We start from the raw sequence: 527964 nt of genomic DNA on the forward strand, positions 1-527964 counted from the left end.
CACTGCCACATGTAATACTATTAGTGGTTGTGCTACACTCATAGGTCTCAACTCTAACTGGATTCAGGTGATCCGATATCATTAGCAGTACGCCTCCTCCTCTTGTATCCTCTCTATCCTTTCTTAAAATAGTGTACCGTTTACACTTGGTACTAGTGTATGTCTCATTTTGATAGCCAGGTCTCACTAATGCCTACAACGGAGGTCCCAACATATTGGTTAACGCAACAAAGTCTACCTCTTTGTTTCTTATACTTTTAGCATTCGTGTAAAGATATAATAATCTACCTGTTTGTTCTTTTGTATACTCTTGTCTGCACTCTGCTTGTCACAGTTGGACAACTTCCAGGTCTCTCTTCTTTTCTAATACATCTTTGTACATGTTTAATGGGTCCGAATTCCACAAAAATAAAATCGAAATGGTTCTCTCCTCGTCAATATTTCCATTTATTTATTATTTTACCATTTTTGTGAAAGCCTGTATGTATTTATTCATTTATCATTTTTAAAACAGCTTATTTATTAATTTGGTATGATTACTGTTAACAGTAATAATACAAAACAGATGACGGACATTTGATTTTTCTGTGTTATGTGACATCACACCAGGAGGCGTTACTTTATATGACCTCATCAGGTTTGGAATCTTTTAAGAAACCCATATTTTAGTTGAACACATTAGGAATGATAAATAAAGAAGTGAATAACTAAAACATTATCCCATATATTATCCCAACTCAAACAAGAACTTCTACAGAGTAGAAGTTCTTGTTTGAGTTGGGATAATATATTCATCACAATGGCTTGGAAGAATAGATGTTCTTTTTTTTAATAAAAATATTTGAATCTTAGAAAATGATTTTATTAACCCTATAGAGCTCGCACTGATCTGACAGATACATGCAAAATGTTTAATATAAATAAATACAAAAAAAAACAAACAAACAGTGATATTCCGCACTTTGCTATCAGTTTGGTTTTAACATGTTATGTAATGGTTTATGATATTTGACGGTAAATTGTATCTGAGAGATCCCGCAACCACCGATGTCAGTATAGTATGGTTTAGTTTTTTTTTTTTTTTTTTTTATTCTTTGTTCAATAATTTCTAGATTGTAAATTAAAAATAAATGAACCATCACGTATTACTAAATTAGAGAGCCAAAGGCTTTTTTATCATACATGTCCTCTAGGAGATGTGCTTTACATTTCTGGAAAATACTAAGGAAAGTGATTTGGAGCTTACTCCACCTTTACTACGAGTTGCCCATAAGGTAGCTTATGCTTGTATCCGTCGAAACTTTTAGTTTCTATATATTCGGCACGAAACTCTTGTAGTTTCTATATTGGGCTACGAAATAATGTTGGATTCAATATTCACTTAATTTTTACCATCATGTATTATATTTGCAGTGTTTTTTCTTTATGTTTTATTGCATTTTAGCACATAGTAATGAATGTATCTCTCAGATATACCGCGATCTACGCTGCAATGTTGACCACTGCGAGCTCCGCAGCGTTTTAACATAGTTTTTTCTGCTTTTTAGTGGAGACAAAAGACAATTGAATTTAATTATTACTAGAAATCCATAACGGAATAGTAATATTAGTATTAGCTGTGTCATATTACTGTAACTTTTGGATGGGGAGAAAGAATCTAATTTTATCTTAAAATCTACTATCAACCTCCATTATTTTATAACATGTTAACACATTAAAGCAAAGACAACAACAACAAAAGTTAGAAAAACATGCACTTAGTGTGAGTCACCCCATTCATAAGTCCTTAAAAGGACTGGCTTGAAGGGACGAAGCAAATGCTTTAGCCGAGTCTCAGTTAGAACTTCATTGGCTACAGCATTACCATCCATTACCCTCCAAGGGTATTAATCACCTTATATCCTTATAAGGACTGGCTTGAAGGGGCATTTTCATCTTCCCCGTTATCTGTAGAGGATAGTGTAGGGATAAGGTGTTATTGAGCTATTAAAGCTCTGATCATGGCAGGAGGGTACCAGCAATAGCCGAGCCTTAGTTAGAACTTCATTGGCTACAGCATTGCCATCCATTACCCTCCAAGGGTATTAATCACCTTATATCCTTATAAGGACTGGCTTAAAGGGGACTTTTCATCTTCCCCGTTATCTATAGAGGATATAGAGGATAGAGGACAGTGTAGGGATAAGGTGTTATTGAGCTATTAAAGCTCTGATCATGGCAGGAGGGTAACAGCAATAGCCGAGCCTCAGTCACATCCATTACCCTCCAAGGGTATTAATATTAATCACCGATTGTGCCAATATTTATTATACACATTATACATAGAAACAGAGAAGGTGCAAGAGATTGTTTCAAAAATTAATAGCACTGTTTAAAGGAAATGCAAAAATAATAAACAGTTTAGAAAGAGTTTCTTAATTAAGCATTTATTGTTTAGTAGCATATGAAAATTTTTATAAGTACGTTTTAATTAGATAGTAATCAGTCGCTACAGTTAGTCGTCAATGGCAGCTTTAGTCCTGGACTAGAACAATCTGGTTAGTGAATCCATAAAACATCTTCAATGCTACACTAATGTGGAAAAAATATTCTCTTTTCCAATGTTATTATACGCTTTCCATTATAGATTTTCAAAGGAATAAAAATTATCATTACGCAAATATTATAAATTCGTCTAGTTCAAAATACATTTTGTTATCGGAATTCAACTGCGTAAAAAGAAATTATTAAGGAGAATAATAATAATAATAAATGAATTGCTGATTAATGATTATCTTTAATGCCACAATTATATTTTAAACGCCTTCTTTTTATTATTAAATGTCCCAAAACTTCAGACATTCCACCTCCATATTATAAGAGAAATTTAAAAATTAGTACGTGCGCGCACACACGCAGGCTATAAATAATATGTGGGGAGCAGAGGACCATTGTACTGTATACTTCGATTTTAAGTTTTGTTATATTTATTTATGTTTAATAGTTTCTTTATAATTTCGTTCAATGTGCCTAAGTAATTGTAATTGCATTTTTAAACCTGTTCGTTTTATATTTTTTTCATTTCTAAGTTAAATACGTGTTTTTCATATTGGCATTGTTTTTGTCTTACTGAAATGTATCTGTGTAGCATAGCCATCGTTATTTTTATGTAGGTTTTCACCCATACATTTTAAGCTTTCCTTATTATCTGTAAATACTGCTATACATCTGGCTATTTTATATGATGTCAATTTTGTCCTTCACACAATTAGTTTCATGTTTTTTTTTGAGGGGGGGGTATACTCTTTTGCCATTTCCTCCAGCAGTAGATTAAACAAATATGATGAGACCGAATGCAAGGTATCTCCCTGGACTAGTATTTCAGAATTTTCAGCTGCTAATAAACTTTATTGTTGCAGTGGATATAGAGAGATCGCAGCATCTAGTTCAATCTTTAATATTTTTGAGTTTCTCCTAATTTGTACTAAAGTTTTTCTTTTGATAATTTTCAGCGTTATCTTTTTCAAAAAAAAAAAAAGATTTAGATGTTCTTTCCAAACTTCAGAATAATTTTTAAAATTCACCAGTCAGATTTCCCATTTTATCTTTCATTATTTCATTCACAAAATGTTTTTGAAAGTCTTTTTATTGTATTATAAACCATTTTGTATTGTGATGGACAGCTGTTTGTAACTCGTACATCTGCTTTTTGCTTATTTTGTAGTTTTTTGTAGTTTTTCTAGTAATTCAGATTTCCATGGAAACTGCTCAGGTGTTCAGCAGAGCAGTTTCCATGGAAATATTTACAGTAAAGTCATCATGCAGAAACAAAGCGTCTATGGGAAAGCAGTCGGGTGATGCAGTGTGTGTGTGTGTGTGTGTGTGAGAGAGAGAGAGAGAGAGAGATGATTAGGTATAACCATGGATATACACAGTCCTACATGTTGGAGAAGGAGAGAAATGAACATCTTCAGGGGGCTCGAAGAGGGAGAGAACTATACTCCTCTACACACATCTCACCCTCTTCCCTATTGCTTAATTCTCCACCCACCCACCCACCAACACACAACACTACTACCATCAACGCCATCTACTGCCCGTCATCAAGAGTATTTTTGTTTGTCTGTAAATTGAGTACGTTCACATGACTTCTACGCCAGATGAAAAACCCGAAGGAGAAAACCCTACTACTACCGTAAAAATTATATTTCCCTTTTTTTTTTGTTTATTGCGTTTAGCCAAACGTTTGGATTTGACTGAAAATAAATGTAAACTATCGCGGGAAGGATATTAATATTGCCACAAAATTTGGATTAAAAAAAACATTAATATAATTGAGAATGGCAATTTCTTGCTGGATTCAAATTAAGAATAAAATATCATGCACAGTATTAGAATGAATATACTATAGTATTATCAGTATTATATAGTGTCCTACCTCGGACGCTATAGTATCATCGTTATCCAGCAAACTCCTGTTGTGTATGTAACCGTGTTGGCACTCAGATGCAGGAAAGGAAAGTTAGCCTGACACAAAACGCCAAGTTCTTTAATCAGCACCTGACTATGAATGGTCTTCTTAACACCGCACTGGCTATGCAACAAATTCCAATCTTTCTTTTCTCTTGAAATGAAATCAGCAGCTGACTGTAACCATGGCAACCACAAGTAACTGAACCGGAAGGAACTCCATTCATAATAGAAGTTTCTAGTATTTTTCGTGTTTTTTGACATACTCTAGTACTTCGTCAAAGTTCATCCTTGACCTTCCGCTCTTGCCTACTACAATAATAATAAATCTAACCTTTTGAAGCAGAAGTGATCTTCAGGAACAATCTGTTACTCATTTTCTGTCTTTGGTAATAAACTATACACGCCAATGACTCTCATTGGTGTGTATGGTTTTCAGCAAACAAGATGTGCACGAATATTATCCTTGTTACGTTGCATTCACTTTCAAAGTTAGTTTAATGGTTACCAATGGTATTCTTATCCTAATCCACCATACACGCCAATGAGAGCCATAGCAGACAATGTCGACAGGATTGTTATCGCCCTATGTTTGAGCTATTAGTCATATTTTTCTGATTTGAGGATTCTCTTTAATTCTCACCAGTTTGTTTGTCACTTTTTTTTCCCAGTTACGTTTTTTGAACACATGTTAAAGTTGTAAATACTTTAGGGCTATTGGGTCATTTTGTTTAGCATCTTTGTTGATTGGGAAGTACTGTCCCTTTCTTTTGTGCAAACAGCTACTTGTATTTTGACGTAATAGCTTTATTTAGTTTGATATACTTAGCAGGAATTCATATCTTGTTCCACCACAACATCTTCGGCTATAAAATGATATTTTAATATAGCCAATTAAATCGATGTACAAAGGTTTGTTATGTTTGTTATATTTTTTGATAATTTGATTTATTGTAAGTGATCCTTTGTTTCCTAATCTGTTTGATAATATGATTGATTTGCTTCTAGTTCACAAACACTGTTTTGAATAAATTTCGTGAACAAGGGAGTTGCCTGTGACTCTTGTCACCGATTCGAGACGAACAAACTATAATTGCTCTATCTGATGAATAATGCACTTTGTCGTAAATCGGCCTAATCACGTATTTCGTGAAAACACTGTGAAATGTTCTTATATTCCTTATAAGGACTGGCTTAAAGGGGCGAAGCAAGAATGCTTTTCATCTTCCCCGTTATCTGTAGAGGACAGTGTAGGGATAAGGTGTTATTGAGCTATTAAAGCTCTGATCATGGCAAGAGGGTAACAGCAATAGCCGAGCCTCAGTTAGAACTTCATTGGCTACAGCATTGCCATCCATTACCCTCCAAGGGTATTAATCACCACCTCTCACGGTCGATTCTCAATTTCATGTTGATACCTGTGAAATTTTTAGTCCTTATAGTCCTTATAAGGAATGGCTTAAAGGGGCGAAGCAAGAATGCTTTTCATCTTCCCCGTTATCTGTAGAGGACAGTGTAGCGATAAGATGTTATTTTGAGCAATTAAAGCTCTGATCATGGCAGGAGGGTAACAGCAATGACCGAGCCTCGGTTAGAACTTCATTGGCTGTGAAATTTTACCTTTAAAGGGAAATAATTATATATTTTATATTTCAAATATATTTAGCTGTATAAAGTTTATAGCAGATATATAATAATATTTCAGGTTTTAATTATTAAATTAATTTAATATCTTTTACGCAATAGAAATGCTAATTTTTTATATCAAATATTCTAATTTTTAGGCTTTTATACATAATTGATCAAAAAATCAGTCGTCCTCACAATTTCCCTTATATAATTCGTCTACGTGGAAAACATTTTCGACAAGGAGTGTTTCTATTTTTCATATTATTTTTAATGATGAATGCTTATTTTTATCAAAATAAACTGATAGAACATTTATTATTAAAATAAACTTTTTATTATATAAAAGAGACTATAGTGCGTTATAACAACAGTATTATATTTAGCTGAATAACTACATGAAATAAAATAAAACTGTTTTAGTATAAGAAAAATAAAGAAAGTGAATGCTATGTGCATTACTGATTTATTCAGCTACTATTTATAACAGAATCTATCAATGCATTTATTGTCTATTAGTGATAAATATTCAAAAGGACATTACTACGTTAGTATTGTTACAATTTTAGTATTATAAACAACGCAATCTTACAAAATTTAGTATTTTTACAATGTAGTATTACAACTTCAGTATTATTAAAAGTATTATTATTCAGTGTTGTTACACTCAATTAGCTTTGCATTAGGAACACCCACTCTCATATTAACATATTCTGCGTGATAACGAAGTACCACGTGATATCAACGTCACGTGCGGCTGCTATAGGGCACACCCTATGTACGTAATCCCAGTAAACGTGGCGTTGCCATGCTTACTGGGGTGTACCAGGACTGGATTAACCATGAAGACATCCAGCAGAAGGGCTTACATTGGTCAGCCACGTGGTTGACCCTAGAGGTGTTAGGATTAGTATCTCAGCAATAACATGCAACACTCACACAACTCACCACCAGTAGAACAGCAAGGCGTTCGACCCAATTCCACATGCAACGTGCGGTGTTCCTTGCTTCGCCTGGAGTTCCACACTGAAGACCAACAAGGGCATCCAGACGGCAATGCATCGGAAACAACGCCTCGCACTGACCAAGGAACATCGCCAATGGATCCTCGACAGATGGAAGAAGGTCGTCTGGAGTGATGAGTTCCGTTTCCTGCTGCATTATGCTGATGGCCGGGTTTGCATTTGGAGCAAATAGCATGAAGCCCTATCCTGATGGTTGCACAGTTGGGGTTCAACAGGCTGGTGAAGGTGGTGTTTTATGGTCTGTGGAGCTTTTTCCTGGCATGCTGTAGGTCCGTTGGTTGTAATCCCTCAAACACTGAATGGTGAACGCTATGGACACCTGTTAGCCGATCATCTCCATCCATATTTGCAGGAGATTTACCCAACAACAATGCTACTTTGAACAGGACAATGCACTTTGTCATCGGGTTCGTACAACTACTGAGTGGTTGGAGCAACGACAACGAATTCACCACATTATCTTGGCCCCCAAATTCCCCTGACTCTAATCCAACTGAACCTGTGTGGGGTATGCTAGAACGGGATGTGAGAACTGCTGATCTTCTTCCACGGAATGAGCGTGAACGGATGGAGTTGCTACAGTGGACATGGGCCGAGTTACGCATGGATGATGTTGAACACCTTGTAGAATCTGTTCCTAGGCGTCTGCTAGCCGTGATTGCGCAGAGAGGTGGACCAATGCGTTATTAGGTGGGTGTTCCTGATGCAAAGCTACCTCAGTGTATATATTCCACACAAACACGTAAGCATTCAAGATGAAGTTTTTGTGACATCATTTATGCTCAGTTCTGCAATCAACTTGAGCTAAAGTTTATTATGTGTTCTTTTATCCCTTAAAAGTCTAGGTATCTTATTATTACTCCCATTAGCCTTTATCCTTTATTTTTAAGGTTCCAAGTACTTTTCTTTCATTTAGAAATCCCACCAACAAAAGGCTATTAACCAATGGTACGTTGATACACTTCCTCAGCTCACGTGAGTTGGGCTGAGGGTTAGATAATCCTGTACTAGAACTCTGCTGCTATGGATATCCCACATGGAACTTGTTTAAGGCTCGAGTAGCAAGGAGAGTCTCGCACATGATGATGAAGTTAATCGCTGCACAAATTTGAGCCCTGCCTAATGGAGAAATCGAAAACGTTAACTACTCTGCCAACAAGGCCGTTTGCATTTGCTTTACTCGATGAAGAGTCCATTCTTACTTATTTTCTTCGTTTTTTAAAGCGTTTTCTTCTTTTTTTGCGCTTAGATTCGGATATTATTATTTTTTGTATATATACGAAATGCATATATAGTCTTACTGTACAAACCGTGGCATGCACGCACGCACGCACGCACGCGCGCGCACACACACACACACACACACACACACACACACACACACACACACACACACACACACACACACACACACACACACACACACACACACACACACACACACACACACACACACACACACAATGTACATATATTAATTCATTAATAATTAATCAATAATATATATATATTATTGATTAATTATTCATTCTACTTATTGAATCAAAGAATCAAATGCTTGTTTGCCTGAAGTCTATAAAGCCGTAATGAATACTTCTGCTGTTTGTTTTTTTTTCCCACACACGTATTCAGATTATTATAAAAAAATATAGATTGTAGCTATTGTGGATCTCCCTATATATCCTAAATTCCATGACTCTTTTTCTAAATGGTGTTCACAAGTTTATAAATAATAAACATCGTCCGACGAGCTCATCGCGCAAAACGGAAGCGCATTAATCGAATATAACAACCAACAGAAAAAAAAATAATTGATCTGTTCATAAAGAATTTTAAAAATATCTTTTAATATCTTGTTTCTTTTGGCTTAGTCATCCTCCATCCTGATTTACGCTCACGCGTAGACCCACACTTTACCGTGTCGGCATTCGAAACCGAAATCCTTACGGAGTAGGTTGGTTACTCTTTATTCCAGGAGCGTCTTATGTCTGTAGAAGTGTGTTCACGGAGCCGGTTTGTCTGTTCTGAGAAGCGAAAAACCCGAGTTTCCAGATGGAAAAACCCCTCTATCTCCGTACGAGACTCACTAACTCACCTTTAGTCGAAAGAGACTAGATAAAGATTCCTCACACATCATGGACGAGAATCGAACCCAGGTCTTTCCGACCAAAGGTCTTCGTCTGTATCGACTGAGCTACGAAGGCTTTTTGGCTTAGTAAAAATGTAAATAACTTTGCTCTGAATATCGTCTTTAGATAATGGGAGTTTTTTATTGCAATTTTCTGTCTAAATTGATAAAAGACATTCCATTTCAATCATTATACCAATACCGATCCTCTTCTGCTTGTCCTTATGGTTCATGACAGTTCATACAGTCGACTCGCTGTTTCTTATCTTTTACTATTTTCGTATGACTTGCACCACTTTTATGTTTTTTTAATAACTACAATTTTTTTTCAGTTCTTTCTTTTATCCATTAACCGGATACAAAATTAGAATTTTTAAATGCACGTTTGCATGACTTTATTAGCGAGAGGCAAACAACACCTCTGGGGGTGATGAAACACAGCTGAGCCGGACAAACGCTTGATCCTTGCATATCCGATGCGTGGTAAGCTCAGTGCCTAAGATCCAAATCGTTTTCAATTATCACATAAAAAAAATCACATTAACTGAAAATTTGTATCGTATCAAATAAATGGTATAACTTTTAAAATCGCGGTAACTGAAAAATGCTTTAATCGAACTCGCGTTATGCGAGGCCTGGTTGTATTTCAGAAACTTTTTACCTTCATTTATTCAGATTGATTCTTTTATCTTTCATTTTTAGTGCTAATGGTTTTTGAAAGTTATTTTAGTATGCTGTACACTAAATTTGGTTTATAACAGATAGCTGTATTGTAACGTACTTATTTTTTTATTTATCCAATTTGATTTTGCTTTTCTACATTTAGATGTAATTTTGTAGATTTTTAGCAATTGAGGTCTTTTCTGAGTATTAAGTTTTATTTATCTTTTTCTTTTGATGTCATAGATTTATTATTTCAGTAGTAAGCTTGTAATCTTTGTTTTACTGCATTTAATATCGAATTTTCCCCAAAATTATTAATTATATATATATATATATATATATATATATATATATATATATATATATATATATATATATATATATATATATATATATATATATATATATATATATATATATATATATATATATATTTTGTGTAATTATAGTCTTTTAATTTTCAGGTGTTCAAGTCTTAGAGGCCTTTTTGGTGATTGTTTTGAATTTAAGCTTCACTGATAGAATTTCCAGATTGGAAAGTGTGTCTATTTTCTCTTTAAACTTTTTACATTTTGGAACGAGTTTTTCTATTATTTGTATTAGTTATATTTTGTTAATTTTTTCCGCTCTAAAAGTATAATTAAATTGAGACAATTTTTATGGGATCATTTAATGACTTCAAATGTCCACTAAGTGGTAATAGACGAAAAAAGAACAGCTATTTTCTGAATTACATACTTTTAAAATACGCTTAAAGAGCTCAGATTATGTAAAACATGCTTCGAAGTCTTTTTGTACTACACTGTAGAATTGGAAAAATTTTTTGACCATGAATCATAAAATGGACGGGTGTTTTAAGTCCTGAGATAGTTACTAAACTGATGAATATTTTTTTTTTGAATGAAAACAGAATTCACTGACGTTCCCTTACCCAGTGGAAGACTCATTAGTTGTGTGTGTATTTTAGGCATAGATTTTTTTTTTTTTTACAACAGATTGCTTTCATAAGTTTGTATTGGACTATCAGGGAGACTTTCACCACACGAAGAGGATGCATTTTCAGATAACTTATCGATTTCTGTCATTTCACTTTCCACAGTAACAATTCTAAATGCTTCGAGGAATTCATTCAAATCAATCTGTCCATCTTTGTTGATATCAATACTACGAGCGATGTCCCTAATAGTTTCGGAGGAAAGATCTCTGCCGGTATTTTTGCCAAGAGATGAACAAGCTTCTGCAAACTCCTCCATGGAGATGGAACCTAAAAAAAGAATAAATAAAAATTAGAAAATGCAGAATCGCTCTTACTGTTACATGGCATACAATTTGTATAATAAAACTGCATAAAATCGTTAGGCAGTTGACAAAAATTAGTTTACTTTTAACATACATATGGTAGTATTAAGTGAACTACGCAAGCTGACTGCATCTATTTTAATATCGCTATAGAATGAGTACTTAATTCCACAATGGATCAGCGGATGATAATGATGATGATGATGATGATGTGTGGATCAGAAGGAATTTAAATGCTATTTGAATTCAACTAGTTCAAAATATTATATGAAATATTTTAAAATTATGCACTGTTTCCAAATACATTTGTCGCCATAGGCGAAAACTCAACCATCACTATAACTGTTCGCTAACAATATATAAATGCATTTTTAAAAATTAAAATAAGATAAAGTTTAGTAAATGATTTCAAATGTTATTAGTAACGTACAACTGCTACCTACCAGAACTATCTTTGTCGATGAGTCTGAAAATGGTCTCTAATGTATCCTTATTATGATACAGGGTTTCAAGTACGGATGGTCCTTCCTATGGAGATGATGAACAATATGGAAAAATAATTTGAACTATATTTCTTTTAAAAAACAAAGAAAGAATGAATTAATTATTTCATTACATTAGGTAGTAACAATAATAGCATGTCAAGAAGGACCTCTACCTATAGAAAAATGATATATTTCAGAATGGGCTAACAAAATATTTGGACGGTATTTTTAATATTTTATAATACATCTCATATTAAGAAATCGCAAGCAATGACTGTTTGTTGCTCACTATTCCTTCTCCTGATGGCATGTAAACTGTTATATTATTATTATTATTTAACACCTCCAGGGAGTCCAAAGACTCATCGAGGGAGGGCATCCACTCTAAAACTCTCCACTAACCGCAATTACCTTCATCATCTCCACCAACGCCATCTACCGCCGACTACCACCACTAATATTTTCACGGATGATCACATACATCCATGCCCACTGCGGGATTCGAACCCACAGCCTTTTGGCTGGAGAGCGAATACGCTAACCACTCGGCCAACCACCGGCATATACTTCAGCAAGACAAAAAATAGATGACGCGTCTATTTATCTATCTATCTACACGTATATATCGATATCCCAATGATCTGTGATGCTATATGATGAATAACACGAACATCCTATCCAGGCAGAAGTTAAGACCTGTGTTGCTGGATTCCTAAAGCTTGGAATTCATTTTGTGTAGAGGTACCAATGAATTCCATAAGCTCCGATCTGCAGTTTTGGTATTCAACTAGATCTACATCTATTTTCTTTATTACGTTTTTTTTTTGGTCTTTCTCAACACACAGAAACAGTTTCTAACAAACGTTTATGCAAAACCACCGTGTTATGATTCTCAGATTTTGTTGGCATTCCTCCTTATTATTTTTTTCTTGCAGAGTAATACAAAATTTGAATTCAGCGAGTCAAAAGCAACAAGCTGCGCACTGTAGATGGCGACATTATGAACAGTAAACGGCATCACACACACACATTGAAATAAGAGGGACTACTTTCTTTGTAAATCACTAAAATTTGGTAAGTTTCTTGCATCCCTGTGGAAAAATCCTGTGATTCCACGACTGCTAAACTAAAATATATCATTTTGCTACTGGTAATAATTCAGCGGATGCGAATTCATTACACATTTGAAAGAATATCGTCAATTCATACATTAGCACACATTAGTAATATGAAATTTATGCAAATTATGTAAAAGAGAACAATTACGAAATACGATTCAAAGCAACAGGCATTTATTACCATACAATTTGAGAAGGGATCTTCAAAAGTCGTCTTATAATGCACCAATCCATCTTCCTCTTCACATTTGGCAAGCTTAGTACATAGAAGTCTCCAAGGTAAACGGAAGCCAATAATTTGTTCCATCACTTCGCACCAGTCAACGAGGGTAATCCTCCCTTAATATAAAGAAAAAACACTTGGTGAGAACGGATGATTTGTTTTAAATATTTCAGTTATTATTTTGTCTGTAAAATCGCAGTAACTGAAAGCTATTGTTATCGAGTGAACATCAATTCAGATGATATTATTATCATCGGGCACACGATGATATCGCTACCACCGTTTTTTATTGTTTTAAAGTGGTTCCAATTACTGTTTTTAATTTGAAAGTGTTTCCAAGTGACTCTACTAGTCACGTCGAAGACTATGATGTAAAATTCACCGAAATCGGCTAAGAAGAAACCAAATTTTGAAGTGTTGAAAAGTGACCAGACAGGTCACTTTTTCAGACCCGTGATCAACAACGGCAGAACAGACAGAATCGTGGTCAACAACGAGCGCAGAACAAAGGACGTCTCCATCTTTATAATCAAGCCACAATTGCTCAAGGGAAGAAAGGTGAGTAATGAAATGTATTAAATGCCTGGAGGGTTTATCGTCCGATGGAAATATGTGCCTGCTTTTCAGAAACAACCTAGCAACGTAAATCTAATGCAAAACGCTAGGAATTGAAGTGCCTACTCTGCAGGAAGAACAAAGAAATGTACCTAGGGCAGCCATCTACGGAGTAGCCGAGTATACCAGAGGCAAAATCAGATGACGAACTGAACAGAGAAAAAAATATGCAGGTGAGTCCCATAATTTCAACTCTTTAAATATACTAATATAAAACGGTCTAGAGACTATAAAAGGCAGCTTGTGCAAAAATTTTTCGACAAACTGAACGAACAAATAACAAAAAAATCTAGCGAATATGAAGATTTGGTCAAATATAATAATTTAGCAGTGATAGCGGTGTTATAAAAGACATGAAAATCAGCATTAACGCACTAAAAGACAGGCAACACAATTTGATGAAAGAGACATCCGAACTCCGTCAAGAACTTCGTTCTCTAAAACTACAATACGAACGTTTAAATCAGCAACAACATAAAGAAGATCTTGTCATAAACGGTCTTCCCGAAACTTCACCTACAGAAAACCTGAGAGACGTAGTTTTAAAATTAGGCCATGGAATTGACATCCCCCGACATTCAGACTATAAATCGGATTCCTAGGAAGAACAAAAAACAAGGCTTGCCACGGCCTGCACCAGTCATAGTTCATCTTACCAGAAAGTCCCCAAGAGACAATCTCATAAAAGCCAGCAGACAGAAAAAACCAGTTGCCAAGGACTTGAACGCATTGCAAGACAACACACCAATCTTCCAATCCGAACATTTAACACCATTCAACCAGGATCTGTTGTACCAAGCAAAAAAAGCAAAAACAGAAAACAATTACCATTTTTTTTTTGTAGATCAGAGATGCCAAGATATTCTTGAGGAAGTCACAAACTTTAAAGTCAATACAAATTAAAAGCTCAGAAGACATAGACAGGCTGCCACAGTGAAAAAAAAGTCTCCTAATTAGTTCAAAAAGAAGATCACAATAAAAATTAATGTGAACCACCAAGACAGATGCAATAACACCAGAACATACCAGCAATTTCATTTTGATCAGACCTTTAAGATCATTCAATTGACCTCCCAAACATCAGTCTACTTCCAAAACAACAATCAAATAGATAAAAAAAATACATATATCTAACCGGTGTCATCCTCAGATAAGCTCATTAACAAGCTTCGAGGATGCAAGCAGAGACAATACATCTCAACCGAGATCAACAACAACAACAAAAAGAATTATTTATTACATTGAAGTGGTGTAGTTACAGCGGTTAAAAACATTAAAAAGCAAAAATTGTAAAATATATAGAACTTACTGTTATACTATACATACATACATCTTCAAGGCCCACCATTCCTAATTGGGTTGTGGGGGGAACAGCTGCAAGAGGAACTTCCAGTGGTCATGATCCTCTGCCACCAAGCTCAGGTGTTCGGGTGGGATTCCCAAACGTGTCCACCCAAGGTTTTGGATATAATCTATCCAGCGAGTCCTTGGCCTTTAACATGGCCTCCCACCCTCTGGCTTGGCAAAGAGGACCTGCTGAGGGAGCTCTCTTGTGGCATTCTGACCACATGCCCGTACCAACGTAACTGTGATCTCTCAACACGGAGAAGCAATGGTTAAGTATTGAGGGTTTCCCAAATTGCAGAGCTTCTGACTCTTTCGAGTCTTGTCAGCCTCGCAACCCCTCAAAGGAATCTCATTTCAGCCGCTTGGATTCGTGTCCGCATTCTTTCGGTCATTACCCAACTCTCATGACCATAGGTGAGGATGGGGACATAGACTGTATTGAAGACAGCCAGCTTTGCCTTCTGGCTTAACTCTCACTTCAGTACTACCGAACGGCCAAGCTCCCGCAATATTGAGCTTGCTAAGCCAATTCGAGTATCTAGCTCTACGTCCCATTTTCCATCATCGTGAATATGGACCCAAGGTATTTAAACTTCTCCACCTGCCTCATTGAGACTCCATTTACATGTAGAGTGCACTGCGATGGTTGTCTTGAGACCACAAATGTTTCAGTTTTGGCCACACTGATGTTCATTCCGGCGTCTGCACAAACAGCTACAGACCTATCCAGGGTCCGCTGGAGGTTATCTGTGGAAGAGCTAAGTAGAACTAGGTCATCTGCAAAAATCAGATGTACAATGCTACATCTTCCAATTCTGACACACTCACTGCCTCGGCTGTGCCTATCAATCCAGTCCATAAATATTATGAAAAGGGGGGGGGTAACAGAACACACCCTTGGCGGAGGCCAACGGAGAGTGTGAAAGGTTCAGACTTTGTGCTGTTTACCCTGACACAAAACTCTGGGCATTCATACAGGGACTTGATGGCAGCTAATAGTTGGCTATCCACTCCATACTCCTGTACTACTTGCCAAAGCTTATCCCGAGGAACCCGGTCATATGCCTTCTTTAAGTCCACAATGTAGACATTCTTGGCATATTCCCAAGATTTCTCAAAGACTTGCCTTAAAGTGAAGATTTGGTCAGTTGTGTTTCTACCAGGACGAAAGCCACACTATTCTTCCTGGAACTTTGACTCAACTATGCTCCTGCACCGTCTTTCCAACCACCTCGGATACACTTTAGCAGGCAGGCTGAGCAGAAAGATGCCACACAATAATTACTGCAATCCTTCTGGTCTCCCTTCTTGAAGACTGGTATTATTATGCCTGTCTGCCATGGCTTTGGTGCTCGCCCAGATATCTAAGCAGCCTGACACACTCTAGTCAGCCAGAGAACACCATCTCGATTTAAGCATTTCGGGCCGAATTTCATCATCGCCAGCAGCCTTGCCCGATTTTAGCGATTTTATTGCTAAATGGATCTCTTCTGCTGTGAGACTAGTCATTGCCTCTAATCTGCACCTCTTGGATGTCCACAATTGCTGGGCCACCCGGGTTAAGATGGCTCTCAAAGTATTCCCTCCTTCTGTGGAAGATATCCTTCTCGGTTGTTAAAAGTGCACCATCCTTAATTGCTCTTGCTGTGCACGATTTCCTCCCTCGAAGGCGGCGGATGGTCTGCCAGAATACTTTGTTTGCATTTGCATACGATGAGTCTAATCTTTCTCCAAAGGAATCCCAAGCCTTGCTTTGCTTTGCTGTCTTTACTGCCTCAGCAGCAGCTTTTCTTGCCTCAAAATACTGCAAACGCATCTCAGGTGACCTGACCCTAAGCCATGTTAAGTAAGACTCCTTTTTTGCCCAGACAGTTTTTTGGACTTCTTGGTTCCACCAAGGTGTCCTTTTCTCACTGCCCGTTGCCATGCCGAGCCACTCTCTGCCAGAGCATGAGAGTGCAGAGGCAGTGACAGCTGTTCTGAACAGCTTCCACTCCTCCTCAACATCTGTAATATGCTTGGGAATCTCTTTGAACCTGGAGGAAATGTCATCTGCAAAATTCTTGCTCACAGCCTCATTTTCCAATGCCTCCCATTTCACGCGGGTTAGCTGCTTAGGCCTACCAGCGTTGATGGTAGCATCTGGTTTCTGAAGCCGTAGAGTGCACATACACAACAAGGTGGTGGTCAGTTGACAGTTCTGCTCCTCTTCTCACACGAACGTCCAACACTGAGGAAAATTGGTCTGCTGAGACTATAAAGAAGTCAATCAGAGACTTTTGTTCTAGTGTATCCCTGTACCAGGTATACTTATGGACTTCTCGGTGTTGGAAGAAGGTATTCATTATGGACAAGCTATTAGTACAGAAGAAGTCCAATAATTTCAACCCATTCGCGTTAAGGTCAGGGGCGCCTTTCCTCCCAACCACACCCATCCATGTCTGGTCATCTGTTCCAACACGTGCTTTGAAGTCACCAATTAGCAGGACTGATTCCATGTCTGCCACCCTGCAAAAGTAGTATCCACTTCCTCTAGGAAGGCAGAGTATTCTGACTCCAGATTAGGTGCATAGGCTTGTACCACAGCCAAATCATGGTTTTTCATCTGAAGCCTTAACACACATACCCATCCCCCCAATGGGATCCACTCAGCAACACAGTCTGATAGCTGGGGGCTTGTGAGAATCCCCACACCCGCCTGAACAGACATTGTCGGGCTCACACCAGAGTAGTAGAGCTTCCACCCCTTATCCAGGTCGACAGTTCCAGAGCCTCTCCTCTTGGTCGAAGAAAGCCCGACTAGCCGGTAGCGCTTGGCTTCCTCAACTAGTTCCAACTCCTTCCCTGTCAGAGAGAAGATGTTCCAGTTGCCTAAAGCCATAGTCTGGTACCGTTGTCGTTGCCATTTCCGTCCTTTTGCAGAACCATTTCTTTGCGCTGCCCCTAAACACCTCCCCAAACGAGTAGCGGGCCTATTGATGGAGTTTCCTCTAGCAGAGTGCTGAGGAGTGGTGTCTAAGGGAGACTGTAACATATTTTTCGAACGGGTCCCTCTGCCTAAAACCCGAACGCATCCCTTGGTAACCCACGCGACGGACGATGCGGCATGAACATATTTTGATGGCCCGTTATACTAAAAATGCTGTTAAAAAATGTGCCTTATCCAATTGCAAACTATAAACTAGTTGCAAACTATTACCATCCATAGTAACTATTATTAACGTATTTTAGAATACAAAAAACGGAAAATTTTGTATGAAATTCACTGTAAAAAAATATATATGTAATATGTAAATATATGTATATATGTAAATGCTCTGTAAGATGATAAATAAAATGTTATTACATAATAAAACAAATTATTATTATTATTATTATTATTATTATTATTATTATTATTATTATTATTATTATTATTATTATTATTATTATTTGCCAGTTGTAATGGGCAAATAGCCAGCAAAGGTTGGTCGATTGGTAGTGTCTCCGCTACTAAAAAGTTAAGCAGGTCTGAGCACGGTTAGTAGTTGGAAGGGGTTTAGTTCAATGCTGCTGACACTGCTGAGGACTGGTCATTCTCACAAGGTTAATTTCGGTGTGTAAACTGACGTATGTCAGACCTCTGTGCCCTCGAGGGCACGTGGGGATGTGACAAAACTAATGGGCAAATATTTATGATGAAAGAAAAACCATCTTTCTCCTAACAACCACTATTCTCTTTATTTCGGCATCAAATCTTAATCTCTTTCCACTTACCCGTGTCTTCTGGATCCTTCTTCATAAATTCCGCCAGTAATTTTTCCTTGTGGTCCAGGATGTGATGCGTAAGTTCCCTCAGAGCTGACTGTTCTATGTAGCCTTGTCTAAATAGGAAGAACGTGCATTAGGAATTATCCTTTCTATAATTTAGTTCAATATTGTAATAACAACACAACACTGCTTCTTACCTTTGTCGTATTGTAATGTATCGCGCGCTCGGGTTACTAATGTACATGACAGCGTGTGGTAATAAAGTTGGTCCCACAAGCTTGACGTAGGCACCTCGATTGCTTCCAATTTCGTAGTAATTAGAAGCCGAAAATACTGTTAACACCTGCGTAATGGAAAATAAAAAAAAAATCAGCACATATAATTAGAGAATTGAATTTTTACTCTAAAAAATAAATGGGCGCTTTCTCTTAAGTTGCTATGGTAACCAATGAAGTGTGAATGAGTTATACCTTGTCGTCATGGGTAAACTCGTAGCCATCTACTTTGCATTGGTGGGATCGAATGATAAAATCGAGATGGTGTCGTTGTAGGAAAGCTTCGGTAACATCGGGTCCAAAAAAGGAACCACCGCCTCTGAATACGTTTGCGCTGCAACCTGTTTGGTGTCTTGGGTCACTCCAAAGTAGGTCTACAATCTGTTAAACACACCAATGAAGAATCGTAAAAATAAGAGCAATAATAGTTATGTTAATAAAATGCTAACTTCTTTTGAATTATTTAGTATTAATAAATAATCCTTCAGTATTTTAAAATTAATTTCATTTTTTTTTCTTTAGAGATGCATTTTCATGGTGGTTACCGATCAGATTGTGCTTCCATTTTTTTATAATGCGTTCAATAAAATGGCTTGAAATTATCTATTTATACAAAACCATATGGGATATTCACCTCTTTCCATTCGTCCAGGTCATGGTCTAGTTGACGGTGGCTTGTAGGTGGGCGAAGCACTGTTGTAAACTGCAGAAAGAAACATATATGTTTCCATAAACATTGCTGTAAACTTTCTGGTTCATAAATATAATTTAAAAAACTTTATTTCGATTTTTTTTACATGTGAATCCCACCTACGAAAGGCTGGAAACGTGTAGTATATTTTCATTAGTTGTGTCGAGGCATTGAACGTTAGATAAACGAAACCCTGCTCTAGAGATCAAACGAGTAACTCCAGCCTCCAATAAGCAATTTTGTGAGGTGATCTAGGCAAGGGGCAGATATTTGTAATCCTTTAACTTTTAGCCAACTAACTTTTTTGGGGAAATATCCGTTGTAGTTTAGGAGCATGGTTTTCATTGTATGAAGAGATATCGCCTAGTGTTAAAAATATCTAGAACTTTGAGCAAAACAATATCAATTTAAGTTTTTAAGTTGCTTTCATACTTCGTAAAATGCGACTACTGCAAAGAGTAAAAAAAAATGATTTCTGCAAAGAGTACAAAACCCAGCTTTACCTTATAGTCCTTAAAAGGACTGGCTTAAAGGGGCGAAGCAAGAATGCTTTTCATATTCCCCGTTATCTGTAGAGGACAGTGTAGGGATAAGGTCTTATTGAGCATTTAAATAAAACTCTGATCATGGCAGGAGGGTAACAGCAAAAGCCGAGCCTCAGTTAGAACTTCATTGGCTACAGCATCGCAATCCGTTACACTCCAAGGGTATTGGATTGAATGAATCCCTGCCGGTCTACCCAGCTTTACCCTAACAGCTTGATAAATATATAGAGACAAACTAGTATAAACAAAAAGGTGTATAGATGATATGCAATTTATTTCATTTAATTTTAAAAATTTCACTATAAAAATGTTTACATTTTATGAATAATTATATTTTAACTTTAAATGCATATACATACCTTATATTTATTCTTAATAACATCTTTTTGAACAATATTTATGTGAACTACGATCAGTATTATTTTACACAAAAACAACAACTACTACAGTAAAAATTTGAAAGATAACTTAATTTTTTTATAGGATAATTTCATTTGAGAAAATATTATACAAAAATTTAATATACATTCAATATTTATGGGGTGGAAATGGCTATCATAAAAACATGTTCTCCAACAGAGGATGCTGAAATATGAATATTTCGAGCAATTGAGTGAATTGATGGAGACATACAGAGATAACCAAGAGCATTTTTCCCCTTGAGGACCTCAACTGTAGAAGGCGTCGAAAGATTGGGGATTGAACAGTTACACCTTTTGGTGAAGATGTAGAAAATGATAATGGTAAAACTTAGTTTATCTCTCAGCATGGGAGATCTAAAAGTAAATTTTACCAAGACAAAATATTTGGTAGAGAAGGCAGAAATTTAGATCTTCCAGTCGGTAAAGTCAAGGCAGTAAATCATTCAGATACTGAGGATCTATTATTCATAAGTCAAGAATGTGTGAGAAAGAGGTAGATGATGGTGTCAACCAAGCTCGTAATGCCATTATACAACTGAATACTGTGTAATGGAGTACAAGCAAGAAACCAAGAAGATGACACTCCAAATGATAGTACAGGGTTCTGGTATATGGGGGGATGGACATTCAATACAAAACAGAAGAGTCGTATAAGAGATGTAGAGATGGATGGCTTACGAGTGGCTTAAGTAGGCGAAATAAGTGTACATCTTGCCTTCAAAGAGTTCGCAATGAGATCGTCATGGAGACATTTAATTTGCAAAGAAATGTGATGGATTGCTTGGAACACCGATCTTTACAGTGGTACGGACATGTTCCACTGTTTCAGTTTGAGGTAATTAATGCAGCCGTCTTTACACTCCTCTGTTGCATCCCTTCAAGACTTGGTTTTTATTTTTATTTTGTTTGTTTTATGCTTATATTTTTAATATGCAATATTTTCTGTTTTTACTGTATTTTTTATTCAACTTCAACATTTCGACACTATATCAAAATGTCAACAATAGATGGCGCTCCATCAATTACTATGCGACTAAAAAGGCAAAAACAGATCTTAAATTATTCTGACCTATGACAAACCCTAATTATTGTGTATTAAAATAATCTGCCCATTCGGTTTAAACACTGAAAAGGTGAAAGCAGTGCTTGGAGAAAGGTTTGAGCTCTCGAATAACAGTTATAAAAAAAGCAATGAATGAAAACGAGCTCACGAGTAGGAACATTGTTTGCACAATGAAGAAAGGCTAATTGCACATGTGCACTACGCCTTTGGTTTGCGTTTTTTTTTTTTTTATCATAAGTGACATCTAGTTTCGTTACCATACTTCGTTATTTATTTATTATTATTTTTCTTAGCTTAAAACAAAATTATATCTGGTTGGTTTTTGTATTTCTTTTAAAATATTTTAAAAAAATGCTCGATGTCATTATTCGAAACTAGCGCCATCTACCGGAATTTCTGGTAGATATAATTTCATTAAATTAATTTGATAGAAAAAGAGTGGAAGCTATAATTAAAAATTATCACACCACTTAACAACAACGTAGTTTTCTTAGTTAAAAAAAAAATAAATATGCGATTCAAATCGACAGAATTCTTGATATGTGGATTGCTATCTTTTGACCGAATATAGATTATATATCTGCTTTCTTACACATGAATACAAAAATAAATGAATATGAATGAATATTTGTACACCCTCTGTCCAAAAAGAAACCGAACTTTTTGAAAATAGTAGAAATTAGTGGCACCATCTGTTGTATCTTTTTGTTGTCGAAAGTGGCAACTTTCATTAGTGTTGTGTCAACTGTTTATGACATTTGTTTCATTAGAAGCCGAGTTATAGTGTCAAGAGTGACAATGTGTTTTCACGAACGGTCGGAAAATGAGTTTCAAACAGAGAGCTTCGATTGACTTTTGTGTTAAACTTGGTAAACGTTTCACTGAAGCGCAAAAACTGAACTGAGCGAAGTTAACATCCAAAAAGTGCGTGATTTCATCAAAGAAAACTTGAAATCGTCCGTGAGATTGATTGAAGATGAATTGGGGATTCCAAAATCAACTGTGCACAAATTTTGACCGAGAGTTTCGGCCTTCGTAAATTGAATTCGCGATTTGTTCCCCCACAAGTTGACCGACGACCAAAAAATGTATCGAATTGAACACTGCAAGGACCTCATGAAAACCGTTCGTAAGAACTCAAACTTCCTTGAAACGATCGTTACTGGTGACGAAACGTGTGTTTTGAGTATGAGCCCGAACCAAAGTGCTAGAGTGCTGAGTGGAGACCACCAGAAGAGGGGCATCCAAAAAAATGTTGCAAGAAAAGTCAAAAGTAAAGACAATGCCGATTTGTTTCTACGAATCCAAGGGCATTATCCACAAAAAAATTCATTCCGCTTGACCAAACGGTCAATGGTGAGTTTTTATCTCGAAGTTTTGAAGCGATTGATGGCGAGAATTCGTCGCGTACGGGATGAATATCGTGATGCAGGCAGCTGGTCACTTTTGCACGATAATGCACCATCTAATCGTTCGAACATTGTGAGACAGTTTTTGAGCAAAAATCAAGTTTGTTTGTTGGATCACTCACCACGTTCACCTGATTAAGCACCCTATGACTCCTTTCTCTTCCCCAGACTTGATTTGCCGATGAAAGAAAAGCGATACGACACTATTGAAAACGTTCAAGCGGCAATAACCACAACCCTGAACAGTATCCCAAAAATCGATATAAAAAACTCATTTAACGATTTAATTGATCGTGCCAAACGGTGTATCGAAGCTCAGTGAGAGTATATTGATTGAAATAAATGATTTGAATAATTCTAATTGGCTTGCGTTTTATTTTCTATCAAAAGTTCGGTTTCTTTTGATAGACAGAGGATGTACAATGATTAGGGGCTAATGCAGGATTCTGTAGGAACCTCACTTAATCTATTTAATAAGAATAAATCATAAAATACAATAAATAAATAAAAATAAATGAATCAAAAATAAATTATTAAATAAAAATAGATAATTAATTAAATAAAAATAGATAATTAATTAAAAAACTAATTGATTAAAATAAATTAATTAAAAATAAATTATTAAATAAAAATAGATAATTAATTAAAAAAACTAATTGATTAAAATAAATTAATTAAAATGAATTATTAAATAAAAATTATTAAAGTTATTAAACGAAAAAACTTCCTCGCTATTCCGTGGACTTCCTTTCAAAATAACCTCAATCAACCAAGCGGGAAAAAAAAATCAATACAATTATAGTGGTTGTTTTCGGAAGCTAATGTCACATTCACACGTAACTGGAGTGGCACTGCAATCTTTAGTTGAGAAAGCGTAACGTGATATAGATACGAGTTCCAACACGCACGGTTGGCTATTGTTGACATACTATCTTATAAAAGAGTTTGTCCTAATGCTAACGAAGTCATGTAATTGCTTTGAAACAATGTATTGTTTTAAAGCAAACTTTCTGGTTGCTACAAGCGTGCCACGTTGTATGGCGAATACCCTAAATTCCAATTTTATTTCAAAAATTTATTTCTAGGCATTTACCTTGTGTCTGTCCATCTTAGCAACATCTTTCAGATTAGTGTTATCCGAAATACCTCCATGTACTACAAATACTTTGTTATCTATAATTGTCGCTAGAGGGAGCCAGCTGTAAAGATCTTCAACTGCTTGAAGTATTTTGGCTGCGTGTTTCTGTAAATTATAAACTTCATTTAAATAAGAGGCGAATGTTTTTATTCAAAACATTAATTTCTGTATAAAAATTTAGTTTTTAGCATTGTGTAAGCAAGTAAATAGTTGAGAAAAATTACTTACTGGATATTTGATCATGACTTCCTTGAAGAATCCATATCTTAAAGTAAATAAAATCCTTTATTGCTAAACATCTACAATTCGAAGCACTACAGCATAAAATATTTAATATTTTGCTTTCATTTATCTTACTGTCAAGTAAAAAAAAAACTACTGATATTCAAAGCAAAACATACAGATACTTGCAAGCAACTAAATGCGACATATAAAACAACCTGTACTTAAATTATTCAATATAAAATTCTGAAAAAAAAATTCAACTTTATAACGGGAGTTGTTCTTGTAACGGATTTTCTCATTAATACTTGAACTCTCTCAAAGTTTTTCGCCCGTCATAATTCAGATGTGAAGTATAAGAGGAACACACCCACCTACTAATCTTTCTTTGGCATTATGCCATGTCATGACCTTGGTTCGTCGACACAGAAGAATCTTTTCGATTTTTATTATTTATTCTCAGTTCTTTTAGCCATTATTCTAAGATTTTTTTCTGTTTCGTGAATAGGAGATATGTCGGTCTCTCTCTCTCTCTCTCTCTCTCTCATCTCTCTCTCTCTCTATCTTCAAAATTCATCATTCCATCTTCGTTTCAATCTTCCATGCTTTGTTTTCCAATAATACAATAGTTTGCAACTTCTTTTGGTAATATTCTTTCAACATTATCATTTCGTTTTTCTCTGGTTTATAAAATATAATTTAGGCTATAAGCATTTAATTATTTTCTAACATCGTCATTTCTTATATACATTTTGGGATTTTATTTGTATTTTTATGATTTTAATCTTTTCTTAGTATTCCACATATATTCGGAAATCTATTCAGTTTTATCTGTTATACGTAATGTCTCATCCAGGGCATCTGTCGATCATTTCGTAACGGCTCGCCGAGATTTTTTTCCAAAAATGGGGTATCGCTCCTTTGTTGAGAAAAATCTTCGTTCGAATTCTTTCTAGGACATGAAAAATTAATTCAATTAATTTTGACGGCTAACTCACATTCGATTGAATGTGAGTAGTTATATGGTCCTCATACAGAAGTGGTAGGGTTTATTCTCCAGAAAACTTGGATTTTTCCTCTCTCAAAACAGGTAGAGAGAATATAGAACATATGCATATAGAACATATTGACCATGAGTTAAAAGTCAAAACAGATTTACTAGGTAGACTGGGGTGGTCTGGCGTGGCCACACACGATGGATTAATGTACTGATATGGTGTGAAATAGCTTCCAGCACTTGCACAGGTAAAACAATACTCATAACAATTATTATTCTTTCCCTTAATGTTACACGGTGATCAGCATTCTTCTTCTTCTTCTGCAGCTTTTCCCACTTAAGTAGGGTCGCTCTTTGTGGTGAGTCTCCTCCACGACCTCCTGTCTTGGGCTGTAGCCACATACAAGATCTTCATCCTCAAGTCCTCCTCCACCATCTCCCTCCATCTCTTCTTTGGCAGCCCGCGCGTCCTTCTCTCCTGCTCATCCATCTGCATGACCTTTCTTCCCACATACTCTTCCTCCCTCCTCATCACATGAACAAACCATCTCAACTTTGTCTCCTGTATCTTTGATCCTAAGTTCGTAACTTTCACCGTTCCCCTTACATAATCATTTCTCAGATGATCCTTTCTGGTCACACCGCACATACACCTAAGCATTCTCATCTTCGCTACCTCCATCCTCCTGATGTTATTTTTCCTCAGGGATACAGTTTTTATAGCATACGTCACAGCTGGTCTCACTACTGTCCTGTAGATTTTGCCTTTTAGATTGATCGGCACCCTCTTATCGCACAGCACTCCAGCCATCTCTCTCTCTCTCTCTCTCTCTCTCCCCAGTTCCTCCAACCAGCTTGTATCCTGCATCCCACTTCCTTCTCAGTCTCCTCCATCTTCTTCCACTGTTGAACCTAAGTATCTAAAGTCCCTCACCTTCCTGATGACATCTCCTTCCAGCTCCAGATCTGTCTCCTGGCCGCCGTCCACTTTGCAATACACATACTCTGTCTTACTTCTGTTCAGTCTCATACCTCTCTCTTCCAGTACTTTCCTCCAACTTTCCAGTTTAGTTGCCACTTCTTCTCTTGAATCTGCACACAGCACGATGTCATCTTCATACAACATAGTCCAAGACGCTTCTTCTCTCACCTCCTCCGTCACCACTTCCATCACAATATTAAACAGGAACGGACTTAATGCTGACCCTTGATGCAAGCCAACTGCCACTGGAAAACTTTCTATCTCTCCCAGGCAGGTCCGCACTCTTGTCTTCACATTTCTGTACATCTCCTGCACCAGCCTGACATATTTCTCCGGTACCTTCTTCTCCCTCAGACATATCCAGACTTCTTGTCTTGGCACTCTATCATACGCTTTCTCTAGATCAATAAATACCAGCTGTAGCTGCCGTTGTTTCTCTCGAAACTTTTCCATCACGGTGAACAGAATTCATTTCTATAAAATTATGGAGACTACAACCGTGTAAAGAATATTTAGTTCAATATGAATATGAAGAATGTGAATGTCATCTAGAGTATACAGATATACAGAACAAGATTATATTTCAAACTACATCGAAGCTATATGCTATTTATAACATCGTCAGAGACCAAATTCATATGGATACTTTTAATACAGCAATAGTCGTGGCCTAATCAATAATTTATCGTTAGTGTTAAGGCTAAAATCCTGGATTAATAGTTAAAATGAACTCTTAAAGCAAAAGGTTATGGGTAGAATACGGGCCATGCATTTTCTTGGGATTTTTAAACTCTTATTATCGTTCAGATTAGGGTGGCTGATAAGAATTTCATCGGCCTGTTTATACCACGTTTTGGTGTGATGTAATGAAGAGGTGCCTTTCCAGTCAATTCTGTGTAGGGTATTCAGGGTATGATCAGAAAGACCAGATTTATCATAGCTATTAAATTTAATGTGTCGTTTATGTCTTTTTTTCTGTCGTTTATGTTCCACTTTTTTGTGGCAAATACTTTTACCTGCAAACAGAAGGCGCAGCTATGGTCTTGCGTTACCATCCCTCTCCCCAGTTGCTAACTATTAGATGAAACTTTTGAGCAAGTGTTCTAGATTCCTTTGCTTTAAAACCCGTAGTGTGGCTATGATACTTTGACGAGGTTTTGTGGCGTTATGGTCACCAGACAAACAACTCAAGCGCATACAATTCACAATTGAAATTGAAAGTCAAAACACACTTCAATTTCTTGATACACTCTCACACGTCTTTCCAACGACAGTCTTTCGTTCAATGCTTACTCTAAGCCTACATATTCTGGCCAACTCTGGCCCAAAAAAATGAAAAAAAAATTACCAATAAACTCTTACCACCATCCAATACAAAAACTAGGTGTCATTAAAACACTAAACCAGGGTTATAAAAATTTGCCCAGATGATCAAATTAAACACGAATTAAAAATTTAAAAAAAAAAAAAATCAGCTAACGCCTTTTTTTATACAAATTTTATCCCCGTATACAGGAATAAAAAAAAATCAGCTAACGCCTTTTTTTTTTTTTTATTCCTGTATACGGGGAGTAGGCGAGGCCATTTAGCCCTATCTAACTTTTGGAGACTGAGTGGGCAGTTCAATCTCCACTGGTACCAATCAGAGATAGATGGCCCAAGGCTATCACTAATTAAGCGGTACACAGTGAAGAGAGACGGCTCAAATGTGCCGCCATCTCGTGGTCCCTAACACGAGATGGCGGCACATTTTTCCCTCACAATATATTTAATGTCTGAAATAATGTGGGTTCTAATGTCGATTTTCTTGAGTTTACAGGACGAAAAACCCGAGTTTCCGGGAGGAAAAACCCGCTTGCCCGTGCCAGAGATCGACTAACTCGGGAACCGGTCGAAAAAAGGCTAAAAAAATTTCCTCTAGTCGCCGATTAGACTCGAACCCAAGTCTTCCTTCGTGCCGCTAAACACCGTGGTATGCAAACGGCACGTCCACTGAGTATATTTTATTAACCATAAAGCATCTACGTACAATCCAAATAAATATATATACATTTGTACATAGAATGCTTATTCTAATTGGCATTTTGATTTACATTTCTTGATCTTAATAATATATATTATGTACAATTTATTTTTCCTTATTTTTAACATCAATAATCTGCTCAGTGTCTGCTTCTTCCTAAAGTCCTTTTTACATGAGTTGAGCAGTTTTTTTCTTTTAATGGAACATAACTTTACTATCCATGGAATTCTGTATTATGAATTTAAGTTACCAGTCATCACATTTCTGTTTCCATAATTCATATTTCCTTTTTATAATGAAATTCCTATAAGAGACACATTTCCTTAAACCTATGTAAGGTTTGTTTTAAAATATACAACAATGGATTTTATATTGTTAACTAATCTGACAATATTCATATATAAATGTACGTATTTATACATGTATGTACATATACACACACATATACATATATACCTATTACTATTTTACATATAATACGTCTTCTATGAATATGACTATTTTATTTATAATACATATAATTATTCTTTCGGAGACACTTCTTTATAGCCGTTTGTTATGTTTGACTTGACACTTTTACATTTGGACTGTAAACATTTTGGGTTGTACATTATACATTTACAGTTTGGATACTTATCATGAAGTGTTAAGCGCTATTTACATATACCATATTTATACATACACATGCAGTTATTTTACATATCATAAATATTCTTAACATATAATTACTAAAACTTGTTTTTGCATATCATTACATGATTTATTTCCTCATTATTATCATTTTCAGATTGCAAATGTCTATATACATATGTAGTGTTTGTTTTAACATAGAAGGAGAGAGTTACATTTTGGCAGAGATTTGAGTTACCCACCGGATCAGTAAAATGTCATCAAGTTCTTCCACTATATAGACTGTCATTGACATTTTTGATACATAAAACTAAACTACAACCTCTATAGTTGACAAATATTATGCACGGAACTACAACTAATCATAGCATAAAGCAATTAATGTACAAATGGTTATACAGCTTAATGAAAAAGTTTACAATACGCTTTTCTTTCGCTTATGTATATTTATTTTATCGTGTATATGTGTGTGTTTATGTTTGTTTGTTTTTTATTTATGGTGGGTCTTTTATTTCTATGATTTGCAGTTGTTCTTCGAATTCTGAGATGAGACCTACTTGCTGCCATTGGTGTTTTGTTATTTTGTTTCTGTTTATGGTATCTGTGATTGTTTCTTTTAATATGTTGTTTATTTTCCTGAGTATGGCTGGTCCTGTTTCCCTTCCGTAAATTTTGTCGCATCTGTATGTCCAAATCGAGTACATGGTATATAATAATCGAGTATATAATAATGATTGCTTTAGTTGTGTTAATGTTTCCTTCGTTTAACCAGTATAATGTGTGTTCTGTAAGGGGCTGTTTGTGTTTTATAAATGTTTGAACCGTGTTCCATATTCGGGAGGTGTGAGGACAGTACATCATTAAGTGGTAAAGTGTTTCTGGTTGGGAGCAAAAATGACATCTGGCGGGGCCTTGAAGAGGGATCCCTTTCGCTGTGCACCATACGTCCACTGAGCTACACAGGTTCTTTTATGTTTATATATATATATATATATATATATATATTAAATGGTCCTGTATCTAAACTTAATTTTAAAATAACATATATGTAAAATTCACATTATAAATCTTGTTAAATTAAAGGACATTTTCTAAATTTTATAAAAGTAATGTGCATAACGGCCATTACGTAACAAATAAAGTCTTATTTTATTATTATTATATTATTATTATTTTTTTTTTTGGCCATTACCAATCAAACAGCTTGTTATTATCTTTGTCATATCTGTTTATCTGTCTGTTCGTCGTTCCACATAAAACAACTCTATGACGGATGAATCGATTTCAAAAATTTTATTTAATCCTGGCGAAAAGTCAATTATTGAATCGCTCTGTCAGGATATTAAACGCACCTTTTGAATGTAGTCTCTCGATTATCTTCTTGCGCTAATCTTCGCTGGACGAGAGGTTAGCGTACTCACTCTCTAACCAACACTCTGCAGGTTGAAATCCTACTACGGGAATGGATGTTTATGACTGTTTTAGCTGGGAGATGAATTTCATCCCCTGGTGCGAAACCACCAACCATCTTTTAAAAATAATAATACAAATTTTATTTTTTATCTTTTATATAAATTAATCTTAAATAAAATGAATTATTTTTCTAAAATTCTAATAGAGTATAATACACCTTTAAATATTTCATATATATTTGCATATAATTTTGCAAATCTATACTACTTTTATATTATATATTATATATTATATAAGCAGTCCTTATAATTACTTTTAATTATAAGGACTAATTATAATTATAATTAGAATTACTTATGTAATTCCAGGTATCTGTGATTCTCTCCGTTGGTGGGAACAACATACACTAGACAGAAATCTTGCATTTTTTTTTATTAATGAGCGCTTATTAAGTAACATAATATATATCGAGAACACTATTTCAATGTTCTTTCTTTTTTTATTTTGCAATTTTCTAATAATTTGTTTGTGTATACAGAAAGATCGATATACACTAAAAAGTAAACTGTTAAAGAGTTATGGTATGAGATGAATAGTTAAAAAGATATCTACCTAATATTCATGCTGAAATCTTCATGGTTTCCTCTGTTGAGAAATACTGCATCAGGCCATACCACAAGACAAGCCAACAATAACAGTAACACTTCCACTGACTGGATTCCACGATCGACGAAATCGCCATTAAAAATATAAGGATTTTCTCTAGAGGGCAAACCATTCTAAAAAAAAAAAAAGAAATTATTATAGAGAAATATTAAATGTTATAGTGGTGGTAGTAGATGAATTAGGGGCTTGGGTCAAAATGATACTTTTGTTATTCACTGCTCTTGTTGTTCTGGTAGATGGAGACAAGACTCGCACAGACTTACCTTGTACAGAATAGTAAGCAAGTCTTCTAACTTCCCATGGAGATCCCCACAGATGGTGATTTGTTGAGAAAGAGCACTAGAGGCAAAATTTATATTTGGTTTATATCGAAGGATTTTTCGGGCTCCGTGGATAAGGCTAAGAGCATATTTGGCATGCAGTCTCTGTAGAAAAAAAAAAAGAAATCAATCATATTTATTGTTATTATCGAATTCCGTCATATACACTGCTTGAAATAGATGCATTTTAATGTACACTAACCTTTCTTGTTCTAAACATGTCGATTAGAATCGAAACATCTTTCGCTTTGAGAGGAGGATTCAAATGAGGACCACGATAGTTATCTTCCAACAGTATGTGCTCGGGATTTGTTTTTTTCCATAATTCCATATCTTCCTTTTCTGTCTTTTTCCACATAGGTGATGCGGAACCTTTAAAAACAAGTAAGATTTCTACTTTAGTTTCATCTTTTAGCTTTTATCAAAGGTTGACATTTTAAATCACTCTGGAGAAAGACCCAATAATCAATTCGGGTTCAGAATAGGGAAAAAATGGAGCAGACACCTCGACCTTTATTCTTACTTTTTTTTATCGTCATAAAAGAAGACACTGACTTGCCATTTTGTCATCATTACTGGCGCACAAGATACTCAACGGCTAATACTTTCTTTCTAAGAATCTATTCACTGGCACAAGGCTAGAACTCCTGTTTCCCCCCCCCCCCAGAGATGTGTCGTTCTCCGAATATATTGGCATCTAGCAATAATGAATCGCGTGCAGCCACCGTTAAAGCTTGTGTTGCCAATGTGTCGTCTCTTTCACATCGAAGAAAAAGATAAAATAAACTAAAAAAAAAAATACTGTCGAGAATGAAAAGAAAGTTTTGTTATCAAGAACGACAAAAAAAAGTGACAGGTAGAGGGCACCACTGTCGACAACAGCGAAATAGGACGAAGATCGTAACATGGTTGCTGATTTTTTTTTTTTTTTTGAATTATTATTATTTTAAGAAGTTTCCGAGTTTGGTACCATACCAGTTAGAATTTAAAATAAATGTTGTCTTTTGTATGTATACCGACGCTTTAATAATGTAAAGATTAAAAAAAAAAAAGCTTAAAATGTGAATCATCAATTAGTCCATGTTTGAAATTAGCACTACTTTAAGAAGCAAGGAAAATAAATCACTAAAACTAAGTAAAAATTAAAATAAATACAATAAAAAAAACTCGATCAAAGCAGGTAAAAAAAATGCAATCTTCGATAGGCAATAAATCATAACAGGTGTTTATATTCCCTCATGTGCCATCCTTCATAAACGCACGTTAATGTTTTTTTTTTCATTACTAGGTTTCCAAAGGAGTATCGATCATCGACTCATATTTCATTTCGCAGAATCCCTTCTCTCTCTTCGCGACAGCTGCGCATTAGTAGATTATCTCATTATATGTAATATTGACAGCTATGTGATATTGATAACCATCATGACATTGTCCGAAACGACCATACACCTACAGTTGGAGGATGAATAATAAATGATGTGTGGCATTTATCAAGAAAATGTCAAAACAACACGTTAACATGCTGTTTAATATCTTTTATTACTCGCTTGGGATAGTCTTTCTAAATATGGGTAGAAAAAAAAAGCAAGCTGATCAAATTAGAGTATCCTTCAATCAATTTGAGTTTTACTTTTAAGCAACAAATCTCAACATCCATGGACTTACCTTCAGGGGTCGTCTGGTAAGGACCATAGGTTAGAGAGGGTCCAATGAAAGGATTCGCAGAATTTACGTGACAAATGAAGTCTTTGAAAAAGTTGTATAACTGCAAGAAAATATCAGTCAATAATATAAATTTAAACCTCTGTTTTTTACAATACACTGAAGTTAATTAACGGGAGTTTAAAATACACTACTGAATGATTTAATGTGTGCAAAACTAACCTTGGTTTGATCTTGTTCTCCAACATACTCTAAGGATTGAAATATGGTCCAGGAACACCTTCGCTTTATTTCTTGTCGGGCCAAGAATTTTCTATACCATTGCTGGATCAAAATGGCAGCATTGAATGCTGAAAAAAAAAGATGTTGAAAATTGTACAACTGCGCACATTATTATTCAATAAGTATGCTTAATAAATCCGCTTTTAGATATTCACCACCTTCCAAAAGTTAATCTTTTCAATCGATACTTCTATCAATAAATTCAATTCTCTCTCCATGAACTTTTTTGTGCGTAATTCCAAATCACTTAATAAATTATTAGCCAGATGTCTAAAAGTGATTATAAAAAAACTAACGGGCTCTTCCTCGATATTTTTTTTTTATTTCTGCAGCCATTAAGTCTATTTCTGGCAACACATTCTCACGTAATTGCTTGTCTACCTATGGCAGTAAAAATAACGATTTTTTACACACTTCGCCTTTCTCCCTTTACTATAGTATTGGCATGGCTAATTATATCACTATCCATTCTTCGTTTATCTATGTGCTATTATTTCAGTCCTCTTCCTTGTTTTCTTTTTTTTTTCCTAATTGCTGCAGATGATGCAAAATAGGAGCGAACAATAGTTGGTAAAGGTGATGTTGATATTCTGTAGGGAAATTTAGCACAGAAGATAACTCCGAGGACTTACTGGAAAAACTAGCTCAAAGATCCTTTGGATGTTGAAAAACACATGAATACTACATTATTATTATTCCTCTTTATAAGACATTGATACTCCATATTTGGACTATTTGTACACAGATCTTATAGCATAGGTTTCTTAGGGATGTAAGTGTTGTAAATATTATTATTATTATATCATATCAGTCATAGACATTTTAAAAATTTTATATCTGTGATTATCCATATTTATTATTTATACAACGATACTAATAATAATGATTTATTATTTATATAAAATCTTATAATTATAGTCTTATCCTTATAAGGACTAGCTTAAAGGGGCGAAGCAAGAATGGTTTTCATCTTCCCCGTTATCTCTGTAGAGGACAGTATATAGGTAGGGATAAGGTTATTGAGCTATCAAAGCTCTGATCATGGCAGGAGGGTAACAGCAATAGCCGAGCCTCAGTTAGAACTTCATTGGCTACAGCATTGCCATCCATTACCCTCCAAGGGTATTAATCACCGCATCTCCATGATTCCTACTTATCCTTATCCTTATAATAAGGACTGGCTTAAAGGGGCGAAGCAAGAATGCTTTTCATCTTCCCTGTTATCTGTAGATCTGCAGAGGACAGTGTAGGGATAAAGTGTTATTGAGCTATTAAAGCTCTGATCATGGCAAGAGGGTAGCAGCAATAGCCCAGCCTCAGTTAGAACTTCATTGGCTACAGCATTGCCATCTATTACTCTCCAAGGGTCATAACCTCCGAAACCATGATTCCTACTAATTGGTAGTGAGTAATTTAATTTAAGCTATATAAAAAGTTAATTGGTGTATAATGTAAAGACTAATTTATTATTAATTCATTTAAGTATTTCAAGTAATGTTTCTAATTTAAGGATATATCATATTATTTTTATTTTTTTATATTAAATGAATCCATATTTTTTTGTTATTTAAGGAAAGGGTGTTCTGTTTAACATATACAACATTACTATACGGATACGACAAAGGCAACAAGCCCATGAATAAATAATAGGAGGTGGAGAAAACGACCAACACCACCCTTTCCTTTGGGACATCTGTCATCCTTTTGTACTATTAACTATGATCAGGATATGGAGGAGTTTTGTTTTGCTTGCATTATTTGCAACGGAGTCAAGTTTCAGTAAGACTGGGGTACAGTAACCATGACAACGCCGAGTGACACTATTAAGAAACGCCTACTAAACCACACCCCGTATACAGACTAGTTATATTAATAGATGGATGACTGTCACAAGGCGGAAGTGGGACATTGCCATGAGTTTGTCTCACCGGAAGTGGACTCACTTCCTGTTATTCTATTACTGGCACATTTGGATCGTATATATGAGGAACACGAACAGAAAAACAAGCAGAGGGAGAGAAAAACATTTAAAAATTAAAAAAAAAAAGAGGAAAAATGTAATCAAGTAACCAGTTTCCTGACGGATGACTGGTGAAAGGTAAAATACCTATTGAATATATTACATGGAACGAAATGGCGACCATATGCTCGGTACGATACATATTTTTAGGAATGGATCAGACTTCTAACTACTTTTGAATAATGATGATTCCTGAGTTTGCAATGAACTCTTTGTAACATCCAACACCTCTTTGCAACTTTATGCTATCGAGATAGCCAATGCGGATCTGGTACTGGAAATCTTCACTTTTAGTATGTTGTATGCTTAGAAGCACACAACCACGATGTATGTGTATTTGTTTGTGTGTGTGTGTGAGTGTGTGGGAAAGACATGGGTTCGAACCCCGTCTAGACGCAAAGAACCTTTATCAGTAGGAATTATCTAGTCTCGTAAGACAATTCATGTCTTTATTGTTTGATTATTATTTTTTTTAAAATAAAGTGTTAAACAGAGTACATCGTGAAGTAAATATAGTTTCTCAATACCGTATGGCCCATGGTAGATTTTCCTTTGCAAATTAACCTGTTGTTTTTGCTTGTTGTGGAATCAAACGTTTACCAAAATTACTGTCAATATCGGAAAGTACTTTGCGGTGTCGAGGGTTAGTTAATCATCGGACCTCAAACCGTTTACAGGATAAGGTGGTCAGCCCTACGCCCCGGTATATCTTATGTTCTGTAGTGTTGAGTTCTCGAGGCCAGTTTGCCTGCTTTGCGGGATGAAAAACCCCAGGATAAACGGGAGAAAAACCTTACTGTCCAAGATCGGCTAACTTGGCTGTGGCTGAGGAAGATGCTTAAGCTCCTCGCGTCTCCGAAAGGAATCGAACCTAGGACACTCCTTCATCAAGCATATGGTTGCGAAGCGCACAGCCACTAAGCTCACCGCGCAGACGATTCGAATAATGTGGGCCCTATTTGCAACTGTTTTATTGTGCGCATATTTTAGAACCTCTGTTCTTCTAAAGTGCTTCGAAATGCATAGGTGCGCACGTTATTTTAAAGAAGGTTGGTAAAGATATACGATGAGCCCTGATTTTTAAAAGACAGGATCAGAGGCAGCCTCTTACACAATGGTAAACGATTAATAATTTGATTTGGGCCATTCTAGTGCAGAGATCTTGAGCCTAATTTTATTACTGATCTCCGTAAATATATACTAAGTATACATTATAAGTTCTTCAAAAAGAAGTTGATGCAAAAACGTTTCTCTTCTATTTTTTTATTTAATTTTTTCGTTTTTTTTTCCATTGTGCTCTTTGAGAGGCGGATGGTAAGTTTTCGATATTTTTTGGGAAAATTTTTGTTACCAAACCGGTCCTACTAAAATGTCTTCGCAATACAAAGAAATATTCAACAGTGGATACCTCGTCCCTAGTCGAGATGTCTGTTATTGAATGGTATGGCAATAAATTATATTCCACAAAAAATGTGTTATAAATTTCGTACAAAATTAAATTTCAGTACGTGTTTGGCAAAAATTACAAATTTCTTAAGGAAGTAATTAAGGAATTAATGTACAGTGCTTACAGAAAACTACGCTTAAAGAAAGCTGTTCCAGGCGAATTGTGTTTGAAGAAAGCTCTCTTCGTGGAGTCAAGTTGCAAACTTCGATGTCTTCTATTGTCTTTAAGATATCATCTAGATGATTTCATGCAAGGAACACTTATTAGAAAGCTTGAAGAAAGCCTCAAGATGACTGATATTGTCAGAGGGTTTGGAATCTCACACAGTGTTGTATCCAGGCTCCAGGAAGCGTGTCAAACCAATGGAGTGTGTTCAAGATGTTTGCTAAGAGGTCGCCCTCGCTCTACCACAGAGTACGAAGACAGATTTTTGGTTATAACAGCAAAACGTAATTGACGCACCACTGCAGGTCAGCTTGCAAGTCGGTTCCATTCAAGCACAGGTACGCGGATATCTCGACGAACTGTGACAAGACGTCTGCGACAAGTAGGCCTATTATGCCCGAAGGCTGGTAGTCAACGTCTCTTTATCCACAGCTCATCTCAGAGTACGTTTTCAATGGTGTTGTATCCATAAAAATTGGACAAGGCACCAATGGGCTAATGTACTCTTTACAGATGAGAGTCGTTTTAGTCTATCTGCCGATTCTAGACGACACCTGATCTGGCGTGAAAGTGGTACTGCTTTCTGTCCCGAGAATGTCCTCGAAAGGGATAGATACGGCGGTGCTGGGGTCATCAAGTTGGGAGGCATTATGCTTAATGGACGCACCGAGCTACAAAAGATGGAAAAAGGACTCTGACTGGTGAACGATGTTGTAACAAAGTTCTTCAACGTCATGTTTGATTGTTCCGTGTTGCTGTAGACGAAGGATTTATTTTTATGGGCGACAATGACACACCACATCGTACAAAAGAGCAGTGAAGCCACTTCTGGAGACCGAATTGACCCGAGAGGCCAGCACGTTACCCAGATCTCAACTCCACAGAACATGTTTGGAAAGCTTTTTTTTGCCTTTTATCCTGTCGAGTGCTACCAGGTGACCCCTTTGTGAGCGATTCAAAAATTTGAATGAGTACCCGCTTTCCATTCGAATCGGTTATACAAATTGTCCCAAGCTGATTCGTCTGAATTTGCGGTTGTGATCTTCAAAAACATTGTTCTTTCTTATGTTTTGGACACCAGTGTATTTCCATTACATGGTGATGTTTAATTATCGGATCATTCCCCCCCTAAGATTTTAAAATGCTTGATTAAAATTCTAATCAAAACAATATATGTAAATAAACAGTCCCGTTTTCTAGAAATTAGTGATTTTATTAATAAATTTGCTAGCTATTGCAAGATAGCATTGTGTTTATGCTCGTATATGTTCAGAACTATGGTGCAGCATATTAGTTTTTATTTGTCAATATCGTTTATCTCTCATCCAGTGTATGACGAAAACTTATTTTGTGTGTGTGTGTGTGTGTGTGCCTACGTGCGTGGTGCGCGCACATCAACGAATTATTAATTTTAGGACCCTTCTGAAATATCGCATTACTGGATGATTGTCTGTTAGGGTATCAATAAGATTAAATAGAACGAACAAATGCTACCCTTTTATTAAAACAAAGGATAATTTATAATAAATCGATTTATAAACCACTAGTCAAGTAATGTTTCCGTTTTGAAATTTAATAAGTTTTGAAAGTGAATGAAAGAATTTTCACACTGTTTTAGTATCTCTAAGCTTGGTATTTCTTTCACTACTTCCCATGTTCATTCTTTATTATTATTATTATTATTATTATTATTATTATTATTATTATTATTATTACGGACAACTCCAGCGAGTCCTTAGACTCATCGAGGGAGGCCCCAAATCATGTTCTTCACAACTATACGACATTCTCACAGTATCTATCATACCTTGCCTAAAACTCATTCACTGTCATAACACCCACAACAGACTTTGGCAGCTTATTCCACTCATTTACTACTCTAAAAGTAAAGAACCCAGCTCTAACACCCTTACTAACCACACTTTTGCCCAGCTTCCATTGATGTTCCCTAGTCCTCCCAAAACCAGCCCTGTTCTCAAAAATATCTTCTGAATTAATGTTACAGAAACTCTTCAGTAATTTGAATGTCTCAACCATACTCCCCTCCTCCGCCTATCAACTAATTTTTGCAACCCACAAATCTTCAACCTGTTCTCATAAGGTTCATTCCATAGGCCTGCTATCATCTTGGTCACTCGCCTCTGGATCCTCTCCACCTCCTCCCCATCAAGAAGAAACCTAGGTGACCAAATCTGGGCACAGTAGTCGAGATGGAGTCTTATCAAGGCTCGATACAGAGGAACAATAACAAGCTTGTCTCTGCTTATCAACGTATTCTTCAGCAACCAAGTGACTTGATGACCTGATTTGGCCACTTTTGCAATGTGCCCCCTAAACTTCAACTGCTTATCCAACAACACTCCTAAATCTCGTGCCTCATCAATTTCCTGGAGTACAGTTCCACCACTGTAGTAAACTGCTGCTAATCTTTTCACCCCAAAATGTATAACCTTACATTTTGTCACATTAAATTGACATCCATTCTCCTTAGCCCAGACCTCCAATCTATCCAAATCATCCTGCAAAATTTTGACATCACCTGCATTCACTATTTCCCTACCCAACTTTGCATCATCCGCAAACAAATGAACTGTTCCTCTCAGATCATTTCCTATATCGTTAATGAACAAATTAAACAGTAGTGGTCAAAGAATAGAACTCTGCAGCACACCACTAGTCACAGGCCTTCTTTTAGACTCCACTCCTGAATAAACCACTCTCTGATATCTCTCCATCAACCACCCTCCTATCCATCTCACCAACCCTATATCCATCCCCATATGTTGCAGTTTACTGATTAGAGTTCCATGTGGTATCCTGTAATTTTCAACAGCAGCCTTGGAACCACCTTTATGCAGAGGAACTATTTTCCCCTCTTTCCACCCCCTTGGTACTGACCCAGACCCGAGGCTCAAATTAAAGAAAATGGTCAAGGGCACTGACAATTCTTTAGCCGCTTCACGTACGATACGAGCTGATATATCATCCCATCCCACAGATGTATTGACATTGAGGTTCTGTAATAGACTATTTACCTCTACTTCATTCATCACAAATTCCAGTATAAGTTGTTGGTTCTTCCATTCCTGCAATGTCACCACCTGGATGATATACTCTTGCAAAGTGCTCGTTCAGTAATTCCACTATATCGACTGATTCGGATACCTCCCTACCCTCAGCATTTTTTAAAATCATTCTGCCATGAACATTTTTCCTTTTACTTGCAACATATTGAAAAAACTGTTTGGGATTCTCTTTAGCCTGCATGGCCAATTTTCTTTCATAATCCTCTTTTGTTTTTCTTACCACCCTTGTTACCTTCCTGGCCTGAGCTTTATACTGTTCCTACACCTGCAGGTCACCTTTCTCCTTAAATTCCCTCCACAATTGTTTCTTTTTTTGCAACCCAAGCTTAATAGTGTTATTCATCCATTTAACCCCTACTTGATTTATTATTCGGACTCTTGGTATACAGTCAACCATTTCCTCCTGCAAACACTTCTTAACCACCTCCCATGCACTATCAACATCCAGCCCTTGCAGTTTTACATGCCATGGCACTGAGCCAAGCACACACCTAAGCTTGTCATACTTACCAGCCCGGTAATTCCACATGTACCCTGTCTTAATTGTAAATTCCACTCCTTTAGCCACCTCCCAAGTCATGACCTTATGATCACTCTCACCAATTGGTGGCAACATGGTCATGTTCGTTACAGCCACATTCTCAGATGCAATTACAAGGTCCAGCACTCTCTGCTCCCTAGTATTTTACACTACATGCTGTCGCAAATAGTTGTCCCTTAATAACCGCATAAAATCCAGTTCCTTCCTCCGATGTGCCCTCTCCTCCTTCCAGTCAATGTTACCATAATGAAATCACCCATAATTATTATGAAATCATCATAATAATTACCCTACTTCACTCATTTCTTCTATTTGCCTATGCATACTGTTCCCACAATCTATTCTATCACCTGGTCTATAGCAGCACCCAATTATATATTTTGTTCTGCTAGACTCTATCTCACACCAAATAGCCTCAAATGTGCTCTTTTCTCTATCCTGCAATTCAACTTCTATACTCCTTGGCTGCAACTCATCAGCTATCATCAATAACACTCCTCCCCCTTTTTATTCTCCCTATCACCCCTGAACACGGTAGACCAGTCGCATTCAATCCCACTAGCTTTATCATCTTCTGTCAGCCATGTTTCACTAATACCAACAACCTGTGGCCTGGAAGTGCCAACCAAGGCCAAAAGCTCTTCCTTCTTGTTCCTAATACTCCTGGCATTAGTGTATATGAATTGCAGAAGCCCGTTACTCCCATCCCTACTTTGATGCCTTATATTAACTCCCATTCTGATTTGTTGTCCTTCGTACTCGCTCGGGCATATTATACTCATTCATACACTCAACTGCCTCCCTAAAGTCTGCATATCTACTCCCCTCCCCTCAGAGAAACTAATAAATCTAGTTTCTCTGAGTCTGTACATCCACTTCCACTTCATTCTTCAACACTTTTTCAAGCCTTCGTACACCAAATCCATTCAAATGTAACCCACCCATCTTATATAAATCCTTTGGCCCATCGAACTCACTCCACACATCCACAAATTCCACACCACTCTCCATGCATAACCCACGCATAAAGTCATTGGCAATTATGGCCCTCCTTCTAAACACTTCGCTGTCATACTGCGGCAAAATACTCGCCATCCTAACTCTCTCTCACTCTTCTCTTTTGCTACCTCAAGTAATTCCCCTCACATCCTCTATCATTTCCATTTTGTCTTCTTTCAAATCATTTGTTCCTGCCACGACTATCATCTCTTTCACCCTCTGTTTTTGCACTCGAATAGATTCGCTGACGTCCTTTATGTTCGCACCCGGTTGGTACGATTTCGTCAAACTCTCAACTATCACACCTCTTAATAACGAATCTCCGTAGAGCAGTACGGTTCACTTTATGAATGATTTGATTACAGAGTTTCCTAAACTGATAGCTATTTCGAAAAATATTTATTCATTCTCTCTTTTAATAACGTTTAGAGACACGTTACAGCCTTTTAGCCCTTCGTTTCTTTATCACTCTCTTAATGAATAAAGCGGTATGATTTTTACTATGTGCTTGTGTAACTACAGTGAGAAGATTTTTAACGTATTTTAACGTTAAACGTGTAGCTCCGTTTGTACCTCTGGAGATTTTCCTAACAGCCAGAGGTTTGAGGAGTGCTAGAACAGTATACGATGCATATTTATGAAAATATATTAAACATATCTTCCCATTTGTCGGTGCTCATCTGGTCTCTTTAGGTCAAGGGTTAAACGTGTAGCTCCGTTTGTACCTCTGGAGATTTTCCTAACAGCCAGAGGTTTGAGGAGTGCTAGAACAGTATACGATGCATATTTATGAAAGGATGGAAGGGTTTAGATGAGCAACTAAAAACTACAGTTCGCAGCTTTTAGGTGACAGATGATTTTCATCATCCGATGTGAGACCACCGCTCTGCTTATTGAAAGCGGGAAGTGCTTTGAAAAAATTTCACGTTCGGTCTCTAAGAGAGGATCGCAATCGCGTAATAAAAAATATAAAGAACAAAATACATTTGCCAACCCATAGCACGATATCGCGATACTGCTTTTCTTCATTCAGACAATGTAACATTGGGGAAAAAATCATTTTTTAATGGTTAATGGCTGTGGGACTGCCTGAAAACGATCTTAGTCAGTACAAGAAATTTGTGGATCCTTTTAACAAGTGTTTGAGAAGACAAAAATGAAAGTAAGTCGAAAAATAACAGCACTGTTTCCATATTTCAATGTATTTATTCTCTGTATTGCGGGATTAAAATGCGAAATTCCGGAGGGAAAAAAAATTAAATTACTTGCTTATGAGACCGGTTAATTTACCTCTATTTGAAACGACCTTATAACGATTTTACGTGTCCTAGACGGGGTTCAACAGTCGTGCCTATGGTTTTTCCAATCAATTAGAGTGTAATCAACTCAGTTTCTAAGGATCTTGTGAAGGAACTTACTAAGACAAGCGAACAAAATCTGGAATTCCTGGAAATATTGCTTGAAATATTTGGGAGTTTCCTGTAAACTCTGGACATCTACAGTAAATACTTATTGTTATACGAGACTGAAATGTTTTGAAACTTAATTACTAATAAAGCGTCTAGTCTGTCTTTATAATTTAATCCCTGTCTAAAATACCACGAATCGTATTTTTTTCTGTGAACAATTTGAGTTAGATCTTTCTCATCAAAAAATAGGTGTTGGTACTCAATATGAGTATAGTCAGAAAAACGTAAAGTAAATGATAAAAAAAAAATAATGGAAAAGGAAACTCAATAGTTTGGAGACAAAATAAAATTTACTCTCTCGAAATAGCAATTAATCTATATTTCTTGTGTTTCGGCCACCCTGCAAATGTATATGAATAATTGGTCACTCTACTAGTACTCCATATGATAAGAGGCTATTAACTATCATAAAAAATATGCTTTAATAAGGAAATACCGAGCAGACATATGAATTCAAAATTATAATAAGAAAAACACCCGTAAAATATTATTTAATAGTAAACTTTTTGCCTGTGTATCGCAGGCATCTTCAGTACATTTCTAAAGCTAATAGAAAAATAACTGACAATTCCAAAGGGCGCCACCTAAGTAGCTAATGTAAGATAACTAAAAAGGTCAATACATTTCCTAACTAAAAAAAAAAAAAAATATATATATATATATATATATATATATATATATTAGTTATTGTATATATATACAATCAAAAGTTAGGAAAGATTAGCTGATTTATAAAGTACTATCTCCCATAAAGGGGATAGAAGTAAACTATCGGATCTGTTTAAGTTAGGAGAGTAAAGTTTCGCATGTTTCTTTATAAAGCCGTTCCATGAGGAACAAGTTTTAAATCCACTGAATATTTTTGTTGCCTTTCGACCTTTCAGAAAAATATCCACCTTTCTCACTTCTCCAAAAGACAAGCTTCCACATCTTAGTTATCCAGGTGTCTACCATATTCCTTATTCTTGTGGATTATCTTATTTCGGACAGACAGGAAGATCTGCCTCTATTAGGCTAGAAGAACACCAGTCTTACATTCAATACCTTGAACCTGAACAGTCTGGACTTGCAGAACATGCCAACATCATTAATAGAGTTCATTGGAAAAAGACAAGAGTCCTTCACAAAAGTCAGTTCCTCATGGAACGGCTTTATAAAGAAACATGGGAAATTTGACTTCATTCTCCTAACTTAAACAGATCCGATGGTTTACGTCAATCCCCTTTATGGGAGATAGTACTTTATAAATCATGTAATCTTTCCTAACTTTTTATTGTTTATATATATACTTTTATTGTTATTTTATTTTATTTTATTTTATTTATTTATTTATTTTTTAGATAGGAAATTCATTGACCTTTTTAGTTATCTTACATTAGCTATTTAGATGGCGCCCTTTGGAATTGTCAGTTATTGTTCAATTAGCTTTAGAAATGTACCGAAGATGCCTACGATACACAGGCGAAAATGTTACTATTAAATATATTTTACGTGAGTTTTTCCGTTATTATACTTTTGAATTCAACTATCATAAAAATGCGATTTGTGAACAATTCGAAGGCATTTGTCTTCGGTGGATGTTTTTCTAAACGATTTGAATTTACCAAGTACTTGAGATCCTTATTAGCAAGACAATATTTTTTGTAATTTATCCTAACAGAACAGGTGAAAAAGTAAACATTTTAAAATTATTATTTTGCGTACAATACCTGAAGCAGTTTCAAAGCAATACATCGTTGTAGGTTGGCATCCTAGAAGAAAAATAGGATGCCAACCTACAAGAGTTTTTATCTACTTCATTTATGGAAGCAGGGACGAAAAAGAACAGCTACTGCTTTTATTCATCCCTGCTTCATGGAAGCTTAACTTACATTTAAATGCGATGCAATTTTCTGCTTTCGGGTATGTCTAAATCTTTTCTAGATGTGTGGATAATTTGGTTTGACTATTCTCAGATATAGTAGAAGCAGATCAGGAAGATGGAGATTAGGATGAAAGCCAGTTGCAGTATATTTCACTTGAACACTCTTGGTGAACTATTTGTGAAGCGAAGATGGACGAAATTTTAAAATGGAGCAGAGGATGAATGCCTCAATCTCATCTTTTCCCATGTAATCTAATTAATGCTCCAAAGGACGTTAAACCCTATCTACATGGTATATTATGGCTGTCAACTGTGTGTGTGTGTGTGTGTTCTTGTAGGATGACGACCTCGACTTTCAGGTGAATAAACCCTCCGCGCCCATATGTCACCGGCTAACCTTGTGATATTTCTTCCATTTCTTTCTCCTTGTACTGCTTTTTTGAATCTACTCCATTCACTGTTTTTTCTTTGTAAGCTCCAATTAGCTTCCTTCTTTGTGCTTTCCCTGATGCAATCATTCAACGCTCACTTTTCATCTTCTGCTGTTTGCTTCACTTGCAAAAGACCATGTCCTCCACTTTTCCTGGCAATGTATAATCGATCCCCATCACTGCGTGGGTCTCATCATTCGCCGTCATTAATTTTCGATCAGGAGTATCCAAATCGGCTTGTATCTATCCAATTATCCATGCTGCGTAATCTGATCACGATTTATACGAATAAATAAATTCTCTGACAAGATTTTAATTTTCTTTTCATCTGTATATTTGATTCCTTTGTTGCCTGTTATTTTCCTTCGAAATGTTGAGAGTATTACGCATTTCTCAAATTCAAATTCCATACTTCGAATAGTAAAATCATCGAGAAAATTAAGAAGTGCTTTGAGCAGTGAATCAATTTCTTTGGATGATTTTCCGTATATGAATACGTACGTTTCTGTCGTTTAGCAGCTCTGGACAGCTTCCTGTATTTTGTCCACATGTTTTAGATAACGAGTTTAATAAAAGTAAACAAATATAAATATATCATATTTATTAGTAAATTAATGGGTAAAATATATTAGTAACTTAATGGGTGCACCTTTTGGACAACTCGTATAGCAGAGTATATAAGTTCTTTTCGCTATACCCTTTGGTATTAATTTGGTCTAGCTACTCACTGATGAGTAGGTCTAGGAAATGTGTTTTTACGTTATGGAAAAATACCAAGAATAGCGATCAGAACTTTACCCACCTTTGCAACGAGTTGCCCGTGTTCGTACTACGTTCTAGGACTACTGGCATTTAGCTCACGCTAGTATTCGCCGATACTTTTATAGTTTTTTATACTATATTCGGCATGAAACTCTCTGATTCCAATCTTTGTGTCTCTTATTCGGTTTTAAAACAATGTGGGATCTAATATCCCCTTAATTTAATTAATGTAAACAAATATAACCTTACAAGTTTCGTAAATGGTCAGACTTACATCGTTATAAGGGATATTGGCGAACGTTGTACAGAAAAGAGACTAGAAAGAATTAATCACACATATTACATGATATTAGACCTTCACAATTGGTACACACAAATAAGTAACCAGAATAAATTAGATTTTTAATAATGGCAGACCGAACTCGGTGTTGGTTTCATTTTTGTTACAGTGTGTGTGTGAGGATACTTAGCGTTTCAGAGAAATACTTGAACTTTCTTGTAAAACAATTATGACCAATAAAGGCATTTTTGTTTATTGCCAAACTTCTTGATGGCCTGTTGTAGTTGCATGAAATAACCATCCAGATCCCATCCTATGGGATCTGGATAGCTATTTCATGCTATCTTCATTTTTCGATGTCTCTTACGTGTTCAGACATATGGATCTTCACACAACCTTCATGTCTGGGCTACATAACAAATGCCACAAGAGCAATGAATCTCATTAATACCTGTTTTTTTTTTATTATTATTCATGGGATGAAGGTGTATATATATATATATATATATATATATATATATATGGCAAGAGGGTAACAGCAATAGCCGAGTCTCAGTTAGAACTTCATTGGCTACAGCATTGCCCTCCCTAGGTACCCATTTTAGTCGCCTCGTACGACATGCATGAGCTACATTGGGGCGATGTGTAAGTAAAGCCAACTCTAAAAATTCGGACGATCCCTAGGCCACTCAATCGTGGGCGAAAGACCGTCCATCTCAGCGGTGGCTCCACTCAGTGATTGCCTTCCACCCACACACCACCACCGAGCAGAACCGCTCATATTCCGAAGGAAATCATTCACCGACAAAGCCCCTCAGCGGGCCGTGCCGGAGAACACTTTGAGTATCCGGAGAATCTCCGGATACTCAAATTGCTCCCTTAAGGCAAAAACCTTAAGAGAGCGAACTCAAAACTCTCGAATCTCTGCGCCTCAGGGAGGTAACAGCAACAGCCGAGCCTCAGTTTAACTTCATTGGTTCAGCATTGCCATCCATTATCCTCCCTAGGTACCCATTTTAGTCGCCTCGTACGACATGCATGAGCTACATTGGGGCTATTCTTATCTCGGGCACCACACGGGGGGAGGGGATGAGACGATGCCTTTCAGCTAAACAAGTACAAGTGTAATATAAGTAGACAAAAGGTGCTTGAACTTATTAATAAAATTCTCTGGATAAGAGAAAGATGTAGAAACTTTTTTAACTTGAATGTATTATTTTTAAAGATACCAAGAAACTTTATACTTGGTTTTAATCTTTTTGTCAAGTAAGCAAAACAAAGTTTTGCGCATGAAATATATTCATTTCTATTACTTGTATATAGAGCCTAATGGCATTTAACGACTTAACACCTTTTGGCTATATGTATATGACTTCTGCATTACTTCAAATTGGTATCTCTCCCAGGTCTGGCTCCCACTGAGGAGACCTCAATAAAGGTCGAAACCAGTTTGAATAGTGACCCTTCCCATCATGCATTACATTATATACGCTTGAAAGGGGGGGGCTTTACATTATGGGGTACATGCTAAGGCAAGTGATGGGAAGTCATCAGCCTCTACATACAAGTAGCTCAGACGTGAATATATTTCACGCGCAAAAATTTGTTTTGTCAACAACACTGAGACCAACTGAAAAAGCTCTAAATAATTATAAATAATTATACAGAACGAATGTATTTAATTTATCATATTATGAGGAGATAAGTGCAGAAATAAGTTTGCATTTATCAATACGGAAAGGGATGGTGATGCTTCAGATGATATCAAACAAAATCCAAAGCCCTTCAGGTGGTTTTAGAAAAGTTATTGTATTGTGTAGTAGATAAATTTTGATATGTATTACGAAATAGCGAGTTTTATTTATATATTTTGAGACTGTTCAAATATAGCGTATCCAGAACTGCTTAATTTTTTAACGCGAGCCTTTCTCATTCAGAAGGATTTTAGATCTCTCAACGTATCGTGTGCATTCGTCTCCTACAGTACTAAACATTAACTTTTTTCAAGCTATCCTCTAATAAGCAAGGTGGTCTCACACTAGGCAACTTCTTCTGCCACCTGAAGATCCTGTATGCTCGCAGTGGGATTCGATCCCCATGATCTATTGCTTGGAGAGCAGAAGCGATATCCTTTCGGCTTTCCAAGCCGTCATTGTGATTAAGAGAGAGTTAGGATAGATTATGTCAATTTTTTTTACTTTTCTATGAGAAAGTAATGAAAGGAATAGACTAGGTAACGAATAATGCAATTATTTGGATTTCGGCAAAATTCGGCAAATTTCAGCAAAATTAACTTTACGCATAACAAACGTGCTGACAAATCACCAGATACGTATTGTTGATTATCTTACAAGACAAGCAGGATATTGGTGAGAAATTATACGACTGGCAGCAGTGTATAGAGGGGACTATTCTAAGTCCTAGGTACCCAGGATTCCTTGTTACAGTTTTTGTGGTTTAGTATATTCCTAAATGGTTAAGGATAAATATTTATTTCTTTGTTGATGACGGTTGCTGAGTAGAATAATCAACTGTTAAAATGACCTCGGTTATTTTACAGGAGAATCTTAAAATGATAAAAACAGATCTGAAAGAAGGGGTTTTAAATGTAATGTAAGTAATTATAAAAGTTAATGAACTGTTGATAATTCAAGTTCGAGAATCATATTGAAAAAAAAATACGACTAAAGTATAGAAGATTGTAGGGGTTATTAAAAGAAGCTATAGCTGTTACAGAAAGAAAGAAAGAAAGAAAGAAAGAAAGAAAATGATAATGGACACAGAGTCCTCTGTCCAGCTAATATTGGATTATGAATCACAAGACTGGTCGTCTGATGGATGAAAAACTCGAGGGCATTCAGGAAAGATTCGCTAAGTGCATGGCGACATTGTATCCTTATGGTTACGTGAATCGATTGGTCTGCTGTAATTTGTGGATCTATTTGACAGAAGATGGACAAGATACGTAACTGAAGTTTCTCAGTTGGTTCTTGTTGCACTGGAATGAGCCACTAATTGAGAAACTAATAAAAAGTTAGTTGAAGAAAAGAGAACCAATACGGAGTTCAATTATTTATCTTTTAATTTTTATTGTTAGACTCCTATAAAATTGGTTATAGAAGGAGTGAATTTATGTCGCTTTCCGAACGAATTAGTTATCTGTAATTAATGAATAACGTTACCCAGTGTGAACTGAATTGAGGTACATCATCATAATCAAATTCCTGATATATATACCCTCAAGGGGTGTACAGGATATGATAGTACTACATGAAAAATTTACATCATTACTAACTTCCTATCTACAATTTTCCTCCAAATCAGTCTGTTACTTGTCAAGACTCCAACATTATCAGTTCTTATATTTCTGTCTTTTAAGGCATTTTTTACTGTATCAATCCACCTATATCTTGGTCTTCCTCTGGGTCTTTTTCCTGCCAACCTGGCAGAGAACACTTGTTTTGCTAATCTTTCCTAGCCCATTCTGTTTAAGTGACCACACCACCTGAGATTAGCTCTGCTAACGCATTCCTGGATGTTGACAATGTCAAGTTCTTTCCTAATATCCTCGTTTTTAATATGATATTGCCATTGATGCCATCTGTTAACGCCTCTAATCTTTCTCAGGACTCTCATATCTGCGGTCTCTAGTCTTTGGTCAAGTGTTTTATTTCTAACCCAGCTCTCAGATCCATAAGTTAAAATTGTTTTAAACACTGTCTTCTATACAGCTAATTTAGTGTTTTGGCTAATTTCTCTCTTATTCCATATCAATTTATTCTGTTGTCTATTTCCATATTTAATTTACCGTCTTCACTAAAAATCGTGCCAAGTAGCTGAAATGTTTTACTTGTTCTATAAGTTCTCCATTCACAATGCAGTTGATATTTTCAATGTTTCTGTCTATTTTCATTGTGTTTGTATTTTCAAAATTTCAAATTTCAAATGTTCAAATGTTTCAATTTCAAATTTCATTCCAAAATTTCAAGTGACGTTTTACCATCAGAAAAATTGAGGTATACGATTATACGTAATTAGCACTATTTGGCATATTGGTATTACTTGCGTATATAAATATTATGTAAAAATCGAAAATAAAATATATCCTAACTCCTTGTATTGCGAATGAGGGGTCTAGAGCTCTTTTAGTCTTAATTTTTTGGAAGATTGTTGGGCAGCCGGTTTGAACCCTTAATCGTCACCGATAGCTGAGTCCAAGGCTATCAGTGATTCTCATAAGCATAATGGAAGGCAGAATAAAGTAGACAACCTCCGCCATCACGTGGTTCTAAACCTTATACGATTATTATTTAAAACAGCGTGAGTTCTAAGGTCGATGTTTTAGTTGTGAGTGTTACAAATCCTTCCTACCTGTGCCAAAACTCAAATAAACTTGATAACCAATGAAGAAAAAGGAGTTCAGCTGAGAATATGATTACAAGTTAGCCTCTTACGTGGAATAGAGGATTCCTGCTTTATTCATATCGGTTTAACAAAAATGTTGATTACTTATTATGCTTGCTTATTACTCACATAAGCTTTTATTAAACTTATCTGAGGGTGAATTGGATAGCTACTGTTCTGTGCCTATAATTCTGACATTTGTTGCAATGATCGGTTCTTCTACAGGGTGATGGTAAAGTTGCAAAAACCGAAAGTTTTGATTTGTACCAATTGTTTCCAAATCGTTAAAATCATTCCTTACGCCACCAGATGGCACCATTATATTATTACAAACTATCGGAGACCCCGAGTTCACTGTGATGTATACATTACAGTGAACTCGATGTACTCAGTTTCTCAGTGTAGCGTGGTTCATTGTGGAAGTGTGCTGACAATGTCTTTTTCCCAGCCGCAATGAGTTTTTATTTTGGAAAGTTATTTCGCTAATCGTTCTTATGCACGTGTGGCCGAGGAATTTCGCGAGAAATATCAGGTGCAGCATTCCCTCAGAAGTCGACGATAACGAGATTATTCTAGCATTTTCGGCAAACTGGATCTATTGCAGATAGGAATCGCTCCAGAAGACCCTCCATTTGGACTGACGATAAAATGGTTGAGGTAAAGAGAACACCGCAGCGGTCTCCAACAAAAAACCTCAAGAAATTTGCGATGCAATCATCAGTGTCATACGGTATGCTCAGAAAGCTGCGAGATGGTTACACCTTCATCCGTATTGCATGTCCATGAACTGAAGGATCCCAGATGAAGGCAAACGAACAATCTCCTGTGGATGGTTACGCTCATTCGTTGAAGAACGGTGTATAGAGATGCTTGATACAGTTTTCTTCAGCAACGAGGTCTAGTTTCACCTCAGTGGGTATGTGAATAGCCAAAACAATAGGATTTTGGTCATGTAAAAACCCACATGTTTTTCGTGAAAAATACCCATTTTCTTTGAAACAGCGGTGAATAGTTCCGTCTATCAACACATCATTACACTCGTGGTTCGTGGCACTCCTTGATGTCAGCAAACGCCATTGTTGGTGCCACGTGCCACACGTCGAATAGTACTGTATATTTTTTTCAAGAATTTTGTGGTGACCGTCTCATCTCAAAAGAACATAAACATCAATATGCGTGTGTTTCACAAGGTGGTATCAAATCTGGTAAAGAGAGCGCGAATTTGCATTCACAAAGGAGATGACCGCTTTCAGCATATGTTATAATCATATAACATATGTTGAAAACCCTATTCCCCAGTTTTGCTCCCTCTGACTTCTATCTCTTCCCAAAACTAAAACTCTTCATCGCTGGTCAGCGTTTTTGTTCGAATCAAGAGGTGTTTGCAGCTGTAGAGGGGTATTTTGCAGATCTTATTGAGGACTACTACAGGAACGTGATAATGGTGTTGGAGCATCGCTGGAATAAATGTATTAGTCTTAAGGAAGATTATGTTGAAAAATAAAAATAATTTTGAAATTATAAATTCGTTTTTTTCATTGTTAGGCCGAGAACTTTTAAATAATGCTGAATAAATATATTAACCATAGAACTGTCAAAGTTGAAAACCATGAAATAGAACAAGTTACTTCATATGTATATTTGGGCCAATTGTTATCCTTTGAGGAGTGCCAAAGAAAAGAGATTGAACGAATAATTCACCTTGGAAGGATGGTTTATTGGAAAATGAGAGACATATTCAGAAGAGACATCCCTATGAGTCTAAAAAGGAAAGTTTTCGGACAGTGCATACTTACTGTCCGAACATATGGAGGAGAAACATGGACTTTAACAGAAGCCCTAAACGAAAAGCTGAGAACAACAACACAACATCGCATGGAGAGAAGTAAGCTAAAAATAACGTTAAGAGATGGGAAGACAAATACCTGGATAAGATCTCAAACAGCTGTCATGGATATTGTAAAATACATTAAAGGCTAAGTGGAGATGGGTGGCCAGATGCAGTGACGGGAGATGGACTAGAAAAACAACAGAGTGGATACCAGTGGATGGAGCAAGACAAAGAGGAAGACCGAGAAGAAGGTGGAGGGATGAACTGGAACAAATTGCAGGAGTGAGATGGATGAGAGAGGCAGAAAACCGAGTGGTCTGGAAAATCATGGGAGAGACCTTCGTCCAGCAGTGGATAGACCCAAAGGTTGAAGAAGAAGAAGACATTTGCGACCAGTGTACTTTACGAAGATAAAATAGACCGCTAAATAAATGAATTCTGAATTTTTAAAATTATATACCTTACAGCAACAAAAACGCTATCGTATTTTGATGCCAATCAATATAATTAAAACAAATGATTATATAAGCATAAGCTATTATTTTTAATAAATTAAGAATTTTAAGATTATCTGTAAAAATTAGGCCTATCTTAGTAGTATGTCATGCATAGCAAAAAACTTCATAGCAGAATAATGGGAATATGAGAAAAAAAAAACAATCACAGACTACCAGAATAATTAAGCCTGAAATGAATCCATTTAGATCTTCATCAAGGCTTTGCTTATCAGAAGGTTTGTCTTGTCATTCTGGTAGGATGGAAGCCTCATTTTGTTAGACTTAGAAAACCAACCTGAGTATCTTGATGGAAAACACCTTATCACAGATTGGAAAGTTCTCATCCGTGATTTTTCTGTCATACGAACTACTGACCCCCCCCTCTTTTTGTTGTTTTTTCTTTCTTGAAGGATATATCCTGTCAGAGGAGTATTGAAGCTTTGGTATTTAAGCTATTTCATAAAATAAAACACTCAAATAGAACCATCCAATTTTATAATTATAACATTGCTGAAATCGAGCTGTTCAGTGTGGAAATTCATATCTCAGTTATTTACACTACTGAAAATTGGGTTTAATAAATAATGAAAGAAGAAAATATGCAGATTATTAAGACCTTCAATTTATGTCTTATGAAGCATAATTTAATTTAAAAAAAATACAAAAGCAGTGAACTTATTCTTACCTTGCTTTCTCTTTAGGAATATTTTGTAAACAAACACCACATATATTAAAAAGCACAACATTGAATAATGTAAATAATAACAAAAAAATACTTTTTAAGCACTCAAAACTCCGCTTGGATCGAAGGTAGATTGGCTTACTTGGATCCTCAACAACATTCACACACTCGATAGGGAAAAAAAAGCGACGGATCAGGCGACTTTTCTCCGCCTCTCATTACGGTCCGCAGTCCAACGTGAAACACTCACCGAACGTTAATTTGCATACAGAAATAACAACTGCAAATCACCTAAACTTAATCGATCACATACGTAATAGAATCAGCATTTAATAAATCCTTAATAGAGCTCAGGAGGGGGGGTTCGTTAGTGCCAGAAACCCCCGACAAGAACTTACCTCTTTCGGCAGTACTCATGGCTCGACAGCGGCCGCCAATCTTATCGTTCGCATGTACACACACAGAGCCTGCGCAACCCATTAAGCGTCGACGTTCATCACCACCGTTCGGTAAGAACAATCCTCACACCTGCGGTTAAACTGCAAAAAAAAAAAAAAAAAAACCGAGCTCCAAACACTTTACACGTGCACTCCACACATTCTGTCTTTACTACGAAATACTCTTGCGTTTGCTGAACCTTGTAGTGATGACGTATTTATTTTAACTTTTTTTTCTTCTTCTTTTCTTCTTCTTCTCCTCCTCTTCTTTCATTCCCCTTTTTTCGTTGGCCGATTCAACAGTATCTTATATCTCTCGAAACACGCGAATCAGTCGTCAGGAAGTCTTCTGCAGCATCTGACATCGCGTGTTGGAACATCGCTTTACTAATCCATTATTTCGTTAGTTTCCACATGACGAGTGATGAGTTTGCGCCTGCGTGTCTGGAACATCTTCCTTTTTTTTTTTTTTTTTTGTGGCGCTTTTCAAAAATACCACTTCGATTCTATTGATATAAATTTTTAAACTCTTCTTCCGAGAAGAAAAGTAGGAAAACTTGCACTTTAAGTTACGCAAATGCTTTTTTTTGCAATTTGAATCCATTTCTCGTAAATATGCAGGAGTAGGAAGAGTTTATTGTTTTTCAAGAAGTTTAATAATGAATGATTTTCTTTCTTTCTATTTTTAATCATGAAATACTATTCAGCACACGCAATCTACATGACGCGCGAGCTCATGATTTGCAGTATACATATGTATATTTCATTGCAATCGACAATGAGTCGCGTATATTCCATTGCAATCAACATGACGCGCGAGCTCATGATTTGCAATATACATATGTATATTCCATTGCAATCGACAATGAGTCGCGTATCTACAATACACTGCAATCTACAATGGTGCGCGTGTACACGAGATGTAATCAACATTTTTATTGCATATTATTTATTAGTAGTAGGAGTCTCAATAATATATATTTTTTAAAACCATGAACTTCTATTCAGGGCACGTAATGGACATGACGCGAGAGCTCATGAAATGCAATACATACGTGTATAATTCGATTGCAATTAACAATGATGTGCGTGCTTATGATATGTAACCTGCATGTACGAAGAATAATAAAATGTAATGTTTATGATCACACCATGTCGTATAATTTTTTACAATTAAAACGTGCCAATGTTTTCTGTTCAAGAATTTTTTTTTTAATCCTGCGGTATAATTTAGCTAATCTTTAGCCCCACTGTGATAAAATTACTATGGATTTCTGACATTTCGTGTAGGGGATACATATTAAAAATTCAAGTAAATGCATAAATATTTTCATTCATAGCTCTTTTTAATTGGATTTTATTCTTTTCTTTTAATTTTAAGACCGTAAATAGGTTTTGTTTTCTTGGAGAGTAAATAAATATTAAATATAACACAGGAATTTTCATCGGAGTTATGTTTTTACATCTACAAATATCATCCATACATAAGAAATAAACCGAAACATTTATGTTTGAATTAGATATGATTTCTCGGTTGAATTCTATTTCGAAACCTTTATGTTTGTGTGCCGTATAAAAATCAATACTTAAACAGATGTGTTTTTTGCGTGAGTTTAGTTATTAGGTAGATAAACGTGATGATGACGTCACAATGGTTTTAGGTCCGGCTTATCTTTTGTGTGAGCATCATATCCCAGTCGGTAGCATGTTAAGGCGATGTGCAAGGTATAATTACACAAGGACATGCATATAATCGCTGAAAGCATGGAATTGCGAAGTTATTATTTATAATGTTGAGAGACGGAAGAGGTGAAGGCCACTCATTCTAGATTCTAGATAAACGAAAAATCTTAAAAGTTTCTTCAATGCTTGAAACATTTTTTTAAATCAATTTTTAGCGTTGTCAAAAAAAAGTGAAAAATTCTGTGAAACTAAAGGTTTGTTCGATGTCAATAAAATCGATCAGTCACGCTAGGTAAAGGAACCCTATTCTAAAAATAACTTCTCTTTCACGAAAGAAGGTCTTTATGGACTGATCATTCAAAACTGTAGCGATTTGTTTGCAGTAACAAGTCATATTTCTGCACGTGACTCGATATGTAATTGTTAGAAATGGACAAGTTTATCAGCGACCTCTGTCTGTTGGCACTGAATATAGCGCAACAGAACTGAAAATTTTATTTCATGTGAGTGTTTCGGAGCAACCAATAATTTTCTAAAAATGTTTTAGAAAAACATTTTTAGAAAATTTTGATGAATTTCTTTATATTGAAAAGCGAATATAAAGGCTAATTTCATGTTTAGTTTCTTGTCTGCTAGACGAAGGAAATAATTTGAATGTTTGAATATTTCAAGAAAAGAAAAAAAAAAAGGCTTTTTATATAAACTTGCAATAAAACAAGCTCTAAATTGAGAAATTCTCAAATAAATCTGGATGATGCAAATTTATGCATATATTATTAATCCCCAGATTGCAATATCTTGACTATAAATCCATCAGTTAGAGCAATTCAAAATTCGAAAATTATTATTACGTAATTCATGGACAAACTTTTCTATAATAACGTTTATTTATTTATTTTTTATTTATTCATTTATTTTTTCATGTTTTAGAAGTAACAATATTCCGGCAGTTTTTAATTTTTGATAAGAAATGAAGAAAAGCCTCATCTTATGCAGTATTATTTCTACATAATCTTTTTTTTTTTTTTTATTAGAGAAAGATGACAGCAAACATTGAACTTTTTTTTTTTAAAGTAATTTCCTGTTTATCACGACTTTCATTGAGAACTTCAACTAGTACTCGATCATGACCGGAGACATTTATGTCATTAAATCGATCACTCGCAGCAAGTAAAAGAACCCATTTCTAAAAATATCCGTCCCAGTAATCAGTGCAGAAAAGATTTCGTATAATTTCAGAGATATTTATCATGTGTAGATCGTCCAAACAAAACATTAGACGTGACTGAAATATTGCTTGCAATTCATAGAAAGGCGAAGCGGAAGACCTTAGATTATTTATTTTATTTTATTTATTTTATTTTTTTGAATTAGCAGATCACTTATTTGGCTGTAGGGTTAATGGCTTCAATTATAATGTATAGCATTTATTCCTCCCATGTTTACATGTAATTCATATCACATTCTTAGGGGGCGCTCTAAGTATTCAAAAGAAAGGAAAACGTTAATATTGCGTGCATTTTTTGTGTGTGTGTGTGTGTGTGTGTTGATGTTTTCATTTCAGAACCATGTACCGCATACTAAATAGTAACTAATTTATATATTAAATATTTTATCTTTAAAAGACTCTGCAAAAATAACGGTTATAAATTATTTAAAAATATTTTAATTATATACATATTATACTTTTTATAAAAACGCATTAGACAAGAATAAAAGTTTTGAAATTTTTTCTAAGTTTCAGAAATACACCTTTTTATTTTATTAATATTACTTATATATAAAGCTCGGATAGTTTTATCGAGCATTTCTAAAACACATCCCGAGATGAGATGTTTTTCACTCAATGTTAAAATGTTAATTTCGATGTATCTTTTTAGGTGTGGATCCTACGAGCACATGGGAGCAGAATGTCGCAAAGCAAAATAGTAATTGCGGTGATTCTGGGCATTCCCCACAACACTGCAATAACCCTGGCAAAAAATGCCACCAGGCAGACCACAGGTTCAACACCTGTACACACAGATCATCTGCAGAACGTGCGCGGAGTGCGATACAACCGCTCCTCACTCTCCCCCCCCCCCATCCCAGACAATACGGAAACACCCAAAGAATGCACCTCCGCTTTTCCTCCTCTACCCATAACAGGGTCCAAATCTAAAGGGGGGGGGGGGGGAAACAGGAGAATTTCAAACAGACCATACTGGTGTCAACAAACAAGCCCAAAAGCCAAAGAAAAGCAGAAAACAAGACCCCCCCCCCCCACAAACAGAGACACAGCCGAAGACACGCAGATAGAGGAAATGGAAACCTCTACTCTCAAACGCCAGAGGGAGCATGCAGAAGAAGAAGAGCAGGCTACATGCAAAAGACTGCCCAATGGGGGAAACCAAATCACCCCCCCCCCCCAACTGACACAGGAATAAACCCCGTTTATTCCTGTGTCAGACATGTCAGAAGGTCATGAAAGATTTGTCACCGCTATAGAAAGGGGCGGCGAGCCACGTTTCTTTACCCACTACCAGGAGGGTGCATCCAAACTCTGTGTTAATCTGGAATGGGGAAACTTCGCGTGCCTGACATTCTTAGCGAACAACAGGACTCCTTCAGGAACACCATCGTAGCCAGTAATCTGGGCTTACACGAAAGTGACATAACATCATTACACCAAGCAGTAATTGAAATAGCTAACGGGGAGGTACTAAACCTCAACCGTACCTTCTAAAACTCAACTATTAACATGAACAACAAATTTTGCGTCGCCACTCTCAACATTAACGGTCTGCGCTCCGTCTGCGTAAAACGCGCTGCTTGGAGCCTACTCTTACTGCATGAGGTTCATGTACTCTCTCTTCAGGAGACGCATTTTTAGCAGTACTGGGACATAGAAAACTTCTCCAGAAGCTTCTCCGTACAGAGCTTCTGGTGTTTCGGAGAGCGCTGTGCGAGGGGGGGGGGAATCTTTGTTTGTCAGCCTATTCTAGGCGAGTTTTTCAATGCACGAAAGATGCTGCAGGACGTCTAGTCTCCATAGACTGGAAATTTGGAGGTAGCGTCATCCGCTTCCTTAATGTATATGCCCCTAACAACGTCCACCAGCGAAGCTGGTTCTTCACGTCCCTAGAACCCTATTTACACGGGGCTCAGTATATCATCGCGGGGGGGGGGGACTGGAACTGCATCGCTGACGCAAGATTTGACAAAGTTGGTGGCAACAACAACTCCGGTACCGGTGGCTCTAGGGAACTGCAACTGTGCTGTGATAATCTCGACCTCATCGACATCTGGAGGGAACATAATCCAGACACAGTGGGTACCACATGGGCGAGAGGAGGAGTCGCAACGCGACTAGACCGCCTTTATATCTCCAGGAACCTAGTGCCACGAGTTATTTCGGGCAGGCATATAGCGGTTGGTAGTTCGATAGCAGACCATAAAATGGTTCTGATGAACATCGAACTACCCGAGGTCGTAGAAACATCGAGAGGAACTTGAAAAATGCCTCCAAGCTTCCCCAAAATTTATAACAAGGATTTGCAGCTGTTTGCGAAAAAAGGAAGAAGACCAACTGGGACTGGGACGCGTGGGCCCAGTTCAAAATCGAGGCAAAAGAGCTCTTCCAAAACATCTCCAGAGAAAGAGCTCACGCGCAAAGGAAAAAAATGAGAGAGCTGTACCGAGAGCTAGGGTGGTACCGGGAAAATCAGAGAAACGGTATTCCCAGCGATTCGCTTATTAAAGCCGTGGAAATCGAACTCGAGGCACTTCGACGGAAAAAAGTCGCCGAGTTCGATTTTTGCACCAGACTGTTTCTCCGGCAGGCGGAAACACCGTCGGCAGCCTTTTACAACCGGCAGCGCATAACAGCACAAGACGAGAAAACGGTTCGGCAAATTCACGCTAACGGGCAAACACTCACGACCACGGGAGACATCCTGCAGCAATTTTCCCAGCATTACACGAGAACTTATTCCGACGAAACTGAGGAGACAGGCAACCTCGGAGTGTGGAACATTGACAACATGCCTGAACACCTCAGAACTCTTCAAAAGAGACCGGTCACGTCGGAAGAGGTTACTCGAGCCTACAAACAGCTTAAGCTCCGGAAAACCCCTGGCCTGGACGGGCTAGGCGTTGAGCTCTATCGCTCAGCCTGGAACTTCATCTTGCCTATCCTGGTCTCACTATTCAACGGATTCCTTTTCACTGGTGACGTGCCTGCTGACTTTGTCAACGGGTACATGATTTTCATCCCCAAAAAAGGGAGAGACCTGAATAGCATGGGTAGCTGGAGGCCCATTTCCTTGACCAACACAGACTACAAATTATTCGCAAGAGTGATTTGTAACCGTCTGAAGTTGGGCATTGGGAGTGTGCTAACTAACACCCAAGTATACGGAATTCCGGGTAGGTCGATGGAGCTCAACCTCTTCTTGATAAGGGACCTTATTCGCCTTGTGATGAACAAGGAACTCCCACTCGCACTCGTGTCAGTAGACCTAGAAAAAGCGTTCGATAGTGTAAAGCACAACTTCCTGCACCATATCCTAGAGCAAGTCGGAGTGGCGGCCTGCGTAAGGGAAGCAATCAAAAGCATGTACGGGAAAACAACAACACACATTGCGATTAATGGGTTTCTTTCCAAACCCATTCCCATACCAGAGGGGTTCGGCAAGGCTGCCCCTGAGCCCCCTTTTTTTCTCTCTAGTACTTGAACCCCTCCTAAAAAAATCGAGGAGACGCGTGCAGTAAGAGGAATAGCCCTGCCAGTAGGCTCCAAACAGAGCAGGACTGTCGTATATGCTGATGATATTGTCGGAACCCTTCGGCATTCCGATTCCATTCATGTCTTCTTCGGCATACTGCGACAGTTTAGCGTGCTCGGTGGTCTTCACACCAACCCAGAAAAAAAAAAAGAATCGAAATTTATGGAAATTTTGACCTTGCCAGTCTACCGTATGGTTTGAAACCCACACCCGGCCCCTTAACAATTCTAGGTATTCCCTTCCTCGCAACACCGGTGCTACAAACACCAAAGTTAATTGAATCTTGTCGCGAAAAACTCACCCCTTTCAACCCCAACTACCTTTCATTCGAAGGTAGAGCGAGCGACTGTCATTAAGACAATCCTGCAACCAATGCTGCTACACACTATCAACCTAACATCACAAACACACAAGACAACGCCATCTACAGACACATCACAAACTTCTTCTGGAACAACAGAAAACACGAGGTACGCAGGGCCTTTCTCCATCTTCCCCCACACAAGGGGGGGGGTCGCCTTGCCAATCCTCAAATACTGCTACTCAATCAACACAGCTCAAACCATACGGAAAGCACTCGCATCGAATCACCCTTCTGGCAACCTCATTAGATACTTTTTAGGATATTTCCTACCGTACTTTGGGACCACTGGCCACGCCGGACCATATGCGGAGACGGTGCCGGAGTGGTATTATACAATCAGCAAGCTGTTTAAAAAACTGGCAACGGATGGAGTCCGAGTACTTCAGCATAGCCCAAGCAATCTGTACTGGAAAATATTCGATGCATTTGGCTGGGAAAAGCCAGATCTGGGCACGAACGAAGAGGTGCTCTTTACGAACATAAAAAACAGCTGGGGACAACCCTTTCACCGGGACTTAGCTTAGAGAATTGCCTACGGCAGACTCCCGGTGAAACTTGTCAAATCCACCTACAGCTCGTGACCGTGTACTCCCTCCTGCGACGTCTGTGGCGCGGTAGAAACTGTGGGGCACCTCTTCTATCACTGCCCGCCAGTTCAGCGTGTTTGGCGTAGGCTGGCCGAGATGCTTGAGATCCCAGTGCTCACACACGCTGAAGTAGTCCTGCTACAGTTTCCGCCCCCGATAACTAAAAAAAAAGGAAACACCTGATTTTCCTACTAAACGTGATCAAGCATCACATCTGGAAAATCAGGAAAAAGCACCTTCTCACTGAGTAGGACCGCATTTATCTCCGTATTAGGAACTGTCTCTCTGCCTATCTCTGCCGTTTCCTGGAGCAAGAAAAGTACCGGCTGGGCGAAGATAGTTTCCTCAGGAGATGGTGCGGCCCTCCAACCATCTGCAAGATCATACAGGGGGGAGGATACAGGTATGTGTGCATTTATAATCGCTTCGTGTTATAGGTGTGGGAGCGCTTTTCATACCCTCCCCCAAACCAACATCCATGTTATAGATCTCTATCCAGTTCTCTGTTCCCAGTTTCAGGCTTCTGTCCCTAGGTCGGGGTTGACCTGAACAAACCCGGACTGCGAAGGCCAACACTGAGGTGGTTCCAAGTCCTTTTCAGGGCGGGGTCTTCCGGGCCAGGTCATCTCCCTTCTTTTCCTGGTTATACTGTTCTGGGTTTGCTCGTCAAACTCATTCCTCTATAGAATTGTCTTCCACATAGTCTTTAGATTTATTTACACTTGTTAAATTTGCTTAGTCTCTCCTTTTTTTTTTCCTTTTCAGGATTTTTCCTTTTTAAAAGTGAAAAATCAACGACCGTTTTAGAAGCACCCCTGGGGGGTCAACAACTAAAACAGGTCAGCTGAGGCCTGTTTCATCTACTCTACTACTATGCACTCTATCTTTATTTCCTCTCCTCCTATCTGCTGACTCTCAGCCTATCTTACTCCACAGGGCAATGATGAGATACGTTGAACTCAAATTATTTATGTTTATGTTTTCATGTAGCCTTGAATTGGAAACACTATTACATCTATTTGGTTTGGTTTATCTATGTAATAACTTTTAATTCAAGAGATGTAATTGTAGTGTTATAGACAAATCACACAACAATATATTTTTGTTGTCCTTATTCTCTCTCTCTCTCTCTCTCTCTCTCACACACACACACACACACACACACACACACACACACACACACACACACACACACACACACACACACACACACACACACACACACACACACACACACACACACACACACACACACACACACATTCGGCCTGATTCTCAATCCGCGTTCCAGTTCCTCCTGCAAGTATTCAGTGAGTTGAGATGAGGACTCTGTTACAGGCTCGTCAACATCTCCAACAAACACCTCATCAACCCATTCCTGCACAGACTTCACTTTGTGGACGGAGGCATTGTTGTGCTGATACAGAAAAGGGCATTCACAGAATTGTTGCTATAAAGTTGGAAGCAGAAATATCGAGGATGTCATTGTGCTGGTCTTGCTCCTAAAGCATTTCCACTTGGCAATACCTTCACTTACAGTTGACTCGAGTAGCTGCAGCAGGGCAGAAATCCTGAAATAACTTGTCAAGGTGGTATCCTATGTTAGTTGCTACGTTAAAAGTCACTGAGCTCTCCACTATGACTCATTTTGCTGTTTAATATTTGTGAATGAGGATTGCAAGACCGTGTGCTTCCAGCTATACTTGGTGTACCTTGAATATCAAATATTAGAAACCATTGTGTCTGTCGCACGGTACGAAGTGAAAACTTTATAAATATAATGTTGATGGTATTGTTTTGTTAAACTGTTTTTTTTTTTTAATTTTTATCTGGTTTCCTCAAATAAATGACGAAAAAAAAAAAAAAACGAGTCCTAAGATAATACTAGGTGTTCTGTGTTAATTAATGTGATACGAATTTCTTTTTAACAAGATGATTGCTATAGGAATATTAACCAAGAAAGTTCCTATAGAGTTTTACTTTGTCCTATCGTTATTTATCTTAAATATTATTATTATTTTTTTTTTTGAAGATATTATTTCTCGGATATTTTGACCAAACATGGCATATAAAATTACAGTAGTTTGTGCTACCATCTGGTGGCAAAGGTTGAAACTACAAAAAATTCAATGACATCATCAATAGTAGATTTCCTAAAATTTTTATTTTCACAAATAAATTTCTTTAAGTAGAAGTTAAAATATTCCCTTCTAAAATATTTTTTAGAATAATTTTTATTTTATTTTATAAAATTTACTTTAATATATGGTAAGGTAAGACGATGGTAAGGAGGTCATTGAATCAGTCGATATAGTGAAATTACTGATCGAGCACTTTGCAAGAGTATATCATCCAGGTGGTGACATTGAACAAATGAAGGAACCATTAGTTTATACGGGAATTGTAACGAATGAAGTGGAGGTGAATAGTCTATTACAGAACTTTAATGTGAATACATCTGTGGGATTGGATGGTATACTGGCACGGGTCTTACGTGAAGTGGCTAAAGAATTATCAGTGCCCTAAAAATAGTTTTAATTGCTATTTTAATTGCCATTGAAATATAGCATTTTAGATGATATTAAAAATAGCATCTAAAATGCTATTTTTAGTAAAAAATACTGAAAATAGCATTCGCCAACTCAGCGCCATCTGGTGTTAAGTGTTAATCGACCAAATGCAATTTGTTATTCAGAAGGAAGTAAATATTAATGTATGTTTATATTTAAAGTGATGCTTCCAGAAGATGTATTGCTGTTCTTAGTGATTTGTTGCAGTCAATATTTGTTCGATACGATGAAGTAACTACCGCGCAACAGTTATAGCGGAATAAGATAGTTCTTATTTCTACAAAATACGCCAATTTCATAAATAATTTACATTTCCTTTATTTACATTGACGCTTTTTGATTAGTTCGAATGCAACAACATATTTTTATTTTATTTCACAGTTCATCATATCACGTGGCCATTTCCTATATTATCAGTTAACGCAGAACACGTCCTTGTGCAAATTAGTGTGAACATGATAGCAACTTTTTTTTTTTATAACTTTCATTGCAGATATTGCAAAAGGGCCACTACCCAGACTAGTCTGGGTGGTGGCCCTTCCCTTAATGTGTTTTAATGCAAGGAGATGTGTTTTGCATTATGGAAGATACTGAGATAGGGTGATGTTATCTTGCTCCACCTTTGCAACGAGTTGCCCAGTGTTGTACCACCTTACCCCAGTCCTGAAGATATTTTCAGGCGCAAGCTTTGTTTTCTCACACTTATATAAAGGATTAAACTAAATTTATTATAGTCTAACCAAGTGAAAAAATAAACTTTCATGTACTTTAAAGTATTTCTTAGAATATTTTTTAAAATTAAAATACATTTTATGTCATCCAACTAATAGAAAATAAAACACTTTTTTTCTTTTTTCAGGGTATACGCTTTCTGACATCCAACTTGTGATGGCCTTCTACATTCAAGTAAAACATCAGCCACCTCAAGGCCATCACTTTTTAAAAGAAAGAACCACACGCGTTCTTGACATAATCTTCAAATTTTTGGCACGAGTTTCTGATAGATGGTTACAAGATAAAAAAAACATTGAAGAAAAAAGTGTTCCTTTAATTAGAAGTAGATGTTTAAATTATGCACTTCTGGGTCTAGATCAATGTTTTGATATTAAAGGTTAACATAAGAAAAGAAGGATTTTTCTATTTTATTATTCTGTAGCGACGGCTGTCTCCATGTCTAGTAACGTGCCAATGGTGGTTTCCTCAAGACCACTTCAGATTAGAGAGATTCTAAGTGAGATTCAAGGAATTGCATCTCAATTGCTTTGTATTCAAGGTGTCTATCCAGAAAACCCATTAAAACAGACTTTAGAAATGTCCCGAGCGTAATTTGAATTCTAAATTACAGAGCTGCAGCCTTTTTTGAATTCTACTGTCACTTTATCAACACAAGTCGTTTCAGTAGCTCACAGCGACCAAAACTTTTCAATCAAGTGACGTATCGCCAAGTGCTCTACTGAAGAGCGTGGACTCATCCAAGTGACTCGAACGTTGTCTAGGAAGCTAAGGACATTTATAAGAACTTCCCAACTGATGATCAGTTATCAGTCTCATAAGAGATTCTATCTCGGGTACTTGAGATTTCTCTCAAAAGAGCCGCCGATACAAAAACACCAAAGTAGAATTTTCTACAGTAATTTCACGTGTGGGTTAAATTAAGCTTTTTTTTTTATTAAATAAAAATGATTGAAAATTATGAATTATAGTAAGTTTCTTTCTGGCTGTATAACGTTTAATGTGAAATTTAGAATACACTAAAATTAATTTCGTCATTTAAATTTTGGTTGCAAAATTTGGTAGAACGATTAAAAATTCATCGGCTTGTACAACTGATTAAAATCATTTAAAATCATTGCTCATACAAAGAGTACAAAATCATCGGCTTATGGAAACGATACCACATTAAATGATACAAATTAAAATAAATAAATTTTTTATAGATTCCTAAACGAAAAATGATCCTCGATTCAATTGCTGCGATGCTCTTTAACATCACAGCTGCTACCCAACTTTTAGTCATATCATTAAAAAAATGTTATCCATTTATTTATTATAATTGAAAAGGTAATACACCTCCAAAAATATTACTTGGCGTATTTTTAATGCTAACTGAAGGTGAGTTAGCTGGTCTTATATGGTGGTGGTATAGTTTTCCTTTTAGCGTGCTGTCATAGAGCACGCTAAAATAGTTTTTCATTTCATCATCAATACTTCGAAGCTTCAAAAACGAATTTTGAATGCACCGAAAGGAAGCGTTTATCACATTTCCGTGCGAGCGTAAGAAAGACAGTTAGCCATCATCCTTCTCAAAAGCTACAGGGTTTTGCTTGGCGTTATCTGTCTACCCAAGAAGGGGGAAGGTCGTATTAAGTGATGTATTTGTCCTGTCGATTGTGCGGCTGTCTCCTGTAATTACAAACCTCCGGCTACCCGCGATTCACAGTGACAGCGGACTTAGGTTCATGCGCACTAAAACATTGCTTCACTTCTCTGCGCTTTGTAGTTGAAATGTGAGATCTACAGAAGGAGGAAATAGCCATTGCTGTGTGGCCGATGAGGATAACAGAGAGATGGATGCTGTATTTGTACTGCATTGTTAGGTGACTGTTTCCTTGCCAGACTTTATAGTGATAAAAAAAAAAGAGTCACAAGGAGTCACTTCAAGGTATTTTTATGGCGTTTTCACTGATCATGTGTCTAGAGCGTTGCCAAAGAAATAGCGAAGTCAGACCACTAACGTCTGTATATATATTGACCATCTAACGAGAGAAAAAAATTCTAAGAGTCAGCTGAAGAAAAATGATATTTCTGCTTCCAACATCAATAAAATTTTCTAAAAAATGTTGACACTTTTTATTTTTTTCCTGTTTTTTTCGTATAAAAAATAAAATATGTTTTTTAATTAAAATATGATCAGTAAATACTGTGTATATCTATAAACAGTATTTATCAGTTCCTGGATATATTAGTCTCGTTCTCAGAAAGCATGCTCGTACATTATACGGTATTCTAATAGAAACTCAGCTAGAAATAGTTACAACTGTCTGAATTATACATTTATTCAAATATTTAGAATTTGTATGTTAATTAAGTTCTCAAAATTATCGCCTTCGGGATCGTTGTGCTTTTCATTGAGTAGCTGGAGTTTGTTAAGAATGTTGTTCTATACAGACTGCAGCATCCAAAATACGAAAGTATTTCCACCTTCTCTCCGCTTTTTTCAATAATCCGAAAGATAAAATTCAAATGATCCAGGTCAGTAGACCAAACCAAGAGCGTTCCACCCTTCAGAGAAACAGTCGTCGAGATGACAATCAGTCTGAGGAAATGATGTGGAGAACCAATGTGTATGTGCGTGTGTGGTTTAGTGGTTTGAATTTGTTAAGTTGTTACGCTGATAATTCAGGATTCTTGGAAGAAAAATTCGCTACAAATGTAAGGCAAGAACTGACGAAGCCCTGAATATCTTGAAAAAATTATTTTGATCTATTGTGCAGTTTTCAAATTATCTAACAATTATCCAGGCTACCGTCGTTAATACTGTAGAATTAAACCTTGCAGTTGGATCATATACGAGATATACACTGATGAGCCAAAATATCATGACCATCTACCTATTAGCATGCTGGGCCTCGTTTGACAGAGAGAGAGCTGCTTGCTCCCGTCTTGGCATTGACGCCAGTAGACCACGGATGGTGTACTGAGGTTTTCTGGATCAACTAAACAGAATAACTTTCGGGAGGTCAATGACTGAGGTACTGGCATTGACAGGCGAATGATGCACATAATGCTCTTTAAATCATAGTTGCACACAATGTGAGCCTTGTGAAACGAAGGGTTCCCTTGTTGGAAGAAACCAGATCCATTTGGCCATATTTTCACTAAGTAGGGCAACACCGATCCGCAAGCTAGGTTCTCATGGTATTTTAGATCATTAGTGTATATTGTATGTAATGGCAGTAGCGAAAGGCTTTAAACCACTAAAACAGGAGCAAAGAATGAATTATGTTCAACTCTTCCTTGCAATGGTCTTCATGCTTTCTCCAGTCTTAGTACAAACATCTTCTCTAAACGAATTCCTGAAATAATTTTTTCTGGAATAAAGAATTTCAACCCCTCCCTCCCCCCTCATTCCACTTATAATCCCAGTTTAAACCCTGGTTGTTTAGAGATTGTATGAATCATTATCATCGCATAGTTCACAAAGGACCGTCAGATAGATATTAGAAGATGTTTCTTACAGAAATCTTCCACTCGGTCCTTGATTGAGACTTTGTTTTCATCTCTGTAAGCGAAACACCAGTCCAAATTTTTATATTGTCTATCTAATTTATTCTAGGTCTGTCTCTTTTAAGAATTCCTTGGAACAGATCCTTCAAATTGATCATTTTTTTAATAGATCAAGACACCTATCTGATTCCATGGATGTTAGAACCTACATAATAGCAAATATTGATGCTGATCATTATTTGATTATATCAAAAATGATTAGAAACAGAAATTCTAATGCACACAAGAATACGGGTCCCATGTTAGAAAGTTTAATAAGGATAGATTGAAAGAATTAGGAGTTAAAGCTAAATATGGTGAAAGAATCAGTGAAGACCTATCTGGTCTAAACCATTCGGTGACAATGTTAATGAAGCTTGGGATGTTCTTAGGGATATTATGAGGATGAACTTAAGGAATTGGAACATCTCAGAAGTATGAATGAAAGATCTTTCAAAAGTTAAATAGTAATCGTAAAGATTTCCAGCCTAAAAGAACAACGTTATGTAGGGATAAGAAGGGTATAATTTTGACTGTGAATAAAATGATACTAGGAAGATGAGCAGAGCAGCATTTCGATGAACAATCCGCCATTTTTATTAAATGATGTTGCCTAGGTATTTAAACTGATCAACTTCTTCTATGGGTGTTTCCGCAAGTAATTTTTTTTTCAGTTTCTGCTAGAGCATTTCTTTCTTGGTCAGAAGCACAGATATTTGTCATTACTTTTGATTTTCGGATACTTATGGTTAAGCCATATTTTTTAAGAGTATAAGCTAATTATCTTTTCATTAGAAGATCAATATCATCAACAAACTTTAGATGCTTTATTCATCTTCCTCCTACCGTCACTCCAATATCACAGTTCTCTAGGACTTCATTTACAACAGAAAAAAAAAAAAAAAAAAAAACAGGAAAAAAACAAACTTATGGTAATGAATATTTTGACTTTCGCAAAGTAGCGATTGCTGCCATCTCGTGGCCAACAACCATAATTCTATATATTAGAATTCCGACTGAAATAGTTCGAGTTATATGACCATTTTTTTTTTTTTTAATTTAAGTTGTGAGGTTCAAATCGGAGTTCTCAGGAGTGTAGAAAGCTTCATTGTCTGTGCCATTGATTACAAATCATTAAACAATAATTGAACGACTAAAGATTTCTGAACACAAAGATCATGTAGCTCCTTTCGATACGATTAATATTTAGTGAACAAAGCTCAATCAAACATGAAGATTTGAAATAATCATAAACGGGAACCTTAACCAAATATAGGGTACTATAATTCTGTGTACTCCAGTACTACAATTCTGTGAATTGTAGCACCGGAGGAACAAAAAATCAAAAACAAAAAATCGATTTAATAAATCGATTTAAACAAAAAAAAATCAAAAACAAAAAATCGATTTAATAAATCGATTTAAACAAAAAAAAATCAAAAACAAAAAATCGATTTATTAAATCGATTTAATTTTGTTTCTTCTCAGAAACAAAAAATCGATTTAATAAACATTTCCAAAATAAGACCGATATAATCGAATAAATATACAAGAATAAGAAAAAGTTAACAACATAATAAGACAAAGCAAAAATATAAGGAAGCCGCTCTAACAACTGGAATGTAAATGTTTATAATGGAGCATAGAACCTGTTATAGGAAAGATTTAAAATCACAGAAAAAAAAATACAGGATATAAAAGAACAGTGGGAATATTAGTTATTGTTCGTTCTGTTTATCAAAGAGTTCTTGGACAAGATCTATTAAGCTCGCTTTTATAATTTTGCAACCGTTTTCTACTAGTATATTTAAAGAGTTCACATTATACGATTCACCTGCATTTTTTTGCTTGTTCGGCTCGTCATCTGATTCTGCCTCCGGGTATAATCGGCTGCGTTGTTACTTTATATCCAGCCAAGGGTGGCAGAGTTTCTTTGTTCTTCCTGGGAGCACTACCATTCCTCGCGTTTTGCATTCGATTTACGTTGCCAAATTGTTTCCGAAAGGCTGGCACGTGTAAAGAAGATTCCTAAAGCATTTTCTATAGATTATATGATTTTCGTCGGACGATAGATTCTTCATTTGTTACTCTTCATAACTCACCTTTCTTCCGTTGAGCAATTGCAGCGTGACTGTAAAAAATGGCGACGTCCTTTGTTCTTCGATCGTTGATGACCACAGTCCACTCCGTCTTTAATTTTCAGTACTCCAAATTTGGATTCTACTTAAGCGATTTTGATGAATTGTATATCACTGTCTTCAGCGTGACAAATATAATTACTTGTCAGTAGTTAGAACCACTTTAATAATAATAATGATAATAATAATAATGATAATGATAATAATAATAATAATAATACACCATGCTGAATCATGTCCTAACTTACAATGCTGGAATTTTTAACATAATGCATCCTAAGATTTGGTATTTGGTGAGAAGAGCATGAAACAAAAGATACAAGTGGATGGAACTGATATAGAAAATGTAGAACAATTCACATATTTGGGAAGTAAACTGACATATGACTTGGACTGTAAAAAAGAAATAAAGATCAGGATTGCAAAGGGAAGAACAAATCTGAAGGCCGATGGATAACATCTGGAAAAGTAAAGTGATCAGTCTGCAAACAAAACTAAAAGTACTGGAAACATGCATCTTTAGAGGTGTACTGTACGGATCTGAAACGTGGGTAATAAATAAGGAATCAAGAAAAAGAATTTTGGCATTTGAAAGAACTTGTTACAAGAAAATTCCAAGATGTACCCATTGGGATTTTCTGTACCCATCCCATGATGAGGTACAGAAAATCAAAAATGAAGAGCTCTATAGGAAGATGCAATCAAAGGAGAATCTAATGCAGAAGATTATAAAACGGAAGCTGCAATGGACACATCTGCAGAATGAGTGAGGACCGGAAGATAAAGACATTTATGTTTGGTATTATGGATGGTGTGAACAGAAGAGGGAGACCATACAGAGAATGGATAGACGACATAAAGGACTGGTGGAGAATGGGTGTACAGAAACTGCGACACTGTGCACTGGACAAAGAAAGGTGGAAAAAGATAGTGAAGGAGGCACGGACATCAACAGGCTGTGAGCCCATGATTCGTGATGATGATGATGATGATGATGTATCCCAAGAACAGTAAAATTGAAGGCATGCAGGCTCAGAACAGAAGGTTTATGAAAATTTGTGCTATTAGAAAATGGATATCATTAAATATATTTTTAAATCTAAATAAACATAAATTTTGGAAGGCTACACACACACACACACACACACACACAAAGTTTAAAACTTGCCCTTGTGTGTAACAATTGTCTAAAACCGTTAACAACAGAATGTTACGTCAGCAAACAATAGTAAATGGAACCTTCCTGGTACAGTCGGTATGCATCGCGATGCTTTTGGGGTTGGAAAACTCTCATTTAAATTTGGTCTACGATATGAAGAACATTTAAAATAGGTTTATAACTAAAAGTGAAATAGCCGGTACGGATAATGCAAGGTTTTAATTGCTTTCTGTAATTAACAGCCGTAATAATTAACGTCGTTGCCTGTAACACCAGTCGCCTTCATTTACAAGGCATCGTCCATCCTTTCTCTGAGAAATTGAGGTGATTAACGAAGAAAAACTACATTTGATTAACAGTAAGGGATAACAGAAGTCTGAAAACGTTAACAAACTTCTCATAAAGTTCGAAGACGGAACTATCTACGAATTACACATATTCAGCATTTCGCATCTAAAACGTAATTAACTCAATTTAACGTAATTAACTCAATGTACAGGTTATAATAAGCATTGTTATTCATTAAAATATCTTGACTTTCTGCACATTACTATGTGCAGGTTAGCACATTTACTATAAACTAGGCTTGATTTATACTTATTTATTTATTTATGATATTATTTATTTACATTTATACAACATATACTAAACTCTTATCGTTTACAAAGTACATGTGAATTTTTAACCATTAACGAGCAGTTAAGCGCGCCCTCTGAGGGCAGTTGTGTTAGCTATGATCAGTTGGGAGTAGAACAGCCTTCGGTCTTTTATATTTGTAGAAGTCTGTTTCATTGTAATTGGCAGCTTGTACGATCAGCGGGTTTGAACGTGAACTTGACTTCACGAAGAATTTTTCTGTGAGATCACGAAGATGGGAGGGGATGTACGGAATGCCAGTTTCTCAATGAATCTGTGAATTTCTGATAAACCATGGGGCGTCTAAGATCATCCTCAGGCACTTATTTTGGATTCTTTGTAGTTTTGAAATGGTTGATCGTGAAGTGTGACTCCATGCTGGTGAGGCGTAGGTAATAACTGGACGTATGACCATCCGGTAAAGTAGTCATTTATTTTGTAAGTTCAATTTACTCTTGCAGTTGATCATTGGGTACAGCTGCGCTATCAGTTTAGAAGATTTGGAGCCAATGAGATTGATGTGCTTCTTAAAAAGGAGTTTCTTATTCAGTAATACTCCAAGATATTTGGTCTCTGATTGTCATGGGATCTTATGACCAGAGAGCAGGATGTCTTCTTTAATGCAGACCTTTTTTCTAGAGAAAAAAAGGAGGTTTACTTGAATCCTCCAGTTGGTGAACCAGTTTTCCAGCGCGTTGATAATTCCTTGGAGTCTAGTGATTGCCAGGCGAGGACTGGATGTCCTTGCTAGAATAACGTCGGCATAAAGGGTCGTAATGGTTGTTCTTGAATTAAGAGGGATGTCTGATACGTAAGTTGCGAACAGTATTGGGGCCAGAAGAAAACCTTGAGGTACTCCAGCTAGAATTTTGCGCCTTGATGAAACAATTCCGTTAAGCTTTACTTGCATGTATCTTTCTTTAAGGTATGAGTAAATAAGTTTCACTAGTTTAATTGGGATGTTTTTTTCGATAAGTTTGAAGATAAGGCCTTGATGCCAGACCTTATCAAAGGCCTTGGCTACATCCAAGAACACGGCAGCAGTGTAAAGGTGCCAGTTAAAACCATGGGTGATGTGTTCAGTTAATCAGTGAATTTCTTGCACTGTGTTGTGAGCTTTACGAAAACCAAATTGCTCATTTCGAATTATTTTATGTTTGTCCACTGCTAATTGTAGCCTTGTTAGGATGCCTTTTTCTGTTACTTTACCGAGGCTGGAAAGAAGACTGATGGGCCTGTAGCTCTGGGGGAGTTGTGGGTTATTACCAGGCTTTTACAGAGGGTTAATGTCAGCAGTTTTACAAGCTGTGGGAAAGTACTGGAATCTTAATATGAAATTGGTTATATTAACTCGATGAATTATGGCCTTCCTTGGGAGTAATTTTATTATGCTATTAGTAATGCCGTCGGGACCAGGAGCCTTTTTTTTCTTCAATTGGGATATAATATTGATTATTTATGTTGGAGTAGTGGGGATGATGATTTCTGAATCATCCCGAGGCTGTCGTAAGGCTTTTCTGACTTGACGATGAACTTTATAAATGATTATTAATATTCAAGTTTTCGTAAGGTAGGTTGCATTGATTTTCCTGGTTGTCAATTAGGGCTTCTACTTTTCCTTCATCTGAGTGTGCAATTCCAAGATTGATCTTCAAAGGGGGAAGTGGTTGTCTTTTGGTACGAAGAGATTTTAGAAATTTCCACATGGAGTTGTCTTCTGGGTTGATTTCCGTAAGTTTAGATTCCCATTCGAAATTCCTGTGTTTCTGGAGAGCTTCTCGAACCTGTAGGTTCAAGTTACTTAAGGTTGTTTTGTCCTGCGGGATTCTAGTGTTGTGATATCGCTTTCTGGCTTTGTTTTTAGTCCTAATCAGGTCCATTATCCCTTCCGGAATCTGACTGGACGCGTAGACGACAGTGGTTTGTGTGATTGAAGTTATTGCTGTGCTGATTTGTCTAGTTAGGTTGCTTACAGCTAAGCCTATGTCTTCTTCTTTTTTGCGTATGACAGGAGGTGGGCCGATGTAGTCTGGGAAAATCTTAGAGAGCTTGTTCCATGTTAAGAAAGGATGTTGAGGAGAGAGCTGATCCTCGATACCTAGCTTGAGCTGGATGGGATTATGATCTGAATTAAGCTCTTCTAATGTATCCATCTGATATTGATATCTGATGTTCCTGAGGATAACTATGTCTAGTACATCAGAACTTCCTGATGGGCTATAGTGGGTGGGCTCAGTAGGTCCAGCTACTATTGAAGAGTTGAGTAACGCGTAGTTAAATAAAGTACAGCCTTTGGAGTTGATTGACGAACTAAACCAAGCTGTATGTTTGGAGTCGAGGTCTCCTGACATAATTATGGAATCAGTGGAGCGGAGGATGGAGTCTAAATCTGATATCAATAGTGGAATGCTGGGAGGATTGTACGCTGCATAGATTTTAAGTTTACCTGGTGTTTGTGTGCTCCTCCACACCTGTCACTTCAAGGTTTAAAGTTTGAGGGTTGGTTAATACATTATGGATTAATTAATTTTTAATAAAAATGACTGTGCCGCCACCACTAGAGTTAAGTCTGTCTGTCCTATATAGAATATAAGCTCTTAGTCTTAGGTTGTTTGATGGTCTGAGGTGGGATTCGCTGATCAAGATTATGTCCGGATTGTATCTGTTTGCGAATTCTTACAGCCCAAGAATTTTATTTGTCAAACCAATAGCATTTCATGCAATAATCATCAGGGAGTTTTCGGTTTGAATTTTTTAAACATTATAAAGAGCTGTCAATATGGATTGGGTTTCTAGATAAAATCTCTTTCTGGAAGATGATGAGGTGCTGGCTTTGCTAAATTCACGGGGCATTGTGGCAAATGAAGCCGTTAGAACTGATGTTAGTTTGGAGATAGTTTGCTCTTGAGATGAAGGAGTCTGACTTCGTGCCACCTCTGCATATGATTTGGACCTGGATTAAGGTCGAGTGCCTTCCTGTGCTGCTGAATGTGAGGTATTTCGATCAGGAGGGCGACCTGTTTGGTTGCTGATGGTGTCATTGCATGGAGGAAGCATGATTCATTCTTGCTGACCCACGATTTTTTGGGTGGAAAAGGCACCCCTTGTAATTAGCGGGATGTGGTCCTCTACACTTAGCACAACAGGCAGGTGTGGATCTTGGCTTGGTGCAGGTGTTGGTCTGGTGTCCCTCTCCGCATTTCAGACATCTGCAGGCAGCTCTGCACAGCTTTTGAGCGTGCCCGAATTTTTGGCATCTGTGACATTGCCCTGCCGATGCCTTTTTCCTTAAAGGCTTGGTTTTAATTTTGAATCTGCAAATATCTGTCACTTGATATATCCTTTTCTTTGATTTCGACCAACACCAGCGGCATTGGCCTTTATCAGATCTCAGCATCCTGCTGACTTTGATTGGGGTCAGCCCTTGACTGATGAGGTCAGCAGTGATCTCATCAGTTGCGATGCCCTCAGCAACCCCCCCCCCTCTAAGCACCACTTTAAGATTTTTCTCGCTTGCTAGTGCGAAGGTATGGAAGGGCAATTTGAAATTATCCAGCATTTTCGTCATCTTACGATAATTTGAAACAGTAGTAGGATGAATATTTACACCATCATCAGTATTTTGTGCCCTGGAGAAATTGATGTTTTGTTCTCCTACGGACCTTGAGACTAGACTGAGGTCCACTTCTCTTCATCTCGGAGGATAACTGGAGGGAACCCTTTTCTTTTCTATCTTAGGTAACTTGGGTATCATGTGTTGCTACATCCTCTTCCATATCATCTTCTTTCGTGTCATTAACCTGAATGAAGAGATTCAGACAGCCAGGATATTCTGTCTCGAATTTCTTTAAGGTGAATTTAAGAACGTCAAGTGTCAGATCTTTGTTTAAATTTTGAATGGGGTCTATAATGTCATTTACGTTCTCCATCATTGCATACCGTATACTGTTAAAGAATATTCCGGTGACTTTAGATAATCCTGTAGACTTTGGAGGATCCACTGACAAATCTCGTAGACACACACGTGTGTCTACCAGCAAAACAATATATGTTAGAGTTTATGATGCCCTAATAACAGGGAAAAGGAGTGTCGAGAACCCACTTGGCCACAGAGCGAAAACATACCTCCCTAAAGTATCATTCATCCACCACTGGCCTCTTTGCGGATGGGGCCTACACGGCCATCAGACTTCGTGCATATTTCATGCAGAGGGGGAGACAGTAGGTTTCAAACTGTGTTAGCACCAGTGCAATGTGAGATTCCCGAAAAACCTTATATATATAAAATTCTATAAGGTACAGTTTAATAATACGTCCGATCAAGTCAAAAGTCAGGAAAACTATCTCATTCCATTCGGTCCTTAATCTGTGAATTTTTAAATAATTTATTTATTATTTTAAATATCTCTATATATTTATATATTGTAGTGGTGTCCACTAATTTATACATACGATTTACTTCTCCTTAAATATTCACCCATAATCGACTCTTTCTGGAAAATATTTATTAGTTGATTTATTTTTGTTTAAAACTGTGATTGCTTACAATTACTAATTTCTCACAATGTTCGGACGTCTAGAGTAGATCAGACGTCTTTAATAATATTGTCAACAACAAAGCTTCTGTGATAATATTGTTAATAATAAAAAGAAACACATAAGTTGCATTATTTTGAACTTCCTGGAGTCTCGAAATTTGCACTGCAAATATCGAGACTCCAGGAATTACTTTGAATTCCACCATACAAATGTTTAAGAAAGTGAGTTCTTGATAATTGCTTTCTTAAGAGGAATATAAGAATATATTCCTCTAAAAATTTCCTCTAAATTTTACCGAAAACTTTTCTCGGTCACCTGGTCGATCTCTATCGACATTATGGACATCACTGATATATATATATATATATATATAGTAAAAGATTTTTATTTTTCTCACACCAGAATATTTCCTTATATTCTTCATTTAACTGAAGTCGGTGAATTCATCTCATGAACCGGGAGAGTAAGGGAGAGATGGTTGGATATATATATATACAGGGTGTTCGGGATAAATTTGACAGTTTCGTAAGGAAAAAGAAAATCTTCTTTGTATCTATTAAATTTATATAGTAAAAGATTTTTATTTTTCTCACACCAGAATATTTCCTTATATTCTTCATTTAACTGAAGTCGGTGAATTCATCTCATGAACCGGGAGAGTAAGGGAGAGATGGTTGGATATATATATATACAGGGTGTTCGGGATAAATTTGACAGTTTCGTAAGGAAAAAGAAAATCTTCTTTGTATCTATTAAATTTAATGAATTGACAAAAAAACATTACAGGCAGAGTTAATTACAATACTATCAACAAGATTTACTCAAAATAACCACCATTAGCATCGATCACAGCTTCAATTCTGCTTCGGAACCTCGAACAAGCTGATGCTACAGTCTCCCTGGGAAGGGCCGCAAAAACTGTTTTAATTTTATCCATTAACTGGGCTTTTGTATTACTGGAAGTGCGATTGGTGTCTTTTTCAACTGCGCCCCATACAAAATAATCCATGGGGTTAAGGTCTGGGGAGTTTGGAGGCCAAACATTTGGACTGGTGAAGTCGTAGAAATTTTCAGACAACCATTTTTGACTTTTCCCAGAGGTGTGGCAAGGGGCCGAATCCTGCTGCCATACATACGGCCTACCATTGGCTACCCTTGTTATCCAGGGCTTGACTACAGTTAGCAACTCCACGAACAAAGCCCGAATTCCAATGCCAGGGTTCTTCAACACCTGTTCCTGCAGATTTGCGAGGAATTCTGCTGTACGAACGCAATCAGATCGTCTGCTAGGGATCTTTCTTCTTGCTACATCCTCGTAGTCACCATTGCAAGTCTCTAGTTCATGCCTGATTGTTTTTACTGTATTCAGTAAAAACAATCTTTGAGTTTTGATTTCGTTCCGTACAGACGTGTTTCTCAGCGCTCTTCATAGTCTGGCCCAGCAGCGATAAGAGATAAAAGATCTGAGTTCAAGTATCATGCTTGTTCGATGTTTTTCCTGTAGCGTCAGCAACGTGCTCGTTCGGCAGAACAGGTAAGACTTGTTTTCGTTAACGCAATTTTTTTCTCGCCCTTTCCTGTTCCTCGACCTGCGACCGGTAGCGATCAGTAAGGACAAGGCAGGTCTTGCCCCCACATTAAAGCTTACGTCTTGACATGGATTTGCCTTTTGACGATCTAAGTTTTGAATAACTTTCGGCACTTTTCAGGCATTTAGGCAATATACTAAACACAAAATGGCTCGATAAAATCGGAAAACACCAGGTCATTGAAGTGAAGACAGAGGATCCCCAGCCCTCTGAACTTCCTCCCTCTTCACCTGACAACGCCAGCGAGACAGCAACAACAACTGAAGACATCTCTAATTCAAATTCCAGTGGCTTTCAGGAGGCCAGAAGGAAGAAGAGAAAGAAAAAGGTCTCCCGCAGCAGATCCTGAAATAGTACCTCAGACCTTGGAAACTACAGTTCAAATGGACACCTCAGCAATATCTGGTGAAAGAACGGAGACAGATACATTGACACAGCCCAAAGAGAGGATTCCACCAGTAATCTTGAGATCTAAAGTAAAATGGTCGTCACTTGCGGAGATGATGAAGAACACTAACATCAAGTTCTCATCAGCTAAAAACACCGACAATGGAGTCCGCATACTGCCCGAAGGAGCAACGGACTACTGCCAGCTTATCAGACTTATGGATGAACAGAAAGTCCCATATCACACTTACCAACTTAAAAGTGAAGAAAAACTAAAGGTAGTCATCAGAGATCTGGCAGAAACCATAACAGCTGATGAAATAGCTACTGACCTCAGATCACAAGGCCTTGAACCAATTAAGATCTCGCGCATGTACCGCGCAGACAAGCGCCCCATGCCTCTGGTCTTAGTGGAGATCAGTAAAGAGCACAGAGAAATTTACGACCTTAAGATAGTCTGCAACTTAGTCATCAAGACTGAACCACTCAGAAGAAAGGCATCCGCTGGTCAATGACATCGCTGCCAAAAATTTGGGCATGCACAAAAGTTATGTAAAGCAGATTACAAGTGCGTAAAATGAGGTGACAGCCATCCTTCGCACACTTGCACAAAACCACGGTCTACACCTGTTTAATGCGCGAATTGTGGCGGCCCACATCCAGCCAATTATAAGGGCTGCTCAATTCACCGATCTAACCTACAGAAGTCAAGAACGGCGTTATCCCCGCCCACTCAGATTCAAGCTATGCAACCTACGCCGGAAATCACAGCCGATAAAACATAGGCTTATACGGTCTCTCCGCGAATTTTACCCGGAGCCTCGACAGCTTACAGCCAAAACTCTGCACTGATGCTTGCTGCCTCACTAGGGGATATGCTAACGGCCTTTAGCAAAATGAATCCCAGCCAAGCCGACACTAAGAAATTCCTCAAGAATACCCAAGTTATCTTCTCCATGCTCTCCTGCATCTCGATGCTGATATCCCTGATATTTCCACGTTGCTCCGTAATACTACCACTACTTACTCACCTAAGCAGCTATTCATCCCAAGCAACTCATTCAGGAGTTTTCTAAGCGCCCGAAAGCTGCTCTGCCTTTCGGCTTAGGCGCTTCCGCACTGCCCTAAATAGGGTGAGCCAAGTGCTCGTTAATTTTTAATACAGATCTATTTCCTAGCGATGAAGGGATCAGAATCCATGGGATTGATGTCCATCAAGTCACAGAAGTTATCAGTTAGCATTTTATGAACCTATTTTTCCAAATATTTTATACAATAATTATAAAAATAAATGATAAAATTTAAAGTTTTTTTATATTTTAAATAATGTTATTATTCATTTTCAAGAAAATACAAAACAAAAGAAGACATATGAATACACGTTTTTATTATATGTATACGTGAAATATGACTTTTCAACGACATTCTTGTGGTTAAAAATAGGTCCATCAAAATGTGACCTATTATAATAGATTTTTTCTTTTCTTTGAATTCATGATCTTTGTCAGAACAGCTGAATACATTCTAGTAGCTTCCTTGCAGTTGTTAAGTTCATTTAGATTAAAGTCAATAATTGTCTTTTAAAATAATCTACATACTGAAAGCAATTAGGAAAAATAGATTGAATTCTTCTTTTGATTCACATGCTGTCGAAAATCCTTTTCGTTTGGACATTTCCGCATGAAACAGCGACGATTAATATTCCGATTCTATTTCTTCGCATAATTCTTAAAACAGAGAACTGTGGCAGTTTAGATTTAATTAAAATCGAACTCTTGAAAGCAAAATCTTTAACCCCTTCATTATTTACAGTCTTTTTGTTGCAATTTTATTATTTATTTATTTTTTACTTCGTATGTTTTCCTTTGTTATGATCTCAAGTATGGTATTAGCTGTCCAAAAGAAGCGAATTTTTGACACTATATGAATTAAAAGAAGGTTTTTTTTTTGCTGACACAAGGAACCGGTCTGTAATTGTTTGAAGATATTCTGTCCATTAATTGCACGCTGTTATGATTTACTTCTTGTGCTCGATTTGAAATTATCACCACTGATCTCATCAAAGAGCTTTGTTCCTTATTTTATGTTTGCAGACACGTTAAACAAGTTCAAAGCATTTTCGGTTACAGGAAAATTCATCGAAAAACAGTTAATCGAAAGATATTTCATCGAATGCAATTCATCGAAAAAGCAATTCGCCGAATAAACAATTCATCGAACGACAATTTAACGAATGACAATTCGTCGAAAATACAATTCATCGAAAAAACAATTCACGGAAAATTACAATATACAGACGATGAATTCTTTCATAATTCATCGAAAAGTCATTTTTCTTGCAAAGTATTGTTTAAAAATGTTCAGTAGCAATACGGAACGTTACTCATGATACAGACAACATATGGAAGTGGTCATTGAAACGTAATAATTATTTTATTGCATTTTAGAACATTTAATGTAAGTGTACATATCCTGCTTCATTGTGCAGATAGCGATTTATCTGTAGAGATGACATTTTGTTTTATCAAATTTTGCCACAATAACTCTAGTCCGACTGAAAATAAAGATTTCATTAAATTTCATCCAGCCAGAGCGAAATTGCTAAGATCATTTCGGAACTTCTTTACGGAAATGTTATGATACAAGTGATCCATTTGGAACTAAAACTAAACTCTGCAGACAGCTTCTTGTACTGAAAACTTCTGCGAATTCTGCTAAGTCAGCGAGTTATTGTAATACATAATTTCGACACTTTTCTTGGTGGCCCCAAATATAGCTCAATTTAAAACTGGAACGGTTCGACAATTTTTTGTAAAAGTTTCAAATATGGAACCGAGTAAAATTTGTCCATTAATAAATCTACGAGGCGCATAATTTTTATCAGTCCTCTTCAACTGAAGGTAAGTTAGTAGGCCTAATACGGAGATGACTAGGCTTTTCCTCCTGGAAATAGGCAAATCAGTCCCATGAAGTGCCAAAAGGGTTAACTTTCTCTCTTTCTCTCTCAATCTCTTTCTGTAAATATATAGTTTATGATCATTTTTCATTAACTTATGAATTTTATTGTCCGCGCGGTTAGCCTAGTGGCTTTGCGCTTCGCAACCATATGCCTGGGGAAGGAGTGTCCTAGGTTCGATTCCCGTCCACGACGTGAGGAGCTTAAGGATCTTTCTCAGCCATAGCCAAGTTAGCCTGTCTTGGGCGTGGGCAGCAGGTTTTTTCCGCCAGTTTATCTGGGGTTTTTCATCCCGCAAGCAGGCAAACCGGCCCCGTGAACACACAGGTTACAGTCATAAATACTTACGGCAAGGAAGACAACGGGAAACCACCTTGCTCATAATCATCTCTCCCTAGAATGGTAGCATTTAGCTACCCTCCCGCGGCCGTATGGCAGATGGGAACCAGAAATGAATTTTATTAGCTAATGCTGCTATTTAGAATTTATGATCAGAGATGTTGAAGCCTAGCTTAACAGCATGGCTTTTTAGACGTCATTAAAAGATGCTTTTTAAAGAGGAAAAGGTGGCAAAATATTCTACTGCACGGGGAGACAAAATTCCTACGGCCGGCCCTGGGGACAGGTCTGGTGAATATGGTGTTTGAGGTAGGCATTGAAATCCCAAGTTGTATATTGTCTGTTGGATTTCATAAACAGGTGCATTGTCCTACGAAAACAACACGCCTCTGCCTTGGTTTCTCGCAAACGTTTTCTTTCAGTACTTCCTTCAATTCCTTCAGAGCTGCTGTAACTGTTTCACCTTTTTTGAGGTACTTAGTAAAATTACACCATCCATATCCTAAAAGATAATGGTAAGAGCCCTCCCTGCTGACTTTTTTGGTTCGAAACTTCTTTGGCCATGGAGAACTTTTGTGACTCCACTCCATTGACCGTTGTATGTTCTCTGGGTCATAGTGACGAAGCCATGTTTCATCAACGGTCAGAATACGAGCTACAAAATTTGCACCTGATTTCTCAAAATGAACACAAATCCCTTGAGATGGTAGCACAATTTTCTCTTTTGGTCGGCATTCAAACCTTTGGGGACACTTTGCTGAGAGTATCTGCATGTCTCCAGAGTTTTTGCGATGTTTATGGCTGGCATTTGTTCATCAAGGATCATGGCATGCACTGCATGGAAGTTTTCAGGTGTGATCGCTGTAAAAGGTCTCCCTGACCTGGGAGCATCTGGGTCTCAGGATGCCCAGCTATCAAGTGTTGTTTATACTGGAAGGCACATTCCCCTAAATTCTCAAACAATGTTTGGTGAATCTCAGTTGCAGACTTTTCTTGCAGTACGAAAAACCTAATCGCCCACATCTCTGTGTCTTCGAATTTCTTCTAAACCACTAACATGTTTTCTTACATATCCTAAATGAAAAACAATAATTATTACGATTTCAGGAAACGTAGGTGTTAAATGGTTTAAGATATGGTCTTCCTTGTGGTTTATATCAGATGCTTTAACATCATTTTTGTTCTAGGTGTTTATCAGAACTTTTCAGTCCTCCCCCCTCCTCGTACAGCTTGTGACTTTCAACTGGTCCTTTCACCACACCACTAGTGACTTCCTCTTCTGAGATATCGCAAAGATACATGTTGATATATGAACAAGTCCTACATGCTGACTGATATTGAGTTTACTGAATTCCTCATGAATGCCTCCAACTCACTTACCATCAGTGTTCCTCCTCCCTCCCCCACTGACCTCAAGTTCTGTAGGATGTTATTTTCACGAGGATGGAATACCTTTATGAAATGTTCATTTAACATCTTAACTACATCCGTCTCGGTGGATATCATTCACTGCAACCAGTATGCCCAGCAAAAAAAAAAAAATCGCTTTCCGAACGAAGTCGGATAAATAGTAGTTTACCGTATATAAGTGACCTGAAAGATATATCCCTCTCAAAACAATTCAAAACACAAAAAAAAAAAAAAAATTGCCCACGCATCTTTCACCCTACATGCCTTATAATTCATTTTTCGTTGAATTGTTTTTCGATCAGATTCAGAATTCTATTTTAATGAGACTTTATTCTTCTTTAATTTGATGTCTACCCTCCTTAAACTTAGGTTCTGGAAATATCACAGTGATGCATCGAATGCAGGTCGATTTTTGTTCATTTATTTAGTAAATTTCGTGCGAAAATTGCTGCCTCAAGTTTGAGTAACATAAGGATGGAAGCAAGAATATAGGAGTATTTCTTGTCTTAAATACATTCCTAGCATATCGCGGATATCATATCTGTGTTTCCACAAAGAGGACAAGAATTTGAATCTTCCCGCGAGGATGGATTTTTGGTGTTGGATGACGGAATAAGAGTTGGAAAATCTAAAGTGTAACGAAATGATCTTATGGAAGATTTTAAGTTAAAGTAGATCATGTCTCCTTTTCCTGGAAAATTGAGATCTATTAGTTAAACAAAAATAACGGTATGTTTATGATCTTTTGTTTCTCGCCAAATCATGTTGTTGTGTGGTTATAGCCTTTCGGCTGTTTAGGGGAAGCTATATATACGCCACGATCTAGGGAAATGAGTATGAGGAAGGTGGTTTCTCGTTGCCTTCCTTCCGTATTATATCCTATGACTGTAGCCTGTGTGTGTTCACTGGACCGGTTTGCCTGCTTGCGGGATGAAAAACCCCAGCTAAACTGGAAAAACTCTGCTGTCCACACCCAAGACCGGCTAACTTGGCTATGGCTGAGAAAGATCCTTAAACTCCTCACGTCGTCGACGGGAATCGAACCTAGGACACTCCTTCCCCAACGAAGGAAGTTTTGGTTACGAAGCGCATAGCCACTAAGTTGACTGCGCGGACAATAATGACATTTGTATATAAAACGTGATCGTGATCAGTCCTCGCATGATCATAACACAAATAGGAATATAGAGAAAACGCTCCATCTTTATTCCATTTTTTTTTTTTAAATACGAGACGTATATTTCTACATACAAGCAGGAAAGGTGTTTCGCGTATTGCCTTAATTAGATAACTGTTATGCTATTGTTGTGGTCACCACTCTATGGTTTATTTTGGTTTATTTTTTTATTTTATACTTGTCTTTTCTTACTTAGATCTAAATTTTCTTTTATCTTAATTACTCTCAAGATCTAAACCTAAATTTTGCCTTTAGTACACGATATAGAAAGACTTTTAATATCTGGCCGATTTCTAGATTAATCACGTGTATCAATTATACGGACAAAGGGTTGACCTCTTGTTAGGGATAAAATCCTTTGTGATTACTGTGTGAGATTGTCTCCTCATCAGATATTGGCAAATTTATTTGTTACTCTGCGCCAGCGAATATCTTAGGATAGAAGGAATTCTTAACCAGGGAAACTCTCTCTGATAACATACAGAGGTGAATAATCTAACACTCACTCTTGGTATCAAAATTCTCAATATCAACTATGTTTAATACCATTTACAATCGTGGCTTTTAAAACATCTATTCTACCCCGCTTAGGTTCCGATTTTATGAATGGTAATTTGAATTCATTCTCAGGTCAATATCAGGTATAAAACACAAAGCACATTTATTGAGATCTTAAATTATACCTTTTACAATTTATACACTCAGTCAATTCTTTGTCATTCTATAGAAAAAAAAAAAACTCATTGGATACAATCATTAGCTCCTTCTATAAGAATAAGCATTAAATTACACAATATACAGTACAAGTCTTAAATATCAGCTATTCAATTCTCTTCTAAATTACGTTAGTCATTCACAGAAAATGTTTGTCACAATTCACCTATAAGCTTTCTCTAACAAAATGCTCAGTGGAGTTAAGCCACTGCTAATTGCCTAAAAGTTCTATACTCTATTTTCCTTGCTCACTAACTACATAACACTTCACTCTAAATGGGGATGGAATAACAAAATTCTGTACGTTACCAGCTCTCAGGAGGATTAACAGATCCTTCATTTAATTCGCATTTTCGTCTTACACACCTCGATTCTCCTTCTATGAATTGGGGTCAGAGCATCTCCGCTTGGCCCTTGTCCACGTGGTCACTCATGGAGGTCATCCTGTTAAGCTTTATCGTACGTCTGGCGATGCCGCTTATCCTCGTCAGTGCTACTGGTTCGAAAATTGCGATCAGCTATTCGATTCCAAGGAGATATCTAGGAATGGCGATGGAACTACGGGTGCCGACATCTAACATCTCAGTGCGATCCAGAATCCATCAGGAGGCGAGAGAAAGGCCCAACGTCCAACAACGTAAAAACACCCGGAAGAGGTCGGAAGCAAAAAGGTGAGAAAAAGCCCTAAGAAGGGGGGAGGGGGGAACAAACCCCTTTTATTCTGCACCCTTGAAACCCTCTTCACTGTTACGTTTTTCCGCACGGCACTCGCCCTTCTTGCCCGCGAGATGATCCGGTATACCGCGTTTCCTTGTGTAGCGTCTTCCGGGAAAACGAACGCGAAAGTGCTTATGCCTTAAGCCAAACGTTTACCCGAACTGTCTGCTCGCGAACTTTGGACTTTTGTTTACATCTTGATAAACATTTCATTTTACATGGAATACCCTGTTTTAGTTGCATTTTACAAACTGGAAATCTTTACTTAGATTTGAATAAACAAGAATCATTTATAATTCTACATTAAAGGAATTTATAGCCCTATTTACAATCTTTTTCTTTGCTCAAGTACAAGTTTCTCCTTGTTGACATGTTAGACTTGTTAAATCTTGAATGAATTATTTTTTTTAATAAATTCTCCCATTCAAGATCTAACACTATAACGAACCATAACAGCTTCGCATTCAACTTGGATAAGTTGATCTACTATATATGGACTCTACACTTAGTAGCCACATATTGTGAAATTTGCGTTTTAAGAAAAGTTTGCAATGTTTAGTTAATTTTTCAAATTTTATTTATAAAAAAGTGACGCAAATTATAATTTATAAAAATTTAAATGAAAATAACTTTTTTTAAAGAAAATTCAGCTAATATTTACAGTTTAGTTAATAAACCTTTTATAAATTAAAATATGGCACAGTGACATAAAAGTGGAGATAGGATACTTTTGACATGGCTGTTGCGGCATATTAGCTGCCAAAAAGAAAGTTCTTTTTTGGACTTCCAGGGTAACAAATGCAATTCTGTAGCCAATGAAGTTTTAACTGAGGCCCGGCTATTGCCGTTACTCAGCCATGACTAGAGCTTTTTAGCTCAATAACACTCCATCCACACAGACAGATTTACTTCATTCAGATGACGGGATAAAGAGTCAAGGACTCAGTCCACCGCCCAGTTCTTTTAAGAACTAAAAATACTTTTGATATGATATGATATATGCTAAAGGTCAGGGATGCCTCTCCAAATGAATAATCTTTGAGTACGCTAAATTTCACCGAGCGATCCTAAAGGATCACTACAAAACTCATTAATCTTGGTCTGAATCACTCCTGGACAGTAAGCTCAGCAATAGCTCCACTTAGTGACAGACAGAAATCCACTACCAAGCAGAGCTTCTCTTCTCCCCAGAAATCGAGTAATCCCAAAGATGAACATTAAATGCTATCAGTGGGAGCCAGACCCCAGAAACTAAGGTTGAAGTAATGTAGAAGTCATATGTCCCATATATATATATATATATATACACACACAAGTAGTGAAAAGGTTTTTCACCCTATTAAAATACTCTGGATCAGAGATATATCTTGGTTACACTATAAATTAAAGATGCCTTGAAATTATATTATTGGTTTAATTCTTTGTCCAAAATCCACCGTGAGATGCGGTGATTAATACCTTTGGAGGGTAATGGATGGCAATGCTGTAGCCAATGAAGTTCTCACTGAGGCTCGGCTATTGCTGTTACCCTCCTGCCATGATCAGAGCTTTAATAGCTCAATAACCTTATCCCTACACTGTCCTCTACAGATAACGGGGAAGATGAAAAGCACTCTTGCTTCGCCCTTTTAAGCCAGTCCTTATAAGGACATTAAGTTTTTTTTAATTGGACTACCAAGTTAATGATCTGGAAGCGCTTCCATAAGTGGAAGCGCAACCACTGATAGCATTTAATACGAAGTTGGACATTTCTGAATCCTGTATTGCACTTCCTTGAAGTGTTCAGATCGGAATCGGTCTTCACAGCTCTTGGAATATGATTTTTTGCATTATCAGATTGTTCAACACATGTTTGTTCAAAATGTCGGAATATAGATAGATTTCTTTCTTCTTGGTACCAATAGGTTCTGTTATACAGTTTATCTGTGGGAGAAATATATATTCCTGATCAGTGGAAAGGTTGACAAAGGTGACATAGATATACTACCAGAAATAAGTGGTAGTATTTATATCAAGCTTGTGTGTGATATATTCTAAATATGAATCTAGCAGGTGTTCGCAGACACAATGAAAGATGAGTACCAAATGATAAAAATACATTCTCTAAACGTTCCTTGTATAGTCAGGTGAGTATGCATATGAAAAACCAAAAAGCAACACCCCCATTTCTCTCTGAGCATGACATCCATGTAGGAATTGGATTCAAAGTCAGGGTCTATTGCTATCAATGAAGATGGAGTCAGTTGTTCATCGATTACCTCCAAATAAATAATTCACTCACATAAATGCTTTTCCTGGTAAACAATAAACTTTCCGGGGGAAAAAATGAATCAACATATACATCAATTATATATTTTAATTATAATCAATCTTCTGATTTTTATTATAAGACATGTCTTGTAATTCATTAAATTCGCATTAAGATTGACAATACAATATAGTTGGTTGAAGCTGTTGCGGATTCTACAATTTGACTGAATTTGTCAAGTTAGATACGTATCCTGAGTATCCTCTAAAAGTTGTACAGCTATTCATCTTAATACAACGCATGTGGTGGATTCCAGTCTTATTTATCCAAACTCTGCTTAAGTTGATCATTGTGAATGAGTAGGAATTTTGAAACTATAAAATCTTCCCGTGGACAAGAACAAGATACCAAACACTATTTATATTTATATGAAAACTACTACTCGGTATTGAGTTATTATTAAGTATTAAGTTAAAAGGTGTATTTCTATTCTTGCATTTATTTAAAAATTAATTGCATAAATACAGTTTTTCAATTAGATCAATGTTAGTCTTTTCAAATAATATTGTTTTATAAAACAGAACAGTTTATCTCAATTCATATATAAACAGCGCATCTTCTTGTTAGTTGTAACTGCAATACATTGATTGGTTTCACTCAAGTAACCTACCGCGTATAAAGTCCGAAAGCAACTTGAACTACACAGTTATCCATTACAGAAGTTACGATATGCATGAGTGAATAAATTTCATCTTTATGCTTAACATTTATTCTATCCATACCATTATTTAGGCTTTCAATTTAGTATAAACATTCAACCAAAATTATATCAAAAATCGCATTTACTTAATTTTTCATATGGGCTCGCGTCAATTTTTCTGAATTCATTTTTGTTGCTTTTACATGCCATTCCAGATTCATTCATTTTCACATAATATCCACAATTAACACAAAACATACCTGAGAGAATGCTGGAAGTATCTTCCTAGTTTGCATGGTTTGCATCTCTGACTTTTGCTTCGTTTTGTGTTGGTTGATTATTGAACTCGCTTTGCTAATAACCTATGTGCATGTTTCAATACGTTCAACAATAGCACATCAGAGGTCACTTTTTATATATTCCCCAAGTCGGTTAAAATCCAACAGATCTATTTCCTCTTAGACAGCCTTCCATATTTTGAAGTATTGTAGCATTTGTTCGAATGAGTTAGCATGTTTCTTTTGAAAAAAAAGCTACAGCAGCATTCCAGAAAATAGTCTTTTGGGTAAAACATTTCCCCATGAAGTAGTCTTCGAGCAAAAACGAACTATAAACCACCATTTCGTCATTTCAAAGCCAATTGGACGGTTCTATGGGAGAAAGAAATCTGAACCATCCTTCGTACTGTGGCTTCCACCTTGCTGCCAAATGCAACAACCTGCAACAACTGCGACTGTCGCATTTTGCATTGCTTGTATATGGAAATATGACTTCTGCATTACTTCAACCTTGGTATCACCTTTGGATCTAGCTCCCAGTGATGAGACCACAATAAAGGTCGAAACCGGTGTAGGTAGTGGTCCTTCCCATAATGCACAGTATTATAGATATCTGCAAAGAGATGTGCTTTGCATTATGGGATACTAAGGCAAGTAATGTGAAATCAATAGCTTCTTTGTACAAGTTGCCCAGTCCAGGAAATACTTCAGGCGCAAACTTTCTTCGCTTGAATAAAGGATTTTAAAAAAACAAGTATATAATTTCTTGGCATCTTTAATTTATAGTACAACCAAGTGAAAAATCTTTCAACATATATTTTTATTTTTATTTTATTTTATTTTTTTACATAATTCTGAAATGCTGCTGTAGAGAAAAAAATGAATGTTTGTTAAGCCCTTTCGGACCTCCGATGACCGGCGAGGTGATATCATGTCGGACGATGAAAGTCATCTATTTCGCACGCATATTATGAATACATTTCTTGTTTGATTTAGAAGTTCACATCATCATTCAGAATAAGAACTCACTTTTTCATTTTCATTTATTACTAAAAGCGGGTCATTTCCCAAGACTTTACGACCTATATGAGCAAAATTGGGGGAAAAACATTAATTTGGCTTTAATAGAAAGTTGAACTAGAGGATAGAGAAAAGAGTACATTTGAGGACATTTGGTGTGAGATTGAAATTAACAGAACTAAGTATACAGTTGGGTGCTGCTATAGACCAGGTGATGGAATAGATGGTGGAGATAGTATGCATAAGCAAATAGAAGAAATGAGTGGAAGAAGGGTAATTATTATGGGAGATTTCAACTACGGTAACATTGATTGGAAGGAGGAGAGGACACATGGGAGGAAGGAATTGGATTTTATGCAGTTATTAAGGAATAACTATCTGCGACAGCATGTAGTGGAAAATACTAGGGGTCAGAGAGTGCTGGACCTAGTAATTACATCTGAGAATTTGGCTGTAACAAATATGACCACGTTGCCACCAATTGGTGAGAGTGATCATAGGGTCTTGACTTGGGAGGTGGCTAAAGGAGTGGAATTTACAATTAAGACAAGGTACATGTGGAATTATCGGGCTGGTAAGTATGACAAGCTTAGGAGTTTGATTGGTTCAGTACTATGGCATGTAAAACTGCAAGGGCTGGAAGTTGGTGGTGCATGGAAAGTGATAAACAAGTGTTTGAAGGAGATAATCGCTGACTTTATACCTAGAGTCCGGATAGTAAAGCAAGTAGGGGTTAAATGGATGAATGGATGTGAGCTGCAAAAAAAGAAATAATTCTTTTATTTTTTGCAGAAAAAACAACTCTGGAGGGAATTTAAGGAGAAAAGTGACCAGCAGGCACATGAACGGTATAAAGCACAGGCCAGAAAGGTAAGGAGTGTGGTAAGGAAAGCAAAAGATGACTATGAAAGGAAATTAGCCAAGCAAGCTAAAGAGAATCCCAAACACTTTTTTCGATATGTTGCAAGTAAAAGAAAAAATATATACGGCAGGATGATGTTAAGGAATGCCAATGGTAGGGAGGTAGCTGAATTAGTTGATATAGTGGAATTACGGAGCGAGTACTTTGCAAGAGTATATCATCCAGGTGATGATATTGCAGGAATGAAGGAACCAACAGCTTATACGGGAATGGTGGTGAATGAAGTGGAGGTGAATAGTCTATTACAAAACCTCAATGTCAATACATCTGTGGGATTGGATGGTATACCAGCTCGTGTCGTACGTGAATCGGCAAAAGAATTGTCAGTGTCCTTGACAATTTTGTTTAATTTCAGTCTCGGGTCTGGGTTAGTACCGAGAGGGAGGAAAGAGGGGAAAATAGTTCGACTGCATAATGGAGGTTCCAAGACTGCTGTTGTAAATTACCGACCGATCAGCATATCAGGAGTCGTTGTCAAGATTTTGGGGAAAATAGTCAAAAAGAGAATTACAGGAACGGATAGATGAAAATGGGATACTGTATGGGGGACAGCATGGTTTTGTGAAGGGTAGGTCATGCCTCAGTAACTTGATCACGTTTTATAACACATTGACGGCTGAACTGGATAAGGGTAATGGGTTTACAGTTATCCTACTGGGCCTTTCTAAGGCCTTTGACAGGATACTACATGGAATTCTAATCGGTAAACTGCAGTATATGGGGATGGATATAGGGTTGGTGCGATTTCACGAGGGGTGGTTGATGGAGAGATATCAGAAAGTGGTTTATTCAGGAGTAGAGCCCAAAAGACGGCCTGTGACTAGTGGTGTGCCGCAGGGTTCTGTTCTTGGACCACTGCTGTTTAATTTGTTCATTAATGATATAGGAAAGGATCTGAGAGGAACAGTTCATTTGTTTGCGGATGATGCGAAGTTGGGTAGGGCAATAGTAAATGCAGATGATGTCAAAATTTTGCAAGATGATTTGGATAGATTGGAGGTCTGGACTAAGGAGAATGGATGTCAATTTAATGTGGCAAAATGTAAGGTTATACATTTTGGGGTGAAAAGATTAGCAGCAGTTTACTACATTGGTGGAACTGAACTCCAGGAAATTGATGAGGCACGAGATTTAGGAGTGTTGGTGGATAGGGAGTTGCAGTTTAGGGGAGCACATCGCAAAAGTGGATAAATCAGCTCATCAAATCACTTGGTTGATGAAAAACACTTTGACGAGCAGAGACAAACAAGTTATTGTTCCGCTATATCTAGCCTTGATAAGACCTCACCTAGACTACTGTCCCCAGATATGGGCCCCAGGGTTTCTTTGTGATGGGGAGGAGGTGGAGAGGATCCAGAGACGAGTGATCAAGATAATAGCAGATGTATGGAAGGCACCTTATGAGAACAGGTTGAAGATTTGTGGGTTGCAGAAATTGGTTGATAATCGGAAAAGGGGTGATATGATTGAGACATTCAAATTATCGAAGGGTTTCTATAAGATTAATTCAGTAGATATTTTTGAGAATAGGACTGGTGGTGGGAGGACTAGAGGCCATACATGGAAGCTGGGAAAGAGTGTTAGAGCTGGGTTTTTTTACTTGGAGAGTGGTGAATGAGTGGAATTAGCTGCCAGAGTCTGTTGTGGGTGCTGTGACAGTGAATGAGTTCGAGGCGAAGTATGATAGATACTGTGTGAATGTTGAATAGTTGTTCTTGACATGATGCTAGGGCCTCCCTCGGTGAGTCTAAGGACTTTTTTGAGTTTCGCGTACTACTACTACTACTACTACTACTAATAATAATAATAATATTTTTTTTTGTTCTTTCAAATATTTACATATGTACAATGATCATCTATCCAGTATATTATTTTACAAGGTTCAGCAATTTGTGCTACATATAATGAGATTTAAATAGTAATGATGATAACAGTTTTATATATATATATATATATATATATATATATATATGACAGAATGATCATTGACTCGGTTAACATACATAGTTTTATGAAAAAATTGAATGACTAGAACCGAGATTTAATTAAAAAGGTTTTAATATAAACACACTACTAGTTTCGGCCTGTAACAGACTTCTTCAGGTGACATTATAAAAGAAAAAACACTAAACATTGAGGGTTAAAAGACTATGAACAACATAGACAGTCTTTATACATAATTAGCATGAAAACGTTGTAGTTGTAGTTGGTCTTCTTAACGTTTTAAGAAGACCAACCTGTTAATGTTTAATGAAATACAACTACAACGTTTTCATGCTAATTATGTATAAAGACTGTCTATGTTGTTCATAGTCTTTTAACCCTCAATGTTTAGTGTTTTTCTTTTATAATGTCACCTGAAGAAGGCTGTTACAGGCCGAAACTAGTAGTGTGTTTATATTAAAACCTTTTTAATTAAATCTCGGTTCTAGTCATTCAATTTTTTCATAAAAAAAAAAAAATATATATATATATATATATATATAACAATCATAATAATAATTTACAATTATATTGTTCAGAGTTACATAAGTTGTATAATATTACATGTTGTAGTTTACTATTTTTTTTCAAGTTTGAAAAGGTGTGATTATACAACAGTATTTACACATATGCAATCTAAATATTATGTTTCTTTATTCTCACAAACATACGATGTAAACTCATGATTTACTTTTAAAAGAATTTTTTTTTACATTGCATACATTTGTTACAGTTATTATATACATTACACACATTTGTTAGAATTATTATATACATTACATACATTTGTTTACATATGATACATTACTTACATTTGTTTACATGTGATATTTACATTACGTACATTGGTTTACATATAATACATACATTACATACATTGGTTTTCATGTGATACGTACATTACATGCATTTGGTTACATATGATACATCTCGGATGAGAACTAATTTTTTTGCTTTCATCCTCGAAGCTTATATGTAAGCTTATCTGAGGATGACACCAGTTGGTTATTATGTATTGTTTTTTTTTTTTTTTTTTGCTGTGTTGGGAAGCTACGAAATCTATGATTGAGAAATTGAGAAACTCCACTCCAAACACATCTAGGCCTCATCCACACTAATGCAGATAAAGCCGAAGCAATAGCAGAAAACTTACACAAGCAACGTCTATGAACATCTAGACTTCAATCACATCTAAAAGATCCATCGACATGTCAGATGTTCACTGAAATCTTCTGTCACATGCTCCAATCAAATTGCACCCACATCACCACCAGAAATATATGATATAATCAAGAAGTTAAAGAATAAAAAGGTTCCTGGACCTGATGGCATCACCAACAAGGTGATAAAGCTACTGCCTCGCACAGCTATCGTACATCTGTACATCCTCCATTACAAACATTTCCCTTCCTGCTGGAAGCTGGCGGATATAATACCAATCCATAAGACTGGAAAATATCGATTGCCTCAAAGTTACAGACGAATCAGCCTCATCTCAAATCTGGGTAAAATTCCTGAGAAAGTTATTCTTATCAGACTCCAAGACTCTGTACACAAGCTAAACATTCTTCCTGAAGAGCAGTTTGGGTTCCGTCAATTCCATTGTACCACACTACAGATATATAGACTAGTGGAATACATTTCCACGGGGTTCAATTGTCATCAGTCCACTGGGGCTGTTTACCTTGACAGTTTGGCATTATGGATTGCTATATAAACTGATATCAACTGGAATATTAATCGGAATGATTCACCTAATCAAATCATACCTTCATGATAAGCGCATGCAAATCAAGATCAACGGTGCGGTATCAGCACAGAAACGCATCTTGGCTGGGGTCCCACAGGGATCCTTACTGACACCGATTCTATTTTCCATATACATGTGTGGCATTCCGCTCAACCCATTGTCATCTATTAAAGCCCCTTGTTGCGAATGATACAGTGATATTAGCCAGATCCTTGAAGCCGCATCTAGCCATCAAGAAACTGCAAGAAAATCTACTACTAAACGAACAATATTTCGCCAAATGGCGACTGCAAGTGAATCCACAGAAGAGCATAGCCATGCTATTCTCCAGAAGGGGACATCTTCCTATTTAACTTTAGCTTCCTAAGGACGGTGTCCCCTTTAGCTTCCTAAAGGGGACATCTTCCTATTTAACCCAAAAATCCTGTGGCAAACTAAGATCAAACCTTGATGTATTGCTGGACATTAGACTGACTTTCAGCTGCCATATCAAGACTCTGTGTAAAGACATCAAAAGCCATAGCCCAGCTCTATCCCTTAATTAAACGAACAGTAAGCTGAACACCGGAATCAAATTACTTATATATAAATTGATGGTTCGTCCTATTCTTACCTACGCTTCTCCGGCTTGGAGCCATACCGCTGATACTAATATTCTCAGGTTACAACATGTGCAAAATAAATGTCTACGAATGATTCTAAACGCACCATGGTTCGTACGAAATGTGCAACTCCATCGGTACACAGATGTCCCCTATATCTACACTTCCATGCAGACTATAGCACCAAAGGTCTTCTCAAAAGCATCTGTGTACCCTAACAAAATTTGCAGTTCAACTAACTGCAAATTACGAAGCCACAAATTACTTCAAACATAAAGACCAAACGCCGTCTTAAACTCCAATTCTGATGTCTAATCTTCAAGCCTGCTCAGGGCGAGTAATAGGCTCATAACTTTTTCCACCCACAGTTTCCTTACCAGACAGCGGGGAGTATGAAAAGCATTCACTTCACCCTTTATGTCAGTAGTGTTGATCGTTGTATTGAAACACATTGATACTGACCAGATATCTTCGCCCACACCTAGTCACCACAAAATCCCAAAAAAACTTACAAATATTAGAAAAATGGTTCTCCAGTTGGAGATTACCAATAAACCATTTGAAGAGCATAGCAGTATTCTTCTCCAGCAGAACAGTATCTCCTACAGACGACATCTTCCTGTTCAACACCAAAATTCCTTGGAAAACAGAAGTCAGATACTTTGGTGTACTGCTGGACAAAAGACTAACCTTCAACCATCACATCAAGGATTCGTGTGCAAAGGCATCAAAATCCATCGCTCAGTTCTATCTCCTAATTAACAGAAACAGTAAATTATACACCAGAATCAAACTGCTCCTTTACAAAGTGATGATTCGTCCTATAATTCCATATGCTTCGCCATCATGGAACCACACCGCTGATACTAATATCCCCAAGCTGCAGTGAGTGCAAAACAAGTACCTACGTATGATTCTGAACGCCTCATGGTTTGTCAGAGTTGTTCGACTTCATCAGGACACAGACATCCCCTATATATATATATACTCTTTCCTCCAGTCTCTTGCAGCAAAGTATTTCCTAAAAACGTCGACACATCCCGATCCACTGGTGCAACAAACTGCTGACTATGATGAAACGGATCTGTATAAATACAAAAGACCTAAAGCTATCTTGATTTCAAGAAAGATCTATAATCCCCTTGCCCTCTCAGGGCGAGCATATTGCTCATAAACGTTTTCCTTCACTGAATCCATTTCAGACAATGGGGAATATGAAAAGCATCTTGCTTCACTCTTGGAATCAGTAAAGTTGAAATTGTTTTGAAACTGCGGTCTTAGAAATTCATCTTTATGGTATTGTAATGTACTGAAATATTGACGACTCACCGAATAGAACTTGATAGCTGCTTTTCAATAAGCGCTTTGGTCATAAAATTTAAAAATGTTTGAATAACTTTTAAATGCTATATTAAAATTTATAAAACCTTCTTGAAACGTTACAAAAATAATTTTTATAGTTGAAATGTATTCAAATATTTATCACAAACGCCGTAGTCACTGATGCCATATACTCCTGCAGCCTTACTTGCTACGACGACCTCCAAATTCATCTAAACAGTATCTGACTAATAATCCTCCATCAGAATCACCAGCCAAGTCATTTCCGCAGCAAGCTGCGAAGGTATGATTAGACAAAAACGAATTACTGCAGTGTTCTTTGGAATGTCGTGATATTATCATCCTGCGTGTGTAAGTATTACAGAGTCTAAAGACAAAAAATGAAAATGGAATTTCCCTAGTTGTTGGTAAATCTATTTGATCACCAATAGGGAAGACATCGTGCGCGTCCATAGAACACCCACCAGCAGAAAAACACACCTCAAGCCAGTTGTTATCCAATTAGTGAGCGAGAATATTAAAAGTAAATGGATGACGGAGGCAAGAAAAATCAACAAGATTACAGCTCATCCCTATTTGATGAACAGTTAAAACCGGTGTCCGTCTATATAAACAACCACTTGACCAAACTCACTAAGCAACTCCTTTATGAAGCAAAACAAAAGAGAGCAAGAGGTCAGTTTAAGTATGTACGATTAAGAGACGGTAAACTGTTCATGAGGAAGGACGACAACGCAAAAGTGATCCGGATAAAAACCTCAACAAACGCGGTCAAAGAAAGCAGTAAAATCGAAATGACACCTAAGAATGAAGACCTAAATGGACTTAAGAGAGCACATGAATAACTTAGATCTTGGTGCAACTGTCAACTGTAAAAAAAACTATATTATAATCTATATAATAATCTAACCTCTGTGAAAAAAGTTTTTTTTGGTACTACTTTAAATTCATCCAAAAAAAACGCCAGCTTATATCATGTAAATATTAGGTCGTTAAGGTCCAATTTTGATAATTTAATATTACTTTTCACAGAAATCGAACCATATATAGATGTACTAGTCTTAAGTGAAATATGGATCAAACAACGCGAAATCGATCGTTATTCTCTAGTTAATTACGACACATGTTATGACTGTCGTGATTATAATCGTTCAGGCGGATTAATTCTGTAAGCTAGGAAATATACTTTTAAATTTCATAAACTGGAATCAAATATGCATAGTGCTGAAATTGTAATGATTTAGGACGGTAATGAATATACTTATATTTGCTAAATACCAGTGGCGGCTTGTGGCTTGAAATCGTGGGGGGGGGGTGCTGCAACTTTCGAAATATACAGGGTGTTTCAAAGAGAATGTCCCGATTTGAAAATTGTATTACTCTGCAATCACGAACCACAAGTGAATGCGACTGTACCATTTGAACGGCATTGGCCCAGAATTTGATATGACGACCGCTAGATGCCACTAGTAGTGTCCAAAATAGCCGCTATGCTTAGTTAATGAGAAGATGGCGTTTAGTCAACAGAAGGTGTTTTGTAACTGTACCACATTTCCATTTATTAAATATAATTATTTGAAATCGGGTCATTCTTTTTGAAACATCCTGTACATACACACTGTAAGTACAGTGTATACGTGTTTGGATAAAATATCAAAACTGTGGTAAAAATAAAAAATAAACATGAAAAAATATTGTTTATTATCGACAAAATTATAGAGTTTAGTATAATACAAAATTACTTAAAAATTACTATAACAAATGTTATGTCTTTAATTGTAATGTCCAAATATTTAAAGAGACGGAGTAAACACGATACGAACTCTACGAACACTCTACCACTGGTGCAAACTGCATATGAACAACAGTGGAACTGCGCAACGGACAGCGTCGCATTATGTTAATAATGCATTATTAACGGTGGCGGCCGGTGAAAATTTTAAGTGGGGGGTGCTGCATATAAAAATAATAATAATAATAATAATAAATTCTAATCAGTAACGAATTTATTAATAAATAAATTTACATATTACAAATTGATTTATTAAAAATATTTCATCCTCACCACGAACAAACACCAATAATAAAAGTTTCGTATCAATAGCAATGACAAGCGCGAACGAATATCGGCGTTAGATCGCAGTGCATTTGTTTCGTGTAACGATAATTGAAAAAAAAAAATTCTTTTCATATTTTCAACAGTGACAGTCGTCATAATTCAGCCTTGTATATATTATAAATAAATAATTATATGTTATTTTAACAAAATAAAATAAGATTTACAAAAATAGTTCACCACGCACACGCACCAATAATAAACGTTTCATATTTCTCAGAAATAACGTGCGTAAGGATACTAAATATACACTGCCGTTTGGCCAGTGTCTTGATGACATTACGTGCAATGACAAGCGCAAACGAATATCGGCGTTAGATCGCAGTTGCATTTGCTTCGTAATCTAAAGCGTTAATCGAACAATTCCAATTATTAACTATTCAATCAATGTCGAAACAGAAGCTGTAACCTTTAACATGTTGTAATGCATTTATATAATGTTGTAAGCATTGTTATTATTTATAAACACAAACAAAATTTAAATTTTTCATATTTTCCTTGGGGGTGCTGCAGTGTCGCAGTGCTTATGTACGGGCCGCCACTGCTAAATACCGTGTACACGATGGCCCAGTTGATATTTTACTATCAGAGCTAAATAATGTCCTAAAGTCGGAGATTTAATTTGGATTTATATTAGAATAATAGCAAACTCGAAGAATATAAAAATATATGGTCTACACATGGGTTTGTTTCATTGACAGCAATGGGAGAAAAGCGAACGACTCAGTAAGTTGCATTGATCTTATATTCATGAGAATTAAAATTGCTTACGAGGTAACCTCTGCAAATTGTTTTAGCAAAATAACACATCCTCATTGTATACTGTTGAATCTATCATTGACTATTAGTGCTGACATGAGCTGTGCAAGTAGCCATGAAAATTTCGAAATTGGCACCAATTATAATAAATTTGAGAATTACATAAAAATTCTCAACTATTTCAAATGATTTATTAGATTCAAATCAGTTATACGATGAATTTTTCGAAATGATTATATATGCAGACAGCAAATCGCAATACCACAAAAGAGTTTCTGTGAAAAAGGATGTTTACACACTCCGGATAACAGATGAACTTAAAAATATGATAAGGACCAAAGAAAAGTTCTACTGTAAGCATAAGAAGAATCCCTATGATCTAATGTTTGAACATGACTATAAAAATTTCGCTAAACATCTAAAGGAAAAAATAAAGCAGGTAAAAGAACATTATCTCTCAACGAAATTTATTTCTTGTATGAATGATAAAAGCAAAGAATGCGGGTTGGTTAACATGATAATTGGTAATACAAAGCAGAAAACAGGTGAATTCCCAGGGAACAATGACGACACTGATACACTTAACGAAATGAATAACATACGCAGTAAATGAAGATGGGATAAAGAATGTAGTAACCAGATCCTCAGCTTCTGGACACCTTATATCTAGCTATTGGCAGTATATTTGATGGTGTATTTTATGTAAACTACACGCAGTAATCTACTAAAATGAATAAATAATTTCACATATTTTTTAAAAATATATTTTAGAAGTAAAGCTTCCAATTCGATGGACGGATCAAGCTTCTGACCACGTTACATATAGGCGGAATGGCAACAAGGGAGATTTTTTAATAGATTTCTAGTTTTATGACAACAGCACTACTAAACAGTACGTTGCAGCTTTGCAGTGCAGTGGATCTACTTTTACATTAAAACGAAATGCAACTTAGTTTTGTGCGAAATTGGAAGAGAAGATGTCGCTGTATTAAAGTGGTGTGCGTTGTATTAACGTAGACTGGAACCAATCAATGGTTCCAGCCTACGTAGCAAACGTCTGTAACAACGAACCACCTTTGATGGGTAAAACGTTGACTCAAGCTTGGGATGTTATGTGCAAGTTATTTTCTAAAGTGATTTAAGGGGCTTCATAGGTGGCAGAGTTTTACTTCGGAGGAACTCGAATGTTTCCTATTGCGAAACACCAAAAGAAACAAAAACAATACAAAGATTGATTGGTGTTGTGTGGTTCTGTTTTAATTTTCGTTAAAATACTTTTTTTCCTAAAATTTCTGAATGCTCCTCGAAAATCCTCTTACCTTTTAAGTTTTTCTTTCTTTCTTTTTTTCTTTCTTTTCTTTCAGTTTTCCTACGGCTGCATTTAACCATTACGAACAAGGTTCGTGAAGAGGGATGGTAATTGTGCCAGTAATATTCAAAGGCGAAAGCATTCAGGATTAATAATAATGATATAATTACTAATTGATACAAACTCCAGTCCAATTTGACGACATAATTTATTTTCACGTTTGTAAGAACAGGACTATAATGAGCGCATACATAGACGAAGCGCATACATATATATGGACGAAGATAGTTTAAAATGGCAAATTGTTATGCAAAATTACAATTACAGAAAAATCGTAACTTTATCCATCCCTAATAAATAGATAAAAATTAGAGATTCAGCGTTCATTAAATTTATATTTTCATGTATTTAATAACAAATATACAGAAAGCGAAACTGTGTTCAGTATATTCGTTTCTTTTACACAAAGGAAATTATTTTTTTTTAATATTATTAATTCATTAAGAATTGAGAATGCAGTGATTTTAGTGACTTGTTTAAAATAGGAATTGATATCTGCCTTCCGATAAATGTTTTATAATAAATTTTTTAAAAATTAATAAATTTTAAGTATTATATATAATTATTAGTCTTTCTTAAAATTATACGAATAAAATATTAACAATTACATTTACTAAAATATTTCATTAAATGTCGGTAAAATAACACGAAACACCATTATTTTATTTGAATAATTCTTTTATAAATTACATTTCTATATTATCTTCGTATAGACTGTATGCGCTGATTATAGTCCTGTTCTTAAAAATGCGAAAATACGGAATTATGTCGTCAAATTGGACTGGAGTTTGTATCAATATCAATTAGTAATTATATCATTATTATTAATCCTGAATGCTTTCGCCTTTGAATATTACTGGCACAATTACCATCCCTCTTCACGAACCTTCTTCGTAATGGTTAAATGCAGCCGTAGGAAAACTGAAAGAAAAGAAAGAGAGAGGAATCAAATCTACCGTGAGATGCGGTGATTGATTCATTCAATCTAATACCCTTGGAGGGTAATGGATGGCAATGCTGTAGCCAATGAAGTTCTAACTGAGGCTGGGCAATTGCTGTTACCCTCTTGCCATGATCAGAGCTTTAATAGCTCAATAACACCTTATCCCTACACTGTCCTCTATAGATAACGGGGAATATGAAAAGCATTCTTGCTTCTCCCCTTTAAGCCAGTCCTTATATGGACTATGTGCTGAGGAATCCAATCCAATACTCTTGGAGGGTAATGAATGGCAATGCTGTAGCTAATGAAGTTCTAACTGAGGCTCGGCTATTACTGTTACTCTCCTGTCATGATCAGAGCTTTAATTTAATAAGGACTATGTGCTGACTGCATTTAGAGCTAAAAAAAGTCCTCTTTAGGACTTCGAGGGTAACAAATGGCAATGCTGTAGCCAATGAAGTTTTAACTGAGGCTCGGCTATTGCCATTACCCAGTCATGACTAGAGCTTTTTAGCTCAGTAACACTCCATCCACACAGATTTTCTTCATTCAGATGACGGGATAAAGAGTCAAGGACTCAGTCCATCGCCCAGTTCTTATAAGAACTATGTGCTATGGAGAGAAAGGTTGGATTCATTCAATTCAATATTCTTGGAGGGTAATGGATGGCAATGCTGTAGCCCGTGAAGTTCTAACTGAGGCTCGGCTATTGCTGTTACCCTCCTGCCATGATCAGAGCTTTAATAACACCTTATCCTACACTGTCCTCTACAGATAACTGGGAAAATGAAAAGCATTCTTGCTTTGCCCCTTTAAGCCAGTCCTTATAAGGACTATGTGCTATGATATACCCTCCATTATACCCTCCATTAAAAATATGATATACCCTCCATTAAAGACATTATTGACCTCAGATCTGGATGCCATCGTTGGAGTAAAAGGACCGGTCATCATTGCTGGAGACCTCAATGCAAAGCATCCTGCTTGGAACAGTAAATCTACCAACAAAAATGGTCGCATCCTTTCTAGCTACACAGGATCAAACTATGCTGTTGTCGCTGGAATTACCGAACCAACTCATCTCAGTACGTCTGGCACTGCTGACATCCTGGATATAGCTATCCTGCAAGACATTTAACTACAGTACAGCCTTATATCACTAAAGGAGCTGTCGTCGGATCACAACCCAATTCTACTGCAATTGGGAGAACAAGAATGCCTGTCTCCTTCCTCTCATTCAGGCATATCATAGGAGACAGAGAGATTGTCTAAAGCACTTAGGGATCAAAGTGGACCTGTCCCTCAGATATGCACACCAGAAGATGTGGAATCTGCAGTGACTAGCCTCACCCAACAGATTAAGTCCGCTATAATGGTTGCAACCTTCCAGAAACCTGTTCCCAAGCCTGATCGTTTGCCTGAGGACATTATGGACCTAATCAGAGAGAAGAGCAGAGCTAGGAAGAGATTTCATAACACTCGCGCGCCTTAGGACAAGGCAGTGCTTAACAGATTGAATGGAGCACTAAGAGATGCACTTAAAACACACAGAAACGAAGTTTGGAATAAAAAGTTAGCCTCTATCTCACTTATTGATCACTCTATCTGGGGACGACTGAGAAACATCAAAAATAAAAACAGATCCCTCCCTCCATAATCTCAAACCAGGGCCCAGTCCACACAGATGCAGATAAGGCAGAAGCCATACTAAAAATCTTCAGGATCAGTGCAAACCTTCTTATAACAACTTAGATTTCAATCACTTGTACAAAATCCACAGACAGGTTAGGCATGCACTAAACCTTCCAGATACCAGTGCTGACCATATTGCACCCAAATCACCTGTTGAATTATATGATATTATTAAAAAACTTAAGAACAATAAAGCTCCTGGGCCAGACAGCATCTCAAACAGGGTGATCAAGCTGCTGCCTCGAAAAGCTATAGTGCACCTGACCAGTATAATAAATGCAATCTTAACATTTCACTATTTTCCTTCCACCTGGAAACTGGCTGATGTGATTCCTATACATAAGCCAAGCAAAGACCCACACTTACCGCAGAATTATCGTCCAATCAGTCTCATCTCCAATCTGGGTAAGGTTGCAGAGAAGATCATCCTCTCACGACTCCAAACCTCAGTAAACGACCTAAACATCCTCCCTAAAGAACAGTTTAGTTTTCGGCAACACCATAGTACTACCCAGCAAATCCACAGAATTGTTCGAATACGTCACCACCAGCTACAACAACTGGCGCCAGTGCACAGGAGCTGTTTTCCTAGACCTATCTAAAGCATTTGACAAAATCTGGCATTTTGGACTCCTGCACAAACTTATCACAGCCGGTACCTCACCAAAAATGGTTCATCCAATCCATTCATATCTTCAGAATAGATCAATGCAAGTTACAATCAAGGGTTCTACATCGTCGCAGGGATCTCTACTGGCTCCATTGTCGTTTTCTGTATACATGTCAGACATCCCACACAATCCGATGACTTCCATTTTGGCCCTGTATGCGGACGATACGGCAATACTAACCAGATCTCTCAGATCCCACTTCGTTACCAGAAAGCTTCAAGAAAAACCTTCTAAAGATGGAGGGTTGGTTCTCCAAGTGAAGATTGGAAGTCAACCCCCTGAAAAGCTCAGCCGTTCTTTTCTCAAAAAAGGCCAATGTCTCCTGCTGGAGATGTGTTACTATTCAATACTAAAATTCCCTGGCAGAAAGAAACAAATTACCTGGGTGTGATTCTCGACAGAAAGTTATCTTTCAGCCAACACATCAAGTCTGCGTGCGCAAAAGCATCTAAAGCCATAGCTCAGATCAATCCGCTAATTAATAGAAATAGCAAGCTCAGCAACAGAATCAAATTGCAACCATACCAGATGACGATTCGTCCTATAATCACCTATGCCTCTCCGGCCTGGAGCCACACCTCTAATGCTAACATTATCAAAATACAGCGAGTGCAGAACAAGTGCTTGAGAATGATTCTGAACGCTCCCTTGGTATGTTAGAACCAATCAAATTCATAGAGACACAGATATTCCCTATATTCTCTCTTTTCTACAATCCTTAGCATCCAAGTTTTTCCTAAAGAGGTCCACACATCCCAACGATTTCGTTCAACAAGCTGCAGCATAAGAGCCAACGGACATATTCAAATATAGAAGACCAAAAGTTTTATTAGCCTCCTATAACGATGTATAATCTCCAATGCCCATTCAGGGCGAGCAAACTGCTCGTAAATTTTACCCTCACTGTAACCACAACAGATAGCGGGGAATATGAAAAGCATCTTGCTTCACCCTTAAAGACATTGTCAATTGTCAATGCTATGATATGATATTGATAATTCATTGGATCGACCGTGAGATGCTTTGATTAATACCCTTGGAGGGTAATGGATGGCAATGCTGTAGCCAATGAAGTTCTAACTGAGGCTCGGCTATTGCTGTTACCCTCCTGCCATGATTAGAGCTTTATATAGCTCAATAACACCCTATCGTTACACTGTCCTCTACAGATAACGGGGAAGATGAAAAGCATTCTTGCTTCGCCCCTTTAAGCCAGTCCTTATAAGGAACCTTGTATAGTTTCAGACTATAAGTCTTCGATTTGATTTTTTTCTCTCAAAACAGAGATATAAATGTTACTTTGGCATAAACCGTGGGAGACCAATCCTTGGCAAGCCCGATTCCATCCTGAGTTGCTGTGATATCTCACAGTTTGCTTTTGGTTCCGTTTACCGGAATTTTGGTCCGCAGGCAAGCAGACAATTTGACACTACGTTTTGTATGTATGTATGCTAATTTAAAACTCTGCTTATATCTGGGAACAAAAGAAACCCAAATATTTAAACGATCCGTAGTACTAAATGGGTTGCACAGTTTCCCATTTATATCTTAAATGTACCTCCATGTATAGTTTCAATAAAAAAAATAGGAAATTAAAATTTTTCATATAAATTGTGGATATTAAATCCAACATCATTTCAAAGCCGAATACAGAAACTATAAAAGATTCTTGCGAAAATTGACCAGAGAGCTTGGGGGAATACATTCGCCGCCATACTACGAGTTGCCCTAGCCGAACCTAATAGGAAGCACACGCACGCTCAAAGCGCCCGTATATTGGCCTCCTATTGGTCCATTTTGATAAGGTTTCACTGATCTGACAGCTGTTTCAAATTCATTGGTTTTCATCAGGTATCACTGCTTAAGTAAAGAATCCCCCTAAAAATTAGGCGATCCGTGGGATCGCCGAAACCCCCTACGAGTGACCGAAAGATCGTCCAACTCGGTGTTGGTTGGACGATCTTTCAAGGCAAACCCCCTGAAATCTGATCCCCCCTTTCACTGTCAGAAACCTAAGAGAGCAAAAACTCTCAGTAATAAAGAAATCGAAGCGTCGGAGAGGTGTAAAAATTTTCATTTTCAATCTTTTTTTATTTCCAATGTAACCCTTCAGAATATTTGATTTTTTACCTCCTCATTTTTATATAGTAATATTCTGAATTCTTAGAAACAATCTTGAAGAATCATAAATGACCGTAGTATTCATATGAACAATATACAAACTCTAACAGATTTCAATCAATATTCATTGCAGAACTTGGACAACATTCGTTGCAGAATCCTTCGTGAATTCTTTGCGTGCGTGCACCTGCAAAGTCTACTCCAACCTCAGGCAGGTTTGCCATACAGATAAGCAACATATCTTCTGCCTATAGCCTGAAATCTAGCAATGGGGAGGTAAAAATCACTTTACACACATGTAATGCACTTACGACAAGATAATTTCAGTTGTAATTCTATTCCATGGAAAAATGAAAGAAAGAGTTTTATGGTAGAGCGAAAGCAAATTTGCTCTCAAGAAAACTATGTGCCAACCTGAACTGAATTATACGCTCCCTGAACTGGATAAGCAATGATTGATTAGAATCACTGCTTCCTCTTTGTTGGTGAAACGTCCATAGCAATGTGCACAAACAATATTTCCCTCTTAAATCTCTGTTATGCAATTTAAAATATGAAGTTTTTGGAACAGTGTACAATACAATACAATATCAAATTAAAATTAACATAACAGAATAAATTTCCTCTGGGTTGATTATATTTCACAATATTAGTCGCATCATAAATGATGTCTTACAAATCGAAAAGCAAATTCGCTTGTCTGAATAGCTCTCCAAATGAAAAAAAAAACATCTGATTTAACACTTTAATAAAAATGGAATTATTTTAATTGCTGTTGACAAGATAATAATTTACAAAGAAAATAAACATATTAATCACTATAATACGTCAAGCACAAAGTGTAAAAATGCACTCAACTGCATAAAGAAAAAGAAGCCTAAATAATGGTGGACCACTAAAGTAAAGAAAAATGATGAGGAATAATGGAATTAATATTCGCTTTTATTACATTCTTCCTGTATTAAGAAATACGTTTCTTTTTATGTTCGATTTGGCGACTTTTATTGTATTGTAAATATACACCCTGAATGCATTGTAAATGCGAACAATTTTAATTGATAAAATAATTATAAAATTCTTTTCAGATTTTATTCTTGGAATTAGCGAATTTTATATACTAGATTTAAATTATACGTTAAATTTGCATAAGGGCATTAATGTTTTATAGCTTCACAATTATTTAAATTTTATGTAAAGTTCAGTTTGTTAAATTATTTTAATCGGCAATAAAAATTTATATATTCATATTATCAGGGAAGTTTTCTTGTTATATCGCGTAATTAAGATCCTGTCAGAATGTTATCTAAATTTAAGCGTAAATGATAACTTTTTAACATTATCTTATTATGGTTGTTAAACTGTTGAATACCAATTGACAAGTACAAGTCAATGTTGATTTCAGCTTGTCAAGACGCTTATTTTTCCAGTTTATATATGAATATTAAACTTAAATTTCATGTGCGATGTAAGCGCCCTCATTCATCATACCATGGAACGAAAGATAGTATTCTACTGAGCTGGTCATAACTTCCAGCTTTGTAGTTCAGCATGTAACCTGCCCTAATTCGAACATCAATATAATTAGCTACTTCCTAGGAAAGCATGGTTGATCACTGTCACCAACTGGTGGAAAATAAATAGTCATATTGTTAACAGAGACCCATTCTGACGCTATGGCCAAATCTAACACACTTGGATCTCTATTTGAGAGGGCTGTCTCGCAACAACTCATTAAACTGTTAAAAATAATAATTATTATTACTAACTCTACAAAAAACAACTTTAGACATAGAACATTAAAATGCGTATTAAAATTCTGCAGAGTTTAACACCGGTAGAAGTGTTAAGTTTATTTTATGTTATTTTTAAATTTAATTTATTATTAATATAGCAAATTAACTTCTAATTTATTCTCTTACAAAAGTATTATTGTGTTTTAAAATTTTTAAGCATATTTCAAATGTTTGAAGAACACCGTTTTGAAATATATGTAAAAATTTCATTTTTCGGACTTGAATTTAGTTTGTAACAAAATCAGGTTGCAATTCTTTTTAGAATATTTATTCTTTATAGGACATCTTATAATAAACTGGAAGTGAGTTAACTAACAATATATATGCTGAGCCATAATCCAACATTATTTGTTGTATTTATTTTGAGTTCATTAGTTGTATGTTATATTATATAGAAAATTTTAAATAAAATAAGGATTAGATTGCGTAAAAGAAGGCAAACTGCTTCTTGCAGTGCCGCTAATTGGAAGCGTCTTAAACGTTTGCTAGCTACTCCCCCCTACTTTTGAGAATAGACTAGGAGAAAGCGCCAAATATACCCACGCCTCTATCCTTGCAGATAGAGGCAATTTTGACTGCAGCTCCACTGTGCGGCGATGGCAGCAGGAGCAGGCGAGAAAGTGTGTACTAAGCGAGACACTAACTGGACAGATCAGCCTGCCTAAAGCGATCAATGTTCAGGCGTGTCTTGAGACACACGCTTCCATCGTAACACCCTCAGCGAACGTTATATATAGCTAAGCAAGATGTTCTCCGCTAGTAAATGGTGTATATTGAGATTTGTTTTGTTTTTTTTTTCAATATAGCTTTAACAAAATAGAGATATTAAAATATATTACAGATAAATAAAGGAAGTTTCAATATCTTTAACATTTTTGATTATTTTGGGGAAACTATATGGAAATGAGAGATTTATAACAATTCAATGCTATATTTAGAAAGAAAAGTGGGGGAAAATGTTATTAAATTTTTTTTGAAAAAATAAATTGCTGTTTCAGTATTTCAATGTTCAAGCGTGTCTTCAGACACACGCTTCCATCGTAACACGCTCAGCGAACGTTATATATAGCTAGGCAAGATGTTCTCCGCTAGTAAATGGTGTATATTGAGATTTGTTTTGTTTTTTTTTCAATATAGCTTTAACAAAATAGAGATATTAAAATATATTACAGATAAATAAAGGAAGTTTCAATATCTTTAACATTTTTGATTATTTTGGGGAAACTATATGGAAATGAGAGATTTATAACAATTCAATGCTATATTTAGAAAGAAAAGTGGGGGAAAATGTTATTAAATTTTTTTTGAAAAAATAAATTGCTGTTTCAGTATTCACAGAATTGTGTTAATGTGAGGTAGCCATGACCATTCGCTCACGAGTATATTTTCTACGATCGCTTTTGCATCATATGAATAGTTGCGATAGCGATCATAGTTTGCACTCTCAATGCTATTTGACAGTACTTTGAGTGTCACGATTAGTGGCACGGTGGCACGAGTTTACGTCGGCAAATATTGGTACATATTCGTTTATAACCAAATTGGGTAACTCGGAAAAGACAATTCCAACGATGTCAAAGGACATTTTCTAAAATTAAATACATCTCGTTATCATCTTGTAAAATCTCGTTCCACATCAGCTTCATCTGATGAGGATTTGCAGTCGATTTTGATGACTGGGAATACTAACTTTGAACCTCAGTTACGCATAATTATATTTTTCATGAAAAATAATCCCATACTTTCTCACTAATTTGCTAAAAATCTGTTCGCAACTATATTCTTTATGTTGTTAACAAGAAATGCGTACATTTTGTATCCTATGTTATAAGTACTCTGATATCCTCCGATTTTACCTCTTGACCTGCGAAGCATACATTTACTATCCGGCCCTTCTCAGAAAAGTTTGTCAATCCCTGATTTAGAGTATAGAAGTCAAAAATTGAGGTTGAAAGTTTTATAAATGCGTTCAACTTTTCATGCCCTCGTCAAATATTTAAGGAAGTACCACCACACGACAGAGTCAATCAGATAATGTTAATTTGTAATTAATCCTTGCAAAAACAACAGAAAAATCGAAAACCTGACTGAACAATTTCAGGCTGACTTTGTATGCAGAAAAAGAGCTTTCAAATATGGAAGTCAGGTTCGAATCAGGTGCAGTGCTCAGATCGCTGCACCCCCCCCCCCCCTCACGAACTCTGCGACCAAATAAATCGCGTCAATGGTACATGACTCGATCCAGGCGCACCCAGGGGGATCATGGGGGCCATACTCCCCCCCCCCCCCCCAAAGGAAAAAACACTCTAGAAAAATTTCCAAAAATCTTTTTCTAATTAAAATTATTATTTTTTTTTTATGTATGTTGTGTCGTGTCTTCTATTTCTATACTACTTATGAATTAGCTGTCACATAAGGTGGGAATACCCTATAGCTCTCGGGAATCACGGCAGCTGTGAACGCAAGGAGAACAAAGTAGTGCTCGTGCGCTACTTCGTTTACCCGAGCTGGGCCAGAGGAGATTAGGAGGTATCAAGTATTGGCGATCATTCAGATGCTTAGTCGTAGGTCGTATGCAATGCGTGGTGTGTATTCTCAAATCGTCTACTCAATACTCCCCCAAAGATTAAATCTCGAGTTCTCCCCTCCCCCCAAGATTAAATCCTGAGTGCGTCACTTACTCCATAGAGGCCGAAAATAAGAAATTCAACTTCTTTATTCTGAATTTTCCAATGGAAATCGGCTAATCGCTAAAAGATGACATCTGCAAGTTGGCATGAGAATGCAGCTTTGATCCCAGAAATATCGTTAGGTGCGATCGTTTACAGATCCACGAATAAAAAATAAAATAAAAAGAACAGAACGAACGTCCCAGGCCTCGTGAAAGTGACTCGCGACATAACGACAAGCACATCTAAATTAATAACAGTGTTTAATAACATATTCAAAGGTACTCCCCCCCCCCCCCCAATTCCGCATGCGTGCTCGGGCTAGAGAACGACGACGTCAACTTCGAAAATAATTTGAAAAAAAAAAAAACGCCAAAATGGAGACCGCAAGACCCTTGCGGCCTTGCACGTTTAACTGGGAAAAGTTGACAACATTTCTCTTTCAGCTCGGTATACTGGTGTCAGCGTTGAATTTGTCTTTATCTTCTTTTAAAAGTAGTAGAAATTATTCAATTCATCATCAAAATGAGTAAAGTGTATATCGTTGTGATAGATCTCTTTAATTTTTCCATATAGCTCGGGGCCCCTGGTAGCCGCGAGTTCCGATACTCGCTTGATCCGCCTATGAAGTCACCAACATCCGTGGCCTCAACTCCATCTTAATAGTGTCCACCTACAATCTCGAGTCTACCAAACTCCACCTACTTTTTCTAGCAGAAACCGAAATCTTACCCCTCCCCCAAGCACTATTCATCTCAACTTTCCCAACTTTGGACCCAATGGTGGAGTTTGCACATATATCTGCTCGGACATACTATGCCAGAGAGTACCCAAGGTAGAATCGTCCGACTTTGATCTTCTTGGGTTGAAAATCTCCCTGCCCCCGACTCAGTCAATTTCATTTGCCGTCTCTATCGCTCCCTAATGCCACCAACTGCTCTGAGCTCCTTAACTTCTTTCGCTTAAACATTGATCTTCTCCATTCCCACTTTCTCAACAGCAAAATCACCCTCCTAGGAGATTTTAATGTTCACAATATCAACTGGTTTTCCTCCTCCAGTTGTACAGCTCAAGAAGGCTGAAATGCTGCATAACTAACGACCTTACACAAATTTTTTCGCATGCCAAAGAGATTAACAGATAACCCTAACCATTTCCCATACACCCTATATCTCTTCCTCACCAGTGACCTTTCCAAATATACAGATGTACTCCCCCCCCCCCCACAAATAACTCCTACCCCAATCAAGTACTTGTCTCCTTCCCCTGAAACAACGCTTATACAGCAGCTCCGGTACAGGAGTAGTTTGACATTATAGCAGTGCCAAGTGGAACACCCTCCATGATTTCTATGTCTCATTCCCATGGTTACACTATTGTTTCCAGACTTCGAACCCAAACATATGCACCGAACATATCACCAAAGTAATCCTCACTGGCATGGAAACATACATTCCCCATCAGATTGGCTTAAGGAAACAACACATCAACCAGTTTATTGTACAATGAAACTTGTGGAGAATTCATGACTAAACAAACACACGTAATAACCACAGTAATAAGTTTTAATAAGTAAATATTTCATCCTAAGTATTATAGGACATCGTCAGAACCAGGGGCGAATTCTCCTTGCTTGCTATGCTTACTGCGCAAGCTCATTACTTGAGAAAGAAGTAATATGTATTTGTTAATAAATGCATGCATTTATAAGCATTCCATTTAGGCTTTTATATTTTTGTAGACAGAAGATGTCTTAAGCTTGCGCGGCAATAATTGAGCTTTGCATTGTATATCGAAGGCCGATGCTTGCTCGTTTAGTCAAAGCTACCTTGACTTGCTCGGTTGTAGGAGCTTCCATGTCCTCGCAGCACTGTGATTTCATGCGCGCGCATAGCCATTTCAGCTTCCTTCACGTCGTCTTAAACACAAGGCCATACGCAGTCAAAGTAGCTCTAACCAGTGAGCTTCAGCGAGCCTTTACAAGTGTGCGTGTTGCTTTGGAAAATTAAGTTACAACCAACTTTTTATGACGATGTTATTGACCAGTTCATAAAGAAGAACCGTAGGGTAGAATTTGTATTCAAGTAGCTAAATTGAAAAAGATAGAATATCATTTGTAAAATAAATGTTGTATTTGCATGATTAAATTTACATAAATTTCTAAATACACATAGTATTAAATGGTTAGTAATTCATTATTCCGCTAATCAGACTTCAATCACACCTCTCACTCCCTGAATGATAACAAGAGCAAGCGTGAATTTCAAGACCAGCATTCGCCCTTAGGTCAGTACAATTATTATTATTATTATTATTATTATTATTATTATTATTATTATTATTATTGTTCCGGGTAACTCCAAGGAGTCGACAGACTCATCGAGGTAGGCCCTAACATCATGTTAAGAACAACTATTCGACATTCACACAGTATCTATCATACCTCGTCTTGAACTCATTCACGGTCGTAGCACCCACAACAGACTCTGGCAGCTTATTCGACTCATTCACCACTCTCCAAGTAAAAAACCTAGCTCTAACACCCCTGCTAATAACATTCTTGCCCAGCTTCCATGTATGGCCCCTAGTCCTCCCACCACCAGTCCTATTCTCAAAAATATCTTCTGGATTAATCCTATAGAAACCCTTCAATAATTTGAATGTCTCAAACATATCACCGATATATTTTCCCCTTTTCCGCCTATCAACCAATTTTTGCAACCCAGAAACCTTCAACCTGTTCTCATAAGGTTCGTTCCACAGACCTGCTCATGAAAGCAACCAAGTGATTTGATGAGCTGATTTAGCCACTTTTGCAATGTGCCCCCTAAACTTCAACTCCCTATCCACCAACACTCCCAAATCCCTGGCCTCATCAATCTTCTGGAGTGCGGTTCCGCCAATGTGATACACTGCTGCTAATCTTTTCACTCCAAAATGCACAACCTTACACTTTGCCACATTAAATTGACATCCATTTTCCCTAGCCCAGTCCTCCAAACTATCCAAATCATCCTGCAAAATTTTGACATCCTGTGCACTCACAATTGCTCTACCCAACTTTGCATCATCAGCAAACAAGTGAACACTTCTTATCAGATCCTTTCCTATATCGTTAATGAACAAATTGAAAAGTAGTGGTCCAAGAACAGAACCCGGCGGCACACGACTAGTCACAAGCCGTCGTTTGGACTCCACTCCTGAATAAACCACTCTCTGGTATCTCTTGGGAGAATCAAGGGTATTAGAGGATTTCTTTTATATTTTTGTATTAATGCTGTTTATTAATGTTTATGAATATTATTACAAATAAGATTCATAGAAGTCATACTTTTTTTTATTATGCAGAACCCATCCGAAAGAGGTTGATCAACCTATGGTACACTAGTACTGTGGATATGCAAAAAGTAACTCGTTTACATTTATCTTGAAGAGCTGTGGTTTTAGGGAAACACATAAGATGGCAAACTGTTTTAGAGGGCAGCAGTGGAAGGGATGAACGAAGAGGAGGGGAAACTTATTCTGTAAGTGTGGAGATATACTGTGAGAGAGTGTTGAGGGGTTGCTGCATGCGTTCGAAGAGATTTGACAGAATGGGGTATTATCGATGCTAATTCTGATAAACAGTGAGTTAGAAGGTCATTAACCAGTCGGACTGCCTTTTTCTGTACAAAGTCCAGTATCTTTAGGGCGCTCTAGAAAAACCATCCAGGATGTGAAAGAAAAATATTCAGCGGTCGGACCGATTTGTGATTTGTATAAAGCAAGAAGTTGTTTGGAGTTAATGCCTCGAGCGAAAAAGAAATTAATTTTTTGGAGACAGAGAAGCCAAGGTTTGTAATATTTTTATGCAAAGAGAGATTTTGAGGTTAGAATAGGCTGACCATATTTCCTTCAGACAAAAACGGGACATTGGGATGGCAAAAACTGGACTAGGATTATGTAATAATATTCTGTATTCATGAAAAAGTAAGACGATAAAAAAAGTTTTATTACATAAACATATTGAGCTTACCATTATTCTTAAGTGACAGAACCCATGCAAAAATTTAGGTAGACGTAGAGTGAGGGGGGGGGGGACTGTATTTCACCATGATCGTACCATGAATATTTCTCCGATAAGTGATCTTACGCAGCAAATTTTGTTCTTTCAACAGCTTATCATAAAACTTCTCACACTCCATCACACAATTTTGTCTTACAACTAACATAGCCCTCATTGTCTCAACACTTAATCTAGATTTCTCCTTTGACCACATACTGTTCATAACAGAAAATATTCTCTCAATAGGTGCTGTACTTCATGGAAGAATAAACTCTACAATATTACAAAAGTCTTGAAAGTCTAGGCGTTTTTCGCTCATTTCAGAAAAAATCTGTACCCGTCTATCAGATACAGGAATGTTTTCTTTATTCCATGTATCCAACTGTCTCACAATTATAGATTTTATGAGGGTCCACTGGTCCACAAACGATTATAGGTTATGAATAATAATTTATGATTGACCAATATTAAAGTATATTTATAGTTTTTATTAAAAACGGGATAAAATTTACATTTTTATTAAACCACGGGATGGCCGGAAAAAAAAAAAAAAAACGGTACTGTCATCCGTTAGGTAGGAAATGAACTTTTTTTTTTTTTTTCCTGTGGGAAATAAGACACATTTATGTTTTGCTAGCAGTGAAATCATTCGAATCTTTCTGATGAATATTTTGGAGATCTGTATTTGAGTGGCAGTGGTTAAGGTTCTGGAGATTCTGGTGATTTGTGCATTGTCAGGTTTGTCGAATGAAAAGGTGGGAATGTAATGCACTCTCGTCAGAACTATGTATTCGATTGGTAGTCTGTTCGAATAGATCATTTAAATAGAGAAGGAATAGGGTGGGTGAGGGACAGAGCCTTGTAAGACCACTGCTGGTTGTATACAGAAGAAGATAAGGAACCATCCTCCTTCTCCCGAACGAACGTCCAGTCAGAAAGCAAACAGTCCAATGGTAGAAGTCAGGGGAAGACTAGATGGGAGCTTACTTAAATCCCTTTGTGCCAGACCCAGCAAAAAGCCTCGGATATATCAAGGGCAACCACTTAGGTCTAGACAAACTCTTCCATTGTATTTTTCAGGATATGGGTGAGAAAAGTGATTAAATCACTTCAATTAAGTTTTGAAATAAAATAAGTATACTCGATTGTACCTAAAAGTTTTGAAATTTTCAAACAGACAGACCCTAATGTACAACGTGCGAGGTGGAACTTAGCTTTCTTTCTTGGAAATGCGATGATGTGAAATATATACAAATACGAGAGTTGTTTGAAAAGTTTGGTGAATTTCCAATAGACGGCGACACATTTCGTTCATCCATACCGCTGTCGGCACGTATCATCTTTTTTCATGACCCCTTGCAAAATTTTAGCCATGTACGACACGTAGTTCTCGTTTGACAAACATTTGAAATGACCGTATTCGCATTTTTGATAAAAATGGAGAAAAACGAATTTCGTCCAGTGATAAAACACTTTTATTTGAAGAAGTAAACGGCCGCGCAGATCAAAGCTGAGTTAGATGCAGTTCATGGGAACTCTGCACCAGCATTAAAGACTATATGAAGCGAGCTCCGGACGCTCGACTAAGGTCACTACGAAGGAAAGGATTGACAAAATCCATGGTATCGTTATGGAAGACCGCCAAGTGAAAGTACGTTGGATTGCTGAGATTATAGGCATCTCAACTGAACGGGTGTATATTATCCTGCACGAAAAATTGCACATAAAAAGCTATGTGAGCGATGGGTGTCGCGATTGTTGACTGGCGATCAAAAACGCACGCGAAAAGATTGAAATGAAAAAAAAAAAAAAAAAAAAGACATTTCGACGCAGAGTTTGGCGATGTTTAATCGCAATCACAGGATTTTGTGCTTCGATTTGTGACTGTAGACGAAACTTGGATCCACCACTACACATCTGAGTCCACGCAGTAGTCAAAACAGTGAACATTGCCCGGTGAAAACAGCACCGAAAAAATCGAAGACCGTTTTGTCAGCTGGGAAGGAGATGGCCACTGTTTTTTTTTGGGATTCCCAAGGAATTGTCATTATAGATTATTTGGAAAAGGGTAAGACAATAACAGGAGTCTATTATGCGTCGTTGTTGGACAGTTTAAAAGAAGAACTGAAGAAAAAACGGCCACGATTGGAGCACAGAAAAGTGCTCTTTCATCATGACAGTGCACCATCCCACACATCGGCCCTCGCAATGGCAAAATTGAGGTTCGAATTGGTTCCACATTCTCCGGACTTGGCTTTTTCTCCGGAGTTTTCCTACCAAGGCATCCTCGGTGGGAAAAGAGTTTCTTCGAACGAGGATGCCATCAAAACTGTCAATGCACAATTGACAGCCTTGATGACAACTATTTTGCACAATTTGACAAATCCTAATTTTTAAATGGGATGAAGAAATTGGAAACTCGCTGGACCAAATGTGTAGACCTCGATGCAGACTATGTTGAGAAATAAAAATGATTTTTTCCCCAAAAAATGTGTTTAACTTTTTTTTCCAAACTTTTCAAGCATTCGTGTGATACATTTTTTTGCCGAAATGCTTTTCAAATTTTACAGACTCCTCTTTCTCTCAAGGCGTTTGCATTGCAATTTCCATCGAATATGCCACAGTTTAATATTAAATTCTATTATTATTATTATTATTATGCGATACTTCCAAGAAGTGTACAATGGGACATGAAAGCATGGAAAACTGTGTTATGGAGCGACTAATCACTCTGCACCCTCTACCGAGCAGATGAACGGGTGTAGGTGTGGCAGATGCCCTTTGAATGTCTCTTACCAGAATGCATAACCACAACTATGAAATTCGGAGATGGCAGTGTGATGGTTTGCCTTTGTTTGTGGTGTGACGAACGTTGAACTACTAGAGGTATCTGTGGCATTTCTACAGAACTGTGGAGGCCAGTCAAGTGTGGTTGGTGGACATGAAAGCCACCACACTTGACTGGCCTCTAGAGTCCTGATCTCAACCCTATTGAACATATGTGGGATGGACTGGAGCGTTGGACGAAGGGACATCAAGTCCACAAAAGTCCAGGACCTCATTACATACCTATAGGAATAGTGGTTTAGAATTCCATTTGATTGCTATCGTACGGTTGTGGGGAGTATGCCATGTAATATTGCTGCAGTCATCGCAGCAAAAGAATGTCCTACATTTTATTAACTTCGAAATGGCCGAGGTGGAAGAATAGTGAGACAACTTTAGCATTTTTAATGGATAAAAACATTATCGGCATGCTACCTTTTATCATGTAATCACCCTCGTCGGCCGTGAATCCCTTAACAGCAATTGTCGGCCTATTAGCGGATTAACTGTAACAGGGCGAGCTTTGAATCACTTGACTAAAGACTACTGTGTTAGCTGGAAAAAGAACAAGACAATTTGTCTTGTTCCAGTTCACTGTTCTTCTATATCTGAACTCTTTATTGTACAATTTATTGCTTCTCTTACCAAAAAAAAAAATAAAAAATTCCCATGTGCTATAATAAATAATGAATCCTGAAATGACCACAGATTAGCCTTTGCAATGAATTTATTTAGTAGATTTGCTGTCTTTTGTTCTTCAAATCAGCGCAATGGAACAAGACATAAATTGTGTTGTTCTATATTTATTGAAAACCATTATGTTAAATATTTATATTTTTTTTTCAAAAACATTTATTGAAATAAATATGAACCTTTGTTATCTTTCCTTGAAAAAAATACCATTATGAATCGTCAGCACTTCAATTTTAGAAACGAATTTTTGTGTCTATTAACAAAGAATGTTAAATTGCAATTACTCGCTTTCCGATTGCGAGACTTTTTTTTTTAATACCAAAAATTTATATCCAATGATATTTCAGCAGGAACTGTTTGCTTAAAATTGCAACAGATGATTTTTTTTTTGAGGGGGGGGGGGGGGCTGATTCAACATTTATAGTCATTTTAAAGATTTCCAATTGCATCCTCATACTCCGCTCTTAGAATCGAATTATACTCCATCTAATTTTCTACTGGTTTGAAAGTTTTCACAGACAGTATTTAAAATCTATTACTCATTTTACCGTTCTGACAAAAGAAATAAGGAAAGAATATTGTTGTATCTGTTGAAGCAGGTACAGTACTTATAATTCCTGACTATTTCTTTGCAATTTACAATCATTTGTTTAGCTCTCAGCTGGAGGAAAAGGTTAAAAGATTAGATTACTCTCACTACTATTGAGAAAGACAAGAGAAAACGCTACACCCCTAGAAGTCACACTGGAGACCCTCAAGCAGTAGTGCAAAATGTATCAGGAATGTCTTGTTTCGTTTTCCGTTGTTGATTAGTAGACATCCTAAACAGAAATACTGGTATCTTTTACAGGCTGATTGCAGTATTTATGTCAAAATAAGTTTTTAATTCATAATAAATCACAGTTTCAGTTTTATTATCGAAAAATTCTGAATTATTTAATACAATTATCTTAGGTAAAAAAAAAAAAGGATTTGAATTTTTTTTAAAAAAAAGTGCATATGTGTTACATAATTGTTCAATTTTTTTGAGGGGGGGGTTATCCACCTATTTAACCTGCAGATATTTCGGATAATTTATTTTTAAAACCGTTCAGAAGGCACTTGTTAGAAACGTCAATCACTTAGGGAACATGCTCATACATTTTAGCGTAAAATAGTAGTAAAAATACTACTATTTTCGTGCTAATAAAAGCTTGTGTTAAACAATTATTTCAAAATATTCTTAAAAAAAAAGATGCTATCAAGCAACATTTATTGAAATAAATATGGTTTGAACATTTTTTTTTCTCTTGCACTATTCCGATTTATGGAAATACCATATCGTTATGCCCACAGATTTAGATACACTGTTATTTGTGAACAATGCGTTTTGCTTTTATGAACAATAAATTATGTTAAATTGCATTCACATTTGAGTATCTGAAATCTATCGAGAAATGAAATAATTATTCTCTTATCTATATCCATACTATTTCTTTTATCATTACAATCCTACCTTGCTTGCTTTCTGGGTTACAGTTTTCAGTTCTTCTTTATGAAATAGCGATCACCTAAATTTCTACAAATATATCACCAGTTATTGTCCGTATTTAAAGTGTCATCTTTATGTCATGTAATCAGTGGTGTAGCTAGAGCTTTGCCCCCCCCCCCCAGGGGGTTTCTGAGTTTGTCGCCCCTCTCAATACACACCAAAAATACTACAAAAAGTCAAAACGGCGTATAGGGAAATGAATTACAATACTATGTTTATTTTTGAAGTAAAACTTTAATTTCGATATTCTAAAATATTATTTTTCTTGCTTTTCTGTTAGCAAAATCGTCGATGAAATTGGCGAAGTCTATTTCATAATAATGTAGGTAAAAAAATAGCCTTTTGGCTTTTCATCTTAGTTATACAATGTAGGTAATCCTTAATCAATTTTATTTAGAAAAACTCTCACAACTACCACCACTTACAGCAATTGTGAGGAAAATTCGCAGTAGTATTACAATCTTTGGAAATGAGTTCTCGAGACTGTCTTTTAGAATTAACTGCAAAAGCTCAAAAAAAAAGTTCAAAGTGTCGCCAGGGGAGGAACGTCCCCTCCTATCCTCCCTAACTACGCCTCTGCATGGAAGTTAGACATGTGGGAATTACTAAAATAAAGACCTAAAAGACTTCAGTTCAGCGAAGCAAAATTATATAAGCAAAGTGGATATTAGATCCAGTATCATTTGAAAGCCGAATGTAGAAACTATGAAAGTTTCGTAAGGTAAATTGACCAGAGCTTACGGGAATACACTCCCCGGCATTCACGAATTGACTTAGTGCGGACTACTTAAAAGACATAAACATTGCCCAAGCGTCTATATCAGTGGCGGCAGGTGAAATTTTAAGTGGGGGTGCTGCCTATACAAATAAAAATTTTTTTTTTCCTAATTAGTAACCAATTTATTAATAACTAAACCTGTAGATTTATTTATTAATAAATTGGTTACTGATTAGGGAAAAAAATTTTTTTTTATTTATTTTATTTTGTATAGGCAGCACCCCCACTTAAAATTTCACCGGCCGCCACTGGTCTATATATTCGTCTTATATTAGGTCCATTTTGATAAGGTTTCATGAAAGTTAATGTCATTTTCTGCCATTAAAAAAAAAAAAAAAAGGAAGAAAGGTGAATAGCATGAAAAAATTTTTCTGCGTTTCTTTTTTATAGAGAATCTAATTATTATTATTATTTTTTTTAATATGCCAATAACGACATTATTTACTTTGCTATTTAGTAGTAAAAAAAAAACTATTAGTGCCACTTTGAAATTTCCTCATCTGTGGCACATATGCACACACTGCTATGAAAGTTTGAGAGATAAAGTTTCACTATTTGCAGAGTGCATTCTTATTTAGTATAGAAATGGTCTTATCAATGGTGCACCCAGAGGTGGGAGGGACCAGGGGGCCCTGGCACCCCCAAAGAAAAAGAAACAAAAACACTAGAAAATTTTCCAAAAAATCTTTTCTTAATTAATAAAATTCATTCTTTTTATTTATGTTGTGTCGTGTCTTCTATTTCTGTACTACTTATGAATGAGCGATCAGTGCAGATGCTCAGTCATTGGTCATATGCGATGAGTAGTGTGTATTCTCAAATGGTCTACTCAACGCGAGCACCCACCAAGATTAAATCCTGAGTGCACTTATACAGGTAATCCAGTGCACTATTGGATCTTGGTCGATTGGTAGAGCCTCTGCTACTAACGGCTCACAAAATGTTAAGCAAGTTTGAGCACGGTTAGTAGTTGGAAGGGGTTCAATCGTTCGATGCTGTTGCCACACTCTCCTTGGATGAGTCTTTGGACTCCCTGGAGGTGTCACATAATAATAATATATAATAGGCACATTTCAAAAAATTGTGTGTAATAGTGTTGCAGGGAAGTTTAGCCATCAAGGGCGAAATACAATTTTAATTCTATTGCAAAAATGTGGAAATGAAATTTCACTTTGACATATGCACCTGTATATATTTTGAATGATAAACTATATCGAATTTGTTTTCTTATTACACATTTATTTTGTGTGTATATATCTTTGATCATTTCAATGATTTGCAGTGGTATCTTTCTTGATGCTAGTACTTTCAGGAATCCATTTATTTCTGTAATTACCTTTGTTTGTAAGCTGAAAGTTTTTTCACTTGGTTATACTAAAAATTAAACCAAGAATATAATTTTTTGCATCCTTGACCTAAGTGTAAGCAAACAAAAGTTTGCACGTGAAGTAACTTCATGATTAGGCTACTTGTATATATAGAGGCTAATGGCCTCACATCAATTATATATGACTTCTACAATACTTTAACCTTGGTATCACTTCTGGATCTGGCTCCCACTGATGAGACCTTAATAAAAGGTCAAAACTGGTCTCGGTAGTGGTCCTTCCCATAATGCATAGCATCATATATGTCCATAAGGATATGTGCTCTACATTATGGGATACTAAGGTGAGTGATGTGAAGTTATTAGCCTCTATATACAAGTAGCCCAATCATGAAATTACTTCATGCGCAAACTTTGTTTGCTTGGACAGTGCTTTCTGTGTCCTTTATTTGCACAGATAAAGGATGAAACCAAGAATATAATTTCTTGGCATCTTTAATTTTATTTTTTTATTGTTTGTGAGGTTGGTTTTGTTGAAGTGATTCCAATTTTTGATTTTTTTTCATATCTAATGTAGTGTATCTTGCTGTTCTACTCAAAAATTTCATTTTGAGAAGAGCAGTGGGATATATATAATTAAAATTTTGATGTCTGGCTTTTCTATTAGCAATTAATATTCGATATCTGCATATGTGTTTAGTTGGGCCAGTGCTGTTCACTTTGTATATAGAGAATGATTTAAGGTTTGTGTGTGTATGTGTGTGGGGGGGGAGACATTCAGTTGTGATGATGCAAAACTGGAGGGGGTAGTAGTTGATAAAAATGATGTAGAACAATCTGCAGGATAATTTAAATAAACTGGCAGTGTGATGAAGGATAATGATTGTCAATTTAATGTTACAAAATGTAAGATTATGCACTTTGGGATGAAAAGATTCCATGCTTCATACTACATTAGTCATACTGGATTGCAAGAAGTTGTTGAGAATAAGAATCTCGAAGACAAGAATTGAAGCTCAGAGGGCATATTGCAAAAGTTGAAATAGCTCAAACAGTAATGCACTCAGGATTTAATCTTGGGGGGGGGGGGGGGTGAGCAAGTTGAGCAAACAATTTGAGAATACACTCTACATATCACGACCTATGACGGAGTATCTGCAATGAGCGCAAATTCATAAGTAGTATAGAAATCGAAGACAAAACACAACAAAAATTTAAAAAAATGAATTTTAATTAGGAAAAGATGTTTGGAAAATTTTCTAGTTTTTTTTTTTCTTTTTCTTGGGGGGAAGGGCAGGGCCCCCTTGGTTCCTCTCTGGGTGTGCCACTGAGCTCAAATGATTACTTGGATATAGAGATTAGGAGGTTATTGTCTCATATTATAAGACTATGACTGTATTATGAATGTGAGGTTTATAGGTGATAGAAGCTTATAGGTGACAAAAGTACTTTTATAGGATTGACAAAAAAGAAATTTTTCGATATAAGACAAGCAGAGAGAGAGAGAGAGAGAGAGAGAGCTATTGGTCACCCATAGAAGTTGTGTAAGAGTGTGATTAGTAAGGGTGAATGACTGGAATAGATTGCCAGTGGTAATTGAGTGCCCTGACAGTGAATGAGCTTAAGGAGAGGTATGATATATACATATTAATAGCATATATTTCTAATACCAAATTATCTTAAATTATGGACCTTATTAAAATGATTCCAATGGGACCTTGCATTTGCTAATACAGCCAGAACTACTAATAATGTTATAATATTATAAAGCTAATGATTCAGTTTTTAATAAAGTATGGTATTAATGAATCTAAACCAATTTCCACGTTGTTTTTAGTATGCCTTGTGGAATACAGGCATATCCCAGTCATACAACATGTTAGATTTCAGACAGTTGTCATATAGTGAATTTCATCATGTAGCGAATCTCTGCTCTTTATTTTTATTATTTTTTTCCACCACTTGTAGATGCAGGTAGTGGTTTAATAATGATTTGAAGCAGTCATATATGCATGTAATTTCTCATTTGCATCAGCTATGCAAGCAACAAATTTAGAATAATTTTCACAAACGAAAATTAAACAACCAGTTTAGTCATCAATCTACACCATTAAAAGTTTTTCCATTTTGGTAATAAGACTTTCATGTTTACAGATAAATGGTAATTAATGTTGTAATAACACTTTTCCCTTTATCTTTGTTTTTAGCAGCTATAACAACACTAGTGAAAGGTAAGTTTAGCTCGCAGTCTCTTTCAACGTTCGATACACCATCACCACTAAATATAATAATTTTAATCTTAGAATCCAGTGTAAACAGGTTTGTGTCCTCTTCTTTTCTTCTTCTTCCTATTATGGATTTTAGTCCAAGTGTCCTGTTCTAGTCTCATGCAATCACTTTCTTGGTCTTCCAATTCTTCTTTTCCATTTAGTTTATATCCATATAATATGTTTGGCAGTCTGTTGTTATTTGTTCGATTTAGATGTTCTAACCATTTTTATTTACATCTACTTATATAGTATTTGAGCCTCCTTAGCTCAGTCGGTGTAGACAAAACCCTCTGGTCAGAAAGAACTGGGAATCGAACCCAGTTCTTTCTGACTTTTTTTTTTTTTATTATCAGGTTTTTCTTTATCTGGTCTCGTTCAACTAAAGGTGAGTTAGCGGGTCTCATATGGAACTAGGGGTTTTTTCCCACCTGAAAATTCAGGTTTTTCGTCCCTCAAAACACACGAACCAACCCTGTGAACACATGCATCTACAGAGATGGGACATAGGGCTAACCACCTTATCCTCAAGGCGGCCGTGGTTTCAAATCATAATAGGCCATGCCTAATATGAATGTAACAGGCCACTAGGCCTAATATACGTATAAGGAGGAGGATATCATACTTAATTGTTTTATATTCAGGGATCATAAAATTTCTTTATTTGTTTTATTGTCCAACTTGGTATATCCAGTTGTTGTTCTGAGAAATTTCATTTCTGCTGTTTCAATCAGTTTTTCATATACACCATACAGTCAGATTCTAGTGTGCTTTTGCACCAGGTATGGCTTAAATTATTATTACTATTATCATCATCCTAAGATCCCATGGAGTCGACTCATATGCATTGTTTATATATTACTCAAATATAATGTTTATTATGCTCTTTATTTTAACAAAATATTTTAATGTCTATATCTTTTTCATCTTCATATGATGTCACATCCCAGGTATCTGAAAGTATTTAATCTAATCCCAGATTTTCCTATTTTCAGTAAAACAGAAAAATCTATGTTCTAGATTTTACTATTTGAGTAAAAGAGTAAAATCCAGTATAAACATAGAAATTCTAAACACAGATATCTCAACATTGATAATGTATTACAATTTCCAAGAAAATGAATAATTTTTTTTCAAAACTTTTTTATTTTCAAAGTTTTTTTTTTTTAATTGAACTCAATTTTATAAATAAATATTCTGTACATCATAAAGCTCATGAACATGAAGTTAACGAAATGCAATGAGAAAAATGAAATAAAGGTTTATTTGTGTGCAATAACATAAACATAAATAAAAGTATATTAATTATGCCACTTTTAAACAAAAAATAAAAATTTAATTTTTAAAATTAACAACAACACAACAGAGAATGACTAGATGCAGAAAATTTTTAGCTAGGTTCAATAGTATAATACAGTACATAAGAAGAGATAATTTTGTTTTCATCCATGTTACATTATACAGCTAAATCAAATAGAAAGTTTCCACATGAAATAATATTCATGATTACTTTTTTACACTGAGAGCAACTGCCCTCATAAGTTGATCAAAGTACATGGTACAAAGAAAAAAAACTCTTTTCCCAGAGAGGTATACTGTACTAAGGAATATTGCCCTCATTACTTATTAATACTGGCAGGAACTAAACTTTGAAGATCTGGAGTTAGCAAGAAGAAATCAACTTTCAATACAAAAAAAAATTATTTTAAAACCATATGCTAACTTAAGTACATATATGTGAAAGGATGACTAGTTACATTACTTGTACTTTGAAGTTAGGTTTTCTTATTATAATATAAATTTTTTTAATTGGACATTCACTTCAAAACCCATATTTAATTTAATTCAATAGTTTTATAGAAACCCATGATTTATCTCTTTTTTGTTAATGTTGTTATTATTAACATCACATGTCCATGGAGTCAAAGACTCATCATGAAAGCTCTGCACTCTCATTCAAAAAGATCATTGAATCCACTCACAGTTTCTGCACTCACCATACTTTCAGGCAATAGATTCTACTCACCAGCCACTCTCCATGCAAAGAATCTGCTCTTCACTATGTAGCACACACCCTCCTTATATGTACATACAGCTTCCAGGGATGGCCTATTGTTCTACCCTTGTCTTCCTCTACTCTATGAAAAATTACCTCTACATTAATCTGATATTAACCCCCCCCCTCCCTCACCAACTTATAACTCTCAATCATTTCCCCTCACCTTCTATTTACAAGGCTCTGCAAGTTGCATTCCCTCAATCTGTCCTATTCCACATTCCATAGACCTGAAACCGACTTAGTGTACCTGCTCTAGACTGTATCTAAGACATCCCTTTAAGAACCAGGCATCCAAATCTGAAAATACTCCATATGTGGGCTCTTCATAAGGCTGCACTCCATATACAGCCTGATAAAGGCCACACATAGACTACAGCCCTATTTCATTTTAAAATTACAAATGTCTTATTATACATTATACAGCCACACCCTTAATTGCTTATTTAAAATACTATGTTATTATAATTTATATGAATGAAAGATTGATGTAGTAGATCAAATAAGTACATTTTGTACAAATTTCAGTTTTTTTAAACTTTAAAAAAATTTTCAAACAAATTTTCAGTAACGATTTTCTCATTTTTATCAACCTTTCTGATTTTAGGAAGAGTAGGGGTATGTTGGAAAATAATGATTTTATTGGAGCTTTTATGGATGCTGCAAATGAGATGAGTATGAGCAGATTCATTTCCCCAAGCAAGGTAAAAATTAATTTTTTTCCTCACATCAAATTCCTGACTTTGAACTTCCACACTTTCAGGAAACAAGGCTCTCTAGACACCTAACACTAAAACCATTTAGATGCAGTCCATTAGCTTTACCCGTGTATTGATTTGTTTGCTATCAATGCCCTCCTCCTCAATTTGACTATCATAACATGGCAGGAGATTTACAATTTTTACTTTCTTAGTCTTCATTTTTGCTTTGTCCAACAACTCTTTCACATCCTCCTCATAGAATACCTCTCACCTCTCAGATCATTACTGCCAACCAAGACAATTAGTTCTTTCACCTTACCTTTTTTTGCATCCAGGCGACAAAACTAATATCATTAATTTTTGCACCAGGGAACATGATTTTGTTATACTTTCATTAAGTACTCCTCTGATCACTGAGTCCATGTACATAATTTTCTCCTTAACATGCTTTTTAAAATTGTGATTTTAAAAAGTGATAAGATAAATGAGAGGATAAACCAGCATATTACAGTTATGGAATATGCAGTCAGCTATCACTAGAGCAAATGCTATCATAACAAACAAGCAAAAAGTTGTGATCATAGTCCCACAGGCACAATGTTATTCTGAAAGCATATTTGCTATAGCCAAACTACTGGACTATTTCTTTGGTACCATGAGGTTGCTGCAGTGAGAATCAACTGTACATATTGCTAGAAAAATATGTACAAGTATATTATAGTGGCAGAATAATAAATATTAATTGGAAGTCTCAGTACTAATGCATATGATAAACTAGTAAAATTTATAGGACAGTCATCTTATTTTAAAAATCTTTAAAAAATATATTTTAAAAGCATTGGCTCCAATTCTGTGTGAAGATTAAAACAAATGACAATTAATATTATTTAGATGGTTTACAAAATTACATTATGCAGTTCAACTTTAACAAGTGTATTATGTTATGACAATAAGCTGGTCTACAATATAAAGATTTCTTCCTAATTTTGAAGAAAACATTTGCCTAGACCAGCATATTACACTGTTTTTTAAAAATACATCTTCCTTGATGCAGTACTTTTCCAGCAGGACAGTGACAACCTGGCACACACACATCGAGGTAACAATAAGGATCTTTAATATCTGGATCACAAGTCTGAGGACACGGCGGACCACAATCATCATACAGCATGCCTCCTGAACATCTCAGCTCTAATGAATTACAGATAAATAAACTCTTTTAGACTCAAATCAAATGTAAAGCAGTTTCTAGCATAAAATGTGATTAATGATTATTATTATGATTCTTCACAAAGTTAGTTACTAATCATAACAGGCTAAGTATGACTTTTCATGTTGCTGTTATGTTCATTCCCTAAATGTGTTTAAGACATTTTGTAAAATGCAAAATTTTTATTACTACTATTTAATTTATTTATTAAGCTACTGATTTGCCTGCCTGGTTGTGGGTTTGAATCCCAGTGTGGCTTCTTGAAAAAGTTCCATATTTAGTCTCTAGAGCAGGGTTTCTGGACTATGTAAAAAATAAATAAATAATATATATATATATATATAATTCCCACATACAATACAAATGTACTATTGGTTTACAAAAAAACAACAACAACAAATTAGGCTGTTCTAATGTGACTGTGGTTCTCTGTCTATTAATTTCATGAGATCTGTTATTAATAATCATAATCCTATGTATTTATACATCAGTTAGTCTGTTTTGCTGGAAGAAAATACCAGAAGTCTCTGTCTAAGACCTACTAACATACCCATGCCCATGCCAGTAAAAAAAACCTGTAAAATTCTGACATTCCATCAGATGGATTTCTTTCTCAAGTGCAGTCATTCTGTAAGGAAAGATCAATGTTTATGTGATAGTGGATACAAGTATATGATGCAAGGACAAGTGAATCAATGTACAGTCTACTAGATATATTCTCTGTCTCATATTCATATTTTTGTTTGAATTAGAAGAAATCAGAAGACATTATTGTGAACGAGATACTAAGTCTGTCTCCAAATTAGTGAACTTTTTCATGTTTTCTTCCCAGTAGTAGTGTTTTCAGGGGGTAGTTTTCATTTTCTACGTACTCCAATGGAATACAATGCACATATTATATGTAGTTACATAATTTAATTAACATTTATATCTATGATGAAAAAAGAATGGAAATATTTATATATTTCCATCCTTTTTCCATGGTGAAGTTGATATGGGAATGCAGACTACTCTAGCTCATGGTCTGTGCCATGAAGATGAAACCTGTTGTCATATGTTTCACCTTTTTAATTTGTTGAACTTCACTGAAGATGGTCTATAATTTTTCACACTAAAATATATGTCTATTTTAAGATGGCTATTATGAAAACTATATTATTTTTCGTATGCGTATCTGATTATTTTACAAGTACCTTTAAAAGTGCCTGGAAATCATCATTAAAGACAAAATTAAGACTATACCATGCAACCAGTAGATCCATCTTCTTGTATGGTTCTAACCTGGATAATAAGCACCAAAAAAACCTACAGATCTAATTGACTCCTTTGGAACTACATGTCTCAGACCGATCCTTGGATACACCTGGATGGACCGCGTCACTAACTCTGCTGTGCTAAATCTGGCTAAGCAAGAACCACTTGTCAGTATAGTCAAAAAACTACAACTCAGATGGTTTGGGCATCAACTCAGACATCCTGAAGTCTTGCCCTTTTTGGAATCCCTCATCCTGTACAAACCAGAAGATGGCAAATGCAGTAGAGGAAGACCACACAAACAATTTTGGCAATACATATGTGAAACCATCAGTAGGCTGAACTGCAAAACTCCATCAGACATCTACCCGTTAGCTCAAGATAGAGAGACTTGGAAGACCATAATTTGCAATATTTAATTTTTAATATAAATCTCTTTTCCCTTTTCTCATTGTATCATATTGTGAATAAACTATGCTTGTACCTTTAAAAATACCCACCATTCATGCTGTGGTGTGGAATGCACAGCCTGCTAATGTTGCAAAGCCTCTAATCACTTTATCACAGATTCTGGCATCCTTTAGACTTCATACATATTTGATTTTATATACTCATAAAACTCATAAATGCTGTTTATATGATTAGCACGCATCCCATTTTTGATGACATGTTGGAATTGTTTTAAAATGAGGTTTGGGATCCATAAATGGGAGGATGCTTACTCGATTAAAGGAGGTAAGGGAGACAAGAGATCTGGAACTGATGATTGATATGATCGACTGAGGGAAATGTGGACTGTAGAGTTTGGTGGATAGAAGAAGGAGAGGTGATTTCGAGACTTTTAAACTGGTGAGAGGCAGTTACAGGGTAGACATTGGAGAGTTTTTTCACTTGGTGGAATGAAAGGAAGGAGCGATGACAAAGGGCCATCCCTGGAAGTTATGAAAGGCAGCTGTGTGCAAGAGGGTGAGGAGTGGTTTCTTTGCGTGGAGGGTGGTTGAATCTTGAAATGCATTGCCTGAGAGAGTGGTTGAAGTGGGGACGATTAATGGGTTCAAGGAGTGGTATGATAGACTTTGTAGTTCCTAAAAACGATCTCTCACGATGAGTCTTTTGACTCCATGGAGGCCTGGATAATAATAATAATAATAATAAAATAGCAGAACCTATAATAACAAAGATGACCCAAAATAACTCACCACAGACATTAGATGCAGCCCAATGTTTCACTGTAACATCATTCCTAAGGCACTCCAGGGCATATGCTTGAAGAGCATCACAGTAACATGGCTCATTAAACCTACAAGAGCAGGCATCTTGTAAACAAAGTTCATAGTAATCTTTTGGTTTTACTTTGCTGTAGCAATTCTGGAACACAGTTTTTCTGCAAAAGAAAAATAACATACCTTATTATCAAAACTGGAGATGATCAGTTCATTCAAAGTAATAATGAGTAATCTTTCTCTGTACAAATGTCCTTAAATGTATCTGTTCCTAAAAACTGTGACTAAGAAAATGCATTTCAGTTTCAAACGTGAATCAAATCAGTTTTTCTCCCACTAGTCTTTACATTTCCCTGAACTCATCATCTCAAAACCAAAATATTTAGAGGAATTTATTTAAGTTCTAATTATATTACTTGAAAAATGCTATCAGCTTCTCACATTTTTCATATTTATCATTATAAAAATGTAATCCACACATATTTGATTAGCAATTGAAGATTATACTATACTGGGTGGACTAAAGAAAAAGAGGCAAAAGATTTTAGAAAGAAAATGGACAGAGAGTTGAGATTTGGTAGTGACACACACACAAAGAGTGAATATCCACATAAAGACATCTGCAGACATCTATTCCACAGCAGTGAGATTTCAACTCATAGCTGAAGACTGTAGATGCTATTGATTCAACAAAATTGGCCAACCACTTCATTATCATAACTTGTCATCAGTGTCTTTTTCATTGTTTCAGCAATATTTCCAATTGCTGTGGTATGGATGTTCATGAATGTCCTTAGGTGGAAGATGAATTTTATTGTTCAATGTGAGGCTACCACCTTACTGGAGATCTGAAGTCCAATGTTCCCTCTAAGCTGTGCACATGCACACTGGGCAAAAAGGGAGTGCACATTGCTAGTAATTGCATACACAAAATTTTAGCTTTCAGAATTTCTAATTTACAGTCACTAATTATTATTATTTCATGACACCCCAAGGAGTCCAAAGATTCATTGAGGGAGAACACCTACTATACAACTCTCTGTGTCCATCACATAATCCACCAACTACACCGAACCGCCACTACCATCATCATCTACACCAGTGCCACCTACTGCTCACTACTACTAATATTTTTTGTCTGTAAATTGTGTGTTCTCAAGGTCAATTTGTCTGTATGCAGGATGAAAAACCTGAGTTTCTTGGAGAAAAAACCTTCCCTGCCTCTGAGATCTGTTTACTCACTTTCAATAGAAAAAATCAATATTAAGATTCCTCCCATCACAATGAGAATCAAACTTTAAACAAGAACTACCAATATAGCCCCCTGCGGGCTATATTGGTAGTTCTTGGCCTTTGGGCTGAAGTTCTTCTGATAAATGTTTCCCAAATTTGGGGCACTCTCATGCATCCAAATTTGTTGAGGTTTGGCATGTTCCTAAGGGCTGAGGCTGATTCCATGAATAGTCTTTCATATTTGAACTTGCTGCAGTATATTATTGTGGCTTTCTTCCATCTTATTCTGTGGCGAGTATCCAGAGTGTGGTCTGCAAGCCCAGAGTGGCTGTACTTGTAAAATCGGATGTAATCCTTGTGTTCTGAGATTCTGATATTTGCTGTCCTGCCTGTTTGGCCAAAGTAGGACAGTTTACAGCTGCAAGGGACCTGGTATACACCAGGTAGGTCTAGGGGAAAGTACCTGGTGTATACCAGGTCCTTTGCAGCTGTAAACCATCCTACTTTGGCCAAACAGGCAGGACAGCAAATATCAGAATCTCAGAACACAAGGATTACATCTGGTTTCACCAATACAGCCACTCTGGGCTTGCAGACCACACTCTGGATACTCGCCACAGAATAAGATGGAAGAAAGCCACAATAATATACTGCAGCAAGTTCAAATATGAAAGACTATTCATGGAATCAGCCTCAGCCCTTAGGAACATGCCAAACCTCAACAAATTTGGATGCATGAGAGTGCCCCAAATTTGGGAAACATTTATCAGAAGAACTTCAGCCCAAAGGCCAAGAACTACCAATATAGCCCGCCAGGGGGAACCATCAGGACTTTGGGAAAACGTTAGCTTCCTAGCTTCAGTTCTCATTTGCTGTTATGTAGTACTTGTGTGCACTTGTCTTTGTAATAAGTTCCCAAGAAGATGGCAATGTGACGTTTGCCGAAATATCGGAAAGTATATATTAAAGTTTATTTAATTTATATTTCTAGTGTATTTCTAGTGTACGCTGTCATTTAATTATTAGATATTACATCCCATATAGTTTCTTAGCCGAATAAGAAACTCAAAGAGTTTCATGCCGAATATACAGTAGAAACTATATAAAGTTTGGCGATTACAAGCGTAAGCAAATACCTGGATACTGCAGCAACTGACCTTAAAGGTAGTGCAAGCTGAGGCAACTCGTGTCAAAGGTGGAGCAAGATCCAATCACTATTCTTGATATTTACCCATAATGTGAACTTAGCTCCTAGGAGCTGTATTATTGTTCGACATTATGAGAGAAGGTCACCCAGACCAGTTTCAACCTTTATTGAGGTCTCATCAGTGAGTAGGCAGACCTAGTTAATATCAAGTTTGTAGCGAACAGAACTCACAACCCTTCTACGAGTTTTGCCATGAGGTGTCCTAATAAATTATTAGATATATGAAGAGCCAAAGGCTTCAATTCGGCGACATATAACTTGTTTAAGTTAAGGGATATTACATCCCATATAGTTTCTCTCATAATGTCGAACAATAATACAGCTCCTAGGAGCTAAGTTCACATTATGGGTAAATATCAAGAATAGTGATCAGAGCTTGCTCCACCTTTGACACGAGTTGCCTCAGCTTGCACTACCTTTAGGGTCAGTTGCTGCAGTATCCAGGTATTTGCTTACGCTTGGAATCACCGAACTTTATATAGTTTCTACCATGTTCGGCATGAAACTCTTTGAGTTTCTTATTCGGCTAAGAAACTATATGGGATGTAATATCCCTTAACTTAAACAAGTTATATGTCGCCAAATTGAAGCCTTTGGCTCTTCATATATCTAATAATCCCTTAATTATTAGTTATCATGATTGAGACATAAGCTAGTCAGGGGTTGTTATCAGTTTGACATGGAAGAGATTTTTCATAGAATGGGAGAGGGGGATAGAACAAGAGGCCATCACTGGAAACTGTATAAAAGAGTGTGAACAGAGGAGTGAGGAGCAGGTTTTTTACATGGAGAGTGGTTGGTGAGTGGAATGCATTGCCTGAGTGTGTTGTGAATGTAGACACATTGAATCAGTTTAAGGCACGGTTTGATGAGCATTATATGCAATAGTGCGTACCTCCCATGATGAGTCTCTGACTCAATGGAGATCAGAATGTTAATAATAAATAATAATAAATATCTCCATAATTCTATACCGAAACTTAGACAGTTACTGTCAATTATCTGTGCTCAACACTGTGTATGTGGGTGCACACACATCTGTTCACATGTATGTTACTTAAATTTTATTGTATGTATGTTTGTAATATGTAAAGTAATGTGTCATTTTATTTATCAGCATTGTGTATCTCTGAAAAATGCCAATAAGCAATTGAAGATATTTCAAATTTGTGTGAAATGGAATGTTTATAGAAGTCCTTGTAATCTAACTAAATCATCACCAATATAGGGATAATTATTACATAGTCCCAGAGATGAATTCTGAACATTGTAATATATTATTTATGACTAACATATTTGGGATTTATTGGGCTACTTAAAGATAATAAACATGATGAACTAAGCAGTAAAGATTTGGAGAGAAGACCAAGTTACATGGAAAGATGGATGAGGTTGTGGCACATCCTTTTTCTTGAAAGGCATCGGGTGTTGACTGGCAAGCTTGAAGCTGTTCTTTTCTTGGAGTGAGTCTTTGTAGCAAGACATCCTGTCAATAATTCTCTTTATCACAGCACTCAAAATCTGATTGATTTTTAGTGAAGAGATTTAGGGCATCCCTGATTTTATCAGTGACTCCCGTGGTGATGTTTCTATTGAGTACATCATCATCATCTAAAAAGTGATTATCATTAGTAGAATGCTGCTGTTGTTGTTGTTGTTCCAGCTGTACCAGCTCTTTGTTGGCAAGACCTGTCTAGTGAGACTGGAACAGCCCCTGCATGTTATCAATATGCAATAACTAAGAAAGGGTAAAATTAGCACCGACAACATGCTGGAACTTTTCCAGCCTAACAAGACAGTCTACCACACCAACATGATGCATACAACCATATGTTCTTTGAGTTACAGTGTATTGTCATTTCCTTCCCAGGATGCAGTGATATTGCTGATAACTTTCATAATGTTATTATTATTATTATTTGACACCTCCAGGGAGTCCAAGGATTCATCGAGGGAGGGCACTTGCTCTACAACTCTGTCTCCACTACTCAATCCACCAACGCCATCTACTGCCAACCACCACCACTAATATTTTCACAGACACTCACAAACATTCATGCCCATGGCAGGATTCGAACCCACAGCCTTTTGGCTGGAGAGCGTATGCGCTAACCACTCGGCCAGCCAGGCGGGCAAATATCTTTGGTTTCTAATCATGGTTTCCAGATTATTATTACGTGACACCTCCAAGGAGTCCAAAGACTCATCGAAGGACGGCACCTGCTCTACAATGTCTCCACCACTCCACAATCAACCAGCTCCAGCGAACCACATTATCTACACCAATACCATCTGCTGGCTACCACTAGTATTTTCACAGACAATCACAAGCATCCTTGCCCACAGCGGGATTCGAACTCGTAGCCTTTTGGCTAGAGAGCGGGTGCGCTAACCACTCGGCCAACCAGGCCGGCATTGAGAATGTTGAATGACCTCTACCAATCTCTGATTAACTGCTTATTTTTAATATTTGTCTCCTCAACTAGTTACTTAAAGATGCATCATAGGCATTAGAGCTTGAATTTCAAATGAAGTTTCACTGAAAATAAAGATTATAGGTTGTCCAAATTCTCAGAACAGCTAGGGAGTACAGAGTATTCCTAGGGAACACTAGGAATACTCTGTACTCCAGCTCATTTTCCATGCAATAACACTGCACCACTAGAAAGAAGCCTAGTGACAGACAGCTTATCGTTTTTGTTTGACTTCCAGATGACAACCAGGTACTCTTTAAAATACCTTTTCGTTAGATAAGCATGAGTGGTAATATGATCTTTGGCAGTTTTAAACTCTAATGCATACTTCTCCTCATAGCAGATGAAAGTATGTGATGGCATTCACTTCTAACAAAGGCTAAGTTTGTCTACGTCAAAGAAAAGCTGGAGAGAATAGTTACCAATTTGGTGATTGCCTTCAGAATATCATGGAATTCAAGCACAACTTGGTGGTTAATATCCACTGCCTCACTACTCACTTTTACTGTGCAAGTTGCTGTAATGTTTGGACTTGTCATGCCATTTATAACTAGCTCTAAATGTTTGCAAATAGAATATGTCAGCTTTGATGCTGTCAGTGCAGTAGTGGACATGATAAAGGCTTTTATCTTTTCAGCATTCTTTAACCAGTACTGCCCATAAGATATTTACATGTCAATCTAAACATGGTTGCATAAAACTGAGCATTCAGCACCATTGAAATAACATGGATATAAAGCTTAAAATTTTTTATATATTTCATCTATTTGGCTGGTTGGGTGATTAAAATTGTTTTGCTGATTAACGTCACTAAGACTAAAGCATAACCAATGCCCACTTGGCACTCATCTCACTTAAGCCATAATACCAGCATTTTAACATCTTGTGTAATATCCTTCCTTCACTACTAGTCTTTTTTTTTTTTAGCAGATTTTTCACTACCACATGCAACTACTTTATCAGCCATTATTACCAGCAGGGTTGGCTGAGTGGTTAGCATACCCACTCTGCAACCAACAGACTGCAGATCTGAATCCCGTCATGGACATGGATGTTTATATTTGTCTTTAGGTGGGAGATGACTTTCATCATCTCCTGCAGACCACTACCACATTGTGCTTATTTGAGGCCTAAAGTGGCTTGAAAAAGTTCCATGTTTGGTCCTCTAGAACAGGGCTGTCCAACCTTAGGTAATCCGAGGGCCGAATCCAGAATAATAAATACAGTACATGTATTAAATTACTTAGAGAGTCCTACTGTTTTATGAGAAGTGTTTATAAAAGTTTTTATTGAAACAGTAGACAAGAAACAATAACTGTTTATTTCATTTTAGCGAGAGCTCTGCAGTAGTTCGGCTTCGTCTACCAAAGTACCTATATAAATTTTGATGCTTGTAGCTGCCAATCGCAGTAAATTTGCAAGAGAATTATCTGTCAATGAACATCTATCTCTACTTTGATTTAATGAATTTCAGAGTTGAAAAAGTGCTTTCACAAAGATATGTGCTCCCAAGCATTGAGCGCATCTTGAGTCCAAAGTTCCTCAATTTCGGGTACCTCCCTATCGGTAGTAATTTAAAAAAATCTTCTCCTTTTTCACTTCTGTTAGTATAAAAAAAGTGTAAGAATGCTTCTTTGATGTAAAGTTTTGATGTAAAATTACCAATGTCGAGATTATTGATTAGTGATTGAATTAAAATATCATATGTATTCGATTCAAATTGTTATTTTATTTTTTTGCTTTTGAAAATCAAAACCCACAGTTGGGCTGCACAAAATTGCACCACAGGAAACATGGGGCCCATGGGTCGTGTTTTGGACTGCCCTGCTCTAGAACAAGGTTTCCAAGATTTGTAAAAAAAAAATTTTAAAAATAAAAAAAAATGTATCAAATTAATAAAAATAAAAAAACCCTTTAGCCAACCCATAGTACAAAATAAACTATATGTTTGCAAATAACCTTTTGTGGGTGGAGGCAACATAAAAAAAAATACTTTGACAAACATTATTCAATTCAGGATAGCATGGTACAGTGCTCATTGGCTGAGAGCATTTGCAGTAAGGTGCATTAATGCTCAACTGTTCACTGCTATATAAGCTCCCATTGGCAGAGAGCACAATAATGCTCACTTGTTGTATAGTAGTGTATTGGCTTATTTGCCATAGGAAAAGTATACATTAATAGTGTACTGTAATATATTTTTGTATACATATATATGTTATATGAGTCTCTGTAGCTCAGTTGGTATAGACTAGGGGTCGGCAAAGTGGTCGATATCGATCATGGGGGGTCGATGTGGCTATCATAGGGGTCGATAAATGTCTCGGGGTCAAAAGGGGATTTACATTTTTAATGTTCTTTATAAATTTCTTTAAGTATTTTCTTTAAATATTTCTTATCGAGAAGCAATAATGAAGTAAAAGGGTGAAGGAATTATTATTTTTAAATTGAGAAATTTATTATTGATAACATTTATTCATTTATTTAACATGATGGGGGTCGATGAGGGATCAAGCATTCCATGAAAGGGTCAATGGTCTAAAAAGTTCGCCGACCCCTGGTAAAGACGAAGTCCTTTGGTCGGAAATACCTAGGTTCGATTCCATCAGTGATGTGAGGGACCTTTATCTGGTCTCCTTTGATGAAAGGTGAATTAGCCAGTCTCATATGGAGGTAGGGGGTTTTTTCACCTGGAAACTCAGGTTTTTTTGTCCCCAGAACAGGCAAATTGGCCCCGTGAACACATATCTACAGACATAGGACACACTGGAGAGGCATAGGGCTAACCACCTTATCCTCAAGTACAGTTGCAGTTGCAAGAAATACTTACCTCGACACCATAAAAGGTAAAAGAGGAGGATTAAGAAAGAAAGAATAAATGTTATATGTTCTTTTTAAAAAATATACATGAGCAAACTAGATTTTTATAAAGAGCACCTAATGAAATTTTATTTCATTATGGTGCTGAAATGAAATGAAATGAAATGAAATTTATGATTCATAAGGCAGTGTTTAACACTGCCTCATGAATATACCTATATATATATTTTATTTTATTTTATTTTATTTTTAATCATCATAATTTCATAAAGTCTTCTTCCCTTCAGTTCCAATTTTAAGTTGTGGAAAAAGAAAACTGCACTCACAAAAAAGGGTAGATTTTTATGCAAACACGGATTCTTACAGGAATGTTATTTTTTGATGGAGAAGAAAGTTCAAAGAGCAAAATATAAATTCTGGAATACAAAGCAATTAATTCAGTAAATTTCTGTTTTGCTGCAGTTAGAATAGAAATTAACTAACTGCTGTGGTGCTACATATGGCACCACAGCAGTTAGCACAAAACTCCTTCCTAGGTGGAGGAGCAATGCAGTGATGCCACCTGCCAGCTATTTCAGAATTTATTTTTATCACATCTCACATAACATTATCTGTTTCTTTCTTTTAAGCATATGGTAAATTTTAAAATTTCTTCTTATTTTTTTTTTTTACTGCTACTCAAATCCTGTGTGGCACAATTCTTCTCACATTACCATCAATCCCTCTTTTACTGGTTTAATTCCTGTCTTCTTGGAAAACACTGTACCCTTGTATTCCATTCCCAGGTCACCCATGTTTAGCCTATTATAAGATTTAATAGAATGAAGTGAACAAAGAATTAAAACTCTAATATTTTGTATCGCTCATTGAGACATCTTTGGAAATATGATATGAAAACTTTAATGTGTGACAGAGATTAAACTGATATACAGACTGAAGTCTGAATAGGAATATCCTATGTTGATGCATGTAGGATAGTCTTGATTAAATTGAATCAAACTTGACAAGAAATTATATTCTTGTGTAATCTTTTACTCAAGTTTACACAAACAAGGTTTGCATGTAATGTATCCTCATGATTAGGCTACTTGTATATAGACAATTGACCTCACATCAATTCCCTCAGAATTTCATAATGCTGTGCATTATGGGATTCTGAGGAAATCCCATTCTTCCCTTTGTTTACACTTTAATAAAGGATTAAACAAGAGCATAATTTCTTGTCAAGTATAATTTACTTTGTAATAAAGTAAATTCACTTTGTAACCATTTATTTTTAAAAACTTGCTACATCTGTCTCTGAACCAGAGTATTTTAATAATATAGTATGCCATTTTATTACTTGTATATGCAAAATATAGGAATCCTGCACTGATTCATGGTATCTTCTTGGTTCTGGCTCCTACTAATGTGGCCCATTTTCAAGAACATGGTTTCCATGGTCTTGGTGGCAGGTTTTTGCCTGTCTTAGAGTGATCAACAGTTAATGAGTTAAAATGATCCTTCTTATCACTCATTGAAGTTAGAGTGATCAAAGGATCACATAGTTTTGGGAAAATACCCATTACTTACAAAGATGTCTAATCACTGTATTCCATTGGATGTTTGCATATGGCATCACTCCTACTGATGTGGCCTTGATTTGTCCTTCAGTGAATGCTTGCCCTAGAAGATAAGCAGTTCTGTTATGCAGTAAGCTTTTGCCTATTGCTGAGTATCCTAATGAGTTTAATGATCATTTTGGGTTACTTATTTTTTACTAAACAGCTTAAGGAAATTACAAAATATACTAGAATATAAATTAAAATAAGTTTTAATACACTTCCAATATTTCGGCAACATCACGTTGCCATTTTCACAGGAACTTAAAAACAAGACATGTGCACTCAAGCACAACAAACAGTAAATGAGGAAGAAGCAGGAAGCTATTCTTTCTCCTAAAAGTCCTGATGGTGCCCCCTAGCAGGCAATGTTGGTATTCTTGGGTGATTGGGCTGAAGGTCTTCTGATGTAGGTTTCCCAAATTTGGGGCAGTCTCATGCAACCAAATTTGTTGAAGTTTGGATTGTTTCTTAGGGTTGAGGCTGATTCCATGAAAAGTCTTTCGTATTTGAATTTACTACGGTGTATTATTGTGGCTTTCTTCCACCGTATTCCATGGCGGGTATCCAGCGCATGGTCTGCAAGACCAGAGTGGCTGTATTGGTGAAACCAGATGTAGTCCTTGTGTTCTGAAATTCTGATATTAACTGTCCTGCCTGTTTAGCCAAAGTAGGATAGCTTACAGCTGCAAGGGACCTGGTATACACCAGGTAGGTCTATGGGGGGGGGGGGGGGAGTTGGTCTTTAGTAGAGCAGATAAGGATGCAATTTTTTATATGGTCTGTAACAAGACGTTAAGTCATGTTTTTTGATTTTTGTAATTTTTTCGAGGTGCCTCGGATATAGGGTATGGTGATGAATTTAGAGTAATCCTTGTTGTGAGGGGGGAAGGTGTGTGGGGGGGGGTTGTGGTTTATTGGTTTCAATATTTTTTGGATTTTTTTTTTTTGGGGGGGGGTAGCCATTGGCTGAGAAAGTATTTAGAATGTGGTTTAGTTCTGTGGTTAAGACATTGTCATTTGAACAGATAAGTTTAGCTCTGTTGGGATATGCAGGATACGACACCTTCCAAACCACATCGCTAACGATATTAGACTGGATGTGGCTTGTGTTCTGACCAAAGCAAAACCACCAAAAACTAACATGTCCAGTAAGGAAATTAAATCTCTACTAGAATTAAAGAAAAACAAGAAAATAATAATCACCAAAGCAGATAAAGGGAACGCCACAGTATTGCTTAACCAAAAGGATGTACACATGTAAGCTGAATGCTTTATTGTTAGATCGGGCTACTTACCTCCCTATCAACTAAAATCCCACCAACTCACAAATTAGAAAACTCCACAGGCTCCTTAAGAAGGTCACAGGTCACTTCTTGACCTGTAGAAGTCACTAACAAATTAAAACCATTTACTCCATACTGGGGAGGTATCCCCCCAGTATGGAGTAAATGCTAGGGGGGTATCCATAAATACATAAGGAAAATGTGCCATTACGTCCCATAGTGGATGGCATTGATTCCCCCACATACAAACTAGCTAAACATTTGGCCAAAGCTCTCTCACACTATACTGGAAACACACCTTCACACATAAAAAAACTCAGCCTACTTCAAAGCCAGCATAGAAAATCTTACACTCAAACACACTGACGTAATGGTCAGTTTTGATGTCTCCTCCTTATTCACAAATGTCAATTTGTGAATAAGGAGAAGACATCACTTAAAGAATCCTTAGAGCTAATCCAAGCTAAATTTCCTCCTGATATCACAGCCCTATTTCAGTTCACAATGAACTCAGGCTATTTTGTTTGGCAAGGAAAATTCTACAAACTAATAAAGGGGACAGCCATGGGTTCTCCACTCTCCCCACCCTTGGACAACTTTTATATGGAGACTTTTGAAGAGAAAGCCTTAAACTCTTTCCCACAAAAATCAACCATATGGCTTCGCTATGTTGATGATGTGTTCGCTATTTGGCCACATGGCTCCGATGCACTCCTCTCCTTCCTAACACACTTTAACAACCAACACCCCACAATCAAATTCATCCTGGAAGAAGAAAAAAAAGCAACTGTCTTCCTTTCTTAGACACACTAGTCACCTGCCAGCCTGATGGAACCTTGGTTTTCTCAGTCTATAGTAAACCCACCCATACAGCAGATACATTTATCAACAATCCCCCCCGCACACACAACAATACGGAGTAATTAAGACACTACACAACAGGGCTAAACTTATCTGTTCAAATGACAATGCCCTAACCAAAGAACTAAACCACATTCTGAACACTTTCTCAGCCAATGGCTACCTGCCCCCCCCCCCAAAAAAAATCCAAAAAATATTGAAACCAATAAACCACAACCCCCCCTTCACAACAAGGATTATTCTAAATCCGTCACCATACCCTATATCCGAGGCACCTTGAAAAAAATTACAAAAATCTTAAAAAAACATGACTTAACGTCTTGTTACAGACCATATAAAAAATTGGTATCCCTTATCTGCTCTACTAAAGACCAACCTTCCCCCCCCCTCCCTAGACCTACCTGGTGTATACCAGGTCCCTTGCAGCTGTAAGCTGTCCTACTTTGGCCAAACAGGCAGGACAGCTAATATCAGAATTTCAGAACACAAGGACTACATCTGGTTTCGTGGCTTTCTTCCACCATAATACACTGTAGTAACTTCAAATACAAAAGGCTTTTCATGGAATCAGCCTCAGCCCTAAGAAATAATCTAAACCTCAACAAATTTGGTTGCATAAGATTGCCCGAAATTTGGGAAACCTACATCAGAAAACCTTCAGCCGAATTGCCCAAAAATACCAACATTGCCCTCTAGGAGGGAACCATCAGGACTTTTAGGAGAAAGAATAGCTTCCTGCTTCTTCCTCATTTACAGTTTGTTGTGCTTGCATGCACGTGTCTCGTTTTTAAGTTCCTGTGAAAATGGCAACGTGACGTTGCCGAAATATTGGAAGTGTATTAAAATTTATTTTAATGTATGTCCTAGTATACGTTGTAATTTCCTTAAGCTATTTAGTAGAAATGCATAACCAACATCTAAACCTTTCCACGAGAATTTGGGTTACTTAGTACCCACCAAAGGACCTGATCAAGCCACATTTGAAGGAGTGATGATATAGGCAGGCACCTAGTGGATAAAGTGATCAAGACCACTTTGAAGTCATGGGATTTCAAAAACTAGGTGATCCTTCAAATCAATCTATTTTCAACACTTGTCTCAAAGGATCATTGTAATTCATCATTAGGATACTAAGTAGTATCCTAGAAAGATTGAGAGACAGGAAAAACCTATCACTGAGCCAAACACCATCTTCTGCAAACATCCAGTAAGAACCACTCATCTCCTGAAGATTCCAAATGAAGTCTTGATCACTGCATTCCACTGGGTGCTTGCCTATAGCATGATACTTACTGATGTGGTCTTTATTGGGAATCTTTAGGAGATGAGTATTTGCTCTAGGAACTGAGTGGTTCGGATCAGTGGTAGACTTTTGCCTGTCACTTAGTTGAGCAACCAACGAATATCCCAATGAGTTTAGTGATCTTTTTGAGTCACTTATTGAGATTTAGAGTGATGTAAAAGATCACTAGTTCTCTCCCCAGTTTTTGGAGAAAGAACTCCCGCACTTAAAACAGACTGGTGAAGTGGTCATGATCACTGCATTCTTTGGATGCTCACCTGTGGAGATGAGAAGTTCTTGCTAACCACCTAGCCTGGTTGGCCGAGTGGTTAGCTTGTCTGCTGTCCAGCCAAAAGGTTGCGGGTTCAAATCCTGCCATGGATGCTTGTGATTGTCTGTGATAATACTAGTGGTGGTGGTGTTGAGTGGTAGATGATGATTGTAGTTGGAGAATTGGGTGGAGACAGAGCTGTAGAGTAGGTGGCCTCCCTTGATGAGTCTTTGGACTCCCTGGAGTTATCATGTTGTAATAATAATAATAATAATAATAATAATAATAATAATCAGTGTGCTGTGCATTATGGGATACTGATGCAAAGTCAGCCCTGTATACAAGTAGTCTAGTTATAAAGATACTTGAAATCCAAAATTTGTTTGCTTACACTTTATTTTAAAATATAATTTACTTTGTAACCAAGTTTAATAACTTTCTGAAGGTCGGGATGGTTTTTAAGATTCAATATTAATTTTAGAAAATAAAATGTGTGTTGCCATTTACCACAGTGGAACATAGTAGCTTTTTTTACGTTTGATTCTGTGCAAGGTGTCCATGGCACACAGTCTCCGAGACCTGAATGACCATAATTGTGGCAATGAATTCTGATGTTCTTCCAGACAAATGTGGGTATATCTTCCAGTTTGACCATAATAAAGCAAGCTGCAAACACACCATTTTTGCTTATGTCAGTAATGTTTGGAAAAATTGAATAAATCAATGTCACAGCCATCCCCATATTTCTACTATTTCGAGCAGTCATAAACAAGCATAACAATCCATTTCAGAACTAGAAACAAACAGCCTGATATTTTTTGTCAAACTCTTGCACAAATACTAGTGTGCACGCTGCACCATCTAGCCCCTCCCTTCTTACTATAAGAAGTCCTACCATATTTTCTCAAGACACCTAGTACTGCTTTGTTGGAGGTCACCCTTCACTATCACAATGATCTCCTGTCTTTACACTGATGTTGAGCACTCTTTCTTCCATTATAACTTCCTTTTCCTCTTCCTGTGCACTTAAACTCAGTGTCTAACAATAGTCTAATACCAAATCCAATCATGTAATCCATCTCTCCCATACAAATCCATGCTTGGATGAAACTCATTACAAACATTATATGTTGCTGACCATTCTTTTAGAGAACTTAGCCTTCACCTTCAGTTAAATTATGCGTGTAAAGGGTTGTAAGTTGGATTTTATCTTTAATATTATTATTATTTTATTATTTAGATGGATTCTCCATGGAGTTAAAAGACTCATTCTGGATGACTCGCACTACCTAGTATATATACAAGTATACTTATTCACTGTTAGGGTGCTCACAATCACCTCTGGCAATCCATTCCACTCATTTACCATTCTTCAAGTAAAGAACCTAGTCTGCACACCCTTACAAACTACACTCTTAGTCAACTTCCAAGTATCATTTGTTTTATCCCTACTCCTCACGTACTGAAACATTTCTTATGTCAATCTTATCAAATCCCTTTAGCAATTTATAAGTTTCTATCATATCTCCTTTCCTCTGCCTATTAGCTAAACTCTGCAACCCACATACCTTCAATCTATCCTCATAGAAAGTATTCCACTGACCTGTCACTCATCTATGAATCTGCTTTCTGATCCCCAAGAAATGCAGGTGACCAAATCTGTGAACAGTAATCAACATGTGGCTGAATCATAGAGGGATAATATAAAGAGAGATAATAACCTTCCTATCTTTACTTCTTAATGTGTTCTTCAACATCGAAGTAATTCTCTGGGCTATTTTATTAATTCTTGCAATATGTTCTCTGAATTTCAGATCTCTATCCACCATCACTCCGAGATCCCTAGCCTTATCAATTTCCTGTAATCTAGTATCATCAAAAATAAGTTTGCACCTGAAAGTATCTTCTTTCAGGTGCAAACTTTCACCCAGGCAACTCGTTGCAAAGGTGGAGAAAGATCTCATCACTCCTATCTCAGTATCTCCCATAATACAAAGCACATCTCCTTGCAGATATGTGTAATGCTATGCATTAAGGCAAGGGCCACTACCCATACCGGTTTCGATCTTTATTGAGGTCTCGTCAGTGGGAGCCAAGCCCAGTAGTGGACACACCAAGGCAAAAGCAATGAGAGGTCATCCCAACCTATAGAAGTTGCCATGTATGCATGTGATGTGATGCACGCATGCATGCATGTCATGAGAGCTTTCTCCACCTTTGCAATGAGTTCCCTGGTGTTGTACTACCTTACCCCAGTCCTGAAGATACTTTCAGGCACAAACTTTGTTTGCTCTTACTTGGATAAAGGATTAAACTAAACTTATTATAATCAAACCAAGTGAAAAATAAATGCTCAACATCTTTCTCTGAATCTGGAGTAATTTAATAATAAGGTTGTACCCCTTTGGCAACTCCTATAGGTTGGGATGACCTCTCATTGCTTCTGCCTTGGTGTCTCCACTACTGGGCCTGGCTCCCACTGACAAGACCTCAATAAAGGTCGAAACCGGTATGGGTAGTGGCCCTTGCCTTAATGCATAGCATTACACATATCTGCAAGGAGATGTGCTTTGCATTATAGGAATTACTGAGATAGGAGTGATGTTAGGTTAGTCCACCTTTGCTATGGGTTGCCTGGTGTTGTACTACCTTACCCCAGTCCTGAAGATACTTTCAGGTGCAAACTTTGTTTGCTCTTACTTGGATAAAGGATTAAACTAAACTTATTATAGTCTAACCAAGTGAAAAATAAAACTTTTAGTATCATCAATATGATACAAGCATGTAATCTTTTCATCCTGAAGTGCATTATCTTACATTTTCCAACATTAAATTGATAACTATTGTACTTTGTCCACACTGCCTATTTATTTAAATCATCCTGCAGGATATTCACTGTTAGGGTGTGGCAGCCCTGCAAGAGGATTTGAATAAATTAGACAGATGGGCAAATGAATGGAGTTATCGGTTCAATGCAGCAAAATGTAAAGTCTTGGGGTTTGGGTTCCATCGATGGGAGGATGCATACTCGATTGGAGGAGCTGTACTGGAGGAAGTAGGGGAGACAAGAGATCTGGGGGTGATGATTGATAGAAAACTGAAATGCAGGGAGCATATTGCAAAGGTGGTGAGGGTAACTCAGAGGATTGCTGCAATACTGAGAAGGACGCTGACCTGCAGAGATAAAAGAGTTATCATTCCATTGTATAAGATCCTGATCAGACCACACTTAGACTATTATTCTCAGATTTGGTCCCCAGGATTTGAAGTGGATAAATTGACTGTGGAAAAGGTACAGAGGCAGATAACAAAGATGGTTTCAGGACTGTACAATATGAGTTATGAGGATCGACTGAAGGAATGTGGGCTGTAGAGTTTGGTGGATAGAAGAAGGAGAGGTGATATGATCAAGACTTTTAAACTGTTGAGAGGCAGTTACAGGGTAGACATTGGAGAGTTCTTTCACTTGGTGGAACAGTGGGAAGGAGCAATGGCAAGGGGGGCCATCCCTGAAAGTTACAAAAGGAGGCTGTGCACAAGAGGGTGAGGAGCGGTTTCTTTGCATAGAGGGTGGTTGAACCTTGGAATGCATTGCCTGAGAGAGTGGTTGGAGTGTGAACGGTCAATGGGTTCAAGGAGTGGAATGATAAACTTTGTGTTTCCTAAAAACGACCTCCCATGACGAGTCTTTTGACTCCATGGAGGCCTAGATAATAATAAAAAAAAATAAAAATAATATGTATATCACCTTTATCAACTTCTTCCCCCCCAGTTTTGCATCATCAGCAAACAACTGAATAGCCCCCCCCCCCCCATCAAATCTTCTGCTATATCATTAATATACATATCGAAGAGTAGTCGTCCTAGCACAGAGCCTGGGGAACACTCCACTAGTCACCCTCAGTTGCCTTGATTCCACTACACCATACACCATTCTCAGATGTCTGTTATTTTTATACCCCCATTGATACTACCAGCCTCATATATTCCCATTTGCTCCATTATATAATAGTTTTCCCATGCAGTATTCTGTCAAATGCCTTTGCAAAGCAGTATCATGGTATAGCCATTTCCTTTATCCAATTCTGCTGTCACCTTATTATAAAATGTGAATAAATTACCGTGAGCAATCATATTCCTATTCACCCATCCTTGAATTTTACTTTTAACTAACTTTTCCAATACTTTAACCACCACTCCAGAGATACTAATTAGTCTGTAATTTGCTACTTCTGTCTTGGAGCTACCTTTATTTATGTAATGAAACTATCTTACCCTATTTCCACTCCCTTGGAAACTTACCAGAGCTGAGACTTAGATTAAACTACTTCATCAGAGGCACTGCCAGTTCTTTTGCATATTATCATAGCACATGGGCTAACATATCATCCAGGCCCACTGCTGTATTCACATTGATATTTTTCAACATACTTCATACTTCAATTCTCACATCAGTCTCTGTCACATGACTACAAAGTTGCCACCTGGATGATATACCCTTGCAAAGTGATCATTTATTAAACAAACTATTTATTCTGCTTCTGTGACTTTCCTACCATCAGCACCGAGTAAAGTTATCATTCCATAATCATTCTTTCTCTTACCTGCTATGCAACAAAAAAATTCTTTTGGATTTACTTTGGCCTGTTTAACTAATTTTCTCTCAAAATCTGCTTTAGCCTTCCTTACCACACTAGTTACCCTTCTTTCTTTTGCTTTATATTGCTCCTAAGCATGCTGATCACCTTTTTGTTTATATTCCTTCCGTAACGTGTTCTTTTTTCTTTTTTTTCAACTCCTGCTTTATATTGCTACTCATGCACTTAATCCATATCAGCATCCTCCTGACTCTGGGTATGCAGTCTGATACTGCCTCACTCAAACAATTCCTCCCATGCACTTATGACATTCATTCCATATAGTTTCTTATGCCATGGCACTGCTCCAAGTTGCCACCTCAGTTTGTCATAATCGCCAGCTTCGTAGTCCCACACATAAACCTTTTCTTGATTGAAAATTCCACATGTTGAGCAACCTCCCAGAATAAGACTCCGTGGTCACTTTCTTTGATCAGAGTTTCTACTGCAGTTATAGATAAATCTTCTGATGCTATTACCAGATCCGACAACTCTCAAATCCCTTAGCTTGATCACACTGGAATATACTGTGATAATATACTGTCATTTCATCACACACTAGCAGAAATTGTTGATTACTGCCAGTGTGTGTGTGTGTTTTGTCAGAAAACAGTGCATTATTAGGTGAGTCTACTTCAAACTGTTAACATTTGACAAAAATTCAAACATTTTTATTTTATTTTATTTACAACATTTTATGATTCATATGCTAGTGACTTCATATTTTGCTAATGTGGTTCACATTAGCAAAATGTGATCATTTGCATCAGCATGGTAGAATAAAAATAGTGAAACAAAATGTTTACTGTATTAAAATGAAAATTGTTTTTAAATATTATTTTGACTACTTACTTCAATGTACTACATGCCTTCTGTGCTCTCCTTTGCATGCTGAAAGATACACTCTTACAAGCTCCCTTTAATGGCATTTTTGGTTGACTCAATGAAACAGATATTTGTTTCTGTGGTCGGCAATATTTATATCCATCCACCTTCCAACTATGACCAAACTCCTGCAGATTGAATTCAACATATTTATTCATGAAATACCGAGATTAAAATATAATAATTAATTTTAATTTTTTTAAAATTTATATTTTAATAAATATAATAAACATTAAAATGATAATAGAAATACATGAACCCTATTTGTTGTCACATTCATACTTTATTATTCATTTTATCCATCGGTATGCATATAATCAAATCCTCTCTGGACAGATTTTATTAGAATCTGTATTCAAGTTTGTTGTGTTATCTCAATTGTGATTTAAAACAGACTCTTTTTTAGTGGCATAATCAAACAAAACAACTTGAAATTATACAAAAGTAGTAAACTGTCTAACATAAGCCAGAATGGTATTAAGTTCAGATGATGCAACAATGAATGAGAATGAGATATGAATGACATGGGAGAATGCAATCATTCTTGATTTTTTCAGATTACTGCCTTACTTAATTTTTTAAGAGTTTTAACTGACATAATGGAAAAAAAAACCACTTGTAATTTGTTTTAGTTCAATGAATGCTTTATTGGAGTATTTCATCCTGGAGAAGTGGATTTTAATACTAGAGGGATGGGAGTAGGCTCAGGGTCTAGAAGCACAAGAAGAGTGTGTTTCAAATATTGAAATACTCTGGAAATATCAATAAAACAATGAGACTGGATGGGATTTTGCCATGGGTTTTGAGACAATGAGCAAAAGAACTGACAGCTCCTATAACTTCGCTTTTTGATGGGAATCTGGCCACGGGAAAGGTGTTCAAGGAGTGATAGTGACACTTCATAGAATGAAGTGTGAAACTATAGACCAGTTTGTATTTCATCAGTAGTTAAGATTTTTCAGAAATCAGTGAGGGATCATTTACAGTACTGGGCAGATGAGAGTAATTTTATGTGTGAGAATCAGCATGGATTTGTCAAGGGGTACATTTGTTTTAGTAATCTGATTGCCTTTTATAATAAAGTAACAAGATAAATTGATGAGGGAAAGGCATATTCTGCCATATTTTTGGATTTTACAAAAACATTCCACAGGATGCCACATCATAAACTGATATTTAAGTTACAGCACATGGGTTTAAATGTCAGGTTAGTGAAATTATTATTATTATTATTATGTGACACCTCCAGGGAGTCCAGACTCATCGAGGGAGAGTGTGCCAACAGTACTGAATGATTGATTCCCTTCCAACTACTAACAAGGGAGTCCAAAGACTCATCGAGGGAGAGTGTGCCAACAGCATTGAACAATTGATTCCCTTCCAATTACCAACCACACTCAAACTTGTTTAACTTTTTATGGATTGGGAATTGGCTGTCTGATAGATATCAGAGAGTTGTGTATGAGGGACTGGTATCAAGGAAGCAGAAAGTTACAAGTAGGGTCCCACAGGACTCAGTACTAGGACCTGTATTGCTTAACCTTTATATCAATGACATTGTCAATAGATTGCAAGGGGGGGGGGATATTCAGTTGTTTACAGATGATATGAAGCTGGGAAGAGTGGGTTATTAGTAATAATGCAGATGCAGCAGCCCTTCAAGAAGATTTGAATAAACTGTAAGATGGGCAAATAAATGGGGTTTCAGTTTAAGTCAGCTAAATCTTTAAGTTTGGGATAGACTGACAGGAGGCTGCATACTCTGTTCTGGAGGAACTGTACTGGAGGAAGTAGGGGAGGCAAGGAATCTGGTGATTGATAGAAACCTGAAATTCAGAGAACATATTGTAAAGATGGTGAAGGTAACTCAGAGGATTGCTGCAATATCGAGGACACTGATCAACAGAAATAAAAGAGTTGTCATTCCATTGTATAAAGCCCTAATCAGATCATACATGGACTACTGTGCTCAAATTTGGTCCCCAGGATTTGAAGGAGATAAATTAGAAAGAGTGCAGAGGCAGATAACAAAAATGATATCAGAACTGTACAAATCATAACTTATTTTTATGGTACTACATCACCAAACCAACTAAATTATTTAAAAAAATGTTAATTAACTGGCTTATATTTTGCTTGATTTGATCAACCAGCATCTTCAGAGCACAAAACAGTTTTTGTGCTCTGAAGATGCACAAAATTTATGTGCTACGTGTAGCACAATACTTATGTGCTACAATTTATGTGCTACGAGCAAGTTGGTCTGGTGTTGTAATGCTGTAGAAATAAGTTATGAATCATGTTCAACACACCTAAGCTTGGCTTGTCTATTAGAGGACTGTACAACATTAGTTATGAGGATAGACTAGGAAATGTGGACTGCAAAATTTGGTAGATAGAAAAAGGATAGGTGATGTGATTGAGACATTTAAACTGTTGAGAGGTAGTTACAGGATTGACACTGGAGAGTTCTTTCAATTGGTGGAATGGGGGGGGGGGGAGCAAAGATATCTTTGGAAATTCTGAAAGGAAGTCATGAGCAATAGGATGAGGAGTAGTTTCTTTGCATGGTGGGTGGTTGAACTATGGAATGCATTGCTTGATAGGCTGGTGAGAGTACAAACAGTGAATAAATTCAAAGAATGGCATGATAGACTTTGTGTTTTCTAGGGTGGGCTTCCCATAACAAGTCTTGTGATTCTATGGAGATCCTGAATCATAATAATAGTAATATTATTATTGTTATTTATTAATCCCAAATGTGTTTCTTCTTCTTCTAAACAACAATATGAAAATTAATTATGCAGATTTTGAGTTCTGAATTCAGAAATAAATGACTGTGTAGTATAATATGGGAGCTGTACTGCAAAAAGGAGAGAAAAAGGTAAGGAATCTTGGGATTACAGTAGACTGGGTTAAACAAATAAATAAATATTAAATCGTTTGGTTTAGTTTGGTTAACTGTGTGGATTCAGTTGGTTTACCTGATGAAAATCTCTGCCACCTCCATAAGAGAGCAGAAATGACAAAAGCAACACTGGGTAGTGTTGGGCTCAATGTGGTAATGATATGATTTAGCCCTCTAGTTAGAAAGACCTTGGTTTGTTACATATAAGATTCAAACAACGTTTTATAATTTTTTTTTTTCATTTGCAGGTGACTTAGCTGGTCTCACATGGAGGTAGCAGTGTTTTCATCCTTGGAATTCACATTTTTTATTCTTTAAAACAGGCAAATTGGCCAGAAGAATACATGCAATTAACAGATATAATACACTGGCTTTATAGCCTTAGCTGTTTCAGCCATAATTTCAAACAATTAGGATTAGCTGGCCTCACTGATATTGATACTCACTGATACACCTTTGCTGTGGTGTCAGCAAGGGCTGTGAGTTTGAACCCCTCTGTGGCATTCTGTAAAAGCCTTAAGACGATATATGATTTACATTGTCCAGTGTGATACTACTACCACCTATACTGAAGGCCTGAAATTGCATTAAAAAAAAAAGTTTACTTTCATAAAGGAAAGCTGCTATTTGACATATCCATGGTACAAATGTAATGTACTATGTTTTCACCTTCTTTGGATGAGATTATCATAAAAATTTTAAAATATTAAAAAACTACAACAGAGGATTACCATGTTGGTATTGATAAATAGATAAGGAAGCAATTGTTCCAATATAATGCTTGGTCTTGCTACATATCTAGAATATGTATACAGATTTAGTTGCCTGAATGTTAAGATGAGGAAGGTGAAGCTCTGGCAATGGTAAATAAAAAAGGATGAATTTGAGGTGAGGTATAGAATAATGAGGTGCAGAAAAACATAAATAGCAAGCAGGGTTATGGAATGTCACTTATGAAGATGACTTCTTTTGAGAGTTAATCTGCAGAGTCATGCAGATAGAAAGAGAATAATGTAGCATGACTGAGATATGTTTTTGAAAGCAGCTTATCGAGTACATATCAAAGACATTTTTAAAGTGCAAAAAGAGGACAAAAGAGCTATCCCTGCAAACTATACAGATGCAATAGGTAAGACAGGAATAGATTTTTTGCATAACACTTGATGGGGGTGGTGAAATGCATGGTCAGAAAGGATGGAAAGTACATAGACTGGGAATATATTTAAAGTATACTGTCTGACAGATGAAATGACCATTACAGTAGATCACAACTATGAGTTTATGATTCCAGAAATTGTGTTTGAAGGTAACAGTAATAAGCAAGGTAAATACAGTAAGTTTGCCTGAGATCTTACTCATTTTTGCTGAATGGGCATGCATGTGAGAAAGAAATAAGAATTTGAAGTTGAATTTTTGTCTGCTTTTTGTGAAGAAGGATGTGATATTTTGCTGATCTAACATAGATAATTATTCTAAATATTAAACCTTGTCAGGTAGTCTTAAAATGTTGTAGGATATCTAAATCTGCATTAGTAATGAAGGCATCTATACATGAGATAAGTAATACTATAAAAATATGAATTAGAATACAGCCTGTATATATTGAACAGTGTTTGCTACATAACATTAAATGTGCAAGTGGAAGAACAGTGGATTAATACAATACGAGTGCCAGGCAACTATTATACTGCATCCCTGTCTGTAATTCAAGGCTTTTTTTTTTTTTTTTTTTGGTACTTCCCCTCATGTAGTGGCACTATTTTCCCTTTTTCCATTCCTCAGTCTTTTTCTTTTGCAAAAGTTACTCATTCAGTAACTTTTTTTTATGTCAATCTCTTTCCCCCCAACAATGGGTTGCAAAACCCATAGCACATTAATGTCATGTGTGAGCAAGTAGTCAACAAGAAAGAATATATAGATATACTTTTTTGAAGTACTGAAGGTTGTAGTCCTTATGGAAAAAACTGTGTAGTAAGATTGCCAAGTCACAGAGGTAGAAAGAAGAGGATAAGAAGTTGGTTCAGTATATTTGCAACTGGACACTAAATGAATGTTGACCAGTAGCTGCTCATATGTTTATGGACTTCAAAGAAAATGGAGGAATGGTGTCACCCAGTTTGACAGAATAGTGTTTATGAAAATACCTGTAGAAGAATAGAAGAGAAACAGTATGTCTATGAGTGGGTGGTGTGAGTCTGTGGGGTACACCAATTAACCGTATAGCCCTCTTTAGAGAGTTATTTTGGTGACCCATTCATATGTGAGAGCAATGTTCTAAGATAGGATGAACACAGGTGAGAAATAATATCTTGAATGGAAATGCACACCTAGTTTTTTTGGATACAGAATAGGTAAGATGAAGAGCAGTCGTTCTTGCATGAAATAAGATAAGATTGTGTTTTAGTTGCATAAAAGTTGACAAGGTTGTCCTCATTCAACAATATATCAAGAAGATCAGTGCTTGGGGCAGTGATTATGAAAACCTTGTAGCTTGAAACTTATGGGCTGTTGAATGAAAAAGATGAATGGAGTGTACTGTCATCAGCAAAACTGCTGATAGTAACAATATGGCATCCAGTGATGTGAAATGTGAATAACTAACTATTGCAGTCTATGATAAAAGTAGAACATATATCCAGTGGCTCAAGTTACAAACTCTAGCTTTACACTCTGCCTAGACTACAGCCCAAAAAAGTTATCAATCCAAATCAGACTTCATAATGGCCAAATTTAATAAGCATGATTCTTGTTCAATGCAATTGAGCCTTCTGGTCCCTTGCTAAGGCTGTTAGCGTAACTTCTGTCCTTATTTGTGTTTACCTTTCTCACATCCTAACAGTATTGTGGTAACATTACCCAAAGATAAGGCAAAACCTCTTGCATCAGTCTTTTCCACCAACTCTTGTATAAAAGACCAAGGCAAATTGCCTCCTGTGATACTATAAACTACTCACCACATGCCTACTCTAAGCTTTTGACAGAAGGACATCACCAAAATTCTTATTAGTCTTGATACTAATATAATAATAATAATAATAATAATAATATGTCTTCAGGTCTAGATGGCATCCTCCAGTTGTGCTCAAAAACTTATGCCCCATAATTAACACTCATACTGTATCGCCTATATAAGCTGTCATATTCATCTAGAATGTATCACATGGAAGCAAGCCTTTACCTAGTCTGTACGTAAAAAGGGAGATAAAAGGTGGCCATCACATACTGTCTTCCCAATACATTCACCTCAATACTCTCAAAAGTGATGAGGTCATCAACAATCAGCTTCTTCTCTCACCAAGCTAACATCTCAATAAATATTAATATTTATGGCTATTTTGCCTATTTTCTTAAGGAGTACCCCTTGTATTATGTCATTGGGTTTTTTTTACTCCAATTTATTTAAGACATTGATGATATTTTAAAGACATAGATAAACGAAAAATATGGAAGGAATAATTTTTGACATACTTTTGTGGAATGCATGAACTTATCTTCTTTTGGAGTAGCATCAAGAGTATAACAATAAAAATTATATGACTGAACTGAAATATAACTGAAAGGAAGGGGGGGGGCAGAAAATGTGAATATAGGAATATATGGGAACTAAAAATGTGGAAAATCAAAGATATGCGAATTAGAAGCCGAATTATCAAGGATGGACAATAAAATTTTATTTAGAAAAAGGAGAAAGATAAAATATAATGAATGAAGATTAGAGGTGGGAGTTACAGGGTGTGAGCCATTTCAACTGAGTGTTGTCTTCGGAACTCATGGACAAAGAGGAGACTATGCCATGTTGGCTTAGTGTTTTTGTGTCAGGTTTATCTGTGTTGCTTTCTATTGGTGGGAATTTGCCTATTTTCTTAAGGAGTACCCCTTGTATTATGTAATTGGCTTTTCTACTCCAATTTACTTAGGACATTAATGATATTTTTAAAGACATAGATAAATGAACAATACACACAAAACAACTGCCTGGCTACACTATGCAGATGATGTGTTTGATTAAGTTCATGGCCTATACATCACATACAATTTTGGTGGATTAAACAGCCAATATCCAAAAATTCATTTCACTATAGAAAAAGAAACAACTGTCTTCCTTTACTTGACTAGTCTCATGATCACTAAATGGCTCATGATCCCTTGCTGTTTATATGAAACCTGACAAACTGGAAAGTATTTACATAAGCAATCACACCTCATCCATTCCAACATTATAGCATTCTCAAAACACAGAGACACATGTGCACAGCAGGACTGTTTGTTATAATGACACTGCACTTGTCACATATTCAGTTATCTTCACATTTGTATAGCAAATCAGAACAACCATGCTCTGGATTTTAATCCTTTACAGTATTAAATGAAAGATTACAACTATACTGTAGAGAATCACAGCAAGTATGTTGTTTACGCCATGAAGAACTCTTATGAATGTGTCTATGACCGTGATCAACAAGCACAAGAGGACTAGTTTTGTTTGGAGAGTAGTGAATGAGTGAATATATTGTTAGAAATAATGGTCAGTGTAGAGCTCCCCATGATGAGTTTTTGCATTCCATGGAGATATCATGTAACAATGATAATAATAATAAGAGCCACACTAATAAAGTATACATAGCACTCCATATCTGCATCTCAAACTGTGAAACTTAATTGTTAGCCTTACTTAGCTGCCCAACTTTTACCAACTTTTCCATATCAAAAAGTGATATACGAGGGATGTCAGTCTGCAAGATTTAGGGTAACCAGCGGTGTACCACAAGCACCAGTGATTGGTCCACTGTTATTCAATCTGTACATTAATCATACTGGGCAGGATTTAACAAGTGACATACAGCTGTTTGCTGATAATGCAAAGATAGGTAGGGTAATTAGGAATACTGCTGATAAGCAGTACTTGCAGAATGATTTGAATAAGCTGGAATTTGGGGCATGGGAAAATGGATGTCAGTTCAATGTCAGTAAATGTAAAGTCATTCATTTTGGCACGATTAGATATCCAATGTCATATTATATTGGTGGAATTATGCTAGAAGAAACTGATGAGGCTAGGGATCTTGGAGTGTTAATAGAGACAGGAAGTTGAAGAGGCCATGTGGCAAAGGTTGCAAATACAACTCAAAAGATAATTGCAATGCTGAAACGAACGTTCACATGTAAAGATTAAGGATGTTATTTTGCCTCTTTACAAGGCCGTGATAAGACCTCACTTGGATTACTGTACACAGGTCTGGTCTCCTGGTTTCCATTGTGATTCTGATATATTGGAGAGAATACAAAGGAGAGTGTTAAAATGATATCAGGATTGTGAAATACTGATTATGAAGACAGATTGAGAATTTGTAGACTGCAGATACTAGCAAACAGGAAAAAGAGGGGTGATATGATTGAGACTTACAAACTTCTGAAAGGGTCATACAGGATTTCAATTGATGGAATTTTTCAATTTACAGAGGGGGTGGGAAAAGGACGAGAGGGCATCCTTGAAAGCTGAGAATGAAGGCCGCCAAGAAGGGTGTGAGGGCTAGATTTTTCTCTCAGAGGGTGGTGCATGATTGGAATGGATTGCCTTTGGATGTTGTGATTGCAAGCAGTGTGAATGTATTCAAGAATAAGTATGATAGCTGATGCATGTAGTATGTGGCCTCCCTTGATGAGTCCCTGACTCCCTGGAGGTCTCTCTTAATAATAGTCGGCATCATATATGGGGGGGGGGGGACCGCAAGGTTCTGATAAACACCTAGAACAAAATGATATTAAAGCAATTAATATAACAATTTGATGAAACGTGGAACACCCACGTTTCATCAAATTGTAAGACTTTATTCTTTTTCTTTTATGATATATAAGAAGACATGTCAGTGGTTTTGAAGAAATGCAAAGACACAGAGGTACTAGCTTTCATCAAGTTTTTTGTGCCACAAGAAAAATCCACGACTTAGATTCACCAAACTTTGTGAGAGATTTTAGGGGACTGTGCCCGAGCATATCCAATGGTTGTCAGATGGGTGGCCAAGTTTAAAACTCGGCATCCTGAGTCAACAGATGTTCCCAGGTTAGGAAGACCTTCCACAGCAATCCCATCTGAATACATCGATGGAGTGCATGCCATAATCCTTGATAATAGACGAATACCAGTCAAAAACATTGCAGACTCTGGGGATATCCAGGGAATGAGTTGGGGCCATTAACCATCAACATTTGGACATGCAGAAGATCTCAGCGAAGTAGGTCCCCAAATGCTTGAATGTTGTCATCTCAAGGGATTTTGGCTCATTTTGATAAATCAGTTGCAATTTTTTTGGCTTGTATTGTGACTGTTGATGAAACATTGCTTCATCACTATGACCCAGAGACTAAACAATAATCAGTGGAGTGGAGACACAAAGGTTATACACAGCCCAAGAAGTTCTGAACAGAAAAGTCAGCAGGGAAGGTTCTTGCCATTGTCTTTTGGGATATGGATGGTGTAATCCTTACCAAGTACCTCAAAAAAAAAAAAAAGAAAAAAAAGGTGAAACTGTTACAAGTAGCAGTTTATTCAACAGCAACTGAATATTTCCCATCAAATCACTGATGTAGAAATTAAATATTAAACAACAGAGGACCAAATGCTGTGCCCTGTGGTACACTATTAGTCACCTGCCTTCTTCTGGACTCAACTCATCCATAAACCACTATCTTTTCATCATCCACCCCCTCTATTCCAAATCACTCTATTTATAAAGATCCATTCCCATTTCCTCCAAATTATGCAACAGAGTTCTACGTGGAATCCTGTCAAATGCCTTTGCAAAGTCAAGCAGTATCGCTGAGTGGCCATTTTCCTTATCCAACTCCATTGTCACTTTATTATAAAAAAAAGTAAGAAAATTACTAAGGCAAATTACAATGGCTACAGCCCATATAACATAGATAAAATATTACATGCACCCCCCCCCCCCCCCCCCCGATCCCTCCTATGGCCAGCACACAGGATCACAGCAAAACCATTTCCATCCTGTATGTTATGGGCACATTAGAAAATTAGCCAAAGTTCTCTGAAAATATGATCATACCACTTTCAAACCTTTCATATAGCTAGCTACCTTCATATGTTCTAAAGAGTGATTAGATCCTCTTAAACATTCTGGAGTATATAAAGTTCCTTGTGCCTGCAGTTTAGCCTGCTTTGAACAGACTGGCAGATCAGTTAACATTCACCTTGAAGAACACACGGAAATTACATCTGAAATCATCTGTATGGCAAGTCGGAAAGTGGATACACCCCCCCCCCCCTTCACATAGGATCAGATGGAACAAAAACATATATTAGATAGAAGTTATTACAGGTTTGAGTGGCTATTCTTAGAATCAGCATCAGTTATGAAGCACTCTCCCAACCTCATCAAGCATGTTGCCTTATTATTATTATTATTATTATTCAGGCCTCCATGGAGTCAAAAGACTCATCGTGGGAGGTCCTTTCTAAGTAACACAAGTCTATCAAGACTCATCGATGCAGATCCCTCTAGGAAACACAAAGTCTATTATACCACTCCTTAAATGCATTGACTGTTCGCGATCTCACCACTCCATCAGGCAATGCATTCCATGGTTCAACCACCCTCCATGCAAAGAAACTACTCCTCACCCTCTTTCTCACAGTTTCCTTTCGTAACTTCCTGGGATGGCCACTTGTCATGACTCCTTCCTGCTGTCCAACCAAGCGAAGGAACTCCACAGTGTCAACCCTGTAATCAACTCTCAACAGTTTAAAAGTCTCTATCATATCGCCTCTCCTTCTTCTATCCACCAAACTCTGCAGTCCACACTCTCTCAGCCGATCCTCATAACTAACATTGTACAGTCCTGACACCATCTTTGTTATCAGCCTTTGTACCCTTTCCACAGTTAATTTATCCCCTTCAAATCCTGGGGACCAGATCTGAGACGGAATGATAACCATTTTATCTCTGCAGGTCAGTGTCCTCATTATTGCAGCAATCCTCTGTGTTACCTTCACTATCTTTAAATTTCAGTTCTCTATCAATCATCAACCCCAGATCTCTTGTCTTCCCTACTTCCACCAGTTTAACTCCTCCCATAGAGTATGCAGCGTCCCACCCATCGATGTGTCCCAAACCTCAAGACCTTACATTTTGCTGCATTAAACTGATACCCCCATTCATTTCCCCATCTGTCTAGCTTATTCAAATCCTCTTGCAGGGCTACCACATCTGCACTATTACTAATAACCCTTCCCAACTTCGCAAACAACTGAATATCCCCTTGCAATGCACGGACAATGTCATTGATATAAAGGTTAAACAATATGGGTCCCAGCACTGAGCCCTGTGAAACACCACTTGTAACCTTCTGCCTCTTTGATACCGCTCCACCATACACAACTCTCTGATACCTATCAGACAGCCAATCCTGAATCCCGTTGACCAATCTGACATCCAGACCCATGTGCTGCAACTTGAATATCAGCTTATCATGTGGCACCCTGTCAAATGCCTTTGCTAAGTCTAAGAAAATGGCAGTATATGCCTTTCCCTCATCTAATGCTCTTGTAACTTTATCATAAAAGATTAGCATATTGCTAAAACAAGAGCGTCCCTTCACAAATCCATGTTGACTCTCACAGATAACATTACCCTCATCTGCCCAATGCTCTATACAGTCCTTCACTACTTTCTCCAAGATCTTACTAACTACTGATGACACACAAACTGGCCTATAATTAGACACTTCTAGTCTGCTGCTGCCCTTATGCAATGGCACTATCTTACCTTCCTTACATTCCATGGGCATCTTTCCCGCAGGCAGACCTTCATTGAAAAGACAGGTCAAAGGCACTGTCAGTTCATTAAAACATCCTCTCAAAACTCATGGTGAAATACCATCCAGTCCCACCGCTTTACTAACATCCAGAGTACTCAGTATGTGGAACACACTTGCCTCCTGCACCTCTAAACCTCGAACCTGCCCTATCCCTCTAGTATTAAAATTGATTCCTCCAGAATGAAATACTCTAATAAAGTGTTCATTGAACAATTCCACTATGTTCTCTGCATCAGTCACTCTATTCCCATTTTTATCCCACAATGTCATTCTTCCACAGTCATTTCTCCTCCTACTGGCCACATAGCTAAAAAATTTCCTAGGATTTTCCTTGGATCTAAGAGCCAATCTTTTCTCATATTCCAGTTTTGCCTTACTTACCATACTAGTCACTCTCCTGGCCTGTGTCTTATATTTTTCATGCATCTTCTCTTCACCTGTCTCCTTATATCTCTTCCATAGCCTCTTTTTCACATGCAGTTCCTGTTTAATATTGTTTGTCATCTACTTGACTCCAAATTGTGTCCTCTTCTTCACTCATGGAATACAGCTTACCATTGCTGCTAACAAATATTCCTTCACAATTTCCCAAGCACTAATGATATCCCGGCCTTGCAATTCCTCCCTCCACGAAACTTCAAGTTGATGTCTAAGACTATTATAATCACCTGCTTTATAATTCCACATACGTTCTCGTCACTTTGATACTCCTGCATGTATATTATTTTTCCAAGTCAAAACCATATGGTCATGCTCTCCAACTGGTGGGAGAGATGTCATCTCAGTTATTATCAACTCTTCTGATGCTATAACCAAATCCAAAACTCTTGAACTGCTTGTTCCCTCTGTTACATGTTGCCTAAGACATTTGTCCCTCAAGAATTCTAGAAATTCCATTCCCTTATTGCTACATTCATCTTCCTCTCCCCCAACTTATACTGCTGTAGTTAAAATCTCCCATAACAATCATTCTTCTTGCACTTGCCATGCCCAACTGTCTAAACATATCGTGGTCCCCACCTTCTGTGCTCCTTGGTCTGTAGCAACACCCCACTAAGTATCCTGTCTTGCCCACCTCCACCTCACACCATATGCTTTCAAAATCATTAGTGTCACAGCTTTCCAAAGCTTCCACTCTTAAAGGGCATAGGTCGTCACTTATCATAAGCAGTAGTCCACCACCACGCTTTCCCTTCCTATCCTGCCGAAAAATGCTGTACCTAGCTACTTCCATTCCTGTTCATATATCCTCTTTTGTCAACCACGTCTCGGTGATCCCAATATTTTTTGGCTAGGTTGATGCTATCAGTGCCACCAATTCCTCTCCCTTGTTCCGAATACTCCTAGCATTAGCATAAAGCATAAAAATGCCACTGTTTCTATACCCAGCATTATCCCGTCTAGACTCCACTGGGTTCAGCATTACCTGATGTCGTCCCCCTTCTCCCAAGTACCCATTCCCACAAGATGCTACCATCCACACTGGGACACACTGACTCGTTCAGAACAGCAATCTCTCCAGATGCCTATGTCCTTCCTCATTCAAATGCAAGCAGTCTCTCGCATACAATTCCTCTCTGCCCTCAAACGCACTCCAAGCATCCACATATTCCAACCCTTTCTTCTGACACATTCTCGCTATTATGCCATTCAGTATCACTGCTCTTCTGCTCAGCTCGTCATTATCATACCTAGGCAACACACACACACACACTATCTTTCCTCTCTGTGTCTTCTTTCATACCACCTCAAGCAAGAATCTCATATCTCTCGCTGCCCTATTTACACCACCACTCAAGTCATTTGTTCCCACCATCACAATCATCTCATCCACTCTTTCACCTCTCTTAACTGCCAAAGCCTCACACATCTTATCTTGAACACCACAAATCATTGAGTCCCCATACATTGCACCTTTTACCACCCTATTCCTCGATTGCTCACATGCATCCCTCACTCTTTCTCCTGTAACAGTTTCTTTCTGTGCTCCCCTACTTACCTGCCTTCTGGGAGACTGTCATTTTAAGACCTAACAGCTCGACTTCTCTAAATAAACTTTGTAGAACTGACCCATAGATGCACCATGTAAGGACATTAATTGTCAGTTACAATTTAGACTGTTTTCACAGTTACTTAGTTTAGGGTGGTATACCTGTCACAATTGTCATTGTGCTCTGATGAAGCCGGGTAAAAATCCAGTGAACTATTAGTAAGTTTAATAAAGAATATATTTTTTACTCTTGGTATTATGAAGAACAAATGACACTTAAGCCTTTCTTTAGATACATTATTCTCTGTCTACTGAATTTCACTAATTCTGATAATTTTTGACCAAGTTTAATAGATGCCCAAAACTCTTTGCCCTTATTCTTCTAGCATTCATATACATGAATTGCAATAGTGACTGAGACCTGAGGAAGTACATAATTTTTTTAATCTTATTTCTCATTTTCACATCCACTCTCCTCAAGGATGCCTATACATGCTCATCTGCATTCCCCCCCAACTCCCAAAAAGCTCTGGCTTCCCGAATTTTGCACATCTCTCACTGAGCAATACTTTCTGCAGCAGTTAACTCTAAATTCTTCAAAGTTCAATCCATTGTGCAGAAGTCTCTGTGTCCATAAAATTTACGCTATACATCAACAAACTGTACTCATTTCCTCCAAACAACCAATATATTGACTCATTTTCAGTCATGCCATTCTTCTCTCATTTCCATCATACTGTGGCAACAAATTTATGATCTTTACTCTCTTACTCTATTTTTTTTTCAGTAACTTTTTTTTTTTCATGTCTTCTATCATTACTTCATACTTGTCACCTTTCATTCATTTATGCCATAAACATCAACTCTTTCATTTTCAATCTTTGCTTTCTAAGAGTGTTACTATTAAGGAGAATCATCCTTAATCTTCACACAGGAAAAATATTATTTCATCATGCTCTCCTTAAGCACATCTTATCATGGAATCAGCATACAATACCCCATCATTATTCTCACATTCTTTCAAAATCTCTCTTCTCTTTCTTCTCATTTCTATGCTATACTACACCCATGTTTCTCCAGTTGCTCAAGCTCATTCTTTTTCCTGTGAAGCACTGTATAAGTGTGCCGTTTTTTTCTTATTACAGTCATCTGATCATCGTCCTGATCTTTCACCACTTCATTCATGCTATTGTCCATATTTTTTTCCCCTTTTACTTCTGAAACTGCATTCCCATCTACACTTTCTACAACACTCACACTTTTGTGCCTTTTCTTATCACTTGTCAAAACTTCCTGAAATGCCTTTCCCTTTCCTCACGGTCCTAGTCATAAGCATAAGTTTCCATGTGTTCAGTAGTGTTTTCCCTCACAAAAAAACAGAAAAAAAAATATAAATCAGTTCTTTCATAAATCTCATGGGTGATAAAGAAATGACATTCTGGAGAATTTTTTTTTTTAAAAAAAAAAGCTCATTTGTAGTATCCTTTAGAAAAAATTAAATAGCTATTTTTCGAAAAATGTTTTTCTTCAAAAAAAAAAGTTTTTTACAAGTTCTTGAGAACTTCAACTTATAGGCTTTTCTTTTGATTATAATGGAAAAGGAGCTGTTTGTATGTGCAAGGGTTATTTTATTGTACATTGTGTATGAAAAGCCAAAACATCTGGCAGGCTATGCAGCTGTTTGGCAAGAATGCCATAATTTTTTTATGTGTCAATTTAAGTAAAGCACAGTATAGGCATTTTGAACTCATGGTAGGCATACAGGTCTGTATATATTCCCTACTAAGAATCATGGCAACAAAGCATCATAACAGTAAAAGGCCATATTATTTAAAATTTAAAGAACATCATGACCTTTAGGTCTATGAAATGTATAACCAAGTTCTTGAGAGAATAACTTCAGTTTGCTTATGATGAAATGTGCTATTTAATATACGTTGAGTAGAGCATTTTTTTAAATTGAATGTTGTGTATGAAAGATCAAAATATTAAGCAGGTACTTTAGTTTACTACAATGCAGATAAATAGAAATATTTGGCAAGAGAGCCCAGAATAATCATTTTACCACAGCTCACTCAAGAAAACTGCATTATAGATACTTTAGGCTATTGGTAAATGGTAAGTATATCTGTACCTCTCTCTATATTCCCTGAACCAGAATATACACTACACAATAAAATATTCACTGTGTTTGTACAACGCATGGCTTGATAAGCAGAATTACTGATACCAAAATTATATATTTTGTGAGTTACCAGAGATGGAGTTCTTCCCTCAAAGATGCAAAAACTTACTAAACTTAACGACTTTCAATAAATCTCCATGTGTTGTGACAGATCCATCAAAATGATGTCAAGTTTGATGAATTTTTCTTGTAGGACAGATTGCAGATTTGTGGATTGCAAAAATTAGTTAATAGGATGGAGAGAGAGAGAGAGAGGAGATATTGCAGAAAACATATAAGCTGCTAAAGGAGTTTCGTAGACAAGATCAGGGGAAATTTTTAGTGCATATAGAAGGCAGAAAGAAAAACAATCACCTCTGGAAGTTGAGTAAATGTACAATTAGCAAGACTGTTAAGGGTTTTTGACAGTATCTTCATATTGTAACTTTTTTTATAATGGAGTGACAGCTGAGTTGGGTAAAGGAAATGGTCAAATGAATACTGTTGGACTTAGCAAAGTCATTCAATGGGATACCATACTGTACGGAATTCATCTAATGAATTCCGTACAGTATTGAAGCATATGGGGATGGATTAAGTCTCAACTCTGGTCCCAAGAAGGTGAAAAGAGGGGAAAATAGTTCATCGCATAAAGGAGGCTCCAAGACTGATGTAGCAAATTACCGACTGATCAGCATATCAGTTATTGTCAAGGTATTGGAGAAGTTGGTCAATAACAAAATACAGGAATGGATAGATGGAAATGGGATACTGTATGGGGGGGCATGGTTTTGTGAAGGGTAGGTCATGCCTCAGTAACTTGCTCACATTTTATAATATAGTGAAAGCTGAGTTGAATAAAGGAAATGGGTTTACAGTGATACTACTGGACTTTTGCAAGGGCCTTTGACAGGGTACCATATGGAATTCTAATCAGTAAACTGGAACACATGGGGATAGATATAGGGTTAGTGAGATGGATAGGAGAGTGGTTGATGGAGAGATATCAGAGAGTAATTATTCAGGAGTAGAGTCCAAAAGAAGGCCTGTGACTAGTGGTGTGCAATAGGGTTTTGTTCTTGGACTGCTACTCTTTAATTTGTTCATTAACAACATAGGAAAGGATCTGAGGAGGAACTGTTCAGTTGTTTGCTGATGATGCAAAGTTGGGTGGAGCAACAGTTAATGCAAAGGATGTCAAAGTTTGTAGGATGATCTGGAAAGACTGGCCAAAGGAGAAAGAATGGAAGTCAGTTTAATGTGGCAAAATGTAAGGTTATGCATTTTGGAGTGAAAAGATTATCAGCTGTATACCACATTGGCTGAACTATACTCAAGGAAAATGACAAAACCAGACTTGGGAGTGTTAGTGGATATGGAGTTAAAGTTTAGGGGAGCACTGAGCAAAAATGGTTAAAGAAGCTCATCAGATCACTTGACTACTGCATGCAGATCTGGGTGCCAGAGTTTCTTGGTGATGATGAGGAGGAGGTGGATAGGATCGAGGGACAAGTGACCAAGATGGTAGCATTTCTGTGGAATGAACCTTATGAGAACAGGTTGAAGATTTGGGTTATAAAAATTGGTTGATAGGTGGAAAAGAGGGGGGGGGTGATACGATTGAGATGTACAAATTACTGAAGAGTTTTTACAGGATTAATTCAGAGGAAATTTTTCAGAACAGGTCTGGTGGTGGAACTACGGGCCATCCATGGAAACTGAGTCAAGGTGTAGTTAGAAAGAGTGTTAGAAGTAGGTTTTTTTGCTTGGAGAATGAGTGGAATTGTGGAGTGGAATGAGTGGTTGCCATGACTGTGAATAAGTTCAAAGCAAAGTATGATAGATACTGTGCAAATGTTGGATAGTTTTTAACATGATGTTTAGGGCCTCCCTCAATGAGTCTGAGGACTCTCCTTGGAGTTGCCCATAATAATAATATAAAGCTGATGATGTGGATATCAGGATAGCTGATGGACAGATACCAAAGAGTAGTATGTGGAGGAGTAGAATCTAGGAGAAGTAAGTAACTATCAGTGTCACAAAAAAAAAGACTACATCTAAACTGCTATTAAAATTTTATATTAATGATATAGGAAATTATTTGAAGGAAAATATTCATTTGTTCGCTCATGATGCAAAATTAGGTACAGTGATAGCAGGCAATGTAGAGATCCTGAGGGATGATTTAAATAGACTGACAGCATGGACTACGAATAATTAGTGACAGTTTAATTTGCAAACATAAGGTTATGCACTTTGGGATGAAAAGATTATGATCTGTGTAATACACTGAGAACCATACTCCAGAAAGTTGATGAAACTAGAGATTTAGGATGATGGTGGAGCAAGTTGAAATTCAGAGAGTATATTTCGAAAGTGGTCAAAGGCTCACTTGGATTACTCAGTTATTAAAGAACACACTGATAAGCAGAGATGGGGATGTTATAATCCTTTTTATAGGGCTTTGATATGACCACATCAGGATTACTGTGTACACAGTACTGTCAGGAGACGAGGAAGTGGTACAGGATCCAGAGGAAAATAGTCTTTGAAATACTCCTTACAAGATATATTGAAAGTTTATGGACTGTAGAGGTTGTCTGACTGGTAGAAATGTGTAAGTTACTAGGGTTTTTATAGGATTGATGCAGAGGATATTGTTCGGTACATGGGGGGGGGGAGTGATCATGATCCATTCCTGGAATTTGAAGTGTGGTTAAGCAAGCATTAAGTTTTTTGTTTAGCGAGTGGTAAACTAGGGGAAATGCTAGAATCCTTAAATGAGTTCAAGGAGGGATATGATAGGCTGACAGGAAATTTTTAGCTGTTACCTACCCTGTCCCCAGTCATATTAAAATTTTCCTTTCATTACCTGTCATATCTTTTCTTGAACTCATTCACCAACAAGTACTCATAACAGACTGGCAGATGAATAAGAATGTGGTAAAGCAAGGGCATCAGGACTAGATTTTTTTATTTAGAAAGTGGAATGAGCACTAGATTCTTTTTTAAGTGTTCTGTTGGTGCATGAGTTCAAGGAATGGTATGATAGGTACTGTGTGAGGAGAGTTAGTTTTGGTCTCCCAGTAGTGAGTTTTCAGATTCAATGGAGGTGTCTATGCAGTAATAATAATAATTATTATTATAATAAACTCTCTTTTATATATTTTTTCATCTTAGGATTACTAATATTAAACACAATACCACATTTAACAAAATAAATAAAATACTTTAATTACTGAAAAATCATGATGCTCTAAATGTTTACAGTAGAAAAGAAAAAGCTGAGCTATTTCTGGCAATGGAGCAGACCCTTTGTGGCATATTTCAAAAGTAGTAAAAGGCTCACTTGGATTACTCGGTTATTAAAGAAACACTGATGAGCAGTGTTTAAACTAGGCTTATAAGTTAAATTTAATAGGGTTTAAAATAAAGGATATTAATCAACATAAATTAAATATACTCATTCAGCTGCTGATATTTCATTGGATTTCAAATGAGCAGCTTCAGAGTTCAGTTCATTACAGTACACAGATGTTAGTAATCAAGTGGTAATAAAAGCGGTTCACAATTATACCAGACAGCATTTATTTTCTACAGGCACTATGGTCGTGTGTGTGTGTGTAAAGGCATATGTAAAGAACTATTATCCTATTCTTACATCCTTTACTGCTGAATATATAGACATTTACAGCTGTGAGATTTAAGTTTGTCTTAAAATGACTGTTACCCAAATGTTTGGTAAATTAATGCAACCATACTTGTTGAGGTTTGGAGAGTGCTTGATTGCTGCTGACTTGAAAACTTATCTCTCTCTCCAACTTGGAACATATTCTATGTAGCACTATTTCTTCTGTCTACTCATATGTGAAGGGCTCTACAAAAGTGTGATCTCCCAGTCCCAACTTGAATAATGATGATCACTAATGTATTTATTTTGTTCCCTGTTCAAGTTACATTGGTCACTTTATACATACATACAATCCTTAGTATGATAGAGAATGGAATTTATTATAAGGTGGCTTAAATGTGGTGTAGAAAATATAATTATTTAGCATTCTGACTATCTTTTCTAATGTGCCCTAGGAGATAAGATTAGGTTTATGTCTATCTGGGTAAGGAAGGGAATTTAGTATTTTATCTATTTTATGGAGATTGTAGCCACAGACTAAAAATGTATAGTGAAAGTAGCTGGGGTTTTGTGGCAAGAACCGTGTTATTGAAACAAATAGTCTTTGCTCTATGTGTTAGTGTTTTGATACCATATTGTTGGGTGGCTGGATGATAGTGATTATGTATCTTCCAGTGTGTGTATTTTTATTTTTTATAGAGAGAAAAAAGATAATGAACCATTTGAAAGATGTGTGACTAATGCGTCTAGGAAGGACAGACAGTTATTTGATTTACTTTATACTGGAAAGTCTATTTCAGAATGCTAAATGTTTAAATGCACTAATGAATTTAATGTGTCTGAGCCATAGGCAAAAATAGCAAACACATTATCTGTATAATGTAGCTATTGGCTTTTTTTTTTATCTCTTTTAAGAGGAGAGGTGATGATTGAGACATAAAGTTGATGAGAGAAGCTTATCAGAGGAATTATTACATAGTGTAAGAGGTAGCAGACGAACCAGAGGTGTCCTCCCTGGAAATTGTATAAAGTTCATGCAAATAAGGAAACGAAAAGAATGCACTTTCAACATGGGTAGTGAATGCTCCGATACTGAATGTTTTCAAAACAAGATACATAAGTATTGTGGTCTGTCGATGTTCAACCTCTGGTGATGAGTCTTCTGATTCCATGGAATTCTAATAATGCCAATGCTACTTAGTAATTGATGTTGAAAGTTTATTTTTCACTTGGTCAGACTATAATAAATTTAGTTTAATCCTTTATCCAAGTGTGTACAAACAAAGTTTGTGCCTGAAAGTATCTTCAGGACTGGGGAAAGTGGTACAACACTGGGCAACTCTTTGCAAAATTGGAGCAAGCCACCAACACTCCTATCTCAGTATCTCCCATAATGCAAAACACATCTCCTTGCAGATATGTAAAAAGGTGGCACACCGTTTTGCAGCTCCTATAGGAGGAGATGAACTTGCTAATGCTTCTGCCTGGTATCTCCACTTGGGCTTGCCTTCCACTGAAGAGACCTCAATAAAGGTCGAAACTAGTCTGGGTAGTGGCCTTTCCCTTAATACATAACATTATACATATCCGCAAGGAGATGTGTTTTGCATTATGGGAAATACTGAGATAGGAATGTTGGTAGCTTGCTCCACCTTTGCAAGGAGTTGCCCGGTGTTGTTGTTGTACCACTTTACCCCAGTCCTGAAGATACTTTCAGGCGCAAACTTTGTTTGCACACACTTGGATAAAGGATTAAACTAAATTTATTATAGCTACTTAGATATATTACTAACAGAAGTTTGATTTCATAAATCCCCCCCCCCCTCCTTAAATTATTGAAATTTATCACACATGCAGGTTTTTACATGGAAAGGAAGAAATATACAAACAACTTGACGGGACTGCAATATATATCTCACCTCCCTAATCGCTCAATGAATTATATGGAATGCTTAGAGAACAAGCATTCAACACACTGCACTCAAATAAGTGCTCCATACAGAAATTTCCTAAAAGGCAAAGAACAGGAATCCAATACTGTGTTCCAGTTGCTTGTATATTTTTTCCCTTTCCATGTAAAATAACCTGTATGATTGGTAAATTTAAATAATTCAAATGTCTTGGGTGGGAGACTTTATTCAATCAAGGGTTTCTGTTAGTGCTAATAAACAGAAATGTAATATCAAAGCCAGTCGTGATGTCTGAATTTTTAAGAATATGTTTTTTTTTTTATATAGTTTTGAAATAAACAGAATTTATTTGATAAAGAAGAGGGTTATCTGTGAGTGAGGCAAATTATTTTGCTAACTGCACTGCAAGTTTGTAAGTACGAATGACTGTACTATCAATTATTGGATGTAGGGAGATATTAAGTTTGTTAAAATTTGGGGGTGCATAAATTTAAGCATAGTTTAAACATGTTAAAGTTTTTCTCCTTGTCAACATTTTCTTTTATGTAGCCACATTTTTAATTGATGCAAAGCATAAGTTTACAAGATTCTTCTCTATGCTATGTATAATGCAGTCTTCAAACAGTTGCAGGCTAGGTGATAACTTTGACAGACAAGATCTGTGGACAGATATTAACATTTACCTCAGAGAATGTAAGAAATACATTTACTGCTAACATTATGACATGTCAGAACCTGCAGCCCATACTCTGGAGATCCTATCATGAAAGATTAGGTGGAAGGAAACTGCAGTACTATATAAAATTCTATTACAAGTCAGAGAGACTCTTTTTTGAAGTTAGTAGCAGCAATGAAGCATTCTCTTTGGTGCATAGTATTCAAAAGTTTCTCATGTTGCTTCTAGTCAATCTACATTTGCAGCATGATTACTGTTTACTTCCTGTCTTGGCATAGCACCATTTTCATGTAAACTATTCCATTATGCAGTATTGTTTAGGCAGATCCTGACCATGTTTCTGCCTCAATCTCTCAAGCTACCACTCTGCAATGTGCATGTTGCACATGAACACTTTGTTCATGTGCATGTTTGAATGGTGCCATTCAAACTCAGAGTTTGAATGGCACCATTCCTAGTACAGTAGAAAGTGTATGTTGCATTTTATTTTGCTGAATCCAAATTTCCAGTTACTCTGCAAAGAGAATTTAGGCAGGATCTGCCTAAAACATGGTCAGGATCTGCCTAAAACAACACTGCATAATGGGATAATTTACATGAAAATGGGGCTATGCCAAGACAGGAAGTAAACAGTGATCATGCTGCAAATGTAAATTGACTAGAAGCAACATGAGAAACTTTTGAATACATTCCTATAACATAATTTTTTCAGGAATATCATGAACTGCAAATTCCACATTCCACAGTTGATACATATTGTTTTGCATAGACAGGTCACATTTAGAATCTACGAGCTTCAGCTGGTGTGAAAAAGTTGAATAATAAACAAACCTAAATAGAACATGTTCACATACCACTGATGTTATAATAGTGCCTTTTCTGATGAAGCCACATGCCACTATTTTTGATAAGTTTCTAGGTTTCTCTAGCACAGTTGAATTTGGAGAAGTAAATATCCCAAAAGTTATAGTGAAATATAATGGAACAAAAGTGTGACAATCCCAAATGGAACATGTAGTGCACCCTAACTTCACATTCCAGGATTCAGCCATTTTCCTTCATAGAAGTTACAGTAACAGAGAATCAAACATGAACATATTGTAAAATAATATAATCCTTTGGATGCCAAAATATACTTCTTCTATCATGACACAGTCCTGCTACATAACATCAATTCAGTAAAACTTCCTAAATGAGAAGGGTCTATAGAGATGAATTGAAAGAGCACATCCTATTGCATGGTCTCCTGTGTCGCTCCTCTAGATGTCTTTTTGTAATACCACCTTTATATGAGATAAGAGTACCATCTTGATATTTGTTGGACCACCAGCCATGCAAATAGCATTTATTATTATTATTAACCAGGCATATTCATGAAGTCTTAAGACATATCATAAGATGTCCTCATTAACAATTATTCACACAATTCCTATCATATCCCAATAATGCCCATCAGCGTTCTGCCCTGGATTCACCGTGGATACATTGTTAAAATTGCTTCATGTATGCATTGAAAAATGTGTAAGACTTGTGGACCATTAGAGTGAACAAAAAGAAGAAAAGCAATAATGTATGTGAAAAGTGTATTGATAGGTTAGAGCGATTAGAAATGGCAGCTAGAGTTGGGACCATAGTAGTAAAACTCAGGTAATAGTTAGTGAAAATGAAAAGTGAAATGGAGCATCTAGAAGATGAGATTAAACACTTAAAGAAAAAATTGGTTGATGTGAATGAGGAGGAGGATGTCAGTGTTATGAAGAAAAAGTCAAAGGACAATCGTAATTATTGTTGCTGCAGGTAATGGGTAACAGTGTCGTTAGTGTGTTGCCCAGATATAACAATGAATTGAGAAGGAGAGCAGAGATAATGAATACAAGATAGCTGAGTTGTGGGAGGCTCAAATTCAATCCACAGATTTACAAACTGTGGAGTGAATTTGAAGGAAAGTTGGAATGATTTAAAGTTGATGAATTGTATTTGAATGGATTTAGTGTTGGATATTTAGAAAGGCTATTGTTTGCTGAGAAGGCACAAAATCAATAAGTAATGTAGCTAACGATCAATGAATACTTCACAAGTATTCTTTGATCATTAGCTCAATGTAATTAAGAATATGCACTATGCACATGTTGACAATATGAAGATATTACCAACATGTGCATAGTGACTCCTAAATTTTTCACATTTGTTTCTTGAAGACAAACACACAAAATCAAATACTTTATAGTAAGTGCAGTATAAGTAAACTCATTCATGGCAGTTGCAATTATTGTTATATTTCATATTTCTTTGCTTTCCACTGGTTAGGCCCATGGCAACAGCAAGCTGTTCTCTAATGGTTAAGTCCCTCCCTGTTTATGACATCACTGAGTAAAAATAAAATGTTTAAAATATGTTTTAACTTATGAACTTATGCTTTTGTTTTAAGAACACTGACAAGTAATGAATGAAGTTCATTGCTTGAATATGTTGTGAATGCTAAAAGCATGAATGAATTTCAAAACCATTCTGAACACTTTCTTGTATTATGAGTATACCTTTCATAGTGGGACTTTTCTGTTGTAGTATTTAGTGCATTAATATTATATAACATGTGAATACTTCTTCCTCAATGAGTCTGACTCCAGGAGAATTGTACAATAGCAATAACAATAATAAAAAGAAGAACATGCAACTGTATGCTACATGGAGTTTCTTTACAACACAAGGAATGACCTTGTTACAATGCAATATGCACTTCATGTAACCACAGATACACATATTGTATATTGTATTATATTGCATATTTCTATGATTGGAAAACATCTTCAAGAACTAGCAAACTGAAAAATTTCTGAAAACCATAAAAAAATGACTACTTGACCATTAAAATAAGCAACATTTGACTCAACTTGGATGTGCTACAAAGTAGTATATGCAAATAAGCATCACACAATTAACCAGAAAATTTGAAATAAAACAAAAAATAATAGTTTGCAATTTTTACTGTTTATACAAATAAGAATTATGCAATTAAGCATTATGTTCTATTAATAATGAGTCACTTTACTCTTCACAAAGACATGCGGCATAGAGAGGGCAGATAGCTACCGATCATTTAATGCTCGAGGGATTGGGCAGGTTCGAGATTTAGAGGTACAGGAGGAGGAGAGTATGTTTCAAATACTGAGTACTCTGGATGTCAGTAAAGCTGTGGGACTGGATGGTATTTCACCACGAGTTTTGAGAGAATGTGCTAGGGAACTGACAGTGCCTTTGACCAGGCTTTTCAATGAAAGTCTGGCTGCGGGAAAGGTGCCCATGGAATGGAAGGAAGGTAAGATAGTGCCATTGTATAAGGGCGGTAGCAGACTGGAAGTGTCTAATTATAGGCCAGTTTGTGTGTCATCAGTAGTTAGTAAGATCTTGGAGAAAGTACTGAAGGACCGTATATACTGAAGGACTGTGAGAGTCAACATGGATTTGTGAAGGGGCGCTCTTGTTTTAGCAATATGCTAATCTTTTATGATAAAGTTACAAGAGAATTAGATGAGGGAAAGACATATACTGCCATTTTCTTAGACTTAGCGAAGGCATTTGACAGGGTGCCAGATGATATGCTGATATTTAAGTTGCAGCACATATGTCTAGATGTCAGATTGGTCAACTGGATTCAGGATTGGCTGTCTGATAGGTATCAGAGAGTTGTGTATGGTGGGGCAGTTTCAAGGAAGCAGAGGGTTACAAGTGGGGTCCCACAGAGCTCAGTACTGGGACCTATATTGTTTAACCTTTATATCAAGGACATTGTCAGTGGATTGCAAGGGGATATTCAGTTGTTTACAGATGATGTGAAGCTGGGAAGGATTATTAGTAATACTGCAGATGCAGCAGCCCTGCAAGAGGATTTGAATAAGCTAGATACATGGGCAAATGAATGGGGTGTCAGTTTAATGCAGCAAAATGTAAGGTCTTGAGGTTTGGGACACTGCATGCTCTATGGGAGGAGTTATACTGGAGGAAGTAGGGGAGACAATAGATGTGGGGTTGATGATTGATAGAAACCTGAAATTTAGGGGACATATTGCAAAGGTGGTGAATGTAACACAGAGGATTGCTGCAATAATGAGAAGGACACTGACTTGCAGAGATAAAACAGTTATCATTCCATTGTATAAGACCCTGATCAGACCACACTTGGACTATTGTGCTCAGATTTGGTCCCCAGGATTTGAAGGGGATAAATTAACTGTGGAAAGGGTACAAAGGCAGATAACAAAGATGGTTTCAGGACTGTACAATGATAGTTATGAGGATCGGCTGAGGGAATGTGGACTGCAGAGTTTGGTGGATAGAAGGAGAGGTGATATGATTGAAACTTTTAAACTGTTGAGAGGTGGTTACAGGGTTGACACTGGGGAGTTCTTTCGTATGGCTGAACAGCGAGAAGAAGTGATGATAAGAGGCCATCCCTGGAAGTTACGAAAGGAATCTGTGAACAAGAGGGTGGGGAGTGGTTTCTTTGAATGGAGGGTAGTTGAACCATGGAATGCATTGCCTGATTGAGTGGTGAGAGCGATAACGGTCAATGAGTTTAAGGAGTGGTATGATAGACTGTGTTTCTTAGGGGGGGGACCTCCCCTCGATGAGTCTTGATAGACTTTGTGTTTCTTGGGAAGGACCTCCCACGATGAGTCCTTTAACTCCATAGAGGCCTGAATAATAATAATAATAATAATAATAATAAGGTAATGGTTACTGAAACTGGTAAAGTTTTACCTGATTTTCTTTAGTATAACGAATTTCTATTCAACTTCATGGATCTTTAGAAAGTAATACAGCACTGATTTAGATATACACATATAAATTAACAGCATAATTACCACTACCAGAATGACCTAAGATAAAGATATTTAATTTTTGTTTATACTTGCGAATGGAAACTGTTTTACACTACTTCTGTGTCTACTCTCACATAGCTGGCATAACACAATACAACACAATTTCATTATAGGCAGATAGATTGAAACTGAAGTTTATGCTCTGACATTTCTCAAAATGGAGAATGTCTGTAGACTCAAGAACTTTTCACTGCTTGCAAGAGCAGAGTACGCAAATATATTGAATCAGAAATACGATGCTCTTGCATTATATTTCCAACTCATTATGATGAGTCTATTGACTCAATGGAAATCTGTTATACCAGCAGTAATATTCCATGGTGTTTCATAGCATTCGTATTTTAGCTTGGTTGACTGAAGCAAATATAGTACTTTGATGATGTTGAATTTTATACTCATGTAGTATTTTTGATAGTCTGGCTGAAGTGAAATCCTATATGGCAGAGAGATGTGTCCTTTATGTGGTGGTTCTTGCCAAGTGAAAAAGAAATATAAGATGCAAGAAATTATATTCTTGGTTTCATCCTTTATCCAAGTGTAAGCAAACAAAATTTGCATATGAAGTAACTTCACGACTGGGCTACTTATAGAGGCTAATGACTTCATATCACTTGCCTTAGTATCCCATGATGCAAAGCACATATCCTTACAAACAAGTATAATGCTGAAACCAAGAATATAATTTCTTGGCATCTTTAATTTATAGTATAACCAAGTGAAAAAAACTTTCAACAACTGATGTGACAGTTTCATATGTGCTGGATATTGAAACTTGCTATTTATGTTATAACATGTCTTGGAATGGAGGATTTCTGTAGATTCAAAAGACACTTGGCATCAATTCCTGTATACTTCAGGATATTTAATTGTGAATCACAAATATTAGGATCATACATACACAAGAGGAATCACTGCTGGAAAATACTATATCTCTCAAAAAAGGAAAGAAACATCTAATTGATGCTTTCAAAGAATGGTTATCAGAATAAAACTAACAAGAAATTATTCTCATCCCGAGTATAACCAAGTGAAAAACTTCCAACAACTATCTCTAATCCAGAGTATTTTAGTAATAAGGTGTGACACCTTTTGACTACTTGTATATGGAAAAATGACTTCTGCATTATTTCAACCTTGGTATCATTTCTGGGTATGGCTCCCACTGACGAGACCTCAATAAAGGTTGAAACCAGTCTGAGTAATGGCCCTTCCCATAATGCATAGAATTATCTGTAAGGATATGTGCTTTACATTATAGTATACTAAGACAACTCATGTGAAGTCATTAGTCTATATACAGGTAGCGCAGTCATGAAGTTACTTCACGTCAACTTCGTTTGCTTGGATAAGGGATTAAACCAATAATTTAATTTATAAGTTTCAGTAAGGAAATACTGTGAGTAGACATATTACTTAATACTATAATAACGGAATTAACTCACGTAAAATATTCTTTATGAGTAGAATTTTCGCCTGAGTATCACAGGCATCATCACTACAAGTACAAAGGCTAATTAAATAATAACTGATATATTCACAAAGTACCACCTAAGAAGCTAAGGTTAAATTTCCTAAATTTATTTCCAAAAAAAAAAATAATAATAATTAAATAAATAAATAAACATTTTTATATATATGTGTATACAATTACAAAAGTTAGGAAAGATTTGCTGATTTATAGAGTACTATCTCCAATAAGGGGGAAAGACGTAGACCATCGGATCTGTTTAGGTTAGGGGAGTGAAGTAAAGTTTCACATGTTTCTTTGTAAAGCCATTCCATGAGGAACCGACTTTTATGAATGACTTTTGTCTTTTACCAATGAACTCTATGTTTAGTGTTGATGGCATGCTCTGCAAGTCCAGACTATTCAGGTTCAAGGACTGAATATACGACTTGTGTTCTAACCGGACCAGGGCAGATCTTCCTGTTTGTCAGAAATATGATAACCCACAAGAGCAGGGAATCTGGTAGACACCTGGATAGCTGAGATGTGGGAGCTTGTCCTTTGGAGACATGAGGAATGTAGAGATTTTTCTGATGGGTCGAAAGGCAACACAGATATTTAGTGGTTTTAACACTTTAGCTATGTGTTCACTAACGCCTTGCACATAGGGGATAGGTATATGCATTGTTTCTTCTGTATTTGAAGAGGATGCTAAAGCACAACTACTTAAAGCTCTTTTTACGAAGGAATTCTTATAACGATTGGATAAGGAGGAATTAATATATTGTAATTCTTTTTGTAATAGTTCTTCTGAAGAACAAAAGGAGTGGGCTCTATGAACCATGTTTTTATATTTTTATAGTACCTGCCTTTTGCTTGGGATGGTGATGTGATTCAGCATGGATGTACTGGCCTGTACGAGTCTCTTTCATATAGAGTATGAATTCTAGGTTACCATCTAGTTGGTGAAGAATTAAGAGGTCTAGAAAGGCTAACTGCTTATTTACTTCTGGGGTGAACTGGATCCTTGTATGAAGTGCATTTATTTTTGAGAGAAACTGTTGTAATTCTTCCGAAGTGCCCTTTCATATGGCAAAAATGTTGTCCACATATCTGAACTAAAGGTTAGGTCTGGGTGAAATGTTGTCAAAAATACATTGTTTGAAGTGCTCCATGAAGTAGTTGGCAATAGCAGGAGATATGGGATTACCAATTGTTCCTTCGATTTGTTGGTAAAACTGGTTTTTGAAGGAAAAATAACCAGACTTTATTACAAATTCAAATAATTTGACTATGCCTGGAGGAAATTCTTGGTGCAGTAATTCAATGCTGTCTGCTAACAGAACATTCGTAAATTTGTAAACAACATCTAGACTAATCATAATCTCCGAATCGTCTAGATGAAGATCGGAAATTTTATTTCTGAAATCCAAAGAATTTTTTATATACGTAGCAGTTCTTCTAGTTGAAGAAGTGATTGAATTTGACAGAAATTTTGAAAATTTGTAAGTGGGACAACCTATACAGTCTACAACAAGTCTTAATGGAATTCCTGTGGCTTATGTACTTTTGGAAGACCATATAATCTAGGTGGGTGCCCATAGGAGGGTTTTTAGTGTTTTCTTTTTATCTTCATCCCATATCGATATATTATCTATAAGAGCATTGTCTATTTATTTGACTACCGGTAGGATCCCAAGTGAGGGGCCTATAAGTCGAATAGTTGTGGGGGTAACAGTGACATTTTTCCCTCGTATTCTCTTCTGTCTTGAATGACTACAGCCTTCCCTTTGTAACGTGCAGGGTCAGCTAGACTTGCAAATACTTGCAGGCGCAAACTTGACTTGTTTGTCTGTTTACTTACTTGGGAAATGGAGTAAAACCAGGTTTAAAATAGCTTGGTATCTTTAACACACACACATATAATTTAGTACTTTATTACTTAATAAAGATCCATGAAATTGGATGGAAATGTCTGCTTTAGTACTTCAGTTAGTGAAATCAACTACTTGTTTACTGAAAAGGCTGTGGATTTGAATCTTGTGCAAGGCATGGATGTTGTAAAAGCTACTCTGGACGAGTTTGTATGGTTCCTTGAGTTTATATGACTAGTCTTTCAAAAAAAATTGTAGGAACTTAAAGTTCATTGAGCACAATCTAAAAGTTTGCAACGATGCATAGATACTGCTGCTTATGATAAGGAGGAAATGACAAGTAGAGAGAGAGTGGAAGAGAAGGATGTTTAACTTGATAAAGTAGAACCTGTTTGATCAAGTCCACATTAAGATTATTAGGTAGAAATTTAGGGACCTAGTTTCTGCAATGATGAGGAATCTCAGGAGAATGTCAAGAGATGAGTAACTCAAGAAATATCAATACTCTGGAATGCCAGTTATGAAGTGAGTAGGACTGATTGGAATTACGATGAAAGCCACTCACAGTTTATGAAGTCAGCATATGTCTGTTAAATGAATGTTTTATCTGGCGAGTTTCCTTTTTTTTTCTTTTTTAACCAAATGAAAACCATGCCACTTTTGTAGGAAGCTAACTCATCTTCAGTTAAAAAGTCCTAATAAAAGTTTCTTAATATCCTAGATGTGATTCAAACCCAGCCCCCCCCCTCCCCACCAAACGGAGTCATCATTACTGGTTGCATTACCAAGCTACAGCACGCACACACTCTTTCTCTGAGAAACAAAATTGACACACGAAAGCAATTAAATAAAATATTAACCGATTATAAGTATATATAAATAAAAAAATTTGTGTTTTGAAATTTTAATTTTCATCAGTTTTATTCAATGATTAATTTGATTAAGTGATATACCTATTCCTAATATTGTTTTTTGTTTAATATTATTAAAATATTGTTCTTAATATTATTCTCAAATAAAATTTCAACTGCACTAAATAAGTATATTTGTATATGTCTTTGTTAATATACATGTTAAGCAACAGTTTCTATAAAAGCATCCTTTATTTACAAAATAATCACAGTTAAAATATCATTTCCACAACATGAAACCTTTGCTAAAAATCTATTTATATGAGTAGAAATGGAGTAGAACATGGGTTTATTTATTTACATAATAATAAACATTGCTGGAAATATCACAACAGTGCTAGAAATATTATCACACATTTCTAATGAAATATAACACGTAAGTAGCAAAACATTTACCCCTGTGAAATATTTCCAGAAGTCTCAAGCTCTTAGCCCTCTTTCTTGTGATTTTAATGAAAGCTAGAATTCAGTGCATTTTCATTTTGGATGCAATAATTGCTTGACATATCAGGAATATCACAGAAAATCTACAGTGAATAATTCTGGACGCATCCATAGATATCTGCCAGACACAGAATGCAGTTTTAACTGATATGAGTTTGAGACTTCTGACACATTCCATTATCCAACAATAAAACTTCTTTTGAAATACAGAATTTAAAAATACTGCCAGTATACAACAGACAAAGTGGGCATTTTGAGTGATTGTCGCCATATATATAAAAATAAAAAAATAAAAATAAAAATGATAAAACCTTTTAGCAATTTAAAATTAAATATTAATTATAGAATCATGTCAGTGCAAAAATTAATATATCATGGTAAAGTGTGTAGGTCTAAGTTTGAGCATAAATTAGGATATATATATCTCCTATCCTATCCTAACTTTAGTATAATCAAGTGGAAAAACTTCTATGTGAGGTTAACCAACAACTGAGGTTAACATTAGGGACTGTGCAGTGGAAGAGAGAGAGAGAAGAAAGTAAGCATACTGTCTAAATATGATAAAAGTTGAGGAGAAGAGCAGCAATAATAAATGGCATGATAGTCAGAATGTGTTGAAAGAGAGAGGTCTGGAATATGTGGATGTTTGGAGTGCATTTGACCGACTGGAAGTAAGGAAGAGGTACACGGGAATTAAGCAAACTTGATATTAATAAGACTGTGGGACGTGATGACATACCACTGCACATTTTGAAGGAATATACCAGGGAATTGACATCTGCCTTGACATATTTGTTTAATATGAGTCTTATATTGGGTCAAGTTCTAAAGGAGTGGAAGCAAGGCAAGATTGTACTGCTTCACAAAGGAGGTGACAAAATTCAAGCATCAAATTATAGGCCATGTGTCAGGTATGGTGGTTAAAGTGTTGGAAAGGCTGGTGAGAATCAAAATCCAGAAATGTATTGACAGCAATGGTATTATCTTCAATGAACAGCACAGATATGCTAAAGGGAGGTCTTGTTTTAGTAATCTACTTACTTATTGCAATAAGGTGACAGCATCATTGGCACATAAGATGGATACACAGTAGTATACTTTGCAAAGTCTTTTGATAGATTATCACATGATAAGTTGACAGTCAAACTAGAGCAGATGGGGTTGGATATTAGACTAGTGCACTGGATTGGAGATTGGCTATCCGATAGGTATCATAGAGTTGTATATAAGGGAGCAATATCATGAAAGAAGAAAGTCACTAGTGGTGTACCTCAGGAGTCTGCATTAGGATGATTGCTATTTAACCAGTATGTTAATGATATTGGGGAAGATTTGAATGGGAACATGCAGTTTTTTGCAGATGATGCAAAGATGTGATTAATTATTAAGAGTAGAGCAGATGTTATGACTTTAGAAGAAGACTTGAATGGACTGGGCAAATGGGCACAGGAGTGAGGATGCCAGTTCAATGTTACAAAATATAAGGTTTGAAAATTTGAAAACAAAGATGGGATATAGAATTTACTCTGGATGAGAATATATTGTTGGAGGTGGAGGAAAGAAGAAATTTTGGCGGTAGATAAGGATCTAAAATTTAGAGGACATATGGCCAAAATTGTGAAGACAACACAACAAATTCTGGCAATGATGCAGAGGACACTGACCTGTAGAAGTAAAGATATTCTAGTTCCATTGTATAAGGCTCTGATTGGGCCACATATGGACTACTATGCAGAGATTTGGTCACCTGGTTTTCAAAAGGAGGATGTTGGAGAAGGTCCAGAGGTGATTGACTAAGGTAGTTTCTGATCACTAGAACATTGAATATGAAGAAAGATTGAGAAGATGCCATTTGAAGAGTCCAGTGGATAGGAGGAAGAGGGATGATATGATAGAGACTTACAAGTTGGTAAGGGGTTGCTATAGCATTAACGTTGAAGAAGTTTCTCATAAAATGGTGGGAGATCAGGAAAAACAAGAAGTCATCTCTGGAAGCTGCAGGGAGTGAGAAGCTGATTTTTTGGATGGGGAGTTATGAATGGTTGGAACGCATTGCCTGAGAACATGATGTCTGCAGAGAATTTGAATGCATTTAAGATATGGCATGATGAGATGTGTATGACAAAAGGAACCTCCCAGATGAGTCTGTGACTCCATGGGGTTTAGGATAATAATAATTTGAAGACAAGAGAACAAGTATGCAAGAGATAGGCTGCGGTTTTGAGCATCTTGAGAGATTGTTATTTTCTGGGCAAGTCAGAGTGACTATCTACCTTGTGAAGATAGTCAGTCAATATAGATAAGTTTGGTAAGTGCTAATCAAGTAATCATTATGAAACATTTTAACTATAGCAGTATAAACTAGTAAGGGAACAGAATTTCTAGACTTCTAGAGGGACAAATGTCTTAGACAACAAGCAGTAGAGGGAACACAAGAATCAAGGATTTTGTCTTAGCATCAGAGAATCTAACTGTAGAGATGTCATTTTTGTTCCTGGTTGGTGAGCATGACCATGTAGTTTTCATATGTGGAAAGATAAAGCAGGTGACCATATTATTCTTAGAAATCAACTTAGGGCAGTTCTATAAGTTGAAAAATTGGAAAGAAGGTATATCAGCAGAATGGCAAAAATTGCATTCTTTAAGTGAAAAAGATAGCACAATGGGTATAAAATAGATGACTAAGATAATCAAACAGGAACTGCAAATGAAAAAGAGGATAGGGAAAAACTATAAAGGGAGGTGAAGAGCAAGTGCATGAGGAATTATAACACTAATGCCAGAAAAGTCACTAGTATAGTCAAGGAGACAGTAATGGAATACAAGAAGAAATTAGTGCTGCACTCCAAGGAAAATTCTAATGAATTATTCTGTTACGTTGCTAGTAATAGAAGAAATGACTGTGAACAAGTGATCCTGTTAGATGGAATTGTTTAGTGATTACTTTATTGGGATATTTCATCCTGGAAAAGCAGGCTTTATTAGTGGAGGGATGGGGAGGGTTGAAGGTTTAGAAGTACACGAGGAGAATATATTGTGAATAATAAGTACTCTGGAAGTTAATAAGCCTGGGTGCAATTTTGAGACATGCTTTAAGAAAACATGCTAAGGAATTGACAGTTCTACTGACATAGCTGTTTAATGAAAATGTAATGAAAAAGTGCCAAAGTGGCAAGTGGAAATAGAGTAAGATAATCCCATCACATAAGGCTGGTGGTAATAATATGGAGACATTAAACTATAAACCAATTTGTATTTCTTCTGCAGTCATTAAGATTTTGGAGAAATTAGCGAGAGATCGTATACAGAATTGGGCAGATTAGGGTAATGTTATTTGTGAGGGTCAGCATGAATTAGTTAAGCTTTTTTTTTATTTTATTTAATTTAGTTAATTTGCAAAGGCATTTTACAGAGTACGACATGATAAGTTGATATTTAACTTGCAGTGTATGGATTTATATATCAGGCAAATTATTTTTTTATTATTATTTTGTGATACCAAAGGCATCTACTGCTCACCACCACTAGTATTTTTTTGTCAGTAAATTGCGTGTTTCCTAAAAGCCGATTTGTCTGTATGTGGGATGAAACACCCTGCTACCTCCGTATAAGATCGGCTAACTCACCTTCAATTGAAAAAGCCCATATAAAGATTCCTCCTGTCATGATGAGAATCGAACTTCGAGAATAGAAAGAAATGGTTCTAAAGGTTCAAAATAATAATAGTAATAATTTTTATGTATGTTCACATTGCTTTCTTTTTTACTAAAAATTTATGATCATAAGAAGTTTAAGAATATAATTTCTTGGCATCTTTATTTATAGTATAACCAAGTGAAAAATCTTTCATTATCTGTTGCTAATCCAGAGCATTTTAATAATAAGTGTGATACCTTTTCACTATTTGTATATGTGAAATATATGACTTCTGCATTACTTCAACTTTGGTATCTGATCTGGATGGTAAAAAATTTTAGACATGATCGGATGTATTCCTTCAGACTCTGCCTAGTTGAATTTTACATAAGGTTTTTTGGGAAGCTCACATTGCACTGGAACTAACACAGTTTGAGACCTACTATCTCCCCCCTCTGCATGAAATATGCACGAGGTCTGATGGCCGGCAGGTCCCACCTGCAATGAGGACCAGTGGTGAATGAATGGTACTTTAGGGAGGTAGGTCTCTGTACAGTGTCCAAGTAAGTTCCCGAAACTCCTTTTTCCTTTTTTTAGGATAGCCACCCATAATAAACTAACTTTTTGCTGGTAAAAAAATCCTAGCCTATGCTAAGCGTGTCTACGGGATTAGCTAGTGGACCCTCAAAGTCCACAGGATCACTTGCAAACTGCTCGGGACACCTGAGCAACCTCTATTCTCTCTTTCTAATCACAAATTAGGCCAAATCATGGACACTCCATATGATGAGCTTGACTTCAAGCATGTAGGAGGCCTGCTGTAAAGGAAATGGCCAGGAAAGGTAGCAATCCACCAAATAGCAAAGGTTGAATCAGAGGACTACCAATCCCCTGACCCTCTTCCCAACACCTCACAAGACACCAGCAGAGGAAATACCACAACAGCTGATATTCACACACTACAGGACACTGACGACTATCAGATAGTCAGTGAGAAGAAGCACAGGAAGGTGGTTACAACAGTAGAGCCCCAAGTGCTCACAGACAAAGTGGCTATCACTGCACATCATGAAGCACCAATGGACACATCTACACAGATTAAAGAACGAATACCACCGGTGATTCTGCGTGCTAAGGAACAATGGTCGACAATTGTGGAGGTCATGAAAAACTCAGAAATTAATTTCACTTCAGCTAAAAACTCAGATGAAGGAGTCCGAATACAGCCAAAAGGAGTATCGGACTACCGCCGACTTACCAAACACATGGACGAGCTGGAAATCCCGTACCATACGTTTCAGCTGAAAACTGAAAAAAACTTAAAAGTGGTATTAAGAGGGCTCATAGAAACTGTGACAGCAGAAGAAATAGCCTCTGACCTAAAAACAAGGCCCCAGACTGCTTAAGGTCTCCAGGATGTACAGCGTGGAGAAGCATCCCAAACCTGGTGCTAGTTGAAATAAGCATGGACCAAAGAGAAATATATGATCTAAAGACTGTATGCAATCTAGTGATTAAAACAGAACCACTAAGGTGGAAAGCAACTATAGGGCAATGCCATCGGTGCCAGAAATATGGACATTCACAAAAATTATGCAAAGCGGAGTACAAATGTGTAAAATGCGGGAACAAGCACCCTTCTCACACATGCGCCACACCACGCACTACTCCAGCCACATGTGCAAACTGTGGTGGACCACACCCAGCAAACTATAAAGGCTGCACTCGCCACCCAGATAACCTGGCAAAAAACAGAAAAGCAAACACTCCACCATGTCAAAAATGTACAGTGCTCTTGGAAGGAGGTACCCACCAGCAAACAACATCACACACCTCATATGCAGCAGCAGTTTCCTCAAAGATCAAACCAACAGAATCTACTCCGAACAAACATAACTCAACCGTTATCCTAGCTGCCACCCTAGGGGTGATGCTAACGACTTTCGGCAAGACCAACCCCAACCAAAGTGATACAAACAAGTTCCTAAAAACACTCAAGTAATATATACCTGGGGAAGAATTTTCTTTTGGGTCCAAAGGCGACTGACTAAGGTAGTTTCTGACCTCTGGAATGTTGAGTATGAGGAAAGATTGAGAAGATATAATTTGCAGAGTCTGGTGGAGAGAAGGAAGAGGGGAGGTATGATAGAGACCTACAAGTTGGTAAGGGGGTTGTTATAAGATCAATGGTGGAGAAGTTCTACAGAGAATAGTTGGAGATCAGGGGAGAACCAGAGGTCATCCCTGGAAACTGTATAAAGAGGGTGTGAGTAGGGGAGTGAGAGGCAGGTTTTTTTCATGCAGAGTTGTGAATGATTGGATTGCCTTGCCTGAGAGTGTGGTATCTGCAAGGAGTTTGAGTTTTGAGGTAGAGGAAATAAGAGATCTGGGGGTGATAGTGGATAAGGATCTAAAATTTAGGGGACACATCGCCAAAATTGTGAAGACAAAACAAAGACTTCTGGGAATGGTGCAGAGGACACTGACGTGTAGAAGTAGGGAGATTCTTGTTGCATTGTATAAGGCTTTGATTAGGCCACACATGGACCATTGTGCCCAGATTTGGTCACCGGGTTTTCAGAAGGATGAAGAGATGTTGGAAAGGGTCCAAAGGCAACTGACTAAGGTAGTTTCTGACCCTTGGAATGTTGAGTATGAGGAAAGATTGAGAAGATGTAATTTGCAGAGTCTGGTGGAGAGAAGGAAGAGGGGGAGATATGATAGAGACCTACAAGTTGGTAAGGGGTTGTTATAAGATCAATGGCGGAGAAGTTCTACAGAGAATAGTTGGAGATCAGGGGAGAGCCAGAGGTCATTCCTGGAAACTATATAAAGAGGGTGTGAGTAGGGGAGTGAGAGGCAGGTTTTTTCGTGCAGAGTTGTTAATGATTGGATTGCCTTGCCTGAGAGTGTGGTGTCTGCAAGGAGTTTGAGTGTGTTTAAGACACGGTATGATGAGATGTGTGTGTGATAAAAGGACCTCCCAGATGAGTCTTTGACTCCATGAGGTCTTGGGAAATAATAATAATAATAATAATAATAATAATAATAATAATATTCTCAATGTTAAAAAATGACTAATAAGCTTATTTTGAATAATTTCATACAGATCGCATTCTGGAATGCTAATGGACTAAACAATAATCGCCTAGAATTGGAAGAATTTGTTACGCGTTATAGAGTGGACATCCTTTTAATAAAAGAGACTCACCTCCGGCCATGTGATAACCCCAAACTAAGCTGCTACACACTACTCAGGAATGATAGGCTCAATGCCAGAGGGGGGGGGGGGGAAGGCACAGCTATCTTCATCAAAAAAAAAAAAAAAACATAAGATACAATGAGATCAAGAAAACAATGACCACAAACCTGGAAGAAACTGGAATTGAGATACACACAAACAATACAGGTAGACTAAAACCATATTCAGTTTACAACCCTCCAAGCAAACCACTACTAGCCGTGGATCTCTCCCAGCTCCTCGACACAAATGCAGCAACAATAATGGCAGGAGACCTAAACGCTAAACATCCAGCATGGAATAGTAGAGACTCCAACAACAATGGAAGGAGCCTACACAAGTTTGCTATGACAAGAAACATCACCATAGCAGGTCCTGCCGAACCAACACACTATGGACCACTGGGCAAACCTGATGTGCTGAATATAGTCATCTTCAGGAACACCTTGCACCAATTTCAGTTACAGGTTGTTAATGATCTCAGCTCTGACCATAACCCAGTTCTGCTAAGCCTAGGTGGGGAAATAGAAATCATCCCCAACCAGTCCTGCACAAATTTTAAAAAGCTCAATGCAACTCTCTGCAACCTCACAGGCCCTGTCTCAACCATCTCCCTCACCCAAAGAAGTAGACACAGTGATCAATAAACTGGAAAGCACAATCCAAACTGGCCTTGCAACAGCCTCCACTGTTTCCACTCCTGCTCAAGCTAACCTGCTCCCAGAAGAGATTCTAAAGCTTATCCGCAACAAAAACAGGATCAGACATCGTTACCATGCAACTCTATCACCACAGGATAAACAAGAGCTAAACAGGGTGACAAACCTAGTCCGATATGTGATCAAAGACCATAAGAACCAACTATGGGAGAAGAAACAAAACTCCTTAAATACCGAAGACAACTCCTGGAAAATGACTAAAGCCCTTCGCAGCGACTGCCCCAACATACATCCAATCCATGGAGAAAGAGGCATAGTCTACCAAGACGATGAGAAAGCAGAAGCCTTTGCAGACGCCCTAGAGTTGCAATTTCAACCAAAACTACACTCATGTGGACTTGCGCTTCATCGAAAAAATCCACAGGCAAGTACGCTGTGCACTTCATCATCCCACCAGCCAAGACAACGCAAAGCTATACTACTCCTTTGGCGTAGTATAGCTTTGTGTAGTAATCTTCATCCACAAACCGGAGAAAGTACCTCAGTTCCCCCAGAATTACAGACCTATCAGCCTCTTGTCAGGCCTGGGGAAAATCCCAGAAAAAGTAATACTAAAATGCCTACAAAACTAAATGGACAATCTAGACCTAATCCCAAAAGAACAATTTGGTTTTCGCATAGGTCACTGCACAACTCAACAGGTTCACAGACTTATAGAATACATAACTACTGGATTCAATTGGAAACAACATATAGGTGTAATCTTCCTGGATGTGGCGAAAGCCTTCAATAAAGTGTGGCACAAAGACCTCATCCACAAACTAATAACTGCAAAATACTCACTAAACCTCATCCAAATCATAGACTCTTATCTGAAAGACAGAAAATTTCAAGTGAAACTGCATGGCCTCAGATCCTCTGCACAAGTATCACAGCAGGTGTCCTGCAAGGCTCCCCTATCACCACTACTCTTCAATATTTACATCTCAGATGTCCCAAACACTCCATCAACCATCATGGCTTTTTATGCAGATGACATGGTGATACTAGCCAAATCACCTAGCTACACAACGACTACAAAATGCAGCAACAAATCTTGAAAAATGGTTTCAAAAATGGAGAATAGACATCAATGCAGATGAGAGCATGGCCATATTCTTTACAAGGAAGAAAGCAAACCACCATGGAACAGTCACAATGTTCAATACTGATATCCCATGGCAAAAAGAAGTAAAATACCTGGGAATCAAACTAGATAACTGACTCAACTTCCACATCTCTCATGCCTGCAACAAAGCTAATTCAACAATAGCTCAACTCTACCCTCTACTCAACCAAAGAAGCAAAGTCAGTCCAGAAAACAAACTAAGAATATACAAAGCAATTGTCAGACCCACACTAACATATGGGTCACCAGTGTGGAGCCACACCTCCCCTAGCAACATCAAAAGATTACAAGTAATCCAAAATAAATGCCTCTGAATGATCTTTGATGCCCCATGGTTTGTAAGGTACAATCTCCTTCACCAAGATGGAAACCTGCAGACATACCTACATTTCTCTTCCAGATAGCAGCCAAGTACTCTGCTCAGGCATTACTCTACCCTCTACTCATTCGTGAATCATCCGATTACAATGAAAAAGACAGATGGAAACACAAACGCCCAAAGGCAGCTCTGATCACAGATTGAAATAATTCTACATAGAACTAATTAGGGCAAGTCAGGTGCTCAAAAATTTTTTTCATTAAATAATTAAAACGTATCGTTTACAGGATAAAAATCCAAGGGATTGATGTCCATCTCGCCATAGAAGTCAACAGTCAACTTTAGTATCTCTTATGTGTCTGGCTCCCACTGATAAAATTTAATGTTCGTCTATTGGTTTGCCTGCTTTCTAGGGGAGTAGAGAGGGTTTTTGCCTGTCATTGAATGGAGCACTGCTGAGTTTCCTGTCCTGGAGTGTTTAGGTCAGGAGTGATGAGTTTAATAGTGATCCTTTAGGATTTCTCAGTGAGGCTGAAACTCATCTGGGCAGCCCTTCCATAATGCATAGCATTATACACGTCAGAAAGGATGTGTGCTTTGCATTATGGAATACTAAGGCAACTTGCACTGTATGGATTTGAACTGATGTGAAGTCATTAGCCTCTATATACAAGTAGTCCAGTTGTGAAGATACTTCACATGCAAACATTGTTTGCTTACACTTGGATAAAAGATTAAACCAAGCATATAATTTCTTGGCATCTTTAATTGAAAGAGTGAATGTGAATAGTCGGGTAAACAAGATGTGTTGGGATAGTTGCATGAAAATGTAGATGCATGTATCAAATTAATTATTATTAATTAATGAGAGATAATGAAATAATGTGAGAGAAAGGGAATAACAACAGTATATTAGGGATGATCCCTGGAATGGAGGTCCAATTTTATTTTTATTTATTTTTTTTCAGAAAGAAAAAGTGGAAAGTGGTGAAATATAGTGGCAGATTTGATTTAGGAAATCACTCCAGCCTTTTGTTTGAAATGGCCATGTTTTACGTTATTCATCAAAAATATTCATCAGCCTAGTAGTCACAGCTATCATATTATTATTATTATTATTATTAAAACAAGACCTCATGGAGTCAAAGACTCATCTAGGAGGTCCTTTTATCTTACACACACATCTCATCATACCGTGTCTTAAACACATTCAAACTACTTGCAGACACCACGCTCTCAGGCAGGGCATTCCAATCACTCACAACTCTGCACGAAAAAAACCTGCCTCTCACTCCCTTACTCACACCCTCCTTATACAGTTTCCAGGGATGACCTCTGTTTCTCCCCTGATCTCCCACTATTCTCTGTAGAACTTCTCCACCATTGATCCTATAACAACCCCTTACCAACTTGTAGGTCTCTATCATATCTCCCCTCTTCCTTCTCTCCACGAGACTCTGCAAATTACATCTTTTCAATCTTTCCTCATACTCAACATTCCAGAGGTCAGAAACTACCTTAGTCATTCGCCTTTGGACCCTTTCCAACATCTCTTCATCCTTCTGAAAACCCGGTGACCAAATCTGGGCACAATAGTCCAAGTGCGGCCTAATCAAAGCCTTATACATTGGAACAAGTATCTCCCTACTTCTACATGTCAGTGTCCTCCGCATCATTCCCAGAAGTCTTTGTGTTGTCTTCACAATTTTGGCAATGTGTCCCCTAAATTTTAGATCCTTATCCACTATCACCCCCAGATCTCTTATTTCCTCTACTTCCAACAATATATTCTCACCAAGCATAAATTCTGCATCCCATCTTTGTTTTCCAAATTTTAAAACCTTACATTTTGCAACATTGAACTCGCATCCCCATTTGCTTGCCCAATCACTCAATTTATTCAAGTCTTCTTGCAAGGCCACAACATCTTCACTACTCTTTATGGTTCGTCCCAACTTTGCATCATCTGCAAACAACTGAATATCTCCATCCAAATCTTCACCAATATCATTAATATATAAGTTAAATAGTAATGGCCCTAAAAGAGACCCCTGAGGCACTCCACTAGTGACTTTCCTTTTCCTGGATATTGCACCCCCATACACAACTTGTTGATACCTATCAGATAGCCAGTCTCCAATCCAATGCACTAATCTAATATCCAACCCCATCTGCTCTAGTTTGACTGTCAACTTATCATGAGGTACTCTATCAAAAGCTTTTGCGAAATCCAAGTATATTACTGTGTATCCTTCTCCTCTGTCCAAGGAAGCAGTCACTTTATTGTAATAAGTAAGTAGATTACTAAAACATGACCTCCCTTTAGCAAATCCATGCTGTCCATCAAAAATTATACCATTGTTGTCAACCCAACTCTGGATCCTAGTTCTCACAAGCTTCTCCAACAACTTAACCACAACACCTGACACACAGATAGGCCTATAGTTTGATGCTTGAGTTATCATACCCACACAAACACACACACATACACACACTAATGGCAAAAGTACCTGGAATAATTTTATTGAATGCAGATGGTAGAATAGTATTAGATGCACTAGAGATAGTCAAGTTTGTTAGAGTTCAGTTCAGTAAAGTATATATTTTAGGTAGATCCATTAGCATTTTAGATGCTAAGAAGAGGGTGAAATGGACAAATTTCAACTGCAGGAGCTTGATTCAAATATAACAGTGGGAATGAATAAGATATCAGCAAAGACCATGAAGGAATGTTCAAGAATTAGCAAATACCCATGACACAGCTATTTAGCTGTCTCAATACATGCATGATTTCTAATGACTGGAAGGAAAGCAAGATAATTTCATTATATAAGGGAGCTATAACTAATGCAACAAACATACCAATCAATATCTCTGATGTGGTCATCATGGTACTGGAAAGGCTGGTTAGAAATCACATCAAGAGGTCTGTAGGTAGCAGTGTGATTCTTCATTGAGGTAGACATGGTTTTGTTAAAGATAAGTCACTGATAAGGAACATATCTGATAGAGAATAGGGGTGACTTGCAGCAGCAGCTACAAGTCAGCCTACGTAACCAAAATGGTAATTAGCATATATAATTGCACATATGAAGATACAATGAAGGAATGCAATCTTCAATTCAGTGGCACACCCAGAAGGGGGGGGGCAAGGGACCCTGGCCCCCAAAAGAAAAAAAACACTAGAAAATTTTCCAAAAATCAATCTTTTCCTAATTAAAATTCATTTTTTTTATTTATGTTGTAACATGTCTTCTATTTCTATACCACTTATGAATTAGAGATCATTGCAGATGTTCAGTTATTGGTTGTATTATGTGATGCATAGTGTGTGTTCTCAAATTGTCTACTCAACTCTTCCCCCCCCCCACCAAGATTAAATCTTGAGTGCGCTACTGCTTCTGTTTATGATATAAATGGAGGAAATTGATATAATAGAAACAAGTGGGGTTTGCTGATTATGACAGGATAGAGAACAGAACTCTGGAAGCTGACTTAGAGTGTGATTAGAAACAAAACGAGGTTCAAGTTCAGGGAGGAAGAGAGATGATAGTTATTTAGGCATGAGTTACTAAAAAGGATCATCCCATGGCTTCTTGGACTTCCTGGAGGAGCCATAATAATAGTAAAAATTATAGTTATAGTAATTAATTAAAAGCAATTAACAGAAATAAATTTCATTCTATTCAATCTCAAAGCATTGTCAGTGAAAGAGCTAAGAGTACAATGGAAAATTTAAACAGTTGATTACTGTATAGCTGTGTACTTAACTACTTTTGAGTTCAAACTTTTTCTGAAGTGTATGGTCTGGGCAGGCCTGTTTTACCATAGTGGAAAACTGCAAAATTAATGGTTTTGATGGGTTTTATGTTGAGCATTTAGAAAGGTTACTGTTTTCTGAGAAGGCACAGAGTCAAGAAGTTAATGTAGTAAATGTTCAGAGTGTACTTGTGAAGCAGGATAACAAAACTAAACAGAATTGTATGACAGGAGGAAGATGGATATGAGGCTGAAGATGTATTGCAGCAACACAAGGTGATGGAATGAGTCAGTATGCCCAAAGATAATTGGAATAAGTGAAACTTGGTTGTCTGAAGAGGATATGATGTCAGAAATAAAATTAGAAGGATATATAATTTTCTGGAAGCATAAAAATGTGAAAAGAGGAAGTGTGTGTGTGTGTGGGGGGGGATGCTGTTAATGATTGCAGAGAAATTGTGTCCAGAAGCTGATAGTGTATGCACAGATTCTGAATCTGTGTAGTGTGAAGTTGAAATTAACAGGCTAGTATATCTGATAAGATGCTGTTATAGGCCAGGGAATGCAGAGGAGAATACTGATTATGAAATGTTTAGTCAAATTAGTTGGCATGTAAGAAAGAATGTGATCCTGATGGGAGACTTTAATTACAGGAATATAGAATGGAAGGAAGAGATAGTGTATGGGAACAAGGAGTGTGTTTGTTGAATTTCTGAGAGATAAATATCTTAAGCAGTACGTGACTAAAGCAACTAGAGGCTTTAATGTTTTGGATTTGGTGATAACTTACAAGATGCAGTTGATAATGAGATTTGACACTGATGCTGGTTGGTGAGAGTGATCATGAGGTATTTGTTTGGGAAGTGATGTAACAAGAAGTGGTTACTGCCAAAAATGAATATGTGTGGAAGTATAAACTGGGTAATTCTAGGAAGCTCTGTAGTCAGTCAGCATCAGTACACTGGGTAGATGAGCTGAGCAGAAAAGATGTTGTCAATGCATGAAATCTCAAAAGGCAGTATCTGACAAAAGCAATGTATGATTGCATGCCAAGGGTTAAGTGAGTAAATAGGAGTGAAATGGATGAACAGTGAAATCAAGAAAGCTGTGCTGGAAAAGAAAATGCCATAAAGGAAGTATAAGACAGTTAGCAGTGATTGGATCTATGAAGTGCAGGCTAGAAGGGTGACAAGCATAGTAAAGAAAGAAAAGGTGCAGTATGAGAGGTGATTGGCTGGTCAGGCCAAGGTTAACTCAAGGGAATTTTTCTGCTATATGGTAAGCAAGAGAAAGAATAATTATAGGAGGGCTGACACTAGTGATTAGTTATGGCAGCAGAATAACACAAGGATATAGTAGAATTATTGAACAAGCACTTTATCAGTGTATAACAAACTGGTGTAAATGATGCAGTGCAATATATATATATAGAAGGGATGCAGGTATTAGGCTAATTGGAAGTGAAAGAATCAGAGGTGTATCAGGTGTTGGTTTGGGTTAAATGTTAATAAGGCTGTGGGAATGGACGATATATCACCACATATTCTTAATTAATGTGCACCACACCACAGTTAGCTATGCCCTTGACCTGGTTATTTATTTAATGAAAGTCTTGCAGTGAGTATTGTTCCTAAGGAGTGGATAGGTCCACTCCACAAACATGGTTCTAGGATGATCGAAGTCTCCAACTATAGACCAGTCTGTATAACTGTGGTTGTTGTTGTCAAGGTGTTGGAGAGATTTAGGAATAGAATACAGGATTGGGTTGATGGACATAACATTCTTTATGATGGTGAGCATGGATTTGTAAAGGGTAGGTCCTGTTTTAGCAATTTACTTGCATTTTAAGATAGGGTAATGGATGAAATAGATAAAGGAGAAAGGGAGAATCACATACATTGGACTTTGCAAAAGCATTTTATAGATTAACACATAAGTTGATGTACAAGCCAATCTGCAGAGGATGGGAATAGATAGTATAGATGGATCGGAGATTGGCTCTCTGAACAATACCAGCAGAGGTTGTGCATGATGGAGCAGTGAGTGTTAAAAAAAAAAAAAAAAAAAAGAAAGAGGATAACCAGTGGCATGCCCAGAGTTCTGTTCTTGAGGTCCCTGCATCATCAGCAAACAACTGAAGATCCTCAGTCAGTCCACATGATATATCGTGTGGACTGACTGAGGATCTTCAGTTGTTTGCTGACGATGCAAAGTTGGGAAGAATTGTAAGTAGCACTGCTGATGTTAATTTCTTTCAGGAAGATTTGAATAGGCTTTTGACTTGGACAAAGAGGAGTGTGGTTGTAGTTTTAATATTAATAAGTGCAAGGTGTTGCATTTTGGAGTGCAGAAATCTAAGCCTGTGTACTATATCGATGGTGCTGTACTGCAGGAAGAAGGTGGATGAGATTAGAGATCTGGGAGTGATGGTTGAGAGTAGATTGAAGTTTAGAGGAGATATTGCTAGTGTTGCAAAGGCTGCACATCATAGTGCTGCTACCATAAGAAGCACCTTAGCATGTAGGGATAAGGAAGTGTTTGTGCCACTGTATAAAGTACTGGCCAGACCACAGACTAATATGTTCAGATATGATCACCTGATTTTCAGTGTGATGTGGAGACAAAATAGTTCGTGGTCTGGCCAGTGGACTATTTTCTTAGTCACTCACTCACCTTTGGTGAGTGAGTGAGTGACAAAGACAATATCAGGACTTTGGGCATGCTGGCTATGGAGAGAGAGGTTGATAAAATGTGGATTGCTGAGTTTAGTGGATAGGATGAAAAGAGGTGATATGATTGAGACATTTAAGTTAGTGAGAAGATTTTATTGGATTAATCCAGATGAGATTGTAAAATGAGTAGAAGGCAAGAGGGGAAAAAACCAGAGGTCATCCCTAGAAGTTATGTAAGAGTGTAGTGAAGATTGGTGTGAGGAGTAGATTTTTTACATGGAGAACTGTTAGTAAATGGAACACATTACAGAATGTGTTGTTAATGCAAGGAGTGTTAAGGATTTTAAGATTTGGTATGATAAATATGGTGTCAGTCGAATGAACCTCCCCACAATGAGTCTGCCAACTCCATGGAGGGTGCAATAATAACAACAATACTCAGCTCATCCAAAGCCCTTCTCTACCTTGCCCACCCAGGGGTTTACAAAATTCAGTGAATTTGCAACCTACCCTACATAGGGAAAGCAGGATGGATGTACCATTCCAATAAGAAAAGATGAACATAAATGCCACATTAAATTCCTCCACTATGGTAAAACAGGCCTGTCAGACCACGTACTTCAAACATGTCACAGAATAAATTCGAAAGGCACCAAGTCCCTACATTGCACCAAAACTTAGTTTGAAAGAAAGTTCAAAGAAGCTTTTAAGATGCTGAAATATTATCCAAATCTAAATAAAAATTATGGATTAATAATTCCAGAATCTGGAGGATCCAGAACACGATGGCAGAACCTAACACAAGAAAAGAAGATCCATATAAGAGGACTGAGAGATGTGTTCAATGTAGTTCTGCTATAAAACTTTATTTATTTAGAGTTTTATTTTTCCTCTATTATCTGTATATTAGTATAGTGATATGTATAAAAATTTCTTTTATTTTGTTAATTTATACTTTTGTATATATTTTCTATTAGTATCTATTATTTTTATAATTATTATTTTTTTCTTCCAGAGGTCAGGCTAGGGTAAATGATTAACAAAACATTTAGATTCATCTTACTTTTGTGTAGTGTCACATAACTTGTGTTCTGTGCATATATGTTTTCCTGATGATGATCTCAATATAGAGGTCAAAACGTCAAGTGTTATTTTGTTAATTTTAAGTAAAGTAATTACTTCAATATGTGTGTTTGTGTCTCCATAAATTCTTCACTATGAAACATTCAAGTTGGTAAGGGGATACAATTGAGATTTTGCAGCTCATGAAAGATGAGAAGAACTAGAGTCATCTCTGAAAGCTGAATAAGAGTGTGGCTAGGAAGCCTATGAGGTTCCAGGGTCTTCTCATGGCAGGTAGTGTGTGTGTGGCTATAGTCAAGTGTTGTGTGTCTTTGGTGAAGGTCTTTCAAGGACAGATGTGACAGATACTTGGCATTATGATCTGGAAGGGGGATCGATCTTCGCTAAAAGAGGATTGATCCCCTTGATCCTCTTTTAGGGAAGATCCATGTATTTCCTGGAGGTGATATAATGATAATAAGGTGTGAGAAATACAACCAATGATATCTCAAAACAGGTTGGAACACTCTGGGGTGGTGACTCTTATCATCGTGTATAGCATTATTATTATTATTCAGGCCTCCATGGAGTCAAAAGACTCATCGTGGGAGGTCCTTTCTAAGAAACACAAGTCTATCACGATTCATCGAGGGAGGTCCCTCCTAGGAAACACAAAGTCTATCATACCACTCCTTAAGCGCATTGACCGTTCTCGCTCTCACTGCTCTATCAGGCAATGCATTCCTTGGTTCAACCACCCTCCATGCAAGAAACCACTTCTCACCTTGTTTCTCACAGTTTCCTTTCGTAACTTCCAGGGATGGTCCCTTGTCATGACTCCTTCCCGCTGTTTCAACCAAGCGAAAGAACTCCCCAGTGTCAACCTTGTAACCACCTCTCAACAGTTTATATTATGTGTGTTCTTTGAAAGAAGGATGGAGTGCATTACAGGATATGAAGGGCAACTTGATATAAATTCAACTGCTTTCTATATATGGTTCAATCATTATGATGCTTTTTGCATGCTTTAAGTAGGATAAAATATGGCAGAAAACAAGAATATAATTTTATAAAAATAATTGTCACAGAGAAGCCATATATCCACAATGGATTATCTTCACAATTTTTACAGTATGTTCTCTAAAGATCAAATTTCTGTCCACCATCTCACCAAGATCTCCTGCTTCCTCCAAACAAATGGAAAACAATGGATTCAAAATATTAAAACTTTGCATTTACCTGTGTTAAAATGACATCCCCATTTATTTTCCAACCTTTCTAACTTCATCATCCTGCCACAACCTCAGCATCATTATTAATATCCCTCTCCCCAAAACTTCACATCATCTGCAAAGAATTGAATACTTTCCTGTAATCAAGTGACATCATTGACATAAAGGTGCAACAGCAACAATCCTAGCACCAAGTCCTATGGAAACCTACTTGTAATCTTCCATTTCCCTGATACTGTCTCTCCCTATACACAACTCTCTGATATCTATCAGAAAGCCAATTTCCAATCCAGTCCACTAACTCAATATTTAACCTCACATGTTGCAACTTAAATATCAACTTATCATGTGACACCCTATCAGCCTTTGCAAAATCCAGAAAAATTAGTATATGCCTTTCCCTCATCCACTTCTCTTGTTACTTTATTATAAATGGCAATCAGTCAAATGAAATCCCCCCCCCCCTTAAGAAATCCATGATAATCCTCATAGATAAAATTACTCTAATTTGCCCAATACTGTATACAATCTCTTAGAAATTTTTCTAAAATCTTAACAACTACAGAAGAAATATTTTATTAAGCTTTGAATGATCATGCCACCAGAGATCATATTAATATTGTATTTCATAAATTTCAGAAAGTGTCACAGAGATACTATGTTCATCAGATCTATGATAATCAGAACACAGATCTATATATCACAGTACACTGTGGAGATAGCATTAACCACATTATTATTATCATCATCAGAATTAGGTGTATAAGAAGCTAAATTGGTTAATGCCACTAGGCTTAACAAAAATTCAATGATAACCAACTCATTTAATCTGAATTCTGGTTTTAGTCTCAGTTCTTGTTGAGATATCAAATAAATCACATATTAATAAGTAAAGAAATACAAATATTGATATAGTTTGTTTTTCAAATTTATGCACATATGTCATTTATACACATTGTTTTCACCCTATTTCCTATTTTCTTCAATTGAAAAATTAGACAATATCTGCTACCATTCAATGCACTGGATGCACCTGAAGACTTTCTGCAGATGAAAGTCTCCTAACAACTTTTGATGCAAAAAGAATTTACATCACATTAGAAATGCACAAGGCTTTTAATATCCCCAAAACACAGATAAGAATGTATTATGTACAATACTGAATCTTAGAATGAAACCTTAAACATATTGAAAAACTGTATGCATATTCCATGCAAGGTGAAAATTAATAAATAGTAAATAAAAACATTGCATGCAGCTATTCTACTTGCAAGGCAGCCATTCACAACACTAATACAATGCATCACTTTATGTAAAAAAAAATCTTACTTTTTTTTTTATGTATGCACCCCCTTCCCCCCTACCTAATTACATTATTCTCCTACACCTGAGATTTTACCATCTTAGATATTATCTTCTGATAACAAAAATAAAACTCTACTGTATATATGTGGAACTATTTTTAGTTTTAACTCAAAGAATATCGGTAAAAAAATGACCTTCATAAATAACACAACATATACATAACACTTTAATAGTGATTAGCATTTATGATAGATATATGTGAATGACAATTCTGCTAATGTATAAATATGAATACCTATTTACATACCCATTTAAATGCAACATGTTTGGTTTCTTAATAATCTTAAAAGATGTTTTAAAATTATTTAAGAGAAAAGCGTTGTTACAAAGCATATAAGAGTTGTGATTTTCTTACATAAACCAAGCAAACATATTCACAAGACAAATCCATATACAAAATATAAAATTAGCATTTGCATGTGATGATGATGATGATGATCCTTCTCCGATGGATTTTTTCGTAGTTGTGGAGAACTCTGGAACATGCTGTATTGTTGGATGAATAAGTAAGAGACACTCAAGAGAACCCTGTCAAATGTTAGATGTTAGTATTAAGCACAGATTACAAAGATACTACTGACAATTATATTATGCTAATAGTGTTTAAACAGAAGAAATTACTAATGCAAATAGGCAGTGCAAATAAAGAGGGAATTATATCAAAATAAACTATAATGCTTCTGAAAATAAGCTAAGCATAACAGTGCTGAAAGCTAAAACAGTATGATAAAACCAATTCCTTTTCTTCATGCATATCCATATATAAAGGAAAATGAAGACTGCAATTTGAAATTCCATAATGAATGCAAAAATAACAAATAACAAAAACCTTCAACTTACTGCAAACAGTGTTCAAAGAACGCTCTGATGTTTTAAGCTAACAGTCATTCAGATTACCTTTTTTTTTCCCCCATCCAAATACTGCACATTGTTAATGAAACTATAAGAATTCTTACAGATTTTTTTTTTTTTTTTGCAAACATTTAGTTGCATTGGAAACATATAGCATATAAAATGTGTAAATTCTGTATAAATATTGCAGGACTCAATGTGCATGAAAAATTTATATATATATATAAACAGTCTTGGAGTAATTGTAGAAAGACCTTCATTCAGCAGTGGATTGAAATGACTGACAATAATGATGACACACATGCACAAAGAGTGGATGATGGATACATGAGCAGATGTGTGAGTGTACAAGAAAGGACTGAGATGACCAGGGATATGGGAAAAACAAACAAGTCTGAGGAAAAGTATAAGATTAGTGATGATAGAGAAAAGTGCTTGGGGGGGGGTCATATCCAAGAAGTGGGGTCAGTGGGACTTGTTATAGAACCAAAAATAAGCTAGTATATGTATTTACAAATGCTAGAAGTATTCAAAATAAAGGAAATGAAATTGTAGAATTAATGAGTATATTTGCCCCAAACAAACAAATTTGGAGTAGTCAAAACTTTTGAAATACTGGTAGAGAGAGAGAGGTGTCATGCAGGGATGTCTGCCTTCACCATATTTATTGAACCTGAGCCTAGAAGAGCTAGTAAAGTGTCTATTCCAGAAAATATAGGAATAACTGTGAATGGACAAAATTTACATCATATAAAATATGCAGATGATATACAGTAGTATTATTTATAGATAAGGAAAACAAAGTAGTACATTATTGAAAGTCTACATAAAATCAGTAAAGAATATGCAGTGTAATATGGGCAGAAATGAAAAACTTAACTTGAAAGTGAAAGAAGATAAACTGAAATAGGTTACAAAATTCAATTACTTAGGCACATTTATCATGGACAGGCTAAATTATGAAGAAACTATTAAACATAAAATAAATCTAGGGTAGTCTACTATGACCAAACTTAAATATATGGAAAAATACCCATCTCTCCACAGAATGTAAAATCAAAATATATGCTTCAGTGGTGCACCTCACAGTTCTTATGGTGCTTTCCAAAGAAGAAAAAAGATTCACAGGCTCTTTGAAAACGAGTGTTTGAGCAAAATAAATAAAACATCATAGACCTAAATAAAATAAAAAAATCAGGAGATCAGAAAAGGCACTACAATATTTCAATAACAACAAGAATCAGAGAAAAACATTTATAGTGATATGGACATGTGTACAGAATGTTTACTAGTAGGTTTCCCTCAAATTCTCCAAAATGGAAAAGTAGAACGAAAGATACCATGAGGAAGACCTAGAATGGATAGAAAACATCAAGAATATAAATGTTCTGAACTCTAAATAACTTGACTACCAACAGATTGGACTGGAAAGTTATTGTTCATGGTAACCGCAATTGGCCTTAGGCAGATAAGGAAGACTATGTTGTTGATGTGCTTTGCTCCAAAAATTGTTGGAATAAGTGAGACATGATTAGATGAGGATGACATTCTGATAGGAATAGAGATAGGATATGTTCTTAATGAAGACAGAAGGCAGAAAGAGAGGAAGAATGATGATGATGGTGGCAGAGGAGTTATCCCTATATGAGGTAGAAATGAAAGGAGCAAATAGTGGCAGTGTAAAATGTGTCATAATCACTAACATTATGTGGAACTATAATGTTAGTGATTATGACAAGTTCAGGAGACAGCTTGCAGCTATAGCATGGAATGAGGAATTGATGAAAACGAGATTAATGCTACTTGGGACATGTTCAGGAACAATCTGAATGCATTCCCAAGATGAGGAGGTCAAATAAGGTAGGTGTGAAATGGATGAATGAAGAGGAGAAGCATGCAGTTTGGAAGAAGACAGCATTATGGAGGAAGCATAAGATGAGTGGTACAAAGAGTAAGAAAGGCAACTCACTTGGTAAAGATATAATAAAAATGCATATAAACAGCAGTTAGCTGATGGGGCCAAAAAAAAAAAAAAAATCCTAGGGAGTTTTTTTCAATACATGGCTAATATAAGAAAGAATGATTATAGAAGGATGATACTGGTTGGAGAAAATGGTGGAATAATAATTATCATTCTACCATCTGTAGCTCTGGTTATAACCAGTGAGAGGATATAGTGTAGATATTAAATGTTACTTTCATGAACAAGAAATGCTCATGAAAGTAACATCATGCAGAACTTGAAAGCAGTAGGGGAGGAGAGCCACTGATGGTCAGTGAGCAGGAAGTATACATGAGGAATTGAGTAAACTTGATGTCAATAATGCTAAAGGACTTGATGGTATATCACTGTTTGTATTGAGGAAATGCTGCAAGGAATTAATAACAGCACTGATGTCCCTCTTTAATATGAGTCTTAGAATGGTCCAAGTTCCAAGAGAGCAAAATTTTTCTACTTCATAAAAGGGATGATAGGACTATGGTTCTGAATTACAGGCCAAGTTGTTTGCCTGGAGTTGTGGCCAAGGTGTCAGAGAGACTAGTGAGACCAGGATTCAGAAATTGGTTGACAACAGCAACAGTATTTTCTTTGATGGGTTTGCTAAAGGTAAGTAGATTGCATTTTTAGCAATCTACTTACTTCTAATAAGGTGGCAGATGCATTGAACAAAGGGGTTGCATATGCAGTGGTATATTTAGATTTTGCAAGCTTTTGATAAAATGCCACATGCTCATTGGTAATTAAATTAGAACAAATGGGATTGAATAGTAGATTAGTGCACTGGATTGAAGACTGACTGTCTGATAGGTATCAGCATGTTGTGTATGGGGGAGTGATATCCCAGAAAGAGGAATATCACTAATGGTGCATCCCAAAGGTCTGTGTTGGGCTGTTGCTGTTTAATTTGTATATATTGTACAAATTAAACATTCAATATTACTATTGAATATATTGTACTATATATTACTATTCAAGCTCTTCCCAATGATATTGGGAAGAGCTTGAATAGTAATATAGAGTTGTTTTCAGATGATGCAAAGTTACAAAGAATTATGAAGAGTAGAATAAATGTTATAGAACCTCTGTAGCTCAGCTAGTATAGATGAAGTCCTTTGGTCAGAAACACCTGGATTCAATTCCCATCCATGATGTGAGGAACCTTTATCTGGTCTCCTTCAACTAAAGGTGAGTTTGCCAGTCTCAAAAATCTGGAAACTCGGGTTTTTTTGTCCCTCAGAACAAGCAAACCAGCCCCATAAACACACACACATGGATTATAGTCATAAATACTTGCCCTTAGGGGATGCACCAGAGGAGTGACAAGCCGGCTGCATTAACTCATTGTAAACTCCTCATTAGGGGACTCAACCCATCCTAAGGGAAAGACGACGAACAAATGTTGTAGCCTTGCAAGTGGACTTAAATAGACTAAATAAATAGACAAATGAGTCAGCTATCAGTTCAATGTAGAAAAGTGTAAAGTTTTAAAATTAGAAAGCACAAATGGGATGCAGAGTGTATGATTGGTGGAGATATCCTAGAGGAGGTTTATGGGACCTGAAATGTGAGACCTGAAATTTTCAGAATATTTTGCTAAAATTGTGAGGACAGTGCAGTGCATTATGGCAATGATGCAGAGAACACTGCATGTACAAGTAAGGATGTTATGATTCCATTGTATATGGCTTTGATCAGACTATACAACATATATATATTATTATTATATATATATGTAGGTACTTTATGAGTACTATTTCACTTAACATCATATTCTTCCACTTTCTTCGAGTCATGCCTTCCCCCATACCATTATCTCTTGTGAATATAGCCTATCTCAGCAAATCAAGACACACAGTAGCAGATTTCTTCTTTCTCCCTAATGACTTGCCTCCCACACTGCACTGTTGTGTAGGAAGTGTAGAGAAATAGCCAATAGTGTGTGTAAACTTGTGACAATAAAGTAATATTGAAAATGTTATCGTTTCATTCATTCATTTATACTCAATTAGAACTTTTTTCTGAATACACTTCATATATGTACTAAACCAATAGTACATTTCATTCATTCATGAAACAGTTGTTCATACATTCATGAAAATGGTGTAAACACATGCAACATTTTCATGAATCTAAGTCACATAAAAAAAAAAAAAACTTTTTGACCTTATGATATTGTCACTGAACTGCAGGGAGATATTCAGCTGTTTACATATGATGCAAAGATAGAAAAGGTTATTTGAAGTGCATTTGTGGCTATTCAGAAAGATATAAATAAGCTGGAAGGGTAAAAAAATGACTAGCAACATCAAGTTAATGAGTTAAGTGTTAAGGTTTTGAAATTTGAGATCCACAGATAGGAGCCTAAATATTCTACTCTTGGTAAGAGATCTTAGGATGACGGTGGATAGAAATATGAAGTTGAGGGAACATACTGCAAGAAAAGGGGGGGGGGGTTGAAGATAACCCAGAGGACTGCTGCAACCTAGAAGTATGTTAATTAGAAAATACAAGAGGGATGGTGCCATTGTATGGTGAGATTAGACTATATATGGATTGCTGTGCTTAGATCTGATCACCAGGATTTGAAGGTTGGGAAGAAATTTGAAAGAGAGAGAGGGTAAAGGCAGTTTAAGAAAAATTATATCAGGACTGTGGAACGTAACACTCATTATGAAGACAAATTCATGACATGAAATCTATATTAGGCGGATTGAATAGATGATATGACAAAGACATTTAAGTTGTTGAAAGTTATTTACTGCATGGACACTGAATAGATTTTTGATGTAGCAGAACAAGGGTGGGGGAAAAGAGACAATTTCTGGAGGTTGCATAAGGGAATGGTGAGTAAAAGAATTTTAGCACAGAGAGTAGCCAAGGTGGAATGCATTGCCTGAGAAGGAGATATGAGTGCAGAATATCAAATAATTTAAGCAGGAATGTGATAGATTTTGTTACTTAAACATAAAGAGCCAATAGGCTTCATTTTGGCGATATAAACGTTATTTAAATTAAGGGGATATTAAATCCCACATTGTTTTAAAACCAAATAAGAAACTCAAAGATTGGAATCAGAGAGTTTCATACCGAATATAGTAAACTATAAAAGTATCGGTGATTACTAGCGTGAGCTAATGCAAGTAGTCCTAGTACGTAGTACAATCTCAGGCAACTCGCAGCAAAGGTGGTAAAGTTCTGATCGCTATTCTTGGTATTTTCCATAATGTAAAAACACATTTCCTAGGAAATGTATGGTGTTATTACATTATGGTGGGAGGTCACTACCCAGACCGGTTTCAGCCTTTTTTGAGGCTTCATCAGTGAGTAGCTAGACCAAATAGATATCAAAGGGTATAGCGAAAAGAACTTATATACTCTGCTATACGAGTTGTCAAAAAGGTGCAACCATTAAGTTACTTAAATATAAAGAGCCAATAGGCTTCATTTTGGCGATATAAACATTATTTAAATTAAGGGGATATTAAATCCCACATTGTTTTAAAACCGAATAAGAAACTCAGAGATTGGAATTAGAGAGTTTCATGCCGATACTTTTATAGTAAACTATAAAAGTATCGGTGATTACTAGTGCGAGCTAATGCAAGTAGTCCTAGTACATAGTACAATCTCGGGCAACTCGCAACAAAGGTGGTAAAGTTCTATCAGGACTGTGGTAAAATTATATCAGGACTGTGGAATGTAACACTCATTATGAAGACAAATTCATGACATGAAATCTATAGAGTTGGGTGGATTGAATAGATGATATGACAAAGACATTCAAGTTGTTGAAAGTTATTTACTGCATGGACACTGAATAGATTTTTGATGTAGCAGAACAAGGGGTGGGGCAAAAGAGACAATTTCTGGAGGTTGCATAAGGGAATGGTGAGTAAAAGAATTTTAGCACAGAGACACGCTAGTAATCGCCGATACTTTTATAGTTTACTATATTCGGCATGAAACTCTCTGATTCCAATCTTTGAGTTTCTTATTCGGTTTTAAAACAATGTGGGATTTAATATCCCCTTAATTTATATAATAGATTTTGTGTTGCTCTTTAGGATGACTCTCATGACTCCAACAGAAAACATGAATAAAAATAATAAGTATTTCTGATTTTATTCAATAACAGGCCTTACATTTCAGTCTACTTTTGTATATACTAAAGAGATTGATGGGACCACAGGAATATGTTTGTTGAAAGCAATGCCAACTGGCAGCATCATATATTTCTATTTTTTTCATATTTTTTAATTTTTTTATTGTGTTTACTATTTATGAATGAGAGTGCTCATTTTATAAAGCAGTAAGTCATATGATATTTGGACTTATTGGGAAGCAGGGAGACTAGAGACTAGATAATGAAATCAAGGTTTTCTGTAAATTTTCCATACTCTGCAACAGGGGCAAAAGAGATTTTAACCAATTGTAGTAAATTTCATTTGGTTAACAATGAACCGCAGGAAGATATTCAATTTATGCAGTCTGTAGACTGTATGTTGCATAACTAGGATATGTGCCACATAAGCTTTTTTGATAGTATTTATCCTTAACTGCTGAAATCATATATATATATACACACGTTACATAATTTCAGTATCATAGCACAACTACAAGATACACCGAAGAGTCAAAACGTTATGACCATTATACAATGTCGGTCCTCCATCTGCTGCCAAAACAGCTCTTATCCGGTGAGGCATCAATGCTACAAGATTTCTAAAGGTTTCTTGTGGTATGGTACCAACACATAACAAGCAAATCTTTTAACTCTTGTACGTTACGTGATTGAGCCACTGCAGAGCAGATCTGCTGTTCCAACACAAACCACAGATGCTTGATTAATGTCTGGGGATATAAATTAAAGATACCAAGAAATTATATGCTTGGTTTAATCCTTTATCCAAGTGTAAGCAAACAAAGTTTGTGCCTGAAGTATTTTCAGGACTGGGCAACTCATATATAGAAACTAAGACTCCACATCACTTGCCTTAGCATCCCATAATGAAAGGCACATCTCGCAGACATGTATAATGCTATGCATTATGACCAGTTTCAACTTTTATCGAGGTCTCTTCAGTGGGAGCCAGACCCAGAAGTGATACTAAGGTTGAAGTAATGCAGAAGTCATATTTTCATCTACGAGTTGCCAAAAGGTGTCACACCTTATTGTTAAATTACTCTGGATAATTTTTTTTTCTTCCCACTTCTATTACTACAGAACACCTGAAAAGAAAAGTTTTGCTTACACTTGGATAAAGGATTAAACCAAGTATATAATTTCTTGGTATCTTTAATGTATAGTTTAACCAAGTGAAAAAACTTTTAATGTCTGGGGAATTTGGAGGCGAGGGCAATATCTGGAAGTCTTCCTCATGTTCTGCAAACCATTCTTGCACAATCCAGACAGTGTGGCATGGTGCATTATCCTGCTTAGGTAGTTTAGGTAGGTGGTAGACACCATAGTTTCCTGTACATGAATGACTGGACCCAGAATTCCCAGCCATCCACATGGTGCAAGAGGAAGTGAGATTCATGGGAGCAGACCACCTTCTGCTCATGTAAAGTCTAGTTTTGATGCTAATGTGCTCATTTGAGGTGCTTTTGACAATGAATCTGTGTGTTGTGAAACATTACACCTGTGAGCACCCCCCACAAGCCTTGCTATCTCAGAAATGCTATGAACAAGACATCTGACCGTTACAATTTGGCCTTTGTCAAACTCACTTAAGTCCACTGCTTCTTAACAGAGCACAGTATCTGGTATTATTTATACCATTTCATGACCTACACAAGTGATGTCGTTTCCCTGCAGTTGCTTCAATTTGTATGAAGACACTGGTCCTAATGTTTTGGCTCTTCGATGTATGTTATTATTATTATTATTTTCGGGCTACTCCAGGGAGTCCTTAGACTCATTGAGGGAGGCCCTAAACATCATGTCCACACAACTATACGACATTCTCACAGTATCTATCATACCTTGCCTTGAACTCGCTCACTGTCATAGCACCCACAACAGACTCTGGCAGCTTATTTCACTCATTTACCACTCTAAAAGTAAAGAACCCAGCTCTAACACCACTGCTAACCACACTCTTGCCCAGCTTCCATAGGTGTCCTCTAGTTCTCCCACCACCAGTCTTGATCTCAAAAATATCCTCTGAATTAATCTTATAGAATCCTTTTAGCAATTTGAATGTCTCAATCATATCTTCCCTTTTCTGCCTATCAACCAGTTTCTGCAACCCACAAATCATCTTCAACCTGTTCTCATATGGTTCATTCCATAGACCTGCTATCATCTTAGTCACTCATCTCTGGATCCTCTCCACCTCCTCCCCATCAAGAAGGAACTGAGGTGACCAAATCTGGGCACAGTAGTCAAGATGAGGTCTTATCAAGGCTCGGCACAGAGGTACAATAACTTGCTTGTTAAGGTATTTTTCAACAACCAAGTGAGTTGATTTAGATACTTTTGCAATGTGCCCAATAAATTTCATCTCCCTATCCACCAACACTCCCAAGTCTCTGGCCTCATCAATCTCTTGGAGTACAGTTCCACCCATGTGGTATACTGCTGCTAATCTTTTCACCCCAAAATGCATAACCTTACATTTTGTCACATTAAATTGACATCCATTCTCCTTATCCCAGAACTCCAATCTATCTAAGTCATCCTGCAAGACTTTGACATCTTCTGCATTCACTATCCCCCTCCCCAACTTTGCATCATCAGCAAACAAATGAACTGTTCCACATAGATCCTTCCCTATATCGTTAATGAACAGATTAAATAGAAGTGGTCCAAGAACAGAACCCTGTGGCACCCCACTAGTCACAGGCCGTCTTTTGGACTCCACTCCTGAATAAACCACTCTTTGATATCTCTCCATCAACCACCCACCTATCCATCTCACCAACCCTATATCCATTCCCATATGTTGTAGTTTATGGATTAGAATTCCATGTGGTATCCTGTCAAACCCCTTTGCCAGGTCCAGCAGTATCACTGTAAACCCATTTCCCTTATCCAGTTCAGCCGTCACCTTGTTATAAAACTTGAGCAAGTTACTCAGGCATGATCTACTCTTTACAAAGCCATGCTATCCCCTGTACAGTATCTCATTTTCATCAATCCATTCCTGTATTTTTCTCTTGACTACTTTCTCCAAGACCTTGACAACAACTCCTGATATGCTGATCGATCGGTAATTTGCCACCATAGTCTTGGATCCTCCTTTATGCAGTGAAACTATTTTCCCCTCTTTCCACGCCTTCGGGACTAAACCAGACCCGAGACTCAGATTAAACAAAATGGTCAAGGGCACTGATAATTCCTTAGCCGCTTCACGCAAGACCCGTGCCAGTATACCATCCAATCCCACAGATGTATTCACATTAAGGTTCTGTAATAGACTATTCACCTCCACTTCATTTATCACAATTCCCGTATAAACTAATGGCTCCTTCATTTTTTCAATGTCACCTGGATGATATACTTTTGCAAAGTGGTCATTCAGTAACTCCACTATATCGACTGGTTCAGTGACTTCCTTACCATCGTCATTCCTTAAAATCATTTTGCCATGTACAGTTTTTTTCTTGCTTGCAGCATATTGAAAGAACTGTTTGGGATTCTCTTTTGCTTGCATAGCTAGTTTCCTTTCATAATCGGCTTTTGCTGTTTTTACCACACTCGTTACCCTTCTGGCCTGCACTTTATACTGTTCGTGTGCCTGCAGGTCACCCCTTTCTTTAAATTCCCTCCACATTTGTTTCTTTTTTTGCAGCTCAAGCTTAATAGTGTTATTCATTCATTTAACCCCTACTTGTTTTACTATTCGGACCCTAGGTATACAATCAGCCATAACCTCCTGTCAATTACATGCTGTCTCAGATAGTTATCCCTTAATAATTGAATAAAATCCATTTACTTCCTCACATGTGTCCTCTCCTCCTTCCAATCAATGTTACCATAATTAAAATCCCCCATAATAATTACCCTCCTTCCACTCATTTCATCAATTTGTTTATGCATACTATCTCCACCATCTATTCCATCACCTGGTCTATAGCAGCACCCAACTATATATTTTATTCTGCCAGTCTCAATCTCACACCAAATAGTCTCAAATGAGCTCCTTTCACTATCCTGCAATACAACTTCAATTCTCCTTGGCTGCAGTTCATCAGCTATCATCAATAACACCCCTCCCCCCATTTTATTCTCTCTCTGTCCCTCCTAAACACATTCTATCCCACTAACTATATCATCTTTCATCAGCCATGTTTCACTAATGCCAATAACCTGTGGCCAGGAAGAGCCAATCAAGGCCAAAAATTCTTCCTTCTTGTTCCTAATACTCCTGGCATTAGTATACATGAAATGCAGTGATCCCTTTGTCCCACCCTTATCTTGATGCGTTATTCTAAATGTCCCATTCCCATTTTTTGTCCTTAATGCTAGCTCAGGTACATTATATACATTTTTACACTCAACTGTCTCATTGATGTCTGCATATCCACTCCCCCAGTTCCTTGGTAGTTCTAGTTTCCCTGGTTCTGCACATCCATTTTCACTTCATTCATCAACACTTTTTCCAGTCTTCACACACCAAGTCCATTCAAATGCAGGCTATCCGTCTTGTATAAGTCCTTTCACCCATCAAACTCATTTCACACGTCCACGAATTCCACACCACACCATCTGCATAACCTGCGCATAATGTCATTTGCGATTATGGCCCTCCTCCTAAACTCCTCTCTGTCATACCGCAGCAACAGACTCACTATTCTAACTCTGTCACTCTTTTCTTTCGCTACCTTTAACAATACTTTCAAGTCCTCTCTCATGTTTAAATTGTTTATAGTCATAAAAAGAATGATGTGCATGATGTCAACCTGAAAGATACAGAATACGTGCAGGTGCAGAATATGAAACATGCATTGCAAATTCTTCATTATAAACATATACTGATGAAGAGTATGCTGAATTCCTTTTCTTCCCCCCCCCCCCCCCGCTCTGTGAGTGGCATGATTATAATATATAAGCACATGTAGATACTAAGGATGTCCATGTGGAGAGGTTCAATAAGAGAAGTGAGTGAGTGAATATGAGTATGCAGGAAGTGTGACATGCTCATGGGCAATGAGAATCAGAGAGAGAGAGAGAGAGAGAGAGAGAGAAAAAGATAGTTTACCTGATAGTAATTAGAGAGATTGAATTGGTAAAACAACAGTGCAACTGATGGCAGACATGAATGTCAGTGAAAAAAGAGAGTGAAGCTGATGGAAATGTGACAAACATTAATGGGAGTGAGCAAGTGATTCAAAATATAAAAGCAGAGTTGATGATGATGAAGCAAGAGATGAAGCACGTGTAGCATGAAATGAGAAGAATTGTACCTATGCATGGAAGGAAGAATGAGGAGGAATAGAATGAAAAATGGAAGTGTGAAAGAAATAATGAATGATTCAAGAGTTGCTCTGTATGAAGATTCAATTAAGGTGTGGTGATTGAGAAAGGTGTGGTAATAAAGAACATCTCGGGATGCAGAACATATAAGGAACTTTTTCGAACAGCAAGGAATAGAGAAGACTGGAAGATCCTGCTCAAGAGAAGACTCAACCCATCTTAGACGGAAGAGAAGAAGAAGAAGATTGAGAAAGTGCATAATGTTTGATTTCAGAGATAGAATGAGCAGAGTAATTGAGGTATTAGATATGACAACTAAGCAAAAGATTTGATAGTGGCAGGAGGAATAAATAACTTGGTTAGGAAATAAGAAGAACATGAGAATGGATATCAGGAGGTTGGTGAGAAGTGTAAAAGATAAGTTTCATAAGAAAGATAGTCAGTGTGGCCCATGTATAACAGTGATAAGTTGAGATGGTAAGCCAAGATCATAAATGGTATGTTAATGGACCTATGTGAGGAGAAATGTCTGCATTTTGTAAATGCATGGATGAATTTGAATGACAGATGGAACTGTATAAAAAGAGAGAAACACGGCAAGATACACTGCATTGAAATGGTTTTGGTGTGAGTAACTACAGAGGCTATTGCTGAAAGAGAGAGTACTGACCACAGGGAAGAGAAGATCTGAGGAAGTAAGAAGTGAAATAGAAGAGACTGCAGAAGAGTTGAGAATGGAGAGGTGAACAGCATGAGTGAAAGGAATGAGAGAGCAGCAACACAAGACAGACAGGTAAATGGGAGAAGGGGGAGGGTAGAGAGAGACACTGCAAGCAAAATGTGGATTCCAGATGCAGAAGTTAGCATGCAAGTAGACCAAAAAGTAGACCCGGGATGTGTGGGAGTGTTTAGGTCTCAAGGTTCTAGGATTAGTGGGTATAGAGAGGAAATGGCTAGGGAAAGTATGGAGTCACATCTGAAAAATGATGTCAGTGGGATGTGTTATAAGATCCAGAAGTGAATTTGTTATGAGTTCTAAAGATATCCAAAATATGTGGAATGAAATTGTTGTATTCATTTTGCCTAAAAATTGTTGGAATAAGTGAGATAGAGTTTGATGAGAACAACATCCAGGAACAAAGATGGAGTACGATGCTTTTGTGAAAACTAACAGTGTAGAAAGAAAGGAGTGCTATTGATGGTAGCAGGAGAGGAAGGGGGGGGGGTTCTATCCATCCAAGGTGGAGATGCAAGTGGAAAACAGTGGCAGCAGTTTTGAGGCAGTATGGTGTCAAGTAGAGGTGAATTGGATGAAATATTCAGTTGAATGTTGTTAATTTCCTTCTCACTGCCCTCCAGTGAGGTGAGTAATGAGTTGGTGGTTTGCTGAAAGAGTAGAATGAATGAAGTGTACTATCATCAGCAAAACTGTGAATTAGATTAATGGATGAGAGCAGGTCATTTTTGAGGCAGTATGGTGTCAAGTAGAGGTGAATTGGATGAAATATTCAGTTGAATGTTGTTAATTTCCTTCTCACTGCCCTCCAGTGAGGTGAGTAATGAGTTGGTGGTTTGCTGAAAGAGTAGAATGAATGAAGTGTACTATCATCAGCAAAACTGTGAATTAGATTAATGGATGAGAGCAGGTCATTTATGTGCAGAAGAAAGAGGATATGTAATAGAACAGAGCCTTGAGCTACACACTCACATTGGTGGTGAAGTTTGAAGAGAAGGTACCATCCACCATGACATATATGAAAATGATCAGAGAGAAAGCTGGCTATCCAGTTACAGAGGGCAGGCAAAGTAAGGCAATTTGTTTAGTAGGCCTCGATGGTGAACACAACCAAAAGCTTTGAAGGTGTAAGAGTGACAACAAAGGTTTCTCCGAATCTTTCCATGGTATACCTCTGTACCGAGCCTTGATAAGACCTCATCTCGACTACTGTGCCCAGATTTAGTCACTGAGGTTTCTTCTTGATGGGGAGGAGGTGGAGAGGATCCAGAGGCGAGTGACCAAGATGACAGCAGGCCTATGGAATGAACCTTATGAGAACAGGTTGAAGATTTGTGGGTTGCAGAAATTAGTTGATAGGCAGAAAAGGGGAGATATGATTGAGACATTCAAATTGCTAAAGGGTTTCTATAGGATTAATTCAGAGGATATTTTTGAGATCAGGACTGGTGGTGAGAGAACTAGGGGACATCTATGGAAGCTGGGCAAGAGTGTGGTTAGCAAGGGTGTTAGAGCTGGGTTCTTTACTTTTAGAGTGGTAAATATGAGTGGAGTAACCTGCCAGAGTCTGTTGTGGGTGCTATGAAAGTGAATGAGTTCAAGGCAAGGTATGATAGATACCGTGAGAATATCGAATAGTTGTGTGGACATGATGTTTAGGGCCTCCCTCGATGAGTCTAAGGACTCCCTGAGTCGCCCGTAATAATAATGATATGTGCCATGAGAAACCTCCAGAGGTGGACAATGTAGGCTAAGAAGGTCAGTTGTGATCTAGATTTTCAGAATCCATACTGGTGGTTGCTGATTAACTGGTCCACTAGGTAGGTGGAGAAGTTGACTAATTGGATGACAGACTTTTTTTTGGGGGGGGGGGGCTGTGGATGGACAAGACATTTTTTTTTTCTATTTTTATTAGTTTTATAACTTTTTAAGATCAGGCCTCTAATAAGTAATGAAATTCATCTCCCACCTACAGATAATCACAAAGCATCCATTCCCACAGAAGCAAAATCCCTCTGCTCAATACCATAACAATTCCATGAACAGAGGGTTTATGCCCTCTTAAAGTTCTTCCATGATTCTGATGAGAACTAACAGTTCAAAACAGGTGTCGGGCCAGTGAAACCTTAATCAAATGCACTAATAAAAGGCAAATATATGGCCTTCTGGCCAGTTTGTGTATTTTAAGTAGAACAAAATAGTGCAATTTTGATGCTGAAGATTGTATTCACATAAGCTCTCTCTTTCTAAGTTTCAATTTATATCATTATTATTACGGGTAACTCCATGGAGTCAGTATTACTATGAAATAAAGTTGGGTTTTTAATATCCTTATTTTTATTATCTGTGTATGCTTTTATTTTCTATACATGTATGTTTGTAATAGTTTCTTTGAGCGATAAAAAATTACAATACCATTCTCCAATCTTATCAATAATATACATTCAAACTATAGAAAATAGATGAGTCACTATATGCAAGAAACATCTTTTCCAGTAAGAAAAAATTATGTCCACTGTAAAAACAACAACAGAGAATAACAAATCTTGTTTGTTACTCCATTGTTTAGTATTTTTAGCAATAATGTAATTTTTTTTCCTACTGTGAGTAATCAATTCTGTTCCTTTTTTTTTTATTTTGTTTATTTTATCTCTCTCACTTTTAGTGTTACCATAGTTAGAAAGTTATTTCAAATAGTTATTATTATAGTAATTATTGGACCAAAAATTCTAAATCTGACATCAAACTTTTGAAACTGATGAAATTTATCAGACAAAGACAAACAAATTCACATAATATATATTTTTAGATGGAGATGATCATGAACCTTTGAAAAGACAGTGATTACTGCTATGTATTTTCATATTTGCTTAAGCAAATATGAAAATACATAGCAGTAATCACTGCTATGTATTTTCAAAAATTTCACTTAGTTGTTTACAGTTTTATTATTTTATAATAAAATTTTATTATTTTATAATTTATTGTCACTTGATATTTAAATTAGACTGTCCAGTAAATAAACCTTAAGTAATAAGCTGTCTTAATGCCATTTGTTTAATGAATAAACAAGTGCATGATATTTTTTTGTTTATTCATTTATAATTTTTCAAAAATTACTATAATTTTCCAGATTTGAAAATCAGTTGATCAAAGGAATACATTTGTTTAAGTATTTTTAATTAATAAAAAATGTATGAAATTAATTCTGAATATATATATATATATATATATATTTTTTTTTTTTTTTCTGAAGAATATAATACTATGATTAGACCTGTATTAACTGTATGGAATCACTACACTCATCATAAGTATATCATTCTATTGTTAGTCATACCATTTGACATGACAGAGTATGGTATATCATACCATACTCTGTCACTGCTCTTTTATACATTTCTAATAAACACATTGTTCTTACTGTTTTTTATTTGATTAAAAAATAATTTTAAAATTTACTTACTGCTGCAGTCCTAGCTGGAAGATGTTGTCTTGTGGTCATATCATTTTCTCTTTCCATATTGAAATCTCCACACAAACCACACAGCTGTTTTTGATATTCCGGAGGAGAATGAATCTTGATTAGACCAGATTTATGCCATTCAAAGAGAAATCCTTTATCAGTTGTTACTAATACTGAAGAATTTAAAGCTTCTACGTGAATAATATCACTTTTGTAAGGTAGTTTAATGTTTATACCATCTATTAAAACAGTATTTTGTGGACTTATCACAACCTGAACACAATGAACATAGATGTAAAGGACTTTTTCAGTTGTATTCTGATACCAGTTTTCAAATCTAACACTGAAATCCCCATTTATGCAATCTTCTACCAGTGTATAGCGGCATCTACCAGAAAATTCAAATTCCATACCATCAAATGTATGGAATGTATTATTTGAGAAAAGTGAACAAGTTGATAATTCTGAAAGAAAAAAAAAAAAATAATAAATATAAAATATATATATATATATATATATAACATTCACCACTAAATCACATATGATTCCATTTTCTTAGATAAAGGAACAAGTTAATTTTTAAAAAATTACATTCACCCCTTTCGAAAATCAGATGTTATATAAAGAAACCTTTGCATATGCGAGTAATGTCTTTATATATATAGTATATTATAAAATTATTAATGATGGGGGGGGGTGAGATGTTCTTGAGAGATACATGTGCTGACTCATTCTTACCGGCAGTATTGTTTTGGTAAGAATGAGCCAGCACATTATAGTAATATATTGATAATAGTAATATATTGTTCATCAAATGTTTACCAGCTCTCTCGGTCTTTGATAAGAAAAAGAGAGATGGTCATGGCATTCCTGGGTGTGTGTGTGAGTGAGAGAGAGACACTATTATACAGCTATAGACAGGATTGAGGAAATTAAGCCTATTTTCATATGAAGAGTTATTGTACTACTATCCATTTTCTAGAATGCTACTATCCATTTTCTACTACACAACAGCAACAGATTGAGTAAGTGTTTGTCATCTGATCTGCTTGATGTGGAATGAAAATCCTGAGTTTCCAGGAGAAAAAACTCTGCTATCTCTGTATGAGATCAGCTAACTCTTCATTTGAAAATATCCATATAAAGATTCCTCTTATCATGATGATGAGAATCACACTCAGGTCTTTATCAACTGAAGGGTACAGTGTCTCATTGTTCTACCAATCGCACCATGTAGGTAATAAGTTGTATAACAGAATACCCAAAAGTGCATTTGATTTTTTATTTGAATTAAAAAAAGTTAATTTTGTGAATGTTTTATATTTCACAAATTTCAAATAATAACAAGGACAAAAAGAAACCAAGCACAAATAAACACACACCAGCAACTATATAATTAAGAATGTTCTTTATCATTACACAATTTACATGGAGCGCTCTGAAAGCAATGGCTTCATTGTGATAGCAACGTATTAGTGAAATTAAAAAAAAAAAAAAATGAAGTTGCTACTTTATTTTTATACACTGTTTCTCAAAAAAACAATCATCCTGCTTTCCTTTCAATACATTTTCTCTGCCACATGAAGTTTTCCAAGCTATCATAGTAAAACTCTCCAGTTTGAAACCATTATTTTCAAAATGAATAACTTTAAGATGCCTTCAATTTAGGAAATAATCAGAAGTCTGATAAAACCAAGGCAAAGATATAACAAGGATGTTCTACAATTGAATTGAAACAAAAAGGTAACCATGATTGCTTTGTTGTTTCAAATTTCTTAATATCTTCAACAGTTTTGTGAAAGTGCTTTAACCTCCCCGCCCCCCATCACCATACCATATTGTCCTAGTGAATGACATTTTTCCTATTCAAAAGATGTCAGCATGCACTTACTAATGGAAGGTTGGCTTCAACTCTTTTTTTTTTTTTTTTTTTTTTTTTTTGGTGTTGGTGAGATAGAATGGCAATATTTCATACATTGACTTTTCATTTCTGGTTCATAAAAACGAAACCAACTTTTGGACTTAAACTTGTGCTTTAGGTCACAAACTAAATTAAATATATTTTTATAATTATGCCTCCTCATATGGAACTCTATCTCTTCACATTTATTAGCATAATAATTTCCTTATCTTGCTTAATAGCTTTTCTGACTTCTGTATGTAATTTCTTATATTCCTCAGTCTCTGTGTTTCTTTGTATCTCCAACTGCCTTCTTTTGATCGTATCCCATGTTGAATCTGATATCCATGCAGGGCTGCGCCAACCCGAGGGTGCAAGGGGTGCACCGCAACCCGAGCAGCAACATTGATAGGGCATCATTTTATGTAGCTAATATCTAATTTGGATTATACAATGCAGTATTAAGGGCGGCCGATAAAAGTTTGCACCCCGGCGGCAAATACCCTTGGCGCCTTTTTAAGCAGTCCAAAGCAGTCTAAGTTTTTTAGAACTCCTCCCTCTCATCAGGGCTATCTGTGTGTGTGTGGGGGGGGGGGGGGGCATAAACAGCCATGATTAACACATTGGCAGGATGAGCCTTAAGTCTATTTAAAAGTCTCCTGTTGTTAACAGGATTATAACCAAGAAGAGCTCTTGCTTGAACTTTCCTCAGTACCACAGCTATCCATGATGCTTTGAGTCACCTCCTGAATAACAACTAGCTTACCAACCTGTCTTTTGAAATTACCTTCTCCATTCCATCTAGTCCCTGTAATTCCTAATGTCAATTTTATACCTCTCCATCTCCTTATAGACAATATCAAGAGTACCCATCTATAGACCTCATACATTCCATGTGCCCATGTAAGGTTCATCTACCAGGCTAATTCCATATACCTTCTGTATATATATTCCTTGTTCACAGTAACACTGGCATGCGCAGGAGACTGTAATATACTTTTCAAACAGGATCCTCTGCCTGAGTCCCAAATGTGGTTCTGATTATTCTGCAAACCAACGAATTCAGCATATGAGGATTTTGAAGTGAAGTCGATGCAAGAAAAAAGTGATGAAGTCCTTTCCTCATAATGAGGGTTTTGCTCCTGGTTCATCCCATGTTGACCAGATGGGTTGGGACTTAACCAACTAGTTGAGGCAAATACCTGGGAAAGCAAAGGCAGGCTGCAAAAAGAAATAGTAAAATAGAAAAGATTCATCTTTAGCCCTCGAATGTTCTAATAGCATTTAGGGAAAACAAGAAGAAATGAAGAAAATAAAGAAGGTAGAACCAGTCTACACATAATATAACAGATGTACATTACATAAAGTAAAACATAGTCCAGCATCAGGTACCTTGAGTTTGCCACTCCTGTACTAACTAAAGTTAGCCCTTGAGGTTCATCCATTAAATCGGCTCCCGCATTTGGCCAGTGCTTCCATGAGCTTTCTAAAAATACTTTACTCAATACAGAAAAGAGCAATCAAATTAATTAATAACCTGTCTCTTATCAATTCACTCTCACTATCACATAGGCATTGAGTTTCTGCTACATGTACCTTCTGTATATATTTCTATGATAAATGTACATCAAAACTATCATCGAGAATTCCTTCTCTCCTCTACCAGTTTTCATAGAACATAAGTCCCTGGATGGTCTAACACATGATAAATTCAATATAAGTGTAGAATAGCCATCTTATTACAGCAAACTCGCTCATTAATGAACTACCAAAAGTCCTGACCAAAGCCTGATGATAATACTGCTATTTTAATAGTGAAAATTAATATGCAGTTCCTGTTTCCAATTCCAATTGGAAACAGGAACTGCATGTGAAGAAGAAGCTATGGAAAAGATATAAGGAGACAGGTGAAGAGCAGATGCACGAAGAATATAACACACAGGCCAGGAGAGTGACTGGTATGGTAAGGACGGCGAAACTGGAATAAGAGAAGGGATTGGCACTAAGATCCAAAGAAAATCCTAGGGAATTTTAGCTATGTAGCTACTAGGAGGAGAAATGATTGTGGAAGAATGACATTGTGGGATAAAAATGAGAATAGAGTGACTGATGCAGAGGACATAGTAGAGTTGTGCAATGAACACTTTATTGGAGTATTTCATTCTAGAGAAGTAAGCTTTAATACTAGCGGGATAGGGCAGGTTCGAGGTTTAGAGGTGCAAGAGAAGAATGTGTTCCAAATACTGAGCACTCTGGATGTCAGTAAAGCTGTGGGACTGGATGCTATTTCACTGCAGGTTTTGAGAGCATGTGCTAAAGAATTGACAGCTCCTATGACCTGGCTTTTCATTGAAAGTCTGGCTATGGGAAAGGTACCTAAGGAATGGAGGGAAGGTAAGATAGTGCCATTGCATAAGGGCGGTAGCAGACTGGAAGTGTCTAATTATTGGACAGTTTGTGCGTCATCAGTAGTTGTTAAGATCTTGGAGAAATTAGTGAGGGACTGCATACAGCATTGGGCAGATGAGGGTAATGTTATTGTGAGAATGAACATGGATTTGTGAAGGGGTCACCCTTGTTTTACTAATATGCTAGCCTTTTATAATAAAGTTACAAGAGCAGTAGATGAGGGAAAAGCATATACTGCCATTTTCTTGGACTGAGCAAAGGCATTTCACAGGGTGCCACATAATAAACTGATATTTAAGTTGCAGCACATGGGTTTGAATGTCAGGTTGGTCAACTGGATTCAGGATTGGCTGTCCGATAGGTATCAGATTTGTGTATGGTGGAGTAGTTTCAAGGAGGCAGAGGGTTACAGTGGGGTCTACAGGGCTCAGTAGTGGGACCTATATTGTTTAACCTTTATATCAATGAGATTGTCAGTGGATTTCAGAGGGGATATTCAGTTGTTTGCGGATGGTGTGAAGCTGGGAAGGGTTATAGTAATAGTGCAGACGTGGTAGCCCTGCAAGAGGATTTGAATAAGCTAGACAGATGGGCAAATGAATGGGAGTGTCGGTTTAATGCAGCAAAATGTAAGGTCTTGAGGTTTGGGACACATCGATGGGACGCTGCATACTCTATTGGAGGAAGTAGGGGAGACAAGAGATCTGGGGTTGATGATTGATAGAAACCTGAAATTCAGGGGACATATTGCAAAGGTGGCGAAGGTAACACAGAGGATTGCTGCAATAATGAGAAGGACGCTGACCTGCAGAGACAAAAGAGTTATCATTCCATTGTATAAGACCCTGATCAGACCACACTTAGACTATTGTTCTCCTATTTGGTCCCCAGGATTTGAAGGGGATAAATTAACTGTGGAAAGGGTACAAAGGTGGATAACAAAGATGGTACAATGTTAATTATCAGGATCAGCTGAGGGAATGTGGACTGCAGAGTTTGGTGGATAGAAGAAGGAGAGGTGATATGATAGAGACTTTTAAACTGTTGACAGGCGGTTACAGGGTTGACACTGGGGAGTTCTTTCGCTTGGTTGAACAGAGGGAAGGAGTGATGACAAGGTGGCCATCCCTGGAAGTTACAGAAGGAAACTGTGAGCAAGAGGGTGAGGAGTGGTTTCTTTGCATGGAGGGTGGTTGAACCATGGAATGCATTGCCTGATGGAGTGGTGAGATCGCGAACAGTCAATGTGTTTAAGGAGTGATATGATAGACTGTGTGTTTCCTAGGAGGGCCCTCCCTCGATGAGTATTGATAGACTTGTGTTTCTTAGAAAGGACCTCCTACGATAGGTCTTTGACTCCATGGAGGCCTGAATAATAATAATAATAATAATAATAAAAAATCAAGCATACAACATAAAGCAAGACAAATAAAACTACTGCTTTCCATAGTAGAAAACCTTGAAATTAAAAAAAAAAAAAATTAACTGACTGGTGGTTAATAATATCTGTGAATATTCAAACAGATCACTTTAAATGTTTTATTTATTTATCTATCAATGCAATATCTGAAAATAAAGGTTTACATACCCGGGATACATTTCTTACAGCAGTCACCAGGAAGTAATTGTTTGGTTTCATTCTGAAATTAAGGACAAACAATTTTTAATAATTATTACTTATTAAAAGTAACAATATAAGGGTATATAATTACACATGGACTTTCAAACATTTATTCTCAAACATCAAGAGTGTTATAAGATTAATTGCAAGTCACATTTTCAAGCAGTACCCTGTTCATCTATCAATCTTTTTAATAAAGATTTTTTTTATTAATAATTAACAAAATTTCAAGGAGGGGAAAAGGAATATATAAGGCCATCCTTAACCTCATATTCTTTTTCCTTTCAACTTCTTTTCTTCTAGGAATAATTCCTGAATTAAAAGGTACATTCTCACCAATTCATATATCTCTATCATAACATCTTTCTCCATCTAGCAAGTTCTGCTGATTGTATTCCCTCTGACAAAAACATTCAGGAGACTTTTATGCTCAAACTGAATCAAATATGTTTGAAATGTCAAGCTAGAATTCCTATCAAATTGTGATGACCCAAAAGTTCAATCATCATCATCTGCTGTTGAAGCAGGGACAGCTTGTTCTATTATAATTCTAAGCATGTTGGCCAAATGAAATTTTGGAATTTGAAGTGAAACATCATCATCATCATGCAGATGTGACTTTTGCGTTCTGCAAGCTTTTAAGGAATATGAGTCAATTTAAGTACTTTAAGAAGTGGTAGACATATCATGTGAATGATGTAAGATAGGATTGAGAAAGAGAGTAAAACTGATGAACATAAGAATGATGGTGTTGATTATTATGTGAAGAATGAAGAGTAGGCCATAATGAGAGAGAGAGATTACTAACATGGAGTCCTTCAGATGATGAACCATACAACTGGGAGAGGAAAAGCATCTGGCAAGTTCTAATAGTAGAGAAGAGAAAGAAAGAAAGAAGCGGTATGATGGGGAAAAGGGAATGCTTAGCTAAGCAAGAACAGGAGAGTTAAAAAGAGAATTTTGTATGACAATTCCATGATAAAAGTAGGGCTTCGTGAAAGCATGATGAAATCATGTTTCCCAGGTGTGAAGATTAACGATGTTAGTGAGGCTATTAAGATCCAGAAAGGCAAAGTTAAAGAGTTGATTATTTTGATGAGTACAAATGATCTGAAGGGAGACAAGGGTGGTATGATGAAGGACCTGAAAGAGTCACTGAAGAGAAGAGTGAGAGAGTAAAGACAGCCAATCTTGTTATCATGGTATAATAGTCGTGAGTTGAGGAGGGCAGGATTGCAAACAAATCAATGTGTAACTTATACAGGAGGAATGATGTGCAATTTGTGGATGAGTGACGTGAGTTTGATAAATAAAAGGACTTATACAGGGTGTCCCAAAATTCACGCAAGAAGTAATTTTGATAGAAAACACAGGTTTTTAATTAAAAATTGTAATTTCTTATTGATTCATAAAGTATACAGTATAGGGCTATGCATGGAATAGCATATCGGGTAAATGGCCTCCACAGCTTTGCTGGCACATACACACTCTTTTGTCGAAATTTTCCATGACGTTTTGCATAAATGTGGCTGAATTTCGTTGATACAGCGCTCAATTTCCTCCTTCAAGGCGTGGGTGGTCATGGGCTTGTTGGCATAAACCTTAGACTTCAAAAAACCCGAAAGAAAAAAGTCCAACGCCGTTAAGTCACATGATCTTGGCGGCCCATTCTGATCACCTAAACGGGAAATTACATGACCAGGAAATGACTCATGCAGTAAATGAATTGTTTCTCGGGCTGTATGGCATGTGGCACCGTCTTGTTGAAACCACATGTCGTCCACATCCATATCTTGCAATTTAGGCACAAAAAACTGAATTATCATGTCGCAATAGCGAGCACCATTAACTGTTATTGCCTTACCAGCCGCATTTTCGAAGAAGAATGGACCGATGATGCCTCCAGCCCAAAATCCACACCAAACAGTGACACATTGTGGATGCATTTGTTTCTCAACAATCACTCGTGGATTTTCTGAACCCCAAATGCGACAATTTTGTCGATTAACGAAGCCATCAAGATGAAAATGAGCCTCATCGCTGAAGATGATTTTGTTCGAAAAATAAGCATCCACTTGTTGTTGTTCCATAATCCATTCAACGAACTCTCTTCACTGTGCGTGGTCAGTAAGTTTCAGTTCTTGAGTCAATTGAACTTTGTAAGCATAAAGATGCAAATCTTTCATGAGAATACGCTGTAGAGAGCTTCTTGAAATGCCCAATTCAAGACCACGGTGCCGAATCGATGTTCCTAGACTCTCAGCAACACTCTCACGAACTGCTTCGATGTTTTCTGTTGAATGACTTGTTGAAGGACGGCCAGAGTGTATAAGATCACTAATTGATCCAGTTTCCTTGAATTTTTTAATTAATCTTTTCACAGTTGAAGTTAAATCACTATTCCGACCATATTTTGTACGAAAATTGCGAACTGTAGCTGCCAAACCTTCATTATTTTTAAAATATTGCTCAACAATGAAAATGTGTTGTTCTTTCGTGTAGCGCTCCATTTTAATAACCCTGAACTGTCAGCTGTCACGCTGTCTTTTTTTTCTCGTTGGCAACACTTTACCGCACAAATGGTGCTAAATTTAAATCTTGTGTGAATTTTGGGACACTCTGTATAAGGTGGATGGTTTGCACTTGAATGGATGCGATGTTTGGAGTCTGAGAAAAAGTGCTTGCTGCTGAATGGAGTGAAATAGGAGGTGCAAAATCACGAAAACTAGAACTAATAAACAAGTTGCAAGCAAAGGGTGTATTTAAAAATAGCATGAACAGGAGTTGGAATTATTTTCTGCCTCCAGTTTCAAAGTAAACCAGATGTAGAAATGAAGCAGAAGTTGACTGCTAGTTTACTAGAATCCTATTCAAAATAATCTAAATGGATGTTTTGAACAGAGTGACAGTATGGTTTTCCAAAAAAAAAGAGTGTACCAAGGTGGTTAAAAACAACAACAAAAAAAAACTGCTTATAGACTGATACACTGAAGCCCACAATACTGACAAAACCATCATAAAAAAAACAAAAAAACTAAGTCTGACTTTGATAGGGCTAAGTGCACAACTCCCATTGGCACAGATGGAATCATCTGTGCCAATGGGAGTTGTGCCTTCTGATCTCTCACAAAAGCCATTGGACATAGAGGAGGTTCATGTTAATAATAACAATAATAGTAACTTCATTCATTCCATATACTGAATAAGGCAAAGAAACCTCATTAAAGGAGATCAAAAATAGAGGCTTAAAGTTGCCATTCTCTAGAAAGCAATACAGCAGAGCTACCACCCTGGAGTAGATGGAATCGTAAATGGTGTTTTGGACAATTAAGGTGGATGGAATGGTTATTACTGTAGCTGCAATTTAGGGTTCAGTCAAAACTAGATATGGCCTGGATGTCTGTAAGTGAAGATCTACATCATTTATGTTGGCCTTTACCACAAACTTGAAGATATTAAAGTGATTTATTTAGTAGTTTTTGGTATTTTTAATATATTTTGGTTAGGATTTTTTGCTTGTTTTATAGTTTATATTGGAGGAGAGAAATTTTGAAACCATCAGCAGTGAGTGCAGAAAGTGTGAATGGATTTTAAGGCATTATTCAATTATCTTTATGTATGAGAGAGAGGGTCTATTGCAATGAGCTCTTTGACTCCATGAAGGTCAGATAATAATAATGAGAGCAAACACTGCAATGATATTGCTTGTAATTGAAGAGATAATTCAGGTTTCATGTCCTAACAGAAAATTATAAAATGGATATCATGATACTTTATGTAAAAAATGGCTTCCCACCATATTATGCACTGAGGAGTCTAGTAAAGTGTTTTGCTCACACAATATCCCAGAAATCATATATCTGCTCATGTAACAATTCAGAATTAAGAGCTGTTCCATATGCAGAATGTGTCAAAAAATGAATATGTCAAATCAATGAATGCAGTCAAACTGCTCTCAGTTCTGAATATAAACTTATTTCTTTTCAGTGGTAGTGAAAGTTCTCATGAAGATGAGAGTAGTGATGAATCACAGTGGGCAAAAAGAAGAGACACCAGCAGTTCAGGAAAGTGGTGTTTAAAATTTTAAGTAAGCTTGATGTAACAAGACTGAGGAACAGGATGGGATATCACCACTTATATTACAGAATATGCAAAGGGCTATCTAGTCTTCTGGTAGGCATGTGAACAATTGTGTGAGATCTATTTAAATAACAGCATATTTAAAATGACACGTTGTGCTACATCACAGGTTTTCTGACTTCTCATATGCAAGGTTGATATAAAAAATAATTAAATCATCAATGATCTAACAAAAATTGTTCACATGCCTACCAGAATACTAGATATGGTGATCTTCAGCAAAAAAATACTATAAAAATCTTAAATAACCTAGAAACTGAATAATCTTCTGGTCCTGATTGTATCTCCACAAATGTACCCAAAAGGTGGGCTCCAGAAATAAACACCTGTCATATACGGTATATATATATGTACACTCTTTTATGTTCAGTTGGCACTTATTCCAATACATGGAAGCAAACATATAACTGGCCTCTTCCAAAAGAAAGGGAGATAAAAGTCTGCTGTCAAACTATAAAGTCACTGCCCTCACCATGTCTTTGCAAAATAATTGGGAAAGTGATCATCAGGTAATTTTTTCATGACCTAGATTCCCACCAATTAATCATGTTCTAGTTGTTTATCAGAACGTTTCAGTCTCCCCACCCCTCGTATGTGTGGAGATATCAAAAAGAATAGTTAAGAAAGACAGTATCTCAATTAAAATGCAGAAGTCATTATTTTATTGTGCACCTCTCTGCAATCAAAGGCTCATTATTGGAGGGCTCTCCAACCATCATTCACACAACATGTATAATACTTCTCCTTGAACTCATTCACCAAACTTCTCTGGGAGTCCATTTTGAACATTTACTAGGCAAAAAAAAAAAGTAGTCCTTTCACTCTTATACAATTTCCAAGGTTGACTCCTTGTCTCTCCCTCCTGCCATGTGTGTGTGTGTGTGTGTGTGTGTGTGTGTGTGTGTGTGTGTATATATATATAGTCTTCAGTGTTAATTCTATAAAATGCCTTAACCACCTAAATGCCCACAGGGATAAAATATATGTTGCATAACAATATTATTTCCATAATATCAAAAGGTTATATTGACTTCAATGAACACTTCGCATCCATGTAATTCTGGATGTATATACATGTCAAGGCTGGTATAATGGTTAATAGTTTATATGTTTCTATCATATTCTCTCTTTTTCATTCATCGAAAAATATGCAGACCATCAATCTATTCTCATGGGAAGCATTTCACAGCCTGTAACAACCTTGGTCACTTGCCTCTGGATCCTCTTTACTAATTCCTTATCAAGAATCCAGGTGACCAGATCTGTACATAGTAGTCCACATGTTGTTTTATTAAAGCTTTATAAAGAGGAATAATAACTTCCCTGGGCTAGCTTGTCAGTAAAGTCTTCATCATCATCCAAGTAATCTGATAAGCTGTTTTGGTCGCCTTATTTTTGCAATATGCCCTCTAAACCTGAGCTCAATGTCCACAATAATATTCAATTTCCTGGCTTCATGAATTTTCTGCAGTCCAGCTCCATCAATGTAAAACATATCTAGTAATCTCTTCATCCTAAAGTACATCTTACAACTTGCCACATTAAGCTAACAGCTGTTTTCCTTGGTCTACACACCCACTCTATTTAATAAGTCAGCCTGGAGGATCTTTTCATCATTGTCATTAAACCCCATCCCCATTCTAGCTCATCATTTGCATTCAACTGGATATTTTCTCCTTAAATCATGACTTATATCACTGATGTGCAAATTAAATAGTAGCCCAAGTACAGAGCCTTGTAGTATAACACTATTAGTCACCTGCTTTCTTCAGGATTCAGTTCCTCCATATGCAAGTCTTTAATGTCTATGCATCAGTCATCCTCTTACCCAATGATCAGCTTCATATCCATACCCATTTGCTCTAATTATGTAACAGATTTCCATGAGATATCCTGGAAATTCCATGAGATTATCAAATGCTTTTGTAAATTCCAGTATTATTATTGTGTAGCCATTTCCTTTATCCAACTAAAGTGCCACTCCATTATAAAAAAGAAGCAAATTTCTAAGGCAAGACCTTTCACAAAAACCATGCTGCCACATACTGAGTATCATGTTCCTGTTCACCCAGTGAATTCTACCTTTTACCAACTTATCCAATACTTTAACCACCACTACTCCTGAGATACTGATTGGCCTAGAATTTACTACCTCTGTCCTGGAATTCCTTTATGAAATCAACTATTTTGCTTTCTTTCCCGTAGCCAAGGCTTAAATTAAAAACACTTGCTCAGAGGAGCTGCCAATTCCTTTGCACATTCTTATAATACATGGATAATATTCCATCTAATCCTATGGCCAAATTCGCATTAAGATTCTGCAGTGTAAGAACCTCCAAATAATCTACATCTATTCTCATATCAGTGAATTATCACATCTGGGACTGCAAAATCTCCACCTACAAGGTATGCTCTTGCAAAATGTTCATTCAGCACTTGTTAAAGTCCTTCCTATCATTCATTCTTCATAGTCATTTCTCCTTTTACTTACAACTTGGCAAAAGAACGCTTTGGGATTCCTTTTAGCCTCATTGGTTAGCTTATCATAATTATCATTTGCCTTCCTTGCCATACTGGTCACCCTTTTCACCAGTGTCTGGTAATGTTCATTAACTTGCTGATCACTTTTCTCTTTATATACACTCCACAACTTTCTTTATGCTTTCCACTTAATGATGCACCTCATCCATCTAACTCATATTTGATTTCTCCTCCTGACTCAAGCATCCCCTGGTTAGCTTATCATAATTATCATTTGCCTTCCTTGCCATACTGGTCACCCTTTTCACCAGTGTCTGGTAATGTTCATTAACTTGCTGATCACTTTTCTCTTTATATACACTCCACAACTTTCTTTATGCTTTCCACTTAATGATGCACCTCATCCATCTAACTCATATTTGATTTCTCCTCCTGACTCAAGCATCCCCTGATCATCTTCCATACATGTTAACATCTTTTTCTCTAAATTCTTATACCATGGCACAGCTCCAAGCTGGCAACACAATTTGTCATATTCTCTTCTTAGCTGAAAATTCTGAATGTCTGTCAAATCTCTCAATCAAGACTACATGATCACTCTCCCCATTTGGAGGTAATGTGGCTACCTTGGTTAATGTTCTCTAATGTCCTCATCAGATCCAGCACTCTTTAACTTCGAGTTCACTCTATTATATGTTGCAGCAGTATAATTCCATTTCTTTCCCTCGTTATGACTGTTCCTTTTTCCAATCTATGTTACCACGGTTTAAGTTCCCTATATACAAATTTGCCAATGTGTGAAATCCACATTCTCCCTTGTATCTCACCTCAGCCTATAGAAGCAACCAACTATATATTTCATCCTGTTCACTTCTGTCTCACACCAGGTACCTGCAAATGCACTGTCCTCCACATCCCTGTCCTTCTGATATACTTCAACTAATTCTATTCCTTGTCCTGTTTGAAAACTATGCAGCTCACATCCTATGTACATATCATGATGGAAGTTTTTTCCCACTTGGTTAGACTATAATAAATTTAGTTTAATCCTTTATCCAAATGTAAGCAAACAAAGTTTGTGCCTGAAGCATCTTCAGGACTGAGTCAACTCGTTGTAAAGGTGGACTAAGCTCTCATTATTTGTCTTAGTACCTCCCATAATGCAAAGCACATCTCCTTGCGGACAAGTATAATGATATGCATTAAGGGAAGGGCCACTATCCAGACCGGTTTTGACCTTTATCAAGGTCTCGTCAGTGGGAGCCAGACCCAGAGTTGGTGATACTAAGGTGGAAGTAATGGAGAAGTCATACTTACCTATACGAGTTGCCAAAGGTAAGTATGACTTCTCCATTACTTCCACCTTAGTATCACCACCTCCGGGTCTAGCTTCCACTGACGAGACCTCAATAAAGGTCAAAACCGGTCTGGGTAGTGGCCCTTCCCTTAATGCATAGCATTATACATGTCCGCAAGGAGATGTGCTTTGCATTATGGAAGATACTAAGACAAGTGATGAGAGCTTAGTCCACCTTTGTCATGAGTTGCCTCAGTCCTGAAGATGCTTCAGGTGCAAACTTTGTTTGCTTACACTTGGATAAAGGATTAAACTAAATTTATTATAATGTACATATCACCTCTATCAATCAATCTCACTAATGTCTATAACTTTTAGCCAAGTTAACCTAATCAACAAAAAAATTCTTCCTCCTTAGTTTCAAAATCTCATAACCTCCCTTGTGAATTGTGTTTATTATCCCACTCAATTTCAAAACCTGAGGAGCAACATTCAGCATCATGTGATCATTCTCCCACTCATTCACCTCTAGAATGCCTGCAGCCACCCTTGCCTGCATTCTCCTTAATTATGCCTTGTTCCGAATCCATTCAAATGCAAACCATCAGCCTTATATACAAAGTTCTTTCATCCACTGAACTCACTCCACACTATTCCCTTATGCCTCCCCCCCCCGACACACACCAACTCATTTGCAATCATTGTCCTTCTTCTCAGCTCACCTCTGTCATGCTGTGACAGCAGACTCACAATCGTTACTCACACTCTTCTTATTCACTTGTACCAGCAACACATATCTTCTTGCATACTGCACATTTGTTGCACGAATTTCTACCTGTGAAAATAATAATCTCATTCATTTTCTCTCTTTTCATCCTAATAACATTATTAATATCTTAAATCTTTGTTCTAGGTACACAGTATTGTACCAGGAACAAAGATTTAAAACTGCACAATTGTAATCAATGCACTTCTCTTATGGAGTCTCCATACAAAACTCACTCCTTATCCTTCCTTCCTCTTTCACTCTGATCTCTTCCCTTCCATTGCTCCCTTCTTTTGCTAGCCAGGCATTTTTCTATTCTATCTCACTTTTTATCCTGTGCATGAATTCCATGTAAGCACACGCACACTCTCTCTCTCTCTCATTTCCATCTGGCCATTCTCTTCATTTTGCATGATTTCATTCATGGCATCACTTCTACTAAGTGTACCATTACTCACTGCTACCACTTTACTTACAAGAATAATAACCTCATGGCATCTCACTTGAAGGTATAATAATCATTATAATAATTTCTTTGATGATAAACTTCCTGGAATTAGAAATTAAAATATGTTTGATTAAAATAATAGCAATACCTCTGAACAGGAATTCTCCATGCACTGTTTATCATTGCAGGATATATGTCCTTTCTCACATTTACATTCCTGACATCCTGCATCCCAAATTTCTCCATCCTGAAATACATTAAATACAACTGTAAGAAACTTGATATAATTTTTCTGCTTTATCAGTCAATTCTATACCAATTTTATGAAGAGTGGTATAGAATTGACTTAAAATTAATTAAAATTATAAAGTTATTATTATCAAAGTGATATATATATATATATGTGTGTGTGTGTGTGTGTGTGTGTGTGTGTGTGTGTGTGAAGCACAGCATATAGTGATTGAGTTTATAACTATAAAAAGACACCACTGATTGACACTCAATGGCAAATGAAAATATTCATAAGAATGAGCATAGAGACATGCTCATCCTCATGAGTACATTGAGCTGAACACATCTACCATGCAAACCTTCCAATGGTATTCTGGAATATGAATGTTGTACAATTGGAATCATCACCTATTTGGCACACAAGATGCCAAACAGAACTGGAGCAAATTCAAATAGACAAAAACATGGTTAAGAGGGTGGTGAGCAAACATCAAAGATTACTATATGAGGGAAATGAATCCAGGAGAAGGCAGGAGTGCTACAGGGTCCGTGCTGCAGGGGGGGATCTGTATTTGGGCTGATATTTAATTTGCACATCAATGATATAGGTAATGATTTAAGGGAAAATATGCAGTTGATTGCCAACAATGAAAAACTATCTATAAACTGGGAAAACTATAGCAATAAGCACTTAAGATCATATAGAGATCTTACAGGGTGATCTAAATAGCCTGAGTATGGACAAAAGATAACAGATGTCAGTTTAATGTGAACAAAGGGTAAAGTATGTACTGTGGGCAAAAGAAATCACAAACTGCATACTATATTGATGGAACTGGACTACATGAAAATGCCGAGGACAGGAATTTCTGGATGATAGTAGACAGGCGGTTGCAGTTTAGAGAGCATATCGCAAAAGTGGGCAAAATAGCTTGTGAGATTACTTGGATGTTGAAGAATACAGTGGCAAGCTGAGACAGTGAGATTATTATTCCTCTTTATAAGGCTTCAATAAGGACACATCTGAATATGATTCAATTTATGATTGGCTGGATTCTTGGGGATGAGATGAAGAAAATCCAGAGAATTTCTGGATTCCTCATCCTCTATGAAAGTATTGTGTGAATAACAGTTATATAATCATTTTCACATAATAATATCCCATAATGCAAAGCACATCCTTAAAGACAAATATAATGCTATGCATTATATTTGTTCCACCCAGACCGGTTTTGACCTTTATTGAGGTGATAAAATAAAGGGATGCTCATCATAATGATGAGCATCCCATATCTTGCACCCCTATACTAGAGTAGTTAGTATAGGATTGCAAGAGAGCCTGATAGTATTAGGAGAAAGAAAAGACAGATAGATAGTATGAGAGAGAGAGAAGGCTTCAGCTTCTTTTATATCATCATATAGCCAAAGGCTATCAGTTTCCTTTTTCACCAATCTCATATAGATGAACGACCAAAAGACCAATTGAAACTAGCACAAAAATGACTGACACCCAGGTGGATAGCCTTATCTGAGTTAACTGCCTTGAGTTGGCCTTCTCCAGTTGCTCGAGTCATCCCTGCAATTGACTATAAGACCATTGAATTAAGATGATGGAACTATTTAAAAAACCTCTCATAGCAAAAATAGACAGCATTTTATCTCTCCCCTGGTGAATATTGCATAATGTGGGTGGTCTACATCAGAGCTTCTTAAACTGTGGGTCGCAACCCCAAATGGGGGTCACATAACCGAATGTGGGGATTGCAAAAAAAATGGGAAATAGTAAAAGGTTTCTGAATGCACAACAACCAAAAATTAATTCATATTCGAGGCTATTGTTTGTAATTCTTTATGTAAATGGTAAAATTATATGTATACCAAAGAATTGTTTTAAAATAAATTTCTTTATGTTTGTATTATCAGTAAATGTTTGATTTGTATATCTATTTTATATACCTATATACTCGGGGTCGTGTAAAACTTTCTTGGGCGAAAAGGGGTTGCGAGTGGAAAAAGTTTAAGAAGAGCTGGTCTACACCACTAGTCAAAAATTTGATATCTTCTAGACTGCTTCCTTCTAAGTACAAAAATCGTCTGACAGAACAATAAAATTTCCGCAATACAATATTATAAAAAGCATTAATTAATTTATAAAATTAATTAATATTATAAAAAGCAAAAATATTAAAAAGCATTTGGATGTCATATTGCTGGTTTTCAAATCAGTCTTTCTTTCTAACCTACCATAAATGGTATTTTAATTCATTAATTATAACAATCAAAATTCTCTTCCCATTGCTGATAGGTGGTGAGTATTGTAAAAAAAAAAAAATAGACTGTTCTGTTGTAAGTAATGGAATGCTCAACACATTACATAATCTGTTCCAAATACAGAGGGCAAGAGGGCAGCTGTAGATACATGTTTTACTGTTTCCAATCGGTAACAGATGTCACAGATTGGATCTCCAATGTTAAAGTACCTCCATTTGATGGTACTGACTGGAAAGCAGCCATATGCAATTCTTCAAGCAAGATTCCTCTTGTTAGGTATCCTTGGAACTTCAATAAGTTATGAAACAAAGTGTTGTTGTCAGTACCTAACTGTGGAAGTTCATGGAGAAAGAAATTAAAGATTTCTTTATACCAAATTTTACTGTTTTTAATGGAAAGAATGTCAATCAGTGTTATAACAGTCTTCTTAGAGTTAAGCACAAAGTATTCAGGAACAATTTCAGCTTTTGGACCTTTTAATCATTTACTCCAAACAGGGGAAGATGAAAACCCAGGTAGTACCAGAAAAGGTCTACAATATTTTATGAATTTTTGAAGCTGTATTGCTTGAATAGCAGAATTTTAAGACTGGAAGCCCAAATCCTACATGCTTCTTTGATAGTTGAAGAAATTCCTTTTTAACTTCTTGGTATTGGCTAGACCAAAAAAACTGCACAGGCTTACTATATAATTGCTTTTCTTCAGCTTCTGTGATGTCTGTAATATTTATTATGTACAACTGAGCAGGAAAGATTACGGTTTTGAGTACTATTTGGCTTCAGAAGAAAACGAAAGTAGCCCTATTTTCCAGTCATCTAAGGTTTCAAAGTTCTTGTACATAAATTTTTGACCTGGTAATATTTGGTAAGTGAAGAAGGGAATTCCAAGTATAATGAGAGGTTCTCTCTCTCTTAGGGGTTAGTCCAAAAGGAATGCTGCCAAGATCCCACTTTCCATAAACTTTAATTTTGTCTTGTCTGCATAAGTAGTTAATCCACTGATCTTTGCAAATTTTTCCAAAATACTAAAAAAGATATATATGGAATCAGTATCCTTCAAAGTGCCCACTACATCATCAGCATATGCTAATACCTTCTTTTCCTTCATAGTTGAAGGAACTGTTATTCCTCACACAGCATGTGTATTGTCATCCTGTAAGAAAGGTTCAAGAACTAGTGCAAAGAGCAATAGACTAAAAGGACAGCCTTGCTTGACTCCTTTTTGAATTTTACCGAGTCTGACAGGAACCCATTAACTAGGAGGCAGGTAGTTGAATTGGTATAGGCTCCTTTGATAACAGTAGCGGCTTTTAACTACATCAATTTGCTGGAGGATGTGGAACAGAAAAGGATGCCGGACCTTATCAAACGCTTGAGTAAGATCTACTGATAGCATTGCCATCAACTGCTTTTCATATTAACTAAGCTGATTAGATCACATAGCATGAACAGATTAAATTCTACTGCTCAGCCTGGAACTCCATACACCTATGTGCTTTTAAGTCTGTATCTCATTTCCACTTTAAAGCTGTTATTGATAATGCAGAAAAATATCTTGCAGTCAGTATTAGATAGAGAAATAGGTCTCCAGCTGATGATCAAGGTGTGATCTTTATTAGGTTTTGGAATGAGGATGGTATGGCTTGCTACAAATTCATTTGGTATGTGTCCTGACGAGAGAAAAGAATTAAATAGTATGACTAGGATGGGAAGAATAAAATCCCAGGTCTTGTGGTCAAGTTCTTTCTCTAGATTATCAGGTCCTGGTAATTTTCTTGCCTGGCATTCTTTATAGGCTGTGGTAACTTCAGATGCTGTAATGGGTCTACCAAGCCCATCTTGGATATGAACAGGAAAGCTATTAATGCTCCAATAGTTATAATTTCCAACAGTACTACTGTCTTGAAACAGATTTTTTTTCGTGTTTTTGAAAAGAGTTAAGGATGTCCTGAGTGGTGGACATGTCTTTACCATCAACACAAATTTGAGTTATAGTCCTTTCTTTGCAGAATTTAGTGAATTGTCTACTGAAGAATGCAGCTGAAGGGCTATCTGCTAAGTGGTGCTGTATTCTTATTTTAAAAATTTCTTTCTTTTACTTGTTTGAGGTTTAATCGGTGGGAGCCAGACCAGGAAGTGATACAAAAGTTGAAGCAATGCATAAGTCATACCCCCATATACAAGTAGCCAAAGGTGTCACACCCTATTCATTACTAAAATACTCTGGATTAGAGACAGATATTGAAAGTTTTTTCACTTGGTTATATTATAAATTAAAGATGCCAAATAATTATATTCTTGGTTTCACCTTTTATCCAAGTACAAGCAAACAAAGTTTGTGCATGAAGTCACTTAACAAGTGTGCTACATGTATATACACAGGCTAATGACTTCACATCAATTGCCTTAGTATCCCATAATGCAATGCTCATATCCTTACGGACATGTATAACGCTATGCATTATGAGAAGGGCCACTACCACCCAGACCAGTTTCGCCCTCTGTTGAGGTCTGTTTAAGTGCAGGGATACCTCTCCAAAAACTTAAGTAGACTTTGATATCACTTCTGGGTCTGGCTCCCGCTGATGAGATCTCAACAAAGGTTGAAACAGGTCTGGATAGTGGCCATTCCCATAATGCATAGCATTATACATCTCCATAAGGATATGAGCAATGCATTATGAGATACTAAGGCAATTGATGGGAAGCCATTAGTATCTATATACAAGCAATTTAATCACGAAGTGACTTCATGCACAAACTTTGTTTGCTTGCACATGGATAAAAGATGCCAAGAATATAATTTCTTGGCATCTTTAATTTATAGTATAACCAAGTGGAAAAACTTTCAACACCGTTTTACCTAGCTACCACCCTCCAAGTAAAAAATCTAATCCTCACATACACTTGCTAACTACACTTTTACACTGTTTCCAGGGGATGAATATTTCAGATAATTCCTGGATTCCTCATTCAGAAGGTAGCTGAAGGTCTGAGTAAAAAAACAAGACTAGCTGATAGTCGGAAAGAATGGATATGATAAAAAAATATGTTATGAAAGGAGTTTTATAGGATTCACACAGAAGACTTTTTTCAATACATGGTAGGAAGAAGGAAATCAACCCCAGGAAAATTGGTAACAGTGTGGTTAGCAAGGCATGCGAGGAGTATATTTTTTGCTTGGAGGATGGTGACTGAGTGAAATGGATTGCCAGGGGAAGCTGTGACTGCTTCATCAGTGAATAAGTTCAAGGTGAAGTATCATAAGTATTGAATGAATAATGATTAGCATGGACATTCCATGATCAGTCTGTGACTCCATAGAGATGCTGGTAGAATACAAACAAACACATGGATGTAAATGAAAGTTATTAAAAAGTAACATGAGTTTCACCTGATAGAATAATCAGAAATCAAATGGACCACGTTTTGATTGATGCAAGATATGTTTTGGATATTATGAGTGTGAGAAGTTGCAGGGGAGTAGATTGTAATTCAAACAATTTCATGTAAAAATTATATACATGCAAAGATCACAGAATGAAAAGAATACATAAAGAAAATCAATGAAAATGAAGACAAAGATAAGAAAAAGTAGCAGAAGGTCAGAGAAGAGAGGAATGGTTTGATGAGAGAGAGAGAGAGAGAGAGAAGTCACAAGGAAAGGGAAAAAAAGAAAAAGGCTACAAAAAAAGATGAAACAAAAAGAGAACAATAGCAGATAAAGAATGTAGAAGAAAGAAGAGAGAATATGAAATATTAATATTTGAGAGAATGGAGATAATTGAAAACCAGAAATGAACTGGAGTTCTATTTGATTATGCAGGAAATAAAGAATAGTATTTTCAACCACAAGTCAAGAAATTTAATAGAAGATAAGGAAAATATGCTTAAGAGATGGCGTGATTATTTTAGAGTTCTTAAATGGATTATAACTGGTAACAAAGGGTGTACTGAGGAAGCAACTGAAGAAAAGAAAGTGAGGAAAAAATATTATTGGAGGCTCCAACACTAGAAGTGAAGTCTTATTTAATGAGGAACACAAAACACCTGAAGAAGATAATTTAACAACAGAATTAATAATATATGGAGGAGGGGGAAAATTGAACCAGCATGTTCATTAGTCAATAAAGAAGTTTGGGAGAAGGAATGAATATCAAAACAATGGAGAATTTGAATGGTAAAGGCATTTTTGCAAAAATGGCAATAATAGAAATCCTCTTCTTTTTTCCCTCCTCTTCCATGAATGACAGTTCTCAGATTCTTGTCTTGCTTGTTCCCTCACCTGATGATAATCTCATGTTAATGTCTTTCAGGCCTGGAGCCATATCAATCTTAGCTTACTTCAAAGATTTTCCCTTATGTCCTTTGATTCAGTAGGGGGGGGGGAATAATTCAAATCCTGAACCTATAAATTACTTTTATGCAAGTCCAATTGGTTTTACAGTGGATGGACTCTCACTACAGCAAACACAACTACAGTGAATTCACTAAATGTAGCACACTACAAAATAATCCTGGCTAAACCACTGACCTTATCCCATAGTAGTGACATTATAGTGAAGAAAATTCACTACAGCAAACCATTCACTAGCAAACTATATATCCACAAGTATTCTGAAAAACTGTTGATTTATTTGGTACCCATGTTTTCTGTAGTAAGAGTAAACTATATTAATCTTATTGGAGATATTTCATTCAAAGGCTGACAGTTCCTCCTCCCCATGGAGTCACAAGACTCCATGGAGGTCCAGAATAATAATAATAAACTGTCATTCTATATTTGTTGGAAATATGAGACAAAAATATGAAAAAAGAAAGTAAATTAAAAAAAAAACTCTTACCACATATATAAGGTTTTCTTTGCTGCAGTAACTTGTGTCTGAAATTAAAGAAATGAATGTTTACATGTATCAGTAAATTACAAATAGAGTAACACAAGAGATATTAAAATAATAACTTTAAGGAAGTGGGAAGCTGTACAGCATTTCTCCTTACAGCAAACTTATAATGACCACATAAATAATTTATAATGGCTAGCTTGCTACAATTAATTTTATTAAGAATGTCATCATGTCTATGAGATTTGGACAAATCTTTTTTTTTTTTTTTTTGGTAGTCTGCTAAGATAAGTAAGTTAGTTATAGTAGTGTGTGCTAGTGATAAGGTGACTGCATTATCCTGTAAATTTGGATAAAATTTAACTATAGGTTCCCTTTTTTTTAATAGTGAAATATTTATTCATTTAGCTTATAAACATTGTACCATCTAGCTTTTTGATCTGGCTTTTAGCATTAATTTTGCCTTCCATATACTATCACATATAAATTTAATATCTATTCCTTGTCACAAAACTGAAATTATTACTTAAATGAATTATGCTCACTTCATAGTTTTTTGTTTTCTTCTGTAATTTCTGTCTTTCAGTACAGATTCGCTTACTTTACACTAAATAATTAAAAAAAAAACAAGGATCCATCCCTGGAGGAGGTTGCAAAAAGAAGTGGAAAAATAATTTTTTTTGCATTGAGGATGGTTAGATGTTGTCTGAGAGGATGGTGAGCATGTAGACAGTAAACAAGTTTAAGGAGTGGTATAATAGATTGTGCTGTTTACAATGGGCCTCCCATGATGAGTCTTGTGACTCCATGAAGGTCCTGAATTATAATAATAATAATTATTATTACTGACACCTCCGAGAAGTCCAAGGACTCACTGCAGGGAGACACTCTACACTACACAATCTGATCTTCTTTAATCCTTCATCTTCTTCTGGCATAGTCATAGATAAGTGCATGTGTTTTCTGGCCAGTTTGCCTGTATAACAATAATAATGATTATTACATGCATTTACTGTTTAAACTCATCTACTTTTGCAATAATCACCATCCTCTCAAGCAATGCATTCCATTCTCCTATCACTCTCTATGTAAAAAAACTTACTTACCTCTTACTCACTAACTCCTTTTGCAATCTCTAGGGATAGCCAATGTCCTTGTTCCTTTCCCTCATTCTACTGTATAAATATTCTTCCCATGTTGATCTAGTAAATTTCACAAGTTATCATATCTTCCCTTCATCTTCTATTCACTAAACTCTGTAGTTTGAATGCCTTCAGTCTATCTATATCCAACATTGTTGTGCTGATAATGATTTTCATTATCTGTATCTGCACCCTCTCCATGGTTATTTCTTTCCCTTCAAATCCTGGTAACCAAGCCTGAACACATATAGTTACCCAACTATAGTCTGATCAGAGCTTTATATAATAGAACCACCACCCATTTATCTTAGCTAGTCAACATCCTCAATATTGCAGCAAATCTCTGGAATGTCTTCACAACTTTTGCAATATGTCCTCTGAAAATCAAATTTCTATCTATAATTTCCTTGGGATCCCTTACTTCTTCCATTGTAACTCCAACAAGTGAGTATTAAGCATCCCATCTGTGATGAGTAGAAAGATTAATGTGTTGACAGTTCATGTTGAGTTTTCATAATGATTTAATTCATAATATAAGACAAATAAGATAAATAATATATTTATTTACTTATTTGCGATATTATTCTGGTTTTCCACCCAGAATGTTCAGAATACAAACAGTTTGTCATTTGTCACTGCATGCAAACAGAATAATTAGCTAATAGTGGGAACAGGTTAAAATTGTAATGGACAATATGAAGAACTAAAGACACATCACTGATTGTTTGATATAGAGATAGGTTAACAAGTATTGATTTAATTCTAAAATGACTATCTTACAGATTTTTGATACAGTCATACTTGTTGTAGTTTGGTGAATGTTTTAAAGCTGCTGCTGATTCCAAAAACAGTCTCTCTGATTTGTAATGACTTCTGTGTAGCACTTTTGTTTTCTTTTATCTAATTCTATGTGAAGGGGGCATCTAAGGCTCTTAGTCTTAAGTCGCGATATCAATGGTACTAAATGTATTTTTTAATTGCTTCTGTTTGAGTACCATGACAAATTGTTTGTGCTCTGAAAAAGCCAGATAGAAAAACCAACAAAATATCAGCAGCTAAGTAAATAAATATATTATTTATTTTCTTATTAGTGTCTTGTGCTATGAATTAAATCATGATCAAATTTCAACATCCCATCTGATACATTTTTAAATCATATCTCCATTCATTTGCACTCTTGAAGCCAAACATGTCCACTATTACTAATAACTCTTGAAAAATTTCACATCATCTGCATATAAGTGAATATTTCCTGTAGTCCAATAACAATATCCCTGACACAAAGATTGAACAGTAATAGTCCCAGCACCGAACCCTGTGGAACCCCCACTTGTACCCTTAATATTTACTTATATTGCTTTTTCATACACAACTCTCTAATATTTATCAGAAAGCCAGTCCAATCCAACAACTAACATGATATACAAAAAAAAAAAAGGTACAACTTAAATACCAACTTAACATGTGGCACCCTATTAAATCCTTTTACAAAAAAACAGTATATGCCTTACCTTCATCCATTACTCTTGTTATTCTATTATAAAAGGCACCTAGATTACTGAAACAAGAATGCCCTTTAATAAATCCATGATGTCCTGCATAAATAATACTGCCTTTGCATTCCCAATTCTGTGAACAAGTTCTTACCATTTTTCAAAATATTAATAATCAAGAATAAATATAAACTGGTCTATAGTTTGATACCTCCATTCTCCTGCTACTCTTAAGCAACAGTATCCTATCCTCTCTCCATTCAGGATCTTTCCCTCTTGCAATACTTTCATTATTAAAAAGCCAAGTTAATGGCATAGTCAGTTCCTTAGCCTAATCCCTCAAAAGACATGATGAAATGCCACCTAATCCCCCTCCCTGCATTACTGACAGCTAGAGTGCTTGGTACTTGGAATACATTCTCTTCTAGGAATAAAATCTGCTTGACCAGGATGGAAGAACCTAATAGAGTAATCATTAATTGCTCATCTATGTCATCTGTCTTTGTCATCCAACTACTGTCTCCATCGCAAAGTAATCCATCCACAATCAATTTGTTTTCCTACCAGCCACATAGTTAAAAAAAAAACCCTCAGGCCTGAGTACTAGTCTCCCCTCAAATTCAAATTTTTCTTTCTTTCTCTCAGTATACCAGTAACGTTCCTAGCCTGAGCATTATATTCTTAATGCAACTGTTCTCCACCTCTCTCGCTCTCTATGTATATATACCCTCTGTTCAAAAAGAAACCGAACTTTTGATAGAAAATAAAACACAGGCCAATTATAATTATTCAAATCATTTATTTCAATCGATATACTTTCCCTCAGCTTCGATACAGCATTTGGCACAGTCAATTAATTCGTTAAATGAGTTTTTTATATCGGTTTTTGGGATGCTGTTGAGGGTCATGGTTACCCGCTTGAACATTTTCAATGGTGTCTTATCGCTTTCATTTCATCGGCAAATGAAGTCGGGGGAAAAGAAAGAAGTCACAGGGTGTTAAATCAGGTGATGCGGTGAGTGATCCAACACACAAACTTGGTTTTTGCTCTCACAATGTTCGAACGATGAGATGGCGCATTATCGTGCAAAAGTGACCAACTGTCTGGATCACGATATTCATGCTGTACGTGACGCATTCTCGCTATCAATCGCTTCAAAACTTCGAGATAAAACTCAACATTGACCATTTGGCCAGGCAGAATGAATTCTTTGTGGATAATGCCCTTGGAATCATAGAAACAAATCAGCATTGTCTTTACTTTTGACTTCTCCAAGCGACTTTTTTTTTCGGATGCCACTCTTCTGGTGGTCTCCACTCAGCACTCTGGTGCTTTGTTTCAGGCTCATACTCAAAACACCACTTTTTTTTCACTATATCGTTTCAAGTAATGATCATTTCAAGGAAGTTTGAGTCCTTATGAGCGGTTTTAATGAGGTCCTTACAGTGTTCAATTTGATATATTTTTTGGTCATCGGTCAACTTGTGGGGAAACAAATTGCGAATTCAATTTACAAAGGTCCAAACTCTTGGTCAAAATGTTGTGCACAGTTGATTTTGGAATACCCAATTCATTTTCAATCAATCTCACAGATGATTTCGGTTTTTTTTTGATGAAATTGTGCACTTTTTGGATGTTAACTTCGCTCAGTCCAGTTTTTGGATGGCCCAGCTTTTCGTCATCCTCAAGTGGTCTCAAGTGGTCTCATGACCACTTTGAAATCACTTAAACCACTTGTAAACTTGAGTACGGAATAAGCATTCATCACCATATGCTTTTTGTAGCATTTCGGTAAAACATTTACCAAGTTTAACACAAAAGTCAATTGCAGTTCTCTTTGAAAATCATTTTTCGACTGTTCGTCAAAACACATTGTCACTCTTGGCACTATAACTTGGCTTCTAATGAAAAAAATGTAATAAACAGTTGATACAACACTAATGAAGGTTGCTGCTTTCGACAACAAAAAAGATACAACAGGTGGCGCTACTAGTTTCTTCTATTTTCAAAAAGTTCGGTTTCTTTTTGGATAGAGGGTGTATATATGCCTTCCATAACACCTTTATCATCTGAAATTCATTTTTTTCCCTAATAATCCATTTTACTTCAAATCACTTCTTCAGTCAAGGTATATAATTTTTATTTCCTAGGAAAGGGAGATGACTAGTATTCTGAGTGAGAGAGAAAGAGAGAAATTAGAATTTATTTTTGCCAGTAGAGTGCACAGTTCAGTCTCCTGCAATGTATGGTCTGCAAAAAAAAAAAAGATAAGTTTAGATATTAATTATTAGCAGTATATTATAACTTTAGCTCAATTTTTAGTTTGGTTATGATTGAGTATGGCATATCTGAATTAGGAAATTAATCAGTTTGAAGCACTTTTTTAGAATAACAATTAACAGAGGCAAAAATGGCAGAAAGAAAAAGGTCATTCAGATGCACAGTGCAACAATTAAGTGTGTCAAGAGGTGTGGATTTTATCAAGATGATTAGTTGTCAGGCATGTGATATGTTAATGGAGTGAGGCGATTTGAAGGAAAATTAGAAACCAGAAATGAAGAATACCAGACAAAAGCACATTTTCACTTCTGTAATTACACCAGTTTATCTTTTTTTTTTAATCATTTCTGTATTCACATTCTCCACACTTATTTTCTCCCACTCAAGCTTCTGGCTATCATTCTTTGTCTTGCATACGGAAATGATTGAAAAAAGTAAATTGGCATAATTATAGAAGCGAAAATGTGCCTGACTGACAAAGCAAGAACTAGCGTGACTAAGGAAATGGAAGAAAGTCTGATTGATGAAGCAATAGCAGGAACTTTATTTTCTTTAGTGATGGTATATAATTTCTATTTCCTAAGGCTAGGAAAGTGACTAGTATACTGAGAGAGAAAAATTAGAATTTATTTTCACTAGCAGAAGACAACAGTTCAGTCTGGAATGCAAGAGTTGAAGAATGAAATGAGATGTGTACAGAATGAAATTAGAAGTATGGAGAATATGAACAGAAGAGTGCATGAGAATAATTTGGTTGAGCATAGGAAGAATGTGAAAATAGATTTCAGGAGATTATTGAAGAGAAGGAAAGACAACAGCATAGTAAGAAGGATAGTCTGTGTATTGTCCAGGTATGACAATGATGAGTTGCAGAAGAAAGCAAAACTCTTGAATGGAATGTTAGTAGAAATATGTGAAGAGAAAGGAGTGCAATTTGTGAATGTGTGAGATGAGTTTGAGAAATGAATGAAACTGTATAAGAGTGATGGACTGCATCTGCATGGTTTTTGGAGTGAGTAATTTGGGAAGGTTGCTGCTGGAAGGAGGTGTAATGAGTGATGCAAACAAGGTATTGGTGGAAGTAAAAGATGATGTGAATGAGCAGGAGAATGGACTTGGTGAGATTAATGTGGGTGTGAATGGAGAAGAGAATATGAGAACAGGAATTGGACAGGGAAATGCGGTGCACCAGGGAGATCAGAGGGACAGTGTAAGGAGAGTGAATTCTGAAATGGTAATGCATGCATGCACAGGTATGGAACAGTCAGAAATAAATAGGGGAAGAAGGGGGTTGGGGCAGAAGGTGAGCAGACTGGAACAGGTGAGGAGAAGTCACATATGGGGGCATGTTATAAACCCAGTTTATTTTTATTTTTTTTTTATGTGGTTACTATCCACGAAAGGTTAATACCATATTCACTCGAATATAACTCACACTTTTTTTCCCAAAGTTAAAGTTAAAAAACATGGTGCGAGATATATGCAGGAATTTTCAGAAACTAAAGTTTTTCAGCAAAAAATTAAATTCATGTTTATAATTAAATTCTCAGTATTCATTATAATTGCTCACATTATTTATAAAATGAATGTATTTAAATTTTAATTATCAACATCATTTACACAAATGGTCACTCACCTTCATCATGCAATGTATTTAAATGTTTAGCGATGATGCTTCTGTATTAAATTAAAACAAACAGTGTCATTATTGCTTGTCCTTTTATCATTTAGGAATCATAAGATCACCATGATTTAAAAAAACTGAAAATGGGTATGACTTACCAATAATCTACTATTCGTTATTGCTACTACTGGTCTCGCATGTGATTGGTGTAGTATTAACAAAAGATCACACAACTCAACAACAAAGGCAAGCTGATGATTGTTGAGTTGAAATGCTGATTCTATTCAACCGAATTACAAAATATCTGAAACTTCCATAATAACATTCACTATCTATTTCTTAAAGTTTTATACTTTTTTTGTGTGTGAGGTATACGTGAAACTTTTTAATTTTTTTATTTTTGTAAAGTAAAATTAGGGGTGTGAGATATTTATGCAAGGGTGAGTTATATTCAAGTAAATATAGTACTAAACCTATAGTACATTTATACCATGGGTGGGCTAAGTAAATTAATTGTTACACTTATTTACAAATGCCAGGAAGTATCAGAAATAAGAGATACGAAATTGGTGCATTGCCTGAGTTTATGTGTTGGAATAAGTATGTAATAATAAATATGTAATAATTGGAATAAACGAAACAAAGTTGGATGAGAATGATATCTTGATGGAACAGATGGATGGATATGATCTTTTACATGAAGATAAGAAAGGCAAGAAGAGAGGAGGAGTGATGCTAATGATAGCAGGTATTTTATATCCATGCAAGGGTGAGATGAGAATTACAAGAAAAAAAAAAGTGGCAGTGGTTTTGAAGCAATATATGGTGTGAAGTAGAAGTTGATAAAATGAGATATTTGGTACAGTGTTGCTACATGCCAGAGAATGTGGAAGGTGGAGACAAAGAAATGTATATGCAACTTGGCTTAGTGAGTAAAAAAGGGTGATCATTATGGGTGATTTCAACTATGGCAATATTGATTGGAATGAAGAGATAGCATCAGGGAATAAGGAGAGTGAATTATTTGGGTTCTTAAGGGACAACAATCTTAGGCCATACATAACAGAGGGCACACAAGAGTTAAGAGTCTATTTAGATCTTCTTTGCAGGAAGATCTGAATAGACTATGTGAGTGAGCAAATAATTGAACAGTTTAATGTTGCAAAGTGCAAGGTCTTGACATTTGCTAGGCAAGGTTGGGATGCAAAGTATACAATTAATGGAGAAATTCTGAAGAAGATGTAAGAGATGAGATATGTGGGAGTGATGGTAGGCCAGGTTGGGATACAGAGTATACAACTAAGGGAGAAATTCGGAAGAGCATGGAAGTGATGAGAGATCTGGGAGAGATCGTGGATAGAGACCTGAAGTTTTGGGATCATATTGCTAAAATTGTAAGAACATCCCAAAGGATTATGAATAATGAGGAGGGCAGTGATATGCAGAAGCAAAGAGGTTATGGTTCCCTTGTATATGGCTTTGATCAGGATTATTGCAGAGGGTCCAGAGAAGGTTTACTAAGTTAGTGTCAGGTCTATTAAATGTCAGATACAAGGAGAGATTGAGGGAATGCACCTTGTGAATAGAAGAAGAGGGGATATGATCGATGTGCAGGAGATGTTTCATACAGCAGATGAAGGTAAGGGTAGAATTGGAGGCCATCCCTGGAAGCTATATAAGGAGGATATGAGCAGGGGAGTGAGAAGCAGGTTCTTTGCATGGAGAGTGATTGGTGATTGGAATGTTTTGCCTTAAAGGTGTATGCAGAAACTTTGAATGGGTTTAAGGCACAGTTCAATGATCTTTCTGCATGAGATAATATAGACCTCCTGTGATGAATCCTTTAACTTCATGGAGGTCAGATAATAATAATAATGTGGCATTGTCATTCACATTGTTTTCTTAACTGTTTCTCCATGTACTACTGACCTCTCTTCATATTCTTTTTAATCTATTGTACTGCTCCAAGCTGGTTTTCTAAGGCTCTTATAGTTGCTGGCTTCATAATTCCACATACATTCCTTCTGCCTTGATACTTCTACATGGCTGTTCATCCTCAAATCAAGACAACAAGGTTGCTCTCACTAACTTGAGGCAAGTATGACATCTCAGTTACAAATTAGATCCTCCGATATTATGGCCAACACCAAAACTCTTGATCTACATGTTCCCTCTATCACACATTACATAAAACAACTGTCCCTTAAGAAGTCCAAAAATGATTTCCCTTATTAGTGTAAGCTGCTTCCTCTGTCCAGTTTATATTGCTATAGTCGAAGTCCCCAATAATGATCTCATTTTGCATTTGCCAAACTAATATGCCTAAACATTTCCTGTTCATCAACATCCTTATTTCCCAGTCTAAAGCAACATCCCATTAAATATCTTGTGTTATCCCTTATACCTCACACCATATACTCTCAAAGCCATTATTATCATTTCCCTTATGATTCTCTAACCTGAAAAGGCACGATTCTTCTCTTACTATGAGTAACACTCCATGACATTTATCTTTCCTATCCAATATGTTATACTTCAATTTCTATCCCTATCAGGGTATCCTCCTCAGTCAACCAAGTTTCAGTGATACCAACAATCAATACTACAAACTCATTCCTTTATTTCCAATGTTCTTAGCATTTGTATACAGAATAAACAGTACGTTGTCAGCATTCTCATAGCTATTATTAAAATATCTACAGACTCCACTTAGCTCTGCAATTTTGTATGCACTCTCTCTCATTTCTTATGTCATCTCTGACATAAGAAATCCCTGCTACTCAATCCTTGCAACTATTGTTTCTCTGCCATAATACACTCACTTGCCTAGAAAACAATAGTCTCTCCAAATGCCAGTATCTTTCTATATTGATATGTAATCCATCTCTTGGATACAACTCCTAGCATCCACATATTCCAAACCCTCCTTTCTATACACATTCTCACTATGATCTCATTTTATCACTGCTCTTCTCCTCCACTCTGTATTATCATATTGATGTAACAAATTCATTATCTTACTTCTTACACATTTCTGCTGCACAATCCTTAGCATTGATCTGAAATCACCTGCTCTCTCACACCTATTGTTGTTCTCATTGCAGTGGCTAACCTCTCTACCATATTTACTTGAATATAACCCCTCCCCCAGACATATATCTCACACCCCTGATATTGCTTCATGAAAAAAGAAATTAAAACGTTTTGCATATACCTCACAAATGAAAAAAGTTTAAAACTTTAAGAAATAGACAGGAAATGTTATGGCAGTTTTAGATATTTTGGAATTTGGTTGATGAGAATCAGCATTTCAACTCAACAATCATCAGCTTGCCTTGGTCAGTGAGTCGTACAATCTTTTATTAATACTGCACTAATCATATGCACGTCTTCATAGCTACACTATCTCTACCGATCTACCATTGCTGTCTATTTCACACTCCACTTTTACTTCTCATTAGTCATTTATAAAGGATTGTTCATAACATATCTCAAGTCTTGTAAATTAATGGTAATTTTTTGCTTGAAATATAGAGAAATGTTCAAGTTACAGTGCCGGTTTGAAACTGAAAATTATGATAAACTCAAAGATTTTATGATTTTGAAATGATAAAAGGCCAAGGAATAATGAAACTGTTTGAATTTAATTACAGAAGCACTGATGCAAAAGATTCAAATATATCAATGAGGTGAGTGGCCGATTGCATAAATAACGTTGATAATTAAAATTTAAATGCATTTGTTCTTAAATAATGTGTTTACAAATTATAACGAATACTAAGGATTTAATTATGAATGTCAATTTAGTTTTTTTCTGAAAAACTTTAGTTTCCAAGAATCCCTGCATACATCTCATACCACGATTTTTTAACTTTAATTTTGGAGGGGGAAAATGCGAGTCATATTTGAATAAATATGGTATTTGTTCATCCTTCTCAACTCAGTTTTTGTGTCTTCCATTTCCTTTTGCAGTAGTCAATTATATCTCTTTCTCTCTCCCCACATTCTGCATTCACCCAATATTCATATTCATCTGTTAGAAGATCTCCCTCTACCACACTCTCAAAAGTCAAATCCACAGATACCTCTTTCACATTCTCTTCTGCCTCTAACATACTACTTGTATTTTTAAAGTTGCTGCTCATTGTTGCTAATGCACTACCTATGCTGCTGCTAGAGCCCAAGACAGTAGCACTCAACACCCTCTGCTGCCTATATGTAATGCACACATACACATTCTCATTCATCTACCACATTTTAATATACAATATATATATATATATACAGATATCACATGCCAAAATCCTCCACAATGCTAAGAATAACATACTCATTAAATGGTGGCAGGGTGAGTGACAATATGTTAGTTGTGACAGCTGCTCATATAGAGCAGGCTTTTACAAATATCCAAACCCAGAACCTGTTGGGTGGAGAGCAAGTGTGCTATTCATTTGTTCAATCAGGCTTGCAAGTTTTTTGTCACAGTCAATGCTCACTGTAGATAACTTGTAGGGATTACAGAAATAGTTTGTTATAGTGGAAAGATTGCCATTGTGATTTAGTGGAACTTCTTGTAGTCTGTCACAGTACGTGTTGACTGCATTTCATATGGCCTTTGGAGAATCATACGAATATAAATCTATTTAAATTATACATATTTATCTCCGTAAACACCTTGAAAAAGCCAGACAGTTTGCTGGCGAAACTGGTAGGTTTTAATAAATGTTTTATTGTAAACTGGTCTGTATTAATAAAATTGTATTTCTGGATATAAATCTTTTATCTATACATAAACTGGACTACTGTGATGTATACAGAAGGTTATCTTGTGACGATAACTGAGATGTCCAACTCACATCCCATAATTTGAGTCAACTAGCAATACCTCCATAATGCTATGAAGAAGAAAGTGATAAGACTATTTTATCTTTGGTTACAGAAGAGGCAGCATCTATCTAATACAAGATCTTCTAGTGAGAAGTGACTACCTTCTCAAGTGGAATTTTGAAACATTTCTTTTGTTTTGTATATCTTGACAGATCTGGTCAGTCCTACACAAAATATGAATATTTTGAAAATTCATTTCATGTTGTCAGGATGGCCAAGCAATCTAAGCCACTAGACTCAACGTAAACCTCTTCATATATAGTGATTTTCTGGTCTGCAAGAGTAAGCATTAGTTCACTCCTGATAAGAAGTTTTTGAAGCATTAAAAAAACAACTGGAGGAAGACTGCTGATGAACAGCTCAAGAAAAAATAAACTTCATTTTATGTAATATTTGGTGATATCATTTGCATTTGGTAAACTTTTGGGTATTTGTGATACTTGACAAATATGTTAGTGTTTCTGGATTTTCAGAGGTTATTGGCACTTTTTTTAAAAAAATGAATTTGTAGCTTGAAATGAATGAGGATAAAATGGATGTCAGAACAACGTAATTACATCAAGCAGCACAAAAAATCAAATGAGGTAATGATATGGATTGCTCATGGGAATGCAGATGTGTCTGTGGAGAGACTGAGCAAGAGAAGTAAGAGGATATGGATTTACAGAAAGAGCAATATTTTGATGCACCTGTAAAAAGTGCAGTATTTTGATTTTGTTGATGTTAGTAAATGACAGCAGGGAACAAAGAGATTGTTAGTAGCAGCCAGAAGGGATGGTGAGAAAATAATGACTGTGGGAAAAAAATTCAAGTATGACTTATGTCCTCTTAGAGTAGAGGTTTTGGAAGGCAGTGACACAAATGTTTTGAAAGCATATGGTGTGAGGTAGAAGTGGCCATGACAGGATATTTATTGGGGTGTTGCTTTAAACCAAGGAGCACAGAGGGTGGGGACCAGAAGATGTTTAGGCAGTTGAGCTTGGCAAGTGCAAAAAGAATGATTGTTATGGGAGATTTTAACTACAGCAGTATAAGCTGAGAAGGAAAATGCAAGTAGTAAGAAGGGGATAGAATTTCTGGAATTCTTGAGGGACAAATGTCTTTGGCAGCATGTGATGGAGGGAACAAGAGGTTCAAGAGTTTTGGATTTGGTCACAGCATCAGAAGAGCTGATAATAAGTGAGATGACATCTCTCTCCTACCAGTTGGAGAGAGTGACCATGTGGATTTGACTTGGAAGATGAACAGACATGCAGGTGAGAAAGAAGGGGATAGAATTTTTGTAATTCTTGAGGGACAAATGTCTTCGGCAGCATGTGATGGAAGGAACAAGAGATTCAAGAGTTTTGGATTTGGTCACAGCATCAGAAGAGCTGATAATAAGTGAGATGACATCTCTCTCCCACCAGTTGGAGAGAGTGACCATGTGGTTTTGACTTGGAAGATGAACAGATATGTAGGTGCATCAAAGAAAAGGGAACGTATGTGGAATTATAAGGCAGGTGATTATAGTAGTCTTGGATATCAACTAGGGGCAGTTCCATTGAGGGCAGAATTGGAAGGCCAGGATATGATATTGGTGCTTGGAAAATTGTGAAAGAATATTTGTTAGCAGCAATAGTAAGCCATATTCCATGGCTGAAGAAGTGGACACAATTTGGTGTAAAGTGGATGACAAAGGATATGAAACAGGAACTGCAGTTGAAAAAGAGATTATGAAAGATATACAAGGAGAGGGGTGGAGGACAGATACAAGAAGAATATAAGATGCAGGTGAGGAGATTGACCAGAATGGTGAGGAAAGAAAAACTGGAATATGAGAAGAAATTGGCACTAAGATCCAAAGAAAATTCTGGGGAATTTTTTAGCTATGTGGCCAGTAGGCAGAGGAACGATTGTGGAAGAATGACATTGCAGGATAAAAATGGGAATAGAGCGACTGATGCAGAGGACATAGTGGAGTAAAGTGCTCATTGAAGTATTTCATCCTGGAGGAAGTTTTAATACTAGAGGGATAGGGCAGGATCACGGTTTAGAGGTGCAAGAGGAGAGTGTGTTCCAAATACTGAGTACTATGGATACCAATAAAGCTGTTGGACTGGATGGTATTTCACCACGAGGTTTTGAGAGAATGTGCTAAAGAACTGACAGCTCCGATGACCTGGCTTTTCAATAAAAGTCTGGCTGAAGGAAAGGTACCCAGGGAATGGAAGGAAGGAATTGCCGCTGCATAAGGGCGGTAGCAGGCTGGAAGTGTCTAATTATAGGCCTCTTTGTGGGTCATCAGTAGTTGTTAAGGTCTTGGAGAAATTAGTGTGGGACTATATACAGTGTTGGGTAGATGAGGGTAATGTTATCTGTGAGAATCAACATGGATTTGTTAAGGGGCACTCTTGCTTTAGTAATATGATTGTCTTTTATAATAAAGTGACAAGAGCAGTTGATTAGGGAAAGGCATATACTGCAATTTTTCTGGATTTTGTAAAGGTGTTTGACAGGGTGCCACATAAGCTGATATTTAAGTTGCAGCACATGGATTTAAATGTCGGGTTAGTCAAATGGATTCAGGATTGGCTGATGATAGGTATCAGAGAGTTGTGTATGATGGGGAAATATCAAGGAAGCAGAAGGTTACAAGTGGGGTTCCACAGGGCTCAGTACTGGGACCTGTATAGTTCAATCTTTATATCAATGGTATTGTCAATGGATTGCAAGGGGACATTCAGTTGTTTGCAGATGATGTGAAGTTGGGAAGGGTTATCAGTAATAGTGCAGATGTGGCAGCCCTGCAAGAGGATTTGAATAAACTAGAGAGATGGGAAAATAAATGGGGTTGTCGGTTCAATGCAGCAAAATGTAAAGTCTTGAGGTTTGGAATCTATCGATAGGAGGATGCATACTCGATTGGAGGAGCTGTACTGGAGGAGGTAGGAGAGACAAGAGATCTGGGGGTGATTATTGATAGAAAACTGAAATTCAGGGAGCATATTGCAAAGGTGGTGAGGGTAACTCAGAGAATTGCTGCAATACTGAGAAGGACACTGACCTGCAGAGATAAAAGAGTTATTATTCCGTTGCATAAGGTCCTGATCAGACCACACTTAGACTATTGTTCTCAGATTTGGTCCCCAGGATTTGAAGGGGATAAATTGACTGTGGAAAGCGTATAGAGGTGGATAACAAAGATGGTTTCATGACTGTACAAGATGAGTTATGAGGATCGACTGAGGGAATGTGAACTGAAGAGTTTGGTGGATAGAAGAAGGAGAGGTGATATGATCGAGACTTTTAAACTGTTGAGAGGCAGTTACAAGGTAGACATTGGAGAGTTCTTTCACTTGGTGGAACGGCAGGAAGGAGCGATGACAAGGGGCCATTCCTGAAAGCAATGAAAGGAGGCTGGGAGCAAGAAGGTGAGGAGTGGTTTCTTTGTGTGTAGAGTGGTTAAACCTTGGAATGCATTGCCTGAGAGGGTGGTTGGAGTGGGGACGGTTAATGGGTTCAAGGAATGGTATGATAGACTTTGTATTTCCTAAAAACGACCTCCCACGATGAGTCTTTTGACTCCATGGAGACCTGGATAATAATAATAATAATAGACAGACGAAAGTGAGTAAGTGAGTAAGTAATTTTGCCATTGTTATTTAGTGGACCTTCTTGTAGTTTGTTACAGTAAGTGTTGATTGCATTTCATATGGCCTTTGGAGAATCACACGGAAATAAATCTTTTATCTATATATAAACTGGACTACTGTAATGTATACAGAAGGTTATCTTGTGGCGATAACTGAGATGTCCAAGTCACATCCATGATGGGAGAAAAGTGAACATGATAGAAAAGAGTGCTGGAATGCAAAAGAGGAGCAAATGTGGAATGAAAGGAATGCAATATATGAATAATTAGTGAAGAAATTTAACCTAGGCATATATCTTCCTTTTTCTGTATTAGGTTCAATGGTTATGGCCAAGTAAATAATTTCGCCTTGCAGAAGCCTGATTACTGATGTGTGCTATTCTTCTGATTGCTTGTTTTGTGGAATAAAAAACCTTAGTTTCTGGGAGGGAAAACCCTACCACCCTGTATGAGACTGGCTAACTCACCTTCACTTGAAAAGCCTTTATTAAAGGTTCTTCACATCCAAAGAACACTGTCAATATAATTCAGCCATGGAGGCTCTTTCTATATACCTGATACTTTAAATTATATCCTAGGATATGGATCTATTTTTCTTTCATTTATTACACTGATATTTATTATTCTCAACATTTAACTAAGTTGTAAATACTACAAATTTTGTAAATCAAAAATATACTTCCTATAATATATTTCATAAATGATTTCATGTACTTACCAAAACATGTGTGGTTATCCTCTTTCATTGTCAGTGTTGCAGGACATGAGCATACATAGGATCCCAGAGTGTTAGTACAGTGATAATTGCAGTTTCCATTATATTCCAAGCACTCATCCACATCTAAAGAAAATATGAATTTTATTATGTTAAATATTGTCTTCACATGATTTTATTATTATAATGACTATGATAATGTCAATTCATAACTTATAATCTCAAATCTTTTGACATGAACACATGCCAAAAGATTTTTTTTATTACTATTATTTTTATTATTACATTTTGGCAATGTTACGTTGCCATCAAGGATTACAAAAAATAATGATATGTACACGCAGGCACTAACACTGGGCAAATGAGGCTGAAGAAAAGCAACAGAAAGTCAGCCCTAGTCTTAAATGGCTGTTGAGCCAAAGATTTTAGGATGAATGCTTCCCAAATTAGTGGCAGTTTCATACACCCAAATTTATTGAGGTTTGGAAAGTTTGTCAGGGCTGAGGCAGATTTAAGGAATAGCCTTTCATATTTGTATTTGCCATTATACCATCATATCCTGTGGTGGGTGTCCAAAGCATGGTCAGCAAGTCCTTGATGACTTTGGTCTTCCCTCAATAAATTATCAAGTTGTTAGCTAACTTGTACATTGAGCAAGTAGCCACAGTAAGAACAAGTGTTGGACTAAATGATTGGCTTCAGATTGGCAAGGGAGTTAGGCGAGGTTGTCCTCTTTCTCCTCACCTGTTTAGTATCTATGCTGAGAACATTGTGCATGTAGCACTGGATGAGCTTAACATAGGAATTAGGATAGCTGGCAGACTGATCAGTTATCTGAGATATAGTGATGATCGAGTTCTCCTTTGTAATGACAAGGAAGAATCCTTGACAAAGTTAATGAGTTAGTAAGAACAGAGAACTTCAAATCACTCCTAGCAATACAAAGATTATGGTTCTCAAAGGAACCATAGATAGGTTTCAACAATGAATTACCATGAGTTGGCATAATTAAAAGAATTACAAAAATGGAGTAAACTCATAAAAATACTCAATGTACAATTTTTGCCTAAGTATCATAGGCATCATTAGTACACGATCATAGAAAGGCAATTAAACAATAACAGACAATTCTAAAAAGTGCCACCTGAGTAGCCAATATAAGATATAAAAAGGTCAATTCCTTAACTTATTAAAAAAATTATATATATACAGACAAAAAATAAAGTTAAGAAAGATTAGCAGATTTAAAAATTAGCAGATTTAAAAAGTACAAACTTTATTTTGTCTATGTGTGTGTGTGTGTGTGTGTGTGTATGATTTTAATAAGTTAGGAAATTATTGACTTTTTCAGTTATTTTACATTAGCTACTCAGGTGGCATTTTTTAGAATTGTCTACATCATCAAATTCCTGCCATGTACCCCGAAGGGGTGTACAGGATATAATAGTACTACATGAAAAATTTACATCATTACTAACTTCCTATCTACAATTTTCCTCCAAATCAGTCAGATACTGTCAAGACTCCAACATTATCAGATCTTATATTTCTATCATCTAAGGTACTTTGTACTGTATCAATCCACCTATATCTTGGTCTTCCTCTGGGTCGTTTTCCTGCCAATCTGGCAGAGAACAATTGTTTTGCTAATCATTGTACTGCTTTAGCACGTTATGCACGTTTTCATGAGATTCTATTGTAATCATGCGCCCTAACTGTATGTTATTCCTAATTTTGGTTTAAATACTGTACTGATGATGTCCTAAGATACTTAAGATGAAATATTTACAATTAAATAATTTTCACTGTGGTTTATACGTGTGTTTCTTCTAACTATCAACATAAGAAAGCTTAATGGTAAAGAAATGGAGCTAGCTGAGGAATTAGATAAGTACCAGATCGGCATAATACAGGTGACTGAAACAAAAAAGACAAAAACTGGTGAGATCTTTCTGAGCAATAAATACAAAATGTTATATTCAGGCAATGACAATCAAGGAAAAGAAGGAGTAGCCTTAGTATCCAACACTAAATATGAGGCTAATCTTCTTGAATGACAGTCAGTCTCAAGTAGAGTGATGTGGGCAAATATCTGAATGGGAAACTGGACATTGGGACTTATTTGTGCCTATGGTCCCACAGAAGTTTCTACTAAGGTAGAAGTGGAATAATTTTTTGAGGCTTTAGAAAAAGCAACTGACACAATGAAAAAGGAAAAATTGTTCATTGTTGGGGATCTAAATAGCAGAGTAGGAAATGATTGTCAGACATACAAAAATATTTTGGGAAAATTTGGAGAAAAGAGCTTAGCTAATAATAATGGCAAATACCTGTTGGATTTCTGCTTAGAACATGGACTGGTTATTACTAACACCATATTCCAACATAAAAATGTGCACAAATTCACATGGAGAGAAAAGGTATGTAATAAGAAAAGTCTCATTGACTATGTTATTGTTAACAGTGATGTTTTCTCCCTGGTGCAGGACACCAGAGTGTACAGAGGATTTGAAATTGGAAGTGATCACTATTTAGTCTTGAGCAAGATAAAATTGAATTTCATATTGAAAAGAATAACATGTAAGAAAGTTTTAAAGTGAATAAATATTGAGCAGCTCTCAGATGAGGAAAAAATATTCACTTTTGAACCCAAACCAAAAATTTGGCTAAGATATGTCGATGACGTATTTGCAGTATGGAATCATCCCGAACCTGAATTACAACTGTTTTTAGATAAAATTAACCTTCTTCATCATCGCATCAACTTTACGTTAGAAAAAGAATCTCCACAGGGTATCTCTTTTTTGGATTTACACATCAAAAGAAAAGAAGATGGTTCCATTGCCACTTCCGTCTTTCGCAAGCCTACATTCTCAGGTCGCTACATTCACAATTCTTCTGCTCATCATCCATCTCAGGAATCTGGCATTATTAAATCGCTAGTTTCCAGAGCACACAAATTCTGCTCCTCTGAAGAATCTTTAAACCAGGAATTAGAAGTTATCAAAAATACAGCCATCCTAAATGGATATAATCCCAAAACAACTCAAAAAATCATCAGTCACTTCTGCATACATCAAATCAGACAGGAAGAGGTGCATAGGATTCCCATACCTTACATTAAAGGCATCTCAGAACGTCTTTCTAAAATTATGAAGAAATACAATTTTGCCACTACTTACAAACCTATCAACCAAATTTACAACTTATTACCTTCTCCTAAGGACAAATTCTCACCCTTGATGTTACCTGGTGTTTATGAGATTCCATGCTCATGCAAATTATCTTACTTTGGACAGACAGGTAGGTCTGTTCAGAAACGCATCTCGGAACATCAAGACCACATTCGTCTTCTTAAACCGCAGAAATCTGGCCTCTCTCAACACGGAATTGAAAATCCAAACCATAGGATCCATTGGGAAAAGGCTAAACTTTTACATAGATCTATATTTAACCATGAACGTTTATACAAAGAAAGTTCTGAAGCCCTACTACACAGACCAAACCTAAACCGCAACGACGTTCTTACTATTCCTAAAGTATGGGAAATTATCATACAAAACTGTGTTAAATAATTAACGTTTTTTTTTTTTTTGTACTGCTTTAGCACGTTATGCACATTTTCATGAGATTCTATTGTAATCATGCGCCCTAATTGTATGTTATTCCTAATTTTTGTTTAAATACTGTACTGATGATGTCCTAAGATATTTAGGATGAAATATTTACAATTAAATAATTTTCACTGTGGTTTATACGTGTGTTTCTTCTAATTATGAACGCACCACAGGTTTCATTATTAAAAAAAAAAAAAAAAAAAAAAAAAAAAAAAAAAAAAAAATGTTGATAGTACCGATCTTTAACTCTGGTAATGTTGAATTGGGGTTGAATTGTGTTTTCAGATTTGTTCCAGTAGCTAACTTTTTGCTGTTCGCCCTTTCCCTGGCGAAAACAACAGGGGCCTTTTTTAACCGGGCGACGCCCCAGCTGGCATGAAGTTTTGTCATGCTTAAACCAAAATACAATCATTTTGTATTTTGGTTTAAGCCAATAAGAATACAATTTGGTCAGCTAAATCCCAAATTGCCAGCCCATCCTTATTCGTTCAGTATCCAAGTAGATACCCAACAGGGTGCACCACGAGAAGGTGAGGATTGGATATTAGATCAGAAGCCCTGGTCTGTTCTCCGCATTCCTTTAAAGGCTATGTGGAGGTCTCCTCTCAGTTATACAACTTTGACCCTTAAGCACCTCGAATAGAATTGTCTATTATTGTTTAATTGCTGTTATGTGATCTTGTACTGATGATTCCTATGATACTTAGGCAAAAATTCTACGTTAAAGTTTTTTTACGTGAGATACATTATTAAAGTTTTTTATGTGAGTTTCTTCCATTTTTATAGTTCTTTTAAATATTAGGGAAGCTCCTAAGAAACAAGTGTACCTTAATGGAAAAAGAATTTAGGAAGTCAGCAAGTTCCACTACTTGGGATCCATTATTAATGTGAAGAATTGCTCTTCAGAAGACATTAAAGAAGATTAGGAATGACTAAAATAACATTCAAAGACTTATCTAAAATCTGAAGGGATGGATCTATTTCCACAGGAACAAAGCTGAGGACTGTGAATGCAGCTGTTTTTCCAACAGCAAATTATTAGATGTGAGACTCAAAACCTAAAGAAGTCTGACAGGAAAAAGATAGCTGCTTTTGAGGTAGTGTTACAGAAGGTTATTGAGGATATCATATACTGAAAGGCAGTCAAATGAATAGGTGCTCAAAAGGATCAGCAGAACTTCAAGACTCTTTCTTTCAGTTTCTTTAAGATACTGATAGAAGAAGCTGAAATACTTTGAACACATTGAATGGATGGAAGAAGGACTTCTTAAAACAGTAACTTAAAGTTCCTGAAAAAAGAGGAACGAGTTGATCCTCAATGAGATGGATGGATGAATGGTGTGTCTGAAGTAACTGATCTTCATAGAGTTGAAGCCTCCAGAAGGGCATGCAACAGGAGCACCTGGCAAAGACTGGTGTGACACATCACCAAGGAATGGAGTGACCATATGGCATCTGATGATGCCAAATGAATAGATCACCATTTTATTTCTTATTGGTTTTATTCCTTTGAAAGTCATTATTTTTATCCTTATTTCAGATATTCTCATATTATATTTTTCTGAAATCTCATTTAATGATTTTACTGATCTGAAATGATTTTAAATGTAATGATCTTTGTAAATCATCTTCTGATGTAGCTACAATTTGATTATCTGTAAATATAGTGTATCTATCTTTATTTGCAGGTTAATTTATATATCAAATAGGTTATACTGTTTCCAGATTGTTATAATTTTATTTATGTGTGTGTGTGTGTGTGTGTGTGTGTGTGTGTGTGTGTATTTTTTTTAAGTATAGGTAATAGGGTACATACTTGCTATATTCTTCTTAATATATCTTTCCATTCTGACATTTTTTCTAATTTGGCTGCTGTTTATTTCTTGTATATATTTCTTGAATAGACTGTAAGAGTTGGTTTAGTATATTCAAATCAGTAAATATTTTAAAAAGATTTTGTCTAATAATTTTATCAAAGGCTTTTGTGTAATCAACAAAGGCCACATGTGTTTCTTTTTGAAATTTTCTTCTCTTTTTGAATAATAATTTTAGTGTAAAAATTGAGTCCATGCAAGATTGGGCTTTTCAGAATCCATTTTATTCTTCTAGTAGTTTGTCTTATACAATATAGTTTAGCTTCTCTGTTAATATTCCTGCATATATTTTGTACCCTGCTAGAAGACAAATTTCCCTATAGTTTTTGCATTTATCGTTATTTTCTTTTTTTAGAAATTAGAATAACCAATACTTTTTTTCCTAAGAGTTTTTATAGAAATCCAGACCGTATTAAATTTTTCATTTGCATTTTTATATAGTTCCATATTTATATTGTCTTCTCCTGGTGTTTTCCCATTTTTCATCTTATTTATTGTATCTTTTCGTTCTGACACTAACGTTTTCTGTTAGGCCATTCTTTGTTTTATTAAATTTTACTTCATCATCAGTCCAGAAATTTTAAAAACAGGTTACCCAATTTTCTAAATCTATGTTTGTATGTTAAAAAACGTTTAATTTTCTTGACCAAAAAAACTCTGGGAAGACTTTTAATGGGATTATATTGATCAAGTGCATATAATAAATAACTATGTTATACCAACTAGTTTTTATATAGAACGTTCCTAAATAACAACAAGTGATATCATCCACGCTCTATGCATGTATTGTACAAGCTCTGTTCTTTGTTTAATATAATTGGAATTAGTTGATTATAGTTTGTAACAGTTTTTTACTTTTTAGTGCCTTACATCAATTATGTACCCTGAAGATGCCAACAGCCTTAGTTGGTGAAACTAGTTGGTATAACATAGTTGTTTATTATATGCACTTGATCAATATAATCCCATTAAAAGTCTTCTATGTTTGTATTTTTCCCTTTTCTTTTATTTCTTTTTTCATGCATTTTTCTCTGAACTACAAAGCAGAAAATTATGACCAACTGAGAATATTGACAGTGCATGGGAAGCATTTAAACAATACTTAAACAATGCGATATCAGAATGTGTCCTGAGAGTTTGAAGAATAAATAGAGTAGGAGTGAAATGGATGTGTAATCTTATTAAGCAAGAGATTTGTATGAAAAGGACGATGTGGAAGGAATACCGTTTGCATAAGGATGACATCCGTCATGAATGTTATGAGCAGCAGGCTAGAATAGTCACAACTGTTGTACGGAAAGCAAAATCTGAGTATGAAAAGAAATTGGCTCTGCGTGCTAAAGACAACCCACAAGAATTCTATCAATATGCTGCAAGTAAAAGAAAGAATGAATATGAAAGGATAACTCTTCTAAATCCAGATGGCATGAGGATATTACAGATATTCAGTTAATGAGTGCCCATTTTGTTAAAAGCTATCAACCTGGTAAAAGCTATCAACCATTGTTACCTCTTCACTAGATGAAGTGTGTGAGGCCGAGGTATTTGAGCTGTTGCAAAAATCGAATAAGAATTCAGCAATAGGGACTGATGGAATATTAGCACGTGTGCTAAAAGAGTGTTCAGCTGAACTGGCCATTTCTTTGACCAGGCTGTTTAATATGAGTTTCAGAACAGAGAAGATTCTGCAGGAATGGAAGGAATGTATGATAATTCCATTGTACAAGGGTGGTGCAAAGACCGATGTATCCAACTATCGACCAATTAGTATCTCAGGAGTGGTGGTGGTGAAGATTTTGGAAAAATTGGTTAGAGCTTGCATTTAGAAATGGCTTGACAGTGAATCTCTACTTTGCAATGAGCAACATGGGTTTACTAAGGGAAGGTCATGTTTTAGCAACTTGCTCACATTCTATAACAATGTTACCATTACCTAAACAAGGGGAATGCATATACCATGATACTTTTGGATTTTGCTAAGGCTTTTTGACAGAATATGGCATGGTAGACTGTTGCATAAATTGGAGAAAACTGGTTTGGGTTATACAATACTAGCATGGATAATAGGATGGCTAACTGACAGATATCAAAAAGAAGTATACAGGGGGGGGGGGAATCTGAGTCTGCAAGGTTTAAGAACAAAGGTTGGGAGACCACAGTCGAACCACATTATAGGACCTCTGCAGGGGTTTGCATAAGCCAGACTTAGTGATTAAAAGAGATGGTGACATTTGGATAGTTGATGCCCAGGTGTTGGGAACAGGGTGCCCACTAGTCTACAGCCATAATGATAAGGTAAACTATTATAAGAATAACCAAGATCTAGTTAGTAAGGTTTACCAAGGTTTACAAATGCCACCATCTCTTTACATGAAGTATGGAGCACAGATAGCTATAAGGACTTAAAACAGCTTGTGCTTACGAAGGATATAAAAGTTCTTCCCTACAGGGCACACCTGGTGGCATGGCATTGCCACCAGAGAATGACTACAATGATAACTAGAACAGGCATAGGGTAAAACACTTGTAAAGGCTTAGGACTATATCAAGTCTGGATGTGATGTAAGGGTATTACTGTCCATAATCAGTACAAAGATTAATAAATAAAAAAAAAATTTTTTTAAAAATGTGGTGTACCACAAAGATCAGTGCTTGGTCCACTGTTATTCAATCTACATTAATGATATTGTAAAGAATTTGACAAGCGACATACAGCTATTTGCTGATGATGCAAAGATAGATAGGAATGTTGCTGATATGCAGTACTTGCAGAATGATTTGAATAGGTTGGAATTGTTGGCATGGGAAAATCAGTGTCAGTTCAATGTGAGTAAATGTCAAGTCATTCACTTCGGCATGATTAGATATCCAATGTCATATTATATGGGTGGGATTAGGCTAGAAGAAACTGATGAGGCTAGGGATCTTGGAGTGTTAATAGAGATAGGAAGTTGAAGAGGCCATGTGGCAAAGGTTGCAAATACAACTCAAAAGATAATTGCAATGCTAAAACAAACGTTCACATGTAAAGATAAGGATGTTATTTTGCCTCTTTATAAGATTTCACTTGGACTATTGTGCACAGGTCTGGTCTCCTGGTTTCTGTTGTGATTCTGATATATTTGGAGAGAGTAGAAAGGAGAGTTAAAAATAATATGAGGATTGTGGAATACCGATAATGAAGACAGACTGAGAATTTGTAGACTGCAGACAGGAGATTCATACAGGATTTCAATTGATGGAATTTTTCAATTTATGGAGGGCGGGGAAAGAACGAGAGGGCATCCTTGAAGGCTGAGAATGAAGGCTGCCAAGAAGGTGGTGAGGGCTAAATTTTTCTCTCAGAGGGTGGTGCGTCATTGGAATGGATTGTCTTTGGATGTTGTAAGTGCAAGCAGTGTGAAGGAATTCAAGAATAAGTATGATAGCTGGTATGTATAGTATGTGGCCTCCGTTGATGAGTCTCTGACTCCCTGGAGTTCTCTCTTAATATAAAATAATATTTTATTATTTTATAGATTTTTGGCTGTGGCCTAGATATATTCTCTTCCAGTTCCATTAAAATGGTTCCATTTCTCAATGTTTTTTCCTTACTTCTCATTTTGTAATTGCTAATTTCTGTTGTACTCTATTTCTGCATCTATTATTTTTAGCCATTTTAGTTTAAACTGAATTTTTGCCAATACCATATAATGATCAGAGTCATCAGAATAATTCAAAGCCTCAATACATTCTTACATCTAGGATTAATTCAGCTAATTTAAAATATGCAATAATGTAGTCAATAACTGATTTACATCCTCTGTCTATCCATGTATGTTTATGTATTTCTTTATGTTCAAATAGTGAGTTCATTATTCTCTTATTATTACAAATGACGAAGTTTGCATCCATTTTGATGACATATATCTTTGCCTAATCTCTCTCTGTATTTGTTTTGTATTTTCTGTTTCCTATTCTGGTATTTAAATCTACCACTAGTATTAAATAGTATTTTTATTTATTTATTTTTTTTATCTATAGCATTCTGTAATTCTTTATGAAATGGGTTACTGTTTCCCTTCTTTACCCTCTTTTGGTGAATATGTACTGATTATTGTTATTCATAAAAAAGTAATTATCACAATTAACAGCAAATTAAAAAAAAAAAACTCACCATACTGACAAAATTTTCCTGTAAATCCAGATGAGCATGCACATGTAGCAAAAGTTTCATTCAAAGTCTCACATATCTGGTTATTTAAACATGGTGTGGATTCACATGATTCTACATTTTTTTCACACAGTTCATCTGTAAAAACAACAACAAAAAAGGTTATTTATCTATGTTATTTATAGTGCAACTATGTATAACAACCTCCTATAGATATGTCTGTGTTCATATAAAAACCACAACCTTAAAGAGTACCCAAATGATCTAAGTAATTCTCTGTAAACTTCTGTTCATTGCATCATCTTACACTTTCAAGTGTAAGATAATGCAATTTTGGAAGAAAAGATCACAAGCTCTGTACTGTATTGATGGAAATGAACTGCAAGAAACTAATGAGGCCATGGACTTTGGTGACTGTGGACAGAGAGTTGAAGTTTAGAGAGGCACATTGCAAAGGTAACCAAAACAACAAATGAGATTACAGGGTTATTGAAGAATGCACTAACAAGTAGGGATAGAGAAGTTATTGTTCCCCTTTATAATGCTTTATTAAGGCCACATCTAGATTACTATGCACAAATTTGGACACCTGCATTCCATGGGGATGAAAAAAGTGGTGGAGAGGATCCAAAGGTGAATAACAAAGATTGTGGCAGGTCTATGGAATGCTCCCCACAAGAATTGCTGAAGGTCTGTGAGCTTCAAAAATTAGATGATAGGCAGAAAAGAGAAACATATAAATTATTAAAGGGATTTTATAGAATTGAAACTGAATACTTTTTTTTCAGTACATGGCAAGGAGAGAATGAGGGTCACTCATGGAAATTGTGCAAAAGTGTGGTTAGAAAGGAAATTAGGACTGGATTATTTGCTTGGAGGGTGGTGAATGGGGTTTTCAGAGGTGGTTGTGATTACTTCAATTACTTCATCAGTGAACGAGTTTAAGGAGAAGTATGATAGGTTTTGTGTGAATAATGGCTAATGTATGAGTAATGGATCTCCCGAAATGAATCTTCTGACTTCGTTGAGATAACGTATAATAATAATAATCAACTTGTTTAATCCTCTTTGGATGTACATTATGCACATCTGAAAGGAAGTGTGCTTTGCATTAAGGAATATTAAAGCAACTGATGTGAAACCATCAGCCTCTATATACAAGATATAGTTTAATTGTGAACTTCGTTTGCTTACACTTGGATAAAGAAGTAAACAGAAATACGAGGTGTGGCTATTAAATAATGAGACTGATTGCAAAAATATGGTTTATTATTACAATTGTACAACTTAATTATTATCCCCTTCAACATACTCCCCTCCTCTATCTATACACCATTGCATATGAATTCTGCATTGTTGGAAGCAATGCTGCAAGTCATCAGGTGTTATCTGCTTTAGTAGAGCTGCTATTTTCTCCTTTAGCTCATCCACTGACTGAAAATGGGTACCCTTCAATGCGGATTTCAACCTTGGAAAAGGGTAAAAGTCGCATGGAGCTATGACCATCCACCTTACTCACGCATGTGAGTAAGGTGGATGGTCCAACACTGGGATCTTCTTATCAGCCAGATGCTGATACATTTAATAGCTGCTTTACAGACAATGCACTGTGGAGCTGGAGCATTGTCCTGATGGAGAATCCAAGTGTTGTTCTTCCACAGATCGGGTCTCGTCTTCCTCACTTGTTCTCTCAGCTTGGCAAGAACCTCAAGGTAATAATGTTGGTTAACCGTCTGACCCTCTGGTACCCATTCAACCATTACCATACCACTGATATAAAAAAAAAAAATTATCAGCATTGCCTTCAGTTTTGACTTGCTCATTCTTGCTCTTTTCATTCTCGGTGACGTGGGAGTTTCCCAGTGTTGAGCCATCCACCTTACTCAATGGACTTAGCTCCATGCAACTTTTACTTTTTACCAAAGTTGAAACCTGCATTGAAGGGCACCCATTTTCAGTCAGTGGATGAGGTAAAGGAGAAAATGGCGGTGCTACTGAAGCAGATAACACCTGATGACTTGCAGCACTGCTTCCAACAATGGAAAATTCATATGCAACAGTGTATAGAGAGGAGGGTGTTGAAGGGGAATAACAATTAAGTTGGTTGTACAATTGTAATAATAAACCACATTTTTGCAACCAGTCTCGTTATTTAATAGCCGCACCTCATATAAATTTTTGATTATTTCTTGGCAAGTATAATTTACTTTGTAACTTAAAAAACTTTCCACAACTTTCTCTGATACAGAGTGTTTTAATAATAAGATGATAACACATTTTTACCACTTGTACATGAGAAATATAATTTCTATATTCATTAAATTTTGATATGTGCTTAGATGTGACTCTCACTGATGGCTTTTTTTATAATGTTCATCTTTAGACTTGCTTCCTGGGTGGTTTTGATTCATGGTAAATTTTGCCTGTCTCTTAATGGAGCTACCAGTGAGTGTTTTGGTAGGATGAGGTCAGGATGATGAGCTCAGTGTTTCAGATCACTTATGAAGATTTAGTGTGATCTTGTAGATCAATCAGTGTTTGGAGAGATACTTCCCACACTTTAATAGTACCTCAATAACGATTAAAAAAAAACAGTCGGGGGGGGGGGGGGGATAGTGATCTTCCCTTAATGGATAGCATTATGCACATCTGAAAGTGTGCTTTACATGATGGGATGCTAAGGCAATTGTCAAGTCATCAGCCTCTTATGGCAGTTGACTTTATTAGTTGTTGAAGATATTTGATATGCAAACTTTGTTTGTTTACATTTGGATAAATGATTAAATAAGAATAATTTTTTGGAAAGTATAATTTACTAATTCTTTAAATGCTGACACCATCAAAAAGCTAAGGATCTTTTTTATGCCAGAATGTCCTTATTATACAGATTTTCAAAAATACTAAAATAGGTATATCTTGGCAGCTAGTAATCAACAGAGGTAATCCAACTTACTACTTCTCAAAAGTTTTAATGAATCTAATCATTTACCTAACTGGAAAATCACTTTCATATACAACGAATACTTCAAATTTCATTTCTAAAATGGAAGACCTCTACCTCTGAGATAGTGAGCTTTCATGCTGTTTAACTTACCTTAGAGATAACTCATTTACTTTCTACAGAATTTCTGGCTGACATTTATTTCACTTTGCTACATGATCTGGTTACTTTAGAAAGATCACATCTACAAGCAGCTGAAAAGTTGTGTCATGGGTTTCTCCTTGTAACCACCATTATCTATTTTATGGAACATTTGGAAAAATGACTTATCACTATTACTGCTTCTTGCCACTTGGTTTAGCTATGCTGATGATGTGTCATTATCAAAAAAGGATACATATTTTCAGTTCAAATTAGCAGCCTTATACTAGAATAAAATCTACATTACAAAAAATAAATAATGGAGTTCTTAATTTCCTTGATAGATCAGTTTATGTGATGCTTATGTTTACTGGAAAATACATTTACTATTAGTATACTTACTAATAGTATACTATTAATATACTGTTTTACTGTATACTGTTTATACAGTATTAGTGTATTGTTTCTGTATGTATTTACTGTATACTGTTTATACAGTATTAGTATATTGTTTCTTTCACATCTCATAACAATGTTTTTTGCTAAATTATATAAAAAATTAGTTTTTGAATTATCATGATTTTTCCTCTTTGTTCCTTAATTTATGGAAACTAGTGTATTTCTTTGTATCCATTTCCATTTACCCTATACAACTGTGACATTGTGAAAAACTTTTCTCTTGTCAAATGCCTTTTCCAGATCTACAAACTTAAATACAGACCATTGTTGTATTCTCATGATTTCTCAACTATTTGTCTGAAAATCTGATCCAGAAAACCTCTGTTTGGCCTGATCCCAGTTTGATCTTCTCCACATTTCTTTTCCACAATTTTTCCTTAGTCATATCTCAAATATGCTTGCATAAATCTTACCTAGAATACTCAGTCTTCTGTGATTCTCACATTTAATTAAATTTCCCTTTTTACAAATGGGTACTATGAAACTATAATCTATGAAACTATGAAATGAAATTATGAAATGAAACTATAATTGAATTTGAGCTGACCAAGATGCAAAGTAGCTATTGTAAAACCTTTATACCTCCATATTTGATCAATTTCTGGCCAAATATCATCTACTCCAGTTGCCTTTCCAGATTTCAGGTTTTGAATGGCTCTTTCTACTTCAAATATTAAAAAAGCTATTTCTCTTATTTTTAATTTTATGTTATACTGGTGAGAAATCATATGCATTTTAGTAATAATTTATTTGTTAGTGACAGTTGAGACTGAATGTGCAGTAATTATTAGGTTTTGTAATGATTTTGGATACCGCTTACAGTTAACAAAGGCAAAATGTGGTGACAACAAGAATAAGATGTGTGGTGAGAAAATCAAGTGGGGTGAGCACTGTAGATTTGGATACAATGGGTCACTGTTGTGAGTGCAGTATATGTGTATGTTTCTGTATGTATTTACTGTATACTGCTTATACAGTATTAGTATATTGTTTCTTTCACATCTCATAACAATGTTTTTTGCTAAATTATATAAAAAATTAGTTTTTGAATTATCATGATTTTTCCTCTTTGTTCCTTAATTTATGGAAACTGGAGGAAAGTGGAAGATGCATTTGTGAAGAGACTGAACAAGAGAAGTGAAAAGTTATGGATCTGCAGAAAGTGATATTTTGATGGGCTGCAAGGTGGTAAATAAAAGTCAAGAATGCAGAGTGAATATTAGATGAAAGGCTGAAGGAGAGAATGTGAGTGTAGAGAATGTGATTGTGAATACAGAAGATACTGAAAAAGTAAATGCAGAAGTGACTGTGAAAACAGATGAAAGCATAACTGATGAAGCAAAAGCAAGAGTGATTGCCGATACAAAAGAGGGTGTGATTACCAAAACATAAGAGTTGAAGATTGAGATGATTAAGATGAGAGATGAGATGAGGCATTTGCAAAATGAGATTTTGCAAATGCATCATCTCATCTCTTCAGTTCATGGATATAAATTGAAGAGTGCAAAAGAATAAAATGACTCTAAAAGTGCCTCTGTATGGAGATTTCGTTATTAAAGATGTGATGGATGAGAGCATGCACAAAGTTTATTTTCTATGGATATGAGAAGTAAGCAAGCATGTGAATTAATGATGGTAGGAAACAGTGATTTGGTTGGTGGACATAGAGAAAATGTGAGGATGATATCAGGGAATTATTGAGGAGGGTTCAAAAGACAACACTGTGAAAGTAAAGATAACTGGTGTATTGCGCAGGTTGACAATGATGGAATTGGGACATTGTGCAAAAATCATGAATGATATGTTAGCAGAGATGTTTGAAAAAAAAGGGAATGCAGTTTGCTGATGTGTGGAATGTATTTGAAGGATAAATGAAATTGTATAAAAGAGATGGAGTGCATTTAAATGGATTTTATGTGAATCAATTCAACAGACTAAAAACTCTTCCTATCTTATTCTTTACGCTTTAGCATTAGAATACATAAAGTGCAATGAGGTAAATTAGTCTATACGAGTGCACCAAAGGCAGCTGCAGACTCTTGGGCTCCCAGCTACCTTTCCACCCCTTGTACTGATTATCCCTATTCAAACTCATTACATGAGAGACTACATTCAGTATTTTTTGGTCATTCTCACTCATTTTCTGCAAGAGTGTATGAACAAATGTTCTCCAGTGCTAATAGCTCTAGTTTCTCTTACTTTGCACTTCGACATTGTCACTAAGCAACACTTCCTCCAGATACCTAGCTCCAATTCAAATGCAATGCATCAAATTCAGTCCATGCATCTAGAAACTGCACATCATTTCTGCTGCAATCTACACATTGATTCACTTGAAATCACGGTTCTCCTTCTTGACTCATTTTATCACATGTGGAAGCATACTTACATTCTATTAAAAGTTAATTTTTTTTTTTTTTTTTTTTTTTGTATGGCATACTGTATATGACAAGTCAGAGAAGAAAAAAAAAGGTGACAAAGCCCATGTAAAAAAAAAACATTATTTAGATTGTCACATTTCTACATTATCTACTCTTCATGGATTTCCTCATAATTTTAAAAAGGTATAAAAATGAAAGCAACAGTTAAATTGTTAACTATTTTCTGATAGTGCATTAAAACTGAGAAGTAGTGATAAATCCTTGGTCTCAAAGGAAAAACTCATAAGTTCTCCAGCACTTGAAATAATTTTAAAATACTCACTTTAGTCATATACTAAAAAAGAATCTGAAAATAATAGTAAACCAATAATAAATTATATTACAATGAAAAATCTTTTTAAAAGTAATATACCAAACTCTTCACAGAAAATAGAATGTATTAGAAATGTAAGTCAAAGCTAATTCCTTACTCTGTAAGGAGTTACTGGTAATACAGTGGCAACTTTCTGATGAACAGTCTCCAATGCCTGCAAAAGATTAAGTAAAATATTATTATAATTACAATTATTAGTATTTATCAAGATTACAAAAAGTCTTAGAGAATTTAAAGCAAATGGAGGATTTAAAGAAAATTAAAAAGTCATCAAGATGTTTGAAAATTTTAAATCATTAAATAATACTAATTCTTAATGTAAAGATTTGACTTAACAGTTAATGCAAAACTGAATTAAGTTAATTAAGTTGAAAAAACATGCATTCATTCATACCTGAACATAAATCCACATTTTCCAATACATTCACATCCCCATGGACAAAAGCTCTGCACTGAAGCCAACTAATAACATTCCCAAAATAACCACAATGACTGTTTATTTGCTGTACTTCCTCAAGACTCATGGAATAATTCCACACATTAAACTGTAGAGAAATATTTAAAATTTTGTATTCAGAGTAAAAAGAGGAAAGTATTATTGAAAATTACTGAAATAAAAATATCATATACAGGAATATGACGGTCTTACAACACGTTAGGTTCCAACCCACTGTCATATAGCAAATTTTGTTGTATAGTAAATCACTACTTTTTTTTTTCACTTGTAAATGCATGTAATAATTTAATAACATTTCTAAGCAATCTTATATGTGCATAAATTATGTCAGATATGCAAATGAAAAATTTAGAATAATTTTCACAATTTTTATTTATGCTTATGGCTACATGAAACTGTTAAGTGAAGAGTACAATCACAATTTCCACAACAAATGATGAAAATCTTAACATATAAAAGTTCATTACGTAAATGGGGGGGATTGAGACAGCCTTCCCATCCCCCCCCGTCCACTAGGAGATGTGTTTTACATTATGGGAAATACTAAGGATAGTGATCAGATCTTACTCCACCTTTACTACGAGTCGTCCCTGTCATGAAAGGTTTGCTTATGCTTGGATCCGCCGAAACTTTTATAGTTTCTATATTGCATGAAACTCTTGTAGTTTCTCTATTCGGTTCTGAAATAATGTTGGATTCAATATCCACTTAACTTGAATAAATAATAATCATCTCCTATTTCATATCCTCTGTATCACTATCAACAATAACATAGTCAAAATATTATTTCTTTTGCCTGCTCTCTCCATGTGAATTTGTATGCATTTTTATGTTGAAACATGGTATTCATAATGACTAGTCCACATTCTAAATGGAATTCATCTGGTACTTGCCATTACTATGAACTTTGTCATATTTACACCATATCATTATAGAATTCAACTTTATAGGACTTTTATTTTTATGGGCATCTCCATGAACTCCATGCAGTCTATGTTGTCCTCCTGATTTTTAACACCTGAGGATAACAGTGGACAAGAAGCTGAAATACAAGAATATACTATGAAAATCAAGAGAAAAACATACCAGATAATGGTAATGTTGAGTAGAATGTGTAGAAATAATAAGATAATTGTTCCACTATATCATTATTATTTTAAGACCCCATAGTGTCAAAGATTCATCTTGGAGGTCCCTTTGTCATACACACAGCTTATCATAGCTAGCCTTAAACACATACAAATTCTCTGCAGACACCACACTCTCAGACAATGCATTCCAATCATTCACAATGCTCCGTGCAAAAAAACTGCTTCTCACTCCCTAGCTCACACCCTCCTTATACAGCTTCCAGGGATGACCTCTTGTTCTTTCCCAATCTCCTACCATTTTATATAAAAAAAAACCCTCTTCAACATTAATCCTATAGCAAACCCTTACCAACTTGTACATCTCTACAATATCACCCATCTTACTCCTATCCATTAGAATCTGTAAATTGCATCTTCTCAACCTTAGTCAATCACCTCAGGACACTTTCCAACATCTCTTCATCCTTTTGAAAATGAGATGCCCAAATCTGTGCACAGTAGTACATATGTGGTCTAATCAAAGCCTTAAACAGTGGGACCAGAATCTCCTTACTTCTACAAGTCAGTGTCATCACTACATCATTCCCAGAATTTGATGTGTTGTCCTCACAATTTTGACAATGTCCTCTAAATTTTAGACCCTTATCCACTATCATCCCTTATTTTCTCCACCAAGCGTAAATTCTACATCCCATCATTGTTTCCCAAATTTTAAAACCTTACATTTTTCAACATTGAACAGGCACCCCACTCTCATGCCTGTTCACTCAATTTATTCAAGTCTTCTTGTAAGGCAGAATATCTGCTCTACTCCTTCATTACAACTTTGCATCATCATCAGCAAACAAATAAATATCTCCATCCAAATCTTTCCCAATATCATTAATATACAGGTTAAATAGCAATGGCCCTAAAACAGCACCTGAGGTACAGCACTAGTGACTTTCCTTGGATATTGCTTCCCCATACATAACTTGCTGATACCTATCAGATAGCCAATCTCCAATCCAATGCACTAGCCTAACATCCAACCACATCCACTCTAGTTTGATTATTAATTTAAGTGGTAATCTATCAAAAGAATTTGCAAAATCTAAGTATGATACTGTGTATTCATCTCCTTTGTCCAATGAAGATTACTAAAACATGACCTCCCTTTAGCAAATTCATGCTGCCCATCAAAGATAATACTACTGTTGTAAACCTAATTCTGGATCTTGGTCTCACCAGCCTCTGTAACACTTTAACCACAACTGACACATAGATAGGCCTATAATTTGATGTTTGAGTTCTGTCACCTCATTTATGAAGCAGCACAATCTTGCATTCTTTCCATTCCTTTGGAAGTTGACCCAATGTAAGACTCATATTAAACAAATATGTCAAGGCACATGTTAACTCCTTGACATAATCCTTCAAAGTATGTGCTGATACATTATCAAGTCCCACAGCTATATTAACATCAGGTTTGCTCAATTCCTCGTACAACTCTTGCTCACTTAGGGCCAGTCTTCTCTCATCGTCATCATCCGCTCCTCTCAAATTCTCCATGATGTCACATTCACAAGAATGAAAGATCTTTATGAACTGATCATTAAATATCTCAACTACATCCCTTGCAGTAGCTGTTCTTTAGCTACTGTGGAGGATGTAGTTGAGAAATATTGGTGCATTTAGATGAAAAAACAAAAGTAAACTATACAGTATTTTTACTATACTGTAAATCAGCAATTAAAAGTACATATAAATATACTGTAAACAATAGACTTAAATTTCATAAACTGTCTACATTTAATAATAAACATTCTTGACATTATTTGTTAAGCCATTTTCTCCAATCAATGTCATCCTTCCATAATCATTTTTTTTTTTTTATGTTGGCCTCATATAGCAAGTAATCCCTAGGATTTTTTTTTTTCTTCATTAGCTAACTACTGCTCATTCTGCACTTTTGCTACCCTTACCAATCAAGTCACCCTCCTTATCTGTTCTTTGTAATCCTCATGGAATTGATTATTACACATTGCCTCCAAAATGTCCATTCTCTCTCTGTACTGCATGCTTAATCTCTTCATTAATCTATTTCCTACCTTCTGACCCTCGGAATACATTTAGACATTGTTTCTACTAGATAGTTCTTGATATCACTTAAGCAGAAAAAATTACCCCTCCTTTCTATCCAACTCCTCATTCTATGCTACACCTACAAGCTGTCTCCTTCCACATATACCCTTTTCTCACAGAAGGCCTCACATGACTGTGAAACACCCAGGTGATCACTTCAATAGTCATCAATCTCACCAACTCGAGGGAGATTTGACACCTCATTTATAATAATATCCTCTGATGAGATGATCAAATCCAAGGAACCTCAATCCATGTGTGTCCTCTGTTACATACTGCTTGAGGTAGTTGTCGTTCAAAAAATTGAGAAACTCATTTTCTTTACTTCCAGTTGCTATCTCATCATCTCAAAACATATTGCTGTAATTAAAATCACCCTTTTCCCATTTGCTTATACATTTCCTGGTCACTATCCTCCACATTACCAGGTTTTATAGCAGCATCCTACAAAATATTTCATTCTATTCATCTTTATCTCATACCATACTGCCTCAAAACTATTACCACTATTTCCCTCCTTGTATCTCTACCTTGTGTGGACATAACTCTTTTTCTATCATCAATAGTGCCTCTATAGTGCAATTGGAAGAACGACGGTACATTGTGCCCTTCGATTGGAATAGGCCTAAGTTCGATTCTTGTTGTGGCGGGAGGAATCTTTATGTGGACATTTTCAATCGAAGGTGAGTTAGCCGATCTCATACAGAAGTAGCAGGGCTTTTTTTCCCGGAAACTCAGGTTTTTCATCCCGCATACAGACAAATCAGCCCTTCAGAACACAAGCAATTTACAGACAAAAAATACTAGTTGTGGTGGTGGTAGTGAGCAGTAGATGGAGTTGATTGGTAGTAGAGGTTCGGTGTAGTGGTGGAGGCAGTTGTATAGTGGGTGTCCTCCCGCGATGAGTCTTTGGACTCCTTGGAGGTGTCACAAATAATAATAATAGCACTCCACCTCCCTTTCTCTCTTCACAAAATACATCATACCCTCCCATCTCTATTCCTGTCAGGATATTATCCTCATCCAGCACGTCTCACTTATTCCAACAATTTTTGGGTAAACAAACTCAATCAATACAACCATTTAATTTCCCTTGTTTCTGATACTTTTAGCATTCGTGTACAAACATTACAGCTCACTCCTGGACCTATGGCAAGTTTCACTGATATCACTTATTAGATGTGACTTCTCCATAATTTCATAGAGGCATTTCTTTTTCTTCTTATTTGTCTGAGAACCTTCTTCAAATCCAATTGTTTTCCCTAGATCCTAGGTCATCCCTTTCCTTTTTTTTGTCTATATAGGCATTCACATCCTCTTGGAGCATCAACCTTTCTCATGCTCTCTTCCCCTGTCCACCATGTCTCTCAGTTTCCTTGTTTGTCTTGTGCACTTGTTCTCTCATTCTCTACACTCATGCTACCCGATTCTTCATTCATAAGCAGCACTTCAATCTCTCCTTCGTTACTCTCCCACTCTTCTTACTTGATCAGATTCATTTTCTGCACTCATCACTCTTCCTTACAGCAGTCTCTTCAAATGACTCGCAAAAACCATTCAAATGCAGTTCATACTTATACAGTTCAATTCATTCCTTCAAACTCATTCCACCCATTAATTCAAGTCATTTGTTCCTGTTACCTCTACCAATTCTTTTGTTCACTTACTACTCATATCCAATGCCTCAACCCTATTCGTTTTACCACTAGGAAAACAAACCTTGTGCATCTTCTTGTTTACCACACATCTAATAATCTAATCCCTATACAATACCACTCGTGGGTCTTTCATCACTCTTTCATACCAACATCAGTTGTTTTTATCTTCTTCACGCTTCCATAAATATCTACCATTCTCTTCATTTCATTCTGCATCCATCTCATCTCTTGCCTGATCTTCACCAACTCAGCTTTCAATTCTTGCATCATTTTTTGCTGTCTTAACTGCAAGCCACATACACAAGACTACTGCGTTCACTTGATTTGGTCACCTGATTTTTGAGGATATAAAGAGAGTTTGGAAAGCATGCAGAGCAGAGTGATTAAGGTAGTGTCAGTCTCTGGAACATTAGGTATGGGGACAGACTGAGAGAATATAATCTTCAAAGCCAGACAGATAGCAGGAAGAGGAATGATATGATAATGATGTAATTTGGTGAGGAAGTCTATACTAGACTGATATAGAATTGAAAAGATTATACATAGAGTGGAGGGAGAAAGAGATGGCATGGCAGGAAGCTGTATAAGGAGTGTATTAGACAAAGGTCATTTGTTTGGAGAATGGTGTAATTGCATAGCCAAATGCAAATATAATAAATGTGGAAAAGTAAATTAATTTAGTGTACAATATGATGGCTACTATGCTAGTTAATGATACACCACCTGAAATGAGTCCTGCCACTTCTTGGAGGTATGATGATGGTAATAATAATCATCTTAGCCTTTCTTGATCTTAATTAAACTCCTATTTCATATTGAAATAAATTAATAAAAAAATTAATTAAACAAAATTTTCACAGTTTATGACCATAAGTGAATCATAAAACAAAACAAAAAATTCATCTACTAAACCAAAAATTTTGATAGCTCCTACTACACTATGTTATAACAAATATTTTCCCTTTTGGGCTGTTCTTTAGGTGCCCAGAATACAGAAACCATAGGCCTATATGAAAAAAAAAATTGTCCTGTAAATTATCTTATTAGAAAAATCTATTATATTTCAGGAATTTTCTGAGCTCTCTTGTTCACTTGTCAGCTGAGCAAAACAGCTCATAAACAGATGTAAAAATCTCTGAAGCCTAATTATATCATAATTAGGCTTCAGAGATTTATAACATTATAACAGAATCCTAATTTTATCATAAAAATTAAAAATTATCCTTAATCATAGAAACCAACTAACTAAAAGATTTATTAATGACTGGAATACCTGGGTGATATCTCCAACAAAAGTTTCAGTAACACTAAATCCACCACCAAGACTGTCCTGCTCTTGTCCCAAAATAAATTCTCCATTCCAAAGACGATCACCTTTTGCTATATTTGTTGTAAATATCTGCTTCGCATCCCAGTAAATATTTAGATCACCTTTGAAACTATCCCATGTAATTGTGCAGTGATGCCATTTAGAATCACTAAAAAAACAAACAAAAAAATATACATACACATATATACACACAAACACACACATGCATTAAATGATGTTGGCAACATTTCAAAATGAAATATATATATATATAGATGAAGAATTATTGTTGGAAGTTGTTATAGACATGGTAATGTGGATGATAGTAACTATGAAATGTATAATCAAATTAGCCAAGCAAATAAGAAAAGAGTGACCATTATAGGCAATTTTAATTATGGCAATATAGACTGGAATGATGAGATAGCAACTAGAAGTAAAGAAAATGAGTCGGGTTTTTGAGGGATAACTACCTCAGACAGTATGTAACGGGAGGATTGAGGGTCTTGGATCATCTCATGAGAGGATGTAATTATAAATGAGGTATCAAGTCACCTACCAATTGGTGAGAGTGACCATGAGGTGATTACTTAGGTGGTTGCCAGCAGTGTGAGAAAAGGGTATATGTGGAGCTACAAGGGAGGGAGGGGGGGAATGATTATGAAGAGCTCAGGAGACAGCTTGTGGGTGTAGCATGGAATGAGTTAGCTGGAAAGAGATCAATGCAGCTTGGGGGATTTTCAAAAACTATCTAGTAGATGAAAAGTTTAAACATATTCCAAGGGTGAGAAGGTTAAATAAGGTAGGTGTGAAATGGATGAATAAAGAGATTAAGTATGTGATACAGAAAAAAAGGGCATTATGGAGGCAGCATAAGAGAAGTGGTAATAACCAATTCCATGAGGATTACAAAGACCAGGCAAGGCAGGTGACTTGGTTGGTAAGGGTAGAAAAAGTGAGGTATGAACAGCAGTTAGCTAATGAAGGCCAAAAGAATCCTAAGGATGTTGAAAGGTTATTTTTCATTTGTTTAGACTATAATAAATTTAGTTTAATCCTTTATCCAAGTGAGAGCAAACAAAGTTTGTGCCTGAAAATATCTTCAGGACTGAATATGGTGTTGTACTATCTTACCTGGGTAAGTAGTACAACACCAGGCAACTCGTAGCAAAGGTGGAGCAAGCTACCAACACTCCTATCCCAGTATCTCCCATAATGCAAAACATATCGCCTTGCAGATATGCATAATGTTATGCATTAAGGCATTGGCCACTACCCAGACTGGGAGATACTGGGATAGGAGTGTTGGCAGCTTGCTCCACCTTTGCTACGAGTTGCCTGGTGTTGTACTACTTACCCAGGTAAGATAGTACAACACCATATTCAGTCCTGAAGATATTTTCAGGTGAAAACTTTTCTTGCTCTCACTTGGATAAAGGATTAAACTAAATTTATTATAGGATCCTAAGGAGTTCTTTCAATATGTAGCCAGCAAAAGAAAGAATGATTATGGAAGGATGACATTGGTATAAAGACATCTGTTGTGGAAGACGTGATGGAAATACTTAATGAGCAGTTCATAAAGGTCTTTCAATCTTGTGAATGTGACTTCATGGAGAGATTGGGAGCAGTTGATGTTGGGGAGGAGAGACTGACTGTAAGTGTGCAAGAGGTGTATGGGGAGTTGAGCAAACTAGATGTAAATAAGGCTGTGGGACTTGATAATATATCACCATGTATTCTGAAGGAATGTGCCAGGGAGTTGACACTTGCTTTGACATTTTTTTTTAATATGAGTCTTGCACTGGGTCAAGTTCCTAAGGAGTGGAAGGAGGGCAAGATTGTGTCACTTCATAAAGCAGGTAATAGAACTCAAGTATCAAACTATATGCCTATCTGTGTGTCAGGTGTTGTGGTTAAGTTGTTGGAGAAGATTGTGAGAACTAGGATCCAGAGTTGGGTTGACAACAATGGTATTATCTTTGATGGATAGCATGGATTTGCTAAAGGGAGGTCATGTTTCAGTAATCTAATTACTTATTACAATAAGGTGACTACTTCCTTGGACAGAGGAGAGTAATATACTTAGTAATATACTTAGATTTCGCAAAGACTTTTGATAGATTATTGCATGATAAATTGATGGTCAAACTAGAGTAGATGAGGTTGGATATTAGATTAGTGCAGTGGATTGGAGACTGCTATCTGATAGGTATCAGCAAGTTGTGCATGGGGGGGGGGGGAGTGATATCCAGGTCACTAATGGTGTGCCTCAGGGGTCTGTTTTAGAGCCATTACTGTTTAACTTGTATATTAATGATATTGGTGAAGATTTGGATGGAGATATTCAGTTGTTTGCAGATGATGCAAAGTTGGGATGAACCATGAAGAGTAGAGAAGATGTTGTGGCCTTACAAGAAGACTTGAATAAATTGAGTGATTGGGCACAGGAATGGGGACTGAGTTCAATGTTGCAAAATGTAAGGTTTTAAAATTTGGGAAACAAAGATGGGATGCAGAATTTATGCTTGGTGCAGATATATTGTTGGAGATGGAGGAAATAAGAGATTTGGGAATGATAGTTGATAAGGATCTGAAATTTAGGGGACACATTGCCAAAACTGTGAAGACAACACAAAGGCTTCTGAGAATGATGCAGATATCACTGACTTGTAGAAGTAGGGAGATTCTTGTTCCATTATATAAGGCTTTGATCAGGCCACACATGGACTACTATGCCCAGATTTGGTCACCTGGTTTTTCAGGACAAAGAGATGTTGGAAAGGGGTGCAGAGGCAACTGACTAAGGTTTTTTAACCTCTGGAATGATGAATATGAGGAAAGATTGAGAAGATGCAATTTGCAGAGTCTGGCAGACAGGAGTGAAGAGGGGAGATATGATAGAGACCTACAAGTTAGTAAGGGGTTGTTATAGGATCAATGTTGGAGAGATTCTACATAACACAGTGGGAGATCAGGGGAGAACCAGAGGTCATCCCTGGAAACTGTATAGAGAGGGTGTGAGAAGCACTTTTTTTCATGCAGAGTTGTGAATGATTGGAATGCCTTGCTAGAGAGTGTGGTGTCTTCAGAGAATTTAAGCATGTTTAAAGCACAGTATGATGAGCTGTGTGTATGATAAAAGGACCTCCTTGATGAGTCTGACTCCATGGGGTCTTGGGTAATAATAATAATAATAATAATAATTATTATTATTTAGATATATCCAAGTAACTAATCACACATTTTTCAATGCTAAAAAAAATGTCCTTGTTTAACTAATGTGCCAAAAGGCAGCAAAGGCCTTAAATTATCACTTTCCACATCTTGAAGTTTTTTGCATATCCATATTTTTTTAGGTTGGGTTGACTTTGGAGAGCAGCTGTCAATTCTGAAAAAAAAAAAAGAAAAAAAAAAGAAAAAAGATTTGTTTATATTACTGTGATAAAGCACAGTAGTTTTTTAATTATATTTGGTGGGTAGCTAATAATTCAACCTTTATAAATGTTGGAACTGTGAGTGGAAACTATTGATCTTTGGTTAGACCATTGAATCTCATGCTTGACATGAGATTCAATATATAGAAATTGTATTTCTTTCAAGTTCTATTTTTCTAAGATGTGCCAGATATAAGGAATAGTAAAAGGCTAATTTTATATACTACAGAATCATTTCACTTTGTTCCTTTTTATCTTTTTAACCAAAACATCTTTTCATTGTAATTACTTCTGTTTAGAGAATCTGAATTAACAAACCCTTAGCAATTACTATTATTAAAATTACAATTTTGTTAAAGTTTTAAATTACCTATTAGCAACAATGCCAGTGTCAAAGGCTTGACTGTGGAAAAACAGAACCAATTTATTCACATCAAGTAATGTTAATCCATTTTCTACTTCCAGTCCAGTAATAGGATTTTTGAAACTGTAAGACACTGGAGTTCCACGGCTATCCTTATAAGTTGTTCTCATCCAGAAAGAAACTGTCATAGCATATAAATTTTGTTTGTTTTGTAGTCTGACAAAATTTGATGTAACTGCTGTAGGAAAATGCAAACCATAATTCATGGATAGCACAGGTGGTACTAAAAGAAACAAAAAGGAAAACATTCATGCATGAAGAAACAAAGATAAACTATACAGTATTTTTCTTATACTGTAAATTAGCAATTAAAAGTACATATAAATATACTGTAGATAATAGAATTAAATTTCATAACCTGTCTAAATTTAATAATAAAAATTCTTGACATTATTTGTTAGCTCTTAACATTATTAGTCATTTGTCTGAAAACTGCAATAATAATGAAAAATCAGTTTTATTAAGCTAACGAATACAACATACATACATACTGCATATTTCACTACAATTATCTAGAAGAAACACCACCATATATTAAGCTTACAATTCAAAATAACAAATTACTGTATTTGCCAGCATATAAGACGCACTTTTTTCTTTAAAAATAGGTCTGAAAAATAGGGTGCGTCTTATATGCCGATAGATACTCAGTTTTTTATTACTTTCATTTCTGGAAATTTTCTCTGTTTCGAGTTATGCAATTTCTTTCTTGCTTCCTTGCAGTGTGCGTGTGTGAGAGCATTCCAGTTATGTAGAGTTCAGCGGATGCACATGAGCTGTCATCGACGATCACAGCTGTGTTCCTGTTCATTTAAACTTTCTAATTATTGTCGCAGTTGTTGTGAATGATGATAAATTTCTGCCGTTAAATTTTCTCTAACTTTCTCGGCATGGCTGAAAAACGTCGGCATTGCTACAGTATTGCATACAAGCTATGTGTGATTGCATATGCTAAAGAACACGGAAAGAAGATTAAAAGGTGGGTACTCTTTCCTAGTTAGATTAGGTATTTGTTGAAAGTAGACCTACTTATTACTTTATATTTGAAATACTGTAAATTCCTTATAATATTCAGTGATAAAGTTTTTTTCCTAAAAAATGTGTACAAAAAAGAAAGTGCGTTCTTATAGGCTGGTGTGTCTTATATGCCAGCAAATACGGCAGTTTAAGATTACAGGCTCATACTAAATGAAAGCATACCACCAAGAATGAGATTTTTTTTTAATGGATAACCCATCCATGAGAAGGTGATCAACCTACAATACACTAGTTGTTGCAAGTTTTTCCACTTCATTATACTATAAATTAAAGATACCAAGAAATTATATACTTGGTTTAATCCTTTATCCAAGTGTAAGCACACAAAGTTTGCACCTGACGTATTTTCAGAACTGGGGCAACTTGTATATAGAAGCTTCACATCATATAGACTTCACATCACTTGCCTTAGTATCCCATAATGCAAAGCGCATATCCTTACGGGTATGTATAATGCTATGCATTATGGAAGGGTCACTTCCCAGACCGGTTTCAACCTTTATTGAGGTCTCATCAGTGGTAGCTAGATCCAGAGGTGATACCAAGGTTGAAGTGAAGCAGAAACTTCCAACAACTATCTCTAATCCAGAGCATTTTAATAATAAAGTGTGACACCTTTCGGCAACTCATATAAAAATATGACTTCTGCTTCACTTCAACCTTTGTATCATCTCTGGGTCTAGCTCTCACTGATGAAACGTCAATAAAGGTCAAAACTAGTCTGGGTAGTGGCCCTTCCCATAATGTCTATCATTATACTTGTTCATAAGGATATATGATTTGCATTATGGGATACTAAGGCAAGTGATGTGAGGTCATAAGCTTCTATATGAGTTGTCCCAGTCCTGAAAATAGTTCAGGCACAAACTTGTTTGCTTACACTTGGATAAAGGATTAACCCAAGTATATAATTTCTTAGTATCTTTAATTTATGGTATAACCAAGTAGAAAAACTTCCAATAGGAATGCAAAGAGGAGTACATACCAATACTTGAGGTGATATTTGACCAGAAATGCTTAAGCATGGAGGTATAAAAGTTTTGCAGTGGCTACACTGCATAATTCAAAGGGCCTGGTCCAAAGTTTGAATCCAATGATTGGAGTAGAGCTCTCATAGTACCCATCTATAAAAAAGGGAATAAAACTGCATGTGAGAATTACAGAGGTATTTTTTCCTAAGGGTTCTAGGTAAGATTCATGCAAGCATACTTGAAAAGAGGTTGAGAAAGATTGTGAAAGAGAAACTTGGAGAAGAACGAGCTACGTTCAAGCCAAATAAAGGTTGTCAAAATCTTGAAAATTAGGATCTGTACTTCAGTTTTGTAGATCTGAAAAAGGCATATGACAAGGTGCCCAAAGAAAAACTTTTCAACACTTCAATTGTATGAGGTGAATGGATCATTATACAGAGCAATATATTGTCTATATTTAAGTTTTCAAGTCAGCAGTTATAATTGAAAGAAATACAGAAAGCTGGCTTGTTGTAAAATCAGGGTTGTACATTGTACAACTTCTACAACTTCTTACTCATCATCTATATGGATCACATTATGAAAAAAAGTGGCTTTAGACCTGATATTAGAATTGGAGATCAGTGGCGCACTCAGGATTTAATCTTAAAGGGGGCCGAGTGCTCAGGATTTAACCTTGGGGGGGGGAGTTGAGTAGACGTTTTGCGAATACACACTACACATCGCATATGACCTATAACTGAGCATCTGCAGTGATCGCTAATTCATAAGTAGCACACAACATAAATAAAAAAAATGAATTTGAATTAGGAAAAGATTTTTGGAAATTTTTCTAGTGTTTTTTTCCTTTTCTTTGGGGGATGCCCGTGCCCCTTGCCCCCCCCCCCTCTGGGTGCGCCACTGTTGGAGATGTCAAACTTAGCTCTTTGCTTTATATAGATGATGTACTCCTAAACACGTCCAGTGCAAGTCTCCAACATTCTCTAAGTTGAATAACAGCTGTAACAAATTTGACATGAAAACCAGCAATAAAAAGACCAAAACTATGAAAATAGGCAGAAACTTAGAAAATTTCAGATGTTTTCTGAATGGAGATTCTGCAGAACAAGTAAAATATTTCAGCTATTTTGGCACAGTTTTTGGTAAAGATGGCAAGTTAAATCTGGAAATAAAGAACAGAATAAGCAAAGTATGATACTGGCACGATGATGGGTGGCCAAATAAATTGATATGGAATAAGAGAGAAATTAGCCAAAATAACACACTTGCGGTATATAAGACAGTGTTCAAACCAGTTTTAAGTTATAGATCTAAGAGTTGGGTTAGGAATAAAATACTTGACCAGACTAGATCACCACAGATATGAGGGTTCTAAGAAAAATTAGGGGAGCGATTCTGCCACTGATGACATCAGTGGCAGAATCATATTAAAAATGAATATATTAGAAAGGAAAGGAACCTGATATTATTAGTATTCAACAATGTGTCAACAGAGTGAATCCTAAAATGATATGGTCACTTCAATAGAATGGGTAATTGAAGGTTAGCAAAACAGGTGTTTGATGCCAAGATGGCAGGAAGAGAAGGAGAGGAAGAGTAAAGTCTAGGTGGATTGATTTAGTCAGAAATGCCTTAGTAGCATGAAATATTATATGACAATATTAGAGTGCTTACAAGTAATAGATTGATTTGGAGGAAAATTGTTGATAGGAGATTAATAATAATGTTAACTTAATCATGTAATGTTGTCATAGCAATCTAAACACTCCTTGGGGATACAAATCAGAAAATTGATGATGATGATGATGTATTTGCTATTGTGAGCACAGGCAATCATATGCACATGGGCATGCATGCATATGCGCACGCGCGCACACAACTGAGTCTGAGACTGTAAATTTGTGCATGCAATGTTTTTCATGCCCACATGGGCTGGCAAAAATTGGAGGGAATACTAGCTGCAACTGGACATATTCAGGTTATGGCAAATTCCCTAATTTGGCATTTAGTGGATGAAAGGGGAATTGCTCTGGAAACAATTTCCAAAATTTAAACCACTTCTCTCTCTTTAAGCATTGCACAGTGATTAGCAATCATTATCTGAAGAATCTAATGTATTAATAAATACAGATTTCATAATCTAATTTTTATGAAATCTTTATTACTCTAACCAAGGTCAGTTAGTTATTTTAATTATATTTTACACTTCTTATATTTATATCATGACTTGCATAACTAAGATCTAATATTAGTTACCTATTTCACACTTTCTTCCTGTATGCAGCAGTGGACAAATGCAAGTAAAATTATTTGTACCATCAATACATGTTCCTCCATTTTCACAAGGATTTGGAAAACAATCATCAATATCTATTTCACATAAAGTACCCAAAAATCCTAGCTTGCATTTGCATTCAAATCCATTAGATTTTTCAATACATGAAGCACCATTCTGGCAGTTTACTTTGTCACAGTTATTAATTTTTTGTTCACAAAACTGACCTGTGTATCTTTCAGGACAGCAGCAGCGAAAAGCCTAAGAAATAATAATAAGAAAAATATGAATATTCAAATTTCATCATTTAAAACTATACAATTTAATTTGTAACTATGCAATATTTAATAATAAATATTATTATTTACTTGGGCATCTCTGTGGAGTAAAAAACTCATTGTTAGAGGCTCATACTAATCATCATTCATACAATATCTATCACACTTCTTGAACTCATTTTAGAAGCTTAAAGGAGTGGAACAGCACTAGGAAAGAATTAAAAATAGTATTTAATTCTTTCAATATTTGATCTCAGTTACAGAGAAATTGGAAGTATAATATAAGACATGTAACACACACATCACAAAAGGAAGTGAAATACTTGGATGAAAGGCAAACTAGGTGGGGAACCCTCTATGGACAGATGTTAGTAGCATAGGATGTAAGCTGGGATTTTGAAATATTAGTATGTCTCATATTTTGGGAAGTTTTATGCAATCAAATTTATTTAAAATCAGCTTAATATGAATCAATATGGTTGCATAAAAATTCCAAAAATATGAGAAACATTAATACGAGAGTGGTCTGAAAAGTTATCGGCCTAACAATGAAAAAAATGAATTCATAATTTTAAAATTATTTTTATTTTTCAACATAATCTCCCTTAAGACTAATACATTTATTTCAGCAATGCTCCAGCACCATTATCCTGTCACTGTAGTGGTTCTCAGTAAGATCTGCAAAATACTACTCTACAGTTGCAATCACCTCTTGATTCATTCATCTTCTTATTATTATGTAACACCTTCAGGGAGTCCAAAGACTCATCGAGGGAGAGTGTGCCAACAGCATTGAACGATTGATCTCCTTCCAACTACTAACCACACTCAAACTAGTTTAACTTTTTGTGTGAGCCATTAGTAGCAGAGGCTCTAACAATCGACCAACTCAAAGAAAAACGCTGACCAGAGAGGAGAGATTTTTAGTTTTGGAAAGAGACAGAAGTCAGAGGGAGCCAAATCTGAGGAATAGGGTGGATGTTCCAAAATTCATTGTGTAGATCCCTTAATTTTCCCATCGTCAAAACACCTTTGTGGGCAGGTGCATTGTCCTGATGAAAGATGATTTTTTCTTCTGCAAACTGGGTCTTTTCTCACGAATTTTTTTTGTCTGGTCTGGTTAAAAGATCGGAATAATATTCCCCAGTTATTATTTTATCCTTTTCAAGATAATTAATAAACAAAATGCCTTTAGTATCCCAAAACACCGATGCCATAACATGACCTTTCCTGCTGATGGAACCGACTTTGTCTTCTTTGGGGCTGAACAACCAGTTTCTGTCCACTGTTTTGACTGCTGTTTGGATTCTGGTGTGTAATGGTGAATCCAAGTCTCATCCATAGTAATAAATCGATGCACAAAATCACTTTTATTCTTTTTAAAATGCTCCAAGCACTGTTCAGAGATTTTCACGCGAGTACGTTTTTGATCTGCTGTGAGCAAGCGCAGCACCCATCTTGCACAAAGCTTTTTCATTTGCAATTTTTCATGCAAAATATATCCTACAAGTTCTTTTGAAATGCCCATAGTCTCAGTAATTTTACGCACTTTGACTCGCCGGTCATGCAATACCATATCATGCACTTGTTCTAGTAATCTGGTGTTGTTACACTTTTTGAACGTCCTTCATGTGAATCATCTTCAAGGCTAGTATGGCCACGCTTAAATTCGGCAGTCCATTTCTTAATTGTCAAAAAATGAAGGGGAAGAGTACCCATAAACTTTTATGAACTTCGAGTGAATTTTTTTCTGCCGTTCATCCTTCTTTTACAAAGGATTTCATAACTGCACGATACTCGATTTTATCCATTACAAGGGATACAGACAACACTTTCGCTTCAGACAGCTGTATAAAACAAACTACTTGATAGAATGACTTACAATTTCACATAGATGCTTATGACAGATCTACCGACTTAGAAAAAAAAATCGTGCCAATTGTGTTGCATCTATGGTCAAGGCCAAGAACTTTTCAGACCACCCTCGTACTTCGAGATCTCACTTTACGTCCTAGGCTGCTGACACCCAGTTAGGACTGCAGTCTTTCATCCCCATGTTTCACTTCATTTTGTGCTGCCTCTGTGTTTGTGTGTGCATGCATGTGTGCATTACAAGTCTCATATTTTACTTCCTGATGATGCCTTCTTTATAAATGAGACAAAATACTGTAATAATTCAATATTATTTTTAATCCTTTCTCAGTGCTATTTCACTCTGTTAAACTTCTAACGTGAGTTTCTCCCAGCACTTAAACCTTAACACATGGATAGTGATCTCCTTGAACCCATTCACAGCTGCCTCTGGCAATGCATTCACCTCCAAACAGACAATCTAGTCCTCACACTCATGCTAAACATACTCACACATTTTACAGAGGTTTCTCATTTCTTGCCATGTATGGAAAAAAGTTCTTTTGTGGAAATCTTTTATTTTCTAATATGAGGGATGTTTTTGTTTGAGGGATGTTCAAAAAAAGACAGAACTTTTTAAATAGCATGCCATCCAGCACAGAAAGTATGCTGCGGCTACTGAGTGCACCTAGTAGCATGTTTTTACAACAAACTGATTTGCCCTGTTCTGCTATGAACATTAGTTATCAAGTTACATCCATCCACTGAAGTGAGCACATGCACAAACTGTTTGTTGAATTCATGAAAGCGATGTGCATGTGTGTAATTTTTTTTTATGCTGTGCTCACACATGAGAAGTTGGCTGATCAACCTATAGTATACTAGTACTGTACATGGGTAGTGGGGGTTGGAAAAGGAGGAACTTGTTTACATTTGATTTGAAAGATTATATATTGTATTCTTTAGGAAGCACAACAGGGGGAAGACTGTTTCACAATACAACAGTTGCAGGGATGAAGGAAGAGGAAAAAGAAACTTGTTTCAAGGTACACTGTGAGGGGATATTGAGCAGCAGCTGCACTTGTTCCAATGAGCTTAATACTAAGTGGGGGAATTATTGATGTTATTTCAGATGAGCATTTCCCATGGAAATATTTATAGAATACACATTTTGTGGAAACCACACATCTGTGCAAAAGTGAGGGGAATAAGTTGGTATGAGTTGGAATGAGTCAAGCATTTTGAGGGAGCTTTCAGCCACCCCCTCCCTCCGATATGTGAGAGCAGTATTCAATAGCTGGGCAGATTTGTGATTTGTATAATGTTAAGAGCTGTTCAGAGGTGAAGTAACATCTTGAGCAAAAGAGAAATCCTAGTTTTTTAGAAGCTGAGAATGCAATGGTTGTGATGTGTTAATGCCAGGAGAGATTTGATGTCAGGGTAATTCCAAGAAGAGAAATCTCAAATTGTCTGGAAATTTGGGTTTCATCAAAAAGAATATTGGGAAAAAAATTTTTATGAGAAATAGGACAGAACTGGAAATATTAGCATTGAAATTGATGAAGTTATCTGAACCCCACTGGAGGATGGCTCAGAGATCAGAATTGAGGGCAGTGGTGGTCGATGTTCTGTTGGTTGAGGTGAGTTGTGTAGAGTAAGATTGATCAAATGAAAGGGAGGAGTGCAATGTGCTGTCATCTGCAAAACTGTGTATTAGGTTGGAGATCAACTGAAGTAAGTCATTGAAATATCTCAGGAAAAGGGTTGGTGAGAGGACAGAACTTTGTGGAACCCCAGCATCAGTTGAATGGTGAGAGGATAAGGAACCATCCACCATCTCACACACAGTGTGCATCTAGATAGAAAGCTGGCAATCCAATTACAGAAGTTCTGAGACAGACCAAATGATGGTAATTTAATTATTAAGCCTTTGTACAAGATGCAATCAAAAGCTTTGGAGATATCAAGTACAACCACTTGAGATTTGCCAAACTTCTCCATTTGTCCAGAGATGGGTGACATATGTGAGCAAATATCCTGTTGATCAGCAGCGAAAGAAACCATACTGGCAGTTTTTATTAAGTTAGTGCATTCAAGGTAGTACAGGAGTTGGGAATTGATGATTTTTCCATTACTTTAGACAGGACTGAGGTAAGCGAGATAGGGCAGTAGTTGGATGGCAGTGACTTGTCGCCCTTCTTGGGAATGGGTTGAATACAGGCCAGTTTTCAGATAAGATACCAGCAGAGTAAAAGAGTATATACAGGCAACATAGGACAGGAGTCAGTTCTGGTGCAGAAACTTTCAGGACAATTGGAGAAATATCATCAAGGGCAGGAGACTTTATTGTGTCTAATTTGGACAGTATTTTTCTGATCTCTTCCTGGCAAAAGGATATAGGGGCATTGTATGTTGGACATCTGGAATGGTTGGGGGGGGGGGGGTATTTACCATTGTCAGTAATGCATGCATGGAGCAAAGTGTGAAGCCAGAAGAAAATTTTGCTGCAAAATTGGTAAAAAATTTTACAGAAACATTTCAATTGCTTAACCAAGTGAATGGGGAAGAACTGTATGAGCCAAACACAGTGCTATGAGTGATTTAAGCATTTTAAAAAGGCAGAACATCAGTCAATGAAGATCCCAGGCCTGGACAACCTTCCACATCAACAGATGACGACTATGTAGAGATAGTTCATGCTGTGATTCGTGGAAATCGTTGTTTAACTGTCCAAGAAGTTGCAAAGGAAATGGGCATCAGCATAGGATCTTGCCATCAAATTTTCACTGAAAAATCAGATGCATCATGTCAGTGCAAAATTCATGCTGCATTTGTTGACTGATGATCAGAGAGAAGACCCATTTTGAAATCAGTCAGGAACTGCTTGACAATGTAAATGGTAATGAAAACTTTTTTAAGAATATCATAACAAGAGATGAGATGTGGAATGTCATTTCCAAACCATAGAGGAGATTCGGGAAAATGCAATAAGAGAACTATGCACTATCGCAGAAAGTGCATTCCAATAATGGAAGAAAGATTGGGAATGGTGTATCACCAGCAGAAGGGACTACTTTGAAGGGGACAGTGCTTAAAATGTTGTAAAATGATCGATAAAATCTTTATAGCAAAAGTTCGGTCTTTTTTTGAACACGCCTTGTATATCATCAAGGGATGTAGGTGATGACTAGATATCTGATCAGTAATCCAGATGTATCTGTATTAAATTCTCACACAAAGGAATAATAACTTCCTATACCTGCTTGCTGGTATGTTCTTCAACATTGATCCTAGTAATCTGGTGAGCTGTTGTGGCCACTTTACTTTTGCAACGTGCCCTCTAAACTAGAACTTCCTGTCTACCAAATCCCATGACCTCATCAGTCTTCTGTAGTCTGGTTCCATCAATGTAGTAGGTACTTATACTTTATGCATACCCTTACACTTTGCCACGTTAAACTGAGAGCCATTATCCTTTGGCTATACTGAAAGATAGGATAGAATTTTAGATATCTACAGGATCTCTATATCATCTTCATGGACTATTGTTTTTCCCAATTTTGCATCACTGGCAAAGAACTGAATATTTTCCCTTAAATCCTTTCCTATATCATTGATTTACAAATTAAATAGTACTAGCCCAAGTACAGAGCCCTGCAATACACTACTAATTACATACCTAGTTCTGGATTCAATTTCACCATATGATGTGACAACTAGCTACCCTCCTATCCATATAACTAGTTTCATATCCAGTCTCATTTGCTCCAACTTATGTAACAGAGTTCCATGTGGTATCCTATCTTGTGCCTTTGCAAAGTCCAGCCATATCACTGTGTAGCCATTTCCTTTATTACACTCAGTTGTCACTTTATAATAAAAGGTGAGTAAATCACTAAGACAAAGACCTATTTTCAGAAAACCATGCTGCCTTCCCCCCATGGATTCTGTGTATATACCAAACAGTTTATTAAAATTTATATGCTCCATACTGTAGTAAATTCAGATCTGGTTACATTGATTGTTAAATCCATTGATTACAAATCAATGGATTTGCACACACACATTAAATACATTTCAAATCGATCAAATTGAAGAATACTGATACTGATATTATATTGAAAAAGAGAGCCAAAAGGACTCACTTCGGTGATGCAAAATTATTCAAATTAAGTGGATATTGAATCCAACATTATTTCAAAGCCAAACAGAGAAACTACAAGTGTTTCATGCCGAATATAGAAACTTTAAAAGTTTTGGCAGATCCCAGGGTAAGCAAACCTTTCATGACAGGGGCAACTCGAAGTAAAGATGGAGTAAGCTCCGATCACTACCCTTAGTATTTTCCATAATGTAAAACACATCTCCTAGCAGTCATGTATGATGTTATACTTTATGGTCAACTTAACAAAGGTCAAAATCGGTCTGGGTAGTGACCCCCCACCCCATAATGTATAACATCATACATTTCCGCTAGGAGATGTGTTTTACATTATGGGAAATACTAAGGAATAGTGATCAGAGCTTACTCCATCTTTACTATGAGTTGCACCTGTCATGAAAGGTTTGCTTACGCTGGGATCTGCTGAAACTTTTATAGTTTCTATATTCGGCATGAAACTCTTGTAGTTTCTCTATTAAGCTTTGAAATAATGTTGGATTCAATATCTACTTAATTTGACTAATGTTATATTCTTTAATTCAACCTTGACCACTCTGGAAATATGGACTGGTCTGTAATTTACTACCTCTGTCTTGGAGTGTACTTTATGCAATGAAAAGAATTTGGATTTGGAGTATTTGTGATTAAATGAGACAACTTGATTAAACAAGCTGCAAATTCCTTTGTACATTCTTATAATACACAGGCTAATATCTGATCTAATCCCATGATTGTTGGCATTAAAGTTCTACAACACTATCTACCTTCATTCTCTCATCAGTCAATGTCTCCCATCAGTCTGGCAGTGCAATATTTCCACTTGGATGGTATATCCTTGCAAACTGGTTACTCGGTAACTCAACTATTTTGTCTATTTCTGTTACCTCTCTACCATCAGCACTTATTAAAGTTATTCTTTTACAGTCATTCTTCTTTATATTAGCCACACAATGAAATAACTCTCTAAGATTTTCTTTCTTTGACCTACTCAGCCAGTTTCCTCTCATTATCTTCCTCCTTACATTATTAGTTACTCTTCTTGTGTGTTCTGGGGCTTGTACTGTTCATGAGCTTGGTGATTAATTGATCTTCATATAACCTCCACAACTGCTTCTTTTTCTGAAACTTCCATTTAATGATACCTCATCCATCAAACTTCTATCTGCTTTATCCTCATGAATGTGGGTATATCATCTGATAATGCTTTCTTGAGTATTTTTCCAGTGCTTCAAGTTGGCTGCTCAATTTGTCATAAATAATCATCATTTCAGGGAAAGAGACCAGAGCAGGCCACTTCTGGTCTGTTCTGGTCTCTTTCCATCTTTCCTTGGTTGTTCCTGACTTCTATATCCTACAAATGGGTGGTATAGGAGTATTTTTTGGGTAGTCTTGAACTGTCCATTCTTTCGATATATTCCATCCACTTCTTTCAGTATTCAAATAACTTTGTCCAATACTGAGTCTATTTTTAATTCTTTATGTATTTTTGTGCTGCTTCTTTTGTCCCAGAGAGTATAGCCTGCTGTCCTTTGCAGAATTCCAATTATTCTCCAGTTTCTATTCTTTTTTCTTCTGCAGTTTTTATGGTCTATAATTCAATTCCATACAGTAGAGAAAGTCTTGCCGAAACTTTATAAACTCTTCCTCTTGTATGATTTTGAACTTGGTGAAGTTTGAAAATATTATTGATCATTCCTGTTATCTTTAGAAAAATTTGAAATTTTAATGTCAATGTCAGCTTTTCTTGTATATGATACAGAACATCCAAGGTATTTGATTGTTATTTATTGTAGCAAACAGCTGATTTGGAATGTTTAGATTCTTGAGTTTGGTCCATCATTTGTTCCTTAAGACTGTCAAAGACTTTCAGGTAATCTACAATCTATGTGCATTTCTATGTTGTATTTGTAATGCTTTTCCATTATGATTTTTAATGTAAAAGCTGAGTTAAATTCATGATAGTCCTTTTCAAAAACTATTTTGTTCTTTGCAAAATTTATCTTATGATTTAAGTTTTGAAGTTAATATTCATGCATGTAACTTATAACCAGTATTTAGAAGACTTATTCCTCTGTAGTTTTCAATAATGCACTTATTGCTTTTTATTTATATAGTGCAATCACAATTGTCTTATTCCAACTTTCTGGGATTTTGTCTTTCTGTCAGATATGTGAAATAATTTTAAAAGTCATTTGATGAATAGGGTGACTTTATATTTTATAAGTTCTATATTCATTTTATCTTCCCCAGGGGATTTTCCTGATTTGCTTTGCTGTATTGCTTGTCAGATTTCTTCTGATGCTTAGTTAATAGTAAGCATTATGTCACTTTTAGATTCATTACTATCTTGCCATACATTTTGGAAGAAGTCTGGCCAGGTTTTCTCTCTGTTTATTTCAAGTTTCCCTTTTTCTTTTACCTCCTTGTTCATATTCCCTAGAATTTTGTATGTATTTGGTCTCTTCATTATAAGATCTCTTTCCAGTTTTGCTATGAAGTTACCCCATGTTTCGCTTTTCTTTTTTCAACATGCTTTTTTTTGCTACTGCTCTTTTATATTTATAATTAATTTTTGATTCTAGATTTTGTGTTTATTCATTGTATATATGCTTTTTTCTTATCTTTAATATTATTATTATTCAGGCCTCCATGGAGTCAAAAGACTCATTGTGGGAGGTCCTTCCTAAGAAACACAAAGTATATCAAGACTCATTGAGGGGAGGTCCCCCCCCCCCAAGAAACAAAGTCTATCATACCACTCCTTAAACTCATTAACTGTTCTCACTCTCACCACTCCATCAGGCAATGCATTCCATGGTTCAACCACCCTCCATGCAAAGAAACCACTCCTCACCCTCTTGCACACAGTCTCCTTTCATAACTTCCGGGGATGGAAGTTATGAAAGGAAACTGTCATCACTCCTTCCCGCTGTTCAACCAAGCAAAAGAACTCCCCAGTGTCAACCCTGTAACCACCTCTCAACAGTTTAAAAGTCTGAATCATATCACCTCTCCTTCTTCTATCCACCAAACTCTGCAGTCCATATTCCCTCAGCCAATCCTCATAACTATCATTGTACAGTCCTGAAACCATCTTTGTTATCTGCCTTTGTACCCTTTCCACAGTTAATTTATCCCCTTTAATTCCTGGAGACCAAATCTGAGAACAATAGTCCAAGTGTGGTCTGATCAGGGCTTATACAACGGAATGATAACTGTTTTATCTCTGGAGGTCAGCGTCCTTCTCATTATGGCAGCAATTATCTGTGTTACCTTCACCACCTTTGCAATATGTCCCCTAAGTTTCAGGTTTCTATCAATCATCAACTCCAGATCTCTTGTCTCCCCTACTTCCTCCAATATAACTCCTCCCATAGAGCATACAGTGTTCCATCGATGTTTCCCAAACCTCAAGACCTTACATTTTGCTGCATTAAACCGACACCCCCATTCATTTACCCATCTATCTAGCTTATTCAAATCCTCTTGTAGGGCTGCCGCATCTGCACTATTACTAATAATCCTTTCCAGCTTCGCATCATCTGCAAACAACTGAATATCCCCTTGCAATCCACTGACAAGGTCATTGATATAAAGGTTTAAACAATATAGGTCCCAGTACTGAGCTCTGTGGGACCCAACTTGTCTGCTTCCTTGAAACTGCCCCACCATACACAACTCTCTGATACCTATTGGATAGCCAATCCTGAATCCAGTTGACCAATCTGACATCCAGACCCATGTGCTGCAACTTAAATATTAGCTTATCATGTGGCACCCTGTCAAATGCCTTCGCTGTCTAAGAAAATGGCAGTATATGCCTTTCCCTCATCTAATGCTCTCGTAACTTTATCATAAAAGATTAGCATATTGCTAAAACAAGAGTGCCCTTTCACAAATCCATATTGACTCTCACAGATAACATTACCCTCATCTACCCAATGCTGTATATGGTCCCTCACTACTTTCTCCAAGATCTATCTAACTACTGATTACACACAAACTGGCCTATAATTAGACACTTCCAGTCTGCTACTGCCCCTTGCCTTCCTTCCATTCCATGGGCACTTTTCCCGCAGCCAGACTTTCATTGAAAAGCCAGGTCAAAGGCACTGTCAGTACCCTAGCACATTCTCTCAAAATTCATGGTGAAACACCATCCAGTCCCACAGTGTTACTGACACCCAGAGTACTCAGTATTTGAAACACACTCTCCTCCTGCACCTCTAAACCTCGAACCTGCCCAATCCCTCTAGCATTAAAACTGACTTCTCCAGAATGAAATACTCCAATAAAGTTCATTGAACAATTCCGCTATGTCCTTTGCATCAGTCACTCTATTCCCATTTTTATCCCACAATATCATTCTTCCACAGTCATTTCTCCTCTTACTGGCCACATATCTAAAAAATTCCCTAGGATTTTCTTTGGATCTTAGGGCCAATCTCCTCTCATATTCCAGTTTCGTCTTCCTTACCATACTAGTCACTCTTCTGGCCTGCGTCTTATATTCTTCATGCATTTTCTCTTCACCTGTCTCCTTATATCTCTTCCATAGCCTCTCTTTCGCATGCAATTCTTGTTTAATATTGTTTGCCAAATTGTGTCCTCTTGTTCATTCGTGGTATACAACTTACCATTGCTGCTAACAAATATTCTTTCATAATTTCCCACACACTAATGATATCCCAGCCTTCCAATTCCTCCCTCCATGAAGCTTCCTCAAGTTGACATCTTAGACTATTATAATCACCTGCCTTATAATTCTACATACGTTCCCATCTCTTTGATACTCCTGCATGTCTATTCATTTTCCAAGTCAAAACCATATGGTCACTCTCTCCAACTGGTGGGAGAGATGTCATCTCAGTTATTATCAACTCTTCTGATGCTATAACCAAATCCAAAACTCTTGTTCCCTCTATTACATGTTGCCTAAGACATTTGTCCCTCAAGAATTCTAGAAATTCCATTCCCTTATTGCTACATGCATTTTCCTCTCTCTAATTTATACCACTGTAGTAGTAATAATAATAATAATAATCGTTTGATGATACACGGCCATGAGTCCCCTTTATGGGGAGGTATGGCACCATCTCAGTCCCCCCAAATTTTATAAGGGCCCCGGAACTGGCATAGCTGACGAATCAGACCTATGGCCAGGTCAGTATTCCTGATTGTAATCCATGTGTGTCCAACTGGACCAGTTTGCCTGTTTGCAGGATGAAAAACCCCAGATAAACTGGTGGAAAAACCCTGCTGTCCATGCCCAAGACTGGCTAACTTGGCAATAGCTGAGGACATATGGTTGCAAAGCACATAGCCAATAGGCTAACCATGCAGACACTACTGTAGTTAAAATCTCCCATAACAATCATTCTTCTTGCACTTGCCAAACTCAACTATGATAATCAGTGATAGAGTTACGGTGCATGATTACAATAGAATCTCATTAAACGTGTGTAACGTGTTACAGAAGTAAAAAAAAAAAACCTAATAATAATTATTTTACACAATTTTGTATGACAATTTCCCATACTTTAGGAGTAGTAAGAATGTCGTTGCGGTTTAAATTTGGTCTGTGTAGTAGGGCTTCAGAACTTTCTTTATATAAATGTTCATGTTTATATAAAGATCTACGTAAAAGTTTATACTTTTCCCAATGGATCCTATGGCTTGGATTTTCAATTCGTTTTGAGAGAGGCCAGATTTCTGCAGTTTAAAAAGACAAATGTGGTCTTGATGTTCTGAGATGCGTTTCTGAACAGACCTACCTGTCTGTCCAAAGTAAGACAATTTGCATGAGCATGGAATTTCATAAATGCCAGGCAACATCAAAGGTGAGAGTTTATCCTTAGGAGAAGGTAACAAGTTGTAAAATTGGTTGATAGGTTTGTAAGTAGTGGCAAAATTGTATTTCTTCATAATTTTAGAAAGACATTCAGAGATGCCTTTGACGTAAGGTATGAGAATCCTATGGACTTCTTCTTGTCTGGTTAGATGTGTGGGAAAGTGATTGATGATTTTTTGAGTTGTTTAGGGATTATATGCATGTTTCTTTTAATTTTGATCTCACCACAGGTTTCGTTATTTAAAAAAAAACATTTCTTGGTCCCCTCCCTCTGTGCTCCTGAGTCTGTAGCAACACCCCACTAAATATTCTGTTTTGCCTACCTCGCATCATATGTTTTTAAAATCATTAGTGCCCCTGCTTTCCAAAGTCTCCACTCTTAAAGGACATAGGTCGTCACTTATTTTTTAAATTATTCCATTCTATCTCTATATCATCATTTTCTTTTATTTCCTCTAATTTTTCATTTATTCTTTGTGAATAAAGGTAGATGATACATTTATCATCCAAGAGTTGAACTCTAAAAGATTCCTGGAGATTTCTCTTAGGACTGATTTGGTTAATTTTAAACCATCTTGGGAATATTCTTAATTTTCCTTGTAAGAGATAACGATCAGATTTTATTTCTGCAATTCTAAATACCCAACTATCTAGTATCATATTAGCTATTATACTTTTTAGGTTTCTTGATTCCCAAGTGAATTTATGGCAATCTTTTTGCTTGAAAAAAGTGTTAGCAATTTTTTAGTTATTATATACAGAAAAATCCCTAAGTCTGTATATCTAATTTTATTGAATGTTTTTTATGTAATTTTATTGCATGTTGTTTCACCATTTTTTCATATATTTTTGTACCTAGTGGAATGTTCCCTACTCTGGCATTAAAATCTCCTATTATTAATAGATACTTGTGTTTATTTTATCTTTCATTTTTTGTAAATAAATCTGAATAAAAGGCTTTGCTAGCTTCCTCTCTTCCTTCCTCTGGGGCACAGACACCAATAATAGTCAGGGAGTCACAGGTTATTTGTAATCTTAATTGTCATAAACAATTGTTTTGTAATTTCACATATTCTTAACTGAAAATTCCATGTCTGGCAATTTCTCATATCAAGACTTCATGATCTCTCTCTCTCTCTCTCTCTCTCTCCAATCGTAGGCACCTTGTTACTTCCACATTCTCTGATGCTAACACCAAATTCTACACACTTGAGCCCCAAGTCCCCTCCATTGCATGCTCTGTCTCAGTATTTCCTCTTAGCACCTGTGTATAAATTGAATTTCCATCTATCTCTGTGATAGCTCCTACTTTCATCCCAGTAGTTTAATTGAAGTTTCCCATAACAATTACTCTTTTTGTGCAGTGTGAATTGGGTGGTGAAAGAGATTTCAGGAACATGCTTGAGGTTGTACAGTAGAAGATAGAGAAGGAAGTTAGTGAACATGTTACCCAGGTGTAATAATGCAGAGCTGAGAAGGAGAGCATCAATAATGAAGTATGATAATCAGAATGTGTCAAAAACGAGGATTGGATTATGTGGATATTGGAATGCACTTGAGGTCAGAAAGGAACTGTATGCAAGAGATGGCTTGTATTTGAATGAGGAAGGATATTGGCATCCAGAAAGAGTGTTGTTCTCTGAACAAGTGAGTGTTGCTGTAAGGAAACTAGAATTATCAGGATGCATGTTATCAGAGGTGGTCTCTTGAGGGAACAGTCACTTGGTAGAAATGGGGCAGATACATGGGGTAATGCAAAATCCAGTGGAGTCTGTAAGGAATAATGATAGGTATAGAAACACTGACAATGCACTGATGACTCTTTATACTAATGCCAGGAGTATCTGGAATAAAGGAGAATTGGTGGCAGTGATAGCATCAGCATGTCCAAAGATTACTAGGATCAGTGAGACATGGATGACAAAAGATGATATAATGACAGGAATAGAAGTAGCAGAGTACAGCATTTTTTGGCAGGATAGTAAGGGCAAACATGGTGGTGGAGTACTGCTTATGATAAGCAATGAGTTGCATCCTCTGAGAGGACATGATTCATCTGGAGGATTAGGAGAGCAATATGGCACTAATGGTTTTGAGAGCATACAGTATGAGGTGGAAGTGGGTAGGACGGGATATTTAGTTGACGGGATATTTGGTGTTGCTAAGCCAGAGAGAATAGAGGGGTAAAGAGTAGGTGATGTTTAGACAGTTAAACTTGGAAAGAGTGAAAAGAATGATCGTTATAAGAGATTTTAACTATAGTAGTATAAATTGGGAAGGAAACTGCATATAGTAGTAAGGGAATAGAATTTTTGGAATTACTGAGGGACAAATCTCTTAGGCAACATGTTAGCAGAAGGAACATGAGGCTCAAGAGTCTCTTAGATTTGGTCATAGCATTAGAAGTGACTGTAACAGAGATGACATCTGTCTCCAGTTGGAGAGTGTGACCATCTGGGTTGGACTTGGAGGATGAACAGACATGCAGGAGTATCAAAGAGAAGAAATTTATGTGGAATTATAAGGAAGGTAATTATAATAATTTTAGAAATCAGCTATATCCAGCGATAAGGAATATTGCTATATAAAGACCAAACATGGAACTTTTTCAAGCCATTTGTGGCCTTCAATATGACTGAGTATGTTACTGTCAACAATTTACCATATAAATACAAATGAGATTTATCACAGGGCAGGAGATGGGAAAGAGGAGGATAAACAGAATGGGGTATATCATTTTTGCATAAAATAGAATAGAGAGAGAGAGAGAGAGAGAGAGAGAAAGATGAGTACCTAGCACACAGAGTGAATAAATTTAAGGTACAACAACATGGCAAACATAATGATAGTGAGAGTGGATTGGCTGTAATGAATCTTCATTATAAATTTCATGGTACTAATGTAGCAACAGTTATAGTAAGAAAATGTTTGCAAAAACCACCACCACTTAAAAATTAAAAATTGTCTTGTAATTTTAATGTAATATAATAATCGCTAAATATTTATTAATAATATTTGTTTATTAATTCAAATGTCTGGATATATTATTTACCTTTTTCATATCAAAACATGTACCACCATTCTGACAAGGATCTGATGCACAGTCATAAAAGTTTATTTCACACAGCTGTCCAACAAAACCATCTGGGCACTTGCACACAAAGTTATTGATGGCATCAATACATGTAGCACCATTTAAGCAAGGATCTGCCAGAAATAAAAGAAAAATGGTTATTAAGCAGCAAGCATAATTTATTTTTCTTTCAAGGACAGAAATCACACAGAAACCTTTAAACACACAACTTACATAATTAGCATCAATTGATTTTGTATCTACAGTATATTTAATAACTACAGTATAGCTTTACTGATAATTTCTCTGATTCTTCTTCTTTTATTAATAGAGGAATTCAATCAAGGGAAAAAAAAAGTCTCAGATCTATAAAGAAATAAATGTCTAATAAAACAGCAATCCTATATTTACCAGACTGGTTAGAAAAGTGGATAGTATGTCTGCTCTCCAACCAAAGTTGTGGATTTGAAGCCCACCATGACATGAATTTTTGTAAATGTCTTCAGGTGATAGATAAATTTCATCACCATGGGAGACCACCATTCTGCTTATTAGAGGCCTCAAGTGATTTAAGCAAAATCCCCTTTTTGACCTCAGGAATAGGTTTTTTGGATTATCTAATCCTTGATCTACCCAAGTGAGATACACATTTATATATGTATCATTATAAATATTACTTGGAAAGCTCTCTCACTATACAAAGTCAAGTTGAATGGTTGATTTTTTATATATTATACAGATATTGTATATGGGGGACCAGTATCAGGGAGTAGGAAGGTTACAAGTGAAGTTCCACAGGGTTCAGTTCTAGGACCACTAATGTGAAGCTTGGAAAGGCTATTAGGATTAATGTTGATGTTTTGGCTCTTCAAGAGGATTTGAATAAGCTGGAATGGTGGGCAAATGAATGGCCAATGTCAGTTTAATGTAACCAAATGTAGGGTTTTAAAATTTGGTATCCACAGAAGAGATGCTTCATACTCACATGGTGAAGTTAACTGGAAGAAGTGGAGAAAGCAAGGGATCTTGGGGTGATTGTGAATAGAGATTTAAAGTTCAGGGACATATTACAAAAGTTGTGAAGACATTGTAGAGAATTGCGGCAATGTTGAGGAGAACACTGATCGCAAGAGATAAAAGTGTGTTGGTCCCATTGAATAAAGATTAATCACACCACATCAGGATGTCTGTGCTCAGATCTGGTCATCAGGATTTGAAGGGGATGAAATAACTTTGGAAAGGGTGCAGAGACAGATAACAAAAATGATGTCAGGACTGTACACCATTCACTATGAGGACAGACTAAGGGCATGTGGACTGCAGAGTTTGGTGAATAAAAGGCAAAGGGGTGGGGGACATGATCGAGATATTTAAGCTGTCGAAGGGTTATTATCATATTAACACCGAGAAGATTTTTCATATAGTAGAATGAGGGAAAGGAACTAGGACAAGAGACCATGCCTGGAAGTTGCAAAAGGAGCTGTGAGTAAAAGGATAAGAAGTAAGTCTTCAGTGGTAGAAGCATGGAATGGATTGCATGAGATGGTGGTGAATGAGCAGACTATGGATGAATTTAAAGAGTGGTATGATAGACTTTGTGTTCACTAGTGTTGACTTCCTGTTATGAGTATTGCGACTCCGTGGAGGTCAGGAAAGTAATAATAATCATAATAATAATTTGTTTTTTCCATCCTTGGGAGAAAGTCAAGAGAGTGAAAGAGTGAGGGAGAGGATGAAAGTAAGAGGGAGGCAAGAGAAGATGAGAGAAAAAAGTGAGGATTATTAGTGTAAGAGGAAGGAATGAGGCTGTGTGACATGTAATGAATGGAAGCTTGACAATTTGGGATGTGAAGAATAGATTAGAGGAGCATGTTTGCTTTTTTAGGAAAATGTAACTATGCCAATAAATAGAGGTCAAAATGTAGATAAGATATTTGTGAGGGTTGTGAATGAATTGAGAGGCATGTGAGTTGGTTTAGCAAGAGATAGTATATGTGGAAGAGCAGTTTTGATGTATGGATATCTTGGATTATATTTGATGACAAAACAGAGCTAGCTATATGCAAGTGACAGGATGCTGAATAAAGAACGTACAGACATTTTTGAGAGGTTTATACTCTGAGTGAAATCTCTCAAAAGAGGTGAGAATGTTGGGATAAGGAAATTAGAGCTGCAGGGTAAAAGGTAGTGGGGATAACCACGTATGGGAATTCTGGTTTGGGTGATGGATGGCTATAGAGTACATTATAAAAAAGAGTGGTAAATAAGGAGAGCATTGAAAATACTGGCAACTTACTGCTTTTTCTATGAATGCCAGGAGTATCAGGATTATTATTATTACTTAACATCTCTAGGGAGTCCAAAGACTCATTGAGGGAGGGCTCCAACTCTCCACCAATCATCCACCACAACTACCTTCCTCATCTACACCAATGCCATCTACTGCCCACCACCAGTATTTTCACAGCCAATCACAAAAATCCATGGCAGGATTCCAACCCGCGGCGTTTTAGCTGGAGAGCAGATACGCCAACCACTCGGCTAACCATGCCAGCTATGGTGTATGAGTTTGTGATCATGACAGACTCTGTCTTTCCAAAGACTGCTGAGAAAACAGGTTCTGACAGGGAAATGAGAGGATGTGGCATATTTTATAAAGATGGAGTGGGGTGACAGCAAATTTGTGCCCTCCAACAGGAAATATGTTGGCTATTGCTACCAACTAGAAAACATGGAGTGTAAAAAGTAAGAAATGTTTAGAGAAATTAGCTTAGCAAGTGTAAAGCAGGTAATCATAGGAGATTTCAGCTATGGTAACATACACTGGACAGAGAAAAACAACATATGATAATAAAGAAACTCGGGTTCTGGAATGCTTGAAGGCCAACTACGTTAGCCAGCATTTGGGGAACAGAAGGAGCAAGAGTTTTAGATTTGGACATGGTATCAGAGGATTCAATAGGGATTGAGATGTTTTTTTTTTAGCTCCTTGGTGAGAATAATCATGTATCTTGACCTGAGGGAGTGCAGGCATATGACAATCTCAAGGAGAAAGAAATTTATGTGAAATGATATAATTATAACAGAATTAGGAAATAGTTAGAGGCAATACCATAAATGATGAAATAACAGAAATGTGAATACCTCAAGCAACAAAGACATACTCGAGGTGAAATGGATAAGAAAATCAAAACAGAACTGCAGATCAAAAAGAGATTATTGAAAAGGTACATAAAGGTTGAAGAATGGTTGCATGAGAAATGTAAGTTCCATTCCAGAAAAGGAAGGAAAAATTATAATAGGGAGGAGACTAGCACTAGGTTCCATAAAAATGCTAAAAAAAAAAAAGTTTATCTATTGGAGATGGTGATGGAATAGAAATCTACCCTATATACATAAAATGATAAGCCTTTTTATGTCACGTTTTGAAACTCAGGGGCTACCCTGAGTGTCGAGTCTTCAAAATTTGAGTCATCAGAATTCAAAGAGAACCGGCCTACCAATCCAGAATTTGGGGGGCTGGGAGGTGTAGATGCTGGGAGGCAGATCCCCCTTTCAATTCTTCAAAATTCGAATCATCAGAATTCAAGAACTGACCTACCAGTCCTGAACTCGGGTAGTTGGGGCCAAAATTAACTTCCTGTGTCCACCAGGGAGTTCTGATTTTTTTATCCTTGCAGGCAACCTCACCACATGCCTCTCTGGCAGAAACAATCAATGTTTTCTTCAGAGTTTGCCACTGAATCTCCAAGATTTGATTCCTGTTCTCAAACTCTTTCATTTTTTCTTCAATAATCTTTGTGTATTTTAGTCTACAGTTCACATCTGAGAGCTGCTCAACTTTTATTCGCTTTAAAACTTTCTCACATGTTATTCTTTTCAATATGAAATTCAATTTTATCTGCTCAAGACTAAATAGTGATCACTTCCAATTTCAAATCCTCTGTACACTCTGGTGTCCTGCACCAGGAAGAAAACATCACCATCAACAATAACATAGTCAATGAGACTTTTCTTATTCCTAGCCTCTTCTCTCCATGTGAATTTGTGCACATGTCCTGAGCAGAAATCCAACAGATATTTGCCATTATTATTAGCTTTGCTCTTTTCTCCAAATTTTCCCAAAATATTTTTGTATGTCTGACAATCATTTCCTACTCTGCTATTTAGATCCCCAACAAGGACCAACTTTTCTTTTTTCATTGTGTCAGTTGCTTTTTCTAAAGCCTCAAAAAATTCTTCCACTTCTACCTTAGTAGAACCTTCTGTGGGACCATAGGCACAAATAAGTCTCATTGTCCAGTTCCCCATTCTGATATTTGCCCACATTACTCTACTTGAGACTGACTGCCATTCAAGAAGATTAGCCTCGTATTTTGTGTGGAATATTATGGCTACTCCTTCTTTTCCTTGATTGTCATTTTGTGAATATAACATTTTGTATTTATTGCTCAGAAAGATCTCACCAGTTTTTGTCTTTTTTGTTTTAGTCACACTTGTTATGTCGATCTGATACTTATCTAATTCCTCAGCTAGCTCCATTTCTTTGCCATTCCAGCTTCTTACGTCGATAGTACCGATCTTTACCTCTGGTGATGTTGAGTTGGGGTTTGTTTTCAGATTTGTTCCTGTAGTTGACTTTTCGCTGTTCGCCCTGGTTCCCTGGCGAAAGCAACGGGGGCCTTGTTTAACCGAGCGACGCCCCAGCCGGCATGAAATTTTGTCATGTTGTGCCATCATTTTTTATTTTTGGTTTAAACAATAAGAATACAATTTGGTTGGCTAAATCCCAAATTGCCAGCCCATCCTTGTTCGTTCATTATCCAAGTAGATACCCAACAGGGTGCACTACAAGAAGGTGAGGATTGGACATTAGGTCAGAAGCCCTGGTCGGTTCTCCGCATTCCTTTAAAGGCTATGTGGAGGTCTCCTCTCAGTTATACAACTTTGACCCTTAAGCACCCCCACTTTAATTATGTTTTATATATATATATATATATATATATATATATAAAACAGATCCCTAGTTCCTTTTTTTTTTATTTTCCCAAAAGAGTAAAAAAAAACTCTTTTAGCACTGGAAACTAGCAGATAGCTCGTCTCCATCCTGTAAGCATAAGTAACACGAATTCAACTAGTAGTTAAGTCGAATTCGTGCTACTTATAATTAGGCGACTGAAATATAGCAAACTGTTGAGGCCATCTTGTATTCCTATTCCAAATGGGTATCACTGTTCAAAATAGTGCAAGTTGTATGTTTTTTTTCCTGAGTTGCAGTTTAAAAGTTTCCAAGAGAAAAATGCTACTTGCCTGCATCAAATACCAACTAACTCAAGAGTTATCTGAAAAAAAAACTTAGAAAAAAAAGTTCTCTGGTTTTAAACTGGATTTAAACCTAAATTATCTTTCTTCTGGTGGCTTAACACAAGGCTAAACGCTGCAAATAACATTAATGTTTCTGCTTATGTTAGTGGTTTATATTTATCAAGTTAATCTTTTGTTATTAACTGGAAATAAATGAAATAAAATCAGTACACTATAACTGATATTATTTTAAAATATTTCAGGATCTCTTTAGCACCTCCATAGCACAATTGGAAGGATGACGGTACATTGCACCCTTCAATTGGAAAAGACCAAAGTTCCATTCTCATTATGACAAGAGGAATCTTTATATAGATTTTTTTTTCAGTTGAAAGTGAGTTAGCTGATCTCATATAGAGGTAGCAGGTTTTTTTCCCTCGAAGAAACTCGGGATTTTCATCCTGCACACAGACAAATTGGCTTCGAGAATACATGTAATTTATACACAAAAAATACTAGTGGTGGTGGGCAGTAGATGGCGTTGGTTGTGGGTGATGATGGTAGTGGCAGTTCGCTATAGTTTGTGGATTAAGTGGTGGAGATAAAGAGTTGTACAGCAAGTGCCTTCCTTCAGTAGTATTTGGACTCCTTGGAGGTGTCATGTAATAATAAATTTCTCAACTAATTAATTTTTCAAACAAATTATTAGTTTTGTTAAATATGGATCACAACCATTATCATATTTGAATCTACTATCAATTCTTCTTAGAGTAAATGCTATTATAGTGAACTCACTCACTATAGATAGCCAATAAAGCCTCAATCAAAATGCCAAATGCAATGCTGTTCTAAAAGAATTCATTATAGTGAAATGTCCATTATAACAAACTGTTCATTTAGTCCAAGTGCATTTTCTATAGGGAGAGTGGACTATATTTTAAAAAAAATGAATGAAATAATTCAAACATTTTATAATTATAAATTTTGCTTACCCATACTGAGGCTAAAACTTAGTTCTCTACAAGTTTAGTAAATAATAATTATGTTCTCTGAAAATTAAGAGTACTGGAAGGCCACATAATGGCTTTCCAACTCTATAGACTAGGCATGATGTTCTTTACACCAGTGAAATTTTTACTGTTGGTAACAATGGTTAATGTTTAGTTAATGTTTAATGTTATGCATTAAGTCAATAGTTAATGTTATGTGCAGCTGTCCTTTCATAGAAATTGAGTGTATGTGTGTGCAGTACTTTAGATAGCATCCAAGGACCTGAATTCCTAAAGAATCACTGAATATCCTAATGAGTGTTTTCCACACTGTACTGTAGAGATTTCTGTACCATCATCAACTGAGGTAGCACTGTCACATTTGCACTGGTTGATAATTTTGCCTGAAGTTAATTTTGGATGATACAACAATTTACCAGTGCCACAAACACATTGGCTGCTGATATGGCATGTTATGACACCTCTTTCAAAGTCCATAAGTTTTTCTTCGTGTACCACTGATAGTATACATATCTATATTTGATTCTTGGAATGTATCTATCTTATACAGCAATGCAGGCCATGTATGATGATGATAGGAATATATATTATCCATATGTAATTCTGCAAAACAAGAGGTTGGTTGAAAAAACATTTTGAAACAGCCATCAGTTCAGTGCAATCTTAACTAAAAGCATTAATAAACGGCAAATATATATAATAAATAAAGTAACTTATGCTGAATAATTGTAAAGGGTTGTAATTTTGTGAGCTCTTAATCCCCTTTCAAACTTTTAGAGTTTCAATGTATAAACACTGTCTATTTGATATAAACTACTAATAGATTACATTCCTTTTAATAAGTGCTTGATAAGCTGAATTCTTTAATCTCTTTTCTTCAAGATATAAGCCATGGATGTTAGCAACACTTATTCTTCCTCTCCAGATGATAGCAAAAGATACCATTTTTTTAGAATCCGTAGGTTTTTTTTTTTTTTTTTGAGAGAGAGAGAGAGAGAGAGAAACTACACATAACTTGCTAAAAATTACTTCTAAATTCTACTGAACTGCACAACTATCAGCAATGATAGTTGATAATATCAGCAATAATTAAATAATTTTTTTAAATTATTTTATGAGGTTAAGGAGCAGTATGATAAGTTTTGTGTGTATGAAAGTTATTGTGGGTCTTGCACAATGAGTATCCGAACGCCATGGAGATATCATATGATAATAATTTCTAGCAATTCAATTTTTTATACTAGAGTACTTAAGATTTAGTATCAGAACCCAATGAAATATAAAGTTTTTTTTACCTGAAGCACAATCATTAATATTAATTTCACAGTTGTCACCAGTAAATCCTGAAGGGCAATCACATGTGTAATTGTTCACACCATCTATACAAGTTCCATTATTCAAGCAAAGATCTGGACCACAGTCTTCAATGTTAATTTCACAGTTTTTTCCCATGAATCCTTCTGGACACACACATTTATACTCATTAAGTAGATCAATGCATGTAGCTTCCCCTTGGCAAGGTTTAAGATCTTCACAAAACTTGATTGCTAAAAATTAACATCAAAAATAATCAAAATCTGATTTTTTAAAAAATAAATTTTTTTTGCATAATTTAAATAGCAACTTCATATGTGCATGTGTGTGTCAATACACAAATTATAAATTGATTATTGCAAAATACAGAAATGTAATGGGCAGACATATTTTAAGTAAATAAATTATGGAAGTCACTTAGGTTGAAAATAAATATTTATTTAGAGCAGAATTTTCAGTCTAGTTTCAATCCCATTCTTGATGTACTATTGTATTGCATTTTGTCTTTTAACTGCATGTATTGAGAATGGCTTCAAACTAGACTGAAAATTCTGCACTAAATAAAATATTTCTTTCTAACCTAAGCGATTTTTGTAATTTATTTGCTTAAAATATGTCTACTTCTTACGTTTCACAAGCACACACATATGCACATGAATTTGCTGTGTATAGCTTGCTAAGCATTTATAATTTTAAAATATTTTGCTCTTAACAAATATGTATTTCCAATGCAAGTTGGATAATATATCAGTAATACATATATATATACATATGCAGGCAGTTCCTATTTTATGAGTTCCTGGGTTGATAATAGGAGAGCACTAAATATTCAGTTTTGCTTCAATATTCATCTGCTTTTTTGTTCATATATTTGGCTTCTGCCAAATCAGTAAAAAGATTTGGTATTTAGCAAGCCGAAGCAGAAAAAAAATCCTGTTACACGCATCATAACAAATACAACCAATTAGGAAGAGCCTCCTCTTATGTTGTGTGACCTTTCAAACAGAAGGGTTTGGAAGGTTAGCAAGTAAACATATTCCACAGTACAATTTCTCTGATTTTTTTCAGCACTAGCTACCAGCTTATTCCTTGAAAGAGTTTTATTTTCAGAAGCTGGAAACATTAAGAATGAAATCAGATGTATGCTATTCCAAAAGATCCCAAAAAATTCATTTTCCAATATCATAATTTATCGTGAATTCATTTTGATTATTAAATCAATAATTATTCTCTATATTTCCCAATTCAAAATAAGTTTCATTAATATTTTATTTATTTGAAGAAACAAGTGCGATATTTTGTTCTGATGTTAATGCTGTATTGTTTTTAAATTTCTCTAGGAAATGTTTCATAAACGAGTATAAGAAATGCGAGTCACGAAAGATGAAGTGACTGATAATAAAGATATAAGGCAGGATTGTCAAAATGTTGTGGAGACTGTAGCAGAAGCAGTAAATGATAGTGCACAAAATATGAGACTTTGAAGGAAGTGGTTAAAGGTAATAATGTGGAAGATGAGATGCTAGCACAGAAAGAAATTGCACACTTACACGGACTCCTTCACAGGACAAAACGTGAGCTCGAGCGACAGAAGAAATGATTAGCATGAAGAACAGAAGGATGGAGAATAAAAGAGAGAGTGAATGGGAAAAGCAAAGCGCAAGAAATTAGGAGAAAAAGAGAGAGTATTTTATGGGGGATTCAATAATAAGAGGTATATTTAATGAGAAAGTGATGAAAGCATATTTTCCAAGTGCAAAGATAAAGAATGTTAGTGATGCTGTAAGTATGGAGAAGAATGAAGCAAACGAGTTAATTGTTTTGACTATCACAAATGATTTGAAAGGTGAGAAATATGCAATGAGAATAGGTTGAAGGTTTGTGGGATACAAAGTTTAGTTGATACGCAGAAAAGTGGAGAACTTTTTCTGCCTATCATGATAGAAACTTTTAAGATATTAAAGGGGTTTTATAAAATTGATGCAAGTGAAATTTTTCAATATATGATAAATAGCGAACTATGGGCCATCTGTAGAAGTTGTGTGAGAGTGTGGTTAGTAGGGGTGTGTGTGTGTGGACTAGATTGTTTGATGGAGAGTGCTAGGTGAGTGGAATGGATTGCCAGAACTGGTTGTGAGTTCCCTGTAGGTAAATGGATTCAAGGAGAGGTATAATAGGATTTGTGTGTATGATGGTTGATTTGGGTCTCCTGTGACGAGTCTCCAAACTCAATGGAGATGGTGTAAAATAATAATAATAATAATACATTAAATGATAGTTTTATTATATCAAAATGAAAGGAATTATGGATCAACCTATATTTTATAAACCAAATATAGAAAGCAAGTGAAATTTTGAAAATTTAGCAGCAAGCTTATGAGAACAAGACCACAACAAGAAAATAGTGCAGCCAAGCATTGCCTTGGCTGCACTATTTAAACAACATGAACTCTACCCAAAACCCATATGCTCACCTTTGATTAATGCATTGAGTAAGTTTCACTAGCCTGAAATACCCAGCTTCAAATTGACCAAGTTAAAAAAAAAATTACAAGCAGAAGTGAAGACAAGCTCATTCAATGCTGTAACTATGCAGTGTCAGAAAGTTAAATTCATCAGAAGTGATTTCTAGGTGGGTGTATAATAAAATCTTAATCTATAGAGTTGAGAAACATATATTTGTATTACACAGATATTATGAGACAGCATCACAGATTCATCTATATTTCATAGCAAAATATGGAAAATAGCAAAAGTAAGAAATGTAGAAAATTTTTCTTACTTTCAAAAATTTACTAGAAAGCATATGAGAAGGTTATGGTTTTACAAACTCTCTGTAAATTATTCAAACTTTTAGGTTTCTTCTACATTTGGCTATAAAATATGGATGGATCCATAATATCCTCCATTTCAATATCTCACTTGTTTCAAATTGAAGCATCTTAGCTCTATACTTAAAAATTTTGACAGTTATCATATTTAGGGAAAACAAAATTTTATCTCATCTATTTTCTCTTTTTATCAAAGGAGATCCTAAGTCTTCATTCTGGCAATGTAAAATAAGCAGAAATAAGAGATATTAAAGACTCATGCTTATTTCATAACCAAATATACATGTATAGCTTGGAGAATTTCTAATAAAGAAAAGAGCTTATGAGAATACAATTCTCAGCACTGGAGTTGCTTTAGCTTGCATTAATGAAAAAACTTTCCAAGTTTCTTAAGTAGTGCATGAAATATGGATTGATATATTTATTTTACAATGCCGAAAAGAATACACTTAGGCTCTTTTTTTTCTTTTTTTTTTTTGATAATTACCCTTAAGCACCAATTGCTTCTGCTCACTTAAGAATATTATAAAAAAAAAATTCTCTGAAACAGATCTGCTTTAGTATTGAATGAGGATTCTTGTCATTTTAAGGTTTCTACGATATTCAATGAGGACCAACTGTGCAAAACTGCTGTCAAGGCAGTGAAACCTTCATCAAAATGCACTAATAAAAGGGAAATAGACAGATACCTTGGCAGCACTCATGGCTTTTAAGTAATGCAAGCTAAGGCAACTCTGATACTGAAGACTGTATTCTCATAAGCTCTCTAGTCAGTTTTTGAAACTTTCAAAATAATACACACACACACACACACACACACACACAAGGGCCGTCCAGAAAGTAAGTTCCATTTTTAAATATTTTTACTGCAGCGCTGTGATTGCAATGGTGCACATGGATGGTGAGTTTGTTGATTCCTTAGCAAGGTGTTGGTGCCATTTTCAGACATTCTCGCAGTGCATACACTTCTTGGTGTGTGTTTATAATGTCTAAGAAAATCGAATCACCCACTGCATGTGAAATTAAGTCAGTTATCTGTTTCTTGAATGCGAGGAATGTTAAAGCAGCTGAAATTCAACAGCAAATTATTGAGGTTTATGGAGAACACGCAATGAGTGATTCAATGGTACAAAGAAGATAAGACTTTTTTTTAATGAAGAAAGGACAGGTGTGCACAGTGATGAATGGAGCGGGCAACCATCTTTAGTGACTGACGATTTGGTGCATTCAGTTGAAGAGAAGATTTGAGAGAATAGGAGATTCACTATGACATCACTCTTGCTACAATTTCCAGAAGTTTCACATTCATGTCTTCATGAAATTGTGTTGGAGAAACTGAACTATTGGAAATTGTGTGCACGCTGGGTGCCAAAGCTGCTTACAGAACAACATGAAGTGAATCAGCTAGGCAGTTCGTCGGAATACTTGACACGCTAACATGAGGATGGCGATGCTTTCCTGAGCAGACTTGTCACCGGGGATGAGACTTGGATGTTGCATGCAGCCCCTGAATCCAAACAACAGTCCATGAAGTGGAGGCAAACCTCATAACCAGCCAAGACGAAATTGAAGACAATGGTTTCCACTCAGAAAATCATGTGCAATGTGTTTTGGGACAGACAAGGAATTTTGCTGGTAGATTTCTTGGGTCAAGGCTCCACAATGAATGTGAATATGTACTGCCAAACCCTTAAGAAACTGCATCATGCAATCCAGAATAAACAATGTGGCATGCTTACCAGGGGGGGGGCGTTGTTTTTATTCATGATAATGCCCGCCCACACACGGCTGGCGTAACACAACAACTTCTCGCCACCTTTGGCTGGAAACAATTCCATCATCCTCCATATAGTCCTGACCTCATGCCAAGTGACTTCACCTGTTCAAACATCTGAAATCCTTCCTTGGTGGCTGGCGGTTTCAAGATGACAACAAGGTCAAAGAAGCAGTCAATACATGGTTTGCATCACAGACAGCAACCTTCTATGAAGAAGGTATACAACTCTTGGTGCACCATTATGATAAGTGCCTGAACAATGGCGGAAATTATGTAGAAACGTAGTGAAAGATGTCTACTTTAATTTCCAATAAGGTTTTTTTTTTTTTTGTTTCTCTGACAGTCCATTAAAACTTACTTTCTGGACGTCCCTTGTGTATATACACACACACATATATATGTATGTATGTATGTATGCATGATGATTCATTGACTCAGTTTAAATGCATATTGTGAAATGAGTTGAATGATTAAACCGTGAGTTAGGTAAAAGGGGATTTAATAGTAAAACACGACTAGTTTCAGCTTATAACAGCTCTCATCAGGTGACATTATAAAAGAAAAAACACTAAACACTGAGGGTTAAAAAAACTATGAACAAAAAGTCTCTATATATAATTAGTATGAAAACGTTGTAGTTGTATTTAAAGCTGTTCTTTCGTTTGTTGCATTGTTAGGAGAGTGCGTGCTTGCAGCATCACATGAATGCCAGTACATGATTACAGCTGAATGACTATCTGGGAGTCTTTCTTTTTCTTTTTTTCTATTTTGAATATGAGACCATCAAACATGCCTTTATAAAAAATGGATACAGTATAAAAACCATTCGCAAGATCCTCCACAAAGATACCACTAATAACAAAAAAGATTTCAAGAATGCTATCGCTATACTATATGTTAGAGGCATTTCAGAAAAAATAGACAGAACACTACACAAATACAACATTAAAACCACCTTCAAACCCCCGACAAAATTAAGGCACCTACTCAATTCTTCCAAGGATCCCCTGCCACACTTAGCCCACCCGGGGGTTTACAAAATAGATTGCACTTGTAACATACCGTACATAGGGGAAACAGGACGAACCATCCCAATCAGAAAGGATGAACACAAACGTCACATAAAATACCTCCATTTTGGAAAAACCGGCCTTTCTGACCATGCACTCCAAACATACCACAGAATTGACTGGAAAGGTACCAAGTCCCTACACCGCACCAAAACCTGGTTTGAGCGGAAATTCAAGGAAGCATGTGAAATGCTCAAACATGATCCGAATCTGAATAAAAATGATGGTCTAACAATTCCAAGAATGTGGAGGACCCATCTACAACCTTCATAGCAACCACAAAGGAAGAAAAAAATCTCAATACAAGACCGAGTGAAGGTTTTTTTTTTTTTTTTTTTTTTTTTCCCCTTGAACATTCAATATGAAGAATCCTAGTACATGAGGACTTTAGCAGAGTTTATTGTAGTTTTTTTTTATTTTTTTTTCCCACTAGAGGGCAGGCTAAGAAAAAAGATTAGTTAACAACGTAGATGTAATTTACTTGTGTAGTGTGCAACAGCATGTAGCTTGTTCTTATACTTCTGAATGTATCCTTCTGAAGATGACCTCAATACAGGGGTCGAAACGTAAAGTTATTATTTTATTTGTAATCAGTAAAATAATCTTTTTAACACGTGTGTTTTGTTTCCCTAATTTAATTAATATGAAGGACTATCTGGAAGGTTTTAGCTCAAGTTATTATTTAGATGTTCAGGGTTGAGGATGATTTCCCTAGATTCTATGCTTTTTCTCTCCAATTCATCATGGCAACAAAAGATGTTAGTAGATCTATCCCAGTGGACTGTATGACTTGGGGTTTCATCATTAGGATTAGCCGAGAAAAGGATATGGCTTGATAAGGCACTGGCTCGCTGTCTCTTGTAAGCAATGTCCCTCATGTGTTCCTCCATGTGTAATTCAATAGATTTGTCTGTCTGGCCAAAATAAGAAATATCACAATCACACCAAATTTTGTACACACCAGGAAATTTAAGATGATGATGATGACATGGTTTTGGGTGACTTATTATGGAGCGGATTTTTGGAAGTGGAGTGAACAAAGTTTTGATATTGTATTTTTTTAGAACCTTGGCTAATTTTTGTGAAACTGAACTTATGTAAGGAATAGATATATTGCCTTTAAATGTATTTATTTCTTTTGTGTGATGACTAGGAGGATTAAGAAGGAATTTTTCAATAATTCTTTTAGAATATCCATTAAGTATGAAAGTAGTTTTGAGATAGTTGATTTCTTTTTGAAGTTCATTTGGGTCATCAAGAAGAGAGCGAACTCTATGTCCCAAGGTAGAAATTATTCAAAGTTTTTGGGGAGGGAAGTGATGGGACTGACTATGAAGATATCTGTTGGTATGTGTAGGCGTTCTATACATCAAAATTTTAAGTTTAGCAGAAGACTGGGTCAGTTTCACATCTAGGAAAGGAAGGGAACTATCAATTTCAAGCCCTGCTTTGAACTTTATACTTCTTAATCCTCCTAGTCTTCACACAGAAGAAATAAATACATTTAAAGGCAATATATCTATTCCTTACATAAGTTCAGTTTCACAAATATTAGCTAAGGTTCTAAAAAAATACAATATCAGAACTTTGTTCACTCCACTTCCAAAAATTCGCTCCTTAAAAACCATGTCATCATCATCATCTTAAATTTCCTGGTGTGTATAAACTTTGGTGTGATTGCGATATTTCTTATTTTGGCCAGACAGACAAATCTATTGAATTACACATGGAGGAACACATGGGGGACATTGCTTACAAGAGACAGCGAGCCAGTGCCTTATCAAGCCATATCCTTTTCTCGGCTAATCCTAATGATGAAACCCCAAGTCATACAGTCTGCTGGGACAGATCTACTAACATCTTTCGCTGCCATGATGAATTGGAGAGAAAAATCATAGAATCTAGGGAAATCATCCTCAACCCTGAACATCTAAATAATAACTTGAGCTACAACCTCCCATGTACTAATCATCTCCTAACAATGCAACAAACGAAAGAACAGCTTTAAATACAACTACAACATTTTCATACTAATTATGTAGAGACTCTCTATGTTGTTCATAGTTTTTTTAACCTTCAGTGTTTAGTATTTTTTCTTTTATAATGTCACCTGATGAAGGCTGTTATAAACTGAAACTAGTTGTGTTTTACTATTAAATCCCCTTTTACCTAACTCTGGGTTTAAGTCATTCAACTCATTTCACAATATATATATATAATTTTCTTTTCCATTTATTTTCATGTGGTTACATAATTAGGTGAAGTATTATTATTACACCTGTTTTTTTAATTTAATCTTTGTCTATTCTGCAATTTAGCCAAAGCATAATTCATAATTTATTAAATTTAAACAGTGAGAATTAAAGTTTATAAACAAATGTTTGAACAAAATAAATATACACTTATTAAACATTTTTATCAATTTTTAATGAGTATTTAAAAAAAACATTTGTTTATAAAATTTTCTGTATGCTTTGGCTGAATATGCAGTGCTTCAGCACATTCCCTAGTTTACAAGTCCTTTTATTCAAATATGAACAAAATATTATATCAACAATTAAATGCTAAACAGTTGTAAATGTGGCATTTCAAACCACACATGTAGCTATACAATACAGTATTAGTGCATGCATTTCTTTAGAGCATCTCACTGGCTCTCAACTAATCGGTTACCATGTTGACATTAGAAAGAACAGTTATGATGCTTTTCCTTTTCACTGTTAACAACTTTTCCATTTCACATTAATAAGACATATTTCATTTATTTGTCTTATTAATACTACAAGCAAGCAAAAATGAATTAATATTAGGGAAATGTTAATAAAAAGAAACAGCAAAGATGAACAATCAACAAGTGTGCATTTGATGATGGTAAAAAATAAACATTCTTTAACATTGGTCTGATATAAATAATTTCTTCATTATTAAAATTTGCTTGATTTTAAAGGCTATGTTTTCATTTCTTTAATAAATAAATGATTGTTTAAGCATAAACCTATCATTTGACCTTTATTTAACATTACTGTGGTCAACTTTCATTGCTGGGAACGTAACCTCTGTTTTTAACATTAAGTTTATGGGAAATAAATTCCCACTTTACAAGGTTTTACTTTACAAGTTCACACTAGGAAGAAATTAATGTGTCAAGTCAGAAACTATCTGTGTGTATACACATACACATACACACACACACACACAGATACAGCAGTAAAACTTCCTACACATATCCATAAATCGACTGTATCAAAATTCTTTGTACATATCTGCGGGTATACATATGTACACATAATCATAAGAAGATTGAAATGCAGAAGGACAAAAGACTGAATTACACAACAGGAAGGGAAAAGTCATGCCATTAATAAAATGCACACTACTAGATTATTAGAAGTGTAACAGATGTTACAAAGCAGAATGCACATATGCTACATTTTTTTTGATGCAATGTCACTAAGAATAGAAGTGTGGTAAATAGAGAAATTAAATGCTTTGTAATTATTGCAGCTGATGGTCCTGCTTCTTTATCTAACAAGCACAGCAAACAGACCTACTTAAGTGAACCCAAGTCTGCACATGAAATTCTATGATAGTACTTTACATCCATAGTAATGATTTTAATGAGTTGCTTTGAGTATTTGCTATTCAAAAAATGCATTGTCTTTGCTGAGTCTATATAATTCTGTCAATCATTATACTGATTTTGCAAAAATTAAGTTTTCACTGATTCTTTTGTTAACATGATTCCCTGAGAATGGAAGCAAAATCATAAAATGATGGAGAAGTTCTACAGAGAATAGTGGGAGATCAGGGGAGAACCAGAGGTCATCCCTGGAAACTGTATAAAGAGGGTGTGAGTAGGGGAGTGAGAGGCAGGTTTTTTTCGTGCAGAGTTGTGAATGATTGGAATGCCTTGCCTGAGAGTGTGGTGTCTGCAAGGAGTTTGAGAGTGTTTAAGGCTCGGTATGATGAGATGTGTGTGTGATAAAAGAACCTCCCAGATGAGTCTTTGACTCCATGAGGTCTTGGGGTAATAATAATAATAATAATAATAATAATAATAAAATATAATTTCATGATTGGACTCAATTTCCTATTAGAAGACCTACTGGCCTATGTATAGTTCAGACAGGAACAAAGCAAAACATCCTCATCATTGAAATGTACACAGGCCAAAGATTTGACTGTTTCAGATTCAACCAATTATCTGTTTAACATTATAGCATCATCCACAATATGAATGGTTTATCTCCAACTATTTAACAAAAAGGAGTAGTTTAGTGTGATAAAACTAAACTTTTGGAAGATATTAGTCTATGAGATGAATATTTAATTAGACTGACTGTTTAAATGTGTGAAACAGTTTGAAACCAGGTACCATTTTGATCAAATAATCAAATGGTATCCATCAGTCTGGGGGGAAAAAAAAAACTTGATAATTAACACTTAGACAAAAATTTTATGCAATTAAAATTAAAAGAACACTTCTAATGTAAGTGTTCAACTGTATTAATTGCTATTTAAATGATAAAGGATTATACTAAGGTAGCCAGATTATCTACAATGATATAATTTATGGTAAAGGACATTATGCATTTCAGCAGATCAATGCTTCATCACAAACCTCTGTGTATGAGAAACTGGCTGGATAACAACTTGGTGTCAATGGACCAGCTGTCTTGGATTCTGATTCTAACCCAACTGAACACATTGCAGATGATCAATTTGAGAAATACATCAGAAAATTTCAACTAGAGTCCATCTTCACTAGATGTATTAAAAGTGATTTTGTTAAGAAATGACAGAATGTGTCCATTTAAACATGTAAGAAAATGGTAGAAAGTATGTTCCTATCTATATGCTGTAAACAAAGGTAGACTATCATATTAAAAATATATACAGTCATTAGTCTGAAGTTTTCCTTTGTGTAAGTTGAAAAGCCTTTTGAAAACTATATAGTGTAACTATTATCTTTACGATGAATGGTTTTATTTAAAAAAAAAAAAAGAATTACAGATAGGAATTTTATGTCACAGTTTACTTACCTTTGCAATACTCAATAGCATGAGCACCTTCCACAGCTGTTGTTAAACCCAGTGGACATTGTATACAACTCATCTGTTCTGTTTGAGGCTGATAGGAACCAAAAGGACATAGAAAGCATGGATGATGACCAGTATCTGAATAAGTTCCTACCCGACAGGCAGCTAAATTAAGAAAACAGTACAATTCTTTTATCTGATATAATAAGTTTCATATAATATAATCAGTGAAGATTGTATAAAAAAAACAGTTTTCTATATTCAACTGCATTAATCTTACAAGATAAAATATAAAGCATGCAATGAACTCTAAAATCCTTTCCCATTATTTATATATATATTTTAACTAAAAGGCCATTTCAACTAAGCTTATGTTTACAAAATGAACACTTGTTGCTTTAGGATTATGACAAAGGAAAATAATTCCTAAAAGTGATTTTATCATATTTATCAATCACATGTGTTCTGCAACCAGTTTGTCTATATTGTAAGAGACAAGAAATTATATTCTTTCTTGCTTTAATCCTTTATTGCAAACAAAGTCTGCACGACTGAAGCAATTGATGTGGTGTGATTTAGTCTCAGTATCTTCTTGGGTCTGGATTGCAATGATAAGACCATAAGAAAGGTCAAAACCAGAATGGGTAATTACCTTTTCCATAATGCACAGCAATATACAAGTCTGAAAGAAAGTGTGCTGTGTATTATAGGATAATGATTCAATTGTGAAGTCAACAGCCTACAGAGGCTTGGGTAAAGGATTAAAACAATTCTTGTCTATTATAATTTACTTTTAACCATGCATGTGTTATGTGTTGAGGAGAAGTAACACTCATCTTATTAAATTATACTTGCCAAGAAATTATATTCTTAATCCTTTATCCAAGTGTATGCAACAAGTTTACATGTGAAGTATCTTAATAACTAGGTACTTATATATAGGAGGCTGTTGACTTTACATCAACTAAATTAGTATCCATAATCCAAAGAGCGCTTACTTTTTTTGGAAGTGCATAATGCTATGCATTAAGGGACAGGAAGGACATGTGAGTTGGTAGTGGTAGTAGGGGCAAACGACTTGACTGGGAATAAGGAAAATGTAAGACTGGATATCAGGAGGTTGTTCAGAAAGATAAAAGATAACAATGTGATAGGAAAGGTAGTCAGTGTATGAGGGGGGGGGGATACTTAAAAGTTCTCATTCACATCCTCTTGGAGCATTAAAAGTTAATGCTCCAAGAGGATGTGAATGTGTGTGTGTGTGTGTGTGTAGAAATATCTATATAGAAGTATCAGAAACAAGGAAAAGGAAATGGTTGCATTGATTGGAGTTATTCACCTAGAAATTGTTGGAATAAGTGAGATATGGTTGGATGAAGATGACATTCTTACAAGAATAGAGATAGAAGGGAATGATGTATTTCATGAAGACAGAAAGGTTAAAAAGGGAGATGAAATGCTATTGATGATAGAAAAAGAGTTATGTCCATACAAGGCAAAGATGCAAGAAGAAAATAGTAACAGTGGTTATAAAGCAGTCTGATGTGAAAAAGAGGGGAATAGAATGAAATACTTCATTGGATGTTGCTGCAGACCTGGTAATGTGGAGAGAAGTGATCAGGAAGTGTATAAAAATATCAGCCAAGCAAATGGGAAAACGATGAACATTATGGGTGATTTTAATTATGGCAATATAGATTCAGATGACGAGACAGCAACTGGAAGTAAAGAAAATGAGTTTCTTGAGTTTTTAGGGACCATTAGCTCTGATAGTATGTAACAGATGACAAATGAGAATTGAGGTTCTAGGATTTGATGATCTCACCAGAGGATGTTATTATAAATGAGGTGTCAAATCTCCCTCCAGTTGGTGAGAGTGACCTTGAGGTGATTACAGGGTTGAATGCCAGACCTGCGAGGATTGCTGTGAGGAAAGGATATATGTGGAACTACACGGCAGGTGATCACGAGAAGCTCAAGAGACAGTGTGCAGCTGTAGCATGGAATGAAGAGTTCGATGGAAAGGAGATCAATGCTGCTTGGGTGATATTCAAGAACTATCTAGTAGAAGCAATATCTAAATATATTCCAAGGATCAGAAGGTTAAATAAGATAGATGAAGAGATTAAACATGCAATACAGAGAGAAAGGACATTGTGGAAGCACAATAAAAGGAGTGGTAATAATCAATTCCATAAGAAATACAAAGACCAGGCAAGAAGAGTGATTCATTTGGTAATGAGTCACTCTTAAGGGTAGCAAAAGTGAAGTATGAGCAGCAATTAGCTAATGAAAAAAAAAAAAATCCTAAGAAGTTCTTTCAATATATGGCCAGCAAAAATAAGAGTGATTATGATAGGACTGGAGAAAATGGAATAAGGACGACTGCTGGGGGACATAGTTGAGATATTTAATGAGAAGTTCATAAAGGTCTTTCATCATTGTGAAAGTGACACCATTGGAGAGGCTGAGAGCAGTAGATGAGGAGGGGAGACTGACTGAGTGAGGAAGAAGCATATGGGGAAATTAAACTTGATATTAATAAGGCTGTGGGACTTGATGATATATCAAAGCACATTTTGAAGGAATGTGCCAGGGAGTTGATATCTCCCTTACACTGGGTCAAGTTCCAAAGGAGTAGAAGGAAGACAAGATTGTACTGCTTCATACAGGAGGTGACAGAATTCAAGAATCAAATAGGCCAATTTGTGTATCAGGTATTGTGGTTAAAGTGTTGGAAAGACTAGTGATTATGAGGATCCAGAATTGGGTTGCCAACAATGGTATTATCTTTGTTGCACAACATGGATTGGCTAAAGGGGGAGACTATGCTTTAGTAATCTACTTACTATTACAATAAGATGACAGCAGCATTGGATGTGGAAGATGGATGCATGGCAGTATACTTACTTTGCAAAGGCTTTTGATAGATTACCGTATGATATATTTATAGTCAAACTAGAGTGGATGGCATTGTATATTAGACTAGTGCATTGGAGATTGGTTGTCTGATAGGTTTCAACAAATTGTGTATGGGGGGAGCAATATCCCAGAAGAGGAAAGTCAATAGTGGTGTGCCTCTGGGGATCTGTTTTAGGATGAATGCTGTTTAACCTGTATGCTAATGATATTGATGAAGATTTGAATAGGGATATACAGCTATTTGGAGATTATGCAAAGTTGGGATGAACTCTCAGGAGTGGAGTAGATGCTGTGGTCTTACAAGAAGATGTGAAAAGATTGAGTGAGTGGGCATGAGAGTGGGGGATACTAATTCAAAGTTGCAAAATGTAAGGTTTTAAATTTTGGAAAACAAAGATGGGATGTAGAATTTACTCTTATATATTGTTGGAGGTAGAGGAAATAAGATATCTGAAATTTAGAGGGTACACTGCCAAAATTTTAAGGAAAATACAACAAATTCTGAGAATGCTGAGGAAGACTGACTCACAGAAGTAAGGAAATTCTGGTTCCTTTCTTTGATGCTTACATGGTGATCAGAATACATTATGGAAAATTATGGAGACAACTACCATGTAATTCTGGTTCCATTGCATAAGGCTATGATTAGGCCACATACAAGGGGGGATGTTGAAAAGTTGTGATAAACACCTAGAATAAAAATGATATTAAAGCAACTGATATAACCATAAGAAAGAACATATCTTAAAACTCTTTAACCCCATGTTTCATCAAACTGTAATAATTTGTTCTTTTTCTTTCAGGATATATAAGACATGTCAGAGGTTTTGAAGAAATTCAAAGACAGTGGTGCAGACCTCCATCAAATTTTTCGTGCTGCAAGAAAAGTCTGCAACTGATATTCACCAAACTTTGTGCAAGACTTTAGGGGAACTGTACCCCAGCGCATCCAACAGTGGCCAGATGGATGGCCAAGTTTAAAACTGGGCATCCTGAGACAGCAGATGTCCCCCAGGTCAGGAAGACCTTCCACAGTAATCACATCTGAAAACATCGATGCAGTACATACAATAATCCTTGATAACAGATGAATGCCAGCCAATAACAATGAAAAGACTGAGGATATCCAGGGAACAAGTTGGAGGCATTATCCACCAACACCTGGACGTGCAGAAGCTATCTGCAAAGTGGGTCCTCAAATGTTTGAATGCCAACCAAAAGAAAGAGAACATGCTGTCATCTCAAGGAATTTTGGAACATTTTGAGAAATCAGGCGCAAATTTTTTGGCTCATATTGTGACTGTTGATGAAACCTGACTTCATCACTATGACCCGAGACCAAACAACAGTCAATGGAATGGAGACACAAAGGTTCTTCACAGCCAAAGAAGATCCAAACCCAAAAGTCACTGGGGAAGGTTCTTGTTATTGTCTTTTGGGATATGGATGGTGTAATCCTTACCAAGTATTTACTACATTCTGCTTTTTTACACAAAAAAGGTACTGAAGGAAAAATTCCACAGGAAACTGAGCAGAGGCATATTGCTTTTGTAGGACAATGCACCTGCTCACAATGATTATGAAACCTAACAGACAATACACAACTCAGACTTTCAATGTCTGCCCCCCCCCCCCCCCATTCACTAGACCTGGCCTAATCTGACTATTTCCTATTCCTAATTTAAAGAAACACTTGAAAAGAATAAAATTGAAAAACTTCAAAGGAAAAAAAGGAACTTCCTGACATTGCTCTTCTCGATTTAGCATCATCAGAAAACAACTGAATATCTCCTTTCACACTGTGAACTATATCTATATATATGTGAACTGATATATATGTCAAAACGACAGTGGCACTCCACTTGTCACCTTTCTTTCCTTGGGACACTGCACCTACACACAACTTACTGGCTCTTATCAGTCGACTAGCCTTATAACCAAGCTACTAAGTGACTACTCATCTTCATCCTGCTCAATTTCAACAGTAGTTTATCATGTGGTACTCAAAATGAAATACTTTAGCAAAATCCAAATAAATCAACTTAATAAGCATCTCCCCCATCCAATATGTTAGTCACCCTAATATCAAATGTAACCAGGTTACTAAATCATGATCTACCATTAAAAAAAAAAACAATGCTGCTCTTTTCCACCATATCACCAGCAATTAATCAGTTTTCCATATTCACTGTCATCAAATGCCTGCCATGTACCCTCAGGGGTGTACAGGATATGATAGTACTACAGAAAAAAATTACATCATTACTAACTTCCTATCTACAATTTTTCTCCAAATCAGTCTGTTACTTGTCAAGACTCCAACATTATCAGATCTTATACTTCTATCATCTAAGGCACTTTGTACCGTATCAATCCACTTATATCTTGGTCTTCCACTGGGTCATTTTGCTGCCAACCTGGCAGAGAACACTTGTTTTGCTAATCTTTCTTCGCACATTCTGTTTAAGCGACCATACCACCTGAGATCAGCTCTGCTAACGCATTCCTGGATGCTGGCAACGTCAAGTTCTTTCCTAATATTCTCGTTTTTAATATGATACTGCCATTGATGCCATCTGTTAACACCTATAATCTTTCTCAGGACTCTCATATCTGTGGTCTCTAGTCTTTGGTCAAGTGTTTCACTTCTGACCCAGCTCTCAGATATATAAGTTAAAACTGATTTGAACACTGTCTTGTATACAGCTAATTTAGTATTCCAACTAATTTCTCTCTTATTCCATATGAATTTATTCAATTGACTTCCCACCATACCAGCTTCTGATTCTGTTGTCTATTTCTATATTTAATTTACCATCTTCAGTAAAAATCGTGCCTAAGTAGCTGAAATGTTTTACATGTTCCACCGGTTCTCCATTCACAACACAGTTGACATTTTCAATGATTCTGCCTATTTTCATTGTCTTTGTCTTTTTATTGCTCACCTTCATACCATATCTATTACAACAGTTATTCAATTTAGTCAGAGAATCTTGCAGACTTGTAGCAGATTTATTTAGAAGTATAACATAATCCGCATAAAGCAAAGGGCTGACATTAACATCTCCAATTTTGATATCATGTTTAATACCACTTTCCTTCATAATGTGATCCATATAGATAATGAATAACAGAGGGGATAATGTACATCCTTGTCTCACACCAGATTTAACATTAAACCATCTTCCTGTACTTCCTTCAATTCTAACTGCTGACTTACAACTCAAATGAAGACTAAGTATTGCTTGATATAATGCCCCACTGACATCATATAACTGTAGCTTATTGAATAGCTTCTCTCTTGGCACCTTGTCATATGACTTTTCCAAATAGACAAAACTTAAATACAGATCCTTGTTATATTCCCATGCTTTCTCGATTCTTTGTCGTAAAGTGAAGATCTGATCCTGACAGCCTCTATTTGCCTGAATCCAGCTTGTTCTTCACCAAGCTTTCTTCCACAATTCTTCTCAACCGTTTCTCAGGTATACTTGCATAGATCTTGCCAGGAACGCTCAGTAGGGAAATACCTCTGTAGCTCTCCCATTCAGTTTTATTTCCCTTTTTATATATGGGTACTATGAGAGCTCTACTCCAATCATCAGGAATTCGTCCCTTTGTCCAGGCTTTCTGAACTATGCAGTGCAGCCACTGTAAGACTCTTATACCACCATACTTCAGCATTTCTAGACGAATATCATCTACTCCTGCCGCCTTTCCACATTTAAAGTCTTTGATGGCTTTTTCTACTTCAAGTATGGATATGTATTCCTGACTGCATGCCTGGTCAGTGTTTTTTTACCACTGTGCTGTCATCACTGCTTGTTTCATTTAGCAGTTTTTCAAAGTAATTACTCCATACTTCAAGGATATCTTTTTCTCCCGTTTTCATATCACCTTTATCATCTCTAACTCCTTTTACAGCACTCTTTCCTCCATTCCTAAGCTTCTTCAACAACCTCCAGAATATTTTTCCACCTTCTTGATATTTATTTTCTATATTCTTGCCAAAGTTCTCCCATGACTTTTGTTTAGCTAGTTTTATACAGTGTTTAGCATTCTTGCATTTGTCTCTGTATTCTCTAAGTAGCATCTTCTATCATCCCTGTATGAGATGATATTATTAAATCTAGCACTCAAATCCCATATGATGCTTTGACTACATACTGCAAAAGATAATTTTCCCTGAGTAGCTCAAGAAATCCAGTCTTACTCAAAGATGATGTTCTCTGCTTCCAAGTCAATACTTCCATTGTTAAAGCAATCCATTATTATCATCCTCTTGTCACTCACCAGTCTTATCTGTCTAACATTTCAGAATCATCTCCATTTGCATTCCCTGGCCTGTAGCAACATCTCACTAAATATCTAAAATTTGCACTAACCTTCAGCCTCACACCAAGTAGCCACAATGCCATTATTACAAGACTTTCAAGGAGTCCAAGGGCTCATTGCAGGCGGGCACTCTACTCCGCTCCACTACACACATTTCACCATCTCCTCTACTACTTAATTCTTCTACTACACACAACTACCATCAATGTCAACTACTGCCCATCACCACCACCACCAACAGTATTTTTTGTCTGTAAATTGTGTGTGTATGTGTTCTGAAGGCTGATTTGCCTGTACACAGGATGAAAAACCCAAGTTTCTGGGAAGAAAACCCTGTACGAGGTTGGCCAATTCATCTTCAAATGAAAAAGACCATATAAAGATTCCTCTTGTCATGATGAGAATCGAACTTGACTTTATCAGATCGAATGATGCAATATAGCATTCTTCCAATTGCATTACAGAGATGTTATCATTATTTCTCTCTTCAAGTTCCACACTGAAAGGAACTAACTGTTCTGAAATCATTAGTAACACCCTACCTCCTCTTATCTTTTCTGTCTCTCTGAAAAATGATATAACCATCACATTCTATTTCTGTAATCATGTCACCCTCTGTTAACCATGTCTCACTGACACCAATGATTTGTGGGCTGACTAACTATCAAGACCACAAACTCTGAACCCTTATTCCTCACAATCCTTGCATTGGTGTATAAGCACAATAGCTTAGCCATGGTTCCCCTTTCCTTCCCACAATTCTTTATCTCATTATTCAAGTAATTTGACTCTATTGGTCCCATTGAGGCCATCGCTGCATCCTATCTTGTCTTCCTTTGTCCCTTTATCTCACACTGATTTTAGTGTCTTACACTCATGGTCCCACTGTCTAGTTTTCATTTCCCAGACTAGCTACATGCTGTCCTCCTCTCATCAACAATGTACTCGGCTTCAAAGTATCACTCTCACTCAAAAGCAGACCACATCTATAGCAAACAGCTCTCACCTACCTTCAAATTTATCCCACACATCAACAAGTCCTCTCTTCCTGATACATTCTAGCTATCATGCAATTCGTGATCATTGCCCTTCTCCTCAGCTCCTTACTATCATACCCTGGCAACACACACACAATTTTCTCTCTCACATGCTGTTTGTTTCACTGTTTCTAGCAACATTCACAAATCATGCACTACCTAGGGAGGGTTACCATATTCTAAAATGCCAACACCCCCATCGCCTGACCAACTCGTTCCGGACACAAACATCTAACACAAAAATAAACGCATATGTTTGAAATCTTTGCCTTTGTAAGCTTTTCATTAATTAATGGTGATGAGTATGCTTATTAGAACACACAAAAATATGAGATTTTAAGTGTCATCATAAGTCTTATGAAACAAGAGTAGGCCTACATGAAAAAGAATTAGATTTATCACACTACATACATTACTTTGCAGCCCATGCACATTTTTCACTAGACCTCATTTTCTTTAGCAGTTCTTTGTTTCGACACAAATAGTAGAACATATTTTTTACATGTAAAATGTCTGTAATTAAATTTAACTATAGCAAGTCCTTTCACAGATTCTATGGTAAGTCTATTTCTTGGTCCACTTCATTATCAAAATGCAGACATGTCCGCATAAATGCTGACGTATGGTAACCCTATCACTACCTCATTCCCACTTCCTTGCAAGTTATTTGTTCCAACACAGCACAATCAACTCCTCTGCATTTCCTCTCTTCTTCACAACCTCAGTCATTCTTCCTATTGTTGCTCCTCTGAGATATACTTTTGACACCTGCTCCATTTTCACATCCTTCACCACGGTCCCCATACAGCACTACACTACTTCCCCCCCATTCCACTGCAATCATTAATCTCTGACTCATCTACCACCTTCCTTCTTACACTTCCAACTAACAATCTCTTCTCTAAATGTCCTATCTCACTCTGCACATGCCTTAATTCATTCCTCAACCTTGTCAATTTTTTTTTTAATAGCCTCACTTGTGCTCATATCTTTTGTGCTATCTTCTTTACCATTCCACCATCTTTTGCATCTTCCTCTGTCTTACTACATTCTGCTATGTCATTTACCATATTTGCACTACATTCACTACTCCTGACTTTCACTACATTTATATCATTCAAGTCATTCATGCTGTCATAGATTCTTTTGTTTAGCAGCTCTCTTGTTTGCTTTTTTTTTATGACTTTCTTACTATTCATTAATTTCTCTTTTACCATATCTCTCTATGCTATCAAACAAGCACTCATTGCATATTTGTTACTATCACCTTCAGTTGCCAATATGTTATCGCCCACCCCACACCCTTCTTCCATCCCTCTTAAAAATCCATAATTTATCAACATAATCCAATGAATAAACATAGCACCTAACATTTCACAAAATGGCTAAAATCAAAATTTAACTCTTGTACAGACAAAGCCACTGCCATCTCACTTTGCATGCCTATTAGTATATTCATTTTTAGTTTAACAGCTTTATAAGCAATCTCAAACAAAAAGCCTACATGCTGCAAGTACACAGCTTCTACCACAACACATACACATAAACACACAAATATCCACAATTAATCAGTGAAAAAACTTATGAACTGGGAGTCTTCTTTCACAAACTTGCCAAAAAACCACGTTTAATTGGAGTCTCCCTGTTTATTCACCCTATCATTCTCTAGAATCGTCATCATTTTCCTATCCAGTTCTAGGCCAAATAGCCTGTTCTGGACTCAGTCCATCTTCTTCTTGGTCATTCCCTATTCCTTGTTCCTCTAAGATCATATGTTAAGATCTTTTTTGATAATCTTTCTCTCTGCATTCTTGGTATGTGGTCTAGCCAGTTTTTCCTATATTTAATCATCGAGTCTGCTATGGGATTGATTTTTAATTATTTCATTATTTCTTCTTTTTTTTTTTTTTATCTAATAGGGTAAGTTTTTTTTGTTTTCCTAAGGAATTTTATTTCTGCTGCCTGAATTCTCTGTATATCCCTTTCTATGAAGATCCAGATCTCACTTCTATATAATAATGTAGGTTTGGCTATTGTTTTGTAGACTCTAAGTCTTGTATGTTTCTGTACATAATCAGGTTTAAAGGTTCTGTTGATTACTCCAGTGATTTTTATAAAGTTCGTCATCTTAAAATCAATATCTATTTCATTTATGTAATATAGTTTACAGCCTAGGTATTTGAAATTATTAACTTGCTCAATTATTTTATTTATTACTATTTTACTTCTGACAGGGTTATTTCCATAAAAAGCTATGACTTTAGTTTTCTCCATTGACATTTCTAGGCCATATCGTTGTATAATATTATTTAAGTTATAAACTGATTTCTGCAGTTCGTCTTCAGTATTTTCAAAGATGATCTGTTCATCAGCAAAGAGTAATGTGTCTATTTTTGTATGTCGATTAATTTGGAAGCCGCATGTATTTATTTCTCTCCATTTTTTGATAATATTGTCCATAATATGTTAAATAATATGGGTGATAATGAACAGCCTTGTCAGACTCCTCTATTTATTGGTTTCCAAGTAGATATGGTATAATTTTGCCTTATTGTTATTTCATTATCAATCTGGTGTTAAATTCTTTCTCATCAAATTTAATAAGTTATGTGTGTATATTATCCTCTCCTGGTGATTTGCCTGTTCTGCTTTGTTTGAGGGGGTTTTGTAGTTCTTCGTATGTAAACTCATCTATATTACTGATGTTATATTTTGCGGAGAATTATTGCATCAAGGAGTTATCTTACCATAGCTTCTTAAAATACTCTTGCCAGGTTTCTGGTTCAATTATATTGATTTTTGTTCTTTCTTTTAAATTGTTATTAATTTGTTTAAGGATTCTATATGTATTAGGCTATATTTTGCTATAAAAGTTTCATACGTTTCTCTATTTTGTTTTTCTACATGCTCTCTTTGCTATTGCTCTTTTCCTTTTATATTCAATGAATGTATTCAATGTTCATTCATGATTCATTCTCTAGAATATACCCTGTTAATTCTCTAGAGAAAGGTTCTGAGATTATTTAGTCCTTATCCCACCCATGGTACTAAAATGTATAAGTTTACAACCTTTTGCAGGTAGGATTCAAATAAAATGAAATATAGATCAATAATTAATATTATTACATAAGAAAGTGGGTGAACAATACATATTACATAGATATTTTCTGAGTTTCAGATAAAATATACACATTATAGATATCAAATGAAGATGGTTACTCTATAAATTAAATAAATCCACAACACCAACCAAATGTAAATATGTCTAAATATACTAACTTGTACAATCTGACACAGATTGTGCACCTGGAGACCATGTCTGAGTGCCAGCTGGACATTGCTTGCATGTTTGCTGTTGGGACAAATCCTGGTAGGTATTATTAGGACAGGCAGTGCATGTCTCTAGACCGGTGGAAGAAAAGGTACCAGATTCACATGGCTCTATAGAGAAAAATTAATTACAATATAAATTATAGCTAATATATATTATTTGTTTAGGAGCAGAATGAATTCATATTGAATATAGTATTAGGATTATTAGAATTATGAAATGCAATCCAGGGCTTTTGGGAAATGGTTGATAGAAACTTTCTGTACGCATGACATAGTAATTAGTGCCAACTGTGAATAGTAGCATATATCTCTAATAGCTAAATGAGATGCCTTTGACTATTCTAGAATGCTTCAGTCAATTATGAGTGCAGAAAGGCATTCAATGCTAGCTCACAGTAAGTTATGAAGATCAAAAATAAAACAAATTCATGTGAAATTCTGCAAGATACTGGACAAAGAAAAAAAAATACTCATAAACACATAAAATGTTTTAGCAAACATATGACTCATGAAGGAAAAAATAATTCAGGATGGTTGAACATGCACTGCATATGTGGAATTCTAGTTGTCCTCAACTTTGGATAGAAGATCAGGTATTCATGATTTAGGCAGTAAATAATACTGCAAAAATGATATGATGGCAACTGCATGCTCCACCATGAATTCATAAATTCATTCTGGGCTTGTATGAGTTTTTGCAAAAAAAAAAAAAGGCAAATGGTAAATGAGATTCAATGGAAATTTACAAAATTACTGATGAATACAGGGCAAATCACCAACTCACATTAATTTGACTTATGGAAATTTCAACTTATGCAAATTATCATAAAGAGGCTAGATAATGGTGACTTATAAAAATATTACTTAACCTGCCTACGTTATTCGCATACCATCTAACGGTGACCTTTTGCAAGACAGAAGACCCAAGTGGCATGCACCACTTGGGCAGATATATATCTACTCTATAATATAAAATGATAAGCTTTTTTTTATAATGTTTTTGTGTCACGTTATTTGAAATGTTTTGAAACTCAGGGCTACCCTGAGTGTCGAGTCTTCAAAATTCGAGTCATCAGAATTCAAGAACAGGCCTACCAGTCCGGAACTAAGGGGGGTTGGGCACCGTATGCACCAGGGGTGGGTGGAACCCTCCCCCTTTCGAGTCATCAGAATTCAAGGAGAAATGGCCTACCAGTCCGGAACTCAGGGGATTGGGTGCCATAGGCGCCAGGGGGAGCCCCCCATTCCAGTCTTCAAAATTTGAGTCATCAGAATTCAAGGATAACTGGCCAACCCGTCTGGAACTCGGGGGGGGGGGGCACCATAGGCATCAGGGAAAAAACACCCACTTAGAGTGAGAGAGAGAGTGTGTGTGTGTAAATATATAAATATGTGTGTATACATATATATCTGTATATCCAGATAACTTTAATATGAAGATCATAATGTTAGGAAATTAAAGCAATTATTCTTTAACATGGTAGTTGTCTCCAGAATTTTATCAAAAAAGAAATCACCTTTAAAACATATTAATGCACTCCTGCATACACATTTCTCAGTTGTTTTTTTTTATTAGAGTAAGGCCAGCAGAATAACAGTTGATCAAATTAATGTCGCTTTAGTATACTGTTTGAATTGTAATGTAGCTGGTCTCTGTATATACATATATATGTGTATACTCCAGATGATCACCTAAATATGAAAGTCAAAATGTCAGGAAATTAAAGCAATTATTCTTCACACAGTACTTGTCTCCAGAATTTTATCAAAAAGAAATCACCTTTAAGACAATATTAATGAACTTCTGCATACATACTGTAAACACATAAGTGATAGGGTGTGATTAAAGGTGAAGGAATTAAATCCAACTGACATAAAATTCGAATTACGTAAAGTTTGTGGAACATAACTCATGCAAGTTGGGAACTGCCTATACTGTTACTAAGTGAGTTTAATATGACAACTAGCCATTTTGTTGACACTGGATTTTGGCTGATTTGTTCTGTTGTCACTGCAAAATTATATTCATTACATTATGTGAGTGAACATTGAAAGAGAGTCATCCCATTATGTATTAACAAACAAAAACTCACCACATCTATGTGATAAACATGTATTAATAAATGATGGGATGGGAACAAGCATAAACATATGAGGAAGTAAATTTCAAATGCAAGAGAGCAGCAAGGCCTGTTAATGCATGGAAGGAAAAGAAAGAATTAGAATACTGTATACTGTGAATTAAAGCAGCAAGAAAGGGAGAGTAAATAGCAAAGGTGACAATTAATGTGATGATAAGTTAAGGAAAAAGGTAGCAAGAAAGTGAACAGAAGTGACAGATGAATAAAAAAAAAGTAATGAAATATGAAAGATTATGCATAAAAGTGGAAATAAATTGAAATAAAAAGTCAGAATAAACAAAATCAAAAGAGAGCTGATGCAACTAAAGAATGATTTGAGGAATGTGCAAAGTAGAAATGGATGATGAAAGTGTTGGGGTCTCAGAAATAAAGGTGAAAGTAAGTGAATGTAAATAAAGGTGAGTAGGAGGGGTGAATGCAGTCAGGAAATGGCTATAAAGTTGGTAAAAATGACTTAATGGCAACATAAATGGTTTGGCATAAGATCTGCAGTTGTTGTACAAAGTAATGAAAGAGAGATAGGCAGAAGTCTGCTGTCTGAGTACATGATAGGAGAAAACAGATGATAAAAAGAGACGATAGGAAAAAGATGGCAGAAATCTAGGATACATTAAAAGGAAGAAAATAATTGTACTATAGAGAAGGATTGCATCTCAGTGTAAGGGATATGAAGAGATTAGCAAGATTGCTGTTGTATGAGAGAAAATATGTTGAGTAATGGAAATGGAAGTCTTCAACTGGCATAATTGTGAGATGATCAGAATCTCAGAAAGTGAAATGCTACAGAGAGGATATGTGTGTGTGTGAGAGAGAGAGAGAGAGAGAATGGATGGTAAATGGCTCAACTAAGCCTAACGATAAACTCAATAAAGATATTAATAGTTATTTGACTATTAATATCTTTATTAATATAGTTTATTTGATTATTATTAGTTTATTTGAATATTAATATAATTATTTGACGGGGTGCTTAAGGGTCAAAGCTGTATAACTGAGAGAGGACCTCCACATAGCCTATAAAGGAATGTGGAGAGCCAACCAGGGCTTCTGACCTAATGTCCAATCCTCAATTTCTAGTGGTGCACCCTGTTGGGTATCTACCTGGATACTGAACGAACGAGAATGGGCTGGCAATTTGGGATTTAGCCGACCAAATTGTATTCTTATTGGCTTAAACCAATATAGAAAATGATGGTACAACATGACAAAATTTCATGCTGGCTGAGGCATCGCCTGGTTAAACAAGCCGCTGTTGTTTTCGCCAGGGAAAACAACAGCGGTGAACAGCGAAAAGTCAGCTACTGGAACAAATCCTAAAACACACCCCAACTCAACATCCCCAGAGTTAAGGATCGGTATTATCAACATAAGAAGCCTGAATGGCAAAGAAATGGAGCTAGCTGAAGAATTAGATAAGTACCATATCGACATTATAGGGGTGACAAACAAAAAAGACAAAAACTGAGATTTTACTGAGCAATAAATACAAGGCTAATCTTCTTGAATGGCAGGCAGTCTCAAGTAGAGTGATATGGGCAAATATTAGAATGGGGAATTGAACAATGAGACTTATTTGTGCCTATGGTCCCACAGAAGGTTCTACTAAGGTAGAAGTGGAAGAATTTTTGGATTCTTTAGAAAAAGCAACTGGCACAATGAAAAAAGAAAAGTTGGTCCTTGTTGGGGATCTAAATAGCAGAGTAGGAAATAACTGTCAGACATACAAAAATATTTTGGGAAAATTTGGAGAAAAGAGCAAAGCTAATAATAATAGCAAATACCTGTCGGATTTCTGCTCAGAACATGGACTGGTTATTACTAACACCAGATTCCAACATAAAAATGTGCACAAATTCACATGGAGAGAAGAGGCTAGGAATAAGAAAAGTCTCATTGACTATGTTATTGTTGATAGTGATGTTTTCTCCCTGGTACAGGACACCAGAGCGTACAGATGATTTGAAATTGGAAGCGATCACTATTTAGTATTGAGCAGGATAAAATTGAATTTCATATCGAAAAGAATAACATGTAAGAAAGTTTTAAAGCGAATAAAAGTTGTACAGCTCTCAGATGTGAACTATATACTAAAATACACAAAGATTATTGAAGAAAAAATGAAAGAGCTTGAGAACAGGAACCAAACCTTGGAGATTCAGTGGCAAGCCTTGAAGAAAACCCTGATTGATTCAGCCAGAATGGCATGTGGTGAGGTTGTCTGCAAGGTTAGAAAAATCAGAACTCCATGGTGGACACAGGAAGTTAAAGAGGCAGTGAAGGAAAAGAATAAAGTATATGAAAAGTTCCTGGCAAATAAGTCAGTTTTTGCTCTTAGAGAATACAGAGACAAATGTAAGAAAGCGAAACACTGTGTAAAACTAACTAAACAAAAGTCATGGGAGGACTTTGGCAAGAACATAGAAAATAAATATCAAGAAGGTGGTAAGATATTCTGGAGGTTGTTCAAGAAGCTTAGAAATGGAGGAAAGAGTGCTGTAAAAGGAGTTAGAGATGATAAAGGTGACATGCAAACTGAAGAAAAAGATATCCTTGAAGTATGGAGTAATTATTTCAAAAAATGGCTAAATGAAACAAGCAGTGATGACAGCACAGTGGTAAAAAACTCAACAGGCATACAGTCAGGAATACATATCCCTTGAAGTAGAAAAAGCCATCAAATGTTTGAAATATGGAAAGGCAGCAGGAGTAGATGATATTTGACCAGAAATGCTGAAGTATGGTGGTATAAAAGTCTTACAGTGGCTGCACTGCATAGTTCAGAAGGCCTGGACAGAGGGATGAATTCCCAATGATTTGAATAGAGCTCTCATAGTACCCATATATAAAATTGTTCTCCCAAGTTCATTGTTCATTATCAGCAACCAACTGAATATCCCCCACTCTTAAATCCCTCTCTATATCACTGATGTAAAATGAAGAGTAGCAGCTCTAGTACAGAACCCTGAGATACTCCATTAGTCACCCTCATTCTCCTGAATTTCACTCCACCAATACAACTCTCTGGTGTCTATCTGTCAGCCCCTCCTCCATCCATGCTACCAGCTTCATATCCATTCCCATTTGCTCCAACTTTTGTAATAGTTTTCCCCATGCGGCATTTTGTCAAATTCCTTTGTAAGATCATGGTTAGCCATTTCCTTTATCCAATTTTTCTGTCACTTTATCATAAAATGTGAATAAATTACCAAGACATGACCTTTACAAAGCCATGCTGCCCACTATAGTATATTGCATCCCTATCCACCCAAAGTAGGATTTTACCATTAACCAATTTTTCCAATACTTTAACAACCACTCCTGATATATTATTAATATTATATCAGCAGTGGTATATGTTGATATATGATATATTATTAATTGACATGCAGTATGCTACCTCTGTTTTTGAGCCATCTTTATGCAATAGAACTATCTTTACACTTCTCTGAAAGTATGCCAGAGCTGAGACTTGGAACAATTTTTTCAGAGGCAATACTAATTCTCTTGCACATTCATGTAGTCTCTGGGCTGACATGCCATCCAGTCCCACTTCTGTGTTTACATTCATATTTTTCAATATGCAGAACAGATGCTCTTCATTTACCTTAATTTTCATATGCATCTCTGTCATCAGCAACTGCAAAATCTCCACCTGGATGAAACACCTTTGCAAAATGATCACTCAGTAACTCAATTATTTCTTTTGCTTCTGTCACCTTCCTACTATCCGCAATGGTTAAAATCATCCTCCCATAGGCATTCTACCTCTTACTTTGCTATGAAAAGTGAAATGCAATGCTAATGTAAAAAACGTTCCTGGGTTTTCTTTGGCCTGCTTAGCTAATTTTCTCTCATAATCTGATTTGACCTTTCTTACAAAACTAGTCACCCTTCTTGCTAACACTTTTGCACTGCTCATGAGTATGCTGATGACCTTTTATCTTTATATTCCCCTTCACAGTATAATAAATTTAGTTTAATCCTTTATCCAAGTGTGAGCAAACAAAGTTTGCACCTGAAAGTATCTTCAGGACTAGGGTAAAGTGGTACAACACTGGGCAACTCCTTGCAAAGGTGGAGCAAGCTACCAACACTCCATCTCAGTATCTCCCATAATGCAAAACACATCTTCTTGCAGATATGTCTAATGTTATGCATTAAGGGAAGGGCCACAACCCAGACTAGTTTCGACCTTTATTGAGGTCTCTTCAGTGGGAGATACTGAGATAGGAGTGTTGGTAGCTTGCTCAACTTTTGCAAGGAATGCCCTGGTGTTGTACCACCTTACCCCAGTCCTGAAGATACTTTCAGGTGAAACTTTGTTTGCTCACACTTGTATAAAGGATTAAACTAAGTTTATTATACTCTAACCAAGTGTAAAATAAACTTTCAACATCTTTCTCTAAATCCAGAATAATTTATTAAAAAAGGGTGGCACACCATTTGGCAACTCCTATAGGTAGAGATGACCTGCTAATGCTTCTGCCTGGTATCTCCACTTGGGCCTGGCTCCCACTGAAGAGACCTCAATAAAGCTCGAAACTAGTCTGGGTTGTGGCCCTTCCCTTAATGCATAACATTAGACATATCTGCAAGGAGATGTGTTTTGCATTATGGGAGATACTGAGATAGGAGTGTTGGTAGCTTGCTCCACCTTTGCAAGGAGTGCCCTGGTGTTGTACCACCTTACCCCAGTCCTGAAGATACTTTCAGGTGCAAACTTTGTTTGCTCACACTTGGATAAAGGATTAAACTAAATTTATTATACTCTAACCAAGTGTAAAATAAACTTTCAAAAAAGGGTTTCACAGTGTTTTCTTTTTTTTGCAACTCTTGTTTATATCTCTACTCATCCAATTAATTCCAACATGGTTTATCCACCTGACCTTGGGTATACAGTCTGATACTGCTTCTCTCAAACAATCTCTTACCACTTCCATGCACTACTCCAAGATGACTCCTACGTCTGTCATAAATATCAGCTTTATAGTTCAACATAAACCCTTTCTTGATAGAGAATTCCACATTTGGAAACTTCCCAGAACAAGACCACATGGTCACTCTCCCCAATTGGAGGCAGAGTGTCTCCCTTGATTATGGATATATCTTCTGATGCTATTATCAGATCCAACACCTCAAATCCCTTGCCCCCTTCTATAGCATGTTGTTTCATGTAATTATCCCTTAACAATTGTATAAATTCCAATTCCATCTTGCCATGCCCCCCTTTCTTCCCTCTAATCCATGTCCCCATAGTTACAGTCTCCCATAATAATTGTTCAGCCTGCACTCACTGTGCTAATATGCCGATACATGCATCTACATCTTCATGTGAATGCCCTAGTCCAGGGTTTCCCAAACTTCTTGCTAAAGTGGAGTGCTAAAGCAAGCAAGCAATATTTTTTTTTATCAGAGCCCTCACAACTGAATCTTTAAAATAAACATGAAAAAAGAAGAAGAAATCAATAAACACTCACCATTTTACAATTTAGTGCTCTGCAAATTTAAAAAAATTTAAGTTCATTTTAATGACTACAGTGAAGTTGTTTTCATATGATCAATATTTCATATCATCAATTCATTAATTAAAAAAAAATAAGTGAATGTTTGTAAAGAAGATTCACAGAGCCCTAGAATTTTAGTTGTGGAGCCTTAGGGCTCTGCAGAGCCTGCTTTGAGAAACCCTGCCCTAGTCTATAGCAGCACCCAACAATATATTTTGTCCTACTGACCCCTATCTCACACTAGAAAGCATCAAATTAACCATCTCCCCGCATATCTAAAATCCTCTGTAACTTCTACTTTTGCTGGTTGTAATTCTTCAGCAATCAACAGCAATACCCCACCCCGCTGTCCAATTCCCTCTATCCTCCCTGAAAATACCTTACCCATTACATTCCATCCCTGTAACTTCATTTTCAGGTCTTACTGATGCTTATAATTTCTGGCCAAGTTGAGCTGACCAATGCTAAAAACTCCTCTCCCATATTCCTGATACTTCTTGAATTCATGTAAATGCATTTCAACATCCTCTTGTATAATGCCATTACCAACCCATTCAAACTGAAAAAAAACCCTGTGAAATTGCATTCAGCATTGCATAATCATTACTTACATATTCTCATCTATCACGGGGGGGGTGGCCAGATACGCGGTTGATTTCATCCTTACTAATATCTCTAGGTCTGTGCAATTAGCCTAGTGGCTATGTGCTTTGCAACCATATGCCTGGGAAAGGAGTGTCCTGGGTTCAATTCCCATCGCCGAAGTGAGGAGCTTAAGGATCTTTCTCAGACATAGCCAAGTTAGCCAGTCTTGGGTATGTACAGCAGGGTTTTTCTCCCCAGGTTATCTGTGATTTTTCCTCCCACAAAACAGGCAAACTAGCCCCCTGAACGCACATGGACTACAGTCATGGCTATGTCCCAGCCATATGACGGTCCCGAGCCCAGATAAAATTGGGGGGGAGCAATGGTGAACTACCCTGTAAAAATCTCACCAGGAATACTTTGTCGGCATTGCTTACAGTCACCTATGGTTGGAAATGACTAAAAAAGGGAAAATCAATCAATCAATCAATATCTCTAGTTTTCTTGGTTTTGCACTTCCAAACTCTCACTAAACAACACTTTTTCCAAACATATAACTCCAAAACCATTTAAATGTAGCCCAACAGGCATAAATAAGTCCTTTCATCCTTGAAATTCACTCCATACATCAATAAACAGCACACCACTACTCCTGCACAAGATGTTATGTAGAATTTATACTTAGTGGGGATATATTGTTGGAGGTAGAGGAAGTAAGAGATCTTGGGGAAATAATGGATAAGGATCTAATATTTAGAAACACACTGCCAAAATTGTAAGGACAACGCAACAAATTCTGGTGATAATGTGGAGGACACCAACTTGTAGAAGTAAGGAGATTCCAGTTCCATTGTATAAGGGCTTGATTAGACCATGTGTAGACTACTGTGCACAGATTTGGTCACCTGGTTTTCCAAAGGATGAAGTAATATTGGAAAGGATCCAAAGGTGATTGACTAAGGTCTCTGGTCTCTTCTGGAATGTTAAATATGGAGAAAGTAGAGAAGATGCAATTTACAGAGACTAGTGGATAGGGTGATATGATAGAGACATACAAGTCAGTAAGGGACTTTTACAGGATTAACATTTGAAGAAGGTTTTCATAAAATGGTTGTAGATGGGAGAAGAACAAGATGCCATCCATCCCTCCCTAGAAACTGTATAAGGTGGGTGTAAACAAAGGAGTGATAAGCAGGTTTTTTGCATGAAAAGTGGTGAATGATTGGAATGCATTGCCTATAGCATATTAAGTTTTAAAAGAGGTAAACCGTGAGTAGACATATCGATACAAAATAAATAACGGAAAAAACTCAGGTAGAAAGATTATTTAATAGTATAATTTTCGCCTGTGTGTCACAGGCATCTTCAGTACAGTAAGCTCAAAATTAAACACTAACTCACAATTCCAAAAAGCACCACCTAAGTAGCTGGTGTAAGATAACTAAAAAGGTCAATAACGTTCCTAAAAAAAAATAAATAAATAAATAAAAAATTAAAAAAATTAATACAATAAAAAGTTAGGAAAGATTAGCTGATTTGTAAAGTACTATCTCCCATAAAGGGGATAGACGTAAGCCGTCGGATCTGTTTAAGTTAGGAGAATGAAGTAGAGTTTCACATGTTTCTTTATAAAGGCATTCCATGAGAAACTGACTATTGTGAAGAACTCTCGTCTTTCTCCAATGAACTCTGTGTCTAGTGAAGATGGCATGTTCAGAAAGTCCAGACTTTTCAGGTTTAAAGTATTCGATATAAGATTGGTGTTCTTCTAGCCGAATAGAGGCAGATCTTCCTGTTTGTCCGAAATAAGATAATCCACAAGAGCATGGAATCTGGCAGACACCTGGATGATTAAGATGTGGAAGCTTGTCCTTAGGAGAAGTGAGAAAGGTGGAGATTTTTCTAAACGAGATTTTTCAAATTTACTCTCCTCTTCAACTAGAAGAACTGATACTTATATAAAAAATACTTTGGATTTAAAAAATAAAATTTCAGATCTTCATTTGGACGTTTCTGATATCATGATCAGTTTAGATGTTGTTTCTTTATTTACAAATGTGCCTCTTTCAGAAAGTATTGAATTACTACAACAGGAATTTCCTTCAGACATTGTAAACGTATTTGATTTTGTAATATAAATTCTGGTTATTTTTCCTTTAAAAATAAGTTGTATCAACAAATTGAAAGAACAGCAATGGGTAATCCTCTTTCTCCTGCTATCTCCAATTTCTTTATGGAACATTTTGAACAACGTATCTTTGACAATATTTCTCCCAGACCTACTCACTGGTTCAAATATGTCGATGACATTTTTGCTGTATGGAATGGCTCTTCTGATGAACTTCAACAATTTCTCACTAAGTTAAACGCATTTCATCCTAGGATCAAGTTTACCCTAGAAGTAGAATCAAATAAGCAGTTAGCCTTTTTAGATCTTCTAATTCTTCGCCAACCAGATGGTAACCTACATTTCTCATTTTATAGAAAGAAGACTCATACAGGCCATTATATCCATGCGGAATCTCATCAGCATCCCAGTCAAAAGGCAGGAACTATTAAAACACTGGTTCATCGGGCCCACTCCTTTTGTTCTACAGACGATCTTCTACAGAAAGAACTACAATATATAACTTCTTCCTTTCTATCTAATGGTTATAAGAATTGCTTCATTAAAAGAACTTTGAGTAGTTTTAATATGTCTTCCTCTTCAAACACAGAGGAAATAACATGCATTACTATCCCTTATGTACAAGGCATCAGTGAACGTATAGCAAAAGTTTTAAAACCACTGAATATTTTTGTTGGCTTTCGACCGTTTAGAAAAATCTCCACCTTTCTCACTTCTCCTAAGGACAAGCTTCCACATCTTAATCATCCAGGTGTCTACCAGATTCCATGCTCTTGTGGATTATCTTATTTCGGACAAACGGGAAGATCTGCCTCTATTCGGTTAGAAGAACACCAATCTTATATCGAATACTTTAAACCTGAAAAGTCTGGACTTTCTGAACATGCCATCTTCACTAGACACAGAGTTCATTGGAGAAAGACAAGAGTTCTTCACAAAAGTCAGTTTCTCATGGAACGCCTTTATAAAGAAACATGTGAAACTCTACTTCATTCTCCTAACTTAAACAGATCCGACGGCTTACGTCTATCCCCTTTATGGGAGATAGTACTTTACAAATCAGCTAATCTTTCCTAACTTTTTATTGTATTAATTTTTTTTTATTTAGGAAAGTTATTGACCTTTTCAGTTATCTTACACCAGCTACTTAGGTGGCGCTTTTTGGAACTGTCAGTTAGTGTTTAATTTTGAGCTTAATGTACTGAAGATGCCTGTGACACACAGGTGAAAATTATACTATTAAATAATCTTTCTACGTGAGTTTTTTCTGTTATTTATTTTGTATCTATAGCATATTGTACTCTCTGGGGATCTTGAGATAATAATAATAATAATAAAATTCAATTAAATATACAAAATCTTGAAAATAATAAAAAATATATATGTATGTTCACATATAATATACTTCCAGTACAAGTGATGGATTACTTAGATATACATGTTAAATTAGAAAATATAATTTTCACCAAAGAAAATATCCTTGATGACCAAAAAAATAATAAACAAATCAACTATAGTTTCCTATAAAAAAAGTTATACTTACTGTGGCATTCTAAAGAAGAGACAGCTCTTTTACGTAAGGTAAATGAACCTTGTGGGCAGCTTTCACAGAAGAAGGAAGCTTCCTTTTCTTGAAAAGTTCCAAATGGGCAATCAACACAAGTTGATCTAGTCTGATCAAAATAAGTACCAGCAGGACAATTAACTTGAAAGAAAAAAGTTTCAAAAATATTAGAACAATTTTAACTAAAATTATTCATTAAATTTTATTAAACAATAAGTATGAATATAGCCTAATGTACTGCAAATAAATAATTTGAAGTTTCATTATTATTTTGAAATGACAACTCTATGATCTTTTGCTGTTCTGTACATTTGTTCAATAAATAAACACATGGCTTGCCTAATAAATGAAGTAATCTTTTTTTATATATATATTAAGCTAAGTACATCTATAATTTTATAAATATCAATTAATCTGCCCTAATATCCAATATTTCATAGTCCTGAGAAAATGTCTGCCATTCACTCTGCTCTTATATCATGAAATCATTTTGAGAGAGGTGTGAGAGAGGAGAAAGCAGAGTATGAAAGATGGCAAAAGGGAAATGTAAGGAGACAGTTCTGAATGAAAACTCCATGATTAGAGGAGTGCTTAAGGAAAATGTGATGAAATCATGTTAGTGATGCTGTTAGGATGCAAAGAGGAAAAGTGAAACAGATGATAATATTGGCAGGTACAAATGATCAGGCAAGCAACAAGTGTAGTATGCTATGCATTATGATAATTATAATTAATATGAGTTTCCCTGTAGTGCATCTTTGTCTCCATAGAGATGACTGAGAAAATAATAATAACAGTGACTTGAACATTTACTATGATTTCACATTTTTCATACACTACAAACATTAAAAATCATATTTTAGTATTATAAAAAATTATCAGAATAAAAATTGCTTACGACAACTGGAATTATGAGGAACCTGTCCAGGTTCACAGAGAGGTTCTACATGGTATGTAATGTTCGATGAAATTGGTGAAGACTTAGGAAGAATGGTTATGATGGTATTTGTGAAGTTATCTTTTAACTGATCAATAACAAGAGCTGCAGAATCAGTAACTGTTTGTGCTAAGAGATCAGCATCAACTGTCTTATTGCAATCCTGAAAAATAATAGTCAAAATTACAATAGATTGTGAGGATACCCAATAGTTTCAAAATATAAGTAAATCAGTCAACTGCTGCATAAAAGCTTGAAAACAAGCTTTTATGTAGTTTTGAATTTTTTTTCACTTCATTTTTAGTTTTTCACATTTGCACCCACTTCAAAATTAGAAATTTGTGAAGTCAGAAATTGTGATTAAAAAATTTGTGAAGTAAAAAAATGCACACACACACATATATATACAGGCGGTCCCTGGGTTACAGATGACTCGACTTACGAATGGGCTCCCAAGGCTCCCCATAAGGATAATTAATAATTAAATCAGTGGTTCCCACACACCGCGAAATATTCCAATATTTTCACTGAAATAACCACACCAACTACACACTGCAACTGTTAGATAGGCCTACGTTCTGACTTTAGGCGCCTGTATATATACATACGCACAAAATAATATGAGAAGGTACTACCCAGAAATAACCAGAATTATTTTAAAAAAATATATATTAAAGTTTATAATACCTTATTCTAGCCTCTTTCAAAATACTCTCCATGTGAGTCAATGCACTTGTCTCAGTGATGGAAAAAACTTTCATTTTCTTTCCACCTGCTGGAAACAGTTCTAGAACTGTTCAACTTTAATACTGTTTATAGCCTCCAGCGACTTTACTTTCACTTCGTCCACATCAAAAATTTGCTGCCCTTTCATGGGAATAAAAAAAAAGTCACATGGAGAGAGAGAGAGAGAGAGAGATTGGGTGAGTAGGGAGGGTAGGGCTTTTTTTTTTTTTTTTTTTTTTTTTTTTTTAATCCTCTGTGAGTAAACAAGGCATGAATTTAGCAGATACACGTTTCATTTGCAAATCTTCTGTTAAAATTCACTGGCATGAACTCCAAGAAAAATTTGTCTTTTCAGAAACTTTCTCAATGGGCTTTCGACATTCTTCATTGATTGCCTGACAAACTTATCCAATGTTTTCATCATTTCTGCTTGTCGAAGGTTGGCCAGATTGTGGTTGGTCTTCAACTGACATGTCCCCATTTTTGAAATTGGAAAAACCACTTGCAGACATGTGTTTTACCTAAAGTGTGATCCTTAAAGACTTGCCAAACTATTACAATAGTCTCGGCTGCAGTTTTACCCAAAAGAAAACAAAACGTCATATACACTCTCTGTTCCTTGAGTCGGCCATCACAAAAGCACCAAACTTGCTAACAAAAAAAAAAAAAAAAAAAAAAAAAAGCCAGAACAACGAACCAGTTCACACGCAATGATGCCACTTGCCAGACTGATGCAGAAAACTGACACTCATGACACTTAATGTCATGATCCGTAACTAGAAGATGTGTGCGTGCCAAGTTCGGATTCTGGTTATTTCTTCTGGGTACTCCCTAGTATATACAGGCATAGTAATGGGATGCCAGGTCCTGCTCTGCCTGGTCCTGCTTTAGTAACTAATATATAAGTGACTGCCATAAAAAATAAATACTATCAACAAATAACAGCATTGCATAAATAACAACGTAAGAATCTTGAACAAGAAAAAAAAACACAAGAACAGCTGTTTTTGTGAACACATGTTTTGTGCATGTAATGAACAAAACATTTGTTCACATGGAACCTGATTGCTATAAGCTGGATACTCAGGATAATATTCATTTCCATGAATTTGTGTGTTCAAAAGTACAAGACTATTTAAACTGTTATTAAAATTTTTATAATACAATTCTTCTTTCACTAATGTGATTAAAGTTTCTTTCTCTTTTTTTTAAACAAATGCAAATAACATGAACATTTTTTAACTAATGCAAATAGTCTAGAAGCATACATCAATTTACATAATGATAAAAAAAAAAATGCAGATTTAAAATCTGGGCAAGAACTAGCTTGGTTCAGGCCAAATAACAGTTGTCAGAATCAGTCAGAAACAAAGAGATGACAAATCATGGAAATATAATGAGGATCTATATTTAAGTTTTATAGATCTGGAAAAAAATATATTACAAGGTGCCAAGAGAAAATCTTTTCAAACTGCCACAAATATATGATAAATGAAATGTTACACAAAGCAGCAGTGTAGTCCATGTTTAAGTTGTAAGTCAGCAGACAGAAATGAAGGAAGTACAAGAAGATAGTTTGATCGAAAATTTGGTTTAAAAGGAGGATGCATACATCTCCACTGTTAGCGATCATCTATATGAAAAAAATTAGCATTAAATCTGACATTAAAATTTGAGATATCAAATTAGTTATTTAGTAGAGGATGGTATAAATTCAGTGCAAGTTCTCAGGATTCTTCAACTAAACCTGAATAACTGACATAATATATTTAGCATGAAATCGGCAACTACAAATACTGAAATGAAAATGAAGTAATATATAAAAAAAAATTTTTTTTTAAATTTTTTTTCAAAAAACAATAAGTAAAAATGTGAAGGTCATAGTCTTATGTGGCAGGCTAGTCTTATACTACATTATCCTTATTTACAGACATAATCCCATATTAAAATAATTAATAATCATAAATGACCTACAAATAATCATAATTACAGGTTTTTAAAAAATATATAATCTTGTTAAGCAAATTACTTCTACTGCAACTGTTTTTGGGTATGTACAGCTATAGTATATTTACCTGACAATATTCTGTTGTGATCTCATCTCCAACAGAAAGTGGTATATCCATTTCAAAAGAAATAGAAAGGACCATATCTCTTTCTGCTTCTCGGCGTTGTCTGTTGTGTCTTATGTTATGTGAATGATGATGATTGCTAACAGATGATAAAAATGATCGATGAATGTTACGTTTTGATCTCTGCAGTGCAACATGTCCACAAGTAACATTTACATTTTTTATCTCACATCCAAGATCAGATGAACATAGCCCTTGGAACTTTTTGTTATATTCCTAACCGAAAAAAATATATATTACATATTAACTACATATTATTAAGCAATCAAATATTTTAGTAAATCATGTAAACCATGAAACTTTATATAGCAATTAACTAAAGAATGAAAACCTATAATTACTATAAGAATAGTCAAATGGTAACATGTCTACTGAGTGACAAAACTGAAGCTCATATATTGAATTTGCCATTTTCTTTTCTGAATTGCAAACTAGCTTGTGTATGCTTTCAACTGCATGAGTCGAAGCTTAAACAAGTATTAAAAAATAGAATGATATCCTAACTCCTAGAGGAGTCTTTGACTCCATGGGGTCTTGGGTAATAATAATAATTCTAGTGACACAAAACACGTGTTGAAATAATTATTTTACTAATTATTAATAAATTTACTGGCCTGGTTGGCCGAGTGGTTAACGTATCCACTCTCCAGCCAAAAGGCTGCGGGTTCGAATTCCGCTGTGGGCATGGATGTTTGTGATTGTCTGTGAAAATAGTAGTGGTCGTGGTGGACAGTAGATGGTGTTGGTGGAGATGGGAGATGGAGAGTTATAGAGCAAGTGATCTCCCTCAATGAGTCTTGGACTCCCTGGAGGTGTCAAGTAATAATAATCCCACCCCAAAATTCATAGACAGAATATTTTTTCTGGAGAAGATAGAGAGACAAGAGATCTGGTGGTGATGATTGATAGAAAACTGAAATTCAGGGAGCATATCGCAAAGGTGGTGAGGGTAACTCAGAGAATTGCTGCAATACTGAGAAGGACACTGACCTGCAGAGATAAAAGAGTAATCATTCTGTTGTATACAATCCTGATCAGACCACACTTAGACTATTGTTCTCAGATTTGGTCCCCAGGATTTGAAGGGGATAAATTAACTGTGGAAAGGGTACAAGGACAGATGACAAAGATGGTTTCAGGACTGTACAATTTTGGTTATGAGGATCGGCTGAGGGAATGTGGACTACAGAGTTTGGTGGATAGAAGAAGGAGAGGTGATATGATTGAGACTTTTAAACTGTTGAGAGGTGGTTACAGGGTTGACAGTGGGGAGTTCTTTCGCTTGGTTGAACAGCGGGAAGGAGTCATGACAAGAGGCCATCCTTGGAAGTTACGAAAGGAAACTGTGAGCAAGAGGGTGAGGAGTGGTTTCTTTGCATAGAGGGTGGTTGAGCCTTGGAATGCACTGCCTGAGAGAGTGGTTGGAGCAGGAATGGTCAATGGGTTCAAGGAGTGGTATGATAAACTTTGTGTTTCCTAAAGACAACCTCCTGCAATGAGTCTTTTGACTCCATGGAGGCCTGGATAATAATAATAATAATAATAAAATCACACTTGATGTTTCGACCTCTGTATTGAGGTCATGTGTGTATAGGGAACCAAGCTACGTGCTCTTGCACTCTATACTGGTAAATTAAATCTATGCTGTTAATTAATCTTTTTCTTAGACCGACCTCTAGCGATAATTAAATAAAATAAAATAAAATTTGAAAAATAAAATAAAATAAATAAAAATATATAAAATAAAATTAAATAAATAAATAATAAATAAAAAAATGATAATTAATAAATAAAATCAATAAAAAAAACTACAATAAACTCTGCTAAAGTACTCTTGTACTAAGATTCTTCTGGATTTGTACAGTTCAGATTGTTATACTATGATTTTCTTCAGGAATTGTACAGTTCAAGTTGCTATGGAATGTTAAGGTAAAAAAAAAAAAAATACCTTCACCAAGTCTTCTTGTAGTGGGATTTTTCTTTGGCTTGTTCTGATTGCTATGCAGGTTGCAGATGGGTCCTCCATATTCTTGGAATGGTTAGGCCATAATTTTTGTTCAGATTTTGGTTATGTTTGAGCATTTCACATGCTTCTTTGAATTTCCTCTAGAACCAGGTTTTGTTGCGGTGTAGAGACTTGGTATTTTTCCAATCAATTCTGTGGTATGTTTGGAGTGCGTGGTCAGAAAGAAATTTTTGTTTTTACCAAAAACAAAAAAGATTTCATGAATGTTATTGCCATACCTTATGTTAGAGGCATTTCTGAAAAAATAGAACACTACACAAATACAACCTCAAAACCACCTTTAAACCCCCGACAAAATTAAGACACCTACTCAGTTCTTCCAAAGATCCTCTTGCACACCTAGCCCACCCATAGGTATACAAAATACAATGCACATGTAACCTACCATACACAGGGGAAACAGGGCGAACCATCCCAATTAGGAAGGACGAACACAAACGACACATCAAATACCTCCATTTTAGAAAAACCGGCTTTTCTGACCACACACTCCAAACATACCACAGAATTGATTGGGGAAAATACCAAGTCCCTACACTGCACCAAAATCTGGTTTGAGAGGAAATTCAAAGAAGCATGTGAAATCTCAAACATAACCCAAATCTGAACAAAAATGATGGCCTAACCATTCCAAGAATGTGGAGGACCGATCTGCAACCTGTATAGCAACCAGAACAAGCCAAAGAAAAATCCCACTACAAGAAGACTTGATGAAAGTTTTTTTTTTCTTTCCCTTAACATTCCATACCAACTTGAACTTTACAAGTCCCAAAGAAAATAATAGTATAACAATCTGAACTGTACAAATCCAGAAGAATCTTAGTACATGAGGACTTTAGCAGAGTTTATTGTAGTTTTTTATTTATTTATTATTTATTTATTTAATTTTATTTTATATAGTTTTATTTTTTATTTTTTTCAATTTTTATTTTAATTTATTTAATTATCACTAGAGGTCAGGCCAGTGATAATTAAGAGAAATTATCAGCACAGATTTAATTTACCAGTATAGAGTGCAAGAGCATGTAGCTTGATTCCCTATACACATGTATCCTTCTGATGATGACTTCAATACAGGGGTCTAAATGTCAAGTGTTATTTGATTAATAATTAGTAAGATAATCATTTCAACAGTGTGTTGTGTCCCTAAATTCGTAAATATGAATGCTGATCACCGTGTAACCTTAAAAGAAAGAGGGATAATAATTCTAGCTTGAACAATACATGTAGTGGTTCATTTATTGCTTGTTTATTGTTATTACTTATTTTTTAATTATTATTTGATCAAGGCTATTCAAACCTGAAGAATTTCAATGAAGCTTTCTGCTATTTTTCTCTGCGATTCAGGAGAGGATGGGCAGTCCTGCACTTGATATTGCATATTCAGACCAAGTTTGTTGCCTACTGGTAGTTGCAATTCTGAAATACAAAAGGAATTACTGCTAGTTATTATTTTCTTGGACATTCTATAGATTCAAGAACTCAACATGGAAAGACCTCTTATTAAGCATTAATACCTGTCATAATATTACTTATTTCAACATTCATGGGGTAGCAGTGCACTATCATAAGAATGAAAATGAATTTATTGAGCTGTTATGACAACTTTCACAAGCAGCACCTGACAGAAGGAAATCAAGTTCAAAGTGTTTTAGACCCGATTATAGCATTAGAGGAAGTTTCAGTTAAAGAAATGACTGTTCTGTTTCCAGTTAGTTACAGTGATCATGCTGTTCTGACTTGGGAAGTGGCTAAGATTATCAATGAAAAGAAAAGGTTACATTCAGAAAAGGTTATATACTGAACTACAAAGTATGAAATTATAACTAACTGAGAAGTATGCTAAGTTTTGTCCATTCAGCAGTGCATGGAAAGCTTTTAAAAAATACTTAAAGATGCAATATTGGAATATGTCCCTAAATTCAAAGAATAAATAGACTAGCAGTGTAATGATTGTCCAGTCTTATTAAGCAAGATATTCTTATGATAAAGTGGAAAGAATATCATGTGTATAATGATGTTGTAGTTAAGGAAATTATAAGGTACAGAGCAGAAGAGTCACAACTACTGTACAGAAAGCTAAGTGCGAGTACAAAAAGAAACTAACCCTGCAAGCTAAAGACAACCCACAAGAGTTATATCATTATGTTGCAAGTAAAAGAAAGAATGAACGTGCAACACTAACACTTATCAATGCAGATGGTATACAGATGGCAGATGCAGAAGAGATTGTTTGACTAATGAGCACCCATTATGCTAAAAGCTATTAATCTGATATATGCAACATAAAACTTGAAGCTACTGATGCACACAGCTATATGAAGAGGTACTACAGTTATTGCACAATCTTAATAAGAATTTGGCAATAGGGACTGATGGAATATTAGCACTAATGCTTAAAGTGTTCAGCTAAACTCGTAGTTTCCTTTGATCAGTATCTATATAATTCAGTCTCAGAAGAGGGAAGATTCCACCAGAGGGCAATAATTATTATTATTATCATCCTAAGACCTCATGGAGTTAAAGACTCATCTAGGAAGTCCCTTTGTCATACACACAGCTCATCATACGTTGCATTAAACACATTCAAATTCTCTGAAGACACCACACACTCTCAGGCAAGGCATTCCAATCATTCACAACTCTCCGTACAAAAAAAAAAACCCTGCTTCTCACTCCCTTGCTCACAACCTCCTTATATAAGCTTCCAGGGATGATCTCTTGTTCTTCCCGATCTGCCACCATTTTATGAAAAACCTCTTCAATGTTATTCCTATGGTAATTCCTTACCAACTTGCACATCTCTATCATATTACCCCTCTTTTCGCATGTTCAAATCACACGTGAGAATTGCCTGGACTGTTGTGTATGACATACCAACAATGGCAGCAATGTTGTGGAGTGTTCTTCTATGATCCTCATGCACAAGTTGCAGAATGGTTTCGACATTTTCGGAGGTTGAGCTCATTGAAGGTCTTCCTGATCTCTCATCTTCCAGTGATGTTCTTCGCTATTGAAGCATGCTTGCCACTCAAAACACCTCGAACGAGTCATTGCAGCATCGCTGTAAACTTGCCGAATCATGTCAAATGTCTCTGTGGCAGATTTTCTCAGTTTCATGCAGAATTTCATGATTGCTCTTTGTTCTAACTTGCTGTTCATGATGAAATCACAGACGTGGTAACGAACATAGTCAGAATAGCACCAGTTGCACAGCTCCTGATGTACACAAGACATCGTCTTGTGTACAACACTGTGTTGGTGCTCCCTGTGACTGTGTGTGCAGCCTTGTGCTGCCATCTGTTGGCATGTTATAAAACTAGTCTAGAAACATTTTGACACCACCTCGTAAAGTTACATCATCTGCTCTACTTCTCATAGTTCATCCTAACTTTGCATTATCTGCAAACAATTGATATTCCCCCCCCCTCATCCAAATCTTCTCCAATATTATTAATATATAGGTTAAACAGCAGTCAGCCTAAAACAGACTCCCTAAGGCACACCGCTAGTGACTTTCCTCTTCCAGAATATTACTCTCCTATGCGTACAAGGTGTGGCTATTAAATAACAAGACTTGTTGTAAAAATGTGGTTTATTATTACAATTGTAAAACTTAATCATTATCCCCTTCAACATACTCCTTCTTCTTTATCTATACAACGTTGCAAACAAATTTTCCATTGTTGGAAGCAGTGCTGCAAGTCATCAGGTGTTATCTGCTTCAATAGCACTACCGTTTTCTCCTTTACCTCATCCACTGACTTCCAAAGTTGAAATCCGCATTGAAGGACACCTATTTTCAGTCAGTGGATGAGGAAAAGGAGAAAACGGCAGAGCTACTCAAGCCTTGCTGCAAGTCATCAGATAACACCTGATGACTTGCAGCACCGCTTCCAACAATGAAAAATTCATATGCAACGGTGTATAGATAGAGGAGGTGAGTATGTTGAAGGGAATAACAATTAAGTGTACAATTGTAATAATAAACCGCATTTTTTGCAACCAGTCACACTATTTAATAGCCACGCCTCATATGTTCATATCATGTATCCCATCTCCTCTTCCTTTTTACCCTCTTTTACCTTAAAGTGTCGAGGGTTTATTAATCATCGGACCTCAAACTGTTCACAGGATAAGGTGGTCAGCCCTACACCCTGGTGTATCCTATGTCCACAGTGTTGAGTTCCCAAGGCCGATTTGCCTGCTTGGCGAGATGAAAAACCCCAGGATAAACTGGAGGGAAAAAAACCCTACTGTCCACAACCGAGCCTGGCTAACTTGACTATGGCTGAGGAAGATCCTTCAGCTCCTCATGTCTCCAATGGGAATTGAACCTAGGACATTCCTTCCCCAGGCATATGGTTGCAAAGCGCACAGTCACTAGGCTAACTGCTAGAACCATATCATGTATTATCATGTATATTATGTATGTATAATGAAAGTATGATAATCCTACTGTACAAGACTTTGCAAAGATTAATGCATCTAACTATTGACCTAACAGTATCTCAGAAGGGCTGGTAAAAATTTTTGAAAAGTTGGTAAGAGCTTGCATACAGAAATGGGGTGACAGAAAATCTATACTTTGCAATGAACAGCATGGATTAACTAAAAGAAGCTCATGTTTGAGCAACTTGCTCACATTTTATAACAATGTGATGGTTAATTTGCACAAGGAGAATGGATATAACTTGATAGTTTAAACTTTGCTAAGACTTTTAACAGGATAGAATGGAAGACTATTGCATAAATTGGAGAATGTGACCAGATTATAAAACATTAGCATGGATAAAAGGATGGCTGACTGATAGATATCCAAAAATGGTATATGGGGAATATGAGTCTGCAAGGTGACCTGTGGTGTACCACAGGGATCAGTCTTTGATCCACTGTTATTCAATCTTTATATTTGCATTGGGAAGGCAGCTGTTTGCTGATGATGCAAAGATACGCAGGGTAATCAGGATTGTGAATGACATGCAGAACTTGCAGAATGATTTGAGCTGCAATTGTAATCATGTGGAAATGTTTATCAGTTCAATGTTAGTAAATGTAAAGTTATGCACTTTGGTGTAATGAAATATCCAATAACATGTTATATTGGCAAAATTATTCTAGAAGAAACTGATCTGATATGAAAATACTATATCCTTATATCATCTTCTTTCTTCCAGATACTTCTTGCTAGAAATATACATAACCTGCAATATCCTTTGAGTATACAACTGTATTTTCATTTTGTATTAATTGTCACAATCAAATTCAAGATCTGAGAAACTACATTTGACATTTTTTTATTATTCTCACATGCACTCACTCATCTTAAATGTAAGAGTCTGTGCACATGCATATACACACACACACACACACACACACACACACACACACACACACACACACACACACACACACACACACACACACACACACACCTCCTCCTCCTCCTCCTCCTAACAGCTCTAGTTTTCTTGAATTTGCACTTCCAATCTCTCACTACATACATACACACAGCTCATGGCAAAAACATGATGTTAAAAAAGAGAATCATGATGTCATTATATATTAACAGAATTGAAGAATTTAAAATATTTTAAGTTAAAACTTTGAAGGAAAACACAGATCTAATCCAAGAAGGTGGAAAATTAAAATAAGAGTTACAAGTAAAAGTCTTAATATGTTATAATAAGGAAAAGAAACATATATATATATATCATTATAAATTCAGATCTAAGTTCGTAATCCAGGTCACAGCTTCAGGAGCCGCTTGTAAAAAGTCATTCCAGTCATTCTGATAACCATGGAAGGTGCATTCTTTTACAATATGTTGCATAGTCTGTCATGGAGCATCACAGTCACATTCTGGAGTTGTTTGTCTGATCCATTTATAGAGAGTATCTCCACATAGGCCATGATTTGTCTGAATTCTATTTAGCACCATCCATGTTTTACGAGGTAGATCTGATCCTGTGATGATTTGATCACCTTTAAAGATGTTATGCAAATGTTCTTTCGTATTTTCCTTCCACGTTTCTTTCCACTTTGATAAAGGATTAAAATTATTTAGCACTAGTTTTCTGCTGCTTGTAGTGATGGATAGCGAGATTTCAATTTATTGACGCTAAGAGTTGGGAGATCCTGATGAATAGGTAAGTTCGGATTACCAGCAATTTTTTGGAATTCACGGACTAAAGAATTCAATCTACGTATTTCTGTAGGAATAATGTCTGCTAAAAGAGGTAACCAATATGTTAGGGTCGATCTAATAGAGCCTGTAATTAATCTTAAGGTATTGTTCAATTGAGAACTGATAATTCTTGTGTGTGGGCTATTTAGCCACACAGGAGCACAATATTCAGCACTTGAGAATACCAAAGCAAGGGCTGTTGTCCGAAGAGTAGAGGCTCTTGAACCCTAGGTAGTGTCACAGAGTCTCTGTAGAATATTATTACGTGTCCTTAGTTCATATGCCAAGTTTGAAAGATGTTGCCTGAAAGTAAGAGAACAGTCAAGTGTGACTCCCAAGTACTTAGGGACTGTATTATATGGAAGTATAGTGTTGTTCAATTCAATTTTTAGTTTCACATTTGCCAAGTTATTATTTAGATGAAAACAAGATATTACCATTTTGCTCCTATTTAAACAGGGTTTCCATCTTTTAAAATATTCATTCAGAATAGCTAAGTCAGCTTTTAGAATTTCTTCTGTATGACTTATGCATGTATGCTATGTAGTTATTGCTATATTGTCAGCATAACAAAATTGATGTAGTGACGGGAAGATCAGATATATACAGATTGAATAATAATGGAGATAAAACTGATCCCTGTGGAAGTCCATTATTTAACTTCCTTTCGCTGCTAGTTTTATTAACTATAGTTGCTATAAATCTTCTATCTCTTAGCATATTGTTAATAATATGGACTATTGTTTTACATGGGATAATTTTATATAATTTACATAGAAGGCCTTGTCTCCAAACGGTGTCGAAGGCTGTTAACAAATCAATAAAAACTTTTTGAAAACCAGCTTCTATGTGAGTTACCCAAGAGAGAACCTGGTCACAACACTCATGATTTGGTCTGAAGCCAGCTTGTTCTATTGGGACATTTTTAAAAATTGTGGAGCTTATTCTAAGTCTTTCAAAGAGTTTATAACAACAACTGAGGAGAGTAATAGGTCGGTAACTTTCCGGTTTATGATTAGGCTTAAAAATTGAAAGTACTTTTGCTTTTTTAAAAATAGTGGGAAGTTTGCCAGTTGTAAGAATGTTAGTATAGAACTTTGTTAACCATAATCTTGCATTTCTTCCCAGATTAATCAAAAATTCTGGATGAATGCTATCAAAACCAGGAGCCTTACCAGGCTTTATTTCCTTTAAGGCTGCTTCAACTTCTTGCTATGTAAAAGAGTGTGCAAAATTTGAAGTTATAGGTGAAGACTTGCTAAATTCTTTTAATTTTCTCTTTATATATCTGTTATGCTTTTTATTGATTGGGATACATGATATATTAACAATATGTATAGCTAGTTGATCTGGGATGATTCTTGGTTGTTCTTTAATCAAAGGAGCACTACCACATAGTTTCCTAAGAAGGCTCCAAAATTTACGGCTGGAATGAGCCGTACCTTCAACTGTATTTACCTATTTTTTCCTTTGGGATATATCCAAGTTTTCTAGGAGTTCGTCTGCTGTTTTTGGGTCATTGTTTATCTGATATTCATTATAAAGTAATTCACATTTTTTGCTCCAACCATGTATATAGTTATGTCCTCTAGGAATACTTTTCTTGGCAGCAAGCAGGACTACACCTATAAATCGATGAAAATTACTACTTATTGGAGCTATCCATCGAATACATTTGTCAAGTTCATTTGCATATTTATTCGAGTCAGCCTTTTTAAAATTCCAGTGTGGGATAGGCTTTGATCTTACAAATGGAATAGAAATGCCAATGTCAATTAATACCGGTCTATGTTGACTATGAGGAAAGTCAGTTAAGACTCTTCTCAGATTTTGCATAGGGTGACCTGAATTGTTTTTGCTCACAAGACATAAATCAGGGTTATAGTCTCTTTTCCAGGCCGCAGATCTAAAAGTGCCTTTGTCTTTGGCATCAAAGACTAAGTGAAGATTATTTAGTTCGATCCAATCAACAAGTGTTTCACCACATTCATTGTTTTGAGCATAATTCCCTGTTCATGGTGACTATTAAAGTCCCCAATATAAATTATTGCGGGATGTTCAGCAATAGGAATAATTTTTTCAGGCCAAGGTGATCTTATAAATATTTGTATTTATAAGATTCAGGTGGCTTATAAATATTTGTAATTCGTAAATAATTTGCAAATCTCTCACTAAACAACACTTTTCCAGTTATCTAATTTCAAATCCATTCAAGTGAAATCCATCAATTATTTATAAGTTGTTCCATCCATCCATCATATCTAAAGATTGTAATCAAATATTAGATTGTAAAGACTTTACTACTGCTAGTTCCAAAACTCTTCATCATCTTTCATTCCATACTTGTTATCATTCACATCATATCTGAAAACAATTAGCTCTTTCACTTTCTCTCATTGCATTCTAATTTTCACTAACATCCCTCCTATTCACAAAGAGAAAACACAATTTTGTCCCGCTCTTATCGAGTATGCCTCCTTATAATTTCATGTGATTCTCTCTCTCTCTCATTACTATTATTATTACTGTGCAGGCAACTGCATGAAATCCTAAGACTCATTGTAGGAGACCCAAACTATTAACACAACATACATTTTGGAAAATTATGGAGACAACTACTGTGTTTGAGTAAAACTTTAGTTTAATATAAACCAAAATCCACATTCAACGTTTCAACCTTTATATCAAGGTCATCTTCTGGAGCATATATACTATATACAGAGAAACAAGCTGCACTACAATCTACATGGTTTGTTAAAGTTACTGACAAACCATTACAACAATTATTGGCCTGATCTCTTGTGAAAAAAAAAAAATTACATCAACGCTAGAGTCCTATTATTAATATTATCTATTGGTTGCAAAATTACATTGGAAGCAGCACCAAGTCTATAAACATATATATTAACACCATGATTATACATATAGCTTCCAACCAGTTGGTATGGAATGGTTTCCATATTAGCTGAAGGATTGCCTAGAGTCCTGGAGTATGCTGGATGCTAAATATTAATTAGGCTGAATGTGTGCCATCCAGATTCTTGGAATTTTCATGCCACCATTATTGTTGATATTTGGGTGGTTTATCAGAATTTTGCAGGCTTCCCTCGCAGGCACCACAATAGTGGCACGAAAATTCCAAGAATCTGGATAGTACACATTCAGCCTACTTAATATTTAGCATCCAGCATACTCCAGGACTCTAGGCAACCTTCAGCTAATATGGAAGCCATTCCATACCCACTGGTTGGAACCTATATGTATAATCATGGTGTTAATATATATATATATATATATATATATATATATATATAGACTTGTTCACACAAAAACCACAGGATTGGAACTTGGAATGTTAAAAGTATGAACCAAGGAAAGCTGGAAATAATAAAGATGGAAATGGAGTAAAAGAAGCTGGATATATTTGGAATAAGTGAACTTAGATGGACAGGAATGGGCCATTTTCAGTCAGGGGTCTATTACTCAGGACATGAGACAAGTCGAAAAAATGGAATATCTTTCTTTAGGAAAAAAGATGGCTAGGTATGTATTGGGTTATAATCCAGTGAGTGAGAGAATCATTTCTCTCCGAGTGAGTGGACATCCAATGAATATGACCATCACTCAGGTTTATGCACCTACTACATCAGAAGAAGACATTGAAGAATTTTATGGCAAGTTACAAGAAGTGATAGATGCAGCACCAAAGCGAGATTTATGCCTACTTGGAGATTGGAATGCAAAAGTGGGGGAGAGACTGAGGAACAAGGAATAAAAGGTCATTTTGGTTTAGGTATTCTTAACACTGCAGGGAAGGGACTAGTTGAGTTTTGTGCAAAGAATTCTTTGTGTTGCTAACACCTGCTTTAAACAGCACAAAAGATTGTACACGTGGGTATCACCTGATGGACAACACAGAAATCAAATTGACTATATACTTGGACAAAGAAGATGGAGAAGTGCAATTCAGTCTGTCAAGACTTTTCCAGGTGCAGACTGTGGAACAGACCATGAGTTATTAGTGGCTACAATACATGTGAAACTACAGAAACTGAAAACAACACAAATGTCTATCAGATATGATCTTGAAAACATACTAGCTGAATACAATATTAGCATATAGAACAGATTCAACACACTCAATTTGTGTGAAAGAGAACCAGATAAACTATGGGAAGAGATTAAAGATATAATTAAAACAGAAGCAAAGAAGAAGAAGTCCAAATGGCTGTCAGAAGATGCCATCAAAACTGCTCAGGAAGGGAGGAAAATGAAGGCCACAGGAAATTTGTAGGAAGTATGGCATTTGAATGTGGAGTTTCAATGACAAGGCAGAAAAGACAAGGGGAAAATACTTTAACCAGGAATGCCAACAAATAGAAGACCAAAACAAGAAAGGAAAAACAAGAGATCTTTTCAAAAAAATCAGAGAACTAACAGGAAAGTTTAGTGACAAGGTGACAATATTGAAAAGTAAACACAAAGAATATCTTACCGAAGCTGCAGACATCAAAGAAAGATGGAAAGAGCATACAGAAGCCCTTTACAGAAAGGACTCCAAAATTACTGAGAAATTTGAAGAGCAGGATTATACACAGGAGCCAGACCACTGGAGAGTGAATTGAGGTTGGCACTGCAACAGATATCCAGGTAAGAAAGCACCAGGATGAGATGGAATACCCATTGAGCTGCTCAAAGCCCTGGGATAAGAGGCAGTTAAAATTTTAATAGCTCTATGTCAGCGAATTTGGATCACAACTACATGGCCTAGGGAATGGAAAAAATCAATTTATATACCTTTATTGAAGAAAGGCGATGCAAGAGAATGCGAAAATTACAGAACTATAGCATTGATTTCTCACGCAAGTAAAGTCTTACTTAAGATCATTCAGAAAAGACTGAAACCATTCATTAAGAGAGAAAAGCCAGATGAACAGGCAGGATTTTGAAAAGGCAGAGGAACAAGAGATCAAATTGCCAATGTGAAATGGATAATAGAAAGAGCACAGGAATATCACAAGAATGTCTACCTCTGTTTCCTTGACTACAGCAAGGCTTTTGACTCTGTAGATCATATGAAACTGTAGAATGTGTTAAGAACAATGGGAGTCCCATAGCATTTCATTATCCTTCGAGGAATCTTTATTATGAACAAGAAACTACTGTCCGAACAGATCTTGGAGAAACTGAGTATTTCACAATAGGTAAAGGGGTGTGACAAGGATGTATTTTATCTCCATACCTGTTTAACTTGTACAGCGAATACATATTAAGAATGGCAGGGCTGGAGGAGTCTTCAGTTGGAATTAAAATTGGTGGAAAAAATATTAATAATTTGAGGTATGCAAATGATACCACCTTGCTAGCAGAATGCAAAGAAGATCTGAAAGAATTTATTAAGAAAGTTAAAGAAGAAAGTGCTAAATATGGTCTTAAACTTAACCTCAAAAAGACAAAAGTTATGGCAATATGTGAACTTAATGATTTTGAAGTAGATGGGGAGAAAATGGAAGCAGTTAACAATTTTGTGTTCCTAGGATCCCGAATTGATAAAGATGATTATTGTACCGAAGAAGTTAGAAGAAGATTATTACTCGGAAAAAAAGCAATGACAAATTTAAGCAAGATCTTTAAAGATAAAGATATTAGCCTCACAACAAAAATCAGAATCATGAAAGCAATGGTATTCCCTGTGGTGCTATATGGATGTGAAAGTTGGACCCTGAGAAAGAGTGAAAGAAGGAAGATAGATGCATTTGAATTATGGGTTTGGAGACGCTTACTAAGAATACCATGGACTGCAAAGCAAACCAATAAATCAGTGATAGACAGAATAAGCCAGATCGCTCCCTTGAAGCTATGATCATCAAGCAAAAATTGTCATACTTCAGACATATTATGCGAGCAAATGACAGTCTGGAGAAGATGATGATGATGATGCTTGCTAAAGTTGATGGAAGCAAGAGAAGAGGAAGACCAAGAATTAGATGGGTGGATGGAGTTAAAGAAGCAACTGGAGTGCGCTTAGAGGTTCTGAAAGACATGGGCAGGGACAGATTGGAATGGAGAGTGTATCTTCGTGGAGTCGCCAGGAGTCGGAAACAGCTCAATGGATCATAACACACACGCACATAGACTTGTTGCTGCTTCCAATGCAATTTTGCAACCAATAGATATTAATAATTGGACTCTAGGGTTGATTTGGTTTTTTTTTTTCTCCTAAGAATCTGGATGGCACACATATTCAGCCTACTTAATATTTAGCATCCAGCATACTCCAGGACTCTGGGCAACCTTCAGCTAATATTGGAAACCATTCCATACCAACTGGTTGGAATCTATATGTATAATCATGGTGTCGATATGTATATATAGACTTCTTGTTGTTGCTCCCGATGTAATTTTACAACCAATAGATAATATTAATAATAGGACTAGCGTTGATGTAGTTTTTTTTTTTTTTTTTTTTTTTCCCCCCACCAGCGATCAGGCCAATAATTGTTGTAACAGTTGGTCAGTAACTTTCATGTAGATTGTAGTGCAGCTTGTTTCTCTGTATATAGTATATATGCTCCAGAAGATGACCTTGATATAAAGGTCGAAACGTCGAATGTGGATTTTGGTTTATATTAAATTAAAGTTTTACTCAAACACAGTTGTCTCCATAATTTTCCAAAATGTATTCGGATCACTGTGTAAGCCTAAAAGAAAGGATATCAACACAATATCTATCATACCTCTCCTTGAAACCATTAATAGACAAAGCACTCACAATTGATTCAGGCAACACATTCAAATCATTCACCACTCTCCAAGCAAAAAATCTAGTCCTCATGCCCTTGCTAACCACACTCTTACCCTAATTCCAGGGATGACCTCTTGTTCTACCCCTACTAGCCAAGTGCTGAAGCATTTTCCATGCATCAATCCTATAAAATCCTTTAAGTAACTTAAATGTTTCTAATATGTCCCATCAGTTTTTGCCTATTGACCAACTTTTGCAATCCACAAACCTTCAAGCTATCCTCATAAGTAGTACTGCACAGACTACTCACCATCTTGGTCACTCGCCAAGAAAGGAGGATGAGAGTATCTCAATAAGTATGGCTGTATTAATGAAGCATAGTAAATACTCACTAAGAAGTTGGGTTTGTTCTACAATTAGTTTCTTCCCTGTATCAAATGTAATGTCCTGCCCATTACAGCTAATTATATTTATTAATTAAAATGATAAAATTTCATTTTAATGAATGAATATACCAGGTATCTTTTTGTTATCGTTAAGCTTAAAGATGTTTTCATAAAACCTTATTTCATTTTCAGAATAATAATAAAACAATAGTTTTATAGAATTAACAGGGAACAAGTTTCCTGCTGGGCATGAATGTTTGTCTTTAGATGGGAGATGAATATTATCACCCAGTGAGTGACCAATGCCCCCCACCTTAATTAGAGATCTCAGTTGGTTTGAAAAGGTTTCATGTTTGGTCTCTAGGGAAGGATTTTCAGACTATGAAAATTGATTTATTTTTAAAAATAAAAAATAATAAAAATATTAAATATAAAAAAAAAATAAATAAACACCATAGTATTTTTTTCATTTTGTATGGGGTTCCCCCCTTTCCTCCCCCATATCTTTGGTCAGGTTGAGCCCTCTTAATGAGAGATTAAGTATGTATTTTATGGCTGTGGATCCATGTGCATTCATGGAGCTGGTTTGCCTATTCTGAGAGACGAAAAACCTGAGTTTCCAGGTGGAAAAAACCTCTATATCCATATGAGACCAGCTAATTCACCTTTAGTCAAAAAAGACCAGATAAACGTTCCTCATGTCATGGAAGGAATCAAACCCAGGTCTTTCCAACCAAAAGATTTCGTCTATACCAACTGAACTATGGAGGCTCTAGTAATAATGTACAATATGTTTATAACCTTTTGTGGGAGGGAGACACATTAAAAATAAATAAATAAATATGTATATAATGTGAAACAAAACTCAATTTAAGCAGCTGGACTAACTGTTATTTGACTATCTTGTTTTATTTTTATGTCTTCATTAGTAATAATAGAAGCAGAACAAAGTATATTTAATGTACTTTGTATATTTTATTATTATTATTATCATCAATATCTGACTTCCACGGAGTCTCATCTCATCTTCATTATACCCTCTTTTATCTTGCGGTGTCGAGAATTTAATTAATAATCAGACCTCAAACCGATCACAGGATAAAGTGGTCAGTCCTACGCCCAGGTGTATCCTATGTCCTGTAGTGTTGAGCTCAAGGCTGGTTTTCCTGCTCTGCAGGATGAAAAATCCCAGGATAAACTGGGGAAAAAACCCTACCGTCCACACCCAAGACCGGCTAATTTTGGCTATGGCTTTAGGAAGATTCTTCAGCTCCTCACGTCACCAACGGGAATCAAACCCAGGACATTCCTTTCCCAAGCATATGGTTGCGAAGTGCACAGCCACTAGGCTAACTGTGCAGATTCCATGGAGTCAGAGACTTAAAATTTCACTTTGCATAAAACTTTACATTTCTTTAAATTTCTCTTTGCATAAAACTTTTCATAATTTAAGTCCTTTTGAATCTATAGACAATTTAGTAATTCAAAATAATAAATTAATTAACTGAGCATGTTTAATTTAACAAGCAACAAATCATAATTAAACTATAATCTAATTATCCAGTTTTCTAAAATATTAAAAGTTACTTCAAGAGGATATGAGTAGATTTTTCTCCTGGATTCTGAACCAGAAATATAAACTACTTATTCACTATCCATAGTGTACTTGAAAAAATAATGGAATATGAGCCCCCTTCAATTGGAAAAGACCCAAATTCAGATCTTGTCATGATGAAAGGAATCTTTATGTGCCTTTTTTCAGTTGAAGGTAAGTTAGCTTTCCAGAAATTCAGGTTTTTCATTCCACAAAACCAGAGATTGTCTGAAGAACATATGCAATTTGCAATTTACAGATAAAAATACTATGTAGTGGCTGGTAGATGCAGATGGACTGTGCAATATTGTGGTGTGGCCTTCTGTAATGAATCCTTAGGTTCAATGGAGGTGTCATGCAATAACAACAGTTCTCTGAGTTCATATGAGGGTAAATTAGAGAGTATCTGTAATGTTTTGTGTGTGTGTGTGTGTGTGTGTGTGTAATTTTTTTCTTACTGACATAATCATATAATGTTTATAAGCCCGGTACAAAACTCATGTCGCCAGTAAAATAGCCTTTTGGCTTGTTATCGTAGTAATAACAATATATAAGTACACCAGTTTAGCAATTCGTTAGTAGAGGTATATGTAAGTTCGGTTCACTTAAAACCTTGATATTCCAGGTCTACCTACTCACTGATGAGACCTCAAAAAGGGCTGAAACCAGTCTGGGTAGTGACCTCTTCTCATAATGTAAAACAGTAATACATCTCCTAGGAGCTGCGTTTTACATTATGAGAGAATATTAAGGATAGTGATGGAGCTTGCTCCACCTTTGCTCCGAGTTGCCCTGATGTTGTACTACCCAAGTGATTACTTACGCTTGGGCTTGCCAATAATTTTTTCGGCATGAAACGCTAGGATTTCTATGGATTTCGATCCGAGTTTCGTACCGGCTGTAGAATAATACGATATTTACCATCTCCCTTAAACTTAACTTATGTCGCCGGTAAAATAGCCTTTTAGCTTGTTATTATAGAGTTATCATTCCATTGTATAAGACCCTGATCAGACCACAATTAGACTATTGTTCTCAAATTTGGTCTCCAGAATTTGAAGGAGATAAATTAACTGTGAAAAGGGTACAGAGGCGGATAACAAAGATGGTTTTTAGGACTGTACAATGTTAGTTATGAGCATCGGCTGAGGGAATGTGGATTGCAGAGTTTGGTGGATAGAAGAAGAAGAAGGAGAGGTGATATAATCGAGACTTTTAAAGTGTTGAGAGGCAGTTACAGGGTGGACAGTAGGGAGTTCTTTTGCTTAGTGGAACAGTGGGAAGGAGCAATGACAAGAGGCCATCACTGGAAGTTACAGAAGGAAGTTGTGAGCAAGAGGGTGAGGAGTGGTTTCTTTGCATGGAGGGTGGTTGAACTGTGGAATGCATTGCCTGATAGAGTGGTGAGAGCAAGAACAGTCGATGAGTTCAAGGAGTGGTATGATAGACTTTGTGTGTTCTAAGAAGGACCTCCCAAGATGAGTCTCTTGACTCCATGGAGGCCTAAATAATTATAATAATAACAAAATATCACAATTTCTACAAATCCATACCTTCTCACGTCTCCTGTTCAGTCACTACACAAACATATTGTTCATGTTTCACCATGCACACGTTGCATTCATGAGAGCAAATCATTTTCTAAAAGTCTACATTGTTAATAGCATTTGATCTTCATGCTACATGATGCATAGACTTAAGTGTACTGCTATTGTGTTCCGTTCAAGGCAATATTCAATAACCCATCTCACAATTCATGTTTGCGGATCACACAAAATGAAATGAGACAAAAGCTACATATACAATCATTCTGTTTATTTTTCAATAAACAGCAGTTTATTGAAAAATAAACAGAATGATTGTATATGTAGTTTATTTTTCAGAATAAACAGAATGATTGTATATGTAGTTTATTTTTCAGAATAAACAGAATGATTGTATATGTAGTTTATTTTTCAATACAAAGCAGCTCTTCCCCTCCCCTCCCCCAAGATACTATTTTCTTTGTTGTCATCAACAAAGAATAAAGTTGGTTAAACTGCTTTTGCCTAAAGTCTGGTCAAAATTTTTTCACAGATCAGTGATGACATGCAGGACAATTATGAGTAATTCTAGAAAATATTAGCATTTAATTTTTAACTCAATCACTTACCTGAACAATCAGGCCAGGGAAACTTGAAGGTACTTTTATGTCTAGAGGGTAATCTGCCCCATTTCTTAGTCTGCTGCACACAATAATATACTGGCTCTGGCTTTTCAACAAATTCATAGCCACTATTACAGAAGACACTGCAAAATCTTCCATCAACCCATGTATCACAAGCAACGCTACCATGAAGTGGAGGTGGTGCAAAAGGACATGGGTAAGCTGGGAGGATAAATAAATTATATTGATAAACATTAATAAATATTTATATATACTATTAGTGCTATTATGTTATAATAAGCAACAAGTCATGTTCATACTTGCTGTGAAAATGAATTGTATTTTAAATAATTAACATGAGTGTTTTTTAATTAACTAATCTGAGGATGTTTTAATTAACTGTGTGTGAAGTATAGCAATGGAGGCAGTGAGGTCTTTGTTTGAATTCAACAAGAAAAATCATTCGATGTAGTATGTGTGGAACGTATGCAATGGAGAAAGTGAAAAGTTTATGGGTAAATGAGATGATGTTGCTGCTAGAACTGGCCAGAAATGAATGTTCGTTAGGCAGACTGAGGAGTTTGAAATGTTAAATGCTATTGGAATTTCAAATGAGGAATCAAACAAGATGTGGCCAGAGAGGGACACATGAAATGAAACAGAGTAAGAATGAAGATTTATTAGAAGGTCAAATAGTGAAAACAGTATGAAAGGGGGTGAGAGTGTGATGAGATGAAAGAAATAAGGGAAAAAAGAAGGGTAGAGTATGGTGCTGATATTTTGAGACCCCAATGGGTGTTGGAAATACTACAAGTGAGAGACAAGAAAGCAACCATCAGGAAATCTAACATGAAAGAAGTAGTGGAAGAAGAAGTGCAAGAAAGCAAATACAAACAAACAAAGAAATAAAAAAGAATATGGTGGCATATGGTGATTTTTATTTTATGTTGTGTTCATACATGAGATGTGGTTTAATCAATCTACAGTGTACATCAGTACTATGTATGAGTAGTGAGTGAGAAGAGAAACTTATTTACATTTGATTTGAATGCCTGTATATGTATTCCTTCTGAAATACATGAGAGAGAGAGAGAACTATTTCACAATACATAAGTTACAGAGAAGGAGGAGAAGGAAAAGAAACTTCACCTATAAGTTTAGAGTTGAACTGTGAAGGGATGTTGGGTGCCAGCTTTATGTGTTTCAACGGATTTAGTAGAGTGAAAGAATTATTGATGCTAGTTCATATAAACATTCACCATGGAAATATTTACAAAAGATACATATTTGCAGAAACCAAACATGTGTAAAAGCAGGTGTTGTAATTTGATAAAAGAAGGGTCACTGATCAATTTGAATGCCTTCTTCTGTATTATTTTAAGGGGAGCTCTTAGGAACAGATATGTGATTTGTGTTGTATAACGTTAATAACTACTCAGCAGTGAAGTAATGCCTGGAATGAAAGAAATTCCATTTTTTTTTTTTTTTTGGAAATTTTTTGAAAAGGCAATGGTTGTGAGATGTTTTTGCCAGGAGAGGCTTTAATGTCAGAGTAATTCCAAGAAGTGAAATCTTATCTTGTCTAAAGATTTCAGCAAGTTAATACTGAAAGAAAATAGTTATTTTTTGTGAGAAATAAGGCAGAACTTCTGCTAGCAAAGAAATTGACAAATTTATCTGAAACCCCCATTGGAGGATGGCTGTTTGGAGATCAAAATTGAGTTGGTATTGATATCCTTGGATGGGAACAATTTTATTATCATAAGAGGTGTGACTGTCAATGGACTGACAAAAATCATGCTTCCCAGATGCAAAAATTAATGATGTTAGTGAGACTATTAGGACACAAAAGGGTAAAGTGAAATAGTTGATCAATTTGGTTGGAATAAATGATTTGAAAGGAGAAAAGTATAGCATAAGGGAGAACATGAAAGAATTACTGGAAGTAGCAAAAGAAAAGAGTGAGAGAGTTAAGGCAGTGAGTTTATTGCCACGATATGACAGAGTAGAACTGAGAAGGAGGGCCATAATAGTGAATGACTCAATACATAAGTTATGAGGAGGAATAATGTGGAGTTTGTGGATGTGTGAAGTGAGTTTTATGAGCAAAAGAAATTATACAAGAAGGTTGGTTTGCATCTGAATGGATATGGTGTTCAGAGTCTGGAAAAAGTGTTGTTTAAGTTTATCTGAACCCCCATTGGAGGATGGCTGTTTGGAGATCAAAATTGAGGGCATTGGAGACTGACGCTCTGTAAGTTGGCGATTTGTGCAGTGTAAGGTTTATCAAATGAAAGGGAGGAGTGTGGTGTCTGCTGTCAAGGAAACTAGAGCTTTTAGGGAGGAAGCTGTTGAGTGGGTATGCAGATACCAGTGAGGCAGTTGAGTGTAAGAATGTGCATTAGTACCACTGGTAACAAACCAGAATGGGATATAGGCTAGAGTATTATTAGTTTCCTTTTCCATAGTAAATTGGATTCTAGGGTGAAGGCTATTGAAGTGACATAGAAAAGTATCTAAATGTGTCTAGGCCATGAGACCAAATAGAAAATACAACATCTACATATCTCAACCAGGTAGAAGGTTCGAGAGGGGCTGAGACAAGAGTTTGTTTTTCAAAATCTTCCATAAAAAAACATTGTCAAGGGGAGGAGTGAGAAGGGAGACCCACAGAGTTAACCTTTATCTGTTTATAAACTTTGTTCTTTTTTTATTATTATTACGGGTATCTCCATGGAGTCAGTAGACTCATCGCGGGAGACCCAAACTAGCAAAACAATATCTGTCATATCTCTTCTTGAATTCATTTACAGACGAAGAGCTCACAACTAAGTCAGGCAATGAATTCCACTCATTCACCACCCTCCAGGCAAAAAACCTTGTTCTGACACCTTTGTTAACCACACTCTTCTTTAATTTCCAGAGATGACCTCTTGTTCTTCCATCACTATCACACAGCTGAAACATTTCCCCTGCATCAATCCTATAAAAACCTTTTAGTAATTTGAATGTTTCTATCATATCACCTCTTCTTCGCCTATCAACCAATCTCTGCACTCCACAAGCTCTCAATCTATCAATGTAGGGAGTATTTTTTATATCACTCACCAACTTGGTCACTCTTCTCTGAACCCTCTCCACAGCCTCCTGATCTCCAAGGAATCCAGGTGACCAGACCTGAGCACAGTAATCCAAATGTGGAAGTATCAATGCTTTATAAAGGGGAATAATAACCTCTTTATCTCTGGATGTCAGTGTGTTCCTCAACAACCAAGTAATCCTATGTGCAATCTTGGACACCTTAGCAATGTGTCCTCTGAACTTCATCTCCCTATCTACCAATACCCCTAAGTCCCTAGCCTCATCAATCTCTTGGAGTACCTTTCCATCGATGTAGTACACAGCTGGTAATCTTTTAATCCCAAAATGCATGACTTTACACTTTTCCACATTGAACTGACATCCATTTTCTTTTGCCCATTTTACCAGCTTATTTAAATCCTCCTGCAAACTTTCAACATCAGCTTGATTTTTTATTGCACTACACAACTTTGCATCATCAGCAAACAACTGAATATCTCCCTTTAAGCCGTTTCCTATATCATTTATATACAAATTAAACAACATTGGCCCAAGCACAGAGCCCTGAGGTACACCACTGGTCACCTGCCTCATTCTGGACTCGGCTCCTCCATACACCACCTTATGGTATCTCTCCCTGAGCCATTCTCCTATCCATATCACCAATTTAATATCCATTCCCATCTGCTCCAATTTGCGTAACAGTGTTCTATGGGGTATCCTGTCAAAAGCCTTAGCAAAATCCAGAAGTACCACTGTGTAGCCAGTTCCTTTGTCCAACTTGGATGTTATTCTATTATGAATAGTTAATAGATTGCTAAGGCAGGATCTACCTTTAACAAAACCATGTTGGCCTCTATAGAGTATCATATCCTGATCCACCCATTCTTGAATTTTGTCTTTAACCAACTTTTCCAATACTTTTACCACTACTCCTGAGATGGTGATTGGTCTGTAATTCAATACCGCAGTTTTAGAGCCACCCTTATGCAAAGGAACCACTTTGCCTAACTTCCACTCCCTAGGGACCATACCAGAGTTCAAACTTAAATTAAATATCCAGGTAAGAGGGGTTGACAATTCATTTGCACATTCACGCAACACCCGAGCTGATATTCCATCTAAGCCTACCGCAGTGTTTGCATTTAAGTTTTGCAATATATTTAATACCTCTGATTCTTTAGCTTCAATTCTCACATTAGGTATTGCTATAGGTATAGAGATATCCTCACTTGGGTGATAGACTTTTGAGAAGTGATCACTCAGTAACTCGACTATTACATCTGATTTTGTCACCTCAATACCATCAGCACCCACTAAGGTTATCCTTCCGAAGTCATTCTTCCTCTTACTTGCCACATAGCGGAAGAACTCTTTGGGATTACCCTTGATCTCTTTGGCTAAGGTCTTCTCATAATCTGATTTAGCTTTTCTTACTATGCTGGTAACCTTCCTAGCTTGAGCCTTGTACTGCTCATGGGTGTCCTGATCGCCCTTCTCCTTGTAAATTCTCCATAACATTTTCTTTTTTTGCAGTTCAAGCTTGATACTACTGCTCATCCATCTAATGCCTGCCTTGTTTGACCTCCTGACCATAGGGACACAATCTGATATTGCTTTCCTCAGATACCCGCTGATTTTATCCCAAGCACTGCTAACATCTTTCCCTTGCAATATGTTTTGCCATGGGATGGCTGCAAGCTCACTCCGAAGCTTGTTATAATTGCCTAACCTGTAGTTCCGTATATACCCCTTCTTAATAGAAAAATCCACAGATTTTGCAACCTCCCAAGTCAATACCACATGATCGCTTTCACCAACTGGAGGTAACGAGGACACCTTACTTATGCATATAACCTCTGAACCAATAACCAGGTCCAACACTCTCACACCACGTGTCCCTTCAGTTACGTGCTGTTTCAAGTAATTATCTCGTAGAAGATGTATGAACTCCATTTCCTTTTTGCTACGAGATATTTCCTCCTTCCAATTGATATCACCATAATTAAAATCCCCCATAATAATCACTAAGCCTTCACTCATTGCACTAAGTTGCTGATGCATGAATTCAATATCTTCCCCCGTACTCCCTGGCCTATAGCAGCATCCAACTCTATATTTGGTTGCGTTGGTCACTATTTCGCACCAGACTGCCTCAAATGAACTCTCATTCACATGTCTATCATCATGATATACTACTTTCTTTGGCTGCAACACATCGGCTATCATCAACAGTACTCCTCCTCCTGTTCTATCTTCTCTATCCTCCCTGAAAATACTGTACCCTTCACATTCAATTCCAGTGACCACATCTTCTGCTGACAGCCAAGTTTCACTAATGCCTACAACTTTTGGTGAGATTTCACTGACTAATGCCAAAAATTCTTCTCTCTTATTTCGAATGCTTCTAGCATTGGTATACAAAAATTGCAGATTCCCTCTAGATCTTGTACCGGCTTTAGAACTGATATATAAGTCACTAACTACCGTAGTCCTATGCCGATTTTTATCCCCTCTCTTCTGCAATTTATTCTGCCTATAAGGATCAATAAATACACAATCAGTGCTAAAGTTTCTCTCTCTTACACTCAACCTTTTCAATATTAGTTTCCCTGCCCAATAACTTCAACCTGTTCAGAAAACAATAACTCCTTCAATCGCTTATGTCCTTCCATGTTAAGATGCAGTCCATCTCTAGCATACAACTGCCTTTTTCCTTCAAACACACTCCAAACATCAACAAACTCCAGACCTCTTTTTCTGCACATTCTTGCAATCATATCATTCATTATCATTGCTCGTCTACTTAACTCGTAATTGTCAAAACGAGGCAGCACGCACACTATTCTCCCATTGACACTTTTCCTCTTCACAATATCTAATAATGTTCTTAAATCTTTTCCTACCCGATTTATACTACCTCTCAGGTCATTCGTACCCACCATAACTATCATCTTGTCTGTTTCATGCCCTCTCTTTATCGCTAAAGCCACTCTTTCTATTGTACCATCAGCCCAGCACTCCTCATGCATACCACTCTCTTTTTTTTTCCTGTTTTGGGGCCACTGTTGTTCAATTTGTATATTAATGATATTGAGATGGGTTTAACTGATGATATGGAACTATTTGCAGATGATGCAAAATTGGGGAGAGCAATGCAGAGTCAAGCAGATGTTATGGCTTTACTGGATTGAAGAGATTATATGAATAGGCAGGTAAGTGGAACTATCTAGTTCAATATTGCAAAGTGTAAGGTTTTAAAATGTGGCAAGCAACAATGGGATGCAAAGTATATGCTTGATGGGGGAAACTTTAAAGGAGGTAGAGTAGATGAGAGATCTGGGAGTGATGGTGGAGAAGGACTTGAAATTCAGGGTCCCACATTGCACAAGTTATGAAGTCATCACAACAGATAATGGCAATGATGTGCCGAAATAAAGAGGTTATGATTCAATTGTATAAGGCCTTGATCAGGCCTCATATAGATTACTGTAAACATATTTGGTCATCAAGTTTGCATGGTGATGAGGATATGTTAGAAAAGGAATGTGAAGTATGAAGACAGATTGAAGGAACGTAAATCACAAAGCCTTGTGAATAGGAGGAGGAAGGATATGACTGAGACATGAGTTAAGAATTATCAAGTTGATATGGAAGAAATTTTTCAGAGAATAGGAGGGGGGGGGGGGTAGAACAAGAGACCATCCCTGGAAACTGTATGAGGGTATAAATAGAGGAGTGAGGAACACGTTCTTTGCATGGAGAGGTTGGTGAATGAAATGCATTGCCTGAGTGTGTGTTGTGAATGTAGAGACACTGAATCAGTTGAAGGCACATTTGGATTAACTTTGTATGTAATGGTGTGCACCTCCTGCAATGAGTCTCTGACTCCATGGAGGTCAGATAATAATACTTAAAAAGAATCCCCATTAAATCATGTTCTATATGCTTCATCCAAATTTATATCATATTTCCTTGGAGAACTGCTGAGAGTTCATTTTTTTGTTTTATATTAATCCTAGACACATATCAGTAGCACATGTGAGCAAACAAAAATAGATCTTATTGACACATGAACTTGAATCACAGAATTCAGGATCCTAATCATTACAAACTTGTCATTGTTCTATTAAATGATTATTCCAATATTGCCGTACTTTTAAATATACTACTACTATCATAATATAGCCTTTCTGTATTCTACCAAAAAATCCAAGTAGTTCTCCATCCATGGCAGGAATTACTTCATCCTGTGGTTCAGTGTAAGTTGCAAACACAAGGTATTATGCGTGTGTGTGTGCGTGTGTGCATGCACACACGTGTCATGTATGATACAGAACATGACACGTGTCATGTTCTGTATCATACCTTTTTTTTATCTTTTTTTAATCAGCTGTAATAATTGTAATCCTTTATGATAAGATGTTTGCAGTTTTTATTCGTTTCCACTTCCTTTGTCCTCAAATGTTATTCAATTTTCCTTTTGATCCTCAAGCTTTTCTCTTCAATGTCATCACAAAATAACAGTTCACTCATTTCGTATGGTGATTCAACGGCCGTGAGCCCCTTTTATGGGGAGGCAGGGCACCACCTCAATCCCCCCTATTTTTATCTGGGCTCAGGACCGGCACTGCTGACAATTCAGACCTATGGCTGGAGGGATTGTCTTAAGTATTCCTGACTGTATCCGTGTGTGTTCACGGGGCGGGTTTGCCTGCTTGCAGGAAGAGAAACCCCAGATAAACTGGGGGAGAAAAAACTGCTGTCCACACTCAAGACTGGCTAACTTGGCTATGGCTGAGGAAGATCCTTAAGCTCCTCACATCATCAATGGGAATCAAACCTAGGACACTCCTTCCCCAGGCATATGGTTGCGAAGTGCATAGCCACTAGGCTAACCACGCAGACTAATCAAGGCTAACCAAGCTTTTCTCTTCAATGTCATCACAAAATAACAGTATTTGCTCCTTATAATAAACATCTTAATTATTCTTCTTTTTTGAATAAGGTAGTAATATGGCTCTGTATCTACATAAATTTGCAGCAAGCCATGTTTCTCAGGATATCCCTAGTAGTTCATGATTAAGAGGAGATCAAAAAAATGACAGCAATTATAATTTTATGAAATATTATGCCAGAATGATTAGAATTCAGATGCATCAAAAATACTTTTCATATAAAGCAGAGAAATGCTATATAAAATATATCAACTCTCAGTTCAGTGAAGGATAAGAATGATCGAAAAAGAACTTCAAAGTTTATATAACTCCATCAATTGCAACTTACTGTACATTTGTAGGATAAAGCAATTTTTGGTGAAAAGTGCAGTGGAATGCTCGCTTTCACCCTACCTAGAAAACTTGGCAGACTATAAGAACATGAAGCATTGCACAGGCAGAGTTTTCCGCAGTAGTATTATTTAATCATTATATCTGCAAATTGGATCAAAAGTTTTATGAAACTTGAAATCAGCAAATAATCCAAATTTGCAAACAGGAACACAGACACTAACATAATGAACATTATAACAATACTAGAAATAAAGAATTAATACAGAAGTAAACAGTTAATGTACCGTCCCTTGAAAACACATATGCAAGTTCATATGAAATGTAATAAGTGTGATTGAATCTCTAAGTTAATCAGACGTATTTAACAGATATATGCTCTTTTAATGTGCAGAATTTTATGAATTATATCCAAAAATGTTCACTTCCAAGCAGGGACGAATTCTCTATGCTTGCAATGCTTGCTGCACAAGCTCATTACTTGAGAAAGAAGTAATATTTATTTGTTAATAAATGCATGCATTTATAAGCATTCCATTTAGACTTTTATTTTTGTAGACAGAAGACACCTTAAGCTTGCGCAGCAATAATTGAGGTTTGCATTGTGTATCGAAGGCCAGTGCTTGCTCATCTAGTCAAGTTACCATGGCTTGCTTGGTTGTGGGAACTTCCAGGTCCTCATTGCAGCACCATGATTTCATGAGTGCGCATAGCCATTTCCGCTCCCTCCATGTCATCTCACCCTGTTGCTTAACCACAGGTCATACGCAGTCAAGTAGCTCTAGCCAGGTCATACGCAGTCAATAAGCTTCAGTCAGCCTTTACAACTGTGCATGATGTTTAAGTGAACTGCTTTGTGGGGAACTATGTATGTAAACTGCATTTATTAGTTTTCTGTTAATTTTGAGGTGGTACTAAGATGGATACCAGACAGTTTTAGAAGTGTGTTATTGATAGTTTATTAAGAAATCCCTTTTTTCAGAGGAGTGTTCAGGACAAAAGTGATATTGTAAAGAACAGCAGGCCATGCCTGTCACTGCCAGATTTAAAAACTCATCACAAGGAAAAAAACAGAGAATATGTTCACTCATTCAGTGAGGGTCAGTACAAGAATATCCACTGGTTAGCAGGATTGAAGAAATTGAATAAGCTGTTTTGTTGGCCTTGTCTTCTGTTTTCTGGTGATAACAGGGATGTGGTGTAAAAGTGGTTTTAGCAACTTAAACACTTTGACATTGTCTATTACCAGGCATGAAAAATCTGCCAACCACATTAAGTGTTTTCTTCCATTAAACAGCTTTGGAAGAACAAGAATTGATCATCAGCTTGATGAACAGAAACATGTCAATGATGTACTGCATAATGAAAAGATGAAAAAAAAAAAATCACGAAATTCTGAAACACTTAATAGATGTTGTCCATTACTTATCAAAGCAAGAGCTACTATTTCGTGGTCATGATGAGTCCCTGACGTATGCAAACAGAGGAAATTATGTACAACTTCTTGATCTAATAAGTCAGTATGATCCTCTTTTGGCAACTCATTTGAAGGAGTCCTCTATTTTTAGAGGTACATCTTCAGCCATTCAGAACGACTCAATTGCTGCAATTACTTCAGTAGTTGTGGAGGTAATAAAGAAAGAGATTGAGCAAACAGACTTTGTGGAGCTAATTATGGACAAAACACCATAAACACGTCTCAGCTTTCGACTGGTCTTTGTTACATTGACGGCAACAGTGAAGTTCACAAAAGATTTCTGGGTTTCACTAATGTGAACCGAGATCGCTCTGCTGCAGCACTTTTCGAACACGTAAGTGCAGTTCTGAAGGAGTACAAGTGTGATAAAAAACTCGTGGTGCAGACATATGATGGTGCTGCCTAGCCGGTCAAGTGAGTGGTTTAAACAAACGGATCCAAGAATGAATATCTGCTCATGGCTTTAGGGCATTGTTACAGCCATTTGCTGAATTTAACACTACAGCAATCTGCTTCCAACATCAAAGAGTGTACAGCATTCTTTCAAACTATGTTAGGTCTTACTGCTTTCTTCTCAAAGTCTACAAAGAGGACAGCTGCTCTTAGGAACTTTCTTGAAAGGAAATTGTCCACTGCAATGCCAACGAGATGGAACTACACTTCACATATTGTGAACACTGTGAAAGAGAATTATGGTATGATAGAGGCATTCTTTCAACACATTTTGGATGCTTCAGATGACTGGGACAGTGACAGTTTTGAAAGCGCAAGTTTTTTTAACTTTCTCACATAAGTTTAACACTCAATTTCTACTGGTAGTATTTTCAAAGATTTTCTCATTTTCTGATGTTGTCTTTAAAATTTTGTAAACTAAATCTCTAGATATAGGGTATTGTGCCAAAACAATTGAAGAATTCTCTTTAAATATTCAGACTATGAGAGAGGAAGGTTTCATGAGTATTTATGACATGTTACACATGATATTAATGTTTGTGAAGGGAAACCATGTCATAAGAGACGTCATATGTGTGATGACTCAGACGAGTTAAGATTTAAGCGTCTTTTCAATGAAATCCTGGACATCATGTTATAAATTAGAGAGCGCTTCAAATCTATTGCAAATTTTCAGTTCTTTTCTCTCCTTAAATGCGATTTTTTTGAAAACTACAGAAATAAATTCCCTGATAGTGATGTAACATATCTGCAAAAAAAACCTATGGATCATTATTCGATATAGTTCACTTAAAGGTTGAACTAAGTGTAATGTACGCATCGTCTGAATTCAAAGACAAAAGCATTCCAGATTTGATGAATTTCATGCACAACAACAAAGTGTACTTGGGTATGCCTGAGGTTTTCAAACTCATAAAGTTGGTAGTAAGTATTCCTGCCACGACATCCTCCACAGAATGCTCATTTTTAGCATTAATACATACTGCAGGTCAACCCAAGGAAAAGAAAGACTGTCATCGTTAGCTCTTTTATCTATTGAGAAAATGTTGCTCGGGAAAATTAAGTTACAATCAACTTTTTATGACGATGCTACTGACCAGTTCATAAAGAAGAACTGTAGGGGGTAGAATTTGTATTCAAGTAGGTCAGCTAAATTGAAAAAGATTGAATATCATTTGTAAAATAAATGTTGTATTTGTATGATTAAATGTACATAAATTTCTAAATATATATAGTTTTAAATGGTCAGTAATTCATTATTCCACTAATCAGACTTCAATCACACCTCTCATTCCCTGAATGATAACAAGAGCAAGCTTGAATTTCAAGACCAGCATTTGTCCCTGCTTCCCAGAGAACAAAACAATTAGAATGCATCAACAAAAGTAATTTTTCTTATATTTGTTATCTTTTGTTTTTACAGCTATGGCCTTATATACTGTAGAAGATGATCTTATTAACAGTAGTACAGAATTTAAACAACTTCTGTAATTAAATCTATATTTTATTTAAACTTACACTTCATTTTCACATAAAACTGGCAAACAGCAATATTTCCTGATAAATCATTAACTTGGTATTTTACTAAACTTGTGGGTCCCCAAGAGAAAGAATCTCCACTTTTCCTGTTAGGTAAGGAATAGCTCAAATTTCCAGAATTGTCCTGAATAAATTTAAAATAAAACTTGTTATAAATATATCATTTTATGTATATATTTTCAATTTTAATCTCATATTAAAAAATATAGAATTGGATGAAAATTATAATGGAACAGTCCTTTAGTTATCATACTAAGGTAAGAAAAACTTTGATTCCATTTTTTTTTTAAATGATACTAAAAATAAAATAAAATTTTATTTTTCCATCCTGTTCCAGATGGATCATGAGTTACAATAACTTAAAATTCTGTTGAAAACAGGTATGAACATTACTGCATCATTAAGAATTGTGGTTATAACATGCAAATCAAACTTAATGTCTTTAAGATTTCATTTTCTGTAACCACATATCAAAAAGAATGAGCAATGGTATAACATATGAAGAATGCATGGTCTTGTACAATTTGTAAATAACAGAGTAGTGCTTCCCATCTCATCAAATAAACTGCAGACAAATTAGCTGATACATTCAAAAAACATAAAATCAAAGTGATTCTTGAAGAAATTATGCAAATATTTGGAATTACAGCTGACAATTTGTTTTCCAGCCAGTCTGGGAGGAAAACCTAAATTCCTGTGTTTTTCCTCCCTAATAAAACTCCTATCAACTCCACATGAAGCTATTTAACTCACCTTTAAATAAAATGCCCATTCATTAAGGGTTTTAAGAAATTAACACTCAGAGCAAGATAAGTTAACATCTATACCAAGATTGCTTCAATAATGAAAATAGGTGTATAGTGAGAAATGGTGAAAGTGCCACAAACATGTAACAAAAACTACAAATAATATTTAGTGAACACCACTCTACATGAGTTGCACCAATATTTTTTTCCTAATGAAAAACACTGTGCAAATTATTTGTCTTTAATAGCTAATAAATAAATATATATGGTTCATAATTCCATTAATATTCTATTCTAATTCAATTCTTAAACAGACAAAAACATCTAATAAGTAATCCTCAATAATGAAGTATCCTTATTACTATTATTTTCTCGGGCATTTTTGGCTCCATGGAGTAGATTCCTCATAGGTGGCCCATACTAAACCATTATTCCCAAAATACCTTTCTCCTTCAACTCATCCAGTGATAAAACACTCACAACAGCCTTTAGCAATCCAATCACTACTATCCAAGTGAAAAAACTAGTTCTTACAGTCTTGCTAACTACACACACTTTATATGGAAGCGGCTCTATGTTTTCTCACTCTCTGCTATGTATTGAAAGAAGTCTTCTGTTGATAAAATCCTATAAAACGTCTTTAATAATTTATATGTTTCTATTATATCCACTCTTTTCAGCCTATACTAGTCTAGGTCATCTCCAAGGAATACAGTGACCAGATCTGCACATAAAATCATGTGGATTTATTAAAGCCTCATAAAGGGGAATATAACCTTCCCATCCTTGCTTTGGTGTGTTCTTCAACATCCAAGTAATCTGAAATGCGATTTGAGCCACTTCTGCAATATGTCCTCTAAATTTCAACTTGATGACAACAATCACTTAAAAATTGCTGACCTCATCAATTTCCTGTAGTCTAGTTCCATCAATAAAAAAATGCAGCTTGTGACCTCTTCTTCCTAAAGTGCATGACATTCCACTCTACTACCAACTAGTAGTAGCTGTAATCCTTTACCCATACTGCCAGTCTATTAAATCATCCAACAGGATTTCTATATCATTTGCATTGATTATAATCAATGTAAGTCGCCGAATTGAAGCCTCTGGCTCTTCATATAATTAGAAATTTATTAGGACACCTATTGGCAATGCTCATAGAAGGGATGTAAGTTCTGTTCGCTACAAACTTGGTATTATTAACTAGGTCTACCCTACTCACTGATGAGACCTCAATAAAGGTTGAAAACCTTGTCTCATAATGTAGAACAATAATACAGCTCTTAGGAGCTGTATTATTAAATCATCACACCATTCTTAGGAGCTAAGTTCACATTATAGGTAAATATCAAGAATAGTGATCGGAGCTTACTCCACCTTTGACATGAGTTGCCTCAGCTTGCACTACCTAAAGGGTTAGTTGCTGCAGTATCCAGGTATTTGCTTACGCTTGGAATTGCCGAACTTTATATAGTTTCTATATTCAGCATGAAACTCTTTGAGTTTCTTATTTGGCTAAGAAACAATATGGGATGTAATATCCCTTTAACTTAAATAAAAATATAAAAAATATACAAAATTAGCTTGTATCTGCCTAGCCATTCCTTACATCAAAACAGATCACTCTCCATGGTTTATGGGGGAGAGTGATCATATTATTATGATGTGACATCTATTATCACAGTAAGATAAAATTATTAAATCTGGCACTCATATCCCATGTGTTGCTTCAACTACATGCTAAGTAAGGTAACTGCCCATAGTTAAGGCAGGGAGATGCAGTGTAAGGAGAGTGGATTCTGAAAGTGGTACTGAATGCATGTATGTAGATGATCAGCATAGGAATAGAACTGCCAGAAATACATGGAGAAATTCAGTCGGGGGGGGGGTACATGGGACAGAAGGTGAAGAGAGGTCATAGATGGAGGAAGTAGCTTGAGTATGACCAGCTATAGACCAAGAAATTAATTCTCATGTTTATTTACAAATACCAGGGGTATCAGAAATACAGGAGAAGAAATTGTTGTGTTGATTGTGTTTATGTGCCAGAAAACAGTTGGAATAAGTGAAACATGGTTGGATGAGAATGACATCTTGACGGCAATAGAAATAGAGAGATATGATGTTTTTCATGAGGATAGAAAAGGCAAGAAGGAAGGGGAAGTTCTGCTGATGACAGCTAGGAAATTATGTTTGCACAAACTTGAGATACAGGGGAAAGGTGTGGCAGTGGTTTTGAAACAGTACATAGTGTGGAGGTTGATAGAATGAGATATTTGGTAAGAGATTACTACAGGCCAGGGAATGTCAAATGGAGACAAAGAAATATATAGGCAACTTTGCTTAGTGAGCAAGCAAAAGATGATCATTATGGTTGATTTCAATTACAGCAATATTGACTGAAATGAAGAGATAGCATCAGGAAATAAGGAGAATGAATTTCTTGAGTTCTTAAGGGACAACAATCATCATAGGCAGTTGTTGAGAGAATACCCTATGAAATTAATAGCACCTTCAACACAACATTATTCAATATGAGTTAATACAACATTTAACATAGAATATCAGATATGAGGAGAGATTGATCCATTTACAGAGCCTTGTAAATAGAAGAAGAAGAGGGGATATGACTGAGGCATATAAGCTGGTGGAAGGGTTGTTACCAGATTAATGTGCAGGAGATATTTCATAGAGTAGAGGGAGGCAAGGGTAAAACTAGAGTCCATCCCTGGAAGGTGTATAAATAACATTTGAGCAGCGGAGTGAGAAGCAGGTTCTTTACATGGAACGTGGAATGCATTGACTAAAAGCGTGATGAGTGCAGAAACTGAATGAATGGATTTAAGGCTCAGTTCAATGATCTTTTTTTCATAAGAGAGAGTACAGGCCTCCTGTGATGAGTTCTTTGAGTCAATGGAGGTTAGATATTAATAATGATAATAATAAGTAGGTCAATGAATACGCCATGCTTATGATCATGTTATTTCTTGCTTCCATAATTAGTCACTCATTATTATCACACTCCTGTCCAGTTTCATCTGCCTTCCAGGCATTTCCTAGCCTGTAGCAATATCCCACTCATATCTGAAATTCTTGTTTATCTCAACTTCACATCAAATGACTTCAAAGATGTTATCACTACTGTTTTCTTCAAGTTCCACATGGAGAAGGGGGCAGCTTTTCTGAAATCATTAGCAATATCCAACTTCCTCTTTTATTTTTTTTTTTCTCCTTTTGAAAAATGTTATGACCTTCATTCAATTCCTGCGAATACATTTTTTTATTAACCACATCTTACTGACACCAATGTTTTGTGAACTGATTGACTCAAGTCCACAAACTCTACATCCTCATTCCTAACATTCCTTGCATTGGTGTATAGCACAGTAGCTTTCTATTAGTTCCCCTTTAATTTCCAAAATTTCTCACCCCATAATTTGAGTCCTTTGATTACTGCTACCATCGAGGCTATCCTTATCTTCCTTCATTTTTTTTTTTTTTATTTCACCGCAATCATGTTATCTTATGCTCACATTTCCTACCATCTAATTTTTGTTTCCCTGAATGAGAAACAAAAAACTAGACAATAGGAATGTGAGTGCAAGCTAAACACTCCATTCATTAAACAACCTATGCAGCTTGAATTACCACTCTTGCTCAAAGGCAGACCATCTGAAGAAAAGAGCTCTCTCCTACTGTTGCCAAATGAAAATCACTAAAACAGCAAAATCTTAAAAAAAAAAGGAGCTAAAAAGGAGTTAAAAATAAAAATTTTAGAAGTAGTAACTGATACTTTTCAGTTACTTACTTTATTCAAGTCGAAGTGATACTTTGACTTGAATAAAGTAAGTAACTGAATATTACTCAGTGTAGATGGTGGTAAATGAGTCTGTACACAGCACTTATTGTTATGCCTGAACCCATACTTGACTGACAAAATGGCTGTCAGCATTGGCAATTCCATCTTGTTTCTTAATTTAGTTTTGACTACATTCACGGAACTAAAAATTCATTCAATTTTCGCATTAGAATTTGGCAGTATTAAAAATTTTATTGTGCACTGAGCAATTTCTTTAAATGGATTCATTCCAGTTGCATCATTGTATTCTCAATAGTCAGCCCAGAATAGTTCAATGTTTTCTATATTTGTCCATTTATTTAAGTGGATAGTATTGTAATGGTATTCAGCAGAAGCAACATCTTTTTTCTGTTTTCAGCATTATTTCTAAGATGGGAGTAACAGGTTCTTTTATATGTTTTAGGGTATTGTCAACAGAAAAAGAAGAGATCATTCTTAAAATATTCAAGTTTTCAGGCAATCTTTGCATAAGCTGTTTGAAGAGACCAAGAAGAAACTGTCTTGCTCTATTTCTAAGATTTTGCTCCTCGTTTTTGCATTATTTTCTTTTGTATCATCAACTCTGAAATTTTTCTTTCAAATCTGTAACCAAGATTTGTTTGGAATCCAAATAGTCATCTATCTCTGACTCTAGAGGGTCGACTGCACATGATGGTAGCACTAACATATTAGCAATAGAGCCAATCAAATGAGAAAGGTCTTCAAATAATCTCATCTTATCTGCATGATTCGAAAATTTTGTTAATTTGCTGAACTTGAACAAGAGGATGCAAAAATAAAAGGTACAACAGATTCCTTTCATCTTTGTACATCTCCCACAAAATTTGAGATTTGTAACATTTCTCCATCACACTCACGACTTCAAAGTGAGTTTTTAATTCCAACCACTGGCTGAGTATTCTGTCTACTGTAGGTTCAATGGAGAGCCACCTCGTTGAACATTTGCTATAATTTTAAGAGGAGCATCATTTTTATTGGTAGTTTGATACAGCTCTTTGTATGCTACTTGTCTTGAAGAAAAAATGTGAAAACCAGAAATTCTAATTTTCTTGGCAGAGATTCTGCACAAGTGTGAGACACTGTCAGTTGTAATGAATGGCATACACATCTAATTAAAATTAAGGAGGGAATATATGCCTTCAGTTGTTCATAAACACCATTATTGACACTGACCATAACACTGACTTTGTCTGTACCAATTGCAATGAAATTTTTGATGTCCAGTTTCTTGGTCAAGAGCTTTTTTTCAGTGCAGCCACAATACCACTAGCATCACACTTTTCTAGAATTGCCATGCTCAGAAATGTATGCATAATTCTGTTGAATTTCTTGTTATAATAAATGATGGCCATTCCTAAAATCATACTCACTGTGATATCATTCGATTCATCTATGAGCAAGCTGAAATTTTCATCTCCAATGTCTGCAATTAGATCTTCTTCAAAATGCTCACTTAGAATATTCTTTACAATTGTAGAGCACTTGGTTTGGTGCATTCTTATCTTTGGCATAATTTGACTGTCTGGGATAATATTTTTGCAAAGATCTACTAGATGATTGCAACTGTTCAATGATCAGTGACAAGAAATAATGCTAAGCTGCCTTCAAAGTTCGCTGTCTCATCACACTTCTTCACAAGCATATTTGTAATAGGAACAGCCGCAAGATGTTTCTTAGTTTTACTATGCTTTACAAGCTGATGATATTTAGCAGCTATATCACATCTATAAAACTTAGAGTGGCCTTTTGTAGCATCACCAAGAACTTCACACAGCCATTTACTAAACACTCCCTCCTAAATTTTTGCTTGTAAGCGTTATTTGTCTCTTTGTTCATTTTTGAAGAAGGGTATACAACTCTTAACTGCAAAATTACAATCAGTCTTTGAAAACTGCATCTGTGTTGTCAGGGCCAGGATCGGGTAACAGCAACTTCTTCCTGGCCTGAAGCCAGCTTGTTCAATTGCGAGTGCTCTTTCTTATTAACACAAAACCTATTACCTCAACATAAGTTCATTTAGTCAGAGAACACAACCATCTCTAGCAACCCATTCCACTCATGGTTCACTCTCCAAGGAAAAATTATTATTATTCAGGCCTCCGTGGAGTCAAGAGACTCATTGTGGGAGGTCCTTCTTAGGAAACACTAAGTATATCATACCACTCCTTGAATTCATTGAGCATTCTTGTTCTTACTACTTTATCAGGCAATGCATTCTGCAGTTGAACAACCCTCCACGCAAAGAAACCACTCCTCACCCTCTTGCTCACAGCTTCCTTCCATAACTTCTAGTGATCCCCCCCCCACTTGTCATCGCTCCTTCCAACTGCTCCACCAAGCGTAAGAACTCCCCAGTGTACTCTGTAATTGCCGCTCAACAGTTTAAAAGTATCGATCATATCACCTCTCCTTCTATCCACCAAACTTTGCAGTCCACATTCCCTCAACCGATCTTCATAACTAACATTGTCCTGAAACCTTTGTTATCCGCCTCTGTACCCTTTCCACAGTTAATTTATCCCTTTCACCTGGGGACCAAATCAGAGATCAATAGTTTAAGTGTGGTCTGATCAGGGCCTTACACAACAGAATGATAACTCTTTTATCTCTGCAGGTCAGCGTCCTCAGTATTGCAGCAATCCTCTGGGTTACCTTCACCACTTCGCAATATGCTCCCTAAATTTCAGTTTTCTATCAATCATCACCCCCAGATTTCTTGTCTCCCCTACTTCCTCCAGTACTACTCCTCCCATTGATATATCCCAAGATAAGTAAAGCTTCGAAACTTTACATTTTGCTGCGTTAAACTGACACCACTCCCAATTCATTCACCCAACTTACTAGTTTATTCAAATCCTCTTGCAGGGCTGCCACATCTACACTATTACTGATACCCTTCCCAGCTTGACATCATCTGCAAACAACTGAATATCCCCTTGCAATTCATTGACAATGTCATTGATATAAAGGTTGAACAATACAGGTCCCAGTACTGAGCCCTGTGGAATCCCACTTGTAACCTTCTGCTTCCTTGACAACACTCTGATACCTATCAGACAGCCAATCCTGAATCCAGTTGACTAACCCAATATCTATACCCATGTGTTACAACTTAAATATCAGCTTATAATATGGCACCCTGTCAAATGCCTTTGCAAAATCCCCAAAAAATGGCAGTATATGCCTTTCCCTCATCAACTGCTCTTGTCACTTTATTATAAAAGGCAATCATATTACAAAAGCAAGAATGCCCCTTAACAAATCCATGTTGATTCTCACAGATAACATTACCCTCATCTGCCCAGTGCTGTATATAGTCCCTCACTAATTTCTCTAAGACCTTAACAACTACTGATGACACACAAACTGGCCTATAATTAGACATTTCCAGTCTGCTACTGCCCTTATGCAATGGAACTATCTTACCTTCGTTCCAATCCTTGGGTACCTTTCGTACCGAAGGATTTTTTCGTACCCAGCCAGACTTTCATCGAAGAGCCAAGTCAACAGAGCTCTCAGTTCTTTAGCACATTCTCTCAAAACCCATGGTGAAATACCATCCATTCCCACAGCTTTATTGACATCCAGAGTACTTAATATTTGGAACATACTCTCCATACTCTACTATCCCTCTAGTATTAAAACCCTCTTCTCCAGGATGAAATATTCCAAAAAATAAAGTGCTCATTGAACAACTCCACTATGTCCTCTGCAACAATCGCTCTATTCCCATTTTTATACTGCAATGTCATTCTTCCACAATCATTTCTCCTCCTACTGGCCACATAGCTAAAAAATTCCCTAGGATTTTCTTTGGATCTTAAGGTCAATCACGTCTCATATTCCAGTTTTGCCTTGCTCACCATACTAGTCACTCTCCTGGTCTGAATCTTATATTCTTCATGCATCTGCTCTCTCCACCCCTCTCCTTATATCTCTTCCATAATCTGTTTTTCACCTGCAGTTCCTGTTTGATATTGTTAGCCATCCACTTTACACCAAATTGTGTCTGCTTCTTCAATCGTGGAAAACAGCTTACAAGTAACAAATATTCCTTCACAATTTCCCAAGCGCTAATGATATCCTGGCCTTCCAATTCTGCCCTCCATGGAACTGCCCATTGATTATCTAAGACTATTATAATCACCTACCTTATAATTCCACACATGTTTCCTTTTTTTTGATACTTCTGCATGTCTATTCATCTTCCAAGTCAAAACCACATGGTCACTCTCTCCAACTGGGGGGGGGGGATGTCATCTCAGTTATTATCAGCTCTTCTGACGTTATGACAAAATCCAAAACTCTTGAACCTCTCGTTCCCTCTATTACATGTTGCCTAAGACATTTGTCCCTCAAGAATTTCCATTCACTTATTACTACATTCATTTTCCTTTTCCCAGCTTATACTGCTGTAGTTAAAATCTCCCATCAGTACAGTAACGAGGGTATGAAGCGCCTGTGGCAAGTGTCTAACTTGCACTCCCTAACCCAAAAATGACAAAAAGTTTGAAAAATTTAAATGTAAGAAGTTAAATTTTACTAAATGCAATATATGTTAAATACTTACTATTAACCCCATAGTTGCACTGTGTTGCAAAATTTTTGTGTCTAAAGTGGTGTATTGCAGAAATTTAAAAATACAAAATAAAGTAGTGGACTTTTATATCTATCTATTTATTTTTAACATTTTTTACGTTTTGCGCTCCAAACCTAGTGGCGGGCGCCTCTTTCACCACGCCCTCGTTATGGTACTGTCTTCCATAACAATCATTCTTCTTGCACTTGCCAAGCTCAACTGCTTAAACATCTCCTGCTCCCCACCCTCTATGCTCCTTGGTTTGTAGCAACATCCCATTAAATATACTGTCTTGGCCACCTCTACCTCACACCATATGCTTTCAAAGCCTCCACTCTTATAGGACATAAGTCATCACTTATTATAAGCAGTGTTCCACCCACGTTTTCCTTTCCTATCCTGCTGAAAAATGCTATACTCTGCTACTTCAATTCCTGTTATTATATCATCTTCCGTCAACCAATTCTCAGAGATCCCAATAATCTTTGGTCAGCCTGATGCTATCAGCACCAGCAATTCCTCTCCTTTATTTTAGATACTCCTGGCATTAGTATAAAGAATAAAAATGTCATTGCTTCTATACCTATCATTATCCCAGCCACATCCCACTGGACTCAGTATTACCTGATGTCGTCCCCCTTTCCTCCAAGCACCCATTCTCACAAGAGGTCACTCCTGCTACCATCCACCCTGGGAATTCTAGTTTCCCTGCATTGACACATCGACTCGTTCAGAAAACAGCAATCTCTCCAGATGCCTACGCCCTTCCTCATTCAAATGCAAGCAGTCTCTCGCATACAGCTCCCTTCTGTCCTCAAATGCCCTCCAAGTCTCCACATATTCCAATCCTCTCTTCCAACACATTCTGACTATTATGCAATTCATTATTACTGCTCTTATGCTCAGCTCATCACTATCATATCTGGGCAACACACACACAAAATCTTTCCTCTCTGTGTTTTCTTTTGAACAATCTCAAGCAAAAATCTCAGATCTCTTGCCACCCAATTTACGTTACCTCAATTCATTCGTGCCCACCATCAAAACAATTTCATTCACTCTTTCACCTTGCTTACTAGCCATAGCCACACTTTCTATCGTTCCTCCAGGCAAACACTCCTCTGGCATCCTATCTTGTACACCACGGATCATTGAGTCTCTATACATCACACCTATTACCACTCTGTTCCTTGATTGTTCATTGCATCCCTCACTCTCTCTTTCCTCTAACCCTTTCTCTCTGTGTTCCCCTACTCACCTGCTGTCCTGCATCACTCTATCCCTGGTTCCAGCACTCCCTCACATTCTTCTCATTTCCTCTCTCTGACTGTCTCCAATCCCCCCCCCCTCCTCTTCTATTGTTCCTATTCTCTCATCTTCTTTCATTTCCATACCTCTCATTCCCTCTCTTCTTCTGCTCCTATTCATTTCTAATGATAGAAGTATCATTCCCATACTTCTCTCCTCTTCTATCATTCCCATACTTCTCTCCTCTTCTATCATTCCCATAACTCTCTCTAATTCCTACTCTGATTTGCCAAATTCATTCTTTTATACTTCTCATTTCATTCCTGAGACATTCCACCTCCTCTTTCAGCTCATCTATCTCTCTCTGCAAGTTAGTCACTCTTACTCATCATTCATCCTCCCAATCAAGACCATCTCTGAAAACTTCACAATCATTCAAGCTCTCCACACTCCCCACTCTTATTTTTTCATTCATATTTCGCTTGTCATTCTCACCTATCACACTACTCATCTCTCGAGATTCTCCCGTCTCTGATGCAATGAGGTCAGTTATTGTAATATCCAACTCATTAAGTTCCCCCCATTGCCTGCATTTTGCACATACATGCACTCCCCTCCCTTCTCTCACTGGCCACATATCCAACTGCTGGGATGCATACATCACACAAGCACTGCATGCCACAAAATCCTTTATTATGTTACGCAAAATAGAGTCCTTAAATGGGGAACACTTGGTGACACCATTCGTAACTGGAGCTGTGGCTGTCGCCATCATTCACTTAGTGCCGAGGAACTACTAAACTAAATACTACTACTACTACTAAATGCTAAACACTATGTTATACGCTCTACTGTAAGCTAATTTACTTATGTGATACTACAAGTATATAAACTATATTTTTAACTATACTAAATAAAAAAAAAACTTATCTTCTCTTTCACTGCAGATGAGTCCAACTCAGACTTCGCTGTCTCGGTAATCCAAAAATAACACAATATTACAATGAAACTCCAAAAGCAGCAAAATTAAAGAACACTTGTGTTACTGAGAAAAAAAATGTAGCACAATTCGCGACAGAAGTCACACTATATACACTGTTTAAAAAACACTTTTTTTTACCACAGCTCAAATCCACTGCCACGTGCTTAGTGACTCTAGCGCCACCTTTATCTATTCCTCATCTGCCTTGCTAAAACAAACTCTTGAATAATTTGCAGGGGGGGGGGTTCTTTGTCTTCTCCCTTCTTGACATATACTGGAAAAATACCATCTTACCTTTTATATAATAGGCATTTTTTAATATGGGATGTTCAAAACAAGATGCATATTATACATTGATACAAGTGCATAAAATCTTAAATTTTTCATGCAAAAGGATAAAATTACATTAAAATATATACTGGAAATAAACAAATGTCCCTTTTTAATCATTACTAAGGGATATTATTCAGGCACAGGTATCACCACTTAAGTAAACATATAGTAAACTAGAGAAGGTTGACCAGACAGGAAAATTGAATTGGCACTAGGACAAATATATTTCTTGTGAGATCAACCAGCCAAAGTGAATGCACTAAACTTTCTGGTGCAAGCTGACAAAGTGCAAACAAAATGGCATGAGCCACTTAATTACTGCAAGAGATTGAGATTAAAATTTCACACTATTGAACCATCTATCAAATTGTCACAATCTCTGCCACCATGAATTGCTAGAGAGCATCATATGTAACAAGAGACAAACTCTGCATCATTCAATGTGTAAAAGTAAATGGCAACAGGGTAGCAACTTGGGAGTTCAGCATCAATAATGGCAACATTCATCTCTGAAGAAAACAGAAAGATCAACTGAAGGAGCTACTCAGATACACATACAGGCTGGCTGGGGAAAAAGGCAGCTCAATATCCAGACATAAAAAAGAGTCTCATTGAGTGGATCACAGACTGCAAAAGACAAGAAATCTGTATCAATGCTGGAAATCTGTATTCAAGCTAAGATACAGTTGCAGAAGATGAATATTCGAGGTAGCGGTGAGCTGGGTCTACAGTTTTATGAAACAAAATCATTTGTCTATCCATCATCATACTCCATCATCCAGAAAGATAAGGAAAAAATGATCAACTTCCAATGGTACATCAACAAACAATGACTTAAGAAAAATTTGGCAATGACCAAATGCTGCTCATATTCAATATGCTTATGGCAATGGCCATCAGTAAACTTGGAAAAAAAGTGTGATTGACACTACTAGAAATGAAAACAACTTTGAAAGCAATATGTGCTATTTATTAGTATGTTTTAATATCTAAATATTAGTTTTAAGATTTTCTTAAGGCAATTTAAAATTTATGTAAAATTCATAATTTTCTACTTTATTGAATACCCTAAAAAAATGGTACAATAAACGGTTCAGTGATTAATTTATAAGGTATTCCATCCTGATCAGAATGGCTTAACTGTGAGTGAGTAGGAGGTATTTGAGAAAATATGTCCTGCTCACTCACATGTCAACAAGACAATGATGACATATCACCACACATCTTAAGGGAATGTTCCAGGTAGTTTCCAGTAGCATTTGCATGCTTGTTTAATAAGATTCTTACAACAACACAGGTTCCAAGAGAGCAAAAAGAAGGTAAAATTGTTCCAATGCACAAAGGTGGTGATAAGACTGTGGCTTCAAACTATAGGCCAATCTGTATATCTGGAGTTGAGGTACTAGAGAGATTAATGAGAAGTATGATACAGAATTGGGTTGAAAACAGCAGTATTCTTTGTGGTTATCAGCATGGGTTTGTTAAGGACAGGGGGAATATCATGTTTCACCTTACTTATGTACTAGGTGATGAATATTTTGGATAGGGGAACTGCATATACAGTAGTGTACTTGGATTTTGCAAAAGCTTTTGATAGGCTCTCACACAACAAAGTAATAAATAAATTGAAACAGATGGGAGTGGATAACAGACTTCTCAGTTGGATCAGTGACTGGCTGTCAGATAGGTACAGAAAGTTGTATATGGGGGTGTGCGGTATCCTGTATGAGGAAGGTCAGTTTTGGTATGACCTCTGCAGTACACTACTAGTGGTGTACCCCCCAGTGGTCAGTTTTAGGACCATTGTTGTTCAATTTTCATATTAATGATATTGGGATGGGTTTAACTAGTGATATGCAGCTGTTTGCAGATGATGTAAAAGTGGGGAGAGAGATGTAGAGTCAAGCAGATGTTATAGCCTTGCAGGAGGACTTGAATAAATTGCATGAATGGGCAAGTAAGTGGAACTGTCAGTTCAATGTTGCAAAGTGTAACATTTTGAAATATGGTAAGCAACAATGGGATGCAGAGTATACACTTGGTGGAGAAACTTTAAAGAAGGTAGAGGAAATGAGAGATCTGTGAGTGGTACTGGACAAGGACCTGAAATTCAGGGCCCACACAAGTTGTGAAGACATCACATTGTATAATGGCAATGATGTGAAGGATTCTGACATGCAGAAATAAAGAGGTTATGATCAGACCTCATATGGATTATTGTGCACAGATTGTCACCAAGTTCTCATGGTGACGATGTTGTTGACAATGTGGATATGATAGAAAGAGTCCAGAGAAGATTCGCAAAGGTTGTTAGTGGTCTTTGGAGTACAGACTAAGATAATATAAATTGCAAAGCCTTGTGAATAAGAGGAAAGGGGGAGGGGGATGATTGAGACATATAAGCTAGTCAGGGGTTGTTATAAGGTGATATAGAAGAGATTTTTCATAGAATAAGAGAGAGAGAAGGAAGAACAAGAGGCCATTGCTGGAAACTGTATAAAGAGGGTGTGAACAGAGGGGTGAGGAAAGGAGGTTCTTTGCATGAAAAGTGGTTGGTGAGTGGAATGCATTGCCTAAGTGTGTTGTGAATGTAGACAAATTGAATCATTTTAAAGCATGGATGGATGAGCATTATGTGCAATAGTGTGTACCTCCCACGATGAGTCTCTAACTCCTCGTGGGAGGTCAGATGATATTAATAATAATATTAAATAAAACATACCAGGTCAGGATTGCTTTTATTGTCTGCACGATACAATGTGGATACTTCAAATGGCATTATTTCAAAACTTCAAACTTATGCTGGATTTTTTTGGAGGTTTTCAGATTGTTTGTTGGTCAACAACCATTTACAGTCCAGCTCAAAACTTGCTGAACCAATGTCTCTGCTCCCTCCTTCATTCCATTTTACCTATGTTCTTTAGAAGAGCCTTATTCACTCTGTCTTCCCTAGAGACTATGATTCTCAGCTACTCCAAAAAAGATATGACATTTTTCCTTTCTTAGCCTCTTGTCCACACACACACACACACACACACACACACACACACACACACACACACACACACGCCCACCCACCCACACAGCACTAATGTGCTATAGGCCTTGCAACCATTTGCATGTGGATCATGCATGCACATACACACACATAAAATAATAACTATAATATACAAATATATAATAAAATAGCAAAATCAAATTTTTTTTTGGCATATCAACTAATCATGAATTTTTAGTAATCCAATATTTTAAAATGAAATTATACTGCTTACACTAAATATTGGCTCTTTCCAAGTTACGACTTTGGGAGTTCCTTTATCATGATATTCCTCAATATCCTTTGGACAGTACTGTACAAGAGGTGGCTCTCTATCTGAAATGTTAAGAAAATAAATTCCTGAATTGATTATTAAGCCCAAGTGATGTGATTTTATTATCATAATATAACTATATGAAAATTCTTTACATTTGTTTAAAATTCTACACAACAGTAAACTAAACTATTTCTTTTTAAACTATTATATAAACAACAGTAAACTATTTACAGAGGATGAGGAAATAGCATTATAAGATTTCACTTTCACATTATTACCGTCATCATTTTAAAATTAAACTATGATTACAAGTGTAGTAAGAAAATTTGTTTGATTTATTAGTGCTATTATTATAATGTACAAGAAGAATATGTGCTAACTATTATAGTACTAGAGAATAGTGGCTTTTTCAGAGTTGTATATTAAGAAAGCACTAAAAAACTTAATTAAATCTCAGATAAACTGATATGAACTAATCAAAATGAAATACAAGTGCATGTGGAGGCAACTCTTGGAGAAGTTGAATGCTAGTATATTGAGAGATCTGATTAACGCTTCCAGATGTCATTTATGATAAGACACTATTTCTATCAAGGGAGACTTGTAAGTGAATCACTGCAGTAGATTCATTGATTTAATGTGAAAAAAAGTTGCTGCTAAATGGGGAATGGTAGCAAGCACAGATTTTTCCTCTCTTCTGTATTCAGTTGTTGAGATGTTTCTTTTTTTCATATTTCAAAATGTCTGCTTGTCTGATCTAGGTAGAGTAGACCACAAGAGCATGGAATTCTATAAACACAGTGGTATTTGTGGAAGGGCTTGCTGTCTTTTAGAGATTTAAAATCTTAATGGAAAGATTTCCAATCTTTGAAATTTAAACAAAGTTTCTATACTAAATGTTAGGATTTTGCAAGAATGAGTATAAGAAAATAGTATTCTTTGGACAGTGTTCTTGAAACTTCTATTATGGACAAATTGGCAGATGAGAGACTGAAGTTTCGCTTTCATTTTATCTTTTAAAATAGAGAATTGCTCATTTCTTTTAAGATGTGAAGTAGGTGAGCTTTTTTTTTTATCAATCATAGGTCTCAAGGGAATATTAGTCTGGTGAAATTATATGAATGTATAATCTCTATACTGGGTGAAAAAGTAGTCATTAATCTATTGGACTAACCTTTAATACATACTAAAAAATACTATCTTAAAAAAAGGCTTAGGTTTTTGCCCTTACTCCTCATTATGTTCCAAAGATTATATTAAACATTCTCTGAAATGCAGAGAAAGCCATTCATCACCTTCTGCAGAATTCTGTAAATGATATCTATAGGGGATAATACTCGCTATAGAAACAATGGCATTTATATGCTTTATACTAATGCCAGGAGTATCCGGAACAAGGGAAAGGAATTGGTGGTGCAGATAGCATCAGCCTGGCCAAAAATTATTGGACGTGGTTGACAGGAGAGGATATAATAACAGGAATAGAAGTCACTGGGTAGGTACAGCATTTTTCAGCAGGATAGGAGGGGAAAGCATAGTGGTGAGGGTACTGCTTATGATGAGTGACGACTTATGTCCTCTAAGATTGGAGGCTTTGGAAGGAAGTGAGACAAATGATTTTGAGAGCATGTGGTGTGTGGTAGAGGTAGGCAAGACAGGATATTTAGCAGGGTGTTGCTACAGACCCAGGAGCACAGAGGATGGGGACCAGGAGATGTTTAGACAGTTAAGTTTGGCAAGTGCAAGAAGAATGATTGTTATGGGAGATTTTAAATACAGTAGTATAAATTGGAGAGAGGAACATGCATGTAGCAATAGGGGAATGGAATTTCTAGAATTCTTGAGGGACAAATGTCTTAGGCAACATGTAACAGAGGAAACAAGAGGTTCAAGAGTTTTGGATTTAGTTATAGCATCAGAAGAGTTGATAATAACTGAGATGACATACATCTCTTACACCAGTCGGAGAGAGAGTGACCATATGGTTTTGACTTGGAAAATGAATAGACATGCAGGAGTATCAAAGAGATGGGAACTTATGTGGAATTATAAAGCAGGTGATTATAATATTCTCAGACGTCACCTTCGGGAAGTTTCATGGAGGGAGGAATTGGAAGGCTGGGATATCATTAGTGCATGGGAAATTGTGAAAGAATATTTGTTAGCAGCAATGGTAAGTTGTATCCCACGAGTGAAGAAGAGAACACAAATTGGAGTAAAGTGGATGGCAAACAACATTAAACAGAAATTGCATGCGAAAAATAGGCTATGGAAGAGATATAGGAGACAGGTGAAGAGAAGATGCATGAAGACACAGGCCAGAAGAGTGACTAGAGTGGTAAGGAAAGCAAAACTGGAATATGAGAGGAGATTGGCCCTAAGATCCAAAGAAAATCCTAGGGAATTTTTTAACTATGCGGCCAGTAGGAGGAGAAATGACTGTTGGAGAATGATATCATGGGATAAAAATGGGAATAGAGTGACTGATGCAGAGGACATAGTGGAATTGTTCAATGAACACTTTATTGGAGTATTTCATCCTGGAGGAGTCAGTTTTAATGCTACAGGGATAGGGCAGGTTCGAGGTTTATAGGTACAGGAGGAGAGTGTGTTGCAGATACTGAGTACTCTGGATGTCAGTAAAGCTTTGGGACTGGATGGTATTTCACCACGAGTTTTGAGAGAATATGCTAGGGAACTGACAGTGCCTTTAACCTGGCTTTTTAATGAAAGTCTGGGTGCAGGAAAGGTGCCCAGGGAATGGAAGGAAGGTAAGATAGTGCCATTGTATAAGGGAAGTAACAGACTAGAAGTGTCTAATTATAGGCCAGTTTGTGTGTCATCAGTAGTTGTTAAGATCTTGGAGAAAGTAGTGAGGGACCGTATACAACATTGGGCAGATGAGGGTAATGTTATCTGTGAGAGTCAACATGGATTTGTGAAAGGGCGCTCTTGTTTTAGCAATATGCTAGCATTTTATAATAAAGTTACAGGAACATTAGATGAGGGAAAGGCATATACTGCTATTTTCTTAAACTTAGTGAAGGCATTTGACAGGGTGCCACATGATAAGCTGATATTTAAGTTGCAGCACATGGGTCTGGATGTCAAATGGGTCAACTGGATTCAGGATTAGCTGTCTGATAGGTATCAGAGAGTGGTGTATGGTGGAGCAGTTTCAAGGAGGCAGAGGGTTACAAGTGGGGGGTCCCACAGGGCTCAGTGCTATGACCTATATTGTTTAAACTTTATATCAATGACATTGCCAGTGGATTGCAAGGGGATATTCAGTTGTTTGCAGATGATATGAAGCTGAGAAGGATTATTAGCAATAGTGCAGATGTGATAGCCCTGCAAGAGGATTTGAATAAGCTAGATAGATGGGCAAATGAATGTGGAGAGAGGTGTCAGTTTAATGCAGCAAAATGTAAGGTCTTGAGGTTTGGGAAACATCGATGGGATACTGCATACTGTATGGGAGGAGTTATACTGGAGGAAGTAGGTGAGACAAGAGATCTGGGGTTGATGATTGATAGAAACCTGAAATGTAGGGGACATATTGTAAAAGGGGTAAAGGTTACACAGAGGATTGTGGCAATTATGAGAAGGACACTGACCTGCAGAGATAAAAGGGTTATCATTTCCTTGTATAAGTCTCTGATCAGACCACACTTAGACTATTGTTCTCAGATTTGGTCCCCAGGATTTGAAGGGGATAAATTAACTGTTGAAATGGTACAAAGACGGATGACAAAGATGGTTTCAGGACTGTACAATTTTGGTTATGAGGATCAGCTGAGGGAATGTGGACTGCAGAGTTTGGTGGATAAAAGAAGGAGAGGTGATATGATTCAGACTTAAATTGTTGAGAGGTGGTTACAGGGTTGACACTGGAGAGTTATTTTGCTTGGTTGAACAGCAGGATGGAGGTGATGACAAGAGGCCATCCGTGGAAATTACGAAAGGAAACCGTGAGCAAGAGGGTCAGGAGTGGTTTCTTTGCATGGAGGGTGGTCGAACCATGAAATGCATTGCCTGATGGAGTGGTGAGAGTGAGAATGGTCAATGAATTTAAGGAGTGGTATGATAGACTTTGTGTTTCTTAGGGGGCTACCGCCCCTCGATGAGCCTTGACAGACTTTATGTTATTATGAAAGACCTCCCACGATGAGTCTTTTGACTCCATGGAGGCCTGAATAATAATAATAATAATATCAGTTTCAAAGCTGCTGTACTTCTTTTATCATCTTCCATGTCAAAAGGCCATCTTCACCAGTTAAGTTTAGTTTTCAGGGATAAAGACCTTTGCTCTTTATCCCAGCCCATACCTAGCATTTAATCTTTATAACCTTGAAGCTTCTCATGTGTGAGAGTCATGGGGAAAAAACTAGAATTAACTTCATCACTTCCACAATATCCAAAGAGACAATGATGCAAAATGATGCATGCAAACTAAAGAAAATGGCATTTTCTTTAGTTTTTCTGTTCTAACAGCTCATTTGAGTTTTGTCTCAAATTTTTTATCTTCGCTTAATCTACTATCCTGGAGACGTTACTAGTCTTTAGTGCATAAAATGGTATAAAATCTACTTGTGCATATTAATAATGATTAATAAACCAAACAAATTTTTATCGTCATCATTATCAGTAATAATCTTTTATGGATGTTTTTTGCTGTTGTTTTGGAATTAGTCAGGTAAAATATTATTATTGATATGGTTATTATTAGCAGTCATCTTTATAGTTTACTATTAAATATAAATATATTACTTTGGAATTAGCCTTAGTTAGAAACTTCTTTAGTGTCCAAGTGAACTAAAAATACTACGAAATAAATGCAATATGTCTAATTATGTCTCTTAATCGAGAACAGTCTTTCTTGTCAGTGGTCTCAAAGAATTACAAACAACAGGCACACTCCATGTCATTCATCTTTAATCAATACAGTGTATCAAGATATTGTATCATCAACTTTTTATGCATCAGATTATTAAAAAAAAATAAACATGTGTGTGTGCATATATATATTTTTATGTGCCACATGAAAATTAGCTGCGCTCTTCTTTTAACAATAAACAGAATTTTGTTGTGTTCCTCAGTTTAATTAGTCATAAAAATTTATTATACACAATACATACATAAGGAGCCTCAATAGCTCAGTCAGTATAGACGAAGTTCTTTGGTTGAAAAGAGTTGGGTTTGAATCCCAACTAAGACGTAAAGAACTTTTATCAGGGCTTTTCAACTGAAGGTGAGTTATCCAGTCTTGTATAGAGGTGAAAACAGTTTTTGCTCCCAGAAACTCAAGTTTTTCATCCTGTAAAACAGGAAAACCAACCAGAAGAACACATGCAATTTACAACCGTAGCACACAATGCAGTTAGCTTTAACCACCCTGTCATAAACAGTGTTAAATTTCTAATTCCAAGACACCAAGTTTCTTGGCTGTGACAAGCCACTGAGCCTGATATGAAAGGTTAGGTGATATATATATATATACATTACACTAAAATGATTGTTGAAATTTATTATGACAATGTTACTTATAATTTTTATATTAATCACAAAATGCAACAGCTTTATACATCTATAGTACACCATGATTATCAATGGGTTAAAAATTGAAGAGAATGAAAAAAAAAAACATGAAATGTGTCAACAATAACATGGATAACATAAATATATTCGAAATATTACCTTCGATAGTGACCATAAACGAGCAACTTGAAGTTAAATTTTCTGTGTCTGTTGCCTGGTAGACTACCTTGGTTATTCCAATGGGAAAACGATGAGATGGTTGTTTAATTCCACTTGGATAAATTACTTTGATGGTTTCTATCCCCACATTATCTATAGCTTTAGGATCATTCCAGTTAACTAATGCAGTGGATTTGTGGAGCTCTGTTTGAAGTGTTATATCAGAAGGACAATTAATTACAGGAGGGGTATCATCTGTAAATATGAACATGAATAAGATATACTGAAAAATTAATTTTCAACGGCATACGTTACTTAATTTGTCAAATGTTTGTTAAAGGCATAAAATGTTTCATAAAAAAATGGTAAAGGTTACCTTTACATGTAATTTTCTCATCACTTCCTAGCCATTTTTGGTTAACTGAACATTTTCGAATGCCCACAGTATAATTTTGAGGTTTGTTAACAGCATGAAGTTTAAATCCTTTTTTGCAATGATACCTGAAAGGAATACGACATCAATTAAGAAAAATATTCAACACATCAACGTATTCAATATATCACCCTTTTATCCCTGATATGATAACTGGATTTTTAGGAGATTTAGTAATTGTAATATGATAGAAATTATGAAGATAGAACTGAGTGCATGCAAAGCGTGGTGGATAGAAAATGAAGGGTGATGTGATTGAGGCATTTAAACCACTGTTATATGATTGACAATAGAGATTTTTCCTATGGTAGAACAGCAGGAAGGAACAAGAACATCCATTTCTGGAAGTTGTGAATGGATGTAGTGAGAAGAGGGCAATTTGTTGTTATTATTATTCAAGACTTCCACAGAGTCATAAGACACGTCATGGGAGGCCCATGATGCATCTTATGATGTGTCAACAAAATTTATCATAGCATTCATTATCATAATTTAATAATCCCTATCAGGCAATGCATTCCACAGTTCAACTACCCTGCATGCAAAAAGCTACTTTTCACCACATCCATTCACAACTTCCAGAAACGGATGTTCTTGTTCCTTCCTGCTGTTCTGCCATATGAAAAATCTCTATTGTCAATCATATACCTCTCGGTGGTTTAAATGCCTCAATCACATCACCCCTCATTTTCTATCCAACAAGTTTTGAATGCATTCAGTTCTATCTTCATAACTTCTATCATATTACTATTACTAAATCCCCTCCAAATCCAGTTATAATATCAGGGATAAAAGGGCGATGATCCCATTGTATAAATCCCTGATAAGACCATATCTGGATTACAGTGCTCAGATCATCACTCCAAGATCCATTGACTCCTCCAATATATTACACATCCTACCAACAGTGAATCTCAAATTTCAAGAACTTACATTTAGGTTGGAGATGAACTTTGTTGCCCAGTGTGAGCCTGCCATCATGCTTATTTGAAACTTGCAGTAGCTTAAAAAAGTTTTGTGCTTTGTCTCTAGAACAAGGTTTCTAGACTATGTAAAAAATAAAAAAATACAAAATAAAATATAATTAATAATAAAAAAAGTCTTAGCCAACCCAAAGTATGAATGTATTTTAGGTTGAAAACCTTTCATGTGTGTAGCCACATAAAAAAGTTGCATTGAACTGACATCTACATCATTCATTTGCCTACATGTCCAGTTTATTCAAATTCTCCTGAAAGGTCACATGATCAACACAATTACTAATAGCCCTTTCAAGTTTTACATCGTCTACAAACAACTGAATATTTCCCAGCAATTCAGTGGGAAATAATATAATAATAACATGATTAGTATAGTGTACATTTGCATAAATGTACACTATTGCATAAATACAAATGATACAGTGATATCATTTGCATAAATGTTAAACAACAAAGGTCCAGTACAGAGCTTTATGGAACTCCTGTGATTCTTGTTTTCCTTAATACTGCTCTCCCATACACAACTGCCTGATATCAGTCAGACAGTCATATATCAGCTGTGTATATCCAAACCCATACATTGCAACTTAAATATCTAGCTGTCATGTAGCACTCTGTCAAATGCCTTTGTAAAATCCAATAAAATGTGTGTATTCATCAACAACAGTTCTGTTTACTTTATTATAAAAGTCAGCATATTACTGAAACAAGACAAATCCATGCTGACTCTTACTCTCTGCTGGAACCAACCCTCAACCACTTACTTATTCCCAAGAAACTACATGTCCAGAGATCTATACACAGTAATTCAGAAGTCATTGTATCAAAGCCTCATAAACATGAATGATCTTTGCTTGTTAGTTTTTTTTTTCTTTATTTCACATTAAACTAAAACCTGTTATCTTTTGTCATACTGTCAGCCTATTTAAATCTTTTTTACAAGCTTTCTACATAACTTCAATTAACTATTACACCCCATAATTTTTTTTTTTTTTTTAACTTGGTTCCATAGTAAATTCTGCTTAACAAGTCTTGTGTAGAGGCTTAAGTGCTGTGAGGACATTATGTTGGAGGTTTAATGCCACAGTTATTCTTAATACCAGCGAATACAATCGTAAAATGAACATTATCCTCAGCGATCGCGCTACCTACATCCCGCTAGAACACAACCCCACAAAAACACAAGTTAAGATCTTACTTAAAAAAGTAACCTCCTGGCCCCCTGACGTCACGAAAAAACTTAAAACCTTTCAGCTCCCATCCCCCCCGAATATACGGTTTACCAAAAATCCACAAACCCAATTCCCCACTCAGACCTATAGTAGATGCCACCAATGCACCTTGTTACAGACTGTCTAAACAGCTGGCCAACTCTCTATTCCCCCTCACCGGAAATTCAGCTTCCTATATAAAAAACTCGACCCACTTTAAAGCCCTCACAGAAAATTTAATCTTGAATAATACAGTCATATTAGTAAGCTTTGATATCTCCTCTTTGTTTACCAATATTCCCTTAACTGACACTTTATCTCTCTTAGAAAACGTTTTCCCCTCTGACATCTTAGATCTCTTTTCCTTTGCCATCAACTCTGGGTATTTCTCTTGGAATAACAAAATCTACAAGCAGATAGAGGGAACAGCCATGGGTTCCCCCCTCTCACCCCCCTTGCCAATTTCTATATGGAAGATTTCGAAAAACGAGCCATAGACTCAGCCCCACTCAAACCTTCTATCTGGCTAAGATATGTAGATGATGTGTTCTCTATTTGGCCTCATGGCCCAGACACGTTAGACTCCTTCCTCGGTCATCTCAATAGCCTACATCCAAGAATCCAGTTTACTATGGAAAAGGAAAAGAAAACAATTGTTTACCCTTCCTAGACATCTTAGTCATGCGCCTGCCTAATGATACACTTGCCTTCACTGCATACAGAAAACCCACACACACAGGCAGATACATTCACAAACTCTCCCACCACCACCCCTCACAACAATATGGCATCATTAAAACCCTTACCAAGAGAGCCCACAATCTTTGTTCCAGTGGAACCGCCCTCACTACTGAGCTTAACCACATACACAGAACTTTCCTCTCCAATGGCTACAGCGAACAGTATCAAAAAAATAATCAATTCCTCCCCCATTCCCTGTCCCTCTCATCAACAAGATTTTGAAAATGCCATCACCATACCCTACATCCAAGGCACTTCGGAAAAAATAGCCAAGATACTAAAAAAGTATAACGTACACACAGCATATAAGCCCTACTGCAAACTTGCTACCCTTATCCGTTCTATGAAAGATCAGCTCCCTCCTCTCTCTCTCTGCCTGGAGTTTACAAAGTACCCTGTTCCTGTAAGCTTGCGTACTTTGGACAGACAGGCAGATCAGCATCCATCCGCCTGGAGGAACACAAGTCGTACATCGTTAAACACAACTATGGCCATTCAGGCTTGGCTGACCATGTTTTGGACACCACCCACAGAGTATCATGGAAGAAAACCACCATGCTCCACCACAGCAAATTCAAGAAAGAGAGACTTTTCTTAGAAGCAGCAGCTCTCAGAAACCAACTAAATCTTAACAAATACGGTTGCATTAAGCTTCCGAAGATTTGGGAAACACTCATCACCAGAGGTCCCACCTTACATTCCAGGCCACCTACTACTGCCCTTAGAGGGCGCTCCACCTAGATAGGACTTTAGTGTCACTCACGCGGTTGGGCTTAGTATTGTAAGTTTTTGTGTCCATGTTACATTAATTGTTTTTGTAACCCGTAGATGTCCTAGTGACTAGGATGAAATATAGGAAGTATTAAATTCTATTTTAATTCTTTTTGAGTGTTGTAAAAAATCCATTAAACCTCCAACATAATAATCTGCTTAACAAGAAATTACATTCTTGTTTAATCCTATATCCAAGTGTAAACAAAGTTTATTATTATTATTACGTAACACCTCCAGGGAGTCTAAGGACTTGATGCAGGAGGGCACTCTACTCTATTTCACTAAATACATCTCGCCCTCTCCACTACTACTTAATTCTCCTATCACCACCACCAACAGTATTTTTTGTCTGTAAATTTTTGGGTGTGTGTGTGTTCTGAAGGGTGATTTGTCTGTATGCAGGATGAAAAACCCAAGTCTCTGGGAGAAAAAAAACCCTGCTACCTCCATATGAGATTGGCTAACTCACCTTCCGATTCAATTTATTTAATAGCTTGTCATGTGGCAGTCTATCAAAAGCTTTTACAAAATCTAAGTATTAAGCATATACACTGTATATGCATCTCCCTTGTTCAAGGCACTTGTCATATTGTTATAGTATAGAAGTTGGTAAAACGAGCTCTCCCTTTAACAAACCCATGCTGACAACCACAGAGAATACTGCTGTTATCAATCCATTTCTGTATCCTAGTTCACACCAATCTCTCTCTCTCTCTAGCACCTTCCCCACAACACCCAACAAAAAGAAAAAGCAGTAAGACATATGGGACACTTTGCTAGCAAGTGCAGTGTATCATCTTTGTAACTAGGTTACTTGTATGCAGAGGCTGTTGACTCACATCAGTTGCCTTAGTATCCCATAATACAAAACATTGAGATATTAAGAGATACCCGGAATATTAATTCAACCTTGATATCATCCTGGATATAGCTTCCACTAAAGAGACATCAATAAAGGTTGAGACCGGTCTGAGTTTTGATTGTTCCCATAATACATAGCAATATACATATATCTGAAAAGATGTGTGCTTTGCACATTATTATTATTACGGGTATCTCCATGGAGTCAGTAGACTCATCGCGGGAGACCCAAATTATCAAAACAATATCTATCATATCTCTTCTTGAATTCATTTACAGACAAAGAACTCACAACTCAGTAAGGCAATGCATTCCACTCATTCACCACCCTCCAGGCAAAAATCCTCGTTCTCGCACCCTTGTTAACCACACTTTTCCTTAATTTCCAGGGATGACCTCTTGTTCTTCTGTCACTATCACACAGCTGAAACATTTCCCCTGCATCAATCTTATAAAAATCTTTTAGTAATTTAAATGTTTCTATCATATCCCCTCTTCTCAGCCTATCAATCAACCTCTGCAATTCATAAGCTCTCAAGATATCAATGTTGGGAGCATTTTCACCAAATTAGTCAGTCTCCTTTGAATCCTCTCCACAACCTTCTCATCTCCAAGGAATCCAGGTAACCAAACCTGAGCACAGAGCACAGTAATCCAAATGTGGAAGTATCAATGCCTTATAAATGGGAATAATAACCTCTTTATCTCTGGATGTTAGTGTATTCCTCAACCAAGTAATCCTATGTGCAATCTTGGACAGCTTATCAATGTGTCCCCTAACTTCATCTCCCTATCCACCAATACCCCCAAGTCCATCAATCTCTTGGAATACTGTTCCATCAATGTAGTACACAGCTGGTAATCTTTTAATCCCAAAATGCATAACTTTACACTTTTCCACATTGAACTGACATTCATTACCTTTTGCCCATTTTGCCAGCTTATTTAAATCATTCTGCAAACTCTCAACATCAGCTTGATTTTTTATTGTGCCACTCAACTTTGCATCATCAGCAAACAACTGAATATCTCCCTTTAAGCCATTTCCTATATCATTTATATACAAATTAAACAACAATGGCAAGCACAGAGCCCTGAGGCACACCACTGGTCATCTGCCTCGTCCTGGACTCTGCTCCTCCATACACCACTTTCTGGTATCTCTCCCTGAGCCATTCTCCTATCCATATCAGTTTAGTATCCATTCCTATCTGCTCCAATTTGTGCAACAGTATTCCATGGGGTATCTGTCAAAAGCCTTAGCAAAATCCAGAAGTACCAATGTGTAGCCATTTCCTTTGCACAACTCAGATGTCATTCTATTATAAAAAGTTAATAAATTGCTAAGGCAGGATCGACCTTTAACAAAACCATGTTGGCCCCTATAGAGTATCATATCCTGATCTACCCATTCTTGAATTTTGTCTTTAACTAACTTTTCCAATACTTTTACCACCACTCCCGAGATGGTGATCGGTCTGTAATTAACTACAGCAGTTTTAGAGCCACTTTTATGCAAAGGAACTACTTTGCCTTCCTTCCACTCCCTAGGGACCATACCAGAGTTCAAACTTAAGTTAAATAACCAAGTAAGAGGCATTGACAATTCCTTTGCACATTCACACAACACCCGAGCTGATATTCCATCCAAACTTATAGTGTTTACATTTAAATTTTGTAATATACTAAGTACCTCTGATTTCTTAACTTCAATTCTCACATTAGTTATTGCTACAGGTACAGAGATATCCTCATTTGGTTGATAGACTTTTGAAAAGTGATCACTCAGTAACTCTACTATTACATCTGAATTGGTCACCTCAATACCATCAGCACCCACTAAAGTTATCCTTCCAAAGTCATTCGTCCTTTTACTTGCCACATAATGGAAGAACTCTTTGGGATTACTCTTGATCTCATTATGGGATAGTAAGCGAGTGATGTGAAGTCAACAACCTCTATATACAAGTAGCCTAGTCATGAAGATCCACTATTTGATAAAAAATATCTGGACTTTCATAGTAGTGAATATGACTATATACACGACAACCATGAATCATACAGGCATAAAAGGAAACACATAATCTAGCAATCTTCATACACAAACATTAACAGTGAAATGGGCCATAATGAATAGCTCATTAGTACCAAGTTTCAAAATTCCTCTAAGAGAATCACAACTGTTCATTGGGAACTGAAGAATGTGAGTTTCCATGTCTGCAGACAAGCCTAATATAAGCAAGGGAAATGCCAAAGCTCACTGCCATTTGACTCTGGAACATTGGAAACATGTACTCTGGAATAATGAATCATACTTTTCCATCGGGCCGACAAGTGTGGATTTGGTAGATTCCAGGAGAATAATATCAGCCCAAATGTGTCATGCCAACTGTGAAGTTTGGTAGAAGAAGAATTATGGTCTAGAGCTGTATTTCATGATTCAGACCGATCTCCCTATTTCCATGATGGGATAGTTTGATGAGATGGGTGTTGAAGAACTTAACTGGCCAGAACAGAATAAAGAATTATTATTATTATTATTCAAGCCTCCATGGAGTTAAAAGACTCATCGTGGGAGGTCCTTCCTAAGAACATAGAGTCTGTCAAGACTCATCGAGGGGAGGTCCTCCCCCTCCCTAAGGAACAAAAAGTCTATCATACCACTCCTTAAACTCATTGACCGTTCTCACTCTCACCACTCCATCAGGCAATGCATTCCATGGTTCAACCACCCTCCATGCAAAGAAACCACTCCTCACCCTCTTGCTCACAGTTTCCTTTCATAACTTCCAGGGATGGCATCTTGTCATCACTCCCTCCTGCTGTTCAACCAAATGAAAGAACTCTCCAGTGTCAACCCTGTAACCACCTCTCAACAATTTAAGTCTGAATCATATCATCTCTCCTTCTTTTATCCACCAAACTCTGCAGTCCACATTCCCTCAGCCGATCCTCATAACCAAAATTGTACAGTCCTGAAACCATCTTTGTCATCCGTCTTTGTACCATTTCAACAGTTAATTTATCCCCTTCAAATCCTGGAGACCAAATCTGAGAACAATAGTCTAAGTGTGGTCTGATCAGAGACTTATACAAGGAAATGATAACCCTTTTATCTCTGCAGGTCAGTGTCCTTCTCATAATTGCCACAATCCTCTGTGTAACCTTCACCACCTTTGCAATATGTCCCCTACATTTCAGGTTTCTATCAATCATCAACCCCAGATCTCTTGTCTCACCTACTTCCTCCAGTATAACTCCTCCCATAGAGTATGCAGCATCCCATCGATGTTTCCCAAACCTCAAGACCTTACATTTTGCTGCATTAAACTGACACCTCCCCCCACATTCATTTGCCCATCTATCTAGCTTATTCAAATCCTCTTGCAGGGCTACCACATCTGCACTATTACTAATAATTCTTCTCAGCTTCGCATCATCCACAAACAACTGAATATCCCCTTGCAATGTCATTGATATAAAGTTTAAACAATATAAATCCTAGTACTGAGCCCTGTGGGATCCCACTTGTAACCCTCTGCCTCCTTGAAACTGCTCCACCATACACAACTCTCTGATACCTATCAGATAGCCAATCCTGAATCCAGTTGACCAATCTGACATCCAGACCCATGTGCTGCAACTTAAATATCAGTTTATCATGTGGCACCCTGTCAAATGCCTTCGCTGTCTAAGAAAATTGCAGTATATGCCTTTCCCTCATCTAATGTTCTTGTAACTTTATTATAAAAGGCTAGCATATTGCTAAAACAAGAGCGCCCTTTCACAAATCCATGTTGTCTCTCACCGATAACATTACCCCTCATCTGCCCAATGCTGTATACCTCATTACTTTCTCCAAGATCTTAACAACTACTGATGACACACAAACTGGCCTATAATTAGACACTTCCAGTCTGTTACCACCCTTATGCAATGGCACTATCTTACCTTCCTTCCATTCCCTGGGCACCTTTGCCGAAGCCAGACTTTCATTGAAAAACCAGGTTAAAGGCACTGTCAGTTCCCTAGCACATTCTCTCAAAACTCGTAGTGAAATACCATCCAGTCCCAAAGCTTTACTGACATCCAGAGTACTCAGTATCTGAAACACACTCTCCTCCTGTACCTGTAAACCTCGAACCTGCCCCATCCCTCTAGCATTAAAACTGACTTCTCCAGGATGAAATACTCCAATAAAGTGTTCATTGAACAATTTCACTATGTCCTCTGCATCAGTCACTCTATTCCCATTTTTATCCCATAATATCATTCTTCCACAGTCATTTCTAAGGTAATCTAAGGAGGGCTAAATCAGATTATGAGAGGAAATAACTAAGTGGGCCAAAGGAAATCCTAAAGAGGGTTTTTTTTTTCTCCATATAGCAAGCAAGAGAAGAATGATTATAAAAAGATAACTTTAATCAATGCTGATGGTAGGAACGTGACAGAAGCAAAAGAAATAGCTGAGTTACTATGTCATTGCTTTCCAAGAGTGCCTTCCAGGTGAATAATACAGTACAGTTGCTGATGTGAGAGACTGATGTGAGAATTGATGTAGACAAACTGGATTTTCTCAGATGCTGAAAACATGGCATGTTAGCCATGTGTTAAGAGAATGTGCAAGATAACTGGAAGTTTCTCTGCTAAGATGTTTAAATCCAAGTCTCAGTCCTGGCAGGGTTCTGAAGGAGTGGAAGAAGGACAAGATAACTATTGCATAAAGAAATCTCCAAGACAGAAGTATCAAATTTCAGACCAATTTGTATCTCAGGAGTATATCTTTTGTATCTTTGGGAAGAAGAAAAAGTCTGCTGGAGCCAAATCTGGTGAATAGAAATGGGGTTGGCGGCGGGGTTCAATCACACAGATTGACATCGAAGCCAGAAACTGCTTCACAGGCAGTGCTGCACAGGTGCATTATTGTGCAACAGAACCAATTTTTGTTGTGGAACAGTTATTTCCGGACATTGCATGCAGGCATACAGAAGTTGCAGTACTCCTAAATAATACTGACCATCCACTGTGGTGCCCTCAGGAACAAATTTGTCGTAGATAATTCCAGCAGCATCAAAAAAACACAACGGCTATTGTCTCGACAAGTGATTTTTGCAACCTAACTTTCTTCTTCCAGGTAGAAGATATTCCACTCATTCCATGCTGTGGAGTTTCGTTTCATCACCACCAGTGCCAATTCTTTGCAACACATTATGATCTTGATCAATTACATGGATGAAACTTTGACAACATGCAACCCAGTGCTCTCTCAGTTTGTCTATCAATGTTTGAAGCACAAATCTTGAACAAATCTTTCTCTTGTGCAAATCTCTTTCTAAGATTAATGTGCCCATTTCTTTACAGAGACTAAGCTGTACAGTGAGGAGCCCAGTGGTTATTCACCTCATGGGCAACAACTTTCCCATATTTTCATTTGTCCATGCAGAAATGGGCTGTCCACATCGTGAGGTTCATCCTCCAGGGATTCTTTCCACTCTTTAAACATTGAAAACTAGTGGAATACTTGTGTACGCTCAGACAGTCATCACTGTAAATGCTTTTTTAGGTCTTGGTACACTTCTGTAGCAATTTTTCCTAATTTACAATAAAATTTTATCACCGATCTTTGCTTCATGACTCAACCTCTGACAAGCTCCACTCACACACTTTTACTTCAATGGTTGCCACATGAAAACTGCTGTGTCACCCAACTCAGAAGGTGCACCTGCAATTACAACACACACTAGTGGTCAAAACTATAAACAAGTTTGTTACTTTTATTCAAAGGGCAGTGCTGTAAAAAATCAATTTTATTTCTTAATGGGCACACTGTGTATTTTGTAATATCTTATACGAGGGTGGTCTGAAAAATTCTTGGCCTCGACCATAAATGGCAACATTATCGGCACAATTTTTTTTTCTAAGTTGGTACATCTATCATCATAAGCATCCATATGAAATTACAAGTCATTCTATCAAGTAGTTTGTTTTATGCAGCTGTCTGAAACAAACGTGTTGTCTGTATCCCTTGAAATGGATAAAATTGAGTATCATGGGGTTATAAAATTCTTTGTAAAAGAAGGTTTAGCGTCAAAAGAAATTCATTCAAAGTTTATTAAAGTTTATGGGCACTCTTCTCCTTCATTTTTGACAATTAAGAAAATTGGCTGCTGAGTTTAAACATGGCCATACCAGCCTTGAAGATGATCCACGTGAAGGATGTTCAAAAAGTTGTAACAACACCAGAAATCATTGATCAAGTGCACGATATGGTATTGGATGATCAGCGAGTCAAAGTGCGTGAAATTGCTGAAACTATAGGCATTTTAAAAGAACATGTAGGACATATTTTGCATGAAGAATTGCAAATGAAAAAAGCTTTGGGCAAGATGGGTGCCACGCTTGCTCACAGCAGATCAAAAATGCACTCGCATGAAAATCTCTGAACAGTGCTTGGAGTATTTTAACCAGAATAAAAACTGATTTTGTGCATCGATTTATTATTACTATGGATGAGACTTGGATTCACCATAACACACCAGAATCCAAACAGCAATCAAAACAATGGACAGAAGCCGGTTGTTCAGTGTCAAAGAAGCAAAGTTGGTTCCATCAGCAGAAAAGGTGATGGTATCAGCGTTTTGGGATGCTAAAGGCATTTTGTTTATTAATTATCTTGAAAAGGGTAAAAAAACAACTGGGGAATATTATTCCGATCTTTTAAGCAGAATAGACGAAAAAATTCGTGAGAAAAGACCCGGTTTGCAAAGGGAAAAAAATCATCTTTCATTGGGACAATGCGCCTTGCCCATGAAAGTGTTTTGGCAATGGGAAAATTAAGGGACCTGCACTATGAATTGTTGGAACATCCACCCTATTCCCCCAGATTTGGCTACCTCTGACTTTCTATCTCTTCCCAAAAATAAAACTCTTCTTGGCTGGTCAGCATTTTTCTTTGAATCAAGAGGTGATTGCAGCTGTAGAGGGGTATTTTGCAGATCTTACTGAGAACTACAGGGACGGGATAATGGTGCGGGAGCATTGCTGGAATAAATGTAATAAATTAGTCTTAAGGGAGATTATGCTGAAAAATAAAAATAATTTTGAAATTATGAATTCATTTTTTCATTGTCAGGCCGAGAACTTTTCAGACCACCCTCGTATGTTATAATCGCAATGCAATAAATGAACTGCAACTTACTGACAAACACTTGGAAATGGCATATCTTTTTCCCCACATGCTTTTGGTTTCACTTTAAGCAGATTATTAGATTTTAGAGGTGAACAGGTTACAGCTGGAAAAAAAATTATTTATTATATGTATATATATATATATATATATATATATTTTGTGTGTGTGTGTGTGTGTGTGTGTGTGTGTGTGTGTGTGTGTGTGTGTGTGTGTGTGTGTGTGTGTGTGTGCGCGCGCTATACATTTTTTTTTATTTTATGTTGAAAACTGAAAGTTTTTTTTAGAAAAAAACTTTTTAAAAAAAAAAGACTTGTAAAACATTAACAATGCTTCAAAAAACATTTCATAAATTCTCAAAGACTTTATGAGGCATCAGCACAAACTGGATTTCTGGAAATATAGACTACAATTTAAAACTAATGCAAAATTATTAGCATCACTATTTTGTCGGAGTTAGACTACTAGCCTCAAGCATTTGCCATTAATCTATTAATGTCTGTTAAATTATTTTCTATTATAGAATGTTTGCTTGGCAAAATCTTCACTTTGAACATTTAGTAATTTCCAATTTACATAACAGAATATAATAAGTCATTCTGAAAATTAAAACCAATACTGCAATTAACAGGTACTGCAGGATTAACCGCTTACAATGTGTTTAATGCTTAACAAAAGTAACTTTCTCTAATTTTTGTTAATAATGGTGTATACAATATTTTGTAAGATTAATCACCTGTCATTTTGAAAAAAAAATTATCACATGTAAAAAGAGCTACTGTGAATCATGGAAATGCTGCTGCATTAGCAATATTACTAGTCTCAGGTTACCCAAATAAGTAAACTTGCAATGAAGTTCACAATATTAGTGCAATGTGAATGGCCAACTTTAAATTTACCTACTGGTAAATTTAATGTTATGTGCTTAAAATTAATTTCATGAAGTTAAAAACTAGTTTTTGTTATTTAAACAGCTTTGTGAAAATATTTTGTTGAGGAAAAAGTGCTCAAATTTTACTTTCTGTCCTTATTTAATGAACTATATAAAATGTTCCAAAGCAATGGTATATTTCCATTTCCTCCTGCACCCAATTAAATAAGTAAATGTCAGGAGAATACATTCAGCTGTTTTCAATGTTTGAGTTCATCTTTAGTTAGCCAGAAGGCAAGAACATTGACAGAGAATAGATTAATGACATTTTGGCTGGAAATTATAGTAATTAAATTTACTAAAAAACCTAAACAGCACTGTTTACATATTAAGATGAATGTATAGTAACTGTAGCAGCAGACATACTGTAAAGATTGTGAAGACAACTCAGAGAATTGCAATATTAAGGAAAATATTGCCCATGAGAGAATAAAAGGGTAATAGTTTCATTTATAAAGCTTTGATCAGAGTTGGATTTCTGTGCTCATGCTATCCATCTCTGAACCTTGGAGAGGATGCAGAGATGGATAACAAAAAACAATATCAGGACTATGTGATGTTGGTTACGAGGATAGATTCAAGGCATGCAAACTGCAGAGGTTGAATAGTACACGAAAAGGGAAAGTGATGTGATTGAGACATTTAAGCTGTTGAAAGGTTATTATCGGATCAACGCTGAGGAGATCTTCCATATGGTAGAATGAGGGGAAAGAACAAGGACAAGGAGCCACCCCAGGAAGTTGCAAAAGGTAGTAATGAGTAAGTTTTTTGCATGGAGTGGTAGGAGCATGTAAAATATTGCCTGAGAGGGTGATAAAAATGCAATCAGTGGATGACTTTAAGAAGTGGCAGGAGCATGTAAAATATTGCCTGAGAGGGTGATAAAAACGCAATCAGTGGATGACTTTAAGGAGTGGTATGACACACTTACAAAGAACAGGCAAGGAAGGTGATTTGGTTGATAAGGGTAACAAAAGCAGCAGTTAGCTAATGAAGTCCAAAAAAAAAACCCAGGGAGTTCTGTCAATATGTAGCCAGTAAAAATATCAATGTTGAAGTGGTTTTTCATAAAATGGTGGGAGATTGGGGGAGAACAAGAGATCATCCCTGGAAGCTATATAAGAAGGGTGTGAACAAGGGAGTGAGAAGCAGGTTTATTGTATGCTGAGTTGTGAATGATTGGAATGCCTTGCCTTAGAGTGTGGTGTCTGCAGAGAATTTGGATGTGTTTATGGCAAGGTATAACGAGTTGTGTGTGACAAAGGGACCTGCTAAATGAGGCTTTGACTCCATGGGGTCTTAGGATAATAATAATACTTTCCTTAATATTTTGTAGGTTATGTCTTGTCTTCCATGTATGTCTTCTATTTTATTAATAAATCTGTCACAAAAATCTTGGTGAGCTTTCTGTATTGTGGTTTTAGCTATATTTCTTTTGTTTTTGTATATTTCTTCTATTTCCTTTATATGATTTTGAAGGATTGTTTTTCTTTTACTGCATTTTGTATATCTGTGTTCCAAATTTTTAATGCTTTCTTTTTAATATTTTCTTTTTCTTTCCACATACCTCAGAGGCTGTTTATGATTAATTATCTTTATTGATGTTTTCCATTCTTCAATATCTTCACTGATTTTGGCTTTTTTTTAGGTAATCTCTTAATCGTGATTGACACAGCATTCTAATATTTTCTTCTTGTAATAGATATACTTTGTATACTCATTCTAATTCTTGATTTTTTTTTAATTTACTCCCTTTCTCCATTTTGTTAGTATTTCTATTTTAGAAACTAATAAATAATGATCTGAAAAATTTAATTTCCTCTGTAAACATGTACATTTCTCACACACGGAGCTAGTTTCCACTAGTAATGATATAATAAATGATGGATCTTGTTCCTCTGCCATTCCAAGTATATATATTTATTTATATTCTTTTTCAGAAAAATAAGTATTAGTTATTTTAAAATTACTGAAAATATAGACCTGATAGTTCTTGACCATTATTATCCATGCAAATTTCTATATATTTTCCTAAGATATCTGAGATTGGATTACTTTCAACTCTAGCATTAAGATCTGCCATTAATATATAGTCACTTTTATTACATTTATTTAACTATTTTTCTAATTCCTCATAAAATTGTTCAGAATCCTCTTTTCTACCTTCTTAAGGATCATATACTCTAAGATATTTAAGTAGCTTCTATTTGTTTTTAATTTAACTATTATAATTCGATCATTTACAAAATTATATCATTGTATACTATTTTTCCATTTTATTAGTATTATAATTATTATTATTTTTATGTGAGACCTCCAAGGAGTCCAAAGACTCATCAAGGGAGAGCACCCACTCTACAACTCTACCCACCAACTACAGCATGCTGCATCATCAATGCCAACGCAATCTACTGTTTTTTATTATTGATTAAAATGGCTACTCCACTAGAAACTTTTATATGTTGATCCACTCCACTATATAACAATAGTAAAACCATCTATATTTTTTGTTCCCTTTCATTTCTTTTTTGTTTCTGTTATCACAGCTGTATTAATATTTTTAGTTTTTAGTTGTTTTGCTAATTCTAATTCCTTTGTTGCTATGCTTCGCACATTCCATGTGGCTACTTTTTGTTTGTTTTCTTTGTTTTGGTTAATACATATTATATATCAATATTTTATTATTACACCCTCCATGGAGTCGATGGACTCATCATGAGCGGTTCATTCAAGTGACAACATATTTATCATATAGAATCTTAAAGTCCTTAACACTCCTTGCATTAATACATTTTGGTAATGCATTCCATTCGCTGACAATTCTCCATATAAAATATCTACTCCTCACACTCTTCTTCACCACATTTTTCCATAACTTCCAGAAATGATCTCTGGTTCTTCCCCTCTCTCCTTCTACTCTTTTTATAATCCCCTCTAGATTAATCTGATAAAATCCTCTCACTAACTTAAACATCTCTATCATATCACCTCTCTTCCTCCTATCCAAACTCTGCAATCCACATCTCTTTAACCTCTTTCCATAGCCAGCATTCCAAAGTCCCAATATTGTCTTAGTCACTCGCCTCTCCAATGTCTCCACATCACACTGAAAACCAGGTGATCAGATCTGAGCACAATAGTCCAAAGTGTGGTCTGACCAGTGCCTTATACAGGGGCACAACTACTTCCTTATCCTTGCATGTTAGAGTACTTATCATTGCAGCACTGAAACCTTTGCAACCCTGGCAATATGCCCACTAAACTTCAGTTTACTATCAACCATCACGCCCAAATCTCTAATCTCATCCACCTCCTGAAGTACGGCACCACTGATATAGTGCACAGCATTATAGTTCTGCATTCCAAAATGCAACACCTTGCACTTATTGATATTAAAACTACAACCCCACTCTTTTGTCGAAGTAAAAAGTCTATTCAAATCTTCCTGAAGGGATACAGCATCAGCAGTGCTACTTATAATGCTTTCCAACTTTGCATCATAGCAAATAACTGAAGATCCCCACTCAATCCACATGATATATCGTTTACAAACAAGTTAAACAGCAGGCACCCAAGAACAGAACCCTGGGGCACACCACTTGTTAACCATCTTTTTTGGGATGCAGCTCCATCATACATAACCTGCTGGTATTGTTCAGAGAGCCAATCTCTGATCAATCTAACCAATATATTGTCTATTCCCATCCTCTGCAGCTTGTACATCAACTTATCATGTGGTAATCTATCAAATGCTTTTGGAAAGTCTAAGAATATCACTGTATATGATTCTCCCAAATCTAACACACGCTTGTCACCTTATCATAAAACGCAAGTAAATTACTGAAACAGGACCTATCCTTTACAAATCTATGCTGATCTTCATAAAAAATGCCATGCCCATCAACCCAATTCTGTATTCTATTCCTTACCAATCTTTCCAACACCTTGACCACAACTGCAGTTATACAGACTGGCCTACAGTTGGAGACTTCTGTCTTAGAACCATGCTTGTGGAGTGGTACTATTTTGCCCACTTTCCACTCCTTAGAAACCGTAGCCACTGGAAGGCTATCATTAAATAACCAGTTAAGAGCATAACCAACTGTGGTGCACATGCCTTAAGCATAAGTGGTGATATGTCATCCATTCCCACAGCCTTATTCACATCTAACCCAAATAACAACTGACACACCTCTGTTTCTTTCACTTCCATTTCTCCTAATAGTTGCCTCTCTTCTACACATTGTACCGGATCATTTATACCAGTATGATATACCTCATTGCTCTGCAAAGGATATAATTCTACTATATCCTTTGCAGCTGTTAGTCTGCTGCCATGACTATCCACCAATGTTAGTCTGCAATAATTATTCTTCCTCTTGCTTGCCATATAATGGAAAAATACCCTTGCGTTAACCTTGGCCTGCACCTTTTCTTTCCTTACCATGCTCGTTACCTTTCTAGTTTGCACCTTATACTCTTCATGGATCTGATCACCACCAACTGCCTTGTACCTTCAACAGCAAAATCAAGCATAACTTGCTTGATTTTGCTGTTCATCCATTTCACTCCCACTCTATTTACTAGCTTAACCCTCAGTATGCAGTCATACATTGCTTTTGTCAGATACTGCATTGAGTTTCCATGAATTGTCAACATCCTTTTCGCTCGGCTCATCTACCCAACGTATTGATGCTAATTGACTACAGAGCTTCCTATAATCACCTGCTTTATACTTCCACATGTATCCATTTTGGGAGTGATCTTTTCTTGTTTCATCACTTCCCAAACAAGTACCGCATGATCACTCTCACCAACTGGCAGCAGTGTCAACACCTCATTATCAACTGCATGTTGTAAGTTATCACCAAATCCAAAACATTAAAGCCTCTGGTTGCTTCAATCACATGCTGCTTAAGATGCTTATCTCTTAGAAATTCCACTAACTCGCTCTCCTTGTTCCCATACACTATCTCCTCTTTCCAGTCTATATTCCTGTAATTAAAGTCTCCCACCAGGATCACCTTCTTTTTACATGCTCAACTAATTTGCCTAAACATTTCGCAATCAGTATTCTTTGCATTCCCTGGCCTATACAGCATCCTATCAGATATAGTAACCTGTTTATTTCAACTTTGCGCCACACAGATTCAAAATCTGTGCATGTATCATCAACTTCCACTCTTTGTGGACACAATTCCTCTGCAATCATTAATAGTAGTCCCTCCTCCTCTTTTCACATCTCTATCCTTCCAGAAAATTATATATCCTTCTAATTCTATTCCCAACATCATATCCTCCTCAGACAACCAAGTTTCGCTTATTCCAATTACTTTTGGGCATATGGTCTCAACCAATCCCACAAACTCAGCTCTTTTGTTTCAAATTCTCCTTACATTTGTGTATAAACATAACAATCGCTGTGTTTGAGGCCATCCTACCAGCACCAACATTCTCTATTTTGGCTGATATATTACACCTCCCTCTTTGATTTGACTACTCCCATTTCCCTAATACTGACTGTGATTTCCATTCTTACCTGTCTCATTCGCATCTTTATGCATTCCATCACCTTGTGCTGCTGCAACCACATCTTCAACCTCATATCCATCTTCCTCCTGCTGTACAATCTGTTGATTTGTGCTAGCTATCCTGTTTCACAGGTAGACTCTGATCATTTGCTACATTAACTTCTTGACTCTGTGCCTTCTCAGAAAACAATAGCCAATACCAAACCCCCTTCAAATGTACTCCATCAGCTTTATCTAACAGAAGAATTATCCAATTCTTCTGTTAGTTACATTTCTTTTCCATTAGTGCTTCTTACATTTATGGTACCAATTTTGAACTCTGATAATGTTGAGATGGAATTCGTTCCAGTAGCTGAACTTCTGCTGTTAGCTTTGGATTCCTGACAAAAACACCAGGTAGTTGGTTCAGCCTAAATCCCAAACTGTCAGTCCATCCTCGTTCATCCAGTATACAGGTAGACACTTACTAAACATTTCTGCTCAAGAATTGTATCCAAAGGTCTAACTGGATTCAATGAACCCTACCACAAACACTGAGCTTTCTCCTAGAGTCATCATTTGCAGTTTCAAGGTTTCAGCACTGTTCAGTTATCTAAGTCACCTGGAACAAACTAAGATTTTATTGAAATAAACTTTATGAGTTGCTTTATCATATGCAAACCAAACTGTGCTACATGATGTGACTTTCACTCTCAGAAGCAGTGCTTATTCAAAGTTGTAAAGATTGTTTCATATGGACACCCTTGCATATTAAAAATTCAGCATCAAAATAGACACCTATGAATGAGAGAGAGAGAGAGTATATTCTTTCCATATTGAGGAACAGATAGAAGATCAAATGTAATTAATCATCAATAAGATTGAATGATTTTTAATTCTTAGAAAAACATAACAGCAAAATAAAAGTAAATATAATGAACAACTTACGTTCACACTGAGTTTCCTCTCCAGTCCACATTCCAGAAATAAGACAAGATCTTAAGTCTGAATGCTTTAATGAATATCCTTTGTTGCATGTGAATGCACAACTTGTTCCAAAAGTAAAGTCTGAGATACTACAGTTGTGATTTCCATTCTTTGGATAATCTAAAGCTGGGCATCGTATTTCTATAAAAAGATAAATAAAAGTTTATATCTAAAGATGTATCAGCATATACAAATAAATATCAAAAATAAATTAATTAAAAGAAAGTTCAGGGAACAGTTGAAGCAAAAATAAGTTTTAATAAATTAAAGACTTAATTCTGTATGTTAGTCAAGTAAATATTAGTTTAATATCCAACGTTTTACTGAATGATATCTGTCAGCATTTTCAAAGGAATACACTGGTAAGCAATAGAAAGTAACAAAAACTAACCGACAATTCTAAAAATTATATAAAGTTATCACTGTGCATGATACAATGATATAATACGCATGTCGCAAGTGAAACGTTTTATTTGTTGAGATATTTAATGTAATTTTCATGAAAGTTCATTTCTTTTTCGTTAAATGATCTGATTAGAGTTTTCCATATATCTGGTAAGATTAGGCCTTGATTCTTATTTAAGTTACCTGTTGAACGAGCGACTGTAGCAGCTTCTTTAAATGTTCTGGAATGGTAGTTGTCTTTTATGTAGGGCATATGACTCATATCCCATTCAATATTATGGTTGGTCAAGGCAAAGTGTGAAGAAAGGCCTGATATATCCTGTCTGTTATTATTTACATAGCCTATGTGTTCTTTCTTTCTTGTATCCAAACTTCTAGATGTCTGCCTGATGTAATTAATACCGCAAGAACAAGGTATGCTATAAACTTCAGAGTATTTGTAGAAAGCATGGCTATCTTTCGGTGATCTTATAAACTTTTGAATGGTCTCAATAGGTTTGAAGGTTACTCTGATATTATAAGGTTTTAGAAGAGCTAATTTTCTGGATATGGCACTAACAAATGGAATTGTTATAGAGCTGATGTATTGGGTTTCATCTCATTGTCTTTGTGGTATGTCACTAAAGAGAATCTTGTTAATGATTCTTGTAGGGTAGCCATTTAGGAATAGATCTTTGGATATTTTCATTAATTCTTCTTGTAGGTCGCCAGGGTCTGTGATACACTGTATAGCTCTTTTTTTGAGCATATGGATAATGCTGAGTTTTTGGGATGTGTGGTGAGATGAGTCGAAATGGAGGTAGCATCCAGTGTTAGTAGGTTTTCTATATACTGACAGGTTGATGCTATTGTCAGTTTGTTTCTTAATAAGGACGTCTAGGAATGGAAGTTTATTATCTATTTCTAGTTCCAATGTGAACTTGATGGTGTTGTGGAAGCAATTAATTTTGTTTCGATAATCTATTAATTCTTCTTTTTTGTGATTCCAAATGATGAAGATGTCATCAACATACCTAAACCATGTGGTTGGTTTTGGGGTAATTTGGGATAAAATTTTGAGTTTCTAGATTTTGTAAGAATAGGTCGGCACAAGAAGGAGAGAGAGAGAGAGGGCTACTCATGGCTAATCCAGTGAGTTGTTTGTAGTAGGTTTTTTGCCATGTAAAATACGAGGGCTGTTCAATATATGAACGCCCTCATATTTTACAATTCAATATTTTACAACGTTCAATATAAGGGTTAAAATAATTGCTTTGAGTCATAAAGTAAGAGTTTGCTGGAGAACTTAAAACAGAATTTATGTAGGCTGAATGCATGCCATCTATATTCTTGCATTCATACCAGATTTTTTATGACGTAAAGAACAGATGCTTTTCTAATCAATTTGGGGTGTTAAGAGTGTGATCCAAGAGGTCTGAGTTACCAAAATTGTTAAATTTTATGTGTTGTTTGTGTTCATTTTTATGAATTGGAATTGTGCATCCAGTTTCAATGATAAGATGAGTTACAGGTGCAATGAATTCAGAATACCCCAGGGTGAGCCGGGGGTGGGGATTCTTAGAGGAATTGAATGTTTTTTTATCTTTATAGGTAGTTTAAAAGTAGTATTAATGTCATAATGTATAGCATTCTATTTATTTTATCTGCTAACCCTGTAATGTATAAAATAGCTATGGTTTTTACTGTAATCTATATTATTTCCATTTTTAGGACTGAGGCAGATTTAAGGAATAGCCTCTCATAATTTATATTTGCTGCAGTACAATAGAGTGGCCTTCTTCCAGGTATTCTGTGGTAATCATCCAAAGCATGTTCAGCAAGTCCTGAGTTTCATGAAGAATTTTATTGATGTTAGTTTCATTGTACACATTGTTTATAAGTGTGTGGAAGTGCGAAGAGGTGTCCAGTGATTCAAATGACCATGTATGGGGATTCGATTATTACAGGTGTGGTAAAGGATAAGGTGAATAAGGTTTGCTTTTCAGGAGGGGGGAGGAGATTGAGCAGAGTGATTGAAGCACTAGAAATGAAGCAAGAAAGAGAGTTGGTAGTGATAGCAGGCACAAATGATCTGGATGGTAATAAGCAGAATGTAAGGTTGGATATCGGAAGACTGCTGAGGAGAGTAAAAGATAACAGTGTGGTAGGAAAGGTGATTCTAGTAGAAAGCTATGAGTAATGTCATGAGTGAAGTTATGAGTAATGTTGGTTACTCATAACTATTATTTTTCAGGAAATAACAACATATACTAAAATAATAATTATAACAACTTAATACTTTCCTATATTTCAGCAACATTACTCTATCATCATCATCATCAGGAATCACAAAAACAATGATATGTGCATGCAGGCACCTGGGCAAATGAGGCTGAAGAAAGGCAACCAAAGATGGGCCTAGAGTCCTAAATGGCACCTCCTATTGGGCTAAATTGGACGATTTTGGCCATTGGACTGGATCTGAGAATGAGTGCATTCTTTGTGCAAATTTTGGGCAATCTCATGAACCCAAATTTGTTGAGGTTTGGAAAGTTTCTCAGGACTGAGGCAGATTCGAGGAATAGCCTCTCATAATTTATATTTGCTGCAGTGTAACAGAGTGGCCTTCTTCCGGGAATTCTGTGGTAATCATCCAAAGCATGTTCAGCAAGTCCTGAGTGACTGTAATGGTGGAACCAGATGTAGTCCTTGCATTCAGAAATTCTAATATTGGCTGTTCTGACTGTTTGGCCATAGTAGCACAGTTTGCAACAGCAAGGGACTTCGTAGGTTTAGGGAATGTGGCTGGTCTTTGGTGGAGCAGATTAAGGATGCCAATTTTTTGTGTGATCTGTAAGTGGTTGTAAAGTTGTATTTCCTTAGGATTTTTTTTAATTTTTCATGTGTGCCCCAGATATATGGAATGGTGATAGATTTTATGTAATCTCTGCACTGAAGAGGAGGGGAGGGGGACTGAGGTTACAGGGTTTTAATATAGTTTTTGATTTTTTGGGATTGTAGCAATTGACTAAAAAAAGTGTTGAGAATATGGTCATGTTCAATAGTTAAGGCACTACTATCAGAACTGATCAATTTTGTCCTGTTATATAGGGATTTTATGTTATATAGGGTTTTTATAATCCCATATTGTTGATGTGTATGTGGGGAGAGGGGTAACTGCTGGTGAATGTATCGAAAACCAGTATGTGTGGGTTTTTGGTAAATGGAGAATGTCAGAGATCCATCAGGCTGGCATGTAATCAGAGTGTTTAGGAATGGGAGACTGTTGTTGTTCTCCATTTCTAAGGAAAACTGGATCCTGGGGTGCTAATTGTTTAGATGTGTTAAGAAATTGTCGCAGGTATCCAGGTCATGTGGCCAAATGGAGAACACATCATCTACATAGAGTATCCAGAGAGAGAGAGAGAGAGAGAGAAAGATAGAGGGCTTATGAAGGGCAGAGTTTCAGGCTTTTTTCTTCAAATGTGTCTCCGTGAAGAAGTTGGCTAGGGGTGGAAAAGTGGAGAAACCATGGCTGTCCTCTCTGTCTGTTTGTAGAATTTTCTTTGCAAAACGAAATAGCCTGAGTCCATGGTGAACTGAAACAGGGCTGAGATATCAGGAGAAAATATGGCTTGGATGATGTCTAAGGTATCCTAAGGTATCTTTGAGTGGGACATTAGTGAACAGAGAAGAGACATCAAAACCGACCATTATATCAGTGTATCAGAGTGTGAAGTTTTCTATACTGACTTTAAAGTAGGCTGAGTTTTTTTGTGTGTGCAGGTGTTGTCAATATATTGTATGAGCACTTTGGCTAAATGCTTGGCTAATTTGTATATAGGTGAATCAATGCCTCCACAACAGGATATAATGGCATAATTTGTTTATGGATTTTTCACATCCATATATCCAGGGAGGTCTAGAGTTATATGGTTTTCGTTTGTTTGTTTGTTTGTTTGTGACTTCTGTGTGTTAACTGCTATGCTGAACTAGGCTGTTGACCTTTGGATGATACTTAGCAGACAAAGAATTACAAAAAATAAGATGTTGGAAGATCAAGAAACATGAAAGTTTACTAAAAAAAAACTGAGAACTTTCAAGCCTCAACTACCTCCTGACACTGTAGTAAACTTATGATCCTTCACCCTGAAAAGGAAACAGAAGAGAGGGAATGAGTGAGAGGTATGTGATGAGTGCTAGAAGAGGAGAGAATGGAAACAGTAGAAGAGAGGGAATGAGAGAGAGAGAGGTATGGGAATGCTAGCAGATGAGAGGATGGAAACAGTAGGAGAGATGGAATGAGAGACAGATATGAAAGTGCTAGAAGAGGAGAGAATGGAAACAGTAGGAGAGATGGAATGAGAGAGAGATATGGGAATGCTAGAAGACAAGAGGATGGAAACAGTAGGAGAGATGAAATGAGAGAAGGATATGGAAGTGCTAGAAGTGGAGAAAATGGAAACAGCAGGAGAGAGGGAATGAGAGAAATGTACGTGAGTGCTAGAAGAGGGGAGAATGGAAACAGTAGGAGAGAGAGGTATGGGAATGCTAGAAGAGAGAATAGAAGTAGAAGAGAGGGAATGAAAGAAGAGGAGAGAATGGAAACAATAGGTGAGAGAGAATGGTAAGAGGTATAATGTATGGCAACTCAATGATCCGTGGTGTTCAAGATAGGATGCGTGAGGTGTGTTTGTCAGGAGGAACAATAGAAAGGGTAGCTATGGCAATTAAGAGAGGTGAAAGGGTGGATGAGATGATTGTGATGGTAGGAACAAATGATTTGAGTGGAAATGTAAGTCAGGCAGCGAGAAATATGAGATTTTTGCTTGAGGCTGTACGGAAGAAGACAGAGAGAGGAAAAATGGTGTGCATGTTGCCTAGGTATGATAATGATGAACTGAGCAGAAGAGCGGTGATATTGAATGGCATAATAGCGAGAATGTGTGACAAGAGAGGACTGGTATATGTGGATGCTTGGAGTGCGTTTGAGGAAAGAGAGGAATTGTATGCGAGAGACCGCTTACATTTCAATGAGGAAGGACGTAGGCATCTGGAGAGATTGCTGTTCTGAATGAGTCAGTGTGTCCCAGGGAGGATGATAGCAGGGGTGGCCTCTTGTGGGAATGGATACTTGGGTGAAGGGAGACGATGTCAGGTAGCACTGAGCCCAGTGGAGTCTAGAAGGGATAATGCTGAGTATAAAAACAATGGCATTTATATGTTTTATACTAATGCCAGGAGTATCCGGAATAAGGGAGAGGAATTGGTGGTGCAGATAGCATCAGCCTGGCCAAAAATTATTGCGATCACTGAGACGTGGTTGACACAAGGGGATATAACAACAGGAACAGAAGATGCTGGGTATAGCATTTTTCGTCAGGATAGGAGGGGAAAGCATGGTGGTGGGGTACTGCTTATGATAAGTGATGACCTATGTCCTCTAAGAGTGGAGGCTTTGGAAGGAAGTGGGACAAATGATTTTGAGAGCATACAGTGTGAGGTAGAGGTAGGCAAGACAGGATATTTAGTGGGGTGTTGCTACAGAGCCAGGAGCACTGGGGATGGGGACCAGGAGATGTTTAGACAGCTAAGTTTAGCAAGTGCAAGAAGAATGATTGTTATGGAGGATTTTAACCACAGTAGAATAAATTGGAGAGAGAAAGATGCATGTAGCAATAGGGAAATGGAATTTCTAGAATTCTTGAGGGACAAATGTCTTAGGCAACATGTAACAGAGGGAACACGAGGTTCAAGAGTTTTGGATTTGGTTATAGCATCAGAAGAGTTGATAATAACTGAGATGACATACATCTCTTACACCAGTCGGAGAGAGAGTGACCATATGGTTTTGACTTGGAAAATGAATAGATATGCAGGAGTATCAAAGAGACGGGAACTTATGTGGAATTATAAAGCAGGTGATTATAATAGTCTTAGACGTCAACTTCGGGAAGTTTCATGGAGGGAGGAATTGGAAGGCCGGGATAACATTAGTGCGTGGGAAATTGTGAAAGAATATTTGTTAGCAGCAATGGTAACGAGTGAAGAGGACACAATTTGGAGTAAAGTGGATGACAAACAATTTTAAACAGGAATTGCATGTGAAAAAGAGGCTATGGAAGAGATATAAGGATACAGGTGAAGAGAGGATGCATGAAGAATATAAGACACAGGCCAGAAGAGTGACTAGTGTGGTAAGGAAAGCGAAACTGGAATATGAGAGGAGGTTGGCCCTAAGATCCAAAGAAAATCCTAGGGAATTTTTTAGCTATGTGGCCAGTAGGAGGAGAAATGACTGTGGAAGAATGATATTGTGGGATAAAAATGGGAATAGAGTGACTGATGCAGAGGACGTAGTGGAATTGTTCAATGAACACTTTATTGGAGTATTTCATCCTAGAGATGTCAGTTTTAATGCTAGAGGGATAGGGCTGGTTCGAGGTTTAGAGGTACAGGAGGAGAGTGTGTTTCAGATACTGAGTACTCTGGATGTCAGTAAAGCTTTGGGACTGGATGGTATTACAAGACGAATTTTGAGAGAACGTGCCAGAGAACTGACAGTGCCTTTAACCTGGTTTTTCAATGAAAGTCTGGCTTCGGCAAAGGTGCCCAGTGAATGGAAGGAAGGTAAGATAGTGCGATTGCATAAGGGTGGTAACAAATTGGAAGTGTATAATTATAGGCCAGTCTGTGTGTCATCAGTAGTTGTTAAGATCTTGGAGAAAGTAGTGAGGGACCGTATACAACATTGGGCAGAATGAGGGTAATGTTATCTGTGAAGGTCAACATGGATTTGTGAAAGGGCACTCTTGTTTTAGCAATATGCTAGCCTTTTATAATAAAGTTACAAGAACATTAGATGAGGGAAAGGCATATACTGCAATTTTCTTAGACTTAGCAAAGGCATTTGACAGGGTGCCACATGATAAGCTGATATTTAAGTTGCAGCACATGGGTCTGAATGTCAGATTGGTCAACTGGATTCAGGATTGACTGTCTGATAGGTATCAGAGAGTTGTGTATGGTGGAGCAGTTTCAAGGAGACAGAGGATTACAAGTGGGGTCCCACTGGGCTCAGTACTAGGACCTATATTGTTTAACCTTTATATCAATGACATTGTCAGTGGATTGCAAAAGGATATTCAGTTGTTTGCAGATGATGCAAAGCTAGGAAGGATTATTAGTAATAGTGCAGATGTGGTAGCCCTGCAAGAGGATTTGAATAAGCTAGATAGATGGGCAAATGGATGGGGGGGGGTGTCAGTTTAATGCAGCAAAATGTAAGGTCTTGAGGTTTGGGAAACATTGATGGGATGCAGCATACTCTATGGGAGGAGTTATGCTGGAGGAAGTAGAGGAGACAAGAGATCTGGGGTTGATGGTTGATAGAAACCTGAAGTTTAGGGGACATATTGCAAAGGTGGTGAAGGTAACACAGAGGATTGCTGCAATCATGAGAAGGACACTGACCTGCAGAGATAAGAGGGTTATCATTCCATTGTATAAGTCTCTGATCAGACCACACTTGGACTATTGTTCTCAGATTTGGTCTCCAGGATTTGAAGGGGATAAATTAACTGTGGAAAGGATACAAAGAAGGATGACAAAGATGGTTTCAGGACTGTACAAGGATAGTTACGAGGATCGGCTGAAGGAATGTGGACTGCAAAGTTTGGTGGATAGAAGAAGGAGAGGTGATATGATTGAGACTTTTAAACTGTTGAGAGGAGATTACAGGGTTGACACTGGGGAGTTCTTTCGCTTGGTTGAACAGCGGGAAAGAATGATGACAAGAGGCCATCCCTGGAAGTTACGAAAGGAAGCTGTGAGCAAGAGGGTGAGGAGTGGTTTCTTTGTGTGGAGGGTGGTTGAACCGTGGAATGCATTGCCTAATGGAGTGGTGAGAGCGAGAACGGTCAATGAGTTTAAGGAGTTGTATGATAGACTTTGTGTTTCTTAGGGGGGATCTCCCCTCTATGAGTCTTGACAGACTTTATGTTCTTAAGAAGGACCTCCCACAATGAATCTTTCGACTCCATGGAGGCCTGAAAATAATAATGTTTACCTTATGTGGCCCTAATTCCCCTGTTATCAGCAGCAGCTGAAAGAAATTAGCAAATGCACTCACACGTGGCCACAACTATGCACTAGCACCTAAAAATATTCCTGTAGAAGAAATAATGATCCAAGGATCTAAATTTTAAAACTTTACACTCTGCACATTGAACTGGTAACTCCATGCCCATTCACTTAGTCTATTGAAGTCCTTCCTCAGAGTTCCTCCCAATTTTGCATCAACTAAAACAACTGAATATCACATTCAAATCTTTCCCAACATTAACATACAAGCTAAACTGTAATGGCCCTAACAATAGATGTAGCAATCTATGAAAAGTCTGCAAAATCTAAGTATAGAACAGTGTTCCTTGTCTAAAGTACCTGTCACTTTATTTTAATAAGCAAGCAGATTACTAAAATATTATCAAAAGAAAATTCAAAAACGATCGCATTTAAAGGACAAGGTTCAGTAAGAACTAAAATAGTAATAGATAACAAGATTTTAAAACAAGTGAATTCATTTATACCTAGGATGTATGATTATATATGAAAATGAAAAATATATAAATCTAAAAATTGCCTGTTATTTAAAAATAACAGGCATGATTAACTCAATACTTAAACCAAACCAGACTAAAAGTATACAATACATTAGCCCTACCAGTTCTATTGTATGAAAGTGAAATCTGGACAATAAACAAAAAGACAAACAAAGATTAATAGAAGCTGAAATGAAGTTTATGAAAAAAACTGCAAAATATACTCAGTTCAATCACAAAGGAAATTAAGAGATTATGAAAGAATTAAACCAGGAATCAGTAATAGAAAAAAATTTTTAAATATAAACATAAATGGATGGAACACGTTGAAAGAATGAAAACAGAAAGATTACCAAAACAAGCCTTAAATTACAAACCATTAGAAAAAATAAAACCAGGATGTCCTTTAAGAGATTCAATGATGACTTCTAAGGTCAGAACAGGCTACTCGAGGCCTAAATCATTGACAAGCATGATCATTATTCATCAAACATGATCTTCTGCTTTGCAAACCAATGCTGTCCATCAGAGAGAATGCCACTGTTGTCAACCCAATTCTTAATCTCGGTTCTCACTCACCTGTCTAACACTTTAATCATAACACCTGACACACACACAGATTAGCCTATAAATTGAAGCTTGTCTTGTCACCTTGCTTATGATGTGGTAAAATCTTACTGTCCTTCCACTTCTTTTCATCTTGGCCAATGTAATTACAACTCATACAGGTATCAACAGGCTGTGGTTGGGAAGTGATATTCCAGAAGAGGAAAGTTGCAAGTGGCATGTCTGAGGGGGTCTGTTTTGGCCATTGTTGTTTAATTTGTATATAAATGACATTCAGGCTTTAGAGAAAGCAACTGACACAATGAAAAAGGAAAAGTTGGTCCTTGTTGGGGATCTAAATAGCAGAGTAGGAAATGATTGTCAGATATACAAAAATATTTTGGGAAAACTTGAAGAAAAGAGCAAAGCTAATAATAATGGCAAATACCTGTTGGATTTCTGCTCAGGACATGGACTGGTTATTACTAACACCATGTTCCAACATAAAAATGTGCACAAATTCACATAGAGAGAAGAGGCAAGGAATAAGAAAAGTCTCATTGACTATGTTATTGTTGATAGTGATGTTTTCTCCCTGGTATAGGACACCAGAGTGTACAGAGGATTTGAAATTGGAAGTGATCACTATTTAGTCTTGAGCAGGATAAAATTGAATTTCATATTGAAAAGAAGAATATGTAAGAAAGTTTTAAAGCGAATAAAAGTTGAGCAGCTCTCAGATGTGAACCGTAGACTAAAATACACAAATGTTATTCAGAACAGGAACCAAACCTTGGAGATTCAATGACAAGCCCTGAAGAAAACAACCTCACTACATGGCAGAAAGGCATGTGGTGAGGTTGTCTGCAAGGATAAAAAAATCAGAACTCCCTGGTGGATACAGGAAGTTAAAGAGGCAGTGAAGGAAAAGAAGAAAGCATATCAAAAGTTCCTGTCAAATAAGCCAGCTTTTACTCTTACAGAATACAGAGACAAATGTAAGAAAGCTAAACAGTGTGTAAAACTAGCTAAACAAAAGTCATGGGAGGACTTTGGCAAGAATATAGAAAATAAATATCAAGAAGGTGGCAAAATATTCTGGAGGTTGTTGAAGAAGCTTAGGAATGGAGGAAAGAGTGCTGTAAAAGGAATTAGAGATGATAAAGGTGACATGAAAACAGGAGAAAAAGATATCCTTGAAGTATGGAGTAATTACTTTGAAAAACTGCTAAATGAAACAAGCAGTGATGACAGCACAGTGATAAAAAATACTGACCAAGCATGCAGTCAGGAATACATATCCATACTTGAAGTAGAAAAAGCCATCAAAGGCTTGAAATGTGGAAAGGCAGCAGGAGTAGATGATATTCGACCAGAAATGCTGAAGTATGGTGGTATAAGAGTCTTACAGTGGCTGCACTGCATAGTTCAGAAAGCCTGGACAGAGGGACGAATTCCCGATGATTGGAGTAGAGCTCTCATAGTACCCATATATAAAAAGGGAAATAAAACTGAATGTGAAAATTACAGAGGTATTTCCCTACTGAGTGTTCCTGGCAAGATCTATGCAAGTATACTTGAGAAACGGTTGAGAAGAATTGTGGAAGAAAAGCTTGGTGAAGAACAAGCTGGATTCAGACCAAATAGAGGCTGTCAGGATCAGATCTTCACTTTACGACAAATAGTCGAGAAAGCATGGGAATATAACAAAGATCTATATTTAAGTTTTGTCGATTTGGAAAAGGCATATGACAAGGTGCGAAGAGAGAAGCTATTCAATACGCTGCAATTATATGGTGTCAATGGGGCATTATATCAAGCAATACTTAGTCTGTATTTGAGTTGTGAGTCAGCAGTTAGAATTGAAGGAAGTACAGGAAGATGGTTTAATGTTAAATCTGGTGTGAGACAAGGATGTACATTATCCCCTCTGTTATTCATTATCTATATGGATCACATTATGAAGGAATGTGGTATTAAACCTGATATCAAAATTGGAGATGTTAATGTCAGCTCTTTGCTTTATGCGGATGATGTTATACTTCTAAATAAATCCGCTACAAGTCTGCAAGATTCTCTGACTAAATTGAATAGCTGTTGTAATAGATATGGTATGAAGGTCAGCAATAAAAAGACAAAGACAATGAAAATAGGCAGAATCATTGAAAATGTCAACTGTGTTGTGAATGGAGAACCTGTGGAACAAGTAAAACATTTCAGCTACTTAGGCACAATTTTTACTGAAGATGGTAAACTAAATATAGAAATAGACAACAGAATCAGCAAAGCTGGTATCGTGGGAAGTCAATTGAATAAATTCATATGGAATAAGAAAGAAATTAGTCGGAACACTAAATTAGCTGTATACAAGACTGTGTTCAAACCAATTTTAACTTATGGATCTGAGAGCTGGGTCAGAAGTAAAACACTTGACCAAAGACTAGAGACTGCAGATATGAGAGTCCTGAGAAAGATTAGAGGCGTGAACAGATGGCATCAATGGCAATATCATATTAAAAATGAGGATATTAGGAAAGAACTTGACATTGTCAGCATCCAGGAATGCGTTAGCAGAGCTAATCTCAGATGGTATGGTCACTTAAATAGAATGGGAGAGGAAAGATTAGCAAAACAAGTGTTCTTTGCCAGGTTGGCAGGAAAACGACCCAGAGGAAGACCAAGATATAGATGGATTGATACGGTACAAAGTGCTTTAGACGATAGAAATATAAGATCTGATAATGTTGGAGTCTTGACAAGTAACAGACTGATTTGGAGGAAAATTGTAGATAGGAAGTTAGTAATGATGTAATTTTTTCATGTAGTACTGTCATATCCTGTACACCCCTTGAGGGTACATGGCAGGAATTTGATGATGATGATGATGATGAGTTGATAATAACTGAGATGACATACATCTCTTACACCAGTCGGAGAGAGAGTGACCATATGGTTTTGACTTGGAAAATGAATAGATATGCAGGAGTATCAAAGAGACGGGAACTTATGTGGAATTATAAAGCAGGTGATTATAATAGTCTTAGACGTCAACTTCGGGAAGTTTCATGGAGGGAGGAATTGGAAGGCCGGGATAACATTAGTGCGTGGGAAATTGTGAAAGAATATTTGTTAGCAGCAATGGTAACGAGTGAAGAGGACACAATTTGGAGTAAAGTGGATGACAAACAATTTTAAACAGGAATTGCATGTGAAAAAGAGGCTATGGAAGAGATATAAGGATACAGGTGAAGAGAGGATGCATGAAGAATATAAGACACAGGCCAGAAGAGTGACTAGTGTGGTAAGGAAAGCGAAACTGGAATATGAGAGGAGGTTGGCCCTAAGATCCAAAGAAAATCCTAGGGAATTTTTTAGCTATGTGGCCAGTAGGAGGAGAAATGACTGTGGAAGAATGATATTGTGGGATAAAAATGGGAATAGAGTGACTGATGCAGAGGACGTAGTGGAATTGTTCAATGAACACTTTATTGGAGTATTTCATCCTAGAGATGTCAGTTTTAATGCTAGAGGGATAGGGCTGGTTCGAGGTTTAGAGGTACAGGAGGAGAGTGTGTTTCAGATACTGAGTACTCTGGATGTCAGTAAAGCTTTGGGACTGGATGGTATTACAAGACGAATTTTGAGAGAACGTGCCAGAGAACTGACAGTGCCTTTAACCTGGTTTTTCAATGAAAGTCTGGCTTCGGCAAAGGTGCCCAGTGAATGGAAGGAAGGTAAGATAGTGCGATTGCATAAGGGTGGTAACAAATTGGAAGTGTATAATTATAGGCCAGTCTGTGTGTCATCAGTAGTTGTTAAGATCTTGGAGAAAGTAGTGAGGGACCGTATACAACATTGGGCAGAATGAGGGTAATGTTATCTGTGAAGGTCAACATGGATTTGTGAAAGGGCACTCTTGTTTTAGCAATATGCTAGCCTTTTATAATAAAGTTACAAGAACATTAGATGAGGGAAAGGCATATACTGCAATTTTCTTAGACTTAGCAAAGGCATTTGACAGGGTGCCACATGATAAGCTGATATTTAAGTTGCAGCACATGGGTCTGAATGTCAGATTGGTCAACTGGATTCAGGATTGACTGTCTGATAGGTATCAGAGAGTTGTGTATGGTGGAGCAGTTTCAAGGAGACAGAGGATTACAAGTGGGGTCCCACTGGGCTCAGTACTAGGACCTATATTGTTTAACCTTTATATCAATGACATTGTCAGTGGATTGCAAAAGGATATTCAGTTGTTTGCAGATGATGCAAAGCTAGGAAGGATTATTAGTAATAGTGCAGATGTGGTAGCCCTGCAAGAGGATTTGAATAAGCTAGATAGATGGGCAAATGGATGGGGGGGGTGTCAGTTTAATGCAGCAAAATGTAAGGTCTTGAGGTTTGGGAAACATTGATGGGATGCAGCATACTCTATGGGAGGAGTTATGCTGGAGGAAGTAGAGGAGACAAGAGATCTGGGGTTGATGGTTGATAGAAACCTGAAGTTTAGGGGACATATTGCAAAGGTGGTGAAGGTAACACAGAGGATTGCTGCAATCATGAGAAGGACACTGACCTGCAGAGATAAGAGGGTTATCATTCCATTGTATAAGTCTCTGATCAGACCACACTTGGACTATTGTTCTCAGATTTGGTCTCCAGGATTTGAAGGGGATAAATTAACTGTGGAAAGGATACAAAGAAGGATGACAAAGATGGTTTCAGGACTGTACAAGGATAGTTACGAGGATCGGCTGAAGGAATGTGGACTGCAAAGTTTGGTGGATAGAAGAAGGAGAGGTGATATGATTGAGACTTTTAAACTGTTGAGAGGAGATTACAGGGTTGACACTGGGGAGTTCTTTCGCTTGGTTGAACAGCGGGAAAGAATGATGACAAGAGGCCATCCCTGGAAGTTACGAAAGGAAGCTGTGAGCAAGAGGGTGAGGAGTGGTTTCTTTGTGTGGAGGGTGGTTGAACCGTGGAATGCATTGCCTAATGGAGTGGTGAGAGCGAGAACGGTCAATGAGTTTAAGGAGTTGTATGATAGACTTTGTGTTTCTTAGGGGGGATCTCCCCTCTATGAGTCTTGACAGACTTTATGTTCTTAAGAAGGACCTCCCACAATGAATCTTTCGACTCCATGGAGGCCTGAAAATAATAATGTTTACCTTATGTGGCCCTAATTCCCCTGTTATCAGCAGCAGCTGAAAGAAATTAGCAAATGCACTCACACGTGGCCACAACTATGCACTAGCACCTAAAAATATTCCTGTAGAAGAAATAATGATCCAAGGATCTAAATTTTAAAACTTTACACTCTGCACATTGAACTGGTAACTCCATGCCCATTCACTTAGTCTATTGAAGTCCTTCCTCAGAGTTCCTCCCAATTTTGCATCAACTAAAACAACTGAATATCACATTCAAATCTTTCCCAACATTAACATACAAGCTAAACTGTAATGGCCCTAACAATAGATGTAGCAATCTATGAAAAGTCTGCAAAATCTAAGTATAGAACAGTGTTCCTTGTCTAAAGTACCTGTCACTTTATTTTAATAAGCAAGCAGATTACTAAAATATTATCAAAAGAAAATTCAAAAACGATCGCATTTAAAGGACAAGGTTCAGTAAGAACTAAAATAGTAATAGATAACAAGATTTTAAAACAAGTGAATTCATTTATACCTAGGATGTATGATTATATATGAAAATGAAAAATATATAAATCTAAAAATTGCCTGTTATTTAAAAATAACAGGCATGATTAACTCAATACTTAAACCAAACCAGACTAAAAGTATACAATACATTAGCCCTACCAGTTCTATTGTATGAAAGTGAAATCTGGACAATAAACAAAAAGACAAACAAAGATTAATAGAAGCTGAAATGAAGTTTATGAAAAAAACTGCAAAATATACTCAGTTCAATCACAAAGGAAATTAAGAGATTATGAAAGAATTAAACCAGGAATCAGTAATAGAAAAAAATTTTTAAATATAAACATAAATGGATGGAACACGTTGAAAGAATGAAAACAGAAAGATTACCAAAACAAGCCTTAAATTACAAACCATTAGAAAAAATAAAACCAGGATGTCCTTTAAGAGATTCAATGATGACTTCTAAGGTCAGAACAGGCTACTCGAGGCCTAAATCATTGACAAGCATGATCATTATTCATCAAACATGATCTTCTGCTTTGCAAACCAATGCTGTCCATCAGAGAGAATGCCACTGTTGTCAACCCAATTCTTAATCTCGGTTCTCACTCACCTGTCTAACACTTTAATCATAACACCTGACACACACACAGATTAGCCTATAAATTGAAGCTTGTCTTGTCACCTTGCTTATGATGTGGTAAAATCTTACTGTCCTTCCACTTCTTTTCATCTTGGCCAATGTAATTACAACTCATACAGGTATCAACAGGCTGTGGTTGGGAAGTGATATTCCAGAAGAGGAAAGTTGCAAGTGGCATGTCTGAGGGGGTCTGTTTTGGCCATTGTTGTTTAATTTGTATATAAATGACATTCAGGCTTTAGAGAAAGCAACTGACACAATGAAAAAGGAAAAGTTGGTCCTTGTTGGGGATCTAAATAGCAGAGTAGGAAATGATTGTCAGATATACAAAAATATTTTGGGAAAACTTGAAGAAAAGAGCAAAGCTAATAATAATGGCAAATACCTGTTGGATTTCTGCTCAGGACATGGACTGGTTATTACTAACACCATGTTCCAACATAAAAATGTGCACAAATTCACATAGAGAGAAGAGGCAAGGAATAAGAAAAGTCTCATTGACTATGTTATTGTTGATAGTGATGTTTTCTCCCTGGTATAGGACACCAGAGTGTACAGAGGATTTGAAATTGGAAGTGATCACTATTTAGTCTTGAGCAGGATAAAATTGAATTTCATATTGAAAAGAAGAATATGTAAGAAAGTTTTAAAGCGAATAAAAGTTGAGCAGCTCTCAGATGTGAACCGTAGACTAAAATACACAAATGTTATTCAGAACAGGAACCAAACCTTGGAGATTCAATGACAAGCCCTGAAGAAAACAACCTCACTACATGGCAGAAAGGCATGTGGTGAGGTTGTCTGCAAGGATAAAAAAATCAGAACTCCCTGGTGGATACAGGAAGTTAAAGAGGCAGTGAAGGAAAAGAAGAAAGCATATCAAAAGTTCCTGTCAAATAAGCCAGCTTTTACTCTTACAGAATACAGAGACAAATGTAAGAAAGCTAAACAGTGTGTAAAACTAGCTAAACAAAAGTCATGGGAGGACTTTGGCAAGAATATAGAAAATAAATATCAAGAAGGTGGCAAAATATTCTGGAGGTTGTTGAAGAAGCTTAGGAATGGAGGAAAGAGTGCTGTAAAAGGAATTAGAGATGATAAAGGTGACATGAAAACAGGAGAAAAAGATATCCTTGAAGTATGGAGTAATTACTTTGAAAAATTGCTAAATGAAACAAGCAGTGATGACAGCACAGTAGTAAAAAACACTGACCAGGCATGCTGTCAGGAATACATATCCATACTTGAGGTAGAAAAAGCCATCAAAAGCCTGAAATGCAGAAAGGCAAGAGTAGATGATATTTGACAAGAAATCCTCCATACTTGAGCATTTCTTGTCAAATATCGTCTTACAGTGGCTGCACTGCATAGTTCAGAGGGCTTGGACAAAGAGATGAATTCCAGATGATCAGAGTAGAGCTCTCATAGTACCCATATATAAAAAGGGAAATAAAACTGAATGTGAGAATTACAAAGGTATTTCATTACTGAGTGTTCATAAGATATATGCAAGTATACTTGAGAAATGGTTGAGAAGGATTGTGGAATAGAAGCTTGGTGAAGAACAAGCTGGATTCAGGCCAAATAGAGACTGTCAGGATCAAATCTTCACTTTATGACAGATAGTTTGAGAAATCATGGGAATATAACAAATATCTGTATTTAACTTTTGCAGATCTGGAAAAGGCATATGACAAGGTGCCAAGAGAGAAGCTATTCAAAACGCTCCAGTTATATGGTGTTAATGGGGCATTATATATCAAGCAATACTTAGTATTTATTTGAGTTGTAAATGTTAAAGGTAGTTTAATGTTAAATCTGGTGTCAGACAAGGATGTACATTATCCTCTCTGTTATTCATCATGAAGGAAAGTGGTATTAATCCTGATATCAAAATTAGAGGTATTAACCTCAGCTCTTTGCATTATGCGGATGATGTTATACTTCTAAATAAATCCGCTACAAGTCTGCAAGATTCCCTGACTAAATTGAATAACTGTTGTAATAGATATGGTATGAAGGTGAGCAATAAAAAGACAAAGACAATGAAAATAGGCAGAATCATTGAAAATGTCAACTGTGTTGTGAATGGAGAACCTGTGGAACAAGTAAAATATTTTAGCTACTTAGGCACGATTTTTACTGAAGATGGTAAATTAAATATAGAAATAGACAACAGAATCAGCAAAGCTGGTATGGTGGGAAGTCAACTGAACAAATTTATATGGAATAAGAGAGAAATTAGCCAAAACACTAAATTAGCTGTATACAAGACAGTGTTCAAACCAATTTTAACTTATGGATCTGAGAGAAGTAAAACACTTCACCAAAGACTAGAGACTGCAGATATGAGAGTTCTGAGAAAGACTGGGAGGCATGAACAGATGGCATCAATGGCAATATCATATTAAAAACAAGGATATTAGGAAAGAACTTGACATTGTCAGCATCCAGGAATGCATTAGCAGAGCTAATCTCAGGTGGTATGGTCACTTAAGCCGAATGGGAGAGGAAAGATCAGCAAAACAAGTGTTTTCTGCCAGGTGCAGGAAAAAGACCCAGTGGAAGACCAAGATATAGGTGGATTGGATATGGCACCAAGTGCCTTAGAAGACAGAAATATAAGACCTGATAATACTGGAGTCTTGATAGGTAACAGACTGATTTGGAGGAAAATTGTAGATAGGAAGTTAGTAATGATGTAAATTTTTCATGTAGTATTATTATATCCTGTACACCCCTTGAGGGTGTATAAATATATATCAGGAATTTGATGATGATAAATGACATTGAAAAAGGCTTAAATGATGATATATAGTTGTTTGCAGATGATGCAAAGATGGGGAGAATTATGAGAAGTATAGCAGATGTTGTAGCTTTGCATCATCATCAAATTCCTGCCATGTACCCTCAAGGGGTGTACAGGATATGACAGTACTACATGAAAAAATTACATCATTACTAACTTCCTATCTACAATTTTCCTCCAAATCAGTCTGTTACTTGTCAAGACTCCAACATTATCAGATCTTATATTTCTATCATCTAAGGCACTTTGTACTGTATCAATCCACCTATATCTTGGTCTTCCTCTGGGTCGTTTTCCTGCCAACCTGGCAGAGAACACTTGTTTTGCTAATCTTTCCTCTCCCATTCTATTTAAGTGACCATACCACCTAAGATTAGCTCTGCTAATGCATTCCTGGATGCTGACAATGTCAAGTTCTTTCCTAATATCCTCATTTTTAATATGATATTGCCATTGATGCCATCTGTTCATGCCTCTAATCTTTTTCAGGACTCTCATATCTGCGGTCTCTAGTCTTTGGTCAAGTGTTTTACTTCTGACCCAGCTCTCAGATCCATAAGTTAAAACTGGTTTGAACACTGTCTTGTATACAGCTAATTTAGTGTTCCGACTAATTTATTTCTTATTCCATATGAATTTATTCAATTGACTTCCCACCATACCAGCTTTGCTGATTCTGTTGTCTATTTCTATATTTAATTTACCATCTTCAGTAAAAATCGTGCCTAAGTAGCTGAAATGTTTTACTTGTTCCACAGGCTCACAACACAGTTGACATTTTCAATGATTCTGCCTATTTTCATTGTCTTTGTCTTTTTATTGCTGACCTTCATACCATATCTATTACAACAGCTATTCAATTTAGTCAGAGAATCTTGCAGACTTGTAGCGGTTTTATTTAGAAGTGTAGCTTTTCAAGAGGACTTAAATAGACTGTCTTAATTGTGAGCATGTAGGGATATCAGTTTAATGTTACAAAGTATAAGGTTTTAAAATTTGGGAAGCAAAAATGGGATGCAGAGTATAGGATTGGTGGGGATATTTTGGAGGAGACGAAGGATTTGAGTGTGTGTGTGGGGGGGGGGGGGAACAGAGACTTGAAATTTCATGGGCATTTGTTAAAATTGTGAGGACAACACAGCAGATTATGGGAATGATGCAGAGAACACTGACATGCAGAAGTAAGGATATTTGATTCCATTGTACAAGACTCTGATTAGGTAACATATGGATTACTGTGCACAGATTTGATCACCAGGTTTTCAAAAGGATGATGAGATGTTGGAGAAGGTCCAGAGAAGACTGACTATGTTGGTTTCTGGTCTCTAGAGTGTGGAATATGAGAACAGATTGAGAGAATGCGAATTACAGAGCCTAATGGACAGATGAATGAGATTTTCACAAAATATCTGGAGATAAGGAGAATGAGAGGAAATCCATGGAAGCTGTATAAGTGGTGTGTGAGCAAGGAATGAGGAGTAGATTTTTTGCATGGAGAGTGGTGGGTGATTGGAATGCATTGCTTGAGAGTGTAGTGAGTGCATTTATGTCAAATGAATGCATTCATTTAAGTTGAGTTACAATAAACTGTACATGTGAGAGTAGGACCTCCCATGATGAGTCTCTTGACTTCATGGAAATCTGTTTATAATAATAATATTAAACAAAGATGTCAACTCCCTGGTATATTCCTTCAAAACACATGGTGATATATCAAGTCCCACAACTTATTAACATCAAATTTACTCTATTAATCCTGCTCACTCACAGTTCAGTCTCTCCTCCCTTTCCTCTACAATAAACCCTGCATAATAACATATTCATGAAGACAAAATAACTTTATGAACTGCTCATTTAATATCTGACCTAATATCCTCTGCAGTCATTATCTTTTATTATTTTCATAGAATAAATATCATCCTTCCATAATCATTCTTTTTCTGTTGTCTACATATCAAAAGAACTTCCTAGAGGTTTGTTTTTGACTTCACTGACTAACTGCTGTTCATACTGCAATTTTGCTAGCCTTGCCAAATGAGTCACCTTCCTTGCTTGTTCTTTGTACTCCTTGTGTAACTGATTATTATCATGAATCTTATGGTCCTTCCATAATGCCTTTTTATTTCAGATTACACATTTAATCTCTTCCTTCATCCATTTCACACCTAATTTATTTATCTTTCTAAACCTTGGAATACAGTGAGACATTGCTTCTGATATAGTTCTTGAAGCACACCTAAGCACTTATGTTCCTGTTTAATAGAAAAAAACACACAACCACAGCTAATAATTAGCTAACTAAATTTATTTAGCTAATTGGATTACTAAGTCAATATTTCACTTTGGTTACCAAGGCATCTTCATGGACACAAAGAAATATATCGAGCCTGTATGCACAGGCACACTAGCAGGAAAGCAAACAGACTGATTGTAAAAGATGGGTTCCTAGGTCTTTATGGCATTCTCTATATGTGTGGCAATGAAATCTTGTTGAGGGTCTCAAAGTGATGATCTCCCTTGGCAATGTGAAGCAAGCAACCCAACTTGTTTAAATCTGGAGAATGTTTTAGCTATGGCTGATTCCAGAAATAGTCTCTCTTTAAATCTGTTTCTGCATATTATTATTATTATATGGTATCTTTTTGGAGCCTGAAGAATCATTGTTGGAGATGAGACCCACACTAACCTTTATACACACAAAACCTATCATACCTCTCCCTAAACTCATTCGCTATCAGGGCACTCCCAACTAATTTTGGCAATTCATTCCATTCATTACTTCATCATCATCATCATCATCATCAAATTCCTGCCATGTACCCTCAAGGGGTGTACAGGATATGATAGTACTACATGAAAAAAATTACATCATTATTAATTTCCTATCTACAATTTTCCTCCAAATCAGTCTGTTACTTGTCAAGACTCCAACATTATCAGATCTTATATATCTATCGCCTAAAGCATTTTGTACTGTATCAATCCACCTATATCTTGGTTTTCCTCTGGGTCGTTTTGCTGCCAACCTGGAAGAGAACACTTGTTTTGCTAATCTTTCCTCGCCCATTCTATTTAAGTGACCATACCACCTAAGATTAGCTCCTAACGCATTCCTGGATGCTGACAATGTCAAGTTCTTTCCTAATATCCTCATTTTTAATATGATATTGCCATTGATGCCATCTGTTCATGCCTATAATCTTTCTCAGGACTCTCATATCTGTGGTCTCTAGTCTTTGGTCAAGTGTTTTACTTCTGACCCAGCTCTCAGATCCATAAGTTAAAACTGGTTTGAACACTGTCTTGTATACAGCTAATTTAGTGTTTTGGCTAATTTCTCTCTTATTCCATATAAATTTCTTCAGTTGACTTCCCACCATACCAGCTTTGCTGATTCTGTTGTCTATTTCTATATTTAATTTACCATCTTCAGTAAAAATCGTGCCTAAATAGCTGAAATGTTTCACTTGTTCCACAGGTTCTCCATTCACAACACAGTTGACATTTTCAATGATTCTGCCTATTTTCATTGTCTTTGTCTTTTTATTGCTCACCTTCATACCATATCTATTACAACAGCTATTCAATTTAGTCAGAGAATCTTGCAGACTTGTAGCAGATTTATTCAGAAGTATAACATCATCTGCATAAAGCAAAGAGCTGACATTAACATCTCCAATTTTGATATCATGTTTAATACCACTTTCCTTCATAATGTGATCCATATAGATAATGAATAATAGAGGGGATAATGTACATCCTTGTCTCACACCAGATTTAACATTAAACCATCTTCCTGTACTTCCTTCAATTCTAACTGCTGACTTACAACTCAAATAAAGACTAAGTATTGCTTGATATAATGCCCCATTGACACCATATAACTGCAGCATATTGAATAGCTTCTCTCTTGGCACCTTGTCATATGCCTTTTCCAAATCGACAAACCTTAAATACAGATCTTTGTTATATTCCCATGCTTTCTCGACTATTTGTCGTAAAGTGAAGATCTGATCCTGACAGCCTCTATTTGGCCTGAATCCAGCTTGTTCTTCACCAAGCTTTTCTTCCACAATTCTTCTCAACCGTTTCTGGAGTAGAGCTCTCATAGTACCCATATATATAAAGGGAAATAAAACTGCATGTGAGAATTACAGAGGTATTTCCCTACTCCAATCATCGGGAATTCGTCCCTCTGTCCAGGCTTTCTGAACTATGCAGTGCAGCCACTGTAAGACTCTTATACCACCATACTTCAGCATTTCTGGTCGAATATCATCTACTCCTGCTGCCTTTCCACATTTCAAGCCTTTGATGGCTTTTTCTACTTCTAGTATGGATATGTATTCCTGACTGCATGCCTGGTCAGTGTTTTTTACCACTCTGCTGTCATCACTGCTTGTTTCATTTAGCAGTTTTTCAAAGTAATTACTCCATACTTCAAGGATATCTTTTTCTACCGTTTTCATATCACCTTTATCATCTCTAATTCCTTTTACAGCACTCTTTCCTCCATTCTTAAGCTTCTTCAACAACCTCCAGAATATTTTGCCACCTTCTTGATATTTATTTTCTATATTCTTGCCAAAGTCCTCCCATGACTTTTGTTTAGCTAGTTTTACACAGTGTTTAGCATTCTTGCATTTGTCTCTATATTCTCTAAGAGCACAAGCTGTCTTATTTGACAGGAACTTTTGGTATGCTTTCTTCTTTTCCTTCACTGCCTCTTTAACTTCCTGTGTCCACCAGGGAGTTCTGATTTTTTTATCCTTACAGATAACCTCACCACACGCCTCTCTGGCAGAATCAATCAATGTTTTCTTCAGAGTTTGCCACTGAATCTCCAAGGTTTGATTCCTGTTCTCAAACTCTTTCATTTTTTCTTCAATAATCTTTGTGTATTTTAGCCTACAGTTCACATCTGAGAGCTGCTCAACTTTTATTCGCTGTAAAACTTTCTTACATGTTATTCTTTTCAATATGAAATTCAATTTTATCCTGCTCAAGACGAAATAGTGATCACTTTCATTACTTGGATTTTGAAAAACATGCTAACAGGTAAAGATAAGGAAGTTATTATCCCTCTTTATAAGGATATGATTTGGCCACATCTAGACTACTGCACACAGATTTGTCACCTGGGTTTCTTGGAGAACCAGGAGGAGGTAGAAAAGATTCAGAGATGAGCGACCAAGATGGTGATAGGTCTGTGAAATACATCCTATGTGATGTTTAAGGGCCTTCAGTCTGAACTACTTGGTAGTCATCTGTCATACTGAGTTCATTATAATAGTTTTTGCTATAGTGAGGGTCGATTATATTAAAATTGTAACAACCACTAAAAAATAAATAAATAACAAATGATATGCATCCAAATATATTATTATTTAATATGATAAAAACTTTATACAAATATACTTTTTTCAATTACATTTCATAGTAATGATAAAAAATATTATATGTTTAAAAACACTTACTCTCACATTTGAATTCCACTCCTGACCACTGCCTTGTTTCTAGACATCTCCTTGGTTCAGATGGCTGAATGTTCCAAGGTTTAATTTTGTCATTTTCTTTTTCAGATAATATGGTTCTATTGCAAAAATATGGACAATATCCTTCTTTGCATTTAAATGAGCAAGAAGAATTATATGCATTCCCACAAATAGGAGGTAAAATAACACCACCTTCAGGAGCAGCTAACTTAACACACTGCACAGCTAAAAACAAAGAGAGAGGAAAAAAACAATATTTAGAAACCACTATATAAGAAGTCTAAAACATATATTCACAACTCCCCCTCCAGAAAAAAAAAGAAAAGAAAAGAATTTTGATTTAACATTCATATTTCTAAGAAACAGAAATACAGATATTATTCTTATAGTCAACTCTCACTACTACAGATACCATTACAACAAATTCATCATAATGCTCACCATTGTAACAAACTACTGTTGTAGTCACAATGATTTTGCTAGAGTGAGAAATGACTAATTGTAGTTATACTTTTGAGCAAGTTAGAAATACTCACATATCACCAGTGATGTATTAAAAAAACATGAATGGGAATATCTACAGCACAGAATATGGCATATATATGCACAAGTAGAACATAATTTCTTCTACAGAAAGAATTAAAGAAAGGGTAATGCCATGTACAATCACTCATGCCAGCAATCACTTCTATCATATTGTTTTTCTGGAAAATGCTAAGGTATAAGAAACAATCTTTGAGGTGTGTATGCTCTGAGGTAGGCATATTCTTTAAGACATGTCGAGGAACCATTTTTCATGGGGGGGGGGGGCTTTTGTAATACAAACAATGGAAAATAAAACTGTGAATTTGAAAGATATAGCATATTCAAAAGACTGTTTAAGAGTCAAAGCTAGATAATCAGAAAGAGATCTCCAGGAAGTTTTAAGAATGCAGAGAATTAAATGGAGCTTCTGACAAAGTCCAATCTTCATCTTGTTATGGTCTGTCCCAGTAGTAAACATCCACACAGATACCGAACAAATGAGGATAAGGCCCTTTAGCATTTAGCACACCAAACTGTATTATGTACTGGCTACTAAAAACTACATGAAATCCCATGCCATCTGAGAATTCACCCAGTTAAACAGGGCTTTTGCTGTTTATGTCAGAGACCAGGGAAAATATCAAAAAAATTAGCTAGCTACCAAAAAACTAAACATCTGCAAAATTCAAGATAGGCACCATCAAAATAAGAAATATCAATGGAAAAGAAGTTAATTAGAGAAATATCAAGTCAATAACTGGTGTTACTGAAGGAAAGAAGACAAAAAAAAAAAAAGGAGATGCATCTAAATATTCTAAACCACAGGATATTACATTAAAAAAATAATGATCAGGGAAAGGAAGGAATAATTATAGTATTCACCAATAAACTAAAGCACAGTATAATCTTCATCATACACAGAAAAATTTAATTTGTGTCAATTATATAGAATCCCTTTACTAACTTATAAATTTCTATCATGTCTCCTCTCCTCTGCCTGTCAACTAAACTCTGCAATGCAAGTGTGCTAAATCACAGGTGTCTTTTTTTCCCTCAGGTGTCTTAAATCTTTCCCTATATCATTAATATACAAATTAAAGAGGAGTGGCCCTAGTAAAGAGCACTGGATACTCCTCTCAATCTATCCTCAGAGGGAGAATTCCATAGACCTTTCACCAGCTTGGTCTCTCTCCTCTGAATCCTCTACACCTCATGATCCCCAAGTTTACAAATCTATGCATAACGATGCAGCAGAAACATGACTTTATAAAGAAGGATAATAACCTCCCTATATTTACTTGTCAATGTGTTCTTCAACATCCAAGTAATTCTTGGAGCTATTTTGCCAACTTTTACAATATGTCCTTCAAACTTCGAATCTCTGTCCACAATCACCCCAAAATCCCTAATCTCAGCAATTTCCTCCACCATCACCCCAAGATCCCATCCAGTACCATCATTTTTGCAATATTAAACTGACAACCATTGCCAATTTATTTTAATCACCATGCAAGATATCAACATTACCTTTATCAACTATTACCCTTCCTAGTTTTGAATCATCAGCAAACAAATGAATATATCCCTCTCCCTTAAATCTTTCCCTATATCATTAATATACAAATTAAAGAGTGGTGGCCCTAGAAAAGAGCACTGGGTACTACTCTAGTCACCTTCATTCTTCATGATTTCACTCCACCATACACCACCCTCTAATGTCTGTTAGTCACTCTCCTTTCCCTGCCACCAGCCTGATATCCATTCCCATTTGGTCAAACTTATGTAACTGTTTTACAAGTATTCTTGTAATTCTTGGTATTCTGTGAAATGCTTTTGCAAAGTCCAGATGCATCATGGTGTAACCATTTCCTTGAGTCAGTCCTAGAGTCCTAAAAGGTGCCCCCTAGCGGGCTAAGGGTTGTCTTTGCTGTTCGGCTGACGATCTTAGAATGTAAGCTTCTCAAATTTGGGGTAGTCTCATGCACATAAATTTGTTGATGTTCAGGAAGTTTTTCAGAGCTGAGGATGATTCAAGGAATAATCTTTCGTACTTGTACTTGCTGCAGTGTAATAAAGTGGCCTTCTTCCAGTGCATTCTGTGTTGGGTGTCCAATGGATGGTCAGCAAGTCCTGAGTGGCTGAGTGGCTGTATTGGCAGAACCAGACTACATCCGGTTCTGCCAGGTATCAGATATCCTGATATTGGCTGTCCTGCCTGTTTGGCCACAGTAGGACAGTTTGCAACTGCAAAGAACCTGGAATATTCCAGGTAGGTTTAGGGAAAGTGGTTGGTCTTTGGTGAAGCAGATAAGAGATACCAATTTCTTATGTAGTTTGTAAATAGTTGTGAGGTCATATTTTCTTATGATTTCTGTTAGTTTTTCAGATATATAGAATGGTGATAGATTTAGAGTAATCTCTGCTATGGGGAGTGTGGTTAACTGATTTTAATAATTCTTGGCCACAGTAGGACAGTTTGCAAAGTCCAGATGCAAAGAACCTTGGAATATTCCTAGAGTCCTAAAAGGTTTAGCGGGAAAGTGGTTGGTCCTTTGCTGTTCGAAGCTGACGATCTTAAGAGATACCAATTTCTTATGCACATAAATTTGTTGATGTTCAAATAGTTTTTCAGAGCTGAGGATGATTCAAGGAATAATCTTTCTTACTTGTACTTGCTGCAGTGTAATAAAGTGGCCTTCTTCCAGATATATAGAATGGTGATAGATTTAGCAAGTCCTAATCTCTGCTGTATTGGGGAGACTGTGGTTAACTGCCAGGTATCAGATATCCTAATATTGGCTGTCCTGCCTGTTTGGCCACAGTAGGACAGTTTGCAACTGCAAAGAACCTGGAATATTCCAGGCTAGGTTTAGGGAAAGTGGTTGGTCTTTGGTGAAGCAGATATGGTACCAGTTCTTATGTAGTTTGTAAATAGTTGTGAGGTCATATGTTATCTTATGAACTGATTAATTTTTCCCTGTTATATAGAATGGTGATAGATTTAGAGTAATCTCTGCTATGGGGAGTGTGGTTAACTGATTTTAATATTTTTTTGGGATTGTGGGGGGCTAAGAAGGTGTTGACTGTAGTGGTGAATGTTATCTGATCTACCTGTTATATAAGGTTTTTATAATCCCATATTATGTGTGACTGTTGGTGAATGTATCTACCTGTATGTGTAGGTTTTCTGTAAACAGAGAAAGCCAGAGATCCATCAGGCTGACATGTAAGCAGAGTGTCTAGGAAAGGGAGACTGTTGTTGTTTTCCTTTTCCAAGGTAAACTGGATCCGATATAGATATAGAAATATAGAAAATATAGAAATAGAAAACCTCTCACTCCAACTCACCGACATAATGGTCAGTTCTGATGTCTCCTCCATATTCACCAATGTCCCATTCAAAGATACCTTAGACCTCATCCAAGCCAAATTTTCTCCTGATATCTCCGCCCTATTTCAATTCACCATGAACTCAGGCTATTTCGTTTGGCAAGGAAATTTCTACAAACAGAGAGGGGGAACAGCCATGGGTTCTCTACTCTCTCCACCCCTGGCCAACTTCTATATGGAGACCTTTGAAGAAAAGAAGCCTTAAATTTGCCCCACATAAACCCACTATTTGGCGACTCTATGTGGATGATGTGTTTGCCATTTGGCAGCATCGCCTGGATACACTCCACAATTTCACAACATACTTAAACAATCAACAGCTGAGGATCCAGTTTATCTTGGAAAAGAAAAACAACAACAACAGTCTCCCTTTCCTAGACACTCTGATTACATGCCAGCCCTGATGGATCCCTGGCTTTCTCTTCTGTTTACGGAAAAGCTATACGTACAAATGATACATTCACCAGCAGTCACACACCAGGCCCTCTCCCAACAATATGGGATTATAAAAATCCTATATAACAGGGCAAAATTCTATATAATAATATATAATAATGAATTCTATATAAAAAATCCTATATAACAGGCCAATCATCAGTTCAGATAACAATGCCCTAACTACTGAACTTAGGGTCTCTCTTAATAATAATAATTTTTTTTACATTTGTAAGATGTGAAAGTTTCTATAAATATGACTAGTTCACATGTTCCATTAAAACTATTCACCATTTTTCTCGTATGCATCAGTGTAATGTAGAATGCATTTGTTAAACAATATCACATAATAAGATTCACAATTTAAGGCAAGGTATGATGAGCTGTGTGTGTGTGTGTGTGAGTGAGTTAGTGACAATGGAATCTCTCGTGCTAAGTTCTTTTGATCTCGTGGAAGTCTAATGATCATGACAATGATGATCAGAATAATTAAACACACAAGTTTTAAATTTTTTCTGAGATAATGTACCAATGTATAAGGGAAATAACATTTAAAGCTTCAACAGTATAACATGTTAATCTAATAAAAGCCGCAGTTATTTTTGATAAATAGGCTTCACTGCACATGTCTTATAATTCATTTTTCAGCCAACTGTTCATTCGATGATTTGTAGTTTTGATGAATTGCCTTTTGAAGTTTGATTGAAATTGTGTTTTCAACTAATTGCCATTCCATGAATTGTTTTTCGATTAACTGCTGTTTGATTAACTGTTTTTTGATTAATTGCCTTATTAAAAGACAGTAAATTGTCTTTCAATGTTTTCGGTGAAATTTTCTATTCAGTTATATAACAAATATCAGATATTACAGAAGCTGAAAAAAAAAATTATATAGTAAACTTGTACAATTTGGTTTTGAAAAACAAATACAAAAAAGTTAAAAAGGAATTTCTTCTAGTTAAAAAAAAATGCATGAATAGAGGCTTAAGACTCCAGTATTAAAATTCTGCTATTAAGCAATACAGCCTCAAAAATCCTTAAAATATTACAGACTAATCTCATATACACATTTTCTCAAGTACAACCTATTTCGTATCCCACTATTTGAAATAAATGATCACAGTGTTCCGAAAGCCGAGATTGTTAAGAAGGGCTTCATTGATAACTTAACGAAGTTCCAAGGACATCCCTAACAGGAGGGATTTTGCTTAGAAAAATTGCACATGGTCATTTTCCAGTAATGCCATTAAATGGAGTCTTCTTGTAAGGCCACAACATCTTCACTACTCTTTATGGTTCGTCCCAACTTTGCATCATCTGCAAACAACTGAATATCTCCATCCAAATCTTCACCAATATCATTAATATACAAGTTAAACAGTAATGGCCCTAAAACAGACCCCTGAGGCACTCCACTAGTGACTTTCCTTTTCCTGGATATCACACCCCTATACACAACTTGTTGATACCTATCAGATAGCCAGTCTCCAATCCAATGCACTAATCTAATATCCAACCCCATCTGCTCTAGTTTGACTGTCAACTTATCATGAGGTACTCTATTAAAAGCCTTTGCGAAATCCAAGTATATTACTGTGTATCCTTCTCCTCTGTCCAAGGAAGCAGTCACTTTATTGTAATAAGTAATTAGATTACTAAAACATGACCTCCCTTTAGCAAATCCATGCTGTCTATCAAAGATAATACCACTGTTGTCAACCCAACTCTGGATCCTAGTTCTCACAAGCTTCTCCAACAACTTAAACACAACACCTGACACACAGATAGGCCTATAGTTTGATGCTTGAGTTCAATCACCTCCTTTATGAAGTGGCACAATCTTGCCCTCCTTCCACTCCTTAGGAACTTGACCAAGTGCAAGACTCGTATTAAAAAAAAAGGCAGGTGTCAACTCCCTGGCACATTCCTTCAGAATATGAGGTGATATATTATCAAGTCCCACAGCCTTATTTACATCTAGTTTACTCAACGCCCCAAACACCTCTTGCTCACTTACAGTCAGTCTCTCCTCCCCATCATCAACTGCTCTCAATCTCTCCATGAAGTCACATTCACAAGATTGAAAGATCTTTATGAACTGCTCATTAAGTATCTCCACCACACATTCTGCAACAGCTGTCTTTATACCATTTTCTCCAATCAATGTCATCCTTCCATAATCATTCTTTCTTTTTCTGGCTACATATTGAAAGAACTCCTTAGGATTCTTTTTGGCTTCATTAGCTAACTGCTGTTCATACCTCTCTTTAGCTACTCTCACCAACCAAGTCAACCTCCTTGCCTGGTCTTTGTAGACCTCATGAAATTGGTTATTTCCACTTCTCTTATGCTGCCTCCACAATGCCCTTTTTCTCTGTATCGCATGCTTAATCACTTTATTCATCCATCTCACACTTACCTTATTTAACCTTCTCACCCTTCGAATACATTTAGACATTGCATCTACTAGATAGTTTTTGAAAAACCCCCAAGCTGCATTGATCTCTTTTCCAGCTAACTCCTCATTCCACGCTACACCCGCAAGCTGTCTCCTGAGCTCTTCATAATCACCCCCCCCCCTTGTAGTTCCACATATATCCTTTTCTCACAGGGGTCCTCGAACTGCTGGCAACCACCCAGGTAATCACCTCATGGTCACTCTCACCAATTGGTGGATGATTTGACACCTCGTCCACTGATCGGTGGATGAGGTGTCAAATCGCAGTTATCGCAGAACAAGTTCTTTTTTGCAATATTGACATGACTGTGATTAACAAGAAAAAAAGAATTTTGATATTTTGATAGCCAGCCTGGTTGTCGAGTGGTTAGCATGTCCGCTCTCCAGTCAAGAGGCTGCGGGTTCGAATCCTGCTGTGGGCATGGATGTTTGTGATTGTCTGTGGAAATACCAGTAGTGGTCGGCGGTAGATGGCGTTAGTGTAGTTGCGGTCAGTTGGTGAATTGTGAGTGGTGGAAGCAGAGTTGTAGAATGGATGCCCTCCCTCGATGAGCCTTTGGACTCCCTGGAGGTTACAAATAATAATATGTATAATTGAGTGAAAATATCGCCTATGGAAAGTTACAAAAAAAAAAAAAAAAAACATGGCATTTAAAACCGGCAATATAACATACAAATGCTTCCAAACATTATATATTATGGAAATTCTTTTTTGATTTAAAAAGAAGCATTCTAGGAAATACAAAACTCTTGGTTAGGTGGTAGTGAACATCCCAACTTATGCAATATTCATGGGTGAAGTGGAGTTAAAATTCTGTTTATTCTTATTATAACAAGTTTTTTACACTGTTTCATCCTCTTAGCTTATTGGGGTCTTATGGTCAACTGTATGGATGACTGCAGTCATCCCTACAGTTTACTTTATAATCACCTTATCATTAAAATTCTCTGGAAAAAGGTGATACCTTATATTCTTATTCAATAAAGTGATATAAGTGATATACCTCTTTACTATTTGCATATAGGAAACATATTATGTCTGCATTAATTCAATCTTGGTGTTTCTTCAGGATATGGTTTCCACTGATGAGACAACAAAGGTCAAAATCAGTCTAGGTAGTGACCCTTCCCATAATATATAACATTATACAAGTCCAAAAGGACATGTGTTTTGCATTATGGGATACTAAGGCAATTGATGTGAAGTCATTAGTCTGTGTACACAAGGCCCAGTTGTGAAGTGACTTCACATGCAAACTTTGTTTGCTTACACTTGGACAAAGGATTAAACAAGAATATAATTTCTTGGCAAGTTTAATTTAGTTCCATTAGCATTCACCAAATACCACTTTACTCTACTCCTACATCTCATGCCATGGTTAAGCTGCCATCAGGACAAGTTATTTAAGAAATACTACTACTCAGACTACTGTTGGTACTGTGGGAAAAATCTCATAGACTTCCAGAAGGAATATAATGTCTTGTATTGTACAAAGAATGTAGATGGCACAAAGCGAAGTAACAACAGAATGTATATTTAAGTATAAAGAGCTAATAAGCTTCATTTCGGCAATGAAAACATTACTTAAATTAAGGGGATATTAATTCCCACATAGTTTTAAAACCGAATAAGAAACTCAAAGATTGGAATCAGAGAGTTTCTTGCCGAATATAGTATAGTAAACTATAAAGTATCGGCGCACACTAGCGTTAGCCAATGCAAGTGATCCTAGTACGTGGTACAATCTCGGGCAACTCGTTGCAAAGGTAAGTAAAGTTCAGATCGCTATTCTTAGGTATTTTCCATAATGTAAAAACACATTTCCTAGGAAATGTATGCTGTTATTACATTATGGAGGGAGGTCACTACCCAGACCGGTTTCAGCCTTTTTTGAGGCTTCATCAGTGAGTAGCTAGACCCAATGCCAAAGTTAACTGTTAACTTCTGTGGCTTGATGGATGTCAATCCCGTGGATTCTGATCCCGTCATCGGTATGAAAAAGACTTATTTTAAAGGTTAGCGAGCACTCGGCTCACCCTGATTAGGGCATTGCGGAAGTGCCTGAGCCGAAAGGTAGTGCAGCTTTCGGGCGCTTAGAAAACTCCTGAATGAGTTGCTCGGAATGAGAAGCTGCTTAGGTGAAAAAGTAGCGGTAGTGTTACGAAGCAATGTGGAAATATCTGGGATATCAGCATCGAAATACAGGAGCATGTCATTGGGTGATCATGGAGAAGATGACTTGAGCATTCCTGAGGAATTTCTTAGTGTCGGCTTGGCTGGGATTCATCTTGCTAAAGGCTATTAGCATCTCCCCTAGTGAGGCAGCAAGAATCTGTGCAGAATTTTCATTGTAATCTGTCGAGGCTACGGGTAAAATCCGCGGAGAGACCGCAGAAGCGTATGTTTTATCGGCGGGAACACTCCGCACTGTGACTTCCGGCGAAGGTTTCGTGTCTTGAATCTCAGTGGGCGGAGCCAACGCCGCTCTAGTCTTCCGTTGGTTAGATGGGTGAATTGAGCAGCCTTTAAAATTTGCTGGATGGGGGCCGCCACAATTCGCACATTTAGCAGGTGTAGACGATGATTTTGTACAAGTGTGCGAGGGATGGTTGTCACCACACTTTACACACTTGTAATCTGCTTTACATAACTTTTGTGCATGCCTGCATGCCCAAATTTTTGGCAGTGGTGGCATTGACCGGCGGATGCCTTTCTTCTGAGTGGTTCGGTCTTGATGACTAAGTTGCAGACTATAGTAAGGTCGTAAATTGCTCTGTGGTCTTTACTGATCTCCACTAAGACCAGAGGCATGGGGCGCTTGTCTGCGCGGTACATGCGCGAGATCTTAATTGGTTCAAGACCTTGTGATCTGAGGTCCGTAGCTATTTCATCAGTAGTTATGGTTTCTGCCAGACCTCTGATGACTACTTTAAGGTTTTTTTCGCTTTTTAGTTGGTAGGTGTGATATGGGACTTTCTGTTCATCCATAAGTCTGGTGAGCTGGCGGTAGTCCGTTTCTCCTTCGGGCTGTATGCGGACTCCATCGTCGGTGTTTTTAGCTGATGAGAACTTGATGTTATTGTTCTTCATTGTCTCAGCAAGTGACGACCAGTTTTCTTTAGCTCTCAAGATTACTGGCGGAATCCTCTCTTTGGGCTGTGTCAATGTCCCTGTTCTTTCATCAGCTAGCGCTGATGTATCCATTGGAGCTGTAGTTTCCGACGTCTGAGGTATTATTTCAGGATGTGTTGCAGGGGATTTTTTCTTTCTCTTCTTCCGTTTAACTTCCTGAAAGCTACTGGAGTTTGAAGGAGAGATGTCTTCAGTAGTTATTGCTGGCTCGCAGGCGTTGTCATGTGAAGGGTGAGGAAGTTTAGAGGGATGGGTATCCTCTGTCTCCGCTTCAAGGATCTGGTGTGCTCCGATTTTATCTGGCCATTTTTTGTGTAGCAAGTTGCCTAAATCCCTGAATAGCGTCAAAAGTTCCTGAAAATTGAGATCGTCGAAGGACTTATCCATGGCTAGGCTTATGAAAATAAGCTAGAACTAAAAGTAGAACTAAAAGTCTTACCTGCTCTGTTTATCGAGCACGAACCTACGGTACAGTAGTAAACTCCGATTGAACTCTGCTAAACTGCTGCGTGAAGGACACACTCTTGGGATCCAATCCTCTCTGCCCTCCGGACCTCTGCCTCCATTCCAATGCCAAAGTGTATAGCGAAAAGAACTTATGTACTTTGCGAACGAGTTTTCCAAACAGGTGCAACCATTAAGTTACTTAAGTATAAAGAGCTAATAAGCTTCATTTCGGCAATGAAAACATTACTTAAATTAAGGGGATATTAATTCCCACATAGTTTTAAAACCGAATAAGAAACTCAAAGATTGGAATCAGAGAGTTTCTTGCCGAATATAGTATAGTAAACTATAAAGTATCGGCGCACACTAGCGTTAGCCAATGCAAGTGATCCTAGTACGTGGTACAATCTCGGGCAACTCGTTGCAAAGGTGAGTAAAGTTCAGATCGCTATTCTTAGGTATTTTCCATAATGTAAAATACACATTTCCTAGGAAATGTATGCTGTTATTACATTATGGAGGGAGGTCACTACCCAGACCGGTTTCAGCCTTTTTTGAGGCTTCATCAGTGAGTAGCTAGACCCAATACACTTTTCGCTATACACTTTGGCATTGGGTCTAGCTACTCACTGATGAAGCCTCAAAAAAGGCTGAAACCGGTCTGGGTAGTGACCTCCCTCCATAATGTAATAACAGCATACATTTCCTAGGAAATGTGTTTTTACATTATGGAAAATACCTAAGAATAGCGATCTGAACTTTACTCACCTTTGCAACGAGTTGCCCGAGATTGTACCACGTACTAGGATCACTTGCATTGGCTAACGCTAGTGTGCGCCGATATTTTATAGATTACTATACTATATTCGGCAAGAAACTCTCTGATTCCAATCTTTGAGTTTCTTATTCGGTTTTAAAACTATGTGGGAATTAATATCCCCTTAATTTAAGTAACAGAATGTATGATTACTAACTATTATAATAACGGAATTAACTGACGTCAATTATTCTTTATTCGTAGAATTTTCAACTGAGTATCACAGGCATCATCAGTACAGGTACAAGGCTAATTAAACAATAACTGTTATATTCACAAAGTGTCACCTAAGTAGCTAAGGTTAAATTTCCTAAATTTATTTAATTATTATTATTATTTATTTATTTTTTATATTATTTAAATTATTTAAATTTAATTATTTAGTTATTTAATTATTAAATAATGTCCACTTTTAAAATTGCAACTTGGGATGTCAGAACTCTGTATGAAGCTGGCAAATTAAGAAATGCCACAAGAGAAATGAAGAGGCTGGGCATCCGGATTTTGGGAATTTGCGAGACAAGATGGCCAGGATCTGGAAAGTGTCAACAAGATAATACAACAATGTATTACTCTGGGAATGATGAGAACAAACATCGACATGGTGTAGCTGTAATAGTAGATGAAGAAATCAATAAATCAGTAATAAATTGGATTCCATTTTCTGAAAGGATAATGCTGTTACAACTTAAGGGAAACCCCGTTAACATAAATATCATCCAAGCTTATGCACCCACAGCTGACAAAAGTGAAGAAGATGTTGAAGAGTTTTATGAACACCTAAAAGAGATTAAAAACCTAACAAAGAAACATGATATAAGCACAGTGATGGGTGACTTCAATGCAAAAGTAGGAAGAGGGGGGTGATGGAGAAATTGTTGGCGAACATGGCTTAGGCACCAGAAATGACAGAGGAGATCGCCTAGTCCAGTTCTGTCAGGAAGAAGATCTAACAATAGCAAATCGCCTCAAGATAACCAACATAACATTGTCCGAAATCAAATTGATTATATACTGATAAATAAAAGATTCCACAGTAGTATAAAGAGTACAAAGACTTATCCTGGAGCAGATATCTCATCAGACCACAATCCCATAGTTGCAGAAGTACGTCTTAGATTAAAATCAGCTAAAAAATCACAAAAGAAGAAAAAGAAAATTGATGTAGAAAAACTGAAAGACACGAACATAAATAAAAGTGCCAAGACACAGCTTAACCTGCGATTACAACAGATTAACATAGAAGAAAATAAAAGTGTGGAATCTCTTTGGAATAGCTTAAAGAATGCCATTGGAACAACAAGTATTGAAGAAGTAGGTTATGTGAATAATATAAAACAACAGGAATGGATGACAGATGAGATTCTTTCTCTTATTGATACAAGAAGAATGTACAAAAACAAAGACCTAGCCAGGTATGCAGAAACACATAACATCATCAAGAAAAAAATAAAAGAAGCCAAGGAAAATTGGATGAAAAATTTATGTACTGAAATTGAACTGCTTCAGAAGAAACATGATAATTTCAATCTGTATAAGAAAATCAACGAAATTTCCGGAAAACTGAGGAAAAAGCAAATAGTGTCTCTAAGAGACGAAAATGGAAAAATAGTTCTAGAAGAAGAGAATAAAGCACAGATTAGGATAAAATATGTAACAGAACTTTTCAATGATACTAGACAGAAGCCTATAAATATAAAAGATAACATTCAAGGCCCAGCAATCATGAAATGCGAAATAGAGAATGCTATACGAACAAGTAAAACAGGAAAAGCCAGTGGACCAGATGGTGTGCAAACAGAATTTTTAAAATTAATAGAACCAGATAACATCAAACTTCTTGAAAAACTATTTAATGAAATATATGAAAGTGATGAATTTCCATCAGATTGGCTCAAATCTACATTTATCACTATCCCAAAGAAACCCAAAGCGAATTCCTGTGGTGACTTCCGACTTATTAGTCTAATGAGCCAAACATTAAAAATATTTTTGAAAGTAATTCAGAATCGCATTTATAGAAAAAGTGAAGAAACTCTAAGTGAAACACAATTCGGCTTTCGGAATGGTTTTGGTACTAGAGAGGCCCTTTTCTGTACCCAAATATTGATACAAAAATGCATAGAAAAACAGAAATCTGTCTTTATGTGTTTCATAGATTTTGAAAAAGCATTCGACAAAGTCAGACACACTAACTTAATAGAAGTCCTTCAACAAATAAGGCTAGATGAACAAGACATAAGACTAATAACAAATCTGTATTGGAATCAGTTAGCTACCGTTCAATTAGACAACATTACCACCAGTGATATTAACATCAAAAGAGGAGTGAGACAAGGATGTGTGCTCTCACCACTCCTGTTCAACATATACGCAGAGGTAATCTTTAAAAAAGCATTGGAAGAATGTCCAGAGAGAATCAAAATAAATGGAAAGATTGTTAACAACCTACGATATGCAGATGACACCGTGCTAATTGCAGATAACATTATGGATCCCAAAAACTCATTGACAGAGTATACATAGAAAGCCAAAGAATGGGAATAAATATAAACATCAACAAGACAAAATACATGATCATCAGCAAACATCCAGCCTCATCAATGAAACTGACACTCAATGGGAAAAATATTGATCAAGTGTCAAGATATAAATATCTTGGTTGTTGGCTTAATGAACGGTGGGGATCCAGAAATAGATATAAAGACAAGGATTGAAGTTGCACGGCAGTCCTTCATGAAAATGAGAACACTATTCTGTAATAAAGACCTAAACATGGAAGTCAGATGTCGAATGCTGAAATGTTACGTGTGGTCTATCCTGTCTATGGAGTTGAAACATGGACATTGAAGGTGACAACCATCAAGAAAATTGAAGCCTCTGAGATGTGGCTATACAGAAGAATGCTAAAGATATCATGGACAGAAAAAATTACCAATGAAGATGTCTTAAAATCCATTGGCAAAGCTAAACATCTTGTACAAATAATCAAGAAACGAAAAACATCATATCTTGGCCACATCATGAGAAACAGCAAATACCAACTTCTACAAACTATTTTGGTAGGAAGAATTGATGGCAAAGGAACTAGAGGAAGAAAAAGCATATCATGGTTTGACAACATCAAGACGTGGACAGGAAAGAGCAGTGCACAACTGCTCAGATTAGCACAAGACCGCAGTTTGTTCGCCAAGATGGTCGCTGACCTTCGATAAAAGATAGCACAATAAGAAGAATTATTAAATAATAATTATTTAATTATTCAATTATAATAATTTTTTTTAAATTATATATATGTGTATATACAATTATATGTTAGGCAAGATTTGCTGCTTTATAAAGTACTATCTCCCACAAGGGGGGGATAAGACGTAGACCATCGGATCTGTTTAGGTTAGGGAAGTGAAGTAATGTTTCACATGTTTCTTTGTATAGCCGTTCCATTAGGAACCGACTTTTGTGAATGACTTTTGTCTTGTTCCACTTAACTCTATATCTGGTGTTGATGGCATGTTCTGCAATTCCAGACTGTTCGGGTTCAAGGTACTGGATGTATGACTGGCGTTCTTCTAACCGGACCTGAGCAGATCTTCCTGTTTGTCCAAAATATGATAATTCACACAAGCAGAGAATCTGGTATACACCTGGATAGCTGAGATGTGGGAGCTTGTCCTTTGGAGACATTAGGAAAGTGGAGATTTTTTTGACGGGTCAAAACGTCACACAGATATTTAGTGATTTTAGCACCTTAGCTATGCATTCACTAACCCCTTGTACATAGGGGATAGGCATATGTGTAGGTTCTTCTGTACTTGAAGAGGATGCTGGAGCAAGACTACTTAAAGCTCTTTTTATGAAGGACTTCTTATAGCCATTGGATATGAAGGAGAAATTAATATGCTGTAATTCTTTTTGTAAAAGTTCTTCTGAAGAACAAAAGGAGTGGGCTCTATGAACTAGTGTTTTTATAGTACCTACCTTTTGCCTGGGATGGTGATGTGATTCAGCGTGGATGTACTGGCCTGAATGAGTCTCTTTCCTATAGACTGTGAATTGTAGATAACCATCTGGTTGGCGAAGAATCAAGAGGTCTAAAAATGCTAATTGCTTATTTACTTCTACTTCTAGGGTGAACTGGATCCTTGGATGAAGTGCATTAATTTTTGAGAGAAACAGTTGTAGTTCTTCTGAGGTGCCCTTCCATATGACAAAAATGTCGTCCACATATCTGAACCAAATGTTAGGTCTAGGTGTAATGTTGTCAAAGATATGCTGTTCAAAATGCTCCATGAAGTAGCTGGCAATAGCAGGAGATATTGGATTATCCATTGCTGTCCCTTCGATTTGTTGGTATAACTGGTTTTTGAAGGAAAAATAACCGGAATTTATTACAAATTCAAATAATTTGACAATGTCTGGAGGAAATTCTTGGTGTAGTAATTCTATGCTGTCCACCAACAGAACATTCGTAAATAGCGAACAACATCTAGACTAATCATAATCTCTGAATCGTCTAGATGCAGATCGGAAATTTTATTTCTGAAGTCCACAGAATTTTTTATATATGTAGCAGTTCTTCTAGTTGAAGAAGTGAGTAAATTTGACAGAATTTTTTTTTTTTTTAACTTATACAGTCTACAATGGTCTTAATGGAATTCCTGGCTTATGTACTTTTGGGAGACCATATAATCTTGGTGGGCACCCGAAGGGAGTCTTTAGTGTTTTCTTTTTATCTTCATCCCATATCGATATTTTTTCTATAAGGGCATTAAGCTTTTTTATTTGACTACTGGTAGGATCAGAAGTGAGGGGCCTATAAGTCGAATAGTCGCAGAGTAACAGTGATATTTTTCTCTCATATTCTCTTCTGTCTTGAATGACTACAGCCTTCCCTTTGTCAGCTTTCGTAATAATTAAAATAAAATAAAAAAAAAATAAATAAATAAATAAATAATAATAATAATTAAATAAATTTAGGAAATTTAACTTTAGCTACTTAGGTGGCGCTTTGTGAATATAACAGTTATTGTTTAATTAGCCTTGTACCTGTACTGATGATGCCTGTGATACTCAGGTGAAAATTCTACGAATAAAGAATAATTGACGCAAGTTAATTCCATTATTATAATAGTTAGTAATATGTCTACTCACGGTAGTTCCTTACTGAAACTTAGAATGTATGATGTTTGGAAGAAGTGGCTGAAAATGTATGTTCATATATTCAAAGGATTCAACAAAGCCTTACAAGGAACTCCTAACAAGATAGTGCTGTTAGCTAAAGAATTGAAACCGGAGATGTAAAGCATTTGGTGAAATTTGAGGAAGAAGAGCTCTCAAATGAAGATCTTACAGTGCTAGAAGCACAAAATGTTGCAGAAGAAGAAGAGAGAGAGAGAGAGAGAGAAAAAGAGAGCCCTAAAAAATCTAGTGAATAAACTGGCTAAGCATTTGACACTGTTAATAAGACAATTTGAGTCCTAACCTGGAGAGATTTAGCAAAGTAGAATGAATGTGCAAGATGCAATTTATTACTGCAGAGAAATTTATGCCGAAAAAAGGCAAAGTGTGCAAACTAAGTTGAACATAATGTACAAATTAAAGAAGTCTACTCACCCCCCCCACACACACACACAGAACATGAGCCTAGACCTTTCACAAATTATGCATCTAATTGGATGAACCATTCTCAGAACACTTTGTTGCAGTTCCTGAATTTAAAGAATTCATTATTGATTACCTAACCTCTCCTGCCTCCTACTCCAGCAATCCAGTACCATCAATATCATACACCAAATCATATTGATCGTACCTTTTCAACCCGGAGTGCATAACCTTACATTTTGCAACGTTAAACTGACAATCATTATCCTCTGCCCACAATGCCAACTTATTTAAATCATCTTGCAGGATATCTACATCACCTTTATCAACTACTGCTTTCCCCAGTTTTGCATCATCAGCAAACAATTTAATAATAATCTCAGCTCTGGCAGGATTCCACGGGAGTGGAATCCTGACAGAGCTGAGACTTAGATTTAATAATTTATCACACAGGCTGATATCCCATCCAGTCCCACTGCTGTGTTCACATTAATATTTTTTAATATGATGAACACCTCTACCTCAATGTTGATATGCATCTCTGTAACATCAGTAACTGTAAAATCACCACCAGGATGATACGCCTTTGCAAAAATGATCACTCAGCAACCCAACTATTTCTTTTGGTTCAGTCACCTTCCTACCATAAGAATTGTTTAAAATCATTCTATCATAGTTATTTTTCCTGTTACTTGTTACATAATGAAAAAAAACTTATGGGTTTACTTTGGTCTGTTTGGCTAATTCTCTCTCGTAGCCTGATTAGGCCTTTCTTACCATGCTAGTCACCCTTCTTGCTTGCACTTTGTACTGCTCATGAATGTGCTAATCGATTTTTTATTTATATTTCCTCCACAATGTTTTCTTTTTTTTGTGGCTCTTGCTTTAAATTCCTACTCATCTACTTAATTCCAACTTGGTTTATTTACTGGCATTAGGTACACACAGTCTGATACTCTCAAGCAATCTCTGACAACTTGACATGTGCTAATGACATTCTTTCCTTGTAGCTTCTCAAGCATGGCACTGTTCCAAGATGACTCCTGAGTCTCTCATAATCACTAGTCTTATAGTTGAATATAAACCCCTTAACGACAGAGAACGTTTGGCAACTTCCCAGCACAAGACCACATGGTCACTCTCTCTCCCCAATTGGTGGCAGAGTATCTACCTTGTATGGATACATCTCCTGATGCTATTATCATATCCAACACCCTCAAACTCCCTGTCCCCTCTATAACATGTTGTTTCATGTAATTATCCCTTAGCAACTGTATAAATCCCACTTCCATCTTGTCATGCTCCTTTTCCTCTCCCCCAATCGATGTCCCTATAGTGAAAGACTCCCATAATAATTGTTCAGCCTGCACTCACTGTGCTAATATAAAATCATGCCATCTACATCTTCCTGTGGATGCCCTGGTCTATAGAAGCACCCAACAATATATTTTGTTCTATTGGCCCCCAAATTAACCATCTCCCCCACACCTAAAATCCTGTTTAACTTCTAATTTTGTTAGCTGTACTTCTTCAGTCAGCAGTAATGCCCCACCTCCTGTCCAATTCCCTCTATCCTTCCTGAAAATACAATCACCTTTATATTCTATCCCTGTAACTATATTACTTTCCATCAAATAGGTCTTGCTGATGCCTATAATTTTTGGCCAAGTCAAGCTGACCAATGCCCAAAACTCCTCATCCTTATTCCTGATATTTTATGCATTCATGCACATGCATTTCAACATCCCTTTGTACCCATAGTTATCTTTGTGAAATGTACTTATCAAACCCATTCAAAATTTTGGGACCCATTATGGGACACTAAGGCAATATATGTGAAATCAATAGCTTCTATATACAAGTAGCCTAGAAGTAACAAGCAGTATGTTACAAACATACTGCCCATGCAAACTTTGTTGGCTTAGACTTGGGTAAAGGATTAAACAAAAATATAATTTATTTTAAGTAAAATTTACTATGCAAGTGAAAAAAATTTCTATAAAATAAAACAGTTTATAAACTTACGTTCGCATGATGTTCCATTTTTTGGATTTCCTTTATGACCCTGGATACAGAAGCAGTCATTATTGATGCTGCCCTCTTTGATAGTTGTGGAATTAGCTGGACATGGAGTACAGGGACCAGAACCAGCATGAGATTTATAAGTACCTTTTGGGCATACTGTAGTAAAAGTAATGAACACTCAAAATATTAAAAATGTCACACAGTTGCAATTTATAATAAAAATATACATATGAAAATAATAATTTCTAAAAAAAATAAGGAAAATGTATAATAGACAGTACAATACAGTTTATAAACTTACATTCACATGATGTTCCATTTTTTGAATTTTGATGACCCTGCATACAAAAGCAGTCATTATTGATGCTACTCTCTTTGACAGTTGTGGAATTAGCTGGACATGGAGTACAGGGACCAGGACCAGCATGAGATTTATAAGTACCTTTTGGACATATTGTATCTTGGACATCAGGTCTTAATTAGAATAAGTCCCGATAAGACAGCATATTGATTAGCGCTCAGATAACTGGGAGAATTTGGAAATGAGGTAATAAATTTTGAGGGAGTACATAAGCAGATTAACAAAAATGATATTAGGACTGTACGCTGTTGTTATGAGAACAGACTGAGGGCATGCAAACTGTAGAGTTTGGTAGATAGAAGACAAATGAGCAATATATAATGGAGACGTTAAACAAAAGGTATTTATAAGATGACACCAGAGAGAGAGAGAGATTTTCAGACAGTAAAGAAAGAGGAAGGAACACAGACATGCAGCTATCTCTGGAAACTGCTTAAAGAAGTGGTGAGTAAGAGGATGGGAATCGGCTTTTTTGCATGGAGGATTGTTGGAGTATGAAATGCATTGCTTGAAAGGATGATGAGAATGTAGACAGTGAACATGTTTAAGGAGTGGTATGATAGATTTTGTATTGTCTAAAATGGGCCTCCTATGATGAGTCTTGTGACTCCATGAAGTTCTGAATAATAATAAAGACTGACTGATATAATTGATAATAATTATTCCTAAAATAAAAAACAGCAATCTGATTAGAAGCATGTGATCTACATTCCATGCATGCTGGGAAGTGGTAATTTGGGATTTTCTAGAGAACTTTATTTCACAATTTCATCACTGTCATTAACATCATGCATTTCAAAAATTAAGGCCTCTTATGGCATCTTCTGGCCTTAGAAAAACTATTGGCAAATCACTCCAATGGATGCCCTGATGATCTTTTCCACCTTAGACAATACAGCCTTTCATATGACTTTTTAAACTCGTTCACCATCTACACTCTCAATGAATGTAATCCATTCCATGCTCCTACCACTCTCTGTTCAAAAAACTTCCTTCTTACACCATTAATCACCACATCTTTTCATAACTTCCAGGGATGGTCTCGTCCTTGTTCCTTCCCCTCAATCTACTATATAAAAAATTTGTTATATACTATATGACTGAAACATTTAATCTAGTAAATACATTTCAACAGCTTAAATGCCTCAGTCACATCACTTCATCTCCTTTCCACTAGACTTTGCAGATTACACGCCATCAGTCTATCGTCGTAACCAATTTTTACAGTCTAAGGTTCTGAGGTGGAAAATAATTGTCTAAAGTGGAAAAGATCATCAGAGCATCACTCTAATGGATGTCCTGATGATCTTTTCCACCTTAGACAATACAGCTTTTCATACCACTTTTTTTTCATTCACCATCTACACTTCCACTGAATGTATCAGGTATATGCATCCTCTCTACAGTTAATTTTCTCTCCAAACCTCAGTGACTAGATCTGATCAGAGTAATCCAGGTGTGATCTGATCAAGGCATTATACCAGGATTCACAGGATTAATATTGATACCCTTGAGGTTGAATGACTAGAAAGAGGGATCAAGATAGTAAGGTTAAATGGAGGTTGAAAGGCAAATGACATAATATAATAATAATAAAGATGAAAAGCACCTCCACAGCATAATTAAAAGAATGATGGGTCATTGTGACTTTTGACTGGAAGTCCCGATTCTTCCAAAAGATTAGATGGGATTTCAGCCTGTGTTTTGCACGCATGTGCAAGGGAATTGGCCTTACCCTTGACTTTTTAATTTAAGTCTCAGCTCAGGCAAAGTATGGAAGGAATGTGTGATAGATATGATGGTCCCATTTCATAAAGGTGAGTCCAAAACAGAAGTTGAGAATTACAGACCCATTACTATCTCAGGAGTGATAGTTAAAGTTTTGGAAAAGTTGGTGAAAGCTAGAATTCAAGATTGGGTGGATAATAATTTGATTATTTTTAGAGGTCAGCATGGCATTGTTAACCCTGCAGAGGTAGCGGCTGATCTGACAGATACAAACAAATTGTTTAATATAAATATTCTTACACATATCCAGTGTATAGCTTGGAGGTCATGAGCAGCTGCGCATGCATATGTTACGAGTGATATTCCACACTGTTTATGCAATCAGTTTTGGTTTAACACGTGTTATGTAAAGGTGTGTGATATTTCACAGTAAATTTTATCTGAGAGATACAGCGACCTCCGATGTCAGTTGAAAATAAAATGTATGAAATGCATTGGAAAAATATATCGATTGTATAATCCATCAGATGTTGAAGAGATTCAGTGAATTTGTTACTCGAGTCCGATGAAGAATGATAGAATCGAATGCAAAATTGCTGTTTTAGAATTCATAATTAATATTTTTTTAAATGAAACTTTAATTTCATTTTCAAAAAAAAAAAAAGTTTAACTTTTAATTGTTGTGACATTTGTGTTAAAAAATGCACAGTTGAGAAGTTTTCAGCACAGCTATGTTCAATATATTAGTGGTCAAACTTACATTTGCATTCCTTTTGATGACCACTTCCATAATAACCTGGTTTGCATGCACATTCATAACGACCACCTTTAGTTCCACAAAAGCAATCAGCATTAAAATCACAGCAATCTGCGCCAGCACTACAAAATGTATTACACAATGATGAATCCTTAGCAGCATCCCAGCTAACCTCTTTAATATCTGAAAGATAATTTTTTTATGTAGCACAAAATTTTATAATACAAAACAATCATGACAAAAAAAAAAGTACAGTAAAATTACTCATTTTAGCACAAGTTTATTACAGCGATCTGAATGTTGTTTAGAAAAAGCATTAATGAAATAAAATAAAAAATAATAATCCAAAATACAAGTGGAACATTAACATTCAAATCAACTCAGGACCAATAAGAGCTATTTCAAAATATCTAGGTCCCAATATTTCACAGTACATACATATTTGAATGCTCAGAGCTGAACAGCAATCTCTTGCAGAAGACAAGCAAGAGATGTTTTTTTTCCACTTTACACCACTGTTGACTCTTTTCTAGTTTCTCATTTTCATGTAGTGTTTTGATTACATATTAAAATGATCCTATTTAACAGTGCTTTAATTAAAGCTGCTTTCTAGGAATGCTAAACACACCAAGCAGAACATTACTGTAATTTAGCATAAATTCATATCAGCATTCTATCTGATACTACATCAAAGAATTTCTCTCTCTCTCTCTCTACTTTTTCAAATTAGTATTCAACAGAAAATCATTACCTTGTATTTAACATACTAGTTCTCATGCGATCACCAATTTTAATCAGCATTAAGCTGAATTAACACATGGGAAGGTAACCATCTGTGAACATTAAGTACTAAAAGTGATATATTTTTGTATGAGCCTCCATTGCTCAGTCAGTAATAAAGATGCCTTTTGGAAAGTTCTGAGTTGGAATCTCATCTATTACATGAAGAATCTTTGCAAGGATTTTTCAAATGAAAGTGATTTAGCCCGTCTCAAAATAACAAGCTCTATCTTTCATAAAACAAGCAGACTGGCTGGAGAACACATGCAATTAACAAACAAAAAATATGCATGTGAGTTATATTGGTATAGTGTGAAGGTGTGATGATTCTTGGTACTCCAGGACTCATCACCCCTTCACATCACCACTTTCATGCATAACTTCATTACAAAATTAGTTATTCCAAAATTAGAAATTTTGAAATGTATGCAGTGTAATCAAAATGAACTTAACTTATAACATGCTACTTACCATCTCTAAGCTGCTCATTGACTGTCTTGATATAATCAAAATCTTTTAAAATGTAAATGTGATCTGGAGATGTTGCAACTCCTAACAGTTCTTTTTCATTAGTATCTGCTACTCCAACTGCAAATATTATTATACCTGAATTTTTCAGCTGTTTGGAAATTTCAAGGGGACTGTGCCCATCATTGCTCTGACCATCTGTTATAAGAATAATAATCCTTTAAAGAAATAAAAAATAAGTATCATTAACATTGAGCATACATGATATCACAGAAAATTAATGCAATACACAGATCCCCTTCATCTTCCTCTTCTAAACAATAAAATTAAATTTATTTCAGTGAGATTCTATAACTAACATTGCAGCAGAATTTTACTCGTGTACTGATTACTTATATAATTTAAGAAATAGATCATGAGTCTATCACTGCAGTTAGTATATATGCTATTTTGTTCTATGATGTATATTATTATTGAAATATCTCCAATGGTCATTGTGTAAGGTTTTACTCAACCAGCAAATAAATCTGCCATTAAAATTCATTATATTATATTATAGTTTATATATGTTTTTTGCATCATCAGGAGAGCATATCCTTTAAAATGAATGACAGAAAACATTTGTAGGTATTTTGTTAGGTCATAATTTCTCTCCTCCAACCTTTCTGTGATATAAAATTCTTATACTTATAGCAACTTCGAGTGCAGAACAAAACCTTCCTATGACAAAACACCCTCAGTTAAAGTGCAAAATAGGACAATGCCCCCTCCCTTTTTTTTTCTTTTCACAGACTTTAACAGAATTATTATTATTATACAGGTGTCCCCATGGAGTCACAAGACTCACTGCAGGAGATCCATTATTCATACAGTACCGATCATATTTCTCCTAAAACTCATTCACTGATGAAGCACTTGCAACCACCTCTGGCAACTCATTCCATCCACTCACCACTATCCAAGCAAAAAATTTAGTCCTAACACCCTTGCTGACCACACTATTACACAATTTCCATGGAATGACCTATTCTATCCCTTCCTGCCATGTACTGAAAAAAGTCTTCATTTTCAGTCCTATTAATTCCCTTTAATAATTTAAATGCTTCCATCGTGCCTCTCAGCTAGTTTTTGAAGCCCACAAACTGTCCATCTATTCTCATATGGAGCATTTCAAAGACTGCCATAATCTTTGTGACTTGCCTCTGGATCCACTTTGACCACATTAAACTGGCAACCATTTACCTTAGTTCATAACTGCTAGTTCAATTTAAGTCTTTCTGCAGGATCTGTGCATCACCTTCATTTATCATTACTCTTCACAGTTTAGTATCATCAGCAAAGAACTGAATATTTCCTGTCAAATCATTTCCTATATCACTGATGTGCAAATTAAATAACAGATGACCAAGTACTGAGCCCTGGGGTACACCTCTGGTCAATTGCCTTCTGGACTAAACCTGATAACCTGATAACAACCCCTGGTTAGCTTATATGACTCAATCATACCCCCCCCCCTTCTTCCTCCTCTTCACAAGGCTTTGCAGTTTACATTCTCTCAATCTGTTTTCATACCCAAATCATACAAGATTTGTGTGATTTTGCCTTTGTGAACCCTTTCTAACACATATCCTCATCATCATCATGAAAACTCAGTGACCAATTCTGTGCACAATAATCCATATGAAGCCTGATCAAGGCCTTATACAACATAATCATAAACTCCTCATTTCTGCATCATTTCCATTACCTGATGTGGTGACTTCACTATTTGTACATATATGGTCCTTGAATTTCAGGTCCTTGTCCACGATCACTCCCATATCTCTCACTCCTCTAAAGTTTCCACACCAAGCATATACTTGTAGCCTATCATTGCTTACCAAATTTCAAAACCTTAACTCTGCAACAGTGAAGTAACAATTCCACTTACCTGCCCATTCATATAATCTATTCAAGTCCTCCTGTAAGGCCATAACATCTGCTTCACTCTGCACTGCTCTCTCCAATTTTGCATCATCTGTAAACAGTTGAATATATTCAGTTAAATCCATCCCATATCATTAGTATACAAACTGAACAACAACAGCCCCTAACAGATTCCTGTGACACACTGCTAGTGACTTTCTTCTTTTGGGATTATTGCACTCCAATATACAGAAAGTAACAGAAACAGATCATATCTAACTCACTAGTCTGTGATCTAATCCCATCCATTTCAGTTTATTTAACAGCTTGTCATGTGGAAGTCTATCAAAAGCTTTGCAAAATCTATGTATGTAACTGTATATGCAACTCCCTTGAGCAAGACATTTGTCAACTTGTTATAGTACATATGCTGGTAAAACATGATCTCCCTTTAACAAATTCATGCTGATAACCACAGAGAATACTGCTGTTTTGAACCCATTCCTGTATCCTAGTTCTCACCAATCTCTCGTGTTGTGTCGGAAATAACTGGCCCACTATAAGTCAGCCATTGGTTTCAGACACAACATGAAAGAATAGAATCTTAACTTAAAGACATGCTTAAACTCTCAAGAGCAGACGTAGAGAGGCAATAACTAACTTGTAAATGTAAAGTGTATTAATTTAATTGATAATGTTCTTGTAATATAATTCAAATATTGTTTTAGAATAATACCCAATACTGGAAAAATTCATGTTAACCAATCAGCAGAAGGCCTGATCATTACACAAGTCCATGACACAGCAGAAAATCCGAAAAGTCACCCGGTAACCCCTGCCGTAACACGACCTCATCGTAATCGGACGAATCAAAAATGGTCAAGTGAGTGACGTAGACAGAGAGAGAGGGGGCACTTGCCGCTAAGATATAAGGAGCGGCGTGCATTTCAAACGCTCTCTTGTTTCCCGCATTTTTCCTGTGTGCCAGTGAGAAGGCCGTGAAGGCTGAGGAAGCTTGTCGCCAGTATCCAACAACCCTCCACATTGCAGTGGATCCAGATGCATATAGGTCATCCAACTGAACAACAAGGAACCAGCAGACAGGGCCATTAGTGAGTTGCCAACAATGTGATGACTTCGAAGGACTCAACACTTTGAAAGGAATGAGTAAAGAAAGACAGCGGAACGACAAGGAAGTCTTGCCATATCCAAGAAAAGATCAGACATAAAACCAAGGGACCACTTCGCTAAGGAGATTGACCGGTAAGGCAAATATTTCTTACCCTATATGCATAAGAAGTGCTGTAAAACCAGAGTGAACAAAGAGAAAAGGGGAAAACCTTAAGCATAGCCCTGCTTGACCTGACTAGAAGATCTGTTTTGGACTGAACATCTTAATAAGACCTTCCTGCTGTGACTTGTAAATTTGTGTTTGTGTGAACTTCTAATGGAACAGTTTAAGAAATGAAGTATTATATGAAATACATTGAATGAAGGTACTGCTCTGTACATTGAGCCTGTGATTTGCATACGTCTTATCGCAAGGAGTTTACCTCTCATAGGATTTGTAATTGATAAGATTGAGTGAACATATCATGTATAATTTGATTAATTTAGTATTGCCAGAACTAGCATAATAACAGGAGTATCATTCAATCTTAGCACAAACCGGAGGTATCACTGATTAACTAATGCTCCTGAATTATGATTGCATGAACCTGTATTTTAAGAAGTACGTAAGAGGGTTTGAATGAACCAATTGCATATGTGCATGAACTTAGTTCTTATATATTATTATCGTTGCTTGATTCCCTGTATATGAATATTAGTTGTATCAAAATGCATTATTTTAGATCAAAGTTTGTATGTTCGGTTAACTGAGACTGACCTACCACTTATTAAAAGTTTGAACCTGTGTAAGTGGGGGGGAGACATTTGTGTAAGTAAAGGGGGGAGCCGCGACTGCATACCATGTGTTCCCATTGCTAAGTAATATTGTAGAGATAGTTATTAAAGTAGGCCTAAATATCAGGAACTAGTCACCGGCTGGCGCAGTCGATTTAAGATAAATAAATTTGCCGGAAGCTAACTCCTGGTACAAGTAAGACATAAGTTGTAAAATAACTGTAAAAGATGATAAAAAGCCATAAAGGAAAATAACGAGATATAACACTCCATTACTTTAACCACAACTCCGAATATACAGACTGGTCTATAATTTGTAGTCGCAGCCTTATCACCACCTTTAGTGAAACCATTTTACCTTCTTTCCACTCTCTTGAACCTGTATAGTTGTAACTCTTATTAAACAGGAATGCCAATGCTACTGCCAATTTCCTGAAACATTCCTTTAAGACATATGGTAATAAGTCATCAAATCCTATTGCCTTATTGACATTAAACTATTTTCTCATATACTTCCTGCTCACTCACAATTATGCCATCCTTTCCTATGTCCTCTACACTTGAGTTTTTCATGATTTGATTTCACCCTGATGAGGATGAAACACCCACCTCTATGATGTCTTCTGCAGAGGTTACCACTCTACCATTTTCATTCATTCACAACATCTTACTGTAATCATTCTTCCTTCTACTTGCCATATATCTACAAAACCCTTCAGGACTTTTCTTGGTCTGATTTGCTAATATCTGCTCATGCTGCACTTTTGTTTTCATCAAATGAGTCACCCTCCTGGCCCTTGCTCTTTATACTCCTTGTGCAACTGACTGCTACCATTATTCTTCATCTTGCCTCTACAGTATCCTCTTCCAAATTTCATGTCTAAACTTTTCATTCATGCATTTCACACCTACTTTATTCAGTCTTTAACTTTCAGAATACACAATGATGTTGTTAAATATCTTTTTTGTCATTTCCCATACAGCATTCATCTCCCTCCTGCTTAACACTTAATTCCAAGCTATAGCTCTAAGCAGTCTCTTAAACTTTGCATAATCACTAGCCTTGTAATTTCACATATATATATATATATCCTTTCCTCACAAGTCTTCATATGACTAGCCACAACCCACAGGATCACTCTCACCAACTGGAGGGAGTGTGAAACACCACTTACAATCACATCCTCTGATGAAATGATCAGATCTAAAACTCTCAATTCTCATGTACCCTACTTTACATACTGCCTAAGACAGCTGTCACCCAAGAAATTCATTTTCCTTATTCCCAAATGCTATCTCTTCATTCCAATCTATACTGCCATAATTAAAATTGCCCATAAGAATCACCCTTCCTTTGTTCACTAACTGAAGTTGCTTATACATTACCATCCTTCACACTCCCCGAGCTATAGTACCATCCAACTAAATCTCTTCCTGTCAACCTCCACCTTACACCATGCCAACTCAAAACCACTGCCACTATTTACATCTTGCATGTCCACTTTTTGTAGACATAATTCAATTGCTATCATCAAAAGCACGCACGCATGCACGCACACACCCTCCCTTCTTGTCATTTCTATCCTAATGGAAAACACCATATTCTTCCATTTCTATTCCCATCAGATATCTTGCTCTCTAAGACTTGTATATGTATATAGGACTACTAGATCCAATCTGAGACATCACTTCACAATTCAACTACCATGATATTAATGTCAGTGGGAATATGTTGTTGTGAGCTTTGTAATGTTTTTAACAAAAAATGTGTTTATTTGTTTAGACCAAAAGATCCTCTTGGTGCAAAAGTCGATATATCTTCAACCACCATGGAGGTCATCAAGAACAATAAAGGTTATTGAACTGTATGCTGAAGAATACTTTTACACCAAGACTCACACAATATACAAGTACATTTGGAATGCCCTCAGAGGAATGCACTTTCATGCAAAGGTTGCTCATATAGATTTAGAAGTGAAGCAACTACTTTCTGTGACTAAACACAGACAAGATCCAGATCCTAACATGGTTGAAGCAGCCAAAATGGAAAACAACAGCAAGGCAGCTGCTTTGACTAAGAACCATTTGAAATCCATTGTATCACTGACTGATTCAACTCTGAAACATAAAACTCACCATCTACATAAAGGAAAATTGCCAACTGCAGGTTCTCTGGAATACTAGGGTTTCCTAATCTATGACAATGGACCTGAGTTGACAGAGAGAATTATAGTGCTTGCAACAAACTAGGCATTTGAACATTTGGCCTGCAGCACACGCACACACAGTGTTTATTGATGGGACTTCTGCAATAGCTCCAAGACTATTTGAGCAATTAAACATCATCCAAACTCTTCTTGGACTATCTTCTGTAATGTGTGTGTGGCACTTTGAAGCAAAAAGGCAATCTGTATGATTGCCTGTTTGGAGAAGGATGCAAAGTTTAGGTCTGATTGCTGCACAGAGGAATGATGATTGGGTAAAATGTTTCTGTGGAATATTAGACAGACTGGCTTTTCTTCTTATAATCAAAGTGGCCAACGGGATGGATTATCTGATGAATATACTTCCTTTAGCATGCAAGAAAAGGATTCCTCACTTGTTTCCACCACAGCTATAGTGTCCATCGATGAGGTTAATTGCACCAACAATTGAGAGTTGGAATTTTGCTTTTTATGGGCTTGTGGGGGAATGACTACCTAACCATTGGGGAGGCCATTAAAATTAATAGAACATATCAGGTTCTTGTATAAAGAGCCCCGATTGATTCTCATTGTGAGCCTCCAAAAAAAAATGAGTAAAACGTGCTTCAAAAGAGCATCAACAGCATTTGAAAAACTTATGTCTACACTATATGAATGGGAGGAAAACCTTGGAGGAATTCTTCAGTGGTGCAGGTCACAGCATCAAGTGAAATAAAATGAACTTTAAATAAACTTTATAATACTTAATGAGATTTCTGCTGTTGTTCTTTGGATTTTCATGGATACAGTATGATGTTCCTTTTATTATGTTAATTTTTATGGTTGTGTAAATAATTTTGTTCTCACATAAAACAGTGAGCTATAAAATTTATATAATGCATGTGTAACATATACAGCATAACACTTATGCCTTTCTCACTGCGGTCTTATAAAATTCTCAATGTAATATTTTACCTGTCAGAGAAGTCTTCATAATCTATATTTATATAATAAAAAATAATAAAAATTATTCCTTAAAAATTTCGAATTATAGAGGGGGGGGGATTCTACTTTGTAGTCTTTCAACTTACAAATATAGTTCAATATTGGAGAGAGTGTCCAAAGATGAGTGATTATCAGTAATTGGGCATGCTCATTAAAAGGATAGGGTGAAGAAATATAAATTGCAGAGCATGTTATATAATTACAGTGGAGGTGATGATATGATATATATTTTTTAAGTTAAGGAGCCTTAATATGGAAGGGACTGGACTTATGTCACAGAGTTGGTGCCCTCTTTCAATGAGTGTTTGAACTACTTGGAGGTGTCACGTAATAATAATAATAACATAGCTAGTGCTAATGTTTCAAACATTTCATATCAGGCAATTCGTTAACTCTAGTCTATGAAAGAACCATAAAAAGCTTTTGACTTGGCATTTTTTTATAAAAAATATTCAACTTTTAAAATTGCACTCTTTTAAGTGTTGACTGGCCATGAAATGAAATCATGCAGATAGGTGCAGGGATTAAAATTTGCTGTTTGGCTTCATATAAAATGAGGATAATGATGTAAAATTATATGGAACTAATTGGTAGCTGTAATTGGTGGATAGAGTGGTAGAGTTGGTATCCTCCCTCAGTCTTTGGATCCCTTGGAGTTGTCACATAATAATAATAATTGCACACTTTATAGTTGCAGGTACCTCTAACATAAATTCATATTATCTCTAAATTCCTTCCCATATCTCCTTGCAAAAGAATACTGAACTAACTGCAAGCTTTCCAGTTTTTAAATACAGTACTTCTAATCACATCCAAATGACTATGCTTAGGGATTTAGGGGCGAAGGTAGGGTGAAGTCTACGAAAGAACCATAAAAGTTGAAGTGCACACGGCTTATTTGCAAAACAGCACCGTGTTATGATCATTATTATTACGTGACACCTCTAGGGAGTCCAACGACTCATCGGGGGGGAGGCACCTACTCTACAACTCTCTATCTCCACCATTCAATCTGCACAAGCGCTGTAACGCTTTTCTCTCCCAAAAAAGTAGTCAGAACTCTCATTAAACAAGTTTTTAATGGCACTTGTGACATAGTAAAAGATTATTAATAACATATACGCACAAGAATAACTAACCCTAAATTGTAATGCAGATATTTCAGCCTGAATCAAATTCATAAAAAACAGCGTACTAGGTTGTGCACAACCTAGTTATTCCCTTTCGTAAATATCAGCTACGTGCTAAAGTGACACCATACAGCGGACAGTATATAAACAAAAAAATAATAATAATAATAATAATGATAAAATGCAAAATATAAACTAAAATAAGCAATAAAGTCAAAATTCAAACTAAAGTGTGTGTGAAGGCATCCATGAAGTGAATGCGTGAATGAACAAAAAATGCTGAAGTCTCAGGCAACAATATCGAATCAGGTAGTCAAATTAGGATGTAAGTTGGTTGGGAGCCTAAGGAAATATGCTAGAAGGATCAGGAATAAGACGTAGTTTTTGACATTGGTTAGTGCAACCTCGACAAAAGTTATAGGTATGAGAAATTTTCTTTTGGATTTATTAGCGAACCATAGTTCTTTATAAATATATACAATCGTCGACAAGTTTCGCCAGCTTAAGTCTGTCTGGCTTCTTCAGGACAAAAATGGGTACACTAACGTTACATGCTAAAAGTCTCAGGTAACAATATCGAACGATTCTTTTTTTAGCATTTAACCTTAGTGTACCCATTTCTTGTATTGAAGAAGCCAGACAGACTTAAGTTGGCGAAACTTGTCGACGATTGTATATATTTATAGAGAACTAAAAGTTATAGGCATTAGTGAGACTTGGCTAACAGCAGATGACATAGCTACAGAATAGAATGTGGTGGATTTAGTATTTTCAGGGAAGATAGAAAAGATAGGATATGGGAAGGATAGATAGAAACATTTATTGATGTGGAGGAAATGTTTGGGCACTTAGAGAAGCAGAACTTTGGGTAAAGGTGTTGTTGGCAAGGAATTGAGGACTAGATGTTTTGCTCGGAGAGTGGTGAAATGAATAGGTTCCCTGAGTCACTTCTAAGTGTTTTGTTCTGTTAAGGGTTTCAAGAAAAGATACAATAGATATTGTATTGATACTTTGGGACTCCCACGATGAGTTTTAGGATTACATGGAGGCAGTGCAATAATAATAATGAAAAAAAAATTAAATTAAAAAATCAGCTAACGCCTTTGTGTTCTCGTATAGGGGGTAGCCGAGGCCGTTTTAACCATAACTTTTAGACTGAGTGGGCGGTTCAATCTCCACTGGTAGCAATCAGAGATTGCTGGCCCAAGGATATCATTAATTAATCGGTACACAGTGAAGATGGCGACTAGCAAGTGTCGCCATCTCGTGGTCCCTAACACAATATTTTTAAAGTGTTGGAAAATAGTGTGGGAAAATAAAAAAACTCGGGACAAAAAACTCGAGTTTCCGGGTTTTTTTTCCCGCTTGCCCGTGCCAGAGATCAACTAACTCGGGAACCGGTCGAAAAACGGCTCAGATAATGTTCCTCTAGTCGACAAATAGATTTTACCTCAAGTCTTTCTTCGTGCAGTCAAGCATCATAGAATGCAAATGCCACTTCTATTCAGCTACACAGGCTCACTTATAATATAATAATTTAATTATTAATTGTTTAAAATTAATAATTTAAAAATATTAACAGGAAGGAATACCTCTCGGAGTTCAGTGTTTGTGGCACCACAAACAGAAGTCCGAAGCCAAACCACGAAACCAAATCCGTCCGTCTGCCTGGTAGGTGTAGTGTGATTCGTCACTCCATAGCACAGTTTTTCCAAGCCTCCATGTTGCACTGTACACGTTCTTTGCACCACTAAACACGATGTATGTTGGTTTGGGTAATGTGGGGCTTGCATATTGTTATCCCACCTCATACATAGGATCGACGCTCATAGCATGAGAAACTCATGCTATGAGCGTCGATCCTGAATGTTTTTGAGATTCGTATTCCTGTCAATGCATGGCAGAACTCCGCATTCAACGTATCGGACGACGAATGACAGTTTTTACATATTATCCTTCGTTGCACCCGACGGTCACGTTCGATTACTGTGGTTGGTTGTCCACTGCAGGTAGCACTTACAGCTGACTCTCTGTGATTTCATCTCAGAACGGTATCACTGAGTGCTGACCTGGGATGGCCCAATTTGTCAACAACTTGCCGAACAGTTAGCCCTGCAATATGTTATCCTATCATAAGGCCCCTCTCTACCGGTCTGGCTGGTCGAGTAGTTAACGTACCCATTTCTAATCAACAGGTCGTGGGTTAAAATCTCGCTAGGAACATGGATGTTTGTCTTTAGGTAGGAGATGAATTTCATCTCCCGGTGTTGAGATCACCACCTGCTTATTGAAGGCCTGAAATGACTTGAAAAAGTTCCATTTTTGGTCTCTGCAGCAGGATTTCTGAAGTATGCAAAAATAAATACAAAGATGTATAAATTATTGTTTAAAAATGGAAAAAATATTCTTAGTTCGGCCACGGTAGTAGAGATGAACTACAGGTTTATAAATAACCTTTAACATGTGACTCGTTACATGGCACGATGCATTTCACCTGTGGGAGCGTCTGTTGACTTCTTTCCAAGCAGTGCAAATATACATTATCTACCAATAATTGTCCAAACACCTCTGTTATTTGAAGTTATGGAAGATTCCAGGTTTGTTAATAAAATAAAAACCGGCGTACAGATAGTAGGAAGGAGCATTTCATCGAAGCAGTTGAATACAAGTGGTATAGCAACAACACGAGAACTCAGTGACTTCGAAAGAGGTGTCATAGTGGGCTGTCACATCTGGAACATCCAAAATCAACGGTTGACGATGTGATGAACAAATGGAGATGTTCTGGCATTACTAGTGCAGGAAAACACCAAGAGCGACCGGCGAAAATGACTGACAGGGAGAGGAGCGTATTAAAGCTAGTGGCAATCAAAAACCGGCTACAATCGACACAGATCATCCGTGATGAGTTCCAGAGCGCAAGTAACACCATGGTGAGCACTAATACTGTACGAAAAGAACTCCATTTACTGGATTTTCACGGAAAAGCAGCGGCACACAAGCAGAACATCACAACAACCACGAACAAGGCGCCTCATCTGGTCTGGTGCAAAGAGCATGGGAACTGGACAACTGACCAGTGGAAAACGGTATTCTGGAGTGATGAATCAAGGTTCACCTGTTTCCAGTCTGATGTAGAGACAGCTTGGTAAAGACTTGTTACCACAGTGTGTTGTACCCACAGTAAAATTAGCTCATAGTGGAGTAATGGGATGGAGCGCATTCTGCTGGCTTCGAGTAGGACCACTGGTCATTGTCCATGATTCCATTAAGGCAGCTCAGTACCTTGATATTCTGGATCATCAGGTGCTGCCAATACTGTGGAGTTTTTATGGAACGGACCCGTGTTACTATCAAGATGACAATGCCCCATGCCACAAAATGTATGCATATGAAGGGGGGACTGAGATGATTGAGATGTTGACCCCCCTCTCTCTCTCTCTCTCTATATATATATATATATATATACACACACACACATACATGATCACCTCCTGTACCCTTTGAGGGAGGCTTTCCACCAATGTGCGGCAGATATCGAGTGAAATGGTATGAAGAGATGGGTGTTAAACGACTGCCCTGGCCTGCGCAGAGTCCTGACTCCAAACCCTCATCGAACACCTGTGGGACGAACTGGAGGCGAACACAGAGCAGCACGTCCTCGATGTGCAGCTCAGTGATGCTTTGATAGAGACAAATTTCACTCGATATCTGCCGCACATTGGTGGAAAGCCTCCCTCAAAGGGTACAGGAGGTGATCGCGTATGTGTGTGTGTGTATATATATATATATATATATATATATATATATAGAGAGAGAGAGAGAGAGAGAGAGAGAGAGAGAGGGGTCAACATCTCAATCATCTCAGTCCCCCCTTCAAATGCATACTTTTTTCAGTCTCCAAGTCAAATGATTCCCATTCATGGCTAAATCGGTGAACTTAATTATTTAACAAAATGCACTTTTTTCACCTTCCGTTAATTAAAATAAGGGTACATTTTTAATTTTATTTGAAATCTTCCTATTTTCCACATTTTAAATAATTTTTTTACATATACAATGCCATTAGCTATGCTTATCTGACCATTAGGAAATAATAGTTAATGTACTTTCTTTTGATTGATGTTTCAAACTGACATCCATAAAAAAAAAAAAAGTTAAATAATGTGTGTTCGTGATATACATCATTCTTGAGACACTCCATTTATAGCAATATAGTCTCTCTCGGCACACATGATATAGTTTTTATTTGCATTTAGTGTTTTGATAGATCTATCGTGATTAGTGATTGATTAATTTTAACATCCTTCTTACTTTTTGATTGTTGCAATGTATTTGTTTTCAAAACGCGATGCAAACCCACACAGTTCCTCTAATTGTACTTTTACTAACTGTTTAAACAATTTTCACACTGCATTTATTACATGCATTTCTGTTGTTTAATTTTTTTTTTATTTCTGTTGTTTAAACAGACTTCGTTTCAGATTTTTGTTGTTGTTATTTTTTTTTTCTTATGTGTGTGTGTGTGTGTTATAATAAGCACGTTTCATTTCCTGTGATATTTCTTAACCTTTCAAATTAATTTTATCAATTTATAATCAAAATAGGCAGTTCTTAATTCCCGCATCCAATACGAGATGCATTTGCATCCTTAATTCTCACTGATTTTCCATCCTCGATCCTCTTTCCACCAATGATCCAGTGTTTCTAAAAACTGTATAAACCCTGAAATTCTTCAAGGTTTATGTTAATCTTCTTGGAATTAATTTCTTGCAGATATTTATTCTTGCTGTAGGTAATCTAGCAAAATCCCCTTCAAACACTGGTTGAAGGAGGATTTTGTAAGTTTTCATTACGGCTTGTTCGATTCAAGACTTCGAATTTAAAAGAAATTATTATTATTATTATTATTATTATTATTACTTGACACCTCCGGGGAGTCCAAAGACTCATCGAGGGAAGGCATCTACTCTACAACTCTCCATCTCTACCACCACAATCCACCAACTACAATGAACCACAACTACACCAACGCCATCTACCACTAGTATTTTCACAGACAATCACAAACATCCAAGGCCACGGTGGGATTCGAACCCGCAGCCTTTTAGCTGGAGAGCGGATATGCAAACCACTTGGCAGACCAGGCCAGCCACTTATTTATGTGAGCACAGCATATCCTTCGTTAAGTAACTGCTGTATAATGATTTTTAACATTTTATAATTATGAACAAAAATGTACAAACATTAAAATACTAATCATCAACTGGTAAAAAGATATACAAAAATATTAATACAACATCATCCAGATGAATTTAAGTTTCCACAATTTAAGTCTCACATGTCTGTTGTGTATATGATTATAATTGTATTAAGGTACAAAGATTATCCATTGCTTTCAATGCAACAGATATCTTCTGTTCCCTTCAGAGTTAACTCCTTCTAGGAATTAACTTTTTACCAGTAGAAAAGAATATCCAGTTCTGTACATCTCAGGCAATTAGAAAAGAATGAACACTATAGCATGGTATTATAGATGGGCTAGGAGCTAGATAATCTGGAGATCCTACTCCAAAGACTAAACATGAATTTTTTCAGCAATACAGGCCTTAGTAAGCAATATGATAGTTTTACAGGTAATGATACCACCTAAAGGCATTCACAAATATCCATGTTACAGTGACATCTGTAACATTTGAACCCACAGCCTGTAAACTAGAGAGCAGAGATGATAATTCACTCAGTCAATTAAGCTAGCAGATGTATGAATGGTACTGCAAATCAATGTTCCTTCTAATTTTTGCCAGCCCACGTACACATGAAAAATATTGTGTGCAACTTTCTAGATTCAGACTCAATGTGTGCGGTAATAATATTCTCATATTAATGTTGCCTTTTTTTTTTTTCATCTAGCAATCGCATGTAAAACTGTGAGCACTAAATTACCGTATATTATCGCATATAATGCGAAACATTTATGGTTAAAATTTATGGTCTAAACCAGGGGTCGCCAAAGTCATTTGCCCGTCGACCCCCCTTCAAGCGTTTCTTGACTTTTTATCGCCCCCCTATATTTTACTATTACGTAATTATAATAGGACAAGCAAAAAAAGACGCTTATGTGAGTTTTTAGATTGTTTATTTTATAGTTACAGTGTTTATTGTATGTATAATATAGTATATATTATTATATTACTATTATTACTACTATTACTATCACTAGTAATATCACTGGTATTACTAGTGATATTAATAAACTACTCGTATTAATATCACTGGTATTGCTACCAGCGCTGCTCAACCCTTCAACATAGAGAAGTTTAGTTCGTGAATGAATAACGATTGAATTCTAATATGTATGTTGATGAATTTTAGAACATTAACGCTCACTTGTATGTCGATGAGCAAAAATGAGACTGGGATCGAATACTTGTAAGTATCAGTAAATAAGAACCACACACGTGTTGCAATCTCGCTCCCACTGCGCCTGCCGGCAGGAACCACCAACATCCGTTTATTGGTAAATACGTCATTTTGGCCTACTTGATTGGCCTCAGTAACTATTTTCATGACCTTACTCCATCTTTCAGGTCCTATTCATGGACCTGTAAGATGGAGGTACTGATCCCACGATTCACTTTTAATTGCGTTGTCATTACCTCCATGTCTTTTGTCATGGAGGTAATCCAAGTTAACCGAATTAAATATTACCCATACAATGATGTCTTATATTTTTCTGTCGACCCCCAATCTACCCCTGAGCCCGAATCGACCCCTAACAATGACATATCGACCCCTTTGGCGACCACTGGTCTAAAGTTAGGGGTTCGCATTATATGAGGATCTTAAAAAATATAACATCTTATTAGACTTGCACACACAATATATACTACCTAATGCCTATGCAACCAAATCTACGTATTTGACCCACTCACAATTATCTTTTCTTAACTTCCTTCTTTGCTTAATAATACACCGCTTAATTTGATCTTCTGAGCCAAGCCACGTGATATGCTTGTGTTTCTGCGGTATGCATCATTCTGTCTCGTAAGCGGTTATGCATTTCCTAGGTTCTCGTTCCTTCGATTTGCTGTTCCACGAAGGATTTCTTCTTAAATATTAACAAGAAGTTTCTATTACCTTTTATTCAATGCAATACGTGATCATCCCAATCTCCATATAATCTGGCCATACTTTTATTTTATGTTTACTCAACTTTAATCTCTTACTTTCATTCAGTTTATCCTGATGAATGGTTATGATACATTTGCGTTAATCCAATTGAGCTCCATAGTGACGTCATCAAGAAGGAAGTGTTGTTCCTGCTGTTCTATTTTGTAATAATATAATCAGTTATATTTTAGCTGTCCTTCTTACTTGAAACCGTGTATTTACGAGTGTTTCTATGAGAAGAAAATGGGTTAACAACAAATTTATAGTCATCTCAAACTGGTCACAGATATTAAGTAATGTTTGGTTACTTGATTGTCTGAAACTAGTATTTTTTTCAGGATATTTATTAAAATTAAAGATATCAGATTATTAGATCAAAACGGGCATCATCCCTTATGTTATTTTTTATATGAAAAGAACTGTCAATTATTATATAATTTGCAATTGTTTGTTAAGAATCCGCAATCTGTAACGGAAGTATTTTAAATACACTATCTGAGTAAAAAAAAAATCCAGATGCAGGCTCGTCTAAACTCTCACTTTAACATGAAAGACAGAGCTGGTCCATCCTTTGCTGCTATAACATCCTTCAATCTTTTGGGAAGGTTTTCCACTAGATGTACTGCTGCGATAATGTTCCATTCTTACAAAAGAGTATTAGGGAGGTAGGTCAATGATGTTGGCTATTCTTCCTAGCTTGCAATCGACGTTCCAATTCATCCCACAGGTGTTTAATGAAATTCAGATCAGGGCTCTGTGTAGGACACTGAAATTCTTCGACACTCATCTCATCAAACCATTCCTGCGCGTGTGTGTGATTTTATGTAACCTACCAGGTTGTGATTATATTGTTGGTGCTCCTAGAAGTTTCCGTTTGTTGATCCGGGAAGCTGCAGCAGGAACAAAAATATCAGAACTGAGTTGTTGAAAAGATAGCATCCTATGATGATGTTTCATCATCATCCTATGATGATGATGAAAGTCACGGAGCTTTCCAGTACGGCTAATTTTACTGTTACTGTTTGTCTATAAAGATTACAAGACCGCATTATTCCTTTTATACCTCTTTACGCCATGGTTATGATGTGTATATAGTCATATCCATTATTACGAAGGACTGTCTGGATATTTTTGATAAGGTGGTGTATGAGTTTTGTAAAAGAACAGGAGAATATGATAGATAACTTCCACTATATCATTCCTAATTCTAAACTAGTATTTAATTGCCAAATATTAGTGAAAATTAAATCTGGTATTTTAACACTAATAATAATTTTAAAAAATGCAAAAATATTTATTATCAGCGTGTGACATTTGATTTTTATATAAACCAAATATTATCATCATAGGGAAGTTAATGTTATCATCGTTTGTCAAAGTGTGTGTATTTGTTTTTAATAGTTCATCTGTTTTTCTGAATAAAACCTCTTCCCAACCAGTATAAGAAAAACAAAACCCATCTTCAGTTGAAAAGCTGTTATAAAATTCCTCACGTTTTAGACGAGATTGAAACTCAGATTTTATAAACCAGCTACCATCTTCGATATTGACTGAGCTATGGAAACTCTTATATACTTAATGAGAGACTGAAATACAGTATTTTAAAAGTATATTCGTTTGTTTCTAAGAAATATTCATTTATTTCTAACGTTTTTCTATTATTAAAAAGAATTCGTAATTGGACAGCAAGCAGTTACTGTGATAAATTTGTTGGCAAATATCGCTACGTTAATATCCATTTGTTTCCATGACTGCATTTGCACGTTTCATGACTTTGCATTCTACCAAAGAAGATTTCAACTACAAATAAAAGAGTAGAAAGGACTATGTAGATTCGCTTGTATTTTTCACATTCAAGAGTTACTATATTTCTTTTAAAAACAAATTAGAAAGAACAAAAACAAATGCAAACCAGTAACCCTTTTTGAATCCTAAGTTAAGATATTAATAAACTAAATTTAAAATGAGATTGGTTAAAACATTTTTAATTGAATATATTCCAGATATAAATAGTTGGTATACTTAATTGTGCTACAACGAATATCGTTACTAGATAATGTCGAAATGTATTAATATCGTATTATAGAATTAGTTATTAAAAAAATCCGCTAACGCCTTTTATTCCATATAAGGAGACAGGGAGCAATTAAATCTTTTCCGTAGCCAATCAGAGATAGCTGGTCCAAAACTCTCACTAATTATGAAAGGCATCTGATAAAGAGAGGCAAACAAGTGCTGCCATCTTCTCGTCTCTATCCCTAACACAGTAAATTAGCTATTAATATAAGAAAAATCCTCTATTTTCCCGAATTCCTTTATTTTCTTGCATGGCATCTACAGATGCTATGCAAGAGAGAACGATAGGAGGAAAAGGTAAAAAACAAATGGCATCGCAGTATAATCAAATGTGGTCTTGATACGACACCATGCAATAAGTTAGTTGCCACGGAAAAGCCATGATTCAATTGTTATGTCCAACATATTCCTCTGACATGTATAATTCGACAATATAAAAGATCATAGTAAAGAGCCTTATCAGGAATACATAACTAATTTATTTTAAGAAGCAACCACTACGTCAGTTGCCCACAGAGGAGTTTCTTAATGGACACAAAGTAAAATACAGGTACACCATCGATTATCCGGCATCCCTGGTTCCAGAGGCTAGCCTGCTTACTCGTTTTACCAGACCAAAATACCAAACTACGTTTTACCAAAATAAAATAAGGAGTAGAGATTCTTTATAAAAAACGAAGCTGTTACAAAGTTATATCGCAGTACTGTCATAGGTAGGCTGCTGAGACAAAACATGCAACTTTTACAACCAATAAAAGGCATCGTAATTTTTTAACAACTCAGATATCAATTTTTACTGTTTATTTCAAATACAACATTATAAATGACAAAGTGAAAGCTTCACTCGATTAACAGGCGATTTAGTTTCAACTTTCATCTAACAATATTCATATTAACATACAATTTCACAGTATAATGACTTAATACAAGCAATACTGTTACTGCTTCTGCCTATCAACTCGCCACAGGTGTAGAGACCTGCGTTGTTGTCATTAATAATAATAATAATAATAATAATAAATTAGTACTATATTAATTATTAAACGTAGGATATGTTTAATAATTAAACATATTAATTAATTTGTTTAATTAATTATTAACCCCCGCCCAAAAAAAAACAAAACAATACAGTGATTATCGTAGTAGATAGTCACTGGAGTCACCCTCAGTCATTGGATCTTACTCCAATTATGCATCTTTGGCATGTGGTAGCACGAGATATTCTGACAGTGCAGTCAACAAATCAGAACTACAGAAATTCATCATGTTCGCATGGGACAGGATACCTGTGGTGTTTCTGGTACCCTGTGGAGTCGATGCCCTATCGTCTGAAGGCTGTTCTGTCCTGAAGGCTCACAATGATCCAACACGCGATATATTAGACGAATAAATCTAGTAAAATGGCCCAGCAGTGTTCGTGCATGTGTATGTGTGTGTGTGTGTGTGTGTGCGCCCGCGAGCCTTTTGACTATTTATATCTATTATAGAGCTGAATCGAGTTATATTAATAAATCCCAAAGACAGTTATCCATCTTTTTTTATATTTTGCTCATTCATTTTGAATGATGTCTCCTTACATCCTTCTTTAAATGGATGATGATGATGATGATAATAATAATAATAATAATAATAATAATAATAAATAAATAATGAATAATAAGCAACGAAATGTTATCCATAATAAAAATTTACTGCTGTGTGGTTCATTGTTTTTGCTGTAGATCCCTGTGTGCGATGTCTCTCGTAATGCAATATATCAAATACAAAACATTGTTACTTAATTTGTTTATTAAGCTGGGAGTCCTGTTTGCATTCGTTGTTGTTTTAAGTATCTTATCTGCTCTATCCTTCCATCTCCCCATCTCCTCCCCCCCCCCCGCCATACAACAAAAGGGAATCTGTAACACATTAGTACCGTAGACAGAGTCAAGGTTAGATATTCCGGGACCTTTGCTTCAGAGATTAAACAGTATATTTTTAAAACCACTTCAGCCATTCACTGTGATGGCATTACCCCAGGCGATGAACATCATCCATCACCTAAAGACTCACAAATATCGATGCTACAATTCGAATCCATTACCCGTTGACAGAAAAATGACAGTGCTATCCATTCGCCCACCCAAGACGGCAAAAGTTGTTCACGCGCTCATGAAAACTAAAACGTATCAATTAAATTTTAAAAATAACCACATCACACCTTTACCTAACTGTAACTGAAATAGTGGGAGGATTGAAACGTCATGATGGCACAACTCCCAAATATTAGGGGACCGATTTAAATATCAACGGATGGGGAGATTTACAAGTATTTTTAATAATTCTCCTGTCTTATTAATATACGTATGTTTCAATTATAAATAAATATTCAACCATTAAAGATATATTCATAATTTTTTTTTAATTTTAATTTGTAAACATTTTCAAAATATAAATACATTTAATTTTTGGAACAAATTTTTTTTTTTATATTTTTGTTTTGATTTAATTACAATATCTTGCGAACAGGACGTTCATCGCTACTTTTCATCGTGATAAAAGCATCCATATGAATGTTTATTTTGTATATAAACAGAGGGATATATTAAATATGTTTTAAAATAAATGATTATTATTAATTAATTTTTAAATATTTTGAATAATAATAGATAATACAAGTACACCTTTTTTAATTATGAATATCATAATTACAATAGTTTTAAAACTCCACCTGCCATCCAGAAATACTGTTATTTCTCTGTTATTTTTTTTTCAACTTACCTGTTGGCGTTCGGTCTAGAATTCTTAAGAATATCACCTGCTTCTGTCATTGCCTCTTTAGTATGCGTCCATCCGGCTAGGTAAGGAATCTTCCACAGCTGTACCAAGAAGGTGCACATGTTGTTCCCCTCGCTGTTTTTGATATAATTAAAATGCAGCACATTGGTTGTAGAGAATGTCAAGACAGCCACACGTGTGGTATCTGAAGAGACAGTTAAAAGTCGAGCGATGAGTTCTGTGAAGAGCACTTCGTTTGGAAAATTCGGAGCGCCTATGCTTCCAGATTCGTCCATCACAAAAACCACTTCGTTCACTGTTTGTGAATAGGGTTCCAGGGTTCCCAAAAACTTTTTCAGACCTTCATCTAAAACTAAATTAGAAGATGTCAAACCTATAAGAAGCTGCAGGTATAAGGAATAAAAAAGAGCGCGATCGACATGCATTGCCATAGTGAGAATGCTCCGATAGAGCGTTGAGAGTTTCCGTATTAACTTTGCAGACTCGATTTAGCAAACTAACTAAAAACGGATTAAAGAACTATTCATATATGCATCTGAAATATGTCCTTCTGTAGAAAGCACGTGCTTTCTGGATATTCCCCATCTATCAAATCAAAACTTGAATGCCATTCTAAGAAAACTGTAACCTTATATGCTTGTTATCAGACGTAACTTCCCGGTATACTTCCTCGAAACAAACGCCGAGTTACACTTCATTGCGACATCGTCTGCCGCCATAACAATCGCCAGCCAATGAGTATCCCGACCTTGGTTTTGAATTCAGGAACTACTGGCGAACTACAGTAGAAGGAAATCAACTTTCAAATCTCCTACTGTCAGCTTCTTAGGGACTTATCTGATCTGCATGAGACTTCTAGAGGAAATGGAATATAAAATTAAAAAAAAAAAAAAAAATTGTTCTACGTTTACATTGCCTGAAGCAGCATCATTGTTTCGAGTGTTCATGCAAATGTTTTTGTTGTTGAACTGATTATAAAATTTAATAAGTTATTGTTACAAATGAGGGCAGTTTGACTGCAAGCAGAAAGAGTGAAATGAAAGAAAAGCCAAGAAAATATAAAAATACGGGAAATGGTAAAAGGAAGAAACACAAGCATTTGGGAGAAATGAAGGGCTAAAAACTGACTTAAATAGAAAAAAAAAATGAACTGTGTGTAAAATAGAAACGTCAGATTGAATGAAAAATCAAATAAAAATAAGATGGAAGTACTGTACAGACTGGATACAAACGAATGGAAGTCAGAAGAATAAAAAAAATAAAATAAAAAAAATCGAGATTCTGTAAGAGAAATGGTAGAGGAAATCTCGTATCTCAAGATGGGTAAAGATCTTCATTTAATTACGCTGTGCTCAAGGCCGAGCAAAGCCTCTAGCACGTCTTCTTTCTTTCTTCTTTTCCCATCTAGCAGCATTTCACTCGGTTGTTAATTTATTCTATATATTCTCCTTCATTCAATGTATAATCTTTTATGACTGGCTTTTCATTACTTATAATGGATATTGATCCATTACAAGTTTTATCATTATTCATTTTGTTTGTTTTCTTGATCCTTTTTTTCTTCTTCTTACTCCTTAGTGGGATCGATGAGAGTCTCTGTAACTTATTGCGATTCGACGATATCCTTTGGTTGAAAACAACTGGGTTTGAATCCCATCTACGAGGAGAAGAACCTTTATCCAGCCTTTTTTATTTTAAATGTTACTTAGCCATTCTCATTGTGTTTTTTTCCTCTTGGAAACTCGAGTTTTTCATCCCGAAAAAGAGGCAAACAACTGGCGAGAAGAAAACAAGCAATATATAGACATAGGAGACCACCGGAAATAATGATTAAGCACCCTGTTCCGTTGGAAAGGTTCGAAAACCTGAATGGTACCGGTCTCCCCACTAGCGTAAAACAGAAAAGAGCAGTAAGATATGTACTACATCACATGCGGTCGGAAAGGCTACAGTTCTATTATTATTTTTTGTCGCTTGTATTATCTATGTGTAGAGATTATTTAAAAGTTGTTTTTTCCAAAAAGCTTTAACTAAATGGAATTTTTAATACGTACTAACTACAGCTTCGTGATAACTACTATAACGCTAGATCGGTAGAAGAAAGATTTTGGTCGCAGTTAGCAAATATCTTGAAGTTTGCTAACTTCAAGATATTTGCTAACTTCAATAAATCTAACATTCTACTTTATCGTAGATAAAGTAGAGTGTTAGATTTATTTACAAGTATCTTATCTTGCTTAAAAGTGATCGCATTAGCCAACTCTCTTGGCTAGCTTTAGATACACCTATAAAGGAGCAACGTAATTTATACCCTTTCCTTTTTAACGCTAAATATGCAGATAATTCCATAAATTTCTTACTTGGTCCTCCTACCTTCACTTTTATTGTAATCTGTTTTAGCTAGTCTTAAGCATTTAACGGTGTTCTTACAAACGCTTTATAATTATCATAGCTAAAGGAATTTAGTTATGATAACCAAACCTGCAGTTGTCTCAAACTGTCCTTATTTCCCCTTTATATAACTGATTAATTGGGTTGTTATCCATTTTGGATATTTTCCAAAACTGTTACTGTTGAAAGCAAAATTTCCCTGATTATTTTCAAGTATCCTTCATTTAACCAATTCAATATATTTTTTCAACTTATTCTCTTAAATGTTCCAGCAGACTTTCATTATTTCTTTTGGAAAAATTAAATCGTTTACTTTATAAAGAAAAATTATCTTTCACTCTTGTATTCAAAACGCATGTTTCAGGCCACCTGTCACAGCAGAGGTGACACGAGGCGTGTTTTACATTGACACAACCAATTGCCTAACAGACCCAGAACTCTACGATCGATCAATGTCACGTATCTTGGTGCTAGAATGTTACTTCGAAACTGCATTTAAGTCTGACTTCTGCTATATAATTTTTTTTTTCCATGAAGGAAAAAAAAAAAATACGAAATGGTCGATATTTTAGCGTATTGCGGTCTCTGGCTACTTAATTTCCCCCACCTCCTATCGAGACATTTTAATTTAAATTCTTTTTGGCTTTCAGTTTACAATTTTGAACGTGAAAGAAATATCAGAATTATTTGGATCTGTATTCATAAGAAAGAAAATCACGTCGCAATTAAGATCTCAAATGAACATTGGTTTTAGCAGCCCCTATTTGGATATTAAAATTAACTTCGGGCATTCAGAAACCTATCAAAGAATACAAGCTGCTTCATTTGTTTCAATAACATCAATAATTCACTGATAACATAAAAACAATATTCTTAATATCATAAACATAAATAATTTTCTAATGTCATCTTAAATTCTTTATTGAAGAACATGTTAGCTAATTTGTTGCGATTGTTGTCTTACTGTACGTAGAATATACGTTTGATTGACAATTCTGTTCATGAAGTGCTTCATCCGGTTAGGTTATTTGGATTTACTCACTCACTGATGACCCCCCCCCTCATTCTTTTCCTCCTATCATGGATTGAAAAACTTTCCTATGTCTCTCTTGAAGAGCCTCCACAGTCGGTTACGACAATGTCCTTTGATTGGAAAGCTCTAGGTTCTTTATTAGGACTTTTCAGCTGAAGGTGAGTTAACCTGTTTCATATGGAGATGAAAGAGTTCTCATCCCGCAAAATATGGAAACCAGCTTGAAGAGCACACAGTTGAACAGCCATAGTATGCTGTGCAGATAAGATTCACCACCCTATCAGTGTATTACTTAAATTAAAAAAAAAAAAAAATTAAATTACTTTAATGAAAAGAAGAGATTCGACTTGCTCAAGGTCCAAATGTGATAAACAGTAACAATTTATTTACACGTAATTGTCCTTAATAGTTGTGCATCAAATGTCTTCAGTCCAAAATACAAAATCTAGCACTTGAAATATCGGACTGGTATGCATTTTTTTTTTTTTTTTTTGCGAACACACTACAAATCATCCTGAAGCTATTCTGTCTAAGAAGTATTTCTTATCATTCTTCCTAACTTCTATATGCCGGCATGGTTGGCCGAATGGTTACCGTATTCGCTCTCCCCCCAAAAGCTGCGGGTTCGAATCCCGCCGTGGGCATGGATGTTTGTGATTGTCTGTGAAAATACTAGTGGAGGTGGTGGTGGTCGGCGGTAGATGGCGTTGGTGTAGATGATGAAGGTAGTTGCAGTTGGTGGAGAAATAGAGTTGTAGAGTAGGTGCCCTCCCTCGATGAGTCTTTGGAATCCCTGGAGATGTTACTACTACTAATAATATATTATCGACAAATAACTGTATAATCCTCATTCAACATCCACAGCATCGTTAATATACAAATTAAATAGCAATGGCCAAGGACCCATTTGTATTTCCCATTTCCCTTAACATCTTCATTCTTTGTCTTCTTTCCTCTATTTAAATAGTCACATTCTCATTCATTTCACCAGCTTATTACTCACCCCCAGCCAGGACTAGACCGAAAGTATCTGATGCCCCTAGGCAAAGAAAATTTAGGCTGTATTTAGAAAGTATTGTCATACTCACACAAGCACACGTACACCTACACATGTGGATATTTATAAAAATAATATCATTATGAACATTAAAAAAAATTTATTAATCAAAACTAATACATTTGTATACATATATGATTACTCCTAATATTTGTATAGCAAGAAAATTATTACATCTCAAATACAAAAATTTATCTTTCGGGCTTTTGCTTTGGCAAAGTTTTGAATTAATTCATCTATGTTGATTGTAGATGCAATTTCATGCTCTGTAGATATTATTGCTAGACCATTGAGTCGTTCCTGAGCCTTCGTAGAGCGAGTGTAAGTTTTTGTAAGTTTTAATTTCGAGAAACTCCTTTCTGAACTTGCTATCGATACTGGCAATGTCGAACTGTAAGTAATACCTGAATAAACAGGTATTACTTACCGAAATACTGCTCTATGGAGAACATTGGCTATTTTGACCACAAACGTTCTTCAGCCGCTGTAAGAATGTTAGATACACAAGTACCAAAACTATTAACCATCGAACTCAACTGTCACCTACGAAAAAGCTTGACCGAGTTAATCTGAAATCAGTAGAAGAATGCCGGAGTGGGGATGATGAAGTAAAGGGAGCGAAGAGAAAGACCAATCAGAGGTCTTATTTCACGAATGCTACCAATCAGAATCCCTGCCACTGCAATTCTATGAAAATTCCCAAGGAATTCTTATACTGATTTAGAATAAGCTGAACTGAATTAACAAGACGATTCTGTGAGAAAATGAACGACGTAATCCCCAACTTCTCAAACCTCAGAGAGCTTGCTAAAACAGGGCTTAATCTAAAAATCAACAGAATTAAGTCTATAGGGAATGAAGATAAGAAGTGAGAACAGTCGGTTAGTCGCCACCACTGATTGTTAGTTTGAGAGATACCCCAGAACTTCCCCGTTCATCTTGGGACAGATGCTAGAAGGAGGAAAAATCTCTGCACTTGAGGTTAAGTATACAAAGAGCACGGAAGTGGAAGAAATAAAGAAAGGCGAAAATAATGTAGGATCATCAGCGAGCACCAGGATGGCTTGACTTATTTCAGTTTTTTATTATTAATCAAGGTTTTAAAAATTCTTTTCGAAGGTTGTAATTTTTCCCCGAACTATGTAGCAAATTCTGGCGCCCCGAAGTCTTAGCGCCCCTAGGATTGCCTTTAACACATTGTCAAAGATAATTTTCCCTTAATTATCTCAAAACAATTCTATGACTTCTTATTTCTTCCTTCCAGCCTGAACTCATCCCATAACAATTAATCGCTTTGTAGCCACTGAGTTTTCCGATAATTTTCACATTCGTCTTCTTCGTCCACCATGTAACAACATTCTATCATATATTTTATCCTGTCAGGCCTTATCTCACATCTAAACTCTCAAAAAGCGGGCCAAATTTCAACTTTCTTCGTGTTGCGAAACAGACTAACAATTTTCGACAATTTTAAATTTCCGTGAGCAGGCTAAGAAATTTTTTATGATTTTTATTTATTTGCTTTTTTAATACAAATAAACTTATTTATTTATTTTTGCATAGTCCGAAAACCCATTCTAGAGATCGAACGGAAGTTTTTCAAGTCACTTCAGACCTCCAATAAGTGGGCGATGGTCTCTCACCGTGCAATGAAATTTATCTTCCACTTATATACATATACACACACACACTTGTGTGTGTGTGTGTATATGTATATAGATGATCTTGATTCATTTATTTATTTTATCTCTGCAAAAAGCGAGGCCAAATTTCAACTTTCCCAGTATTGCGAAACACTAGCAATTTTAGACACTTTTTAAAGTAGTTACTTCACGCCTACGATAAGACACCCTCGTCTCGATATCCTCAACATCGGCGAAGTTCCGTCCTCATGCAGGAAATGAGTAACAAATCGGAACAAGCGATAAGTATAGTTTTCGTGCGGGGTGTATGTAGGGTGAAGGAGAAGCGCCATCGCTAGCTCTTTGGATTGTTTTCGCATGTGTGACCTACTATGTGGGGTTTAATGTTGTCTTATTAGAGGAGCTCTCTTTCTTGATTAACAAGAATGGACTACGTTTGCGTAATGCTACCAAATGCATACCACAGCATAACATTATTTTGGAACCAGCCACTTACTGAGCCCTGAAAGTGCCGCTTCATCCATGATGATTCATTATTTCCGTGAGTTTGGGATGATGTTTCACAGTTTCCCCTTGAAGCATCGAATCCGCCAGACGACTACGAGCGGTTGGCGGTTAGATCGGTTTAGATAGCGGGATATGGTGCCTTGTGGTGTATTGTGAGTGACCTCAAATAGAGGTTTGGTTTTCGAAAGTGATATCGTCAATTTTGAAAAAAAAAAAAAAAAAAAAAAATTTTCGCTACATTCTCCGAAGAGAGGAGGAAGTGAGTCCGATGAGAGGAGGAAGCACAAATTTCCAAGACCTGGCGCGGCGATCTGGAAGGATGATCTGCCCGGATCCAATTATGCTGCACGTATAGCATTAGTATCATTATTATCCGGTCCGCACTTGCTCGGGAGATGGGAGGAGGGGGATTTTTTCGCAGAGTAACCCAGTTTCGTCGGACCCGTGAACAATAAATAAAACTGCTCAAGCATTTACGATAACAATTGATCGAAATATCCGTTTGATCACATGCTCTTTAGTATGGTATATAGAAGAGATGAAACTGTGACATATGCAAATAAAAACACAATATAAAGGCATAAATTACCAAAACTTATAATCATTGTAACAACGTCGAGAAAATTCGTTAATATGTCTCCCATTATTATGTCTCTGTAATTTCTTAACCAGTGAAATAAAATATTCCACAAATACGCTTCGGTGATGACTCATAATTCGAAAACATTCTGATTCATTCTCACGCCATTATCATCTGACATCTGCACATCAAGTCCTTCCTTAATCACGATAGCAACCACATGCGTATTCTAATATACAGTATATAAAAAAAAAAGCAACTCTGACATTTGTACAATCGGATAACCGGTTTGGAGTCATCACCTCAATAACTGAAACGATCTACAAAGGCAGTTCGAAACTAAAACTAAAACTAACTAATGTAATGCAGAGCTTATAAATTTTACCTATACAAGTTGCCAAAAGGTGCTTTGACCTTATTAAATAAAAATCTCAGGATGAGAGAAAGATGTGGAAAGTCTTTTAACTTGGGTATACTATACGTTAAAGATACCAAGCAATTTTATAAACTTGGTTTTAATCCTTTAATATATATATATATATAGTTAATAATTTAAGTTATTTGCAGCATAATCTGTCCTCTCAAGTTACAATGGTACTTCGTTCGCTACTACCTTTTCTTTTCTCTTATTGAATTTTTAGTATATATTTACATCTGCTTACTACGCAGTATTGACTCTTTTTAGTGTTTCTATTTAATTATATATATATATACACATATACTAGGACTAAAAAGTTCTGGTAAACACCTAAAAGCAAAATGATATTAAAGCAATGTAACTAACCACAAGAAAAAACATATCTTAAAACCCTTCAACCGCCATGTTTCTTCAAATTGTAATAATTTGTTCTTATTCTTTTTGGATATATAAAAAGACATGTCAATTCCTTCACGGTGATTATCACAACTTTTCAGCACACCCTCGTATAAAGCATCTTTTATACGAGGGTGTGCTGAAATGTTTTATTTTATTTTATTTACTTTTTTTGTATTATTAACACACTGCATAAAACAACACGAAATGTATGATGACAACATCTTATAAAATTGACACACACATAGAGCATGCGCAGGTTTTCACCTGAATTGCCTTTAGCATTGTTGGCTATTTGATGCTTTAATAACAACTGCCAACAAATGATTCACTTCCTTCTAGTCACAACTCTATCTTCCAGTGTCACCTACGTTGCTGTGTTTAAAGCGTGCATTTTTAAATTAGAAAATTAGTGTGATGTCCTGTTACAGTAGTTGATATTTAACAGTTGCTAACATACTGGTGTATGAACTGAGACCGTCACAGGAGTGAAATTTAAAATTTTTTTTTTTTTTTTAATTACACCGACACTTTCGGAAAGATTCAGAAAACTCAGTTATTTTTAATACGCTCATTTTTTGAATATAAACTATGTTACATTTTACAACTGGCTTCTTCAGATGTATTCACAAAAATATCTAATCTTCTAATAATCTGGATTTGTCTGCTTATCAATAAGTTCATTTAAAACTTTCCGTCCGAGTGACAAATTTTAATGAAATTTAGCATTTAGGTCTACGTATAATAATAATAATAATAATAATAATAATAATAATAATAATAATAATAATAATAATAATAATAATAATAATAATAATAATGAAGTCACACAAAAAATTCCAAAATAGTCTATTTTGTTTTCTGTGTCCAGAATGTTATTATGAAAATCTTTCAATTTGATTATTTTTTATATTTTTTGTAAATTGAGTACGTACGATTCATACATGAAAAATGATACCGAACGGTATTAAAGAAATGGACCCTAAAACCACTGCAACGCTAGAGATAAACGGATGACGTGCACATCTTTCGCTATCATCTCGCCCATGACATTGATGAAGCAAGCACATATTGTTTGGTCGTAACCAGTGACGGCTCATGGCTTGAAATCGTGGGGGTGCTGCAATTTTCGAAATATACATACACATATACAAACATTGTATACATGTTTGGATAAAATATCAAAGTTATGGTAAAATTTAAAAAAAAAATTAAACATAAAAAAAATATTGTTTATTATCGATAAAATTATACAGTTTGGTATAATTCAAAATTACTTAAAAATAAAATATATTCTTCTTGTTTTGTTTCATGTTCATAATGTTCTAAAATAAAAACTATAACAAATGTTATGCCTTTAATTGTAATCTCCAAATATTTAAAGAGATGGAGTAAACACGATAAGCACTACGAACACTACTACTGGCACAAACTGCATATAAACAACAATGGAACTGCGCGACGGACAGTGCCGCATTACACTAATAGCTCGCATCACACTATGACATGCATATGCTTGCGTGCGTAGCAATATGACACTGTGGTAAACACAGTGCAGCTAGCGTCCTTCGCCCTCCTAAGTGCTATAGGATGGATTTTTGTTATTTTTTATACAAAATAAAAGAATTGTATAGGACTGTTGATGATAAAATTAAATATTAGAAGCAAATATAAATAAATTAATAAATATATTTATCATCATCATGCGTATCAAGGATTTAGGCCTAGCATGGCCTGTTCCAGCCTTAGAAGTCATCGTTGAATCGTTTAAGAGGACGTCCTGGTTTTCTTTTTCCTAATGGCTTGTACTTTAAGGCTTGTTTTGGTAATCTTTCTGTTTTCATTCTTTGAACGTGTTCCATCCATTTATGTTTATATTTTTTAATTTTTTCTATTACTGGTTCTTGGTTTAATTCTTTCATCATATCTTCGTTTCTTTTGTGATCAAATAGAGTATACTTTGCAGTTTTTCTCATAAACTTCATTTCTGCTGTTGTTAATCTTTGTTTGTCTTTTGTTTTATTGTCCAGATTTCGCTTCCATACATTAAGACTGGTAGGGCTAATGTATTGTATACTTTTAGCCTGGTTTGTTTTTGAACTAGGTTTGATTTAAATATAGAGTTAATTACTCCTGTTATTTTTAAATATTTTGCAATTTTTATGTTTACATCTTTTTCATTTTCATATGTGATCATACATCCTAGGTAGTTAAATGAATTCACCTGTTCTAAGATCTTGTTATCTAATACTATTTTAGTTCTTGCTGGATCTTGTCCTTTAAAGGCCATAGTTTTTGATTTTTCCGTTGATATTATCATACCATAATCTTTGGATATCTCATTTAGATCTAAAATAGCTTTCTGTAAGTTATCTTCAGAATTTGTAATTATTATTTGGTCGTCGGCAAAGAGGAGAGTGTTTAAGTTAACTGTAGGAGAAAGTCTAATTCCTTGATGTAAATTTTTATTGCATTTTATTATTATTTCATTTAAGTAGATATTAAAAAGAGTTGCTGAGAGGGGACATCCCTGTCGGACCCCTTCGTTTATCTCTCTTGTATATGATAGCTCATGATTTAATCTTATTTGTATTTGATTATTTTCATATATACTTGTGACAGCTTTCAGGATATTATTTGGTATTTGTCTTTCTTTTAATATGTTAAATAATATGTTTCTTTTAACTTTGTCAAATGCTTTTTCAAAGTCAATAAATGCAATATATGTTTCTAAATGATATTCTCTTCTTTTCTCTATTATTCATTTTAGGCAAAAGGCCAGATCTATACATGATCGTCCTATTCTAAATCCATTCTGTACTTCTAGAATAAAGTTTTCGGAATATTTCATTAGTTTGCTATTTAAGATTCTGCTGTATATTTTATAACAGGAATTTAGTATACTGATACCTCTGTAGTTTTTAGGGTCATCTCTATTACCTTTCTTAAAGATAGAAATCACAATTGCTTTTTTCCATTCTATTGGGTGGGGGGATACCAGTTGAGTAAATTTTATTTAAAAATAACAAGAGTCTTTTTTTGAATCTTGTTCCTGCGTATTTATATAGTTCTGAACCTAGCTTATCTTCTCCACGTGATTTTCCGTTTCTTGTTTCTTTCAGGCTAAATAAATATATTTAAATAAATTAATAATATTTATGTATCGAGAAAAATTGGAGGTGCTGCAGTTCCGCAGCGCCTATGCACGAGCCGCCCCTGGTTGTAACTATCAATAAACTCGGTATGATCGTAGAAAATATCATTATCCTTGGTAACTGAATACATTATTAATGATTCTACGATTGTACAGAAAAGTTAGTTTATACAAGTGCAAACATGTGAAATTCACGTGACCTACCTCTGCTCACTCATCGACTTCTGCTGTCATCGTAATACAGAAATCATGTAATGATTTCTGTATAATATAATATATATATATATATATATATATATATATATATATATATATATATATATATATATATATATATATATATATATATATATATATATATATGACAAGGTATGACAAGGTTTCTTACGTTTATATATCTTTCAACAGAACAGAAAGAGACATGAGCGCATCATCCCAACTTCATACTTGGAATGATGCACTTTGACATAAGTCGTTTCCCAAGTATCTTTTATACCCACACTCTCTCCCATTTGATCAGAAAGGGTTGTGGAGAGATTCGTCGTTTATCAAGGAATTTTGATGCTCTACGGCCAGTTATGATTTTTATTTTATTTTTATAACACCCGTGTAATCTGCCCATTTGATCATTTTGGTTTACGTGCAATTGCTCTTCCGTAGAAACAGAGATTGTGCAGCTCTTTATGTATTGGTCTAGCTAACCTGAACTCTTCTAAATTCTTTAGATATTTGTTTGTTCAGTAATGCTCTTCAGAGTACCCTTTGATCTCCCGGTATCAGTTCCCCCCCCCCTACATTTCTTGGCTGAGTGGTTTTCCCACTTCCATTGGTTGATAATGTTGCTTATATTTAATTTTGGATGACTCAGTCTTTTATGAATGTCACGAAACGAATAGACCATTGATATTCCACCCTATAATAACACTTTTTGAAAAGTTGAGTTCTTTTCCACGTGCCACTGAGTATACAGATGTACAGTCAAATCTAGGGGTATTATCTAGTTGTGCTATATAGCAGTATAAACCACATGTGGTAACAGGCAGATACCTATCAGTATGTTTCATTCTATAACAGGGTTATCTATCCCATCCCTGTTATAGAACGAATCTTATTTTAGTATTTATAAGATTGCATCTGTATACTCAGTGGCACATGGAAGAACTAATCAATCAAAAATCATAATAAAGAGAATAAAAGTCAGTTGAAAAAGCTAATGACGAAAGCTAATCTATAAAACGTTATAGAAAGTTAATTAATTTGATTTATATAACTGGCTGGCTATGGGGGAAAACTATAAGTTGCTATATGGTTGCTATTTTTGGTATTTTCGAAATCTTATTCTAAAAATTTCATTGAACGTTTTATCAGAAAATTATGAAAATGCTTAAAAAAAAGGAAGGCGTTTTTTTTAAATTAAAAAAAGAATTAAGGACCAGAAAGAAAAATCCAGTCCATTTCTTTCTCTTTCTTTTGGAAAAGACCACATACTTATTTTAATCCCCTTTGAGTGTTATGATAATTGAGTGTTATGCGCATGCGTCCTTCGTTATGTAGTGGTTTAGGTTTAAATATCAAGCTGTTGGAATTACCATTATCGAATTCTATATGGCAACCACATTTCGGTATGGGATGTATCAGCTTGCAGGCTATCACCTCTGAAATTTATACAGGGTGGTTCAAAATTCCACGTACAAACTCTGTGGGGAGGTAGAGAACATGAAAATCAACCCTATTCACATAAGAAAGCATGACCGGAAACGCCACCGGAAGGTACTAACAGGGACACAAAGATACAGAAATAACACAAGGCAGTAAGTAGTGTAAAAAAACTTTATTAGACGTAACTGAACAGTTCAATAGTAGTTGATACATAATATGGTAAACGAGGTGCATGTCTGCCATCTCAGCGTTCGTAACACGACGCCTATCCTTACGACGTCGAAAGCTTGAATGAGGAAGCCCCAATTGCTCACCTGGAGAGCGCTCACGAACAGCGCCACCTATCACTTTCGGTTGGCTTTTCCGGTCATGCTTTCCTATGTGAATATGGTTGATTTTGATTTCTCTACCGCCCCTCAAAGTTTGTACGTGGAATTTTGAACCACCCCGTATAGTTACTATTTAAACTGAAAAAGATTACGATATTAGAAGCATTGGACTTACCATCATCACTTAATTCTGCCAACATCTATTATTAATAATGGGCATATCACGAGAACCGGTTGCTAGAAGCATTTTTTCTTTCTTTGTCATTTTTAAGTGTATAAAGGATATAAAGAAATAAAAAACAATAATTCACTAAGACAATATATTTGTTGTTTGTAATTTACAAAAAAAAAACAACCTTCTTAATATTTTTTGTATAACATGACAAATTCGAACAGAGGTGGACCTCCGTGGATAATTTTGAATAGAAAATATTTGAAATGGAATAGTGTCTAAAATTTGAGAAACGAAATGAGAAAAATAATTACTTTTTCAACAACCAGATTTGAAAATCGAGTATTTATTTAAAGTAAAAACAAAACAATTTTAATGAAAGACAACGCGAGATGATCAGCTAGTACTTGATGACTCATAATATTAAAAAAGAGCGTCAAGGTCTGAAGTACTCATCATAGTAGTGTTTGTCATATGCAAAGTTCATTCAACTGTTGGTTAGAGCGTGATGTTCAAACGTTATCAGAAACCAGAGTGCCATATATATGGCACTCAATATGAGCATTTTTGCTTCGAATGACCATATAATTTTAAATGTTAGGATAATCAACTAATAGAAAAAGAGAGAGACCAAGACATCTCTGTATCATGGGAGAAAACTGTGATGCGCAGAAAATACAAATGAAAACTAAACTATTAAGATCTTGACTAATTCCTCCTTAGTAACAAGGAGACCTGCTTTCTCCACTAATTATATCCTGAAGAACTGAGCACAGAAATTAAGGCTGGTTTCCGTTCTAAATCAAATTGCTTAGTCACAAGTAGTTCAGTGGTTTCCGAATTAACGACACTTAGATATTCCCAACCAAGTTCCTGTGATTTTGTTAAAGATTCTGTTGAGCTATTCGAACAGGAAATGGGTTGCGAAACTCCCTTCGCAGGATGTCCTATGAACAAATGAAAATAAATAAATAAATATAATTTTACATCTCACTGGAAATCCTCATGATTCATTGGAACGAAGTGACACAAGCCTTTTTTTTTAAAAAAACTATTTTTTTCTGCCATTTCAAGTGTTAAAATCTAGATATTACATTCACTTAGGGTGAAGTATAAATCTCACAATTCGAGAAAAAAAGAAGTAATATTAATAGCTAATACTGTATTTGAATAATGTAAATAAATCTTCTGTTAAATCATTCGCTGTATCTTCTAATATGAACTGTTTCGATGAGTTCCTAGATGACACATCATCCAAAAGAATTCGCAAACAGATCTATATCCTTAAGTATATCCTTAACCGATGTATATCCTTAACCGATGTATATCCTTAAGTATATCCTTAAGTATTCAAAAATATGTGTTAGAGTGGAAATTTACATACAAAATAGTATTTTATTTATTTATTTATTCGTATGGAGTTTCCTCCCTTTCCTCCCCCGTCTCTATTGGGGCGAGTTGAGTCCCCTCATGGGAGATTAAGTATTCCTGATTGTAGATCCGTGTGTGTTCACGGGGCCGGTTTGCCTGCTTGCAGGATGAAAATCCCCAGATAAACGGGGGGGAAAAACCCTCTGCTGCCGACGCCCAAGACCGGCTAACTTGGCTATGGCTGAGGAAGATCCTTCAGCTCCTCACGTCGTCGATGGGAATCAAACCTAGGACACCCCTTCCCCAGGCATATGGTTGCAAAGGGCTAACCACGAGGACACAGAATAATATTAATTACTTTATTACAGAAAGACAAAATTAGATTCGCTTTGTTTTGAAAGGATTTTTTTTATTTATTATTATTATAGAGAACACATCCACGAGAAGTTGGTCAACCTACAGTATACTAGTACTGTGGATGGGCAAGAAGGAACTAACGATCTCTCGTAGGTTTTTTATTTATTTTATTTTTATTATTTTTTAAATGTGGATACCTGTCTACTGCACATCCATTTTTCACTTTCATTTCTGTTCTATCATTTCCTATTGAAAATAATGTTACGTAATTATTTTCATAATTCACACTTGGTGTTATATCACATTTTATCATGATCTCGTGCCCGATATCCAGACTAGATGCAGAAGCAATGAAATTCGGTTACTAACTACTAATAACCATCGTATTTTTCAATACTTATTTTTTCACACGTAAATTATGCCATTTCAACATGAGGTTTGCGAAAAGAATGTTTTATTTCCTCGAGAATATAATTACAATTTTTAGCATAATGCATGTTAGCATGTTTTTGACATTATTCGCATATCAAACAGTATGTTATAGATTCTAGAAGAATAACATTTAAACGACTGATTTTGAATATTGTATTCATCACTCATTTTGCGCAACGTGATTCATGTGGAGAGCTGATGATGTTACAGTTAAGCATCCAATATTATTATTTAACTTCTAGCATTTATTTTTACTATAATTGTCAATCATTATTTCGGTTGTTTATTTTAATATTTTTTCGTCATAGGAATTCCATTAATATCATCATCTCATCTCATCTCATCCAATTGGTAACGGGTTGAGTCCACTAAAAAGAAAGGTTCTCCACTTATAGCGATCTTTAGCCATCTCAATCATGATTCTATAGCTAGGTAGATGTGAATGTTCTTTCAGCAACTTCATCCAAGTACTTCTTGGTCTGCCTCTAGGTCTTTTTCTTCCGATATATCCATTCAGAGCTAAATATGAGAGTCTATGAGGGGCCATTCTCTGAATATGACCAAACCATCTCAGTTGATGCTTAATGATTGTGTCTATTATATTATCTGGGAAGTCTAAATCTGTTCTGACTTGATCATTAGTATTGTGTTGCATCCAGTGGGTGTAATTAATTTTTCTGAGGCATTTCATTTCAAATGCTTGAAGTTTCTTGATTGGTTGTTGAGTTAATCTCCAGGCTTCTGAAGCATAAGTAGCCGTTGGGATAATAATTGTTTTATATAAGTTTAGTTTTAGACTCGTCGGGATTTTTTTATTTTTCCATATTTTGTTTAGTTTATTCATGTTGGTCCAAATTAGGTTTAGCCTGTGTTTTACTGTTTCCATATTGTTGAGGTTACTAGATATAAGACTGCTAAATAAACATATTTATTAACTTGTTCCAGCGGGTAATTTTCAAGATTTATAGAAATATTTTCTTCTTCTCTACCTATCTTCATTATTTTTGTTTTATGAAGATTTATTTTCATACCCTAAGTTTTACAAGGGTCATTTAAAATATTAATATTTTTTTCTAGCTGCGGTTTAGAATCTGCTAAATAATGATATCATCCGCGTATTTTATGTGATTAATGTTGGTACCGTTGATTTTTACACCTGGTTCATCGGCTTTGGTTTTACAGACTTCTTCTAGGAAGAGGATAAAGAGTTGAGTGAGAGAGGGCATCCCTGCATTACACCTTTCTCGACTCTGAAATTCTCGGTTTTAATGTTGTTTGTTTTAACAAAAGCTTTGGTGTCTCCATAATAATTTGTAATGAATGTTAAAATATCAGAATCCATTTTTACGTTTTTTAGGATAGTAATCAATTTGTTTCTATTAACTGAATCAAAGGCTTGCTTAAAATCTATAAAACAACATTTAATCTATAAAACAATATTATTAATGGTGAAGATATAGTGGATCTATGTGGCCTGAATCCTGCTTGGTTTTTCTCTATGATTTTTTCTGTAAGCACCTGTGTTCTCTTTTGTATAATTCGAATGAATGGTTTATAACTATGACTTAAGAGTGTTATGGGTCCGTAATTTTCACATATTATTTTGTCTCCTTTTTTGTGAATTGGTGTAATAATTCCTGTTTTCCAGTCAGTTGGAATTACTCCAGTATTAAGAATTTGATAAAATAAATTCATTAAGAAATTAATGGCTTCCTTGCCACCATATTTCCATAGTTCTATAGATATTTTATCTTTACCCGTTGCTTTTGAAAGTTTCATTTGATTTATTGCATTTATAATTTCTGCTGAGGTTATGGGTGGTGCCTTTTCATATATCATCTTTTCTGTTATACTTTCCTCCTGTTCTTTTTAAAATAATATTTGATAGTAGTCCTTCCAAATTATTTTAATATTTTGTATTGATCCAGTTTCTAGATTGTTTTTATCTTTCATTGTTAATGGTTTTATAGATTTTAGTTAATTATTTGATATTTTTGTATACCGTTTTATTATCATTTCTTTTATTAGCTTCTTCGCAGAGTTTTGCTTTTTCCTCTAACCAGTTATTTTTGGCAGATGTGCACATTTTATCAATTTTGTTTTTAAGATTCTTATAATGTTGTTTATTTTCTTCTGTATTTTTTTATATTTAATATATGCTTTGCTGTTCTTTTTTTCTTCTAAAGTATTTAGAATTTCAGGGGTTATCCATTCATGATTTGGTCTTTGGTGTTGTACCTTGCAGTACTTGTAACAATTTTTTTACCTTGATTCCATGTATTTTCTATATTGTCATAGGATAATCTTCTAAACTCATTTCCTATTAGTGTCTGATAATTATCTTGTATCGATTTCTCTTTCATTTTTGACAGGTCCACTTTGTTGATAGGAGCTCGTGATTTACGATACTTGAATTTTAGTTTAATTTTTGCTGCTAGCAGTTCATGGTCAGTGTCGAAGTCTGGAGTTTTTTTAAAGTTAACGTTTTGTGCTGATGATTTCCAATTGCGTTTGATTAGAATGTAATCAATACAGTTCTTTATTGTACCATCTGGTGAGGTCCATGTGTATTTGTGGGAAGGTCTATGGAAAAAAAGAGTATTACAGATAAATAGATTATTTGCTTTACAAAATTCTAAAATTCTTTCCCCTCTTTCATTTCTGCTATCAACTCCGAACCTGTCCATAACATCCTCCATGCCTGGGGTGAACTTCCCGATTTTGGCATTAAAATCTCCCATCACTATTAATATATCTTTCTTATTGGTCTTGTCTATTAGATCTTGCAACTTATCATAAAAGGTATCGATTTCTTCATCTTCATGTGACTGGTTGGGGGCGTAGATTTGAATTATTGTAAAGTGAACATTTTTCCTTTACCTTTTAATCCGATAGTGATCATTCTTGGGCCATGTGGTTCTATGGCCATGACTGCATTTTGTAGACTATTATTCACTACAATGGCGACACTCCTTCTCTATGTATATTGTCCTCTCTGCCCGAGTAGAATAGTTTTCCTGAATTTAGATTTATAACTCCTTCTCCTGTCCAATGAGTTTCAGCCAAACCTAAAATGTCCCATTTGATCCTAGCTAATTCTTTTTCCATCAAATTTATTTCCCAGGTTTTAACAGTGTCCTTATATTTAAGGTTAAGAGATGCGAAATTCTATTGGCTGACCACATACTAAACTTCTCGGCTGCTTCCTGTGATCTAGGATCAGTCGCGTCGGTTTCCTCGGACGCAGTATTCCACTTGACACAGTGGAGACTGTGTCAATCATAGGGTCCATTAATATACTCTATACTATACAGGTTAGTATAGAGTATATTAATAGGCACAAGTCTGCGTAGAGGTACTCAGACATTTACATTTGGAACATAAGTATCTTGGAATGGAATGGAATCAAATCCATTGCGATATTCGCCTGGATTTGAACCCTGTCTAAGAATTACTTTTTTAGTTGCTTCGGTCATAATATTAACTTAACGCAGTTTCACAAGCTCACCAAAAAAAAAAAGAAAAAAAAAGCCAGTTTATTTCTTTGATGAATAAAATATTCAAGGTTGGTAGTTAAGAATATAGCTTTCCAGACTTTACAGCGACTTCTTATGTAAATGTGTAGAAAATAAAAGTGTTATACTAATTTTTAAATGTATCGCTGAGTTCTAGTATACCAAACTACTTATTTTTATGAGAGTTTTGTCAAAACTCTGCTTGAATATAATTCTTTTAACCCCTTGAAATAAATTGTTGTGAAGGAAATAAAATGTATATTTTTAGTTACGGAAGCTCAACTCTCTTCACTTTGACAAAACTTTCATGGATTCTTCTAGTTATTAAGAACACACACACACAATAGATGCATTTGCCTGTAAGAATATTTCATACAGAATAGAAAAGTTTCTAAGAACACTTGGAATTAAAGTTAGCGGTAACACTACCGTATAGATTGCATGCCGTTAGCAACAACATCCGGTCCATAAAACCCGGCATTTAGCTATCATCAGTAAAGTCCCGGACAGAATGCAAATAAATTGCAGGAAAGGAAGAAGAAAAAAAGAGAGGAAGAACTGATTAATTCTATAGAGTAGTTAGATGATCTAACTGCTCTATAGAATTAATCACTATTTGCAATGAAACGTGGAATAGAATATAAGATGAATATGTATGAAAGATTTTATACTTTAGCGGTTATTTTTCCTTTTATTTATAAGAGAATATTAATGCATCCGCCTTATCTTTAAGTATATTAAGTCCGAAGACGTTTTTAAGATTTCATAGACCGCGCGTGTGCGTGCGTGTGTGTGTGTGTGTGTGTGTGCGTGAGAGAGAGAGAGAGAGAGAGAGAGAGAGATGTCACCTGTTGGGTGGACTGCATCCTGTACTCTTCTGTATAAAATAAAGTGTTTGGAGATGAGCAGGAGATAAATAATGTTTATAACAAAAAAGAATACCAAGTGTTTGGAGAATGAAGAGACTACGCCTGTCTCCAAATTTCAAAATCCGTCCAGCCATCACGAATGACGGCAAAGCGAAATCAAACAACTGCTCATGCAATTTGAAATGCAAGTAATAAATAACCTACCTACAGTACCTAAGCCAAAATGTGTTCAACTGCTGTGGTAATTAATTATCGGTCGTCTGGATATTTCATCCATTGTTGCCTAGAGTAAGTAACAATGGGAGAATTTGATTTTTAGCTACCAAACAATCGTTCCATTGCTCTCATCCTCAATCCTCTCCATTAACAGCGAACTTTTTCACCACTTGTACGCTCGATAGTTAATTGATGATCACCAATAGACATCGGTCAACTCGTCCCACTCTGCCTTCTAGACACAAGTCATGGAAAAGTTTGAATAAGCTCGTTTAATCAGTTTGATATTTCTAAGACATTATCAGATCGGCTTAGAGGCCTCCTCCTACCCAAGCTACCATCCGATGACCTGCCGTTTGTGAGTGGGTCACCAGTTTCCTTCATGGTCGTTCATTTTACATTGAAGCCGATGGCTTCTCGTCTGACATTCTCTATCAATGCTGAATCAGTCTAGAGCTGTGTGCCTTTGCTCACACTTTTCCTCCCATACATTAATTATCTTCTGTCATTAAACTAATCCAATCCATATATTTTTTTAAGACAATACATTCGATTCCTTTACATCATTCACGAAATATTGTCGAGGTTAATTGATTCAGGATTCAAGATTTACTACAACAAATATGTTAAACCCCTCACTCCTTCTCTTTGTCCAGCGGGGTAAGGATAATCTAGTGAAATTAAATTCTACTAAAACGCAGCCCTTATTTCGCGGGAGAATAATCATACTTCACTCCCCCTTCCCCCCTTACCTTTGATAGTATTCAGATCTCTAGCCTAGACTGGTTTCTCTTTCTTGGACTGAGTTATATATATAGCCAGTACAGCACAAACTCATCAAACTCATCCTTCAAAAAACTTGGGGTCGTCTTTCGTTTAAGACTTCTCACCTACGCAGCTTATTAATTCTTAGAATAATATTTTCACATTTGGAGTAGTGCGTCAAAAATCTCTCTAAGAATGCTCGATACTATCCAGATGAGGGTAGTCGCCTTAATAGAGATTCTCTCTCTCTTATATATATATATATATATATATATATATATATATATATATATATATATATATATATATATATATATAATTAATTAATCCCTTGATGTTACCGCGTATCACGTTAATAAAATCTAATAATCAATGGTAAAAGTTACAATTCGTCCATGACCGACTACTGTATTAATAATTCGTTTTATATGGTACTCTTTTAGGAAAGATAAAAAATGAATGCAAAGTAAATGTTTAATAAATACTTGTATCTACATTAGTTACTGCAATTTTTTTTAATCAAAAGAAGTTATAAAGAGTCGTTTGAACAGTTTTATTTTTTTCTTATCGGCATAAATTCTACGATAACAAGCAAAATGACTCTCCAGCACTCGGCAAACAAGCAATGAAACATAAAGAAAAAACACTGCAAATATAATACATGATGGTACAAATTAAGTGGATATTGAATCCAATATTATTTCATAGCCGAATATAGAAACTACAAGAGTTTCGTGCCGAATATATGGACACTAAAAGTTTCGGCGGATGCAAGCATAAGCAACCTTATGGGCAACTCGTAGTAAAGGTGGAGTAAGCTCCAGATCACTTTCCTTACTATTTTCCATAATGTAAAGCACATCTCCTAGATGACATGTATGATAAATAAGCCTTTGGATCTCTATTGTAATATATGATGGTTTATTTATTTTCAGTTACAATCTAGAAATTATTGAACAAAGAATAATAAAAAAAAAAAACTAAACCATACTATACTGACATCGGAGGTCGCGGTATCTCCCAGATACAATTTACTGTCAAATATTACAAACCTTTACATAACATGTATTACACCAAACTGATAGCAAAAAAACAGTGGGGAATATCACTCATGACATATGAATACACAGCTACTCATGACCTCCAAGCTATACGCTGAATTGTGTAAGAATATTTATATTAAACATTTTACATGTATCTGTCAGATCAGCTGCGAGCTCCGCAGGGTTAAAGGAGCGTTAATCAAAACTCTTGCTGCGTATATCAAGGGATTGCCGCAATTAATTTAGCCGCGTTAATCAAATCCCGTGTTAAGCAAAACCGCATTAAGCAAGGGATACCTGTATATATATAAGCGTCCATACACGTGTGTGTATATATATATATATATATATATATATATATAAAGCGGTTTTGCACGAGGTCCATTTATAGAGGTTTTCAATTTTATTTGTTTATTAAAAAAAATTTAGGATAATAAAAATGTTTAAAAATGAAAAAAAAAATGTTATTTTTATTAACTAAATAACAAATAAAATCCTTTTAAACTGATATAAAAGTTGTAGAAAACAAATATTGGTTCAATTTTAGCATACAGTAATTTACTTTTTACTAAAACCATCCTTGTCTTCTTTGTCTCTTCAAGTACTAGGTCTCTGTAGCATTTGATGGCATTATTGAGACTTTGTCTCACTTTGATGTTTCTTTCCAAATTCGGGTCGGCATTTATGAGAAAGTCGGAAGCTTCGTCGATTTTTCTCACAAAAGTTGAAAGATCAGCAAAGGAAAATTCTTCAACCATGACATCAGTGGGGTTATCTTCGTCTTCTTTTGCTTCATAGGCTCGTTGTTGTTCCAACTCCAAAAGGGTTTCATCATCCAGATCATTTGAATGACAATCAATACATTCGTTCACATTGTTACAATCTAAACTTGTAAAAACCAAGATCTTTGCCCATCTGCACAATTTCTGTTGAGATTTCCTCTTTCTGTGTTGCAAAGGCAACAAAGTCCTTTGAACAATGCTGTAAGATATTATGCCATACGGCTCTCATGTTGCTTTGAGTCACCTCTTGCCAAGATTCATAAATATTTTGAATGGCATCTTTTATGTTAAATTTCTTCCAAAATTCGCTCAAAGTCTAAGAACCTTCTTCTTCTGCAGCTTTAATAGCTTGAGCAAAAGTTCGTCTTAAACAGTAAGCCTTGAAAGTGGAGATAACGCCTTGATCCATCGGCTGCAGAATTGATGTTGTGTTTGGAGGGAAAAAACGAATCTTGACATTTTCATCTAAGTCAATCAATAGAGTTAGATGGCCTGGCCCATTGTCTAATAAAAGCAAAATTTTGAAAAGAATATTATTCTTTTTACAGTAGCTTTTAACTTCAGGGCAAAAACAAGTTTTAAACCAGTCTTCGAAAATGGAACGAGTCACCCACGCTTTTTTATTCGAAGCCAATGAACAGGTAAATTGTTCTTTGTAAAGCCCTTACGAGCTCTTGGGTTTTCTGCTCTGTACCCTAGCAGTGGCTTCAATTTTAAATCACCTGATGCATTATCTCCTAGTAAAAGTGTCATTCGGTCTTTTGACACTTTATACCCAGCTTGTGTTTTTTCCTTCTCTGCTAGAAATGTGCGCGATGGCATTCTTTTCCAGAACAAGCGAGTCTCGTCAGCGTTAAAAATTTGATCATCTGTGTAGCCTTCCTTCTCAATAAGCTCCTTCAATTCACTGAGAAATTATTCTGCAGTTTTTAGTGTCAGCACTTGCGCTTTTACGTTGGATTCTTACGTTATGGAGTCCCATACGCTTTTTGAAATTGTAGAACCACCCGCGACTTGCTATAAAAGTTTCACTGGTTGTACCTCCTTCATTTTCTATTATTTTGTCATATAGACTTGTTGCTTTTGCCTGGATTATCATTTGACTCAAAGGAATCTTTTTCTCCAACCCTCCACTTTCCTCTAAACATAAAAATACAGGAGTAGCTGCTAGTCAAGACCAATACACAGTTCAGTTCTAAACTTATCGAATCAACTTCTCATCCATTCTTCCATTTGATTCCACTTTTTTTCTCCTTAACTATTTCTCCCACATATCATTATTATGTTGCTAAATTAATACTCTAAGTCAGGGGTCGGCAACCTCCGACCCGCGGGCCACATGCGGCCCAAACGTGCATTTTTTGGAGACCCATAAAAGGTTGACTATACTTACATGGCATGCGGCCCGTAAAATTTTATCATCACGAAAAGACGTTATGAACATTTCAAGAGGACGTTATCTATTACTCAAGAGGACGTTATCTACTACTCAAGTGTTAGATGGTTAAGTAGAGGTGCTGTGCTAAAACAATTTCTTAATTTACGTGAAGAAATAGATATTTTCGTGAAGGAACATGAAAATACTTTACCATAACTATCGGATAAAAAATGGATTATGTCTCTTGTATTTATTGGTAGACATTAAAACTACCTTAATGAACTTAATTTGAACCTGCAGGGCCAAGGTAAATTACTAGCAGAACAGTTTTCGGACATAAAAGCTTTTGAAGGCAAACTATGTCTGTTGAAGAAACATACGATGGAAGAAAATCTACATCATTATGCTGTATATGTTGCAAATCTGCATCTACAGTTGGATGGCAAACACAAAAGGAAACTTTTGTTGGTATTATTGAAGATTTACAATACAAACGGAATTTTCAATAGATTTGTAGATTTTCAAAAATATAGCATCGAAAAGCGATTATTTTTGAATCCTTTTAATGTCGACATTATGATGTCCCAAATCGACTACAGATGAAACGTATTTTCGTTAGAAAATGTCCAAAACTTTTATCGATGCTTACAAAAAAAAAATTGAAGGATTAATCAGTTTCGCAAAGAAGATGGTAAGTCGCATTTGGAAGCACATTTTCGAACAAGCATTTTCCGCCATGAATTTTAGAAAAAATAAATTTTCTTCTCGACTGACTGATGAATATTTGCATGCTTCGATTCGAATTTGCACCTCAGGGTTAGAAAGTGGATCTAGATAATTTGGCTAAGGGAAAACAATCACAAAAGGCCCATTAAGTAGGGAGACACAGATATTGTGATGCATAAACTATCTTACTTTGTTTGTACGTGATAATAATTTTTCATTGAGTTTCATTTTCACTTGTTTTATATCTCGTACTACTTAAAATATATCTGTGTTTTTTAAGACTGATATATTAAAAATTGATAACTTAAGTATTTTTTCAGTCACTAATCTCTATTAATTTAAACGTTTGCGGTCCGATTATTAAAAATAAAAGATGAATGTGGCCCACGAGTCTGAAAAGGTTGTCGATCCCTGCTCTAAGTGCATTATATGGAATAGCATTTTTAGAAAGCGTAAAATGATCGAGCAGAAAAGTCCATATAAGCTTAAACTTCTCAGTACAAGCAGATATGCAGGTCCGGCGGAAGCGGGCATGCGAGCGCCGCTATGAAGGGGGCGCCGCCGCCAGGGCACCGTTCATAAGTTCATTTTTAAGAAACATAATTTTTTATCATGAAAACAAAAAATTCTTAGAATGATCAATATTAAAATAAATAAAGCCAGATACACCGAATAAAAATTTTTAAAAAAATTGTATATTGCCGCCTCTTTGATCAGCTGGCTGTTTACAATTTTGCAGCGAGAGCAGGCTAAATGCTTGCCTGCAGAATGTTGTGTCTACTGCAGTCTATCTAAAGTGAAACGGTGAACGATTTTTATGCGCAGAAACGAATTTTCGTACAAACCATTTGTTTCTAGTTAACCAGTCATATGGTACGCATCTCAGTAGGCTACTGACAGTAGCGCAGTGCGGACTATTATTTCGTTTCTGTGTCGTGTTGTGTAATAATTTCTTGTGGGTATAAAATAGAAATGGAATCAAAAATTAAAAAAAGTTATCCGGTGTACAAAATCGTAAGCGTCATGCTGCGAAAGAAGCAGATGTTAATAAAATATTAAAATATTCTGATGCAGATTGTAACCAACTCGATACATCAGAAATCAGAGTTGAAGAACCGTGCACATCATACAGTTTGCATGAAAGTGCTATAGCAACTATTGAACAAGATAACAAGACGCATGATTTAAGTGAAAAACAGTTAGGAAAAGATTTAGTTGTAGTTGACCACGAAACTAACACATTGTAAGTCTCTGTAAATTTAGAAGATCCAGGTGAATGGGGAAATAGTGATGAAAAATTACGAGTTGTTTTAATTGAAATGGGGCCTGTTCAAAAGAAAAATATAATATATCCCAGAGATACATATGGTCATAAATTTTGCGACGCGTATTATAATAGAAAAATGGAAAATGGTGAGCTCGTGCCAAAAAGATGGCTCATTTATTTCGAAACTTTAAATTCTGTTTTTTGCTTTTGTTGCAAACCTTTCGCACCTACCGAATCAAGTAGTCTTGTAGAAGGTCATAACGATTGGAGAAATGTAAGTACAACTTTGCATAGACATGAGACTAGTTTAACTCACATGAAAAAATTCTTAAAATGGAAGGAAGTTGATAAAAATTTAAAAAACAAAACTGCTATTGATTGCCAGACTCAATGGAAAAGAAACGTTGGACGAGTGTTTTAGAACGCTTGATTGAAATTATAAAATTCCTTGGTAGCCAAAATTTAGCTTTTCGCGGATCATCTGATAAATTATATGAAAGGAATAACGGCAATTTTTTTAAAATTAGTCGAACTGTTTGCGAAGTTTGATCCCGTTATGGAAAATCATGTTGAAAGGGCCCTACAACGAAACAATAGGGTACACTATTTGAGTAAAGACAGTCAAAATGAAATATTGGAAACTTTAAGTAACGCAATCAGGGATACAATTTTATTATCAATTCGAAAATCTAAATATTATTCCATAATTTTAGACTGCACACCTGATGTAAGTAAAACAGAACAAATGACCATTATTATTCGCTTTGTTTCCTGTGACAATGGAATTGTCAAGATCAGGGAAAACCTTTTAGGTTTTGCAGATATATCAGATTTCACGGGACGTGGTTTATGTGCAACAATGCAACAATAATGGAACAACTGGAAAAATGGAACATTCCCATTGAAGACATGCGAGGTCAAGGGTATGACAATGGGGCAAATATGAAAGGGAAAAAATATGGGCTCCAAAATTTGCTTTTGAACAAACATCCTCGAGCTTTTTACGTGCCATGTGCTGCTTATACTCTAAATTTAATCATTAACGATGCAGCCAAATTGAATGCAGATACAATTAGTTTCTTTGCAATTATTCAAGAAATATACAATTTCTTTTCATTCTCTTACAAACGTTGGGCAATCCTTTTCAAGTTCGTAAAACATTAACATTGAAACAGCCATCAGAAACGCGATGGGAAAGTAAAATTAATGCAATCCGCCCTCTACGATATCAGTTACGAGAAATTTACGATGCACTTTTTGGAATTTTAAATAACGAAAATTTTAATAAAGAAACTCAGCATGAAGCACAAACATTATGTGCTAAAATAAAGGAACTACAAATTTATCTGCTCTCTTATAGCCGGGCATGATTTACTTAACAGAATAAACCCTGTGAGTAAAATGCTTCAAGACAAAAATATATCATTACACTTGCTTTAGTATCTATCGAAAACTTAAAAATATTCTTACAAGAGTAACGATCAGACACAAATTTTAAAGAAGTTCTAAAACGGCAAAAGAACTGAGTGAAGAGGTGGATGGAGAACAAGAATTTAAAACTGGTACGGAAGTCCGACGACGAAAGAAGACACGACAATTTGACTATGAGCGTCATGACGAAACGCCACAATCTCCAGATGATACATTTAGAATGAATGTGTTTTATACACTTCTAGATGTTGCAATGTGTTCGTTAATAGAACGTTTTGAACGACTAAAAACATATTATGATAATTTCAATTTCTTGTATAGATTACTACAAATTAATAACGAAGATTTACGAAAAAATTGTGACGATTTAGAGACTCTCTTGAAGGACGGCGACAATAAAGACGTAAATGCAATAGAACTATATGACGAGTTATGTGCTTTCCGGAATATTTTTCGAAAGGATAATTTAAATATTCAAAACCCTTTCGATATTCTTAATTTTACTGTGTCCAATAATTTATCTTTCCCTAACTCTTCAATTGCTTTAACCTTACCTGTTAGTGTAGCGAGCGGTGAACGTTCCTTTTCCAAGTTGAAATTGATTAAAACCTACTTAAGAACAAGTATGTCACAAAAAAGGCTTGTTAGTTTGGCGTTAATAGTTATTGAAAATGATGTATGTGCGGAATTAGACGTTAAGACCATTATTTCTAATTTTGTGAATATGAAATCAAAAACCCTAAAATTTTAATTTAAAAAATTTCAAGTATATTTATGTAATTTAATTTATTTTCTGTTATTCTGTAAAGATGTTATTTTTTGAATAATTATATTAAATGTTTTAATTATTTCTGAATTCTTTTCTTATTTTCTCATCTATCTTGAGTTTCTTTTATTTTCCTAAAAGATAGTTTTTCACTTATAAAAAGTATTAAAACTTTTTTACAAGTTACTAAGAATTTAATAAAATGCAAGAATTTTTTAAACTTTAGTTCAAATAAATTTTAACTTTAATTAAAATTAATTTTAATTTTGTTAGCGATTCGGGTCGGTGAGAAGGCTATAATCCCTGTATCATTATATTCAACGATTAAAGTGAAGTAGCTTTATCAAAATTTACTTCAACTTTTGAGAATTTTTTGAATATTCGGGTTTTTAACGATTATCCTGCCTAGTCAACACCCCCGGTTCGTTACATTTAGCGAACCAACGTGCAGCTGTTCTGTCAAAATTTATTTAAGAAATTTCAAATAATTTAAATTTTTATTATCGTAAAAGAACCACACACGCCCGGATCGTTACAGGGGCGCTTAGATAGACATTGCATGCGGGCGACAAAGACCCTAGCGCCAGATTTAAATTAAGATCCATATTAAAAAAGAATGCGCATTAAACTGTAATTTTAGTAGGTATTTCTTTTCTTTCTAGATAATTATATAACTTTATAAGTACAGTACTGTTAACTGGCACTGAGCTTATATACATCAATTCATAACTGCTTGTACTTAGAAAAGTAAGCTTAGATGGATTTTCGTACTCGATCATTTCATATGCTTTCCAAAACTGGTATTCTATATACTGCACTCAGAACATATTAAACCGAGAAGCTATGCAGCTAGGATTAACCGTTCTATCAAAGAGTATTAATTAAGACTATATTAGGCCAAGCTACTTGGGATGAGACTGAAATTGGCTTGATGAACTTACAATACGCGTATTATTTTAGTCAAGGCCAGTCTGGTTGGCCAAGAAGTTAGCATACCTGCTCTCCAACCAACAGGTAACGGGTTCAAATCTCGCCGTGGGCATGGATGTTTGCGGATTGTCTTTAGGTGGAAGATGAATTTCACTGCCCGGTGTGAGACGCTTCCCTGCTTATTGGAGACCTGAAGTGGCTTGAAAACTTCCATGTTTGATCTGTAGAGTAGGGTTTACGAACTGCTGCGCAAAAATAAATGAAAAAAAAATACAGTATATATATATATATATATTTTTTTTAATGAAGAATTGAATGACTAGAACCGAGATTTAAGTAAAAAGGTTTTAATATAAAAACACTACTAGTTTCGGCCTGTAACAGCTTTCTTCAGGTGACATTATAAAAGAAAGAAAAAACACTAAACATTGAAGGTAAAAAGACTATGAACATAGACACTCTCTATACATAATTAGCATGAAAACGTTGTTCATGGTCTTTTTACCTTTAATGTTTAGTGTTTTTTCTTTCTTTTATAATGTCACCTGAAGAAGGCTGTTACAGGCCGAAACTAGTAGTGTTTTTATATTAAAACCTTTTTACTTAAATCTCGGTTCTAGTCATTCAATTCTTCGTTTCTTCGTAAAACTATGTATGTTAACCGAGTTAATGATCATTCTGTCATATATATATATATAAACATGGACTTCTCATAAAAAAGTCAGGAATAACAACAGTCAAATTTGAACTGGTGTCCGCGTGGCAGGTCTAGCGTAAGGTGTTAGTGAGTGGGAACTATCTCGAGAGCGCCAGAACTGAATTACTGCGCTGTGTGAGTCAGGTAAGCTATAACTAAAATTGCTGTTCATGTGTGAGTGGTCCAGAACTATTTCTTTTGATTCTAAGATGCGTCTTTCTAGTTCGTCAGAGCATTTATGGATATTAGTAGTAAGATTCCAGTCTATCTGGTGTTGACCCTCTTCTAAATTAGAGTTGGCAGAGAAAAGGACATGACTGGAGAGGGCGCTTGCACGGGTTCTGTTGTGAGAGATATCACGTTGATGCTCTTCGAGACGTAGTGAGACCGACTGATCGGTTTGCCCATAATATGGTTTTCCGCAACTGCAGATGATTTTATAAACTCCTGGGAACTAATGTTAAATTTCTTCATAATTTTCGCCAATTTTGGTGATAGAGAACTTACATACGGTAATTGAATGTGTGCAATAGGATTGGAGTTATCTTCTTGCCGAGTTGGCATATGTGGATCTAGACAGTTTGCAATGGTTTGAGGTGGGTATCCGTTCTTTAGGAAAGTGCTTTTGAGATGGTTAACTTCTATTTGAAGTACGTTCTAATGTTAATTAGAACTTATTTCACTACCCTACCAAAACTTCGTTCTTTCCTAAGTCAATTCAAGCCAAAACATAACCAACTTCAGTTCCCAGGAGTTTATAAAATCATCTGCAGTTGCGGAAAACCATATTATGGGCAAACCGATAAGTCGGTCTCACTACGTCTCGAAGAGCATCACCGTGATATCTCTTACAACAGAACCCGTGCAAGCGCCCTCTCCAGTCATGTCCTTTTCTCTGCCAACTCTAATTCAGAAGAGGGGTCAACACCAGATAGACTGGAATCTTACTACTAATATCCATAAATGCTCTGACGAACTAGAAAGACGCATCTTAGAATCAAAAGAAATAGTTCTGTTCACACATGAACAGCAATTTAAGTTATAGCTTACCTGACTCACACAGCGCAGTAATTCAGTTCTGGTGCTCTCGAGATAATTCCCACTCACTAACGCCTCACGACCTGCACGCGAATGCCAGTTCAAATTTGACTGTTGTTATTCCTAACTTTTTTATGAGAAGTCCATGTTTTATCTTGCTATTTTTCAGTTTGTGATAATTTTTACACCTAAAGAAGTCGGCATTTCGACGAAACTAGTTGTGATTTAATTAGTTTTTATCTTACCTTATCTCGGTGTTCCTAGTTAGTAAAATTATGATTTAAGGGAAAAAAAAAAAAAAAAAAAAAAAAAAATATATATATATATATATATATATATATATATAATTGATTAAAATGGAAAAAAAAGTCTTAGCCCATCCACGACACAAAATGTACTGTACATTTACTAATAATCTTTCGTGGGTGGGAACCACATTAAAAAATACGCATAAACAAAACATAGCATTTAATATAAAACCAAACTAGCTGGATAGGCCTTCAGCCTAATATGTTAAGGAGAAAGAAGGCTTTGAAAACGAACTTCGACCTCTTCATGCTAGATTTATCTTATACACTTGATAAATAATTATGAAGAGCGGAAGAAATATTTCTTATGGTGTTAGGAGCTCAAGACCAATTCATACAATCTATATTAATGGTGGCTCCATCTTTCGGTATATTTAGTAAGTATATTTTCAACCAATCAGCTTGAGAAAATATCAGATGAGATATTTACTGAATGGATTTGGAGACAAATTTTCATTTCTTTTCTTTCGTTTCTGTTTCTGATTTTTTAGTAGATAAAATAATAATCAGAGAGCAAAGAAAACAATCGCAAACTTCTGAACAACCTTATAAAGGGATTAATTTATGTTTGTTATTGTTACGTGATAGAGTAGAAATTAGGGAAGTTTAAAAGATTTTAGGGTTAGAGAACCTAAAATCGGTATTTCTGAAATTATGATTTACAAAATTAAATTTCAAGAACCAAACGGCTAACTTACTTTCTGTCATGTGTGTGTGTGTGTGTGTGTGTTCTATTAATGATACTGTTTTTCACTAAGAAAAACTTTTACTAAGAAGTCGGCAAAGTGAGCCTTAACTATGCATATTTTTAACTTACTTTTTTTTAATAGAAATTCAGAAGATATTGTTTTTATGCTTCAAAAATTCTTCGTCAAAGATAACATAAACGGCTAAGCAAGTTTGTATCATCCTCTGTCGAATCTAGTAAAAGGAAACGAGCAATTAGACTTATAAAATCTTTCCTAAGTGATTTCGTTCCAGACAATTTCTAAATATTGCTGATAGACATGTAGTTCGTGGCATGCTTCACGCACCTGCACGTTGCGTAGGTGTGTGACACATGATAAAAAAACATAACAGATTTTGGGTAGGATGTATGAAATATTCCTGTTTGAAACAATGAGATCTGCATATTTATTGGTATTTTGTTACTGTTACGATTCAGTTTTGAATGAACCATCAACAAATTCGTACTTCAAAAAAAAAAAAAGAGCATACGTTGAACTAATAACTCTCATCGTCATCATTATGATTACAGTATTATTTAAAAATCATTTGTTCAAATGAACATCTGGCAAGTTCTTTGTCAGTTGTCATGGCAGATGCTCAATTGCATACACATACAGTATATTGCACAATTTACAGACAAAAATATTATTGGTGGGCGGTAGATGGCGTTATATATATATATATATATATATATATATATATATATATATATATATATATATATATATATATATATATATATATATATATATATATATATATATATTTATTTATTTATTTATTTAGTTTTATATCAGGATGTAGTTTCTGCTAATAAGAGGTAAAATATGGATATACATTTAGTGTTGTCATAAAAAAACATAATTACATTCACAGTGGAGTTAAAAAAGAACAGTTATATTATTTTTTCTAGAAAAAAACAGTTGTTGGTTAATGTTAATAATCTTAACCAAAAACTATCATAGTTCTCGATAGATGTCAGCAGTATCGCGCAATGCTCATTCGAAAAGTATTAAGAGCTATTCGTTTTAAGTTTAATTTTACGTTTGAGTTTAAGACTCGTACTATATGTTTAAAAACTGCATTTTCTTCTACTAAAGTATAGAGCCAAAAGGTTTCTTTGTTTATTAATAAATGCACAACTGACACTATTCTTTATATTATATGAATTGCAATTATTGAAAATTGACAGAATATAAGAACAAATGTGAATACTTATAACTGATAATTTATTAAGACATGGTTTATACTATATTTAAAAGTATAATGTAAAGCAAAAGCAGGTGAATAACGAGGGGGGGGGGTATAACCTCTGCTCGCTAACGATTACCAACTCAACTGCTCTGCATAATATCGCTCTGGTATTATTTCGTAGTTCAATTTATTGCCGCGTATATTCCATGGCGCTACTTGCGTAACGCTCCTCAATGTAAAAGAGGCTACTCTTCTTTCCTATGGTCTGATAACTGCTTCCGCTTTAAGCACTTCCTCAGATTTAAGCAATTCTTCAGATCAAATAATTGCATTTATTCTTGATGAAATGAGGGCCTATAATTCCAATTCTACACAAAACTGTAGATCCCCTATCGAAGTTTTGGCACACTCCAAAACGAAGCTTCAACATACACAATGGCTCAAGTTAAAAACTCCAGCTAATCACTCAGCTTACACTGTACTGCAAAAAAGCATACTATGTAAGGGTCAAATGTACTAAGTCTGTCTTCAACCCTGTTGAGCAAAACTTCCGCACTGCTGTGTTTCCACTACTCTCTCATCCTGATGGGACAATAGCAACATCTCGTAAAGATAAAGCAGACCTCTTACCAACAGTATTCTCCTCCTATTCTTGTTTAGACCACCAAGTCAGATATCCCCTTACTCTTCCACAAACCATTCTTAGTATGCTGTCCTAAAAAAAGGGAGATAAAAGTCAGCCATTATACTATCGTCCCAGTATCATCACATCAATACTATTGGCAGTGATTAGGTCATCAACAACTAGTTTCTTCACTACCAGGGACCTACAGTTAATTAGTAATCGCCCATATGAATTCAGCCATGCTCGTTCTATAGCAGATCTCCTCGCTAACTTTGCTCACTTTTAGACACAGGTCATGGAAAGATTTCGAGAAACTCATCGTGGTCGTTCTTGATATTTATAAGGTATTTCATTGTGCCCAGCATCGAGGTCTTCTTACCTTTTATGGTCTCCCGCGCCTACCTTCGTGACTGGATTAGTTTTCTGTCTTATCGTTCATTTCGTGCCCTAAACGAAGGATTTTCTTTCATTAGATTTCTTCATCAATACTGAAGCATCTCACATAGTTTTCTTCCTTAATCCACGCTCTTCCTCCTGCATATCGATGACCTTTTCTCTTTGACTTCAAACTATCCGTAGTTTGGTAGATGACAGTACTCTTTCCAGAAACTTTGTAGTACTCAAATTATTCAGACTCCGAGTTCTTCATAACCAACGTCTTAACATTGATTTCTTCACCATTATCAACTGATGCGAAGACAATTTAATGAATTCCAAAATACCGTTTTCTTATTTCTCGGAAGAAAGATATTACGTTTCGCCCTCTTACCTTTGAATAATGTATTTTAATTCAAGATTGGTTTACTCTTCTTTCTTGGACTGACTTTCACATCTAGCTTTTCCTGCCATAAACATATCACATCCTCAGCCTCCAAAAAACTTTTTTTTTTCATTCCAAGCGGTTCTCTTCTGCTCAAATCCTGACACTAATTCCAAATTCCAAATCCAACCGACCTGATATCGTTCTCATAATTGGGATGGAGCACCCAAAGACTTCTTCAGAATTCTTGATTGTATGCAGAAGAGAGCAGTCAGCCTAAATAAGTCATCCTTCCCACAGAGTTCCTCCTGACACTGTCACCTTAGATGCTCTGTTTCTGTTTTAAAACTTTTTCAAATAAAAATCAAAAGAGGTATTTTAATGGGCTAATTTGTTCTACTGAAGTCACCACCAATCCCCCTTTTTTCCACTAATCATATAAGAACACCAGGGTTACCATTGCTCAACACGCATACACAGTTCAACTCCAGAATATCGGGAAACGAGTGTTCCAAAGAACAGAGGTAGATGACTTCTGTTCTTTGGAACACTTTTCCCCCCATGTTATTTTCCCCAATGAATACAACCCCAACTTTTCAAGAAACTCGTTAACAGACTCCTTTTTTTCAGCATTTGCCCACACGCGGCACTGCCATTATAGATCTTTTGACCTTTAGTGTATGCGATTGATATTTAAAAAAAAAAATCTTAGTTCTAAATTTTCTAAAGTGTTTATTCGGTATGTTAACAGTCATATGCATGGCTTCTCCAAATGATTATCATGCCAGCAAATGGACCATAATGATTTTCACCACTTTAACTAACGATTTCCAATAGCACTGTTTTTTTTTTGTTTTTTTTTTGGAAGGTAATATTATACTCTTCTTGTCAATCTTTGCCCTTGAAGATTCCATACCCTTCCCATCTGACAGGTGTGTCTGCTTTCATTAGGAACAGTGCCAGTGTCTGTTGCAGCCTAATGATATATAAATTTTCATTGTAAAGTTTTGCGAGTTTTTCTGTATGTTTTCCACGACGCTAGCATCATTAAAGGTAATGAAGTTCTCCTACACCAGCCCACGGCGTAAGAAAATGACCTTGGAAACTAATTGGATTACTGCAACGGCTCATATTATATGTTATATCTCAGAAGGATTAAAAAAAAACTTTAGTTATAAATAACGAAAATGTAGTACTCGTTTGAAGTAAAACTTATCATTCCAACAGGAGTTTGATATTTATTTCTCCGTATCAACTATTACGTGAAAAAGAAATTCACTATAAAGTTACTTTCCAGCAAGTTAGAGCTTTCACTTCAATTTTAGGCGAATCCAGTTCATCCATTTACTAGATTACGCCATAATCTAGTATATTATAATATGCTAATATACATTAACACGTGCAGGCAGCGTGAGTGTAATTGGTGCCCTTGTAATTCTTTTGTTTTATGACCTCAGTCAATTCCAGTATTACGGCAAAAATTTTGAAGAAATCTTCGCATTGATTTAAACTTTACAAGCCGGTATTGGAAGGGGCAGAATATCTCTTTGCTATGCATCTGTCATGCAGTTTTATATTAGTGGCTTACCGTAACGCTTATACTTCAGCAATCGGTGATGCTTATGGATCATATCGAGATGTACTTTCTAGCGTGATGTACCTTTCCGTAACTTTGGATCACCTCTCGTATTTAAAACCTGCTTGCAAATGGAGTGATATTGAATCAAGAAGTAGTCTCACTTTTTTTTTTCTTTTCTGTTATTTGAAAGTATTTTGATAAAAGCGCAGAACTACACACTGGATGTCACAGCACGCTATCGCAACATGAGATATCAATACGCAACTGCTAGCCGTCTTATAAGGTTCCCCCCTCCCCCCATTTTTACACTGATACATAATCCGTTGACTGCCTGCGCCCTCTATACTTTCAAGATCGTCCTGCGAACTATTTTCACACAAAAAGTAAAATAATTTCAAAAAAAGTTACATTTATGTACAGTGTAATCAGAACGCTTTCTGATCTAATATTATAAATATTAATTATTAATATGATCTCATTAAATTTGTAAACTTAGTAGTTATTATAATAAATTTAGTTTAATCCTTTATCCAAGTGTAAGCAAACAAAGTTTGCGCCTGAAGTATCTTCAGGATTGAGGCAACTCTCGTGGTAAAGGTGGACTAAGCTCTCATCACTTGTCTCAGTATCTCCCTTAGTGCAAAGCACATCTCCTTGCGGACATGTATAATGCTATGCATTAAGGGAAGGGCCACTACCCAGACCGGTTTCGACCTTTATTGAATCTCCATTTATTGACTTCTCCATTACTTCCACCTTGGTATCACCACCTCTGGGTCTGCTTCCCACTGACGAGACCTCAATAAAGATCGAAACCGGTCTGGGTAGTGGCCCTTCCCTTAATGCATAGCATTATACAGGTCCTCAAGGAGATGTGCTTTGCACTATGGGAGATACTAAAACAAATGACGAGAGCTTGGTCCACCTTTACCACGAGAGTTGCCTCAGTCCCGAAGATACTTCAGGTGCAAACTTTGTTTGCTTACACTTGGATAAAGGATTAAACTAAATTTATTATATTCTAACCAAGTGGAAAAGAAAAACTTAGTAGTTATTATTAGTGCACAAATTTACCTCGCGAACCGAGTTTCCGACAAGAAAACTATTCTACTACTGTATGAGATCGAGTAGTCACCTTCAGTTGAAAAGTCCTCATAAAATTCCTTCGCGTCTTAGACAAATTCGAATCTAAGTCGCTCCGACTCTATGACTGATGGGAAAAAATGGTTCGAATCCTTCTCGGACGCGAACAATTTTTATTCTTATAGAAGTTCCGGCTATATTTCAACCAGCCAATCAACCATGAGTCGGAATTAAATCTGATTCAGAACCATTTATGAGCAGATTTAGGGAAAAGAGCCGGAAACATTCTAAAAGTGATGATATAAAGTGAACAAGTGAGATGGTATTGGTGAAAGATGGATTTATAGAAGGTTACAGTTTCAAACCTAATACAAACGTGGGCGTATTCGATATCTACGGTTTTCTTAATTGTGGAAAAGGCAGACATACAATGGCGCCATTACCAAGCGTTAACCATGACCCTCGACGTGTTATGTTTTTTTTTGCATTTGATTAAAACAATACATCTCTTCCTCCTCCGCTCTTTGCAGAAATGACGTTAAAATGTTCGAATCGCTTCATTCTTCTCGGTGATAAATCACCTTGTCTTACTTTTGCCTTAACCTGGATTAACAGAAAACAGCTTTTATCTTTCATCATCCTTTCTCAAGGGCCGTTAGGATTTATCTCGAGTTGGCAGGTGTGACTAATAGCCTTCGGATCAGTCCACTTAAAGTGCTTATTTTTATTATTATTTCGCGTAAAAGGAGAAAGAACAAATAATGAAACATGGAACTCCTTTAACTGCTCAACGTGGAACCAAATAAAAAAATAAAATAAAAATGAGTATGGTTTGAAAAATGGGTATTTACCTCGACGGACAGCAAACTAATGAGGTAAACTAATAATTAAGTATTTAGTAATTTTATATATTAGCGATCACTGGATGCAGAAAATAAGTTACCAGCAACGGGTGATTATGTTTCAAAGTTCTTTCTGAGTAAAGACAAATCTAGCTCTGTGCTTGTTCAGAGCTAGATTTGTCTTTACTCAGAAACACAAATCTAGCTCTGAGCTTTTTTTAACCACACCGTGGCGAGACTTTCTTTCGTCGGCAAAACACAAATGACGGAATTGTTCAGAAGCTCCCGATAACCGTTGACAGATATCGAGACCGTCACCGCTGACAGTTCTGTTTACGTTAGACGCTTCGTGAATGGAGCGGTCGGATTATGAAGTGCTAAAACGAACGTCAGAAGTTGTTATCGATAAAAGGAAAGCTACGTTGATGTGAGCACCCCCAAGTGGGACATTTCGGAGTGTTGACGGGTTTCCAATCGCTGAACACTTGACGTGGATGATATTTTTGCGTAGATGATCAACAGGAAGCGCGACAAGTCTAAAGGAATTACGTTGGTTTGTGTAAGGTCTTAGAATAATATAATTTTCGAAGGAATTACACAATGATGACTCTTTGTGATTAGTGAATGATCGCTGGTTAAACATTTGTGTAGAAATTTGCTTTTTTTTAAACGAATATTCGTAGAATGGAATTCATTAGTTACGTTGAAGATTCATTACAGGAAGTGATCAACAAATTATTTTATTTACGCTAGAAATTAAATCCCATTTTACGAATTAACAAGACATTGCAAATCGAATAAAAGATTTGCTGTAAACTAAAGTCCATAACAAGTGAAGAGAACTGAGCATCGCTTTCTAAGATTCAACATGGATTATTTACACTCTTTGAAATGCAGTTACTTCCATTGTTAATAATACATGAGTGCTGATTTCACGATTTTCCCAATACCTTCGTCTGCTTATGGAAAATAGGTGATGCCATCTACCGTAGTTTATTAAAAATAATTGCAAATACAACAGATTTGCAGTTATTTCTTCTAAAGTTAGTTTCTTCAAAAGAAATAATATTTTGAAATCTTAATAAAATATAGGATGGTATCGACTAAATATTTTACACAAATAGAAAGTGGAATAAGAAAAGAATGAAATTAGCTCCGGATGTTTAACAAAGAACCACTGAATGGCATCATCTGTCGTTCCGAAATAGACACAAAAAGCAACAAGAAAAGAACGAAATTAGCTACGGTTACTTTAACGTGGAACATCTTACCGTCATGGCACTTCAATCGCCATCTATCTTAATAGGATTAGTTATAATGACGTACCTGAAAGCTAAAGCTACAACTCCATCGGTTCATTTTGTTAAAAATGTAGCATGAGAAATAAATACATCTAAAATATCTAAAAGCAGTGATTTTAGATGTATTTCATGTCCGCATTCTATACGGACAGAAAACGGCATCGTATACGAAGAAATATAAGTAGAATTTAGTACAATAGGAAGTTTGGCGGTGAAAATGCATTTTTATGTGAATCCCACACGAGAAAGACTGTTTGTTTTTTTAGAGTTCGGAAACCCAACTCTAAAAAACAAACATGGGACTTTTGTCAAGCCACTTCAGGTCTCCAATAAGCAAATCAAGGATTTCATACTGAGTGATGCAATTCATCTGCCAATGGACATATTTACAACCATTCCCGCGGTGGGATTCGAGCCCACAGCAGTTGGTTGGAGAGTGGATACGCTAATCGCTCGATCCTTTTTTTTTTTTTTTTTTTTGTTATATACCTCTGAATCAAAAAATTAGAATAAGCAAAGAAAATATGTTGAATGATTTGCAATTAAAATTTATTGCATAGAAATAATTATTACCAAATATGAATTAGCATCATCTAAATCTACCTACTTTGTAGATTATATAACTAGTTATTTGGAAACATTCACAAAATTAGAATAATTTTTAACGTGGTTCAAAATATTAGAATAATACGAAAATAAATGCACAAAAATTACAATCAAAGGGAAACAACATGATGATTAGGACTTGGTTGCATCCCTTTTAGCTTTTATGACCGTTCGTAAACGGTTAGGCATATTATTTACTAGTGTTCACAATCTTTTTTTTTATCAAAAAGATGCCCATATGGTCTGTAGACTAGAAACAAGTTCGTTTTTGTCTGTTGGGACAACTTTTTGAAGCCGTTTCTTCATAATTCTCCACAAATTCTCAATAGAGTTTAAATCTTGTGAGTGTGTGTGTGCTGGCCAAGGAATTACATTGATTTGCCTTGAGCCATCTAGTAGTAATGGTCTTGAAAGTGTGACAAGAAGCTGAATCTTGCTGAAAAAGGAAATCACCATCACAAGACCATACCATGACAGAGGTTACAAATTTCACCAAACGTTTCATGCATTCTTTATCAAATGCTTCTTGCTTAAGACGCCAAACACGTATTTCTTGATGACCATGAGACACAAAACATACTTTCATCGCTAAAAGGTACCTTTTTTTTTCAGTCCTCTTGACCCCCCCCCCAAACAACTGTCTTTGCCAACACCATCGCACTCTAGCTGCCTTTTGCTTGGAATCATAAGCGGCTTCGTCTTAGGCACACGTGATTTAAAACCCAATTTGTGAAGTCGTCTCAAAGTCGCAGATTTAGACACATTCACACCTAGTTCTCTCCATCTCCCGTGAAAACACCTTATACTTTGGAAGCAGTTTTTCTTCACGATATTCTTCAATCTCCTCTCATCTCTTGATGTAGTTATTACCTTTCGATCGCTATTGCGGCAATTATTTTGAAAACTCCGGTTATTAGAATACTGTCTCAATACTCTACTCACAACTGCTTGAGAACATTTCAATTCCTTAGCTATAAACTGTTGGGTTTGGCCTTCTTTGTGTAGAGACACCATACGAAACGTCTTAGCTTTCGATTTGTCACTCTTTCGACCCATGTTTAGCGAACGATTCCTCACACACACGAGTCGGTCCCGCAGCTACTGAAATATATTTCTATGCTCTCCTCAAAACCAGTCAGTAAAATTTGGAATATTCTTTTAAACCGCGTTAAAAATTATTCTAATTTTGTGAATGTTTTTAACAGTTTTTCTTATAATTTATATTATATTTTTATGCGTTCACACGGTTATATAATCTACAAAGTATGTAGATTTAGATGATACTAACTCATATTTGGTAATAATTATTTTCTATGCAAGAAATTAGAATTGCAAATCATTCAGCATATTTTCTTTGATTATTCAAATTTTTTGATTCAGAGGTGTAGTACTGAGCAGGCATATGGACTCTAATCCTAAGTCTCACTTTAAAAAAGAAGGAACTCAAAATATAAGCTTTCCATTGTGTGAATACTGTTATATGACACAGCAAAATTATGCTTTTGGTTCATTGTTTTAATTTTTCCATTATTTCTTACTCTTTCATATCCGCTCCAGATTTTTACTAGATAAAAATCTGGGACAGAGATGGAAGATTCTGTAGGAAATTACTTACATAACTGATTTCTAAACATTTTACAGCCAGGGAAAAATTTTGATAATTAAGGCATGTTTTCCGAATGGGGAAAAACACAAAAGTTTAGAATTATGTTCTTAAAAAAAAAATCTTAGACGACTATTATAAAATCTGCAATTGGACCATTTCCTGGGTGAGATACGTTTTGTGCACTCTAAAAGCATTGTCATTAAGTTGATTTTAATTAATTTATAAGATTATTTAAAAGGTAATATTTCTAATGGATATATTGCACACGTTACATTAGCCTTAGTTCATCTTATTACGGGGTAGAATAAACATAACTCAAGCACAACAACGAAACAGCTTGTAATGGTTGCAAGGTTCGCATTTTTCAAAGAAAAACACGCATTCCAAAGCATTTCTGGTTCGTTGTCAAGGAGGAACTGAGTTCCATTGCGTAGAATAAGTTACCCAAGAAAAGCACCCGCCTAATGGATAGCTACCACATGAAGTGAACAGTCTCTAGTGACGCACCGAGCCATCCGATTTATGAATCTATATATAGAACAGGACTCCTGGTGACTTTAGAGGTATTATGATGCTAGGTGCATTTAACGCCAGGGGGGAGAGAATGAAAGGAATTAAGATAATGAGTTTGGACTAGAAGTTCCCTTTGCCCGTTTACTTTCCTGTCACATAACTTACGGTTGAACAACCTTCCAGCAACGCACGAAGCGACAATCAACTGCTACTCGGACAGCCAGATTACAGATGTACGCATTTCGAAGCTTCTCATTAAGTTACAAGGCAGCGAGACGAAGAATTATGAGGCAAAATTACTGTTCAGGTGTAGAAGCTTTTAGGAACAATCAACGTGTACATAACGATGCGTTTCCGAAATGTAGTGATATAAAGCGAATTAAAATAACTTTCGCTTGACTCGAAAACAGCATTAACACTCTTCATTCCAATAAACCAAGAAAGCAAATTATCGAACCAGTCATTTACATTAAGGGAAAAGGAA

At 36.3% G+C, this 527964-nt stretch overlaps 2 protein-coding genes across 3 annotated transcripts; both read right to left on the reverse strand.

Annotated features, from left to right (window-relative positions):
• Window positions 1-10877: 10877 nt before the first annotated feature.
• LOC150105802 (serine/threonine-protein phosphatase with EF-hands pef-1-like) lies at window positions 10878-45577 on the reverse strand. Its single transcript, XM_090394566.1, has 15 exons — window positions 45457-45577; window positions 33409-33536; window positions 33190-33289; window positions 31727-31896; window positions 31468-31629; window positions 31151-31317; window positions 24500-24536; window positions 24227-24376; window positions 19638-19706; window positions 19199-19384; window positions 18926-19071; window positions 18735-18841; window positions 12975-13132; window positions 11634-11718; window positions 10878-11155 (listed from the first exon to the last, which is right to left on the reverse strand). Exons 1-15 carry the CDS (start codon window positions 45575-45577, stop codon window positions 10878-10880), a joined length of 2064 nt encoding a protein of 687 aa, XP_090250692.1.
• Window positions 45578-127429: 81852 nt separating this feature from the next.
• LOC150105803 (sushi, von Willebrand factor type A, EGF and pentraxin domain-containing protein 1-like) lies at window positions 127430-486008 on the reverse strand. Of its 2 annotated transcripts, XM_090394354.1 has the most exons (34): window positions 485395-486007; window positions 465261-465475; window positions 464013-464192; window positions 461164-461319; window positions 442315-442557; window positions 418148-418327; window positions 410771-410864; window positions 398949-399073; window positions 398573-398827; window positions 392834-392934; window positions 377794-377938; window positions 365983-366198; window positions 350219-350337; window positions 346836-347108; window positions 343996-344197; window positions 343077-343238; window positions 331122-331283; window positions 319552-319713; window positions 308813-309064; window positions 301183-301337; window positions 285970-286249; window positions 281651-281927; window positions 277808-278012; window positions 271599-271749; window positions 271302-271358; window positions 264913-265047; window positions 255269-255391; window positions 239493-239530; window positions 232296-232394; window positions 222983-223034; window positions 217086-217549; window positions 149793-149953; window positions 131245-131429; window positions 127430-128772 (listed from the first exon to the last, which is right to left on the reverse strand). In XM_090394354.1, the coding sequence occupies exons 1-34, from the start codon at window positions 485841-485843 to the stop codon at window positions 128585-128587; spliced, it is 6261 nt and encodes a 2086-aa protein (XP_090250480.1). In that variant the 5' UTR covers window positions 485844-486007; the 3' UTR covers window positions 127430-128584. The 2 variants fall into 2 exon arrangements, with proteins under 2 accessions (XP_090250480.1, XP_090250481.1); XM_090394355.1 differs by lacking the exons at window positions 127430-128772; window positions 131245-131429; window positions 149793-149953 and adding an exon at window positions 200059-201136 and having other exon boundaries at window positions 485395-486008.
• Window positions 486009-527964: the final 41956 nt, after the last annotated feature.

Source organism: Typopeltis vanoorti, chromosome 6 (assembly GCF_054136105.1).
Source record: "Typopeltis vanoorti isolate ZY-2024b chromosome 6, IOZ_Tvanoo_1.0, whole genome shotgun sequence".
NCBI lineage: Eukaryota > Metazoa > Arthropoda > Arachnida > Uropygi > Thelyphonidae > Typopeltis > Typopeltis vanoorti.

What these genes read in the sequence shown, in the direction of transcription:
- LOC150105803 (XM_090394354.1), bottom strand. Translation starts at nt 485,843, where the DNA reads ATGGCAATGCATGTCGATCGCGCTCTTTTTTATTCCTTATACCTGCAG. An exon ending in AGAGGAAACTCAGTGTGAAC is followed by an intron (nt 410,865 to 418,147) that starts GTAAGTTGTTCA and finishes TTTTTTTTCCAG; the next exon opens with CTGTAACCTGTTCACCTCTA. An exon ending in TCCTCATAATTCCAGTTGTC is followed by an intron (nt 343,239 to 343,995) that starts GTAAGCAATTTT and finishes TTTTCTTTCAAG; the next exon opens with TTAATTGTCCTGCTGGTACT.
- LOC150105802 (XM_090394566.1), bottom strand. Translation starts at nt 45,577, where the DNA reads ATGATTGCATCAGGGAAAGCACAAAGAAGGAAGCTAATTGGAGCTTAC. An exon ending in TACATTACAATACGACAAAG is followed by an intron (nt 18,842 to 18,925) that starts GTAAGAAGCAGT and finishes CTTCCTATTTAG; the next exon opens with ACAAGGCTACATAGAACAGT. An exon ending in ATCCCTTCTCAAATTGTATG is followed by an intron (nt 11,719 to 12,974) that starts GTAATAAATGCC and finishes TCATCTCCATAG; the next exon opens with GAAGGACCATCCGTACTTGA.